We start from the raw sequence: 576,716 nt of genomic DNA on the forward strand, positions 1-576,716 counted from the left end.
GGCAAATGGTTGGGCTATGTTTCCACCCCTGGGGCAAACGATTCCAGGTATACTGAATGCCCCTCCAGGTGAAAGCAAACTGTGGCCTAGATTCTTTGGTCAAAGGAATGGAGAAAAAGGCGTTAGCAATATCAATGGTGGCGTACCATTTGGCTGCCTTTGACTCCAATTCATATTGGAGTTCTAACATATCTGGCACAGCAGCACTCAATGGGGGTGTGACTTCATTCAGGCCACGGTAGTCCACCGTCAGCCTCCATTCTCCACTGGCTTTACGCACTGGCCATATGGGGCTGTTAAAAGGTGAGTGAGTCTTGCTAATCACTCCCTGATTCTCTAGTTGGTGAATCAGCTTCTGAATGGGGAGCAAGGAATCCCTGTTGGTGCGGTACTGCCGTCTGTGCACCGTTTTTGTAGCAATCGGTACTTGTTGCTCTTTCACTCGTAGCAACCCCACGGCAGATGGATCTTCTGACAGGCCAGGCAAAATAGACAACTGCTTAACACCTTCTGTGTCTACAGCAGCTATTCCAAAGGCCCATCGATACCCTTTGGGATCCTTAAAATATCCCCTTCTGAGGTAATCAATACCAAGTATGCATGGAGCCCCTGGGCCAGTCACAATAGGGTGCTTTTGCCAGTCTTTACCAGTGAGGCTGATTTCGGCCTCCAACATAGTCAGCTCTTGGGAACCTCCAGTCACCCCATGAATATAAATTGATTTTGTCCCTTGGTGACTCGAGGGCATCAGAGTGCACTGTGCACCAGTATCCACCAGGGCCTTATATTTTCGTGATTCTGATGTGCCAGGCCATCTAATCCACACAGTCCAATAAACTCTATTATCCCTTTCCCCCCCCTGGCTGGGGGCAGGGCCCCTCTATTTGTTACCTTCATTGTCTGCAGCAACTGGAGCAATCACCTTTTTGGAGAAGTTCACCTTGGTGGTTGATTTGTCTTGTAACTCTCTTACCCGTGCTTGAAGTACAGGAGTAGGTTGTTTATGCCACTCCTTCATATCTTCTCCATGGTCACGTAGGTAATGCCACAAGGCAAAACGTGATGTGGTCTTACTGTTGTCACTTGCTCGAGCAGGAGAACGTCTTCTTTTGATGGCTGAGACATTAGATGCCACCGGCTGGGAGGAAATCAAGTTGATGAGCCCCTCCAATAGGCTGTTTTGGGAATTCTGGTCCCCATTTGATGTATCCGTTACCTCCACGGATTTATCAGCTTCAGGCACGGTTGATAGTTTGTCTATTATATCTTCTTGTTTGTTCTCCATTCTGTCCAGCTTTTCAGCTACTTTTGTAATGGCTGAAACACAAGCTCGCAGAGGGCTTAAATGTAACTCAAAGTCTTGAAGTTTATTAACCAATTCACTTATAAGGGGTCTTCTTTCCCCTCTGCCATACATTGCTGCAAATGTGCTGGCGTACCTTTCTGGTGCGGTCTTTGTGAATGTACGCCACATGTTTGGTGTACACCTGACTCTCTCGGGATCATGCTCTTGGTCTGGCTCGTCTGGAATGAAATCGGGGCTATGTAGCATTTCCACCACAGCATATTCTCTTAAATAACAGATGCCTTCTTCCATATCAGCCCATTTCTTTTTCTCAGGCATCAGATCATCTTTGAAGGGGTATCTTTCTTTTACAGCTAACAACATCCGCTTCCAGAGGGTAAAGGCCTGGTTCTGGCATGTACTAATACCTCTGTCAATGGCTGAGTCCCTAGCAATGCCACCCAGTTGGCGAGCTTCTCTACTATCCAGCCACACACTGTTGGCCCCATTGTCCCAACATCGAAGTAACCAAGTGGCAATAGGCTCATTTGGGTGACGTGAAAAGTCTTTTCTCAGACTTCGAATTTCATTCATTTTCAGAGATCGATCAACAATAGTAACGATATCTTGCTCACCTCTTACTCTTTCGGGACTTCTTGTTGCCCTCATTGGCGCCGGTGACCGTGGTCTTACTGAGGGCCCCTCCCCTGGACTTAGGGGTGCTTCTTGTGGATCTTGGAGCCACTCCTCTGGACCTCTCTCCTCTTCTTTCTTCTCTTCTAACTGAGTCGAGATTCGTTTCATTTTCCGTCCTCTTACAGGGGCAAGTGACATCAATTGTGGTGCTTCTTGTAGTTGATCAGGTTGGTCAGTTCCAATGCTCTCATCCTCCAGTTCAGCTCGGAGCCTGTCTCGTTCGATTATGAGAGTATCTAGCTCAGATTGGAGGGTGTCTTGTTGAGATTGAAGACTGTTGAGTTTGGATTGCAGGGAGTCTCTCTCAATTCGGAGGGCATCTCTCTCAGATTGGAGGCTGTTTCTCTCGACCAGGATACTCTCTCGCTCATTTTGCACTGTTTCCCTGAGACTCTCCTTTTCAATTTCACAAACCCTCTCCCTCTCCAGGATAGTATTGAATAAGGCCCGGTAAGCATTAGCCAGGCCCCAAATAATTTGGGCCTCCTCAGATCTTCCTGAGCCGCGACATTCCTGTCTCAAATATCTGTTTAAATTTTCAGGGTCTTTCAGGTGTTCTGGAGTAAAGTTCCATGACACCGAAGATTTCCATCTCTCTAAAGTCTCACCCAGGCCTCTCCACATTCCCTGCCACTCAGTATTTACTGGTTTTGGGGCAGACTTCCTCAAAATATAATAAATACTAATAATAAGTGAAATGGTGAGCAGTACATTCACGGAGATTAATAACGTGATCAGGTGAGCATTGAAAATCCGCATAAAGAATTCAAAGGAGAAGCTGGAAACCTGCTTAAAAATCCCCAACCCTGTAAAATTAGCAGCTCCCTCTGGAATGGTATGCCACATAATATGCAGATGCCACATAGTTATTTCCATCCATGTTTTCAATTGGCTATATATACCTATTGCTCCATAGAGCAAAGTGGTGAACTTAATTAAGGCCCAGTATGTTTTTAGCATTAAGAAAGAAGAGACAGTGGCATGCAGCCCCTTAAAAGGCAGTTTCAGTAGAGAAAGCATTTTTTCTCTTTTTTTTTTCTTTTACAGAAACAAGATAGCAAGGCTCAAAGTTTACAAATATCCTAGAGTATTGGCCGTCCGCCTGGACTTTTCAAGGTCACGCTTTCAGACAGTACTGGTGAAACAGATAAACTTTCCCAATGAAGCTGTCTGAGAGCGGAGAGAGAGATTTGTTCAAAAAGCTAAAAAGCAACTGTTGCCCGCATTCTCCACCAAGAATGTCAACGGTTTACGGGCTGGTTCGGCCCGGTTCCGTGACTAGAAGGGCGGAGGGATCCGCGGATCCGCGCCCCCGGAAAAAAAAAAAAAATAAGGGACCCCGAAATAATTGAAAACAGTGGCAACAATCTGAGGTAAAACAAAGTAATTTACTAAATATGGTATCAACAGAATTTTATAAGGAGAGAGAATGTGAAATTGATGGTGGATTGGCCTTACCACAACGCTGAGATGAGAAGCGCAGGCAGAGAAGCGCAGGCGAGAAGCGCAGGCAGAGAAGCGCAAGCGAAGCAGCGCAGGCAGAGAAGCGCAAGCGAAGCAGCGCAGGCAGAGAAGAGAGAGCATCAGGTGACCTTGCCGGGAGTTATATCTCCTCGCTGACCGCAAAGCCCCCTGGGGAAACGTAGCTGCTCTTCTCCGCTGGACAGGCACCCGGAACTTGAGCATCAGCAGTCAAAACCCCAGTGCATTGCATGATGTTATGATGTGGAATACCGATAATGAAAAATCATGAAACCATGACACCTGGTAAAGAAGAATCTCTTAAAACTCCTGAGCAGGTGCTAAAAATAAGTTGATTTTTTTTTTTTTAATTATCAGTCTTATAAATGCTGATTTTTCCTATTTATCGTTTTTTCAGTACCGAAAGATGGCTTTGTGTCACTGTATCTGTTTTTGTTCTTTTTGACTTGGCACAGCAAAGGCTGACTTTAAAATATAGGTTAGAGAACTACTAGTTAAACTGTGAAACACTGAGAAGCGTGTTAAGGCATGACAATATTGCACAGTTAACAATCATTCTTTTTTTTTCACTTGTTGCTTCTGGAGACATGTATTAAAAAGAGAGAGGAGAGTGGTGTGGAGCAAACATTTTACAGCTTATGGTTCACAGTAACTGGCCTTACCAAAGTAAGAATGAATGTGATTTAAAAAAAATAAAAAAGTCTCCAAAGACTCCCAAATTCCAAAAGGTGCAACACAAATATATTCCCAAAACACAAAATGCTCTTAGTCATAAGATATTTTTGCCTGCCATTGTCAGAGACATGTAAACTGCCAGACATGCCATCTGTCATGCAGCCATTTCAGTGTTTGGCACTGCCAGGAGTGTTAATGCAGCTTGGATAGAGTGCAGCAAGGGGTGAACAAATGCTACTGTGGAGTACTTCTTGAAATTGCTTCTTTTTTTCTTAGAAGGTGGAATGTGTAGGTATTAGAGGACAAGGTAATACATAATCTTGATTGAGGAATGTGAACTTTGTGGGGCTTCTGCTTCTCTTTTTTTGGTAACCTTTCTTTAAAAAAAAAATAAAGATACATTTCAAGTAGTTTTAAAAATTTCTTGTTATTATTAATGTTTATTATCTGTAGAGAATATTGTAAACATTTATTTGTTTTCCTAATAAAAAATTTAACTTCTGACTGAAGAATATAAATACTTAAGTGCTATAAAAAATAATATAATATCAAGGAAGCATTTAATAGTTTCATTTATTTCCATCCTGCCCTTTTAATTTTGAGAATATCCTAAAAAACAACAGGCTAAAGAATGTTTTTTGTTTTTTCCCTCTCTGTTAGAACCTTTATCTCCCAACTCTTCCTTCTGACAACTTTCTACTGGGAGCCTTCTCTCACTTTTGCCCAGATGCCTTCCCCACCCATATAGGCGCTAGGATCTTCTGTCTTGCTTGTCACTGCTCACATGCATGAGAAATCCTTAATTCTTCTACCTTTTTTCCGCTCACACGTATCCAGAATCTTGATGTGAGTCCTTTCACTTAACGTTTCACAACATCCTTTCAATGTTCCATTCTATGCATGGCACTCCCAGTGTCCTGTTCTGCTTCATGCACTAGTGTGACACCTAATTCTGCTGCCCTGATTTTAGGTTGCAAAATAAAATCTGTCTATACTAACATGAGTCAATTCCAGGAACAGAAGGACACACCTCAACTCATCTTTGACACTGTTATAATTCAGTGCCCGTGAAGTAGATGACTTCATTTAAAAAACGTTGTTGAGAAGACTCCCCCGTGAGCCAACCCTTAGGTCACAGGCAATGAACTACTGGTTTTCATGGTTCCAAATGAAACAAACGATCCTGTGGTTTTATAGCATTAGGTCTTCTCATTAAGATACTTTGTAACCAGTCAATGCAGACATTCTGTATTATCTAAAGTTTTTTCTTCATGTTCCCATACTTGTGGATTTTTAAGTGTTTTAAAGTTGTGCAAATAATAAGTTATCACGGTTGACATGCTAGTATTTAAAAATATGGAAATACTCTTGAGATCATGGTATATAGCATGATTATGATATAAATGTTATTGTGAATGTTTTTGCACTTTGACACTGAAATTAACTTCTTGGATTCTACACTCACAGTCTTCACAGATAACTGAGCCAATCCACATTTTTCAGAGTAGCTCCAGACTTAAAAATAGGATATCTTTTTTTACTGACTTCTAATGACGTCTTCTGATTAGAAAAGATTTTCTCAGCTGTAAATAAAATCTTTTCTGTTTTAAATTCAGATTGGAAACTCATTTGTTACAGTGAATACTAGGATAAATTAAACAGCTGTAGATTTGCGGAACATTTAGGACTATGGCAATGAAAATGTGAAGTAGTCTTTGGTTGGTTTTTGACATTTTTTATTATTCCTTGTAGGTAAGCAGCTATTAATAAATGGTTGGTTTGTTTTTCCTCCTCTTTAAAATCATAATGATAAAATGTCATGCAAACAGGATAACTGGTTGCAGTGTGCATGCTGAAGACAGGCCTAGGACTGGAGTTAAACATTCCACAGCAGTCTGCAAGATTAGAATGTTTGTAGTCTAGCAGTTTATACAGTTTTTATTGGAGTCTATCCAGATATATGTATACAGAGAATTATTGCTCAATGACAAATTGCCATGATATAATCTAGTATGTCGGGAAATTTCCACTGTAGTATGGTCATGTGCCAAGGATAATACCTTTTGGGTATAATAAGAGAAATGACATACTCTGACCCCAAAAGATAAATGGACAGATGCAGCAATTTTTTGTCATTTTGGCAACTTGACAGCTTCCATATCCCTAATCAGAAATCATTAGTATTTTCACTAGTTTGTACTGAGATTAATTGCTGATACTGTTCCTTAGAAGCTCATATTCCTGCGAGGTGGCACCTCTGCATATGTACGCATTTGAGCTACCTGTAGTCTGAATTGTGATTCTGCAGATTTGGTGTAAATGTAGTGTGTTATCTATGAAAAGTTCAAGTAACATCCTGACGTTTGCTCTGTGGATGCTGTCTGCAATACTAAGGTCTGGCTGCATGCAAGACTAGCATGAAAGCTGAGGACTGGATTATTTCACTTTATTCATCATCTGTGTATGCTGGATGTAATTTTTTTCTGATTCAGGGCTACTTTTTGTCATTAATATTCAGGAACTGTATGTAAACAGATAGTACTTACCCAAAAACTGAGTAAATCCTGATGTGAACAATATTTCCAAAACCATTCTAATACACTTTTGTTTGATATTCATAGGTGCTAAGTCTGAGTAGCTCCTTTGGTAACAACAACAAGCACTAGTTAACAAATTAAATAACACATTATACAGGGCTCAGCATGCTTACATACATACTCAGCATACTTAACAGCTTCCATTTGAAATCTGCTCTTCACCCATTTGATTTTGATCTTCTATAATAGTATAGTTTCTACTGTGTAAATACTGTTTAGAGTTTGTTAGACTCTAGAGACAACCCATTCCTACAGGAAGTGCAGTATGAATGGTAATACAGTGCGAGTATTTCAGGAAGCTTTACCTAATTCTTTAGGCAAACTGCAATATTTTACAGAATGTCCTATGCAGAAGTATGTGAGTTTTCTCCTTAACAAAGTCAGCTTACATGGTTGACAGGTATTTGACAAAAATATATTTGAATGAATGCAAATTCGACTCCAAGATATGTGCAGAAATGGAAACACATCCACTGCATTCAAAATTAGGACTCTTCCCTCAAATCCTTCCTGTTACTGGGGCTTTTCATCTAAAGCTGAGGTTGCACCATGCACATACTTAGAAATGGAAGAAAATATTGTCTTATGTACTTCAGAACTAAAAATCTCTTATTATGCAAGATCAGCCAGAGTGTTTGCATGGCATTGTTAATAGCTCTCCAATAAGCTAACCTTAGTAGAGGTGTAGTAGTAGGTTTCCTGAATTTTTTTCTCTCTGTCTGCCCTTGCAGTGGAATCTGCATGGAAGAAACTATGCTTGAAAGAGACGCATGAAAATGATCTAGCCTAAATTAACTATATTTGTTGTATTTCAAGTTGCATTCTTTTGCCTTTTTTTATTACCTAGAAATGTTTAAATGATGCAAACAACTTTCAACTTACTTATAGAGGAGGGGTCTCATTCTTTTCAGTTTCAAGACTAAGTGAGAATTCTACTTTCTGGAGTTCCGTTTTCTGGATATGATGTCTAGAATTTCAGTATCAGCTTCCATAGGGAGCAAATGTTTTTATTTGGCAGTAAAATAATTGCAGGAACAAGGATTAGTTTGCTTGTTTTGTGAAGAGATTAAACTTGCGTTCACTGTATTTAATGTTCTTGTTGGAATGCTACTGACATTACGAAATAAGTCAAAAAGGCTTAACTTACAATGACAGTCAGTCTTAATGGCAAAAGATCGTTGATGATTAGAAGAAATGTTTTCTCCTGGGAAGAGTAATATGGGAAAAGAAAGTGCTAGAGGAGTTCAGTTCTCTGTCAACATTTTAATTGTGCAGCTTTGTGGTTTTAGTCACTGCAGTAAGTCTTGCTGTGAGCTTTTGTTTCCTTCCGTTATATTACTCTGCAGTCATTATATCCTGACCAATGGGCGAAGTCCCACTAACACAGTATGCTACTTAGTAAGAACCTGTAGGACTTGTGGATCTTGCTCTGCCTTTATTTATTTATTTATTTATTTTTAATTTTGGCACAGTAAAGGAAAAAGTTTAGGTGTACTTTTTAGTTGTTGTCAGACATGGTTAAATGTATTTTGTCAAATCCTGTGTAAGCTGCTACTTCATCATTTTGTTCCGATGTGATGAGTTTATTATGTGCACCAGTTTTAATGTTTTTAGGTCAGTATGGCTTGGTATCTTGGCTGTATTTGTTGACATAAAATATTGGCCAATGTGACTTGTAAAGGAAAGATAACTATCAAGGCTTCAAGGACAAGCTCTGTTGGTGTGGAGCTGGCCATTCAGTGCCTTTCTTAAAATGACCCACCAGCTTATACGTAGGTTCCTGGCTTGACTTGTAGCACAACTGCCACCGTAAGAATTCTGTAGACAGCTAACAGAAAACTAGCCTACCTGCCTCAAAGGACTTTAAAAAAGTGGAGGTAACATACATATGTACTTGCTAATTCTGTCTGTTTCATGTGTTATATTCCTAAAAGGATGAAAATAATAACATTTAGACCTAATAAAGATGTTGCTATTAAAATAAAGAAATATGGTTTCTTATTAACAAGCGGCGTATTAGCAATTCAATATTATTTTTGTACTGAGCTCCATCAACAATTTTATATTTTTGAGTAAGTTACAAAGATGTTACAGAAACTTATCAAAGAGTAATGGAAATGGTTGAAAAATTGGAGGCAAGGAACAAAGAAAAACAATGAAGGAGTTTAGAGAACTCAGTCAACCTAGTCATTGTAAAGTCATAGGTAAATAAGATCTGGTTTCAACAGTCTGGCATGGAGTTTCTTGTAACCCAATGCATTTTCAAATTTATACTCTCCCTTGACATGCATTTTTCTTCTAACCTGATATACTAGAAGTATTGCTAGTGTTACACACAATTTTTCAGTACAGAAGGGCTCACTTCAAACAGAGTACTGATTTCTATTTCCTGACAAATAATTATATTAAGATCTCTAAAAACTGCTTTAAAGATACAGCGTATACCATACAACTCACAAGGTGTAGGAGATCAGTTCAGAAGACGAATTAACATCTCTAACTTTTGTGAAATCTTGATGCCTTTATGATATAAAAGAGCTTACCTTCCTATGCAGAAAACAGTTGCTTAGAGAATCAGCCTGCTTTTTCATAGCAAAAGAGCTGTGGCCCTGCTACCTTTGACTGTGCTGGCACCTCAGAAAGCTATCTGCTGCTGCAAGAAGTTAGTGTGCAGGCAGAAGCAGCTACTGCTACCCTGAAACAGCGCTTAATGCCCAACCCCCTTCCCACTTAGGTACCTCTTCAGTTAGCCCATCTTCATTGCTCTCAATTTCCTTTCCTTCTTCTGCTCCTGCCAGGATTGCAGCCAATTGGTTCCATGTTCTCAGAAAGTTTTCTTCTGCCTCAGGGAAGTCCAAAAATGATTGTGTAGGTTGCTTAGTGGGTGGTGCAAAATGGGTTTCTGATCTTTTTACTTACTCAGAGGCAGTGATTTCTTCACAACTGGCATTACATGAAGTAAATAACACAGCTGAGAGCTGTAGGAACTGAATGAGAGAGCAGGAAAATTGTGTGTGTTTTCTGTTCAACACAGAATGACATAGGCAGTGTTGGAACAGTTCTCATGCTTTTTCTTCTCTTCAGTTCTAGCAGAGGAGCTCTGTTGTTGGGATGAGGAGCCTTATGCCTTTTTCTCCAGCACATGCACTCAATCTAGCTAACAGAGAAGCACAGCACCTTTTGGTCTGTAGATGGCATCATACAGTACTGGCATCAGTAAGGAAATATCCTGCAACAAAAGCTGTGAAATACCACGTGGATGTTTCAATCAGAGGGATAATTGTTTTGAGCTGAAGGTTTCAATATGCATTTCTGTTATGGCATGAATGACTAGCTACTATTTCCGGTCATTACCTGTAGTCTCTCTTGGATTTATGTAAGCTCTTTTTAATTAGCCTGCTTTCTAAAGGCTTTCCAGGAAGCAGAACTGTGTGAGTTTGTCTATACTCATGGAAAAGAACATGTTGGGTCTATGAGAAACTGAAAAACAAGAAATCCTCCACATTTAAAAAAAGTAAAAAATCTACACACGTATGTTTGGTGGAATGCACTGCTGCTGTCATTTGGTAATAAATATTAAGTAAGAATACTGAAGGGAGTTTAAATAGGCTTGGTTATTTTTCAACAGTGTATCATAATATTTTTCACACTCATTTTTTTTTTTTTTTTTTCCAGATTACTTTCTTTTCCATTAGATAAATATATTCGCTACTTCATCATAGCTACTTATTGATTGAGTATGCTCTTCTGGTAGGCATTGGCATTTCTTGCTACAGAAGTTGTTAACAGTATTAAAACCTCCCTCAGTTATTACTTGCTCTTAGAAAAAATTGTTGCTCTAATTTTCTTCCTACTTTGAGATTTTCAGTAATTCATTTCTTTTTAGAAGAATTGTTTGGTTTGATCTCATACTTAAATTGCTCTGCATTTCTCATAAGATCACTGAGTTTGCTGGCTGCAGCAATTTGCCAGTGCTAGTTTTGCATTTGAACTGGTTACAGTGTGCAAGTAAAATCTTAGCTGAAAAGACTGTGAGAATCCTACTGTTAGTTTGGTTGCTTGTTTTTTGTTGTTTTTTTTTTTTCCTGCAAAGAATGTTGGCTTTTTTTTTTTTTTTTAAAGTGGTGTTAATTATTCAGTGATAGGAGGTCTATTTGTGTGCACAGTAGAGGTTACAGACGCCAGACAGTGCAAAGTCTCCGTGCAGGCATACAGTCTTTCCAATTCATCTCAGGCCTTGATGAAGTTGCTCACTTGTGAAAGCTTTACCAGTAGGAACTTGTTTGAAGGAAAGTAGGTGCAGATGGCTCTTGAGTAAACATGGGGAGACCTTGTCTGAAAGGTTGTTAAAGGGAGAGAAAATTAGAAGAAGGGAAAGTAGATGTTTTGGCTTGCCCTCAGTTCTCAGACTGTTTGTACAAATACGAGAAAGATGTCTGTGAGAAATTGAATACTGAGATAATTTCACATTTTTGACTAAATGTATTTAATTAAAGTTATTCATTGCTTTCTCCCTGCTCCCACAAACATTACTCAGTATCTTTATGTGGTAGCTAAAGGGTCATTACCGTAGAAAAGAAAGTGTATGTTTTATTCCCTTGATTATTGAGAAAGCTGACTAGTAGAAAATACCATATTTCTGCTGATGTCTCCGGGCAATGGGGATATGCCAGTAAACACTGCTACAAATAAAGATGTATGTTGGCTATGTTCCTTGGTTATCAGCAAATTTTGGTCACAGATGTTCTGAAGGAACTCTTTTCATCGCTGTGGCTTTTTAGTATTTTCTGAAGAGAAGACATCCAATCTTGTTTTTTCTTTTTGAAGAACAACCCAACCTCATCCCACGTAAGGTTATTTTCCACCTGAGCAATCTTAGCTTTGTTTTGTTCAAAATGTTGGTTGCTACTTTGGTCTACTCAAGGAAGCATCTTTGTTGTGTGTAAATATCAGAACACACGCAGTTTCTCACATTGGTCATAAGGCAGATTTTCAGGCCTTACTTTCCAGAATCTCATTACTAGAACACAACATCCTTCCAGTCCTGGTCACAATGCAAAAATGGCTTCAGAATTTCCATTACATCTATCTTTTTGACAATTTTTGTTGTTGCTGTTGTTTTAATATAGCACTCAGAAGATAGATATGAAAAGTCTTCTTTTCAAAAATTACTTTAAAAAAATTATTTGCTGTTTAAGGAACAGAAACTAATAAGAATACATAAGAAATAGTTCTATAATAGATTTCTGTGGTTAACTGATTGTGAGACAATGTCTACAAGTTTATTTCATTTTTCAGAAATACATACTTGGAAAGTAAAAATTCTTGGTTTTTTAAAGCACCATATCTCTGGTTTTTCTTATAGGTACAAATCGCTTCTCCTCACATGTTGTGGAGGAGGCTTTTTGTGCCATTATCTTTGGACAGCTGTAAGCTGTAAATGCCAAGTTAGCAGCCTCAGACTTCAGCTTCTAGAGTAACTTCCTGTCACAGTTCTTCTCTCATCTTTGTTCCTACTGATCGTGCATGTTTTGTATGGAACAGGTGCCTGGGAAAAAGACAAGCAGCTTAGTGTGCTCAGTATTTATTGAACTGAAAAATAAATAAATTATCCCTATCATTTAGTTGAGTACAGTTAAAGTATGTTACCCTGCTTAGATCTAGACTAGTTTGGGTTGAGCTGTGCAATGCATGCTGAATTATAGGAACAACATTCCCTGAGAATTCTAGCTGAAGATCAATAATTTTGCCTCTATACAGTAATAAAGATTTTCAGTGTATGATATTTCATTAGTTCTTGGTAAAATGAAATCAATATGGGTTCTTCTAGTTTAGTTTTTTTGTGGTTTTGGCTTTTTTTGGTTGGTTTTTTTTTTTTTTTTTTTTTTTTTTTTTTTTTTTAAAGCAACATACTGTATAAGAAAACTTGCAAGGCAATCTCTTGGGTGAATTTTTTTTGAATCCCAGGAAGGGTGGGAGGCAGAAGTGGAAACAAATCTTCAGTGAACATATTCACTGAAGTACTCAGAGTGATTCACCATTACCTTGAAGGCCCGAACAAAAAAACCTCTCAAAAATACAGGGGAGGAGAGGGAGATACAGCATGACTATATCCAGTCATTTGAGAAAAATGCCAAGAGCTTCATACAACGCAAGTCAAATGTTTGTGATGTAATGCTTATGTTAAAGAATAAGTGTAGTGTACTTTCTTCCGCTGAGGATGACTATGAGGTCTGTAGAAGGGTTAGGCCACTGACTGCATTTAATATTAAAAAATGTAACAAATACATCTAGATGGAGCTCTTCTATGTATGCAGTTGTATTGTTTACATGGATGAAAGTACTTTTATCTGTTTATATTAAAAAAAGAGTAATGTAATTTGACTTAGAGAATCAAAATAAAATTAAAGAAACACCCCATCTTTATTGAATACTCCCCAGACCTTGAGACTTGAAGGGAACAGTAAGAGCAAGCAGAAAAGAGTGTTTTTAGGTTTTTTTATCTGATAACTTTCAACCCTGTACTAGCAAACCTGGACATTGCTATTTTTGGTAGAGAGAAGACAGCTTTTATGTCTCTGAAAGAATGCTTCACTGAGGTATTAACTACTACAGAGTAACTTTATTTTAATAGGAATCATTTTTAACTATTTTTGTTTGCATTCCTAGCTATATTCATATTATAACCCTTGGATGGTTATTTTCTGACAGGCAAAAATGACAGGCTTGAATGCCAGAGCAGCAGTCAGTCTTTGACAGCAAAACTTTTTCTTCCACCATGTGAATGAGTTATGTTTAAACATAAGAGCATTCTTTTAAAGATAGGTGAACTAAAATAGCACTGTAAAAACAAACAAACAAACAAAAAAAACTACCTTGCTTCTGCATAACTGGTTACTTCCCATATGTATGCATGCATACACTGATGTGTATGTATTCATACACACACGCGCATACATGTATATGGTGTGGATTTCTAGAACAGTTGTCCTTGTGGATCCATTCTTGTGCTCTAGGCTCTGTAGGTTTTCCCAGTCATTTCAATACTGTGCATGTATTCTAAGTTTGATTCCAAGGTCCTCCTAGGAGAAGTTTCTTTGAACTGAAGTCAATATCAAAAGGAACTTAAAAGAAAAAATGACAGTTTGTTCATGCAATCTTTAGATTGCCTCTGTGATTGCCTGTCTGAAGTCACTATCATACTGTTGCAACGTTTTTCTTTTTATTAATCTATTGAGAAAAATACTTTTCTAGAGTTAATACATCAAATCTGGAATAGACATTGACTTTACTTTCACTTAAAATCACTTTAGCTCAAAACTTACTCCATGAGGAAACTAAGTAAAATTTTGGAAAGATTTTAACCTCCTCTATCTCTATATTTTGAAGATGAAGTTGATTTGTTATGTTTTCCCCTAATGTCACTAATTTGTAAAACAAAACTTTTTTCCCTCAAATAGTAGATTATGCCTCTATAGAAAACACAATCTGAATGTCTAGTATTTGCCAGTATATGGGAAAACGAGCTTCAGATATTCAGCTGATTAAATTGTACCCCATCTTTGTGTTATGTTTTTTCTCTTCCTTGTGAAACTTGGCAGTTCTGTAACAAAGTGCTGTTTCTGAGTTCCTTGTGCTGCTTAGCGAAGTAATTGGGACTTGGAAGGAGTTTCAGAAGTTATAAAAGCATTTCGCATCAGCATAAGCAAGTGCAAACGTGGTAGTAAATTAATCCTAAATCTGAGTAGAAATGATATGGTTAAACATCATGATGACAGAGCTGCATTTGACCATCATATTGATTAACTTACAAAAATATTGAAATCCTAAATGAAGCACTGAATGAGTGTCTGATATTTAGGTTATCTTATTTGTGACAGCAAGATATATGAATTTCTAATGTATACTTAAAGAAAGATCCTTTTCTGTGACAAGTGCAACTTCAATAGCTTGAAAGTAATCAAAAATATGTTGCTCACATCATAATCTTCCTCTGTACTTCCTGGGTTTAGAAATTCTCACTTTTTTTGCCCTTTGTTTGGCATCCTGAATGGTAAAGTGATTTTTATCCTAAATGCAATTACTGTACTGTAATCTGATATATATTTCATGTTAGAATTATTAAAAAAAAAAATCTATCTTTCCAGCTGCCTTGCATGAATTTGGTCATTTCATTTTGTACATCAGAATTCGATGATTTTTCCTGCAGACAGTCTTGAATGCAGAAGCTATAAAATTGCAGTTCCTATAGCTGTTAATATTTTTCTTCTCTATATTGTTATTTTGATAACGCATTCCTATTAGGTAATAATGGGGGGGAGGGGGAAACAGAAGAAGTGTAAGAAAAAAAAAAAATCACCTGAACTAAGTTTAGACTGCTCACTTTTTAGAAAGAAGATTTTACATTTTGGACTGGCTGGAAAAGAAAAGGAAATGCATTCATGGTTTTTCTGGTTTTTGTTGTTTGTGTGGGGTGGGATTTGGTGTTTTGGGTTTTTGTTGTTTTTTTCCCACTGGCTCATTCATTCATCATGGACTCTGGGTCTAAGCATTAGCCATGTTTATCCTTTAATCCTACCGTCTGGGTTTGCTTATGGAAGATTTAGTGTACAGCAAGGATGGGTAGTTATGTTATAAACAAAACTGACCCTGAGTGTAAGAATGTCAAAATTGCTTTACATATACAAACGTGTTCTGAATTGATTAAGTAAGAGCAGGACCCCATGTTCCCTATGCCAATATGAGATGGAAATAACTACAAGTTGTATCTGTGTTTGCAATTTGCTTTCTAATCTAATGAAATAGGGAGGAAAAGAAGCTAAGTATTACCTTAAGATAGAAACTCCTTTAATAACCATGTTTCATTGTTCAATTAACTAAAACATAATTGAATGCACTTGCTTTTGGCAGTGTACAAAACTGGCTCAGTAAGATTTTTTTTTTTTTTTCCTGTGGTCCCTGGTAACACTTACCTTACAGAAAATAATGAATAAATAGCAAGAGGAGAGGGACTGAGTGAATGAACAAGACAACTATGAATGTTATGGATGCTCCTATCTTTTTTGCACAAAACCTATTTTTTATATTAGAAATTGAATATATTTTCCTTAATAATTCTTGGCATTGCATCTTCCATTTAGAGAATGTTGTGCTTTAAGAGTGCTATAGTTTTAGGCTGGGATACCGGTGCTTTACCACTTGTGTTGGACATTTTTTCTTTATTTGAAGAATGTGGTGAAGCAGACAGGAAAAAAGTAGGTAGCCTAGCTGCTGTCATAGTTTTATGATTTTTGGTTATTGGTATTCTACATCATAACATCATGTAGTGCACTGGGAGTTAAAGTGTTAATGCTCCAGTTCTGGACAGCTCTCTGGAAGAGAAGAAGAACTACTTACCCCAGAGGGCTTTGCGATCAGAGAGGAGGCATAATCCCTGCCAAGGTCATCTGATGCGCTCTTCTTTCTCACACTCTCCTCCCTGCTGCTCAACCAGACTGCGCATCTCACCTCAGTGTTATGGTGAGGCCTATCCACCTTTCGGACACTCTCTCTCATTATATTTTATTTGTTAGCTTTAATTCTAATTATATTGTATTATAGTGTGTTATCTTGCATTCCAATACCATATTTAGTAAATTAGCTTGTTTCTCCTCAGATCATTGCTGCTGGGTTTTCAATTATTTTGGGGTCCCCTGTTTCCCTTTTCTGGAGGCACAGATCTGTGGATCTCTCCGCCCCACTAGTCATGGAACTGGGCCAAACCAGCCTGTAAACTGTTGACAGCTGCCTGGACAGTGGCTGAAGTAGTAGTTGTGGAAACCACAGATGTTTTCATTTGCTCTGCATTTTGAGTTCTGTACTCAAAGGGAAATATATAAAAATTCTGTTGGGCTCGTCCTGAGATTCTGCTGGGAGCTAGTCTAAATTTAATCTGGTTTAAAATACTTATATGTGGGTTACTGATCATTTAAAATCATGCTAAAATCCTGTTTTGATGTCTTACTAAAAGCAATAGACTTTCAGGGCCACTGATAGACTTGACTCTTCTTTGAAATCACAACTCAAATATTCTGAGTAAATGCTATTTCTATTTTATTTGCACACGTACCTCACTCCGACCCCCCAAAATAATATTCAGATAATTGTGACTCAGCCAAAGGACTTAAACCGGTGGATGCTGCCAGGATTTGTTGTCTGTTCCCTACACGTGTATTTTGTCTTAAACAAAGTTTCTAACTTTAAAATAAACCTTTCTTTTTTTTCTGCTGCTGTTTGTGAGACACCCAAAGAAGCAAAAGGCAAAGTAAAATCAAAAACTGTAAGAGAAGTACTGAAAAAAAAGCTGTGCAGAATAACGTGTGTAAAATTATTTGGGGTTCTCCATTTCTTCACAACCCTCAGCAGTTCACTTGCATTGGTGCCTTCGTCATTGTCTTCACATTCATATATTGGCTCATGGAATAATCCAGATGGAAAGGTCAATTTTCATTGCATGGACACAAATGACCTAAGAATCTTAGTGATGACTCTAAATCTGATGATAAATATTTAAGGAATTCTGTATTTGCTCTCAGCTGTAGTATTAGTCTTCATGTAGAATAGAATTCAGCTTATTCTGAAAATGTTTTTTTATTAAAATTGTGTTTCATGACTCTAAATGCAGCAGACCTATGGTGTGATTTGAGTGAATGGTCTTATGGTTTGATCTAGAGAGCACAAGTACTCTAAGAACTCTGACTCGGTGCTAAGGCTGCCCTCAACTTATTGTGCCCTTGGGCTAACCACTAGAACTCTGGAGTCACTTTTAATAATATTTGCTAAAATACTATTCTCGGAATGAACTGCAAACCTTAATTAGCAGTCATTTGATTTGCTTGATAAGCTTGGAGTTTAAATGGAAAGAAAATCTTTTGTTCTCTTTTTTTTTTAGAAGAAAAGCACCAAAAACTCACACAAAAATTTACCACCTGCATTTCAAAGCTTTACTATTATACATACACAATCATAAGTGAAAGATACCGCATTTTCTTGTTGTGTTCAGAATCGGTGTTTTCCAAATACCAGAGACATCATTAATTTACAGTTCTAGAAAACTAAATGCTATCACACATCTTGTACATTGTATTATAATTACAGGCAATATATAGGATAATAATAGAATTATTAAAGTTGAATAAGACCACCACTAAGATCATGTAGTCCAACCTCTGACCAATACCACCATGTTCACTAAGCCATGTTCCTCAGTGTCACATCTTTACATTTCTTGAATGCGGCAGTGACTCCACCACCTCCCTGGGCAGCCTCTTACAATGCATCACCACCCTTTTTGAGAAGAGATTTTTCCTAATATCCACCTGAACCTCTCCTGGCACAACTTAAGGCCATGTGGAGTATTTTTGTCAGCTCATACCTGGTCTATTAAAAGTAAGTCTAAATCTAATTCAATGCTATTCTATATTCTTTAAGGTGTGGTATGAGTGCAGATTTTGTGGATTTCACCTAATTTTCCCCTTTAGGCAAAATATTTATATTACTTAATTATGTGTAATGATTTTCTATCATTCTACTCATCGCCTTGGGAGCATTAAAACATCTACATATGTTTGTCATGGACTGATGGAAGGAAAACAAATTGGTGGGTGGGAAACAGGCAGAAATGTTTATCTGAGGCTTTGTATTCTAAGACGTTGAATTGCAAGACTTGTTTTCTACACCTGAAAACGCTGTTGAGGTGATGAATCAAACTTGAGGCATCATTTGAGGGAGTGTAGTACAAACATGAAGCAACAGGCCTACTAGGAACAGAAGGGGGTTTGGGTCTACAGAATAAGAAATTTGTCCAAGTAGATGGACTATCTTTTCTTCTAAGAAGTATTCCAATAAAATAGAAAAATACACTAAACCAAATGCTCATTTAGACATTTAGATCAAAGAGTAAGAGGAAAGCTGAGTCATTACATCAGCACAGTGGATTTAATCTATTTGGTCTGTGCTAAATATAAATATTATGTGTGTGGGGGAAGGGTTGCCGGTGAAATCTAGACTATTCTGGGGGAAAAAAAGTGACTGTGAGGCATGCATTCTGTTTTTTTGCCTTTGTTAGCTTAGTTGATGAGAAGTTGCTGATTACCTTACAAAAATGAATTCCAAAGCATGAGTTTCGTATTCGGGCTGCTGAGCTCATATGGTCTTCTATCTGTAACAACTGCATTTGTACCATGTGTAGCAAATGAAAGCAATTAGGATTTAGATACATTGCACTCCATTACTTCTGTGGCAACAGGAAACTACAGCTTCAGTTAGTGATTAAGTGACCATAGGAGCCATAGTACATGATAAGTAAATGAAAGATCAAGTATGCTGCTTTGCTTTGGGGAACTTAAATTGTAGGATGGACTGACAAATTTGGGCAAAGTTGCTGTAGGTAATAGATTAAAAGTGTGGCTGTGTTTACAAGAAGAAAATTGTTTTATTTTCTGTTTTGCTTTATCTTTTTAAGGGCAGTCATTTTGTTGACACTCAAGAGTTACAGAGGTGAATGAGAGTGGAGATGCCACAAAAACCAGCTATTGTGAGAGGTGAGAGCTTCTTAAGCTGCTCTTGCTTGACATAAAATCTGTTATCCAGTTTACATTAATTAAAACATCATCAGTTACTCAAAAGATCTGATAACAGCTGTAGAATAAGATCTGTGATTATTCAGACAGACTTATCCAAAACTAATCGTGTGAATTTAATTTCCTCTGGGAAAATGTAGTAGGTGGTATGCATAGCAGAAATCCAGCCAATATCATGTAAGGTTTATGATACCATCTTCCATGCTTATCAAACAGTGTTGTTTTTTTTTTATAAAGAGAGACAATTCTGAAATGAATGAAACAATTCTAAAATGCATGTATTAGTTTGCTGCTAAAGCATTTTCAAGTAATTGCAGTCAGTGATGCACTGTCAAATTAGAAGGTTGTTTTAACCTTGTGCTTCTGAGTTGATTATTATTCTATACTTGTTTGTAGGAATGGTAAAGTAGAGTATGAGTTGAGGTGGCAACCAATGGTGCACCAACTTGAAAAATGGAGAGAGCTTTGAAAACTGTTGTAGAAAATAATACTGAGAAAATATAGGGCTAGCTCATAGTTTTGAGCTTTCTTGCTATCCATTGTGTATGCTTAGCCCAGTGATAATTTTTTAACTTTGTATAAAAATCTGTAAATTCTGTGTGTAAAAAATGTGAGAATTTTTTGTGTGTTGCCCAAAGGCACAAGTACTTTAACACTTCCATTCAGTAATATGGCCTGAGAATCTTTGGAGGTACAGATTATCTATGCACGTTGAACAGCTTGTAAATTTACTTGATTCATATTTAACCTAAAGTTTAGTTCTGAGTTCACTATGCTACATCATGTTCATTTATAGATTCTCTTGAAGATGAGAACTTGCTAAGGAGCTCCTTCGTGGCCCAAGTCCATTCACTGTTATAGGTCTGCTAGTGTGTGATGTTTGTTTGTGAGAATCTGGAAGTGAAAATAATCCATCTGAAGTTGGGATTTTTCTTAACTGGAACAAATTCCAATGTATTAACTAAAACATTCTGCATTTTCAGGAGGGAATATTTCTGTGTCTAATTCTATGGAAACTGAAAGGAACTTCTCTTATCTTCTTTACAATCTCAAGTGTGCATTTCTAGGTATTTGAGCAAGTGAAGTAAAATAACAGCTTTAAATTGTAATTTTTTGCTTCCTGGATAATCTAGATCATAGAATCATAGAATCGCAAGGTTGGAAATGACCTGCAAGATCATCTAGTCCAACCGTCCTCCCACTACCATTGCTACCACAAGCACTGAATCATATCTTGCAGCTCCTCAGCCAGACAACCCGTGATACATCTAGATAAGCCTTGAAATGCTACCCTAGAAAACCCCAAAGTTACTTTCTCATCTTATAGGAAAGGAAGCTGTCAAGATAATTTTCAGATTTATTTTGCTTAAGTTGAGATATATATATAGACAGAATAAAAGAAAACTCCAAATATGAAAAACTGGTTAAATGAACCATGCAGCTGAACTGTACCTCCACTGCTCTGTATTACGGCAATGGAAGGCAATTACTAACAAACTGTTTGACAGCAAGGGAAAAACTCTTCTCTTGTTGGGTGTCATTCAGTAAGGTGCAGTTGCAAAAAGCAGTTTGTCATTTGATCCCCACTGTACTCTCCATATTTCATGTATAATCCAGGGTATGATTTAGAATATTTTATAGCTATTGCTTCAAAAAATTTGCTTAGTAATGCATATTCAGCTTTTTTTTTTTTTTTTTTTTAAATAACAATAATAATAGTAAAAATATATGTGGACATGACCTAAAGAAAGCAGACTTTTGGACTGCTTCCATTAGGGTTACATAAGGTAATATTTTGTTGTCCTACATCATGTCTGTTTAAATTGTTCAGAAGCTTAGTATTACACCATTTCCTAGGGTTTATATAATCAGAAGCTTGGGTTGAGCTATAAAATTAGGTACTTATACTGGTATGGTCAGCATTAATCTTGCTAAATGAAACTGTACTGGACTACTATATATGGCCAGACATTCCCACCTCCAGCAGAAGTGGAAATGCAACAGTTATACAGCTCTTCAGCGAGACAGAAAATTTAATTGCTTGACTCATGCTTAAGTTACACTTGCAAAATACTTTTTAAAACATGGAACAATTTTCTTGTATTCTTGTAATACTGAGGGAGATCATGACAGTTCAAAACATTTTATCATTTTTTCAGCAATGAAGGAATGTAGCCCATGTTATTTAGGGGCTTTTTCTGTCCAGTGCTAAAAGCTAGCTTGAGATTAAAAAGAGGTGTAATTAAAATACAACATTAAACCATGTTAGAATATCTATTCTAGAGTGTACAGTGGAACAGTTCAAACAACCAAGGCAAGGTACCAGAAAGTTTACACTGCAGAAATACTGATCATTTTCAACAATAGGAGTTAATTTTGCTGAGTAGTTTTTTGCTATTTTACCAAATTGATAAGGATAATTTAATATTAAGAATTAGAACAGCAATACTTGATATCAAGAGACATTCTTCAAATGTTGAGAAGTTATTTAACTAGCAATCATGCTTCATTAAGTGATTCTTGATGAATTTATCAGCTAAAGAAAGCTTCATTAAGTGATTCTTGCATTATTCTTCAGAAATGGTGTAATTATTTCTATTTTATATACAGGGAAACTGAGGTAAAAAACTCCAGGTGATTTGCTAATGACCATGAACAGCATTTAGCTGATGACCAGAATTGAGGGTCAGGTTCTCAGGACTTCTGTTGTAGGACTACTATCACTAACTCTGATTTTATACCTGGCTAAATAGAAAAATATAAACAATTCAATTTCTCTTTCACAAAACTTGCATTTTACACTACTACCCAAACCATGTCTGATTCTGTTTAAATATATTTTAGAATGGGCCGTGGCATATGATAGAAACTTCTTGTTTTTCAGACCAAGTTTTATTAGCCATGGTTTTGCTATTTATAAGTTCTGTGATATACATAAAGATTTTAGAATTTTTTGTTAGGCTAGAGAAGAAATGCTTCCTCTCTGTTAGGAATATTTCTGTTAAGTACATGTTTTGACTTTTCACAGTTTTTAATAGGAAAACCTCCAATTTATTTGAAGGTTTTTCAGTTCTTAATGGCTGGATAAAAGCACTCAACACAGTACTCTCCTCCAGCACAGCTGAATGATTTGCAGAACTGCTAATATAAAATAGCTGAGAAACAATATCCCACGTGTCATTTTATCTCTACTACCCCTTTCAGATTTTCAACTCATTGTAAAAAAAAAAAAAAAAAAAAAAAAAAAGTGGCAGGACTGAACTTATACAAACAGACTGATGTCCTTCTGAGTGTGTCTGAGGTGCTCAGGAAAGAAGGATGAATAAGATACTTCTCTAGCTCTTGAGCAAGTGCATCAGACCTACTGGTATGCGTTTCCTCCATCCCTGAGCACAGTGGGGCAGAGGAGCTAAGCTGTGATTGTTTCATGGCGCAAGCCAGCTTCCCTTGTTTTCCATCACATAGAAACATGCCTTTTGCTGAGGCTGTATTTACAGGCAGAATTTAACCCATTTAGTGAGTAATGTTATCCCCTGGATGAGCAGGAAGGAAGCAGCCTGTTGAAGCCAAGCAGTTTAACCACAAAATATTCAGAAGTGTATAGGAATCTGATTCCTACTGTCATCTAGTTATCATGTTGTAGAGGGCTGAGAATTGTTAGCAAGTAATGCTAGTTCATGGTAGCCTGCGTTAAAGATTTTCTTCTTGACGTTGATGAGTTTCATTGCAGCAGGCTGCAGAGAGTGCAGAGTGGAAACCTCAATGCATGTAACAAAATATTATGCACACAAATATTAAGCATCTGTTATATGTGAAAGAGTATTTATGGAATAATCTAAAGTTTTATCGTGGATAAGCATGAGGAGTGGAACTTACTTCTACTTTTAACTAGGCTAAGTGTTTCTCCTGTTCAGACAGTACATAACCATTACTATGACTCTTCACTGAAGAGGAAAATTACAGTAATTGATTATGTAAAAGAAACTTTCTTAAACTGTTAATTTACTGCATATCTGGTACTGCACAGTACTAATTCTGCCCTTGTGTAACACAGATAGGTAGATACTATATGCTTTCCTTTTCTGGGGTGATCAAGAAAGAGAACAAATAATGGCTTCCTTTCTAGCACATCTTGCAGTTTTCTGTGCTGCAAGGAAGTGCATCTCTAAATCTTTTTGATATGTGTATGTTCCACTGTTTGCTGTCATGATGTATATTGCTGGATGCCTCTGCGATGGTGACTTCTGAAGCAGCCCTGGCAGGGCAGCGCCTATGGCCCTCTGTCTCTGTCTAGAGGGGCAGTGGTGCTCCCTCTTCCCTTTTTCCTCATGTCCGGTTGAATCTTCCCATGTTGCCCGAGGCCAAGGTTGTTCTTGCACCATTTGCTTACATGTAAATAACATATATACTTAGTTAATTAATGGAGTTGGTATAAGGGCAAAAAAACCTCAAAACTGTTGTTTTCTTCTAAGTGGAAAGGAACTGTAATTTTCTTGGAATCCGAGGGTATTTTGTTTGAAAATGAAAAATGAAATATTTGCAGGCAGATCATTTGATTAATAGAAGATTTAGATTCCTGAAAAGTGTGTCCCATATTTTAAGGATGGGATTTTTATAAAAAGAATCTTTTCTATGTATACTCTGATAAGAGGTGTGGATAATTATTGCAGCAAGTGAAAGCCAAGGTGCATGCAACCTTCCTATTTGAAAGGATTTGAAATATTTCCAGATGCAGCTGGCAAGGTTTATACTTCTTTAAGGATTGCAGAATAATGCTCTGTGCTCTAGGAAACGTAATGTACTCCTAGAAAAGTAGTGTAAACTTTGGCAACAATGCAATCGGAGCCAAGCCAGGAACAATGAAATCTACAATAAGTGTCCAAGTGCTGAAGAAATCTTAAAACAGCATTAAGCCACAATGCTGCTTTAGTTATCTAACAATTCAAAGTTACCTAATGAACTGTAGATTATAAATTGTCTGTATTGCTTTGTTGTGCTTCCACACACAAAGTTCAAAAGCTGTGAGAGATCAAGCACTGATGTTAGCTGAAATCATACCGCTTTCATTTTTTCTGTTTACACCATGCATGGGCATCAAGACTGTATGGTGTCAATGACTTGATTACTAAGTGGCTTCAGTATGCTTCAACTAGGAGCCATGGAAGATGTTGCATCTATTTCAAGAAGATGATGCTTTGCCTCCAAGGCTCAAATTTCTTGTCTTATCCTTGTTATCAGAAACTGGACAGTTGAATGTTAGAATTAAGTTGAAATTGATTATTTTTTTTCTTCCCCAGCATCCTTTCCTTGAGTGAGTGATGTCATATCTGAGCCATATGACTGAACAAGTAAGCTGCTAGATGACTATGGAGGGAGCCTGGCAGAGGCACTAGATCTTAAGTCTTTCCATTTTAGAATGTTATGTGGATGGTGTTCTTGACTGGAACTGGGCTCTTATGCACTTTACAATGTATATTTGACTCTTATGACTAGGGAATAAATTATTGTTTGCATGATTCTGCTCCTGCTGTTAAAGCCAGGCTTGCAGGACCAAACAGAATGAACTTTAATTTTAAATTGCTGCTTGAAAGTTGAGATTGTTGAGATTCATCATTTGATTGAATGTGGTATCGTATGCCAAGTGTCCCAGAAATAATTGGAAGTTCTGAAAGGGTTGATTCAGGGTGTCCTCAAGTCTGACTGGTTGAGTTTCTTCTATAGAAGGCCTTGAGGAGCTGTCACTTGGATAAGTCTGGCTGGATTGACTTTGAAGGCTCTAAAGATCTTCTTTAAAACAGAAATAAGCCAGAAAATCATTATTCTTGAATTCTAAGCATAAATGGCTTCAGCAGACCTGGTGACAAATGCAGGTTCCTTCTTCCTTCATTACTTTTGAGGTTTCTGTCTGAGAAGTTGGTGATTAACTGCAGAGCTTGTGTTTTTCTTCTGAATGGCCAGGGATGAGCTTTTATGGGTCATGTATTACAGCTGAGCTGTATTTCTTAATAATTTGAGAGAGAGGTTGGAGGATACTGTTTGCACAAATTGTAACTAACTTAGTCAACAGCACGGGTTTTATGGGCAGGAATTCCTTCGGCACCTGAAATCCTACTGCTGCAAGCAGTGAAGATGGGATAATAAATGATTAGTTCAAACTTTGCTCTTTGCATATGTATTGAGAGAAGTAAACTGAAGAGGAATTATCAAGAACTGACTGCTTTGGTCTTAAGACAAGTCAGAGACAGAAACATGTGACTTTTGAAATCACTAACTCAGAAGTAAAGGAAGACTTTCCAGCTGTTTACACAGTGGGATGCTGCCCTGTGCCCTCTGCTTAAGCATTAGCTACTCATAAAATAATGTCAATAGGCTTCTGCCTCTGTGAGTGCATCTTATTGCATGTTTTTTAAGGAAACAATAGGCAAAAGAATGTGTGAAATCCTCCTTGGGATGTCTCTAATGATTTTTTTGTAGCTTCACAACTCTTGGCAGACAGGCACACAAAAGCGTTCACTCCTAGCTGTGCCTGCACTGTTCAGAAGTACAGTCAGAACAGTGGACACTTGTGAGGTGAGAGACCTGGAGGTCTGAGGAGGCCAAAAGTGGAGAGATGAAACACCACCAAAGGCAGGCTTGTAAAAGTGATTGCTAGTTTTCTATCATACAGGCTGTGCATGCATGTGCACCTGTGAGTATGATGGATACTACCTAGTGCAAACTCAACTTTAATATCTTTTTTCTTCAAGTCAGCTAAAATAGATGAAAAATAAAACAATGAAAACCCACTTATCAAAACCCTATTGTTTACATTTCTTAAAAGTGTATTTCTAGTCTTTAATATTTAAGGCATTTTGAATATTTTTTCTACTTTTTTTCTTCTAACCTTAGTGCTGATAGTGTTTTCATAAGCTTTTAATGAAGCCGGAACTGTTCTGGTATGTATGTATAACATCTCATAAACACTAGCACCTTGGAGCTTTTGTCAAGACAGGAGCAAGAAAATAAAAATTCTTGTCTCATTGTCTTAACTGAATGAAGTACAAAAGTAAGTGATGAAGAGTTGGAAGGCATTGAGGAGTGTTTAAGTATTTCCCAGTTTTAATTTAAACTAGACTCAGTATCCCATTGTGAAACTCAGCTTGGGATTGTTGTTTATGCCTGACAATGATGCAACATCAAAGCATCTTTGTTATCAGCAGAAATTGGCATAGTCATGGTGACTGTGGCAGGCTCCAGGAAACACACATGCCAGCATTTCTTGTTTGTCCTTCATACAAAGGTGCAGTGTCAGTTACCTGGGTGGTGTTCATTGTACTAGGAGTGTCAGAGACTTGTTGGTTCATCAGTACTGTGGTATTCATGTACTGTTAGATTGATTAAAAATAACCTATCCTTACTCCTACGTTCTCCCTGCAGAGTGTTTAGCCTTGCAGCTTCTTGAAGTTACTGTAATTATGATCCTTCAAGGGGGAGGATCAGTAAAGGAAGCCCCTTTTTGATCTCTTGTAGGTCTTCAGCTAGGTTTCAGGCAGTCACCCTCTCCTGAAGTGGTACATGGGATCTGCACCTTTGGGAGCATCTGTAGTTAGTGCAGCCTCAGGTGCTGGGCAAAGGTCTCCCAAGAAAAGTGCCAGGTACTTTCCTGTCTTGGTGCTTCCGGTACAAAGGTAGGAGAACATATCTGTCACTGGTAGACTCTACTGGGGTTCTGTGTTGAGAAAAACAAAGAAGTGTAACTCACAGGATTGTTAAAGTAGGAAGTGGCCTTTGGAGATCATCTGGTCTAGTCTCCTGCTCAAGCACAGACAAGAACCTGAGCAGGGTATCCAGGACCATGTCCAGGTGGCTTCTGCATCTAGAGCTGGGCCCAACACTACAGGTGTAGCCTCAGCAGTGCTGAGTAAAGCATTCTTCTAATGATCTTTGAGAGGGAATGAGTTTCATGCTCTTCACTGAACCGGACCCAAGATACTGAGGAGCACCTTGAATTAGTATATCCATGTGACATTATGAATACTAATGTACCATAACATATTCTGAAATGTGAATGTTAACATTGTAAGATAACTATTATTCTTGAGCTACACGAGCACAGAGGAATAAACAGGAAGTGAATTCTCTGTCTTCCAGCTGGCTGTGTGTTTGAGGTCATCTTTCTCCTCAATGAAGCAGTGGAGCAGATGATGCTGTTTGTGGCTGTTCCTCCACAAGCAAGTGTTTTGGGGTGGCTGTCCTCATAGGTTAGTATGAGTCAGATGCAGAGGAAGAATAGTTTGTCACTGGGATGTTCTGGTCTTCTGAAACTTAGCTCATTTCCCTAGTTCTTCCGTCAGTGAGAGGGCTGTAAGCCTTTCTTTCCTGGTGCTGTAGATGGAATACGCATACTTGCATAGATGCTCTCTGCAGTGTTGTCAAGAAAACACTCAAAAACATGAAAGACTTCTAAGAAGAGTTTATCTTCATTCAGATGTGTTTGTCAAAGTGACTGGTATTATCATAGGTACATTGAGCTTTAAACTTTCTCTGCCATGGAGTACATGGGGAAAAGATGCACACAATAGCATGGACTGATTCATCTTACTATGATTTCACATTTTTACTTATGTAGGACTTGAAGTATTTGTGTCAGGGTGGGTAGAGTGTTTGTTGGTTTTTTTTCTCCCCATCTTTTCCAGTCCCTACTGACAATGTGCAGGATGTTGCCAGTAATTGTAATAATGGAAAGAATATCTGGGCTAACTCAAATTTTTGCATGCAGATCAAAAACAATTTTATTCATTTATACATTTTATTCCCCAAATTATACAATGTGGCACAAATACCCTAGTTAGCTGCAGAGATTAAGAGAAAATACTTTTCTGCTACAGAGACTCTGATTAGAGTCTGAGTGTGGTGGTCATTGTAGGTTTTTGTTTGTTTTTTGAAATAATGTTTTCTTGTGAATGATCAACTTTGAAGCATTGTGACCATCCTTGTGTAGAATCAACAAGTACTTCATACTACTGTTTATTAAATACTCATTGGTCTGCAACAAATGTGCCATTCATTCCTTTCAGTTACTCATAGCCAGCTTGACAGTAGAGGGCTTTCAATTGTGTTTTCATGTTTATTTCTTATACGTGATGGCTAAACAATGGGGAACCAACTGCAGTAAACGGGGTGATAAACTCATAGACACCAATAAATATATAATTTTTAGCAAACACTAAATTTCAAATGCCATGCATTGTGCTAATGAACTTTTGTCAGTTAAGAAAAGTTGTATTGAAGACAAGAACTAACCTCAGCTTCTCTTACTTACGCTGAAGAAGATTCTTTAATGTGTAAAAATAAGTGTAGTTATTACTAAGGATGCCTAAAATAAATTAATGTTTTAGCTAATACTCAGTTTCCTATTTCTCTGTGACCTTTAGATGAATCTCTGTATTTGTGTCATTTAATGTTCTATTGAGCAATATTGAAATACCAGAATCATCCAACAGTGCAAATAATTCAGCAGTAGTACGCAGTGTCTATTAATAGTTATGCACATAGAAAATGTGCATTTCCAGGCTTATTTTTATCAGATGTACATGAAGTCTTCAGCTGCTAGATTACATCTATTGTCATTGGGATGCACATAATACTTAAAACAACAGCACATTTGCAAAACTGGAAGATAAGTTCCATAAATTGGTAATGAAAATCTGTATCTCAGTTTCCATTATGGAGCTGATTGCATGTTTTCCTTTGTTTTTGCTATTGCCTTTTTCTGTGTTCCTTCAGATCATAAGGTTTATTTCATACAGACACAGTGAGGTTAAAATATCAAAATCATTAGACAGATGAAGAGTTTATTAATCTTCTTTACATTCAAAGGATATTAATTTATTGAGGAAATATTTGTTCTTTGATTATTCAAGCAAAATGTTTGGGAGCAGTGTATGAAGACACAGCAATTAAAATGACTCATGATCTAATTAAACTATTTCCTATTTCATTTCACATAGTCATGACCTTCATAACATCTTCAACTGGGACATCACCACCACTATTTCCATTTAAAACCAACCAAGAATTTTTCATAATGGAATAACTAAAGCAGATGTTGTCTGTGTGATTTTTACCACCATCAACTCCATTAGTGTTATGCTCCTGGTATGGCTAGAGGTATTTGATGTGAAGTAGATATTTTACAGTAATTAGGGCAGCAGTAGAACAATATGTCTACTGTGGTCTTATAAAGGCCCCCTTTCATTGGACAGTTATATTGTATGCTTCACTGTGCCCACACGGTTAAAAGTAGCTGGCTTCTCCCAGAAGACTAAATATAATTTCTTAATAAGAAATTTCTTATCTCTTTGAGTGTAAAAATTTAAAAAAAAAATAAAAAAAGCTCTGGCAAATGATTTCTTGTTTAATTTTTCAAATCCAGTAATTTTATCACACTTGGCAGAGTTAGAGGACTAATGTTTCAGAATGTTCATTTGCATTTTGCACATAACAGGATTTTGTTTATTTCGCATACCTCCTATCATTCGTTCCTTCTGTTTTCTCCCCAGTTTCTTTCTCCACAGTTATAGCCATTTGCCTTCTATTTATTTCCAGAATTTGCAGGAATTCAAAGCTAGAATGTTACCTATCATGTGTTCTGGTGTCTGCGTATCATACAAGCATATTCTTATATATGCACATTAATTACTCTTAATAAAAAAGTACTTGAGCTTTTGGCTGGAAGACATAGCACTGAAACATGCTTCTATAGAAGTGTGTAGGGCTGATTTATTTATTTGCTTATTTATTTATTTTTCTTCCTAATGCTCTGGGCACACCATAGGGAGATTTCAGAATTCTCATGCTGAAATTTTGGGATATTCTTGGAGAATGTTTCTTGGATCAACTACCTTCACTTATTTCTGTGAGTTGACTCTGTGAATATACCCATGTGTCAAATATTTGTTCGAACTACGAAATTTCCACATCCTTCTCCCCACATCAACATACTGGGGACTTCTTTTACAATCTTTCTTTCAAATTGCACAGTTCAAACATCAAGCTGTTGTGCCACGCTATAATCTTACTTGCAATTATTTTTTTCCTAAAATATAAGTTACTCCAATGTTTTTTTCATTTTCTTTTTGCTAGTTTGTCTGTTTGTCTATCTTTTTCTTCAATATTGAGTTATAGAGTGTTGTAATAGGGAGAACATTGATTGTTAATACTGCAGATGTAAGCACATGAAGAAAAGTGTTTTTCTTGGCTTCATTTCTTTTTTTAAAACTGACATTAGAGAGATTTTTTGGAACTATGTCTAATTCCTGAGTGAACAAGAAGATATGGAAGATAAATTTTATTGTCATTTTTCTGTAACCATAGAAAACACAAGGAGCTAGGAGAAACCTGTGGATCGAGTTAGGAACCTTCAATCCTATCTGCTGATGTTGTATTACCTCTGCACAAACTTACGCTTTTTTTTTGTTGCTGTTCTATTGTCCTTATTGATGACTCCCTAATCATATGAGAATATTCATTATGAGGAACCCCATTAAGTTCCCACATCTTCCACGTCTTACAAGATTTGTCTTTTCCATGCACAGATCTTAAATGGGTGAAAAACATAAGAGATTTTTTGAAACTGATCTGACATGAACTGACTTAAAGTAGTGCACTTCACTGTGTTGCAGGTTGTGTCGATTTCTGAGGTGTTATATATCAGCCTCTCTGTGATAGTGATGTAAATGTAAATAAATATGTCTCTCAGGTTCAGAGGAGAGCTTATATATATACAGTGCTCTGGTCTTGTCCCTTCAGAATATTCTGCACCTTTCTCTTCACTGACATTTTGGTTGCAGTCTTGCATATTGCAAGGCTTGCGAAGACAAGGAAGTGCACAGCACAGATATGAATTCCTCTCTCCTGAAAGGAGCTGAGTGCCTAGGGGAATTGTGAAGCGTTTGCTTTTTATTTTGAAGTCTGTGCATACAATTTGCTGTGTTTTGCAATAGCAAGGATGTTAAATCTGGATTTGTAATATCTAAAAGGCTTTGTAATTAATGCTCAATGATATAATTAATCAAAACAGTTTGAAAGCAAGATAAAATCAAACGTGCTATGGCAAAGCAGTGTTTCTAGATGAGTTATTGCATGCTCCTAGTTTTGTAAGCTTTTAAAATGGAGCTGGGGGATCACTTCCAGAATTAAGATTTTCAAACAAACCTATACTACTGTGTTTTTCACTCCTGCATACTGGAAGTTGATCTTGATTATACTGCTGCTATAATATAGAATTGTTCTAGGAATTGAATGTTGACTTCGTGTCCTGTGTAAGATATTTCTGTATCTCTGTACCTGTTTTATTGTAGTAACTGAAAGGCTGGCTGGCTGTTGTAAATACTTTCCTCTGCTCCTCTATTCAGAATCATCTTGTCCTCTCGCCATGTCAGATGGTAAGATTACAGTATCTGGCTATCACTGAATGAAAGCTATTCAAACAAGTTGCATATAATCACCAAACAGAGGAACAATGTAATATCTGTTCCTGGGGTGGGAGTGAAGAGATTCATCCTCTTTCTTTTGTCAGCTTGTAGAAGACACTAAGCTCTTGCAACTCAATTTTTCACTTTTCTCCTTTGTAACTAATCTTTTAAGTATAGCAAGAATAAAGATTTCTAGAGAGTTCATCTACTGACCCCATCATCCTAAGAGTGACAAACAAATCTTTTGAGTTTAATGTATTTAGTTTTGAATATGAAAACCATATGGAAGACCTTTCTAACGCTAATAATACAGTAGCTTCAGTACATTTTCTTTCAAGGATTTGTAAGAAATGAGGTTTAACTGAGAATGGGGTTTACCTTGTTTTATTTGTTTTTTTTTTTTTTAAGAAACCTTTTATATTCTTTTTTGCCATTGGTTTAAGTGGAAACACATGAGTTACAGTAAATATTAGAACTGTTGTACAAATTTCATGATGTTAGTAAATGAAAATAAGTTCAGTGAATGAAATATATTCGTAAGGTTTTGAAATGCTTTAAAATTATTAATTTTCTAGTATCTCAAAATGTCTTTTTATTTCAGCTGAGCTAAAGCATAGGCAATGGATCCATTAGTAGCACTTCATCAGAACTTTTTCAGAACAAACAAAATTGGAAAAAAAAAGCACTTTACTGTTTTAAACAGAACACTTTCTTTTTCTGAGCAGTTTGTGGGCTTCCTCATTGCAGTCATATATTGCCTAAATAGATTGTCTAATGTATCACTGAACTTATTCTAATTAACTGTCTTAATCTTGCATTTAGCAAACCTTATTGACAGAGAGAATAATCACTGTGTGCAATTCAGTGCCATTGGAGTTGCTCCCAGCAACCTCAGAGTAACCCAAGAGATGTTTTTTCCCCCTAAAGGAGCCATATATGACTTAATGCAGATAACTATGGGCTCGGAGCCCTTTGGGAAGCTCCAAGACATCTTTAATGTGTGGGCATACCTTATTCTCTCTGAGCGGAAGGGCAGGATGTGGTTCCAAGACACACAAGGCACTTGATACTCCTTGCATTTGTAATCTGTTAATCTTAAAAACATTATCTATTTTCTTGCTTGGTCAGCTTAGTTTTTAATGTATTTTAGTGTCACAATGCCTCTATGAGTTGGTGTGTTACTTCCTCTCAGCAGTAGGGAATGGAGGCACAAAGAGGGAGCCCATGAGGTGAGAAGGGGAGCTGCAGAATGCTGAAGGCAAGTCCTTGTGTAGTGTATGCAGTACTTGGGGTTCAGTGTAAGAAGACAACTTGCTGATCAGCCAAGGTGCGTAGCCCTCCAGAAGCCATTAGGAAGTACTGTACAGGGTGTGTGTAAAACCACACCTCAGGGCGTGTGAGTGGGAGGGGAGGAGCAGTCCCAGCTTTGAAGTCTCATCCAGAAAGCAGGTTACCCAGGTTTAGGATCCTCCTTTGCCTAAGGGGATCCAAACACTCTTCTCCCACCTCCTTCTGCAGCTCCTTAATCTCTGTGCTATGGGGCTGCTCTTGGGTGGCAGTGACCTCTCCCTTCTCATCCTTCCTGCTGAAGCTGTGCCCACACAAGGTCCTCACAAAAGGATCCTGACCCTTCCCTTCTTCTGGATCTTCAGTAAACACCGAAAGCAATCTTGTGAACCCATTCCTTGATGTAGGCTGAGTATACATAAAGGGAATGGTGGTTGAAGTTGGCCTGAGCAAGGATGGGTGGGTTACCAACTTGTGGCTAGGGGCATAGTGTGGCGTCTCAGAATGTACAGAGATTTTAGGAAAAAATACTGCTTATTAGCAGTATAATATTGGAAGGGCCTTTCAAGAATTATTTATTTATTTATTTGTTTGTTTATTTTTGTCTTGGAAAGAATGTGAAACATGGAACTTCTTGTCTGAGGTCTCAGACTAATAAACACTTCTTTGGAATCATCCATGCAAAGCCTTTTGACTCTAGCCATATTTATGTATATATGGATGTGGCTTTGATTAATCTATGTTCTTCATTTTTCCACTGAAACTCTACAATCTAGAGCTAATTAATGCCAGAATGAGAAATAAATGACATCTAGGACTTTCTTGCTCTGATCATAAAGTCAGTGTATGTCTTAATGCATAATACTTTGGATGGAATAGCAGAAGAAATTGATGCCAGTGCAATTTGCTAAGCCATAACATTTCACTCTGCATTTATACATAGTTACAGATTTTCTGACTGATATTATGCATTTATTAAGCTTTTCATCTGAAAATAAGTTGTACACAAACGGATTTATTTGAACTTGCCTATGTCCTGACAAATTCTAGATTTCAGCTTTTTAGGAAATAAGAGGAAATGTAGTTTGGACAACAGATCTTAATGATAGCTCAGCTAAATTCTATTTTGTTCATATTGAAATAATTAAATATACAAAGGATGCATAATTTGGGAGATGACTTCCTTCTCTACCATCCTGTTAAAAACAGAAGTTAGCAGTTAATTACAGAATACTCTGATTTGTATTGGCAAGAGCTACATATTTTTCATACAAGTTGCATCAAATTCACTACTGGGCCTCTAAACGTGTATCTCAGACTTTTCCCTCAGATTGTAGAGATGCAGAGTAACAGAATGAATTGCTTAATAAAAGGAGTTGTCAGACATCGAGCTTTTCTGGCAATTACTTCTCTCATCCTCTTAAGAACTACTGTATAAAACTCAGCGGTATTTTGCATAGTCCTATGAGCACAGACTGTATTCATGACCAGAACTTATAGATGCAAATGTTCAAGATGAAAATAGGTTTTGATTATAAGATCAAAGTTGTCTGGTCTAGAGCAACTTACATACCTTCTATGCAAGTTTACTGTTGTGTGCAACTCCCCTAATGGTCAAAGACTAATTTCCAACATATTGGTATGGAATTTGTAGATAGATGAAAGGCAATGCATGATTTTTTTGGAAAAAGTGGAGAGGCTTTTCTTTCTGCAGAAGCTGATTTTTTTGATGCTTTCAAGTAGGGAAAGGGATTTAAAGTTTTCTTGAACTGCTAAACAATTTCAAGGCTAGGATGGTCTAAACCCACACAATCAGCTTGCATGTTCACCTGTTTTTTTCCAATACTGCTTTTCATGGATTGCAAAATTTTATGCCCCAAAGATAACAATTCAAGCTGTTAGCTGAAGGAAGGAAGCCAGCTGCAGCCTCCAGGATATATGCTGCTACTGGCCACTTTTATTTTTGCAACAGAATGTCTAATCTTAAGCCACTGTGTCAAAACTGAACTAGGTGAGAAATGCAGGTTTTGTGGACAATAAATTCTACCTCAGATATGTCATAGTGGTTGGCTTGGAGTAGTGCTTTAGACTTTGCTTTTGTCCTTTTTTTTTTGAGGAGATACTTTGAGTTAAGTATCACCATTGTATTATGATAATCTACCACTATTTATCATATGAAAGAAAGCTTTGTAATTTTTCAGTATTTGAGTTTAAAAAAAAAAAAAACAGAAAAAAAAACCAAACAATTTATTTTGGCTAATATCATCATCTGAACACCTGGAATCATTAGAAGATTCAATACAACTCCTAAGCTTTATTTTTTTTCAAGGTAGCGTATTTGAGAAATGCTCAACAAGACTCAAAGTATCATTTTTTTTTTGTGGTTTCCTGTGGATTTTTTCTCAGACCTTGTAGGAAGTAAGTTGAGACTTAGTTGCAGACAGTACTACTTTGGGACTCAATTCAGATCAATTCAGTGCCTGGTAAACCTCTCAGTCCTGCAGTTCTGTTCTGGGTTGAACAGCAAGGGAGTGAAACATCTGGATGAATAATTAACATGCTTTCATAAATGTGAAATCTTCTAGGGAGTGTCCCTATTCAGAAGAACAAATATTAGTCCCATTTGTTGCTTATGGGGCTTGTTGCGTTGCACCATACTATTCAAAGGCCTTGAATTCCACAAGAGTGCTGGTGTTTCACTGAAGGGAGCCCCCCCCTCCTAATTCCTGCCCATTCCTGGAGCTGCCCACTGGCCTCCTTCCCCATATGGCTAGGCCTATGGGGCTGCTGACAGCCACTGTGCTTGAGCAGGAGGTGCATGGAGGGGGCTGCTGCTTCATACTAGGACCTGGAAAGGCAGAAAGCAAGGGGAAAGGAGGAAAACAGTATATTCAGTGTAGCCTGAGAATACAGGTGATTGCAGTTGTGTAGTGAAGTTGCAGCCATGTGAAAACAGCAAACATCACTGATGGCATGGGCACTGGATGAGTGGATTGAGTTATTAAGAAGAGATTCTATCTTATAACAATTCTCACAACTGCTAAAACACAACTAAACTGCCTGCAATACAGTGGGAAATATATAGAGATTTTGTTGGCCTAATAACAGCCCTTGCCAAGATACTGTGTTTGTAAGAAAGAAATGTTGTGTTAAACTTATATCTAGAACTATAAGTCACATCATCTGCTAATGGAAAATATAAGTATTGCTTTAATGACCTGAAATGACTTAAAAACATTTAGCTGAAGAGAAAATCTTCTCCTAGGAGATGTCTTCAGACATTAATTTTCCTTATTGGATGACTGTTATATGCTATTTTTTATTTCAGTGTTTAATTTCTGTCTTTAAAGACACTTTAATTGGAAATTTAACATTTAGCCATCTTATTCTGTTAAAATCCAGTGGATTTCAAACATGCTCTGAAATGAAGCATATTATAAACTGCTTCAGGAAATTTAATATTTGATACAATGGAAACACTTGCACTCAATTGAGAAGTGAAACAAATTTTAGAGAAATATGCTGGTAATACTTACCCAACCCTTCATCTTGCTTTCTCTGCCAGAAGATTCATGAAATCTGTTCTTCAACCCATAGTATTTATAGCTTTCCTGGACTAGGTAGTGCAAGCTCATTAAAAAAGATATGCTCCTATGAACATGATACGAATGTTTGACGTATGTTGATTCTAGTGTCTAACAAGTGAGAACATCTTATAGAGAAACAGCTTGAGCAGTTTGGTTGCATCGTTCTGCATAGCTGAGCAAAAAGCCATGTACAGAAGCAGAACATGAGTCTGTGTGGCTATTCTGTGCTTCATTTTGTCTTCCATGAAATAAGATGTGAGGAAAAGGATAACCGTCATGCTAAGGATGCTCATGTTTAAATGGGTAGCCTACTCAACTGCTCTGTGCTAGGAGATGAGGCAGAGCTCTTGTGCAAGTTGTGTTGAGTGTTGGCCAGCAGCAGCTCTTGTTAGAAAAGCCAGGACTATTTTCAAGCACTGGAACCATTAGCTGATGAGTTGCCTTGTAAGGAAGGAATATCCTGAAGAATACGAACACTGTTGCTGCAGATCCAATCCTGTAGAGTTTCTTCTCTGTGTTCCTTTCCTTGACTGCAGTCTCTCAGTTCCACAGGAAGAGCAATGCATGCTGCAGCTACTGGCTACTTCTGTTTTGTCACAGGTCTTGTTGCTAGTCAAGCCTGTTTCTTCCTCACTACTGTCTTCAGAGTAATAAGTCTGCTTACCCCCCAGAAAAAAAAGGTTATTTCTCCATTCAATTTCTGGTTCTTCTCTCAGCCAGAGGGGATGAAACAGTCTGGATCTGGGCATGTCTGCAGTACAGTTTTGCCTTGAGTTAATTGTTTGCTGTTCAAGAAAGCTAGTCTGGACAGTCCCTGAATGATTGGTTTAAGGCTATAAATGTTTGCAGTTCATGATGATGTAGAATTTTCTGTGTATACAAATTTGACTAGATTTTTATATAGCAATATGCTGCAATATGGTCTTGTGTCTTTTACCTTAAGCAACAAAATTTTGGTTGCTTTTTCTTCTTTTTCTGTGAAACAGTGACTGGGCTAAGATGGAATTTTTATTTTTATTTTTTTCCCTAGCAATCAGTTCAGGCTAGAAGTCCAGCCAACTGTAATGACTGAAAAAATTGGAAGTTTGTATCAATACCCTGCTATACACAAATCAAAATGGCTTTCTTTCCTATCTGTCTACTTATGGATGTGAGATTAATATTGAGGCTTTCTGTAAACACTTGTTTTCATGTGATTTTGCTCCAAGCCCATCATGAAACTGTCAATGTAATGCTACTTAGGAATTTGTGTGTGTGTCTCTCTCTTCTCCCTTAAATGGAGTGTAAGAAAGTCAGGACAAGTATGATGATAGAGGAAAGAAGGCCGTACTACATGGCATGGTTATACAGTCAGATTACCTATCAAGTTTGCTCACTGCATGGCTGAGGCTTTTCTTGCAGATATAAGCATGATTTAATGGGATTTACCTTAAAGTTGATGGAGTTATAGGTTCTAGTTTCTGGGCTGAGTAAGTTTGTAGCAGAAAATAATAACTGTCCAATCATTATCCAGTCACTTAGTATCTAAAGTATGAACCTTAGTATGAACCCCCAGAACCCTGGGTTCTTGTTCACCTGTTCCAGATGAGCAGATCTACTTGTGTTGCTGCAGCAGTTCTGGTACCAGTGCTAGAAGAGTCCATGATGCTGTTAACAGTCAGCAAAACTCTTGCGGTCATGAGTGAAAGATTGCAGCGCTGCGTTTTTTCCTAACCAAAGGCATTGATAGGTTTTCCGAACTCTTACACACTGAACTCATTTGGCATTCCGATGCAGTGCCTTTGAATATATCCCATTGTTAGCATCCTGATGAGTATTAGAAGCTCATTACTTTCATTGTGGCAGCTCTTGACTTGGATTTCCTTCTGTGAAAGTAAATTGGACATGGGAGTACTACTTAGAAAGAGATCAGAAGCCAGGACATCGTGGTTTTTTTTTGTTTGTTTTTTTCATTTTTTTTTTTCCCCCTGCCTGCAAATTTAACGTAAGTTGAGCATTACTTAGGTCAAGTAGTTGGATTTGTGGAAACTTAGGCTTTCATTGTAAATCTTTGATTCTCTTTCTCAGTTACTCTTTGACGCTGGTCAGAACTGGCACTGAAATTTGTATGCTCAGCAAGTAGAATACTGCAATGTTACAAATGAGAGCATTAAAAATACCACTTTGGTGGGACAGTGCTGTCTCAATTCATTTTCTAGCTATATGTTACTATGATGCTGGAAACCTGGGCTTGGGGAAGATTCTGAATATTTGTTTGTGCTTACTCCATACATTAATAAGAACTGCACATAACCCTTTAGAGCTGTAAGAAAGCCACCAGTGACAATTCCAGACAGGGTTAATTGTATGAAACTGCAGAAACTCATGATGAAAGAGTTTTCTCCTGGTCTAGAACAATACAATTCTCCCATCATTGGCATACAACTCTAGGTATCAAAGGCATAGCATTTGAATTACGTAGCAGGGCTACAATTTTCAAAAAGTCTTAAGTCATTTCTGGCTGTTTTGGCATGCGATTTTCAAAAACAACAACTTTTTGGAAGATAGGCCTTACTGGAGACCAACTATACTTTAACATGTACATCTTTTCAAAGTGGGATTTGGGATCCCGAACTGAGAGCTAGGTTTGATGCCTTATCCACACCCTCTCTCCCCTCAGCAAATCTTGCAAAGGAAGGCCCTGCAAGCATAATCAGGGGTGGAGAAGATGTTTGATTTTAAGTCAATGGCTGTCAGTCCTGCCAGACAGGTTGGCTTTTACTAATCCTTTTTCAGAAATGGGGCCAAGCTTAGACATGATATTCAAAATGGTGTGGTGTTTGCTTAGCATCAAGAAAGATGTTTGAACGCAGTCACTTGGGGACTACTGTTCCATTACTTTTTTGAAATGAGTAATTGCTTCAGAGTGGGGGGTACAAAGGATAATGCTATTTGTTGAAAAGAAAATTGGGCAAGGGTGTTCCCAAGTAACAAATGAGCAACAGACTTCTCAAACAATACTGGAAAATATCTCGTATGCTTAAATTTGTTTGTGGATAGTCTCCAATTCTGAATGTATGACACTCACAGATGTCATGGAAATTTTAACATTTCTACCTTGGGCTGGAATATTAACCCTTGTTACTCATAGTGAATCTTGCAATAGATTGTTCAGCTGCACTTCATACCCAAAAGGATTTTTTTTTTTTTTTAAACAAAAAAAGAGGCAGAAAAAAACCAGTTTTGGCCCATGATAGTGTACTAAACGTTCTCAATTTTTGAATGCTGAATACAGTTGGAATATTAAGCTTTTGCACTTGCACGTGTTAAGGCTCGTTTTTTCCGGTGAGCATAATAATAGATTATTTAATTAAAAGTCATTTAAACTGAGGACTGATTACATGCTGCTTACAAACATTACACACTGAAATTAACTTAATTTTTCTCCACAGTAATTTGAATTTGTGCTTGTCCCTCATTGACATACTTTTTCATCTACTGATGTCTAAATAGTATTCATACTTTAAATACGGGATCAAGAACAAAAATCAGCCCTAGTCATCTTGTATGTAATTGAGTAGTATGTGGGCATGAGTTCTGAATTTCTGCAAACACTATATTAATGGGAATAATTTGTTGGGAATGGGCATATTTTTTGAAGCCCCTTTCTTCAGTTTGAAGTAATGTTAATATACAAGTAGTTTATTTTTTCTAGAGAAGTCTTGATTACTTGTCAACTTTTAAAAAAAAAGATATAAATAAGGAATTGAGTTTGGTATTTCCATTCTTGTCTAAGATCCTAATTTTTTTATTAGATATTTGAATGAAAATGAAAAAATCTCCGGTTAACTACATCTTATGTATCATGGCTACTTTCCCACACACGAGCTTTTGGTATGGGACCAGACACTTTAGAACTTAGAGTACTAATCACTGTGGCTACCTAGACAACAGAACTAGCCATAATGTTCATTTGTGTTACATAATAACTATGCCTTTAGTCTAGACAGATCAAAAGATATAGGATAAAAGAGTTGGAGTTATTCTTTTTGCACCTAGTATGAGACGCAACCTTAGGATTGAATATTTGTGTAACAAAGCAATGTCATGACAATACAGATCTCCATGGCAGTGTCCTTCGATAACTTAAAAATATCAATTTGTTGTTGTTGTTTTTTGTTGTTGTTGTTTTTGTTTGTTTGTTTGTTTTTAAGTAAAGCTGGGAACTTCAGGAATGAGCTCAGTATAAATATCTAGACTAGCAATAGTCTGAAGAAAATAATTATGAGGTCCCATAGCTATTGGTACTGATTCTGATACTCCTCTGCAGCTGAAATTACTATGTAGGGGTGATGGAAAGGGAGAAGCTTTCATGCTGGCAGCCACAATCCAGACAGAGCAGCAATAGCTCAGAGAACTCAGATTCACAGAATGACTGGAATGTGCCTTAAAAATTGTCCAGTTCCAATTCCTCTGCTGTAGGCAGGGTTGCTGCCCACCAGGTCAGGCTTTCCAGGGCCCCATCCAACCTGGTTTTGAGCATCTACAGGGATGGGGCATCCACAGCTTCTCTGAGCAACAAGTATGAGTGTCTCACCACTTTCTGAGTGACAAAAAATTTCTCCTAATATCTAATCTACATTTCCTCTCCCTTAGCTTAAAATCCTTCGCTGGTTTGTAAATTTCTCTGAGCCTAAATGCCATCTTCTTACCCAAGCCTATCCCTGACAGATAGAAAGCAGGGAATGTTATTAAAAATCCCACCCTGAGGTCGGTAAATATGTAGAAATGAATTCAAAGTGATTGGATGATCAAATTATTCTACTACACATTGGAACAAGAACTAATGTTTTCAAAAGGTGAATCATGTCTCTCAATTTCCAAAGCCACTTTTTATCTCTTCTCAAGGTATGTCTATCAAGTAGCGCTTCAGTGTGAGGCAGGAAAAAACACAGTAACTTATTAGTCTGTTCTGATTATTAAATGCGTAAACTAATAGCCTGATTACATGCAAAAAATGTACTGTAAGAGATTAAAAGAAGAGGATTATATTAAATTGTAGCAGGGATTAAATATTTTTCCTAAAGGCTTTTAACACATTTTCCAAAGACCTGCTTATGAGTATGATTTCACTGATGAAAATTATTTCTTTTAGAGATAATAGACTAAATAACCAGGTAATTGAGACACGTTAAGTGCAGTGCTAGTAAGCCGATGATAGTATGTTACAGATACGCAAGAGCACCTTCTGTGAGTCACAGGTAATTTTTTTTATTTTTTTTCTTCCCCTTCAGTAAATTCTATAAAATCCTAAGTCTGACTTAGCAGAGTTGTATTCTGAGGTCACACTGCAGTGGTTTCAGTGAGCTGCTAAGCGGGAAAGATTATTTAAAAACATTTAGAACAAGGAAGAGCACACACTTGATTCAACATTAGGGAAACTGAGACGTGAAAGAGAAATTTTTTCAACATTTTCATTATAACAGTATTTAAAAGGCCACAAGTACATGAGGCTTCCTTCAGCTAGCTGGTATACAATAGCATGAATATGTACCTTCATCAAAATCTTGTGCTCCAAGAGAGTTAATCTTGGAATAACTACTCAAGTTATTCTTAAAGCTGGGAACAGGAACTGTCTTCTTACATCAGCTCTCCACTGTAGTGCTACCCCAGAAATAGGGTCTGAAGAGATGTGCCCCTTCCTCATGTGAGAACTGCTTGACTCTCACATTAGGAGGAGGAGAAAACTCAGACAGTAGCTTAGAGATGCTTTTTCTTAATAAAAAAAAATAGAAGGCAGCGACCGACAGTACGATGAAATAACTGGTGAGAGTATGTCCTTAAACTATCGTTACATAAAGAACTATAAAAATACTGCTGAGAGTGCACATATTATACTAAATAATGAGTTTTTGCTAAGGTATAAAAAGAAACTTCATATTTCTTAGCAAGTAGGATCTTAATACTAATCTGTGGGGTCCCACCAATTGCAAGGAAATTGCTCATGAAGTTCAGAGCACTGATGAGCAGAGGAGGACTAAGTTGGAAGGAAGAAGAAAAAATACTATTGGAGTGGAATCTATTTTTTTGGTAGCATCAGTAGGTTCCTGGACTGCTTTTGGAACAGAGAAGGGAGTTTTAATAAAACTTTCTAGAGAACAAAACTTTAAGTGTAAACAAACAGAATGCGTAAGCACTGTAAAAAGCCTGGAGAAATTAAATTTTAAGGATATGTTGAAATGCCTTGGTAGAATTAGCACTGTACACTAAGGAATTGGCAGCCAACTATCAGCCAACTGTAATGTTCTTTAGCACGTGAATGTGTGTGAGAATCCACTTTGTATTAAAGGCTCTGCTCTGAGCCTTTTACACAAGTGGTATATTCAATTAAGCAAGCAGCATTTTAAAGAGAATATTATTTGACAATTTTGCTTGAAGATATTGGGCTGATTTGTATATGGAGCCCAATTTGAGTAAAATATCCCTTTTTGTTAAGCTTCCAAGCTCATTTAGCATTGTGAATTTGTATAAAAGTAGAAACATCTGTGTAGACTCCCTGCACTTTGCAGAGCTCAGTTCTTTAAACTTTGTATGCCAGCTCAGGAGCAATAATATCAAGTGACTTCAAAGGACAACAATAAGCCATCCGCAATGGCTTATATTTCAACTCAGTAAGAAGCATAGCTCACCAGACCTGTTATTTCATTTCATGGCTTGCGCCACTCTTTTCATGTATTGAACCCTGATCCCAGCTTATTGCAAAGTAGCATAGAATTTACTGAGGGTGACAATGAGGAGGGAAAGGGAGATAGGTGTGTACATCTCTCTGATTTTTTCAAGTAAACCTGGAAGATATTTTTCATATAATCAAGCTTTATTATCCACTGCTTATTTGTTTTTCTTCTCTCGCAGCTACTTAATTTCTTCCCCCATTATTTCATGTTTTGAAACTAAGTTTGCAGGTTCTTCGGAAAAGGATCTGTCACTGTAGGTCAGCCAACCTCTAATTTGACTGGCTATGTACACTTCAGGATGAATGCTGGTAATTAATAGGTCATTCATTTTGCATTTCAGTGGTGTTCGTTACTGTAAACGTATCCCCATACACCCACACCGATTTAAAGCACCAAATGATATCCCCACAAAGTGGTTATTCAGACTGGCAGGTCTCTCACATATGCTAAGGATGAGAAATACATTGAACTTGACATGGAGTCTTCGTTCTGATAACACAGCTTGATAGTGGATTTCTGAAACAATGTCAAGACTAGAAGGTGGGTTACTTAGCTCATTTCAGATTTAATATAGGTGAATGTGATTGATGTCAGTGAAGTTTTGACTCCAACCCTCATCCTCCACTGGAAATCTTGTCTTCAGACTGAGAACAGGGCTATATGTGCAGTCAGAACTAAGCTTTAACCAGCATGCAAGCTAACAGAAGATGGTGCTTGTTGAAAGACTGAGTTCCACTTTACCAGGTGCCTTCAGTTTCCTTTTTTTTTTTTCACCATACTGTGTCACTGGCACGAGTGTTTGTGTGATTGTACATTGAGGCCCATCAGTGATTTCACCAGAGTTAAAGCCAATCAATTTTTTTTATTTGGTTTGCCATCCAGTCCCACAAACTCTTGTATAGTCACAAAAGAAAATGGCATGTAGAGCCAGAAAAATGTGGCTAAGAACAGCAAACAGACAGAACTTGGGTAGCGATGCTTGATTATATTTGCTTAAAGGATGCCTGAAACTTAACACCTGATTCTGGTCTGATAATGTCTTTCAAACAAAACTCCCTTTGATTTCTGAGAAAGACTGGGTACCCTCTGTTCCTGCCTCTTGCTTGAGGAAACAGATAGATAGGATACTGAATAGTGCAATGCAGTGCTTACCTATACTAAACAGTTCATGATGCTCTTAGTTTTGTTTAGTTTTTTTCCTTCATTATTGTTCAATTTATAGTTATATTTATCTTCTTGTCTGGTCTTAAGATGAGAGAAAGATTAGACTGATCTTGACTCTCCAGAAGATGGAGGTCTGAAGAGTGGAACAAAAATTACAAACCAGGTATTGCTCTGAAATTCCACCTCTTTCTAAACAGTGCTGGAAAGCAGATTTCTGACCTGGTGTTGAAAGATTTTTTTTTGTTTTTGTTTCTGCTTTTCTCACTTCCTTTCCTTCATAAATGGAAAAAAGATAAAAATCCTGCCCTTCTACCTGTGATACGGGATAACTTTTCCTAACCCCTGGCTGTGTGCCAGGCGAAACCCAAAACCTGCAGCCAAATTCCCTTGTCTCTATTATCTAAGTAAATATATACAAGTCCAGATAGGATGGGAAGGGAGAATTACCTGATCCAATGCAAATAGAGACTTCCTTTTCTATGCTAATGTTTTAATAGTTGTTCAAGAGAGAGGAATTTGTGGAGAATTTGAATTCAGTCTGTGCACAGGAACAAAATCTGATGCCATTGCACTTGCATTTGTAACTCTATTTAAGTAGTGTTCTCAGCCTTGCCTCCATGGGACAGGGACCAGCAGGCTGGCAGCACCATGAACCACCACACCCTGGGCTACTGAGAGTCAGAGCAGGCATTGCAAGGTATCCTACCAGCATGTCCCTCAGTGAGCTTGGAACCAGTATGTTTCTGTGCTGCTTAAGGCTTTTGGTAGTTGAGCATACGTAGGCAGACTTGTCTGTGCAGTTTTGGACTTCCTGGCTCCCGTCACCTTGCACTTTACAAAATACCTGGCACGTGTATTAATAGCACAATGACAGATGGCCTGTTGCAGCTTATTTCTCTAATATGCCTCTTTTTATTGCTTGGTGTGGCTAATGGGAGAACTTGCGTAAAGCAATTTCAAGTTTATTGCTTACATCAGTTGCTGCAGAAGCCATCAACAGATGCTTCATCACCCACACATTACACCTGCACTGGTTAAAATACTGTGATGTGGCACCACAATTCCCCACCTCCTGACTTATTCTTCAGCTCTACTCCCATATGTTTCTAATTGCAGAGCAAGGTAAAGTATCTAATGCACAAATGCCAACACTTCCCAGTGCTACTACACTACACCAGTAGTGACCAGACACAAGGAATGCATGCTCTGCTTCTACCTTGAGGAGCCCTACAGGCACTGGCGAGCACATGATGCTGTCATGAGGCATCCTGGAGCCTCATGGTTGACTTGGTTCATCCTTCTTCTCACTTCACAGAAGGATAAATGACACCACAAGGCAACAGTAAATAAAATCCTAGACCTGATATTTTTTAATCACATTAAATTGGGAACACACATTTAGTCTTATTAAGAATTTTATTCAGTCTAAAAATAGGTTTTTAAATATATTTCCAAGATTGACTAAAACATGAAAATTCTATGATCAGTGTTCAAAATAAGCTAGTTTGTTATAACTGAGACCTATTCAGTGGAATATCATTTATCCAGACTTATACCATGTAGGGAATCTTACAGCATCACCAGATCCCCAGCAGCATTTCAGAGTACTTCTATGCTGCCTAACTGCAGTGTGTTCTGCTGTCCAGCAGAATCCTCCCTGTAAGAACACTCCTCAGGAACAGGACCTGGACTTGGGGTGAGGAAGCTGTGAGGTTTTTCTGAGGTTGATCTATCCTTTTTTATGCTTCCTTATCAGTAATTGAAAACTTTCATAAATAACCTTAAATAAGTATCTCAGAAGTTTTAACAAGTTCACGGTGTCGGTCAGGTCTGACTAAACATTCTCTGGTCTCTCACTGCTTAAACTGTCTCCCTAATTATTCCAATCAGAGATGTCCTGATATCTCATACTGTAAGAGCAGTCCATATATTTTTGGTAAGAGTTAAGCTGCAGAGGAAGATTTGGCAGTTAAGTGAAATGCATGTTACAGCTGATGCTACATTTATTTTTTTTTTCTATTGGAATAACTGAAAAGATTAAGCTGTAGTGCAGCTAGGGCTTGAGTCATGCTTTTATCATTGTAATCTCTCAGCCTGATACAAACTATGTTATTAAAAACAGTCGCTCAAACTGATTCTGTATATTGTTTAAGTACAGCCAAGCTCTGCCAGGCAGCAGCTAGCCTAGAACAAAACTGAGGTTTTGTGCTGTGTACATAGGGCTTTGCTAATTATTTTCAGTTAGTGTCACATAAACAGTGATACTAATAGATTCCTTAATATGTCTTGAAAATAAAGCACTCCTATCTACACGTAAGGAGAAGCACTATGCAGAGCTTAATAATACAGTTGTATTTTGCTTTAGCTTGCTCCTTCTGAAGAAGTGATTGATCGCCTCTTTACACTGCCAAAAGGAACTGCAATACGCTTCTAAACCTAGGCGTTAGGGGAGCCCAGCGTCAGCTTCGGTAGTATGGACACCTCTTTTCCTCGCTAGTTCTAAGCGATCAGTAGCTTTCGTGCCAGGGCTGTCCGCAGCTGAGCGGGGGTTGCTGGCAGCCGGCAGCCCGAGCTCTCCGCCGTGTGCTGCCTTTGCAGCACTGGGAAACCATGGAGGGGCCGGGGGCTTCGCTCGTGGCCAGCGTGCCTGCTATCTCCTGCGCTACGGTGCGGGGCGTCGGGAGCCGCGGAAGTAGAAGGCCCGGCACGAAAACCTTAAGAGCGAAGCAAGCGCGGCACTTAAGAAACGAGCAAACCTAGACGTGAGCGAAACGCCAGCGCGCCGCGGCTTTCTCCTCCTAGGCCAGGAACGGCACGGAGCAGCGCGTCCGCTCACTGCCTGCGGGGTGCTGCTTCCGATACGTCCGCGCCCCGGCGCCGCAGCTCCAACCTCCGCACCTGTCCCGCGGCCGGGCAGCAAGCGCAGCGCCGCGGGCGCTACACGAGGGACTCGCAGACGGGCACCGAGTCCGAGTCCTGGCTGTGCATGGAGCTCAGCCCCGTGTCCGAGTCCTCGTCGTTGTCGGCGCGGTCCTTGCGCAGCCCCGGATCCGACCAACCGCCACCCGCCGCCCCGCGCGGCTCAGCCGCCGCCTCCGCCACGTCCAGAGTGCCCAGCGTCTCCAGCAGCCGCTGCAGCTCCCGCTCGCGGGCCTCCCAAGCCCGCTGCGTGCAGTCCAGGTCGCTCTTGACGGCCTCTAGGTCCGTGCTGAGCTTGAGGCCGATGTAGAGGCTAGTGCTCAGCTGCGTCTTGACCCGCTCGTGCTCCAGCTGCAGCTCGCCCTCGCCGCCGCCGCCGCTCAGCTCGGTAGTGTGGCAGTCCGCCTCGGCCAAGCCGGGCCCCGCCGCCAGCTCCAGCTCGTCCCGCCGCCGCTTCATCCAGCGCTCGTTAAGCTCCTCCTGGATTTCGGCGGCCAGATGCTCCAGCAACTCTTCCTGCTGTGCCCGCTGCTCCTGCAGCTGCAGCACCTCCTCGCACTTCCTGGTGTAGTCGTCCTCGGGGCGGCCGGTGGCAGGCTGCGCCTCCCGTCCCGGCTCCTCGCTGCCGGCGCCCACCAGGTAGGTGTCCTGTACGTAGTTGACGCCGTGCCGCTTCATGCGGTCCAGGTGGATCTTGGCCTCGTAGCGGTCGATCTCGCGGTCCAGCTCTCGCAGCCGCTGGATCTGCTGCCGAATGGTGTGGTCCTGCGAGAGCACCAGGTGCACCAGCGTCTCCATCCTCTCGGCCGAGGAGGCCTCCCGGGCCAGCGGCTGCTGCCGCTTCTTGTTGATCTTGGCCAGCTTGCGGAAGGCTTTCCGCACCACCCGCCGGTGCCGCTCCTGCGTGAGCGCCAGGCTGGCGCGGGCCGCCCCCAGGCCGTGGCCGGGCCGCTCCCTGCTCAGCACCACCCGCGCCTCAGCGCTGCGCGGACCCGCGTTGGGTAGCGAGGCCTCGCTGCGCACCAGCACGAAGCGCACGTTCTCCTGCTCGTCGCCCCACGCCACCCACAGCCGCAGGATCTTCGTCTTGTTGGGCAGGATACGCTCGAACCCGCGCCACTTCTCCACGATGCAGTAGGAATGCGGCGGCCCCGACAGCATCCCGCCGCCGGGCTCGGGCGGAGCCGGCCGCTGCCGCCGGTGGTGGCTGTCCTCCAGCAGCACGCGCACCACGTCCGAGCAGGTGGTGCGCCGGGAAAGCCCCGAGATCAGCTTCTCTTCCTGGCAGATCCACACCGAGATCTTCCGCTCCTCGGGCTCCATCGGGGGCGGCGGCCGGCCGGCCGGGACCGCAGGTTCAGGGCTGGTCGTGCGGCCGCTCCGCGCGAGAGTTGGGCGGAGGCGCCGCGCCCGGCCGCAGCATGGCCGGGATGCCTCCCGCCCGCCTCCCTGTCCGTACGCTCCGCCGGCCGCTCCACCCCTTCCTGCCCCGCGCCGCGCTCCGATCCTCTCCGCTTCCCCCAGTGGGGCGGCCCCGCGCGGAGCCAGGCGCGGTGCGGAGCCCTACCGCCGTCCGCGTTTTGCCGGGGCGCCGCCGCCGCCGTGTTTTCCTCAGCCACCACGTGGGCGCCCCCGGCGGCTCACGCCCCGGCGGGCAGCGCCGCCCCGGCACTCGTGTACGGCTCCGCGGGCGCGGAGAGGGCAAGGTAGGGCGCCGTCGCCTTTTCTTCTTGTACTCGGCCCTGCCTCTGCTGCGAACGAGTGGCGTCGAGGGATCTTCCAAACTGCCGAGGGACAGGAGCGAGTCCCGAAGCTTCAAAGCGAAAGCCAGAACTAGTGAGGAATTTCCAGTTTTAGTAAATCATCTGTCTGTAATTAGGAAATTCATGTTTGCAAAGCGCAGATGAAATATGCAAAGGACGGGAATGTCTAAGTGTTATTAAAATACTAGCCGAGCCAGATTTTAATGGGAGCTTGCTGTGTGCTTTGATGGGAACAGGATCTGTCTCCAAGTGTGGATTAAAATGAGGAGATGTACAAAGTGCTCATAAAACACGGGGTTGTGGCACTGATTTCATGTGGCGATGCATCGCAGGGACTGGCAGAGCTGGGTTTTTCTATATGTACGGAAAGCAGAGTAATGGACAAAGGGAGAAAACTCTAGAATCTGGAGAGTGATCTTTATCTGCTGGGGGATTTCAGAGTCAATAAACCATTCTCCAGTCAGTGGGATAGGACGAGTTACAGCAATCTGCCTTACAAATGAAATACTGCAGTTTGAAACAGTGCTGGCAGCCCAGCAGCTGCCTTCCTTCCCTTGTGTATGAGCCCGAGCTGTAGCATCAACTTCACTCCTGTTTGCCTGGAAGATGTGGTTCCAGGGAAGAGCTTGCGCTGTGCACCAGCTGTATAAGGCAGCTTGGTATGGTGAGGAATTGGGCTAAGGGTTCCAGCATGCCTGCAGCTGAAAGTCATGCAGATCATGTGCTGGCTGCTGACGTCCCTTTCCTGTATTATTCCAGGTTTAAAGAGTTCCATGGCCACTGTGTGTTGCAATAAGGGCATGCGAGATAGGGGTGTCGGCACCAGGCTGTTTTGCTTCCTGATACCAGTCACCCTACAGTAAGGGTACAAATCCCTCTCCCATGATGAAGTTTGCTGCTGCTAATTTCAGAGGCTTCAATGTGTCTGAAGTGCTGGATCTGTATGCTTTTGTTGTTTGCTGATGAAAGTCTGTTCCTGAGGTGAACAGCATTTTTGTCCTGTATGTTGCTTGTGCCTGAAAGCATCCTTGGCTCCTGCTTGGCAAAGGGGATCGTACCAACTTCAGGACAAACCCAAGAGCTCCCACTGCCCCAAAATGGGACGGGGTTGAGCAGGAAGGGGGCAAAAAAGTGGGACTGTATGCCTTGGCTTTGCCTCTGAAAGGCTCAAGATGAAAAAAATGCAGGAGAATAGGAAAAGGAGAGCATTACTGCTCTCATCAAGCTGCTGTTCCTTGTTATCTGCTGCAGTGATAGGTGCTATGAGGGAAAGGGTTAACTAGGCAGAAAGAAACTATCTGACTTCTTTAGCAGAGATTCCTTGCCTTACCCATTTCATTTTGATTTCTCTCATTTTACGTGTATTTCCTATAGGAACATCTGTACCTACTTTGTTCTGGCAAAGGACAATAAAGAAAGGGCAGGGTGCAATGCAAAGACCCATCTTCTGCTCCCCACTGGTCAAGCTGCTCCAGGTTGTCTGACTGCCTGTATCTATCCGGCACCCAAGCCTGTCTTTATGCCATGAAATTGGAAGGTGGCTGTTCCATCTTCCCCTGACCTCAGCTCTGTGTGCAGAAAACTGGATCTGCCTCTCTGGCAAAGCCCCTGGGGCAGCACTGCTGGAGATAGGATGAAGGTGTGGGCAATTTGGTTGGAGGCGGTTAGATTAAGGAGGCAAACACTTGAGTTCAGAAGGATAAGCCTATCAGATGTGTATTTACAATCCGTGGTTAAAAGGTTGGCACTGGAAATCTGTGTTGTTAGATCTTAAGTTTAGCCCTCAGGAATTTTGTTTCAGTCTGCCTGCAGACTCAGGAAAACACCACCAAAGATTCTAAAGTTAGAGAACTTGAACATGTAAGCACCCTAAGCATTTAAGAACCTATCTGGAGATTTGGGCTGAACCCCAAAAGGCGATGAAGCAGAGGTAGCCCTTCGTTTCCATCCTGGGATCTCTAAGCATCCTACAGGGAAGGGTACCATTGTTACCTCATTTTTACAGATAAGAATGCTCTGGTATAAAGGAGTCCAGTGCCTTGCCTAAGGTCATATAGCAAGGCACAGCAGTGTCATGAAGCACGTTGGGTTTCTTCACCCTGGTGACTTCAGTCACCAAACCTGACTGTCTAGAAGTGCTCTGCCTCCTTGCTCTCTTTCTCTCCCTTTAATTATTCAATTAGAAAGGTGGATGCAAAAGGTTCTGCATTAGTTCCACAAATACAGACAGTGATAAAATGGAAGTGCAAGGTTAGCAATATATTCTATCTCTGATGGGGTGATAGAAGGCAGTGGCATGCAGGCTTCTTCCAGCATCTCCTTCCTGGTGTATTCATCTCCTCCTTCAGCTGATGGCACCCGCATGCTTGCAGGTCTCACTAGTGGGATGTGCTGAGGTGGTGTCATCACAAAGTCAAACGGAAGAGAAGTGTAGCTGCTTGTCTCTGCACTCAGCCCGTTACAGAGCAATGGTATATAATACCTCTAATAAACATCACAAATTTAAAATGTAAAAGGTGATAAGCATGATCTTCTGTAATACAAAGGCTATTTGTATAGTACTATATCAATGCACAGCTGTCGGCAGCTTCTGCATCTGAAGTGCTGATTTCCATGACAGTGCTATCCAAAACATCACTGCATGGTATGTGTTCTTTTGATTTGTTTTATAAATTGCAAACATCTAGAGTGGATGGAACCCTTAGTAGTCACCTGACTCTACAAACAGAGGTTTCTGAGCTTAACTTTTTGCTGTATTGGAGAGTCCAAGCTCAGGTTTATTTTTACAAAATTGCAAGTCAGAAAGGTGAGAAATCATCTGTATTCTGGCATGTCACATGAAGTTAGTTTTCTTTCTTCCTTTACTTTGAGGTGTGCAAGTAAATTCCCATGACTTCTGCAGTAAAACCAACATCCCCTATTATAGGGCTGCATAGTGAGGTGTCTGTTTTGTTGTTGTTTGTGGGAGGTAGCTGAGTTGGCAGAATGAAATTGCAGCCCTGATATTTTCAATAAATAAAATGATGCAAGAACTGAATAGTTGGAATCTAAAATAAAGAGATAAACATTTATTTCCTGCTTCCAAATTTTATGCAGTAGGAAAGAGGAGGAAGTCTTAGAAAACTCTGAGACACAGAATTCACTTATTTTGAAAGCATTTAGGCGGAAAAAAGAGTAAGGATTTGGATTCTGGGTACTTTTTTCCTTTTCCACATAGAAGTTGCTTTTACTTTTTAGATCACTCTCAGGACAATTTGCTTGTTTTTCCTGAGGTTACAGTTCAAAAGAATACAGCCTAAGTGTGATGAGTAAAGGCAGGCTGCAACTGGTAATCTATTGAGCCATCATTGTCTGGTGAAGTTACTTTGTTGTGATCCTGAGCAGCAACACTGCTTTCCTGGCTTCTCCTCCTGTGTTCTTGTTAATCCTATTTTGTGAGGTTTAGCTGCTGGTCACTTATATTTGTGGCTTCCTAATGTTTCTGTCTCAATAAATAAGAGCATAATTTGCCCATTAGTAAAATCTATAGCAGCTTGCTCATCTTTACAGCTGTGTAAGTAGTGAAAAGGACTACCTAAGCTTACAGACCACTCTCTCATGGATGCTTTCTTCTTTTGTTCCTCATTTTTCCTGAAAATATAAAGCTGAATAACCAAATCTTATTGTGAATAACCAAATCAGCATGCATGGAATGAAGGGTTTGAACAACTCCCTGTATTAGCAAGAATATTCAGGTTTCAGTCAAAACAGCTTGTAGCCTTAGACTTTCTTTTGAAAAGAGAAGCTTGTCAAAGTTACAGATGCAGCTGAACAACTTTAGATGACAGGTGACAGAAATCTGTTGGGTTTTGTTCAGGTTTGGTACTGAAGCCATTGATGGAACTGGTGTTTTTGGTAAAGATGATTTTTACAAGGAGTAGTGATCTTCCAGTCTGATTCTGTAACTATAAGCTCTTGGTCGGCTTCTTTCAGCTTCTTTCAACGTGTCTCCTTTTCTTGCTTCTCAGTGCCCTGTATGCAACCAGTACAGTAAACAAACACAACACACAGTAATTCTTTGCCTCACATTGCTAGCAGTATATGCATGTGTGATCCCTTTGGGGAGACTGTGGTGCAGCCTATTTGAATAATGGCTGCTGATGCTGAGTTATACTGCTTTGACAAGTTTATCCAACTTTTTGTTTTATGCACACACACCCAAACTACAAAAGGGTATGTTGGGAGAGACTGTCTTCCAGTGAAATAAGTGGGGGCTGCACAGGTAAATCCGTCTGCAGCGCTTTGAAAAATGCGGGTATGTGTATAGGTTACCATTAAAGAAAATTAGAATGACGTATATTATATTACAGTACAGCCTGGAAGTCTCTATGTGTTAGATGTAATGTAAATGCATGGGAAGAGACCATCCCTGCCTTGAAGGCTTAACCAATGTCACACTGCAGATTAGGGGCACAGCACAGATCAGAACCAGGAAAATACTGATTTCCAGCTTCTAATCTTTGAACCAAATCTTTACCAACTAGCTTTTACTTCTTTGTTACATGCCTGTGACTCCTAGGATGCAATGCAATCCCTTTCCCTTTAAACACTGAAGATTTTCTTTTCTTGCTGACTGCTATTTAGCATAAATGAAGAACAAAAAAATTGAAGAGAGCAGATTTTTTTTTTTTTTCTTACAGTGTGCATAATAGATATATCTGAAGTTTGATTCTAAGTAGCTCAGTGAAATTGCACTGGTGTGCTTTGAGGGAACACATGAGAAAGATCTGACTCAAATAACACTTACACCTTTCCTTCTCCAAAAATGTTAAATGTATTTGAATACAGCTTTGTACTACTTTAATAACTTAGTTGTAGCTTTTCATTGGTATTCATTGAATACTTAGCCTTCATATGAATCAAGTGTTAGGTGTGGTGATATTCCTCAACATGCAAATAATTTTAATTATTTAGAGCATATATCTGGTTTGTTTTTGTGTTAGTCAGTTCTCTCATCCCTTGAGAAAATGTCTCAGTCTTTCATAGTAATTGTTTTTTCAGTTTGACTATTGAGCTCAAAATAGATGTACTTGGTCGTTCATTATATTTAGCTTTATTAATCTTTTATAATCTTATTTATTGTCTTAGCTTTATCAGGAAGGCTTTTAGATACTTCAAGGTGAAACTATTGCTGATAAATATATATATTTTTTTCCTAACTTGTGAATATCCATTCAAATATGCCTTCTCTTCTTTCTGAATATGTAAGCACTGTGGCCTCCATAACATAGATGATGTATTTCCTATATAGACACAAGAGGACTCTTTTTGCAAGCCAGGTTTTATACGCATGAAAGAGATCCGAACTTTCTGCCCTTAATGAGGTGACGGTGAATGAAAGGGTCTGGTGTTCTTTTTCTGTGCAGGACAGGTAGAGGAGCTGCTTTCTGGTGGGGTTAATGACAAAGCTGACAGATCTTGCTGGGAGTTGGCCCTAGAGCACTGATACGTTGTTTAGGCATGGAGCAAACATCCATCTGTGCTGGCAATGTAATATGGTTCTTCCACACAACTGCATGAAGAAAGAGTTTCCAGATCAACCTTGGCATTGAATGTTGGCAAGCATATGTGAATCACATGTGCTCACAGGTATACCGTATGCATGACATTTCTGTAGGGCAATTCTTCCACGTACAAAGAAAGGGTTTGAATTTAATTATATATTATTTGAGCTGGAGAACAGTTAGGGACGTACATTCCCATCTGTGACGGTGAAGCGCATAGTCTCATTCTACTACACTACAAATGCATTCACTTGGAAATTTGTAAGAACCAGGAGGTTTTTGTGCAAATATAGGCATTGTCTGTGTATTGTATCCGGAACTCTTTGAAGTTCAGATTAAGTGATGTCATTTTCTCCAGCAAAACATATTGCAAGGAGCTGATTAGAAGTATCGGAAACCACTCTGAAATGAGTGATGATGAAGTCAGGATGTATTATCACAGTAGGACATTTTGGTAGATTAGTATGTGGGCATGGGGATGCTCCACGTTGGAACGAACAGAACATCCAGTGTTTCCAGAGTTACCACAAATTCTTTGATTTTGAGGTCTGTCCTAAAATTGTACTTAACAGGTAATCTGTTTTTACTGTTGTGTTTGTAGAGTCATTGGTTAATTTCAGCTTTTATAGCACAGACTTATATTCAGATAAGGGTTTAACTATGCAGCTATGAATCTATATGTGAGAAGTATAATTTATTTTTCAAATATAATGAAATTCTTACTGAGCTAAGACTGTGATGTTATTACATTCTCCAACCTTGTTCTGTTTAGCTATGATCTCTCTAACCCTTCGCAGAAAACATTTCCAAAGCCTTTAGAGTTTCTGCTTTTTACCTCAATGCATTTTTATCCTTGATCCATTTTAAAACATTTTTCTGTTTTCCTCTTTGTAGATTATAATAATACTAGCCTAGCTCAAGCCATGCCTCTGTGAGAAGTTCAAGTGAATAAATTAAATTCATAGATGAATAAACAAGCGGGTTTTACAGATCATTTCTACAAAATATAATGAAAAAAGACATAAAGAGAATATGAAGCTGACTACAGTCTATGTATATTTGCATGGATCCTGATCCTATTCTGACCTTAATAGTGGCAGCTGGATGAGGTCCAGAGGTCTCCTTAGAAAGCAAGATTATTTCAATGGTGCTGTTCTACTACTTGAGCAAATATGTCCAGGATGGCTTCCATGGTCAGAAAATAAAATGAGGGGCAATTTTAGTTCAGCTACTGGAGAAACTGAAGTGTCATATTGTCTTAGTTTCAGCTGGAACAGAATTGTTTTCTTCAGAGCAAATGGTATGATGCTATGTTTTGGTTCTAGGGGAAAAACAGTGTTTATAGCACACTGATAGTTGCTGCTAAACTTTGTTACATGGAGCTGAGGTCATTCGTAGCAAAGGGCCCAAGGATCAGGGAGGGAACAGAATTAGGACAGCTGACTTAAAGTGGCCAAAGGGGAATTCCATACCATGATATCAAGCAGAAGGAAAGTGGTGGGAGTTCATCTTTTTCTCTATTCCTCTGCTCAAGGCACTAGCTGCACATCTATCAGAGGATTGTGAGGAATTCCTTGTACATCACTTGTTATATACATATATATATATGTCATAATTATTATCCTGTTCTTTTTCTCTATCTTAGTAAATAGTTTTATCTCAACCCACAAGTTCTACTTTGTTGTTGCTGTTTTTTTTTATTCTCTTCCCCATCCTACTGGGAAGCGAGGGAGTGAGCGAATGACTCTGTGCTGCTCAGTCTCCTGCTGGGTTAAACCACAAGTCATTTTGGCACCCAACAAGTGGCTCAAAGGGTTGAGATAACAGCAGATCTGACTGGACCATGTTAGCACAGGATGTTGTGGTGCTGGACAGTTTATTTTTTTCCCTATTTATGGAGCTCTTGGAGATTTTTCTCATGGAACGACATTATGTAGCACCTTGCTTGCTGCTCGTTTTCCCTGCTGTGTTGTTTGTTATCTCTGGGGATTGGATTAAGGATTTTATTTTGCTATGCTGTGTGGCCTTGGCTTACATTATGATAAAATTGACAGCTGAGAAGCTGCTAAATGGCTGCTGTGGTTTGACCCAGTAGGTGGCTCAGCACCATGATATACCAAACCAAAACATAGCATCATACCAGACGCTCTGAAGAAAACAATTCCATCCCAGCTGAAAACTAAGACAATAAAATGAGATGCAATTTTAGATCAGCTAATGGAGAAACTTAAGTTACACAATGCAATGTGTGGAAGGAACCTGGGCTAAAGTAATGTGGAAAAGCCCTGGAATAGGATGCATGCAGCATGGAAATAGGCCACGTTCTTTTCTGAGGCATGACTTTCCTGAGAGTGCTAGTACGATGGTAGGACCTAAGGAAACATTCAGGACACTCCAGCACAGGCCTCAAAACTAATCGTGTAGGAAACAGTTGGATTGTTTAGCACTTGTGACATACATATAAAAAATGTTTTACTTCATCCTTTTCTTTGACTTAGTGTGATAGCACATTCCTTAGCTAAGCCATGAAAATTAGTGATGATAACAAGAAAGACAACAGCAAAGCCAATGGGAGGAAAATAAGAAAAGAAAAATTCAGGAGAAGGTCAAGAAAGTTACTAGGATCTGGCACCTTCTGGAAGTTTGTCTTAAAGGAAGTGGCAGCAACATTGATAAGTACAACAATTGACACAGGATTGTAAAATACTTTGAGGGATCCTGCCAGAAATAGGGACTGTATCTAGAGCCTGCCTCTCTCTAGTAGCAACCAGATTTTTTGGAAGGCCTAAATCCTCATATACTTTTGCAGGTATTACATGCAACAAGTGAAAAGATTGATTATTAATGTGCCTGTGCTTCTGAATAATGCTGGGCTTTTCACACAAGAGAATTTTCAGGTTTGCTTACAAACTGACATCTACATAAAAAGTGAGATTTTATCTGCTTCATTTACTCGTCACTCAGGAAAGAATGATATTCCATCCATCATCAGCTACTTGTGCTTCAGTGGGCTGCTTCATTGCAATTCTCTTGTTGAAAAGAGCCTCCCGTCCTACTCTTTACTTCATAAACAATCCTCTGGGAGTCTCATGGGGCTTCTGGGGTGGGAGTAGGTTCTGCTGGAAGTTGATGACTCTGGATGCCTTGCATGCAGTTGTAGTGTGTGCTTGTAAAGTCACTTGTCAAAAGTTGACAGTTTAGTGGGAAAAAGAAACATCATCAGGGCACGTTTCCAGTGTTTTCAGTCGATTGATCTTTAATGATTGAAATCATCATTTTTAAATGACTTAATATTTACAAACTGTTGTAATGGAGCATAAATACCTCTAATAAGGTCTTAGACTTATGTATCAATTAGTTCATGTGGTGGAAGTAAAGCTCATTTGGGGGGATGGGAGGGGTTATATGTAGGAAACAAGTTAATCTGTTACATCTACTAGGAATATTCATCACAAATCAGATTTTGGTAGCTGTAAGTCAGTTAACATCTCAAAGCTGTGCTGACTTGCATTAACCTAAGATTTGGTCCAATCATCTTTTTGAATCTGTTTGTACTGTTCATTATTGTAATTCATGACAACCTTTGAATCCTATATACTTTGTTTTAACAAGGAAACTTAACATGTTTTAATTTATCTTGATAAAATGGGTTTTTAATTCTAGACTTCATCAGCTACTTGTTTTTAAATAGAGGACACCATAAACTGATACTTTTTGAAATGAAGATATTCTTATCTATGGTTTTTAAATCCTACATTGTTATGACAAGTTATCTATTCTTTTTAGTCATTTACTCTTCCACTTCATCTCTACCCTACTTCAGCATCAGTCATTATTTCAGATGTTTTTCCCTAACACAGATTTGAGGAAGGAAGGACAGACTTTGAGAATGTAGCTGTGGGATTTTTCTCCATTCATCTCATAGTTTTATCACTCTGGATACCACGAGGTCTGTGTTTCTGTAGGAACTTGCCAGTATTCAATGTATTCATCACAGGCACAGCCTCAGGTTTATCAAGTAGCTTAACTAGTCCATGCTTTGGGTTTCCAGGCACTTCACAACCTTCTTGGCTCTGCTATGTTGGTCTAGTACGACTGAACCACTCTTGGTCTGGACTTTGAAAGATGCTACATAAAAATAACAAAGCAAATGAATCAACTGAAAAAGGAAAAACTGAACCAAAAATGGTTGAAGGTTATGGATTTTCAGTTCTTAAAAGAAAAGGAAAAAAAAACTGAGAGACAGAAAAAGAGAACAGGAAAGAAAGCCTCAGAAATTTGCTAGAAACCCTAACACTACTAGCATGGAAACAGTGTCAGGATGAAAAATTCCTGGAGACTTTCCTTCTGAATGAGTGAATCTTGATCCAGAAAGATACTGGTTGCTGTCACCGGCTTCGAGGGGATCTGGAGATGGCACAGTTCTCCAATCTTGATAGCCTTGGAGAAGTTCAGGTCCCATTTTTCCCTCATGCTTACTCATATTGCAGCCCAGGTAGTGATATGAAGCCTCGTGGTAAAAGTTGAAAGGAAGCTGAAATCCTGCATAAAAATGTTTGATGATGAGGTTCTTAAAATATACCAGACAAGATCCTGAGAAGCAGAGCCTATTTGCAGCTCTGGTATAACACAGTGATTGATAGAAATGTGTGATTGGAATGTCTACACAGCATCTATAATGACAGTCGTATGCAAGTTACTGGCTTTTATCCAAGTGTATTTCTATGCAGATTTTTAAACTAAGGATTGGACTGCAGAATTTGTTGAGTGATTTCCCCAAACTTTCTGTTATATACAGTTTTCTTCATTTGTACAGCTAACTGTGGTTTCCAAATGGTGTATTGAAGACTTTCAGGTAAATGGAGTTGTAGAAAAGTCACACTTGGAATAGGTGCTATCAGACTGGTTACTGTATAGGTACGTAGAGATGTTAGAACTAGAAATAGCTAAATCTATGGTGAGGAAAGAATGCAATTACAATTCTGCTTTACAAAGGGATAACAAAGATGCAGAAATGGACCAGGAAATTTTTAAAATGTATTGATTGTGGACTCTGAGTCTCACTTGTGCCTTTGAAAGCTGGCCATCAAATGATGGACTTGTCTTAGCTGGGAGATGTTGAGCTGGCAGCCCCAGATCAGGGCACAGCAGTTTAGCTTTGTGTCCTGAAGCCTGGCATCTGCTGCTCCCCTCACTGCACCTCTGCTGGCTATGACAAGCTGCTGGGAACCAACAGAAGAGAAGACAGTGACTCCTGCAACTATTTTTATGGGGCACATTATCATTTGGTGGCCTATTTCCGTGATACTGTAGCATCTTTCCATAGTTGATGCTCTACAGTTGTCCAAAAGGCAGCTGGGTGTGGCTGGCTGTGTTGGAACCCTGCATTTGTTTGATGAGCAGAGAGGGTGGTGTGAGCAGGGTTAATGTAGATGTGTAATGGGAGCTGCCTCGGATTGTCAGTAGCATTACTTGGTGTCTGCTTCTCTTTTCCTTTTCAATCAGTACTGTAGGAAATTCCTTTGAAGGGAGATAATTTTACAAAGTGCTGAGTTCAATGTTCCAGAGCCTTTGGCATTCAGCAAGAGACTTACAGACTTAATCTATCTCCTGTGTTCTTATATTAAAGGAAATGTTTTCAAAGTGATTTGAGCAAGTTACTTGTGTGAAACCTGTTAACAAATAATAGGATATATGAGTGTAACAGTTATTTATCTTTCAAAGTTTGCCTTGGGAGCAGAAAAGATTTCTCATTGATAGAAATACCTTTTTTCTTTTTTTTTTTTTCCTTAAAAGAAAAGAAAAGAAGAGAAAAGAAAGGAAAAGAAAGGAAAAGAAAGGAAAAGAAAGGAAAAAGAAGAGAAAGGCTCTTGTATGTAATTTTTCATTTATGTCTGTCTTCTGCTGGCTTTAATCATGCAAACCTCCAACCCAGGTCAAGGGGAGTTGTGGCTGATTTACATGCTACAGGAAGTGGAAAGTTGATGTAGATTTAGTGACTGCCTCTGTAGGACTGAGAGACACAGTGGGGGCAAGAAGTGAATTTTAAACCCAGGAACCTCCTCAATCATTTCTGCTTTGCCAAAGTTTGCACACTTCAGACAGAGTAAGAGAGAAAAACTTGTAGCTGTGTGTTTGGGCTGATGAATGCTCCCATTTCTCATTGGTTTGGACAGTGCTAAAAAATCAAGCTAAGAAGTGTGTCATAAGTATGTACATACAATGCTGCTTCTTTTTTGTAAAGAGGTGAGATTTCATCCATGTTTTATGTCTGTGGAAAATAGACAAAATTGTAGTTATGACAAAATTGTAAAACAGTTTGCTACGTAGTTTTAAAGATTCTAACAGTGGAGCTTTGGTTCAGGGATGGCTTATAAATTCTCATTTCTTTCCATAGAAACATAGAATAGCCTGGGTTGAAAAGGACCACAGTCATCTAGTTTCACCCCCCCTGCTATGTGCAGAGTCACCAACCACCAGACCAGGCTGCTCAGAGCCACATCCAGCCTGGCCTTGAATGCCTCCAGGGATGGGGCATCCACAACCTCCTTGGGCAACCTGTTCCAGTGCGTCACCACCCTCAGTGTGAAAAACTTCCTCCTGATATCTAACCTAAACCTCCCCTGTCTTTAGTTTAAAACCATTCCCCCTTGTCCTATTCCTTTTTCCTTGCCTCATCCAAACAGATGTTGAAAGCCACGGTGGGTAGAGCCTGTCTTGTTCCTACCACATCAGCTATTGATAACTGGGTTTTCAAGCACACTAAGGCATGGCTTTCTTTAATTTAGATTTCTATCTTTGTTATGCTCCTTTCTCAGTGTCTTTGGCTGTTGGTATGTACACCCATTGCATGTACCTTTTCTTCAAATTTATCTCAGGTGTGAGGATAGCGTGGTTCTTGTGTGTGCTTTAAAAACAATATACTCACATTCCTCTGCTTTTCAGTCAGAGGAAGCAAGTGAAAGGTATACATGTCGTACTTGGAGCAAGTATATGGTAAGGCTTGAAATGGTTCTGGTAAAAGTTAGAAAAGTTTCTGAGGAAATGTGGTCTCGTGCAGAGGTGAGCTTTACTTGGCAGAGTTGCCCAAGCCCAAAGGACATACCAACCCATGTTCTGTAGTCAGGGTTCACACTGCACAGCCTGGCTGAAAGCTTCAGCTATGCTCAGCAAGTAGTCTCATCTTAGACAGAGGCAGTCCAAACAGCTGCATGGACTTCTTTGCATCAGCAGCAACAGGCCTGTTGTACGATGCTGTCTACCCATCTGCTGTGTTGTGGTGAAGTCTTTCACTAAAGGATTAGCTACCTCGTCTGAATGAACAGCTGCAGACGAGCAGTACCTTCTCGTCATGTGAGGCAGCAGCTCACAGCTCCCGTGGTCTGCGGTGTCCCGGACAACTCCAGGACATGCAATCCCAGGAGAGCTGCCGCCCAGGGCTGCCGCCCAGGGCTCCCGCCGGCCTCTGGCGCCCTCTGGCGGTGCGCGGCGCTGTGCTCTCTCGGATCTCATCCCCAGCAGATCCCTGTGGATCAGAGGTCTGTTATGCGAATGTGAATAATCCCTTAATTTCACTTGTGGAAGTACTAAAGAAGTGAATCCAATTCATTTCTCATCTACAAAAAATTGCCCTGCATTTTGATATGAGGATGATACGTTTGGTTGTGGAATAGTGTGATGGTAAGCTGATTCTTATTTAGCAAAGTATCACATTTAAATTAAAAACATCTCTTGAAAACATTGAATTTTGTATTTAAAACAAAGGATGCAATCAAACGTTTTGACACATTTCCTGGTTTTCTCTCCAGCATCTGTGGGCATTTTCTGTGCGTTGAAACTGAACTTTGCACTTCTTATAGCTCAAGATAGTTAAAGGAAGTGATTTTACTCTTCTAATCAGATCTCTGATTTCTGAAGGTGATTTGATAATTTTACTGTATTAGCCATTAAAATTCTTCATGTCAGAGGCTGGTAAGAGCCAGCTTGCAGTCAACACTCCCTTTGGAAAGGAGAATACCTAAAGAAATGTATCAGATGGGCCAAGAGTGCAGAAAGTTAATTTCATTGGAAGATTTGGATTTAGTGGTTTCTGCATTAGCAGCCTCCAATTCTTTGATTTTCTTCTCACCATACCCAGCCTTAAACATTGAATGTAATAGCTTATTAATGCCAGAGATGGACTCTAGCTATGGTAGCAATCTGCAGCTGTAAGTTCAGAATGTGTAGGAGCGCTATTGTTCATATTTCTTAGCCTCTTTGACATCTAGTGTAGGGGCAGGGTTTTTTGTTTGTTTGTTTGTTTGTTTGTTTGTTTTTAATAGCTTCAAGATCTGTACTCCTGTGGAGTTCTTTATAATGACATTAAAAAGAGCTTGTACAAGGGCTGCTCCAAAAGTGATGCCTCATTGCAAGTGAGTTGGGCCCATCACTGCAAGAAAGACATTGAGGCCCTGGAACGTGTTCAAAGGAGGGCAACAAAGCTGGTGAGGGGTCTGGAACACAGGCCATATGAGGAGAGGCTGAAGGAGCTGGGAATGTTCAGCCTGGAGAAGAGGAGGCTCAGGGGAGACCTCATTGCTCTCTATAACTTCCTGTAGGGAGGTTGTAGTGAGCTGTCTCTCGTGTCATTAGTGATAGGACCAGAGGGAATGGTTTCAAGCTATGACAGGGGAGATTCAAGCTGGACATTAGGAAGTATTACTTTTCAGAAAGGGTGGTCAGGCACTGGAATGGACTGCCCAGGGAGGTGGTGGAGTCACCAACCCTGGGGGTGTTCAAGGAAAGACTGGATGTTGTGTTGAGGGACATGGTTTAGTGGGAGCTATTGGTAATAGGTGAACGGTTGGACTGGATGATCTTTTAGGTCTTTTCCAACCTTGGTGATTCTATGATTCTATGATTCTATGCTGTTCTGTCTATGATCTTACCAGCAGTTCTGATTCACTGGTTTTGTTGGTTATTCTTTCAGGTGTTCTTTCACAACTGTCTCACAAATGATCAGATGTAGGCAAAACAAGCGTAATAGTCTGACGCACAGACAGCAAAAGTCCCTACTGTTATTTCTTGATCCCCACAGCCAGGGCATAAATTATTTAATGGTGTTTAAGTTCACATACTGCTTTTCATCTCAAAGTTTTGTATAAACATCAACTGATTTATTTATTTTACTGGTAAGCAATGTAACTTTTTCCTATTCCCAACCCATTCTCCCCCAACCTCCGCCATTTGCACACACAAGGCCAATCTCTAGACCTTTCATTAGAACTGGAGAAACAAAGCAGACAAAATATTTGCATCACAGGTTTACAGAACTGATCACCAAAAAAAGCCACCCACCTTTTTCCTCAGTATTCAAGGCAAAAAGGTTACAAGACTGAGCACAAGTTGTGCTATCTCAGTGTCACTAGAGAGAAGTCTAATAAGCACAACTCTCGAGGGCAGAACCTCTCCTTCAATGTCAAAGAAGCAGAAGTTTCAGCACGTGTTTTGAAAGTTACAGGTAACATTAAGAAGTAACAGGAGAACTAACCAATGGTACAGCCTCCAGGTGCTTGCCTGCTGTGTTTGGTCTCAGGATAGTGCTTGTTCCTGGGCTCTCACCAAATATAGACATCATGCTGGTAAGAACAGCAGTGTACAGAAAGTAGCAGGGTATTAAGTATCGTATAATGCTATGCAGTGTGTATCTACATATTTTTATCATGCAACATATATTTGATCACACTGAGTAAATTACAGACTGGAAAGTACAATTAAATTAAGCTTTATTTTACATGAAAAGTCTTAATGCAGTGAAATGTTAACTTGAGAATTAAATTCTGCCTACTTGTAGGCAACTATAATTCCATGCAAGGGAATGGCTCAGCTTCTCTTAAGGAACCTGCAATTTTATCAGAGTTGGCTTGATGCCACTACATATCATCATAGAACTCCCTTTACTGTTTACTTTTTGTTTGTTTTGTTTGGAAGTAGATACATTTCCACATTAAACTCATATAATAATAGCTTCTCCTTTCTTCAAAAAATGACTTTTTTTTTTTTTTTCATGTAAGAGAATATTCTCTCCTAGAAGAAAAATATTTCATATGTAATTGCTTTGACAATGTACCTTATCAGAGCTTTTTTTCTGTCTCTTGCTCTCTCTGCACTATCATAAGATACCGTCACCAGTAAGGTGTCATAACTAGGGATGTGTGTGATTCATCTGTTTCCCTGCAATGTGGATGGGAGGCTAGTGCACTGTGGGCAATGTAAATCACCTGGGTAGTGCAGGTTAGGGAAGTGGATAGGAGTACAGTTGCTGTAAGATGGGACAAATATTCCTAATTGCAGTGTTTCAGAATGTTTTTTTTCCCCACCAAACCAAAAGATCTAACTTTTTCATGGTGCCAACGTTTGCCTTAAATAAAATATTCTTCAACTAGCTCTGTATAAAAACCCTTTTAAAATCCTGATTTTCATGCCCGGTAATGCAGTGATATTTTTGCATGACCCTTCCTACATATGAAGAACCGTTTGGGACTTTGAAATGCAAACAGCCAGCTACCTTATTATGATTATCACCTGTGTGAGGCCAGAGGTGTAACTCAGTGTCAAGACTGAAATAAATAGTACAGCCTCCCTCCTCCACCTGCCCTGCACTGTCCATATGTTTGACAGTAGGGGATTTTTTGTCATCTAAACAACAGGACAGCAGTGACTGGTGTTTAACCAGTCTTCCCATGCTTAGCACTTCTATAACATCCAGAGCAGGGCTGGGGCCAAGAGCCTTGTAGAAGGGAGGTGGGAATTTCATTTGTCCCTTCAGCCAGTTTCTCAAGAGAAAGGTGATCCTTTTCCCCCTTCATTCAAAGCTGTTCATTCAGTGAAAGACGTGAAAGAGCCTGTGCAGATTTTGGCCGCTAGGACTGTTCATTGGGGCTAGGACTGTTCACTGGGTTGCATGAGCAGCAGAAGTGGGCTGTTATAAGCCTGCTCTTTGTTGCTGAGCTCTTTCTTGTAATTGCCTTAATGGCAATTACAGGGGCCCTGAATCAGGTGGCATCCTTGACCTTCATTCAAGCAGCTTCTGCTCTTCTCTCTCTCTCTCTCTCTACTGTCCTCACAGCCACCCAGCTTCACACCAGCTCCTTTTCCACCAGCATTGACTGCAAAGCTAATAGACTTGCCAGGTTATCTGAACGCATCACCTTTTTTCCCTCTTCTCTTTGAAGTATAAAGACTGTGATAGAGACCTGATCTTTATGGTAGTCTTCAGTGGTGTCACAGTCCAAGTGAGAAATCAAACCAGCGGGATCAATCCAGTTGGACAGTCCTGAATAAATCAGGAAAGGGATTAGCTAGCAGGAAAATTGCATGACGATAAAGGAGGGATTAAAGAGACACTCCTCAGAAGTGAATATTGAGGTTTTAACTGAAAATTTGGAGACTTGCTTTCTGTACAACTGAAAAACATAGTGTGATTCAGAAAGGATAATTCTAAACCAGAATAAAAAAGGTCATGTTCATACATTAGGTCAGAATGGGCAATTCTAACTGTAGAGTACAGCTTCCCATGAAAATAGAAGAAAAATATGTCCTGTTTGACATTACAGGTCAGATTTAGGATTTCTCATTATAGTAAGAGAATGCAAATTATACAAGATGTCTGGCAAACTATACAGTGGATCATACTCTCCTAATAAACTGAACATCCAATGTGTGGAAATATATTCGTCATACTGATACTGCTATCACTTATCATCACCAGCACGGAAAAAAAAATAGCTCTGCATCACACACATTAAGCAAGAACTCCTTCTGACATGTTCTTTTCTTTTAATTCCAGGAATAGAGTAGTGACTATCTAATAAATTCTTTCAACGCCCCCACTTAACAAACGGGAATTGGTTCCATTTAGGAAACAAAGACAGTGATGTAAACAGGCAGGCTACAGCACATCAGAGGATGACATCCCCTGAAAATGTGCAGCATTTCAAGGTTAGAAACTCTTTTAACCCTTCTCTTTGTGTGCTGCCCAGTCAGTTTACAGACGGGCCAAGGTACTTGATCATGAGGATCAAATGTAAGGAATTACCTGTACCTGCACATACAATCAAATTGAGATGCTTAAATGTGTTGCTCAAAAGATCTGAGTGGGCAGTAATGGGAGCAGCCCCAGAATTGGGCAGCACTGAATACAGTGTTGCACAGAGCTATGATGGTATCTTGGTAGGCTTTCTGATTGATTGCTGTGTGCATAAACTGTGAGAGGACAGAGAGACCTCAGGCATCCGGAGAGTTCAGTAAATTCTTAGCTTCTTTTTTTTTTTCTGTTAACTTTACAAGTATCTGTATGTGGGTGTTGGGAACTTTTCATGACTTCTTAACTCCTCTGCATTCATTTGGTCAGCTCAGAGAGCTCCCTGTCTTCCTGCTCAGAAAAAAAGGTGGAGAACTTTTGTCCAAAAGAAAACCAAAACAAAAAAATCAACCAATTAATCTTGGGATGGTGCCTTCATCAAGTCCTGAAGTAATGAAGGGGCTCAGTTGAGTTCCCCTCCCTGGTACATCCAAGGCTTTTCACAGCCTCCACTGCATCAAAAATATTGCTGGAGGCGGCAGGGAGAACTCTCAGTTCTAGCACTTGGACTGAAGAGCCTCCAAAAAGATTTCAGAGGATGACAGCTAATAAGCCAAACTTCGAATCTAAATGCAGACATTTACCACACAGCTCCTGCTGACTGCAGACTCTGGAATTGGGCATTGCTGCCTTCGGCTCTCCAGGATTTCAGCTGATATAGTGCATCGATTTAATGTTTAAAAGGGAACCCTGCTGTGACTTCCACAGCTTGTTTCATCACTCTAAAAATCAAGCAGTAACATAAAAACAATACAGCAATTTTCTGTTATAAACAACATCTAATATTTACAGAATTGGGATTAAAATAAAAAGTCTTCAAGACTTTTGGCATTCCCTTGTCCTCCATCTGGAGATCATTTCTTTTTCCATATTCTTCCCCTTTTTGTCTATTTCTGAATTTTCTGTGTTTTCCTTATAACTTGGAAATGTCTTCAATTAGCACTTTTTTTTTTTTTAACCAGACACCTCAACTGAGCTTGTGTTGTTTTAACCCTAACAATTTGGATCTAATAAAAAAGGCTTACCTCACTTACATGACAGTACAGTGATTGTGCATTAAGCGCTCTACAATGATCACTGCACTGTACAGTAATTATATGCAATAAGACACAGAGCCCAGATCATTTCTTTTGCTTATACATTCCTGAGGCATGATACTTCACTAGGTATTCTCAGTTTGTGTGTGGTATGGGTAGAGGTCATCATGCTTTTGGAAACACTTTCAGATACTTAAAAGTGCAAGGGTTTTCTAAATCTTTTACCAGTTTATTTCAGAAGGAATTTTCAGGAAAAAAAAAAATCAAGGTTCCTTTACCTCTGCCACTGGATATTGGCATGGTTGCATCTCCAAAGGAGAACAGTAGGGCCAGAAGAGAAAGGAATATAGGGGTATGTACTACCATCTCTGTTGAGCATGACTGAATTACATAAGGTTTTTAACTTGCAAAAGGGCTAAAGAATGGGGATAAGATTAAAAAAAAAAAAAAGTAAACCGTCACACATGGAGTAGGGAATTAAGTAGTAAACATTATCTAGTATTTCTTACAGTTTGAGAAATACACGTGGCAAATATGAAAGAAAAGATACTGTTTCATACACAGAGTAGTTACACTGTTGGCATAAGTGCTATAAAATGTTGTTGATGCCAGAAAATTACCTGGATTCAGATTAGCCCGTCATGGAAGTAAGCTCCTTTAAAAGCTATAAAGCACAGACATTGCTATCTCTCGTTCAGGAAATTGCTAGCGTGTACATTTCTGAAAGCTGAAAGAGTCTGCCAGAGGCAGAATAATGTATATTTCTAACATTCTTGTGTTCTTCCACCTGCCATTCACCATCATTAAGGCAGGATACTGAGCTGCACATTGCTGTGAAGTCCAGCAGATCTTATGTTCCTAGTCTAAAAATGAATTTCCACCAACTTCTTTTCTCTTTGTTTCCCACAATTTTATCACTCTTCTGTTTTTTCATCTATGTAGCTGTGTTTTTGTCACCTTTACCACCTCTGCTATCTCCTATCTTTTTTGTCTTCTATTGAGATTATGTGCCCCCCCAATAGATCTCATACCTAGAAGCCTAAAAAAGACTTAGAAAAGATATTAGCAGTTTGACACCTGTTTACATTTTCTGGAGTTTCTAGTGATTTGGGAGCCTAAAAATAATGTGTTTTAAAAAGCCTTGTTCGAGCGTTTACTCCTTGGGGAAATAAATAAATAAATTTAAAAAATTTAAAGGAAAAAAAAAAAAGATTGTTTAAAGAGTCTTAATCTGATTGCCAAAGAATTGAACTATGCAAGTATTTGTTGTTGTTACTGTTTTACTTGTACAAGTGCTTTATCGTTTTTATGCCTTTAGCTGAGGGGTGATTTTTAAGAAGTGAGGTGTTGTGACTGCAAAATTGGGCACAGTAGGGATCATGAAAAATGCCAGATGGAACAAAATTATTCTGATTTTTGACCCACAAAGAGCCTAACTGTTAGTCATGCTGAGCATCCAGCAGCTCCCATTGAAATCTGGCCCTAGGCCAATCTTGCTAGAAGTGTTTTGTTTATTTCACTGGATTGACATGAGTGCTCAACCTGCCTTGTTCCACAGCTGAGCTTTAAGAATATGGAAGGAGATGATAGTATCAGTAAAGCATAGAGATGCAGATTAGCCCCTGGAAAAGACAAGAGATTGATGCCCTACTAGTCCTTTCTTTTCTTGTGTGTTCTCTTTTATGTTTTTCATCCTGGTGCTGAGTCTCTTTTCTGTATATGACTGCTCTACTCTCAGCTCTATCTTGATTTAGTAGGACCTAGCGGGAAACATAAATGACTTGGAAATAAAAATTTGTGTCTCGGCTGCCAGTTTAAACTCTTACTTGCTAAAACATTTGGCTGTTTTGTAGAATATCCTTACGTCAGATTATATGGGAAAATCCTTATAATCATACTTGATGATTATACACTGAAAGACATGGCTACAAGCAGCTAAGCAGTTACTCAAAACAAACACAGGATCCACTCCTAAGTTCCTTCTAAACATTGCTTAGTCTTCTGTCTTGCTTTAGGTATTTTTCAGCCAGCAGTTCACTTTCAGTTTCTGGAGCACATCAAAGCTCCAAATAAAAACACACCTGAAATTGAAATAGAAATTCAATTCCATTGAAATTCAGACCCAAATGTGAGATTATTTGGATGCTGATACCCATGTCTAGATTTAGCCCTCTCTTGTGAACAGTCAGCTGTGGTGAGAGTTAAAGTCCAAACCTGATGGGTTTATTTGACTCTGTATTAAAATAGCAAAAAAAAAAATTATGTTTAGGGATAAAAAAGCATTCATGCTTTCTGGAAGGCGGCATATTGCTCCTTGTGCATGAAGATAAAAATTTTGGGGGACAGGAGAATCCCTTCAGAAAGTTCACAGGATGAATAAACTTAAAAGAATGAGTCTGGAATAATAAAGGAGGAAGAAATAAAGACCATTGGAAGGGATCTGAAAACACTGGTTGCTGCTTCTTCTGGATATGACTTTTTTTCCTATTTCATGGGCACTCTCAAAACTGGTTCAGCTCCTTGCTTAACAGCAATGTCATAAGCTCATGTGCAAACAGGGAGGGACATAAGCCCACAGTTCATTTTAGGCAAATTGTGAACAGAGTGGCTTGTTTGAAAATTGACTCTATAACATAAGCTAGTTTGAATTTTGCCATTTATATCATAAGACCTTTATCTGGAATGAAACCTCAGTTCCCTGAAAATCTCACAAAAGCGTTGAAATGGTGGATTACTTTTTCATAATACAAATTGTGTCTTTCCATATTTACCCTGCGTACAGATGTGCTGTTTAAAATTTTGACTACACCTTTCAGTTACAGTGCATGTAGGATTGGGATATATTAATCTTCTATTTTGTGTTGCATAAAATGATGGCCACTGGGATAAAATTGAAATGGTATGAGCACTAGGAGCATTGCAGGTGTTTTCCCATGCAGAGCGTATGTGTGGGAGAGGCCAAGACTGTTAATAAAGACCGTGGATAGTTATTATTGTTAAAGATGGGCAGTTAAGTAGCTTGGACTGCCCTGGGTGTCAGCCCGATACATGCATAGTATTTTGAGGTCCAAGAAACTGAATTGTAGCTTTACACATATACACAAATGTCAGTTACATATGTCCTGCTGTATGGCAGAGCTGCATGGTAGCACTCTCTGTGAAAATTTACAACTGCCCCGCATGCCTAGGTGTGCATTTTCTGTGTGCTGGAGATGAGGTGGTCATGGCAGGAGAAGGCTGGCCACTGGGGCCAGCAGATGGGCTTGTCCTTAGATCAAATCAAGCAATGAGGCCAGGTGGCTGAGGATTCCCAGCTGGCCACTTGCAACTAGGGATGGCCATGCTGGAGGAGCCAAACTTGAAGGTTTATCCCTAAGTTTTTGGAGGCTCATATGCAGCTCCACAAGAGACAAAAGGAAAGACAAATGGGGATTAGCATGATAGCAGGCTGATATTTTACCAGGCTGTTCACTTTTCTTTTCAATATCACATAACATCATGAACAATTTCTGCAGATGGTCAGGCCTCCTTCCAGCTGGCCTTTGAGAGCAGATTATTAGAAGAATGGGATCTTCAGGCAAGCAGTTGCAACATAGGAAGCCTATGTTGGAATTTCCCAAATGTTCATTTTCAGTTTTTAACTGCTGAACTTGGATAGACTATTTTGAGTTTCCTTGTACCAATTTGCATCTTGGTGGCCAAATTCAGTTTGGGCTCTAAACCAGTGGTTACCTCAAGACAACAGTTTGCCTTGGTCTTTTGTCAGTCCTCCTGTGCTGTCTGTGCCTGGAAAAGGTAGTTCATGCAATTATTGTCACAACACTGTTAGCAAGCTTTCTCTCCAGTGGAAGGCACTGAAAAGGTGTGTTTTGATCTAGCTTTAGTAAGTACCTCTTCTGCTGAAATACGTATTAGAGGAACTCTATGTGACAGAATGATGTGTGGTTGCCTAAGCCAAGTTATATTACTGATAACTAACAGCAGGTAGGAGATAATGTGCCTTCAGGACTATTCTTTGTATTACACCAGTTTTTATCTTGCTTTTCTAAAGCAAACAAGCTATTCATGCTACTGGGTAATTGTTCCTTTTGTGGAAGACATGATGCAGCCTTTTCAATAGGGGAACTGTGTTTTGAGCATTTGAAACAATGGCTCTGTTTTTGTTTTTCTTTTCCTGACCCTAAGCTAGCTAGAGTATATATTCTATATATAATAACTATTCATCCGTCCAGCATCCAGGAGTGGCTGTTGAAATAGCTAGGCACAAATCTTGAAGAAAATAAACAAAGTTGGAAAAATACACTCTCTGTTTTGTATGTGTATAGGAGCCCTGAACTTTGTGAGCATTGTGAACTCTTCACAGAGTTGAGGAAATGTGCTATATTTCCTTTCAAATGCTGTTGACAGAGAGCTGTGCTGGTTATATAAACACACTGTATTTTGACCATGGCTCTGGGTTGATGCTTGCTCTGGCTCTCAGCACTGAGAGTGCCGAAGAGACACTCATCCATAAACTGCTGTCCAGCGGAGAAAGGGGGCTGTCTGTATCTTGCTGTGGGGAGCAAATGTGTGCATCTCTGCAAATGGGAGCTCTAGGCAGTGCTAACAATTCCCAGTTTGATGACATGGCTCAATGTTTAGTGCTGGCCTAACAGCCAGACTTGAAGGATCATGGTAGATGCAGTAGTCTTAAGATAATAAATATCAGAAGTGATGTTTTCCATTCTCTTGAACATAGTGGATTGGAAACACCAAAAGGTGAAAGAAAATTGCTTGAAATTGTTCTTTTTCAAAATTGTATCACATGATTTTGGGGCTCATGACAGTTCCTGGCTGCTTGAAGTTGTCTTTATCCCTTTTCAAGGTAATCATGGTAAAGCCCGCAGCTCCGAGCTCCCTTAGGCACTGATGCATTACAGGTCTAGCAGCACAATGTCACCTCGTGGTGTCTTCTGCTCACTAGCTCAGCAGATGACTTGCACTAACTCGATTACACATCTGCTGCAGTTTACACTCGGCACAAGCGATGCCGCTGGGGCAGAAAGACCCTGGCATGCAGAGATGCCTCCTACCAGTCAACCTGGCTGATGGAGCACAATCGCACTTGCAGGGACTTGGTTAGCTCCCTCTCGTAGCACTGTAATTTGTACCGGGTGCCAGGGAGGTGAGAGCTGAGGAAGGTGGTCGGCAGGTATGGTGTCTTGTGCAATAAGAAAGCAAGCACTTAGCAAAAGGTCTTTCAGCCACACGGGGGGGGGAGTTAAAGAAGCTATTAGCTTGACAGCACATTCACGCATTAAAGTCCTGAAGGATCCACTGCGATAATCTAATCTGATCTCCTGTGTAATATAAATTGTGGGATTTCCCTGGCTCACCCCATCTGACGAGGAGAAGCGCCCTCGCAGAGTAAAGATTTGCGGGCTGGCAGTTCCGACGCAGAGCGGGTCCCCGGGCGCACCCTGCCCGTGCGGCTGCGGGACACTGGGTGGCGCTGCGGGGCCGCAGACGGGCCGAGCGCATGGCTGCGCGCGGAGCTGGGGAAATAAGCGCCGGGGGAATAAGTGCGAAGGGCTGCAGAGAATTCGCATGGCCTGTTTGCTGGGGCCGGATTCTGCTCTCGGATATTCCAGGAAATTCAGAAATCGCCTTGTTTTTTACCATCTTATCAGCAGCTTTTGATATGATCTTCCTGTCGGCAACATTATTTAAAATTGAAAGACCGACTACTTTTCAGTCTGGATCACTGAGGTTGTTTTGCACCATCCTGTAATGTTGGAAAGCATGAGACAACCTGATACCCTAGCAGGAATGGAGAGCACAGGTTTTCCAGACTGACTCCATTCATTCCCAGAAGGTTTTTCCAGCTATGAGTAGCAATTAAAAAATTGTCTAAGGACTGGATATTAAGAAAAATTTCTGTAACATGAGAGTAGTCAAGCACTGGGACAGACTTCCTAGAGAGGTGGTTGATGCCCCATGCCTGCCAGTGTTCAAGGAACATTTGAATAACATCCTTAACAGTATGTTTTAGTTTTTGTTTCTCTTTGAAGCCATCAGGTAGTTGTTTGATGGTCTTTATAGGTCTCTTCCAGTTGAACTATTCTATTCTGTTCTAAAAGATGTGTTGTGTTCTGGGTGCTGGAAATAAGGCTGTAGAGGGAGCTAGTTCTCAAGGTAAAACTCTTCTCCTCACATGCCTTTTCTCAGTCAGTTGATTACTAACTCTTCAGGTTATATTACAAGCCACAGAGACAGAACTACTGCAAATCCAGTTTTCCCCAAATGCACCTCATGTTGTTCCCTATTTCTACTGCTTTATTCGGGCCTAATTTGAGGGCTGAGGCTGTTTATATGAAATTTCATCATAACAGAGTGGTAGTTCTGAGTGATGAGCTAGCCAGCCAGAGGTATTGGATGAGCAGTGCAAATGCATGCATCAACATAGTACAGGTCCAGAGGGTCTGATGCAGCCTGGACATGTTGGACAGTTGCTGCACAGATGGTTGGTGCTTGCAGAGTAAATACAATGTAGTCAGAACTAATCAGACTTACTGCACGTGTACTCATATTTTTGCATGGATATACAGAAACTCAGGGAGCCACTGGGGACCATGGTGACAAGCCACTTTGAAGGTCTTCGAGCAAACATAATCCAGCCCTCTGGAGATCTCCAAGTGGTCTCAGCACTCATGGTCATTCTTTTGCCACTTTCTTCTGCAGCATGGTTGAAGCAAGTCACGTTACCCTTGACTTGGGGTATGGCTACTCCACAGCCCCTTTTCAAAGCAACATTTCCTTCACTAGTTTTTAAAAAGCAAAAGAAGTGTAAAACAAATAAAAGTTCTCTCAGTTGGGCAGCTCTGAAGATGCTCCCTTGTGGGAGGTGGCAGCAGCTGCCAGCTCCATGTCTCAGTCTGGTTCTGCATCTCGGGGTCTTGTCAAGCAGAAATCAGGAGTGGACAGAATGCGTATCAACTTTCATCTCCTTGCAGGAGGTGGCACTTAATTATTACCTGACTTTGATTGTTGGCCTCCTGTGTGTCTATATACAAAATATTTTAAGTCTGTGTAAATTCGGATTCTTCTTCACCACAAATAGACATAAAATTAGAAACGAGCAAAGACTGACAGTGCTGAAAATAGGGAATAATATGCAAAGACTTTGACCCTTATGTCTCGTGAGTCTTCTGCAGCCAGCACAAAATGATCTGGTGTTGCAAGGTCAGCTCTTACCTCGTCTTCTGCTCTGCAGCCAGCAGGCAATCCCAAAGCAGTGCACTAGGGTGAGTGTCATTGTCTTTATTTCTGAGGCATGTTGAGCTGAAGCAATTTGCCAGTGGTCATGCTGATGGCAGAGAAGAGAGTAGGTCTCTGTATCTCAGCCCTCGTCTGATACTGCAGTTATCAGGCTGTTCTCATCTCATGGCTTTGCTCAGGTGAACACACCTACAGCCCATATTGGGGTTACAAAGTCTTCCTGCAAGTTTTTTCTTGTAAGAGCAAGCTGATCAAACTGTGGCATTATCTAAGCGTGTAGGAAACAATGAGAAGGGCAGAAAGAACACAAAAGGGAGTTCATCTCACTTGTGTTTCAAAATGAAACGTATTTCTCAGCATGCCCATGGCTTTGGCTGGTCGGCAGTGTTTCAGTAGGAGCATCTGCACAGCACAGCCGGAGGCACTCGGGCTCCAGGAATTTGTGACACGCGGAGGCTGGGGATGTGCGCTCCCCACCAAAAGGGAAACAATGTACCGGGTCTGCACCACACACTGCATGGAAACAAAGCCTTTCAGCATCTGTGGCAGGAAAGTCACCAATTGCCGTATGTCACTCTGCTGTGCATATGTTAAGTGGGCCCAACCAATCACATTTGATCGTTCTCTGTGTGACTTGTTGTCCCACACAATGAGTGCCCTGTTGTCACCAGCGCTAATGCTATGCAATCTGCTTTGCCGTAGTGCAGCAGGCAACTCGCCTCTTGGTATTGTAGCACATTTTGTCACATAAGCGTGGCCCTGGTATTGCCGGCTGCTTTGCAATCTGTTGCTCTGCTGAGTGCAGTCCCTGCTGTCGCGGTTGCCGCAGCCTGTCGGGCCACAAAAGAGCAGGCGGGCTGCGGCAGGGACGCACTCTGCTCAGCTGCTGTCTCTGAGCACATGGCCTTGTTCTGTGGCATGGGCTGCTCGGCTGGGAGCAATACTGGGACTGGTCTGTGCTGGTAACAAGCTTCACTGATCTGTTGTCTGTAATTAATTGTTCCTATTCCTTTATGATTTGTACTTGTATTTGTTTCCTGCATAACAACTGCAAGTCAGCCTGACTTGTGCAAACAGAATGAATGGGTTTATTTTTTATGTGACTTGAAGAACTTGTTATGCAAACAGCAACTATAGGAAAGGTAGTATATAAGTTTCTTACTTCTGTAAGAAACAGAGCTTAAGTTGCAAGAGTTTCTTCAGAAATTTTTCATATACCAATATGTAATTCAAGATGACGATACTCAAACCTTATAAGGCTTGAGTGCTTCGAACTTTACAGAAGCCAACCTTCAGCAGCACAGCCTCACTGAGAACTGCAGGCAAGCTTCTGCTCAGAAAAATAAATACATGCTTCTGAAGCATTCCAATACCATAAAGGTCACCTCCAGGATACATTTGATGATGCTAGATGACCAGTGAAGATGTGCCAAAGTATTGAAAATCTTGTGCATGCAGTGGCTGCTGAGTCAGACATACCACCAATCCCACTATAACAGTTCGGAGGTTGAACACCATAGAGTAAGGTGCATATACATTGAAACTAAATCAGATCTGTGATGGCAGTGTCAGTTTAGGCATGCCCTAGGAGTAGGTACTTGATTCTTAGCCTGTAATTCCTTATTGTAGCTTTTCTCAGTGCAGAAAGTAGTGTCTTTTGACCTACAGCTTGTGTAAAGCTGGAAAACAGCCCTGACCTAGCAATATAATTTTATAACACTCACACATCTGTTTCTGCTGAGGGCTTTGAAGCCCAGTAACAATGGATATGATTAAAAAAAAAAAAAAAGAGAGAGAGAGAATAAGAAAAAAACAAACCTGCCTCTAGAAATATGACTAATACCCAGACCTGTCTGTACTTGTTAACATGTGCCAGAACAACAATATTAACAGCTTGGCCAAACATTAGAAAATCACTGCTGCTTCTGATGCTATTAGCAGAGTTATTCAGTAAAAGCAGGGCTGAAAAATTAGTGATGCCTCCCTGGGCCTGAGGGTGGAGTGGCAGAGATATCTCACAGCCCTAACTAAGACATGCCAATGAGCCTGGCCCCTTAAGCAAGCTACTGCATGCTGCCTTCATGACCCAGTCCCACTGGGTCTGAAAAGCTGCCTGTCTCTAACCAAGGGTTCATCTGGATGATGTGTAACCAAGGGGCCCTTGCTGGATGATGCTTCAGAAAGAGGCAAAAATGCCATTTACTTGTAAGACTATGCTCAGGCTGCATGTGAGCTACTCAGAGTGAGCTGCCAGCCACCTGTGATTGAGCAGCATGCCTGATCACTGCTTCTAAATGTCCCACTTCACCAGGGGGGGATTTTTGAACAGAGAGAAAGATAAATCCTGCTGTCAGCTCCTGCATTATAACTTGGACCGTTATATTCGGTGTTTATCTTTGCTTGTGTGAAGACATGTCAGGTGAAGGAATTGGCCTTTGGAGTTGTGCCTTGCAGTTCTTCTAAAATGGTGCTTGGTACCTTCAGGTTACAGGTCTCATCATGTCTGCCTTCCAGTGAGACTCGGCTCTCCTGCATAGCCAAGAGTCAGGCAGATCTGCTGTGCTTGTGCTCAGTGCTGTCTGTTCAAGTGTCAGCCCCTGAGCAAAAGTGACGCAGCAGAAGGAGTCTGCGATAAAGCCAAAGGCGTTTTATTCTGCTGCTGTGCGTTTCCTGGAAATGTGTCTAGGAATAAAGAACGGTGCTTTAAAGTGCGCTTGCCATAGGCATAAACTTCATTATGTTCTTCATGCAAGCATATATTGAAATTCAGTTCAAAGAGAGCAGGAAAACCATTTTGCAGTATCCAGAGATCAGATTATTTGGTAAGCAAAAACCCTTTTGAGTAGTAACTTTTCTGTGGAGAGTCAGGTGGTTTCTACACACTTCCAGGTTCCCTGGAACTGTGTAACTCAATTGAGGTGTCTTACTAAGCTTTTAAACCATCACATGCCAAGTTACCACAGCACAGCAGTGTTTCTGTCTTGTATTCCTACAGTCCTGATCTTCTGCTGAGGGATATAAAAGTAGTCTGACTGACTACTATTGAAGTCTATTTTCTCCACTCACAAACGTTCAGCAGTAGTTGGGAGCAAAGTTTGGAAGTAACTTGGTGTTTTGAATTTCTGCTTGTGCTACAGCATGGGTACACTGAGGTCTCTGGGAATGACAAGACCTCCATTGTTTTAGGACGTGGCACAGGACAGGTGATGGAAAGTTTGGATCCAAGCCAAGAGAGTACACGGCTTGTTGTACTGACAGTGATGTGAAGGAATACAGACAAATAAGACCTTGACTTGAAGTAGAACTAACAATTAGACTTGAAAGTGTGAACTTTGTTGTCTCAGCGGAACCCAAGACGCCAATATGTTACGGTAACTGTCACAGTTTTCCACATGTTAAGCAGAGATTAGGGCTAATGTTTAATTGATTTTAGCAATTGAAAGTGATAGGTATGTTTGCTGTTACAGGAGAGAGCTCTAGAAGAAAATGGAAAAGTTGATATATTAATTTGCTTATTAAGAATACATGTAGACTAAGGTGATAGATAAGAACTATTCCCTAGTATCAGACTGTTTTTGCTCTGCACTGTAGAGAGAAATGGGAGGAGGATGAATAGGTATTTTTTTGCAGAAGCTGTTCAGGTGGATCAAATCTTGAACAACTTTGGTGCCTGGTTTATGCTGATGGATAAATCTCTACATTATGTATACAGATAGTGCACTAGAGACAGCAAAAAAAGAGTGAAACTAATTATCTCTTCAAATCCTGCTCACCTTGTGCTGAGGGTTTCACTCAATCTTGTGTTAACTAGTCAATAAATATCTGACCCATCTCCAAAGGAGACTCAGAAGCAGTTGCTGCTATAGTTATTCATGAAGAATTTGATAGCTGTTCTTTCTGAACACGAATCTAGAGAATGGAGGACAGACAGCCACAAGATCTATGGCTGATCAAAGGAAGGTTGGTGGCTGGCAGGAATACTGCAAGAGAGGTGAGAATGTAATGTTGAAAAACTAGTGACCCAATTTGCCTGCAAGACACTGGTGTCTTTAAATTGGTAGTTATTTTCTCTTGTGCTAATTAGTAGAGCCTACAGTGAAAGTGCATATTCTGTCAACTCAGACTCAGTAAGTCAAGGAGGTAGGCTATGCCTTTCAGGTATTCTTTTAGGATAAACTCTTCCTATTAGGCATAATACATTATCTAGTGTCTGATCCTTCACTTGAGGTAGTGGAAAATTTCCTGTTTCCCAGCTGGGATCATAAGTGCATCCAGAAGGATGAAGAACGAAGGCATATTTCTTTTGAGGATATCCTACCAAAGAGTGCTTACATGAACAGAGCACCCTGGACAGATGGATCATGATTTGTTTGTACTACCTATATGTCCTATATATCTCTATGTTTCTTATTTATCTTTATATATATTTATTAATTCAAAGACCATTTAAAATGATTCCCTTTATTTAAACATCGTCTAGATTCTATCTGCTTGTTTGTGCCTCCAGGAAAATCAATCTGTGTAGCGTACTGAGCACAACTGTAATAAGGGAGAAAGAAATAAAATAGACAGTGAAAAATGATGTGCTCTCTCCAGAAGGGAAAGTAGAAGCCTGAAGCCAAAGTCCAAAGGTTACATGCCATGGTAATGGTCTTACCTAATCGGATTATACCTAATACTTGCAGGTAAACAGATTGAGACATGCTGCAGTCCTGAAAGGACTGCAGGAAAGCCTGGTGAGACTCCTGGTCACACTCCGTGTGCTGTGTGTTGCAGCAACAGGCACGAGAGCTCTTCAAGATCTAGCTGCTGTCTTTGAGCTATCTTTCTTTAGACATCTGCAAAGGTTCAGGCTGCTTCTGTAGAGAGTCTGAGGTGAAAATTTGGAACATGCATGAGCCTCTTGCGCTTCTGGGTGAAGGGCTTTGTCAGACATCTAGATCACAGAGTGACTCTTCATTATAAGCACAAAGGCCAACTTCACTACCACATGGAGGTTTAAATCCAGTTATTTCTGAAATTGCTACAATCTTGAAATAAAAGAAAGTAGGAATGAATGTTGCTTTTTTTTTGCTTTTTGCTACATATCGGGCTACATTTTGGTCAGGCTTCCAGGGGTGGTTTTTTGTTCACTTGCTGGCAGAGATATTTCTGCTTTTTTGCCTCCTTCTGCAGTCTCTCTGTACACCTTGTATGCATTTCCTATACATGTAAGGCTGAACTGTGGAACACTATGTACTCTCTACTGCACTGAGGCTGTTTTTTAGGCCTCAGTAGAGCTGAGCAACACATAATCTAAATCCCAGAGTCACAGCTTCAGCTGCACTCTTAACAGCTGAACAGAATCTTTTTTTGTTTAACTGCTGTACAGGAACCTTAAATTTTATAGATTTTTCACATGTTCTTGTTAGAAGAACTATCAACCCCCCCTCTCCTCCTCTGCTCTTCCCAGCACCATTACAAAGGGTAATTACATGCCTGTCGTATTGGGCCCATGAGGGTAACAATCTACGTATCTACACTGTGCAGATTTCTCAATTATACTGTAGAAGTGCCAGTGTCTATTGATCTTCTTTGTAACTGTGACCATCTCTTACGCATAACTACTTGTCTGTCCTGTCAACAGGCAGCCAGAAATGAGCTCCAGACAATGTGCTGTTTTTTCTGACATGAGCATGTGTTTGAAGAGCTGTTAGTTTCACCACTTCCCTGGTCCCCCTGTTTTGCAGGCACAGGCACACTGCACTGCCTCCTGTCACTGCAGGTTCTTCTAGCAAGGAAGAGCTGGTTGCTGGAGCTAACAGTCCATTTCACAGGTCTCCACTGTACAGCTCTACTTCCATGGCTTTTCTCTCCTTGCTTTCCCTACCTCCTGTCTCCCTGCCTCTCAGTGAACCTTTTGGCAGACCTGATCTTGAACTCTCCACACCCTTCTAGATCTGTCTTATCTGTAAATTCAAATTCTGCTGCATCCACAGGTTTTCCATGCATCTTGTAGGCACACCTGAGAATAGCCTAGTTTTGCAGTAACTTGACTGTGTTCACTGTTTTCCAGCTACCTGAACGTACAGAGCTCTGCATCTGATTTGTTTGGTGGCTTTTTGTCAGTATTTCAGGAACTGCCTGATGTTTGTGTCCTTTGTGTCCCCTTCTGCCACTCATTGTCTCCCTACCAGATTATAGGCCATGTTAATGAGCACGCTGTACACTTGCCTCAGTTTGGTTCTCTGGGTTCATTTCTCTTTCACTGATACTTTTCCAGCTGCATTCACTTGATTAGTGCTGACTTTTGTCTGTGTCTTTTTAATGTGTCTGACCAGAGATAATGGAAAAACACTTTTATGCAGTTCTCTGAAACAGCCTTTGCCCTATATCTCCTGCTTCATCCCCAGATAATGGCTAATCCCCATACCTAATGCTTCCCTTCCATTAGTATCCAAGTATCTTCAAGCTGATCTTCTCCCTTATGCCTATATTATCCCCTTGGTACTGCCATTTTCAGGTGTTGAGTGTTCTCTTCCCAACTCCTCCTAAACTGAGAAACCACAATGGCCCAGTGCAGGACACAGGCAGAACTTGCCTGACCACCTGGAGCTGCCCTGTTTGTTTCCTGTCTGTGGGTCTTGAGCCCTTAGACCTGCTCTCTTGGAGTAGCCATTATCTTGGGACCACTTCCAGCACTGATGTTGATGTTCTTCATGGGAAAACATTTGGTTTGTATGGAAAAAATACTAGGCTGATACCACAGTTGTGTACGTGCTAGTTCACTGCCTGCATGCACTCTGTATTTTTGCTGATCAGGAGGCGTGTGCCAGTCAGCAGAACTGACCTGTCATTCTCTGCCTACAGCTAGCAGGTCATTTCCCAGAGGCTGGGAGTGTGCTTGGTGCTGTGCCTGTGCAGCGCTCCTGTGCAGTTATCCAGAGCCCATCACTAGGGAGGGAGTCTCAGGGCACCTCCCAAACATTGCTCACCACCACCTCCCTCAAGGAGATTGTTGGCGGAGATAGGGGAATGCCTGCCCTGCTGCAACTGGTGTTGTGGTTGTCGTGTTATTGCTGGCAATTGTGGAGGTAGACTGCACTGCCACGTCTCTTCATTATGGTGTTCTGATGACAAAGCTTAGATTAAAACCTATTAAAAATACAATATAGTCAAAGTAAAACCAATGTAAATATTTTATGATTATGTAATCAAATTATCTGTGCTGTGAACAGTGCAATGCGTGTACAACATGGCTGATTGTAGTACTTCATTGTCTGAGTTGGTCATATGTAGGTTCAATTTAACACTAATGGTGAGGCCAAGCATGAAGAAGACATGGGTATCCTCACCCTCCAATAGATACAGAGCTGCATCAAAAAGGAAATGTTCTCGTAGTGTACCAAAGAAAATGGTTACGAGACTGAATGCAGTTCTTATACATTTTGCCAAGTGTAATGTTAGCTATGAAGTTCAACTTCACAGGTGGAAGAATAAGAAAAGACAACTAGCTTGGAAAAAGTAAATTCTCTGATAATGCTGCAGAGAATATATGATCTTAGCAAAAAGGAATTTTTAAAAGTCTGGGAAAAAACCTTATTCTTTAGGCTCTGCCAATAATAATAATAATAATAATAAAAAAATAGAAGGATCTTTGAATATGCCTAATAAACTTACATATTTGGGGCAGGAAAAGAAATCAGTTTGTAGTGTGTTAGCATGCTGGTAAGGTTGACTGCACATACAGCTTAGCGCTCTGTTTGAACAGCAAGCAAGTCTCTGCATACTCTGCATTTGCTGTAGGTCTTGAAAGCAGAGCATTAAGATGCACTGCAAGGTAAGCAGTAATAGTGAATTAGTCTCCTTTTTGAATCAAGTAAATGAAAAAGGACACAACACAGCTCTGGCATCATTTGCTCTGATGGCCCCAGCCTCCATCTTTACTGGCACCCTGATCTCACCAATTCCTGAGGCTCAAAAACTGCACCCTCTGTGTGGATATCTCGAAAAGCTGACAAAGACTTTTGGAAGCAGACTTCTAAAAAATTTTGTTTGGCTATTTGCTCATTTAACAGCAGCATTGGCGTATAGGCTCTAATCTCTAGAACAGGGTGAGGGGCATGGAAAGCAATATTTCTGAAATTATCAACCTAAGCCAATAACGATTTGGTAAATTTGTGTGTATGCATGTGTCTGTGTGTAGGTGTGTGTGCATCTCCCACCCCCTCCCCAAGCATGTATGTGTAGAAGGCAGTCAGCTTGAAAAACTACCGCTGCTGGGTGAATTGAGACCAGTCACTTGTGCTCAAGTATCTTTGCTTAGTCGGTAGTTTCAGATAATGTTCTGGATACTGCTTTCTGTTTTCCAACTGAAACCAAGGTGACAACTCTTCATCAATCAGGGAGGCTAGTGGGTGCCTTGCTGAGATTTTGTTTTTTTTTTTCCGTTGAACTCTCCATGAGAAATGCAACAACTCTAATATAAGGGAGGCTTCCAGCACCCCTTTCCCCTTCAGCTCAAAGAAGAGTCCTTAAGAACATATGTCCCAGTAATAGGAAGGTCAAATAAGAAGCAATTTAGGAGCAAAAAAAGGCAATTCTATTTATGCACATAAAGGTGAGTATTTTTGTAGACTTTTAGATTTTTTCCCTTCTTCTAATGGAATTTTTGTTTTTGCTGGTCTTGAAACTGTCTTTGTCATCCTTTCTTACTATTTTCTTCTTTGCTCAGATTTTCATTTTCTTTGAAAAGTAATATTCCATTTTTCTCCCCCCTCCCCACTTGCATTCTGGTTTTCTACAATTTTTCTTTTCAATCTTCTCCTCATACATTCTCTACCCACTCTCTCCTGCCACTCCCACCTTTACCACACCTTGAGCATCTCCAGCACAGCTCCAGCTCTCACGAAACAACAGCAATCATATAACAATTTATAACCATTAGTCAATTGAGTGTAACACGTCTCTACAAGGTAGGTAATCATTTACGAACACTGCTAAGCTACTGCTGTTTGGTGTGACAGATTGTTCAGCTGCTTCTGCTCTCTCAAAGGGCCCCAGACAACAATAGCAAGGCTGTGAAAGCACAGGGTTGGGATGAACAGCTAGAGCAGTGTGTGAGGAACTACAGACATCTGCTGAGCTCTGAACTGTCTTTTTACTCCTGGTTTAGTGAGCATTAAATGTGTTCTGTGCCTCTATTGTCAAACTGGCTGCATCTTGAGGGGAAAAAAAGAAAAGAAGAAAAAGCAGACAAAACGTCTGTGGCCCACTTAGAGCTTGTCATGAAACACTTCATAAAACAGCACACAGCAACTGGTCTGTCTTCTTCGTCCTATGACCACAATGCCGTAATCATGTAAGCTAGACTGTGCTTAAGTAGGGAGAGGCCACTGTGTCTGCTGAAGGCAGTGAGTACACAAACAGCACAATGTTACGTGGGGACTGCCAACCTAAAATGCTGTGTGGCATTTTTCCTAAAGGTAGGTTTATGGTCTTTAGCCTAAATTAATTAAGATATGGAACGTTAATGAAGGAGTAGGTTGCTGCTGAAACAACTAACCCATTTCAAAGTGCTGAAACCATATTCTTAATGGGGAACAAAGAAGTGAAAGCAGGGTCAAAACAGACCTTGTCTGCGTGTTGTTCTCAATCCATTCATCTCCCACATGGGGTGAGCTGTGGTGGCATTTTAAAAATGGCAGTGTAACATCTGCCATCCAAAAGAGGAGTTAGGGTGTGTGGAAAGAACATGGTTTATTCAAAAGCCACTGCTCTCCTTCTGAAGGAGAAGATGAGCCAGATGTACTTTTTTCTCCCCTCCTCAAGTCCTGGTCATGATCCCACTGACTCCAGTTGATGTAGGATATCCCCCTTTACTCTCTTTTTTCTTTCTTTCACCACACTCCCAGTTAACTACTCTGGTCCTGTCAGTTCTAGTTGTCATGTGAATGATGTATTTGATATTGCTTACTATGTAAGATTCTGAATAGATCATTCCTGCTTCTGGCACACAGGAGGTTGGATGGCTTTTCTCATTTAAACAGTATGACTTAAATTATGTTTCAAAAACCTCACTACTGTTTCTTTAGGAAGACATACAAGCCACAGGTCTGCAAAGCACACAGACTCATTGTGGAGCAGAGCTTCCAGATGTGCCATCCCTGCAGGTATTTGTGAATTGTGCTAGATGTCCATCTGAACCTTTAGGTAAGCACACAGACATTTCCACAAGTCTGGTCTTGTGCTACTTTGGTAAGTGCTTTTGAAAGTCACACTCAATGTTAAAAAGAGATTGATGTGGGAGATTAAGATAAATGCACAAAACACTTTCATTTTCTTTATTTTCAATTGATACTGTATGAATACAAAGTTTCTAGAAAGCTACAAAAATTCTACCACTTTATCAAGAAGGCATCAAAATGTGTCACTTTGCAAAGACATGAAAACACCTGCAGTAACCGACACAAAAATAGCATTTTTAGAGTGATGAAATAATTGCACTTAACTGTCATGGATATTAAAGTTATCACACATATGTACCGCGAAAGCTAGAATACATTTTTTTTTTTTTACAAAGCACTTTATAAAAAAATTCTCTGCACACAAAACCTATAATTTTCATATTACTATCATACTAAAGATAAATTCACTTTAAAGCCAACACTTAAAACATTTTAAACAAAAAAAGGTACCAGTACCTACACACAGACAATAACAAATACAAGAATACTGTACTGCCAAGAGGTTTGACTGAAATTCCTTTTGAAAACTTCTGCAAATATGTTAAGAAAACATTGGAGAACGTTCGTTGTTGTTTTTTTCAAAGAGCCTTCCCTCCCTGTCTAACCTAGAGGTACTTTATCATCAAAAGGCAAGTTCTACATCAAAAGTTACCAGCAGCAGTACAATATTAAAGTAACCACTGACCATATATGAATATGCTTAAGTCACAAACCCATTTTATACACATTACACAAATAAACATAAAGTGAGAATTCCATTAAGTCATTTACAAATGTGAACAAATGCACATGGCAAAGAAAAAGAAAAAAAAGAAAAAAAAGAAAATCCAAACAAAACAAAACCCCAACCTGTTTTACATAAAATGTACTGAAGAATTAAAGGCTATTCAGGTTTTCAATGTTATAAAATTCTCTTGTCTTTCTTTTTCAGGCACATATTGTATTTTTTGTCTGCAGTCATGAGCCTGAATCAAAGAGGCCCATAAAACAAAACAAAACAAAACAAAAACACATATTCTGAAAGGAGGTAACAGGGATCTGTCTCCTTTTTGTCAATTGAGTGCATTTAAGATTTAATTTACACACTAAACTAATCACATGATCTCAGCAAGAATGACCTGAAAAGTTAAAAGATGAAAATCTCCAAAGCGCATTTTCTATTTTGAATTATCCAGCCTTGATCTTTTTTAGGGGGCCAGGCATCTTGTCATGAAAGATATGAGGGGGGGAAAAGAGATCATCCTGAGAAAAATACAAAACTAGACTCTGTTATCACATCTGCTGTTTGACCGAGTATGTGAATCAATATGGGTCAAGTAAAGAATAGAGAAAACATTTATCAGTATGAATGATCCAGGAAAACTGTATGGGGAACTGCTTCCAAAGCAAGTATGCCCTAGGAGCTGCAGTGGGAAAAATAAATAGATATGGATTAGTATGTCAAATGTTGTATCTGCCTTGAACTGGACAGTTACTTACATTCAACAGTAATGTACACCCTTCATTACTTAAAATAGCCTACAGCATGGAGGTTTTAACGGAAGAAGCTACTGCCAACCGTACTGAGCTGTAGTTGCAGTAGAAAGGGAACGCGAGAAACAGGCATTATATCTGCAATTCCTTCAAAATAGTGGTGCAGTACCTAAATAAAATCATTTTGGAATTCAAGTAAGTAAAACTACAGTTGCTAGTAGCAATTTTTAACAGCCCCAAATGGTACCATTATGCTTATTTTAATGAGACAGAAGTGTACTTTACCACAAGTACGGATTACTAAGACTAAAATGTTTGGTAATAAATGAAAATATATGCTCTACTTGCGGGGTGAAATCATCTTTGCCCTACCTCAGTTTCATCAAATTCAACAGGATTACTTGTCTCACAGAGGTAAGAGAGATTTAGTCCTTGAAGGATTAACAAAAATAATATTTTGGAGACAGGGAATTTGAATTATCACAATATTTACCACACAGTGTCACAATATTTCTATATATAAAAAATTAATCTTAGATTTCATCAAATACTTTAAAAATCAAGTTAAAATCGTATTCACAACTATATAATCCCTCTGACAGCTTTTGGTTTTGCTGATATTTGTTCTTACTAATATCTTTTTCTTAAAATCTTGCCCCTCTTCCCACCAATTTTAGTTGTAGTGTACACAGTACGGCCCCCGTTCACAGAAGATATCAAATACAGACGTGTTTTTAAGAGGAGCTGATTCTTTTCTACCAAGACATCGACTGGGAGAAAAATAAAACAAAGCAACCCTGTGTTTTGAGTAGCGCTGGCCAGTTTGTCCAACAGCACCTTCATCCACAATGCTCACACTTAACAGTTCAATGCTTAAAAATACACCATCACGTTTACTCTAGCTATTGTCCTCCATTTTCATCTTGTTTTATGCATCTGACCTTCAGCATGCACAGTTTTGTAAACCAAGTCTTCCATCTAAACAAAAAATCCTCACAGACACTGAAATATTATTAGAGGAGAACAATAAAGTCACATTTGTCCACTTTCTGAAATTCTGCAGTGTGGATCTCATTATGCAGATACACAGCTGAATGAAGAGAATGTAAATGTGGACAATTTTTGTTTTTTCATCATAGACCAATCAGTAGCTGGTTTGTAATGCTGTCAGAAATGGCAAACAGTACATTATTCTCCATCAGGTTGATCATTAGCAAAATTACCTTGCTATAAATGGTGCTCTTTTGTGAATGGAGGCCTGCATTTTCAACTTATTCCAATAAACCAAAGGCATTACGGTGATAACGAAATATTTTTGGTCTCTCTACAAATTGTCATTATTATGGCAGCACTTTTCTAAGCTGGAATTTCAAACCAAAGGCACTTTCATGCTAGAGTGCAGAAGAGTCACAATTAATTATTTGGTCATGAAATTTTAAAAGGCAGCATTATTAATACAATTCACTTTTCACAAGAACTATGAATCTGTAACCTTTCCTTTTGGTATAGACATTTAATCATGTAGCGATGGGACTGACTTGTAGCGATGGGACTGACTTGTACTGAGGGTTGGTTTAAACCAAGCAGTCAAGGAACTTTTTCTGCGGGGAAAAATACAGTTTATTTTAAAATGGAACCAATTAATAAAACAACATATCAAATTTATGTTAAGAGGCTAAAGGTATTTCTAATATAACGCTAAGGCACTGCATATTGTAATGCTTTGGCAGCTCTCAATTAAAAGATTCCTACAAAAAGTAACAGTAACAAGATAAATACTTCCAGCTTACAAAAGAGCTCACAGTTTACAGGCAGCCTGTTAGACTACACACCACACACTGAACAGTTGAAGGATTAAGGCTTTTAAGAATTAACATATACAGGGTATGGATCATTTACAGAAGTGTAAAGAAAAGATGAAGGAAGTAGTTTCCCTAATATTACATATGTGAACACCAATAAACATTGTGACTTTTTATACCCTATAGTTATGACATATGTAGTGTGCCAGATTCTATTAAAAAACTGTACCTGGTTTTGCAAATTGCCTTCATACTTGATACGCCTCAAAGAGTTCGCTTGTTATTAAAACAAAAAAATCACCAAAACCACAATTCAAACCCTAAACAAAAGACAACTTTAGAACAAAATAAAACAAAAAAAAAGTAGTTTTTGACTTGTAACACCAAGTGCTTAGAATAAAGGGCTACCGTTAGGCTGTTACAATGCAGTGCTTTTCCTGATGTGATTGTTAGTGTTAAAAATGAGTGTTAGAGACCCTACCATGGACATATTTCACTGTTCTGTTCACAGAATATAAACTGAAAGATCATCAGCCCTAATATCCACAGCTAGACATCACAGCAATCATCCACCTACTAGAGTTAGATCAGCGGCAGGCTGAGGGATTTGAACAGTCTCCCTTTCTTTCAAATGTTTGTATTGTGAGTCCACAACAACCCACTACTACATCTGGGCAATATTCTTGTCTAGATAAATTCAATTATTGGCAATTCTGAAGAGAGTACAATACAATTTTTAAAAAATCCAGAAATTGAGACTTTTTCAAAGACTATGGCACTGTTGCCAAGGAGTAAATTATAGACATAAATCATGCATAACCATGTAAAGGGCAGTGAGGAGGGAGCTGTTAAATGTTAATTTCTTTGATTCAGAGCTGCAAAAGACCTTACGAAGAACGCTCTTTGCCGATACCTCATGACTGACCTTTAAGGTGACTTGTGCTTGGCCAAGCAATCCTGAGCCTTTCAGACAAATGTTTTACACAAGGACCCACTGCTGGTCCAGCAACTGCTGAAACAACTGCTGCCTGAGCAGCTGAAGGACAGTGCTGGGTGTGCAGAAGAAAAGTGACTGAGGAACACTCTGGCTTAGGTAGGAAGAATGAGAATACTTATCTCACATGTGTGTACCTCAGATAATCATTCACGCCCATATCCTTGTTTTGAATCTGCACAGTATTAAAATATCTCCAGCTGCACTGCACTTCCTGGAGTCTTTCCTGATATAGCAGAAGGATGAATACTACCACATCCAGATGCAAAAAGAACATCAGAACTCATGTGGCACATACGCGTTTGTTTCCTGTAAGATCTTTGCCAGTAGGAACTGGAGAGAGAACTGGAGAGAGGTGTTAGAGCACCATGATAAAAAGGAAGAGAAGAAAAAAAATCTCTGTTTTCCAAGCTTCCTTGCCTGATATTGCTTGTGATTTTCTAGCATCTCACAGATATTAAAGCTACTGATCCTTTCAGAAGTGTATGCATTCTTTTCTCAAACACTTCAGTGTTTTGCTTTCAGTTTACGAATTACTCAATGCTGTAGCAAAGTCCGTTGTTTCCATTTATCTGTTAATTTCAGAGTTGCAAGTTTTTCATTCAACTAGAAAACATAGTTGTCCATATAAAATATAACTGCATACACAAGACTACATATAATGTGAGTCTAAATCTTCAGTATTTACCTACTTATTGCAAAATGAGCCATCTTCTTTTCATTAAATAATCAATTTTTCATATTAGTACAATACAACTTTATAATCTTTTAAAATACACTAGATATGTTAAGGGTAAGGGATGATGTTTTTCTTTCTCTGCAATACCTGTTTGAAAGTTTAATGGATTAGAAGATTAGTTTTAGCATTGAAAAAAAAATAAAAAATTTGCCTAATTTTAAGACCTGTCTGTTTCTTAACAGGTATTTCTTAAGGCTATATTTTTTCATTTGGTTTCAAACAGAAAAATGTTTCATTTTAAAAATAATTTAGTGAGTTATATTTGTCCATATCTTCCACCCTAATTAGTTACAAAGATAATTCTATAAAGGTAATTAACTTTTCTTATTAATTTACAGTTATAGCTAAAGATTCATTTCAATTTCACTTGCATTGTAAAACATCTATTTTGTGTTGGAAAAAAAAACAAAATATCTTATAAACGCTGTCAGTTTTTCCCCATGGCAAATGCTCTGTCATACATTTTTCTATCAGAATTAAAAATAGGCCTCCACAGACAGAGGCATTAGGTTCTTAAATACAGTCTTCCCAAAGAACGGTGGTTTACAAATTTGAAGAACACTTAGTTTTAGAAATAATTTTTACAACTGTACCAGAATTTCACAGCTACAATTATATATGAACACATTAAAAATGACTCACTAAAACAGGATTTAGAAAAATGTGGGTGAAAGTTGGGCCAGAGGCACTGCCACTTAGTGTTGAGGTTTACAGTCTGTGTTTTGATAAAGAAGTGAAATGAACTGTATATATAAATAACTGCTCAGTCCTTTACAAGCCTGTAGATATGATGCTGTGCTCCATGTTCACTGTTCGACACTTCAAATACACAAGCCATGCAGAGTAGGGTTTCTTGTGTATCCCTGTTTGTTACAACCTATTTGAGAGGAAGGAAGAGGTAGACAATACATTACAAACTTGAAAATGCCAGAGCCAAAAGAAGAAACAATTGGTTAAATTTAGGCAATGTTTAAATGTCCCTGTTTGAAATGTCCTCTCTCTTAAACTGACCTCTGTGACTGCACTCACAAAGCAGAAGCTCCCAACACAGGGTCATGGAGATTCATCGCACCCTGGCTTCTTGACTGTGAGCCATTGGCTTGTTGTTTCTCAACCCACACCAACTTCAGTCCCAACTCAACAAGGAAAGTGCACCCTTGTCCCCTTGTGTTTGGTTATGAAAAGGCACATGAGCTGAGCACACTCCTCTCTCACACACTGCATGGCTCTGAGTTTGCTGCCTTGCCTCTTACCCGCTGCTATCAGCCATCAGTCCTGCCTGAATCCTATGGTGGCAGCAGCATTGCATGGATCTAAATGCAATATGAACGCATTAAAAATGACTCTGCAAAGCCACACTGAAAAAGCAGGGTAGCTGGATGACACTGGCTTAAAGGCAAATACACAGACCATTCTTCATACTTTAGATCACCTGTTGGGTGTATTCTCACCATTACTGCATGCTTTCCTGGCCCAAGAACTAATGAACACCACTGACATTTGCAGTATTATAACTGCCATCTCAGTGAGAACACATTATGTGAATGGGATGGTTTCAAGTTACTGCCTCAGGCTTTCTACAAAAACCAGAGACTTCAATTAAAAATAAGAGTAGTAAGCTGAATATCTGGAAAATAACAAATGTTTGTTCATATTTTCAGTCAGCTTATCCTTCTCATCCTTGGTGTCTGTAGTGCACGGTTCCAAGGGTATTATTCTGAAGTCAATGAGATTTTTTGTTTAGTAAGCAACATGACTAAGGGATTTGGAAACTAGTTCTAAATACTGCACGTTAAGCAAGCCATACAATGCCTGAGAGTATTCTACAGATGAAAAATAGAGAGTGAATCCATACCAATAAAATCGTAAAATTTTCCAACACGCTGTTCATCATGTATTTCTCTGGTAGATGCTTCAGCTTGTGTATGAAGTTGATCATATATTCACACATTGGAGAGCGATTTATTCTGTACACAAATCGACCATTCTCAAACCTTGCATATTCAGTCTAAAAAAAAAGTGTTTAGAGTAAGTCACTTTAGAAAGATCAGAACAATGAATACTATGTGGGTTTTTTAAATTTGTTATTGTTATTCTTATTTACAGAAGAAAGAGAAAGTAGATTTAGCCACACAAACACCCACACACTCCCACCTGTGCTATACCGTGCCTTGCTAAAAATTCAAGGACTAATTATTACAAGTTGCATCACAATTTGTTCTCCAATCTGTGAATTAAAAACTGGGAAGAAGATTTACACAAAGTAAAGCCAAATCCATTAAAAATGAATTAAGTGGAAAAGATATGATGAGATAGTTATGATTGATTTTTTACAACAGTTTTTGAGACAAGCAGCTGCGAAGAGCAGAATTACGCTTACATATTTATGTATAAATATATACATGTAAACATAGCTATATATTACTACTTGATTTAACAGGCAACTTGTAAATTACACAGAGATGCAAGGCTGCAGTCAGAAGAAAACCAGATTGACTTATATTGCAGTGGCTCACAGGCTGGAGGAGGGTGCCTGTGGTTCCTGGACTCCTGCTACTGATCATTGTTCATATGATCTCCTCACTCATTTGTGGGGTTTCTTGGTTTCCTCTAAGCACTGAATAATAGAAACGATGGAAAATTTTTTATGGCCACCATGCACAGGAACCACATATGCAAGGGCTGCTCTAAAAGTAATGCCTCCTATTTTATTATATCAGTCCACAACAGATATTGTTGGGATCATTACAGAGGTGGAACTTTCCTGCAAATCCATTACACGGTGTTGCCATGTGACAAGTGGCATCAGAGGGGCACTGTAACAAAATGGCGTCTGACATGGAAGTGCACATGAAGCAAAGGGAATTACTCCATGTGGAAAAAATGGCACCCACTGATATTCATCAACACTTGCTGAACATTTACAGAGATCAAACAGTGGATGCTGGCATAGTGAGGTGGTAGGAGGTGCATTGCAGCAGTAGTAACAACAATGTGAAAGATAAGTCACATTCCGGACAGCCATGCAGAAATGCAGAGTGTTATGAGCACGGCATGCAGGCTCTTGTTCATCACTGGTGAAAAAACGCAACTAATGGTGGTGACTATGCTGAAAAACAGTGTTTCGCAGCTGAGAATTTGGTTGATTAAACAGTCAAATAGTGTTCTGTCTATCTGTTGTGTTTATCATAGAAATAATTAGGAGGCATTACTTTTGGAGCAACTCACACAGTATAATGAGGACATGAGCGGAGACCAACACACCTACAAAACGCTCAACCTGCAGGTGTAAGCTAACTGCACATACAAAAGTTATTCTGCATGCAACAGATGTGGGTGTGGGGTTTAGTACAGAGAAGACAAGTAGATACAGTATCATTCCTCAGTAAATCAAGTATCTACCTGACCACCCCATACAGTTTGAAGGTTTATAAAAATAGGTAAAAGCCTTTGCATGTTAGAAAACATTCATCTTTCCATTTAAAAGCTACTGGTGACGATGGAAATTATGCTGTTCTGTGTGTAAGATAACTGTAGGTAGTGCAGAAACACAGACCACCATACTCTGTCACTGCAGTACTGTTCAAACAGGCCACTTGGTTGGATGAGTATTTAGAAATGGGGGCAAAAAGCATTTTCCTTCAACACTTTTCTGGTGTGACAGAGAAGGTTGCAATGATGTCAGCTGCAGGCTGAAGGCTGCCACAGGCAGGATGGAGATGGATTCCAAGCAACAGGTAACTAGAATTTTACATACTGTAGTGTCACCGGACACACAGTAATTTACAACAGACTGAACATTCCTGGGAAGGAAAATACTCATTCAGGAAGGATTACAGGAAGGCACAAATAGCATAAGAACCAAAAGGAACTGGAGACTCATGGCAGGCCATCCCAATACCCACCTCTACTTTTTCTACTACTTGCTTTCCGAAGGAGCAGACTTTGGTGGAACAGGTGATTGTCATGTTTTCTGAGCTCTCGTACTGACTGGTGACTCCATAAAATGCTCCTGTATCATCTTGAATGTTGCAGTTTAAGTCAGCCTGTTGGGAAAAAGCAACAGATGTCGAAGATGTTATTTTTCATTTGACAACGTCAGAAGGATAAACTGTAATTAGCTCACTGTGCTTGTTTTCAGAAATAGGGGAGGGGAAAGAGAGTTTGATAGCGACAACAATGGCTGTAGACAACCTCAAAGACAACCTGCATAAATCATTGAAGTAGAAATCTTAGGGAAACAACAATTTCATCAAACTTCTTTAAATAACAAAAAAAAGACTATTTCTCTTAGCTACAGGTGACCTTTCTTGTCTGGAAGAGAGAGGAATTCTTTTTCCTTTCTTAAAACAATTAAATCACTGCTACAAAGGAAGATGGCTGTGCAACTTGGGAACTGATCTCTAATAAACTCTGTCAAGCCATATGGCCCCAATTCAGCGAGCTGTTTAACTTCACTGAGCTGTATGACACAGTTCACAGGCTTCATGTTACCTGTGTGCTTACTGAGCCGTGCCTACTGGACCAATAAAATAGTACTGAAAGTATTTGATTTCTTTCAGTATTCTGCTGCAGCCTGAATAACGACCCAGCTGCCTTTCACATCTAGCACCAGAGACTGAGACGTGCAGGATCAAATGAGACGTGCAGGATGAAGTGAGGAACAGTGCTACTTTTAATTATTTATGTCCAAGTCTTGTGCACAGCATGATTCATTTGTTTACAAAGCATGTGCACAGGTCACATGCTGCATCCGGCCTCCCCAGGCTGTAACAGAACTGAAGCTTTTCTGCCACTGTGCTCTTTGTCATCATGAAACCATTTTCACAAAGCCCTCAACTTGAAAGAGCACTAATATGGACATAGACAGAGACCAGAGATATTCACAGCTGGATTTGTTGATTCAGGTATTAGGGCTGCTGATATCTTTGGTGCCTGAGGAGAGAGTGGGCAGCGCTTTCTTTTTTTTGTATAAACAGCCCATCAGCTACTGTGGCATAACATTTAGAAAATCATATGAGCTTAGAGCTACCCTGAGACAAGCATTTGATCACGGAAATACACTTTTGCGGCAGTTTCACTTATAATTCTAGCTTGACTTGTTCTTACTCCTTTTTATTGCTAAGACAGAAATAACACAAAACTTTTGAAAAATATCTTCTTGTCTACCTGGAGACTTTTTAAAAATGTGTTTATCTATTAGCTATCGTGGAACATCTATAATTCTGCCTTTGCTGTATTTCAGGCCATTTGTAACTGCTCTTTAATGTTTGACTAGGCAACAGCTCATTAATTCTACTTAGTGTCTACAATCCATATTTGTGGTACAACCTTCTGAGGCAATATGTTGATAATAGCAACATTGAGTTAGTTTGTGGTATGGAGAAGACATGGGTCTAATATTATTTCAGGCTAGTTTTGGTAAATTAATCAGTGGAAAAGTCTCTGGAGATTTACACACTGCAACACAAAGAGCCTTATAGTCACGTCTTTTGCATAACAGAAAGAAATCAGTATTACACCTTGTTTCTCGCACACAGTATTGCACGAGGTCAGCAGTTAGCATTTAACGTACAGCTAAAGCAGTACTCACAGCGCTCTGCCATAAACTGTTCCAAGCTAATGGTAAATAAGCAATTTGTCATCGCAGCTGGTTTGCAGTTACATATAAATATGAAAAACTGTAGCAGCCATCAGCTCCTCACAGCTGCTCTGCTGGAATTTCTGAAGAATTCTGATAAAACAATTATACTGTTTTGAACTATTTTTTCTTAAAAAGTGGTTATTTCTGTTGCTCCTGCAATCACAGTTTTACTACACAATGATTTTTCTTTCCCTTTCAAGTATTAGAAATATATTTAGAAATTATATACAAAATTCTCCTCACAATTTCATGTTGTCAGAAGGATCAAATGCATATACCTTACATTGCAAGCTGCCGTAACAACTACTAACAGAGATGACAAAATAACTTCTCTTTCTTTCTTATTTTGAATCCCACTGAAAAAAATACACTTGATATTTAACCTGGAAAGCAACACATGGCCATCTGGCACACTGGTTGATCACTCCCACAGCACTTCCAGCTCTGGCTGAAATCACCAGGAGTCCTGTACACACCAAATATAGACACTGAGGCTCTGACGCTTGAATGAAGAACACTTGAAATTATCACTCAACTGTTGTGATTTACTCTTGCACAATCACAACACTGTTGCAAAAAAAGCAATCTTACAGTTCTAAATTATACAGTTCTAAATCTACAGACATAAATTATCTGTATTTGCTCTTTGATTAGGGAGTCTAGCATGCAAAGGAAATGTTTTCAATGGAAAAATGACTCTTCCTTTTAAACAACCACTGAGCACTGAAGCTTTAAGACTCCTTCAGAAGTGTAACACCAACAGTGTAACACCAACATAAAAACATTTAAGAGTTGGCACCAGCAAATAGTGCTGAATGAAAACCTTCTCATGACAGAATAATCTTCTCTAGTCTCATCTACTAAAGACATCTTGCCCTTCAACACAGGTTCAAATGTTTTTACTAGAGGATGAATACATAAGCACTAGGAAGGAGCAAGTACTGTTGTGAAGAGGGGATTGTCACTTCAAGGAAGTTGTCTTAGTCAGCATGGAAAATATATCAAATTCCAGATTATCTTTTTATCTCTGTTACCTTTTTTTCCTTCTTTTCAAGAGAAGGAAAGATCACCACTGATAAAATACAAAGCTTTTAAATTATAAGAAATATTGGCAAAAGACTTGTTAAATATATTGGTATGTCTTCCATAGAAAGTGTTCCATTTAATCACACGATTGACAAGTGAAGATGTAATCCCTCAAATTAAAACAAGCAGGTCACAGTTAAAATTTTGAGGATCTTTTTCCCCAAAGTTATAGTGATGGTACCCCTGCCCCCAAAAAAAAACTGTGAAAACTGAGACCTGCTGAGAGTTGCAGATGTCATTTTGAGTGGGGGAACAGCCATGCGCTACCCATGCAGTCAGTTTTAGCAGGCTCCTTGCTAAAATATTGACTCCAGTTTCTGTGTCCACATTTTAGAAAGGATGTAGGAAAATTGGAAAAGGTTCAGAAAAGAGTTACAAGAATGATTTCAGGTCTGGAAAACATCCTTTGTAGTGAATGACTAATGAAACTCCATCTACTTAGTTTTTCCAAGAGAAGTTTTTCCACGACTTTGTCTACAAGTTGCTACATGGAGAAGAGTTTTCTGACAGATTAAATCTTGCACGAAAGGACATTAAAAGACAAAAAGCTAAAGCTACACAAAAGCTAAATGAAAAACAAGGCAGATGCCAATATCTCCAATGGCAGTAAAATGCTGGAATCGTTATAAAATATGGTATAGTCACCATTTCTTAGGAATTCTTTAACCAGCCCATCTACCTAACTAACATGGATGCATAGCCCAAGTTGGCCTGTTGTTTGGACACAGAAATTAGGTTCATTGTCTATCTCACATACGGGAGAGGCAAGACTAGATAAACATAATAATTCCAAAACTGACATCTTTGACTTTATCTTATTAACCTCAGTTAACCTTCTTACAATTTTTTTCTTCAATGCGAAAAACTTGGCACCAGTCAAGCTGGACACTGTACCTGCAGCCTCTTGTGAGAACCAGCTTTGTCTCCTCATTTTCTTGGTACTCTCCATCTTGGTTCACTTGCATTTTAGACATAAGACTGCAAAGCTTCCTGGGCTGTAAACCATCTTTCCTTTCGTGCAGCTTCTAGTGCAGTTATGACCCAATCCCTGGCTGCAGGGATTAGGGCTGGTGAGAACTAGTGCAGCATATGCAGATAAATAACATGTAGAATGAAGGGATGATCACTTGTAATAAACAAGAGTTCAGTTACTCAGAAAAATTCTCATTTAAATAATGATTTAAAATATAAGATCAACAGAATTTAGGAGAAAAAGAAAACCCAATGACTTAAAATCATAAATGTTGTTGGATTCTTGGTGGTTTTGTTTGTTTGTTTTTTAATGTGGCCATTTTTAAAAGTAAAACTCATCTAGATTATTTCTAAAAGCTAAGCTCTATATTACCTGAATGCATTGGAAGGCAAAAGTGCTCAGCTTTCTGGCACCTTTTTGATGTGGCTGCTTAAGAACATGATTAATTAATTAATGCAACATAGCTTGTCAAAGGGTAGCACTGAAAATATTAAGAGTACTGAAAATATTAAGAGCATTAAGAGTACTGAGTGTTTCATGCGCTGTCTGGAGACGCCTCTGCCAGCATGCCAGAGCAAGTACCAAAACAGAGCTTGTTGCAACCAAAATAAAGCGGAAAAATATTAGAAAACAACGGCAAAATACTTCCTATCCACCTCCCAGGTGCTCTCAGGCTGTGTTAAAGGCAGGGGCACAGAGTGCCTGTGTAGTAATAACAGCTCTGGCGAACAAAAAAGCAACTCTAGCAAAATTACAGTCTAAATTCTTTCTGCTGAGTAGAAGGAAAACAGTACCTATTGGAAACAGTGGGATCTGAGGAGGGCCAGAATAATTTACGCTGGCATTTAGTAGTTAACATTAAGCACAGAAGGTCATTTGTTAACGACATACAGGTTTGAACGGCTGCTGACTGCAGGGAGGTGTGTTACTCATACGACCGCATCATGCCTCCCCTCCTCCTCTCCAAAGAGTGATCAAAGAGCAGAGATTCCAAATTGTGAAGCAATTTTTTCCAAGGGGAGCATCTGGGGCGCTGGCACATTTCAGCATGTGTTACGCTGCAGCTCAGGAATTGCATCCAGGTCTGCCACATGGTTGGGCTTGTGATGGACAGACCAAGCTGCTCGGCTCCCCAGCTGCTCAGCCCTTCCACCCATTATCCAGGCTCAAGCACTAATGTCCTCGCATCAATTGCTGAAGGAGTCCTCCACAAGCACCACGTGAGCTCCCTGCACTGATGGGGCTGTGATGCGGAAAAGAAAATGGATGTCTGCTTTCTTCCATATCTAATTTGTTTTGCATACATTTGCATGCTGGCCACAATCCCATTCACATTTGTGAGTGACAGATCATTTGCCAGTCAAAGTTGGTGAGTGTGCATGTGTGTGTTTGTGTGGATGGAGGGAAATCCAAGATTGTGCAAGAGAAACTGCGTGTAGAAATGGCAAGAAAAAAAACAGGCAGTAGCCACAATTGTATGTGTGGATGAAGGGCACAAAAAATGTCTGCACCTTTTAAGACTGCTGGAGGCGCATGGGGACACATTCAGGAGGGGGTAGGAGGCAACCACAGGCACAAGCCATTTCTGAACACTGATTACATGGGTAAATTGTTTGTTCCACTGAATCACAAAGAGAAGGAGCATTATTTTTCATGCCACAGCTGTTTTGAATAAGAATAGGAATAAACTTAGCCATCCTCCTCATGTTACTTACTGCTAATTATGGCATATATTTACATCTATAAAACAGTGAAATTTGGGGGACATAATTTAATGCCCCTTTATTGTGTAGATCCCTTTATTCCATCCCACATTTGAATTTCAAAAATGTTTAGGACTTCAAAGCATCTTTAAAAGCTTGCCCTAATTATAATACGCATTACTTTTGAAAACTCCTAGTTTGCATTGCAGATTCCTGCAAATAGAGGCATTCATTTTAAACATCAATTAATATCATCCACACATCTTCAGATGAGCTTTAGTCTTTCTTTTAGAGTTTCACTGGGTTCTAACTAAGCTTCCGCCAGTTTGAAGAATAGTTCAAGCTCTTGCAAATACTTGAAAAATTAAGTCAGTATCTCAGAATGGTGGAGAGCCTGAAAGCCCAATATTAATTTATATCAGCTGCTCTTTTCACGTGTCTCTACTTTGAAGATGTCCCTCTGCCTTTTAGATACATTTGTTGTTATATATGTCTATGCCCAGAGCTGCAGAAATCAGAACTTAGTCTTGGCAGAGAGCACCTGTCAGTGTCAAGACACACAAAATCCACGGCCACAGCACTGAAAGTTGTGCTCACACCAGCACCAAGGATCCCAACAGAGGCATGGAGCCCACTGCGTGAGCCCTGTGGGCAACAGAAGTGGTGCAGTCAGACAGCAAGGCAAAATGTGAGAGAGCAATAATTACCTAAAACAGAAAATTTAGAAGTCTAGGCTGCAAGAGACAGATACACACTGATGAATTAATGTTAAAAGCTCTCAGTAAAAAGTGGCTACCAGATTAGCTAGTGCTAGATAGCACTAGTTACTGACTACACTTAAGTTCTAGAGCAATTCCTGTGCTGGTGGAGATGCACATGATAAAATAGTAGCAGAGTCAAACTGAAGGTGCTTGTTGCTGGAGATGTGTACCACAAACTCTGCAAGAGAAAACCGAGAGTTGTAGGCAGAGCGCTGGGGGCTGAAAAGGCAGGCCAGCAATCATGATTAAGAAGCATTTTGGGATAACGCTGGAGGTATACGTACAACATTTACTTTTACAAGAGGCCTAAGTATATTATTTAGTGTTAGATAATTCATGAATAGTGGCAGCTAAGCCCTTTAAACAGAATTAGAATACTATGTGAGTAGAACTTTCACCAATAAAAGAATCCAACAGAGGTAACGTATGTTGATTTAGCTTTCAGACAGGCTGATGAGAATTTCAAAGACCAGAAAACATGGATGTTTTTCCACAAATCATCAAAAAGAAAAAACTAGGCAACACGCATGTTGACCTAAGATTAGATGGCACAAATCATACCTGCTTATCTTACATAGATTTGATCATTTTGTTTGTGACAATGTGAACTGAAAGATTGTGCACTCACTCTGCATGCAGGCAAAGGTTTCACTGAATTCTCTGAATTCCTTGCCAGTTTTCTAGGAGATTACTTTTACACTTACTTAAGAACATTTACTTTTGTTTTCATTTTATATCCCTGTCATCTCTAGTTTTGTATCATTGTGTCACACAAATTTCTTGTGCTATATTGCTGGTATGTTGTTCCTTACTTACTCATTGCAATGAGTGCATGATATAGTAAGTACAAGCCCATCTCTGGGGTGACCTCCCTGAACTAGTTCCCAGTGACTGCCTGGGACAAACAGAAGATTCAGTGCATTTAAGGTACAAGACAAAGACCCAGGAATTGCTTAGCAGGGCTGTGGGGTTGGTCATTTGATTGACATAAATGGAATAGTGGAGTAGTCTCTTTTACACCTCCTGCAGATAGGTAGGAAAAGGCCTCAAAGTGCGACATCCAGATGTGTCACTAGGGCTGAGGCCAGAAGCCTTCCCATTCCCAGCACCAGGCTATACCTCACAGGAGATACAATCAGAGTGAACCAGTAAGCCTCCGCAAAGCAAAACAATTTGGTTTTGTACTTAATACATGCAATGCTTTGCAGCATCAACTCCAAAGTTATCAAATGTCTTCTTACAAGATCTCAGACCCTCCCCTCCCACTTTGTAATCAACCCTTGTTACTTCTATCATAGGAAAAATCGAAAGGCAACTGTGCTGCTGAGAAGCCTCAAGGAGAGCTACATGGGGAAGGGGCATTCTTTCCAGCTACCAGAGTTAAGCTACTTTCTGCCTTGGTCATTTCTCAATGCGAGTGTTCCTTTCTGGTCTTCCTGTTTCCCATCTTTCTTTTGCACACTAGATTCAATGTCTAAACAAAACATCCTTTCTGTCACCTCCAAGGACAAGCTGACCTTTCTTTAAATCTGTTTACAAGCTCACCATCCCTTCTGGCATCACATCCGCACCTTTGCTTTCACACTTCCACAGCAACAACATCCAATTGCTTTCCTGCACCAGTTTCCCTTGACTTCTTTTATTCATAGTTCTTGGTTTTCTTTCACTGAGACCCCTTGCAGTGCTTTCCCACCTGTGTTACTTACCCAGCACAACTTTGCATTCCTCTTTTACTCACATTACAATCAAATCCCACCAAAGCCCAGACTGTCACTGAAACTGGCTTACACCACCAAGCAAACCATCAGTAGCTAAATAGCAATAAAGACAACAAAAATGATGGAAAGTGAGAAATAGCTAAACAAACAGTGAGGGGAAATACGGTGAATAAGCAATGAGTGGAACCTGGGAGAAGTCGAACTTTTCAGAGTAGGAGGTGGTAGTGGACGAGATGCAGACAGTGAATACTGCTTCAGAAGTGGATACTGAATTTAAAATAAAGGACAAGAATACAGAATTTAATCTATATTTACAATAATAAACTGGAAATTACAATCAGGGTCCAAAACATTGTCAACCTTTGCCAGGTACACAGTGGTAATGGATGTCTGTTTTAGAACAGTTTCTAAAGACTCCCCTCAATAATGGCAAATGTCTTTTTTTTTTTTTTTTTTTTTTTTCCCTGAAAAATGTCCCATTGGCATGAAAGAAATTAAGTAAAAGACAGTGAGTTGACAGTTTAGGATCTAACTCATGACTCACCACAGCCATCTTCTATTTTTCCTATATATATATATATTTCTAGCTGTGGCGGCACTGGTGTGAAGTCTATTCCTAGAGCAGTATTCATCATCAGGCTTGCTATACCCGAATGCTGCCCCTGGCACCCTCCCTCTGCCTTTGCACACCCAACAAGAAAGAAAATCCACTGGCCTATTTTAAGGCCATGGCTTAGGAAGGTATTCCCATCACATTTTTAATATATAACTCAGCAAGATGGTTAGCACTGTGCGTTTTTTAACCATTACATTACACAAAATTGTATTAAAAGATCATGAAGTTGGAAGACACTGTAAGGTTAGGAAATGCTGAATTGAAGTTTCTCACACATCCTTACTGCTGAACTGCATCATGGAGCCTTTACTTACATGACTGCACGCTCACCCACTGAGCAGCTATACAATATTTCTCATTATTTTCATTATTCAGTGTGCCCAAGTCCCTGCCTCTCGCACACTACTCAAAACTGAACTTAGAATTATTAAAATTCTCCTAATGGTATATATATATATTTTTTCAAATAGATGCCAGTGAGTTTGATTTCTTAATGATGACCTGAGGTGAAGGGATGGCATCATTATGATGCTGTGAAACTGAGGTAAGAGGGTTAAAGCTGAGCAATGCTTGTAGGAGATCAAGCATAGAAAGCTGGTACACTAAACTTCTACGTCATGAGTACAACACTGACCTTAATGATACAAGAAAGCTCTGCGCTGGTTTTAGATACATCTTTGAGCATTCAGACTCCTGAAAATCAATTTCCACATGGAGAAGCAACAGAAAATACTGCACATCAATGAATCCAGCTCCAATTTCTGCTGCTTCCATGTCCAATGTAGTTTAAGGCTTACAATCATAGAATCAATTGAGTTGAAAGAAACCTCTGAAGGCCCTCTAGTCCAACTGCCCTGTAATGATAGGACATCCACAGCTAGATCAGGCTGGTTGTTCTCACGCAAATGAGAACAGGCAAGTGGGGTGAGGTTCATTGTGCCAGTGGGTTTCGCAAGTATTTTATTAAGCAAAGCGGTTTGGTGAGATGATGGGCCTCAGTTCAAGCCCCAATTTTGCAAGGAAATGAACTTAGTGGTTATAGACCATAATTCCAACTGCTGTTTCTCTGCAGCCGTATTTCTTTCATCCTTATGCTTGTTCTGCTCACAACTCTCACACCGGTATCTCTGCTGTGTGCTGTCATCCTACATTCCCCCACAGACTCCTTACCACAAATGCTCCCACTTCCCACTCCTTATCCCTTTTTGACTCTATGCTCTTACCTGCCTTTTGCAGGTTCCTGGTTTCTGGTGTATTTCAGCTTCCAGTTCTCTGCTGCTACCTGTTTCTGGACTCTTTGCTCAGCCAGCCCTCAAACACTCAGTCTGTAGTTCCCATTTCTAGTTTTAAGCTCCATAAATTTCTTGATGCAATTCTCTGTGGTGCAGCACCGCTCCTACTCAGTGATTTATCTCTTCTGCACCCAGATTTGAGAGAAGAGTCTCCCTCATTCTCAGTTCCCATACTTTTGGCAATAGCTGAAATCTTGGGTACAGATTGGGGAGTATTTCAGATCACATAGACAAACTTCAACGGAGAAAGACCAATACCATAAGCAGTGGTTCCATATCAACCTTTTCTAATGTCAGCACAATCTCTCCACTTGTGATTAGTCCCTGAATGTGCCTCTTTCACTGAGGCTTAAAAAAAGAAATTCTGGTATGAAGAGGAGCCTATCACAAACAACAAATTGGTGCAAAAAAGAAGTGTAAGCATAAATAAGGTCTCTACTCTTGAGATTTGGTGATCCTTTCAGATGAATCTTTAGCATTATCACCATGGGGTTTTGCAAATGCAACAAATTAGACCTGGTAAATTAGTGACATTTACTAAAAGTAGATATTTTCCAACATCTCAGCTTGCCATTCAAATTCTGCTTTCACTCCTGATTGCAATGAGCAGATTGTTGGAGCAGCGTCCCACAGCTCACTAACAAGCAAGCAAGGGAAAAGCAGACGTACAAAGACGTACAGCAATCAAAAAACCTTCTAAAAAAACCCCTGAAACTCTCACAAGCTCATAATCAGCCCAAAGCACTCTTGATCCAAGTCCTTCTTGGTCCTACTTGCTAAGTGCGGGCTGATCCTTGTATTATGTGCATTTGACAAGAGTTCTACATCAGAAACAGTAAAAGCAGTCTCTATTTGCTGCTTCCCTGGTGTTCTCAGACCACTAGATGGCAGTTCCCCATTTACAAACAAGTGCTCCATTACCTGCTTGCTCCTGCTCAGCAGCTGTGTCAAGCACAGCTGAGGCATGTATCTGCCCCTGCATGTCATCTTCGACACAGACTTGTGGAGCTGCCAGCAAGCGTGGCTCTGGGACAGCACCCTACCAGAAGGATACACAGCTTATCTATGCTTTTAGACAAGAGAAGACATTTCCACAAGCACCCCAAAGCTAAGCACTAAACACAGGCCACATTGCCAAGAAAGACTCTCAATGTCATGTCTTACTCACCCAGAATTTTACGAGGAAGAAAGCATTTTGGGGCCCCTTCCCAAACAGCTCCTTTAGACCACCCTTCTTTTCAGGAAATTTGTCATAAATCTGACGAATGTCCACCGATTCAAGCAACGGGTCGCTGTAAGAATGGTTTGCGTGTCCAATGTGTACGAAGAGGTGTTTATTGTACTGCAAGAAAGAAACAGGAAAATCAGTGCTGAACAAAAAGAACAGAGGTTTATTAAGACACAGGTCTGCATGTGTTCCTGCAGCGGGAAGCGTGCTTTGATGGATTCAATGACTCGCATGTTACTCCTGGGACTATGATTTTCTGCAGTACGATTTCCATGAAAAACTTCAGTGATTGTAATGTAGCCCCTAGTGAGCAAGGGTCAACTTCAAAACCCCATGGACTTTCTGCACACCACCAAAAATGGCCATCTTCAAGGGAGTAATTTACACTGAAGAATGGCAGCAAGGCGCTAAAGAGCCGACTGCAGATGAATATGTGCTGGAGGAAAGCTTCTTTCTGCTGCTTTGAGCCATGCTTTTTCGTGTCCCACATCCTCCAAGCCCAGATTTCTGCTGGTATCCCAAAAGCCTGCACCTACACACTTCTTATTTGTCTATTTAAAAAAAACAAAACAATAGCAAGCCTCGACCTATAGCATATGCTAACAGCACTTAAGAAAGACAGAAAGGAGTTTCTTTAAACCTTAGGATGACAGTCATGAGAAGGCCAGCCACTCAGTATTGCTGCTACTTTGCGAGCAGACCTCGCCATATGCCCTCCAATGTTTTGACCTAAGTACTAAAGGAGCCAACCTTCACCTAGGGCGCTCTAGTGAGTGAGTGCCACTGACCACTCTCTATGCCAAAATGCGTTCTGCTTCCACTTCCCCATTTCTTAACCTCACCTCGCTGCATTTCACTGCCCACCTCCACAGCCCCTGCCCTGGCTGGGGGAACTCCTCAGGCCAGGGGTGCCCAAGACAGCTCTCACTCAGACCAATGTGGTCTTCTGGGTGCTTTCAACATCATGCAAGCAGAGCAGTGAGCTGCAGAGCAGTGATTAAGCGTGTTTTTTAACTATGAGGGTCATAAAAGATTTTTCTAACTCAATTAAAGGAAAACTGATATGCTGTCAATGAACACACTAGAAAACTGTCACATCCAACAGATGCTGTATATAAGGGGCAATTCCCAACTGGTAAGCACAAATAAAATATTTAAAACCCCAAAGCAGATCCATTTAAGCTATTTTGTTTACAACATATCTGCTGAATGAACAAATTGAAATGACAAATCTCAATTAACTGGACATCCTCTCACAGCCTTCCTTCAGTGTGAGAGGGGCTTTCCCTAGCAGATGTCTAAGGCTCTGGGGACAAGGAAATGGACCAGCAACATTTCTGTACTTAGGAAATTGTAATGTATTTGACAACCTTCTAGCACAGTGTAATCTGAATTTAGAATCAGGGAACACTCACTCCTGTTTGTGGCCAAAGATGATGTAAAGTCTATACTTTTTAAAGAGTCAGGTGGTCCATTTTGTAAAAGAAAAAATGGAAAGTGTAACAGCACGCAAAGGTGTCTGTATGCAAGTCTTGAGCTCAATGTATCAGACAAATGAGCACCACTTGCATAGATTTTCCTTATAGGTTTCTCTCAAAATAATGCCATCCCAGTTTCCCTTGCGCACAGAGAACTTGCCCAGTGTATCCCAGAGGGACAGAGCTGGTCTGAATAAGCTGTTTCTACCATAAAAACACATATGGCAGAGAAATAAACACATGGATGGAAGCTGAGTGTGTGTGTGCAGGAGGGAGCATGCCCTGGTCTGGCTCACGAGATGATCATTTACACAAGGACCCAGGAAATCATTGATCTGGTTGGTAAACATGAGAGGTTATCACAGTGGTGTCTGCAGTCAGAGGTAGCATTTTACTTCACTCAGTAGTAGACAAAGTGAACTTAGGAAACACTTGAGCTTGGAAAAAAATAGAACAAAAAAAAAGCAAACTAATATGAGAAGGAACCACATTTCCAATTTCTATTTTTTGACACACATTACACTGGCAGCACTGTGACTGAATGTCAGACTGGATGGTTTTTTGCTCCCTACTTTGATCAAAAGCTTTGCATAGGACACCAAAGCAAAAGGCCATGGTGCCCCATGCCCCAGGAGCTGGCAGGAAGCCACGGAGGGCTCCAGAAGCACGCTCCTGTTGCTCTTCCAGGCTAGCAGGAGCAAAATGCAGCAAAATGGTGTGGGATAAGTCACCTAACATGGCTGCTGATGGATGCCCAGCTTGACCAAGGAACAGGGCAAGCACTTCCCTGAGGGAGGTGAGTACTTCAGCCCTCCGTGAGAAACAAAGCCAAAACATTCCCCCTTCCCTGCAAAACTCTTAATCTGCCAAGAAGGGCACTCCCTGGTGATGTGCACCTCTGTTCTCTCTCGTTCAGAATAAGGGCTGGCATAGTAAAACTTGCTCAGTATCTAAACTTCAGTAAAAGAAATCCTGTACAGGAACATGGAGCGGTTCAAGAAGTCTTTATGCTGTTTAAATACAAAAGCAGAGCTGAAGGCAGCTGTAAAGCTACCACAGTTGTCTGCTGAGCTTGCCAAAGTACCAGATGCTGCTGCAGCAACATTTCTGAGCGGGTACAGTGGGACAGATGGTATGACATCACCTGACAATATTCCTAGGACAGAAATGTTTATTTTGACATTGCAATGTGTGATTATTTTCTCCTTCTGTTTCTGCAATTCCTATACTAAGTACTCTCATTACTAACCTAATTAAATGTGGCACATTTCTACAAACTAATGAACAATATTGTATTAGGAGCAGGGCAAATGGGTACTGAAATGATCCCTGTAGTTTTCATACATACTTCAGGGTGGGAATTTACGTGTAAATAGAAGCAAAGAGGCTAAGCTGCATGCCTACATTTTCAAGCCCATTAAGTCTGAAAAGCTTAGAAACATCCTCACTATCATCAGAATCCACTGTTGCCTAAGACTGTGTATTCCAGTCACTGAGGCACATTATGTATGGAGGAATTTGCTCGTGCCACAGCACTGGAAGGGTCTGCATCCAGCAGTGTACTTCAGCTGCTGTCAATTACCATAGGTCAGATCCTGTGTTTTCCAAGGATAAAAACTCCATAAAAATGCACAAAGAATGTTTGCAGTTACTTTGCAGCATCTGCATTACACAACATGCCCTGAAGATGGCCGCCTCTTACTGAGCTCCCTTCCTTAAAAAATTCCAAGTATCCAAAGAATGCAGTAAAGCCATGAAATATGACTGTTGTCAAATAATACCACGAGAAAAATTATAATCCACTTAGGAATTTAAAAGAACTGAGACAAATTGCCAATGGCAGAGGATGTGTGCATTTAGCTGGAGAACAAAGACGAATCACCTCCACCTGTTCTATCTGCCAGTGCGTGTAATCTGTAACATCTCCTCCCTAGTTCTGCTCTTACACACCAAGGCAATAGCCATCCCTGTCTGTGAAACAGAAGTTCTGTGGGCAGCAGGACACAGCCTAAGGGCAGCAGCTCGCTCACTGGGGCTGAAACAAGAGGCACCAGTGCTTCACAAGTGCTGGACCCCGCGCATCGGTCCTGGTCTGCCCTGCCTCAGAGCCTGTGGCCTGCATAGCACTGCACTACTGAAGGAGGGGGCCAGACAGTGCAGACTGATTAGAAAGCAGTCAATGCATTGCTGTCACCTGCAGCCTGCCCTGCACAGTGCTGCTGCCACGCTCTATCTTGTACATCTGATGCTCTTTAATTTCCTGCTGATGTAAGAAAGTCACTCGCTCTGCCAACAGTTCTTATTTCTAACAAAACACTGGTAAGCGGATATTTTGTTGCCACTGCTGCTGTCTTCCACTGAAGCAGTCTGGGACTTGTATTTATAATGCTCTCATTCTATAATCAGAGACTTCATCAAGTCCTGTTGTTAGGGATTTTAACACTTTCACCACCATCCTGTGGTTATGTGTTATTACACAATACACAGTCTCCCTCATTTTTTTAGGACCTTCACCCATCAGCCTCCTGCCTGTCTCTGTTCAGGATTCAATCAGGAATGTGCCCTAAGAGAAGTTCTTAGACAGCTTTCTAGTTGCAGAAATAGGGAGGCAAGAGCTGAGCAGGGCAGAACCCTGCTGGGGAGGCAGCACAGCCTCCAGCCTGACACAGTACTGCTGCCCAGCACTTCCCATGCACTGCCACAGGAGTCCCAGTGTGCAGCCAGGACTTGCTGGCGAGGCAAGGTACTCAACTCATCTGCTTTCCTGCAGCACTGCAATGCAGCCTTCCATTCTAGCCTGCCTGATCCGAGACCCCACGGTCCCAATTCCACAAGTGCTGAGAGCTCAGATGGGAAAATTATGCCTGAATATAGGAAGCTCTCAATAATGCTAAGTATTTGAAAAATCAGGCTCATAACAAAACAAAGTGGACCCTCAAAATCAGAGGCCCATTCAGTGTTTTGCACCTGAAGTTCTTGGTTTGTCAGATGTCAGCAAGAGTGCCCCTCATCTCAGAGATGACTGCACTGATACATTTGTGAAATACAGATGGGAGAAATTATTAATTCTCTCTGGAGGAGAGTTTAGATTCTGCTCAGCAAGCAGGGCATGGGGCCCATGCATTTCAACAACAGAATAAAACAAACTGCTGAATAGCGGCTTATCAAAGAAGGGCCGCTGCATCTATACCGAATGAAGGAGGAAAAAAAGGAGCACATGAGTACATAATGACATGACACCCGAGAACAAACATTTTATGGAGATGAACACGTGCTGCTCAGCACCACATAAGGAATGACCCTTCCATCTCTTCCATTTTTAAACTTGGACGGATTTTAGATTCAAACCCAAAATTCTGAATCTGCCACTCCACAGTATGCGTCCAAGCGTGGCTTTGCTTCCTCTTCCTTTCACAACAATGCTAATCAGAGACTTCCTTATGGCCAAAATGCCGAGCCGCTTTCCATACACTTTATGGGAAATAAAGAAAGGACAAACAATGCCTTTAACGACAGATATAGTTCAAAGATAGAGAGTTTCTTTTGAAAGGACCTCATTGATTTTTCATCACTTAGGTGGTTTGATTAACTTTGGTGAATTTTACTGCATCTGGCTAATGATGGTGGGCTGTTTTTTATGGCCCTTTTGCAACTGCTTTCACTTTCTGTTTCTCAGGAACATTTCTCTCCGGGCTCACAAAGCCCCTTTACAACAACAATAAAACCTGAATGAAAACATAAAGAATACTTTATTTCTTCATCACTTTTCATAATACGTTTTGAAGAAATTTGGACCTACCACCATCTGATGGTTTGGACGGGTGTGTTAATGCTGAAAAGGCCCAGCAGCCGTGTTCCTTCCAGGCCTAAGACAGCTGCCTGAAATGCATGCAGCAGTGAGAATGCTTGAAGAGGCAGAGAGAAGAAGGACTTTATTCTAGGAGGTGGTACGGTATTTTCCTGGTTTGGAAGTAGGTATGAATGAACTTAGGAGAAATTGGAATTATTTCCCTTTCAGTGTTGGAGTCTCTGAATGCTCTCTCTATCTGTATACCAGCCCTTTGTTTGTATACACAGTTTGTATTTTTGGGGCACGTGGGCATATTCGGTGTAGGCATTTGTCTTGAAATTTCACAGAACCACTACAGTAAAAATAGAATGTTTCCCTTAAATAAAACCTGCCCTGAAAGCAAGGTTGCATGAATTTGTCAACCCTGGAGAGAATACTTACATAGGGCTGGCAACAAGGAACGAGTGCTTGGATGTACCAGGGCAGCTGCTAAGCACTATTTAAGAATTGTGATTGAGCATAAAATGCCACAAAAGGGAAATACAGCTTGACATTTATAAACTGAATTGATTTTCATGTTAGAGGAGGAGTAATTTTACCCATCCTTAGCCACAGAGTCAGTATTCCAAGATTTTGCAACTGTACCATCTTACACCCTTCCAAATGATCCTCTGCCATGCAGAATTACAGCAAGGGATGTTTATTGTTTTCTCCCTATATTTTATTCTTTTGTAATGGAGCAATTTTTTGGCTAGGCAAAGGAAGGAAGTCAGCAGCCCCCAACAAGTGACAGGGCTCTCTGGAGCACATTTCTGACCCATGAGAATGCCCACTGGAATTAACGTAACTGCCAGACATCAAGGGGCTTTTGTACTTCCAAGCACCAATTGACATTGGAAGAACCCCAGAAATGCTTAATGCCCCACTCCTGCGATGAATTCTCAGTGGGTGGACCTTTTATGTCCATGCACAGCCCCATTGAAGTCGTTGGGAGTCAGCATGGGCAAACATCTGAATCTGTAACTGCTATACAGAAACACAGGATGCAAGAGGCCTCCCAGGGTCACCAAGCCCTGGCCCAAGGTCACATTTTAAGGAGGAATAGGTCTATTTTTGTCCTCACCACTACCAAGCATTCTGACCAGGTTTTCAGATGAAGGAAGGAGGAACTGTCATTTTTTTTCCTTTTTTTTTCCTTTTTTTTTTTCCCAACAAAACGTTAGAAATTTATTTGATCAAAAGAATACTTAACTGGAGCTATACGATGATGGCAGAGTGCAGCACAGGGTGACCAGCAGCCAAGGATAGCAGCCAGGCAGCATCTGCTGCATGCCCACCGCACCTTGCAGCACATGCAGAGCAGAGATAGAAAATGATCCACACTGGAATTTATCCATGAAAGACAATAGAATTGTCTTTGTGTCGTATTTTTGCAATGTTATAGCATGTGATTCTGAGTCTTTAAAAACAAGTCTGGATACTTCCATGCTTCTGCTTCTCTCCTACCCCTCCTGCATTTACCAAATGTGCTCTGCAGTAGTTATGCATGCAAGCTGGGACAAGCACCAGTGGGCCTCTCTGCACCTCTGGAATTCCAAATAACATGAGATTACTCTAAAAAAGGCTTCATAGCAGCTATGAGGCTATGTTGACTAACTGTGTTTCAGGCCCCCACCCCTTATGCACTGCCTTCCCACAGCCTACACCTATAGGAAAACTGAGAGCCCCAGTGCACCCTAAGTGCAGAACCTCCTGCAGCCCAGAAGCACTGCCGCAGGCTCTGGCAGAAATGTAACTCAGGGTGCGCCAAGTTGCCATTCACTCACATGCAGTGCAGTCATGCCGCACGCTGCTTGGCTGCCAACACCTCCAGGCACATGCGCAGTATCCCCATTCAGAGCAGCCTGGGTGCAGCAGGGATCAGGAATCAGTAGGGCACACTGTTCAGCACCCAGCCACAGGTGTTTGGTTGGGCTGCCCAAAGGGAAACCTGGGTGCTGCCTTCCCTGCATCAAAAATACAAACCCTGCCTGGCTGAGTACAGCACTTGGGCAGAGTTGTTCCAGCTGTGGCTCAGCCCGGGGCATACTGAGATTCAGGGTGATTGCGGCTGCAGCCTGCCCTGTGCAGCCCACAGGGCCTGGACTGCCTGACAGCATGTGCTGGGCCCTGGTTGCTCCAGGTGGCAGTGCAACCAGTCTCAGTGAAGCTGTGCAGCAGCAACCCATCCAGCAAGAACCGAGCCAACAGTACCTGCTGGCAGACACCGCCTTCCTCAGCATTAACTGAGCTTGGCCAAACGGAACGCTCAGCAGCCCTCCACACTGCCACATATTTAGTGTATGAATAGCTGAGATATGGCATATTTCCGTTGGGGTGTTTCTCTGCCAGGAGCATTCCTTTGTTGTAAGGTTTCTGGGCTATGTCTCCAGTCTCCATTATGCAGGGTAAACACTCCCTGGATAACACCCTGGACAGAGCCCATAAAAGCTATGGTTTCCAGTACTTAATTACAAAGAGCAAGCGATAACTTCTCTCCGCTCCAAGCTACTGTATTTTACCAGGCATCTGAACAAGAATGATCTGACTATATCACCCATTCATGACAGTATTTGCTTTTCAGAAATTATCTCAATAAAAATTCTCAGGCTCGAGCTGAAAGAAGCTCTTTTGATTTTTTTTGTGACACAGTAGAAACCATGCTAGGCTACTCACAAATGCCTGTGGTAAATATATAATGATTAATATCAAGGTTCATGGTTAACTGGCGTAAATAAAATACTACAGCCAACCCCATAAACTACCCTTGCAGGTGCAGTATAAAGACTTATAAACCAAAACCTTTCTCAAAAAACAAAACAAAAAAAAGAAGCCCAAATGAAAAAAAAAAACAAAACCTCAGACTGGATCCTAAGGCACGAAATCAAGCAAGACCCAATGGCCACGCATTTAGAAATGTAATCTCAAAAAAAGAAAAAAAGAAGCAATGCAGACAAATGCTGTATGCTAGGAAGGCTTGAACTCAAAGGAACTATCCCAAAAACACCCAGAGGATGACGCTAACATCAGTTTTGTAAAGGGCCATGCATAATTTCTATACAAGTCCTTGATTTTGTTTCTGCCAGGAAATAGATTAAATTGTAACTTGTAGTTAGGCACTGAACTGCTGCCAAAAACATGATGCAATTTGGTACAGCTGCTAAAGTAGGTTAACAGCAAGGCACAGTGAACTATGCCTGCTCTCAGACAGGCCTCTCTCTTGAGCAAACAGAGAAAGAGGGCAAGAAAGGATTATGTGGCACCACCACGAAAGGAATATTACATTGAGCAGTAGTGAACACAGCAATACCAGGAGTCTATTCCCCCAGGTTTAGCCCTAGAAAGCACGCTCCGAGTGGGAAGGAACTGAGGAAAGCCAAAGCTAAGTGGACGTGAGGGCAACACTTACTGATTCAGGATCCCTCTGCTGTTCAAGGAAAGCTGAAAACTCCACCAGCCTGAGCTTGGTCGTACCAATCGATCGGCCCTGCCACGCAGGGACTGACGGAGCTGGAGCTGACGTAGGCTCAAATCCTAAAGCAAAGGAACCATTTTCATCAAGAAGTTGATCATTCCTCAGTTTATATTTTCTGAATTAAATATAACCAGGAATCACCCAGGTAGCTCCTTGGTCATTTATATTAATTTTAACAAATAATGAATGAAAATAAGGACAACACAGAGAAACAGTAGAAAAAGAGGTCCCAACCCAACAAGTTAAAAATGGTACGAATAAAAGGTTGGCTCCACTGTTTGCTTGAGGTTGTAACTCTCTGTCGAATTTTTGCTTAAATTATATACTGGATTTTAGAGATTTACAGAGATTTCACACAGACCTCAAACAGACTTACAGCTGACTCTTGCCTGGAAACAAGCAGCAGGGCTCCAAGGAGGTATTACTGCCTCAAGTTGTTAGGAGAACTGGCCTCCATTTCTGGCTCCTAATGTGCCACACGTTACAAGTAAACCACCTCTCTTTCTGCCTATTTCTTCTGTCACTCTCAATTCCTCTCTCCTATTTAGTGTATACACTTTCCAAGGCAGGGACTGTTTCTTACAGTGTATTTGCACATTGGGTCCTTGCCTTCTTTTGGAGCTTTTAGGCATCATTATATTACAGATAATAATAAATAATTACTGTAGAGAGCTGAATCATACTCTAAAAAGAAAGTTTTAAATTGATAATAAAGACGGAATGACATGCTCTAGAGAGAGAAGGGATGTTAGCCACCATCTCTAATTCACCTCAAGAGAATGAATAAATGCTATCTCCTGCTCCTCACTGTGGAAAATTAGATGAGAAGGAAACAAAACAGTAAAGGAAGAAGAGAAAGGCTGCAAATGGAGGGCAGAAGCTGATCCGCACAAGTAAGGTTAGAAAACCAGGATAAACCTGTACAGGGTTAAGGAACCAGAGAGAGGTTACAGAAAGTTTGTGTCCATATGTCTTAGTGAATTTGGGAGCTGGATCCAATCCTCAAATTTACACAAAGAGGGTTTGAGGCTTGTGTGAAACAGGGAATTACAACGACTGGTTAGATGTGAACAGGAACTCTAATGAAGCAAATGCATGAATTCTGACTGATTTAGAAATATTAATAATCCCATTCTGAAAGAGAACAAAAGATAAAAGAAGATTCAAAGTATCTGACAGTGACAAGTATTGTATAGCAGGAAGTTAGAAACAACAGAGTATGAGGGAGTCAAAAAACTGCAGCTGAGAGTCAGAAGCGTGGTGTAATCTGGCAGGGGAAGTGTAAAGTTAGTTGTCACCTGTAAAGAAATAATTATCTTTCCTGGTGTTAGGTGTGAAACCAACTTGGGAAAAGGAGAATGGAGGAAGCCATGGAAAGGGCATCACCAATATAAGCAATGAAGTCAGAGTGTCAGAGTAAGCATTAAGCACCTAACAAAGGGGTATCAGGTAGAGCTGAAGCTTCAGGGGGAGAAGAGTTACCAATAACAGACACATAGACTTATACCTAAGGCTAAACACAAATGGTTTCTGAACAGTTTTTAGCCTTAATTAAAAATAAATGGAGGCTTAATATTATAGCTACTAAAATACAAACATGCATCCTACTATTCATTTTTTACAATGCGTTTTGCATTGCATTGCACTGGCTAGAAATCATGTATCACAGCAACTCCTCACATATGTGAAACTTGCTATCTAAAATGTAAAATCAAACACAAAACTCCCAAACTCGCCGATTCTCCCTCGTAACAAGTATCAGGACACTGGTATTTGTTAGGAACTGGTGTTTGGTTTGGTTGCTGGGGTCTATAGAAATGGAGTAGTAGCTCTGTCCGTGTCAGGACACAATCCAACTCTTTTTAATGGAGACAAGAAACAAAAGTTACCTGAAATGGGAGCTGTGACTGATGGCTGTATAGGATAGGCCTGCTGAACGAATGGCTTTACACTGGAATAAATAGTTACAAAAAAATCATACACCATGCCATCAACAGTAAATTCCATTAGAGTCATACACGCAGTTAATGATCTTTACTCACAAATGTATTTGACCCCTACATAGCATATGTAACAACCATAAAGAGGCAACAGCAAGAGAGAGAAGCACGAGAACTACGTACACCCAAGGTGCTAAAGTGAGGAGCTTGTCCATGCTCCTGTCCTGCCTGCTGCAACCATCCCAGCAGATGCAGATGCTTTGCACAGGCATCCCAATAAATCCAGAGGACATCAAAGTACTGGGGGCACAAAGATTCCCATGGACCTCAAGAAAATGAGGCAGGGAGAAGATGAAAAATAAGGCTGGGAGATGTTGCTCCAGAGCCACTGCAGAGATAAGGGATTGCATTCCCCATGGCTGATGAGGGATGCGATCTCTTGCAACTTTTCAAATACAAGATGACATCACTGCAAGTCTCTACCCTATAACCACTTTTCCTTCTTTTTGAAAAATGTGCAAATTATTGCAGGACTGATATCCTGTGGCAGCAAAGCACCCCACACTGCAGATAGAAACATACTCAAATTTTCAGACTTACTCTTGCGAGGATCCAGGCTGCCCCGTTTGAATCATGCCAGGCCAAAACTGAAAGAAGAAAAAACAGACCCACATTTGTTTTCCCTGTTGAAAGATTTGGGATACTTCTGAACAAGCATGATTCCTTTTGCAAAGACAAGTGAAAGCATTAATCCATTCACTCAGCCTTAGATTTCTACTGAACAGCATTAGAGAATACAGGGATTTTCGGGACTCAGCTAACAACTTACCCCAGGTGCCCCAGGAAATGTAGGACGGGGAATTCCTGGCAGGCCCAGCTTGTTGTGAATAGCAGTAGCTGAGACTATCTGAGCTGATGACATGGCTGCCATGTGCTGGAGTGCTTTGTCCTTTGCTGTCTGATCCTTTAATATGACAATTACATGGAGTCTTAAAACATTTGGCACAACAAATGATGTTAAATAATTGCAGCTACAAGCACATAACTCAAAACTTAAAAAGCCACACAGAAAATGCAAAAATAGCAAACCATGCAGGAAAAAAAAAAAACAGCACGAAGGCTAACACTCAGACTACCTGAAGGCAAAACCTCTTCTCAGACATGCATGGTAGACCTGGATTCTCACAGTCTGCTCTGCCAACACGCAAGAAGCTTGGGGAGAGCAAACTGCTGCCCACCTATTTATCTGGGTAGATTCTGCTGGTTTTAAGTCAGGACGGAGTAAGTCAGTCTGCTGCTAAGGCTCTGCTTGCCAGAGAGGGATCGCTGAGATCTGAGCTCTATCATTTAGATCTAAGAGAAATTTGCCTTTAGCATTATACTGCAAAATGAGAACACAGAACTGCGACCGACTGTAAATGACGACAGATTTTATTTGTGTTTACATGTTTAGGAGCCAGCTCAGAGTCTGTCTTACAACAAGTATTTTAAAAACTGGACCACCAAAATCCAATTAATACCAAAATACAATTTAAACTCCCAGTTATAGTGCATCACTAGCCGACAGTGATCCCAAAGAAAACAGACAGCCATAACATTTCTGCTGTTTTCAAGCAAACAGGAACAAGTTTAGGAAAAGAGTTACTGATTACTTGTGTTAAATTTGGAGTCCTAGATGCTACCCATCAGGTATGATCACAGAACAGAAAAGGAACATCTCTTAATGCAGCAGGGTATTTTAGGTCAGGTAATAAAGGTAACCAACAGACTGCTGCTATCTGGAATGGTGGGGTTCCCTGTCTGGAGATACTGTATTAATATGTGCTAACATTTAGGTACGTGACTTAGGATGAAAGAACACAAGCAATATTAGGCAAGGATGTTGTTGGCTTTCAGGTTTTACTTTACAAGCAAAGTAGCACGCATGCTGACAAGAGACGCATGCTCTTATATACAGTATACAGCTTTGCACATATGCTCCCTCTAAAGCTCATATGGAGCCGTATGATAGGTGAGCAGTCCTTCCTTTGAATAGCTCCTTCAGAAACAGCACAGGCTGAGAGTACAGGAAAAGCTAGCCAAAAATTCTGCCAAGCACAGCTAAGGTACATAATACTTGGTTTAGTTAGAATACTTACCATACTTGTTACCTGGATACAACAACAAACAGTTTATTAAAATGCTTGTGTAGAATAGCAGATTTTCAGCAAAATATGAACAAAATACTAAGAGACAAAGGAAGAGCATTTTGCTCAACATTAAATACCAGGTTTAAACAAACATGTTACTTTAACCAAGGGACTGATTCATTAAAAGGAAATAAAAATAACAAACTAAAAACCCAGCAACGCTCTGGGGGTAATTTACAGCAGGTCCCCACGTGCAACAGAGGAGAGGTGCAAGGGATATGCTGCACTCATCTCCATCTGCTGCACTCATCTCCCTGAGCTGGGAGAGGAAAAGAGCCCTTGGCAGCAGAGGGGCAGGGGAGGGGCTGTAGCCAGCACCCTCACACCTGTGGCAGGCCAGCATGCTGCCTTCTGACCTGTCTAACCCTCAGGATCTCCATGCCACAGCTCATGTGATATCTGCAGGGCAGCTTCTGTTCTGTTGTTGTGTGCTACCTAAACTTGGCCACCTCACCAACTTGCAGCTTTCCCTTCTAACCACAGCCATCTCACCTGAGCCCAACCCTGACTGCCCCTGACAGTGCAGGAAGGTGTGAGGGGTGCTCTGGCACGAGACCTCTTACTACAGGTTCTTTCATGCCTTTCTTGTAGTAATTGCTGCATTTGGTGGTGGCCACTTTTCAGTCCTCTGATTACATGTTAGAAGGATGGAGAAAAAGCAAAATGGAGAGGTGTACTAGCTCAGCACACATCCCTTGCAGGAGGACTCATCTTGGGGAGTTTCATGGACTCCACAAAACTTCCCCATGGCGACACATCTGCCAGCCCTGCTGAGCATCAAGACACTCAGCCAACATCCATCAATGGGAAGTTTCACCTTTTGGAGGTTTAGGAACCCATGATGGTCAGTAGACCATTTTAACTAAAAGCAAACGTAACTTACATCAAAATATGGGAGAAATCAAATTCAGAATCAAAAGCAAATGCTAAGAGATCTTGAATTCTACTAGCACAAAGCACTTCCAGCTCCAGGTGGTGGGCTGCACATGTATTACACAGGCTTCAAAAAGAAATAGAAAAGCCACATTTTGAAGCTGCTTATTTGAACTGAAATATCAGTTTGCCTACGACTTTAAAAAACAAATAGACTAGGCTTTTTTTGTACTGCAGCAGAGAGTGCCTGCAACCAGCAGGGAATGACTCTTTCCACCTATCACTGCAATGTGCTGCTTCTGGGATGAAACTTGATAACTGATTAATAACACACAATGGTATTACATCACAGTTTAGGCGGCAAGAGAAGTAATATGTCCAATTAAAACTGCAAGAGTAATTTAAACAGACAGATTACAGTAATTACCCCAGTTGGAATTTGGCCAGGACAAATGGGTTAACACCCCTACTCTAAACAGTAACGTTGTGGGATTTTTAATGACCACAAAGAGTTAAGACTTGGATTTCCTATCTTGTCCAAGACAGAAGGGCTTGGTTTTACTCACGTGTGCCACTGTGTAAAGCTGGAATAAATCCTTCTGGTCAAGGAGGTTTGCACTGATGTACATAAAATGAAAGTCTGTCCCAGAGTGCTGCAGAGTACTGTGGTGAGGTTCATCAGGAGCTGCAGGGAGACAGTATCTCCCACCGAATCACTAAATCCCACCAGAGCTTAAGGTATTCCTTGGATAGGTCCCATCTGGCCCTGCCCTGGCTTGACCCTACTTAATTTATGGGCTCCGATGGGATTGCAGAAGCCTAGGAATGACGCTGTAGTAACAGGCTGCACCCTTTCACTACTGCTTCCTGTCTTATTAAAAGTAGGTAATTGGAGATGTTATTGAGGTGGATTTAGGGCGCAATCAATGAAAATCTGGAGTAGTTTCACCAAATCCCTAAAACACCATCACCATAATGGAGAACAGGATCTGCTTCTTGTTTTAGCTGACTGCTCTGGGCTGCAGCTGCAAACACCTTGTGTTAGGAAAGGGTAAGCTCTAAGAACCTAATGAAAGGAGACTATGCAACTTTTAATGAATCAGGCCCTTGAATTTTACTTTTCACCCATTAGTTTTGGAATGCAAAAGACATAGTTAAATTAGATAATAACACCCCAGTATCATTCAATTATAATTCTTAAAATCCGTAAAAGCCCCACGTGAAACAAGTGTTCTACGTGACAAGCACAAAGGGATCTGTGCTCAACTTTCTTTTAATCCAACATAAACAGCAGAACAATTCAATCAATCAGTTCTACAGCAAGAGAAAAAAACCCAAAAACCTGTTATCCTAGAATGATAAATGGGGCTTTGCATACCATGTTGTCTATGTCTATGTCTATGACTTTAGGAAAAACAAACAAACAAACAAACAAACAAAAAAAAAACTAAGACAGCATGAAGAAAATTAAGCACAACAGAACACAGTATTAATTCAAGAAAGCCTAAAACCTGCACGAATATTTAAAATACAAAACTTTTGTAAGGAAAAAAATATGACATAAGAAACAATATGCAACAAAATGGATAGTACAGTAACACTAGCATAAAATACTATCCTAATAAGCAATTTTGCAGATGTTAATTCTGCTCAGATCTTGTATTGATTCAAATAACCTTTGCAATAATTAGCTATAGCTCAAAAAGGATAAACAAATCGCGAAAATATACAATTGTTCTGGACAAAAGATAGAGAGCACTTCAGTGTTTCTAGCCCTGATCTCCAATTTGCTTATTATTAGAGAAGACAGGAGTAAATACAAAAGCTGGCTATTTCAGCCAGGCAATAGCTAATGCCAAGAAGAGAATGCGCATTCAAAGCTGTCCCAACTTGCTGCCTAATGAGTAGCAATTAATCCATCTTATTGTATTTCAAAATGCTGAAGACTCCATTCACATCAAAGGGAATTTTTCAAGGCTTTTATCATTGTTCATTTAAAAAGTATAGAGCTATCTTTAGCATTTTATAATTGACAACAATATTTTCTTTTTATCCCTCGATGTGGAATGTAGAATAATGGATTTTACAACATGTAATATATGTGTGAATTGTAGGCATTTTAATGTTTCTTTTTGTCTCTGTCTAATTAATTTTGCTCTATGAAAAACATATCTGAAATGAAAGTCTTAGATAGATGTATGTCCTGCTGTGAAGACCTTTACTCTTTGTTTGAGCCCAACTTCCAATCCACCTTTTCTCCTGATTGATTCAGGCTCCCTGCCAGCGCAAAGGTGGGAAATGCTGCAACCTGACACTACAGACTGCTGAATTTTAGAAGGAAAAACATTTTAAATTAAAAATTCTGCTGCACAAGAGGAAATGTCAAGAAGAGGAGCCACCTTTCAGATCTATCTCCACGGACCACTTTATCCCAACCTTTCTTTCCTCTTTCACGAGATGAAATTTCTCTAACCTCAGGAAGATTTTAATAACATCAGAAAATTAAGATAAAATTCCTAAAACAGGATTGTTTTCCTGTTGGAAAAGAAATTCAAATGTGGAACATCACTAGAAGGGCCAGCAGGGCATTCTCATTTGGTGGCCCCGAACACAGAAATAGCACTTACAGGTAGAACTCCTTGCAGGCTAAGGATCCATCCATCTGCAGCACCTGCAGGCACGTGTCCCCAGGGAAAAGGAACTTCATTGGACCAAGGGAACATTACAGCAAGAAGCCAAGATTTCTTGTCTTCGTCAAGCTTCAGTAATACTCTACCCAGTGCCATGGACAGATACATCCAAAGTCATACGGACAGCTCTGAAATCTTTCCATCCCTATGGATTTCGCAGAAGACAGCCAGAAGAAGATCTGACATGTTTTCTCCTTGCCACAAGGAGGGTTCAAACCAATGCGAGACATAAATATCTCCTGATCTAAAATAAACCCAGAAGGTACTTGGATAAGAAGACTTACTAGTTACACCGTTTGTCAGTGTAAAAGATCAGGAACTGAGGTCAATGGGACAGACTGGCCATATCCAAAAGATCAACTAGAAATTATACTAAAAAAAAAAAAAACCTGCTCGTAAATGACATCAGCTGGGGAATGAGGGCCTCTGTGCTATGCTCCTGCAATCCTCAACTCCCTGCTCATGATTATTTCACTTAATGCAGCACTGGCACACATGGAAGCACCAGCTTCTCTTCAATAACCTTCCCTACGCACAAGTGCGAGGTGCACAGAGCTGGAAGGCCTGGTGGTAGGAGAAAGAAACATGGGAGACATAAAGGGCCTCAAGTCAGAGCTGACTGAACTTATAGTAACAGACTGGCATGAAGAATCTCCAAATTTCATCCATGGAGTACTTTCCTCTCATGCTGTATGTGGGAAATCTGATATCAAGTGCATCTCTTATTTTCAGTAGTAGTTGTTCTCCTGCACATACTACCAACTGAGCATTTTAGAGTTTTACAGGGCTTTACAACTGGGAAGAGATAGCTCACCATTAAAACAGCTGAGAGTGACCTGAGGCAGAAGTGGTTTATTCCCTTGGCTATATCCTTTCTGGCTGTCTTATCATGAGGAAATGCTGGCAGCACTGCTTTAGGACGATGAGAGCCCATCACCTTCCTGGCATTCCTGATGGGGCAGTTTGAACTGCCGCCAAAGCAATCCACACTGAAAACCACTTGAGAAGTACATCACTGATGTGAAATGAATGCAAGGTGAATACATTTTTTTTGCATCTGCAAATGCTCTTTGTTAGAAAGGGCATTGGAGAAGATGAATGGTTCAATAAAGGAATAGTAAGAGAAACACAGGCAGTGCTGCAGGGGAGGCTGCAATTTCTCTTGTAAGGTACTGTGCAGATGTTGTGCCTTATTCACTAACCTAGAGCAGAAAGAAAAAGAGAAGGGAGATGGAGAGAACCTGGCTCCTCTGTTGTTTCTGGGCACCCCTCAGGCGAAGGGTCCTGGAAGAGTCACCTGGGCTGTGCTAGGGCTCTTGTGGGAGCTGAATCTTGTGACAGGATGGCTACCCAGAGGTAGCAGGGCAGGAAGAACAGATGCTGACCAGCAGAGCCTGCTGGGGAAGGACTGGGGCAGATTCTGCCGTTAGTGATACCTGGAGAGTATTCTAAGCGCAAGGGCTGGCAACCTTATGTCACTGGCACACTCTCAATCCTCACGAAGCATCTGTAGGAAGTTCTGAAGCAAATGACTTCCACAGAGCAGCAGTGACATGGACATGGGAGGCTTGTCACATATTGATGAATTTCTTGAAACAAAATGGTGGCTCCCCTGTTCTCTGCTCAGCCCTGGAAGAGATGCAACCCACTGAGAATGAGCAGGGGGATCTGAAGGCCTCGTGAAGTACCTTGTTGCCCTGACAGATCTTTCCTTCTTCAGGCGACTCCTCAAAATGAAAAATCCCCTAGGGGCCCCATTTACTGCAAATGCTACCTAGGGCAGAGGTCTCAAATATTACTAGACAGCATCTAGCTGCTTGCTCCTTCGGAAAGCTGACAAAAACCTGATAGCAGGTGCAGCAACTAAGGATATGTTTAGCTTTAGAATTGTCTTCATTTTTTACATTATTTTTAGCATTGAGAAAAGGAAATATTTTAGAAGAGCAAATCCAGTATTTTTCTTAGGCTCCTAAATCTGCATTTTAGTAGCTAGGTGAGTTTCCTGCTATTTGTAGCCTAGGTGCTCACCAGCCCTACAAAACATCCTGAGAGCTGCTGGTGCTGAGCACCTCTTACAGTAAGGCCACCTCCTTACACAAGTAATTTTAGGCATCAAGGATTGACAATTTAAGCTTAAAATGCTACATATCTCTGTATTATTGCACCCTCGGTTAAAAAGCAGTATGTTTAGGTTGTCTTAGTTGTTCTTTACAAACCCCAACTGCTCAGCCAGTGCAGCTAAAAAGCCAGCCACCAACAGCCATACAAGCTTGCCAGCATGCTGCCCACTGCGGATGAAAAACCCAGTGCTTCTGTCAAGAAGGCCTGTTACACAGCCAGGCTGTTATTTATACGCTGCAGCTCCAGGACTGTGGTAAGTATCCGCAGCGCTCACCACTTAGCCTTGTGAAATTACTTGCTGAAACATTTCGTTTTTCAGCTAGAACAAAAATGTGATTTGTTCTCATTCGAAAAATAAAAATCAACAAAAAGGAAAAAGGATGGAAGGAAAAGATTTATAAGTTCTTTTGCTTTTCATTAAAAAGAAAAAGCATGGAAAACATTGCAAAACTCCCTCTTCCACTTTTAAGTAACGTGAAAGCGAAATGCATCCCAGGATCTCTGCTAGAAATCTTGAAAAAACAAGCCATCCAAGAAATCCCCATCAAACATTTCCAAGAGTTTCTTTTTAGCCTTAGAATATACTGTAGGGAAACAATGGGGACACGTACAGTTCATCACATCAGATTAAGCAAACATACTTAGTTTTCCTTGGACAGGGCTCCGACTGAGGCTCTCCAAAGATTAAATGCCAACGTTTTACTTTAAAAAAAAAAAAAATTCATAGAATTTTGCAAATAGTATGTAGCTTCAGGTGATACTAGATTGCACTCTAGTAACGTCTTGTAGCTAGAGCAATCTGGATAAGCTGTGCTCTCTGGCACAATCTATTTTAAGTATTCTTGATAGCGTTTCAAAAGCAGAGACAAAAAATATTTGGGAACAGAAAACAATCACCCTATCTAAAAAAGAAAAAAAAAAAAGAAAATAAAAAGAAAAAAAAAGTATCTACATAACTGTATAAAAACCTTGTGTATGAAAATACACTCGTAGCACTCAGCTGTTCAAAAATAAAACAAAAAATGAATGGATGGGTTAAAAATCAGGTTTAGGTGCTGAGCGGTTACAAAGAGTAGTTCACTTTGCATTTGGACAGTGTTAAGACAATGTTTTTAATGTGGATGCTAGTGCAGAAACCAGAGATTAAACACAAAGAGACGCAGACAGCTACCACATGCAGGAAAAGGAGGTTACAGGCACGGCAGCACCAGGAGCTCGCCCATCACCACGGGGAGGAGGAAGGGACAGGCATAGCAACCACAAGCCCAAAAGCAGAAAAGCGCATACCTTCAGCTTGGAATGAAAATCACGAGATTTCCTTCTGGCAAGAACCTGAATGTGACTAGACACCTGCAGGGTAGGGGAAGGGAGGAAACAAAGGAAAAGCCTGTAACCATGGAGATGAAAAGCCCCCTACAACTGGGCAAGCCAAACGTACCTTAATGGCGGCTTGAATTTCTCGAACTTTCTTTCTTGCTAAGACCTGTATGTGACTAGACACCTACATTGTTCAGGTTTATAGGAACAAAAAAGAAAAAAGAAAAAAGAAAAAAGAAAAAAAAACAAACAAACAAAAGAAAAACAAAAAGCAAATCAAATTTAAAATATCTATTTTTCTCTTTTTTAAAAAAAAGAAAAAAAAACTTCCGAGGGAATTGAGTTATTTGCATCTTCAGTAAGCTCTGATGTTAAAGATACCACATTCCCAGACAGATACCCAGCTCTTACCACTGAGGCTTAACAATACTGGTCATCACTGCAGTGACTTGTTAAGGAAAAAAGATGTGCAGCCTACTGAGTTGTGCACTCAGCTACAAGAGAGAGGACACAGCCTGCAGCTGGTTGCAGCCCGCATGCTTTGGGACAGACCCCATCCACAGGTGGGTCCCACACTCTGCAGCAGGCAGCCCACAGGACTTCCACCTCTCAGCCAGGGCTGCAGATGCCCACCCTGACCCCTGGGCTGCAGACATAATGATGTTGGGAAGTTGTGTCCATTCATTCGTATTGTGTTCTACAGCTCCAGCAAGGAGCTTTCAGGCTGTGTTTTGGCCCAACTGCAATGTTCCAAGTTCTGGAACAAATGGTAAAATATTGGCATGATGCAGTCCCAGAAATCACTCTGCCTTTCTCTGCAATGTCAAAATGATCATGTAACTAGAGACAAGTAACTGGGCATCAGCTCGAGTCATGTCTAGGTTTGGTCTGTTTTGCATTTTGCATTTTTACATTTGCATTTTGGTCAGAAATGTGTGCAATCCCTGCCCTGCACCAGACCATTTCATAGCCCAGTTGTTGTTGCCTGTGCAGTGAAGGGTTGGGGCCCTGACTCACATTCTTATTTATTCTGCCACATGTTGATATTCATGACATCAATGCTGAGGGTTTAGTGATGCTGACCAGCATTGCTTTGTACTGCTCAGCACCCCTCAGATCTCTATGTGAAGGTTTAAAAACTGCAGTGATGGGAAAAAATGCTAAAGAAAAATCTCAGTCTGATTTGACCAAGGGCATATCAGGTGTATAGTTTTCCTGAGTTAGTTAAAATTACTGACTGGGAAAGAGCACAAGCAAAAGAAAAGGAGAAACAAAGTTTTGTTTCCTCTCTCTGTAAGATTATTCCATGACAATAGCAACAACAACAACAAAACAAAACAATAACAACAAAAAAGCAAGCCTGATTTTTTAGTAGAGAAGCAAATAAAAATGCATAAGTGAGTGCAGCCCCTGAAGGCCACCTTCAGAGAGTTCTTCAGGAAGCAGCTTGGGAACTAGACTGCAGTAATTTAGCGTTATACTTTTGCTTACTAAGCAATTTTGTGGTCAAACATGTAGACCAAGTTTTGACACGTGTTCACTTGTTTTGCTTTCAGCAGGATATTAGTGGTGTTAAAGGTTATACAGGAAGCACAACTGTAACATTTAATTGTTCAGTTGAAATTCGGAACTAATGACAAAGTCTTCTAGACACTTACCAAAACTGATTAATGAAACATTATAGAGGGACATACAAGAACAGAGGCCATGTGCAACCCATCACAGCCCTCTTGGTTTTACCGCAGCTCTGCCAGCACATGCTGGACACCAATCCAGCCCAGTCTGCATTTCAAATCCTGATGCCATTTTAAGATCCTCAGTGTAGCTCCCAATGGGGGGAGTCTGCATGAGCGTAACACAGGGCAGAGCTTGGGCTTTTGCCTTTTGTTCACAGATTTCTTTGCCAATCTTCTGTTTGTTCCTTTTCTCCATGCACTGCAGTTTCTCTCCTTTCTCATAGCTTTTTTCATCTCTCATACATATGCTTTCTCCCCAGTTGACAAAGAACACCACCCAGGCAAAATATCACCCACTTCAAAAAGCTTTAAGCAAGAGATTTGGCAGCAGGCCATCTTTATGTGTTCTGACTCAGCGTCCCCTTTCTCTGCTTTACAAAACACGCATAGCATGCAAGTGTATGAGCTGCTGCCTTCTCCTTTGCCACGCACGTGGAGGGAAATCTCAAACTTAGGGAAAACAAATGGACTCTGCAATTTGCAAAGCATTTTGAAACAGTGCAAGGGCTCAAGAACCACCACACAAACCATACAGATCATGTGCCTTCTGTAAGGCTGCTGAACCCCAAGGATATTATAAATCAAAGGATTTAGTCATATGCTATTAAGTTAATAGTTATGCAATAATCGTCTAAAAAAGACTTAAGACTGGCTCAAGGTATATTCTGAGTCGTTGATGAATGAAATCTTGCCATGGTCACAGTCTAGGAGCCTGAAGGCTCTGTGAGGAATTTTTTTTAATCATTATTTCATCCTGTAGCAAGTACTGCCCACAAGCTGAAAGCATGATTAGCATCAATCTCATTAGATAATTTTTATTCGTTCACTTCTCATATCCAATAATCACAACCTTTATTATATTGGTGAATTGGTTGGACATTCAGAAACTATCATTGGTTATTCACCATCTCAAAATGATCATTTCATTCCGTAATTATCCTTATAGAGAAAGGAACAATGCTATATGCTTCTGCTTTGACTTTTGATTTTTTTCCCCAAATACAGGGGATAATAACCTCATATACATGTAGACCAATAGAAAATGCGTCTCCAACTTTCACTGAAATTATGCACATTAAAAAAATCTGGAATTTAAAATATTTTTCTAAAAAGTGTGAATTTAACTGTGAAGTCAGTGAAGTCGATACACGATCTTGTCAGAGCTGAAGCACAGACAGCCACCACAGCCAAAAACACCACGTTTTGTTATTCACCGAAACGCATACTTCCCCACTGGGTTATTTTACCTGCTTCCTGGTCCGTGTCTTCCCTGTTCTAAGTTTGATGTATCTGGCTATCAATTCATTCCTACCTGAAACAAAGAAAAATGAATGGTAAGGGACAAGCAGCAACACATCTATAAACATCATCAAAATATGACACTGAAACATATGAGCTGCATACATGTGAGACTGACCTTTTCTTGTACCTACTCTGCTTTTACTTTGCAAACTATTCATCAACATTTTGTATTGTTCAACAGTACTTCTATTCCATCTCCTTAACACTGTATATGCCCTACCGACAGCACACAGAGGCTATAGTGTTTTTCCAATGAAGACCTGGAGTTGTAGGCAGGCAGAGAGGCAGCACTATGGCCACTGACCAGGATGGTCTTGGGCTAAAGACACTTGTCCGAAGGGCTGACACAAGGTCTGGCCTCTCCCTGTTTTTATCTTCCAACTACACCGGGTGGTGTTTGCCACACAGGCCCACCTGGGTCTTGTGAAGACCACTTACCACTCAACCCAAAGCACTGATCAGCCTAATAGTATGGTTTTGTGTTGGCATTTTCTCCAGCTTAATTCTTCAAGGAGGAGAGCAAAATCTTCTAATTCTGTTGGGGAGCACTCTGCCTCTCCCACTGACTGAAATCACTGTCTCACCACGTTGTAAATCACATCCTTAATGCCATGCACAAGAACAGTAACCCTGCAGCGCAGAAGTTCCTGCTGCAGCATGGCTGATCAACACGGTGGTTTGTTATTTAGAGCTCTATTTCACTTGGAAATACTCTATATTTCCAAGTGTCTGAAATGGCTATTTGACTCTTCTTCAGTCACACACTGCGCTACTTAATACGAACTAATATTTGCTTTCCAAATAATTTCCTTCCTAAATATTGCTGACATGGATGATAACAAAGTTCTATGTGGTGTCCTGTTTATTTTCATTGCATATTATGTTACTTCTTTATGAGTTGTAATAACTTAAATGTACTTGTTTAACAAGTCCTAAGTTATGGAGCTATTTGCATTCAGCACAGGGGAAAAGCCCAAGTGTAGAAAATGAGAAAACTGATTTAGCAGTGAGCTGAAAATGGAAAGGCTAAGAAAATAACCTGTCGCCCACCAAGTTGTTTTAAAGTGGACGAGTACACAGCTGGAGAGTGTAGAAAGGAGAGAAATGGAGCTGCTCTACCTTTCATTAGTATTACTCAGAAAAGCTCTTCGATGGAGAAGTTTACAGTCTGGGAAAAAAAAAAAAACGAGGGAGAGATCAAGATCCTGAGGCCATGGCAACAAGAAGGAAGAGAAAGTGGCCTATGATGATGGCAGGTAACACTAAATTTGGGGAAGATAACTTTCACTTCTGTTCTGTCCCTTTAAAAAGCACTGCTTGAGCACACAAAAATGAATAGAAAAACAGGAGGACACACTCGACTGCCTGCAGCTGGGAAGCCCAAAGGGGCAGCAGCCTGTAAGCCCAGCAGCAGCCCTTCTGCAGCTCTCTGAGACGCAGAGGAATTGTGGTCACAGCACAGATCACTCCAGACAACTATGTCCATTCCAGCAGCCCTGTGCAGCCCTCAGCTGCAGCTGAGGCAGGAAGAGTTAAATATTCTCATGGCTTCACAGTATTCTCCCCAGTCAAGAGAGCTAAAAAACTATTTTTAAAAGAAAGCTCAGATTCCCAGGCAGCCACTTGACACAAAAAGCAGCTCTATAAAAAACACTCAGCTCTGAAAGTCCAGACTGCATTATTCAAAGTATCAGTAAGTGCTGTCCCCACTTAGGCCCCAGGTCCATCCATGAAGCTCTTTGGCTGGAATCAGGAGGGGTCTGGCCAGCCCTGCTCCAGCCCAGCAGGGAGATGACTGACAACATTGTGCTTTCCCTTAAGGCGAGATCCAGCTGGAGTCCAGTTCAAGAGTCAATACAAGGTGGAACAGAATGACAGGGAGAAGGAGCTCTACAAGGAACCATGCAAAGTGATCGAGGCAACAGCCTTATTTTTCCTTTACAGCTACATTTTCAACATGGAAATATGCACCTTGTTCAGCCAGAGCAGGGGATATTCAAAAGCTTCATGAAGCTCAGTAAATATCTTTTGCTTAACCAGAATGATCTGAAAAGATGTGGAATTTGTTTTGAACCCCCAAAATACCATAAACACAAACATAAGCACTTCCTTGGCATACACAACGTAGGTGCCCCAAGTCAAAGCTTACAGACTTTGTGTTATCTACCAAATACTGTTGCTCTTCTTAACCAGCTGTGATGGATTCTAACAGAAAAGACCTTACCTCCTGACCCAGCAAGGTCAGAAGAGGATTTTAAGGAGAGGAAGGACAAATAACCCTAAAAAACGCTCTTTCCTTTCCTTGGGAATGAGAAGAGTTTGAAAGAAAAGAGGCTCAAAAACTTCTTTAACTGGCCATTAAAAACACTAGGGTGAAAAATGTCAGGTAATAAACAGATCTGTTTTTCTCTAAGAAGGGCTCAGCTGTGGAAATACTTTTCATACACACCCTCTCGATCTCTCCCTGTCACATTTATATACAGGAAATTGCCTAGTAGAAGAGGAGAGGTCAGGTTTATGAACTGTAAATGTTCAGCTCCTTCTCCTTGTCATCTACTATGACAGTCTCCTGCTCTGAATGATTTGGTTCAGGTATGAAGGAGAGGTGTGGGAAGGTGACCAGTCAGATAAAATATCTTCACTGTTCAGCAGTCCTTTCTAGGGATCTTCAAAGGGTTGGGAGAGGACAACATGAAGCATTTTATAACGGTTTTTCTGAACGTGTTTTGCTTTTAAAGTCACTCTTTATCTGTCATGCCCTCCTGTAACACCAGTGCAATTGCAAAATGCATTTTTCTCCCTGCACTGACACAGGGGAAGATGCATTTTACACAACAAAACATCTTTCTCAGTCGTGGCCGGAAGAAAAAAAGGGTTCTGCTGGCTAACAGCCCCACCTGGGCTCCCAGACTCCCTTTGCCTGCTCTGAGGAGCATCATCCCAAACGAAGGAGAGGACAGCAATCCCAGACACCTCACAGGCAGTGAATGAGGACTGACATATCTGCTCTTCTCCTCTTAAATAAGTAGGAGCAGCTGCTGAGAGGGGAGGCTCCCACCCACCCCCCCCAGAGGCAGTTGTTGCTCCAACAGAGGGTCCTTGTCCGGGGAAACCTCCCCCGCTACCATTAATTCCAAAAGCAACCTTAAGAGACTTAGCATCAGCCCCCACAAAGGTCTCCGTGAGGCTCCTGGGTGCCACCCTCGGTGCACCCTTTGGTGGGCAAAAGGAGCACCCCACAGGCAGCTCTGCAGGGCCTTGAGTGAGTTGTGGAGTCAGCCCAGGCATGCGGGGTATTGGCTGCAGGTGTCCCTGCTCAATCCTGTGGCATCACGGTGTATGGGGCAGGCAGCTGGCTTTACTTAGAACATGAATGACACAAATCAAGCTCCTACCCCAGATCCCAGTAATAGGCCCCATCCAAATGTGATAAAAATAGACAAGTATGGGAAATTTAGTTGGTTAGCCATTGGAAAATGAACAGCTGATTTATAAAGTTTCCACAGTTAGCAAAAAATTGTAAGTAATGACCATGTAGCAACACCTTTCTCCCCCTCCCCCCCCCCCCTAAATAATGGCATACTATGATTTTCACAAATTCAAATTCTTCCAGACTGTGGCTTGACACAGGTTTTTCATATACTTAGTACACAGCCTGGACACAGACCTACGTGTTCGACTTCTCTTAAAACAAACATTCCACCTCCTATGTCACGTTCGTGGCCATATTTCCAGCATGGCAAAGCTCTGTCAGCATCTGGGCTCCATTAGGAGCCTCCAGCATGCTCCCAGGCCTCAGGCAGAGCCCGTGTGTGTGCTGCCTGCAGCACCGCATCCCTTTGTCTGTGCTGCTCACACATGAGCCAGCATGAGCCAGACTAAAGGCCCAGCCAACATGGGGGTCTGCACACAGACATGGGGTGCAGGCTGGTTGGGGTGAGGGTTTCCCTCCAGTGGGAGGCGGCTGTGGGATCCGAGGCAGCTGAGCTTTCCTGCTGCCTTTTGCCAGCAGAACTCCCAACTTTGGAAGAGCTTGCCTAAAATTGGCCAGTGCCGCTTTCTGAAGACGCTCGAAAGCTAAATTGGCTAACAAAAAACCTCTTGTAGATAAAAGAGCTCAGTAAGTCAACTGGCTAAGCAGTTTAAACCCCTAAGTAAGGCATCCTCTATTTAAACATTATAGGCAAATCTAATTTAAGCTTTTAAAAATATTATGGGCAGGTGTTTAAGTTGCCCGCACCCTGGGTTTGGGGGGCTGGAGGGGGTTGGGCGGTGCTTCGAGGCAGGCAGCATTTTGTTCAGACAAGCTTTCTGTACAGGGCCACGTGATGCAGGCCAAATAAACAGCATCTGGGGATTTTCAATTACAGACCTTCACCCAGCATGCCTGCACTGTAATCTCTACCAGATGAGGCTCAGGCCTCACTATTTTCAATAATTCACACACTGTGTACACATAACATGACAATAAGGGCATTCATGCAACCGCCTGATTCGCACATCAAAGCTCCCAAATGGCCAGCTGTAAGCATGCTTACTGCTGAATAATTCATTCTTTTCACAGGCTTGAAAAAATGCTCAGCGGGAGTTGGCAAGCTTGTGTTCTTTCCTGTGTGGTATGCTAAACTCAAATTTTGAAAGAGGTACAGCCCCACTAAAAAGAGTCAGGGATCCAACTATTTAAATGTGCATTTGTGAGCTCTTGGATGGTTCCTTCCAATAAAAAAAAAAAAAAAAGCAAAGTGGGAAAAAAAAACCCAAACCCATAATCTAAATGAGCTACATTTCCAAGTGGGCAGAGGAGATAAGATGAAATAGCCTGCATGCTTGCTGGGGCAGGTGTTTAATAAAAATAAAATGATTAAACTGTTTTCCTGACAGTCAGATTTGTTCTACACATATTACTCCTCACTGAGTACCCCACATACACCAGATGCATCACAGTCAACAAGTTCGGCAAACTTGAAATTTCCAAACACACAGCATAAATTTCCTACTCTACAACAAAGAGGGTTTTAGTCAAGACTAACACGTAAGAAAAAGGCACAGAAACAGCTCTGCTGTTCCTGTGGCTCCTTTTCCGTATTCTTACAGCTTCGGGCTGAATTCTAATTTCTAGATGATATTTTAACAACCTACATTTGCTGTGGGGACTTTGAACATTCAGCTTGCAACCTGTGAGCCTTCCAAATGTTGAAAATACTTCGGCTTTATGCAACAGACTCATCATTCCTTTATGACAAACAAAAAAGAGAGAGAAAAAAAGTGTCCGCTTCATAATATCAAGTTTTCTTGACTGTCAATCAATGCCAGAACCATCAGGATCAACTAGTCATGACCTCTCCTTACAGCAAACACATGCTGCTCACCAGCTGTGGACTGTGTTTTTTACACCCTTTTCTCTATCATTCAGAAGGCTTCCTCCTAATCACAATAATCCCAAAAATGCTAAAACATATCAATCGTCTTTTAAGCCCAGCCTACAAAAGGCCAGCCGTCCTGCCTTTATGGGCTTGTCCAACAGCAGCTGATACTTCATTCAACTACAAATCCAATTTAGCAGTTACAAGAGGTTTAGCATCACTGGAAAAATATTGGTGTTGATCCTGCACTCTTAAGTCAGCAAATATTCTTTTGCCATATTGTTTAGCTTTTTCTGCCATATTTCCACTTCTGCTGGATTTCCCTGAATGACTTCAACAACAGCTTTTAACCTCCGAACTGGTAATATTTACAGTTAATCAAACAGCAATCTTTAAAATATGTTTACTACAATTACAAAAACATAAGCCTATTTCTATTCCAACTGTTACAATACTAAAAAGAAAACAAAACAAACAAACAAAAAACAAAAAAAAACAAAAAAAAAACCCAAAAACACAAGAAACCCAACTCAGCCAACAACTCTAAAAAGAAACACAGTCATTTAATGCAAAACCATAGAGAACATTCATGCACGAGTTAGGCAGGATGTTATTTATTACAGCCCTTTGGGCAAGTTCATGGCAATTCTTTCACTTACGTATTTTTAATTACCAAATGAGCCCATGCAAATGCTTCCTTCATTCCTCTCTTCTGCTTTTTTTCCCCACCTCCTCCTTTAAGCATCAGTGTAAGCGCATGTGATGCCTTAAGGTAAAGATGAGACACTTAGAGAATTTACTATTCACCAGCCCCAGATGTCTGAGGCCACTCTGTTTGGGCAGCCTTTAGTAAAAGTAAGGCAAGAAACAACTCTGCTGGCCCCTAGGAGAGAACGGGTACTGCTTTTCTCTTGCTGTGCAGCAAAAACTATTGGCCTTAGACCTGCATCAAGCACTGGTTTTCTACCTCTCTGTATGGGCCTGGGGGCAAAGCAAAATAACCAAGCATCTGATATCTTCCGGGGCTTGTTGTTTAGCTCCTGCAACCAGACCTTCCCAAATCAAAGCTCTGGATTTACGTAGGAACCATGCAGAAAAGCCTTCATCTCAGGACTGGACTGGCATGAGAGAAAGACCTTGAGTCCCTAAGAGGGTTACAAGGGCTGCCAGAATGGTATGTGTGCACAGAGACACATGTATCCTATTACAGTAAGCCACTTCAGTATTACTATACACAAATTAACTGTTTGCACAGTGTACTGTTACCAGGTTGCCCAAGAGGACAGGGAAAAAAAATATCCAAGAAATAAAATAACTGAAACAATCCTTTTGGGTGCTAATGAGCTAACCACTGCAATTACTCATTGAAGTTATATCACAATACTTCCAAATAAAATAACTTTTTTTGTACTGCATTAAAAACAACGAAGTGATTCCAGATTGAAGCAACATCACAACTTAATTTATACAGCAAAAGGGAAATGACCTCGTGGTAGCATGGAATGACATTCTCATCATGTCAAGTCCTAACCTTCTGGTTTCATTCCAGCCTCAGTTTTAAACAAAACAACAAAGGCAGCCCATCTACACATCTGGTTTAGAAATCTTCACTGACACTAATGCAATGCATTGGATTCCATTTGGAAGGTTTTCACACTGGGAAATATTCCATATAAGCTATGTTTATTAATTTTCTTCTGAGTTTTTCAAAACACGGGCAGAACATATTCCAAAGAGAAAAAAGAGTGATCCAGAGATCTCTCTGAATATTCATTAATTAAGATTTTGTCGGTGTCAGTTGTCTCAACAAAAGAAGGTTTTATAATTCACTCTAAGCCCTGTTTAATTAAAATTTAAATGTTATAAAAACACATGGAAAATTTCACTCTCTCGTAATTAAATTATTTTCTACTTACTATAAACTGTATTTTACTGCAATCAAAAACGCATTTCAAAACAAACAGCTATTTTAGGTTTCAGAATACACAAAGAAATCCCCACAGGAAAAAAATCCCCAAACTTGACCTTTGCCATGTATCTGGATCAGCTAATCTGACATTCTTTTTCTTTTTATTATTTCCCTCTGCTATGATAAGAACTCTCAGTAACCTATCTGCAAAGACCCTGCACAACTTCCACACACATATGGAACCACTGCTTTATTTTGCACAGTAGCTGCAGTTCTGCAGTGACATGAGAAGTTTAGAAACAGGACTATCCACAGCGCAACCCACCGAAAGACTGGTTTGGCCGGGAATCCTTCAAACACACAGACAGTGGGGCTGGCTGACCTGTCATGCATGGTGGATGAGTTAACGGGATTAAAACCACTATTTGCATCAGAATAGATAAAAATTAGCAAAATAGAATTTCTCAGTAGGTGGCTTCATTTCTGTTTATACTTAGGCAAAATGAAGTTCACTTTTGAAGGAATTACAATTGTTTAAGCAATGCTCGTTTGCAGAGGAGAAATTCTGCCTGTTTGCTTTCTACTATTTATTTTTTAAGGAAACACTTTTAACTATGACTAAATAGTATCTTTTCTTGCTCATGTTCAATACTAAAGCGTTACACAACCCTCTTTAAGCTGTAGGTATGTCTTATCGCTTACACATTTCTAACCTCCGTATACCAAAAAGTCTTTTGAATTCAGAGCAGAATGATCCAAAAAGCCAAAAAAATTGCTTTAAATTGTGCACTGATGTGCCATGAGGTTCTGAGCATGAGCCTGTGACTCAAGAATTGTGAGAGGCAGCTGCTGGAAATGCTGTGTTTCCTTTGACTGGACTCATATTGCACACACTGATGGTACTTAAAAGCCTGGGAAATGGCTGCACAAAGCAACATAATGAAAGGCTCACCTTGAAGAACAGCATTATATTGTTTATACAATATAACTTTGAAAGAACTCTGGATGAACATGTCAGTGCTCACAAGCTGGATAATATGCACAGAAACTCCAGAAACATCCACGGACAAACTCTCCCCTTTCCTACACACAGGATTAGGTTTTGTCTGTCAGACACGAGTGTGGATCTGCAAATGAGTGGAGGTCCCTCTCTCTGCAAGGCTCACGTATCTGGTCTGCGGGCAGTGCGCATCCTCCAGAAAGCCCCATACATTCTGTAAAACATGTCTGTCTACTGTCAAATATGCCTTTGAACTCCTCCGCTATAGTAATGGCAGACTGCACTCACTGTGGGGTGCCCATTGCAGCATTAATAAAGAGCAAAGCAGAGCATTCAAATGGTAGATTTCTCCCACCAACGATATTACAAATGGGAAGAGCTGTGACATGATTTCTCATTCAGCAGTTACTGTAATGAGATTTTAATAGAGAAGGTCTCTTCCCTTGCTCAGCGATTGGGACTGTGGGCAGATCCAGAAGCTGTCTTAAGAAGTCAGCGCTGAGGACTGCTCCCAGGGCTGCAGGAGAGAGGGCCTTCATTTGCACCTCCACAGACTCAGTGTTGGCATTTCCTGCAGCTCTTTGCAAAAGCTGTTTATTTAGCTTATGAATTATTTGGTGTCTGTGTCCCATGCAGTTGAAACGCTTTGTTTTCACAGCAGGTGCAAAGAGGTATTTAAATTTGCATTACATCCAGAGTATTTACACTGCAGTTTGCGTTACATGATGGCCTCCGACAGCAGATGGGCCAAGTGGAGAAACATTTGACCAATATATGAAAAAGCCTGGGATACATCCAACACCAACCTTGGTTTCCAAGTCATTTCACAAGCACAAAGTGACATTTTGTGGAGACTTTATAGCTAACAATGCACTCCTAGCTACAGTACAAAAAATATTTTGCTCCACAAGAGAGACCCATAACACACTTCAGCTAGCAAGCAACTCATTTCTTACAGACCTGGACCAAGAACTGGAATAGTTCAGCTCTTTTTAGCCTAAAGAAGGAGCGATTGGACTTGTCCACGATTCCAGGATTGACAGAAACCAGTCCAGATCAGTTCTGTCCCTGCTCCCATGCTGATCCACCTGGGCCACTGATGTTCCAACCGGTGTGTTGGGGAAGGACAGCATCCATGCATGTCTAGAGGATCCCCAAGACAAGGGGAGAAAAAGAAACCTTAATGCCACCATGAGCTCGGTATGAGCACAGCAAGCTGTCACAGAATGGAAAACACCTCCACTTATTTAGAAGCCTAGCCACAAGAGATAGCAACGAAGAGTTAGAGCAGTCTAAAGATACCACACCATAACATGTTTTGTTTATGTATGAAAGTGCTCCTCACAACCTGCTCATTCATCATTATGAAAGATGCCTGCCTGCTCCTGCTCCTCTTCCCCCAGGCCCTGTTGCCACCAGTGAGCCCAACAGCCTGCTGCCAGCCATGTAACCACTGCTCATCTCTTTCACTGGTGCCTTTCAAAATCTGCAGGAGTACCCTGGAGAATCAGAAAGAAATTCTGCTTAGTGTATTTACTAAATGCATTACAGTATGTTTCTAATTTTCTTTTCAAATCACTGTACTTAAGGTGGTTACTTTGGATGATGGGGAAGGCAGTTTTATTAAAAATAATTTTAAGGGGTACTGCATGCCAGAGAATGAGAAGAAAACTGCAGTTATGAATAATCTTTTTACCACTAACTTATTTCCACTGTAAATCATAATTTTGTTTTCCAACTCATACTTTCACTTTATATAGCATTTATCCAAAAGGCATGCATTTTGGAAACCTACTCTTTATTTGTACTGGATAACTAAGTAATGGACTGCAACCCGGCTTCATGTCTAATTCTTAATCCCACTCTTGGCCAGAGGCTGGATGGATGCACCTTGACAAGAAAACTGCAGTATCAAGCAAAGGAGTGGTCTTCAGCTCCACTGGTGAGCAGCTGAGAGCAACAAATCAAACAAGTTTTTAAAGTGTTTAATACTGTATAGCCAGTTTCTTTCTGCTGACAGAAATAAAAACCCCTTGGCAAACCAATTCAATCAGCATCCCATCCTAAGTTACAAGTTTCTGCATATGCAAGCCCAGAAATAACCATCCTGTCCTGTACTAAAAAACAGGCAACACACAGTGCCATACCTAAACTTCTGTCAAGCCCTCCTGGCTCCAGATCTCTTCATTTTACAAACTTTAAGCACTCAGCTTTTGATCATTGTATAACACATGTATGGTCATAAAAGTTTGCTCACCAAGGCCACTGGCAAGTTCATTCTGGCAATAGCACCAGTACCAACATTTTAGCACATATCAGGTTTTTGATGTTCAAAGATGTAAGGAAATGGCCATCAGATTGCCAAAGAAGTTCTGCCTGACACCAACTAGAGCTATGATAACATATGCATGAAGTGATTGAACTGATACTGCAGAGACTTATCAGGAGTGCTCACAAGAGCAACATCCCTTTCATCTGTTGTGAGATGTACATGAATGTATCAGTGCTCACCTCCCACTCTGGATGGTAAATTGAGCCATAGGCTGATTTTCCGTAAGACATAAGACCAAGAAGAAAAAATATACTTACTTACCTCAGAGGCTCACAAATGTTTATATGGAGCTATTAAAAGGCTGAGATGTAAAACAACACATTCATATAAAAGAAAATGAAAGGCTGGTACAGCCAATGCAGTTACATGTTTTCTGTTGGGGGAAATTTATAGCCGCATTACACCTGTCAAGGAGGGTAGTGAGCCACAAGGATTTCCAGATGCCATGTGTGAAGTTTCTCATTTCCCCAACTATACTAAAGTACATTATCACCCAAATGCAAACAAGCTTTAAAAAGTATCTATCATTAAAACATGTGTGGCCCCCTTGCCTGGCCTTAAAGAGATTGAGTTTTTCTTTTCTTTCCTTTCTTTTGAAGCCAAGTGGGAGACTGTGCTGCAGCACTCCCTGGGGGCCTAATGCTGATCTTACTGATGTCAACAGCAATACCTCAAGCTGCATCCCTGCGGCACACTGCGCTGTGTCACTCAGAAAACCTTGCACTGCTGAGCACTGATGTTTCCCTTTCAGAGAGTCAATCAAAAAAGGGGAAGAATCACTGTCGCATTTCTCCTGACGGCTCTGAAGGTGAGAAAAGAGGTATGAAAGGAGCACGGAAGATGAAAGGAAAAGCAAGTTCAAGTTCTTTCTGTAAATGCAACTTGTTGAGCCAGCAGTTGGCTGTGAGGGGCTCATCCTGCTGTACCAATGCCTGCAGGCAGCAGGGCCTCACACCCAGCAGTGTGCTCACAGAGATGGCAATCCAAGTCAAAAGTGCACTCAAGACATGAAGGCCACCTTCAGGACAGCTTCTGAAAGCCTGAAGCAGGAAGGTCTGCCTCATGTCTATGTGGGACTGCTGTATGCTCAGGCATGAGGCTCTCAAGTGAGAGCAAAAACACACCTTGCAATTTATCAGCCTTCAGCTCTAACTAGAAGAAAATGGGAGGAAAATTAAAGCTAGAAAAACTTATGCAAGGAAATGAGCTTATCTCCCAAGTGGATTTGTTGTTACAGTAGGAAACAAAATTTATGCAAAGATCATCACAAGAGTGCTGAAATGAAGAGAGCAATGTAACCACCTGACACTGAGTAGTCCCCACAGATTAATATTTATTTACGTGAAAGCCATGGTCTCAGTGCAGGAGTTTTGTTAAGTGACATTAACCTGAGTGTTTTGCTGAAGATAAAATCTAAATGGGAGATGCTGATTCCAAAGACTGAGCTGTCTTTTCTGTTTCACATCTGGAAGAACATCAGCAGCAAGGTGTTGAGTGGGAGCAAGGAAGACAGATCTGCTCAAAACAATGAACCAAAGAGAGCATCTGTTAAGGAAAGAGAGGCATGCTGGCACCTCTCAGTCCAGCTGGAAAACCTCTTGCCCAGTTCCATCCAACAAAACCACAGCAGGACTCTGCGTCTAAGGTGTGCTTAGCAAAACCAAAATGAAGGCAGAGGAAAGCACTGTGTCAGCCACAGCAACAGAAATGATTGTATGGCAGTGTTATCATATCAGCTTATGACCACTATCTCAATAAATAGTTTCTGTGTCTCCCCAAAGGACTCAGATCCGACATCTACAGATATCAAAAAGACAATCTTAGAAGTACCATAGCAAATCCCTTGAAACTGTTTTCTTGATCACATCTGACACTTGGCTTGCAGTTGCACCATAGCATATCTGAGTAATAAAAACAGTCCCTCAGAAACTGTCATGCTGCATATTCATACTTTGGAAAAGAGGAACTGAGTCTCTGGTACAGCAAAACCTGTAAATAGCTGCAGACTCAAGGTGCAGAGCATGCAGGCTTCAAGAAACAAAAAACAGGCAATGCAATTATTTCCAGAAATTTAAGTCAATATGATAAATACCTTTTGAAATCTATACAGGGCAAATCATTGTCTTGCAATATCATGATTGAAGCTGAACTGCCTGAACCTTCACCGTCTTAGAGCTGAATAAACTCACTCAGAGTGTCTACTGCACCTGTCAGTGCTTGATACCCCAGTCTGGTTAAAACCTAAGAATATATTGCAAATCAAAGTGTCACTAAAAGAGAGAAAGCAGTCAGAACCACCTAGAGCCACTGAGAAGGTACACAGCAGTGCACATGCAGCACAGGACAGGTGGTGCGGCAGGATCCAGGTCTGTCAGAAGAAAATGCCTTTGCTTGGTCTCTGACTTTGCCAAACATTATTCTCTACCAACAATCTACCCTGTCAATGCCATCTCCTCAATTTAGAGCTCTTGTTGCATTGTTGCTGAAGTACTTTTGTGTGCAGCTGGACTGAGCAAGCCTTTATGACATACCCTAAAAAGCATCACCTCGTTCCAGTTTGCTTAACTCTGAGTTAAGGATTGGCAGAAATTACTGGGGAGAACTGAGACAGACAGACACTTGTGGACAGCTCTGGAGCTGTTGACAACTGAAAAGTTCAGGGGAGAGTCCTGTTTCAATGCAGTATTCAAATATGAATTTAAAACCAAGCTGCTTATAACATTTAAGCACGACTGCAAGCGATGGGTGAAGAAAACTCTTCTCAGCTAAGTTTGGCATCTGAATCCTCTACCTTTTTATTAAAAAGCAGTAAAGATCACAGGAAAAGAACAACAGAGAGCAAACTGGATCAAGAATTTTCCTTCTTTTAAAAAATGTTCTCTTTTAAGTTCATAGTTTCATGTGTTTGAGCAGAGGAAGCAACAGAAACCTAGCTTGAAGATGGCTTTATGTCAGAGACATCAGTGAATAAAAATAGCAAAATCACTCCTGGTTGCTTCTGCTCTTTTATGTAGCTGATGATTCTTACTAAGACTGGGTTAAAATGGTTTAAGATCAAATAAAAATGACTAATATTTCAAAATACTAAAATGTTTACAGGTGAAAACTCTGAGATAGCAAAACTTTTGCACTTGAAATAAATGTTTATCTGGCTTTAGCAATGAGTAAACTGTTATAGCTTATTCAAGCTTGAGAAGCTTAAAATCAGTGCAAATTATATGAATTAGGCACACCTAATCTCATGCTTAAGGACACCTCCTTAAGGTCAGTCTTGTTCCTTCCAATTTGAAAGGTTACGTTGAAGCTGTGTCAGTGGCATCTTGAGGCATGAATATTTATATTTTATATATTATGAATATTTTTATTTATATTTTATGTATGTTTTCTTAAAAATTATGTCATGAGTTACAATTTAAAAGATTCTAGGTTCTTCTTTTTTTCCCCCCTCCCTTTTGTTTGTTTGTTTGTTTCTTTTCCATTCTAAAATGTGGGCAGTAAAACCATCTAGCATTCAATACTGGGCTCAGAAGAAAATCGTTGGCCTGAAAGTTCAGGCTGCTTTCTACAACCTAAAATCCAATACCTCCAGTAACAGATTACATTATAGTTGACCTAAACAGTGGGCAGGATTCTTTATTGAGAAATAATGTCCTTTTACACAAAACCAGTGTTTTCAAAGATCGTATCTTAGAGTGGCGTATGGAAATATAAAACCTCTTGTATTCTCAGGAAGATTACACTAAACCCAGTCACCTAAGTCCAATAAGGCAGAAACACCTATTATGCCATGTAAAAACCTCAAGCATAAACACCCAACATTTTCTTCAGCATCAAAGAAACTATACCACATCATCTAGCAATAAAGTCATCTGAGTGTAAATTAGGCTTCAAGAAGAATGGACACATTTCACAGGAAACAGACATCCTCCAGAAGATTTGTACAAGAATTCCCCATTTTTTATTTCATTACCCCACACAATCTGCAACACACATGCAGGATTCAGTTAAAAAAAAAAAAAAAAAAAAAAAAAGAAACAGCATGCTGAAGGCATCTGAAAGAGCAGTAAATTACTAGTAGATTGGAAAGATTGATTTGTGAAGAAGTCACAACGAAGTGGAGACATTGCAATCAGCATGTGGATGGTGTAACAACAGTCTTCCAGCAAACTCTGAATGCCCTCAATTCCCACTGGCAAACTGAAATCAGTGGGAGGTTCAGGACACTCAGCAATTCATAAAAATTAAAGCAGGACAATGGCTGCGCTTATTGTTTGGTTTTGGCTGTACCCTCTAAGAGCTAGATGCTGAAGGAATGTATGACCTATGCTGTAACAACTTTGCAATTTAGGAAGATGTAGCAGAAGGGATAGGGTAGTGAAAAGAGGTACAAGTCAATGAAGTTGACAATGGCTGGTCTTCTCCATTGATACAGGGATCTGATAATTCGCTCCATCAAATAGTGTTACTGTGCTCTTTGTATCCATTGTGGTTTCCATGGAAATAAGCAGGAGGTACTATTTTCAGACTGACCTATGTGCATTCCTCTATATCTGGGAGTTTAATGGCTACACCCAACCACAAGACTCTCCTTGCTCAACTTTTTCTTAAACAAAACAGAGTAAGAAAAGTAACGGTCAATAAATCACTGGATGATTCCTCTTCCAGTAAAACTGGAGCAAAGCAGCATTGTATTGACTGCATGTTTCTTCTTTCTCTCACTTCTTCTAACAAATTTTACTTTTTATTCAGACCTATACCACGCATTTCTTATATGCCCGGAATACGCCAAAGACAAGTCATCTTTTCTCTGAGGAAAAATAAATTAAAATAAAACAAGGATCTGCTATAAATGCAGGGAGCTGTACCACCTTGAACTTTCTTCCAACACTTAATACCAGGCTTAAAATTGTACTATATAAACACACAGAAGCTGAAACAGCACCAGCAGCTCTTCTGTCTACTTTGCTTTACACATTAAGCCACGATTCAAACAGAGTCCATTAAGGCATCTAAATATGAGTTACCACATGAGTTAATTGGATGGGGGAAAACAATGAAAAAAGAAAATGCAATCCTTGAATGTGGACATTTATGTATTCCCATTATTCAGACCCTCCTGATGCCACAATCTCCCACTTCTATAGTTTATAAATGTTTGATTTAAAATATAGCCATTTTATCATTTGTACCACATTTACCTCATCTTAACAGCGTTCTGACTGGATGAGAAGCTAATGTAGCCTACAGTGTCTGGTCAATTATTGCATGGACACCAGGGACCAATTAATGCCATCCATAAAAGCCTGAATCATTCTGTCAATTAACTAGAACTAACTATGTCATCAGATATATTACTGGTGAGCAAGTCTATTTGGTTGCAATATGTCTTAAAGGAGAGCAGTATCAAATGAATCACAATTGACTTGGACAACCGCTAGCATAATTTCAGAAGATGAAAAGACAAATGTGGTAGTTATTAGAGGTCCCCTGAGGAATTACAGCCAAGCAATTGTAATGTGCTAAGACTGTACTAGCAGGTGCCCACAGCACAAATCAGGCAGAGGGTTAAATCAATATTTTCAATTTCTTAGGATCAATCCTGTGTTTGAACAAGATGGAAACTTGTTAGCAATTGGCAGAATGTGTAAATGAAAAGTCAAACTTCTTATTATTTGTTAAAAAGGAAACAGTGCTCTGCATCATGCCCTTGGCACAAGATAATGCTTTCATGATCCAGTTCCTTGGGCATTCACTAAAATCCAGCAGTTCTTAAATTTTAATAGAGTGCAAAAGGTTACTTTAATATACGCCAAACATTCAAGATCTTTAAAAATGATTGAAGTGTCAATAGGAAAGTTTTTGAGCTGTGACAACAGCATAGTTATTAATGATTAGTGCTAGAAGCAGAAAAATCTTGATTGCTTTAGGAAAGTATCTCACCAGGAATGCAGCTTGACATCTTCAGTACAACTTCACATTTATTTTGTTCCATACAGAAGAACATGAGAATCATTAAGTGATCCTTTACCAACTGAACACAAAATTAAAAAGTGGCCTTAAAAGCTGATTGCATTTAACATTGCTGGGTTTAAAGGTGCCTATATAGCAGGATCTACAGAATTAGTGTTGAATTCCATAGTTTTAACACAACAGTATCAAACTCACCTTTACACCTTACTACTGTTTTACAAAAAGAAGTCTCCAGCTACTCCAACAATCAGGTGAGGTCTGGATAATACATTTAAATGAGTTAGGGAAACATGCCCTTTAAATTACATCTTATCAAGGTACAGACAAACCTTTGGGATTCAGAAGGAAAGAACAGATGATGACATGGAAAGCATGGGGTCACACTTAACTCCTTACATCCATTACTTCCAATATGAAAAACAGGAACCTTTGTTTATCACTTTATAAAACTAGAACCACTGTTAATAGAAAAACAAATGAAAGAAAGCCCTGATGTTAATTTAAAGATAGGAATTGTAACAAAAGGCAGTTTTACAAGGCATATACCTAGAAAAGTATCTATGCTCCCAACACATGAATATACTTATCTATATGTTTGGCTAATATAGGAATTCTCAGTATTATCTTCAGTATTTTGGACTTCTGCTACAGGCACAGACAGGGGAGGAGGCAGATGAAGCTCCTCTTTCTTAGCTGTCATGAACAGAATTACTGTTTGTGATTTTCTTTGTTGGCTGTTGTTTAATTGTGAAGATAAAATGGTTCTTCTGCCTGGAGTGTTTTCATCCAAAGGATCTCAAGCAATTCTCAGCACCAGAGCAGGAAAATGATCTCTTGCTCAGCATATGGCCAACCTGTGAATTCACTGCTACAGAAAGTCGCTAGCAACACCTCTGTGGCTGCTGTTTTTTAGTCATAGTTGCTGTCTTCACTGACACAGGCCAAAATAATAAAAAGCACTTGAGTTTCAAGAAACTGCAAACCCTTGACAGCCTTACATGAGATGCTGCAGATGAAGTCGGAAATACTTACTTCTCAAGACTTTCCAATAGAAAACAAGAATGTTGAATCAAATGAAATATAAAAAAAAAAAACAATCAGGATAATGGATTTCCATACTTTAGGGTTGACTTAGCTAATGTACTATCAATCTTTAAACCACTACAGCTTTGTCTGATTTCTGCAATATCTCTCTCTTTCAAGAAGACCTTTTCCTGTATATGCATTTAGCACAACATGGGGGATGCTCCACATCACAGAGCACTGGGTTCAAAGTACACAGATAACACTATCAGTGTAAGACAAGTAAGATAAAACTACAGAAAAAAACATAGCAGCGCTTCCTACTAAACTGCCCCCTATTAATTACAAAAAAAAAAAAAGAAAAAAAACTCATTACAGTAATGACAGAGTTATTCTTTGAAGAATAATGTAGGGAAGGTAAGTCCTACAAGATACACCGCCAATAGATTTCTGCTTGCCTAAACCCTCTATCTATGCGCTGTTCATCAGTAATGTGTTTTTGGCTCCCCATACACACCCCTAGGAGAAAACCATTAGCAGGCTTTACGGAAGATGCAGCATACCCATCCTTCCTTGTGTTGGGCTGGGGTGGCTCAAAGCATCTACACCTTTAAGAAGCACAGTGAATGAGCACAATCATTTGAAACTGAGGTTCAGCAAACAGAAGACGATAAAATATGGAGTAACTTGAAACCAGCCCACACACTGCTGAAGAGAAATCTCCAGCTTGTCTTGCTCTCAGACACACCCTTGCAACTCTTCGGGAAAGCTGTGCCCTGCTTGCAAGACAAGGAGCTAATTGATTCAATTGTCTTCTGTGTGTGCAACTATAAAATAAAGTGCCTAAAGAACAGTGCGGACTGCAGCTCAGCTGACTGCATTAAATGACTCTGCTGTCTGACAGTGTGCGGATGGCTAAACAAGAGCCCCTATTGTTCCAGCCAGATGCCACGGGACCAAGAATGCATAATTTCAGTACTTGCATGTCCAACAGAAGGGTGCACTGGCAACAGAGTGGCAGTCTAATATCAAGCTGAGCAATTGCTGACACCTTCCTCTACTAGGCCAGGTGCTCCTGAGGCAGCACAGACAGGGCAGGTCCTTCCCCCTCCCACCGACACCCACCAGGTGCCTCAGCCCACTGCATCGCACGGCTGTCTTTCTGTTAAGCAAAGACATTCAGTCAATTCCACTAAGGATGGAAGGAGAGAAATGTTATGTCAGAAACCACTCTGCAAACTCTGAACTCAGGTGCTGCTCTTGGATCTCAAACATAACAAAGCTAGCTACTAATTACGAATATAAAGCTGAGCATTTAAGCTCAAAAACACAAGGCTGAAGATACCTCTAAAATGCTTTCTCAAGAAATGATAATACAAAAAATATTTAGAATATATAATTCTACACTTTGTGAAAAAGCCTTTGTGAAAATTTGCAAAAAACTAGGGAAAACTATAGAATGGAAAAATAATTCTGAGCGAACTTTCACAGTCATCAAATTTCTAGTATAATTTCCTGTGGTTTAGGTATGGAATAATTCCACCAAACAGGGCACCAAATTGACCGAAGTCACGCTGCTGTAAAACAGGGAAGTGTCTGAGGAGGGTCAGATCTAACACACTGATTGGATTCCATGGATTTAGGCACATAACTGATAATCCCTGTGAACATAAGATCTCTATCAGGTTTGGAAGACCTACAGTCATGGCCAAGCTAGAAATTAATTTGTAGGTCTTCACTAGCTAAATTAAGGAACAGGCTTCAGTCTCAAGGCAGTTGAGAGCAGCCCCCTATCACAGGGACCAGCAAACAGCATCAACACCCAGAAGAACATCTGCAAAGAAAATTAGTCTGTAGCTACACAACCTGTTATTCCTCATCTACTTTATTGTTGTTATCTACCTTATTATTATACATATTGTTTATCTACATTATTATTGTTATTGTTGTGGTTCACATCATGCTTCCAGTATATTTAAGCCGAGTAAAAAAATATACACAAAAATGAAGACTTAAATCTTTCACTTCCAGGATTAACGAGCTTTGAAAAGCAGAAACAAAACACTGAACATCCTTTAACTAAAATTTCTCCTCAGGGGTGTTGCAAAATAGATAGTGTGTGTTATCACGACCTGTTAATGTTTTGCCTAGATATCATTCTGCTATTAGCCATAATGGAGGGCCATAATCATTCTGACTGATCATCACTCCAGAAAGGACACCACAACCAGAAAAATGAGTGCAGTTAAGTTGCAACATGAAACTAAAGACAATTACTTCGTGATTAAATTTATGTCCTACGCTTAATTAGGATAGTCACAAAAATGTACACAATTATTTACAACTCAAATCTAGCACACAAGGTTAAAGTAGAACTCTAAGCATTGGAATGGACCCTTAAAAGCCGTCTGGTCCAACTCCCCTGCAATGATCAGGTGCTCAGAGTCCCATCCAGCCTCACCTTGAGTATCTCCAAGGACAGGGCTTCCACCACAACTCTGGGCACTTTTAGCTCAGGGAAACTGTTTAAAATGAACTTTAGGTAATTTGTATCCCTGTTTTTTTATCATTTACTGAAAAACATAGCTTTTCAAATTTAATTATAAACCCTAAATGTACTTAGCTAATCAGATCAATTGCAAGTCAGTAGCAAAACACATTCCAATTTTCATGGCAGATGAAATTTTGCCACCTCTCAGCTGCTCTGAGAGCTGATGTCAGGTGAAAAGTGAGATAAATCAGACAAATATGTCTCCCAAGCACCACACTGCAGCGATTTCTGTGTCGTGTTTGGAGAGATGGTCTCTGCAGATCTTTAATTTGCTAGAGTTTTATCTTACTGAGTCTCTGCTGAGCAACAATCACTCTTTTGAAGAGGCAACAATTTGTTTTAGACAGGTCCCATGGGTCCCTTCATTTCCCAGCAATGAAACAGGCCAGTCCTCAAAAGCCCCTTTATGAATTTATGAATTTCTGCATATACAAAGAGGTGAAATCTCAAAATAGCTCCTAATAGCCTCTGTGCCAAACCATCATGTTTCACCTTATTCTAATGGACCTGGAGGAGGGACTGCAGTCTCTCCTAAGGCACTTTCTCTAGCTATAATGACGTTGCCACCATTTTTCTTCCATAGTTGAGCTTGGAAGGCTGCAGCATCAGTTCAGCACTACATGAACTCCACTGAATAACCACAACTGAAGCCAGCCCTTATGACTCTGGACCAACAAACCCTTCGGGTTCCCTCTCTCTTTTCTGTAATATTGGCTCATTCTTTGTTCTGCTATGGTGAGGTCTTTCAGATGAAGAACACTTAATTATGACTGTGAAGTGGTTACAGTAATGAAGCAGAAAGCGTAGAGCAGTGCATGACAATCAGATCTGCAGTGCTCTAGCTAGGTAAAGTCATCAGACCATATGATTATAAGGCACTTCACTCCGCAGGCCTCTACTAATTCTGCCTTGGTTACATACGCTGCCATTCCCACAAGGAACCTGGCTTGAATGGTACAAGGCTTGAAGGAATTCCAGACCAAAAAGGCAAAACCGAGCCCCATACAAATGGCTTGCAAATGCTAAGGATCAATACTTGCTGTCAATCTACTACACACAGAAAGCAAAAATAAGCATATCTACAGTAATTGCCAGTTTGTTTCACTGTTGTTTCCTCTTACTGTAAACATCATCCTGAAAGGTCTTGATGACACAGCAGTTGTAAAATGACTGTTCTCATACAATAATATTTATGCAACATATAATCACACCACACTCTAAGATTGACACAAAGGCACTTTTAAAAAGAATTAGTATCACATTATAATTACATAGCTATATTATTTATGAGTTGCAATATTTGCTGTTACTTTGAGGTCTCAATTACATAGTACAGGCTTTTGAAAACAGTTCTTCAAAGCGCTTTCTTAGCAAAGAAAATCAGAGACTCAGAGACAACAGGTAGATGTAATGGGCAGGCAAAAGGCACAGCAGAGAGGTAAGAACAGCTGTGCCAGATAAAGTAACCAGTATTTTCCTCTTTTTAAATAGATTTTGGCACATGTAGAGCAGGCAAATCAAAGCAATTCAAACGCAGCCAGAGCCTTATTGACATCTATACAGTGTGCTGCTTCTCTAAAAAATGAATTTCCTCTAAAGCACTCCACAAGCTCCAGGGACAGGGAATGCAACACCCTCTCTAATCTCTAACACAGGATGTCTGGGCTTGGAGGAAAGCACTGAGAGGCACGAGAATCCTGAGGAAAGATATACGGCTGGAAGATCAGGAGTGAAACAGCAAGAACACAGGTTGTGCAAGAGAAAAAACTGAAGAGCAACATGGTCCTAGATGAGTGAAATGGTCTGCCAGGCCAGGCCAAAGTCAGCCCAGAGCCACAGAGTACACAAATGCGGGGACAGCTCAAGAGAGTTCTCCCAAATTCATATAACAGGCAGTGTCCTGAGCCAGAAGTGGTGCCTCTAGATACAACATGGGATTTTTCTGTTGTCTGTTTGCTTTTAGACCTTATGTAAGCATTTGCCTTTTACTGTTTTTCACAAGAAATTTCCTAGCTAAACTACATTCTGTATGGAATGTTATCTTCCTTTTTCCATTTTGATCCTCTGACATACACTTCAAAATAACTACAGAAGAAATGGTAAACAACTGCTCCTCACTCACTTTTGTGCAACTTGATTTTGCAGACTTTAACCCTACCCACCTTGAGTCACCTCTTCTGGACTGAAGAGGTGACCAAGTCATTGCTTGTGCTGGAGCTGATCACAGGGAAGTTCTTTGATCCTCCCTGTTTCCTTCTTTGAACCCCTCCCAGGTCTGCTGCTCCCTCTGAGAGGGACAACAGGAGCATACGGGTATGCAGCAAGTCTACCCTGGCTTACAGACAGAGCCACCTCCCTCAATCTGGCAGCACCAAAGAAAGGCCAGGTTTCTTAAAAAAAAAAAATCCAGGAGCTGCTTTTGCAGTGTTGCCACAAAGACTCATTTCTAATACAATCACCTAATACTATTTATGCTAAAAATCAAATAATCACTTGCCACTTTATTTCCTCACTCTTTTTTCTCCTTGCAAGTGTGAGAACATCAGCACGGACTGGATTGCTTCAGTTTCAGAAACGTGTAATCCTTTCACAATATCTTTTGATATTTTATGGATCTCCAGACATCCGCAGGCCACATGCAGAGAACACTGCTGTTCAGTGCTTAACAGGCAGCCAAATGGGAGTTATGGGGACAAAATAAGTTTGACTCAAACTGCCCTCTATGGTACGACTAAGTGCTCAGGAATTCTCTGTATATATTCAAAACCAGTAAGACATAATCTGATGTTCATTTCCCATGCAATAAATTCACACGTGTATGCTCAAGTGTGGTTCTCTGTTTTGGACCTGAGGCACAACAGAGATTAATGCTTGTTTCTGAAGATGCATCTTAATATGGAGGAAAGCCCAAGAACTATGGGGAGCAAAACCCCCAGGCACAGCAGAAAAATATGACCAAAAGCCTATTAAAGACATCATGCCTGTATTTTTAGGGCAAATACTAATAAACACCAACTATTTTCTCATAGTAGCTGACCTATGTGCAATTTTTAATGACTCACTGAAAACTTGGAACAGCTGTAAGAAACGGTCAGTAAGAAAATCGATTTAAGCAAGACCAGAGCAATCAGATTGTGGGATCAGCAATTGTACTGAAATAAAAGAGTACAAAATCTGAGTGATAAAGTACATGAGATATCCATAATGGCAGGCTTGAGGCTGCTCTTGCAATAGACTGCCTACAAAGATGGAATGACCAGATGACAAAGTCAATAGTCCTATAGCTTTACCCACTTCATTGCTTCCAGTCTAACTATGTGTGTATCTAACTTTGTCAAACACAGGCTGGATAAATTCTGATTGAAGGAATTTTGCTATACCAGCTAAAAATTTTACATTTGTTTGAATTCATATTCACAAATTTCCACACTGGTCAGCAAGCTATGACCTACATGGAAAATGTTATGCTGACCTCACTGCAATAGAAGCGCTAAAAACTAGACAACAGAATTATCAGTACTTCAGTGATGGCATTTAGATGGATTCAAAAAAAAGGATAAAGAACTCATTAGGATCCACCACAGGTTGTAAAATTACTGTGATACTCAAAAGTAAATGCTATGGAAAAGAAAAAATTAAGTCTGTGTGTTATGGTAAAATTAAATAGGATAACAACTCCTTGGAAGAAAGACTTTAGAGACTAAATACGATACTTAAAATCTTCATATCTAAAGATTATAAATATTTATTATATAATTTTAGACTTGTTGCTAGATCTAACAAAGCCACAAGGAGAAGTTCATACTAAGAGAAAAAAATCAACATCCTCCCAACTCCAACGTGAAGGAAAATGGTAACATTTCAGTACTTGGTGTCATATAGTCTTTAAGTACTCCTATTTTGCCTCAGTAAGTTCACCTAGTTTAATACTGCTTCTATTAGGTGTGTTTTAGATATTCCACGTAAGGTTCAAAAACATGACAGAATAACTTGCCCCAGTTTATTGCCAGTTTGTAACCTCAAGAATGGAAGTTTATACTCCTATGAAATGTTCATTTCTTCCAACACTGTTAGAAGTTCCTGCTTTCCACTTAAATATTTTCCCTTGCATCTCACATGCTACAGTGTCACAACCCTAAGGAAGGACCCACATTTCCCAACACTACTCAAAATACATCAGTTTGCGTGTTACTTGGTTTCATTAACAACCTAGATATTTCATTTTGCAGTCTCATTTTGCACTTATGGATCCAGTTCTACTAACTTGGTTATAAATAAAACTAATACCTACACCTAGCCAACTTCACACTACAGATGCTGCTGAGGAGCTACTCTGTTCTATCTGTCTCAGAGGCACAAGACAAGAAAATGGCTCAAGGTGCTCAGCCATGCCTGAACACCTCTAGTCCAATTCCAGAGCACTGCAGGAGGGGAAGGACACTACCAAGACTTTTGTAAGGAGCATCACCACTGCAGGTGCTGTATTCTTGAGTTTCTGAGTGTGTATTGAAATCCGTCAACCCACAAACAGGTTTGGTATTCCAGATTAATGGCAAGACATACACATGCAGTAATGAAGTAGTCATCCCAAATGACAATTAACTAAATGCCACCATCAGAATTGTCTTTGGGGACTGGCGAACAGAACCATCCTTGCAAACTCCTAGACATACACCAAGGAGGGAAACACGACCTGGATGCTCATAGGGAGCAAGTCCTGAAGGAGGACCACTCAGACCTCGTGATTCTAACGCAAGGTCTAATGAGCGTTTAATTATATGGATATGCTTTGAGAGTGCTCAGCATCAAGGTTCCCCTTTTCTTGCTGTGTTGTATTTGCAGTATTTTGTATGGAACGCAGTGCTCCATAATTACCATGCAGATTATATGCAATCTGTATCAGTTGTGCCTGCAATGTACTGCAAATATAGTTTGGATGGAGAGACAGTAAAACTAGAAATGCTCAGGCCACCAGTGCAATTCAGTGAGTAGGTTTTGCAAGACGGAAACCAAGAAAAAGTGCACCAAAGACTAACCTTTCAGGAACAAGACAGGCTTACTCTGAGCATTAGTTCTGAGAGGAATGAGGTTGTTGTTTCAGTTCAGTCTTTAATAGTCTTAATCATAAAAGCACTACAGATAATATTCCATAATCAGTGATTTCTGATCAGGAGAGTCCTATAAGCAATTTTCCAGAGCATGCTGCTACTAATCTACTACTGTAATCTGGGAAGGAAAAAAAAAAAACAAAAAAGAAAAAAAAAAAGTGCTCCAGTACACACGTATCAGCAGAAAATCCAGGCAAAACAACCTATCTTGGCTGCCTTGTCATTTTAGGGGCTAGCCACATCTTCCGTTAAAACTAGCAGCCAAAAACCTCAGTTCCACAATCACACTATTTTCTTAGTGTGTACAAAACACAATTTTTTATTGTTGCTTAGCAGTGGTGACTCCCTTACTACCTGTACTGCAATACTTCTACTTTTCTGGATGAATTTAATGCAAATAATCTGATTTTAATCTATTTTGATGGAAAAAATAGAAACAAACTGTTGGGAAAAACAATATGAATTATAATCAGTTCAGCATGAAAGTTCACTTTTATCCCCCTCTATTTAAAATTAGCATAGATGGTTATAATTAATTGCTGAATCACACCATGTGCTCTTTTCTACACTAATTGCTAACTGAAATCAACAGCAGTAATATCATCCATTTTAATAGGTTGGGATCAAGCCACAAGACACAAAATAAAGACACTTCTTGCTTCAAAATGCTTAGGACCAAAACAAGAAAAACACGAGACACACTGGGAAACCCAGAGGGATGAATGACTAGGAATTTAATTTCTCATTTATTGCTAATATTATTGTTGACTTGCTTGTTAATGTAATGTAACACTTACATTAAAGGATCTATGTCGGTGACCTGCTAATGATGATTTCTGGCTGCTGCCAGAAATAGGCAGACATAGAAGAGACTATTTTGGTGGTGTTCAGGGGCTATTTCCTTGTCATTTATGGGATTCAAAGCTCTTAAACAATTTTGGGGTTATTTTTTAATAATTAAAGCCAGCTGAATTGTAGCTCCAAAAGGACAGAACAGGTAAGGGCTCTGCTTTCTACAGCGCAATCACAGCGCAAGAGAAAAGGCAGAAACTACAGAGCTGGTTTTATTCCTCTCTTCATCGGGGGGGAGGGTGGAAGAATCCCGTAATTTCTCTTGTGCAGTGTTGCAGCGAGCACAGCTATGTCCCTCTGTAGGAGAAGACAAAGAACAGGATTTCCTGAGCCTCCATAGCTCCCTGCCTATAAATAAAAACTTTTTTGTGCCACCCTAAGACACTGTCTTGTTTTTCAGGTTATCACAGACAACTCCACACAGTCCAGAGGCTGGGGAAGGGGCTGTGGGGAAAGAAGAGGGAGAAACCTCACCCCTGTCCAACTAAACAAGACCTCATTGGATTTGGCCTATCCAGCAAAAAAAAGCCCTACAACTGCTAAGTGTGGTCTGAAGAAGGAGTATATAAGGCAGTGGCAAATGCACACTTAGAAACTTCGGTTTCTAAGAAAAGATGAAAACCAGCTCCTTGTAATGGTGGGCATGGACATGGGCATAGGTGAGACTGCTGTAATACCAGGTTGGATTGGTTTTGCTTAGCTGTTTTTCAAAATGGTACACTTCCTAGGAAATTGGTTATCACTTACCAATGAACTCTGTAACCCCTTAATACAGTGAGCACAATTGTCTAAGCAGAACAGGCAGAACACAGCTAACAATATGAGTGGCAAGTAAACAACTGCTGCTTTGAATCATAGGTAATGTTTATATCTGTGTAAGTGGGAGTAAAATTCTTCTGTTCTTAAGACAAAATGAGGAACTAAACCTGTGGCAACTGCAATGGCAGTCACAACAGCCCTTCACCATGACTATGAGAACCAGCATCAGCAGAAAAAAGACCTCTCAGTTCTTCACATGTGCGTGCTTGCTTGTTTTTTAATCAGGACCAGACAGAAGCCATCACATAACTATGGCTGACACTGGAAGATGAACTGGGCAACAGGTATTACCCATTGCCTTGCAAACCTGAGCCAAACCAGCCATGTTTCTTGCTGTCCCCTCCTAAACTGGGCTGGTGCTTCACCCACTCGAGCTATGGCTATTCAGTCTGCAGGCTCCTTGGGCCAGGGACCACCTACTGTGTGCAATCATCTACGCCCTCCTAAACAAGGCTTCTGTTTTTGCTTGTTCTCCCTAGGCTAGACCATAGTAAATATGATTATTTTAACAGTAACACACACATTAATAGTTGCTAATGCATTGCTTGAATTTTCCTTTGAAATCCAATCTGCGCTCTCTTCCCTCTCAGCAGCTTAATCGCTGGCTGAACTTTTCTCAGCTAACCGAAAGTGCCACAGGTAAGATTTCTTCCATTATCAGCGCTTTAAATCTTTCAGTAATTTAAAGAAAATACATCTTTCACTGTGATTGCAAATTAGCCCAACTGCTGTTTGGTTGGTTTGGTTTTGCTTTTGTTTTTTTGCCTCTACTGAGCTGTTAAGTTCCTCTCAAACAGCAACCCATCCTTGCACCAGCAGCACAGCCATGACAGCTCCGCCTGGCACAGAGCGATCCCCTTCCCTGCCCGCCGGTCAGAGACCTGCCTAAACACTATGAATCTGGCTGGCAGGTGGGAGAAGGGAGTCACCCAATGCTGCCCCGGCAATTGTTAAGGCTGGCTCAGCAGCGTCCATGCTTCCCACAGTGGCTACATGTACATTGCACAAGGCCCTGCCATGCCCTCTGCACCAGCTTGCCACCATAAAAAGCCCAGTCTGCTCAAGGAAGAAGATAAAACAACATTTCAGCTTGTTTGCCTGGGTTTTAAGGAACTTTTCTCCTCACGTGATCGATTCCTCTTATCTCACTCTTAACCCCATACCCAATTTATGAACAGTACATATGACAGGAGGACTGGGGCCCCATCATGTACCTAAACCCTACTGTGTTAAGCACTGTATAAAGACAGCAAAGAGATGATCCTTTGCTCAAAGAGCTTACATCTAAGCATAAAATAGAAAAATCTCATTATGAACAGATTAATGACAATCTGTCAGAGTAACCATTCCTATTAGGAGTGTCTTGTGCAGTAAAGTAGTGCAGAGGCCCTTATAATTAGCTACCGATAATGTGATGCAAAAAATGTAGAGTTAAAATTAAGGACTCACCTCTGTGGTAACATTACATTGAAAATGGGATGAGTACACAGAAACATTTCAAACAGAACATGCGGACAGGCAACTATGAGGAACAGTTTCAGTGCATGGGCTTCTTTCATGAACTTCATAAGAACACACAGCATTGGCATCCTGAGAACTGACATTTTAAAGTAATGTCTGTGCATTTTCTTCTTTTAGCCCAGTTTATTGAGCTGGTTTTAATACCACTGCTACAAAAGTAAATAATCATGGACTGGCTATAGTTAGAATACTTTGCATATTGTTCCACATATATTTGTGGAAATAAGATTTTCCTCAGATTAGTTATTTTGCTTGGTGATCTATAATTCAGTTATCAAATGTTGGCTAAACACTGTGCTAAACTTCATGAATCACTGAGCTGTCATAATTACAAGAAGTTAGTACAAAAAAAAGGTTATAAGTATTTCTTCTGCATGTACGGATTGCTAATACACGCACAGCTTGCAACAGCCTAAGAACACTTTCACACTACTCTTCTCCAGTCTCCCAGCTGCCATCTGAGATGGAGAAGCCTTTTGATATTCAATACAGTTTTAGACAGTGCCAGCACTTAGATGATATCTAAGTATATGTCAAAAAATACAGCTAGAAGAAGCTTAAGGAAAAAGGATCTTACATCCTCATGTGGTACAAAAGGGTATGCACTCATGCCTGCCAGTGAAAATAACGCCAATTTACACAACGCGAGCATCTGTCTCTTTTCCACGGGTAAGGACTTGCTGCCCAAGGGTAAAAAGCAGCCCATGACATTATTTCACATGGGCATATGGTTTTCCTTGCATTATTACTGGGTAGATCCCACATGGTTTCTCCCATCCTTAGGAGAGAAAGATACTGATTAAATTACTCAGACTAAAATTACATGGCCATAAACTGCTTGGGTCCACAGCTCAGGCTCAAAGACATATTGTTCCATCCATTTTTAATCTGAGTACAAAGACCTCTGAATTTCCATACATTTATTTTGACTAGTCTTGATGTTTGCCAGTCATGCCACCAGCAGGATATATACCTAAGAGCTTAGAGCTAATCCTTCAACCTTTAGATTTAAAAAAATAATAACACCTAACTATCCCAAATTAAGTTCCAGTACTGAATTAAACCTTTCATTACAGACCTGTAAAAGGTGTCTGAAACCAAACACCACACAGCAAGCAAAATTGTTTGATACTGAAATGCAAAATATATGCTTTTTTAGTTTAATAAAAACGAGGTGGTCATTCCAAGTTGTTTTGCTGATCAATAGGATGAAATATGTGTGCTAAATATGAAAAGAGCATAAAATTAAGTGAAAACATATGGCAGAACACAAATGGGGGAGTTCCACTTCTCTAAAATTAAGATCTGTTAGAAGCTAGAAATGGTAGCCCACAAGTACCTAATGCTCTTTACAGCATATGCACTGCTTATGAAACATCCAAAGATGAAAGAAACTGTTCCAGATTTCATACAGTTAATGTATTATACAGAAGAAATGCCTATTTTTGATGTTTTTCATTGACACACACTGATATACATTATGTCATTTCAACAAACAGTAGCTTGTCTGTACTTAATAACTACAAGACGTGGGTAAGAAACAGCTAAAGCATAAAACCCTAAGGACAAGGCTTCATTGTGAGCATTAAATAATCATTACAATACAAAATTACTCAGTTATATCTCTGTTTTACTTCAAGTTATGCGAAGTTTGATCCAGAGCTGAATTTACTGTCAATTCTAGTTACAATGGCATTTCACATGGTATCTTTTACATATAATTCAAGGGACAAAATCAATTTTATTTTTTAACCAGCCGATTTCATTCATTAAATCCAGTTTGTTTGGTTTTTATAATAAGGAGAACTGTGCTCCAAACTTGCTTTAGTTTTATATGCAAGTCCTTCTGAAGTCCATCTTATCTAGTTTCTCCTCATGTCAAAAACTCTCTACCTCAAGAAATGACCATGCAGGGGAAAAAACACTTGGGCTTTTCTGTGCTCCACCAAAAGTGACAAACAATTATTATTAAGAAATTTGAAATTAATGGTGAGATGAAAATAACAGTCTTCTAGCCATCGCTACTTTTACACAAAAGTAGACACAACAAAGGATCTTGCAACTGGCAGTATACTTTCAAATAATGTCAGTATTTAAATTCAGACAGATCCTACAGCTGTCCAAAGAAACCTGGTACATGGATTTTCCTTGGTAGAGGAGCTGTGGAAATGGCTCATAAAAATGCTGCTTTAAACTGAGCAATAAGAAACCTACAGCACCCTCTCTTTCAAATCCAAGAGCAGAACCTTACTGTGCTAGTTGAAAAATAAATTAATTAATTAATAAATACACCATAGCAGGTCCAATTGGTAGGGCCAGCAGGCCTAATTTCCTCCTAGAGCTGTATAACAAAAAACCCTGACAACAACCAAATCAAAACAAGACCTGCAAACACATCAAAGAAGTCCTGTTGAAATTTGTTGTGTGGGGCCCACCCAAGCCTACGCTGATGGGGCTTTCCCTCCTGCAGAGCTGGTCTTTCCTTGAGCAAAGGAAACACATTTTTTCCTGGAGTGTATGCAGATCTAAAGCGACGACAGGTGAAATATATGTCATTGTAATGGGTTCTGTCATAACTGGGCAAAACATAGCAATGTTAGAAAGCATTTATCAAAGATATGACAGGGCTTTCAAATTATGCTGCCTTTCATCCATTGCTTAATAAAAATGTGCGAAGTGATAGAGCACTACCTCGCCAACATCACTAGCAGCAAAATACTTATTTTCTTTGGGAGCAGCTATTCAGAAATAACTTCACCGAATTTCAGAGTCATAATTACAGGAACTACCATGGAGGGATTTAAAAAAAAAAATCTGTGTGACAAAGCAATTATATAAACTTATTATCTTTAAACAAACGTTTCAGCTCTAATAAAGTTATTTGCTCTCCTTTACCAAGATAAGAAAAAATCCTTTTGTTCCTGTCAGTCCACCTGAGCACGGGCTGCAGCACTGAGTCCTCATGCCTCCATCGCCCCTGGCATTTGGAGGATGATTCAGTTGAACAGGCTTCAGTGGTACACTCCTGAGCTTTCTACTCTACTCAATATAACCATGAGCTTTAAAAAGCTTGAGCTGGGGACTACACCTTAAGCCCTCAGAGGACAAGAAGAGTGCACACTGATTCAAGTTGGGCCAGGAGCATCTGGAGAAGCTGATATCCCACCAAAGATACTAATGAGTTTTCATGAACCTCAGCTACAAAAAAAAGGCCCCATCTCCTGTCACCCTTCAAGCATACACCGAATCATCGCTCAGTTATTACATGCAGTGAAGAAACCCCCGTCACGGTCTGCAGACTTCTACAAAACTAGGATCTCACCAAGCAAAATTTGTACAGACTGCATGTTCAGCAGAGTATGAAAGAATATGCAAGTTACTGGGAAGATTTTTGACTGGCTTTTGGGATGCAAAGTGTCCCCAGCTACAACCCCGTAAGTTATTTCTAAAGCTCCTGTTGTTGCAGTAGCACAGCGCCTTGCTGTGAGCATCCCTGAGAGGCAGATCTCTATTCCTGCTTGTTTATGGACTTAGAAGTCTAGACTTCAGCAACTGCTTAAAACTTTGCTTTTTACATCTGAACCTGGCTAATACTCACTGTGACAGTGTTGAGAAAGAGAGCACATATTCTCATAGGTTAGCTTTTATATGTGAAGGACTCTGATATTACAAACATCCTGACATTTCATTACACACTACAGTCCATGTGAAATAGGCATCCTTCCCTCTGCCTGCTTTGTACCTACCTAGAGTCAAGAACCTGCAATGCCAAATTTCCATCGCTTAAGCTCCAAATGGTTTACATTTCTCTCATAACCATTTCACTCTCTTTTCTACTTACAGCACAGAAACATAATCCAAACTCACCCCAATTTCTGAGATCTCCTCCGTCTCCCCAGGCCTTTACTCCCTTTAGGGAACAGAGAGGCCCTCCCTGCTACCATGGGTGCCCCAGAACCTGAATAGGATTAGTGTCAAGCTGAAAGGGAAAAAGTCTTCTGCGTGAACACCTTTACACAAAATCCTCCTAACACCTAAAATCCCACTGACAGAAAACTGGGATGCTTCCCCACCATGGAGAACTGAATTCAGGAACGTGAACAGATACTGGTTATGTCAGTTTTAACTGGATTGGTCCTAAATGACATATAGTGTTGCTCTGTCTCTGCACAAAGGCTTGGATTTCACCACTGCAGGAAACCCAGACACAAGAACTCAGTCTCTCTTGGTATTACATTTCTTCCCAGAGACACAAGCCCCTCCTGGGCCACCACAGTCATGGAGCTGGGGACTTGCATTTTGCCCCAGCGCACCACCGCATTTCAGCCTCCACTGCAGCCCTTGGTATATTAGATTATCAACAAAGAGGGCAGAGTTGTAGAATAAACTCAGCAGTCACATGCCTCTTCCTCAATGATTTCTCCCAGAGTTCCTAATAAAACCCATTATGTTAAAACACACACAAAGTGGTCAGACACATACATGCACACACTCCCATTTATCAGACACAGCAGCTTAACATTTAAAGCACATCAGAGCCCTGAACAGAATTTTTAATTTGCATATTAAGCAGTTATTCTTTTGTCAAGAAATGCATTTGAGTCTACATATTCAAGAAGTTACTGATTTTGTATGGATTCTCTAGGGGCATTCACACTAATCCACGCATGTGCCCACTGCCTGCAGGGACCTCTGGCACAGCAGCAGTCACGGACAGGGTTTCTCACATGTGCAAGACCCTCATACACATAACCCCTATTTGGAGGGAATGCCAGGAAAAATAAACTGTGGCCTTAGTTCAACCTGCCATGGCCACATAGTTTTGCCTGAGAGTGGTCTACTTACACTGAAGAAGTGAAATAGAAGAACCATCCTGTCAAGTTTCTGTCCAATGTGAAATCCTGCCTTGTGATGTCCCAGAACAGAACAGTAAGAATATATGCAAAATATCCTTGTCACCACTCTCCCAGCTGCAGAGGCTGTGGTCCAAAATCTTCATGATGCAATTTCCCAGAGGAGTTGGTTTTCAGGCCAGAATCTCACCTTATCTGTGCTGAAGAAACTCCAGTCAAGATGCATTGGTGATCCTGGCATTTAACGTGTAATCTGCTATAACATTTTTGTCTAGAGAATTTTGTTCTGTATTTTAGCATCAGTCTTCTTATGAACCTGCAAGACAATTTTCTTCCAAGAAAGCTCTTGTTTGACTTTATATCTCTGACCTTAGATTATCTTTTACAGTTTAATCTACATGAGCTTAGAAATCAACTTTTGCCTGTCATAGCCAGTTCATCAATTCATTTGATTCTCCAGAACAACTTACAATTCTCACAAACAATTTGACAATTGCAGAGTATTTCACATTGCGTATTATGAAGTCCGGTGCTGTAGAAATAATGAGACCTGGAATTACATACTGTATTGCAGCAGTTAATGCTCAGGTAATTTAGGTGTTTTGATAACAGGCATACCATAGGCCAACCTGTCAGATTACTCTTTTCACAAAAATGTCATGTGCCTCTCTCCAGGCTTACACATGAGTCAACTCCCATTGGTCCTCTCCATACCTCCCTTAATTTGCAGGATACATAAGAAGAATAGGCTATTTTTAATGGATGGTTTTCAAACAAGCAAAGTCCTCCAGCCACTGCAGAGCACTCTGGAAGCATTTACTAAAGTTTTTAAGTTCATTATTAAGGAACATATGAATCTTCCTTGATGGGAAAGAAATCTGGGTTATCGTTGCCTGCTGGAAGCACAGAACTGACTCTGCACCCAGAGATTTCTGATGCAAGTGGGTAAGGAAAGAAGGTATCCTGCATTGCCCCTCAGTCCCACACAATGATAGGGCCAGAAGCTGGAGAGAGGGCATCATCCCAGCTACTGGGACAGAAGTGGCTGGTGAGATTTGGTGGGCTCCTGGCAGCAATGGCACCGCAGGCAGCAGCATCAAGGTGGTCATAAATTGCATGATTTACGGAACTGGAAAGATTTAGGAAATATCACGAGATTATACAAAATTGTAAAACAAACGACAAATCAAAACTAACAAGGCAACCAAGTGCCCAGTGTCAGCAGACCAGAGTACATTCTGGCCTCAGGCAGCAACTGCTGGCTATTCCAAATCACCAGATATCGTTTGCCTCCCACTCTCCTCCTTTACCTACTCACTGCTCACTTTACCTGGGCTCATTGCGTGCCCCTAGCAGGTGGGGGCAGACATGCTGTCCCCCATAACTCAGTGCCTGCCCTGGAAAGCAGTCTTCACACTTGTTTGCATAGCCCAAGTTCAGCAACCTAACAACAACTCAAATCCTTCCTATTGCTGTTTTTAATGTTAGCTTTCCTGATTACTGCTTTGTTTCTGCAGTTAATACACAGCCCGTAGTCTGAACTTTGAAGCCTTGCAATGTACTGTAGCATGGGGTTAACATGCAGTATCTTCTTAAATTACAAGGATGGCTTAATTCAAAGAAAAAATAGCAGGTACAGAACTGCCCTTCTGAAAGCAGATTCTTGTAAACACCGCTTTGTTTCTAGCAAGTTCAATTCACTTCCAATTTTCATATTCTTACAGGTTTAATGAATCTGTCAGTTTGATACTATGCAGTGGGATAAATGAGCAGTCAGTTTTGTTTTTCAGGTTTTGTTTTCACGTTTCCAATTGAAAACAAGCAATTAATGGGAAACATTAAAATATAAGAATGCAGCAGCTTTTAAACATATGGGAGCTTTCATCTGAGCAAGAAATTTGCCTGGAAAAGATTTAGGTGAGCTCACAACTTTCAATCAAAGATCTCTTTATTTTTAAAATAAATATTTAAGGTTACCATGTAATAGATGATTTTACACAACTTTACTAGGATGAATTAATGATGCCTTACTTTCATAACTGAGTGACTTGAAACAATTTACAGTAGGTTTCACTGCTGTAAGCTCTTCAGACAATGCAACTCTGGAAAGCAAGCCAAACTTTCATCTGGATTGCACGTCAACAAAAACAAGATTGTAAAGGATATAGTCACTTTGAAAACAGATCAGTCTCAAAATGTTAATTTCTGTACCTGAACCCAATTGATAACTTATGGGTACTGATAGCTTTTCTTGTTTTCAAAAAGTTTTTCTCTTCTCAGTAACTGACAGAAGCTGAACATCAATTTCAGTAGAACAAGTCTAGTTTTCAAAAAGGGAGGTTCTTCCCACTGGTTTCCCATCTACCTAAGCTCTATTTTCAGCTAATTAGACTACGTCGAGTTCTAGAAGGCGCTTTACGTTTTCCATTTCTGATACTGAGCAGGCCTGCCTTCAGGAGAACCAAGCTGTAGATTCAAAGGTGCTGACAACACTGAACACCTTTTTAAATGTTGGAAAGCACCCTGACAGTTTGGACATTCTGCAGTTTTCATCCAAGATTAGTTTACGTAAGACCCATGAACATGACCAATCAACCTGTTGGGGAGCAGAAGGGCATTTTATTTACTTTCTATTATGGGCAGAAAAGTAACAACTGTCAGGTGTCTGAAAGAAACCTAAATGAACAGTTATTCCATGTAACCATGGATTTCCTATCATTCCGAGCATTTTCTTTCCCTTTCATTCATATGATAAGCCCACTTATGCTACTGGTCTTAAAACAGACTGTAAACAGCTGGTACAGAGATCGTCTCCTCTTGTGTACACAAGACCTACAACAATGGAGCCTTTATTATGCTGCAGACTTCCAGCACTGCTATAATTCAAATACTGCTAATAATGATAGTGACTGTGGAATAGTATGAGTGAGACATTAACACGAACAGAGAATAACCCTCTATCAACCACATGCTCTATAGGAATAACAGAGCACACCAGCCACACCGGCGGCATTTGCATGCATCCTGCTTTTAGTCCTGAAAGAGCCCCAGACACCTCAACTCTCTAGAAATATTGCTTCCAACATATCATATCAAATGAAGCCTCTTGAAGATTCAGCAGTCCCATATGCCATTTGGGGCTATAGGGGAGATCAGGCCCTGCCAGATGAAACTGTCTCTGGAGAAGGGAAGGTGCTTCTGGCCAATGAGCTGGTTTCTATCCTGCCTAGGATGAAATAAAATCTACCCTAGTCTAAATCAGCTTCTTCTGCATCACAGTGTCTGCTGAGAAATCAAGTAAACAATGCTGGATGGGGCTCCAGGCTGGATGAGGCAGTGAGCAACCTGGTCTAGTGGCAGGTGTCCCTGCCTATTGCTAGGGGGATGGAAATAGATGATCTTACAGGTCCAACTCAAACCACTCCATTAAACAAAAACAAACAAAAAGCAAATTAAACAAATATGAATGAGAAAAATGTCCATCAGACAGGAAAATGCTGGTACTCCTCATGTGGTCTCCCACACCATGAGCATACTGCCTTTAGGCCAGACACCATTGTCAGATCAGAGTATTTAGATTTGTATGACCATGATAGGTCTTCCACTTCCTTCCCTAATTAATTCATTGTTTGGAACCAGCCACTGGTGGGTTTCCCTTGAAACTGTCACTGTGAAGGAAGACAAATGGGCAGTGCAGTTGAGCAGCTGCAGCCACATCCCCTCAGCGTGAGCTGAAGTGCTCTGAAATGGCCCAGGGAGGGGCCAGGGCTGCCGGAAGGACTGTGCCTCCAAAGCTGGAGTGGGACAGGCAGAGAGCAGCAATTTGCTGGAAAGGAGATCCAAAAGTATAGCTCTCTGTTTTAAAAGGCATGGTATTGCTGAGAAGCCACATGCTTTAAAACTGGACATAAATCATTGCAAACTTCAACTTTTGTTTCTACTGAACTTTTAAAATGCTTTTGCTTTCACACACAGAGCCCTGTTCAGCATCTTACTGCCATGGTGTTTTTCTATCTTGACAATTCACTTCCGTGACCAGGCATGCAGCCAACTCAAATGAGACTCAAGGCAGTGAAAAGCCCTTCAGGTAAACAGTGTGATAAGCTAAACTGCAAAAACGAGACAATGTTTTTGGACTATGAAGCAGTTGCTATGGAGACAGTTGCTAATTAACTGCATTCAGCCAAGAGAACAAAGGGTTTAAGGGCAGACAGGACTCTGTATCTTAGAGTGAGCAATGCATAATGTCTTATGCAATCTGCACATCTATCATATCTGGAATACCTGAGCCTTTGCTTAGGTTGCAAAATACCTCCAGAAATGGCAACAGGGTGGTTTATTCAGTTAAATTTGAACTAATTTTTAGGTAATTAATGACCTATAGGTATTTAAAAACAAACAAGATGCATGTTTAGGAGCCACAGCTATCATTAATCAGTGCATAGAGCCAGGACCACTCTAAATACTGAAATGATTTACATTTATCCAGAGTTACTACTTTCACAGCCACTGAAAAATCACTTTTAAGACAATATAATGTATATAATGTACCTAATCTATTATTCTTTCTCACATCTTAAAAATGGTTAGCTTACAACACTCAGAAAAATTATATCTTTCATTCCTTTCAAAGCTCTCTGACCGAGGCCTTGGACCTTAATATCATGTTTCCCTTAGAAAGAGCTACTCCAAGTCTACATTATTTTATAGGGCTTACATTTTGGGATAGATGTGTATTATGACTCTATACAAATTCTATAATGCAATGAAAAGACCGCGAGTTTATCACCAGCGACACAAATCCTTGTCCAGCATAGCTCCAGCTTGCAGAACTGCTGTGTGAGGCTCCAGAAGCCCAAGCAAGCCCAGGCTCAGGTGGAACCACAAAGCCCTGCCAGCAGGCCACAGGGAATTCCCCAGCCAGCCCCCCCTCCCCACGCACCCATTGCCTTGGCTGCTCCCACCAGGAGTCCCTAGGAGTGGGACTCAACGCAGTTCTGACTTCAGGCATTTCTTTGTGACATCCACAGCGTCTAAGTGTGGGCTTTGTTTTCTCAGTGCCCATTTACCAATAGTGAAACAGAACAACTGCAACAGTTGTGCAGACGAGGCATCTCTGTATGGAGCACAACTCACTTGTCAAACCAGCCAACAGACACATTTAAGCTAACACAAGACTTCTTAAAGCCTGGATAAATAAAGCAACTTTTTCCCTTTTTAAGGCTTTAAATATATAACATATAAAATCAAAAGAGAATTTTTTTTTTAATGATTTAAATGCTGCCAGGATTTATAGGGTCAGAATCAATTTTGAAGTTAAGGCCCTACTAAGGGGAAGGAGATGAGTTCACATCTCATATGAGGCTATTACTTAAGCAAAGCTTGCTGCACACTGAACAAGCAACATATTAATATACTACATGAAAGCCTGAAGTTTGGGTTTTTTTTTTTTGACATTTTAAATTATGAGGTATCTGCAAACAGATCCTAAATCTGAATTGCACATGGATTTTCCACACCAGCCAATTCAGATTACCCCAAGACATCCCTTCCAGCATTAATCACTCACCCACGCTGCTGTAGTTCATATTTCTTTTCCTGAAACAGAGGTCTGCAAGATTCTTAAACTCTTGCCTAGAAAACAGAAATTATTACTTACGTGGCAAACTAAGTTTTAAGCATAAGGGACCCAATTCTGCCTTCAGTTACACTGCCATAAATCTTTAACAACTCCATTAGATTTATAACAATGTAACTGAGGAGGAAATTGAGCCCAGGATATTTTCTAAATCGGTAATTAAATAGCAGAATTTTTGCTTGGCACAGAGTAAAGACCACTTAGATTATGCCTCTGGATAAGTTACATACTTTTCTGTTCCTTGAATAACGATGTTATGAACAAATTAAAACATCTTATTTTCACCAGTCTCTATATTACTCTGTGGACGGGCCACACTTCACATCATCTCACGGAGCATCAACATCGGGCTAAATACTGCCTCACTCTTCCACCCACCTTCCCTCTCTTCTCCATATAGAAGTTAAGCTCTTTATAGATGTCCATTTTTTATACAAACACCACGAGGGCCTTTTCATGTTTGGTTTCAAGGCACTGCTATATTTAAAAAAATGCCTAATAAAATGGCATTTAGCCAACTCCCTTACCAGAGGCACAAGGCATCCTGTGGTCACATTATGCAGACTGGACTTTCAAGAAGATGCAGCCTGCTCTCCCAGTGCACAGGATGTGGTGCAGAAAACATGGTTTTGCCATAGTTGCCCTAAGCTCTCCAAGGATCACTGGATAAACTGTGAAAGGGGCCCCTTCAGCATTAAACCATAGATGGCACGGTGGGGGGGGGGTAAGGGGACTCAATTCCTTGCTTAGCTATAAAGCTCTTGATGACATCGGACAAGTTATTTAATCCCTCTATACTTCTTTTCTTCACTGGGGTAAAGGCAGCTTGCAAAACTTCCTGTCTCATAATTTTTAATAGAAGTCCTTTTTCACTGCATTCTTAGCTCACTTGTCTCTCTGCTCAGTATTTCCAGCCCTAATGCATCTCTGCTATGCTTCCTCCCCCCACTAACCACACACACCAGGGCCCTACCACCCACTCCAGCACCGCACGCCCCAGGCCCACTCCTGGGCCACTCCTCTGGCAATCCTGTTACAGAGACCCAGAAGTCTTTTGTCACTGCCTCACAGGATGGAAAATTCTGTGGGTGGCTCCTCTGCACGCTATCCCTTACAGTAATTCTCCTCAGCATTTCACAGCCTCTGGTGATTAGACCTCCTACAGCTCAAAATACATCATGCACTCTAAACATGTAACGTACAATATATGCCCGCATGCTTCACCTATCTAAATATATGCTAACATATCTACCTAATAACTGCTATGAATATGAATCACAGCATTTCTTTGCAGAGAGCTCACCCGGTGGGATGCAGTCAGCTACCGAAGCAGAGAAGGAAGGCTGCAGCCAGGCAGTGGCTAGTTGGTTCTGAGCAGACCTCCTCGTTGAGGTCTTAAATTTCATTGGGGTGGAAGGGAACTGATTGTATACACATATACGTATTCACAGACACGTGTTATGTATGTACCTGTTAGTAAGCATTTATGTCATCACTAATTGTGCTAGAAGGTTTATTGCTAACAGGCTACAGAAGTATTAAATGAATGAAAATGCAATTCTTGTTCTAAGAATTAAATGTCTTCATGTGATCTGGTATCTCTAGCATCTCTTAAACTAATTCAAACACTATTTTTACTACAGAAAAATTTCTACTACTTATCTACTGTCAACAATATCCACAAAGAGTCAGTCTGCCATCTCCAACCAAACAGAATTGGAACATTTTCCCAGTATCTAAGACAGTATAGTTACCTGCTATTTCAGGGTAAAACTCTAATGCTTGAATCCAACTGGCTGAAGACACTTTCTTCATCTGTCTTCCCTACCACTCACAGTACTGCTAACAACTTAAGCTATAACTTCTATTTAAGTAATGCTCTTCTTTTCTATGCTAGCGAAACACAGCTGATGTTAACATATAAGCAACTTCAGGCAAATAAGCATGAAATGCGAATTTAGTGTAATCTAGCTCACTTAATTTCACATAGATTACTGGAATGTGCTCTCTAACACCCACCTGTGTATATCCCATGCCACCCTCCCCAGAACTGTCAGACATCGAGTTTGCTGCCTGTACTGCAGAAAACCCAGCATTCAGCCTGAGCTAATTGCACTGCTGCGTACCTGGGCCCCCACCTTATTTATTCCGAGGAGTACAACCACATAATTGGGTTCATCTTCAGATCTGTTTTGATGCATTATACATATGGTAACCTCTGGCAGACTTAGTGCCCTCTTACAAAAGTCGGCCAAATTTTGTGCTAACTATAAAATTTAGGAAAGTTCCTAAATTCCACCAGATTCTGTGATTACACAAGATTTCTCTTTTCTGGATTTCTCTTGCCATTTTTCAGATTGTGTGATTACACAAGATTTCTCTTTTCTGGATTTCTCTTGTCATTTTTTTTTCTTCCAGAATGAGCTAGAGAGACCTCAGCCAAAGTATAAAATTTACCTATATCCAGGAAAATCCTCAGGAGGCCTGACCTAGATGGAGATGGCTGTTGTAGAAAGGCTGTAATTAAGCAGTTGCGATAGTGACGCTGACTTCTCACAGTAGAGAATGTGTGCGTTGACCACAATTTCTATTAACAGTGCTTATTTGATCCCTCTGTACGTAACACTGCAATGGTGTTTGATTGACATCCCCAGCAACTCCCATGGTATGCAATTCTCTCTTGGGATTTCTATTTCCTCGTGTATCCAGGATGCTTTGTTATCTCTTGTACAATGTGTCCAACAAATCATGCTACTTCCCTGCATTTAAAAGAGCATTCATGACATAGTATTAGCATATTTATGCTCATCTCTCTTCTCCTTCACCTAATTTGTGTCATTTTTGCTCACAAAAACAGGTGCTTTGATCATCCACTGTAAAATTTTTAGTCTGCCTAGAACAAAAGCAAAAAAAGCTTCAGAGGAAGCTTTTTCTATTAGCTAAATCATTATTCCACCAAAAGTCTGTAAACTGTTATCCATTAACGTCCAATTCTTTAAACTATATGGTCAGACTAAAATCATCTGGAAGCCCAGACACTGGAGTGTTTCTCTCTGATTTCCAGGCCAAGTGTCCTACATTAAACTGTTTGTAGGATAAGAAAATATTCATACAGTGGTATGACTACAGCTTCTCAAGGGTATCACAAAAAAAATCCTGCGTGCATTTGTGAGGAAATCCCTGTAAGACACAGTTACGATACACATTAATTTTGAATAGCATGGCACCCTGGGAATTGTGTAAGACTCATGTCACAACCATTGCATTTACTCTCCAACGGTTATCCAGGTTTGCTCCTGAGAGGTGTAGGGAAGGATATAAACCAATTTCTCTGGGAAACTGCACATCTTCAGAAAGCCAAAGATGCTGTAAGAATTTTTTCATGCTGCCACTGCCTCTTGTTCCCCATCATGTTATTTGTAATCACACCCATAATATGCAAACCTACTAGGGGAGTGGGAGAAGGCTAGGATGAAGTTTCCCTCCCAGCATGGTTTGGATGCCTGGCTTTCACCACTCATCTCAGTGGCCCCAGCTCTGCCTGCCTTGAACAGCCGGCCAGAAGTCTCCAATTCCAGCAGCTCTTGGATACTGGTAAAGTCACCATGGTGGTGGTGCAGGGGCCAATTTTCAACCATTTCTCTTTTGTTACTTGGCCAAGAAAAGTGTTCCCTGCACCATCCAAGTTTTCTCTCTATATAAAAATAACAGTTTCTACAGTTTCCTACATCTTCTGCTTCTATAAACACGCTCAGAACAGTAGTGTGTGACAGGAATATAGCACAGATTCCACACCCTCATATAAGCACTTTATAGGAGATATGGATCAATGGGATCCTCCTAGAATTGTGCAAGATAATTCAGCTGGCACTTGAAGTTGGTAAAAGAGGAGATACTTCTACCATAACTTCATAACAATGTAATGAAAAGGATTCCAAACCTAACAGACTATTATAAACCCTAAATGTGTTGGGAGTCTCACTTGTCCAATTCAAACTGTCCCCAGGTTGTCTGAAACAGGTGATATTACACTCTGTCACGCATAGTGCAATCACAGTTCTGTAAGAAATTAGCTCAAAGAAACGAGTATATTCTCTTTTATGCTATTTACGTGTAGGATTTCCAACTTTCTTAAGCGTTCAGTACTACATAATCAACTAACACACTAAAACAATCTAATCAAGGCTGTTTTACCTACCTCCCTAGTGGAAAAAGCCTACTTAAGGCTGCAAAACTATGCCTCTGCAATTACAGGATCACAAGTTCATCTTGTGAAATCAGAGCTGGAGGAAAAATGAACTAGTATAAATCATACTAGACAATCTTCTAAACAGATCCTGGATGTTCTAGGGAGGTGGCATTACATCAGTGGTCTCATTCTAACATGCATCATTTCTGAACAGGGGTTTTACTAGAAGAACAATGTTAAAAAGGAAAAACATCCTCTTGCTCCGTTTAGAATAATCATTTGAATAGGAATAGACATTTAATGACTCTTAAGTGTGTAAAGGCCTGATCTGAACCTGTCCTTGCAGCTTCCACTTAGTTCCAGGCAAGAACTAATGCTGCTAGTAACTCCTCTATACAAGGGTACCCACTGAACACTAGAGAACTTGAGTACCATTCGTACAGTTTACTTGATGCTGTCTCCCATGAGCAGGATAGTTATAACTTTCTGTAATTCCATCTTTAAATCGATGACTGAAAACAAGATGCTTGGTACAGAGAACAAAGAAAGCAAAGTGCTAGAAGGCATTTCCAAAGGATGTTCTGCTCCTTTAAGTGCATAATTTTTCAGCAAAACTTGCCAGTATTACTTCCGATTTCCTTTGGAACAATCATTCTCCTGAACCAACACAGCCAAACGGAGTGCCACGGACCTTGCACAGCATTACTCACACTTTCAGACACAATGCTTCCCATAGCCTGCTCTCATCCACCCACTCCCCAGGTAGGAGTCAATACCCTTATCATGCACAGCTCTTACAGTCCCACTTAATTTTTTCACGAGAATAACCACTTATGGCAGTGGTGGGCTATAAAGAATCTCCATTCTGCCAAGGCTCAGCTGTTGACAACTTACTCTTGAAAGTCAAAAAAAAAAATTAAATCTTGTTCCCCCACATTCCAGAAATCCTAGACAACAAGCAAGCCCCATACCCTTCATTACTAATGGCAGAAGTGCCAACTGCTCATCTCCCACAAGCATCTCCTGCCTTCTTGCAAACACAGCATAATACTACAAGAACACTACTGGATTACAGAAATCCTTATAGGCAGACTTGTTCATAGTATGAGCAATTTAAGTAGTAACTTTTCAAACAGACATCATATCTTAGTGCCTTCATTCTCTTCATCTTTAGTTGGCTGCCGATTGCTCAGCGCACGCTTGTAGCCTGCCTTCATGCATGCACTGTGCGATGATTTAATGTAGAGTGCAATCAAAGGATTGCAGGAATGTTTCTAGACAGACTTGTTTACAATCTAAGAAACCCAAATAGTAAATTTCATAACAGAAGCCCTATCTCCAGTGCTTTTTGTGTACGCTGCTGTGAGACCAAAAAAAAAGAGGAAAGAAAACCAAAAAGAGCCTATTGCTGTAAAACCACTGCAGTAACAGATGAATAAATGTGCAACCTGATACCTCACATCTGGTATTTCATCATTCCAAATACCTTATTCACATTCAAATATAATTAATACCGTGGAAACTTTATAAGGTACTGATGTCTTTATAGAGACAATAACTTGTATGGAACTTTTAAAATTAAAAGCCAATAGTAAAAATAATTTGTAACATGTTACTGTTTTCTTCATAAAGCTAGTCACCTTGCATTTTCCTAACAAAAACTCAGACACCTAGTGATAGCATTTACCAACAGAATCAAATAAGCCACAGAACTGGATTTCTCTTGCGGAGGCATCAGCTCAAGTTCAATATTCAGTTTATACAAGGTACTTTGAAATGACTATTATTACTCATTGCACGTAAGTCTTATCATCTGAATATAAATTTTTATGAAAGTATCATTTTTCCTTAACTATCATGGTAATTCAAGCCAAGAGATTTTATCCATGACCTAATAAATATATACAACAGTTTTGAAAGGCTGCTATGCACCTTCTTGCCTTAAATAGCACTTAGTGCTCTTTGTAAAGCAACTAAACACATTACAGAGCTTCCTTCTTAAGTAATCATTAATGCTCTCTTAAGCAGTTCTGTTGCACAGCTAAACACATCCAATGCAAATAACATCCACCTACTTCCTTGTCTTAAAGGCAAAAGCTGTCTTTGCTACCTCAAGGCTAAGTTAGCAGCGCACATCTGCGGGCACTGCACTTACTGGCAATGTACATTACATTGGCACTGTCCCTATAGCTGCACTGAAGCTGCATCTAGATATGGCAACTCTTCAAAAAAGAGGAAAATGCACCTTGGCCAAACCCATTCCCACTGTAACTCCAGTGTTTTCAGTATAACACCAAGGGTAGAAGTATGGCTGCATTTCACAGCAGTTCTCATTCTTCTAATCTTTTCCAAAGCACTCTCCCAGGAGCAAAGACAAGCACAGGCAAATACCCTGCCAACAAGTGAGTTCACAGGAATTGCTACGGGTAACCGAACTGCCAACAGCAAAAGACCAACAATTTGAGAAAAGTACAAATGCAGGACAGCTAATGCTGCTGGGGAGGTGAGGGATATCCACCATTGTGTTTCCAACCACCACAAAGAACAGCAAAGAAACTCCAGCTTCTGGTTACACGAATGTCACAAAGCTCTCATTAAATTAAAGGCAAAGACTTACAATGCTTCTTCAAGCAAACTCCCTGCTCATCTCCAAAGGAAAAGAAGTACAATTGCTTAACTTAATCCACACAGAGTGATCATTGTACTTGCCTCCGTAGAGATCATATTTGTTCTAGTGGCTACATCTAAAGGCAATTTCAGTCAGAAAATGAAGTGGTGCTCTCTTGACCTTTTGTCTTACATGGTTCACGAGTTACTGACATTACAATATCCCCCAACACTATGGAAGCTTAGAGATATTGCATCGTCTCTCTTGTAAATGAAATAAACTTGGTATGCCACTAAAAGGCATTAAATTATTTTCATTATGCCACACAGAATCTAAAACACTTACACTGTTTTGATTTCAAAATCCTTGGAGAACAATTATGCTCTCATGGCCATAAGACTCTATTATAAAGTCCTCAGAAACCTAGCATGGTTTCAATAAATCCTCCAGCACTACAAAGCAGTTACTTAGCTTGGAGAATGAAAACATGAGTTCATCCATTGCAAAGTTAGCATGTAAATTCTACTAATTCAGGATCCCACACTTCTTAACACATTTTTTTCTGACCAGGACAATGCTCCAAGTCAAGCTTTCGGCATAATACACACACTTCCTTTTTCTGATTGAAAGCAAACATGATTTGATTTAGAATGAGCATAAATAAATGAGACACGCATATATGTTTATGGTATTATTAGCTAGCAAAAGTAATCAGCAATTAGATATGCATAAATAGTTTCCTATGTATATATAATTTAACGAATGTTAAGGTTCGGTATTAAAGAACCATTAAGTTAAATCAGTGACTGTCAACGTGAATAGAGAAATATGTTAATTTCTTTAATTTATACCATGTCACAAAGAATGCTTTAGAACACCATAAATCAGATTTGAGGAGTGACTGCTGTGAATCCTGATTTAAGAAAATGCAGCCACCCTTATTAGAACTGATGAGGCTGTTCAAATCTAAGTAGAGCTTCTGAGCATAAATACACAATAAGCTTGTTTGTATATACATGCTTATGCCCCCCTAGAAAGAGAACAACCTTCTAATTAAGAAAATCATCTCATTGCAAAAGGAGAATAACAACAAAATGCAATCAAAACAAGCAGAAATTACTGTGGGGGAAGGGAGGGACACAGGACAAGAGAAATTATATTCCCCTATTCTGAGGCGAAAAAGAGGAAAAAAAGAAAAAGAAAAAAAAAAAAAACAGGGAAAAAAAAGAACAAAAAAAGCAAACACCCAGGCAGGAAACTGAGACCCAGCAACTTTCTGCCACGGGCAGCTGAGATGCTTCATCACAACTGGCTTTTTCCAGACCCGACATCTCGTGTGGCCACCAGGGTCACATGGCAGCTGCAAAGGGCGGCTGGGGGAGCCGGTCCTGCTGCCGGCCCCCAAAGAGCCGGAGGCAGCAGCAGTGTCCCTGTTTCCATGACCTCATGCAGGGGGGTTGCAGGGGCACAGCTGGTGGCAGCTGCAGCACCATCTGCTCAGGGCTGCGCCTGTGGCCCCCTGCCTGCCTCGGGACACACAGCCAGGTAGGGAGCGAGGTCACCTCTCCCTGGCTCCTCCAGGGCACGGCCACCATTGGCAGCTGCTGCAGGGCAAGGGGCCAGAGGGACATTCTGCAGCCCACAAAGAAAAGTTTGCAAAATGGAAAAGAAAAGGCAGCCAAGCCTTGGGAGCAAGAGAGCTTCGTTGAGAGGGATGAGAGCAACACAGCTATGGCTAGTGTGTGCAGATGTCAGCATCAGTCACAGGAGCGTGTCTTTATGGAACACTGTCACCATGTCATCTGATTTATAGCAGTCTGTGCTGAAAAAAGGAGGGAAAAATATAATGAAAGGCACAAAAGCACCCCTAACTTGCCTTGTCTGTCAAGAGGATTCTGAGCATGACAAGAACTTGATCACTTTGCAATTTAACATTGCGTGTTTTGCCACATGATTCTGCCACCATATTCCCCATTTCTATTTCTGCACCACTTATTAAAAAAAAAAAGAAAAATGCTTAAGTATTTTCTGTGCTCAAGGAATGACACATTTAGAAGTTTCTTTTAAACATTCTACGCAAATTATAGTATTCATTAAGGACACAGTTATGTACTAACATTGCTTCCAAGTGCCAGCATACATCAACCCAGTGGAGGTCTCTCAACTTGATTTCATCAAGATTTACTCTGTAATTGCCAAAATCAGAGCCAGGAACGGCATGTAAAAACAAGCTGGCCCTTATGGCTCGTACAGGGACAATTATTTCCAAAGGCTAACTGAGCACCACTTACCATACATTTTGCCTTCATCTGATAAGATGATTTTCCTCCTCCCACATGGTGGATAGATAGCTAGAGCCTCCTGAAAGCTCTGCTCTATGTCAGGGCTCCAGACACCTTCTGCATCGTTGTCAATAGGCTTATCTGCAGAATCGCTCATTCTTTCAATGTCTTCGGCAGGGCTCTCGCTGCCGCTCCAGCTGCTGGGCTCAATGGTGATGGCTGGGGTCTCCAAGCTTACGCTTGGAGTCTTAAAGGAAATAAACCTACAAAACAAACAGACAAGCCCACAAGGCATTAAGGGCATGGAACTTCAGGAAAACATTTCTGGTTACTTCTAACTAACAGCAGCTGAGCTTTAATGGGAATAAAGCTAGCATGGAAAGCACCCCAGAAAAGTACAACATAATTGGATTCTACTTCTCTGATGTTACCCAAATTAATAATACAACCAGAACACAAACTATGTGAGAACAAAAATCTTTAAAAGGAATTACAAGATGCGCATTTTGCCTGTTTTAAGAGGTCTCTGTCACAGAATCATAGCAAAACAAAATTACAAGCTTCAAGATGCTGAATCTATTTAATAAGAAATAATTTAATATCGCTGCACCTGCTCACACCACCAGAGCTGCAGATCTTGTCAGTGTTCCTTTCAGATTTTTTGAGAGAAATACAACTCCGCTATAAAGATTTGCTCCAGGCAAAAAAGCTGCTGTACCAGACCAAATTTATCTCTGGTGCAATTCTTCGTCCGGCCAGTGAAATAACACCAGGAACAGATTTGGCTCGACATGTCTAAGCACAACACAGCTTTATATTCAAAAAAGAAGAATTTTGGTGACTCTAACTGATCTAAATGGAAGGAAGTGTTAAAACACACATGCATATGTTGCACATGCACTTAAAAATCCAGTTAGTTCCCTGAACACTTTAAAACATCCCAACCATATATAAAATAACAGGGTGATTAATGGACAGTGCCAGAGTACAAGTGGTGTTTTCTTTTATCCCATCAGGAAGGGATTCTGAGAAGACCAGGAAAACCCATCTACAAATACATGGCTAAGAGGCTACTGACAATGCAGGAATTTTGGCTTTTCCAACCATGGGGCAGTTTACTTGGTACCTGGCCTGATGGCTGCTAATAGGATCCACCTGGATAATAAGGGGATCTAGGTTCATTGACAGGGCTTTAACCTAGGTTTGAAGGGGAAAGGGGGTGACAGAGCCTGCCCACAACAAGGTGCAGGATAGCACTGCTAAGTTAAAGGGACATGGTGCTGGGGAGAGGCCTTCAACCTGTTGCGTCTTATGATGATGAAGACAACAGGGAGACTAAAGGTAAATACCAAAGGAATTAAGGAGTTATCCTCTAAGAAGGTGACAAGACCAGCTGCCCAGCTGAAATGCCTCTACACCAACGCATGCAGCTTGAGAAACAAACAGGAGGAGCTGGAAGCCCCCGTGCTACTGGAAAATCATGATGTAGTTCAGTCACTGAAACCTGGTGGGATGATTCCCATGACTGGAATGTGGCTACTGATGGCTACAGCTTGCTCAGAAGGGCCAGGCAAGGAAGGAGAGGCCTAAACCAACAGGTGAAAAGCAGCAGAACAGCAAACAGCTGATGGAAGAAAAGGGGAAGTTGGAGGCTGCAGCAGCTCTGATGAAACACCTGAGCTCAAGAACTCTGACAGAAGAAATTTGTTCGCCAATCAGCCAGTCACTGGATATTTGAAGCCTCACAGTCTGGTCTATCAGAGGCCATGGGGCCATGCAAACAAAACAAAACAAAAACAAAACGAAACACAAAAACAAACAAACAAAAAAAAAAAACATCAGCAGAAACTGGGAGTAGTCTCATCTCATCTCACTAACTGCCGTTACCAGTCCAACTCCTAAAGCTTGGGTATTTCCACTGCCCTGGGCTCTTGTAGGAACCCGGAAGTAGGAGCACATGTGAGATTAACTCTCTCTAGAGCTTTACTTCCCCTACTTGCACAGCCTTTTTTTTTTTTTTTTTTTTTTTTTTTTTTTTCCCCAAGGAGGCATTCCTGAACTTAGCATTGGTTTGAACATCTCAGCACAGCTTAGGACAACATTGTTCCCTACCCATCAGTAACCTCACGGCTGACCACAACGTCTTGAATGCCTGATAAACTGATAATGAGGCAGCAGATGGATTCACAGGGAGCTATGCACAAATGAGGTGCAAGCGGAAAGTCTGCTCAAATGCTCCACTTATTGTCCAAAGAGCACTCGCTGCAAAGAGGGAGATGGAAATATTTGTAAAACACTGAAGTACTGTCTTTTACAATTTGCAGAAGGCTGAAAGCTTGACTAAACCCTCGTAATATTTAAACCTTGTTGCTGAAACAGAAGCACAACAGTAATGGCCAAGAACTGACAAAAATGATCATTTCTACTTAAGTCTTCAAATACAGGGGGATTTTTTTGTAAACGACAAGTAATTACATGGTGACTAGGATAAATAGCAGGCTTTCAGTTTTACTGATACAGTGCACAGGAAAAGGGCTACAGGAGATTTTATTGACCTCACATGCTCAAGACCACAGCTCAGCGTTTCGCCAGAAAGCAGCACAGAGCAGGATAGTTTACCTGGTCAGCTCCTTGAAGGTGACTGGGAAGGAAATCCTTCCCATTCTTAGTCATGGGCACCGCATCCTGCAACGCGCAGCACAGCCACTGGCAGCACATGCAGCTCAGCAGTGCTCTCCTTACAAAATCTGCCACAGTCATAGCCCCAAGTCTTACTATCACCCTATAAACCAACCCTTGTTATTATATTATGCCAAAATAATAATTAAAATGCATACAAGGGAAACAGAGAGGCTCAAAAGTAATTGTTACTTGATATTCATGTTAGATCTTGTATTGCATTTACTGGTGAATTTTCACCACTGTGCTATCTTTTCCCTTCTCATCCCTTTTTACCTACTTGGATATAATCTTGAGGTATTAGTAGCTACTGTAGCAGCCTCTAAAACAAAGTGAATGTTTCTTCCAGAATCTCTGTATGATATGGGTTGAGAGCAATCTCCCCCCTAAAAATCCTCTTCTGCTCCAAAGGTTCTTTTTAGCCATCTCCATTTTGGTAAACACTGACACTGAACATCAAGCTAAAGGACCGAGAAAACCTGGTACTGCAGCCACTAAATGGCTCCCTCTTACTGCAGGAAAATAATGAGCTACTCATTTAATCACTTCCAGCCCAGCTCAACATATCAAAAGGCAATTCCACCTTGTCCTTAGCTTGAATTCTAAAGATCCAACTGCGATGAAAAATTTCAGACCTATTATGCTGCAGTTCAACATGATTATAAAAAATAATACAAGCTGTCAATAGAAGAGCTTTGTTGCACATTTCTAACTAGCTATAAATCTCCTGGAAGAAATATGGACTTCCAGTCCAATTAAAAAAAAAAAAAAAATCTTTCTTATATTAACTTAATAATATAAAACTTCAAGCCTCATAATACCAAGTTCTATTGGAGGGAGAGTTAATTTCCTGGAGGCAATTAACATAAACAACCAACCAAAAATTTTCCTTTTCTGCACAGGGCACATCAGGCTGAAGAGTTCTATATTTGCTTTATGTTAACTTTGTTAGAGGCAATTTCATGCTTGTATTTCCTCTTAGCAAAACTGAAACACCTGCATGCACCCTGGAAAACCACCACCAACCAAAACAATAGTAACAATTTTAAAACATCACCATGTTTCAGCTAACCTTTTTGCCCTTTCTAAGAGTGCTTAAGACACACTGCTGTGCTTCCAGAGGTCTCTCTTCACAGTTTTCTTTTTAATGCCAATGTCTCTCCGTTACTTTCCCTGCAGGTAAGCTCCTTTAGTTGCCACTCAGAATACATCTTTCTGTGGTTACTTTCTATCCTACCCAGTTCAGCCAATTCCAAGCATCTCTGTTGTTCCTCTTGCTCCTGTAGTTATTAAGACACTTATTGCTACAGGTGACAGAGGTATGTTTCCCTCCCAAACAACATGGCATTTTCTATTTAGCAAAGCAAAAACTATTCTCTAAATATGTTTTTATAAGAAATACCCATTTAATACAGCTTCATGAGGTACAAGACTACTTACATGGTTGAAAAAGTGAAACTCAGAAGAATAGCTACAGAGCAGATCAAACCAACGAATTTAACCAAAACCAAACAGCAGTCTGGAACATCTTATCAAGTGAATGCTTTATTTGGTTGCATAGAAGATTCTCAGATGCACTCACTTTATGAACAATGTAGACCTTAACTCACCCAGAAAATTGCTGCTCACAGACCAACAGCTGAGATTGCTTTTCACAGAAGTGTAGGACAAGCGCAGATTTAAGACCTCGGTATGTTTCATGTCTTTCAGTACTTATGCAATGAAGCAGTAACACACAAACTTTGTTTTCAACAGTCATCTGAGCTGAATCTTATTTTCTAACATCCTGCACACATCAAACCATTTTTCCTGCATACTCAATTAACTTATTTTCTTGAATTTCAGTATACAGGTGCTGAATGGTACCTATATGGAGGAATCACTTGCATACATACACAGCCACTGCAAGACGTTTTGTATTCTGCAGGTACTCGTGCAGAAATACAAGACCAAACACATGACCTTAGTTCCAAAGCAACCAACAGTCGTGTCTCCTTGGTCTTATAAATTCTGTCTGCTTGAAGGGGACCGAGTTCAGGTAGTTGTGAGACAACCTGCAGTGCCATCTGTAAGAGTTTCCAGGTGAGAAAGCACCAGTGTAGTTACCCACACCAGCTTCAGAAGGATACCAAAGAACGTTAACTGGTCCAATATTTCTAAAACAGATTTGTTTTAGAAATTGATCCTTGATAAAAAGATTTCAATAGCTGAAATGGTTAATTACGCTTCTAAGAATACTTTTTATTTGGGAACAACTTCATCTTTGCTTCAGCTCTACAAAAACAATGGGATTGGGAATCCAACAAGTTTTTTATAAACATAGACAATAATGAGCAGATGAGTAAAAACCAACTAATTCTAAATTTGCAGATGACAAATTCTCTCCTAAGGCTTGAAAAGTAACAGGCCCATGGGATTTTCTTCTGCTTTGTTCAGCAATGCAAATCCACAGCTGGATTGCTAAGACTTCAGGAAAGAACTGTTGGAGAGGATCCAGGGGAAGAAAGCTATCAGATCTAGAAAGCATGACCTAACAGGAAAGGAATTGGGTTTGTTTGAATTTAGAGAAGACTGATGTGAGAAGATAACCATTTTCAAATAAGGAAAAGGTTAACAGTGAAGCAGAAAAGCAGCTCTTCTCATGGCATCTCCAAGGGGATACAGAAAACTGCTTCCGACTCCCTAACAGAGCACCCCAGGAAAAGAAGTTTAGGTTGGAGACTTCCCACAGGCTGAAGCTGTGTTGATTGAAGCAGTTGTTGAACTTCTTTTTTTCCAAACAAAACCAAACTGAAGTTTCTACATTGCCAGTAAAAGTATCTTTGTGGTATTTATGCAAGTCAAGCAATATGATTAAGCCTTTTTTTTTTTTTTTAAGTAAAAGATTAACTTTTTATTTTAAAATAAATTCATATTCTGAATATCCTAACTATAATATTTAAGCACGTATGGATTCCTCTGAGTCTCTGAGGCATTCAAATGGCATGACTCTCAAGGAAACTATATTTATATACTTAAGCAATTTTATATTTAATTTAGTTTTATGAGGAAAGGATATAACAGTAAAATAAAATGTAAATGAATTAAAACTTAAATCATTTACAGAGCATTCGATGGCAAAATCATTAGCTCAAAATGACTTCATTGCGTTTATGTTACAAGCTCTACTCATCAGCAGTTATTTCCTCTAAGAAATAAACAAGCACCCAGAGAGAGAAGAAGCCTATTTCCAGGATAAAGCATTCCTTTAAAACTCAGCCAGACTAATTCAGCCACTTGTTTCTGCCATTGGAAAGAAGAGTTTTTCTCTGTCTGTATGAATACTGCCAGAAGAAATTCAGATGCTGGGCTTTTTTTTGCCATCAAACAATTGCGTCCAATGACACTTCCTAATTCTTCCTATCAAATGTACTAATCCTGCATATCTGAACTAACTTAAATTCCCATTTCACACTTAGCATACAACACAACTTGCGACTTTTAGGTGTTTCTTTGGGATCTTTGAGATCTGTGGGGGAACAACATAATCAATTGAATCACCAACAGCTATAGAGCACCTGCAGAAAAGAGCACCAGGATTTTTTCCGAATCAAGCACGTTATTCAGCAAGGGAATTGAAGCATTACTTTCCTCCCTTTGGCTACAGTGCTCAGAGTTATGCAGAAAAGCAGCAGGAAGACAGACAGTGCCAAGCCAATGTGCAAAATACCAAAACCACATGACCTAACCAATAAAGAGATCGTTTCATACAGAATCATACAGAATCACAGGACTGCAAAGGCTGGGAGGGACCTGTAGAAATCATGAAGTCCAACCTCCTGCTAAAGCAGGTTCCACAGAGCAGGTTACATAGGAAAACAACCAGCCTTTAATATCTCCAGAGAAGCAGAGTCCATGACCCTCTATGCAGCCTGTTCCAGTGCTCCATCACTCTCACAGTTAAGTAGTTCCTTCTCATGTTTGTATGGAATTTCCTATCATTAATTTTTTGCCTGTTGTCCCTTGTTCGATCACTGCACACCACTGAAAAAGAGTCTGGCCCCATCCACTCGACTCCCACACTTTAGATATTTATAAACGGTGATGAGATCACTTTTCAGTCTTCTCCAGACTGAAGAGTCCCAGGTGTCTCAACCTCTCCTTATACAGCAGATGTTCCAGGCTCTTAATCATCTTTATGGCACTGTGCTGGAATCCTAGGAGATCCCTGTCTTTTTTGAACTGGAGAGCCCAGAACTGGACACAGTATTCCAGCTGTGGCCTCACCAAGGCAGTGCTCAGGACGAGGACCACCCCTCTCTACCTGCTGGCCATGCTCTCTGTGATGCACCCCAAGATCACATTGGTCTTCCTGGCCACATGGGCACACTGCTGGCTCATGGCCAACCTGTTGCACACCAGGACACCTAGGTCCTATTCTGTTGGGCTGCTCTCCAGCGGGTCAGCCCCTAACCTGTACCAACACATGCAGTTATTCCTCTCCAAGTGCAGGACTCTACACTTGCTCTAGTAGAACTTGATCAGGCTCCTCTCTGCCCAACTTGCTAGTCTGTCTAGGTCTTGTTGAATGACACCACAGTCTTCTGGTGTGTCAGCCACTCCTCCCAGCTCTGCAGCATCAGAAACGTTGCTGAGAGTGCATCCTGCTCATCTGGAAAGATGTGAGGAAACTTACTCAACATAATATTATTTAGATTTGCAAGATTAGGCAGCATACAGACACATATGTGAAATAAGGATTATATGAACAGTTTCTTAAAAGAAACTTGGCATTCTCCTTGAATTGCTCATTGTTTGCTTCTAGAAACAGATTACTAAGAACAGAATGGGCCGATGTTCATACACGGGAATTCTTCCCTTTGCAAACCACTTTCATCTCTCTGCACTCCTTATGCAACTGAAAAGAGTATTTAATACCACTAATGTTTGTTTTCAAAAGCTGTTTTTATTAATATAAAACTATTGCTGAATAAAACAGTACACCTCCTCAGTGGGCAAACAACCAGACTCTGCCTGTGAGTTCCCCACACTCCATGGCTCTGTCAGCTGCTGCTATGGTGTCATCCTGCTCTGCAGGACCTCTCACACAGGCAGCGTCAGCTTCAACCCACCCACATCCAGACAGTGTTCAGCAACTCAGAGCTCATGGTGCTTTGTTAGGGGCTGCACGTGGCTTGTGATTCGTGAGCTGCACTGATTAACAAGTTAGTGCTAACAAGCTAGTGGGTAGGTGAATCTTAACATGCCAGTTGTGAATCCCAATCTCATTACAGTCACAGCTGTTCAAGAAACAATTCCTTCCCTGTGTGACACCAAAGCAGTCACATTCATACTAGGTGCAAGTCCTCATTTATGCCCAGTTGGTTTCAATTACAAGGGTGTTCCTGGGATTTAACTCAGCTCAAATACCGCATTGTGGTACTAACCAAAAAAGATTATTCTAAATTCAACTTGGCACTCAGCAGAATGAAGAACAGTGAGAACTGCGTCTGACTTGCTTTTGCTAATTACCAACATGAAGCAAAGGAAAGGATAAAATATTTACCAGCACTCAGAAAGAGAAAGCATCCTTCTTGCGACTGAAGGAGGTGGCTGTGCAGCAAGCCAGCACTGCATTCAGCAGCAGGAGCAGATTGTGCACCTACCGTCACCTGACAGGCACGGCTTGTAAATGGCAACAGCGTACCACTGTGCATAGCTGTATTCCAGCTGTGCTTTTTCTATAGCAAGAGCTGCTGTACCATGAAGCAGATTGTTAATACTTCACCCATCTACCAATTATGCAGCATTCAGAAGAATGCTCTGTGATGGAGGGTCCTGGGGCAAGTGGAATGGCTCAGGCTGTCCAAAGGGTAACTCTTTGGCACTGAAAATATGAGGCCCTGGACTGCCTTGTTTGTTGCAGAAAAAAGCTCTCCAGCCCCAAGACCTGCAAATAGAGGCCACAATATAGTCCCTTAGGGCAAGGTCTGCAGTCACTACTTCACTTGGGTCATGTTTACAGAGCAGGTGTTTGGTTGTTTGCTATAATTCATCCTGTTGCCCGTGTGTGCAAACAGAAGAATAAAAACTAGCATATGTATCTATCAGGATAACTGGTTTTAATAGATACAAGACTGATTAAATAAATAAATAAATACAATTCATACTTTATTCTAACAACAGTCTAATTATTCCTTGAAGTCTCTGACACCCAAAGGAGGCTCAGGGATTCAGTCTTCACAGAGCCTCTGTACCTTCCAAGTGACTGCACAAATTATGAACTAGTCTAAAACTTTTCCAAAGAAAACAGACACTGGCCTTCCTTCAGCTCTTGGTAGTGTTCGTATCTCCCCGTCCTTCCATACAGATAACTCCAGTGTTATCAGTGTGTCAGTGACACAGACACAGGTGCCTGCACACCTTTAGAGCTGGCTATTTTGTGCATTTAATTTTGCCACTGTTCCAATCCCATGGACCTCAGAGTACACAAAGGATGTAAACGCACAGTCAATGGCTTTCATACGTGCAGTCTCTTCCCTGTAATTTGCTGAAACTGCTTTCCCGCAGCATCCTTAAGCATGACAGCTTTTCACCCCAAAAGCTAAACTGGAACTATTAATACCACATACCAAGTATTGTAAGTATTAGAGTAAGGTAAATCCTTGATCTCTAATATGTTACCAGCTTCCTGCTGGGACCACATATGACCGACTGCTCATACACAGGACAGACCTGGCAGCAAGCTATTCTGTCTAGACATAGCCCTGAAACTCTTCATTCTCCCTATTCCCCTAAGTCCTTCTGGTTTTACTGGCATTTATTTGGCCACATCACAAAGACGTGCAAAATGAGCTCCAATCCTTCATGCTCGCGGCTCTCTTATTTTACTCCTGATATATAAGCAACCAGTTTTCTGCTCCAATATCAGATGTTCCTCTTTCTTGATTAACTTGTTTTTGGATGAAAGTATTTTTTCCACAATGGCTGCAAAAACACAAGTGTTCACTCTAACAGCTCTGGGTTAGGAGTGAGGTGGGAAAAGTGACAGAAAGCCACCTGCTTGAACAACTTAGTGTAAGTTCAGTCAGGAAAGGGAAAACCAATGCTATTTGAAGGGTGGTCCAACGTCTGACTGGTTTGTATGTAACATAAGACTTTAGTCTATATAAAAAATATTTTATATAATGATTTAAGTATTCTGTTAAAAAGGTACAAAACAGGCACAGTAATATAAGGTTCATTCATTTACTCAGGTGTGTTTGTTTAAACAAGAGATAGCCACAAGATTAACCCTTTCTTATACAGATTTGAAGAAGGGCCCTCCATTTCTGAAGCAAGAAAAAGGCAAGCTTTGCGACTAACGCCTGCAACACCCAACTGGCCAAATACACCCCTGGATTCCAGCGGCTGGCGCCTTCCATCCCTTTAAGTCTGCTTATGCTCTACTTTGCAGATGTCATACAAACACTTCTTTATGTAACTACAAAGGCACACACATGCTTTCTCAAACCTATGTTGGAAGGGCTAAATCTTAGCTAAAATTCATTTTTACAAATTAAGAAACACTGTCAAGCATTATTTATAAGCTGTATCAGTCTTTGAAGTAGCTACCTGTTCCTGGCAGTTAAAAACAGAACCGTGTAGATGCTTTATGCTCACCTGAATGATACCTAATAGAACCAAGAGAAAACAGTTTAACTCTACTTTGGTGTTACTACTGAAACACAGCCCTGGGCTCTGATCTCGCTAGCACAAAGCCATTTTAAACATACAAATAATCACTCCCAGTTTAATAAAGCTCTTCATGTCTCCATTAGCAATTGTTTTGGCTGGAGTAAGGCACTGCCTATCAGCCCTGGAGGAGCCTGGAAGCAGAGGAGAGATAATACTGGGAGGCGCACTTTGGGAAAGTCTGTGGTATTCTGGCAACAGGACAGTCACAAGAGAAAAAAAAAAGGAAGAAAGGAGGAAAGGAAAAAACGTGGAGGGGAGGGGAGGGCAAAGAAAAAGAGAGAAGAGAGAAGAGAGAGAAGAGAGAGAAGAGAGAGAAGAGAGAGAAGAGAGAGAAGAGAGAAAGGAGAAGGAGAAAGAGGAGGAGGAGGAGGAGGAGGAGAAGAAGGAGAAGGAGAAAGAGAAAGAGAAAGATCACAGCACCACAGACCTCAGCAAGGCTAGGATTTCATCCCAGGTTCCTAGCCTTGTTCTCACTAACTCTAAATATAGAGACATTTCAGAAACCAGAATGTGAGATCAGATGAAACTTGGGGTCCTACCTTAGGATGTTAACTAGTCCCAACTTGTACACTGACTTGCCTACATCACAAGCCAATACTAGAAACCCTACCTTGTGTTTTTGTGTATAGAAAGAAATCACAGTAATGATTTTGTTTGCAAGGGCAGGAGCTGTCAAAATTAATTTTTGTTTTCCAACTACTAACATTAGTTTTATGAGCAAATTACCTGCCAAATTACATTTTAAGTGTGAGCTGTTTATCTATGTGGTGCAAAGGAAGCCTCTTGTGTAAGGAAATGAGCACTATTAGTACAGCACTTGCGCTTCAACTATTTTTTTCCATCTCATACTTGTCTTCAACACCATCAGTCAGCTTCACTTTGTCAGTGTGACTGTCTGCTATGGATAATGGCAGATCTATAGCTTGCATTTTGTCCATAACAAAAAATTTATTTCTAACATCTCAAATTCTCTTGAGAAGTAAGGCAGCTTTTATAGAGCAGGACTTGCAACTTCTAGAAAGAAGCAGAAAATACTCCCCTGCTGAGACAACGATACAATCCCAGACTGTGGCAAACTTTAATTGCTAAACATAAGTAAGTCTACAATGACCAGCAATAGCATTTTCAAAGCCCAATATAATAGTTATGTGGTTATTCTGTACTTCTCTTGTTGTTATCACCTGTTGAGGAAGCAATTTCTGTCTTAAGCTCTGACTTATGTTTCCAGTCTATTTCAACTCCTTGCTTCAGGAGATGTCAATTTTCCACAAAAATAACTTTGCTGGCAACCATCAAAATTGCGATTTCACTGGATGCAGGCAAAGAGATGACGCAGTCCAGGTAGCAGAAAATAAAACATACGTATAAAGACCCAAACAAAAAGTACAAAGCCTGGCAACTAATGCTCATAACTGAACTTTAAAGATCTTGAATCTAACAGAAACACCAATTTCACAGCACACGTCATTTCTCCCACAGCAGCCCTTCCCTCTACTCACCAGTCAGTTTCATGGGCAATCATCAGCTGCCTCTCTCTCTGCTTGAAGAACACCCTGCACATCCAAAATCTCATTATGTCCCGCTCTGTCAGCAGACCCAAGTGCCTCTCACAAGCTGCCCTGACAAAGCATATGGGATGCCTTTTGAAGAGACAGAGACCAGGACACCAGGGTTTCCCTGGGTTGGCTGGACATGTGGGAACAGGTCTGTACCTGACCTTAGCAGACCCCTGCCATTTTTCACCACCACACTCACACTTGTGTCACACCATAGCTGGTGCTGTTTCTTGGAAGGGGAGCATCAGACTCACATGACTAGCATGAAGATTTTCACTGCTCACCAGTCTGGGACTGGCAACTACCCCTGACAAATGCAGAAGGGGGTAGGAAATGAGCACAAACGGGTTTTCAAGAATCTGTCCAAAGCAATGTGAGAAACTCAGAGCAAATTACAGAAATAGAAAGGAAGAAATAGAAAGGAAGCTCACAGACATGTGTTGTCTCAAACTGCTCTCCCCTCAGGACCTCCATCAGTCCTCTGGCAAGCGAGATACAAAAAGGGAACATACTTGCTTGTTTCAGCTCTGTGTGAGCAATTGCTCCAACACCTGGTCATGTTTTCTCCTTTTTCCAGTGCTGGAACTGCTGCTATGCACTCAGATGCCTGCATGCTGTGGGCCCAGGGGCTGCCCTGTCATTCACTTGTGACAGCCTCATTCCTGGTCAGCCTTCTCTGAGAAAATGGTGCCCAGATCATCTAAGCTGGCAAAGTGATGCTGTCACCAAGGTGATGTAAACTGCCTACTATAACTGACTGCAGTGCTTGCTTTTTGCTAAGACTCCAATCAGGTTCGAGGAGACCTGAAGTGGTTGTGCTGGCAGCATGTGGCCCATGCTACTCCTGGAATTGCACAAGCACTGCAGCACAGCTCAGTCTTCTGCCCAACAAATACCTTGCTAGGAACAATGTTATTGAAGTTGCAAGTTCTCTGAAAGAAAGACAAAGGAAGTTTCTCGATGGTATTGATATAGCTTTAACATCCTACCTGAGGTTTTCAGGAAAGAGTTTTGCAGCAAGTATGAAAATACATTCACTTTTACAGATTTCCCAGAGGAGATGATACAATAAAATTCTCGTAATGCCTTCCATGACAAAATGTCTCTCTGCCCAGAGTGGTCAAGAACACCTTGCAAAAGCTGGGCTCCTAACACAAGCATTTCACACAGTATCAAAATGTGTATCAAAATGAGTATGTATATGCAGTTTACCACAGCATATGGTAAATATTCGTTGCATGCACTCAGTTTTATACAAAAATGTTTTGTCAAGCTCAGAAAAATATTAACAGACTATTCAAATGTCTAAATTACAATAAATCACATTTGCTCTTTAAAATTACCTGTCTTTCATAATGTTGATGATTCACAAAAGTTCCATTAACTCAGTGAATCCTTTTGTCATTGGGAAAATTGAACACTTGTAGCATGGCTTCTCCATTACCTTTCAAATTAGGTTAAGGATGGCTTATGGTGATAGCTGACTTCAAACGTTACTATTCAGTCAGAAAAAACTCTGGTCTGAGACATCTAAATAATATCAATCCTGCTAGTGGTGCCTGTTACGAAACGAACACTTCAAGTATTACAGTCCTCTTGAGTCTTCTCCTACTTAAGATGCTGACTAGCTACATGGTTATTTAAGCCCTTCTATGTGATGCCTTATGCATTTGCATGATATCCTGTGCTTAGAAGTTCAATCAGGCTACGATCCACTCCCTTCAAAATCAAGCAGGCCTTTTTCTACTTTGCCATTAAAATCCTTGAAAATCCTAGGCAAATGTATTTCATTTGAGTACTTTTTGTTTTACCACTGAATAAGCATGAAGAAAAGTGAGTGAGGGACCCACGCAAAAAAGAATGATCCAGAAAGGGAATGAGCCAGGAAATGACCCAGAGAAATGCAAGTACTTCGGCTTTCTTCTTAGACTAGTAGTTAGCTTCCTCAAATGACTTTTTAAAACATTTTATTTAAAAGCATAAGAAAAAAAATTGTTGATGAACACTATAGTAGAAGTAAACTTGGTTCTTGGTAGAGAAACATGCATGATTTAAATCCAAGGACATTTATTTTTTACTTTTGAATTGTTTTCTGAACAGCGCTTCCTGGCTTAATGTCACTGCACCACAGACAGATGCAATCGTTGATAAGTGTGTGAAATTTTAGATCAACATGACTGTTGCTTTTACAAGTACATTTGTTGTCAGAGATCAAAGGTGGTTTTATTTCTGTTATGCATGGAATATTCTTTATTACATGCTGTTTTACTAATACATTTATCTTTTTAAAAGGAAAGGTAATATATATTTTTGGACACCGCCACTGCAATTCAATAGTTGGATTTAACAACCATGTAACAAACTCTTCAATTTTTTTTCCCTCTCAAACTCACCTTTTTACTATCTTGATTTATTTCTGTTCCACAGCTGCAATTACTAAATGATTCTTATTCTCACTCCACATTTTTCCACCTCTCCTCATAGCTGACTCAAACTAAAACACCATTTTTCTGGGAACATGAAATTAAAGAATTCTCACAACAAGAATGTAAGGGAAGAATTTACTGAGGGGGGGAAAACAAACAAACAAACAAAAAAACCCCCACACATCTGAAGGGTAAAAATTAAAAATTTAAAAAATAATAAATAAAAAAAAAGAATGTTAAGAAATTCTCAGTTGAGGCAGCACCGCTCACAGTCACAACAGCACACCATTAGCCATCTGTAACAAGGTTCTCCGATAGACTCTACCCAAATTACTCATCTCCAGTATTTACAGCGATAACACCATGAACAGTAATGGCTTGAGTTACATGAATACAGTCAGTCACAAGCCCCAAATATCCTGCTTTCCGAATTGGTACTGCTGCTTCTAAAACTGGCAAGGAAAAAGCCTACTAGAACAAATATTACTGCAAATATAAAACAATCCAAATAAATAATCAAAGCCAGATGGAAACAAAGCAGAGAACACGCAAATGCCGAGGACTGATCGCAACAAATTAGTAGGTGAGACAAGATAAGTACCTGTGGGAGCCTGCTCCCAGCTGCAGTTCCTGCACCAGCACCCTGCAGCACCGTGGTTGCTACACAGTCCCGTGCACAGCCCCCAGGTGTGCATGCACCCTGCAGACTCTCTCAGCCTTTACAGGTTAACCACTGAAAGTTACTTAACCTTGGGCCAGATCCTCATCTAAAGAGCTTGGGCATCCTTAAGTCTCACAAAGAGCGGGCCAAAGGCAAAGCGCCCAGTTTGCCTTCCCTTTGTGGTAGCCATGCCCCGTGCTCCTGTGTCGGTACGCTAGGCAGCACCCCTCTGCAGACCAGCAGAACATGCAAATCCCAATTACTCAGGGACTCTGGAAGCGCAGCCCAGCTGCCAGCCATGCAGAGATTTCCAGCGATAACAATTATACTTAAAAGCGCCACTACACGTTTGGATGCATTTACACATTCTCCTTTTACTCTCTATTTATTATTAATGGCAACTCAACTAACATCAAGGCCCCAGAGTGTTTGGCACTGTAGGTGCACAGAGGAACAGCAAGCTCTTGCTCTGAGGAGTTTACAGTCTAATTATAAATGACAGCAGATGGAGGGTGAACATTATGAGCTGTTCTGCTTTGCATCAGGAAATTTAACACAAACAGGTAACAATTTTTAACCAGATAGAAGCAATTTCATGTAACTCATGTACCACAGGCTCGGCTGCAGACATATCCTTGTGAATCTTGTACACTGTAGTGACAGTGGCCACTTGCAAGACATACAACTGAGCCCCAAAAGACTCAGGGCCCTATAGACAATCACCTGTACGGAAGAAGCAAATGTGAAATTTAGCTTTGCTCAAGTCATGCATGCTTACAGATAAGCACGTATCTGAAACCAAAGAACTGAAGCTTATGCAAGCCCAGCACATGCATCTGGTGGCATTTTGAACCTCCTCACGTGTTCAGTGTCATTCAAAGGCCATCATAAATGAAGTGCCTATATAACCTCATATTAATCCAGCTGGGAGATCATAAAATCACAGGTGAATGTTACAGACAGATAAAAAAGGATATCAAAACGCTAAGCAATACAGTTTGCCCACCAGAAGCCTATACTGTCTGCTTGTTGTGAAGCTGTGGCCTTACCAGCCTTTCACACACCCAAACAAATGCTGTACACTTCTGTGCCATGGTGGCCCAGCTGGCAGCCACGCTCCGTGCTGTGAGGCCCAACTGCAGATGCCCTCTGAGGAGCCCTCTAGAACCTTCATGCAGAAAAGCACTGCAAGCTGGATCAGAGATGAGCACAGCACAAGGGGAGCTGCTCCCATGAAAAGGCATAGGCCACTGCTGTACACAGGGACCCTCATGGCTGTAGCTTTAGAGCCAAGCCCAGGTGAGCATGCATCAAGAGCACCTGAACCTTTCTCCCCAGGATGGTATCTCATGTCATGGAGATGACTGGAGCAGGATGCCTGCATTCCAGCCTGTTAAGAGGCCATAACAGTACAAAATGACAGCTTACAAGCTGTGCTTCAGGTACAAGATATTAACATCATGCTGAGACTTCATCTTCTGTGTTTCCTACTGCTTTAGTAGAGGACTTGAACCTTGACTCCACAGACACCCTCCAGGACCGGAGGCCTACTGAGCCCTGCCATGGCCCTAGGAGTCACTGAACTGCATGCTCAGACTGGTTTGCAAACACGGCTGAGGGCAGAGAGCAGGTGGTGCCAAGAACCATGGAACCTGCTGCTATCACATGGTCAAGAGCAATGTTTGTTGATGTAGGCTATCACAGATGCCACTTCCAGGATTTTACAGAAAATAGGTACGTCAAGTCTTGATTCCTGCACGTGCATGCTGCTGCGTCAGGAAGATAGAAGAATCTAGCAAAATCCTGACAAAAATCCTTACAAGCTACTGATGTCCATTTAGAAGAAGGGTTATTTATTGCACAACACTGTGGGAATGACTGCATCAGCTTAGAGCTCTGGCCTTAAGATTTGTTTTGTTCCCAACTGTACACTCACAAAAAACTCACAGAACAGGAGCAAAGGTCTCCATGGCTCTCCAGTTTCCAAGCCCTTCCTGGGATGTCTTTACTCACCTCCCACAGTCAGGACACCTAGGGCTATTCTGACCCTTCCCTATGCACCAAGAGCACCCATCATATGTCACAAGTTGACAGAGGAGATCATTCTCCAGGAGAACTATACCCACAACACATCAACACTGACAGCAGATACTGCAAGGCCAGAATTCTTTCCGACTTTCAATCTCTAACACACCCTTCACAGAGGAAGATCTGTGGATCTCTCTGTAAGTCCCTGTCTGTGTCTTTCTCCTTGGGCTGCAGAGGCAGGTGGAGGGGAACCTGGCGCTTGTGCACACTGATGCCCACCATCTCCCTGCACTTGATCCAGCCAGGAACAGATGGCCAGCTGTCACACACAGGCCCACTGTCCTGAAGTCCAGGGAGGCAACCGAGCTACTGTTACAGAGGAATAGCACAAGTAGGGGATGTGCTTCACAGCACAAAAGGGTCAGCAGACCATTTTGCTATTGAAAGAATTAAGAACTGACTTATGGCAGAACTGGACAATTAATCTTTTAGATTCCATCTCTGCCTGAAAGAGATTGTGCAATCTTCTTTACTCATCAGCCGCAAAAAAAAACCAGTAACTTGGGGAAAAATGCTTTGTATTTCAGACATCCCCTTCCTCAAAAACAAAGCCCTTTCCAGAAGCACTGCTGACCTATCCAGACTTGTGAGAAGAATGTTCAAGGACTGCAGAAACTTGTCATGTCTGAAACAAGGCGTGATTCTCCGTCAGAAACCACCATGGATCAGCTAAAGAGTAAAATGAAGGAGGATACAGCTGAATTTGAATACTACACACCTTCCTAGGTGCCACGCTGAGAGAAAAAAAGTTTAAATCCTCAAAGGACAGAATATTAACTCAAATCACAGCTGCCTGCTCTCTGGCTGGAAGCATCTGGCTTGACAACTGATGCAGAAAACAGAAGTAAAAAATGAATATGCCTTGAGGATTTGCTACAATACATTTACAGTACATTTTGAAATAATCCTCAAGCCTTCAATCCTCGAATCCAGTACTGCTTTCTTCAAACGACTTCAGATATTTTAGCAGGTCAAGGGTGACAACAGAGTGTATATGGTCTTTGGTGACACCAAGCAAAACTGGCTACAGAGCACTCAGCATCAGAAACAGAGGGTGAAGTCTCAAAGATGAGAAGGATGTTTTCCAGCTCCTAAAATGTGAATGGGTTCTTCTAGGAGGCTCCTGCCTTTGCCATCATGTACATACCAACTCACAGCCAGGACTGATCCAGATGCAGTGCATAATTTCACTTCAGCAACTCCCGAGTTCAGAGAGATTTCACACCAGACCAGGTGGGCATTCTTATTCTGCATTAACTGGCTTCTTGTTTCCTTGCACCCTTCACTACTTTGGGAAGAAATTGGCAGAAAACCTTCCCCTCAGGCTTTCAACATACTCCAAGTAGGGAAAGGGCACCTCAGCTTGCAATGTCACATGCCTAGTCTCCTCTTTCTTCTCATCCACGTAACACAGCTTGTAAGAGACTATCAGCAGCAACTCTGAGCTAACTGCACATTCACTGTGCAACTGTCCAAGAATTTGGACACTGATTGTCCATCACTAGGCATCTCCAGGGAGAGGAGATTCTGAACAGTTCCTGCCAGTTTCAGTGCGAATTCAGCTCATTATACAACACTTAAAAAGCAGCCTAGGACACACGCGATATCCCACACAAATAGCCTTTGTATCAGACATACTGCACCTCTGCCTAGCCCAAGAAATGGCTATTGAGGCACTTAGTGTTGGCAATGCATCCAGAGCTCTCTGAATATATAAACTGATTTCACAGGAATATTAAGGAAGAAGAAGCAAATACATACACACCATCATATACAAACACACAGCTGTAAAACATGTTGAGCTGAATTCCGCAAAGTGAAGAAAATATCAGAGCTCATCAGTGACCTCATACTCACTGTGGAGCACGGAACATTTAATTTCTGCATCTTATTCCAACAAAGTTGCTCTCATTTTCAGGGAGTTTGGCTTTTAGAATTGGACAAATGTGATTATGAATGATTTGCATGAGGGACTTTCCCAGGCATACTTTATTAGCTCGCTAAGGCTTCTGAAATTGTGTCAGCCTTCTCTGCTTCACAGTAAAATGCTGAGATTTCTTTCCCAGAGACTCGGGACTGCATGTGCAGTATTTTGTTAGTAAGTGAAAACTTTTCCTATGAAAAACGTGCCAAAATCTGAGTATCTGTATCCCTCTATCTTCTCCTTTCTCATCTTTCTAGCTTTTCTCCCACAATTCTAATGTCCTAAGTCCTACAAGTAATTATTCTTAAGACAAAAATTAGGAAATGTTCTTTCCAGGCATTTAGCACTGAATCTTTATCTGTGTCTATGAGCCCACTGAGAGTTTCAACATAAATTCCAATTGCTTTTCCACTCCATTCTTTTTCCATTCTTGAAGATGGTTGTTGCATAAACGACTTGTATTTACTTTTTCTGCTATATAAATTATCCATTCCAATCTAGTATTCTTTCCCTTTCAATGACTTACTTTCCTGAAGAAGAGGGGAAAGGAAAAAGCAAGCTTTGAATATGCAAGTAAATACACGTAAGCGCAGGAATAGTTCAGTAACTACACACCACAAGGTAGAAATCAGAAATCAAAAGAACAGTACACAGACAATAGAAACTGTCTCTTGTTAGACACATTAGGAAGCTGCTATGACATCAGACCTGTGGTCGCAGAAGCCAAAAGCATATAAAATCTGTGGAGAACACTGCAGATTCGATTTAAGATATGCACTGAGTTCTCCACATTAGTAACTCTGCCATTACTTTCCATCTTGATTGATGTTTTAATGTTTAACTTAATTTTGGTTTTTGCTTTTTAAAAAATGAATGCTAACCAATGGTTTCATTACGGTCTTAAGGATGGCTTCGTTTCATGTGCAAAGCAAACATTTAGTGAAGGGTGTGATTAAAGGAAAAGAAGTAAATGTTTTACAGAGATAGTTTTGTAGCTACGGCATAACAAACCAACTACTGAAATGCTGAAAATCTATCCTGAGTGCACAGATGTTCAACTTCACCTCTCTCCCATCTTCCTTTTTCCGTTCTACTCTTTTGCTTGTCATTTTATCCAAAACCACAAATGTATTGCAAGAAGAACAGTATTTTCTTTGCCAAAACAGGTTCTGGTACACATTTTCTCAAGAGGATGTTGCTAGTGGTGATCAGGCTAAACATGGCTCACTCCAAGTGCCTTCAGCAAGCATGGCTAAGTGTAAAATCTAGGTGAGGGGAAACAAATCAGTATGTTAGGCTCTCAGCAATCACTGAAGCAGCAGAGCTTACATTTACCTTAAGTGTTTACCCAGTAATTCACCAGGAAGTAAACTCCTCCATCTAATATGGAAATTTATACCCAGACACCAAACTATCAGACGGAGGGGAACTTCTAATCCACTTTGTAGAGGAATGCACAGTCCAAAGCCCAGGTGCCAGGCACCAGAGCCAAGGCAGAGAGATGCGGTGGATCCAGACTCAGTTTCAGTCTGTGCCAAAACAGGGGCATTGTGCCACCACCACTGCACCGCAGGGCTGCTGGGCCCTGGGGAACGTTCCCCGCACATGGCACTGGTAGAGCTGAGGCAGGTATCAGCCCCACACCCGGCCATCTGTGCAGGGTGGTGCGCCACTGTGTGCGAGCAGCAACCCGGGAATCTTTCTCTGGAGAAAAACTACCTTCAAGATAAAAGGGTGGTTTTCTGCTTGACAGTGAAAGTAATTACTGTGAACAAATTCTTACACAACTAGTTCCCGAGCTTTGAAATGTAGGGGGTTTTCCTCTCTGCTCAGAAAAGTTTCTAAAAAGTCTTCCCCATTCCCCATCCATACCCAATTGTTTATGAAGAGGAGGGCAGACACAGACCTGGCAGTAAATCAGCCCTCGAACCGATCCAGAACCCGTTACCAAGTGTGTTTTGCTACAAGTATGGCTTCGATCATTTCTGCAATGCACTGCAGGCTATTTCTGGAAGCTTTAAAAATGCACCATGCTTCTGAGTTTTAATGCTCGACGACATAGTTATTTCAGTTTATTAAGCAAAAAAAGAGGGAATCTGCTTAACTGCAAGTGCCTTTCATGTCACAAAAGGACTAAGTCAGCGCAAAGCAGCCAAGCAGGAACCCTATTTAAGTCCAGCATGAAGAAAACCTTTTCAACCTCTTACACCAATTAGGATAATCTGAGTCTTTTGATGTTTAAATCCCCAAGAATCATATGGAAATCATAAAAAGCACAGCATTTAAAACAGATTCAGAAGGCAGATAAAATCATTTTTTCCTTCGTAGTTATTTCCAGCAGAGCTGAGGGCACCATCAGCTAGCAAATCCTTTGTGAAGCTCCTGGTACCTATACAGTAAGGTCTGCTCTCAGCCAGTGGGCATGGAGTGCCCCTCTCTGAGAGCTGCCATACACTGAGGCCAGCTCTGGGCCCTGGACACTAGCAGGTCCAGCCGAGGACAGGAACCCAATGAGTACCAAGGTGATTGGAGGGCCAGCTGCCGCAGTCACAACCTGGGAGGCTGCAGTGGGTCTGCTGCAGACTGCCCAAACTGAGTGGTATCTGCAGAGAACATGAAGCTCTCATAAATGGAAGCTACAAGTATTGAAATAATGTGCCTGAATCTGGGCAGTGACTTATTTTTCAGAAGAAAAGCACTTCAATCTTGCATTGGACTCTTTCTGAAGAATCCACATTTCAGTTTTCTGCTTCCAAGGAGGATGAAGGTAAGAGTTCTGCTTGCCTCGACCGTTCAGAAAAGACTACGGGCAAGAGAGAGGGATGTTTTGCTGGACACATAATTGCAAAGCTAGAGGGACATTTCATTTTGTTTCAATAAAATCCTGATCAACTATGTTTTCCTATAAAATCTGACACAGCAATGAACCTCTGCCAGAAACAGAGAGAGACAGAGAAGAAAATTTTACAATGATCTTCCAGGCTGAAACATGGTGTTTTGTGTTATTGGAGACATTAAGCACACCTTCTTGTGCAATACATGGCAACAGACCCAGCTACACACTTCTATTGCGGGTAGCTGAGGGGTTGCACAATGCCACTCCCTAGATGCAAGGGAATGAGGAGGTGAAAAGATACTGGGGAGGGTGGAGGGGGGAAGGGAGAAGGAAAGAAGGGGTCAAAGACAACTCAAGAACCTTACACTGACATTTGAACAAACTGGAAAGTAAGCAAAACTGTTCCTGTTTATACAAGCAACTCGACTGTACGCTAACAGAATACGAGGGTATGAAACTATGTCCTTATAAAGTAACGCTCATCTTTACTTATCTAACACAGAGAAACACGGGAGAGGGTCAGAGGCTGAAGGAAAAATATCCAAGTGTTAAGGCTGGAGAAATGGAAAACAAAGTTTAACTCAGATAGAATTATTTGCAGATACAGCACCAAAAAAAAAAAAAAAAAAAAAAAAAATCACTTGCACACCCCCTATCTAAATTGTCAGTTTGACAACCAATGAAAATGATGTTAAATAAAGATTAGTGTTACAGCTACACAAATAATTGGTAGTACTGTTACACGTGAATGAATGCAAAGTCTTTCCAACTAATTAGCCTGATTTTCAGTTACAGCTTATGAAATCTTGATACAGTTTCACATTTCCCTTTATTGCTAAGGTAATGCCAGACCTATAATTAACATTAATTACAACTCTAAGTTCACGGTGCCTGAACTGCTTGCTATTCCCAGTATTTGTAAGAAACAAGCTGTGCAGTTCCTGACACAAATATTATTTCTTATTAATTTCGCAGCTGAATAATATTCAGCCTGTAACAGAATCCTCTTAGGAGTGAAAAGTGTTCTTGTGCACACGGGTACACACACAAAAACAACAACTAAAAGCTAAAAGCAAACTCGCAGAGAACTTCTGGGTCAGCTTTTGACATCACCCATAGGAATGAAATCAGACACCGACCAATCAGGCACGGCGAGGCTGGCAACACAAAATAAACAAAAGCGGGACCCAGGGCTCACAATGAGGGAGGGAAGTGGAAGAGACTATTGTTCCAAAAGCTTTTAAATGATGTTGCTTTATTTATTTCTTTTGACAATGCCTGAACTGAATCTTTAAAAAGGGAAAGGCCCCTCCCCCACAGGATCTGTAAAACCGGAGTTGGGGGTTTCGCCTTTGTTCTCCCTCACAATGTTTTGCAAGCCCTGCAAAGCAAACAGCGCTAACCCGGCGCACTGTGTGGGAAGGCGACGTCCTTCCCAGCATCGCCAGAGAGGCTCCGCATTGGCGCTCGGTGCCAGCTTTTCAGAAAAGCGGGGCAGGCCGGGCACTGCGCTCTTTTCAGAGCCCGACCCCCAGTTCAGTGCCTCCCAGGAAGCAGAGGCCTTTGGAAACCTGGCACGGGGGCAAGAAGCGGGCGATGTAGCCACCCATCTGCCTGCTCTGCACAGCCACGGCTGGATCTGCCCCAGCCCCAGCTCCTGTGTGAGACCGCACTCAAGTCACTCACAGAGCAGGCTGGGGGACGATGCCCCGCGCGGCGTCATTGTGGCGGCTAAGGCGCAGCCGATGATTCACATCTTGGATGCTCTGGCCTGTCACTGAACTCAAAAGATTTAGGATTAGGCCCAGAGTTCACTAAAAGCACACATGGCGAGTTTTGTCAGAGTTCAGCTCAGCTGAACAAAGCTCACTGAGTGACTTGAATCCTCTCAGTGCTTCCCCAAGGAATTAAACAAAAAAAGTAACACATTTCTGCAGTTCAGACTAGACTTGCTGCTCTCATTCCCATTCTTCACTGAGCCATAGAGGGAGGCATACAGGGACAAGTAGAGGCATCCAAGAAGAAGGAGATAAAAACATGCGTCCTGGAGTCATACAGGTAAAGAGCATCAGTCACATCTTTAATAAAATAGACCATTCTCTACTCTCACCATGCAAATGATTACATATTGTGGAACAGTCAATTACAACAAATGCCATAGAATTCAAGCAGCCCCAAAACTTGGCCACAATTTCAAATGTTTTACAGATGTTTATGGTTTGCTGCACAGCTTTCGTCGAGTTACCCACACAGCACAGTGTTTACCCAACAGTTTTGGCACGTGGTAATTCATTTTCTTTGTGCAGGTATTGCATTCCAGAAATAGTTTGTCTTCTTATAGAAAGCTGCCGGAGTTCTACTTTAAAAAAAAAAAAAAAAAAAATCAGGAAGGAAATCATATCTTCTCATCTGGGAGAGAAGAAGTGCTCCCCAAACGCAGCTCATTTCCCTTTTCCTTGTTTTCAGGTAGAAGAGAACTCCCTTACAGGTAGAGGCTATTTCAAAGTATGTCACAGACGTGAGTACCCCTACAAAACTCCCAAGTAAAGCACAGTCCTCAACAGCATGAGGCCACAGGCTGTTTCTGACAAAGGCACTGGGGTAGCAAGTCCCCAGGGGTATTTCAGTGGCCAGCTTCACTTGTTGGAAGCCCACTGTTCGTGTGACTGCTAAAACCTACCCTTGGACTGCAGTAGGAGGCCTCAGCGCGAAACTTCACCCAGCAGTTGTTTGGGTTTTTTGGTTTTTTTTTTTGTTTTGTTTTGTTTTGTTTGTTTTTTGTTTTTGTTTTGTTTTGTTTTGTTTTGTTTTTCAGGCACAGCTGCAGTGAGGACCTTGCAGGCACGCAGGCAAAGCTGGCGCAGGCAGCACCCGCATCCCAGCATGCATCCATTCCCTCAGCCTCGGCACAAAAGCACCGCTGGCACCCATGCTGCTGCCTTTTGTCCTAAACTTTTATTCCACTCTTCATGGGGCAGGAAGCAACCCCATAGCACAGGGGGTATGCAGCACTTGAGGCCTTTTGCTGACTGTGAGCTGTGAGGAGGCAAAGCAGAATGAAAGCTTTGGGATTCAAGAAATGTCACTTTGAAGCATATAGAAATCAAACTTAAACTTAAATTTTTCCAGCAGCAAACATGAATCCAGATAACGTCTCATTTTGCAGTTATGGAAAGATACAACCAGCTATCTTTGACTCTCTGTACGTGCAAGCCACTAACTTTTCCCACAGAGTAGGAGAGCAAAGATGAAAATACCAAACAACTGTTAATCTTTAGAGACCCATTTTAACAGGTAAAACAACTGAACGCAGATAAATTGGAATAAACTTTAATCAATTGCCAGCTATGCTTACCACAGAAGAAAAACTTACAATTAAGGAAGAAACAGCAGAAAACATAGACATCTTAAATGGAGCAAGCTCCCATCTCTGCTGCGCAGCTTCCCTGATGATACCAAATACTGCAATTCCCAAAAGCTGCGTTACCGACTTGCTGTCTTAGCAGCCCTTTTATGAGTAATCAGTGAAAGAGAACATTCAAACAATGTTTTGGAGCGTGTACTATCTGAATTTGACTGTTGTTCTGTAATTTAGGGCAAGACGAACCCAACTTTATGATTTACATCCCTTAATTGAAATCCCTCAATCAGCATTCTTATTTTCGTGTGGTAGCTATGACCCACTAATTCACATGCTCCAATACAGTGGTTAAGAATATATAATCCTTTAATCTTTTGTTCTGCGACTCCACCCACAACTCCTGGCACTACTTTCAGAACACAGACCACAATGGATCAGATGAGCACAATGTTCAAGTGAGACTGTCACGGGCAGCAATCTGTTGCCAGAAGAGATGTGAAAGTTACATAGGTGCCAGGGTGAATACAACAGGAATCCTAATTTTTAAGTGACAGATGAAGAATGTATCAGCATACATCTAAAAGACAATGTTAAAAAGAAGCTTAAATATGCGTTACCAAAAAACAAACATTTCTATTCAGTGCATCATTGGTCATTCAAATAATACTCTAACGTTATGATAACCTACATTACGTTTTATCTTCATCTAAACTTTTCTTTGAATGTTTTCATGATTTCACGTTATATGCAAGCTGTATGTGTGTCACCATTTAATCTCTTACTTTTACTGTAGAAAGCTAAACCACTTAGTGGGTAGCTGGCACTGCCTGGGCATCCAAAACACTTTATCCTTATGCTTTATCCTTTTTTTTTTTTTCCCCCCCTCTTCAACAGCATTAACAGCATTTCTTCTACAGATACGGCAACAATTGTCTTAATTTTCAGCTAGTTCAGTTCATAATTAATTCACTGCAAGTTAAGAAAACAATTAGGAAAGCTGAAAAGTTTATTTTCTTCTTTTAATCCATTAATAAAATTGAGATGTAAAACAGTAGACATCAGTAGCTCAAGAAACTTGAAGTACGTGGTGTCCAGCAACAATCAGCACAACACCATGGTACTAGTTTTGTGCAACACATCAGGTTTAAAAGCACAATATGTTCCAAGATCCATATTTTTTCCTTGCATGCCAGAACTTCAAACATAGCTAAATTTCCTTAGAAATTTAAAGCAGTCTTTAAATATTGCTTTTGTACATTGCAATTGAATCCAAATTACACAGTTTTGCTACGCACAAATATCACAAGACATTTTTTTAATCTATTATTCCTGTTAAAAAAGGTGATTCACTATTTTCTAGTGTAATAAGAATGTAAAAAGGTGGCATGTGAATAAATGCATGGTAATCTGTGCACAAGTGTTTAAAGAAACCCAATTCTGTTTAATAAAAAGCTCTGGTTAGCAAATGATATTGAACAGTAAAATTAAGCCTTTGATTAGGAAAGTAACTTGAAAGCAAAAATGCAAGACAGTACTACACTTGCTTATTTAAATAAAAATGCTCTGTTTGCTGAATTAAATAGTAATTAATTTAAATCCCTGATTTTAATCAACTCTGGATTGCATAAACATCACGTTAATAAGAGGGAGCAGCAGCTTTGTCACCTGAGAAGTCACTCAGGAAAAGAACTGTGACAGAGCACAAAGAAGGGGTGCAGGAGCTCATTAACAGGTGTCACTTCAACTGCCCAAACTCTCCAGTTTCTCCCATAGAGAAAGAGAAAAGACAAGCGTGCGAATGGGAGGATGTATGCACAGGAATGTGAGTGCATAAGAGCACATACAGATCACTCCAACATGAAGTGACAATGATATTTTTTCAAGAAAAGTAGGATTTCACTCCTCAATCCTGAATGAAACAGATTAACCATATATTTCAATTGTTTTTATTTATTTTGTTATGAAGGTCACTATAGTAGTCCACTAGCTGGATCTTGGAGCATATTCCCTGTTGGCATTAACAAGTGTGTCATTTAAATGGAAAACTATTCTGAATTTTATACCAAAATGGATTCAGCTCCTCACTCTGATACTCCCATCCATCTCATGCTCCTCTTTCTGCCCAATCCTTTAATCTATATTTCTTCCTCAATAGCAAGGAGCTGAATAGAACAACCGATGCAGTATGAGTTACTCTGGAAAAAGACTGCTTCTCCTTCTCTAGAAATCCACTGCACTGAGAAGAAGGCAATCAAAATACCAGTATAAAGACAACGGGCCATGAAGTACGGTACCTGACAACACAATACAATAGCCTACAATATATTTACTCCAAGGATGCTTTACTATCTTACATGAGAACATTCTCTCAAATAATGCTATTTATTTTTCAACAGAGGTCCAATTATAAAATAAATACAAGCAGGTAAGCCTTTCTTCTTTCTCTTTCGCAGCTTGTTTGTGAAGGACACAAATTATTCCAGTCGAGCTCACTTTTAATAGAAACTCCTTTTCTTTCTTGATTTTACAAGAAAGTGTTTTACAATCCAGAGAGGATGAGTCATCAGAAAATCCTTGTCTAGTTGCCAAAAACCTGCCCCTCTTCATTAGGAACATAAAGATAAAAGCTCTTACAGTACATTAGCTGGCATACGCCTACACAGACAGTACAAATAAATTAATTGTGCCTAGCCTCAAACATCCAAAGAAGTGTAGTAGGAGCTCAGTCCATCTTGTTTCATTAAGAAATTAAACTGTAATAGAGCATCAACAGTTCTCTTATGTACATATGCTTGGCTGTTACACAGAACAATTCTGTAGGTATCACCATTCCTTACATTCATTATTTGTAGTTCTTCTAATGTTTACATTATTTGCATATATTACATAAATTTCAATACAAATAATCCATGCAGGGAAAAAAATAACTGATATTGGTAAGCCCACTGGCCACCCTACAAAGCTACTCAGAAACTTGCTAGGGCCTTGGAACCCAAGACTGGGATAGTGACATTCACTGAAAAGGAAATTCTTGGTATGACAGTATTTCACACATGTAAAAGCTACACTTTGTTTTCCATCTGGGAAGGACAAAGAGCATTCTTGGAAATGTGAGCAGATTATGAGTGAATGTGTACATTCAGGTTCATTTGAAAACTGCACTATTTGACTATTTATAAAAATTATATATACATTTGTATTTTACAACTCGGCCGATGAGAGAGTAGATCTAAAAGAAAGTCATTTTATAAAATACTATATGTGGATCAGGGGCCAGAATTACTGAATATAATCAACATTCACCATCAAACTCACGTCACAGACAAACTGTTTTCCTTCTGGAATGCTCACAATCTTTAGCATGAGAAAGTTATACATAACCAACTTGAAAAACGAGTTTAACTCTACTTAGCCACAAGCTAAGATTACACCCTCAAACACACCTTTCTAAGATTTTTTATGAGAGGTTTGTTTGTGCAATCCAGTTAAGGGCAATTTGTTAAAATTGCTCTCTGATTTTCTTTATCCTTTAACTGCATAATTTAAGAAACCTGCATTTTATAAGTTCAGAGAATTTTTTTTTGTAATTACATATTTCTATCTGTTCTTATCTCCTGAGAAATAAACACAGTTGTGGAGAAAGAAAATAGAAAAAAAAAGAATAGAAGAGAGCTGCTGAGCTCAAACTATCATAGAAATCAACTTCTTAATTAAAGAGAACGAAGAGCAAGTGACATAAAATACATCGGTTCAGAACCACCTGCACTATCCTCATTACCACTGCCCTATCTTTTTGGCCTCTAACATCAGGGCTCCAAGAAGCCAGAGCAAAAACCAAGGCAGTGACTCCTCCAAAGACCTGCCACCTGTCCCCCAACAGAGAATTTTCTCCTCCGTGCTTCAGTCAAGCACGAGACCAAGCAGGTTACAAGGCCCCTTCCCAGGGGTAGCAGGGCATGGCTGCAGCTGTGAAGTTCTGGCTGATTTTCAGCAGGGGCTTCCTTCCAGCTTCACCCCTCCTGAGGTGTCATTTTGTACATCAGACCAGAGATATTTGTCATCCCTTGGTAACTCAGGAAGGCATGGTGCTCTCTCTGAACCAGGAGCTGTCGCAAGGGATCATGGAGGCAGACGCAGCCTCAGCAGCTCCCGAGCAAGCTCCAAACCACACTTGTCAAGGCTGCCTCACAGCAGCGTGGGGCGCACCTCTCTCACTGCACAGCTATGCTTTTCCCCAACATGGATTTGGACAGGCACAGAAGCCAGGGCAGACATTCAAGCCCAGACTTGAAGCTTTACCTGATTAATCAATCTGAGGGAGATCCGGCAGCTGCAGGCACAGCCAGCCAGCCCAAGAGAGAACAGCAGCCATGCATCAGATAACGCAAGAGCAACTCACTTCTCCATGCAGCACTCCAGTCAATAACTTTCTCATAGACCTGCTGTACACAGCACACATCGGCTTACACAGCCTCTTTCTGTAAGCTGCACAGCCCCTACCAGCCCCTCAGGAGGTGCCATAGCCCACCCTACTGCTGGGGAAGCAGGGGATGCCTGTGGCAGCACTGCAGGCAGGGAGGTGACAGCAGAGCCTATGTGGGTCCATGGTGCAGCCCAAGGTTCCCCAGCCTCTGTCGTACAGAGCAGGGCCAGCCCTGCAGCCTTAAGACAACGGGTTGTTTTTTTTTTTCCTTTACAAAACAGTGCCTCATTATTGCAGAATGATACGACTGCTTTATTAATGCTATGGGTTAATCACTGCACCTGAAGATTTTGCTCTCTTTCATGGAAAAGGAAGCCAGCCCCACTATCCATTATCCAGCTACCAACATCAGCTCCAACAAAGCACCATCCCTGGCCAAAGCTGACCACAGCCATCACACAGATACGTAATGTCTGATGTGTAACTGTAGATATCCTCTCTTTTACGGGGTTAATACATGCCCTTGGGGATGACTGTGCAGGACTTTAGATAAGAGATGTCCATAAAAGGCGGGAAGAGTCATCCAGCTAAAACCACACATAACTCAGCCTAGTTTACCTCTTTGCATTATTTAAATGCCTCCCTTTAATGCATCAATTTAAAGGCACCATGTTGCCAGTGCTCCAGGCAGGCAGCTCTTCTCTTTCAACCAAATGCGTCTCTCCAGAATTTAAATTTGCATGCATTTCACAAGTGTATCTATTTGTAGGCCTCCTAGCTGTTAGAAAACAAAGGCATAAATGCATATTTTCCATTGTTGTTGGCGAGCCTGCAGTTGCAGGCCTACTGCACCCTTTGAAGCAGCACCAGCCTGCAGCGGGGGTCAGGCAGGTAGGGGCTTTGCCCTCTGAACCAGATGTCAGTATTTCTGTCCAGCACAAGGGCATTTCAGAGTAATGGCACTGCTCCCATTGACAAGTCCCTGGCCACCTCACAAGCAGACCCAGAGAGAGGGGAACATACGGCCACCCAGGTGTCCTATTCTGCTTCCCTGCTCTGGTGGTGATTCTGGCCCTGATTCCTGCCCTCCTTGTTAGTGCTTCTGCTTTCTAGGAGTTCCACACGCTATGCACAGGTAGGTAAAGCAGGGAGCAAGTCACATTACTCGTGTCTTCTCCAGATCACTTACAGCTTGGCCTTCCATTTTAAGAGGCTAATCAGGTTCTCGTAGGTTTATTTCAGTCCTTTCTAGTGTACAGCTACCACAAAGGATGCTGGCAAGGCTGAAGTTTCAACAAGGCTGAAGAAAGCCTTTTTTAGAGAAACTTTGGTTTTAACATTAAATTTAAGAAGTGCAAAGAGTAGCAAAAGCAAGGTAGGAGTTCATTAATTGCATGCTTCATTCTCCAGCAACATATACAAACTTGTTTCCTGTGCAAGGAGAATTTTTGTGGATAGGAAAAAAGTAATTCCACCATCCATTCAGTCTCTGAATATTTTATTTTTATAAAGCACACAGGTTTTGTCAAGTCAGGTTACCTAAGGGTGAAAGTTAGGTCTCATAATCCCTAATTCTATTGCCCATTACATACCATCTGGTGACAAAGTTGAAGATAATCTGATTTTTATATTTTAAAAACATCACGTAGCCATATCATATGAAGCATGCAATACAGTAAGTTACGTATTTAAATAGAGTGATTTTGTTTAGTTTACAAATCTAGGGTCACTCTCAGTTAACCTGACAACACTTTTGGGCAGGGTGTTTTGTTTGTCATCCCTTACTGAGGTTTCTGTTTACAGTTACACCTAAAATAGTACCAGACTAACGTCTAACCAGCTTTCAAGAACCTCTTCTTGGAATTCAAAACTTTACATCTAAATTAGAACAAATACCAGGACAGAGCAGTTTTGTGTCCCAGAAGCAATGATGTTTCATTGCAATATCTTCATAAAAAAGAGCCTGATATAGTTTAATTATAGACTGTGTGTTCAGTCTGATGCAGGAGTTCTCAAATATTTCAAGCAGATTCTGGGAGATTGCCACAAAGAGCTCCTTGATAATGGTTCATCAGTATATCTGCACATTTGCTTTTGTCACTTTATTTTCAGTCTCCAAAAGTAATCAAAATAGTTAGTGGGTTGCCAAAAGTTATAACCTCACAGACATCAAGAAAACAAGAGAATCAATCATGCTGGGCAAAAGAAATCTTACACAACTAACCTGGGGAAGTGAAATAAGACATCTGCTGTTGCTCAAATCCTTTGCCCAAGTATTCCAGTGGCCCTCACATTCTCCAAGGCCAATCCCTCCAACAGCTATCTCACCTAATCTCACCTTTTTCTGAGGCACAAGACACACCCAAAACATTTTCAAGAGGGGTGGAAAGCAGCAACAGAAGATTTCTGCAATTTGCAGTCAGGTTCTTCTGGGAAGATGACATATTTCTAAGAGACTATATATAATGCATACATACATCTGTGCCTCTGATATAATCACATAATCAACTTTCAAATCTAGATAGCTATTTTTCCCTGAAGATTTTTATTACTTTCTCTTCCTGGAATAATTAGCTATTTTGGGGATTATTTCTTTTTTAAAACTTTTGATAACAATTATCACTGAACTTTTCCACATCATTTCAAAGCAGGAAGGCCAGCTTGGAGGTCAGCTTTAAATCAGACTAACAGATTATTGTGTCCTTTTGCACCTGCAGGTTTCACTCCCGTCAGACCCTCCAGACAAGCCAAAGTACATCCCCAGAATCATCTCATTTATTGATACACCTGCATTACTCACCAGAATTTTCCAGGCTTTTCCTGCCTCGTTTAAGAGAAGGAGGCAATACTGCTGTGATGAATGACAACTTCCTGTGGAGTTTTCAGCTGCTGGGATGGCAGACCCTGCACCGCAGGGAAGCACAGAGCGTTTCCCAAAGCTGGTGAACACGAAGAAGTTACACAAGCCCCAGGTGTAAGGTCACAGGTGTTCCATTACACTGCTTCTCTCTCATGTGCACCTGTGAAGCCCAGAAAGCACCAGACCTCATGCACAGTTTCTCCTATTTCTTCTGACCTCTAAATCTGATTGTCCTAATCTATCTCCCTCTGACCAGGCTGCCCAGTTCCCTATGCTTATCAGGTATGCTCTGCTACCAGATGGGATCTGAATAAAGTGTTTAAGTATTGGCAAGCATTTTCTTCAATGAAGACAAGCTATGAACTAGGCAATCATATTTTCAGCTGCAGTGCCAGCCAGAAAAGCACACAAACTTCCAATAGCAAAGAAATGAGGTCATTTTGGTCAACTGCCAAAATCAGCACATTACCTCTTTTGGTTCTGGATGCTGCACCTACACACTCCATGATGTACAACAAGTGGTGAGACAGAGGTGCAGGCCCAGAAAAGACCAAAAAAAAAAAAAACAAAAAAAAACAACACACCCTAAGATTTTTAAACAAGAAAAAAAATCCCTGATCTCCCATGACCTCCTTCCTGAGGATTTATTTAAAGTCCAGTCTAGCCTTTCTAAAAAGACACTGATATTGCAGAAATGTAAAGCCTTGATGAATTTAATAGACTCACATGAGGGATGCAGCTTTTGGTTATACAGCTACACTCAAACTTAGCAGATCAGGTTTAAAATTTGGTCTTCTCACAGGGTTTCAGTAACACCCTTCCCTTGCCAAGGACCCTATCTTCTGCATGTCTTGTCTATTTAAGAGTAGGTTTTCCTGAGTTAGGAACATGTTTTGACATCAAAGCAGAGTCTGAAACAATGCATTCCAGATGCTTTAATTGGGCACAAACAAATGGCAGTAGTAGTAATAATAATAATTACCTCTTAAGTCTTTATTTTCAAGTTAGTATCTGCCAAAAAATGTTAGAAAATTAGTCTCACTGTGGCAACTACTCTATTTATGTGCATAATTTACAAGAAGCTCATCTGAATAATTTGAATTTTTTATTAAGACTATTTTCTCATTTTCCTTTGAGAAGCCTTCTTAGATACTGACTCACATTCGGCCTTTTAGGGAAGAGTGCCAAGCATTTGTTTTTCTTGTGTCTCCAGTAGTTATGTGACTCCTGCATTAAGCTCAGCAAAACCAAGTCTGAATAGAAACAAACTTAATTTAATTATTAAATACATTTCTAACTTTGCTGCAACTTTAAGAAATATATATCTTTCATGTGGGGTATTGGAAACATGCCAGGAAGATCTTAAAAAAAAAAAAAAAGAAAACAACAAGAACAAAAAAAATCCACACCATTTAGTCTAATTTTTTTTCTCTTCCCCCTTTTTCTTTCTGCCTTTCTCAAAATAGGGTTAGGTGAATTTAAATCTACTGAGCTAGACTGAGCTACTTCAGGTTTGTCAGAGAAAAGTTACTGGAGCATCACGCCAAGCTTTTCACTTTTGAGGTAAAAATGAGTTTCTTAGGTTGGTTTTATGAGGGGCACAGCAAGAGTCTCATATACTTCGGCAATTCAACTGCAGATTTTACTCTGTGGCAGCTGCAGCCGCTTCATTACAAACAACAGTTCACTCTGAAATCCTCTTAAGAAGTTTATAAAAGGGACAGTGTATGTATGTGATGTCCTGCTGCAATGGTGCAGTCAGACAAATGGCCTTTGACTCTCACCTTCCACATCACACAGATCCAAACCCAGTTCTAAACAAAGCAGAAATTTAATTTGCCTGCTCTTTTCCTGATGACAGTCCCCTAATCTATTTGATGATCAGAGCCAAAGAACCAGCTTACTTTTCTTGGGAGGGTCAAATTGGCAGATGAACTATAGTGAGGAGAGGAAACATGTTAAGTATGAAAACATTCTCATAAGCCCTCACAGGAAAAGGATGTAGCTAACAACAAAAGAGAATACTGCATTCCTTTGCCAAACCTTATTATACAAGATTATGCATTTCCCAAACTTATATTTATACCAGTTAAGTATTGGCAGTACTACATCTGGAGGAGCCATATTCCAAAATATCCCTCCTGCATTCTCCCTGTTATGTCAGCTCTGAAGGTTTCTTTCTGAGGTTAGCAGTAGCTACATGTATCACCACCCTACTTGACTCAGGATACCACAAGAGCGTTGGAACTTGCAGTGTGAAGCACTTCACTGCTACCTGACCAGTCCTGTAACAGATCCATCAAGGAGCATCTCCAAGACCCATTCAGGCAAGGCTGTCAGAGCACCTGCAAGCAATCTTCATTCACTAGATCCTCTCCTGCAGTATGGATGGGCCGGCCTCCTGCCGGGCACACAGTTTGCTGCACAGTTGGAAGACTAATTACTTAAGGTTTATCCTTCCTATTCCAGGCTTGTTCCAAGCACTTCTTCAATTTTGCAAAGCTGGCACAGTAAAGCCAACAAGCTGATAAAAGTACAGTGTGGGCATAGGTTTTAACTGCTTGTCTTTGCTTGGCTCAGTAGCCATATCATTTGTGGTTTCACTGAAAGGCTTCAGCTCTGACCATTCCAGCCAAGCTTCCTAGTTTTCTGTACCATTCTAGGGAACAATCAGAAGGAGATTTCTGACGGTCTATTGCTGGTGCAAGCATTATTCCCAGAAACGCACCAGCCAGCAGAGAATGATTGAACTTCCCCACTTTGTACATCCATGGACATGTCTGCCAAATGGCTGGTAAGGCCACACTGGGGATTCTCCCTCTGCACAGGTTGCTGCAAAGATATTTATGTGCAGCTATCAGTTTGCAGTTGGTGTCCAGTCATTGGATGGAATGCTCAGGTCAATACCTGCACTGAATTCTACAACTGCAAAGGAGAAAGAAATGCTGCTAGCAGGTTTTTCTCAACAAAGGATCCAGGGGGCTCTGAAAGGTACATTATCCTCATAGATCTGGAACTGCTGCACACAATGAAAGTCTGTTAACGGTGTAAAACACACCCAGAGATTTTATGTTCTAAATTATGTATATGATTGTTTTGCTTGTTTGCTGTGAGTGTAGTGGGAAGTCAAAATCACTGCTATTACACCTCTAACTAAGGATTTCTTAACTATTGCTTAAATTAAAAAGAAAGACAAAGACAAGCCCTTAGAATAATATATCAAAAAGCTGCGATAATTCTGTGAGCAGCCTTCAGTATTTTCTGGTCCTACACAAGTTCCAACATGTTATTTCACAGAAGCAGCAGCTTTTCTGCACGGACTGAGGTCTATGCATCAGTTTCAACGCTTAAAAATGGTTCTTTACATACATTTTCATAGTAAAGCACTTTATTACTCAATTATTGCTTACAGCATTAAGTAACAAAGTATTATTAGTGCAGTTTTACAGAAGGGAACAAATCATGAAATATGAAATACTTATGCTGTGTTTGCGTAGGTTTTCCCATATTAATTAATTATGAGACTTAATTACACTCAATCTTACCATTCCAAACCAATTACACAAATTTGTGTAAAGTGGAGAAGTAGAGAAACCTTTATCTCAGAGACAATCATTCATACTGACAGCACTTTCCACAAAAATATATAGAAAGGACTTCCCAAATATTAACTCATACATCCAATGCAACAAGATGGATTTTTCTCCAATGTTCTCCCCCCCAACTACTCCAACACAAGCTAACAAACAAACCAAAAAACAAGCATGTTCAAGTCACCAAGTTACAAGAGTTCTAAATCCAGCAACATAATACATACGTTGGTAAGAATCATCGCATACATGCACACTGCAAAATATTTTTAGTATTTCTGTTTGTTTTGAATCTACAGTAATTTTGTTAGCTTTAGTCTACAGGGGAAATGCTAAACATCAAAAAGATCACTTTAGAAGTTTTTGTTACTCAGAACGATCTATGAACACTTCCACATCCTATGTTGAAATGTTCATTCATGATTTCCCACAGTATATACCCACAGGGAATCACAACACGTCAATGTCTTCAACAGCAACAGCATTCCATGGGAAGCTGCTCCTTTTTGCAAGTCATGGTTCTTACAAGAATGGACTAAGCCAAGGAAAACCAGCCTTTCTATATTAACACAAACTGATTCTCCCATAAACAGTACTCATTTGAAATCAAGGGAGTAACAAAAGCAGTTACTATCTTTGGAATTTCCTCTAAAGAGATATATGAGTTCTAAGTACATTTATTTGATTAAAATTTGAGAGATGTGGAACTGACCAATATTTATCGTAATTCTCAATCAGGTATGTTTTAAATACACATTCTTCCTTATCCAGCCAAGCTTTGCTGCCTTCTTTGGTGAGTAGCAAGTGATACTGCCATTAGACCATGGAAGACTAACTGCAGGAAGAGATACACAAGGCATTCTGAAGAATGACCTGAATTTCCATGTCTAGTAACAACTTCCCCTCACCCGAGGAAACTCCTCCTTTCCCCTATTCAAAGGAGATGCCATCTGCCTCAGTTTAGGCACAAGGGGTGGATGGCCAGCCTCTCCCCCTGCAAGTCTTCATAGGACACAGCTCTTTCCTCTGAATATACTGAAGACTAGAAGCCTTTCTTAGTGAGACTGGCTTACCGAAAATCTAGAAATTAGATCTAAAATCTAATCTAAACTAACTTGCCTAGTTTGGACCCCTTCCTCCAAGCTTCCTAACAAACGCTTCCTAAGCAAGTTATAAATTGCAAGCATGAACCTACATCTATTGTAGTATTGTTAAACCAATTATCAGCACAAATTTGGTGTTAATGACAGTCATGTGTTTTCTATTCTTCCAAGGCTAACCCCTGAGCTTAATTATTTTATTTAGTGTCTAGGGCATCAACACTTCCTACACAGCACACGTCATCAGTCTAGCAATTAACTGCATACCACTGACCTTCAGAGAGCACCATGGAAATTTTATTACTGTACAATTCAATTACATTTCACGTAACCCTGCTCCACAACCATGTTTTATTATCAAAAAATAAAACTGTGCTTAGAAAAAGGGCAGTTGAGCGAATCAGACTATTTATAATTCACAAGAATAAAAAACATTTCACAAGGTTTGCAACATATACAGCCTTGCAGCCTTAATATGAGATGAATGTCACTAAGATTCACATTATAGACAAATGTGGAATGGAAAACATTCCCTGAAGTCATAATGGCAGCATTACGAAGCACGCCATTTAAAAGCTATTCACCAACAATGTCCTTTTCCTTTTAGTCAGAACCCTACAGTAGAAATTCAGCTGAAGAAAGTCAATTAATTGATATGGTGATTCCACAACTGATGAACTGGAAGTGTATGATGAAACAGCTGCAGGAAAAGACTAGGCAATTCCATATAGTATTCAGAAATCAAAAAGAAGAGGGCTAGCAGCCATGACCTAGGTCTCCTACCTTGGTGTTGACCTCTCTGCAAGTTTGCTGCTTTGAAGGAGCTATATCCTGCTTACATTCTGCCTTAGTCTCAGCTCCTGTTCTGAAGAAAATGCTACAACTCAGCATATTTCTTCTACATTCAGGAGTCTCTCTGCTCCATTCCAAACCAAATGTTTCACAGAATAAATAATTATTGCATGACTACTCTAATTTCAATCTGGCGTGCTAATGTAAGAGCTAAAGTAAGTCAGGGCATAAAGACTCTCAGAATTGAGGGCTGCATCCAGAATGAAATAACTCATCACACCCAGGATTTCAGTGCCAGCCTCTAATTTCCCAGACTCCAAAGACTCGGCAGCCCCCCACCTCCACACGTAGCATACCAGCAGCAGGCCCAGAAGAAGAAAGGAGCTAGCACAGCAGCCAGCATGGGTTTGTACAAGTGCCCTGAGAGACTCTCTTTATGGTAGTTTTGTCCATCCTTGTCCACTTTTCAGTCCTCCAAATTTCTTGCTGGAGGCAGTGAGCTGGCAACAAGTTCCATGCACCACGAGGTGAATCACCCATCCTCTAAAGTCAAAACCCAGAGAACACCTAAAGATAACAACAGAGTAAACCAAAGGTCACCAACAAATGACCTAGCGAGTCAAATGAGTAGGTATTACATGGACTTTACAATCACACCACGTGAATACCTTACTTAATTTTCCACACGCAATGAAAAAGCTTTCTATCATAGAAAACTATACACCTGTATGAGGGCTGCTGCCTCCTATTTTATGATGTTGGCCACAACATCAGAGGTGGATGTTGGTGGTGTGTAGAACCATCCCACTGATATCCCATTCCATGTTGTTGCTGTGTGACAGATGACAGCAGAGGGGCACTCTGAGTAGTGTCTGACATGAAAGTGCAGGTGAAGCAAAGGTGTGTCACTGAATTCCTCCATTTGGAAAAATTTGCACCCACTGACATTCATCAATGCTTTGCTGAATGTTTACAAGAGACAACCAGTGGATGTGAGCATAGTGATCTGCTGGAGTGGGTTTTCATAAGTACAGCATGCAGGCTCTTGTTCATTGCTGGCAAAAATGCACAGCTAATGGTGGTAACTATGTTGAAAATGTGTGTTTTGTAGCTGAGACTTTGCTCCACCAGTGTTACTGTGCTCCTTGTATCTGTTGCAGTTTCCATGGAAATAAATAAGAGACATCACTTTCAGAGCGACCTATGCACATTTCAGGCAATGCACTTAATCTCATCAAATCCCAGATAAAATTGGTTTTACTGTGTCAATCCAGTGACCTCTTTAGGCAAGGACTTGTAAACTACACTGCCAATGATAGTGGGATTATCCAATAAACAGAACTCTTTAAAGCAAAGTGTTGTTGAAGAATTTTCTACATATTAAATGAATTGTGATTCTGAGGCAATTCACAGCTTTGACAGTATTGAATTATTATTTTTTAAACAAAGTTCTTTAAAAAAAAAACTCAATTGAAATAACCAGTTTATTACTGCCTGTTTTTATAGTCTTTTATTTTTTCAATAAAGTAGGGGAAATCTGAAGTGAAACCAACTTCAATGAATAAAATATCTCATAACCAAATCCAGTTTGCCCCCCTCCACAGTCAAAAATGCACCCAGACCTTGAACAAGAGAAGAAATATACATAAAGTGATCCTACAAGAAAACACACATTTTATATCTCTCTTGCTGCAGAAGCTTGAGTTACAAAGCAGGCTGGCAAGTGCACACATTACTGAGATGTCATGGGCAAGGCTATGATTTGGAGACAACAGCACTGCTGTTTGAAACAAAATTCAGAATTTCCATCAGTTTTGCCGAGACCAGTGTTTAGATATTCTTGAGGCCTGATCACAGAACATACATACACACACACACTCACATATATATTTACTTGCTAAACTATAGGTCCATGCAAGTGCAGCATGGATTAAACAGCATTACATGTTCTATCTGACATGTTGTTGTCAGTCATTTAGAATACTATTTTTCTTGATGTGGATTTTTTTTTTTTAATGGGATGAGAAAAAGTAAAAGTCTCAAGGATAAGAATATATCAGAAGCCCACCAATAATGAATACATCTCTGTAACCATTAATACCTACATCAGCACAAGCACGCACACACATTAAGATTTAAGTATTTTGGAAAAAGTCACAACAATAACAAAAAATAATGAAAAACCAATGAAACTTCAACAGGAAGACTCATTATTTTAAGACTTAAATAAGGCTCTCATTTGCATAGGTCACTTACAGCAACAGCAATTCATGAAATTCTTCCATGAAAATTATGCTGTATTTTGTCTACAGTGACACATTCCTTGCAGATCACCATGCCTTTATCATCCTGCTAATAAGATAATCTGTTACATGAGGCTTACAAATCCATTTAAATTGATTTTAATTAACAAATCAATCACCAGCCACTGATGACTTGGTCTACAGACAGTAAGCAATTCAAAGCCCCAGGCCTCTAATTCCAAACCAAAATGCACATTAGAGCAACAGGACATCTCTCTGATCAATAGGAATAGAAAGATGTTGAGCTCATACACATTTGGAGTGTACAAACTTGAGAAAAATGCATCTCTGGATCATACATATTACAATTCCCATGATCAGCTAGGAAAAGATTAAGTCATTTACACTTCTTCACAAGTGGAATAAAGAAAATCAAGTATGATCATAGCCTGCTTCTAAACTTTTAGATGATTTTTCCACTTGAAATGGGTTTTTTTTGTTCTTTTATAGTCCATTAACATTAATAGAAAACTGCACTTCTCATGGTCTCAAAGATGAATTATGACTTTTGCACATGCTTTGATCCTGTGCAAATTTACTGCTATACTCTGCTGCTAAAGTGCTAAAATTGTCCTAAAAAAAAAAAAAAAGCCTATCCCAAAAAGAACATCTTTGTTATTTCAGTAAGTTAATTATTGTAATCATTGTTACTACAAGAAGTTAATTACAAAGCAGTAAGTTAAATCCACAATAGGTGTTGTGATGCTAAGTATCACAATCCCTGGAGCATCAGCATCTGGCTCCCTACAGCAGAGAGAACACCTGAGTGAGGCTTCTCACTGTGCACACCAGCAACCAGTGCTTTAGCACAGCATCTATTAGTTAAAGATAGGTTTGGCATTTATGTGCTGCTGGTTAGACTGTTAAATTAACCAAATAATAAGTACAAGATACCAAACTATCTTTCACTGTATTTAAGAAAAATAGAAAGAGTTGAATACTTCCCAGTTGTAAACACATTAAGATCAACATTGTACCAAACCTGAATCCATCCCAGTTAGCACAAGAAGGTAAATAGTAAATCCTCTTGAACAGATGTCAGAGAATACAGGCACTCCACATTTAAAGAGACAGATTCTGCAGGCAACAATGCTTCACTGACACTGAGACAATCAATGTGTCCTTGATTATAAGGAGGCAAACAGTTTTCAATACAAAAAAGGAGACTGAAAAACAAATCATGTGTTTTTATTTTACAAGTTCCAAGTTTGGGTTGGGTTTTTTTCAAGCTCTCTTGGAGCACAGAAACAGAATAAAAATAGTTTGTTTCACAAGCACAAGACGAGTAGCTGCTAAATAAACACGTTAGATTTACTCCTATGCATTCGGTTCTCGTTGCCATTACTTCTCAGGAGTTGGATGATACCACTAAAATAATGCTCCTTTTCCCAGTAAACTGATTAGATGGGTTTCGTCCAAGAACTGTGCCATAGAGCTCTCTCTCTATTTCATTCTCTGCGTAACACTTCTGGAAAGAGTATTGCAGCAGAGAACATAGCATACGCCACCGTATCCTGACGCTCAAATCAAGACCACAGATTATAAACAGTCTCAGCAAATTGACTTGAGTGCCTTTGTTCCTCAGACATACATCTTCCTATTGCTTACAAAAGCAGCATATACTAACCACTAACACTGCCATAGCCAGTACTGGGAAAGGAAGTTATTGAAGCCTGGATTTCCTGCTTTCAGCTGAAGCCAAGAACTGTGAGGCTTGCAGTGGTTTCAGGAACTGACTCATCTAATGATTCATGGATAAGATACTGGTTTTAATATATTTCTGATCATAAGACTCAAACTTCAAAAACAGTGATGCTTAGTTTTTATTTTAAAGTTTAAAAAGTACATATATCAAGAAAACAAATACTATCACAGACACACTGACTAATAATTATAAGTGTGCTTTACTACACACTCCATATTTAAAAAGGAGCACGTTAAAATTCCTGGAAATTCATTTCAAGAGAACGCTGACAGCGAGTTAAATCCAGTGATAAAAAAAAGCAAGGATTCCTCTTGCAATCCTGACACCTCTAAGCTTCAGGTTGGGGACAAGTGAGATACCAACTGCATTTTTAACTATACCTTGAGGTGCAGCTTATCTACTGCCATATTCATCAAGGTATCCTAGAGCCACTGTTATAAATGCACATGGTTTCTTTAATTATGCATAAAGAGTTCGAGCAGAAGCTCAGCTGCTAACAATACATTTGGATGCCCAAAACGAGAGTCGTTCTGTTTCAAGGATGACCGGAGCTGCAGGGCTCAAGCTTAAAGCAGTGGCTAAACGATAGGATCTTAAGTCCTCATCAACACACACGTTTGGAGATATCTCGGAGTTTAAAACCAGACATTTTCACACAGCTAGTTGGTCCCCAGGGAAGCATGCCCTCCGGTGTATCCAAACGCTTTTTGCCCACAACACAAATCTCATCAGTATGCTGTAACTTGAACTGCCAGGCTCTTGTGCCGAAAAACATGGCTGGAGATTGAAGCTTAGTTCTGCTAGGCTCATGTATGGAAAAGTACTGGTTTACTTTTTAATTTCTGAGTGGCACTCTGCAGCTCCTCACACAGCATGCACACAGGGCAACTGGGGGGAATACTTGCATTTCTGTATTTCACCATGCACACAACTAGCATGCACAAACACACAAGAAAAAAAAAAGGAAACAAAAATGCATGTTGCTTGAAGGAGAATAAAAAAAAAAAGAGAGAGAGAAAGCAGTTAAAACAGTTGACAAGAAAAGGCCAAAGTGCGCTCAGTGGCTGGCAGTCATTTTATGGCTATAGTCCTACAGCAGATTTACTTAGATGACGTCAGTGGCTCCAATCCAGCTTTTCTTTGGTAGCATTTACCACTTGCCTCTTGAAGCCTCCACTATGCTACAGAGCAGTAGACCATAATCAAAATTCCCTTTGTGAAATAGAGTTTACCTCAGGGCACAGAGGCATTGCTAGCTGAATTGCAGGCTCTTCACCCTGTACTGCATGCCCAGAAATAAATAACCTAGAATACTGTACTTTCCTTAATACAGAAGAACCATTAAAGGCAGCCTGCTACCTAAAAAAAGGCTTCTTTAATTTGTTTCCAAAATCTGTGAGGCCAGAACATTAGTTGATTTTCCAGGCAACCAAGAACTTTGATAATTCTATTATCCTTTTTCGTATTGTTTTTAGAGATTTGGGGAGATTAAGTTGTTTACGAGTCATTTTTTCCACCAACAAGAAAACATTACTAACATTAAAAGTTAAATTGAATTGGCATAGGAAGCTGCATATTTTATAACTGCTTATCTACAACTGCTTAGTAAGCATATAGTAAATATGTCAAGAAGCAGAAAAAGAAATTATTGTACATAAATAACAGCAAGTGGAAAGGAAAAAAAAATCCATTATTTGGAGTTATGAAATTCCAGTCGCAAAACAATGACTGGAACCAATGAGAGGTTAGGAAAGCCAAGTCAAGCAGATATCAAATCAGCCAAAACTTCACAGGCTCTGAAGTTTAATAAAAAAATAAAATAAATCAAACCATCTGAAAGATGCACCTTATAGTACTAAATATAGATTTGGTACGTTTTAATGGCCCCATCAGTCCAAAGATGCCCACATTCAGTATATGCAATACCAAGATAATCAAATGGACCAAAAATTACCTCTCACTGTCAATGCTTAGAAACAACTCACAGGAAGATGTGCAAATGCCTCACGGAGAACTGGAATTCTCAGTACTTCTCTTTTCCCTGCCTCCTTGATTTCTTTTCCCCCAAAACCACACTACAGTGAGAGATTGCACATCTAACTTGCACTAAGCTGAAGACAAAAACTATCATCATCCAACTGTACCTGCCTACAAAACACACCTGACCCTTAAATCTGAACTTAAGACATTCAAAATTTTAGGTGATCCATAACCTAGCTCTAAACAGATGGATAGTAGCACATCCCATCCTGGAGAGGAACTACAAGCCTCTGTTAGTAGCCTGGGATGCCAAGCCACAGGCAGAAAAACCTTTCTTGCTTTCTGACAGCAACCATGTCAACGTGGTTCTTACTTCATGTCAGAAAAGAGAATCAGAAGGTGACTGTATGACGACTCTCTCTTCCTTGAGAGACAATTTGACTTTTTATTGGTCACCAAGAACCCTGAACATGAAAGCCATACAATCCCAAGTAGTGGTCTTCCTACAAGACAGGGTGAAGAAGCAGCGGGGGAGACTGATACGGGCATGGAGATGCGACAGCAAGCTCACATAAGCAGAAGTAGAAAGTTAGACAGACTATAAAAAGGATCTGGCAAGATGGAGAAGGAAACAAAAACCTTCCACTGTGTGCAGGAAGAGAACCTCATTGAGGGCTGCCCAGGAGCAAGGAAGTAACTGCACACTCAAGGAAAGAGGGGTGCACAAACAAGTGAAGATGATGGATATGGTGCCCTGTAAGGGACAGCAAGACAGAGCCTGCATGTCAGAAGACAAAGAAGAATGTGCAGCAAGGTCAAAGAGCAGCATGGGCAGACCTAACCCACCCTAAGGGCATCACTGCAGATCTGACTGGAAATCTGTATATCTGTATTTATGTTTTGAGCTTTTTTCCCCATGACAAAATTATTACAGCCAAAGGAGTTAAGGGTGATGGGGGGGAGAAGGGGGTGAAGGTGAAAAATGAAAGAATGCCCATTGAGTCTTTGAGGCTTCTACTAGCCTCCAGTTGGCTGTGAAATGAACTGAAATTAAAAAGTAAAATAAAATTGGGTACCAGGTATAGGGATGCAACTCTTCATTAGGATTAATTTGTTGAAAGAATAAAAGTAAAATCCACATTTTGTGGAAATTTTTTTTTTTTTTTTTTTACTGTAAAACAGCTCTGGGACAAAAAGTACATATGCATAATGGTAGGACATAAAATATGAGTGAGATTTCCTGTGTCATTAATAAATGTTTGTCTCCAAACACTGTATGTTTTAATGGAGATTCATATAACAGATGCTTTGATCCATTAAACCTCTATGAATTTACCTCTTCTTCTGAAGTCTGGTTTTGAGGGAAGAAAACATCGAGACAAAGTGTCATTCTTGAACTACAGTCTCCCAAAAGAAAGACAACCATGTGAAAAACATGCCAGCTAATTGCAGAAATAAACATCACTGTTCAGGGCACCATGAGGAGAAGAAAGGAAAGAGATTCCACCAAGGGAATAACTGCGATGCCTACAATCCTAAGGCATAATGTGGCTCCAAAAATACCCAACGCCATACCGGTTGGTGATTCAAACATGAAGCATATCAAAACGGTACTGATAAGCTAAGTTAACAGATAGCTTATCTGACGCATATACTAGCCATATGGTGCCACAACTTCTGTTGCCTGTTGCTGGCATAACAATAGGCTACTGCAGTCTTAGACTGGAAGCACGATTTGACAAATTGTCAACAGCATTTTTACTTTTTTTGCAGAGCTCCGGGGCAATGGCACACTCAGCTATTTGCATATATATATATATATATATATATATTTTTTTTTTTTTTTTTTTAACAGGTGAACAAAGAGTAAACCAGATGTCAACTTTAGAAATCGAGCTGTCTGCTTTGGGAGATTTAACAGCGGCAGGCATACTGCTACAGCTCAAATCTAGACAATGAGCTTTTCTAAAAACACTCTGGCCTAGGGGAGTGGCTATTTAAAACACTTGGCTTCTTTTATTTCAGCACTATGGAAGTGAATTCTGCTCTTAAGTGCCAGCTCAAATGAAGTCATTTTGTTTCACTGGGGCTTTCTTTGCATTTTGGAAACGTAGCACGCACTGTAGTAGGGGAAAAAGACAAGTACGAGAAAAAAAATCTGATTATTTTTCCGCTGGAAGACAGGAAACACGGGGAAAAGAAAAAGGAAAAAACAACTAACAATTGGATAGCATGAAAAAAAAAAATCTGTGAAACGAAAATTCAAGTGCGAGTTAAAGGAAAGCTATCTTCTCCTCATTTAAAACTAAAAACAACTTGTGAAAGCTTTATAAAGAACTGGTATTTATCCTGTATTTAGAACTCCTTCCATCTCCAGGAAGGCAAGATGTCAATACTGACAGATAAGGAAGATTTGCAGTAGGGCTTTAATATGGTACAGAGCACCATTGGTTAATACCAGAAGAATCGTGACATTTTTCCTCTTGCTTCATTTAAGCAAATGAAATCTTTGTTACCTACATACTACATTAAAAAAAAAAAAACAACAACAAAAAAAAAAGAATTGTGCTAACAATATAGCAACCCACTCAAATATTTGAAAAAAGGCAACATTAAAATTGTCAGTGGATATATCGAGATGGCATTCTGTTTTGCAGAGATGTTTTTAGTTGTGTTCTGCAGAACTGTAAAAGACATAACGAGGAAAATAAAGGTAGTTCTAATAACGTGCTCTGCTTTGATAGGCAGTTATGGGAACAGACTTCTTTTCTGAGTTAGACTCAGCTAAGGACATAGCATGTTCAGATTATCTTTTCAAATTGTTCTTGAACATTCTGTTTAGAAAAAAAAAAAAAACAACCTCCTTTCATGTTAAGTTGAGATTGCACTTGAACTCTTTCCAAAAGCCAGAGCTGTACTGAATTATGATAATTAGAAAGCTGTGCACATAAAAGGCAGCACAGTTGATGCATTTAAAAAAGTTCATGCCAGAGAATATAAGTTCAATATGTTCTCACATAATTAACATTTCCCATCATTAGCAGCAGTTTTCAGTTTATGTATCTGTAAAAACAACAGCACTCGTCATTGTTTCAGATTCCCAGTCAATAGCGCTTTAATAGCTTCACACACAGTCCCAGGCCGGCCTCCCTTCCCCCAGACTTACACTCTACCTTCTGACCCGCCAGCACTTGGCCTATCTGCAACTCACAACTTCAGAGATGGCTGCTGAGTGAGGGCCACAAAGCTCAGTGGGCCGCTCAGAAAGGTGCAGCAGGAGGAATCTCACCATTTTGCTATACAACGGCTAGGAGACAAAGAAGGACAAATTGTAGGTGCGCCTTCCATGGGCCAGGCGCCAACCCAACACACTTGACAGAGCAGGACGTGGGACTGCAGCCATGCTCCGACTGGGTGAGTGCCTAACAACCCTCGTGTGCTCTGTGGATTCTCCATCCGTTCTTGACGGACGTGCAGAAGCCCAGCTAACAAATAAGGGCCCGCGCACATGGCGGGCTGCTCACTGAGACATTCATAGACTTCCTCAGCAAGGTGCCCCACACTCACTGCTGGGAAGCAGACCTTGGCTCATTACCTCCTTCCCCTCCACTCTTCGTTCAGTGAGTATGAAAATGAATGCAGTTCTGGAGGAACTTTAATAACCAGAGATAGCATGAAAGTTGCCGAATGTGCATCGACACAGAGAGCCACAAGGGGCATACCAACAGCATGGCAATCCCCATGGCAGCACCACCATTTCACGCTGCAACCAGGCAGGCCTGGCATAGGAACAGCAGAGGCAGGTTTCATGTTGGTGCCTCAGAGGACTGCATCCTGCAATTTCTCACTCTTAGGCTTTGGAAATGAGCAACCATTAAAACACAACAGAGCATTATTCCAGAAAACATTATTCCATCCCTGTTCCATGTGCAAAAACCAAAAGGAGCTCTGTGCAAGAACAGAGAGCAAGATACAGACATAAAGTGGGAATTTATTGCCGAGATTTTTCTTCTAAAAACATGTCTTCGGGTGGCTCAGAGTCAGCTGGCTTTACAATAAGTAGCACCATCTATCCATATATCACAGGATAGAATGTAAATTATGCAGTGCTTGTATAAACTACCACACAGCCCCCACCAGCACTTACTCTCAGGGAGATCACTTACCTCCTAACAGGTCTAAAAATCTAAGTTTTTTTCAATAGTAAATAATCATAGTTCAGGAGTACAGAACAGCCGAGCACTACCAGCAAGGTGCTGCACGGGGACAAAGCGGTAATTAAATCTCAGCTCCCAGAAAGCAGCAGCTACTGTTTCTTCAGTGTTTTAAAGCAGCTCCTTCCAAATAGAATTTCAAAATGACGTCTAAAGTGCCAATTTGCACCCTGACTGTAGCCAACTCGGTGCTTTCTGCATGAAGTCCAAGTGCTAGCCGGCACTCGCAACAGGCAGTCCCAAGCAGCCAGCCTGCACCTGGCGTGTGCACATGCTGTAAGAGCACAAATGGAACCAGCAACAAACTTATAACATCGTGCCTGTCAGCTTCAGATAGATCAGAAGTGAGACAACAAACAAGTCACCTTACCAAAACCTGAGGAAAGCACGTAGATGGGATTTGATACTCTTTTTAATCAAAGATGCAGAACAGCAGTCATGTCCTTCTTTAGGCATCAAATATCATGCTAACCATGTACATAAAGCATACACTGTAAATATCTTCGTATTTGATCCTGTGAATGTTTATTCGTATGAGTCATCTCTGTCACTTTAACCTGAGGAAGGATTGGATCGAGCAAATCTTTGCTTTCTTAGTAAGGGCAATCACTTCAGAACAACGGGCAGTTCTTAAACCATCTCTGCTGAGATACAACAGGAACATTAACTTCAACAAGAAAGAGTGGATGGAAAAACAGAGATGCACGCGTGTATTCTGAAGATAATCTTACAGACATACATTCAGAACCGTATGCAGTATCTTCATATTTCAGAAACAATCTTCTTATAAAAATCAGATTACTTCTACTAAAGTTGTTCCAACACCGTAACTATGCTAGTCATACATTAAAAACTACAGTTATGTCATAGCACAATTACATATTTTTACCTTTCAGTTTTTATTAAACAAAACATGCCAGAATGTCTCCGTAGCTCCAGAAGCCCTTCTCACACTTGTGCCTGTACTATATCTTTAACGTTTGCTGACAGCATTATCTACAAGGGTCACTTAAAAAGAAGGAGGAATCCTTTCTTCCTCTGCATTTGACCTAACTGAGCTTAACTTTTTCAGGCGAGGCCAAACAAAGCCTGAAAACCGCTTGAGCGATACCCAACAGCAGGCACCATCCAGCACCCCCACCACAAAACACCAGTTACAAGTTACCCCAGGCACATCACAACGCACTATCTTTTCCCAGCTGGAGACTCACAAGGGTCTGGCTCATAATTAAGTTTCTGCTGCTCTTTTTTAACAAAACAGCTAAAAAAAATAACAAACTCCTTTAAGCTGAGGCTGTCTTTATTAAGACTCATATCAAATCAACATTTTTCCCCTGCTTTGCTGCTCACATACATTCCGCTCAGCACCAAATATAAAACCATAATTCCACTCGAGTGTTGTTGCCAGACTCTCCTGCGTGCAGAAGCAAATGAGATTTACTTCATCAAAAGCAGTCCGTGTAAAAATCGATGCTCAGAATATACCTAACATGTGCTCAATAGCAAAGTATTTCCCAAAAAGTATTTCTGGACTTCTAAGAAGAAAAACAAAAAGAAATCATTAGCAGCCAGAATTTCTGCTTGGTCAAACGATAGAAAGCTGCAGCAGACACAGCATAGTTGCCCTACGGAGCTAACAGTATGTAGCGCCGTGTGAAAAGGCACCGTTTGGACACAGGAGCAAAAAGTAAATGCGGCCTGAAAGCTGACCTTTGGTCAAAATCGCTTCACAAAGTCAATTTTAAGAAGTTTTGAACTTAGAAAGGAATCCACGCACAAAACGCTCCATTTTGCGTTTTAGGAACTTTCACTGTATTAACTCCTGCATTTCTGTTCCCAAATAAAGCGCTCACCCACACGGATAACTACGCACACACACAAACACGCCACCTCCCCTCTCCCCAACAAGTAATTTAATCTACAGGTTTGTATCATTCTTGATAGCCCCGTCTTACCGCGGTACAACCCAATCTCCCTGTAACGGTATTCCCCAACTATTTATAGAGACAGAACGCACTGCGCATCACACACACGTTCCCACTCCGGGATCGTACATTAATTTCATTTAAGCCCTTAACGTAACTGTAACCACGCTCGTTTCTACACCAGCTGCAGGTACCGCCCGGCCGAGCGTTCCCTACGAGCAGCCATCCCGCAGCCCTTCGCGCTGCAAACGCTCAACGCGCCACAACGCCGGGAGCATCGAGCGGCGCTCGGCCGCCCGCCTCCCAACATCCCGCTATCCGCTCGCTCAGCTCCATCAGACCGCTAACCAGCCAACTTTATCGGCGCCGAGAGAAAGCAAACGCCTCCCGCTCGGCGGCACTACGGCCGCGTCTGCACGCGGCCGACCCAGGGCTCGGCCGCGTGGCTTCCCGTCGGAAACGGCAGCGACCCGCGCCCTCGGCCTCGCCCCGGGCGGCAGCGCCAGAGCCCCGGGAGTGTGGGAGGCTCCGGGGCCGCACCTCGCTTCCCATATCAAAGGCGGCCGCCGGTTTCTCACAAGTTAGCAGCATTCCCGAGGAACGCGGCCGGCCACCGTTTCGTTGTTTCCGAAGTAGTTTGACCCCGTAGCGGCGCAGCCTGACCGCACTCCGGTCCGGAGAAAGCGCGGCCGGGGAGCGCCGGGCCGAGGCGGGAGCGCGACTCGGTAACGGCGGGGAGCTCCGCCGAGCCCTCTCCGGCCCGACCCTCCCCGCCGCCCTCGTTCGGCCGCCGAGGGGCCATTTCATCCCGTCTCCGCCACAGAAGCCGCACCGTCCAACTTTTCCCTCCCCCTAGGAAGCGCACTTCCTTTGAACGCGCTCCGTCTGCGAACAAAGGCGGCCCGGCCCGGCCCCTCCGCAGCGCCCGGCACAGCCGCCCCGCGGGTCGCGCTCCGCGCCGCTCCTACCGGGAGCAACTTTTCCGGGGACGGCCTCCTCGGCGCTGCCGCGACCGTGACTTTGTCTTTTTTGGATACAACGTTTCTGCTGACTCCAGAAAATTTTCCACTCGAACGTGCGACGAAGCAGCGGCGGCGGCTGCGGAGAAGGAGACGCGGCGACGAGAGCGGCATCGCTGCCTCCATCCCCGAGGGGCTGCGCGCGGCCGGGGGCAGCGGAGCGCGAGCCGCCAACTTCCCGCGGATAAATAGGTGCAAAGCGGCACGGAGCAGTGCGAAGCGGGGTGTGCGCGCGCGTGTTGTGTGTGTTTGCGCCGCTGGCGCGCGGTGACTCAGGCGCTAAGTGCGGGCGGCAGCCGCCTGTTGCAGCTCCGGCCGCGGCCCCGCGGCGGCACGAACTCGGCGGGACGCAACTTCTGCCCCCGCGCGCGGCGGCCCGCGCCCGCCTCCCTTCCTCCCTTTTTCCCTCCCTCCCTCGCGCCCGCCCGGCACCTGCGGGGCGCCGGCCCCCCGCACCGCGCCGCCGCGGCCCCGCTTACCTCCGCGCACCGCCGGCGAACTTCACCCGCCACCCCCCGGGCCGCCCCGGCCGTCCGCGGCCCCGCGCCTGTTTTTTGATCCGCCGCTCGGCTATTTATACCGCGGCGGTAGGTGGCTGCGGGCCGGCGGACGGAGCCCTCGGAGGCTGAGTTGCTGCCCGGCCGGCGGCGGGGCGGGCCGGGCTCCCGGCCGGGCTGCGCGGCGCCAGCGATGCGAAGAATGCGCGGAATGAGGGGAGGAATGAAATGAACGCGGGAGCGGGGCGGCGCGGGGCGGAGCGCGGCCCGCCGCCCCCTGCGGCCGCGGGCGGGCGGGAGGCGGGCGGGGCGGCGGGCGGGGCCTCCGCGAGAGCTGACCTCATAGGGGAGCCCGCGGGAGGGGCGGGCGGTGCTGCGCGCCGCTGAGCGACGGGGGCCTCTGCTGGGGTGTGCAACAGGTCCTGCAACTGCGTGTTCCACAGTATGGCGTGCCGTTGGAGCGGCAGGTCCCGCGACGCCGTGCGAGGGAGGGCGAGAGAGAAGGAAAGAGGGAGGGATGGAGGGAGGTCCTGCAGTGGGACGCGCTGCGCCGTGCAACGACAGTCCTGCAGTGCTTTGCATCGGAGGTTCTACGAGAGGTCCTGCAGTGGGGGTCCTAAAAAGCCATGTGCAACGTTGCGCAATAGAGTCCTCCAAAGGGGTCTGTAATGCTGTGCACCAGCGGCCCTGCAAAGGGGTTCACAGTGCTATGCAACTCTGTACAGTTTTGTTACGGACTTGTAATGGGGTTGACAAGGGAGTGTGCAGTGGGGCCTGGAATGGAATTGCAGCGGCAGTTTCAAACATTTTGCAACGAATTTGCAGCAGGGTATTGCAGTAAGGGTCTGCAATGCCCACAAGAGCTGACCATGCTTCGGGCCCTGGTAGGAGCGCAAGTTCCACCAACCCACCCTAGGTGAGGCACAAAGTGCTGCTGCTCAGCCAGGCCTCTGCCAGACCCTGAAGCTTCAACCCATGCCCCAGGGTATCCTCTATCTCCAGGGCCTGGCTGAGCTCTGTCGCTCAAAGTAGCAGGGCAGGAAGGCTTCATGCACACCCCAGCCTCAATCACTCCAGACACAGAGTGGCCACCGGTCACAACCCCTCCCCCAGCCTGGCCTCGGTGCCAGGTGCTATCCTGAACCTTCTACACCACTCCAGCTGTGATCCTAACTGCCATGAGCCTGTCAATACACTTCCTACATCAGCACCAGCCATGCCCCAGAAATGCTCCTGAGCATTATTACAAGGCACATCCCCTCCTGATAAAAATCTGATAACCTTATGGAAATAATCACTGTGCTGGCACAGCTGTCGTGCCTGGGAAAACTTGTATTTGCATAAGCAAAATGGATAACTGGACACCTCCGTGCCTGTTTGTCAAATAAATTGCCTATTTTGATGTGCAAACATACATTTCTATCATTTCTATCCATGTTGGAAAGTTTGCTCAGCAGGACAACCACTCGTAGAGATGGCAGGAAAGCCACACAACAGCCACAGCAGCACCATGTGTGGGTGCCATTGGGCAGAAATAACACCACAAGTGGCCTCACAGCGCACCCTGGCAGGGGCTGGCAGAGCTCACAGTACATACTCTGCCTGCTACCTGTGTATGATATCATAAAAAGATGCCCACTGTGTCTGCAAACAGCACAGATGTGCTTGCTCTGTGCCCCACCAGCAGCAGTGCCATAGGGCAGCTGTGCTGGTAGCAACCATCATGTTAGCCCATGACGGATCCAAGACAGACTCTTGAAAATGGGCCACTCATATTGCAGCTCACATAGAAGCTGCAATTCTTGTTTTTACTTTTGTGTGCCAGGAATGGCACCATTATGGGCCGTGCAGGAAGTTGCAGTGTTCCCACTGATCACACTAATGCTACCCTATGGAAATCTCCTTAAACCCAGCCCTATAGAAACAGTGCACGGCAAGGAATAATATGAAGCAAAGCCCAAGTTTGAGCAGGTGTTGGTCAAAGAACTGGGAGAAAGGAAGAAAGAACATGGTTTAGGCTGTTTTTTTTCCCCCTGCCATTCCATGGTGGCTGAAAAATTTCTTTTGAAAAGGCAACTATGAGAAACCCCCTCATATACACATAGAAATGGTTTTTGCTCTTTCCCTCCTCCTTTCCAAACAGCTCTTACGCTATTGTCTAGTAAGTGTCTAAGTGCCCCCATAACTTGTAGTTCAATCACCATGCATAAGTCCATAGAAAAGCCACAGTCTTCTGAGTGTACCCAAACCATACCAACTCTGTTCCAAAGCTGGAGCAGACAAACAAGACAAAACATTGCTCCTCCTAAAAAAACACAGATTTCTTAATGCATGTCAGCAGACTTAAACTAGTGATAAAACTCAGTCCACTATGTTTCTGCGTGCACAGAAATGTGGAAGCACTTCATATGAACGGGATATTTTTTCCAAGAGGCCTGTAGCCAAAGTACCAGGAGTACTGCCTCCAACTTCTGTGCCTGTGCAGAACCCACCACCTACCACAGCTCTGTGCACAGTAGGGGAGAACAGCAGCTTTGGGGGATAATGGACAAATAGAGTTTCAAAACATCTTACCTTTAGCAGCTCTCACAACAGATGAACATTTGTTTGATTATGCCCTCCTAGTGGAAAGTAAAAACACAGTTTGTTTCTTCACTCATGGTTGTGGATTAAACATGAACAGAACTTAGCCCAGTTGTAGCCATTTGCCCATATTGCAGACCAACAGTTCTGTCGCTCTTTTGCCAGTCAGACCTCTTTCAAGAGGAATAATTATGTTTGCCTGCTGCCTGCACATTTTGTTGTTAGCTGTGAGCAGCTGGGACAGCTCACAAAACTCTGATTAGTTCTGACTCAAACTCTGTACACAGGTGTTCTCATAGGCAGCGAGGTGCTCAGGCAAGAATGAAGGTCACTCATTCACACAATGTAAAAGTTCATCCGCAATCCACAGTTCCCATGTGAAATCCTTGCCCTGAGAGGTAACTGTACCATTAAACTGCAAAACCTGAAGCCAAGATGGACAGTAAACCAATGTGGGGACTGGCATGGCAATGTGGGGAATGGCATGGGCTGAGTGTAAGCCTGGACACTTCCAGAAATAAACAAAAGCTTCTGAAAACCGAGGCAGGGAAATTCTGACAAGTATCGATCTTTCTTGCAAGAGGCTCATATATCCTGTGGGCTGTCATTTCACGTCGTATCATACCATACCAGAACAACAGTGGCTTTGAAACATACATACCTGGAATCCCAGTGCATTTCCAGAAGAAAGTCACGTACTGCAGAGACAGAGGTCTGCATGCTCTGACAGAAGATCGAGGAGGGACAGGTTGGTGTCCTGCAGCCTCTGCCTTCGTGTCAGCAAGGGCTCCTTCAGAGGCTCTGTGGATGAAGGAAGAAGGGATATTGGAGGCACATTTTGGCGGAGAGAGCTTACTCTGATAAAGCTGCCTGCTTCTGGGTGTTGATGAATGGCTTCTTCAGGCACACAGGTGCGTCGAGAATTACAAAAGCTGAAGAAAACAAAGGGATATAGGGACATGCCTGGACAGGGACATTTCCTGGGGACAAATGCTTATCTTGGCTAGCAAAGAGAATTACAAGTGTGGAATACAGGAATGTAGATTAAGACAGAGAAAGAATGAGCTTCAAGAGGACATCAATACAAAGGCTTCAAGGAACGAGTGTGGGGAAAAAGACAGAAAAGAGAAGGGAGAGGGGGACAAATATTTGCACCTACCAAAGGAAGGCAGGAAGAATAAAAAGAAAGTGAACATAAAAGGGATATTAATGGAGAAACCTGACAAAGGAAAGGAGTAAACAGGAAAGCTCTGGGAGGGAAGTAGGGGAAGCTGTAGTGTAGGAGAAGAAAGTAGGAAACAGCAGCAGTAGGAGGAGATGGTAGCAAGGAAATGGGAGCGGTTTACAAACGGAAGGAGTAAGGTAAGGAATGGTAGAAAATGTCTGAATAGACAATAAAGGTCTGCAGTACCACCAAGGTTTGGATTTGTCAGTAAGAAGTTTGAGCACAAGTCCTGCAAAGAGCTGGGAGGAAACAAGTGTGAATATATTTAGAGATGAGATGGAGGCTGGATTGAACCTTGCACGTGGGAACCACCGCTATCTTCACTGAGACCAGTGATAGCAGGGGCTTTAGGGAGCCCAACAGCAGAGCTGTGGTTCCGTTCAGTCTTTGCCATTAGTTGTGCCAGGTACAGGGCACATAACTTACAAGTCTCATCCCAGCCACACTGACAGATGATGCTTTTAAGTCTCCAAGAGATGAAATGGTACCCAAGGACACGCAGCAAACAGAATAGTTCACCTATTCCTCGAATAGTTTGTTGGCAGGTGAAAACGAGATGGACTTCACAAAAATGAGATCCAGAGGCCATTCTGGACTTGTAACGAACGTCCAAATTTAACAGTGCTTGGATACAGTATTTTGGCTACAAGTGCTAAAATAATTCTAGAACTTTATACTTGGAGTTCAGGTTAGGAAAACTGCTAAGCTCAGGAAATACTTAAAAGCAGCACATAGATTTGGGTTAATCTATAGCATGTAAGGAATTAAATACCCAAATCACCGTGTTGTTGAACATGCCAAGAAAAATACTATATGGAAGCTGTAATGTAATGGAACATAGCTCTCCATATTATAAATCTAGCTGTTGGGCTTTGTAAAGCACCAGACAGTATAAAGAATGAAAACAAATAACAGTTTAATAATGAATTACAATAATTGTGTCGAGAGGAAGCCAGGACACGGACCATAGCCTCAGAGCCCAACTGAGTTAAAATAGTGCAGAGAGTGGAAATATATAATTTCAGACTGTTCTGGTTGCATATTTCTAAAGCTAAACTGAGAGCTTTTTAAAATTACACGACCAGGGTCCAGGGCTGTGTATTTCGCCTGTTGATGAAATCACTACCATCAAAATGGTGTGGCTCTTGTCCTGCTTTAGAGCAAGCAATGTAAGCACAGCAGCCTATTCCTTCTATTGATAGCAATAATTCTTTGCACTGCTGATTGAAACAAATTACCATGAAAACCACTTGGGTGGCTGGGTTTTTTAAAAATGTTTTGTACTACAAATTTTGTAGTGCTTCAGTCATTTCCAGATGCAGGAAAAAAAATCCTATTCAGATTCCCACAGAATCTCATTTCTATTATTCATTAAAATTATTTCTCAGCCTGCTTAATCTGTAGATGGCCTATTTGATTCCTCTTTTCACTTTGGCCCAGACTTCTGGTGATAGTTGAATGCTTGAAGATTGGTGTAGGTGTTTTTAATCCTCCATAGTACCTAAGTGTCTAATTCTCCTTGATTTCAATATTTTTAGTTGGGTAAATATTCTGGGAAATCTCAATACCTATCTAGACAACTCAAACAATATTTGTAATAGCAATAACAACAATAATATAATAATAATAATAAAGGCACCTTAACATCCATCTACATACTTTTAGAGGTTTCCTTTGGATAATTCTCAAAATCTACACATAAAAGCACCATCTGCTCTGAGATCTGTCCCACAAGGCCATTCACAATCCAAAGACCAAAATGACTCCACAGATGATTTCTTCAGAGAGGTAGGAGCAGGATTTCCTTTTCTCCAAAATAAATTATTTCTAAGCAGGACTCCTCCAGTCAATGATGACACACCAGCACCGTTCCTGATGGTGGTCTGTCTCAGCACATCCCACAGCAGCCCTCCTGCCTTTTGCGGCCCATGCCTTTGACCCCTGTGATGTGGCTGCTTCCAAGTCACCTTGCCATCACCACAAAGTGTCCCACAGCTCCAGCTCCTGTAGCCATGGCCTGGGCATTGTTTGTACAGGAAGAAGCATGTTGTGTGATGGTAAAGATAGTAACCAACCTGACAGCCAGATTTCAAAGAGCAGCAGCATACACAGCAGTCATTAATAGCACCCTAAAACAAGAATTGGAAGAAATTTCACTACTTAAAGGCCCAGGTGGCTTCAACAGCTCCTTCTGCAATAAGACAAATTCCACTTCCACAATCAACTTTGCTGAGACTGCAAAAGGCATAGCTCAGTGCAGCACCTGGAGCCATTTATTCATAACCAAGTCTGGGTGTGAGCGGGTGCTCAGGTGACAGGGAGCCGCTGGCGAAGGTGAGCGGTGCTTCCCATCAACCCCTCAGCCCCAGGGAAGGAGTGCAAAGGCTGCTTGTCTGTCACACCAGGGCAGCATGCCTCAGCTTGTGTGATCCTGGGAAAGTCACGTGCTAAGGGCATGTTTTGGAAAAAGCTGCCAAAACCAGTGAATCAAGACTCACAGCATCTAAGTTGAAAAAAAACTGCCAGACAGAGAATTTAATGTCCTTATCCATACAGAATCTGAAGTGTCATTGGAAGTCCTGACAGATATAAAATCAAATCTGACCTGAAGTGAGAGGGCTACCCAGTATACGACTGAGGCAGGCAGGCCAGGTGGCACACCAAAGACCCAGTCAGAACACATTTACCTTTATTTTACACTTACCTGTCCATTTCTCCATAATGCAGGTACAATCACGCATGGTAAACAAAACTGGAAGAAAACTAGAGTGGGGAAGTCTGAGCTCAAGAGAGGTGCTAAGGGTGGTGCTGCCAAAAGTCACATTCTCTTCTATGTCATCTGCCTGCAAAAGGTACCCATTGCCTCATTGCTTTATCAGTGCATATTTTTCTGGTATAACACAGAACCTTGTTCCGGGCACCTGCAAAGTTCAGGCACTGTTCAGGACAGAAGTGGGAAGCTGATAGAGCTCTATATTGTTCCAGACAGGATGAAAACCTGGCAAGATTTGGCCTTCCTACTTTTGGCAGGGAGAGGGAGCATTGAGAGGGGAGGTGGAGGAAAGGGACTCCTGAAGAATATATTGGTCTTTCCTGTTAAACTCAACTATTTGGCTGTTCAAATGAGTATAACAGGAAATCTAAAGAGAGGTAATGCATTCCTTGTTGCAACTGATCCTTGAAGGCCAGGCCTACGTGGCTTTTCAGTAGGAATTTTACGAAGAAATATTTGTAGGTAATGAAACAAGTAAAAATTACCTAAAACTGCTGGGAAATCATAAATGGTGTATGGGTACATAGTTAGATGAGAGCTACTGAACTGAGTTTCTGGAATCGTCATTACCCAATTTGTAGCAGTAAATATCACCATGTAAATCCCAACCTTTCTTCATCCTTCCCAGGGGGAACCACAAATACTTCTTATCTGGCCCATGTTTAGGAAGACAGTTTTAGAAAACAGAAGATAGAAAAGTCATCTGACAGTGTAGGAGCCACAGAGGCTAGCTGGTGTTCTAGTCTGATCAGAATTGCAACCCATTGGTAATTTCAGTATAGGACAATATTTCCTCTCGCTGCTTTTTCTCTGCCATGTTTTGGTAATGACAAATAGTAATTGAGCTCAGTGTTAGCTACTCAATATTAAAACAACTCTTTAAAGTTTAACACTGTTAACATTCAGAATTTTGCAGCTTTGAAAGGCCCAGAGGATGGCCTGGTTGCTGTGAATCTTAATCCAGACCACAAATGCTCTTTTCGTTCTGGCTTTTCTGCTCCTACACTCATAAGACGTTACAACCCACAGACAGCCAGTCAGCAGGCATTACTTCCAGTGTTGGAAGTGGTCTGTGGAAATGGGCGACCACCTCAAACAGGTAGCCCTCAGGATTAGAAACACCTCCCAAAGGTGAGGGAAGAAAATGTACTAGCAGAAGCAACACAGTGATGATCACAAGACAGCCCAGTCAGTAAGCACTCTGCCTGTGGCTGTGTGTCACACAATGCAGGAGCAAAGCCCTCTGCCCATGCTAGGCATCACTGCCAAACAGAGCTCCTACACAGCTTTTCAGATGGTCACTAAATAGCTGGGGATAAGTGCATCAAACAGTGAGATGCTGTAATGGGCAAACGCTTATACACAGAGAATCTTAACCCCATTTCAGATGTGACTTCATCTTAGCTGACATCACAAATGCAATTACTCTGTCACCTGCACAGCTCTGTATGTTTTATATGCTCCTTTTACCCTCTAAAGCCTGAAAAATTAGTTAATTTATTATTTTTCATGATGAGTCCCAGATGGATGATGTCTGTCAGCATTTACTGATTTACATAACATTTATCATATTCAAAGCTCTTTATAAACACTAAGCAGTTGATCTTCACACCACCCCTGTGCCCCAAGCATTAGTACTTCCTTTTTACTGCCTGGAAATTATTACCGAAAGTCAAAGCAATCCTCACAGTAGCTAAGGTAACACCAGAACTCAGTACCTTCTCCAGCACATCACACTTTCCTAATGCAAACACATCTACCACACCACTCTGCAATATGTACAGTTTGAGTCCAGTCCCCAACTGGCCTACAAATTAACTTCCAAAACACTCCAAAAACAAATTGGTATAACTTCTGTATGCTAAGACTTTATATCCCCCAATGCCCATCAATACAATTAATGGCTTAAAAAAAAAAAAAAATCATCTTTTTAATTTATTCATTTAACATGAGGTATTCTATATTCCTTGTGAATGCAGAACTGAGGTTCACTTAAAATCAGGCCACAGCTGAGCTTTGGTGAATTTTTATTGTAAGTAATTAAATGGCTTATAAACTAGAAGTATTTCAGAACCAGCATCAATACCCATTGGAAAGAACTGAAATTCAGACTAGCTGCATTCTTAGCTGCAGCGGAGTATTCAGCAATGTCAAACTCCTTCCAAGCACATACAAAGGAAAGTAGTTTGATTTGTTAACAATAATGGCTTCACTATGGGCAATGGAAGGTTTGAATCACTTCTAGCTGCCAAAGGCAAGTAAGTAAGAAGAAGTGGGTTGTAGTTAGACAAAATTAGAAGCTTGTATCCCCTTTCTTGGGCAGTGTTTTTTTATTCAATCGTGTCTATATTAGAAAAGAGCTGTGGTACATGGCTAAACTCTACTGGTACACCACTACTTTCCAACTCCTCAGCACACAAAAGGTCTGTGAGCCTTCCTCTCATTTGGGTCATAACACTGATGCAAAAAAATTACTTGAACAAAACCACAAGAACTTATCTTTACCTTTCTTCTTTTTAAAAACACTTCTCCCGTGGTGGTTAACTGGCCTTCGTCCTAATACTCCCTAGAATCCCCTCAACATTCGGTGCAGCAATTCGTAACTTACAGGTTTACCTTCACATTCAGTGCAAGGGACAACACGTAGGAAAAGGCAGGTACATGAGAATAAGATGGTAAATTAGAGGAACTGGAACAAGTTAAAAGTGAAATCTTTAAGAAAGCAGTTAGAGAGCTGCCACGTTAACATGAAGACACCTTGTTTGGCTTAGCAGGAGGTGTTCTCCTCCTGCAATTTAAACCCTGGTTGCCTCTGCTGTGGGTATGTCTGCTGATGCTATTCAAAATTGCAGCAGGCCTCCCTGCTTTACAACTTTTAGCTTATAGCTTTTAGCAACTATAGAAAGGAGGCATTGCTGCTAACTGCCTTTCCGTGGTAGCCAAGTATATGAGCTTTAGTGCCTCCACGAGTGAAGAAATCCGTCCTTCTCTGAAACAAATGCATTCCTCCAAGCCCCATGGAGAAAGCAATGGCTAGCAGAAGTGGGTTCTCCCTCCTTGCAGAGGAAAACAGCAAGTGAGTTCCAGCTTTTCTGAGCAAACCATTGGTGGATACAGCTGCCAAAACTGGGAACTGAAATGGCACGCAGCCTACCCTTCCCATGGGACCAGAAGGAGCATGATCACCAGTACTTTTCAAACAGAGGAGGGAGATTCATCAATTTTGCAGTGTGTCCCAGACAAAATTTCATTATTGGTTTCATCTGGATTAGAATTAACCATTAAGACTTCTCTACCTTACATTTCCTGGTTATTTACACTCTGTTTTGCAATGAAAGAAAGCAAGGTTGAAAATGGGCTGGAGGGAACTGGAAATACCCAAAGCCAATGGGTAGGACCACCTGCTCAGGAGAGAAACTGACTTGATATTTTGTATCACTAGGGTAGGCATGTTCCTTCTGACCATGCATTATAGCAAAACGACAGGGAATATAAGCTCACGTGGCATCAAGTTTTTTCATTAGCATACAAATATTAACACCCTATGTGTATAAGGCATTGTCTGTAGCTTTTGGGTCTGCTTTCTCTAGGCAACCGTTGACTAGCCTGTAGGTGTCTCAGCAATTCATACCAGTGGAAAAGAACACATACAAAATGTGAATTTAAGCCATGGGTTTGTTTAGTTACCCGTGTTTGAAAGGAATAAGAGAACATGAATTAGGCATCTAGATTGTAGTACTGAGAAGGGTGTTTTACTCCTGCCTATGTAGCTTTTGATCTCCAAAACCAGAAAAGAAGCCATTATAACCTGGCAAAGGAATGACTGGATGGCAGGTGTTGTGCCTCAATGATACCACTATTAACAAACTGATATCTTAAGTTACTGGTGAGGAGAGTTAAACTATTAACAGCTAATTTACGTCTCTTTCTTCACTGTGTGACTCAAACCAGTTTTGCAATCTGTTACAGGTTAACTAGCCAGGGTTAGACAGGGTGGGGCCTAGAGCACATTGCAAAACTGGTTTATTCAACTTGCCGAATGAGGAAACATCCTTAAAAATAGCTATTCCAGAAGAAGACTAGATGCCTTCCTATCAATTTTTGGCACATCACATAACAAAACAGATTTTTAAGCCCCTCAACTTTTGTTACTGCACTGAGACACCCTGTGCAGGTGACACACACCCACTATTGTGTCACAGCTGAACAGCGTGCCAACAGTTTAGCCCGAGGCTATGCTCAGAGGCACACCTTCACCTGCAGCCTCTCTCCTCAGCAAGTTTGTGCCAAGTGCAGCTGGTTAATACGATCACAGATCAGAGCAACCAGCTTCTTCAAGTATATGGGGTGATGGAGGAAGGAAGGCAATAAGGTTGCTCTGTGAATGTGTGAGACACAGGCCTGGAGGTCAACAGGTGATTTCAAATAAGGGAAGAAGTAGAAAATGTCTGTACTAGGTTCATTAAAAGAGAAAGGGAATGCAATCTGCTCTCTCCAGCAGAGTTTTGTTCCTTCTGAGAGAGCAGGATGAAATGCAGATGATGCAAGCTTACCTTGTGAGGTGGGCTTTGTACAGCTTCACCTGGACTGCACCATATGAGGCAGTAGCATAGGTATATTTGAAAGCCCTCCTTAGAGGTTAAGCTGAGGATGATGAAGTACAGAAAGCACTGGAATAAACTATTAAATTCTATTAAAAGCCTATTGTATATGTGCTAAAATGTGACTGATCATTTCAGGATCTCTTGCACTCTCTTGTCATCAATGCACAATTCTTTTTGATTGCTTCCAGACAATTCAGATTTTGGCACTGTGCAAAAATATGAGAGAGGGAGGAAATATATGATCTACTTTTCTTTATGCAGTCTTTATCATCATGATTGTCCTTGGGAATTTTCCAAGTTCTACAGTGACAGAAAGATCATCAGAAACTGAGAGCCACACTTCATATTGTTCTGGCAATACAAAAAGATCTTTAAGTTAAACCTAATTTGAATCCCACTTTAGCAATCCTTTATGTTGTTACAGCAGTGTAAATTTGTCCCTACATAAATGTAATGCAGCCGCATTCTGAATTTCTGCACTGTTATGTGGCATTGGTGGAATGGTGAGACAACAAAGTGGACTAAAGGGAGACAGAGAAGCTTCCTGCATAGGAAGGTTTTGAGAAGTTGGGACCAGCATATGCCAGGGTAGTCTGGGAGGATTTGATTCTGCCCCAGTGCAGGGTTAGACTGAGAGATCTTATGAAATCCTTTGCACTTCTGCAGTTAAAAAGGGTTTTTCCTAAAAAAGACAAATTATTTGTGTCAGTTCATGTAGTCCAGTCTTACCCTGTAAGCATTGTTCTATACTTTTGCAAAGGTTATCAGTTTACCTACTGTTGTAGTGAAAATTTAAAAACTGCATTCCTGAAATTGGCCCATTTTCCAACAACAAATTGAAGGAAAGCAAACAGAAGTAAATTATCTGTGATACCTTTTAAGTTTGCATCTTTTGCATTTGCTACAGCATATATTCCCACTTTGCTCTCCTAAGCTGAGTTGTGAACTATGATTCACCTTTCATCTTTAAATTCTGCCAAACTGTTTCATGTCCTGATTCCTTAGAAGGAAAGCTGTTTTGTTTGTTTGTTTGTCTTTTTTTTCCCCTTAAAAACATTGATTTAAAAATGAAGCTGCTGCCTTTGTTTCTGAGCACAGTAGACCCTATTTGTTTTACAGCAACAACTGTTGGGAAGGAGCCTTCATGATTCCTCTGCTGAATCTCCAGATTTAACAGCTACAGCATCTAAAACCAAAAGCAAAGTTCATGTCAAGTGTTCATCCATAGCCCTCCTGTCCCTTTTCCATTAAAGTGGACTGTTTCAAACCTGAGCTTTTTAAATGTCATGATGTTGCCCTAGAGAAGAGGGATTGGAACACTTGCACTGGTGGTACTCAAACAAGCTGTCCTCTCCTGCAAGCTTGGTTACCTCTACAGGCCAGGGTAGCCCTGCTCCCAGTTTTCAGTGATTGAAAAAAAGACATTTCATTTTGTGTGTGCAGTAATGTCAGCTTTTTGCAGTGTCACATTTGTGACAGAGACAGCCCCAAAGGAGCTGGACTAGATCTAGCATTTCCCTTTGATAGAGTCAATGAAACAGCTGTTGGTCAGATCTGCGGTCTGGGTGAGTAGTATAATGAGGGCTGTAGTCCATAATTTTGCACTGTGTATTTCCTCCCTACGGAGCTGCATGGCTGGTTTATTGAAATCACACAAGGAGGTCTTAGTACACTTCTTAGCAGATTGTATCAGAAAAAAACTCAGTCTAGTTGTGAAATATGCTAGAGGGACCTGTCGAAACCTGGGCTATATTCCCGGCTTCTGTGACCATTTGGAGGACTGACTTGAAAAAGTATTTTAACCCTTTTGTGTTTCAATTTATCTCACCTATAGAAGAGAGATGCACACCCTCCATGGTAATGATTTGTGCTGGTGTGTGCTGAGCACATTCTGGGAGCAAGGCTGGGCAGGCCTGTTCTGCTGCTGACCTCCAACACCTGCCTCTGAGGAGCTTCAGCTCTTGTGGCAGCCAACACAGGACCTTTCCCAGCACTCTATTCACTAAACAAACATGTCTTTTTATTATGATGTTGTTATTGCAGTTTGTTTGACAGAAACTCCATAAAACTTGAAGTAAAAAATAATAAAAGCATTTAATGTTACATAAAATGTTGATACTAAGCATCAAGTTGGCATGACTAACACTGTAACATCACACACAGTAAACCTACCAACACTCCTGCCACTCACCAAGAGGCTTAGGGCACTGTGGACAGACTCCTTGGGTCCTTACATCCTCTCTCCACATGCCTTCTTCAGCAGGGCCTTTTGCTGTTGCTGAAACTACTTCACGAGCTTTAAGCATGGCTCAGGGCTGTGCTGCTCAACCCCAGTGCAGAAGTCGCATTTGGTGCAGCAGAGGACTCTTTACTTTCTGCCACTACTTCATACTCTGGATCACAAGAAAATGCAGCTGTCCCCACCCTCTGTCCTTCTAATGGCTGCATCTCTTTGTTTGACACGAGCCATTCTGTAAGCTGAACTCATTTTTAAAATGCTGCTCTGCAGGCTGATCATTAGAGTTGGTCTGCAGTTTCTCCCTACCTTGGATTGATCTTTATAACACATCAATCATTTTTCAAAAGTTAGCATTTTTGTAGGGAAATACAAATTTGCATTTGAGATACTTTTAAATAAATATTTAAGAAAAATATAAATGTTAGCAAAGTTTAGTTTATCTTAGTTTTTATGATTCCACTGAATGTCAGAACAGCTGTACTGACTGCATAAAATAAATTTTCTAGAGTTAGAAACATATAACCATCTGTACAGCTCATAACATGTGTTAATAGGTATCTCAAATTTCAATTCAAGAAATAACAATTTTAATAAATAATGTAACAGCAGGAAACCTGGGTTAACTAACAGAGACCTGACCATAATGGTGCTACATCTGTGTGTTACTCATTACAGAAATATTCAGGTACAAAGTTCTTGGTTTAAGTGGGACCTTTAGCTAAGAAGTATTCATTTCAAACTTTCAGGAAATGCAGTTTTCTATGACAAAGACATTCCCAAAGATTTCCACCTGACACTGACAACTGGAGATATTTTACATAAATGAGAGATCTTTACTAACCACCGTGGACATCCAAACCTCATATATTTCTCCTATGGACTTGGTGTGCCAGAGATGACCTTTGCAGATAACTTCAGACCAGCCTGGATTTGAAGTTCAAGCCACTAACTCCAGAGAAGGAAAACCATCCATGCAAAATGCCTGAGTTAAGATCACCACTAAATTACTCTCCAGTTATACAGACCTTGGAGGACAATATCCTATTTGAGTGGTCTCACCACAGGTAATGGTCAGCTCTGAATTTAATCTGAAAGGTGAGCTACTACTGGACATTAGTGCCCTATTATGCTTATGCATAAAGTAAAACAAATTGGGAAAAAAAAAAAAAGTATGATCTTTACATTTCCTTTCTGCTCTATTTATCTTTTTTTTTTTTTTTTTTTTTTTTTTCCTGCACAGTATTTAACAGTGTAAAGGCCTGTAACTCCAGGTCTTTGGTTGCCAAGATAAAAATGTTACTCTCAAGCAGGTGGTACTGATAATGCAGAAGGTTACAGACTTGGAAATTTACTTAAGCAATCCAAAACAAAATCAAGAGATTGACTGAAATATTACCTTTTTTAAAAACCTGCTTTTCCTTTGATTATCTATAGAAAAGGCATTCACAAGAACTAGAGGGAAAGATAATCTACTAAAAGAAATCGTGGTCAGATGCTTGGAACTGTACAGATGAGGATCTTATCTGAGTGTGGGAAACCACCGAAGATATAGCATTGCCATAATTAATGGTCTTTGTGTCATTTTCCAGTGCAGGGACACATTCTGCTCTGCCGCCAAGTAACTGGATGCTGAAAGGAACTAAGTCAGCCCTAGCTGAACCCCTGGTTTGACTCTGAATTTTAAGACTAGGAAGCCAGACTCCGCTTGACAACTTTTTTCCCCATCTCCAGCTATCTTCCAGTTACAGGAACAATGACAGGTGTTACACTAGAGAAAGACAAGTTTACATCTCTCTCTCTTTATATATATGATGCTATATAAACAATGGAGAATTTTAAAGAATATGACTTTATGATTTCATAAGGTACCTTCACAGCTACTAATTAGTGGGTAACGGAGAATCATCCAATTTATGAACGAGCCGTCAATTGTTATGCCAAGCAACTGGCATCAGAAACTGCAGTCATAAATGTTCTGGATAAGAGCACACTTCATAGGACCCTTTCACAGACTGTGCGGTCTCTGTCACAGGAACAATTCAGTGCTTACTTCATTGTGCTAGATACAGAAGGGCCTGGAAGATTGATGATCTCTATTCACTTCTGTGACATAAAGTTCCACCCAATCTTTGCTATTCATTAATCACTTCCCTCCCCCAAATTTTTGACTGTGGGCAAAATGCAATTCAAACATGTTTTGAAACAGCAAGATCTTCCCAAGCTGTGGAGAGCCTAGTAAGATGTTTGTGAATATGGACTGGCCTATTCCTACTAATCAGTACTTTCATTGGTCTTGCAGTCATGGAACCAATAACTTTTAAACAACACACTGGAGTGCATTGAATTTCTTGCATGGGCTTTGCCACAGCCAGGATATTTTACTTTGTCTCTGCACTTTGCAGGAATCTTTCAGCAGCTGTTTCTGTCCCAGCGCCCTACCCTACAAGCAGGAAATCTGGGATTACGGAACACCATCCCACTCTCTTCGTTCAGTTAGGCAGCTGCATAACACACCTCTGGCTCACCCCCTGCTAGTGTGTCACACCAGTAATCTGGAACCCACACCAAAGTGACATTCCCCCCTACACACTTTGCTTCTGTGTCTCTAACCTTGTTTATACATTGGTACAATCACATGATAAATTGCCAAATCATCTATTAGAGACAAAATCAATCATTATGTAATATTTTTCATGCATTCATCACCACTAGCACAGCTTATAAACATCTAGCATCTTTGAGCAGTTGCATGCAAGAGTGTGCAAATCTGAAATACTTTCAGAAATGCACAGCCCCAAATACAGAAATACTTTGTACACAAAGGGCTTTCCCTGGATCAGCATCAGGGTTTGATAACTCTTGTAGATAACAAGAGACATGGAATCTGACTGGAAAGAACAGTCTTCAACCTTCATTTTAAAACACAGAAAAGAAGCATTTTCATCCTCTGTTCTTTGCTCTCTCTCCTGGACTGCATTTTATATCTGCCCATTGTTAAGGATCACATTCAAGAAAAAAAAAAATAAAAAGAAAAAAAAAGTAGCACACACTGACCTTAAGGTTTCCTTTTTATTGGTAACATGTTTCCTATGTGCTAATATTCAAGGGCTTCCAAAAGAGGATTAAAATATCATGAATATTACGAGTTGCTTTTATGAAAGCTGAAGTTATGTAAGGAGATTTATACAGGCCATTGCAACCTTCCTATTAACTCTAACTTTGCTCTGGGCTACTGTTTTTCCTTTCAGAAAACACTGGAGATATCTGAGGTCTACGGCACCAGAAAAAAAAGCAAAGAGAGACAAGCATCTGTCATGGTACATAGAAAATGAATCCTTCTGGCAACTCCTGCCCAGCCCCAGATTAATATAGATTTACAATTAACATCACCAGTGAATCAAGCAGCACGGTAATTGTTTTTGCAGCTATTCCAAAACTTTTTTCTGCACAAACATAACCTAATTTTAACTTAGTGAGACAGAGCAGCTTGACACATTTGTTATCTAAAGACCACTTCAGCCAAAGAACATAATGAAAAAGCATGGGAACTTGACTCAGGAGCAAAGGCTCTTCTTTAATACTTGTTCCAAAAATAAAAAAAGCCTCTCCCCCTACATCCCTCATTATTTCTTATTCTTGAAGCTCTAATTTTGCCCCAAGGACCGCTTCAAAAATACACTCTCTTTGATAGGCTTGCTTAATACCACTCAGTCAAGTAGGATTAGAGCCTTCTGAAGGAAAGAACACATTTCTTATTCATTTTCATGATTAATTAGTAAAAATGACTTTTGGAAACCTCAGCTGTAGAAGTAACACTCACTTCTAGTTCACAGCAGGGATAAATATTTGGCTCACATTATTTCTGGATGCCCACATCCAGCAGGCAGTTGCAGACAGCCCTGCACACACTAGCCCACAGTCTTGTAGGGCAGGGAATAGGGCTGCAGCCTTCCAGCAGCACCTCAGGTCCCACAGCTGTCAGGAGCAAGCCTCCTTCTTGGTTCATTGCTACAGTATCTAGGGCCTGAGAATAACCAAGAGTAACTATTTCTGGAGTCAGTACTCCAACCAGTTTTCAGGGAGGGAGAATTGAGTCAACATTCTGCCTCAACTTCTGGAAATAAAATTAGAGGAAGATGAGCTAGTACAGAGCACTTCATGCCATGAAATGAATTTCATGTCGATCGTTCCCCATGCTAAGGCCAGGGAGAACAAGCTTTCCAAATATTCTGCTGAAAGCCTTTAAGTTCCTTTTCTTTTTCACTGAACTTGTAGATACACACAAAGTAAGCAAACAGAATGTGCTTGAATCACAATAAACACCAAAGGCTTGTTTCCCTAGTTTGTTCAATGGAGTTGAAGAAAAACAAACAACCAAACAACCAAGGACTCTGGCTATATGTGGTACCATGCTTTCACTGTGTATTACACCATCAATACACTACGATATTGACACCTGTAACCATTTCCAGTAAGTCAAACACAAGGTAAAACCAAAAGCAAGGATCTAAATTTACAGCACTCACTAATCAAAAACAGGATTATTGTTGACATGTATACAAAATAATGACTCAGATTTTTAAAATCCCTGATGCTGAGTTACATGTACAAGTTTGTTTGCTTTTTTAATATGCAAGACTTTTATTTGGAGTTCTTCACATGGCTCCAAGAGTATGGCTTGTCCACTGCAATTTCTACAGTTGATTTGCTTGAGAGTTTTTATAGTCTGGTACCTAAAATTATCATAGTATGATGTTAAGGAGAAAACAAACAAACAAACAAACAAACAGACAAACAAAAGCTGGCTTTGGAAAAGAATTTAAAATCAAAATGAAATTAACTTCCCAGAAAAGGCAGAAAGGAGTTTTCTGGCTCCTCAGCACCAGCTGAGCTCTGCTGGAAAGGCTGGACAGCAAACAGCCCCCTGATGTCTTGCTGAGCCAAGAGGTCACAAACATTTTCCTGACTTCCTCTGGAAGTGGCAGCCATAAGCATGGTGCTATAACTCTGCTAACTGTGGGTGTCAGAGCAATGCTCTGCCACAGTTAAGGAAACAGATCCTGCAAGAAGTGTTAACCTTTTTGCTAGTACAGAAAAGTATTCTAGAACAAAAAGCCTCACTCTTTGAGGCACTCAATTACTGAAGAAAGATAGATTTATTTCTTTGCTTGTGTCCAGCCATTAGTAACACACTACGTGGTCTTTTCTGTGCAGAACCATCTGCACCAACTCCTCCTGCACCAACCAATGGGATGCCATTTTGCCAAAAATAAAAACATATTTTTATTATTTTTTCTTTTCTGAAGCAGCAGCTCTGTTCTCAAAAATGTCTTCTGAGCTTGATAATATTAACACTGATTATGTCTGATAATATTTCAGGACTTTTGCAAAGACTCTCCAACTAGAATTAAGAAGTAACTCCGTTTTTTTTCCCTCAAAAACATAGAATATGATGTGTTGCCATATCTTCCAACTGAAAATGATTTTTCAACAGCTACACGGATTGATTTAATACAGCTGCAACTTTGAGGCTTCTGAAAAGCACAATGGGACCTTTGGGATTCTGCAAGCCTCTCTGGTGCTCCAAAAGAGTGGCACTCTATGTCCAGATTTCTCTTTTAGGACTCCACACAAGGCATAATAATCACAGTCAGGGCCAACTCAGAAGGTTTCAGGGGGAAGGGACCCAGTTCCAGGTTCTTCCATGAGCTGCACAAATCCAAGAGAGGTAGGCATGTGTGCAGTGCACCACCCGTGCTAGTTCCAAGGCTGAAATATCCCAATGTACCACTTTACCTTCCTTCAAAATATCAGAGCTAGTCTGAAGAAGCACTCATATAAAGCTTTTGCTTACATTCCTACTGTCTGCACCTCACTCCCAAAGCCACAAGTGGTCATAACTGATGAATTTAACCAATCAAATGCTTCACAAGATATTTCACCAATAATGACCTATTTGGTTTATTCATTGCTGCTCCCAGAAGCAGATCTAAATAGAATACTAATATGATGAAGTGATGGTACAAAATAAAATTATAGTAGTAACTAACTCTCTGTGCAGGTTTGGCTGTCACTCCTCCTGGGCTTACATGTCCATCAAAAACCTTCCAGTCTGAAGCACATGAAGTGCAATGTGTAAGGCAAGTATTCTATGCTTATATACATTTTTGATTACATCAAAGATTCTCTTTAAATCAAGATGTGTTCATGCCTGTACACTCTCTACCTAGCCTGAGAAGCAGGTCCTGTGGGGTCAGGTAAACCACTCAGAGCCATCATATAGCAGAAGTTTAATCTTCATTACAGCAAGTGGGCAGGCTGCAGGAAAAAGCAATGCTACTATGGTCTATCCTGAGCTGCAGACAGGCCTCACATGGTCTCCTCAGATGGCAAGTCACCGGTAGCCTCATTCAGGTATCCCATCTGTCCAAAACTCCATTTCTTCAGATCTTTGTGTACATTAAAAAACAATCTCTTTTACTGCCTCTCTTTCCCGCCTCACCCTTCTCCTCCAACATCATCTCCTTTAGCATGTAATGCCCACAAATGACTTTTGGGCAGCTTTTACAAAGGAGTCCAATTTTGGATGCTGTTCTGACTCACCACACAAAGAATATTCCACTCCAATCCTCACACAGTAGTGTGCACTCTTTATTTTGTAACACAAAAGCCCTGAGCCAAATCCATGCCTAACGTAACACTACTGAACTCAATGAAATGATCCCAAGGATCCCTTTGTCTCTTGCTTTTAATATCCAAAAGGTGCCTCATCCAGCATAAAAGTAGAAACTTAGCACACAGTTCAGTGTGCTAAGACAGCCCACTTCTCACAGTGCTGTATTTGCTTTTGGACAGGTTTATTAACCATATCTGTGTTACTTCTAAATCTGGATATTGCAAAGAAAAGTCTGGGTATGCAAAGAAAATTAGTTTTACTACTCGAGACTGTGCCTGCTGAGACAGTTGAGTTTCGGCATGGGATAACAGCACAACTATCCTAATTTAAAGAGATAGTCAAACCTCTAATAAAATGTTTGTTTTTAAAGATTTCCTCTAGTAAAATCCATGTAACTACCATGTACCATTGCCATCTAGTGGAAAGGTAAGTAAGAACACAGGTTTCCTTCAATTTAATTGCTCAGTCTTGCTATCCAAGATGGTTATAAGTGATTATTTCAGATAAGTTGGAAAAACTCTAGAAAGCATACTGTAAAGTCCATACATCTCTTCATTTGCTGCTCTCAGAAACTGATAGTTTTCCATTCAGTAAAAAGAAGTGTCAGGTTGCTGTTAGCAATCTGATCGATAGAATTTTACTTTGGAAAGAGAAAAAAAAAAAAAAACAAACTGAGCTCATCTCCTTATCCTTGATTAAATAAAACTATCACTAACTAAATAGAAATATAGCATGTTAGTGGATCATACAGTCATAACGAAGTATTTCACTTGCCATGACAAGGGAGGTGGCAGCACAGCAGAAACCGAAGTAGTACTACAGTAGTGCAGCTTCTCCTCGCCTAAAAGAATGAAATTAACACAGCTTTTTGCAATTAAAAGCATATGCGAGATTTGGGCAGGCTGGCAGATTAAGCATTAAATTGAGGAGCTTCTACACAAAAACTCTGGTCAGGCTAAAAGACTTATTTCTTGTAGCCATTTGTTTAATGAGCTTACATCTGCTGTAACATTCAAAGAAGTCAGTAGAGCTCAAGTGTTTGACAGCTGCTCTTTGGAAAAACAAAAAAAAACAACAAAAAAAACCACCCCAATCCAAAACCAAGGAGGATGCACTTTGCTCCTCTTCTTCGCAGACTTTAGATAAGAATGAGAAATGTTACAGAGATCCCTTGGAAAGCCTCAAAGGCAAAATACACAGTATCTAGTTTTACTAGATTCTTGATCATTTACAGTTCACCCTAAAACTCCCACACATTTGTTTCTTAATGTCCCTCATGCTCCGTTAAACCTCAGTGCAGCAATGTTCCCATAGGAATGTGGCCAGTTGCCAGACTCTCTCATGAACGTTTCATTAATCTTCTTGGCTCTCATACAAACTACAAAACATTATTTGTTAGCAATTTAACTGTTTTGCTCCCAAATGTGCCAGAAATGTGATCTTTGCTACAGTTTCATTCAAGAAAATGTTGATAATTATATAGTAAATGAAATGCCTTTTTTTTTTTTTTTTTTTTTTTAATATCTACCAAGACTAAGTGCCAGAAAAGGTAAGCTGATTTTATCTTGTTTCTGGAATTAATTTGCATGCTATCCTACATATTTAAATAATTCTCAAATGTTAAGATCTAACTTACATTGAGCAAAATACATCTGCAGACAGTTTTATTTTAATACAGTACACTGATCTCTGAGTTCCTTACTTACCCAGACCACATAATCTAAGTACTTCAGAGGATAACATAACAGAAAATACAAAATATTTATATTTTCTGGAAGCCTGGCCTGACCCAGCTCCAGTGATGCTGAGAAAAGACTATCACTGCCAAATCAATAAATACAGAGTCAGCACATGAAGCATTGGAAGTGCACAGCTTACTAAAGAGCAGGAAAACATTACAGAAAAGCAACTTCATCCTCTGCAGAGCGGGGAGGAATTCATTCTAAAGACACAGACACACAGCTATCATAAAAGCGGAAGCTTCAGTGTGGTACCAGTGTCTAAAGCTGCCCTCAGGTATGTATAGCATTAATAGTATAAAAGCAGATTTTATCACTCAATTTCATGTGGGCTTAAAAAAAACCAACAGTATTATATGGAAAGACATGCACGTGCAACTCAGCTTCACGAGAGAAGTGCAACATCTTCATTTTCTAACTTTGCAGCATATGAGCCAAATCCATGCACTTGGTTTTTTTTTTTTTTGCTTTTTTCTTTCTTTCTTTTTCTGCATATAATCTTTAAGTGCAGTTAATTCCTCAAATCCTGTTTTCACATTGCAAAAATGCGACAGTTTTCAACAATGTGCTTCCATGGCACTGTACGCAAATTGGTATGCATCTGCAACTTGGGGCTGAAAGGAAGAGTACATAAAGATTACAGCAGTTTAAGAGGGTGGGATCACAAAATTAAAAGGAGGGAAATGAACAAGAGCACATTTAGATATCTTTAGATATCTCTTCTGACTTCTACAAGTTCACAGAATAAATGAAAGTGCTTGGGATGTATCCAAACTCAGGTACTTTTGAGGTCTTACTAGCACCTTTCTGGCTTAATATTTTTCTGCAGTGTAATGGGCAGAGAAATGATCTCCATATCGTGCAGTCACTAAATTGGAGTCTGTGTGAACAGGCAGATATTTGACCAGCCATGAATAAAGCTGTAGCCACAGGCAGTTTGCCGGGTAAGAATTTGTAATTTTTTTTCCCTTTGGAATAATCTTTAGAGGAGAAGAAAAAGGCCTCGTAGATTTATATTGTAGAATGGTGCATATTCATTCAAGCCTATCTTTGAAAATACAGCAGCACAAAAGTGGATCAGTCTTAAAAGTGGGTCCACAAAACATGAGAGGTTGATGATAGAAATAAGAAGCTCTGTCAGCTGTCATGTGTAGCAAGACAAAGAAATCATTCAAAGCTTTTTGAGGTTGTTTGGAGAAAAGTAACAAGAATGATGTAGTGCTTAACGTCAGTTGGGAAATAAGTATTTGGTGAGACAATGGCATGATCAGTTGCACAATTTGAATATTTCAGATGCTGGGTCAATCAACAACATAACCAGGAGACAGCACCTAAAAGATGAGGTAGGTCATAAGAAATGGACAAATGAAGGAGAGAGAAGGGAACCAGGCATTTTCGGAGGGTTAAACTAAGGTATGAAAAACTTGTGGAAAGGCTCATATGGAACCGTAAGAATCAGTCAAGGAGGAAATAACCAACGCAGGGGGCAAGACACCTAGGAATGTACCTGCTGTTTTTAAGCAGAGATGAGAGTGCTGATGGAGCTCTTCTAGTATTGAACTGAATGTATCCATCAGCAGTGTTGAAAGAGGTAAAACCAGTCCAGAGGCAAACACATATGTAATTTGTCATTTGGAATGAGCATTCCCAATTTAGCTTTCAACCAATGGCAAATTCTAGTCATAGCAGTGAGATGCCAAATATTAATTTAGGCAAAGCTACACTACTATACTGTCTTGGAAGCTGTATGATTAGAAGAAGTCAATGGAGTATAACTGATTTAATTTCTTATTTTCATTTCATAACTAAGAGCAACTCAAGGGAATTCTGAATACAGAGTCTTGCTCAATCTACAACATAATTGGACTGGCTGACTGAACTAGCTGGTTGGCTAAAATTGTATCCTGATTAAAATGTAAAACTTTTTTTCCAAATGGCAAAGCTGTAATTCCTGAGCCCCATTTGAGAATTACAGTGCAAAGAGAAAGAAAGTGCATGGGTGTCAGACAGCCTCTGTTGTTCCCTCCAAGTTATAAATAAGTTAGGATACTCACAGTGCTCTGTACCAGAGAAAGCCAAGATCAAGGCCAGGGGTCACAGTCCTCCCTGAAAAGAATTGCAGCATGCAATATAATCCTACATGCTCTAGCAATATGTAGTCTAAATAGAAATGAACAGGATAGCACTGGATTGCAGGTGGTGAAACTGTACCAGACCCTGGGAATTTTATGTTAATTAAGAAATGCTGATTAATAGAGAATGGTAAATTTTAATAAGCCAGCAATAAAAGAGAAATTGCATTTAAATAACAGGCGTGTCTTGATTCCCTGGAACAAATCTTGTTTTTTTTTAATCAGGGGAATTCACCTAATGGAAAATTTTTCCTGACTTAAACCAGTGTAACTTTCTGTTGGTGTTACTGACTGTGGTTTAACTCCCTGTTTCTGAGGTCTGTCTGAGTAACTGGGCTGTTGGTAAAGAGGACTAAGAAGCAGCAGAAGTTATAGTCTCAATACCAAAACTACTGGGTGAGGTTGTGTCATACTAGAGGACAGAACAGATGATCGCAGAACTTCTTGGTCTTAAGTTTTAAGGTACATGGAAAAGACCCAACAACACAAGATGGTTGAGCTTGTTTCCTGAATGTGCTCAGACAGATAAATATGGGTCTGCTAGGAAAGGGAATACTACAGGAGCTGGGACTGTGCTGCCCCAGCAAGATCATTCTCTTCCTCACATTAAGGTACAACTGCACTGAGTTTCTTCCTCCTTCCACACATATTCTCCTTAACCACAAAGTGATGGAGAGCCCTGAATCTTCTCTGTTATTGAGTGCACACAGCAACTGGGATATCCTGGTTTGATGCAGGTTTTCTTATAAGTATCTCCCCAAAAGGAGGCAGACCTAACTGAGAAAAACTTGCCGCATCATTATCTTATACTAACATTGCACTCTGCATCCTTGTGTATCATACAGTACTTAGCAGATTACATAAAGGAGCTCTGTTCAATGAGGGAACATGGTAATCATAAAACAAAAATCCAGACAGCTTTGGTAATCCAAGCTCAAAAATCACAGGCGTAGAAAATCGACCATAACTAATGAAGAATTAAAAGCAAGGTCTTGTTATCAGTAATAGAATTCCAGAAATTAACATTCAAAACTTTAGGCTGAGAAACATACATGTTTCTGAAAAGCAGTGTAATTGTTCAAAACATTTATAGATAAGATTTGCTTACTACCAACTTCATAACTTCCCATAATGACTAGAAGTACATACTGTAGCAAATTCACTGTCAGACTGTTTTTCTTGCATGGGAGGACAATACCTCTCCAAAAATCTCTGAATCTGGATATAGAGCTCAGGCTAAATGAAGATGAGTCTGATATGTGCCTCAAATTTCTTTGTTTGATGCAAGCCCTAATGTCACCACTTACTCAATGAGGGATTTATCAAGACTAACTGTGGCAGGCAGAACTAAAGGCATATCTTGATTAAGTGCTCTAAGAAACTGGAATTAACCTGTGGGACTGCAGAGGTTGAGAAGTAGCGGTCTACATGCAAGTTCTCATTTCAGAGCACCTTGAACTCTGGCCCTTTAAAAATCTGATGTTTTCCTTCCAGCTCTTCTCTTCATGCTACAAGTAAAGCCGTGGAACCTGCCAAAGTAGAAAACTAACTTATTAGTCACAGGACAGTTGGTAGCACATGGAGTATACTTCTGATTAATTTATCAGTCTAGGTCATTTTATGGCCAGCTGGCCCACCCTCATTGTGTTACACGAGCATGTTAAAACTATGAAGTGTTCGCACAAAGATACTTCTTCTTTCCTGTCATCCTCTGTTTTAATTCTGAGCTGATTTCTTTAGAGATAGAAAGCGGTGCTGTGGGAAGGCTCCAAGTATTTCCGGGCCTGCTTCTTGTTTGCATTAAGAGTCCCTACGTTGACATGAAGGAAGTTTAGTTTTAAGTGAGACTCAGTCCTTCATTTCTGTGAGGATCAGAGAGGCATGGGCAGTTACTTGTGTGGTGGCTTTTTGGTTGTTGTTGTTTGTTTGTTTGTTTGTTTTTAAATAATTCCTTTACAATTGCATAAATACAGTTTGTGTTGCTTCTGTTTTGACAGACTACATGCAGTGGTGGCTCAGATTACTCTCTGCAATCTACATTTGAGGAGTTCATTTACGCTTGGTATTGGTCTGTTAAGAGAAAGTGTAGTGACTCAACTGGAAGTACTGGGAGGGACCCTGACCAATTCAATTTTTGCATATAAGAAATAATAGAAGTTTCTAAATAGCAAAATTATGAAAATCATAAAGGGGAAGGCTATCTAGTACTGCACTCTTTTTGGCTCCTCTATTGAAAATGTAACAATAAACACATTTTCCAGCAAACTGATTCAAGACTAAGACTAATCTCTCAATGTGCTTGAATTTTGTGTTTCCTCCTTTTTTTTTTTTTTCTCTTGTAGTTCACAAATCAAGCAAATAAACTAGATTAGTTAGAATACTTTAACAGCCTGTCAAATAAGGCAGTTCGTACACAGGTAAGTCTAGTACAAACCATAAAAATGTATTGTAGACTTCAGCTAATCTGGTATCTCTCACTTGTAAGGAGGATTTGGGTGGATGCCAAGTTAATTAAAACCAGAATAGAATTGTGTTCTATTCACATGAGTCATATACCTCTGACTCACAATAAAGTCAGTGCAGCTAATGGGTTAATTTGTCCAGATAACACAGAAAAAATGAAGCTAGATGTTATGACACTGTTTGAACTGAGATTGGGTTTCAGACAGTAGAAGGTTTTTATGTATTTAAGAATAAAGGTCTGAACTAATGATGTTCTTTCTATCAATTCAAGTGCCACTGCAAACAGTTCAGAAAGATCTGTAGGTGCAGAAGGCTTAGAAATCCAAGACTGACACCTTCAGTACTCTAAAATATATATGGTTACAATTACAAAGTATTTCAGTTACTACCATGTAGAGGAAAGTCAAAATTACATACGCAGAGCTGGCCATTTCCTCCTAGCTGATGGCCCTTGCAGCATTCCAATAGACAAAATTATTCCTCCAGCAACCTAATTAACCCACACGTTTATTTCCTTCAGTGGCTTGATGCTGAGCACCTAGTGTCTTTGTCAGAGGCAGTGTGGTAACCTTCTAAACAGACATTGCAATTCCTCTGTTTCCTGTTTCCCTATGGATCGGCATTCCACTTAGCCCTCATTAGTAACTTTCTAGCTCCCTGTTTTATACCACAACATAAAGCCACAGATAGGATACTGTAAGGGGAATCTGATTCCTAATCCATACCTATCATGATCTTCTTTGTAAAGTTCATTTACAGATTTTCTTCTCTCACACTCCTGCAAGACTGTGAGCCTTTCAAGATGAGGACTGTAGCGTAGCATGCATTCACAGAACTGCTAGTGCAACAGATCCTGTAGGCATGGTTATAAAACAAACAGCACTAAGAAACACATCTGAGTTATGTTTACCTAAAACTTAGTGCCAAGGCTGAAAGCAGACAGCAGAACTCTGCTACTCTGTAATTGATTTAGATATCTGATATTTAAGGGCCTCCCAAGAGAAGAGATACATTGTCTTGCTTTTTCAAGCCTCATGCAGGTGAAACTCTTAATGAATACAAGAGTGGACAAGAAGCATGTACATTTTAAAAGGTAACTTAAAAAGCAGCTATTAGAGACCATTTGAGGAAAGCAGTCATTAAAGGTAATGGTTCTGTGGCTGTAATTATATAGGACTGTGCTGGGCTGTGAAGGCAATACAAGTCAGACCTCAGTGTAAATGTGACTGGGGCTTCCCACGGTTATATGAATTTTTATCCATTTCCAGGTCAGATAGACTCAAAGAAGCCACAAGGACATCTTTTCACACACTTAAGGTTAATTCACCATTTTCCTGAATTGAGGCTACAATCCTCATAACCTTGCAAATGTCAGACTGTGCAAAGGAAAATCTGTATTCCCCTAGTACTTAGATATTGCCAACCAGTAAGAAAAAAAGTTATGTAAAAAACAAACAAACAAAAAGTCCTGGTCACAGCAATTTCCCCTCACCCCACCCCTTGCATGTAATTTAATAGTCCTCAACTGTTCAACTAATATAACAGTTATAAATCTGGCATGTGATCCAACGGACTAATCATTCAGAGACATAACTACAGACAGCAGCATTCATTCCTCCCAGTATCAAAAGTCCTAAGCAATGAATGGTGCTGATTCGTCACAGCTGAAGACTTTCAGAGCCCCAACATGTTGGTTTTGTATTAATTTTCACCAAATTGGAACACTGCAAATACCCAGGAGAGCGAGAAATAGTTAAAGGATATTTTCAGGCTTATATCCTATAAAACTAAACCAAACCAAGCAGAAAACTGCCTGTGTGGTTTATCATAATGTGAAGATCTCAGAAAGGAAGCAGAAGATGCTCTTCTTGACTTCCTTCCCCAGTCCATGAGAGGGGTATGGCCCCAGGCATACTTTCAGCTCCTCACACAGAACAGAGGCACCAAGGTTGCAATCCAGAAAAATCTGTTCAGACACCACCTTCCCCGAAGGCATCTAAATTTCACCCTTGATTTTCATTTAAAAATTCCCCAGCATTTATGCCTGCACATGTTCAGAGCTGACCCAACCTTAATGGGACTGAGTAGTTCTAGTTTTAATTTGACTGGAATCCAAAAACGAAATGTAGCACTCCATACAATACTTGCACTCAGAGAAGGCCCAAGAAACCTCAACTGACTGGACAGACAAAATGCAATCATGTCTGTCAATTTTACTAAGTGCAGCTTGGAGATGAGGTTGTGTTCACCTTCCTAGGTGAGCTCACCTAATGACTAGAGCACAGGTGGAAAGCAGGGAATGAAGCTATTTGCTTTGGTGATGAACTTCAAACCTAAATCAGGCTGTGAGGCTGTGTATGGTAGGAAAATCTTGTCTTGGGGCTGTTTTGCTCACAAAGTCTTAGAAAAGATGAGTGAAAGCATGACCAAAGATCAGCAGTAATATTCCTCTGATACAGGTAATGTTAGTTCTGGTCCCTCTTCAAAACATTTTGCATTCTAGCACCCTTTGATAGACTAGAATACAGGAGGCCCAGAAGATATATTCTTTCTCTAAATCCCTTTCCACCGTTTGAATATAATTATAATTATGCTCCCTCTTATACTCTTTCTCCCTCTTTCAGTTAATGTGGAATTGCTTTACGTACAAAGGTGCATCCTCACCTGAAAGCAGGCAGTGCAGGGCCAACAAAAAATGCTCACTGCCTTAAATGAAGCACTCTTCTAAGGAGAAACAGAAATAACTCCCAGTTGTGCAGAAGGGCACTAAACTCTATGTCTTTCACTTTCTGGGTGAATACCAGTGAAGTTAATTGAGGTAGCTAGACTATCTCCTATTTGCTGTACTACAATGTTTTGTGGGTGAAGCCCATAAAATTCAGGACAAAATTCGGGACAAAAGCTGCCAGGGCAGATGGTGGGGCTTAGCACAGTGGATTCAAAGCACATACACGTCTTTCCAGCTCTGAGTAATGGGGCTGGGATTGAAGAATGGCATTAAAACTCACCCTGTCCTAAGTGTTCCCTGTTGATTAGGCAGGTCATTTTGGTAGTTTCACCTTTACAAGCAGACTAAAGATCAAACACCTGCTTCTGGATTCATTCCAGTAATTCAGTGGCTAAAAATGTTCATCTGTGACACTTTACTTGCCTTTATTATTGACTGGTTCCAAGTTCTCCACTGAAGCTTCTTCATTAAAGAATCACAACAAAAATACATCTATAAAAAAATAATGTCAAAAGCTTCTTGAATGCAGCTATTTTCTGAAATGCATGAGTTAATTTTGACTATTTTAACATTCCACTAATATTAGTTAAATTTGAAGTTGACAGAATTACCTTGCAAAACCAGCTGCAAAATCTCAACTAAGGAGCTCAACACAGCAACATCAAAGCAAAGGCACACTTTGCTGTTTTGAGTCAAATATGGCATTTTCCTGACCTGCTGCCGTTAATCCGTTCAAGCATATGTTTACATGGCTGTTTTTGCCAGCCCACTTTCAGCTGTCACTGGCCTCCACAGAAAATAATAATAAATAGTGAGTACACCCACAGGGATGTAACTAAGAGTAAGCTGGATGCACAGAGAGGTCTGGAAGCTATAAGGACATGAAACCATACAGCCTTCCTAATTCCTTTTTTCATACATGTAACATACTTCAGCCCCAAAACAACAGCATTGATTTTCAGGTGATATTTTATTGTGCATGATAACAAAGGTTTCAGAAAAAAGCCACAGGAAATATGAGCAATGGAGTGTTGCTTACTTACAGAGTACATAGAACATATTCTGTGAAAGCTACTGATTTCTGTTGAAGGGAAAATGTTAATTTAAACTAAGCATTATTGTGAGGTACCTTGGAAAGTGAATTTTGCAAATGTTTTTTTCTTAAACTTGCACTTGAAATTTAGAAACTTGTATTTACATGACACCAACATTACTGCAGAGTGTATAGCATTAAACTATTATACAAGAAAATATCTCAATTATTACTAAAAGAAATAGGCACACAGAAAGTATAATCAAAATACAAAACATTAGCCCTAGAAAATGTCAAATGACTCAAAAGCTCTTTGGAAAATTCGTGGATGTTGAGGTATGCATTACTTTTGTAATTTTAGAGCCACTATGTTCATTTTTCCTGTGATACAATTAAAAAAACCCCATACTTAAAACCAATTACAACTTTCTACAAAGGATTTATTCTGCCTTTATTTGTTTTTTAACTGTAAAGAGAAAATCCACACTGATTCTCATAGCAAAATGGTAAAACTCTAGTAGGTAACAGTGCAGAAAATCTTGCAAGAGGTCTACAAGGCACTGTTCTCTTTCTGAGTGCTTGACATGCATACAGGCCACATGTGATGGCTGATTTATAAGACATGAACAACAGAAACTAGACCTAAAGCTAAAATATAGTATAATTATTTAATAATAATTAAATATTATATATATTTTTTTATCTAATGAAATAAACTCCATCATTTCTAAAAGCCATTCTGCTTTAAAACACTATGGGCTGCAGAAAGATGTCTGCAAAATTAAACAGATATGAATTTTGAAAGATACTTTATGAAAATGAGCAAGAACAAGATCAACCAAGTAGCACTTAGGTCAATTGATATAATTTGCCTGAATATAAACCATTCCTAAATGCTGTAACCCCCTCTATAAACAGAACAGACCAAATGCTCTGTTGATCTAATGCCACTGATTTATGTGCCAACAAGCAAGTTGCTCCACTGTCAACACAGAGCAATCCTTTTGTGAGCCTGATATGTGTATCAGGTGAAACTACACAAGGATTCCTTTGATACATTTTTTCTGGGAAATCTTCTTGATGGTAACCGGGGAGCTTTTGAAAGAAACCTGGGGACCATAAAGTACTAGGATGTTAGATAACTATTTTAACAATGACTTTTTTACATACTCCTTTTTGAAAAAACAAAACAAAACAAAACAACAACTTGTTTTTGTGTGGTTGGCAGAATCCATTGATAGAGAAGGAACGCCCACCTCCAACCACAAAACAAACATGGCTACCATACTGCTGCGATGGCAAATAGATGAATTTCAAGTTCCTCTGGCAGTTTCATGATGTCCTAGCATCAGAAATGTTTACTGCCTTTTTTTTTCCCTTTTTTTTTCCCTCAAGACAGGCTAACATCTGCTGGTTTTCAGTGGGCTCAGCTACTTGTGGGCCTTCACGTGACAGAGCACAACACACAAACACACTGGTCTGGAGGATGATACTCAGAAACCGTCATGAGATCTTAAGGCAGTGGCCTGGGTTTAGAAACACAGCCAAAGTCTGAGACAGCATCCTCAAGACGAGAGGCTCCCTCTGTGAAACAGGCCTCTCCGGCTGATCGCGGATGTCTTACATTGGCTAAATCTATTGATTTGGATCTATTTAAACAGATTTTAAATTAATCGTAAATAAAACCAGGACTGACCTAAAATGTAAACAAATTCTATCCTAATATAAACTGAGGGAAATTTTGTATCCATTTGCACACTGACCTACAGTGCTGTGTACTGAGAATAAAAGCATCATAAATGAGAGCAGAATATGGCTCAACTACCTTAACATTTTACTTCCCCGCAGGAAGGCGCTGGCCAACACTAACTGTTGAAGAGCCAACTGTCTACAGTAGTACTCTATATTTCTATAATATTCTGTATCAAAGCAATAAATATTAGATATAATCTGTATATTAGATTTCATGTTTATCAGATAGCTATTTAAATCTACACTGTCATATATAAGCAGTGACCACTCCTACCTGGCAGCATACACTATTTGCGTGAACATGTTAAAATTAACACATGAGTTTATATTTATGCAGGACTCTCTTGGTTAAATAGCAATTTAAACTTACATAAAAAAGGGAATTTGTGCAGAGGTTGGACATTGTTAAATGTTTCTATGGTTCTGCATAACATCATTTCAGCATGGGGATTTCACAATTCTATCTCAGTTTTATGTTATTATTATTATTATTTTAAAGACTGAAAATACAGGTAGAATAGACTTCAAAATCTCCAATAACGTTATATCAATATAGCACAGGAATATGTCTTTTCAAGTTTAAGAAATAACAGTTTCATTGTTCCTAACCTTTTTCCTCTACATATACAAATCTCCTTTTTACAGAAAGTGCAATCCTGAAAACAAGAACAATCAAAATGTTATGGCACTGCTGAGATGTGAAAGTGTTTCAACCGAACAGGATCTGCAGAAGAAACATCATACATTTGTTAATGAACTATTACAATTACTATAATCTAGCTCTGCAAATTGAAAACTTCTTACATGTTAAATAGTAAGCTATGTTGAAATTGCTGCTTGTTTACACATGAGAAGCCCCACCTCATTTTCCTCCAAAAAAATGGTTGGTTAATTCCTACTGTTTAGCTTCTCAGGAAGATTAGAAATAATAAAGACATAATGAAAATGTTCATTTTAACAGAAGTAAAAATGTCCAGTTATTTACCTATGTAAAATGTAAATAACTGTTACATTCCGTAACTCTAACTTCAGAAACTCAGTTAAAAAACATAGAGGTAACCAAATATTTTGATGAATACCTTTAGAACACAATTTCTGAGTTCAGAGAATATCCAGATATTATTCTTTGAACCAAATACTGACTCTCCTTTGCAAAAGCTGATACTTATTGAGATTTATTTATTTACAGAATAATCTCTGTGGCCCTCCAGCACAGTCAATATTGTTACTGACTGTTAGCTGTTGTTCACCAAAGGCAGAATATAATTGTTGCCTTCCCTTTAAGTTGATGTTGCACTGGAAAGCACTAATTTAAAAAAACAAAAAACAAACAAAAAAAACCCCTGAAAATTGAAAAAAATATTATGCTTTGTTATCAACATTCAGCTGTTAGTAACGGTAGTTGCCAGTACTGCATTTCTTCAGATGAACAGTCTCAAGAGCTGATAGATTGCTGCGCTTTCACCTACAGCAGTTCTGCCATAACTGGATGACTTGCAAAAGTCTCCTTTCTACAGTACACAAATTTCCAATAATTTTTGCCTCAGGACTTTTTTTTCCTTAGTGTGTAAGCCAGTATCCCAAGAAACAGTGTTGCACTGGAACACTTCACTTAAGAAGGTATCTAAAACTGACATGAAGATGTCTAATATATGATTAGTTTACTTCTCAGCAGGCAGCCTCTAGAGCTTCTTCATGGAAACATAACTGATGCTTGATAGCAGTCTAAGGAAAGAATCAATTCCCATTTCCCTTTTCTGTCTTTGATAAACTGAAACCAAACAGATAACAGCTTATCGTATGATTTAAAAAAAAAAAAAAAAAAAGTATTCTTTATAGACACAAAAAATGACCAACCAACTTTACACTGTAGCAGTCTTTGCAGATGTTAACAGTCTTGATCTACAAAGGTTGTTCCAAAAGTAATGCCTCCTATTTTATTATGTTGGCCCACAACATCAAAGGCAGATGATGGTGGGATGGCAGTAGAAGTTGAAGTAGAGGTTCCCACCAATATTCCATTGTATTTTCGTGTGTGAGACAGATAGCAGCAGAGGGGCAGTCTGACAAAACGGCATCTGACATGGAAGTATGGATGAAGCAGTTGGGGGGGGGAACTGAATTCTTCCATGTGGAAAAAAATAGTGCCAATTGGCACTCACTGGTGCTTGTGTCCCAATCAGCTCATCCACAAGAGTCGGCAGATTATGACCACAAAACTGTGTACGGAGCTGAATGCTGGCTTCAACACATTGAAAATGATGATGGTAACATTACAGTATCACAAAGCGTGTCCCAGCTAGATCCTACAAATGCTCACTGAGGAACAGAAAGAACACTGCTTGCATCTTTGTCAGGATCTAGTGAACCAACACGAGGCTGAAGGTGACAGTTTCTTGGATTGCATCGTTATCAGTGACAAGACTTGGTGTCATCACTATAAGCAAGAGTCAAAACAGCAGTCCATGAAGTAGCAACATGTGAATTCCCCATCGATGAAAAAGTTCGCATGGGTCAAGTGATGTGCAGTGTCTTCTGAGAGAGGAAAGGGGTGAGCGTTCCTGATTTCTTGGAACTCAAACAAACAATCAACTCTGACAGCCACATCACAACACTGACTAAGCTGAAGGCTCGAACTCCAGAGTCAGGCCAGAGAAGCTGGCAACCTTTCTCTTGCAACATGACAACTCTGGACACCATATCAGTCTGAAGACTGTGGAATACATTGCCAATATTGGCTGGACCATCCTACCACACACACCCACCATATAGCCCAGATTTGGTGCCTTCTGACTTCCATCTGTTCAAGCCGATGAAAGATGGATTACATGGGCAACATTTTCTTAGTAATGACACATCATCATACTAGCTGTGATACAATGGCTCAGCTCCACTGGTGCAGATTTTCACAAGCACAGCATGCAGGCTCTTGTTCATTGCAGGTAAAAATGCATAGTTAATTGTGGTGACTATGTTGAAAAACAGTGTTTTGTAGCTGAGAATTTTCTCTATCAAATAGCGTCATGGATGCCTACCTGTGCGACCTATTGTAGGGTACCTGCTTTAGCAGCAAGGCTGGACTTGATGATATCTCAAGGTCCCTTCCAACTCTGAGATTCTGTGATTCTGTTATTGTGCTCTTTGTATTGGTTGTAGTTTCATGGAAATAAATAGGAGACATTACTTTCAGAGCAACCTACATAAAAGCAGTGTTTTCATAGCTGAAAGGCTACAGGAACGTTTCTGGAAAATAAGTATTATTTTTTATGCTGGACAACACAAAATCCATTCACCATAACATCAACCAAAGGGATAGATTCTAAATTATATTTAATAATAAATCTAAACTTATAACGTGACAATTCCATGTTCCAACTATTAAAAGTTGGAAAAAGAAAAATAAGCCAACTTTCTAGCATTTCTACTGCTAATAATACAAATACTACAGGGAAACCCTATCGTACAAATGTGCTTTCCTGAAAATGTGTACTTGGGGAAAAAAAGCAACAATAAAAAAAGATCTCCTTCATGAACAAAACTACGTGAACAAGCTGCAAAGTGTACTTAGGAGGAATGCTCAGTACTACATATTTATAGAAGAGTATCACATTATAATAAGACTGAAAGAAAAAGCAGCCACTTCAGTTTGTACCCATAAAATTCAAGCCTAACTGCACTGAAAATACAAATTAATTAGGTTAAGTACTTGAGAAAGTCTATTATTTTCAGTTCTGATGTGAAGAAGAGTGTTCTACTGTTTCTCCATATGCACATTTTTTAGAATTTCAATGCAATCATTTTATCATAGACAGAAAAGTATTCTTCTTCTCCCCAGACTGGAAAAGATATGTTTCATAAACACTGAAGTAGATGCTTAGTACAGAAACTTCCTGTATTTGGCTTTAACAGCTGATCTGAATTAAAGTTAATAAATCTTTTTTTTCATTGCTGCTCCACCTACTACAAAACTGTAGAGATGGAGTTATTACTGAGATATAGATTCTCCCAGAAGATATCCAAATACCTTCCTCCAAATTTTTTCCATACTTTGTATTAGTTTCACGTAGTCTTAGCTTTAAACCCACTATGGAAAAAGTTGTGCAAGAGTAGTCAATTAAAGATTCTTCAGATAAATGGTTTAGTTCCTTCTAGGATAACGATGCAGAGGAATATTGGTGAAAAATATGTTACGATATTTTCTTTGTTAACACTTCTTTATGTTCCAAATGAATTCTTCACTCCACATTCCTGTATTTGGTAAACAAGTTATATAGTACTCTCAGTGTAGATTTCAAGTCACAATTTACAACATCTAGAAAAAAAAGACAAGGAAAAAATTATTAGCAACTTGGTATGTCCAAAGCATTTTCAGAAAAAAGTGCTTATTCTTCCATTCCCTTTTTCTGCTCAGATCCATATCTGTAAACATTAGAATAATAAAGACAGTAAAAAAAAGAGTAGAAATATAAATAAAGCAATTTTTAAACTATTGACTCAAAAATCATTTTTTCAACCACTTTTAGTTAGGGTTACAAATACCTAAAGTCGCTGATGTAGAAATGCAATCAAATTTTCAAGGCCTACAAGATAAAAACTATACCTAGCTTCACATATACTGACAGGACTAAATCTTCAGTTAGTTGTGGCCAAAATAATCTCAAAAAAATTATCAAGCAGTAAAATTTTTCTCATACATAAGGATTACAGAACACTGGACTGTAATTTCCATTACTAGCCTAATTTTGTCAAGATAATTAGAGGCATGGCTAAAATTTCTAAAGGATCTAAAGAAACTAGGTGTGTAAGTGCTCCTTGAAGATATTCTAGAAAATGCTTTAGTTAAGCTGATGTACATGGCTGAATCAGTCCTTGGACACTCAACATCTAAAGTAAAGGATTCATGCGGAACAAAAAGTTAATGAATACCTGCTGTTTCCAAGGGAAGTTGTTGAGAAAGTCAATATTATTTCACAAGAAATCTATAAAACAAACTGACGTGTACCACTGCAGCAGGCTATATTCATGCTTCAAGGGATATTTAATCTCAAATAGGGACTTAGGAATTACCCACCAGAAAGGCTCCTTTCTTTTTGACAACTGTACAGGAACTCAGTCTCCTAACTTTGGTCCTTGGAGCTAGCCATGAAGGTGTAAAGCTGATGGTGTGCATACTCCCACTACTTTCAAAGCTTCCAAGGAAACCCATTAAACTGTGTATGTAATCATCAGATGACTTTACCAGTTTTGCCACTATATTCACCTTTGCTGATGTTTCTCACAGATGGTGAAGTGGTTATACGTGGAAGAATGAATTCAATCAAAGCCATGCATGTTGTTCCAAACCATGCTGTAAAGGCTAAACATACCAGGGCTGCTCTGAAAGTAATGCATCCTATGTTATTACATTGACCCACAATGTCAGAGGCAGATGTTGGTGGGACAGCAGGAGAGGTTGAACCTTTCCACCAATATTCTGTTACATGCTGTTGCTGTGTGATGGATGGCAGCAGAGGTTCACTCTGACAAAATGGTGCCTGACACTGAAGGGAAAAGAACTTCACCCACTGACATTCAAACGACACTTGCTGAATGTGTATGGAGACCAAAGAGCAGAAATGAGCATACAGAGGTGGTGGGTGGTGCATTTCAGCAGTGGCGACAGAGGGTCATTTCCAATGGTGCAGACTTTTACAAGCGCAGCATGCAGGCTGTTATTCGTTGCTGGTAAAAATGCATAGGTAATGGTGGTGACTATGTTGAAAAATAGTGTACTGTAGCTGAGAATTTTCTCTATCCAATAGTCTTATTGTGCTTTTTATAACTGTTGTAGCTTCCATGGAAATAAATAGGAGGCATTACTTTTAGAGCAGCCTACGTATTAGCCACATGGCAAAATGACATCCATGGATAAAGACTGAAAACAGACAAACCTACATTTCTTGATGAGATTATGCATGGTCATGAAATCATGGCCAAAAAGTTTTGTGATTCTTAGTAAATCAGATAAAAAAATGCTTGCTACAAAATGAAGAAAAAATGCCAAAATCTACAGGAAAGGCATTTTGTCCCACAACATCACATTATACTTTGTAATACTGTTTGTACATAGTTCAAGAAGTTTCTTCTTTCATGCCAGAAGTGAGCTGCGTAACACTTTCATTTCCTAACACAGAACTTCAAATGAATGAAGAGATACAGAATGTATCTCTTCACAAGTCTTTGCAAAATTACCAGATGATTCCATCACCAGAACAGAATTCCAGAGAAAGGCCCACAGAAAAAAGCAAAGTGCTCCCTGAGAAAGCAAGATTAATTTCCATTGCTAATTGTATTTGACGTGAATAACATTTTACTGGTTACAATTTTCAAAAAGTGGAATTTAAGTTTGGCTTTGATTTACGTGTTTCAAGAAGTAATCTGAAAAGCTCAAACTGCAAATGAATTTGTTATAGACTCGGTAGATTAATGTTCTGGCCATTTTTAAAGTAAAAGGTCATGGAAAGCTTTTTAATACTCTTCCAATTATATTGCAAACAAGCCAAATAAACTGTTGACCCCATAAAAATCATTGGTTTTCATACTCATTTATTTAGCCACATTCTTTTTTCCACTAAATATGTTTCTCATATTCTGAATCACTTTTCAGCATTTTTTTCCCCCCAAGAACCTCAAAGAAACACTGTAGGAATTTAAAGAGTATTTAGTCTATGCATTTGGGGTAAAATTCTTTTCAGTGCTCTTTTGCTCACTGGAAATTTTAAGTATGGGCATTGTGCCCAATGTAACAACACATAAAACAGAAGTGTTTTTCCATTCACATTGGGCAGGAAGTTTCATATTAAGCATTTCAATAATTGCACAAGAAATGTCTTATATATGCTGAAATATCCTTATGGCTTGATTTATACTGGAAAAATTAGCCGTCCCCTGGAGCAATAAATACCCCCAAAGTTAAATGCCATAAGAATTTTAAACCTCCGCAGGAACAAGGGATCACAGATATTCTCTGTTTTACTTGGATCTCTAGATTTCACTATTTTTCTCTTCTCTTTTTGACTGTTTCAAACACAGAAGTTTGTGACAGTCACCACTGCTGTAGTTAAGCATGATTATGAAGCAATCAAGAGAAATGATGAAGAAGGCTGGGTAGATGCAGATTAAATGCATAGTCGGCATAGGCTCAGTCCTCAGACATAATTCTGTGCACATGCCTGCTGATGTCACAATTTGGAGGTCAAGAGGGATGAAAAAAGAGCAGAACAGAGCAGAAAATGTAAGAAGTCGAAGCATCAGTTTCTATCATTCCTGTGGAAATAATGATTCAGTATTACGGTAGGAAAAGACCAAGTCTTGAAAACACATACATTCATTATTGTGGTAGGTAACCTGCAGCACTCAGCTACCATCATTGGGAAGAGCTGCATATCCAGCTCCTCCATGGCAAGAACAACAGAAACCATACGATTGCCTCATAGTACAGGAAATCAAGGGTCTTATATACAGCCTGAAAAGCTGGATTTAAATCTTGTGTTTATATAAGTGGAGTGGAATCTTGGTCCTCCTGCTAAGGCAGCAACAAAACCTTCACCTTCAGTCACCTTCAAAATGTGCCTAATTCATATTTTAACCTTTATTTAGTTGTAACAAAACCCTATGAGATCTGGATCTAACACAATTTTTTTTACAGAAGTGCAAAAAAAGTAACATAGATACCTTCTGATCTAGGCTTTGGTTTTTCCAATCCACCATCTTGCATTAGCTCAAATGCAAAGGATACATTGAGGACCTAGTAATATGATACAGGCAGTTGTTAGTATGATCTATACACAATATACTAAAAAAGGTCAAATCAAGATGCATTTAAAGCTGCAGATCTATATGCTGGGAAGGAAAAAAAAAATCAAGCCTCCATATATCAATCTAGACAATCCTTTATTTTTATTATTATTTTTTTTTCTTTTTTTTTTCTGGGTGGTGAAAGTGTTTCAGAAATGTAAAAGTAATGGAAAAATAGCATGCAAACTAACATTACACATAGAAAAAACCGTCCCTGAAGTTTATAAATTGGAACATGATGGCTTATGTAGTGTGCATCTTAGATAGCTGAATTGCTTACACAGCAACAGACATCAGGGTAATAGTTAGTTTTAAAATGATACATAGTATATACATATCTTCATGCTTTCAGAAAACATGAAACTTCTGAAATGTCAAATTCTTTGATGTTGGGCTCAAAAAAATCAGTCCTGTCATCAATTTGTGTATAATTTTAATGAACGCTAAGGCTGGCTCAATGACAGCACCACACGATGGTTGCTAAAATCAGTTAATATTTGTTAGACACCCTATCATTAATATATTTTTCCCTTTTATTCTGAATAACTATTAACACTGAGATTTTGAAAAACGCTTGGAAATGGTTACCAGTTCAGCCCTATTCTCTTTGGTTTTCAGCTATCAACATTGAACCTATACAGAAAAGTCAATACCATCCCTAAAACAATAGGTATGTCTGCTTAGGTGGTTTTTGTTTTGTTTTGTTTTTAAGAGAAAAAAGAAATCTCATTACCTTTTGTTCAAAACTATCAGGAGTCAAGAAAAAGCTGTGGAGAGGAACAAAATAGCCTTCTAGGAGACCCATTAGCAGGACTAAGTACACACCATCGGCAAACTGTAAAAAAGACACTTCTCAGTATTTTTTCTGAATACATGCACAGAATAAAGTTTCTGTAGAAAGCAATGGTCAGCAACTTTGACCTGTGTCTTTGTTTTCTATTCTGCCAGTTGCAAGAAATCAGAACAACCACCTTTCAAGCTATTAAATAGCATACGCTCTCTGAGCAGAGAAAAGCAGAATGAAGGTGCAATGATGACTGCACTGAAGTTCAATATGTTGAAGGAAATAAAGGAATAAAGAATTAAAATTTCCACGTTACACACTCATCTCTATCTAAAAAAACAGTAACATTCATGAGACTTTGTTCAAGGCTCTCACCCTGTGGCATTAAGTCTACCATAATCAAACTCTGAGATACCAGAAGCAAACTATTACCTGAAGGGAGATTGTAAGCAAGGTGGGTGTCAGTTTCTTTTCTCAGGTGACAAGCGAAAAGTCACAAGGAAATGCCCCCAAGAGGTGTTGGAGAGATTTCAATTGGTTAACAGGAAGAACTTTTACACAGAAAGGATAGCCAGGTGTTGGAACAGGCTGCTCAGGGAAGTGGAGGAGTCAACTTCCCTGAAGGTACTTATCAGGATGTGGTGCTAAGGGACATGGTTTAGTGGTGGCATTTTTTGATCCTAAAGGCCCTTTCCAATATAATTGATTCTATCATTCTATCTTCCTGAGGTTTTTTTGTTTCAACTGATAGAAATAGAATCTCTCACATTAGGGAGTACTGTTTTGGATATATGCTTAAGGTGTTTCCAGGCATGTTTGAATAACACATTTTTTTCCCCAAAATTAAACAATGCAATTTGCACGCACAGTAACACTTTTCTGAAAGCCTTTTCCATCTAAAACTCAATTTTACCTTTAAAAAACCTCTATCAGAGTGAAAGTTATTCAAATAAGCCAGAGATTCTTAATAGCACGTATCAAGACATTAAATAAAGCCTGTTGTGAAGACACCAGTTTTTTTCTACTGTGGGCAGCCTCCTTCCTGTCTGACCTCTTGCTGCAATTGTTCATATAGGGATTTTTTAATACCACAGAATAAAGCTCTTCTTTTAGCTTCTTTCTAGCCAATTTAGCATCTGAGAACAGGAAAAGAAGACCATGGACCACATTATTTCCGTGGTGCAATCAAGCCTGCAGCTCAACTGTACAGCTGCCTATACACTTGAGCAGCTTCTGTCTCAAGAATTCATCTCACTGAATAGAGCCATTGTAATCCCATGAGATTACTTGCTAGTGTAAAGGTAGGCAGGAAACAACTGTTCATCTTGAAACTGTTTCAAACCAAGCAGACAGAGCCTCTCCTGATGAAAACAGGCACAGGTTCTTCTTACAGCACTTAGAAGCACCCAAGAGGTAGCATCTGCTAACTAATTTTTATGCTAATTAAAGTACAAAACTGTTGCTGCCCTTATGATTTCTCTGCTGGTGAGGGTTTTCCTCATATGAATATATTTAAAACTGAAGGGTTTCCCACTGAAATAACATCTCAGAGCCTGATCAATAACAATTCAGTTATATTTCTGTATAAAGCTGGGGGCATAGTGCATTACACAGTGTAAGTGACCCTCTCCTTCAACAAAAGCTATAAAATCCTACCTGGGTCTCCAGTTCAGTGACCTCCAAATTCAGTTTGTTGAGATGCTTGTTCACAAATGTGATGAGAGTCTAAAACGTGAAAACAGTTTAGTGAAGATCTATTCAGTAGGGTACCTGCCCAGACAGAGTATGTACTCCATTCAGAGTAGAACTTGTAAGAGCAAGAAGACTGCAGTACAATTATTTTTTTTAGGATTTAAAACTGAATTATGAGATTTTTAATTTTTTAAAAAAGAATGATAAATTGAAATAAAATAAACACAATATATATGAATAAAAAATTCACTGTTACAATGCAACAGCTTCAAAAAAATATCTTGTGGCAGACTGTAGGAAGTGGATAAATTGGACTTCACTTGAATCTGACAGGAGCCCAAATCCTCTAGGTCAGGCTACTGGTAGTTGTAAATTGCATACTTTTTGGGTGTCAGTAAACTCGAACAACCCACCTGGGTTTTAATTAACATACACTTTGTGAGAACTTCTTTTTGATGGAAATTTTGAGAACTTCATCCTTTTTTGCATTCCAAATTTAAGTTAATGTTGCTAAATACTATCAAAAAGCAACATTATAATAATGAATTTCTATTTTTGTTTTCAGCATAAAGTTTAATTGTATTTAATGTATGCAAATAATATCTATTTTATATTATATACATACACACACACTACATAAACAAACACAAGCATGTAGACACATGCTGTACTTATTAAAATAGAATCCTTCCAACCTTCTTTACTACGCTGAGCTTGTCTGGAGCGTGGTCAAATAGTGTGTCAAATGCATCTCTTTCTGAAAAACATTCAGAGATGTTAATATACTTCGAAGCACTTGTCCAAATTCAGGATAAACACTTGATTAAGCACACACTTGTTTAAGATAGCGGAATCAATAAAATGTTTCAATATAGTCTCTTTCTATTCCAAGTACTAAATATTTTGCATATTTCTCTCTTGCTTCAGGCTGCTTGTAATTTATTCTCTATTATTTAGAGAAAGCACTGTTTTCAAGTACAATTTGGGCTGCTTAATAACCCTGTTTCTCAAAAAATGAGCAAAGAGTAGAATATTTATGCACTGAACTTTACACAGGGAGCAGGGAGCTGAAGTAAGCAACTTGTTTTGTTCAGAAGAATATGACTTTACATCTGGAGTTACTACAGAGGAAAATTTTCCCCAGGGGCTACAATATGCATATATCGCTTAGCTGACTCCTGTGTTATTAACCACCTCAGGCTAGCTTACAACTACACAGCTGTAAAGAACTCTTTTGCATAGATGTTCTTGGACCATTCTGATATGCCATTTAGGACATGATTAGCAGGACAGGCAACCTAAAGTAAAATGACTACAACAGTACTGTGGTTACCTTCTGAAGGAAAAAAAAAGAAAAAAAGAAAAAGAGCAATTGCCATTTGGACAACCACATGAGTGATAGAGAATGACCCAACAAAAAGTTGCATTCGTATTCCTCAAAAAATGCTAAGAGTAAAATTTGTAGAAGGCAGACTTTATAGGAAGTAAGGCTGCTCTCAGATATCACGGGAAAATGTCATGCCTCCAGTCTTTAACTCAGTGATAAGGCAACGACTGAAACAATATAAGAAATAAATGTTGAATTCTTGGTGGGTGTCCATCTAAGCTCCTCAAATGGTTGTGTTGTGCCAGCCAGACATTTGGCCAGTCTCAGTACTAACCATGAGACTTACTGGCACAGAAATACACTGAAGAATGACCCTAAGTCATTGAAGTGTTAAGTAGGTAATGGATACAAGAATGCCAACCTGTTCACCAGTGAGTTTATCATAAGATATCATTTCATATTATGCTGGGAGCTTATGATCATTATTATTATTTCAATAATGTTCCGGAGGCTAAACCGTAAAGCGTCTGCAAACTAGCACGAGCTGAGAAGTACTGAAATGTGTTTTAAAGATGGTCACGTTGATTTTAATGCTTTTCTCACTTTGTTAACTGTCAGAACAGTCTGTGGTAGATATATTCATATATTTGCCAGGTCAATTAGAAATCCTCTACCTCCTTGCAGATTAATCAAAGTGACCACTCATTCCAGAACTGATGTGTTCTTTGGATGACTTAAGAAGATAACAATCATATGAACTTACCATGTCTTCCTGAAAATGCCCTATGGAAAACAAAACAACAACAACAACAAAGCAGTTAAATATGTAATCCACTTGCAGACACTGTACTGCAAAATAAAACAGTATATGTGGTCAGATCTTCAGCTTGGTGAAAACTGGAGGAAATTCATGGGATTAAGAAAATCCTCATCAAGTTATCCCAGCTGAGACTTTGGATTAGTCTGGAGTAAATCAGCATAATATCTTCTGGATTCACAGAAGTCTCATAGGAAGGCTAGTTCTCAGATTTCCTACTGCTGAACGACCAAATCAACATACCTTGCCTCAGTAAAGATGACATTTTCATGTTGATTTTGTGAAAACTTTCCCTTTGCCTTAAGTGCATTTATCACAACACCTGCAATACAATTCCAGCCAGGACAATGCTTGGACTACATTCTTAATAACTACAGCATTTTGCTTGAGTTGCACTCTCACATAAATAGGTGCATAAATAAATCTAAATTTTAATAAAGTCATTAGTCTGAATTCTATCCAATCTATTAGGAACATGGATATTCTTCTACTATTTTCTGTTGGTTTGGAATAACTTTTCTGCTATGAATTGCTTGATGAGATGACACATACAGAGACTAACACTATCATTTTTCACATCCCCAAAGTCCAAGTGGCTCAAAAAATAAAAGTCATATTGCATTCCAAAGAATCTAGTTCTCCTTTATCAAATAAGTACCAATATGAAAGAATGAGACATATTTTTGTGTGTTTATGGCCTTTTGAATACGATAATAAGAAAAACAATAACTATAGAAGTAAATAGCAATAAATAGAAAATACAGAAATTTTGAATATCTTCACTCTTTTTTATTATCTTGGTTTCTTGCTTTTAGTTCCCCAGCTCTGCACTTCCACACCCTTTTGTATTTTTAGATGCATGTCTGCAGCCCTTGCAAAGGCTAAAATACAATTACTGGCTGATGCATCATCTTCCCTGGACCCCAGTACCAAAATCTAAATATCAGCAAATGCTTGAATTTCGAGACGCATCTGTGTTCAATTACTGAACTGCTGGCAAAAGCGGTGTTGACATACTCAGTGTTACCAGTTATTTCCTCTTGGACTTGTCGAGACTGGAGGATTCCTTCTCGTTTCTGGAAGAAATAAAGAAGGACATCTTAATGCTTAGGGTACAGTAAAAATGTAGTTGTGATCTACAAGCGCCATCAGGTAAGAAATCTATAAAACAAGAACTGCTTTTTTTTAAAGCAAACTTCCAGTACTATATTATTTCGCCTTGGAATTATTTCAGAAAACTCTCTTGTACAGTAACAAGAAACTTGAAACTCCACCTGTAGGAGGAAGTATTTCTTTTCTTCATTGTTCTTAACTCACTTTTCTTTTAAGGGCCCCAATTCAGCGAGATATTTGAAACATTTAAGCGCATATGTACGTACTTCAGTAGATTTATATCTTAGTGAGTTGAATTAAACCTTATATTTCAATGAATACCTTGGCAGATGGTGCCCATGCTTCATCTTTGGCAAAATCTTGCACTTAAGCTATCTGTTCTTTCTGCCTTGCTCATGCAGTTCTTTTTTTCACTTCTGTCTTTTCTTTTCCTGATGACTTTCCACACAAAGGGCTTTATTTACTTGTGATGGAAAACCAAAATGGAGGATAATCCATTTACAGCATGCTCCAGAACCCAGTCATTATGGTGTTAATATATGCTTTCACTCCACTGCTCTTCTGATGTGAGAAGCCCTTTATATGTGGTGTTTAGAACCCGTGTCTAGAAGCCGTGCATAAAATGGCAGAAGCCAACTCAAATGGGAACAATTTGAGTCAGTTGGAAAATGAAGTAGTTGAAAAAATTTCACACTGTTTCCAGGATGCTGACTACAGTCATCTGGTAGTGGCATACATACCACACATATGTTTTGCTTCTCTTTGTGTTCTTTCTGTTAATTCTATTCACTGAAATTAGCAAAATTTTGCAATACAGAAAGAAAAGCCAGGCAATTGCTGACGACTGCATTTAAAGTCTAGACATTAGGCAATTATTCATGATTCTTCACTCCTTGCCATACAAGGAAATAAGAAAAATAAATTTATGCTGGTCCCAGACTTGTCTTCTATGTGGAAAAAAGAAAAGGAGAATAACAATTTGGAAAAATCCTTCATGGCATGTAAACTGGAGCTGCTCTTCCCTGCTTTGGAAAAGATAATACATGCCTCAACCAGAGGCAGCCCTCGGTTAATGACGTGCTGAGGATGTGGCCAGGTTTGCAAGAAAGCCACACATAGCACACTCTCGGTCACTTCAGACTAGTACTTCAAATAACCTCAACTGTCCTTCTAGATAGGTGATATAGTTTCAGGGGATTTCCTTCACATTTTTTAAAGCTCCGTCACTAAATCTCTTGCATATGGTTAAAACACTTTTAAGGAGGAACTTTAAACATAAAAACAGAGTGGAGTCCAGTGTATTGCAGACTGAAAGAGGAGACACAGATCAGCTGCTGAGATCCCTATTCCTTCCATAATATATCTTGAGAGTCTGAAGAAAAAACTGCATCATTTAGGACTATATTCACCCCCAGACAATTGTGCAGACAATAAGCATTTGAAGTCAAAGTTACGATCTAGCTCAAATTAGAATTACACTCCGGTTTGTCTTTTTTTTTTCCTTTGATGCAGGGTGAAAGGAATGATTCTGATGTGCCAATGATGTGTTTTGGAGCAAAAGCCCCATCACTCTACTCGCCTGTGACTGAGTACCACAGTAATGGCAGCTGTACTTCTCATTGCCCCATCTGCTTATATAGGGAAGAAAATGGCTTCTAATACTTTGCTTTCCCTCTGGAAATGTGCAACGTGACCTAAAGCCTTTTTTAATATTAACAGAAAACATATTTCACTTTTTAATAACTAGTGTTAATAAGAATAGGAATTCTGCATTTTGATTCTATTGTTGATTAAAAAAATAAAAATAATTACTAACATTAATGGAGTTTCCAGGTTGTCCAAATATGAAATGCATCTGTTGGATACTCGAAAAACTTTATTTGGATAGGCTTAGAGTTTTGCTCCCTCCCAGCTGAAAGACTCCACTAAAGGCCAAGATCTTCCTACTTACGTATTGTTTGAATTTGGTAGCTGAATGTAGAGCAAACAAATGAAAAACACCTGAAAGCTAGGTAGGAAATGGAAAGGGTCTCTTCATTTCTCTTTGCATCAGCTGTACATAATCAGTTTTCTATAAGCGATGGCTAGCTGCTTTGTTGCTCCGACTGCTCTACAAATGCATTCTTACAATCTCTCACTTATATAATCTGTCATTTAACCATTCAAGGATGGCATAACTAATTAACTAAAGAAAAGTAAAAAAGACAGCAAGATCCAGCTCTCCACAAATTTTCTCAGGTATTTCAGTAGACAAGATCAAACAAAGCCTGGGCTTTGTTCAGTTATTCATTCTATCAGTCCAGAAGGGAAGGAAAGCAATATAACAAAATAGCTACAAAAGATCCAAGTACCAATTTTTCACAAATCAGCTTAGCACACATTTCATAGCAGTCTCATTGCTAACAATTTTTTTTAAAGAACAGCCAAAGGAAACAGAAGCTTTCGTAAGAACTGTGCTGATTACCTGTTGGATGTAGGCATAGTTTTTGTTTCAGAAATATCTATTTCACTAAGCTACATCCAGCCATAACCCTCACATTCTAAACCTAATGCAGTAACAACTGAATTAAGATAGTTTTCCTTTTTTTCTCCTACTCCCTTTATCAACTGTATACAGTTGAATTTAAAATCAGCTAACAGAGTCTGTTGAGCTTCCCTAGGCATGACCTTACCTTACAGAATGTATGAGGGTTTAGAACATCAGGCATACAAGCCTGAACATCAAATTATGCCTTACATTCTGCTGATTGCTGATTAAAATTTTCATTGAGTTCAAAGGATACATGGTGATGAAAAATAAAGAACCAATCCCAAAGGATATGAAAGGTTGCCTTAAAAAAAATAAAAAAACACCCTCCATAAAATAGAAATGAAAAATGTCTCAAACAAAAACAAGTAAGAATAATGGCCATCACCCTCTGTTAATAGGAATCAACATAGCCTTGGAGTTCCACTGATTGGCTTTCATCAAGGACTGGGTCTGCAGGGAGAAATCTTCAGCAACATAACTTATTTTGGTGCAACTGCTCCAGGTTATTTTGGTGCAACTGCTCTCTCTGCAATCTGCTGGCGCCTGAGCTACCGCTGTGTAGCTAAGAGGCAAAGCACTCAGCCAGATTCTCCCACTACTTATTGTTTTTAAATTGGTTTATCTCTACTGACTTCAGTGGATTTGCTGTTGAACTACATTAGCCTATTAAACAAGAGGAGAATTATGTCCATTGATTTCAACGGGAGTTTGGTCTGGACATACGGAGTGACAGCAGAATGCAAGATCTGGTTCTTTATTTAAGGACTACTTCTTTTTTAGTTTCTTATCCCAAAGATGCCCTGGCTGCCACACTTTTGCTGCCTTAATTTGTTTTTACTAGAACTCTGAGATAAACCAGGATGATAAATATGTTTATAATATTTAAAGGAAAATGCTTGAGAATTATGTTCCTCTGAAGCCTTAGATGCATAACTGCATATTTCCTGGGCTTCGCTGTCATCCACTGAGGAGAAACCCACCAAGTAGAATCTGACAGTCAGTGAATGCATCACTAATGCATCTACCAGAAATTCTCCTTTGGATTCCCCCCTAAATTACAAAATCTGTCTGATATGAATCGTGAAAAAAGAAGAGTTACTTTCTCTAATTTGACACTTATTTTCAGAAAGCAATACTTGAAAAACGGCACATTGCAGCTGATTGTTCAGCATTACATTAGTTAAAACACAAATAGTGACAGTTATGGTGTGAAAAGTAAAGACAAAGTTAGCTGGAGGAAAAGAAAAGCAAATTAAATGGGAAGCGGCCAAACAAGATACAGCAAGCACAAGCCCAACTGAAACCAAAATAGTAAACAGAATAACATAAGGAGTTTGGATGGATGTGGCTCTAATAAGAAGACTGACAGACACAAAAGATTTAGTTGATGGGAGGTTTTTTTGCACGCTTATGAGAAAGCCAACACTGTAATCAGACTAAATTAGCATGCACAATGCTGAAAAAGAATATTTAGTCACCTCACATGAATCTAAATGTAATAAACAGTGACAATTCATCATTCAGCGCCAAGAAAGATTTGAATCTCTACACAAGTGAGAATATTGCCAAAAAATGGGAAAAATAGATATTCAAGCGATCATATTGTGTGATAAGTAAATGCATTCCAACAATAATAATGCTTCATGTATTTTTAATGTCAGAGCCTGGCCACTTCAAAACATGACATTCCAAGCCACAATTCAATCTAGGAAAGCACTTCTGCCTTTCTGTGGTTGAAGCAATGTCAGCAGGGAAGATGCACGTGCGATTCTTGTCAGCAAAGAGACATGCACACCCAAACAGAAACTCTAGCTGTCTTTTTTGAAGGAAAAACCCCTCAATTTCCCAATGCTGCGAGGAGCTGTTTGACAACTCTCTTACCTGCACAACAACAACCTGAATGGACACATGATCTGGAAGTCTGATTGGTGCTCGAAAGTACTGCGATAATGCAACCAGAAGATGAAGTATTGCTACGAGACTTTTAGCATGAACAGCTGAAATAGATATTAAAAACACAAGTTACAAAATGCAACGTTACTGGAGCATGCATCTTTACTCTTCAGAATGCAGAGATTGTGGATTCTCTTCCTCTTCCCACCTGGATCCAGGGGCACTTTTAAGGAAACTTTCCTTTATTTTTCTCCTGCTCAAAAAGTCATGTGAATGCAACCCAGTCAGTAATATTTGTCAGCACCAAAGCATCAGTTTTTGCAATATGTCTGGATGCCATAGACTAGTACAGATGGAAATCTAAAGCTAAGCCAAAAGCCAGATTTCATGTATGACAGCTTTAGTGATGCCTACACATTCTCCTTGACTTTCCTTTTATTCCCTTTACTTCAGTAAGGATTTATGGACTATCAGAAAAATATTTTTGTATTCATAACATGCACTTATTCATTTTTAAGTATCACAAAGTCTGCAGGATAATAAACGAGCCTGTTTTGGCAGAAGCCCTAAGCAATAACTTATTAAACTCAATGACTCAAACATTCCTCCATGAAGTTCTTGTTATTTGAAGCTCTTTCACAGCAGGTTTAATATGGGTAGTTAACACTAACATGACTTACAAGAGATCAAAAGCTGTACTGTAGGAAATTTTTAATCAGGTATCAATCCACTGACATAAAAATGAATCTTAATTCTAATTCTTATTACTCTTTTACACGCCTTTTTTTTTTTTTTTTGCACTTATAGCCTTCCCCAGAGTAGTATTTCAAAACAACTTTTGTTAGCTACAGTACAGTGAACTTAATTATTTTATGTATGAACTAACCAATAACTACTACCTTACTTCATTTTAAGGCAAGATCAGATTCACTCACATACTATTCATTATCTTCCAGCACAAGCCTCAATTAGGCAGCAGAGATTTCACCACCTACCATACATATAAAATGTGATATCACTGTCAAATTCTGCTGGGGTGCCAGTGGTAAGGATGAAATGCTTTAGCAGAATGTTAGGTCTGTCTGCCTAGCATCGATGTGTGCTACAGCTGGCTATAGCTGCTGTCTGTCTTCAGCTCTAGAGCACATGTAAAACTTTAGTTTAAGACTAGAATTTAAATCAGTGGGCTGTTCCAAACACCCTGTATCCAGTTGTATAACAGAAAATGGGGGAAAAAAAAAAGCAAAAACAAAGCCCCAAACCAGAGAGAAAGGCTGGAGAGAGAAGAGGACAGGAAACTCAGAGGGAAGACACAAAGGGGAAAGTCAAATGTTCACTCTTTCTCCCTGGAGCCCTTTATTTTCCTATCAAAGACTAGAATATGTGACACAAAACAGTTCAGCTCAAGGTAAGTATAGGAAACAGCTACATGCTGATCCAGGTGTTTACTAGGGTGAAAACTTAAAAAGATTAAGGGGCTTTATTTTCCAACACTGTTGATAACCTGCTTTCTGCAACACATATACATTGTGTTAATCATTTCTATGTAGATACTCCTAAGTTCATTTAAAATACAATAGAACAGGCATGGTATAGCACTAATATAGTGAGTTAGTAGTATAGTAGTAGTATAGTAGTAGTATAGTGAGCACTAATATAGAAGAGAATTTCGTAATCAAAAGCAGTAGCTCAGATTTTGTCCTAAGCAACCCAAAAATATCAATATATAAGCTGTACATCTTAAACAAATGCAGTAGATCTGGATCTACCACTTCCTCAGCATTCATGCATTTACCTGCCACTTTCAAGAAACCAAGTTAGTAACAGAAAACTTAATGTGGTATGCAGATGGATTTAAGAGCAGAAATAAGGTATTTCCCTTAAAAGAAAGTTTAAATTGGAGGCTGAGCAGAAGGAAAGAGAGCAGAGAGTACTGCATGTGTTCTCCCTTTCCCTTACCTCTTACTGAAGAAGCTCCTACCATAAATACCAGGTTTCAGCTTTTGTTTAGCATAAGGAATTCCAGATAGCAACTACTAACTCTCAGCTGTCAACTACTGGGAACAGCACAGAAAACAAACAACTTACAGTCAACATTCCACTTAATGCTTCTTGGCGGGAGCTTAAGTGTTTCATTGATCTTCTCAAGCACTGTCTGTAGCTTCTGTTTCTGAGCTATTTCAGACTGAGTAACTTCAGCAACATTCAGCTTCTCACTTTCAAGTTTCTCTAAAGTGAAGAAAAAAGAGCCAGTAAACTCCACATTGCATGCAGCCAGAGAAATGTTCAACAGGTATCAGACTTCCAATTTTAAAAATTATTTGCTTTTGTGTACAGAACCACTCTCCTCTGCCTTTCTGAACTTGTAAAGATAACCACACTACAGGCTAATAAGAATTTGTTGCAAATCCCATCAGATTGAGAGGTAAGACCTGTTACTTCAATTGCTATTGGATAGAGAATAATCTGCATGTAACTGGCTTGTACAGCAGACCAGCACACCTAGGAGAGATAGACACCAACTTCAAGATTAGTTTCATCAGTGAAAACCTCATGGCTTCTCCCTCAGATTCAAGAGATTTAAAAATTTTCCTGGCCCAGATGCGATAGAAGTGAAGTGGCACCATATTCACTGAGATGAAAGATGCACCCAATAAATGTGAGCAAGTATTTCTGGAGGCATGAAAGAAACAAAAACATTGGGCAATTTATTTCTGTGAAATCACAGCCCTTTGCATGTGATTTGCAGTAGATTTTAAATTATTTTATGACTTGGTTTGTAAATAACCAGTACAGATTGCTTGGCTTATATTAACTCAACATAGTTTGCTTTAAACAGATTTAAGCAAGATGAATTTAAGTCTGGATAAAAGTCTGGTGTGAACTGGATCTACACAGGAGTGTGTAATGGTTTAGATAGATCAACTGAAAACTAGTATCTCCATTAAACTACTGAAAGTGTGAGCATGAAATTAAATGAAGACAGATGTGCAATGAGGAAATGCATAACTCATTTATATACAGAGAAGAAAAAATGTATAGGATGTTTGCCCTGTCTCAGGAGGACCAGCACACTGCTCCATGGATTTAACAGAGACATAGGAAGAGAAACAACCTCCATTATTATTGCTATAAAAGATAACACTAATGTTCTGTAAAACTGCCAGGAACCTCACAACCATTAATTATGAAGTGAAGAAAATTCAGCAATAAAAGCTTCCTTATAACAACATCAGAGACAGAATGCTTGATCACCTATCAATTTTCTTTTGCAAAAGAATATGTTATCAAGTTTGGTAAAAGCTGGTCTTGCTCTCAGCTGAAGTCAATTGCATATCTTTCCAAATAAAGCGAGTCTACCAGCTTATGAGTTCTGCCTGAAAAGTTGCTATCTCCATGAGTTTCTCATGCCTCCACAGGAATCAGTCCGAGCATAGCCTCACAAAATCAGAATCTTAGAACAGACTTGATCCAGAAGGAACCAAAGATAATGGAAAAGATTCCACTGAAATCAATAAATGTCTGATCACTGTACACATATTTAGACCCAGGCTGTATCTGATTTGCATTTTTTCGGGTTTGAGTGAAGTCACTGGAGGCCTGCCCATAAGAATCAAGTTGCTCAATCTGGGTCATATCCATTCCACCACAATATATTCAATAGTTTAACCATTCAAAGAAGGGAATAGTCTGTGTACTCTTTATTAGAAGTGCTCACATAATGTTTCAGGATTCATTTAAGATACTGAAAAGAAATTTACTGGAGATTTTACGAGCTGTAATAACTAAGAAAGTGGCTTCCAAGCCAACAGTTAAAAAAGACATGCCAGCTCTGTATTAGCAGTTTTTTTTCTCTATCTGTTTCTCAGCTGAAGTTCAGTTTGCAGTCCACCGGGTATCATTACTTCAATAATGTTAAGAGCCAGACATCAAATCAGAAAGAAATTCCAGCTTTCCAGAGGAACTCCAAGTTGTGACTAAACTACAGTATGGAACCAGCCCAGATTAAAAACATCCACCATTGTACTGAAAATACCTTTGCCTTTAAACTAACTTTCCACTTCTAACACTCTTAAGTTTGTACAGCACATATGCAGATAATAAATTCAATTGGAGTGAATTCTGCTGCCAAGACAAGAAACTCAGCACCCTCTAGCACCCCAGGTACACTTTATGCTGTTCTCATCAACTACAGAGCACCATACATTGCACTGTAGCTATGAGGACCGTGCATACAGGCTATTGCTCAAGGGTCTCATAATACAATGCTATTTTTATATCACTTAGTGGCATAAATGTAAGATGACACCAAGGCTCCCAAGTAGGAACAAGTGAACCACTTACTGAGTGACCCAACACATGTACATAAATTTTTTCTTACCAAATAATTTCTGCAGTACTTGTCCATCGTACAGGTCTTCAGCCAAGTCTTTCACAATAATCCTCTCTCCTACCAACACATCATTAATCCAGTCTATTAATACCTATATGGGAAGCACAAATTTGGGCAGAATTACACACTATTCATTTGCAATTTAAAACATATGTCATTTTGTACAATGTTGAAAATACCGAGCAGAAAGAATACCAAAGCTGCAATGCTTGAATTTCAAGTACAGTCAGTCTGAAATACTATCAGATGAAAGCAGGAAGGATTCAGGAAGCGCATGTCTAAGGTGACTGAGTTAATGCACCACAAGGTCTGGACAAACAGACAACTGATATATTGCTTTCTGAAGTGAAGTCATCATTTGATTTCAGTAGTACCTTAACATTTTTGTCGTGAATTAAAAGGTGTTGAAGTTGACTCTAATGAATCTTCCTGATGAAATTCTTATCCTAAGAATCACAAAGACTATGAGGGAAGTCAGTATGATTTTACACTGAGAGGGTGGGATAGTACCAAGAATCGGGACTCATGAGTTTAATCCAAATTGTTAATCTCTGTGTCACACCCATAGCAAAAATTAACCTGTCTGGTTCATGTATGCATGCACCATGTGGTTTCGCTTAATAAATATATAAACAGAGCTCTGAAGCTTTCAAATGAAAGATACAGGGATAGCATTAAAAATAGTTTCATTTTCTTGAAAGTGTTTGCATGCTTTTCATTACCTTCATTAGTTCTTGTAATTTTGGGTCATTTCTTGAATTTGGATCGACCATTGTTCGGACTTCATTTTCCTCTGGAAGATTTAAAAGAAAGACACCAAAAACAATTACAGGCATGACACTTTATTTTACATTAAGCTTTTATATTGAGATGTAAAATCGTTGTGAATTACCTAGCATAGTGTCCTCAGGGTCTAGTTCAAATGGAATCGGACTGAGAGGCAAGTTAATGGCATTCATTCCTTCTTCCTGTAATTCAGATACTAGGAAATAAAAAAAGAAGAGCTTGGTCAAATTCAATTCAATTTTACTTGCTATTTCACTCTTGCTAAAAGTAGTATTAATTGTATTAATTTCCTTCTGAGAACATGAGTCTATTAGATAAGCCACTGGGTGTAATTACAGCAATAAAGTATAGCTAACAAAAAAGGGAAGCCAACAAAACTTTATTCATTTGAGCAGCATGGCTAATGGTAGTGGAATCAATGTAATTTCCTCAAAGCTTTTTCAGGATAAGGCCTGTTGTCCTCAAATTTTAAGAGGCACACTCACATTTTAATGGTCCCAACACTTTAAAACTAATGAACCATTTCACCCAAGGAAATGATCACTGCTGTCAGCTATGTCACCCTTGCTCTGGAGATGCTTCAAGTTTAGCTTCTTTAGAATAGCCAGGTCTGGCCATATATCCACACAGGAACTGCCAGACCAACTAACTGTTTAGGACTGAAGGTACAGTGGCAGCATGGTGTTCCAGGACACAGCTCCTTCCGTTGCTCAGGTCAGAGACCAGCTGGAGCAGGCTGCGGGATGCTTCTGGCCTGTGTCCTTAGGCTTTGTTTTGCAGAAACCACAGCAGCAGGATGCAGGGGGAAGATAATGAACCCTCAGTAGTACTACCTTGAATGTGGAGTCCGGACATTGGTTGGAAAAGAAGCTGGACATGGTAATGACAAAGTAAATAAAAAACTTGTATTTTCCACAACTGTCAGAAATAACAGAGGATCCAAAAAACCCATCTCATAAATAAATGGCTTAGAAGTTGGTGTGAACACAAGAATTTTTTTTTTTTTGACTACAGGGCAATTTACTCGGCACCTGGCGTAATGGCTGCAGATGGAAGTAGCCTGTCTCCAAGAGATAAGAGGATCTTAGCTGAAGAACTGGCAGAACTCATTGAAAGCTCTTAACCTAGGTATGAAGGGAGAAGGGAACAAAATGAGGGCTGTTGAGGTTGACTGGGTCGTCCGAGGGCTCATACCGAACTTGATGGGCAAATACAGTGGAGTACAAAGGGATGGAATAGGGCAGGGGGATGCTGAGGATGGAACCTAGATCCTCTATAAAGGTGGTGAGACGGAAAACCCAGCTGAAGTGCAATTATATTAATGCACACAGCCTGGGAAATAAGCAGGACGAGCTGGAAACCGTGATGTGCTTGGAATGTTATGATCTTGTTGCTATCATGGAAACATGGTGGGGTGACTTCCATAACTGGAATACCACCATTGAGGGGTATCAGCTCTTTAGAAGGGATAGGCGAGTTAGGAAGGGTGGGGGAGTTGCCCTCTATGTCAAAGAGTGGATAGACTGTGAGGAGCTCCCTCTGAGAAACAGTCAGGAACAGATTGAAAGCTTGTGGGTTAGAATTAGGGACGGGACTAACAAAGGCCAGCTAGTGATAGGTGTGGCATCGTGCTCACGGACTCTCACCCTGATGGGGGACTTCAACCATCCAGATATCTGTTGGAAAAACCACACGGTGAGCTGCAAGAAGTACAGGAGGCTCCTGGAATGCATTGATGATAACTTTCTGGTCCAGGTATTGGACAGACTGATCAGAGGTGAAGCGGTGCTGGACCTGCTGCTCACCAATGCGGAGGAGATCATTAAAGGTGTTAAGGTTGGAGGCAGGAGCACACCCTGGTCGAGTTCATGATCTCGAGGGATGTGGGCCTGGCAAAGTGTCAGGACCCTGAACTTTGGAAGAGCAAACTTTAATTCAATGTTTAGTTCAATGGACTGTTGGCCAATATCCTGTAGGATGCTGTCTTTAAAAACAAAGATGTTGAGGAGAGCTGGCTGCTCTTCAAGGATGCCTTCCTGAGGTGACAAGAGCTCTCCATCCCTCTGAATAAGAAAGCAGGCAGAGGAGGTAGGAAACCGGCATGGCTCAGCAAGGACCTGCTGGACAGCTGAGGGCAAAGAAAGGTACATACAAATTCTGCAAACAAGGCCATGTCACCTGGGAAGAACACAGGGATGCCATCTGGACTTGCAGACGTGGGATCAGGAAAGCCAAAGCGCAGGCGGAACTGAACTTGGTGAGGGATGTGAAAAACAATAGAAAGACATTTTACAGGTACATTGGCCAGAAGAGACGGGCCAAAGCGAGTGTACCTCCTTTGGTATATGTAAAAAAAGAACTGGCTTCAACAGATGAAGAGAAGGCTGAGGTACTGAATGAGTTCTTTGCCTTGGTCTTCACTTGCGGCCAGGATTCTAGCACTTCTCACATCCCTGAGCCCTGCATCCCTAAACCTCTAGGTGGGGTCCGGGGTGGTAAATCCCCCCCCACTATGAGAGCAGAGCAAGTCTGAGACTGCTTCATGAGATTGAATGTCTATGTCTATGGGGCCGGATGGTGTGCATCTCAGGGTTCTGAAGGAACTGGCTCAGGTGGTTGCCAAGCCACCCTCCATCATATTTGAAAAGTCATGGCTGTGAGGTGAGGTCCCGGATGACTGGAGGAAGGATCACGTCACTGCCATTTACAAGAAAGGGAGCAAGGAGGACCCCAGGAACTACAGGCTGGTGAGTCTCACCTCTGTACCTGGGAAGACCATGGAACAAATCCTCCTGGACAATATGCTTGATCACATGAGGGATAAGCGTGTGATCCGAGACAGCTAGCACAGCTTCACCAGGGGAAGATCATGCTTAATCAATCTGGTGGCCTTCTATGATGGAGTGACAACATTGGTGGACAAGGGAAAGACAACTGATGTCATTTACCCGGACTTGAGCAAGGCCTTTGACATAGTCCCCCACCACATCCTTATCTCCAAATTGGAGGGATGTGGATTTGATGGGTGGATCGCTCGATGGATAAGAAACTGGTTGAAAGGCTACAGACAGAGGGTGGTCATCGATGGCTCTATGTCCAGGTGGAGGCCAGTAACGAGCGGTGTCCCCCAGGAGACCACTCTTTACATCTTTATCAATTACATTGGTGATGGAATCAAGTGCACCCTCAGCAAGTTTGCTGATGACACCAAACTGAGTGGCGCAGTTGACACGGTGGAAGGAAGGGATGCCATGCAGAGGGACCTCAACAGACTTGAAAGGTGGGCCCAGGTGAACCTAATGAGGTTCAACACAGCAAAGGGCATGCCTTCAGAACAGAAGATAATAAATACAAACAATCCAGAACAGTAATCCTACAGCTATGGAGAATACAGAGCATCATATAAGGAGGGTGCCCACTTTAGTGATTGGACAAGTTTGCATCTGCTTTGTAATCAAGGACTCAGAACAATTTGATTTACCAAACCAGGAAAGAGGCTCATTGTCTTCTGAATGACACAGAACTCATGTTCCTTCAAACATTCCTTTTCCAGGGTACTGCTACTCAAAAGAAATGGTTGCTAGCCCACCTGTCTCAGTCTGAGGTTAAAGTGCAGTAAATTTAGCATCCTACGTAAGTACTGGAGATGTGGGTGTCAGCAGCACACTGCCTGACACGAAATAAAACACAAGACTAATCTGCAGCTGCATGATCATCATCTAACATTTACCACCTGAAGCTGGCAAGCCTTTCTCCACTTATTTTGAAAATGAGAAAAAAAAAAAAAAAAGGTTTGAAGAAAACACAGGAGTAGAACGCAATGACAGACATCCTATGTTTTGTCCCTGGCCCAATTACTGCCCCATTTGCTAGCTTTTGGAAAATGGATTTACCTCTCTAACATAACATCTTGTGTGCAATAAGTACAGCTAAATTTCACATGAACATTGAGATAATTAGTTGGTATGATCACAGTACTTAAAACTTTCCAACTTTTCTAAGCTCTTCGAAATGTTTTTGCTCTGCCAGATGAAATGCCTATGCACATTTCAAGAGTCTGTGTAGCTACCTTCAGGCATCTGTGTAAGACTCATGGTGGGAATGGCTATTTGAATAGTATTCAAATATTCTAATTTTTTTTAATATTCTATTACTTGGAATAGAACAAAAAATAACTTTGAGAAGTTCACCATTTCAATATTAAAACAGTAAGTTCACACACTCACGCTGCCTGCGCACCTTTAAATTACTAACGTAAGCAACTGTAAAGAGTAATAAAATCACATTGACAATAACAGTCCCCTAGATTGTTGTACAGCCTTCAAAACTGAAGGCTGAGAGCAATGGACTAAATTCATCCCTTGTGTAACTCTGTAGAGTTCTGAGTTGAAGCAGGGATGAATTTGGGCTAGTATGTTCAATCTCAGGAACTGTTTACACTTACTGGCAATTTTTGGAACTGCTAGCACTCCTTGGAGAAAATCTTTGTTGCTTTTCTTAACCTCTTTGATTTTTTTTTTTTTTTTTCATTTTGGCTCCAAATTGTTACAGACATAAAAACAACAGTGCATAGAAAACGTCCGAGTGGAAATCCTTCTGTTCTGAAATATTTAGTTCATGAAGGACTTCCACACAAGGGTTCCTGGGCAGAAAGCTTTTTTTTCCACATTGAGTCCAACAGTGAGCACAGTAAATACAAGTCCTTGTAAGCCAGCTGGTTCCTGCCTCTTGTCCCCTGTGAGCAGAAAACACGAGGGAGTAACCCTTGCTCCAAGAGCACCTTTTTCATTTCCTTCCCAGTACTGAAAAGATTTACCACAGATGAAGAGCACAACTAAAAGGAGGATGTAAGAACATATGCACTATATCAAGTTGTACGTAATGGGAGAGAAAATGTATTAAGTAACACAACCACGCTTTCTAAGAATTTCCATGACAAACCACTATTACACACTTAGGTGCTTACAGAGGAACCACAAATATGTGACTGAGGTTACTAGTTTGCATACCACAGTTTCAACCTACTTTTCTGCTGCCCTTCATTAATTTGTTTTAATTACTCTTCCTGAAAACCACTTAATTTAGTAATTTGATACAAAGCACACAGGTCTGGGACGGTTTTTGCAGCAGCTGAAATTAACGTAAAATCACCTCATTTTCCATTATACTTTGAGGAGTGACTTAGAGTACATCAAGATCTCTCTGAGCCTTGCAGCATGAATGCCCAGAAGGGAGCAAGGATGCTGAGTGGAACCGAGAGGTGAATGTTCATTTAAAGCAAGGGATTACGCAAGGCCCAGAGAAATCTCTGTGGATTAGCAGTGTGTAAGTCTCCATTTTACCTCTGGATAAGAAATGGACGCTTTTCTCCTCGGACTTGCGATGAGGCTCCACGCGCCAAATTCACTGTGATGTAATCAAGCACAACTCCACTGCTATCAGCTGTCAACAGACTTCCTCGTGTCACACCAGCACCAAACTTGGCCCTTCAGCCAGGGAGCCTATGAGCTTTTATCAACAGCAACTACGGCAGCTATTTTAAGTTCTTACTGTTTTAGATGCTCTAGGATTACAAGGTCATAAACCTATGCTATCAAATCTAACATGGGTTCTTTTAGCCAGACGCTGCCCTTTGATGCATGTTTCCAACTGCCATTGAAACCCTTGGAAGCTGAGCACATCTGAAAATGGAGTACTGCCCACATGGTTTAAATTGGCTTAATTCCTCTAGTACATGCAGCCTGTTGCTCCATGCTGTATTTATTAGAGTTTCATTTGGTTTTTTTACTCCTTTATTTTGTGTGCTGAAGGCTTTTTGCTGCCCTGCTTAGTATTCACGGCTTAATGTTATCCTGATTTGAATAAAACACATCTTATTATTTAACTGAGCTCCAAAATGTCACATTGCCCAATGCACACTGTGGTTTACATGTACTTCAGCATATCTGCCCAAAGAATCATAAAATAAATACGGCAATTTAAATGTTAAATGGTCTCTCCTACCAGTGCTTCAGACATATCTTTCCAGATAATTGATTCCGTACTTGTAAACCTAGGTTGCTCCAGGGCTACAGCAGGAAGGGATTGATTCTGGAAGTTTGCGATTACCTAGAGTCGAACACTAATGCTGCAGGAGCACAGTGACATAATACTTCTAAACTCAATCTTAAAAAAAAAAGGGGAGGGGAGATTTAAATATATACAGCTACGTAACTATATATATGTGTGTGTGTGTGTGTGTGTGTATACACACTCACGTTTTTGCAGTTTTTTAATTGCTTTTTTTTTTTAAATACAAAAGATGTCCATTCAATATCTTCTCTGCCATTCTTAAAGAGCTTTATTTTTTTGAAGCTGAAGCTTGTTGACATTCATATGACTCCAGGAGTATAGGCTTCAAATAACAAGTCAGACTACCTCATATTGTAAACTACGATGGCAGACAGTGGGTTTATACACACTGTCTCTATCTTCAGCTACTTTTTCCTGGAACAAACACCACGTGGAAGGCCAGCTGCAGACATCATGTTGCCAGAGTAGCACTGGATATTTGTGTATATACTCACGTTCAAACATGCGCACACATGCTACATACATTTATGCAGCCAGAAATTATCATCCGTTTGGAAACATGCTGATTTCTAATAGGAAATGCCTTTGTGGCTCTTGTACAGACAGATATCTGCTCAGCTATGGTTCAGTCAAATTTAGATGAAACGGGTTTGGTTTCATATCCTCTTTCCTGGGTGCAAGTTTCTGATGAAGGCTCATGACCTTGATGCCTTGCCTTCATACCCACTTGTGGACAATGGGCAGCATTACCTCTACTGGCTTGAGAGCTGTGACACAGACCTGTGTAAATGGCCGCATCTGCACATGGGCCGATGCTGTTTATACTCACTCAGTAGCCCAGCACACTTCCTATTCCCTCTCAACATACTCCACTTTTATCCCCTGATTTAATTCCAGAAAAGTAATTCTGAGTTTGTATTGGCAAATGTGAGAAGAGATTCAACAAATTACCTAAGATGATCAAGAGAGAGAAAAACAGACAGGGAAACTCTTTTCAAAAACTCCATGTTTAAGCTTTTACAGAATGATTCTGTTTATTCAAGCAAACTTATGCAATTGCTTTCTGGGCTATCCAAAATGCTATTTTCTAACGCTCGTGTGTGTGCATCTTATAAGTCCACAAAGGGAAAAGAAAATATTAATCTAAAATGGTACTGCCTAATTTTCTTGCATACATAATTCATCCAATATGGATTTTGGCAGCTCAACTTTAACTCCAGAACAAAAGAAATCCACACAAAAGACAATAAATCTGCATTACACATGGTACTAAAATGATCCAATGGATTTATAGATGTTTACAAGTTTGCAGAGTGTGACACAGCGTCCACCAGAAATTCAATATTCACAGCACAAAACATCATAAACATATGTCTGCAACTACAAAGAGGCCTTTTTATGTTGGAATCATTGTTAAAATTGTCTTCAGAACATAAACCTTAAGTTGTAAATGCTACTCCCCATTTATTCTCCAAGACATAACAAATGAGGAAAGAAAAGCAGAGATATGTTTGTAATTGAAAATGTTTCTCAGGAAATGATCTGTGCAGGAACATCATTCTCATTCCATTAACTGCTGACTCCAAGCCAACCATTTGTAAAAGTAAATAAATATGCAAACTGGCTGACAACAATGTTACTGCCTTTAATGTTACTGCATTAGTACCCAGCCTCCAAAACAGAATACATTTTCTTGTCTCATTTCTCTATTAAACCAAATACAGCATATAGACAAAAAGAACAGCAGAAATGCTGTTCACAAAAAAAAAAAAAAAAAAAAAAAAAAAAGAGAGAGAAACACTATCGTTTAACTTACATGTATGCAATGCTGCCTCAGTCCCTACTTCACTCCACTTTTCTTTGTTCCAGTTAGGGAAAATACCTTCCATAGATCAATAGGCCTCTGGTCTAAGTGGGTAAAAAACTACTGATTAGGGAGCAAATGCAATCACCTATAAAATACACACCCTTTTCTGTACCATGTCACAAGGCTTCATGAAGCCTTACATGCTTATATACTTCATTTGGGATGAATGTTCTTTGCATTTTCCTGTCATTTCTAAGAGGTAACAAGTGGTATGGTGTCAAGCTAAAGCAGATGATAGTCATTCCATTAATTCCTTCAGCTCATCCTCTCAATATTGCTTTTAAAATATACAAGCAGGCACCTGCAGATGTTGTGTAAAGCCTCTTACCCTACAGAAGTGTTTTACATATGACTGAAGAAAATCTACCTAATGAAGAGTTCACATGAGTCTATTTTTCCCCCATGGAAGAACAAAGCACAAACATGAGAAATGCTGTGACTGTTCTGGGACCACAGCAGAATGCACTGTTCTCAATCTGATTCCTGCCTGAAAACTCTGAAGACTCATCTCAGATACACTGGTAGCAGCCTTGATTCCTGCAGGATGTTAATTGGTCTGCACCTGGTAACCCTTAGGACAAGATATTTCATTGAAACAAGTCCTTTGACACCTACAGCTTCCAATTAATCGAGATACTGCACATCTCAAAACTATGTGAAGTGCTCGAGGCAATACTGAGACAGAATGAAGAGCATCTGTCTACTCCTCACCCAGGGCAGAAATCGATATTTCTTGAGTTGTATGAAATCTGCAACATCCAAAAGAAAGTCAGAGACACCTCAGAACCAAGGTGAGGCAGTTGTACATTCTACAAATCCACCAGCTTGCTGCAGATTTCTCCAAAATATTGTGGAGAAGCTGATTTTAAAGGACTGACTTTTGCCTTGTGTTCTCTCAATCACCAACCAGCTAACAGTAGCTCTTCCAACATCAACAAGCAGCGCTCGTGTAGAAAAGACAAAACCAAAAATCTGTTCCAAGAAGTCTTTCCCAGCTCAACAACTTCTAGCTATTCCTAAGAGAAAACCTCAAAATAGTTCTTAGGAATGTAAGGGCACACTAGTAACTAGCTGAGGATTTCCTGAATTTCTTGCTCTTTTCTTCCTGTGTAGATAAGTCTTGTTTTTGAAGGAGAAAAAAATCAAGTGTCAGAACCATTACATCTCAACAATAAGGAGAATTGGTTAACATGCACACGCCACCACAATTTCCAAGCTGAAGCTCCTAGAGCTGGCCAAGCATTTATCCTAACTGCATTTTAGGAGATTACCAACCAGCTGTGCTGTGGTCACTACAACGGTTGTGGCATTCACCTAAAATGTAGTTGTACAAAAGTGTAAGATGATGATGTAAGGCAGGATTTGGAACAAACTGGAAACTGTATTTGGCTTAGGAAAGCACAGTTAGTTCTCTATTTGCTCAGAAAATCCATCAACTCTTACCAATCTAGGTTTAAGACCATATAGGACAATTAACTGGTTTAATATCTTGCCAACAGAAGAAAATAGCATTATTCCCATTGTACAAAGTAGAAAGCAATGTAATTGTAGATTAAGGGATGCATGTCTGCTTTCTAAAGACACAAACTGCACTTGTAGAATGGAAGGTAGGCACTTAGAAATACAGCCTTAAAACCTGTCTGCAATGATACAGAACGGACAATAACAGCTGTACCTCTCAATTCCCAAAGTTATGCTGTAAGCAGTGAGGCCCCTTCCTTTCAGCAGCGGTGATTTTCATGCAGCTTTGTGCCTTGCCCTTCAAGGGCACTTCCTGTACCTTCCTGCATGTTTCTGATCCTGCTCATTTCTTCACAGAACTCCAAAAGCTGCTCCCAAGTCTAAATGCCCCACCTCAAAAAAATTCCTTCTTGAGTTGCATTATCAGATTGATGTCATTTACATGTTTCTTATTGGGAAACAAATCACAAGCAACGTAAGCACCGGCACTCTAAGGGTAAACCCACAGCCTTGAAGTCCATATGCATTGCAATTAACTCCTTGCTACCATCAGATGTGGGAAACACCTCTGTGTAGCACTCCTACTTGTGAAATGCACTCTATGGGTTCCTGGCACTACCAGTTTATCAATTTCAGCATGAAAAACATCCATACCAGTAGTAGCTCTGATACAGTATTTTGCACTTCACAGGTGAACACAAAAAAACACAATCCAAGCATCCAAATAATCTTAAATGTATTTCCCTTTACAGCACTAACACATTTGGAATTGCCCAGAAATACTCTATAGCCTCCAGTTGTTGATGCCATAAAGGCTTTTATGGTACTAGTCCTATTTAAGAAGTGCTTAGTAGTACCAAATTTTCATTTTATTAAGCATGAATATTAAACTTGCCTAGTGCATCATACAGCCCATCTCAGACATGCTTTGGACTACAAAGGATAATTTTCCCTGGGTTGATATTCAGCTGATAAAAATCGCTATTTTCACACTGGATCAATTACTACCTAAGGACTGAATGTGCACTAAATTGAGTTTAGCAGAAACATATACTCACATGAAATACCATGAGGTGAAAAAGTTAATTAAAACTCACTCATACTGCAGAAATATTTTCAGGGAATAGCCTTTAGAATGAACAAACGACTGTATTTTCCTTCTGTACCTCCCTGGAAAGTGAAGCTGGACAAGAGCAGGGCGAAAAATCAACTCCCAGTCTTCTCATCAAAATACTACCAAACAAAAATAACTACCATTGACAAAAATACAAGGTCAGAAAGTAATATTCCTAAGCTACAGCAGAGACAAAGACAAGAAATAATTGAATGAGCCAGGTCTAATCGCCTACCTTTAGGGCAAAACGCTCCACAGCCCATCGTAGGTTTGCCAGGCCACCCTCATAGTGCATCCAAGGGAGAACTGCAGTCTCACAGGTGTTGGAAGCCCCTTGCTCTGCAGGCCCCTTTGCTGCTGCTGTATTGTCAGACCTGTTTTCTAACAGAATGGTCCAAGCACATCGCAACTCTCAGCTCAGAGCATCACTTCAGAACAAGTGGCTGACTGCCTATATAATTTAATATGATGCCACATGAGACTCATAGACCATCTGCAAAAGAAGCTAAATCTGCTTTGTGCAGCTTGGTGAGTTGCATTCTGAACGCCAAGTTGCAGCTTTGACTGTGTGCTTTTGTTATCTGACACATAACTGAACAAAACACTCAAACGGCACATCTAAAGCACGTTTTTACTCAATTGTCATCTCTGTTCAATTTAGAGCAGGGATGAGAAAAGTGACATACCCCTGGCTCACTTTTAAGCACTAGAAAGTGGTACCTTTCTAGTTTCCAACTGAACTTCATTTACCATACCAGGGGCAAGTATGGAGAACCAAAACAAATTTCTTATTCAGAGTTATTCAGCCATGTTACACAACAATCCCTCCCCAGGTTTCATTTCAGATGTGATCTCTTGCAAAAAAAGAGACACTGAGCCCTCATCAGAGTCCTGAAGTCAAACTTTTTACCAGCTCTGGACTCTCCGATATACAGCAGTTTGCAGTTACTGGGTCATTCTCACTGAAACCTCTCCCTGCCAACAGTCCTATTTGCTGCTGCACTACTTACAAGCTGTAATGGGGCTCCCAGCTCCGACTCCTGGACTGCTGAACAACAGCATTCAATTAAACGACAATATTGAGCTGCTTTACTAAGCTTTTCTTCATCTCTGAGTAGAATCCTAAGTGTCCTACAGATCTTTCAAGCAAGATTGCGACAATAAAGTAAACACAGCTCAGGAAAATCAAGTTCTACTTGGAATCATAAAGAAGGATGCTGAAGATATTTCTACGTGTTAAAAATATTCACAAAGTCTGAGGCAGCCACAATCTGCATCATATATTACACCTATTTCATAAGTGACTAATTATAAAGTGATGCTTTTTTCGCATCCACAAAAATAGCTGGGTTTTTTTTACAGAAATAGTAAATGAAAATTATCTGTTTTATGATGAGCATATTTATGTACCTAAAAGCTAAAAGATCGCATCCATGTGAACTGCTTTGATACGTATAGTTACAGCAGGGTAAGAAAGCTCTGAATTGGCTCAAGCAAAGCTGTCTTCTCAAAGGCATAACCTGGTGAAAAATTAATAGCAATGACTCTGAAATGTATGGTTTGGGGACAGGAACACCGAGGAAAGGAATTTCTAATTATACTCTCCACAATCCATTTTCACTTACCATAAACACAAACTCAAGCGGGACTTAATTTCTAACTCCCATAATCTAACATCAACAGCTGCAAGGAAATTATCATGCAGACAGTCTGCATCTCCCTATTCCCTCGGCAGCCATCACTGCTGGGATAAAGCAGCACATGGGTAGGGTGCTCCGGGCTGACCATCTCCCCCAACTGCTCCTAAGGGCTCGTTTCCAATCCCACCATTTTCAGCTCTGTAAAAAGAGAAGTGTAGCCAGGGAGGACTGAAATCTTTTCCAAGTGTCTTCAGCCATCAATACAGGAAACGATTCAAAGGCAACATGACACTGATAGCTTAATTTGTGAAAATGGATAAATACCATATCTGCCACATAGCACATTAACCCATGTAACAAATAAATACAGAAATAGCACTGCAATGCTTGGTTAAAAGGTTTTGGTTCACAGGGGAGAAAATTTAATTAAAACATGTAATGTCAATTACTGTCATTTGTAATTTTATTTTGCTTCCCTAGAAACAATACAGATGCAGGATTCTAAAGCTACCTGCATGTTTGATGCAAATGGGATAAAATTATCTAGGTTCTGAGAAAATCCAGATAGTAGGAAAAAAAAAGGCATTTTTACCGAACCTCATTCATGGATCTTCTTCAAAGCGTTGACTGTGTGAGGACTGGCTTGCCTCCAATATAGGCCAACAACCCAGACCTGAGACTTTTCGTAGAATCATAGAATGGCCTGGGTTGAAAAGGACCACAATGATCATTGAGTTTCAACCCCCCTGCTATGTGCAGGGTCGCCAACCAGCAGACCAGGCTGCCCAGAGCCACATCCAGCCTGGCCTTGAATGCCTCCTCCAGGGATGGGGCATCCACAACCTCCTTGGGCAACCTGTTCCAGTGCGTCACCACCCTCAAAGTGAAAAACTTCCACCTAATATCTAACCTAAATCTCCCCATCTCAGTTTAAGGCCATTTTTTTACTTGTGTTAGGTCATCAAAAAGGCTGGGAAGGAAGCAGCAGCTTCATTCTCAGCTCCTGTAAATGGGCACAGCCTTACTGAGGCCAACAGAAGAGCAAGGATTGATATCAGAAGAGAATTTGGCTTACTGTTGTTACTGATTGATTTTAACAGGAAAATTATAGGCCCAGTTCCTTAATGCTTCTGCCTCACTCACTCTGTTCTATGCAGAAGTGATAGAGACTTAGGAGTGATGTAGAAGACTCCCAGTATCTCACCACTGCAGTAATAAACATTGCCAAATGTTCCCAGTCCTTTTCTCCCTTGCTACATGCAATGCATTGCAGTGTCAGCATCCACTTCTGGTTTTATACAAACCACAATGCAGCACAGCAGTGCCATGCCCATATTATATTCTCTTGAGGTCAGGAAGCAGCACCAGGAAAGGATGAATGAAACCTCCTGTCAGTGAATCACATCAGATTTATTTCTACTTTGCAAACTGTGATCTGAGATGCCAGAAGGAGAAAATGTGCTGTAAAGACCTCCAAGCCTTTTTCTTTAAGTATCACCACTTCCAAATACAGCAACCACGCCATCTTTTGAAATCATGCCTTGCTCAGTAGTGTAATACTACAGTAAAATGGTGATTAGAATTACAGGAAAGAGCTAACAAAAGAAAGAAGAAAGCAATTAGATATTTTCTTACATCTCTACATGACAGACACAAATAGTGCCTCTCAAGTTCTCCCAGGCTATTTCAGGAGTATGCAGCACACAAAATGATATAGGTTCATTACAAAAAAATCTAAATCTAATCTGTCTGAATTTCAAATGCCAGGAATCACGTACACAAAGAATGAGAAGGCAGAACTCATGTTATACATAAGTAGAACACAAACGGGGAATCACATAAAATGCTCAGCTACCCAGAAATTATGGGTTGGATCTCTGGCAGTGTCAAACACTGTCACTGTATAAATGCAGTCTGGGAAAAGATGCCTCCAGACAGGCTTCCTGCCTTCCCCACTCCTCACAAGGATGACGTGTGGCTGGCATCTGGGATTTCAAGGGTGGCTCAGGGCATGAACGACACTATTTTGTCACTGAAGGTCTCAGGGGTCTGCTGCACTTTCTGAAATCCAATTGCCAAACTCACTGAAAAGCTCTTCACCTTCCACAGTCTACATAAGTGAGGATATCTATGACGTGAAACTTTCCCATCTTAAGCTGAGATTTCACTGCACTGAGGAAATTCCCAGCTGTTCCAGCAGCCTTGTTTTAAGGCCCCTCTGCATCACTTTCACAACCAGAACGAAGCCCTGTGAATCAACGCCAAGATACTGCCCAAGCAGTGCACTATTCACTTAGCAAAACTGAAATGCAAATATTTCATTGTGATTTTCCAAAGCACGTGCTATTGGCTAAAGGTCACCTTCCTGGACACCTTGATTTTAATCTTTATGCCAACATCAATGCTGACATCAACGTAACCTCCTCTCTCTTCCTCATTTACGAGAGCTTAAATCCAGAAGTGAATTACTCTCAAACAGGCTATGTAATGAAAGGGAGGGGAGACAAACATCACTGTTATATTTACAGCAATTATCAAACTGTCTCTCTCGCAAATAACACAGGTGAACACTGACAAATGTCATTCAAAAGGAGCAATTCTAACTAGACCTATCCGGCAACTGCAAAAAATTAATTGACAAAAATAAAATCCCATCACCTATATTATGACTGACAGGTGGCTTAAGAGATGCTGACAAGATCTGGGGGGCCCACAGCTCCCCCAGTGCATTACTGATCTTTGCAGCACACCTTCAAGGCACAAGTGTTACCAAGTGCAGGAAGGCAGCTTTTTTCTTAAATGCGTGGACGAAAGAGAATGATGTTATAGCTGTAAACATACACACTTCTTTACAGCTTATATCATAAACAGTACCTTTACAACAAACGTAGGTGCAAACAGTGCACTTGAAGGCTGGGTAAGGCAGCCTCAAACAACAAGAGCCACTCCCTGACATCAAACCAGGCTTTACTCAGGTGTGAAACCTTCACCCAGAGCCTGGCTCGCTGTTACATGCTGACATTTCAGATCTAATGCTGGAATTACTCTCCTCTCATTTTCTGTGTAAATAACACTGGATTGAAATCTAAACTCAACGACGTTTCCGAAAACAGAGACAAGACTTGAAAGTCAGCAAAAGATCAGCGACATAAAACCAGTCTGCAGATCAGACCTCAATCCTAACTCCTGCTGATCTCTCTCATAGTACAAAAATATTACTCAGCAAGAGTAAAGGCAGCACAATCAGTTACTGAATAGTTTGCTCAGTATATTGTTTCCCAAGCAAAAAAACAACAGCGTACTGATTTACAAGGGCGTCCAAAATGGACTCACAGTTTGTGCCAGGGTAAAGAAAAAATCCTTGATTTATAGACCTGCACGTGAACAAGCCCCTCATTCTTACTCTCTCCCTGCCTTCCATTTAGTCTTTGTGTTACTTGAGTTGGATTTCCTTTAGGTCTGGGTTCTATTCGCTAAACTACATTAATACACCAATTCCATCCTGCAATCTCCTTTGCTAGAATATTGCCAAGCTGGCAAGATGGTTCCTGTGAGACTATTTTCCCTGACGTGCAGTAAGCTATTTACTGACACACCGCAGTTCCCAAGCTGTTTTGCACCTATGCACTGAACTAGATAGCAGTTCCATATGTTGGAGCTGCTACACTTCTCTGGAAAATTGTGTTACTTTGGGTAAATAAAACACTGGGAGCAGCAGGAAAAGTATCATAAAAATGCAGCCGAGTTTGTTTCATCCTGCCTCCATCAGCAAATTTGGTCTATGACCTTGGCATATGAGTCATGCAAGCACTTTGGAACTTGCAGTGATTTATATTTTAAGGATAGGAAGTTCAAGGCGTACATTTCTATTCCCCAACCATACATTATTTTTCTCCAAACACAATTTCTTGATAATTATCTATGAACTAAAATGCACAGGCATCTTTTTTGCCCAATTTGTGGTGCATATTAACCAAAACCATTCATCTCAATAACCAGTCCTCGTGTTCTTGGTAGAACATAGCTGATGTGTAGGTTATTCCTGAAACCAGACAAGGCAGATGCTCTCATCATAGCTTTAGTCACGGAAACATGCTTCTACCAGGCATTGTTTGTGAAAAAGGAAATTCCCAGCATATCTGACAAAAACAAGGAGTAGTAGGTACAACACCTTATAAATAAAAGTATCTAATTTTTAAGCAGAGCTCATATTTTTTAACGCAAATCTCAGTATGTTCAACAAATCAAGTAATGTTTTTTTGAGCTTAGGGCTTGTGTCCTGCTGCAAAGTCTTTTGTATTCACAGCTCCACTCCTCCAGCCCTACGCACACAAACAGATGCGGAGCAACAAGTCAAACTACCACGTAGACACAGCAAAACAAACATCTTCTTGTCCATCACACAGACTATTCTATTCCACTTTCAGCGCTCTAACTTGCCAGCAATTTTTCAAGTCAGTGTATATGATCATTAGGTACACTGCTGTTTGGTGCTGTCGTGTCACTGTCAGCACTGCTGACTAAGCCACTCAGGCGATCCCAAATCAAGCAGGACTGTTTCCAAACCCCTGCAGGACATTACCAAACTGCATGCAAGTATCTGTGGGCTGGACAGTTGTCTCCAAGAGTTTACAGCACTTCCTTACGTGGGCACATTCTGGAACAGTGAGAAAGGTAAGTCTCCAGCCCACTATGTAACTCTGGTACTGATTCTAAATCCCTGATGTCTGAATTTTAATTCAAGAAATGTTGGTGTCAATGTTCCAAGTGCGTGGTCCATTCAAGGAGCCGTCTGATGGTCATTACCTGGGTGACCTAACACTTCACCATGCGGTCTCAGAGGGCTCCTATCTGGATTCACAGTCTGCTTTGATGACAGCTAGCAAAAGAAGCTTCTTTTCAGTTTTTCTATGCATTATTGGTTGGGTGTTGGGTCCACAAACCTCTGTTTTCTGATCTATTTGACACAATATACATCACATCACTTGGAAGACGAGTTTAAGAGGAAGGTCTCACTGGGTTTAAAGAGATCGTTTGATCGTCTTACAGATGGAGGCCCGTAAGAACAACAGTAGTGGTATAAAAACCAACCTACTATAAATGTTTGTGTCATGTTGACTTCCACCTCTTCTTTTAGATTACCCTCTAGAGACCGAGTCAGGAATTACTATAGTGGTTAGCTTTAACTCATTAAGCACTCTTTGCCCTCTTTCTGTAAAAATTTACCAAATAATCCCTTAAGTGAGTAAAAAGAAATCTATTCCTACAGCTACACGTTGTCAGCACATAGGATAGTTTGTAACAGCAAAATCAAAACTATCTAGCACATAGGAGTCCTGACTGCCTGGGGTGGCACTTCTGTTCCCCTGTTGTCTATTCAATTGGCCCTGAACAAATAAGAACTATTCCTATCTGAGTTTCTCTAGAGTACTGGCAGTGATCAGTATTTCCACTTTATCTAATGAGCAATCTCTGGGCTATTGCAAATCTTAAATTGGCAGATTAATCTAGATGGAAATTTGTATCCATGCTTAGAAAGCCATGATGTTATGATCCGGAATACCAATAAGAGAAATCATAATACCACTACACCTTGTTTTAAAACTCTATTCTGAAATACAGACTTTAATTCATCTGAGTATTTATTTTTAGTCTGAATGAGATGAAGGCAGGTGAGAATGCCTGGCTGAATGATTCTTCAGCTTAAGCACAAAACCTGATCTTCCAGAGAGCTCCAAACTCACTTTTAGAACTCTATGAAATGCTACATTTGTGAACAAATTAATCCTAGATTTGCTGTTATGCTGGCAGGCATAACCACAGATCCAAAAGCTCCTGCTTTTCTTCACATGCATCCATTTTCGTTAGTACTAGAATGCAAGTCAGGTAAACACTGTCCTTAGTCACTTGTGCAGCCCAATTGCTATTAACAAGTCTGCTGAGGCAGCCAGGATAGTGTTCGTACCCTTTTTCTATAGCTGTGGTTGCTCCATGGCATTAACAGGAACAAAGTAAAACCTTGCACTTGTTACTGAGGTAAGCATCTGCTGACTCTGTGTACAAACAAGGGCCAATAAATCCCAGTTGTTAAAGAACTACAGTAGCACTCTAATCCTCACCATATCACTCTGATGCAGATAATGATCATTATTACTGTTATATGGAAAACAGACAAAAATGAGAAGTTGCCTGCAGCCTCAGAACAGAGTCAGGGTCAGCACTCAGGGGCTGCTGGCTCCCAGACACAAGTTGCAGTCAGTCCCCTACTCTGCCTGAATAAGTTCCACAAACACACTAGGGCACCACCTTTTGATCAGCCCTTCATTCTGAAGCAAGCTGGTCACCTGTCACCTTGTACGTCTGGCTATCACCCCAGCCCTTGGATGTTGTCACCTTTCCACTCTCTCACCTCAGTCCTGCTGCTGCCACTTCCTCCCCACCTGCACTTCTGTGGCTTCCCCCTTCCCCACCCTACAACCCGAGGCACAGAGCCAGAGCTGGTATGTCCAGCAGGATTTTTCTGGGTCCCACAGGGAGCTGAACCAAAAGTTAAACACTGAAAAACAATCCTCCATGTGCCCAATTCAATGTATCATATTTTAAATGCAAGTATTAAAAAAATGTAAGAAGGACTATTAGCTTTCATGAGCCACGTACTGGCACCTTAAATTAACTGAACATTCTGCCTCAGAAGCCTGTTTGCTCCTCAGAAGGAAAAAGTGTTGACAGTTGGCTTCACATTAGTAATGTTGTATGTTGTGTAGCCCTTAGCGGTCTCTTGTGAGTTCTGTAAAAATCTTTTCAGGCAATTTTCTAAGGATGTATTTTATAAACACTACTAAAAGAATCTGCTCAGTCCATGCTTCTAGAAACAGGTGCTGTCAAAATTAAGTTCAAAAGTACCATACTGGCAAGAGAAAATTCCTCCTAGATGATTCAAGGCTTCAATGGAAGCTTACTGCTATAAAGTGAAGATGTCACCTTTAACAATAAAAGGAATCTACCATTTTGTTGAAAAGTCAACAGCCAGCCTGCTCTGATGAACAAACAGGAGATTTCCAGGTTCTGGGCACTCGCACAGTAAACCTGTTGGTTTATAATTACAGCTCTCTTTGCTTCCCAGAGCATGGAGAAAAGGGCAGGCAGAGGCTGAGAGCCGCCCCAGCAGCACCTGCATGCAAATGCAGCGCTATCAGCTTAGAGGCTCCAGAACAGACCACTTGCTGTAAGTAAATGCGGTTTAACAGCAGCTCCTAATAAGAGGAAGGAAAGGAGGGAGAGAAGGAAAAGTGATAGGAGACAAAAGGACTTTATAAAACAGGGCTTTATTGCTTTCATTTGTAGCATTTTCTCTTTGTTCTGTTTAAGCACTGAACTTTCCAATTCTAGATACTGCACAAAAGAAGTACCTGTCTAAAAAAGTTTATTCCATTCTGGAACTGTCTTGCAAGATGCCTCACAGACTCCGCACTCCATTATTAGGAGGAACAATTGAACTACCCCTAATTAATTTGGCACAGCCTTTGCTTCTGATACCAATCAAATCATCATTAATGGGGAGTTTGTGCTCTCATTACAGCACAAAATGGGTACTAATCTTCTCATGAAGATTTTTGGACCATAGACAGTGTTTGAGGTCAGTGTAGCTGGCTTCTCCCATGCCTTTCTCTCCCTCCCCCTTTTTTTTTTAAACAGGATGGAAAAAAAATTATAATGATGTGCTATTTAGTACCTGGATACAAATCCACATTCAGGTTGCCTACACTGAAAGACCGAAACCAGCTCAATATGAAGAAATCTCAGTCTAAGAAAATAAAGATTTTAGTAGCTCACAGAGCTCAAATTAAACACTTAAATAGGTAACACTAGATATTTCTCATGCTGCTGCCCATTTCTCTATTTATTTTTATCTGCAGGATCAGGCGTGTTAGAGAGGGAGGCCTGGTTAGAATTGCCTCAGCCATCATTCTTGGTTACTTACATCTGTGGTCAATTTTCCACACTTTCTTCCATAAAAGGTAAACGAGGCACTGTACTTGCAACAGGATAATCTAAACAATATGAACAATGTTACTGTTAAAGACCATCTGGCTCATCAAGCGCAGCTCCAGACTTTTAACTCCTTGAATAAAGTATGGAACCCCACAGCGGATTTTTTTTATCCAAAAATCATTTTTAAAGCACTAGAAGTAGAGCTCCTGGAGATACGTGGTATCTGGAGCATAAGGAAATTTGTTTTCTTATTTCACCTTTTTTGTGTCCTACATCTACCACAATCCAAGCTGGAGACAGGCATCAGATGTCACATTTCTCTACAAAAAGCCCTCTAAAAGGCTCTGCAAGAAGCCGTGTGCCAGCTGTACACGCAGAACTGTGTTTCCGAGAGGAGACAGGAGGGTTAAGTATTTCACAACTCAACCTAACGCCCGATCCCCGCCACTTCTTAAAAGGTAACAGAAGTCAAAGAAGGGTCACCAGAATGGCAGGAAAACACGTGGGAGGGGCGAGGGCGAACACGACCAAAGAAGGCTTTTAATTGTGCGCAACTGCTTATCTGATAGATAAATTAACAAGCGACCGGTCCCCGGGAGAAAAACGCGTTGGAGCAAGGCTGGAACAAAACTCGCTGGCAGGAGAGCCGGCAGGGCGAACAGCGAGTCCTGGGGAAGGCCGAGGCGCAGAGCGAGGCCGTGGCAGCAGCGGGCCGGCTGCGCCTCAGCTCACACATGCACACGGGCAGCGGCCACTGAGCGCTGCGGGGGGGGTTCGCTTCCGCTCCTGGAGGCCTGTGCAGCACAGCTGCTATGGGCACGGAGGAGTTAAATATCTTGATGCATTTGAAGGCCTACAGACTCCAAAATGCACTTTTTCAAACTGAGCAACAGCTGGAATTAAATGTTGTCAGGCTTTGGTCAGTCTTCTCACTGCTGCAATTCCACAAATGCTGTGCACAGAGCGGGTTAACGGCCCTGTCTGGCTGGGCTGTAACAGAGGGCAGGGCTTTGCTTCTCCAGAGGGCTTTTTCTTCCCTCCAAAGAAGTTTTAATGGCATTATTAAAAAATAAAAAAAGTTAAAAAATTTTAAAAAATACCCCACAACTGTTTTCGTGAAATACTTTAATGTTTTTTATTTAATTTCTATAAATATTTTTGGAAAGCAAAGCAAATGAATTAGAGCATAGTTGGAGCTTTCCTTGTAGAGTAAACAACACGAGAATTAATTTTCACAATCACTGGTTCCTTGCTTTAAATCCTACATTTTGCTTTAACCAGAAACATTACCCAAGCTGGTTTCTAGGTAAAGTGCCCACGAGTGAACCTTCACCTAAAGCAGAAGTTCTCCAGCCACTCCCCAAAATGTGCCCATAGACTTTCTTCACAAGTCTGCTCTTATTTGGATCTAGTCCTCATTTAAGCTGTCTTACTGTAAGCCCCCTGCACTGTATGCTGACATACATATGCTAAATTCTTAGCTTAGAAAATGTTTTTAAGATGCAATCATGGCACTTTTTTATTTTCAAAGAAATCTAATTTAAAATATGCTCATGACTCATCATTAAAAAAAGGAGCTTTGTTACAGTAACCAAGATAGGTCAGGCAGTTCTATGATTAATAGGGTCAAAAAGCTACAACTCATATTTAAATTGTCAGTCGCTTGCACTGTAACAATTAACCCTATCTGCTGAGTTTCGCCCGCACACCAGCCAAAAACGTAACTTTTCTCAGAGAAGGAACATCGTACAGTGAAACAGTAACTCCAGTGTCCTTCCATGCTTGCTCTTCCCAAAGCCCCTTCAAAAAAAAGTGAAAAATTTATCTGAATTCAAGTTCTTTTGTGCACAACTTTTCCAAAACAAATGGAAACCAGTCATGCCCAATGGCTGTTTTCCTGCCAAAGCATCCTAGTCTCCAGCACCTTTCATCACATTCACGCTTAACCCATAATATTTTTTAACTAAAAAGCTCTTTGAAAAGAAATTCTCATCGTCACTCCATTTTGTGTAGCTAGAAACTGAGGCACGCAAGTATTCAAATCTGATGCAGGAACCTGTGCCACTACATGAGCACTGCTTTCATCACACCTTGTTCCCAAACTAGTTGCTCCTTCTCACTCCCACATTATCACCCATCATCTCTTGCATAAGCATTCACAGGTCCTTATGGCAAATTACATCAGAGAAGAGCCTGAGATTAAAAGTAACCAATCACTACCAAGGGTTAGTTCTAACTTACATCAGTTCTCTGAGCTCGGATGTTCTACAATCACATAAACAGTTGGGATGGCCTAACACCCCAGGAGTTACAACAAGAGCAGGACTCCTTCCTTCACTCCGCTTGTAGGGCTAATGGAACTACAGCAGTAGTGCTCAAACTGAAGACAAAGGCAGTCCTGCTTTCTAATGCCTTGCTGTGCACACGAAATCACACATCCTCAGAACCACGTGATCATTCACTAGAGAAGGTGAACAGGGGATATACAGTCAAAAAGCAGTATTCCAATAAATAGATAAACACACACAGTTTATATTAAGGGATGGATCTCTAAAAAGCTCATGGCAAAACTGAGAAACTCCTCATGCAACCCACTGAAGGTGTCACAACTCCATGCGGTCAGCTGCCAAATGGGAAAATTCACCCAAGATAGGTTTTTGGAGAAAGTCCGGTAGATGTGCATGCAAGGACTTGCACAAGACAAATTGCTGGAGGCTGGTAAAGCATTCTGAAGAGCCATCATATGTGTTCACACTCTTCTCAAACTCCTCTCCAGCTGCACATCCCTGGTGTGTAAGTGCTTTGCTGCTCTCGCGTCTGCTAACCAGTTTTTATGTCTCTCTCCCTTAACTAGAGAGACTACTTAAAAATAAGCTAATTAAGTGAAATCTTAAATCAATGTAAACGATCCAGATTTAACATTTCTATTTAGATGGCAGATGTGAGAAAATAATTATACCCATGAGCAACTGTGAATAAATGGAGAGACATTCAGTTCTGCATGAACCCAGAGGCCTAAAGCCCACAGAGGCTCTCTTCAGCTCAGAAACGCTCATGCGGTACCACTACTGATTCCAGATGGAGAACATGACTCTCTCTGCAAGAGCAAAGAACTGAGGATTCACCAGAAGATCATTCATGTCCTCAGCCATTCCTTATGGGCATAGGCTTCAAGTACAATAGCTCACATTAAAGATATCTAAGCCACATACACATGCATGTACACTTCATTTCTTCTTGAATTCCTACAAAGAGTTAGATTCATTTTGGGCCCAGGTACTAAGTAAAAGTCAAAAGCAGTGCTGCATAAATATGCTCTGAGCACATGACTTGTCCAAACTAGAAACAATCATTTCTTTCTCTCTTTCCTCCTAATGTTTGATTTCATTAAGTATATTAGAATCTTTGCACATAATAAGTAAACAACCTGTCTCTTTTTAGAGGGAATGAAGCTAACAGAGATTGCTTCTGAACAAAGAAGCAATCTCCTCCTTTTCTGGAGAATGAAGTTACAAAAAACAGTAGTGGCATTCTGCAGATGAAATCCCTGGAAGCAGAAACTGCACGTTCTGATCCACATGCTGTAGTAAAAAAAAATAAATAAAAATGCTTGAGCTTCTGCTTCTTCTGCAAGGGTTTCAGTGATGGCAACAAGAATGCATGAGAATGTTTTTAAAGGCTGGTAAACTAACTGTAAGACAAAGGGAACTCTGCTAAACATAGACTCCACTACAGCATCTGGCTGAAGCAACTGAAGAAAACTGCTGTAGCTGATTGTGCTGTCTCTGGGTCTTGGCATTCATTATTTAAGTTCAGTGGAAACTGTTCAGCCTTGAAGTAGACTGACTCATCCACTTTAAATTTCAATTTCCTGCAAACGATCCATTAGTTTTTGGCAAGTTTCACACTGCATTATACTTCCATGAAAAGATCAGTTCCCAAACTTTGGTTTCTACAATGCTCTTTGTAATAGGGGTTTATTAAACACAGAATTTGGAGTTACTCATGCCCTTAAAAAACAGACTATGATTTTCACCTGACAATTTCCAACACGTGGCTACCAAGGGTAAATGAACGGCTCTGTTCCTAATCATTCTCTTCAGATGTACTTGTTGGGACAAGTCCTACTGGACTCCACTACACTTTCCAAATGCAATGGGCATTTATATGAAAACAGAAGTTGCTGTTAAGATGCATAGGGTAAAGTTTCACCCAACCAGGAAAATATACAACTATTTGCACAATACCTGCAGTTCTCCAAGAAGCGCACTGTGCACTTTTACACTTTTCTGGGTTTTCCAAAGGCTGAAGCAAGCCACGTGGTAAGTGTTACTTCCATCATTTGCAACTACTATTGTTTTTTAAATTTACTATTTCCCTTCAAGTATTTTGTCACCAAGCAGTATCTGAACTATGTCAATAACACAAAATGGAAAATAACTGTGGTATCTTCAATGCCACCATTCAGTAACTGTAGATGGATTTTGTCTAGCAAATAGTGATTAGAAAAATTCTTTGTCTTATGTCCCCAGGACATAATTATTTAGAAATGAAAAAGAGAGCAAATCATTAACACACATATATGTGAAAAAAAACTTTCAAAGTACTTGGTAGGATTCCAAACCCATATGTGCTCCAGTTCAGCTGATACAGTAGAAAGGCTTTTTGCCCTAAAACTGTTTTATTGCATTTGTGCATTTTGCAGAGTGTGGGGCTGTGCTCATCCATGCTCTGAAAATGCTACAGCAAACAACAGCAGAGATTTCCTCACCTGAACATACCCTACATGGATCCACACACGGCAATCATGAACAGGTTGCAGTTTTCACATTCTTTCAGTTCCCCAGTCTTCTCTTCTGGGGCTGTCAGCAAGTACAGATAACTGAGATTTGTGAGATACTCTAACTCTTCACAAGAACTGTCCTGATCTCATCCACATAATTTTACTTAAGTGATGCAGCCATCAAATGGTAATGGATTTTTTGGCCGCTATGGGAAAGTTCAGATGTGACAATCTAGACAAGATGGTCTAGTAGCAAAAAAGTTTTATACAATATAAGAAAGCTCCAGTAAGTTTCAGAAGACTCGCTTTTATGTGTTTTAAAATATCCTGCATTAGACTAAGAAACATTTGTGGGAACTTAAGTATCTTTTTAGGTATCTAGATATCGTATGTATTTGGGTGTTGAAAAGACAGTTTCAGCCCTACAGATGCCTGAATCCTAGCTGGTAAAGTCTACTAGATATGTAATCCTCTAGTGCTGGACTTGAAAACAGCTGCTCAAATTCAGACAGACACGAATCTTATTCAGAAGACAGGTGCTTGTCTGCTGCCCTCTATCCCACACTAAACTTTGCATAAGTACATCCCCTGTAAGCAAGATATGCAAAGATGACATATCAAAGTTGAAATACTTATTATCTACTGCAGACTTTCCTTACTTTCAAGGAAAGCAAGGTGGCATTGGATGTTTCAGAGCAACGCTATCTTTCTTTATTTTTCTGCTATGGATGTTACTTCAGACCAGAAAGAAGTCTCTACTGCCTTGCTGAAATCAGAGGGAAGCACCTCCAAAAACTTGTTAAACACTCGAGCAATTAGCATAACCTAGCCCCTTCTTTCTGAGTTTCTGGTTTTCTTTTTTTTTTTTAATCAAATTTAATTACCATATTTTGAAGAGGTGTCATTTCCTGTAGCTACACTTTAAGCTCAGCATACCTGACAAACCAATTTTTCACTCACTCTTCTCCATTTTCAAGCCCTATAATAGTTTGTACCTGATACAGATCTTAAGCTCAGCGCACTGGGGTTTGATCCATATCTATAACTCTTTAAGGACACAAATGGTTTCTTGACTCCTCTACTTGATTTGTCTGTTTGCATGATTATTGTTAAGCAAGGAATTATGAAGTCTATCAGATCTATGCTGATCACAAGCACTTAGCATATGAACAGCGTGTAATTTTACTCAATTGAATGAGAAAACTTTACCCAAAATTTCATTTTTACGTAGCCGCCTACCTAGAGGTCTACTTTCCTGATGGAAGAACAAAATACAAGCATTCTTATCTCTCTGGGATTTATGCCTGAAATTGGAGACCAATGATTTGAACTGGGGAACCGAATGAAGCAAAGCTATTAGCCACCTAGGAGTTAAGCTAATTTGTTAGTGCTCAAGCTATTTCTTGCCATCAGCCACTGTGGATCCACTCCTTAAATTCTGAAAAGAACACCAAACTTTAATCTGTGGTATTAGTTCCTTTAACAAAATGGAAGATTATTCCTTTTTCCCCACAAGCCTTCATGTGAAGCTTAGCTAGCTTCCATCTGGTCTGGCTAATTAAACTTAAGTTAACATTAAGTTAAGAGCCAGCTCCAGCCCACAGACCTACTATTCTGTGACTGCAGATTTATTAATTGGCCAAACTATCCAAGAATTTAGTTCCAACTTTTGATTACTTCTATTTTCTTTATGTTCTCGTGAAAACAGGGCGATGTTTCTGAAGCCACATTTGCATCATTTCAGCTCAGAAATACAAAACAAAAAAATACGCTAATAAGATTTTGAACAGCCATAATACTGTCAGTTTTTGCCTTCTGTATTTGACGTGTTAATAAAGGATCGTAGTAAAGTGTGAAGGATCTGCCTATTATGCACAAGATGTGAGCTCGCTGGAGCTAGACGCTTCTAAGCTGGCTGTGACCCACAATCTGGCCCTATATGTACTAGGACCAGGGCTCGTTGTTGCAATCCTTATTCAGGCAAAGCTTTCCTTGACCTTAAGGGGTGTCAGTCTGAATGAAGAACAAGGGGATTAGATCTGGGAAGTTACTCATTGTACTCCTGCCCCCAGTTAACTTTTGACAAAATCGGTTTGTTGCAGTTTGGAAAACTGCAAGCATAAGAACCTAGTAATTCCACGTGGGGCTTTGTGCTGCCTTGTTTTTAATATCAACTGCAGGTAGTAGCAGTAATTCTGGCTCATCTATTTTGCTCTCTTGAATGTCAGAGAGGAAAACTATATGCTTTTAGACTTAAAATAAGTAATGTGGCAGATTCAGATTTGACTTTAACAGCTGATATTTTTTCAGGAGAGATTATTAGAAAGTAAATCATCTTAGACCTCTTAATCAAATCCCCCTCTTTTTTAATAGGGGTAAGGAGCTAATTATGAAATAGCATTTCTTTAGATATCTATCCAGCATAATGCCTGCTGCAGCAGTGTGTAAAGCAAATTAAAAAAAGTACATCCTACAAATTTTTCTGCCTAATTCACACACAAAAAAATCAAGTACCAAGTGAGCTGTTTTTTATATGTGTATATATAGAGTAAAAGTTCACCTTTGCATCAAAGCGTGCCAAAGAGAATTCAAAAACAAGTTAAAAAAAAATAAGGAAACAAAATTAAAGACAAATTAGGAAAGGGAAGCACTGCAGATTGGCACATGAGCACATCAAGTCAATGAATCTTTCCTGCCTCAATTTCTCTAAAGATAGTAGGGATAAAACAAATATTTACTTCTTCCCGACCTGCAAAAATCTCTGGATACTCAGAAAGGTGTGGATGAAAGCACTCTGTGTAAGGAGGGGCTGTCAGCAATCACTGTTATGATGGAAATAGAAATGACAAAATAATTCACTTTTAAAAGACCCTGAAAACAAAAATGCTGCTGTTGCAGACTGCAGGGTGGCAAGCAACTCAAGGTATTTTGTTGATCCTCTAATCCTGCTTCTCCCTCACCCATCAGGTTCTTAGTGTTTTTCTCACGAAGTGTTTTCCACAGCCTGTCTCCGCAGCTCAGTACGGGGATGAGGTGTCGACGTGGGGCTGTTACCCCGGACTCAGAGCAACTTAGCTCACAGCGTCTGACAAAACCCGCTGGGAGAAGCAGTTCGAGAACGACACACGAGAAGCGAAGGGCTGCCCGGGCTCCCACGGCGGCGGCGGCTTCCCCCGGCAGCTGGAGCCACCTTGTGCTCCGCGGCGCACCTGCACCCTGCGCCGGGGAGCGGGGCAGCGCGGCAGCATGGGCAGCCCGACCCGAGCCGCCTCCTGAGCTGCGACGGAGCGCTGCCGGCAGCCGAAGAGCTCCAACTGCTCTGCTGCGTGTTTGACTTGACAGAACTGCGGCCCCAAACTGCGTCGTTACCACAAAACCGCTCCGGCCTCTTCCCATTCTCCCTCACGCACCCCGGCGACAAGTTAGGCGTATCATCTTTTGGATCCGATGCTGCAGTACGTTATGCTGCATTTACTCCGAGTGCCCTGACATTATCATTATCTTCTTTTGTGCCCAGCAGCAACCGCAGCTCCTATAATGTCATTATTGTAATTAAGAACAATCTGAACCATTGACAGCACTGCCTCGTTTGCTCTAGAATTCCCTGCGCACTAGTGTTCTTCTAAACCAATATCTCACTACTAATAGTTTGCTGCTTTAAAAGTGCCTACTGTTACGAGAAAAAAAACAAAACAAAACAAAAAAAAACACATTAGGCCCCAGCCTGACTCGATGGGCTAAGAAGAAACTTAGTAAGAAAAAAATAAATGGAAGGCCGTGTGATGGCAAAGCGTTATGCTTTTCTTTACAGACACTGAAAATGGATTCACACCCTGCCAACCTATTCAGGCCGTTACCCAGGTGAGGAAGCTTATTTTGGCTTGCTTCAAAAGGGCCACCTGTACAGATACAAAAGAAAACATCTCTCTCTTCTCCCAGTAAATGCACCTAAAGTACTTCTCCGCCTCAACTCTCCCTTTCATTAATCCAGCTCACAGTTGGATAAGTAGGGCATGGCAATTTAGACATCCTTGTCTGGGAAATTCTGACCTTAACACCCACGTTTGCAGCACATGCAGTCTAGTGGCTGTCTATAGTCTTGTCTGGCTACTTGCGAATAAATATGCCTGCTTGTTTGCAGAGCCATGTGGCCCGCAACATTCCCACAGCTGATTAGCACCCAAGCCTCAGCCTCCCATGATTCCAGGAAAACAAGCCCTTTTGAGCTCTGAGTTCCTGCACACTCTCTCAATTCCCTTCTTCCAAGTGGCATTTCATAGGTTCACTACTAGTGAAGGTTAAGCTCACCCAGCGCTAGCTCAGTGCCACAGACCGCTTGCTGTGCCAGAGCATGTAACAGGAAAGGCACCTCCAGATCTACGTGAAGCACAATCAGAGGAGCCAAAAGGACTCGCCAATGACTCCAGCTACTAAGAATGACTTGCAGAAATATTCCAGGAATTTTCTTTTGCAAAAATAATCAAGAAAAACAAGATCAACAAGATATTACCCAGTAATGGTAAACTATGCACTGGTTAATACATACACGAATCAGAAATCGTGAGGAGAAATGAAAAGTCTAGAAGAACAGCAGTATTGCAAGATCATGACCAGCGTGCTATCTTGAATTCTGTATTAAATTCACATAAGTAAGAATGTCTTATGGCACTACGTGCAGTTATTTCAGACAGGCTTCTACAAAACAAGAAGCAGCACATTTGGGAGACCGCAGAGTCTTGTTACTTAACCCTGCCAATCTTCAATACTGAGTAAGACCATCACTTGGTTGAACAGAGGCACAGTGCAGAGCCAGGTGCAGGATTAGGAGGAACAGATGGTGGCTAATCTTCCTAATACAGCTCTGCCAATACAACTCAGTAACTCGCTCCTGACCACTTAGCATTCCCATTTCTCTTTTTTTAATTATTTTTTTTTCCCCATGGTCCTTGGTTTTCTCTGGCCTGAGCACAGGTTGCCAAGGGATAGCTGCATGGAAAGCTAAGGATCCACATAGGGCTGCTGCTTTGATTTTGCTTTTGGTCCAAGACATTTTTTGTTTGTGTTTCAGCCTGGTCACCAAAATGAATTAACTCACTGGCTCACTCAGCACACATGCACACACACCCAGTCCCACGAGGGCTAAGCATATTAAAACCGAGTCATGTTATCTATTAATAAGTATTAACACACCAAACATAAGCTGTGCAATAACACAAATACAGAGCAAGGTTCCAAGTGTCCTTTCATCAAGCAGCACAGTGAAGAGCAGCAGGTTAAAAAGCTTCTACTCCCTTGTACTCAAAGAAGCACCAGATCTGCCAGGAGCTGGAGAAGGAAGGCATCAGGAACACAGACAATATGCAAAGCCTCAGTCCCACCCCAGCCTGTACTGGAAGAACTGCATGTGAAACAGCAAAGTACCACAAAATATTCTGCTTTCCAGCTCCTTCTCTCATAAAAGTGGCATCATGCTGCTTCCAGCACAGCACTGACTGTACCTAGCATGGTGTCAGCTGTCCTGTCAACATACATCTCTTTCTGGTTTTGCTTGCATTTTCGTTAAGAGCCTATCATGAATAACACAAGTCAAATTTACCACGCAAGGAACTGGTGGGAGGAAGAGAACAGAAGCTGTAGATGGGAAAACGAATATTTAAACAACGCCTCAACTACTGCTTTTGTAGAACTTCTCTTCATAAAGAACTGTGCTTCTGCAACTAATGACTTCACCTCCAGCAGCATCAGCATTTTGCTGAAGAAGACTGCAAAACTATGGATTAAATTAAGAAGTATTTGATTGCAGTTACAGTAAAGTAACAACAGAACCCACTGTCCTTACCTCAATGTCAGTGAGAAAGGCAGAAAGTCCCATATTCAACTATTCATTCTCCATGGGATATGGCTTAATGGTTGCAGAAGACATAAAAGAGGGAAAAGAAAAAAGATGTATCCCAGACATTTAGTTCAAGGGACCCTCATAGAAGTACAGACTGACACTTAGAGGAAGCTGGGTTTAGGCTGGAGGTTTTCAAGATTTAGAACCTCACAAACTAACTAAACCCAGAGAGAACTTCTCTCTGGCTAGAGTCTTGGACTCTTCTCTTACCTTCAGGACAGATTCCTTAAATGCTAAGGAAAATACTACAAACCTACAACTACAGATTTTCTTAACAGCATGCTCACATTACTAAGGATGAAAGTGAGGACATCTTTATTGTTTTCTACAGCTTCACTTTGTTATAGTTATCTTCATGTTGAAGACTGAATGAATATTTATGTGCACGCCTGGTATTGGAGATAGTATATTTTAAGTCTGGAGATGTAAACAAAAAGTTAACATGGAGATAAACGCACATCAGGCTGAAATGGTATCTAGCTAGCTCTCTTCTCACCACAGTTCTGTCCTGTAATTTGGAAGCTCTTCACCTGGTTGTTTAATGTTGATTTTACTTCACCACTTTCATCTTCTTTTTTGCCTTTCATCTAGATAATTGGTATGCATTTAGTCAACTACAGCAGAGAGCAAAAAGAATTGACAAAAGATGCTGTCACCACACCTTCACCATACCTGGCCAGCCAGAGGCATGAGCATGTTGAACAGGAGCACTCCACCTTGGTATGATCTCCAGAGGTCCCCCTCCAATATCCACTGTTCAGTGAACCTGCACCCAAGCTTGCTTGTCTCTACAGTATCACAGTCCAACCGGCAGCTTGTGGCCCACCTCCTTCCCTTAACCTACCGAGTACAGATTTAGTTTTATTCTGTGTGAAACCTACCGAATTGCTGAGAATTAAGAAACCACTGAAATAGGGAAAATACAGGAAACACAAGGCATGTTTCTGTAGCAGCTATCTTACCCACATAATGTAAGTCAAATGCAAATACAGTGGCTTGATGGCCATGTGCAGGCATTCAGAGATCAACCAAGTTACTGGCCATCCTGGGTCAGCATAGCCTAGACCCTGGCACCTGCCAGAAATGAGTTCTGAACACCAAAACAGGAAGAGGCAAAATTCTTCCCTTGGCAAACCTTCCTGGTGTTCAGGGATTTCGTGACCGAAAATCTAGTGAAAACAATAACATTTTTTAGAATAATTTAGGAATGAGCTATGACTTCTGAAATTCAGAAATGCAGAACGTCAGAAGAAAGATTTTCACATCTTTGAAACTCCTGAAGCTTATGAAGCCAAACAAACAGAAAGATCCCACATAAGCCGAGTTTCCTGAATCCAAAACCAAAGAGAAAGGGAACTAGATAAAAACGTTGCAATGAGATCATAAGTTCTAGCAAAACTGAAACATCAAAAATATTAAAATGCAGATAATAGCAGGAAAAAAAGCTATAAAAATATGCAAGACATACAGATGAAGAACTCTGGGCCATAAATTACTGCACACAGGGGCTATTGCCACAGTTTTTGGAAGTATAGTGCCTGAACTAATACACAGCCCTTGACTTAGTGTATGAGCAGTAACAAACACCTAACAGCGAATTGCATCTCACAGTGCTGATCAGTTCCTGCTGGTTGCAGAGAGCATAGTTGCAGAGGGAGGAGGCAGACAGGCAGGAGAGAGGCAGACCCAAAAGCCACAGCAGTTGCTCCAGCACCTGTGCACACCCAGCAGAGCAGGGGACACCAGCTAACAGTGTGCCAACACTGCCATTTAATCCAGGCCCAAGAGCTGTGTCAGGAGGGCTATTGCCATCACAACATAAGCAACAATTGAGTTTTCTGTCTATGCTGACAGAAGTGTTTCAGAGGCACTGAAACACTAGCAATCCTTTCAACCCTCAGAGCAGAGGACCCCCTCCAGATATCCTGAGATCTGGTTTCAAAGGATTGAAAACAAAAACCACTGCTCTCCTCCTGATTAGTTTCTTCCTTACTTTTTTCCTAAGCCCTGCCCTTGTGCTTAGAAAGGCTCGCAGCAACAGAATGACAACAAAGAAGCAGGTGAGCCTTCCCTCTGCTTTTCTTTCCACTTTCCCCGTTCCTCCCACTCAGCAGAAGTATTCTATCTGCTTTCTGGGACTGGCACCAAGGCAGTATTCCTCCAAGGGCAGAGGGGCAGGCTGTGCCCAGCACCAGCTGCACAGCTGGCTGTGATGCCCTGCCAGTACACTGGGGATATGTGAACGTGGTATGCAGCAGCAGTAGGGAAAGAAGATTATGCACACATTTCAGTTGTTATGCACTGAGGTTGGAGGTAGAACACATTAAGGCAGACATCAGAGCAACAGCTATCCTGATGGTGCAGGAAAGCCCAGTGCTGATGTGCTGATATGCCGCAGTACAAACAGAAAGCAGAGATAGAAGGGTGCTGATAAAGCTTTCCTTGCGACTTTTCCTCCTCAAAGGAAATACAGCATGTGCCTGCAAGGCACCAGGACAGAATGAGCACACAGAAGCCCATTTTCATTTGTGCTACATATTACCAATGCATATTAGCAAGCGTAACAGTAGAGTTGACAGTTCTTCTTCCAATCCACATATTACGTATGGTATCGGGTGACAGCAGCAGCAAAAAACACATCTACAAAGTATTTAAGCTGATCTAGAATCCCCCACACAAGAAACAAGCAGGTGAGCAGAACATGTCTATTGTCTACAGAGATTTTTCACAGAGTCACAGAATTGTAGGTGCTGGAGGGGACCTCTAGAGACGATCCAGTCCAACCTCCTGCAAAGCAGACTCCTTAGGCCAGGTTGCACAGGTAGGCATCCAGGCAGGTCCTGAATGTCTCCAGAAAAGGAAACTCCACAACCTCTCTGGTCAGCTCCATCACCCACACTCTGAAATTCTTACGCACATTTGTGGGAAACTTCCTATACTTCAGATTGTGGCCATTTCCCCTCATCCTTTTGCCATGCATTGCTGAAATAAGTCTGGCATCTTCCCTTTGCCTTCCACACTTTAGATATTTATAGGCATCGATCAAATCCCCTCTCAGTCTTCTTTTCTCAAGGCTAAACAGACCAGGTTACTCAGCAGACCCAGGTTACTGGGAGATGCTCCAGGCCCTTTCATATCTTTGTGGCCTTCTGCTGGACTCTCCAGGAGATCCCTTTCTGTTTTGTACCAGGGAGCCCAGAACTGGACACAATACTCCAGGTGAGGCGTCACCAGGGCAGAGTAGAAGAGGAGGATCACCTGCCTCGACCTGCTTGCCACGCTCTTTTTAGTGCATCCCCAGGATCCCATTGGTCTTCTTGGCCACAAGGGCAAACTGCTGGCTCATGGCCAACCTGTAGTCCACAGGAACACCCAGGTCCTTCTCTGCAGAGCTCCTCTCCAGCAGGTCAGCCCCCAGCCTGTACTGGTACATGCTGTTATTCCTCCCTAGGTGCAAGACTCTACACTTACTTTTGTTAAACCTCATCTGGCTCCTCACTGCCCAACAAATTCTTCAACAAATTTTCTCCTGCACTACTCAAAGACAAGTCACAGAAGCAGTCCAAAGAAAATAAGCCAAATATTTCAGCTAACATAGGACACTCGTGTACCAAAAAAACCTGTTTCTTTGGTAAGCACCCACAGCCAGGTGGAAGTGTGATCTCTGTCAGAGTCACACATCAAAGCACTTCAATCACGGATTCCAGAAAGACACAAATTTTACTTCAAGTACCTCAAATGCTCTCATCACCCTATGTTTAGGCTTCATTGGTAGTCTTTACTTTGTTCTCAGTTAGTATCATTTTTTCAAATGCATGACTGCAACAAAGTAAAGATTAAGAAACTGAATGATATTTTCAAGAATTAGCAAAGTCTACAAGATTCTTAAGCTGTTAACATACTTGTCCCTTGGGCACACACAAAAACACTACTACTGTGACTTCACACACCCAACTGAAATCAAAACAGAACACACCAAAGAAGAAATATCATAACCAGAAGCTAGAAGAACACTGGTTCCTTTTCCTGCTCATCAACAGCAAGTAAACTAGGATGAAGAGCTGTCAAATTTCTGAAACCGATGTCATATCAATTGGAAAATTGACTGAGCCCACACCATAAGCAGTAATTGCTCTCTACTCAATTTACTGGCCCAAGCTGCTTGTTTTCCATCTACTCCTACACAATTTAAGTAATTCTGATCTTTGCTCTTCGTTCCTGAAAGTGTCACAGACTTATAAGTGTGTCAGAGGCCAATTCTTTACATTCTCTACTAGGATAAGCTATTATGAAGAGTGAAAATTCTGCATCTGTAATTGCCAAGCCAGGCAAATTCAAGGAGGACAACCACACACGGCCTTCCTAAACCCGCCATGTAAAATTCATAAGATAACACAGCACACACCTTCATGTTCTGAAAATGTGCTCATCACGTTCACTCCTTGCACTTGTATGAAGATAGGCTTAATATACAATACAAACTGCTACCAAATTGTGTGATTTGCTGTTGGTTTTGAGGAATATATAGAGGCCCACCTTATGCTCCTGCTCAGCACCCCCTGGGCTCCTTAGAAGCACATAAAAGGCAACTCGGTCTTGGAGTGGTTTTCAGGAATGAAAAGGACAGAATCTCACCAAATACTACAGAATTATGGAGCATGACAGCTCAGCTGTAAACAGATCATCAAATATTCCAGTATTATCTCAGCATTTTTTCATAAGATAAAAAGCTATTCCAAACACAGTTTGGAATTTGTGGGTTTTGTTACTTAAACAACATTTTTATGCTATCTAAAGTCACAGCTGCTTCATGCTCTCACTGAATGACAGCGTTCTCATCCTAAGATGACAGCAGATGAAGTACTGTAAATGAAAACCAAGACCCTACATGACAGAAGATAACATAGCAAATATTTGCTCCAAATTTTAGACCTCATGAAATACCCTGTAAAATACACTGCGATTAAATATTATGTTTTATTGTATGACTAATCCCTACCAACATAGCCTGTGGTATCTCAAGTAACTGTATCTTAGATTACTCAAAGCATCACTTTGACAGTGATCAAAATGCCTGCTGATAGCACAAACACAAATGCTACATACATACAATCATATGTCATCTACACTAATTAACTACGCATATAGCACAGACTGCACTAAAACATAATTGGTATACAACAGATGTATGGTGCTTCCAATCTCACTAACATATCTGTTTCCACTGGACATAAAACAGCTAAATATATGTGGAAATACATAGGATGCTACAGAGAATTTAATGACATATCTTTCTTCAAATAAATTGCTGCCAAGTTGCAAAATAATTCTCCGAACTACTGTTAAATAGAAGTTAGAAAACTGGGAAACACAAAGGAAAACACCAATGCGTTCTGACATTGCAGGAGGACAAATATTAACATGATGAGATAATGAAATGACAGACACGGGTTTTAGTCAATGACTTTAATACAGACACAGAACTCCTAAGAAGAAACACAGTTTCACAGAATACTTTTTTTTTTTTTTTTTTTTTTTGTAAGATTAAAAGATTGTGGACAAGAGTAACTGTGCTGTCTTAACAGTTTCCTGGAGAGCTGTGACTTAGTGCTATCTCTCTCTGAGGAAAAGAGCCTTATTTATATGAATACTGCACAACCTAAATCACTTACAAATAGGTTAAAGATCTCTAAATGTACCTACAATGCAGCCTCATCACAGATTTGTTTTCTACTCCAGCGCCACTCATGTTCATCACTACTCTCTGGAGGTAACATAAGAAGAGGATAACCAGCATAGTTTGCCACTATTGACCATTTCACCAACTTCTGAGTCATTCGCAATGACCAGAAAAAGCCAAATAATGTGAGTGCAGTTGTGCAACATGCATTTTAATTGAAAAGCAAGACAGCACATCTGAGAAAGAAGACATGATAGACACAGAGTAAGGGGCTGTACTGCCCCAGAGCTTTGGCAGAGAGGCACTTGACAGGTGCCTCTCTGAAATGCCGTGCTGCTGTCACTACCCAGCTATGTACCCCAGAAGCAGGGTCTGCTGAGTAGAATGTCCTTCTCCCTTGTAAGCAAAGAACTTACAGACTTGAAAAACAGTTTTGAAGCGACTGTTACCTTGGTATCGAGTTTAAGTTAACATCAGCAACAAAAACGATGGGTGAGTAAGGTTAAATTCCAGTTCTCTGCCTCATGGAATTCTAAATCGGCAGATTCAGTAGAGGATGGTATTAATTCACATACACAGACAAAGAACCCGACTGTCGGCTCAGCTTTTTTCGAGCTCCACTGCAGGCAAAGGCTCACAGCCAGACACAGGAACGAGCAAGCCAGGCCTTGAAGCGCTGCTGCAAGCTGTGTGCGTGACCCTGCCTTCCCAGAGCGCCGTGCCCACGGCGGGCCGCACACCAACACAAACCAACGAACAGCACGCACATTCCTCGCACCACAGCCTCAGACGCACGTAGAGCGGCGGGCCGGGCCCCGCCCCGCCCGCCATCTGGACGGCCCCGGGTCGCCGCGGGGATACCTCCCCGGCCCGCGGACGAACTCGGAGCCGCCCGCGCTCTCTCGACCGATCCGCGCGGCCGAGCCCGGCCCCACGGCCGCAGCAGCCCGGCGTCTCCCGGCCCGCGCTCCACGTCCCCGCGCCGCCACCGCGAGCAGCGCCCCGGGGCGACGCGGTGCTCCTCCCTTCGCCGCTCGCCTGCCCACCCCACCCGCGTCCGCCCGTCAGCCCCTTCCTCCGCTCCCCCGAGCCTTTCCTCTCCCCCTGTCTCCTCCCACCCCCCTCCCCGTCCCGAGGTAACTCCCAGGAAACGCGCGGACCTGCGATTCTTACCTTCTTTGGCTTTTTTCCTCCTCGCCAGCGTGCCGCCGAGCTTGCCCAGGAACGAGTCATCTTTTTTTCTGGATGGGGGCGATTTCGGGGTGGGAGACTTGGGGGAAGAAGGGGACTTCTGGGGAGACGATGCCATGGCGGCCGGGCCGGCGCTTGGGGATGGAGGAGACGGCTGCGAGGCCCCGGAGCCGTGGGAGTCCGCTCCCGGCTCTGAACGGAAGCGGAATTATTCCAGGCATTTGAGGCAGCTCCGCTCCACTCTCCCGCTCCTGCCCTGCCTCCCGCCCGCCCTCCGCCACGCGCCTCCGCCGGCGGCTGCGCCCCTCCGCCCTCACCTGTCCCGCCGGGGGACGGCTTTCCCGCCCCACCACCTCTCGTACCTTCCTGCGGCTCGGCGAAAAGCCTCGCCACACCGCAGCTCGGGTGCGGGCGGAGGCGCAGCTTTGGCACGGGAAGGGCGCAGCCCGAGCGGGGCCGGGCCTCGGAGCGGAGCGGCTGCCCTGCCGACCGCCGGAGCTGAGGGCCGCCTGGGTGAGGAGCTGCGCGCCAGCTCGGGCCGCTCGGTCAAACGTGCGCACGGGCTAGGAGTCGTGGGACTCGTCGGAACCTGCTCGTACGTGGCAGCTCTGGAGGGGTGGGCACTGCAGGCAGGTGTTTCTGCACTCTGATCAACTATCCAAGTAACGGTGCCGCTGGATAGCCTTGTGCAAATTGGAGGCGTGCGTACGTCTCCGTGGAGCACGCTTTGCTAAGCAGCCGGTGCGTTACCGCCAGAGCCGCCGTCTGAGGGAGGAGGGCATCGCGATGTCCATTTCAACAGAAAAAAAATAACCGCTGTAGAAAACAGGGCGAAGAAAGGTGACTTAGCGCCATAGATGGCCCGCACTAATCCTCCTTTGATTTGCAGATGAGTAGCCCAAGAGAGAAGCTTCTTTAAAGCAGCTGATGTGCTGCGGCTCGGGAGCTGGTGCGGGAGGCACCCGGGGCAGAGGTGTGTCGGCCGGAGGCACTGCTTTCACTCCCCACTTAATCACTCGATTAACAATTCAGGCAAAAGTCATACACGCTTCATGCAAATACCTAGCTATCCATTAGGCGTAATAAGTGAAATGAAATTACCGCGAGGATATTTCTAAATCAGCTAATAATTGTTGTGTTTTCATAAGCTGGTGGCATTGGTTAGCTGACATCAATGAATATTTGTTGTGTGCAGTTAGTATATGCCCTGGGGGAAAGCTTTATTCATCCATACTGCCATCAGTTAAAAGCATAACGAGCCCAGGCTGCCACCACTGCTCCACATGTCCTTGGGTTTGCTCTCCGGCTCAAAGCAACACTTGTGTTCCCTGAACTGTTGTCTGCAGGTTTTTTTGAAAAGCTTTTCCATTTTTGAGCACAGTTACAACATTAATTTTTGTCTGTACCCTAAAGTCAGAACTAGATATGCTACTTTTTTTTTTTTTTTTTCCTCTTTTGATCTGGAATCATATAGAAAGTATGACTTTAAATTAATACTGCATTCAGCTGAAAGGATCTTATAGACATGCATAAGGCCTAGCTTATGGCAGACATGGGAATGCCGAGTTCATATGCAACTAGTATTTTAACCACAAAGCAAAGCTGCGGTGATATGAACTTGCCATGGATTTTCATTTGGCTAGGCTTTTGCTCTGCTTCAGATTTGATAACTGAATGCTTTCACAATCATGCTCCCTGATCCCACCCACAAGACACAACGGCAGCAGGCTGCCATTTGGGCTGCCCCACTACATCTGGCACTGAGAAACCTGAAGCAGACCATGAAAGCTCTCACCATGCTCCCTGTCAACACCTTGTTGTAACTGGTAGGCCGACCAATAGCTCAAATTAATTGTAGCCTCATCATATGTATGCTATTGCCAGGTATTAAAAGGTGGTTACATCATCACACTTCAAATGCATTCTTATTCACCTACATATCCATCCATGCACACCTGTTTTTTTTATTTCTTTTACTACAGGACTCAGAATGACTGAGAAGAGACTCTTGCTTCTGATTGAGGTAGAAGAGATGTAATACATAATATACCCACTGTGGACTAGGCTAATGAGAAGGAGCACTGCAGCAGCTGAAAGGATACCATATACTTACCATTTGAGATGACTGACTTTCGGGATAGAGGTCAGCTCTGATGTCCTATCTAGTTTTTCAAAGTACTCTTGCTTATTTTTATTATTATTTTTTTTAAACACACAGGCTTAAAGCTAAGCTAGTTAAGGCCATACAATAAATTATTCCTTTGTCTTTAAGTTCAGTGTTTGTCTCTGAAGTGTACCTCTGTGTGAGCCTTTTATCTGATTGGTCGCTTAAACCGTGGAAGACATTTTCAAAAATGCTCCAGTGAACTACTGTTATTGCTGTAACTGCTTATGGCAAATCTTCAGAAGGAACAGAACTAGACCCAAGTCTACCCTTTTTCATTTTTCCATACATTTGCTCTCAGCCATCTGACTGCCAGTTCTGCAGAGTTAACTACTGAACATGTCCTCCCCCATACCTCACAACGGAGTAATATTCAACAGCACAATAAAAGAGGCTGTTTAGAAATCTTACAAAAGATTATGTATTGTATACAGCTACAGAGATTAAATATTTTTGAAGTTTCAAAGAGAAATGTTACTCAGATGTAAATATTGTTCTGGTACTTAATATTTCTAGCCACATGTAGTTCTGTCAATTTATCATCTATGAGTGCATGGCCAAATGTATATGCATTTGCATCTGACCATGTTGAGACTGTTGTAGGAAAAATCAGTATCAGGAATCTTTCTTAATAAGCATCACTTGTGCCTTTCACTTGAGCCCATGTTTTTGTGCATCTGTTACATCTGTATTCCAGCAAGCACACTGCTGGCACGCAGGGCCACTAGACCTCTACTAGTGGTTCACTGGAAACAGCAGAAGAAACTATCTGAAAAGAACCCCGTGGTTTGTTCATAGATATTAGGACACAATGATTTAGGTGAAATCCAGTTTGCACTTTCCATATCACAAGGTATTTGCCAGGTTCATGAGGTATGGCTGCCATGAAGATTGTGTGGATTGTTTTCACATGCTACCATGGTAAATCCATTGTGCTGGACTCTGCGAATAACCATATTTGTGTCCCCCAGGGGTCTGTGCTGGGTCCGGTCTTGTTCAACATCTTCATCAATGACCTTGATGAGGGTATAGTGGCAACCCTCAGCAAGTTTGCTGATGATACGAAGTTGGGAGGATTGGCTGACACGCCTGAAGGCTGTGCTGCCATTCAGCGAGACCTGGACAGGCTGGAGAGCTGGGCAGTAAGAAACCGGATGAGGTTCAACAAAAGCAAGTGTAGGGTCTTACACCTAGGGAGGAATAATTGCATGCACCAATACAGGCTGGGGGATGAGCTGCTGGAGAGGAGCTCTGCGGAGAGGGACCTGGGCGTCCTGGTGGATGACAGGTTGGCCATGAGCCAGCAGTGTGCCCTCGTGGCCAAAAAGGCCAACGGCATTCTGGGGTGCATTAAGAAGAGCGTGTCCAGCAGGTCGAGGGAGGTGATCCTCCCCCTCTACTCTGCCCTGGTAAGGCCTCATCTGGAGTACTGTGTCCAGTTCTGGGCTCCCCAGTTCAAAAAAAGACAGGGATCTCTTGGAAAGAGTCCAGCGGAGGGCCACAAAGATGGTGAAGGGCCTGGAGCATCTCCCCTATGAAGAAAGGCTAAGTGAACTGGGTCTGTTTAGCCTTGAGAAAAGAAGACTGAGAGGGGACCTGATTCAGGTTTATAAATATCTGAGGTGTGGCGGCCATAGTGGTGAGGCCAGTCTCTTTTCAGTGGTACGTGGAGACAGGACGAGGGGAAACGGACATAAGCTGCACATAGGAAGTTTCACACGAATGTGCGTAAGAACTTCTTCACGGTGAGGGTGACGGAGCACTGGAACAGGCTGCCCAGGGAGGTTGTGGAGTCTCCTTCTCTGGAGATATTCAAGTCTCGCCTGGACGCCTACCTGTGCGACCTGGTGTAGGGAACCTGCTTTGGCAGGGGGGTTGGTCTCGATGATCTCTAGAGGTCCCTTCCAACCCCTACAATTCTGTGATTCTGTGATTCTGTGATATGGTCCATGCAGAACTCAGCAAAGACAGCTTTAGGCCTTAACAACAGCAAAATTTTACAAGATACACAGAATCTCCAACCTGCTAGGGCACATTCTGGTACGTGCTTACATGAGAAAGAAAACAGAGTATATCTTTCTGAAAAGAAAGCGCTAAACAAAAGTGAAATTCTTAGTGGAAATCACATATGCCTTAGGCTAAAAAGTAATTTCAAGGAGTAAGTCCAAGTTCACTGCCTGTGCCCAGAAAAACCTAGCCAAACAGTACAGAAACCAGTAAGGCATTCCTTTACCTTGAGTGCAAATAGATCAATCTTGAGGCAAATAATAGCTTACAAAATCCATTCCCTGAAATCCTTGCCCAATTGGCTTTTTTTTGGACACAGAATCTTTCGAAGATAAAAGGAGCAAATAGGAGGGGAGCCTCAGTAAATTCTTTGGTGGCATTCCTCCCCACACTATATGCTCTGGAACAGCCAAACCCCCTAAGTGGTCACCTGCTCCCTGCGAGGTGTTAAAAACAGATAAAAGTTTGATGTATTATTTCCAATAAACCCAGCAGGCAGGTAATTCCTGTGCAGTCCTGAGATACTGTGAGCAGTACAGTACAAGGAGTCACTACCATGCCTGTCTCTCAGGCACACAAAATGGAAAGTACGAAACAGTAGAAGAAAAAGCTCAGTTCAAATGTGCCAGAAATTACCTTGACCTCAAAGGGAAGCTGCTGTTGTCCATCTGCAATCCGAAGAGGAGAAACTATCAAGCAGTTTAAAGCCACTGAGGCAGGAACAATAGTGCAGATGCTAACATAAGCTCCAGTCTTGCTTCTCTCATCTTGAACAGCACATTATCTTGCTCTGAAAGGCTTCCCTTTTCTCCCTGGTAAAAAGCAACAAAATGAGATGACCTACTATAAGGAAAGTTATGGGAATTTGAAAATTGGCATTTAAGGTTTTGATGACCAATTCTTAGTGATCCACAGGGACACTTTTCCTTCAACCCTTCAGGGAGCTATTACAGTTTGTATGTTGCGTGCAAGGAAATTAGGTTGTTTAAGAAAGTTGTTATCTCATGGATTTCACAATCTGTTGTATTAGAAGTAGAGTTGAACACCATCCAGCTTCAGGGTGTCATTATTTCTAAACTATAAAATGCAACTGCGAACTGCAAGACAGAGTAAATTACTTCCTAGTATATGATACAATTTCTTACCCACTGATTTTTCCTAGACATACATTATTATACTGTAGGTACTAGAGGAGGGAAATTACTATGGAAATGACTCACAAGCACTTCAGAGAATGAGATACAATTTTATTTATTCAAATACAAAATTGCTCACATCCAGTCCACTTAGACATGGCAATACATTCCAGCACATCACATTATACCCAACAACAGTGCCAAGGACTGAACAAAAAAAAGAAAAAAAATACCCCAACAAATCCAGTGTACGTTAATGAGTCAATTTACAGAAAAGATTAAGCAGTAAGAACACTCATAACAAAACATGTTTAAACAGATTTGTAGTACATGCCAACTATATTAAATTGATTGCAAACAGAGCATATAGCTTATTTCTTCTACCTCCTCTCTTCACACAATACAAAGACTTGCTTTAAGTTGCTCAAGAATTTATTCTTTTCCTGCTTTGCTTGCATAGTTTGTTTTTGGATCTAATCTTGTGAGGCACTCTAGTATCAGTAAGGGTAGCAGTAGCCTGCCAGGTTTTTCCACCCAAGAGTAGACATGTGGGACCTGTGGTTGTGGATGTTATCATTGCATGGCACGCAGAAAAGTATCATTTCAGCAATGAATATCTGTATAGTCCATTAAATGCTGATGGCTCTCAACTTCTGCTGCCTCTAATCTCTTGGCTCTCAATGACCAAACAAGGATCTGCTGTAAGGTGAAGTCTCGGGGCCTGTCTGCACCACAGAGTGACCTGAGCTCAGGCTCCTGTCCTGGGTGAGCAGGTCGGACTTTGGCAGAGGACCTGCTTCACATTCTTCTGGGGCTCCCTTCCTCCTCCTTGTCCTTATATGGAGGAGGATGAACAGGCTTTTAGTACAAATTAGGTGAATAAATAATCATTGATCGATGTAACCAAGGGCTTCTGTGCTGAATTGGCTTACTGTGCAAAGCATTAAGAAAATAAGTTTGCTGTAAAACTTGTAAAAAAAATAATAATCCACTGAAAATATTAGAAAACAGAGTTCTACAGAAAACAATGACAGATGATCTAGACTATCACTCTACTGGACTACATGAAGCTTTGGGGAACAGTGATAAAATCCATACATTTTCTCCACAAAACTGGAAATGCCAGGAGATTTCAACAGAGAAAATGAACATATTTATTACTGTTCTGCTTGCTTCTACTTTGTGTCAATCTAAAGTAATGGAGTGTTAAAATAAATCACTGCAGTCCATCTCAATAAAAATGTAACTTGGAGATCAAGGTGTGCTCAGCATATGAATGACAGAAAAAAATGATCGATGGTAATTTTGGAATACATTCAGGGATCCTGCTATGACTTTCCACCAAAGTGAAAAACAAATTATACTGTTAAAGCTCTAGGTGTTATGTTGTAAGGGTATTCCACTGAGATATTATTTTTTTTTAATCTTAATTTATACTTTATTACTAATAATTACCAAATTGATAAAGCTACCTAATATACTCTGCAGACCTTTAGCTATAAATAACTATTAGAAATAAACTTACTTATGAAAATTGGAGACAACATCCAAACTGTAAAATATAACAACTCCTCCTTACACAGACTAATAAATAAGTATAAATAAATAAATATTGCATAACAGTAGTATAGTTCTTGCAGCAAAGAGGTATTTTATGTATTTGTAGTCAACAGTGAAAACTTTTTTTAAAAATTTTTAAAAGAATATTTTAAATTTCTTACAATACAGCAAAAACTTAAGATCACTCATAAATTATCGTACTAAGATCCACTGTATCTGTTACCCTACAGCTAGTTACCAAGAGGTTATTTAGCTTAATTGTCTCATAATAAAAATGCTTGTAGCTTTGGCTGTAAGAAAGCAATTCTTGCAAGTAAGCACCAGTCATGAAATAATGAGAACATCAAATCTTCCGAGTCAAAGTGTGAGGTAAAATGATGTTCAAGAGGAAACAGCCTTTTGGTCTCCTCGGTTTTTCAGTTTGAAAATGAAGTGCATCATATGTACAAGTCTGAAATATTACCAATCTTATATTGCAGAATTGCAGATTTAAGAAAGTATATGAAGTTATCCTGAATATCAACAAGAATTTCTGCACATCTGCTATGCCATGACTACAGAAAAAAAAAAAAAAAAAAAGATAGCAGGCACTTCCTTTAAGGAAAAGATCTATATATACATTTTGGAGCAGCAATATAAATGTAATTTAAATGTAATCACAACATTATCTATCAAACATTGCTATTGCAAAACTCAATAATTTTTGCAGTCCTTTTGAGGAATTATTCTAAGGGAGATCTGTTAACTGCTCTACCGCTCATGATACTTCTTGTGATATATCCTTTGAACCACCTCTGGATAAGTATTTTAAAATTATCATTCAGCATACTTTAGAGAAGACCTTAATCAGTGACATACAAAAGCCATTCTGAGTATGTAAGTTCTTAGGGGAGCTACCCATTTGATGACCTCTTACCATTTTACAAAACAGAGATATTTAACATCTTGTTAAAAAACACACGGTGCTCTAAAACATAAGAATACCTAGGAAATTCATATCTGACATTGTTTTTACAATGGTTTTAATGAGTGCTTACACATAGTTAGTAGTCAAAAGACTTTTCCACCAGAAAAAAAAAGAACTAACCTTATTTCTATGAGATGCTTGCTTTTGACCTTTAAATAGTTCATCATGGCTTCGCTGTGCCAAAATATAAGCAAAACCACATAGAGTCTGACAAGCAGATAGAAAATAATGCCATCTCAAAAATACTATATGATATCATCCTTTTTCTTAATAACTCTATTTTCAGCAGTAAAATAACATTCCAAGGAAACACTGGAGTGCCAATTTCCCTTTCACAGACTGCGGTGTCTCTCAGACAGGAAAATCCATTCCATCTTTATTGTCGTGATTCTTGATGCTGACAGTGAAGTGATTCACATCAGTGTGAGCACAGAAGTTGTTTAAAAGCTCCTGATAACGGAATGACCTTTCTCAAATAAACTGACTTCAAATTTGAATTACCTTAAATTTGAGAAGACAGTACCTCCATGATTACAAACATTGCTGAAATTACATTTGTTTGCATATGGCAGTTTAAATCCCACTCAGCTGACAGCCCCTTGATAATAGAATGCTTTCAAAGCACTGGTCTTCTGCTTGTTCTTTCAATCTCTGCTCCTCTAAGGCAGACACGAGTTTGTCCCTTTCTTCAACCACTTTCATCATCTCAATAAAAATTTCATCTTCCTCATTTAGATCCATCTCATTTTTAAGGCTGTCTGAAAGATCACAAAACAAGAGATCATAATCCATATAATTTTGTTGCTATACTTTGCATTTTAACAGTTGTTGTACTTGGATTAAATATTACACTAAAATGAAGTCAATAGCAATTAATATTTTTCATGTTACAGTCCAGGGAAAATTTATCCTGCATTTAGGCCATTGGAAGTTGACATTAAAGCCCCCAAAGGGTATAGCAGAACTTTTAGCAAAACTTAGGCTGTGAAATTAGTAGTAAGAACACTACTTATTTACAAAAACATTTGCAAATGTTGCCTAAACATTACACCATAATTAAAATGCTATATGTTAGGTAGCAGTTATTGTTATTACGATGTGAAATCTAACGTAACAGCATTTCTACTGGACTTCAAGATCAGTTTATAAAACACAAAATGCCCAATCACAAAATGCAGAATCTGTAAGAATATAAACTGTTTTTCAGAAAAAATACTGTAAACTGTAGTCACTTATAATCCACGTGCTTAGAACCAACAGGATATTTTGGTGTGTTCAGTGCTATGTATTTACCCATCTGCCTGTATTCGTCATCCCCACAATCTTCTAATGCTGAATGAAAGGACAAATGCAAACTGTAGATCCAAGTACATAAAAGCAGTTCCAAAATACAATGGTAACCTGCAGCTCTGTATTTGATATAACCTTGCAGAAGAGCACAGAAGGAAAAGTATAATCCTCTCTACTTCTCAAGCAAGTGGGTACTCAAATGGGCATGGTCTATAACTGTAGAATAGCACATGTTCCCCACTTTGACTTACCATCAGTGGCCATCTTCTTTCTCAGTTTTTGTTCCAACCTGCTTTGGTGGTCCTCCAATTCTAATTCTTGGGCTCTGGGTACAATAAAATATACATTAAATAATAAAAATAAATAAATAAAGTCATACAAATATAAGCATTATTTCAATCAAGATTTCACATATTCTGTTTATTCAGTATCAGTTTATTCAGCCTCACCTCCGTCTCTGGAAAGGTGATGGAACAGCTTGTGCTGGATACCATCTCCAGACAACTGGGAGAAAAGGAGGTTATCAGGAGTAGTCAGCATGGGTTCACCAAGGGGAGGTCGTGCTCGACCAACTTGGTGGCCTTCTATGATGCTGTCACATGCTGGGTGGATGGGGGAAGAGCGGTAGATATAATCTACCTTGATTTTAGAAAGGCATTTGATACTGTCTCCCACGACATCCTTATAACAAAGCTGAGGAAATGTGGGATAAATGAGTGGACAGTGAGGTGGGTTGAGAACTGGCTGACTGGCAGAGCGCAGAGGGTCGTCATTGGTGGTGCAGAGTCTGGCTGGAGACCTGTAACCAGTGGTGTCCCCCAGGGGTCTGTGCTGGGTCCAGTCTTGTTCAACATCTTCATCAATGACCTTGATGAGGGGATAGTGGCCACCCTCAGCAAGTTTGCTGATGATACGAAGTTGGGAGGATTGGCTGACACGCCTGAAGGCTGTGCTGCCATTCAGCAAGACCTGAACAGGCTGGAGAGCTGGGCAGTAAGAAACCGGATGAGGTTCAACAAAAGCAAGTGTAGGGTCTTACACCTAGGGAGGAATAATTGCATGCACCAATACAGGCTGGGGGATGAGCTGCTGGAGAGGAGCTCTGCAGAGAGGGACCTGGGCGTCTGTAAGACGTGTAAGGGTGTGTAAGAACTTCTTCATGGTGAGGGTGACGGAGCACTGAACAGGCTGCCCAGGGAGGTTGTGGAATCTCCTTCTCTGGAGATATTCAAGTCTCGCCTGGACGCCTGTGTGACCTGGTGTAGGGAACCTGCTTTGGCAGGAGGGTTGGTCTCGATGATCTCTAGAGGTCCCTTCCAACCCCTACAATTCTGTGATTCTGTGATTCTGTATTTTCTCCTCATGGGCAGTCAGGGCTAAAACTATTGCCTGTGCACAACAATGATAGAAGTACTATTACCACCTTTTGCTTTATGCACTGGATTAAGCTCCTTCCTACAATGCAGCACTCAGGGCTTTAACCAGCTATTTCAAAGCTTTTTGATTGTACTAATATAATAATTCTGGACAAGCTTGAGCCTTCCCACAAACAGAGTCCAGCCAGAATGAATAATGACTACTGCAGCTCTAAATGCCTTCCCACATCATCCAGAAATAGTGGAGAAAATATCTGGGAGCCACCTACAGCTATCTGCTGAGCATGTTGCAGAGGATGAGAGATGAAGGAGCTACAGCCAATATTGTTTCCATCAACTACAAACAGCAGCACGAGGCAGCTGTTATTGGCTTGGTGTATGTACTTGTTTCATCTCAGTACTGAATTCTTTGATCTTTCTCTTGTGAGATACACTTGTCAGACTATTTTTCTTATACAAGAGAAAGTGCCTAAGTGTTCATGAGATCCATGTTGCATAAAGACAGACTATGTGTGCTGTAGCTTTTTTGAGTATCCTATAGGAATGAAATAAATTGAAGCACTGTGAGAAGGAAACGATGAGGAGGGCTCAGCTGGAGGTTTGCATTCAAAACAGCCTGTACTCTAAGTATGTTCATTCCATGACAGTTCCAAACTCCATCTCACAGCAACATGTTCAGATGTCCTATGAGTACAAGTTTCTGTCTCCCCTCTGCATCTTTTGCATTAGTGTTCATTCTTACTTACACAATCAAGAGCTCAGACTCGTAACGCATTAATTTATTCTTCTCCAGGACCAGTTCAAACCATTCATGAAGCAACTGAGTTTCATCCTGTGTGCCTGAAACTGTTTAAAATAGCAAATGTGAATATGCATTACTGGGCTTCCTTCTAATGCTCTTGCCACTTGAGGTCACTTTAAATAATCCTCATTTGTAAGGCTAGATGAGCCCCAAAGCAGATTTATTTTTCTTCTCTATGCAATTTACATAGGTAATGTCCAGACATTATATATATAATACACCTGTTTATGGTTGTTTGAGTGCTGTAGTTTATTGCAATTAAAGATGCGTTAGATTTAAAAACATTGTTTGTTTGGAAATCAAGTTTTTTCTTTCAATAGATTTTTCTTTTTTCTCCCCCCAAATAGTCACTCGCTTTCCTTTAGTTCTATCTTTGATAATATAGTTTCTTTGTTAATAGCAGACTTCGGATCTGTTTATATAAACAGATATCCCACTAACATGATCAGATTAAGATGAATTTGTTGGCATGTATCACCTGAGTCCCTGCTTCCAGTGGGCAGCACAAGCACCATCAGGTTCCCTACATATTTTCATTCATTTGCTAAATCTGCATTTGCTTCAGTTGTCAGGAAGGATTGTGGCACCAGAAAGATCTATTACTTTGGGGTGGTTTTGTAACAATTGGAGTTAAGTCATTACTGGTTGACACTGTGCATACATGTAAGAAGGGATGGTTTATCTCCCAGAGAGTGCACAGACTGAGGCCATTTTACTAAAGAGCAGCACAGATTCCTCCTCCACCATTTGAGCCTTTACTGCTCTAAAATGTAGCCTGTAAAAAATCTTTGGCAAGGAAGAACCCCTGGAGTTTTCCAGTGGCAGGTCAGAGTGTGGTGCAGGGCACGTGCCCTTTCATATGGCCCTCCCCAGACATCCACCTTCATATTCATCCAATCTTCTTGGAGCGAGCATTTGCTGCATTAGCAGGATATAATGATGAGAGGAGATGGTAAGTAACTTCCCTACCTGTGTTAATCAGAAATGGATTCCTGCTTACATACTGCTCTCCTTTTCCTTTGCAAACCTATCTGCAAATGAGCAGGTAAGCTGATTTTACCAGCAGTATTCCTCAGTCAAGCCTGCCAAGAGAATATCTAAGTCCAATGACACTCCTAATCAAGCTGATGCTATCCACCTTATTGAGAGGAATTTGTTTTATTTATTTTAGTTATTTATTTTTCTTGAGGTTCTTTTTAACATGCTCCTCACTTCACGTTTTTCACCCTATTTTTTCCCCACAAAACAGAAGCACCCAGCCACCTTTCTACATGATTCCTGTGCTGATGAAGAACTATAGGCAGGCACTGTCATCTCAGAGAGCCCAGGTCAGCCTGTGGGAGCATCATAAGTGTGTGCGCCCCTTCGCCAAGGTCAGGAGTCATGCTGGCTACCACAGTGTTTGGTGATTTCACATTGGGATTTGACCCCAGTCTGAAGGTACCATGAAACAAAAGGATAAAGCAACAGGAAAGTGAAAAGTTGGCCTGATCTCTGCCCAACTCCATAAAAAATTGGCAGTAAAGAATGTGTTTCTACTGGGTCTTTCAGGACAGCAAATGATGATAAAAATTTCTTCTTAGAGTGACTGCCAGAGCAGTTCTTGTAGGGACATGTTAATGGTAGCTCCTTACAGGTTCAACACAAGGTAGCAAGACAGATCTTTTTTTTTAAAGGTTAGAGAATTTGTTTTGTTAGCCATGATGGCTTTTTGTTACAGCATTGTTAAAGCAAAATTTTCCTTCTGGTTTGTCCAAATCTATTGTAACCCATTTGATCCCATTTGAAAACTGAATATTCTTCTCATTACATTGTAGCCATTTCAGTGTTCATTGCTTTTGAGAGTAGGCTGTGGCTACCTTTTACCATCAAGCCTTTATCCACAAAGCAATGCTAGGTTGTCTCTGTGTTACACATACAACATAGGATTTGCAAGTTGCTCCTCCCTATGAACTTCTAAACCTCATATTCCTTAATCACAGAGATTTTCAGCTGATTTCTTTTGATTTTGTTGGAAGTTCAGAGAAACCTTGGATAGATGCTTATGAAATCAAAAATGGTCCACACATGTGCAATGTTTGCTCACATTCCAAATCAGAGTTGGATTTTTTTTTCCATGTTCTGTCTATACAGATTTTCTTCTTTACCACCATTCCTCATGATTTTTTTAGTCAATTGATTGGTTATGCTAATTTCAATGGAAAACGTGCTTGGGGATTTTTATTTCTGTATTTTCTTGTAGGCAAAAGATCTCTATAAGCCTCCACAAATGTCAATGGAAAACAAAGCAGTGATACATTAATTATTTATTATTCTGTATTTAGAATCAGAATAAAGGGAATAGTGGCCATGAAAAATACTCAGAATTGATATTCTTTCTTTCTTAAAAAAAAAAAAAAAAAAAAAGCATGGATTGTCACTACAATTAGAAGATCATGACAGCCTTATTTTGCTCATCAGTCTTCATGGCAGTTGTTTCACACCCACGCATGTTCTCTTCTAATTCAGCTGAGGAGCTAATGAATAACCCCAGCTAACAAAGGGGCTATTCATCCTCTGCCTACGGAATTATTAAAGGAGAGTTGCGTAAATGTCACTGAAGACCAGTGTTTGCAGGCCTTTCTCTAAATTTGGCTATTCACAACCTTTCCAGCTCAATATTATTGCTGAACCGTGATCGTTTTCTAATCACCTTAATAATACCTATTAAACCACTTGAATTACATAAGCACAGACCTGCTTAAATACAACTTAACCTAATAAACACTGGTCATTCATTAAACAATAATGCCCATTATTTTTAAGAAGGTCGAATGGAACACTGAACTCACTGATTCCTGCATCATTACACATATGTTATAATTCAAGTGACAAAGCACTTACATTTTGTTTGGGAAACTTACAGCTTCATGCTTTTGCACCAGAAGAGTTACTGAGAGACAGTAACATCCTACGTTTCAGTATCTGCCCTATTTGTAACTGGCCACCTATATGCAAACAATCAACAGGGAGAAAAAATACTACTTTCACCTTAATGAGGGCAATCCAATTACTGAGGATGGGAAGAGAATGAGAAGCATCGATCTCTTGGCAGATAGCCTTCTTTAGGAAATGTGATTGTCAAAACAGCAAAACAAGAGTTAGCTCTAGGCCATCCATCCCAGTACTCTGCATCTATCCCAAGAGCTAGTTCCTCGTATTTTTGATAGCTTCCAAACCAGCCACTCTCACTGAAATCAATAGTAAAGAACAAAGCTAATATACCAGACCTCACAGTCTTCTTAGGAATGTTTCTCACAGATGAGAAACATTGGGTGCTATTTGATAAACTGTAGTATTTTTGCTTAAGAAAAATAAATAGTTTCTAGCCTTTTAAATAACATTTGAAATAAATAAGAACTATCAGTTATAGAAAGTTGCTAATAAACATAAAATACTCTTGTTAAACTGGACAGTTTGGTGTTAGAATAAGGGCAATAGCTGCTAAAAAATATGACATTAGAACATCCGGTGTGTAGAGGTTTTGCTAGGTTTCCTAACTAAGATGACAAGGTCAGGTGCCAAAATATATCCAGCGTTGCGTAACTGCATGCCCCAAAAGCTTAAGGTTCACCTTTCTAAAACAAAGATAAACAGATGCTTTCAATTGGGTGTCTGCTCCCCAGAACCCTTTTGGCACAGAAATAAAAGCTCCCCTGAAGCCACTTACACACACAAATCTTTCCCTCATCCGCTTTTGTCCTGTCCCACCCTGCCGCAGAAGGTTTCCCCAGCTTCACCCTGCCAATGCTGGGGGAGCACTGGTAGAGCACTATGTTTCAGGACACCTGGCACTGTTGGTTCAGGCAAGTGAAAGTCTCATGCAGGATGATGTTCCTATTATCTTTCACCTATTTGGAGTGGTGGGACTGCAGGCTACTGTTGCTATACCATGGTCATCACCTTAATTGCATTAATGGCATTTCATGTACCAGGATTCTGTTACCAGGTGAGGACTATTGTCAGGTTGGTAACTAAGACAGAGCTCCTGGAAACTGCACTGGTTCCTTCCCAGAGAAGAAACTAAGCTCAAGATGGGACTTAAAAAAACATATATATAAAAATGGGAGTAGGGTGCTGGGAGGGAATGCTCAACAGCAAAGCAAATATTTCTAAATCTAAGATAACCAAAAGAATGTACAGAGCTCAGCTAAAGGGTGCTTGAGCTAACAGAGTTTGAGGAAAGGGGTAAATAAGGATTTCTCTCCTTGCATATTTCATTTAAAATTTTGCACTGAATTCTATGACAAAAAAAAACCCAAAAAAGTCCCTTCTTAAAACGAACAAACCAAGAAACAACAGAGAAAACAACCAAAACCCAAAATTATCAAGAACAAACACTCCTTCATTTACCGGATTCTCCTCTGAGTTCTCTCTCCAACTGAACACCAAGAACCTCCAGTGCTCTCTGTCTTTCCTCCAGTTCTTCTAGTTGGCGCTGGATTGCCTGTGAAATTGAAAAGATATAAAATTTGCAGACATAGCTTAAGAATTCAGAGACATAAGATAGCCTCAGCGGTTAGAGAAGAGATTTCTGAGGAGTCATGGGATATGCAAACTCATCAAGTATATTTGGCGCCTAAGCAATTTAACAATTCCACTATCCACACGGAAATATGGCTAGATAAGTATCTCAGATACTAAAAGAACCCAGTATACTGCAGGTATTTTCAGAGGTACCTTATGGATAACGGACACAAAACACCATTATAAGACTGAAGTTTCCACTTCAGGCTGTGCTAGGGCATACCAAACCCAACCCTCAGAACAGCCTAGCAAACAAGAAAGACAGTTCAAAATGTTTGAACTTGATTACTTCCATAAAGCAGTAAAAGAAAATAATTTTACTTTGGGATCATTTACATCTGCCAAAATAAAAATGATAACATAATTGTTCTTTTCTTTAGGTTAGATACATGGATCCATCCAAAACCATCCACTTGTTATTGTAATACAACAAGGATGATGTAGAACTCTGACTTCAACAAATATGATTGTTTTTCAGGGCCTGAATAAACTGAAGTGACCTAGCACCAGTGTTTAAAAAAATCAATTAATAAATTAAAATGTTCGCTTTCACCTCTAAGGCAGAGAGTACAAAAACCCTTGCTCTATTTTACCAGAGTCCTGGTAGTATGGCAGGATGATGGCTGAGCTCCTTGCTTTCTCAGAAGATGACATTTCCTTTTTCTCTCTCTGTCCTTCAAATTAAATGTGTTCTACTGCTATTGCCAGTCACTAGTGCTCCTTTTCATGCACTTATGCATAATTACAAAGCTGTGACAATCTGCTGGGGCACACTTGGACTTGTCACACAGAGGTGTGAGGTCCTGCCACATGAATCTTACTGCACCTGATATTTTGGGTGGATTTCAGTGTGGTAGTCAGTGAGCTCTAGTGAAGAGTAAGGGTGCAGAGGAGATATTTTCTACCCATCCTTGCCAAGCACTCCTGGGAGAAAAATGTCCATTTGTGAGCTACACTGTCACCTGTGCTTTGTGAAGTCTTTTCAGCTCCTCTTGTTTAATCAACTGTTTTGTCTCCTTCTCCAGTTTTCTTCTCCTTCTAAGAGATCTTTTAACCTAGAAAAGGGAAAAAAACAACACCAACACAACAACAAACAATCAAAGTACAAGTATGCCACTAAATGCTTCCACAAGCCTTTCCTAGAATCACAGTATCACTAAGATTCAGAGAGGTCTCTGGAGATTGTCTAATCCAACTGCCCTGCACAAAGCAAAGTAAGGCACTGTAAGTTGCTTGGGCAACCTCACTGAAATGAAAATGTTTGTGTAGGGAATATATTCAAGCTTCTCTACATGAGCTTTGAAACTTTACAGAGTCCTCTGCAACACCAAGCATGAAGTGTCTTTACCAATAGAAAGGTTCAAATGATAGGGAGGACTGTACACAAAGCAGCATTGCCTATGGCGTGTGCAGACATTATGTGCCTGAGGGAGAAGCCAGGCACAGGCAGTGAGAAGCACCAGAATAAGAAAACTCAACCCCACTGCTGGAGTAGAAAATTCAGCCTGAGGTGTGAATGTTATCTTTGATGGTTCCAGTGAGCGTTACATGTAGAAACGGGTCTTCCAAAATCTAGCTGGTTTGATTGTACCTCACACCTGTGCAGTGCAATTGAAAGTGGGAAGAGAGCAGGCACTGCAAGGCTGCTGGGGAAATGCTTCACCTTGCTCTTGGTCTAAACTCTCTGAAAGTGCTTCAAGGCTGTGGTTTTCTCAGTCAGGAGTAGACAGGGTATATGAGCACAGTAGACAAGATGGCTGAAAAACTAACAGGCCAGGAAGCCACTAGCATTTTTTTCACAAAGTTTTATCAGTGATAAATAGTGGCACTGGATAAACAGAGGTACTTGGAGGTAACTTAGAGAGACAAGGTGAGTGGATAGTGTGCATCTAACACTGCAACCTGGGAAGTTGTTCCTATTCAGTTTTCTCCTGTCTCTCCTGTCTCTCTCCTTCTCCTTTTTTTTTTTTTTTTTTTTGGTGTGTGTGTGTGTGTTTTATTTAATTCACCATCATATTGCCTTATTAAATACCATCTTCCCTGTAGCACTCCTTTAGTTTATAGAAACACAGCAGAATTTCTTCCTTTTTTTTTTTTTTTTTTTTTAAACATGTGAGCTTGAGAAGTCTTAATATTGATTATCACTCCTTTTTCCTCCCATGCTTCTAAGTAACTGGTATTTTAAACAATCAATTTTATTAAAGGTCACTGTTTGTAGGGTATCTCACAGCTAAGCAGCTGAAAGACTTGGCCACATGTCAAAGCCCATTTCCCCAACGTCACTGTCCTGAGCAGACTACTGTGGGCAAGAGAATGAGAGCTGGGGGACTTCCATGCTGCCTCACAGTGCCAGACAAACTGTGGGGAAAGTGGGCAACAGTGGTATGAGGAAGAGAACTGAAAATGCCTATGTGCCATGAAATATTTCATATCTGAAGGTCTTCTCTTAAAAATGAACTGAAGGTGCTCCAGGATAACAGAAAGTTTAAACGATGGTTGCTCCTACATTTGTTGATAACTTTTCCAAAATCTGCTTTGCTTCAGGGTTTCTGCATCTTCTCAGTGCATCCTTACCCAGCATCACTGGTGGGATATGCAGCCAAACACTGCTGCATTTTGCTCTGCATTGCTTCCTCCAGAGTCGATTCTCTCCTTTTGCCCTCAAAAGGCAACAAATCAAAGGGCCACCTTACACTATTACTTCCACTTACTTATATTCCCTCTGCAGAAAAAAGTTAAATGTTTATCTGATGAGCTACTCAGGCAATAAAAGCTGCTTCTTCAGATCAGAGTTGGGTATCAAGAATTCACTGAAGATTTAAATCCATTGCTCCAGGAAGACACAAGAGCTGTGTTAGGGCTGGGAGATGCCAGTGTACAGCATGTCCTTTCCATGCACGTGGTCTGGGTGTGACTTTCCAGCTCATGTAGCCATGCTGATTAAGGTAAACATAGAGCTTTTCATGCAATCTGCCTGTATTGCCTCACAAATGAAGTTGTATTTCCCCACGGGAAATCCGCATCTGTTTGGTTTAATTTTTTCAATGGTTTGCTTGTCGGGCTACATATTAAAGCCACTTACGAATACTGCTTCAAAGTGGTTTCAGTTAACCATGTCTGTTTGTCCAATTAAGACCTTCTCCATCAATACTGGTGTAACCTGGGGGAATTACAGATTCAAGGAGGAGAAAGAAATTTTCATGTTCATCTGTCACAGTTTTAGTGTATTTTACATCCATGGCATGTAACCCTCGCTGATAAAATGTTCCAATCCCCATTTAAAGAAATTGTGGAGTGCTTTAGAACAAAGTCATATGAATGTTAAATATATTCCAACTGAAGAAATGCATTTTTGCTTCAAAGAAAAGGTTACCTTATATGTTAATGAAGGCTTAAATTCAAATTCATCTTCATCAGAGGAAGAAGTAAAATACTCAGTGGTCTGTTTCCTGACAGGTGGAAGTTCACATCCTAAGAAGAGGGAACAAAGCCATTAAAGAGGCAAAAAATACAGTTCTTTAACATATACAGACACTTTGCACCTGCCCCAGGTCCTAATCAGCAGCACCCAGAGCAATTTGGAAATTTGGCTCACTGCGTTAATTGGATTTTGGTCACTGTCAAAAACCCTGTCTGGCTTTTTTTTTTTTTTTTTTAGGTATTGTGGACAAATAAATTAATTCCTTGAGCCCTCTCCTCATAGCATGCTGTTCTGAATGCATTCAACATTCATTAAAATGCATATCTGAAGTTAGCCATATTACCCAAATGATTGTGTAAGGCTCACTATACAGTGTAATTGAATGCAAAAAGTCTGAGCCAGCTCTTAAACAAATTACCCTTATGTGGCTTGTAGCATCTGGCACCCATTTTTACTACATGACATCTGCTCAGTGTAAAATAGTTGGCGTCAGAATGTCTGGTCATAGAAAAAAATCACAAATGTAATCAGAAGCAAATGGACTATGAGAACAAGGCTTTATCACACAGCCTCATGCAACATAAATATTTAATTAATTATGTCTAAACAAACGTCACTTATTTTTGTGCTTTAGGAATATTATCACATCATTGAACTGTTGATTAAAATGCCATAATAAGTCAGGAAAATCCATACATCACAACAATGCATTTCATAAGGAAAACTCAAAGGCTGCCTTTAGAGGAAGCATGCTTTCAGAATTACAAATTAAATTACATTTAATTGCAGCAATTTTATAATGCCTGTTTTCCCAGCATCTTGTTTCAACTGGGTGTAAATATTTGAATTTCTTCTTAATTTGTCCAATTCATAGCTTCATTCTCTTTATTTAAGAAAATAAAATTGCTTTTGGAACATCTGTCTCTACAATTCAACCTGCTACAGGGTTAATGATTAACAGCTGGGCAACATCTTGGAAACTGCATTATTTAAAGCCAGCATTTATTTATTTATTTTTATCTTCTAGGTAACAGTTAGCTTTCTATGTGCAAGTTGCATTCAGATTAAAATCACTTCCCACTCGTTAAGTGGGAATGCTTCTTCTTTCTTTTGCCTTCTCCTTCATCTTGGTCCTGAGACGGCATTTTTGTCTCAAATCCCGATTTAAAATCTGGAGCCAAGAAACATGTTCATCCCAGGAGGTAAAGCAATTAGAGCAAATCCAAGTAATTTGAGACAAAAATTCTGATATTTCCCCCAAACATTTCATTTTTGGAAGCACCCAGTCCTTGCATTCAGTGGAGCTGCAAGCTCAAGGGCTTTTTGGCAGGACAGCAGGGACAGCCAGCCTTGCCAGTGCAGGAGACAGAGGAAGGCATGGGCAGTATTGCATTCACTATTTCTTTTGAGGAGTTAATTCACCTATCTTGCATTTCCTTGTACAACCAAACAAGCACAGTAGCTATCCTGCAGTCACACTGAGGGTGAAATCAAATTCCATAATATGCAATGGGCAAACCTTCTGGGGAGCCCTGGGAGAGCTGGCCATACAAGCAATTACACGCTCCCTTTCTTCTCCCTGCTCTGGGAATAAGCGATGGCTTCTCCATGCCCTTCTCTTTGAGCAACATCAATAATTTAAGCAGTGTTACAAAGTCTAGAGAAAAAATAGACTGCTGAAATATACCAGAGGCACCTGCCCCTCCTCAGGTGTGTGTCTTTCTGGAATGGAGAGAGGATTGCTGACATCTCCAAGGACCTTCAGCAAGAGTTATCTCATGAGCATGAGGACATGGAATAAATTCACATCCACAGCCATGTCAATGCCTGTCAGCTAAGAGAACCATGTGTCAGCACTTTGTTCTGCAGAGAAAAGCTATTTAAGCTGCTCCAAAACAGCTAAACAGCCTGTGAAGGGATGCTGCATCCAGAGTCTTGGGAGTCAGTGGCCACCAGAAGCAGCTGCCAGGGAGTTCTCCACCTGCAAATTCTCCAGGAAGGTGAGCCCTGGGAACTCACTCATACACACTGTCCCATAGCCTGAGTTGTGTGTGTTGGGTTATGGCTTCTGCCACATGCACTGCGCGCATATTTCACATCACCGAAGTTCTCCACTAATACAACATGGAAAACTGAAAACCTTGGTGCTCCAGAGAGACATCCCATAAACACACAGCGAATAGTGAAAAAACTGGAGTAAGGAAGGCAAGTTTTGGCTTTCAGATGCATGGCACTGCCACATTTTGGGGTATAGAGTTAGTGAAACAGTGCCTTACTTCCAGCAGTGAAGAGGCAGACAGCCACTCTGTGTCCACCTCAACTATTTTTGCTTGGCTTCTTTCTTCCAGGAAAGAGCAGAAAAAACATACTTGAAATTGTCCTGATTTCAACTTCAAGACAATAATAACGAGCATAGTAAGAAAATACTTCAATGAACAAACTGCTTTATGCAGAACTAGAAAAAAATCATTCTAATTTTGAAGAAACCAGTGTTCTGCATTACAGCATCTACCTATTCTACTATAGATGCCTGAGCATTAAGCTTTCCATTTACCTTTTTTCCAGAGGGGTGGAAAATTTTGCTGCCAGCTGTGGGAATTTAGACCAGGAATTTCCAGGCAATGTTCTACTTCGGGATTTTACATTAATTGCTCATTTAAATTTGAAATTTAGAATTGACATAGTTAAGTTAGATACAAGTAATTTCTTTCTTCAAATACTTCAAATACTCTCTTCAAATTCATACTACATATTGGGCTACAGCTTGATACATCCTCACTAGATAAAGAGGAGGGGAAGGGGGGGCAGTGGCTGCTCCCGACTCCTCACGTACCCCCAGCCTTAAGGCTTGCTAGCCACTGAGAAGCTCTCAATGACATACATGTTTTCCAAATACTGACTCAACTATTCTTGTCTTTCTTTCTTCCTCCATTTCATTTCTTCAAAATAGGAGTTATTCTTTCCTTATTTCTCAAGAACTCAACCATCTCCCTCCCTTCCAAATTAATCTATGTTATACTAGAGCTTTTCCTTCCCAGCTAACATGTCTTTGGATGGGCAAGAACAGTGAGCTATCTTATTAATTCTTCATTAGAGAGGAAAGGAACATATGTTTCTGAAATTTTTATTAAATCTTTCTCGCCTTATATTTAACAGTAACTAATAGGAGTGCCATCAAAAGACATTACCAGCATGCCTAATATACAGCTGTCAAGTCACAGGGAAGTCACCATTAATTGTTACTATTATTAATTGTAATTGGTTCTAACAGCTACACAGAATACATCTCAGAGTAGAAAGCTGGAGAAAGTCTGCAGTTCTTGATACTGGGATTTGACATCCTCATGTATGCATGTAGTAAGATACAAGATGAACTATGTCTGTAAAGCTACAATTTCTTCTACAGCCAGTACATTATAGCTTGGTAATCTAAGGGTGAGTCTCAAAGATACTTTGTTTTGGCCTAAGGACCCTGGTGCTGGATGCCATCAGTAGGAAAACCCTCACTGCATTCAGTAGGAACATGTGGACTCATGTACAGTACTTTTGCAAATCCCTCTCAATATCCAGGCTACTGGTTTTTCTGAAAACCTGAGGTTCTCTGGAGAGGGAAGTGTCATAAAGACATGTTGAGAAAGTTACAGCTTCAGTAGGAGGAGGAAGCTGACTACTGACCATCCTGGAGATTTACAGAGGAAGTCCCACTGCAGAAATTATGCATATCACAGCTCACCTCTGCTTCCTGGAAGAATTTTGTGTCACACTAATGACTGTGGTTTAACTACACCGAAATTCTTGAAACAGGAACTATTTTTATAGCAGAATTTTTATAATGTTACATTAATCTGTCGGCTTCCTATGTAAATGTCCAGGATTTGCATATTTTTATAAGGTTATAGGAGTTAATCATGGCCCTTGAGTACTTCAGTGTTTTACAGAAGAGAAAAGCAAAAGGACACATCTCCTAGGGCAGTGGTGTCCCAAGCCAGATAGGAATTTGCATCAGGTAGGAGATGAAAGAAAGGCAAGAAGAAATCAAGGGCGATTTGGCTCCAGACCTCTGCTTTTCCAGAGATTTTTATTGGGATCTCAGACATGTAATTTAATCTTCTAGCATTCTCTAAAATATGAAATCACTGAAATAAGAGTGTCCTAGCTGACACAAATATTGCAAACATTTTCAGTTGTACAAAGATGCAATAATAGGAACTGTGCACAAGACTATTTGCAAATAATCCCTTTTCAACCTAAAAGTGCACAAAAAATAGCAAAGTGAGTTCATAATATATTTAGTTTTTTTTGTTAATCAGTTGAACCAGTAATTCTGCTTAATTAAATCAGCCATGTAAACAACAAACAGCCATAAATTGAGTTGCAATAACTCTCATCTACTCTGAAGGACAATTCTAAAAATGTTTTCATGCAACTCCTACCTAAACCCTGTATCTCACTGCAAACATACCTGACAGTTGGCTACTGCATACAGCCATCACCAAGAGAAGGCAGATGCTATAGTAACTGCACTTCTGTCATACAAACTGACTTGTTCTGGTTCTCTCTAAGCTGTTTTGTTGTTGTTTTTGTGGTATTAAAGATTTTTAATACCTATAAGTAAAACAGGTCTTTGGCTGTTATTTTTCTTTAAGTTTCAAAAGGGCAAGTGGGCTTAAATGAGATCAGTTAGCCACCAGACTGACCGGTTTTATTGATCAAATTAGAACACCTGGCTGTTTGGGGACACCTGTGTATTCAAATAGGATTTTTTTTAAAAAACAATTTCTCACTGAAATCAGTCCATGAATTCCCACTACTTTAGTAAGGAGAAATAACTCTCATAAAACAGAAAGAAAGTGTTAGCCAGAAAGACTTTAAATCAACTCTGGATAAGAAGCTGAGATTACTCATATGGAATATGTAACTTCAGGAATAAGCTTGAATGACAGGCAATCTGCTGCTGTCTTTTTCATCATGTTGAGTTTCAGTTGGTGGCTGAACAGTTGGCAGGAGATGACAGAAGGTAGGAATACAGTTTTAGATTGGACAGACATCTGAGTCTGAAATGCAGAAGTCAACTGCACAAGGAAGACATCTGGACATGTATTTGCAGATGAAGTAACAGATAAGGCATAGGGAAAGATGAGCAACATAACATAGAAGTAATTGTGTGGAATGGGACTGAAGGTCCTTCTCGTCTCCCTCCAACAGTGGATGTCTAAAAAAGCACCATAAACACTGGGCAGTCATGTGTGATTTGTCCCCTTAATAACTCACCCAGCCTTCAAGCACGTTTTCAGTTCAGGAGCTCTCTGAACTGAACATGGTTTCTACACACTTGGATAATCCTCAGTGGATTTCTCTTCAATGAGCTTCTCCAGTCTCATCTCAATCCCAGTGACTTTTATTACTCAGCTCATTCTTTGCCTCCACAACCAACATCCCATCGAGAGAGAAATCAGCAGAGTAGTGAAAGACCCCCAGCATACTTGCACAGAACAAGACTGTCTGGCCCTGAATAAGACAGAAAAACACTACTGCAAAGAACCAAGAGGAATACAAGCCAAGTCTCATTAAACTGTTCCTTGAAAGGTGCTGTATTTTTTTTTTCTTTTAAAGAAAATAAATTTTCTAAGATCAATGGTAAACTGTAAAAATAAAAATCAAGATTTGTAACATAACAAACTCATCGGCAGTTCATGACTGAAGTTTGCCAAGCCTGGGCCTCAGACAAGTGCCAGGATGAGGCAAACTACATTTCAGAGAGCAAGCACTTGGCTCTCTACTAATTTGATTTTCCCAAAATATGAATGTTTGAATAAGTTCAAGGGGCTGCAGTGTTGAAATGTTGAAGATGCCAGATTACTGGGCAAATGGCTAGATCCAAGCTGCATTTTTTTCTTCTGAATTGAATTCGCAATGCCCATGTTCAGTGACTAATAATTTAATGATTCCTCTTTCGGCTTGCACAGAAGAAGAATGCAGCACATTATTAAATCATCATGTCTTCAAAATTTTAAAAATGCAAATAAAGTACAGTATTGTTCAAACCTAACAAGAATCTTTTCCATTCTTGTAGGAATTGAATGTATCAGTTGCTGTAATATATTTAGTTAAGAACAAGTCAACTTGGCTTAGTCTACAGGTGATGACTTGGTACAGATTCAGAAAAAGCTTTTCATTTAAGGCCATAGGGTGACACGTGTGAATAGCACCAATACTTTGTGGCCTCAGGGCAGCCCTTAACACATCCTCTGGCTTAATGGGAAAGTGTGGTTTTGCAAGTTGCAAGATAAGGAGGCTCCAAGACTCTGATCTAAAAGTCCAGGAATGAGAGCCCAAGTTATTCTGTCAATTTCAGTGAGTATCACAAAGGGGATCTGGCAGCTCAAGGGGAACATTTCAGCAACTTTACACAGTCTCCATTACTTGTACAAGTATTATTTTACATACAGATCATTATTTTCATGCTCAATCTGGGTTACAATTTCATAAAATAAGACACAAGTAAGAATGCCAATAAAATTCAACAGGTTATGGAGTTACATAACTGCAGCCTTCTGCAGTGGGCTGTTGGAAAGATGGATTTTGGAAAAAGGCAGGTGTATCTCTCCTACCTCATTTTATATCTTACTGTGTGTTGCACTTAATTCTTTCTCAGCCTACGCTCAGATTACACCAGTTGTTCTTGGTCTGACATCAATATTTCTTAACCTTATCTGCAGTTTTAATATTAAGCTTTCTCTTGCAAGCAAACATGAAAATAGATGCCTTTTAATAACTGCCCAAGTAGACTTGCAAACAGGTCATAGCAGGTCAGTAAGGTGGTGTGGGTGGTACTTGGGTTAAGGTGGGTGGTAGTTACAGGGGGTGGTTCTGGGTGGTACTTGACGGGTCACAGTTTCATGGGGCGGTCGCGTATCAAGGTATATAAGTAGTTGTTGCACAGCATTAAATTGGCACTTGAGCTACACCCTATGGTGTGCGTCTCTTGTGTCCCTGTGCTGGGTGAGTGCAGACGATAAGGGCACTGATAAGCTGTTGTTAGTTGGGCTGGAATTGCATGGAGGTTAGCAACAGGTGCTATCTCCTCTCAAGAAAAGGAGTGGGGGATATTAATGACATCACAACGCTCCCAAAAGCATGCCTACAGATTGGTCACTGTGATGGTAAGCAGGATTGAAGGGACATCTGCAGCAAAGCTTCTTACTGCAGCCCAATTGTTTCAGTACCTGAGCTTCTCATGGAGAAGATACCAAACATACTCCACACTGCACTCAGTGTCATGACAGCAACTGCTCTGCATACCATCCCATTCTGCTCTACTGCTCCTACTTCAGCATGTTTTCCTGTCTCAAATACATCTGAAGTAAGCAAACATGGGTCCAGCATGCTGTGCACTGCTTGCGTATTCACCTTACTTCTGGCAACAGCTTTAAACCAGAAACAACTCCAAAACCTTAAGGAAGATTTATTAAGCCTTCCTATGTAGACAGTAACTATAAAAGAAACATAAAACATGACAACAGATCAATCTTATAAAAAGTGCTAGGAATAAATAATCCCACTCAGTTTCTCACCTGTGGAAGGATAACGTAGCCTGTCTTCTGCAGAATGGTCCTTCATGAAAGGCAGAGATGACATGAAGAAATTTCCTTCTCTTTCACAGATCTTACTTCTTAGTCTCTCAAAGAGTGAAAGACTACCCTTCTGTGCAGAGTCATGCAGACTGTCCTTAGGGGTGTTCCAGGGTTCCTGAGATGAAGCAAGAGGGTACTTTTCATTACATATTAATACATCATCCCTGGAAGCCACTGAAGGAGTTTCATTAAAAGTGAACTTTTCTAGGAGTCCTGGGACATCCTCCATCCTAGTGCAAGTTGGTTTCTGAGGTATACTAGGGGTCTTGGAAGGCCTGCTGTGAGGACTGTAGACTGGGAAGGACACATCCTTAGTGTAACCACTTGGAGATCTCTCTTCAAAGCTGGCAGAAAACTGAGAAGAACTTGAGAGAAGGCTCCCATATCCTAAATGTTCTCCTGCCTGCTTCCCTACTTGAAGCTCCTGTGGCTGACTGTTACTTGCTCTGTTGTTGTTAGTGTTCCTATGGCCACGAATACTAGGGAAGCTGAAGAAAGCTTGTTCTGAAGAGGCTCTGGTTTTGCTGTCTGAATCCTGCTTTAGTCCTTCTGGAGATGAAGTTAGAGGTTCCAAAATGGACCTCCTGATCACATTGGCAATGAGCCTCAGTGGTGATTTTGGCCGGCCAGCTGAATGCTCCTTAGCAGTTTTATCTGGACTCCTCGAAGCATCTTCTATGCCAGCTGGCAAAGCTGGTGGCACATCATCTACAAATAAGAGAGGCACAGGACAACCAGGTGACTTGAAAACACCTCTTCTCCATTCAGTATCCTTCTCCTTTGAAATCCCCAGCATTTTTTTGTTTTGACACTGCAGTGTGGTTCCACCTAAGTACACCTCATTTGAATCACATATGGCTTGCTGTTCTATGCAAAGAACCAGCCTTTTTTTTGCTTCCTTTAGCTCTTGCTCAAGCTTTTCTTCTGGGTGCCTTGTATTTTTCTCATCTTTTTCTTTCAGATGCAGAGATGACATCACTTTTGTATTCCTATTAAAATCTTCTGATTCAGAGGTATAATTCTTTTTTACTTCATTCCAGCCCTGGCCTGTATATGTCCCAGTGTCACCATCTATATCTTCACGCTCAGAAAAACCAGCAGCCCATGCCCCATTCCCAGGAGAGATCTGTGGAGAACCTTTGACCTTGCTCTGAAATGGACAACGAGGCACGTGGGGATGGACATCTCGAGGCCTCTCTCTGGCTTTTCTTTGAAATTCAGGGCTGTAGGGTTTGACATGTCCCCTCGTAACTTCTGGTGGTTTCTTGTAAGAAGCCAACTGTTAAATGCATGAAAAAATATAATTGTGCCAGTGGAAATAAACACAGTTTAGTGCATCTTTTATGTAATACTGTAATCAATTTCAATCTTAACTTAATACTAGAAATTAATTTTCATGTTTACTGTGTACATCCATTCACGAACACATGTAAATGGCAATAAACTAAGAAAAAAAGGTTTTTTTTTCCATAAAAGAATAATATTTCTCTAAGAGTGGAGAACTAATGCTCTACTGGAAGATTTAATAGCCTACAAATAATGTAACTCATACTAAGAATCTGCCATCTCTTTATGAATTGCCTTTAATGTTTTTCTTGGAAAGAAAGAGACCTAAATATGAGAAAATAACCAAAAGTGAATCTGCTCTATTCTCCTGTGTGCATTTCTGTTGCATCATGTTAGAATTTACAGAAAGCACATGCGGCCATAATCCATTCTCTCCAACTGCTTTTATAATACTGCATACTCACATAATGCAGGTTGTAATGGATGAAGCGACCCAGAAATAACTGTAAAATGTAAGATGGTAGTTTAAACAATTCAATTAGTTTTCTTTTATGATGACTTTTCTTTTGGTTAAGACTTAAATTCATTATTCCAAGCACTGAAATCTTCTGTAAATAGTAACAAGAATAAGTGTCTACTTTACAAAAAGAACAACTCTAGAGATTTTTTAACTTTTTAAAAGTGGGGCATTTTATCCCCAATACTGTATGATAACTATTGGCTAGAATATTTAATGTCTGTTTCCAGTTCTGTGCCAGACTCCCAAATTCACATGGGTATAGCCAATAATCAGACTTCTCAATTCCTAGACACATAGGAAGGTAACAGTGACTACCCTCTACTTTACAGCTGTGTTTGATGACTGAAATAAACATTGGCCAGGATCTCAGGAAAAAAATGTTATAAACAACAATAAACACATAAACACCTTCTTAAATTCTCTCATAAGAGCAAGACAAAGGCTTTCAAGTACTGCATAGCGAGTGGAAGCTGCAGCATGGTCTCACCCCTCCTTGTGAACAGCAACCAGACAGCATGTGCTGCTCTGCTCTCCTGGAATATTTCCTTCCTGGCCCTATTGTCCTAGACCAGAATACAGCTAGCACTGCGGATGTGGAAGACTTGATTTTTTTTTGTAATACAGAGCCTGAGGTCAAGCAATTCCAATCACTTCTGACCCAAGAGCAAGGACATCAGGCTAGGACACAGACGACATGGCCTGGCTCCAAGTTGCAAGGGGGACTGACTGTGCTCTGCTTAGGACTGTTGGTCACTACTGCTGCTGCAGTGCCATACTTGCAACAGGCCCACTTTTCCTCATCCTTTAAAAAAAAAAAAAAAAGCAGAAAATACAAAGTGTACCCTAAGACATGAAGTAAGATGAAGATGCTGTGAGATGTATGGAGACAAATGCCTACTGCAAATTAGGAAAAGGCATCTTCTGCCCAATGGATGCAACAGTAAACATTAGAGATGGGCACACTAAGGGCTAAAATACCACACTAAAATACCCTAATTTCCAGTGCTAGGTTCCCCTGGCCAGCACTATGTAAGTCCTTTCTTGGTGTCTTACCGTGGTTCTCAGATCTAACCCACCACATAAGCTCTGCCTCCCAGCAGAGAGATACAGCAATGGAGGTTACATATAAGTGACCTGGGAGTGATATCATCTTACCCCCTCACTGCTGGTAACATGCACCATGTGAAGACCCACTTCCTGTCCAGACCTAGGAGACTGTGCACAGACCAACAGCCAGCTCCAAAGTACTGAGGATCAGAGATTTGGGGTTTGCTCTTCGGGAGGAAATTGTGGCACAAAACAAATCTCAGTGGCAACTAAGTCATGTGCTGTGAGAGAAGGGCAAGTTGTGACGCCTATGTGTTGGCTGACATAACACATTTGTATCCAAATCTCAGGACAATCAAAGTCTTACACACACAGGAAGAAAAAGTGACTTTGCCACATGATTTGGGTATGGTTATATCAATCAGAGCATCAAAATCTTTTCCCTGTGTATAACAAAAGTATAACTCCAACTTTAGCTCCTGCCTGTGAGGACCAAAACTATCTGAAATAGCAGAGGACACTCAGCCTGCTGAGAGCAAACATGTCCCAAGAGTAGTTAGGCTTGTGCTGCTCTGTTCTCCTTCTTACCTGTGCTTGGGGGTGATCCTCTCCAGGATTGCTTTGACAGCTGGTTGAGCTGTCCTTCCAGCATAGCCCAGGCTTCTTGTTAGACAGTAGAGGGAAATCTGCCAAAGACACACGTTTTTACCTTTGTATTATATTATTTTTATCTTAAATAAAGTTCACAATTAAAGAATGACAGTAAAAAGTTAGTCATCTGGATACACTTGTACCCTGAAGAGCTGACCTACAGTAATCAAGTTTATAGCCTCTCTTGCATGTGTGCACACTATACATAATACATGTTGACATTTTCACCAACGAACCTTCTTTTTCTACTTTCTGTCTGAATGAACTGAAACAGCTTTTGAGTAATGGGAAACTTTCTTATAAAAATCAGCGCACTTAAAAGAGCTTTCAGACATTCAAAACAGAGACAATCAAAACAACCAGCTACTTCTGAAGCCTTGTTTAGTTCTGAGAAACAAAGAAAAGTAGGTAAGTTCTGAGAGGGATGGCCATCTGAACACAAGAGACATGAGAAAGGCAATCACCTACAAGCAGTAAGTACAGAAGAAATTCTTCAGTCTCTTAAGTCAGGCCAAAGGACAGCATGCCGGCTCTTCTAGGATGAGGCAGAATAATTAATTTCCAAAGGTCTGGAACCAAAACTATCACTGGAAGAAGAAGTAGGTAAGTAACTTGCATCTGAATGGAGTCAGCAGATCTAATATTTGTGTGTGTGAGAAACGGACATAATAAATAGCCTTGGGATGATAGAAAAGTAAGCCTGACCCAAGATAATACCATGTCAAGTCTTGACGTGACAAGTATATTTATAGTTGAATTATTAACTCCAAAAACCCAGCTATTAGTTCTGAAACAAAGGCTCCCGGTGCAAACACTGGTTCTCCTACACAGAAATTAAAAGCTACAACAGGGCAAAAACACCACACAGGATACTGTTCCTGCATATGGGCTTCAGAAAACAGAAGATAGGGAAAGAGCCCAAATTTCCTTTCCTCTTGGTGTTTCACTTGTATGTTCCCAATCTTGATGCAAGTTGTTAATGCTCAGTCAAGAAGTGAGAGAGATGGTGAGCTGGAGTTCATTAAAGCACTCCTGTAGAGACCAGCAACAAGGGGCTGAACTGAGACAAATCCAGCTTTTATCACCCAATTAAAAAGGATACCACAACTCTGATCTGCAGCCAGTCTTGCTATATCTTTTTGCAAGATGAGTTTTCTAGATAGGGGGAAAAGGGGAAAGAAAAAGGAGAAACAGACCTTTCAAATAATTTCAGACATTCAGAGCCCAGTAGTGGTGTTCTAAAAAAACACCAACAAAACTTGGGCTCCTCCATTTTCACATTCACAGACTATCTCATCCTACCCCAGTTCTTACTTTCCACTAACAACATGATTTCCTTTCCCTTCACCACATGTCCCAGGACATCTGCAGATCTGTGACCTTCCTGCCCCATTCAGCTCTGCAGATTGATGGACATCTTCCGGCAGTTCCTAGGTTTGCCCTAGCCAGGGGATGTCCTCCCCTGGGTCTCCCCAACGCTTGTGAGATTGGAGAAAAAAACTGCACCCCAGCCTGGCTTTTCCATTACCACATATAACAGAGGAAATAGTTTTTCCCCTTTCTGCAGCCCCAGGGCTCCGTGGGACAGCAGCTCCTCCCATAGCAGCTCCTGCAGAGGTGCTTTAGTGAATGACAGGGCCTGTACATGTGAGAGTATCACTTCACACAACGTCTTAGCTCATTGTTGTGCAGAGATAATTGACTTATTCCCAGTGACATGCTGAACCTACATTTGCAGTTCAACATTCAAAACATGATTTAAAAAAATAAATCAGTCTCTAGGGCATTACAAAAATCTGCTTGGCACAAAGGCTCCTCACTGTGACCAAGATAACAAATGAGAGTGCAGCACTGTCTATGGATGCAAGATGGGGATTACAGATTTTGAAAGGTAATATCCTGTCCTGAATCTTTGGCCAATATAGAAATGACACCAATTTCCTTTCCTTGGCGGCATACCTCATGCTATTTATGAAACATATGTGTTTTGGGAAGTAAGTCTGAAAGAGACAGATTTCTCTTTAATGTGTCTGATGATCATATGAATTGTTGTAACTAAATATTAAGTGGATTAAATATAGAAACTATGACTTACAGTGTTCCTCCAGAGAGTAAAAAGTGCCTTTATTCTATTCCCAGTATATGTGGAATGTACTTTACACCTCATTTTAAAAGCATACTGGAAGTTCAGACAAATTCATGCAGCTTGTAGCTTTCCTCTCAAAGACTTCTGGCTCCCCCTAGAGTCCTTCGGAGGCACAAGATGTTTTAATAAGACAACGGGAAAAAAAATTGGCAAAAAAAACCCAACCCTAGGTAATACAGTTATTGACAAGCTGAAAATGAATCAAAATTAATGAATGAATCGCTCTCAGAGAGCAAGTCCTTCCCTGTGCCTCAGAGGTGCAGTTAATCCTAGGGAACGCAGCCCCATCCTGGTTTTTCTGTTTGTCCTTTTGCCAAAGCTGCCTCTATGAGGACAGCCTGTTTGGAGGGATGTTGAGCTTGGTGGGACTATCTTCTTCAGATCGTGATGTAGTCCTCTGAGCCATCTGCTGAGATTTAATGAGCTATCCCAGACATGTGGCACCAGAAGGACCACAAGGTGTGTAGTGGCAGCATTTATGTGCAGCTGAAGGTATCAGACATTGTTGTGAAGCTGGTGCCAGGACAGGAGAGATGTATCTTGCCTTTTTTTTTTTTTCTTTTTTTTTTTTAGATGTAAAGTTTTTCCCACGGTGGATACCTGCATATTATCTGTTTTATACTTCAAGTTGTCAGCGCTCCAGTCTAACAGACAGAATTGTTTTAGGAGATGTTGGTAAATGCACCCAGCTCCCTGCCAGTCCTGCAGGTAGAAGAGCTGCACTGAGGCGGCTGGCTGGCCCTGCTACAAGCAGCGGTGGTTTCACTGGGGAGGGCTGGGCAGCCCAGAAGGAAGACTGCTTAGACATAGCCCTGGATGCAAGAAGTGACTGCCCTGAGATTCAGAGGTGAATTGCAGACAGACCTGATGCTACTGAACTCAGCATGTTCCTGTTTGAGTGCCATGGGCAGAGAAGGTTCGGCCCAAATCATACGGAACTGTCAGAAGAGAACCAGTAATGCTGGTTACTTTATTATCTAGGTGCTACAGTGGTAAATGAATAGGAGACATAATGTGAATTAGACATGGAGAAATAAATGATGTGTGGCTTCCCTTACTAGTCATAAAGACAGAAGCAATCACACAAAAGGAGAATTTGATCTTTTCAGGACAAGAAAGTGGAAATAAAATATCTATTGAGTTTTAGTCTAGCCTCCTCACCTTGCAACTCCAATTCACAATTTTTAAAGGAAAGGAGATGAAGAAACAGACATTTATGAGGAAGGATACAGGATGCAGTGCAAGTAAGAAGCAATTGCTTTGTAGGCTGTACTTACTCATTTGGATTTTTCTCCTCCAACTCTGATATTTATTTAAGGCAGTGGAGTGGAAGCTGTTGGCTCTCTGTAGCACTGAACAGAAGCAGAAAAGAGACATCAGCTCACCCCAGCACGGGGTCGGCCGGGAGGGGGCACTGCGGGGCTGGAAAGGGCCTCGGTGCGCGGGGCCACAGGGGCCTCTGCCCTCGAAACAAGGCCTCCTTATTCAGGAGTCAATTTAAAATGCGGTGCAAAATCCCCTTATTCGGTTCAGTTAAAAATGCACATACGGGGGTGGTGAGAGGCGGGAAGGAATGAATACTGGTGGCCCTTTACTGCAGTAAAAATCATTTTCCAGCTCTTCCATCACAGCAGAAGGCTCCTCACACAAAGGAGGCAGCCTTTGTGGGCTGCCCAAAGCCCTGGACAAGAAGTCAGAGGACCTGGATGCTTGAGCACCACATGTACCTCTGGTATAAAAACCCACCAGGGATGCTGAGAACACTGGTGTTTAACATAACTCTTTCATTTTAAACACACAGTTAAGTCAGAATCACCACTGCTGAGGAACATGTAAGATCTGACATAAAAGTTGTTTTCAAAATATCCTTTTCCACGTGGAGAAGAGCAGTAACACCAAATGCAATTAACAAATCCAAAGCCCCATCAAGTTTCTCAGAGTCCCAGTCATGAGCTATCAGTGCATGGGATGACCTGACAATATGGACGTAAGGCTGAAGGCACTGGGGGGAGGTCCCCCAAACCAGTTCCCCTGTGTACACCTGCATGTGCTAACTAGAGAGCTGCTCCCCTGCTCCACCCGCACACTGCACCAGCACAGCCGCCCTTGCCCCAAAGTGCTGGACAGCCCTTGGGCAGGCCTGTGCCCATGGACCGCTGCTGCCAACTCAGGAGGGTGTGCAGCCATTCCTGGCAGAGCTCTGGAGACACTTTCTGAGGCAGCAGGTTCTCCACAGATCCAACGCATCATCACGAGGCCCTAAAACATGGCAGTCCTTGCCATGGAGGCCCGACCTCCAGCTCCAGAAAGGAGTTTTCCCCTGGAAGCAGACTGCCCCTAAACCTCTCAACTGCCTCCCCACCAGTTTCCTCACTGTGCTTTCTGTGGACACAAATAGTTCAAGCAGCTATATATAAATATAAATGAACCAAACAGAGCAGAGCTTTCCAGTGCTTCCAAAAATTGCCCTTGCTTAGTTAATGCCACAAATATGGCATAGGCTGCTAAAAACATCCCAAGGTCTTACCAGACGGAGAGTGCTCACCACCCTACAGGCTGGATGTGAGGTGCTACTGCCTCAGGTGTCCCAGGAGCACTGTGTTTGGTAGTGCCTTGCAGCAAACTGTATGTGTTTGGATGCAATTCAACCAAAAGAAATGTTAGGATTCAACCAACGAGTAAAGAAGAAAGGAATGTGCAGAACAGTTAGGTCACCCAAAAGGCATAAATCCTCCAAAGTGAAGACATCGTTAAAGAATACAACCTGGCCACATCACTGGCAGCAGATTCTCCTTCACAATCTCTCCCTTCAACCCTGATTTCAGCTCCCCAGATGTGGGAGATGCCACTTACCATCAATGACTTTGGATGCCCTGGGGCTTTCCTCCGGTGCCATGGGGCTCCTGGCAAGCAATGTCCAGCGGCGCGAGGGACTTGGGCAGGTGGGGGGCTCCAGCAACGAGGTCTGTCTTTCACTAACATCAGAGCTGGAGGAGTTGCCATTAAAATCAAATTCCCCCTCAGAGCTAGGGAGAAGAGGACAAGAAAGAAAGAGAGATGGGGCAGTTCAGAAGGCACATTGAATGCAGGTGTTCATTTCCCCTTCTCTGCAACATGCATCAGCATCAGTGCTGACAACTGTGCGGTCTATAGAGAAATAGAGGTTTTGCAGTCAGAGCTGGCATCTTAATTTTGCATTTTTTGTTGTTATTACTGCAACCCTGTAGTTTACTGTGGATGCAATACAGCTCACAAATCCATATTCCCGCAACATCTCTGCTATCCAGATTCAGACCCATGATTGCTGCATTCAGTAAAGTACCTGGAATTCACCTGCTGCAGACAGCCTTGGCTTCAGTACATCAGTTAGCCGTGGGACAGCATAGCAAGTGCAAGGAGTGGCCAGAGGTGAACATAATTAAAAGTATGCCACACAAAAACCCAGAGTGACACATGCATTGTGACCTTGCCTCTGGGCGGGAGAATGACCTTTGCAGTCAGTTATTAGTCTTCTTTTTTTTTTTTTTTTTTTTTCCCAGTAATAACAGAATTTCTTTAATCTCTCAAAGCCAAATTGTAGGGAGTGCGCACTTTCAGGCCTTCTGATGTTGCCACAATCCCACTACCATAAATAAGTGTGCCACCATGCAATTCAGCCAATTTTTAATGAAAACAATGTTGCTAAGTTAATTCTTATATTTATTATGATTAGTAGTTGATGACTACTAGATGACTAGTAGTTCCACTTGAAAAAAAAGAGCTCATGCCTTCTTATGTTAGCATGATGGGAGAAAGCTGCTTCATATTTATGTAGCATTCACTTGTAGAAAGTAAAGATTAATTACAACAGCCCCAGGATAGAGCCCACACAACAAAGGAAGACATGCTAAAGGAAGGGCTGTGGATGGAACAAAACCTCTGTGGTTGGCTCAGGCTGGGCAGCAATTTCTGATAACTTGAGACTGTGTCACCCATGACCAATTCAGATATTGGCTGCACAGTCTGAAGCTGACGTACACATGGTATACATAGCAGCAGCCAGCCCTGTACACCTGCTTTGCCCAGATCCAAGTGGCATGGAGAGAGCTGAAGGGTTAGCAAGTTTCCTCTGATGGTTATACTATATACACTTAAATACATATTATATACCTATATTTATATATATGCACACACTTATTCATATATGTAAGTCTTTGATAGTTGAGATTGCAAGATACTACACTGATATTGGGCAAGCATCACACAAAAGAAAAAAGACATGCAACAAATACTGATAGGCACATTTCTATTTTAAAGAGCAAAACATCTATTTCCCTTGGCTGGCAAGGACATAAGTGCAGTAGGATGAGGCTCCTCCTTTGAGCTCTGCTTGATAGGCAGTCATTATTCACAAACAGTAAAGCTTGAACTGAAAGCTGTTTGACCAAGCCGGTAATTTTTCTGGCTACATACTCTGTCAGACCTTGCAATGCCATTTGTCACTTGCTATTTCACTCGCCCGACCTATTTAGGCAATGGTTCGCTGGCTGGAGCAGAAAGAGCACATGGTCCCTGAAGGCAGTGCAGGAGGCTGATCTCAGGGGTTCTGACACACACTGTTCCAGTGACAACAGCAGTGTCACCCTGGACAGGAACCAGGGCGCAAACCTCTCTGCAAACACAGGACTGTCACAGCTGGAGGAAAAGGAGCTGATCCCTCAGATCAGGGAGATTAGCTGGCTCCCCTCTCTGCATGCTGCTCATGTGTGAGACACAAACCGCCTCAGGGTATTAATGTGGACACGAACAGACATGCTGCAGCAAGATCTGTCCAATAGGCAGAAAACTCTACCCTGAGCTCTCATTTTCCTGTGGGGAGAGACGCCAGCAGAGATTAATCCTGTCCCTAAAGAACAATCTAATGTGCAGCAGAACACAAATATCGTTTCAAACTCCCACACAGAACAGAAGAAAGCTTCATTTTTAAAGAAGTTGTCCTCAACAACCTATACACACTACCATGAGAGAGTGTTTAAAGGTTTTCAAGATTTGGAGCCATCTCCCTCGCAGAGTAATAGCTCTGTTTGCAACTCAAATAACTTTGGGTTTGCTTTGTTGTTTTTTTCTTTAATTGTCAGTAAGGAAAACTACTTTACTTGGAAGATACCAATCTAATCTTTACTACAACAAGAGTGAACTCCCACAAAATCCTGTCCAGAATACCAGTATATCACTGTTCTTAAATAGAAAACAGACTTCCTTTGACAGCTCTTGGAGAGCCGTCGGATTTCAGATGTCTTAGGGGTGGACAGGCCATCAAATACCCAGAGACGTCCTGAGGCTGCAGCCTGGTGGTACCCAGGTAGCAGAAGACTGTGGTTACAGGATGTACCTTTGCCACAGCAGAGCCTGATCTCTGAGGATTTTGGAAAAAAATAGCTGAACCCGAGACGATTGGGGTAATGTTTTTCTCTCTAACTCAGGCCCTTGTGTGGGATGCAAATGTTTGAATATTTCCTGCAAAGTGAGTCATATGCCTGGTGGGATTTATGGCTGTGGTAAAGAACAATTGTTTTTCTGAGAAGTTTTTCTGTTTTCTCTTTTTTTCCTCCTCTTGTTGCCTTTTTTTTTTTTTTTTAAGGTCTACTTTTGTTTTCAAGTACCTGCTTCCATCACTGGTGACCATGACTCGAACAGCAAGGAGGTTGTGCTCTGTCATTTCCTCCTCAGGGATGACCCTTACAGTGGCCCACTCGGGGTCAGGAGATGAGAACCAGCTTTCCACATTGAGGTGCTCCAGGATGTTCTTTGCCTTCTTTGGGGAGGTAGGCTCATCGAGCCATGGGCTGGCAGAAACCTAGAAAAGGCAAAAAGGTAACAGCAGGGTGTTAGGAGTCAGCTGGAGTCAGGGACCTCAACCTCAGCTTTGGGTGGCCTTTGGACACTGGCAGTGGTTGCTGGGAGTACTGGCAGCCCTGTGCACTGAGACCAGTCTGCCAGGCTCTGTGCTAGTCCTGACAGGGTTCTCCAGTTGATACACAAAGAGGCGGAATCTGCAGGGCAGCCTTGGCTTTTGCAGCTGCAGGCTCTTGGCTCTGTTTGGTGGCACTACCATCAGGCTGGATGTCTGGGTAGCAGTACGATAGACACATACCATCTGCATGAGCAGGAGTGTGCAGTCTTTTTTCAGACTGCTGGTGTGTATAAGGCTCTTCAGGAAGTTGTTTTTGAGTGCACTGCAGAAAAATTAACCACTGATTTGGGAAAAGACAAAATGTGGCAGCAGTTAAACAGCATGACTCCTGAACTTTGTGTTCAGGCAAAAGGAACAAAGAACAAAGACAGGTTTCCCTAGCTTATCCCCAGTAAAGCAGATGGAGCCAAAGGCAAGGGGTGATCTTTCCCTGTGAAATCCTTAATTTCTGAGCAACCTCACCCATCCACAGCCTCCTGCACAAGCAAATACAAACATACCAGCCCTGCAAATTTCCCTGTGGCCCAGGAGGCACAAATGACATTCTCGAGGAGGGTGGTTTTGCTCTGTTCATCTTGCATGCATGATGCTTTTGCCACAATTAATTTAACACTTATTTCTAATTTACATCTGCATAAATGGAAGCAAAACAAAAAAAACAAAACAAAACAGATCTGGGGTGTGGTTTGTCCTCTCATCTATGAAAGAAAAGTTTGCAGTAAACATCTATAAAACTCTTGCAGCTCCTTCATACACTAAAGGATCTCACTCAGCCTAGTCCTCCACCTTGCAAGGGCTTTTGACTCAAATATGCAGTACTTGCACAGCAAACAAGCCAGGAAAAGCATGCCGTGAGCAAGCCCTCACAGCAGATGCCCTGGGAGATGACTTGCACTGCAGCCCCACTGCTTGCCCACAGGCAGCTTGGAGTGGCACTTCCCATCTGTCATCATGTCGCTCTCCCCAGCTCGTGTTGCAGGTACATGTCCTACACATCACCCCCACTGTGGTTCTTGAACGCGAATGCGTTAGGTTAACCAGTCCCTCTGTAATAGCCCGCAGCTCCCCCAGATTTTATGTCATAAATGACAACAGACAGAGCTGGTGGAAAATCTCAGCCTATCACCAAGACCACGCCGTGTCTCAGCTACAGCCACATCCACTTAAGGAGCTGCATTTCTCTGCTGCTCCTTAAGGTATTGTGGTACTCTCCTTTTTCAATTGTGCAGTAGAAGCCAACTTTCTCAGGAATCTGCTAGATAAGCAGATCTGAAAGAGATCAATTAGCATTCATAGCTGAACTAATCATAGCCAACTAACTAATGCTGAACTACGTTCAGCATTCTGCCTTAAGAAGCAAAACCACTCCTTACTGATTTACTTAGTCAATATTTGCACTGTGACATGTAAAGCTGAATAAAGTACGTTGCACTCAATTCCACAAAAGTGGAAAGAAGCTGAGCTACCTCCATGCTTCTGCACATGGAAGACATTTGTATTAACCCAAATGCTGGGCTACCAACTCCACAGGCATTAAAGAGATGCTGTTCTGCAGAGCAGGACCGCCTCCTAGGTAACCAGCTTGTACTAAAGACAGAGGTGCCCAAGATGCCAAGAGCCAAGGATTTTGTAGGCTTTGATGACGCCACTCAGTATTACCAGCCTCTCCTAAAAGGCAGCGCTGGCAGCAGGCCTCAAGCCCTGCATTGATGAAACGCAGCCCAATGGAGCACTTTGGGCTCTTGTGCAGGGTAGGCTTCAATCCTGGAGAACAAAGGGAAATAGAACAGAGCAACAAGCCACTGGTAGGTTTGTATAAACACTACTCAGAGAGAGCAGTGGCCAACTCAAACAAAAGCCTGGACACCGCACAGACCTGAACCCACCTGTTAATTATTACCTGCACTACAACAGCAATGCAAACAAATCAAATAGGCCATCTGCAGGGAAACTACCATCGGCCTTTGTTGCCATTAGCTTTAAAGGAGCGCCACAGAGAAGGTAAAAATGATCTGAGACAAATGAGAAATTTAAAAATACAGCTGGGTTTTCTTTAAAGTGCTTTTCTTAAAGTGCCTTGCAGCTCACTGTGCACTAACTGCACCCTGGGCCATGCTGTGACAGTGGCAGCCACAGTAATGCTGAACAGGAGTACACAACTTTTTGGAAGCCTGACTGTGATCAGGCTCTGAGCTTCAGTGCCCTGACTGCCATCACTGAGAGTCAGGGCATCTCCAGCCACTACTGCCATCAACTCAGGACATGTACCCCACAGGCTGACAGACCAATCCTCATGGAGGTGCAGAAAGAGCCCTGTGGGAGCCTTGAGTTGTTGGGCACTTTTTGGCACCCCTTGTGCTCTGGGAAAACCCAAACTTTTGCAGAAGAATTGAGGTGGACATTTAGCTCTTAAGTTCAAGGTGGCAACACCCACGTAAGGCCCTGGGTATCTAAGTTTTCCAGTGCTTAGGTCCTCTCAGAGGTCCATGCATGGCTGTATGTGCCGCACTATCCCACTTCTTCACTAGAAGAGAGGAAAACTGGCCTTACTACTGCTCTCAGATGCAAAGTGGCACACAGGTGCACTAAGCCCCATGCCTAGGGCAGCCAGCAGGACCTCAGGGCCTACAGGCGCTCCCACTAGAGTCATGTTTCCTCCCCAGGACAAGAGATTTTCTACTGGCAGGGTAGCTAAGAGACTAACAGTCAGAGGAAATGGACCTTACAAGACAAACATACACAATGCAAAGCTAAACGGGCATCCAGTCTCAATGGAAAAGCACACAGAAGCACACATTCTCTGCTTTCCTGCCAATGTAAACTAGTGCTGTGCCACTGACACCCATAGGCAACTCCATATATTATCCAAAGAGAGACAAGTTGTCAGGAAATAGACTCAAAATAGCATTCATATCAGATCTTAGTTCACTTCCATCACACTTACTGAAGATTTCCTACCATCCTTCCTACTGTCTTATGTTTCATCATGCTAAAGCTCTCTAGCAGTGAGCATGCGTTCCCCGCAGTCATACTTCGGGCTGAAGCCCTTACTAATCCTTTGCCAAAACATTTAAATAATTTACCCGAGAAGGGGATTATGGACAAGCCATGCATGTGGAAGGTGCTAATCTTGTGGCAGTAGACAACAAATCAAATGTGTCACATGCTTGAGGCTGCAGGGACAGACAAGACACACTGCAAATACTGCTTACTGCGTTGCTGCCCAGTTAATAGTGCAACTGTCCTACTGGCACAAGTTAGAGAATTGTAGGCGGTCAGATTTCCTAAACTATTCAGTACAAACAAGCTAAGGAGCTAACATGTTAATTTCCAGACCCTCCCACGTTCTTTGGCATGATTCTGTGAAAGAGTGCAGGTTAGGGTGCAAGCACGGCAGTGCTTCCAGCTCTGCTCAGCAAGCAGCCGTGGGTGTTCTGCAGCCAGCATGGCTAGGTGCTTGGGCTGTTTGAGGAATTCACACAATGACAACTTGCTGCCTGAAGGTCTGATAGGATTGAGAGAATTTAAGCTTTCCATTCATTCCTTGAGTTGCTGTCAATCTCCTCACTTTGCTGCTGTCCAGACTGGCTGCAGGAGATGCTCCCCAGCAGTTGCTCTGTCCCAACACTGTGGTGCTAACAAGAGCTTCGGTATTGCTGAATACCAGAGGCTAGGGTCATCTTGGTGACTCGACATCCAGTGGCACAGAAGGATCTGACTCAAAGCAAACATTTGGAAGGGCTTTAGTAGCCATAGCAATGAGAGCAGCTCTGTGGTACTGTTGAAACAAGCCTCCTCGCGCTTCGTTTTTTAAGCAGTATAAAGACACTATATGCCACAAACCAAGAGCACAGCCAGGGTTGGTTGAAGCACTCAGGCTAGCGGCTGCAATTTGTCATCAGACCACAGCAAACATAGCATATGGGGCTGTTCTCATCTTCCTACCAACCAGAGGGAACAGACCTCTGGTGCTGTGGACAGCCATCTGCTGGCAAAGATTGCCTACTCAGGCAAAGGCTGGAGTTGATTTGTTTGCTTCCAGTGTCAGGCTGGACGCAGCAGGACAGAAATGATATTCATTTTCCCACTTCAGGAAAAACCAGATGCTATGATTTAGATTCAGGTCTTCAGTTACAAGATTTCCCACAGAAAACACAGAAAACTACTTCAGGGGAATTTTACAAAAAGATAAGAAGCCCAGATCCTACCCAGCTGAGGAAGTCATGTATTCTAACCTCTATTTTTTGTTGCCCATGTTCATAATAGCAATCCTCTTTTCCATCTCCTCCATGGCCACTAGCGCAAAGGGCAACTGGAGGCTTTGGAAAGTAGTTCTTAACACTAAGTTACAGCTACAAAAAACAGTGCACTGATCTAAAGTTCTTTCAAATTCGTAATGCATTTTACAGTGCAGAATAGCACTCAAGACACAGGTATGTTCACTTCAGCAGATAATATAACTGATGCACAGAGGTGGCCAATTTCAGTAGCACTGTGTCCTGGGAGCAACAGCATCTCCACACAGACTCTGCTGTTGGTCTCCGTAGCGCAAGAACCTCTCCTCAGCCCAAGCCTTAATGAGTGGAGTCCTCGACTGACTTGCGCTGAGAGTAAACACTGTGGTTTTAAAGTTTTTTTTTTTTTTTTAAATACAAATGGTGGAGATTAGCTCCAGTTATATAAATAATAGTAACACAGTCAGCAACTGCAACAGAACAATTCTGCATTCATACAACCCTCCCACTCCAACAGGATGAAAAGTTTGGATAAACAATTTCTCCTTTGTCTGCATTTCAAAACCTATCTCACCATCCCCTCACTGGGAGTGAAACAACTGCTTTCCTTACAGCGAAAGGATTTAGCTAAAGCTCGTGGAACGTGAGCAGCATCCCCACTGCTTGCCTGAGGTTCACTGCGGGATCAGTGCTCATCCCAAGGTTGGGGTGTCTAAGGCTTGCTCCAACACACAGGCTTGGCTGAGCAGCCCACACAGCCCCCCTGGACAGATTCAGATCACTTTTCAGTCAAAAATGCTTCTCTTTCCCATTATGTCTCATGCTGAGTTTTCTCAATTCCGTGTTCTTCCAGTCAGCCAAAGGTCTGGTTCATCCTTGCATCTGAAACAGCCACATTCATTTCAAATGAATCTGATGAGATGTGACCAGCAAGGGGCAAAGACATCATAGTACCTCTGTAACACTGGCAGAATCACAGAACTTGGATGGAACTTTATTTTAGCTTCAAAGCTACAGTCAAGAGGTACAAATCCTTATTTACTGCACCGGTAACCCAAATATGACAATTATTTACTTAGTGTAAATTAGTGATAATATTTGGACGGTGTGACCATCCCCTCAGAGCTGGTTCAACCAGCTCCTGGCTCCAGGGTGGACTTGCAGGAGTTTCCCTCTCAGACCTTGCTGAGTGGTCAGCCTATCTGGTTCTTCAGCAGGGCCCGTTCCCAGCTGGTTATCAGCTCTGAAAAACAGACCTCAGAGTGCCTACTGGTTAGCAAAGCAGCAGTCTCTGATCAGGAACACAAGGAAGCTTTCCAAGGTCACCACACTTGCTGACCAGCACAAAGCAGAGCTGTCCTGCTGTGCTTCAGGAGAGGCCTCACTGCCAGCACCCCACATGTGGCTCCGACAGCAGAAACTACACGAACTCACCATTACTGCAATGTCACTGCAATTCTACCTACAGCAAGCTTATAACACTCAGGTGCTTACAGAATGACATCCAGCAATGATGCCAGCACCAAGATCTTTTTCAGTCACTTTCTGTATGAGCATGCCCTACTGCCTGGACATGCTCCATAGGTCCAGAGCAACCTGCTGGCCACACTTTGCACCTCAGGAGCTCAGTGTCTAGCAGGAAGAGACAAGGTCACATGGAAACTGCAAGGTTGTTACTAACTCTATTACAGACACAAGCTACATAAATATAAATAACAGAGCTCACAGTTAGCTTTGTTAGTTGTCCTATCCCAGAGCGCCTCTCAGTCAATTCACACCCTGAAAATGCAGGGCAGATACCAGACACTTGGTCACACTCCAGCTACCAGCACTGGCTTCACCTAGGAGAAGGCAAACCCCTCCCGGTGTCACTGCCAGCCTTGGGGCCCAGGGAGGGCAATGAGCCCCACAGACCCCAGCCCAGAGTTACTGCTCCCTCAGGTGCCTCAGCACCACCTCACACTGCCTGCCCAACATAGCTAGGCCACTGCCAAAATTTCAAGCTCCAGTTTTTGAAAACTAAAATTTCAGAGCTGTTCAGTGCTCTTCTTTGACCAACAAATTGCAACAAGTAGTCCAACCTCAGGCAAGTTCCCTCTGCCATTGCAGAGCAGACAAAAAAAGTCACTATGCTCCTCTTCCCGGTCACAGAGGCTGTGCAGAAAGCAGTCATTCCACGAGGTGAAGGTGCTGAGTTATGTGCTCAGCGTGATCTCATTGCACCACACCATGCTAGCTCAGCGCTGCAGAGAGGTACTGACAACTATTTCTATTTTATGCCATGTTAACAGTACAGTTGCTGTCGGTTTTGCTTAGCTTACTGCGGCAAGCACTGCAGTAGCCTGTTGGAAGCCACTACACGTGGGGTAGAGGAGAGGCCACCTCCAGAGGGGCCATCATTCACTGCAACCACCATTTATTAATGCATCGATCATTCTATAGCATCTGAGTGTCTCACCAACAAAGCTGAGGCAGACAGGCAACCTCAGAAAAGGGACGTTACTCATGTTGGTGCATCCTATCTCGCAGGGAAACCTGCCTCTGCATGGGCTGCTTCTACCAAGCCACCTGCCAAATTAGCAGCAGGCAGAGCACATAACTGCAACCCAACCGGGAGATGACAGGGGCTCGGGTATAAGCCAAATTTGGGCAGAGCCAAGTGCCTGCTGAGGGCAACTGGGCTGGACAGGAATGGAGATTCTCATGAGTGCCACTCACAACAGCACAAAGCCCAAATAACAGCCCCCTCCCCAGAGGGCCAGCCGTCTCGGCCACCAGCTGGCTCCTGCCTTTTATCAGCTTTGTCGTTCTGCATGTGCTTCCCTCTGCCTGCCTTGAACAAAAGCATTTAAAGATGCCTCACTGAACCTGTCTGGAAAAGTCAGCTGCAGCAGCCTGAAAAGTCAAGGCAATGCTGCCATGCCATAAGCAACCAAAAGAGTTCATGTTTACTCACCCTCTTCCACTTCAGCTGGCTTTAAACTAGGAGAGGGAAATGCATTTTTTAAGGAAAATATAGTGATATTTCTCAGCTGAGTCAGTCTGAATGGAATGGTGCACAAGCAGAAAAGGGGAGTTAGCCACGTCAAGCTAACGAGAGTACAAAGACATTACTACAAACTTAGACAGCATCCCTCAAGACACAAGAAAGACAAAGTATAGAAACAGAGCCAGATTTTTTTTTTTTAAATAGTATAAATCTTTCCCCTAAAGACCACAAAACACCCAGCAGGTAAGTTAGTCAGGAAGAAAGCTCTTGCAGGGAGAACACTCCAGAGAATGCCCTGTAAGCGCCCTAACTCCTTGCAATTCTGAGCAGAAATTTCTTACAGCATAAGGGCCTTGTCTGGGGGAGGAAGAAAGAAATCTGGAATCAGCTGTCAAAATCTCCATGTGGAATATGATGTATTAGCACCATGACACATCATGTTTCTTGCAACTCGTTGAAGAATGTGGAACAGGACCGGTACTTACCCAGAGGTGTCACAGCAATTCAGTAATGGGTAAGGCCTTCAAAGCCTCAGATGAAAAGCACTAAAATACCAGTGCTAGTGGGCAGCAGGAGCATAGGCACCCAGCTCACTTCCCCACTGTGCCCAGCACCACCACCTGCACAAGGTTTGGGTGAGCTCAGCTGGGTCAACCTGCCAGCTGGCCCACACCCCTCCTGATGCCAGGGTAGCAGTAGTCAGGGAGAAACCTTCCTCCCACAGAAGCACCAAGCCAACACATCTATGAACCTTCACTTACGGAAGTAACCTATGCTCACCTCCAGTAGCCACCCTTGCCCAGTGTCCCCCCAACAAGTCCCCAGCGTAGCTTGCTGGCAATCCTGAGGCTTTTACCCTGCCATTAAACTGTGTCACCCTATAATTCATTCACAGGATGACAGTATTCTGCCTGGCCTTGTATGGAGCTGCTGACTAAGGCAGTGACACTAGTAATTTTAAGTGGAGTTACTCATAAATGTGGGCAGCTCCAATGGTGAAAGCAAATACCAGTTGGCATCAAAAATGGACATTAAGAAATTCAGTCATCAGACCACAAATTGATTTGTAGCACACCCAGCACACTTCACTGCCTCTCTAGCTTCTTACTGTATAACAGACCCCCCAAAAATCATATGTGTCCTACTTATAACACAGCACAGCTTACAGAAAGCTGCAGGGCAGAAGGAAGGAAGCTGCAGTGCTGTGGAAGCACAGGTGAAGTGAACCCAGCAGAGGACTGTGAAATGGGATCAGAGAATGGCTCCTCTAGTTTGCTTAGGTCATGTGGCAGTACGCTGGCTACCAGTCTACACAGGAGTAGGCTGCAGCCTACCCCAGCTCAAATCTATTATAACCTCAGCTGACCACTGCAGTCTGAGCTCCAAAACACGTAAGGCTGCCTGGAAGCATCACCTGCATTACACCTTGAAATTAGGGACATCCCATTAAGTTATTTCACAAATGCGCACTAGGAGGCTATAGGGCTTCCAACAGCATTCCCAAATAGAGTTCAGTAAATAAAGAACATCAAACATTTCAGCATACCTAAGAAACCACCAGGCAAATTTCTGTCCCTGATAAAGCACTTCAGTAAGAGATACGATGTTTCACAGGATAGGTTCTTCCCATCTGTCTAGCCCTTTATGCAAAAGCTCAAACTGTTTGTCTACCAAAGTCAATTCCACATTATGCTATCTAGCAAAAAGTAGAGAACAAAGCCAACCAGCTTTCCAATTTCTGAGGGGTGGCACACTGTTTCCATTGGAAGCATGGCCAGACCTCCAGCCCAGCTTCCAGCCAGTGCTGCCTGCAAAGGCTTTGTGCTGCCCCTTCTCCCCTGTGGCCTGGTAATGGACTTATCCACTGCCCTCTCCCCCTGCCTCCACACCAGCAGAGCAACTTCTATGTCCATGTGGGCCCAGGCATTTTTTCAAAGCATCCATTACTTATGCGATGAACAGACCCTTGTCAATTTAGTCACAAAACTGAACCAGGGAGCTTTAAGTAGCAAGAGAGAACACAACATAACTTTTGAATACATCCAGGACGGTGCATGTTAAGACTAATATTAATACAAAGTAAGCAAAAATTATTACAGAGTTAAAAGAGAAAGCAGGTAACTGAAAAACTAAATAAATGAATTTATATATTTATGGAAATTTGCTTCTCAAAACCGCACAATTTCAGAGCAAATGTTTATTTTATCAGAGCAATCTGTGTTAGTCTGGTATATTAATGCATGTAATAATTCGAAATTCAGAGTGCAGCCAAAACTATTTGTCCCTGGAGCGATCAGCAAACTATTATCTGCCAAAATAATATTTTTCTTTACGCACCGACTCCAAATGCTAAAAACCTTAAAACAAAGATATGAGTTACTTCCTGAAGTACAAGTGCAAATAAAAGAGCACAGTGACATGCAAATTTCTATGTAATTTCTCATTTCAGAAGAACTCAGAAATTCCAGCCATTTCAAATGAGTCTGGAGACCACCACCTGATGAGATGAGATCAAAACTTCTGTTCTTTTTATGCCAAAACATCCCATGAAGCAAAGGAAAAAGGCTCAGGGAAATATTTATATGACTGATACATATACTTGGATCAAGTATTAAATACAGAATGTCTTCTGATCTTCAGCAACATGATCTTCCATGCAAAAAAACCAAGTCATCTACAAACATGTAATACCTTTGAAAATATAAATCTTGATGCAGAATTCATTGCATGTCAAGAACTCATTGTTCCAATCATTGTGATTGGAATTTGAGGAATGAGTGAGCAAGAAGAGAATTAAAACCAATTATAGTAACTAATTGCCATAATGTTGTGGGAAAACAAAGACCACAGCCCTTGCTGGAAATTGGAATACACAGAGAAGAAACTTTCACTGGTACTTTATTATTGTGGCAGTCTAGAAAAAATAGAGAGTAACAGAAATTACTCTTCTTGATGGAGTTAATGAAGGATTCTCGTTTGAATCTAAGCAATTCTACGATTTGTGTGTACATCACACTCAAACCCAGTACACTTAAAAATGGCATGATCTTTTTCATTATAAAGCATTAGCATAAACTTAATATAAGAGGGTTATCTTTGCATGATTCTGCCATGTTTGCTTTTCATTAACAGATACTTAGATACTAGAGGCAACAGACAAGTTGAGAACTGATTTGAACGAGTATAAAGAGGAGGAACGAGAGGAAGAGTGTGCAATTCCTGAACATAAGTTACAGCAAACAATCTCTGCAGTTCTAGACTATCATGTCATCTGTAGCAAGTAGCTCTCCTCTTAGCAAGCACTGACAGCATAAAGAGGCAGTATGACCTGCTGCAAATCTGTGATTTTTTGAACATCTCTGGATCAGTGGCAGTTTGAGATTAAAGCAGTAACTGTTCCACCAAGCACCACTGTCTCTTTCAACTGCATGCAGGGACACAGTGTGGCTAATTTGGGGTATACATGGAGTTTCTGGCACATGCCTGCCAGAGGCTGGAGCTTTGGCAAAGAGCTCAGTGAAAGGGTGGCAGGAAGAATCAGCCCTCCCTTCACAGGGAGGGGAGGCCAGAGGAGGAGGTTTGGCTTTTGGAGCCTTTGACACCATCACAGAAAAACAAAGTTACAACAAATTAAATGCTAACAATATTCCAATTCCAAGTTATTGTTTTGATATTTTAGCAGGAGTAAGTGAAACAGTTTGTGAGAATAGTATGAACATGTGGTGCCTCCCAAAGCTTCAATACAGAACAAATCATCACCTTCTGCAGACTAAAAAACAAATTCTGATGTTTCTCTGCCACTGCCTCTCCCTAAAATTATCAAGTAAAGATGGCAAAAAAAAAAAAAAAAAGCCTGCTTTAAGACTGTAATTTGTACGAAGAGTAGATCTAAAATTGCTTTTCCCATCCCAATTAAGGAAGTTCGATAACATCTGCACTACGGTTTCATTATACAAACCATCTCTTGCTGGGATAACAAACTTTCTACTGTCCTTGGTGGCTTCTCCTTTGGGAGATGAAATAGCTCATTGGGATTAACATTTGTTGCTCTTCTGCAATGTTGTCTCTAGCAACACTTCAAAAAAAATAAAAAATCATTCCTGTTATTCAAACAACTCTAGGAGGCTCAGTTTGAAATGATTTCATGACTAAAATAATAATCTTTCCATTAAGTAATTGCAACTATTCTATGATTTGTTTTTCTCCTGAAATTCAAAGGAAGAGATACTAGCTTAAGAACTGCAGAGTGAGCAAAAGAAAGAAAACGAAAGGGAGAAACACCAAAAACCATTTTGGAGAATGCGCTGTTTAAGAACTACAACACCAGTTTTAAAAACAATAGAAGAAAATTAGAAATAAAAAACATGACAAAGCAATGGAAAGCAAACTTAATAAATTAAATATATTAAAAAAGGCCATTGTTATCAGATAGTAAGTCAGTGTTAGATGCAGCTTCTAGGGATTGAGAAGGTATAGGGAGCTGGCAAACAGCAGTCCAGAGTCAGCAGCTAAAATGAAGCTTTATTCAGTTATTATCTGCTTTTTCTGCACACTATCTAAGATCCCAAATGCAGATAACGTATCATGATATTTGTTAATACATAAAAATAAAAGCATATAGAAAGGTAACAGAAGCCAAAGAGAAGACAATGACTGCCATTTGTGTATGCAAGCAATCCCCACGCTCACCAACTCCAACTTATCAGTTTCAGGAAGGATAAACCCCAACATCAGGCACCTACTTGTCTCAAGTGGATGGGATAATTAGCGTAAAATGTCAGGGTCAAGGACCTTCCAAAAGGAACACACACACTTGATTATCACACCACAGCAAAACTCCCTGGCGACTGGGTTAGGCTGCTACAAAAATAACAGCATCCACCACAAGAACTTGTAAAAACAAGCATAAAGTCACCATTAAGTTACTGTTCAAGAAATCTTTTTAAAAGAAAGAGATGAAACAAGGAGACTTATAAAGAAGTACATTTATTTTTCTTTACAGCAAATACCATAAATAGAGCTGAAACAATTTTCACTGTGTGCAAAATACAGAATTTCCATGTGAAAATTTAAATACAGCATTAAAAACTATTTAATAAAAATATTCCATTAAGATTATAAAGTAAAGTGAAGACAGAAGACTTAGGAAGAGAAGTACAGAATCCTCACTGGCCAGGAAGAGCTAGGAAGACTCTGTAAGAGGGTAAAAAAGAAAAAAGCACAGCAATGGAACATGGTTTGAAATGGCAGACCTTTATGTAATTACTTTCATCTCAAAGCATGCTGAAACTTAGCAATAGAACACCATAGGCCTGCAATTCATAGCAAGGTGTCTCCTAGCCATTATCCAGATAGAATACAGAGAGGTTTTGTATGGGCCCAGCAAGGGAACTTTGAAAGCCAACACAATTTAGCATCCCCACACAAATCAATACTATTGTTTAGTCATGCAAACATACAGGTCAGCAAGATAAGGACCCTTCAGTAGTTCTTCATTCATGATTGAGTGTGTGAAATGGGACAAGTAGCACAGCATGTTTGCCCCCAACTCTGCAAGCTGCTGCTTAGATCTATTTTCAGTCCCCATTCCCTTTGAAGGGCATCCTCAGCAAGTAAGACTGTGTCATGACCATATCAACCTAAGCCCAGGGCACTTGTTGGTCAGGCTGAGCCCTTGTTTCTTCTTTGGATTCATTTCCCCTTTTAGATTATCATGTGATTACACAGACGGGAACTTAAAGGAAAAAATACATACAAAGTAATTGCTCTAATTTGTCATGAGAGTATTGGCAACTTCTCATGCAGCAAGACAAATCCATTAATCAGAGGGCAAATGGGGTCTTGTTAGAGCTAATGTTAGTTAACAAAACAACGCAAGCCAAAACACTCTGGTTATAAAAATTTGGCATTTAGACATTAAGGACTGAAAAACAGCACACATCTATTTCTGTTAGGCCTGCCCAGTATGTTACTTGGGATGGAAGATCGGAACTTGTGTTGCTCTGGCTATTTTTTCCAATAGAATCCTTTTGTAAAAAAATTTTCCTCTATGAAAGCAAAGAAGCGCTTAGAAAGAGTGCTCAAATGTTGGTTGCTCACTGAATATTTGGTCTCAGTGAAAATCTGCTCACTGAATATGTGAGTGCAATAGAAATAGGTGCTCATGCTATCCAGGAGAAACACCTGGCTTTTATTGTCACCTGATTTTAAAATTACCTTGAAAGAAATAAGAAATAGTTCTTTCAAGAATCAATTTATTACGTCTAACTTACCTGGAAGACACAAGGAAAGTAAGTGTACATGCACAAACACAGAAGGAAATACATTCTCTACAGAGAGAGCAGACATATCCTTTTACAGAACTATGAACTCAGCAACAGGTTAAATGATCATGCCAAAGCTCACATCCATTAATATACCAGACACAGTTTGCTCCAAAATTGTATTAAAAAATAAAATAAAATACAAAATCAATGCAGTGAAATGCTGTCAAACAACAGTGTTAGTCACGCAGTTTTGGAACTGGCAAGCAGAAAAATCACCTGACAGCATAAAGGCTTCAGCCAGTGAGTGGGTGCAACACCGGAATGATGAACTGGACTAAAAGTAATGAGGGAGATTGACAAAGAGAGCACAGAAGAAAAAAAACAGAAACACAGAACTTAGCTTGGTTATATAGAAGAGCATCAGTAACTTCACAAAGAAGAATTGGCCAAAACAAAACTGCCTTTCTTTCATTAAATCATGAACAAGGACAAATAAGTATTAATCTTATCATCAGAGTATTAAAAGTTTCAAAAAAACCAAACAATTAGCAATTTGATTATTGGATTGATACCAATAAACAACCTTCCCAACAACCTCCAGAATTCCAGAGGAATATGTTGGTATAATTAGAATCCTCCAGGAATATGTTTTTTATTTTGTATGTTGTTGTTTTTTTTTTTTTTTCCCCTCCCTGAAGTCTTTTGTGAGAATTTAGGGATTTTTCTCCCTATTATATAAACCTTTTTAACATCATTACCATCTTTTTTGTAAAAAGAAAATGCTTTCTTCTAGTAAGATTCACTTCAATTAAACTCATAAGTTAACACAGATGTCCAAGTTTCTTATTCTGTCACCATTTTCTGTAAGTTTACCATTACACTCTGCTGAAAAGCAGAACATTTTCTTGTAGTGAACAGTGAAAGAAAACATCAGGAAAAATTTATTCTGCAAGACCATGCTGTTGACAAACTGAAATTAAAATTGAGAATGAGTCTAACTTTAAAACTTTATCATTTAGCAGTTTGCTGTGTCGCAGGAGTAACACGGTAAATTATACAGCAGATTTTTTTCCATTTAGAGTGAAACAACAACTGGCATTAGTAAATAATTTAAAAAGGGTAAACTGTTCCAAAGTAGATTTAAATGCTATGAAAGAGATAGTCACAGCTTACCTACCATGTTGTTATAATGGCCAATGTGTCCAGTCAATGTTCTAGCAAAGTTTTGCTAAATGCACATTCGAGAATTAATGGCAATTTATTTCAACCCAATGCTACCAAATAACAATTTTTTCCAAGCATTTTTTTTTTCAAGTTCTATTCATACTCTTTACAATTTCTCCCCAGAATATATAAGCATTGTAAAATAGGAAAAGCTTTATCCTTGTAGTTGAGAAATTATACCAAAATATCTAGAGGAAAAACCCAGTTTGTCATTTATTTTAAACAGAACACATATTTCCTTTTAACATCTAAGAGACAAGATAACTTTAAATTGTCTTTGCCCACATTCACTTAAAATTAAAAAAAAAAAAATAATCATTCAGTCCATAAGAAGCACAGTTATTTGGGACCACTAAAAAGTCATCCTCAAACTTGGTACAAATTGAACATAAAATTATTTCCTATTACTTACGTCATGTTACGTTGGCTAGAAAAAATGTTACAGGTACTTTTCATTTTAGGCTATGCATATTGCCATATTAATTGCTTATCTATTTCTTGAGTAACATCTTAAATATTTAAGTACTTTAGAGGCAGGGAGCATGCTTACCTCAATGGCTACCTAGGCTGAGAAAGCAATCAGAATTTGGGATGTTCTCACTGTCTCCTTGTTGTTTAATAGCCCTAGTTAACTTGCTCCTGACAACTTTTGGTAAAGGTAGACCTTGATGAGAAACACCAGGAAAATTTATTTTACAGCTGCTCCAGATAACAGGATTTCATCTATTTGCTATCAGCTTTACATGTTGAAAAGAATGAAGTACCTGGTTATAAATTTATTCTAAGGATATTGCTTTGTAGTTTTTTGTTGTTTGTTCTAAACTTGTATTCTTAAAAAAATTCCAAACGTAATAGAACCAGTGCCTCTCTGGAGGCAAAACAGTTGTGAGTTCAGTAACATATGAATGCTCCACAACTCAACATTCACTGAAACAACTGCCTAATGAAGAAGCCTTGAATTGAGGAATAACTCACATCTACTAGTTCCTTTGATGTGTGTTTTCAATCAGGTCTTCACTCAGGTCAGATTTGCTCTTCAGACTTATTTCAAAATGTTAAATAAATTAATATTACAGATTATACCCACTATCAGCAGAGGGTATGAAATGTAAAAGGCATGACTAGGAGCAATATGAATTTAACACAATTTTTTTTTGAAATGCCATGCAAGTTATAAACCTCATAACCCAGAGAGAAGATGAAAGCAAGAAAAAAAAAAAAGGGATTTATAACAAATGACCCAGTTATTTGTTATAAATATTCCCCAAACATCTGAAGGAACAAAAACTCTTTCTTTGTCCAACAACAACAACAATGCAGAGGGGAAGAAGGCTTTTAAAACGTACCTGTCCCCAATGGTCTGATCCCAAACAGGACAAAACAGAAAAAAATTACAAAATATCCTTCATCCGTCTCCATGTTTTGGAAATGTGTCTGGACATCACCCTTCATATTTTAACATACAGTACATTTGCACTGAAAATTTTGATTGCACCTAGTTTATATCAGAAGGAATATATTGTTCATTTAACTCTCACATTAAATTGCAAGTAAAAAAAACAAATCAAAAAACAACAAAAAGAAAATAGCGAGACTGCTCATTTTGAAAATCTGAAAGGCACAATTGAGCAAGACACACAGAAAAATTTAAACCCTATAAAATTTTTTTGCCCATTCAAGCACATTTTCAAGGGATAGCTCTGCTTCCCGGTACATATGAGTAAGTACCTCTAGAAGAGCACAGAGAAATGGCACACCAAGGCTCAAGAGTTCATACAAGTAGGTATAGTTATATGCATTGTCCCTGAAATGAACATTGGTAGCGTGCAGAAAACCATGCATCCAGTTAGAGAGGCGTCTGGGAATGTCAAGCAGATCCCTTGTCACCCGAAGGGGCCAGCTTAGAGTGTGCCTAAAGAAGGAAGTCAGGATACCTGGGGACCTGTCCTCTGGACTGCTAGCAGTAGTTAAAGTGCTGTCTGTGGTGGTCTCTGTAGCTCTGAGTTCTTCTTTCTTCCAGGTTTCCATTGCCTCCTTATAAAAAGCATTAAAATTTGTTAAATATACTTCTACAGCAAGTATAAAGTCCAGTTTTTGTTAGTTTTTAAGTTTTTAGATATATATTCACTTCCAACTGTTCTTAAGTTCAACTTTATAGATGAAGAGCTCATTTCCACTGAAAACCAGATTACACATACACATACTCTGCTCTAAATAAAGCTGCTTCAATATTTTCTGCATTAATGATATAACCAATACATACCTTGCACTGGACCTGTAATGTTGCTCTTCTCTTTCGGTGTTTATTACTGATTTTGCAGTGTGTAAAATGAGGTTTACAGTAAAATTTACCTAGAAGAGAAAAAGTAAATTATATGATTTTTTATCTTTACATCTACTGATGAGAACTCCACTATTTTGTGTATAAAAAAAAAATAAATCAAGGTGATTAATGGTTTGGCAGCAAAAGAAATGGGAAATCATCTGCTGGTTCTGCACTGCCCACAGCTTTACAGAATGACAAAATAATTTTAGTTAGAATAGTCCAACTCTCCTACAATAGAAAGATAGAAAGGGGCATCTACATCTTGATCAGGTTGCTCAAAGCCCATTCCAGCCTGACCTTGGATGTTTCCCAGTATGGGACATCCATTACCTCTTTGGACAACCTGTTCCAGTGCCTTATCATCCTTATCATAAAAAACTTCCTCCTTACATTCACTCTAAATCTCTTTCCACTTAATTTAAAGTTTAAAATTTAAGTTTATTTCCCCTTGTCCTGTCACAACAGACCCTGACAAAGAGTCAGCCCCCTTCTTTCTTACAGCCCTCCTTTAGATACCGAAAGATACCCAGTTCTTCTACAAGGACAGGCTGAGAGAGGTATTCCATCCCTTGGATCATTTTTGTGGCCCTCCTCTGGATGTGCTCTAACAGGTCCATGCCTCTCCTGTAATGAGGACTCCACATCTGGATGCAGTACTCCAAGTGAGGCCTCACCAGTGCAAAGCAGAGGAGCAGGATCACCTCCCTCACCCTGCTGGTCATGCTTCTTTTGATGCAGCTGGCTTTTGGGCTGCAGGGGTACATTGCTGGCTCATATCCAGCTTGTGATTCACCAGCAACTCCAAAGTCCTTTATGCTGGAGCTGTGTTCTATCCTTACATCCTCCAGCTTGTACTGATAGTAAGGAGTTGCCTTGACCCAGGTGCTTTGATTGGGTTTCTTTTACAGCATACAGATTTGCATACTCATTAAATAAGGTAAGGCCTTATATTAATCTAACACACAGGTTTAAGATTAATAAATAGCAGAAAAAACAAGATTCTACAAATACCAAGTCACAAACAAACGCAATATATCAAGCAGCAAAAAGTCAAATAATCAGCTAAAAATCTTTGGAGAGGACTCTCTAGACTGCAGAAGATCTATCTTTGGCCTTGAGATTTTAATTCTTTTGTAAGAGGAGATCAGGTGAGTACTCAGATATACTCAAATCATTTGGAAATAGCAAGAGAATTTTTATATAGTTTACTAACTTCCATCTGAACAGAAAAAAAACAAGCAAAAAAACCATATAATCCCCTTGCCCCAAGCATCAAGCTGTAGGTGACATCAAGAGCCCAAGATCTGAACATCCCATTCTACAACTGACTGTAATAAAGGGCACGCTGCTTGGCCAGTACTACTGCTTTCACATTATGAGCTACTACATCTTGAAAGAAAGCATACCCCCCACACATAAATTTACCTCTGCTCTGACTTGTGCTTGTAGATCACTTTATTTAGAGGCTAGTTATCAGTGTCAGGTAAGGATAATTCTGTATTGTTGGCAGAGAAAAAAAAGCACCTTTCCATTCCCACCTCATTTCTGACCTGTGATTGGACAAATTGTAGTTTTGTCACTTGATTTATTTTCCAGTGATCATTTCTTCATTTAAAGTTCAGATATATCTCAATTAGCTTCTTTTGAAAGAAGTTGAGGACTCAAAGATCAACGTGGACACAAAGAACATCCTCGGCAGACCTCCTCCTGTCTGAGCTACTCTATAAGGTCTTTTTCTCTGGTTCCATTAAAAGCATCAATATTCAGACATATAAATATTCTTAAATAGCTTCTGTGTTACCTTCTTCAACATCAAAGGCATAAATTCCTAAACGGAGAGTTGTAGAACATATTTCACACTTGAAGCACTCCCTGTGAAAGAAGTGGCCTTCTGCACTCAGCCGCTCCATAACATATACCCGTTTTTTGCAGAAATAACAAATGTCACTCCCCCCGATAGACTGAGGAAATTCTTTTCGCAGAGATCCCTGTTAAAAGATGAAAATAGAATCACATCTGAAGCCTTTACAGGACACCTAGATATAAATTCTTATTGAAGTAAGCAGTTGCTTTAACTGCTTGAAGTTTTACACAGCCCTTTCTCCACACACAATTAAAAAAATGCATCAGTCAGCTTTTTTATTACTGATAGACTGCAAGTCTGTAGGTTTAAACAGCAACTCATAAATCAGACATCATGAGACTCAAAAGGATGAGCTGTGGCTGGACTTGCACCCAGCTTCCCCCTTCAGCTCATGGGCACTTCATGTTTGCTCGAGTACAAGGGCAGCAACAGGCCCATGCACCCAGTGCTGTGCTGACTCAGGCACTTGCAATCATAGCTGCAGATAGCAGTGCTTCTCAGATGAGGGGAAGGCAGACCTTGACAGCCCTGAACAACAGGCACACATTTGGAGCTACGCAAACCCTGAAGACTAAGGTCATTTCAGTAGTACTGAGGTCATACTCAGCTCGTAAAAGCTCCTATCCCTAAGGAAAATTAGATTTGTGCTTTAAGTTGAAGGAAGGAAAGCCAACAGTTGCATGTGGTGGTTCAAACACCAGTATCAACATCACTCACAAATACTCTTCCCCTCTCAGCCGCATTTCTGCCTGCATAAACAGCCCAAGCTAGGGCTTGGTTTGTTTAAAAATCAGTTTCATTCGTACCATGAACATTCAGCATTCTTCAAATTCATTGGATTTTAAAATAAGACTCATATTAACAGCACATATTTTTGAACTTTTTGTTGAATTTGGCAAGTTAACTACATTTTTTTTCTAATTGTCACAAACTCTACGTTCTGTATCTACATATAAAGGCACAGAAAAATGAATTATAAATAGAACAACAGATGTCCCTTCACTTATTAGAGGCAGGCATCTAAGAAGCAAAGAAGTTTCTTTGCTTCACTGCGTTGTTTTTAGTTATAGGTCAGCACACATGAGCATCCAACCCTGCTCTTCTACAGCTCCTATCATCTCCCCATCCTCTTCTCACGATGTGAAGGTACCATGCTTGAGACAGAGGAGCTGCAGGCCTGGCAGAGCCCGTTCAGGTTCAGACACCAGCATGCAGTCCACACAACTTCTTTAACTTGCCAGCAAAAGAAGGCCTCAGAATATTTTTTCAATGTTAAGTTTAAGTCACAGTTGTTACAGGCATGAGTCACACTCTTGTGCTTAACAGCTGAGAATCCTATATAAAATCTGCTGTTAGTAATCTGTTGTGCTGTGCTGGATCATTTTGGACTATGAACCACATGAAACCTTCCAGATGAATAACCATGCAAATAGAAAAGCATAGAAATACATTTTTAAGAATATAATGTTAACGGAACAGGTCAGATAGTCACAGTGAAGCAGAAGCAAATAGAGTTTAGCCCTGGCTAATAAGTCAGCATCAACACCACAATACCCCAAACTTAGCTTCCCAATACCTGACATCTCTGAGCACTGGAGACAGGATATGGAGAACAGGGAGTGGGGAAAGAACCTGTAGCTCTGTCCAAAGACTGGTTCTGAATTCAAATAGGATTGTGTCAGAGTTTAAAAATAGCTTTCTTCAAAATGAAGCATAGTGATTCAACATTTGCATGTTAAAAATAATTGCATAAACATATACTGTACCAAACTTTTCTTTAGACGCCACCTTGATTAATAACCATTTTCTATTACTAATGGTACCAATAATTACATTTAATAAAAGCCTCCTGAAGTTTTATTTCATGCAGACAAGTAATAAAAGTATAAGTAGAAGACACTGTGAGCAATGCTTCCAGCATACCCACATTATCAGTGTATACTGCCAACGTGCACTCAATTCCTCAGTAAGCATTAGGTTAATATCTTTCATAATGCTAAAGGTGCTCCACAATTAAGGTATTAAATCAGGTGGACACCCTGGAAAACACTGCTTTTAAGTAAAGTTGTTGTTTCTTTGTGAGTTTAGTCTTACCAGCTCAAGGGGGGGAATTTGTGACTTGGGTCTGTGATCATTCACATACAGATTGACAAGAACTTCAGCCATAGCTCCAATTGCACGTGAGACCTTTCCTACAGTCATCTAACCAGAAAAGGGTAAAAGATGAAGAATTGAAGGAAGAGCTTTAGTTACTTGAGAATTTAATGATAAAAAAAATGAGAATGACTTGAAAACATGCAAATCAATGAAAGCGATGATAAAGACAGGCTCTGAGAAAAAGCAGAGACAAAGTATAGCAGAGCACAAGCACGTTCATGCATGAACAGCATGGTCCAGCTGGTGGTCACAGGACGCTCCCAGGCAGATCACACTTCTCTCCCTGTGGATGATGGAGAAATAGCTGCTTGAGCAAATGCTGCTCCTGCAGCACAAGGCCTCCTGTTGGGCCAGCAAAAGGCACAGGGCAGCTGAGCTGAACTAGGGAAGGATTGTTGTGATAAATTAAATACAAACGAAAAAAAAAAAAGCTACTGCCACTTTGACTTTTTAGAAGTTAGTGTTACAATTCAGAAAGGAAGGTGGTGACTAAACCACGTTAACTGACCTAAAAACTGGTATTTCAGGAAACATTCTACGAAAACCTCCTAGAAGTCTTGCACAGATTCCTCTCTGAGCATCAGCAGTGTGTTTATTTCTCATTCTCTCCAATAACTTTTAGATGTGGCAGGTGGGTAGGCAGGTACTCTAGTTCTCTCATCACGAGGAACAGACTGTGAAGACTTCATAGATTTAGATGAAGGTTTGCTACCCAAATTCATGTTGCCACTAGTGATTTTGATTTTACCCATAACCTCTCTGGAAACCCAAAGGCTGCAAGAGCCATCCTGATTTGGCCAGGGATCTGATGCTCTTCTTCTGAAGCCAGGATATTTTTCTTCCTAGAAGATCCCTGATCTTGCACTTTATGTTCCACTCACTTCTTCACTGAGTCCAGACTTTAACTCTCACGTTTCTCAGTGAAATTATTTTCTACTGATATCATACCATGTCTTGCTAATGGTGGGGTTTAAACAAAAATCAAAAAGTTACTCTGAAGAGAAGGAAAATGGTTTTAATGGTTTTAAATTTCTATCAAGCTTAAAAGAACTCTAATACATTGTGGGTATCTTTTCAAAAATTACGATGAACAAAAATATTCCTGCTAATTAAAAAAAAAAATATCAAGTGCAGGAACTTGAGAACGTGCCCAGCTCCTTACGGTCTCCTTTATCTTTTGAGTGTTTTATCTTAATTTGTCTTAATATCCAGGCATACATAAAATATGCATGTGAAGACAACAAAGATCATTCAGAAGATCATTCTTTGCCATTTGTTTTTGTTTAGTATAAAAATACAACAGTATTATTTAATATCTGCATGACTTTTTGAGTAATAACAATTTTTGGGGTAAAAAAAAAAAAGCTTTCAAAGTCTGTTGAAACAGTTTACCTTGAAATAACAAAATGCCGGAGCAACCAGTTAAACAGTAATGCTATGCTTAAAGTGCAAGTACTTGAAATTCAGGAAGAGTATCCCTCAGCCTGAATTACACCTTGCAATTCATCGAGTGGGTTCATTTCTGTTCTCCACCCTTTGGAGCAATTTGTGCCACCATTAAGGGAGTCAGAACAAGGAAATTACATGTTTATACATACTTTAAGAAGTGTTATTAAAAGGAAGCATTTGTGTAACTTAGGTGAAGTTCATATCCCATGTAAAAACAAGTGGGATTTCCATCTAATCTAGCAACCAAAAGATTGCTGGCCACTCTTGTCTCATAATCAACCACCACCAACACAAAATTGTGGCTGCTGACCAGGAAGGAGGGCAGGAAGCAAACAGATTTGAGGACTAATGACATCTCACTTTAGTGAGCCTGGTTAACAAGGACACATTAGGAAAAGATCACTACTGGTTCTCCTTACCCAGTTAGGAAGGTGAGTAAGTAAGAGAAGATGAATTTGCAACAGCCACAGTACTGCACCTTTCAAATGTTATTCAAACATGAAATAAAAACAGCAGGATGAGAATCTATAGGGGCAGCCCTGTGAGCATGTGCCATGAGAAGAAACCCACAGCAAAGGAAAGGTCAGGGAGAGCGAGAGCAGTTGCTGCTCTGTAATGCTCATTAGCAATAACAGTACAACCACCAAGTCACCCTGTGTCTTCTCTAAACCTCATTCAGGTTAGGAACAGGTTCTTTGATGACAATGTCTCCCCTTCATAACATTCACTGCAGAAGAAAGGGTCCGACCTCAAATCTGCATACTAGAGGTATATTCCTTTAGAGAATGTCAGCTCCTTTACAGGTTAGCTTTCTTCAACAGCACACTGCTAAGTTACCCTCGGATCCTAATGAACATAATAGGTTTCGTATTTCACTCATGCACTTACTACTGTTGAGAACAGTGATGTACACGATGCTGCACACACGCATACAATTTTGTACTGCTGAGGCCACAATCAATATAACAAAAGGCTATTGCTCAAAACTCACACGTTCTTAGTAGAGCTTTAAATAGTTTGTTGTCCTGGAAAAGAATCTTAAGAGTTATTTTACATGGTGAATTTCAGGAAACACTTCAAAATCCTCAAAGTGTAGTGACTTACTGGGAGTGCTGACCTCTCAGTGACAGGTTACCAAAGCTTTTTAGCAGGTTGATCAGGCTGGTTGTCAGTGTGAGAAGAGAAGGCTTCCTCCTGTATTTCCCTGTGCTATTATTTATAACACCAGAGACAACCAACTAGTAAACAAACGTCTTTCATAAAATGAAGGAAATACTGTTTTCTGCTTCCAGAAGCATACATGTTTCCCCTTTACTGTTACAAATCCTTAATGATTTTCTTGGACTTACTTACTCTGAGGGTGATTTATTTATTTTTTATTGCATCTGCTACATATATTTTACCTCTGAGATAAACAGCATTTGAATAATAAGTTACTGTGCATAGGAAACACCCAAGCCCTGTTTACTGCTCATAATTAGAGACGTCACTGAAGGGAAGCAATTGATACAAACTCTGCAGGCAGCAAAGCTTACTGATTGCAATGGTTTGTAGTTCCTATGATGTGCTGCCTGGATACACCCACATAAAGCTCACATCAATACAGTGTTCTGAAGGTCAATCCAAATTTTAACAGCAAACAGCAGAAATCAAAGCCCAATATGTAACATTATATTGTTAATATTCAACCTAAGATAAATATAACAGCTGTCTAAATCTAGAATGGAGTTTTGATTATTACTGCCAACTTGCATATATTATGACCCAGAAATTGATCCTTAATGAATTCTAATAATCGTATATGTTATATTTAATAATATATAGCCTTTAATAGAATCTGGAAGAAGCAGAATGCATCCACTGACTTCCCTTTCAAGTGCTCCTTTCAGGACTAAGGCTTAATAATATGCTTTTGTAATAAGACAGTAAGTCTGCTGAGACACTATTTTCAATAGATATACCGCTTTAGTTAATACTTATACCAATGAAAATTCAGCAGATGTCAAGGATTGTCCTGCCTGATAATATACTCACTTAAAATTAAAAATTAAAACAACAGTACTATTTAAAGGATGTGGTGGTGCTGATATTCACAGGTTGTATCTTATGAAATGTTAATAAATAAATATTTCAGTATTTTCTGTTCTTCTGCTGCTCATTGATATACAAGAACAATAGGAGTTCTTTCTGTTGGCTTCTCTATCCTGTGACCCTTTTTTATACTGAAGTTCAGATTTAACTAACAATAACTCTTAGAATTTGTACTGCAGTCTGTTTTGAGTCCTACAAATCCACCCTTAAAGCAGTATGAACACAGCCAATTACCAACACATACAGTTAAGAGGTTCAAATACATTTTATAAAGCTATCATACACACTACTTCAAAGTGCGGTTGTGCAACTGAAATATTATAAACTTTTTTTTTTTTACAGACAGATAATGCTGCACATTTAGACAGCATTTTATAGCGCATAATACAACTGATGTTTTGAAAAGTGTGCAGTCTAAAAACTACAGAGGTATCACAGGACTGAACTAACTTCACAGTACACAAACAGGATGGAAAAGAAAATCTGAGCATATCCATATGCACTATCACTAACACACTGTCTCGGGCATAAGTACAAGGGGACATTAAGTCCATCCTGTCCTCAGGGCAGGATTTGCATTACTCATGTAAACCTAATGTATGCTGGAACAACCTGCTCTGAAAGGTGCCTGTCCTGCAGATAGTGTAGTGTACCTCCCCTGGAACTGTGCTCCCCACCATCAGGGGTCCCTTACCCCCACACCCAAAGCCTGACCCATTCTCCTGTGACTCCTTATCACATCTGCAGCAGGAGAGACACTGTCCTCTTACCTGCCTACATGGCCTTGCCCAACACCATGGCTGAACGACCCTCTTCCACTCCTACCCATAACCCACTTGTGCTCACTAGTAACCAGAAAAACCCAATGTTTTTTATTTTTTATTTATTTAAAATTACTACCTTTCCCACTGAAATATCTACAGTATTGGGGTTCATTTGAATCTGTCTCAGAGGGGAGGAAAGAAGATGTTAGTCTGCTCATTATCAGGCTATTTAAAAGTTTTCAGATATACTGTGCAATACAGTTGGCCATATACAATGCATACAGCATACAATAGGACCTGAACATATCCAGCTTCATGGAGCAGCGTCTTAGGCATCAGGATGCTCTGGCATGTGCATCTACTGAAGAACATAGCTAGTCCTATATAATCAAGCAACAATTTAGCAAATAAGTTCAATGTGTATTTGCTGTGCTCACGACAAAACAAGCTTTTCTAGTCTCAGTTGTGCTTTGCCCTCCCATTATCTCTGGACAGAGAATTTTCAGTTACAGTAAGCTCACACTAACTGAAATCATGTAACAAACTATTGGTATGTCATTTAAATACAGTGATAACTAATAAAGGGTTGTGAACACATTTTGAACAAAGTGCTGTTGAACTAAAACATCCAAAACCAATTGCTTCTTTTTTAGAAGAAAAATTTTTAAATCCCATCAAAAAACTCTCTTGTTGATGGAGAGTTTCCACATGATTAAGACCCTAGTTCTCATATGCTAAATGCTAGGTCACATTGGTTTTTTGCTCTCTTTACATCAATGCAGTACTGCTCAAAAGCCTATGACAAACAGGTCATTATATTTTGTAAGGCATTACTTAGCTTAAAACCCACCACATGCTTTATATCCTAGGTCACAGAAAGGAAGGAGTGAATCTAGGCAAAGCAATGATTTTGAAGCTGAAGGGGATTAGAGGATTACAGCAGTTAGGCACCTGCTGGACTTGCAGTGTCCTTGGAGGGCTGTGTATCCTGTATTTTCCAGGGGAATGAGAGAGTAATGGAGCTTTCTGAATGCACCTCCAGCTAATCCAAGGAACATACCTTTGCAAACTACGTCAGCCTAATACCAAGACCAATTCCACTAAATTAGTCTGCTGAACATCCATCAGAGAGTGTCTGCTCTGAGTCATGGCAATCATTCCCATTGCTTCCAGAAATATCATGTTTTCACCCTTAGTCCCACATGAAGACAGTACTCCTATGCAATATTCCCATGTAGTACTGCAGTGTTGCAGCGTTCCCAGACTGCCACTACAGAACCAGGGTGAAGGAAAGAGAACCTGAGCCTTTTATTGGCCCTAAAAAGCTGAAAAATATCCAACTTTCCTAAATTAAAACACTTCTGAGACAGAAGAGTTAGAAGCCAATGTCACCTCATCTTCTACAGATAAAAGCACATTTTAAAACTAGCATAAGCAATAACAGCTGGATATGTCTTATTCACATGTTACCGAATTGCTTTCATTAAGTCTATGCTGGTTTCCCCTGCATGAAGCTTGCATTGCAAAGAACTGAGTTCTAGCAATTAACATGCAGAAATGAGTTTTAAAGTATAAATAAGTAAACAAACAAAACAGTGAAGTCTGGTTGTATCAACACATGCTTACACAACCCTAACACAATCCTCTATTTAAAGTAACCATTATCACCCAGATTCTTCCCTGCAGACCCAACTGATAATCTTATAAAGACAAATACCCACCCAGCACAGCTAACTAATCGCCTAACATCCAGCTATAGTATGTGAAACTATCTCTCCATTAAGTATTTCTATAGCATTATCTAACAAAAGAACACTGAAATTAAACATCAATACCAAAAATTCAGAATTTAAGCCAGAACTTTCTCAATTATTTGTTCTATTCTTTAGCTTTATAGCCAAACCATTTGTTGACTTTCCTCTTGCAAATATGCAGAATTCACCATGGTGAAGAAAACTAAGATTTAATTCTAATGTGAAATACAAACTATAGAATAGATCCACCGCACAAAGGCAGCACCTTTCATCCAAGCCATTTCTCAAACAGCCTTACCACAAGTTTGGATTTTACAGGAAAAATCTGTTTAATAGAGTACCTGTCTAGAAGGAAGAACAGGGGAAGCTGAACCTACAGATGATGGAGAAGAGGCAGCAGCTGAATCATGAGGTGGAGGGCAAGAGGGAGTTGGGGGCTGAGAATGGGATAAGCCTTTAGTAGGCAGCTTATTCTGTGTAGAGCAGAAACAGAGGAGAGTTAACCAAGAGAGAGTGACATTAGCACAGGTTAAGAGAATAACTTCACAGTCATGCATAAGAAAAAGAGATAACTACAATTTTGCACCATTCTCTAATTCTGCATAGTGAGGAGCCATTGAAATCGTCGTGACAAAACCTTCATCTCAGATGATATTATTATACTCAGCTTATAAAAATAATTACAATGGGTAATAAGTTAAGAAAGCATTAAAAAAATGCTACATGCCAAATTTCACTGACTGAGAGCGACTGCTCACCAATTCATTAAAAATAGTGAGATAATAGTGTATACTCGTAAACACAAAGAATAAACCATGCCAAGGCATTTCTCTTATGCTATGGTACTCTGACCAGCTTTATGATTACAACTGTGTTTTACCTCAATTAAATTATGCAATAATATTTAAACTAAAATTTTACCAAATTCAGTGGAGTCCAAATGACTTATCAGATCTACTCAAGATGAATGAACGGTTAAAAGCAAAATCATGGCTTTGTTGTTTTGTTTTTTTTTTAATCCAAGAATTCTAAGATCACTCTTCTAACTCAGCAATTCTGCAGGTACAAAACCTAATATTCACCTTTGGAAAATCCATATATCCAAACAGTGAGGCAAGATGTGCTGCTTTCTCTTTAATGTTCTTTTTATGGAATTCTCTATTTGCTATGGTCTGAGCTCTTTTCTGCAGTAAGAGTCAGGAAAGAAAGCCAGAGAAAGAAAGAGATAGATTTCAGTTAATGACACAAATATCATCGAATACACAAGTATGCAGAAAGTATTTTAATTGTCTTAATGTAAGCTAAAATGAACAGATAAAAAGCAAGCATATCCAGGGAAAATACAGCACGCAGATTAATACATGTGGTTAAGAGACAGAAAGGAAAAGTAATTGCTTATCACCTGTTTCATTTTTTCATCCAGGTGCTGAAGACGTTCAAGCACTCCAGAAAGGACAAATGCAGCAGAACAGGCAGATGCAAGATTTTCAGATGTTTCTGATAGACTGCGCTGGATATCTGTTTTTTCTATAGCCTTTGGTGTCCTGGCCATATGATCAGAACCATTTAAAGACTGTTTGGTTTCCCTGACCTCGTGTTCAGGTCTAGCTACCACCTGAAACTGGGAAACACTTGGAGTGAAAAAAAATAAAATAAAAAAACATCTCCCTTCTGCATTACCATGCAGCACATTCCGTTTTTAAAGATCCTTATGAAAGCACAGCTCAGTCATGCACGGAATTAGAAATGAAATGCTCTCCTGGTTCTCACAGCAATCTCTCTCCAGTATTTATTGCACATCTACTGCTTATGCCCATGCACAGAAACACAATCAGTGCTACTTATGAAAGTGCTGACCTAAGTTTATCCCAGTTTTTAAACCAATAACCCCACACAGTGTGAATGGAGAACATGACAATGTGTCTCCTTCTAGTTCTGCTTTTGTTTTAGTCAAGATTTTTACTAGCATCGCATCTGCCTGAAACCAGGGAATGAACTTGTAAAAACACCAGCAGTAGACCTTGGCATAAAGCTAGATCTAACGTGACATGACACAAGATGTAATATTTTTCAGATTTGAAGCATTTTCTGAGGAGTTCAGAATGGGCCTCTGATTTTTAAACTCCATATGAAAGAGCTTTTGAAGTAATTGAATTCAATCAGTTCAGCTTTGTCAAATTCAGTCTTAATAACTACTTTCCAGTTGTCTTTTCATGATAGTTTTCTACTTCATTCCATTTGTCCAATTCAAAGAAATTATGCAAACTTTCCAAACTTCTTAGAATCAAAATTAAAAAACGTTAATCCCAATCAGTGTACAGTGTGCTCCCAGTGTTACAGAACAGCACATCTGCCTTAAAAATAATCAATTCGCAACTTGTTTATGAATGTGCATTCTTCTTCAAGCTGCCCTGAAGAATTCCAATGCAATTCAGATCCCACTTTGCTGCAGACTACTCTTGAAAGATCACTACAGAATATTTACTAACATTGAAAATTCTAACATAAAGTGAATTAAACTAAGTACTCAAAAGTTTCATTCTATGTCTACAATACTGCAGAAGAGCTTCTAGCAGTATTTCTCACAAGTTCTACTTAAAGAAGTAGAAAATCTGGTCATTAAAATCAGATTTTCAATGCTCAACCATTTATCTTAGATATACTGCGAGTTTTCTCAGAGCGGAAACAGCACAAAGCATCATGTACATACATAGAATTTTTTCAGCTACTGTTGTCCTTTTCTTGCATGCTAAATTCAGATATGCAATGATAGTTATACAGTTTGAAGTCCAGGTGTGATTATACATAAATCAACACCTACAGATTGTCCAAGTTCTTTCCATGCAGATACTGATTCTTTCCAAAAGTTTTCTCATCTGTTCAAGCAGGTCTAAAAAACCACTGAACTTTACAGTAGTTTTCATAAATCTTAGCTAAGTATGTATATATATATATAATGAACAAGTCCTCAGCAGAAAGAGGAACAGTATGCTTGTTAAATGTTACCCACATGAGTTCCTACCTGCCTTTTTGGTTGAGGTAGAAGACGACTTGTATCTTTAGGTTGAGCAAAGCGAGGATTAACAGGAGACTCAGAAGAGAGCTGTGCTGGTCTATCTATCTGCTCCTTGTACAGTTTTTTTTTTTTAAATTATAAAGACAGAGTGGGGGAAAAAAAAAAAAAGAAGATAGTAAATAGAATTCCAAGATATTGAGAAAAAGAAAGAAAAGCTGTTTTTAAAGAGATACTACTACAGAGCTTCATCAACATGTTTTGCAAATTTTTGTCCCCAACTCATTTTACTAGCCTTTAACCTATTAAGCCTCAGAGTCTTTCTTGTAGTGAGGGGCCCAAAACTGAAGACAGTACTGAAGGTGCAGCCTCACCAGTGCTGAGTACAGAGAGATGATCACATCCCTGCTCCAGCTGACAACACTATTTCTGATAAAAGCCATGATGCCATTGGCCTTGGCCACCCAGGCACACTGCTGGCTCATGTTCAGCCAAGTGTCCATCAATACTCCCAGGTCCATTTCCTCTATACAGCCTTGCAGCCACTCTGCCCTAAGTCTATAATGTTAACCTTGGGTAAATGCATCAAGGCTTCCTTGAACATGAACAAGTAAAGCTCTGTACAGGTATCACAAATTTCAGGGCACTGACATAGTAGCTGGGAAGAATGCAGACAGCAGTGGTTGACTATCAAAGTCACTTTACAACTGTGAAGACTGCATTTCTTGAAGACTTAAATATTTAAATTAACAAAGCACAAAATTAAGAAAGCTACCACCCTTGACAGCTCTTGGACACCCCGCATATCCTTTCTTCAGACTTTTTTTTTTTTTTTTTTAAAAAAAAAAAAGGTATCAGGCTTGAATTCAGCTGATTCAGGCAGCCGTCTTGCTGACATAAGTGTGATTTTGAGATTGCCATTATTACCTTGAAAGCCTGGGATTATTTGCTGGGATTACAGCATTTATGAAAATATTGTGAAATGTTCAAATATATTCCACCATCCCTTCTTTACGAGTAGAAAAGAAAGCTATACACATCTTTCAAAAAGATTACACTCCCTTCTTAATCTTTCCATAATTTTTTCACGAAGAAAGACATTTACTACTCTCTACTCACGAAACACAGGCAAAAAAATTCTGTTGTGATACCATACACAGCCCAAGAGACTCCTATACAAATTAAATTTCTAGCTTGCTCTACAGAAGATTTCCAGACTCTGAAATTCCACTACATGATACTAATATACCCTATAATATAGGGTATAATATCTCCATATTACTCACTCGTGTTTATTCCCTAATTACTAAGAGGAATACTCTTTAATATGCATAACGAATTTAAAACATGAAAGAAAGAAAATCCACTTCAAATATCTAATAGATCCACTTTTTCCCCCCCAAAATCTGCATCACACTCATATGGAGGGACTGATGTTTAATTTCAGAGGTGACTTTGTTCATCTATGACCTACCTGCCTCCGAAAAATTGTATTTGGAGCATTCTCTTCAAACTTTGCCAAGAGTTGAGTTGCCATTGATTTAACTTTATTCTGATTTATTCCTTCTCTGCCATCATTCTGTTCTTTCCCAACACTTGTCTCCTGGCTTGAAAATCCTGAGGTCTGCAATAAAAGAACAGATTGTTTTTCTCAAGTATAGCAATGACATTAATGAAGAGAGAAAATAGCATCCTAACTAGCAAAGAATCCACAGTATCTTAAAATTGACACTGCTTAGCATGCAAAATTCCCAGAGGGCAGTAAATAGGGAACACAAATCAATACTGGTGATCACAAAGCAGTCACAAAGGTTACCATCCTAAGAGAGAGAGCAGCAATCAAGCTACAACACAAATTCTTCAAACATAGACAAGCAATGTTTAAGTAACTGAATTGCAGAAAGGAAAAAACCTTATACATTAATATTCTAGTGTCAGAAAGAAAATGAATTCAAGTTTTCAAGCATGAGTCCAAGCCCCATCTTTCTAACTCCCACTGTCTCCTCAGTTCTGGTACTTTGCAATGAACTGGATAGGTGCTGACACTGCTTAACACCAACCTCCTCAAAGACACCAAAAAGACCTTTGCGACGTCTTTTGTTAGTCTCTTTTTCTTCTGTTTTCCCTTCAACCTGAAACAGGAAAGCCAGAACAAAATATCTGGATTATTACAGAAGTTATGAAATTTACCCAATCCATTCCTCCCACAACACTAGCTTCCATTACCAGGTAAGTGTGGTCTGGCCTCTGTTAAATAACATGACCATGGGTGAGTGGTGCCAGCATAGCACTCATTATCACTCTCCTCCAGCTCAGCAGGATCATTCCACGCAAAAGAAGTCCTGCTGGCAGTAATCACATGTCTATCAGCAGCACAGGAGCCCCTGACTGGGAGCTCTTACTCAAATCTGATGGGGAAAATGCATAAATCTTGTTCAACAGGGGACCTGCAACTCCTTGTTTACCTGCTTCCTTCAGTATTAATGAATTTGTAATTCACAAAGCACTAGCACGTTCTTGGGAAAAAAAAAAAAACAAAAAACAACAAACAAAAGAGGCATTAGAGCATCAGTCATTCTGTGAATTTTAATCTAGATGACACTAGTTTCCAGATGAACAGCACAACCCAAGGAAATTCTTCCACTATAGATCCCCATCTCCGTCAGTCTAGATTTTCATATGCAGAACATGCATTCATGGTGCAGATATATCCCTTTCTTTTCACAGAATCATTTGAGTTGAAAGCAACCCTTAAAGATTGTTTAGACCAACTCCCCTGCAATGTAAAGGGAGATCTACAGCGTGATGAGGTTGGTCAGAGCCCCTTTCCAGCCTGACCTTGAATATCTCCAGGGACAGAACACCCACCACCTCCTCTGGCAACCTGTTTCAGTGCTTCACTACCCTTACTGTAAAAATATTTTCTTCTTATATCCAGTCTAAATCTCCCTTCTTTTAGTTTGAGACCATTTCCCCTTCTCCTATCACAACAGACTCTGATAAAGAGTCTGTCCCCTTCTTTCTTTTAGCTCCTCTTTAGATACTGAACGGTTGCTATCAGGTCTCCCCAGAGCCTTCTCTTCTCCAGCCCGAGCAATTATTGTCTGCGTCTTTCTCCCTTGTAGGGTTCATCTTCCCCATTATGGACTTACACAGTAGTATTTAAGCAATCAAATTGCCTACTTTGTTCTCAAGCTATGCACATACTCAGTTATTTTACTGGACACAACACAAACAATATTTCATGCCTCAGTCTGCCCTAATTCGCAAAATAGTTAATAAACATTTACATCATTTTTTATTGAATTCATTCTTAAAGAGCTGACAATTCATCTAGCCAGGTTATGGAGAGATTTTGTATTGTAAACATCATGTTTGGCTCTATTTTATGAGCAATGAACTATATTCCATTTATTTGTATTTGCCCATAAGGTAACTCACAATTGCTCATCCAATTTGGAGAAAAAAAAAAAGAATAAAGAGATGGATCAAAGAATACAGTCTTCCTATATATATATATGCTGTGTTTAATAAGTCATTATGGAGTGAATAAAAATAATCCCAAACAACTTCTGGGCAAACACCAAAAGAATCAAATGACAATATTTTGATTACTCCGTATGTTTTGGTACTTTGTCTTCCAATGACCAGCTTTCAGTAATGCAGTTTTACAATACTTAAAATCATTAGTCTACCAAGCAACAGCGAACAACAACATATTCTGCATAATAATCTATACCACATAAAAGTAGATTTTGCCTAAGTAAATGAAGCAAACAAGATGTTGCCTTTCAGAGTCCACATAAAGGACTTTTGTTACAAAGAAGTGAAAAACAAAGCAAGTTAATTGCCTAACAAAACTCCAAGAAAGATCATACTCTTCGTTGTGTAAACACCTCAATTCATTTCTTAGTCTGGAGTACAGGAAATATCAAGTTCCATTTGAGCTCTGTTGACACAGGAAGAAAAACGGGAAACACTACTCAATCTAGCCCAATGCTGCCAGGACAGCAACAGTCATGTCAGTGCGAGGCACCTCCTGATCTCTCACCAGTTGTGCCCAGATAAAGATCCCCTGTCTAGCCAAATAAAAGGACAAACTGGATGGGACAGAGCTCAGAAAGAGATATTACAGTGTTCCAGATGGTTTCTGATTTTGTGATACATAAGTGCTCTTCTCCTGTCATACCTGGATAACGCTCAACACTACTTTGCACAGGGGAAAGAGCCACAAAACTGAAGAGACAGCCAAACTCTAACTCAAGTGGTCCAAGAAGTCCTACTTCCCAGCCAGCTAGTTTCCCACTATTACAGTCTTTGCAAATTTCTGTCCCAGTCTGAGCAGTGTATTTCTTGTTAAGCTTCATGTGTCATCCATGACAAGGCTGTAAGGCCTCACATAAAGTAAATGCTCCTGACAGTCTCACTCCTCAAGCTGATTTGCAAAATATTGCTTCCCCTTCTCTATTCAAACAAGCCCCTGTGGTGTGAAACTGAAGGGGCCATCAAGCAAATCACCTCATGCTTTCATGTAGTGCCAAGAAACTCACCTCCTGTTAGACAGAAGGCATGTTTTACAATGAGAGGTTAGTCAGAGGGCTGTATGCCTCAGTAATGGAAACCCACTACTACTAGTTAGTTCTGCAAATAACTCAGAGAAAAATAATAACATTGTGGTCAGGAAAAAAAAAGTTTTTCTTCTAAAGATGTCACCCACAAGAAAATGCAATGTTTATTGTGCCTGTTTACTTTCTCAGTGCTTGCTTAGATGGGAAAAATGCCACTTTGTTTTGTCTACATGCGGATGTCAGGGAAAAGTTATTTCCTAATAAGGATATATGAGCTTACTCGGCAGCTGACTGTCCACGGGTTTTGAAAATATTTTTGTGGATGGAAAACATCTGAGAAGTAAGTAACTCTAGGAAATATCTGGAAATTCTGAAGTAGTTTTTCAGGCAACCAAGAACAAAACAAAAACAATCCACATCTCTACCACAACTAGGAAGGTAAGATAGCAACAAATGCAAAAAGAAACATATTAAAAACATTGATTAAGTTAATATACATACACCTGATTTTTTATTAAGGACACCACACTCAGAAGAGTAGAAAAATTGTGTTTCTGCAGGCAAAACTTGGCAAATACTGCATAGGGTGTAAAGGAAACAATGAAGTTAAGTATTAAGGAGGTCTGTAAAATCAAACAAAAAAAGCAACTTAAATTTCTGTCTAGCCTAGGAAACTCAAAACTTGGAACAGTTTTGCATAAAACTGTATTTCAGAATACACAAGTTGAACTCATTCTGGTGGAGAAGCACACATTGCTGTCTAACTAGCACTGGTTAATTCCAGCAAGACACTACTGCCTCTGAGCTAGATTTGGCAGACACTCCCGATTTAAAATGAAGTTACGTTTGGCTGTGAAAGCAAAACCCCTCCTCAAGGTCTTCCTTCAGCAGAAGACCAAATTAATGAATAAGCAGAGGGCGAAACAGTTTATTACAGAATAATTTCATTACAGCAACTTCTAATTTAAAACTTTTGAAGTTATAGTCCATTCAGAAATACAAAGGCAATACTCCCACTGCACACAATCCTATGTCAGACAGTATTAACTCAGGTCTCCGTACCTCTTCAAAGCACTGTAGTCTTTAATTGCAACATGTATAGGCATTGACGGGTTTCATACAGGGACATAAACAGGGCATGTCAATAAGTTCTCATTAGTAAGTGACACAGAGAGAAAAGTACATGGGTATGTTTGAACAGATCACTATCTCAGGGTCATGTTAATTAAACTGTCTACTGTTTGCCACCCTTGCAGGCTTTAATATCTAGAAGGGTATGAAGGGCTCTCCTGCAGAACATAGACAAAACCCACGAAGTGCTCAAAAAAGCTTCTAAGACTTATATACCAGTGACTATTTGAACAAACGTGTAAGATTATGAATATATATTTCAACCTAGGAATATAAAGCTGCAATACTATTTTTCTTAAAGGGAGTAATAGTCATGCCTAGCAAAATCTCAGACTTCCCCATCAAAAGAAAACAAAAACAAAACCACCACAAAACAAGAACAAAAGAAAACAGTAAAACTACAAAACGTGGCATGTAGCATCACACCAAACTTCTTAAAAATATCTCTAGGAAACTTTCTAAAAAGAAAGCATAAGTTGCAGGTAATGCAGCCAAGAACTCCAACAACTCGAGTTCATAACCACAACTTAAGAACACATCAAATAAAACATCCTCTTCCCCTACCTTTTATCTACACTGAAAAAGATTGATATGGAGAATGAATATGAAATCTCCTGAAGTACACACAAATCATCACCAAAATTAGAATATCAGCATTTACAGAGAATGCTTAACTGGGTTTATTAATGCGTCAGCCATTTGACAGTGACAACGTTTCAGCTTCATCATTTAGCGTTCACGTGTGTTAATTTTTGTTGAAATCTTATTTTACTTCCTTAACATGCACACAAATCTTTCACCCTTATTTATGAGCACAGGAGTTAATTTTCCACCTTTAAAAGACAAAGATTTATAGAACAAACCATTCTTCACAGTTTACCTTTGGCACTCGCTTCCTTGGTAAAGTTAAGTTGATGTAATTATTAAAGATGAAGTTTGATGATTTTGCTGAACAAAGTTCATTACTTTCTCCATTTTGCTTATCCCCAGCATCTGTTTAAAAAAAAAAAAAAAGACTGAAGTATACTTATTCAATTAAAAAAAAAAATTGCCAAAGCCATTACATTTCAGTTGAATAGTAATAAAAATTATGTATGAGAAACTCAGGCTAATAAAATGCATACAATACAGAGGTAAGTTTTTAACAAACAAACAAAAAAATCAAGGAACAGACATGACATAGGCAGTCACCCTTTACAGACAATGATTTTTAATGACCTCATACACAAACTTAATGATTTCAAGCTGCAGTTATCCAACTACCTCTGTTCTCTGAAACCATCAAGGACCTGAAAAACCTTGGTGTCCCATCACATTCTTCCCTCTTTCCTTTTCTAAGCACAAGGTAGTTATTGCAGACATTACTGTGTGTCAGAATGGCTCAATTGGGAAATGGCTTCTGGCACAGACGCAGTGCTTGTGGGCAGCCTAGATAAAGTGGTCCCACTTCCCAAACTTGGGAGAACAAGGAACAGTCTGGATTCAGCTTACCTACTGTCCTCAGAGGTGTGCCCCTGAACAGCTCGTAAAATTTGGAGAGGTACATGACCATGCTGAGCTTGTCAGGCTCCTCAGCTGACCCCACCTCCTTCCCTGTGGTCAAAGGGGGGATTCCAAATTCCCGCTCAGCAACATCAAATCCTAGTTGGTTGTTTTTGACAATGTCCTCTTCGTTCAGTGCATCAAAGTCTCTGTGGGGGAGAATGTACAGGCATCAGTAGCAGTTTGCTCTCCGTACTCCCTGGAAACACAACAGGATCCCCTTGTAAATCAGAGAGGTGCAGGACAAGAATGTAAGAGAAGGCATGGGCATTTCACCATGTGAATCCTAACTCTAACCAAAACCACAAGGAGTAATTTAGGTGAGTATTTTAGGAAACAAACATGCTATATGTGTGCATGCACACATGCAGATGCACTGCATTTCTCTTTAAGATGTTAATTACCTGCACAGCTTGAATGAGGAGCTCCTGCACATGCCATAACCAGATTTATTAGTGCACTAAATAAATATATCACACATTTGGAACTGCATTACCATTCTCTAATACATTTTCTCTAAGACTTATTCTAAGGCTCCAGTACCTTTGAATGACTTCCAAAATCCATTATTAAAATAAACGAGAATAAGTTATAAAGCTCCAGGCAGGGTAGTTTCTTTCTCCTCATAAGGAACGTGAGCTTTTGAACCCAAAAGAATTTCTCTCTTCTCAACACCCATTTGTGGAGTCAGAGAGTGCACACAGTCCTCTGCCCTAGCACTGCCTGCAGCCTGCAGGCAGCTGCCTCACTGGCCTGCTCAGCTCCCATCTAGGCACATGCTTCCTTCAGCAACCGCATTTAACAGGAGAAGCCAACATGATCCAAATGTGAACAAACAGCATGACATACGTTAGCTCAGGAATCTTTCAACTTTCTAGAGAGCAGTGCCCAAGAGATACGCTTTCCACATACAGCAATGATGACTTTGCTTTCTACTCTCTCCTTTGGCAACAAAACCATCCATAATCATCTGCCACACTCATTCCACCCCATCCTCTTTTTTTTTTTTTAAAAAAGTTTTTTTTTTTTTTTTTAATTTGTTTAGCAACTAACCTAACAAAAAAAAAATTCCACCACAAAAACCTCACCCCAAACAACCCATCAACCTTTTTCTTAGAATATGCAGTGTTAGTTCTTCCTCTGATAAAGCTATACAAGCAAGTACCCTGGACATCATTCCTATTTTTTTTCCCAAATTATCATGCCACGTAAAAAAACAACTCAATGATTTCTTTCATTTATCTATAGTAAAGAGCAGCTGACAGTAATTGACTTATGATTCCTAAGTCTGTGGGTGACTAATCTGTGTGGAAAGGCAAGAGAAAGAACCCACTGCATTTTGGAGACTTGGGAGAAGGCAGAAGAGTCACCCCAGCACAGATGTCAACAAGCAGGCCTTGTGATCCCTTGCCAGTAATTGCCATTCCTGTCCCCTGTTACACACCACCCCTCTTGTCTCTAACTACGAAGCCTTTTAAAGTATTCAAATATAAGAAGTCAAGCCTTGCATGGTGAGGACCCCAGAAACACAGTTAAAAATGGAGATGCTGGCATATAATCAGTTCCTAGAATAGTTAATTTTCAAGGGCTAGTCCTTTCTGCAGAGCCCACGTGCCAAGACACTGGATGAAGAACTCTGCAAGGCTGCCATCTCCCACACTACCTCTGTGGCCTGGTGTTTGCATAGATTATTGTGGTAACCACTACAGTAGGCAAAAGACAGCTCATTTAAGACTGAACCAAGTATTTTTCTAACTCCTGATAGTATCATTACAACTGTGGTTTTAAATATACCCTAAAAACCTGTCTCCAGGGACTTGGGAATACAACTCTCACATTCTCCAAGCACTGCGATTTTCATTTTAAGTAACTGTGAATCCCATGAACATAATCACAAGTCATAAGGTTCAAAACCTTCCTAGCTCTTTGAAAGCATATGCATTTCATTCTAAATGGCATGCAAGGACACACATCGGAGAAAAAAAAAAAAAAAGGCAAAATAAAAACAACCCTACTCCCTTGCTCCCCAAAGCCAGGCTATGGTGTGTACCTCCTTGCAAAAATAAATAGAAGGGAATTGTAGAGTACCAGTATTTTAGCTGCTCTTATGCTATACTTTGGTGAATACTTGATGTATCCTATGCCTAAAATCTACAGATGTCACTTACATGAGGTCAGGCCTGAAGCGATGGATAATTGCACACAGTGCAAGGCCACTTTTCCAAGAAGTAGTCAGGTCTGTGATGTTAACATTACGGTACCCTTCTGTCTGTTTCTGACACCAGGTCAAGAGTTTGTTAGGTCGAATGTCTGACTCTGCAGTTAGCAAAGAGCAAATATTTCAATCATTTTTTGTATGCTCAGAAAGCTTCAGTATTTCAAGCTGTATTGTATTTAATATATTTAATATTAATATATTAATATATATTTAATATATATTTAATTATATTTTATTCCATATTACAAGCATGAGATACCACATACCACGTCTTGAGAGATTCACTGATCTTCTAATGGAGCTTGCTCTTTCAAGAGAACATTGCTGTAACTCATTGGTAACGTATAATTGTTTCACCTACAAGTTAAAATCATTTGTAACACAACGTTAGAATTGCTTGAAGGGAAAAAAAAACTTTTTTTCTTTCTAGGTTAACTTTATCAACAGCAGGATCTAGACTACGGAGTCTTCTGAAGATTTTATGTACTATTTGTGGCCATTCATGGACAAAAGAAACCCAGCAAAAACAACAAAATACTTGTGATTTCACAAGCAAGTCTTTTAAGTACTGACCTGGTGAGGTCGAACACAGCTTGAGTTCAAGTTTGGGTACCTCGTTCCTGGATCAATGGTATACTGGTCAAAGTTCTTGTTAATATTTTCAGGGGTAGTCTGAGGCAAGAGTCGATAAATACTCTCCCTTACAAAGAAAAAACAAAAAAGATGTAAAAATATATTGATTGTAATGTATTCATTATATAAAAAGATTTTTTTTTTTGTAGTTATCCACACCTTTATTTTGATTCTGCCTGGACAAATGTTATGCACTAACTACACAATGTATCCATCCAACTTCTTACCCCCACTCAGCAGGAAAGGGATGCCAGACAGAAAGAAGGTCAACAAAAAGACAGACTCTTAGAACTTATGCCCATATTTCCCTGAGGCAGGAAGAGAGCAAGAAGAACAACTTAAAAAAAGAACGTTACATCATACAGTCATCTGGTTTTGCTTTAACCTCCACCCAAGGAGTAACTCCTTTACCACATAACAGCACAAAAACCCGTCATTCTTTATTCCTATAACCACCACAGCCTTTTTTGTTATGCTGTTCAATTTTCCACTGGGGACTATGAAGTGTTTGAGTCATCATACACGCTTCTATCTTAAAAATCCTCAAAGCACTGTAGTTTGTAATGCTCTTACTTGCATTACCACAGCCATGACTATTTCTATAGTCTATCTGCCTCTAAAAAGCCTGGGCAGCTGCAGGACAGTAGGGTTGATGCTGACAGCATCAAAGTCAGCAACTTCAACCATCAGACCATTGCCACACCAGGATTACTAGTGTAGTTAACAACAGGTTTTTGCTCTGATCAAGAAGTCATTATACAGAGAAAGAAGCTGATGATTCAGCATAACAGCAGTTCATCTTTGCGGACATTTATCAGACTAAATAGAGAAGGCAGTTGACCTACTAAGCCACAATGCAAAGTTAAAAAGAGATACTAATAATGAAAACTGTTGGCTTTAAAGTATTTGTTTACAATTGTTTCAGTAATGAACATCTTTTTTGCTATTGAAATTAAAAACAAAAAAACAAAAAAACACCACAACAACAAACACAGGTGCTGAGATGCTTGGAGAGTTAGTTCTTTTCACAAGTTCATAGAATCATAGGATGGTTAGTTTAGATTGTAAAGGAGCTTCAAGAGGACAGAGTTCCAACATCTCTGACACAGGCAGGGCTGCCATCCACTAGGATCAGGCTTCCCAGGGCTCCATTCAATCTGGCCTTGAACACCTCCAGGACTGAGGCATCCACAAACTCTCTGGGCAACTTGTATTAGTTAAACTACAGGTTTAAAGATAACATTAGATTTTTCCCACTCAAAAATTATACTTAAATCTAGTCATTCATAACTTAAATTAATGATTTAGACCCATGTCATGCATGCTGCTGAACCTCTGAATCAGTGTACAGAAGCTTTTAAAGTAACACTACTGCCACTGCAAACTGTTTAGTTACCTAAAAGAATGGATAATTTCAACTGAATGCCACTGCAGGGAAACAAAATTTTTATCCAGATAATGTTTCATCTTCCACTGTCTTCAACCAACACAGTAACACCTTAAAGCACATTGAAAATGAAGAAGACAAAAGCAGAGCTCACCGTTCAGCAAGGATTTCTAGTGGGGGTTTTCCTTGAGCCCAGCTCCGCACCATCCAAGCGGTATCAAAAGCAGCTAAGAAGCCTCTTGCACAGCCAGTACCCATTGGCCAGAAAGGCTGTAAGAAACATTTACATTTTAACTCTTTCTGTTTCTTCAGATTTTATTACAGAACTAACTTACGATATGAATTTGGAACATAAGGTTTCATACTGTCTTAGAAAAGCAGCCTGGTAAGAATTAAAATACAGCACAGCCAACTCTTACAGTTTTTTAGGGGTTTCTCTAAGTCTCAGATAATGAAGACAACTGTGCTCTGTGCTTTCTTTTTTTTTTTTTTTTTTTGAAAGGTGGTGGGGCAGGGTATGAGGGGTGGGAATTATGCCTTTTTTTCTTTCCTCTCATTTAGGCTAGTCTTCTCAAATACTTCAGGCTGTCAGTCTGGTTAAAAATAATAATAATAAAACAAATGTGTGTGTTACAGCTAATGGATACTTTTCACTTAAGAAAGAAAACATACTAAAGCAAAGAGACTGCAATAAAATTTGGACTAAGTTTTTCCCTCTGACTGAAAACAGGAGAGTTATACCATGCACCTAAGCTGAGGACACACAGCTCACAGTTTTCAGACAGAAATACAACATGCATAAAGCAAAGCAGAATCCCAGATAGGGACTACCAGCCAAGCATTAGTTATGACATAAACTATGGCGTTAAAAAAAAAAAAAGAATAAAATGTCTACTCCGAGGTAGGTACGTTTGTTTCAGGACATGGAAGAGAATACAAAGACTGTTTGAGAAGGGAGATAAAATGGCTGGATTAAAAGAAGTATTTGGAAAATAAGCCTAGATGTACCTCGAGTAAACTGTCTCCAACAAGTGCAACCAGGAGCTGATGTCTGTGCCTTTCTCTCACCAGTGCAGCATTCTCAGATGCATACATAGATGTAAAGTCAAACATTGCTACATCTGGTTGCCCATAGTGATTAATTGCAAAATCCAAGGAAGGCAGCTGATAGTTGGTTGCAAAGTCAGCAGCTTCTCTAGCATAGGACAGCAAATTGCTCTGGTTCACATTCTCCCCGCAGAGGAGTAACTCAGTATCAATATAGTCCTGCAAGAGAGAGGTAAAGGATTACATACTCCATCTAAACTCTCTGAAATGGAACCTTGAAGGGAAATTTATCATGACCTCTCAAAAATACAGAAATATAGGTTTCTTCTGCTACCACAAATTGGAACACTGTGCCAATACTGAAAAGCAGCTTTATTTGCAGTAAAATATTATGGAGCCTCCCAGCTCCTTAGCTATGTGTTTTCTTCATAACTTCCATTCTATCAAAAGACGTGATCATCATCACTCCAACTCCTTTTCCCTTGAGTGCACCCTACATAAAAAAAAAAAATTGGAGCAGAAATAACTACGAAGCAATGATGTTAACATGCTAGTCTCAACCTGAAGGTTTGACTTAACAGCTCAGTTAAGTCCACACATTCAAATTTGGACCACAGAAATTTTTTTTTTTTTTTTTTTTTTTGTGTGTCTGTCTGTTTTTCCAGTCAGTGTGGTAAAGGACATTCCCTTTACAGGTCACTCTATTTAAAGCCAAAGATTATTAATAAGGCAGTTTCTATTTACAGCTTAATCACGGATGAGACCCCTAATCACAAGGATGATGCCAGAGAATGGCTATGAGCCTAGCTGTCTTCCAGCAGATTGTTCTCTTTGCTCAAATGTGAGAAACTCAGGAAGATGACTGCCAGGCCCAGGCCACAGCCACAGCTCCTCTTCCTTAAATGCCCCACCCCACCCACCTGCAAACATCAGCCTCTTAGCTCCAGGGGCCACCCACCACTGTCCCGTCACCTCTGAGGCAACCACTGTGGCTGCATCCTCCAATAAGTCTGGAAATTGTAGCATTGAGTTAAGTGGTTCCATCAGAAAGAAGTCTTGCGACAGTTCCCTACAGGCACTTCCTATGGGAAATTATGATTGACTGTTCTGGCATTGTCTTACTTCACAGGAAAAGTTGCCTACTACTGCATTTCCAGGAAAAGAAATTTAAATAGTGCCTTAAGTAGCACCAAAAACACTTTCTAGAAACAAAGGAAAACCACCTCTTTCTTTTAGAGAACAAAAAAATAAATAAAAGGAAAAAGAAAAAAAACACTTTTTCAAAAGGCCTCAGAAATTTCCAGGTATTTTTGAAAGCTCATGCCCTCGCATTTATGCGCTTGTTCTATGAAACTGGACATAGTTGTGCGAGGTTAACCTTAAAATAAACGAGGTTCTTATTTTTTGGGGTGATGACACCACTACACATTTCTAAGCTGAATGAAAATCTCATTTTTGCCGGTCTCACAAGTGAGAAATTTAGCAAGTATAATTTTCAGCTCTCTGTAGAAACTTCGTGCTAATAGGAAAAACAACAACAAAAACAGTCAACAGAGTAAGGTCTAAGTGATCTGAGCTTTAATCAGGTGACCTAATAAGTCTATAAACACCTTCTATAATATGGAATAACATTTATGCAGATGTTCACAGTTATTATGTGCCAGGTAAATGAAATAAAGCTTTCCCCAGAATTTTTACATACATTTATAATCACTCCTTTGTCCAGAAGACTCTGTTTTTTTGCCGTCATCACAAAATAATGTGTGCTATCTTTGTAGTAAACAATATTCTCCAAGTCAATTCCTGAAAGAGAATACATTTGTTACAAAGTACAAGGCATTTTCTGTCATTTACTAACAATACTATAGTGAGACCTACAAGTTTCTTCTTGGAACACATTCACTCTCCCAAGGAGTGACCCAACAAGTTTGTCTCCACATAATTCAAAGATATTTGGCATTCTACTAAGGAAAAGCCAGTTAATTACAGCCTTATTAACAGGATGTTTGATAGGACAAAGGGGAACACTTTTAGACTAAAAGGGAGGAGATTCAGATTAGATGTCAGGGGAAGTTTTTCACTGAGGAAGTGGTGATGTGCTGGAACAGTTTACCCAGAGTAGTTGTGCATGCTCTGTTCCTGGAGGTGTTCAAGGCCAGGTTGGATGGGGCTCTGGGTAGCCTGATCTAGTATCTGATTTAGTGGTTGGCAACCCTTCCCAAAGCAGGGGGGTTTGGAACCAGGCAATTTTTGAGGTCCCTTCCAACTCAAGCCACTCTATGATTCTATGATGAATCTTCTGGGGTGAGAAAGAGAAATAAAAGGAACAGCATGCTTTTTTAGGTTGCTAGACTTCTGGCTTTGGGTCTAACCAGAAGTTTTGATGTTGTTACAATAGCAATATTAATAATAAATTAGTTGTAAGAATGGAATTGTTTGTACTTCTAAGGGATGCAACTATTCTGAAACCTCTTTTCATACAGATATATTTCACTGTTTATATTCAAATATTTATGGCACTTTATCAGATCTGCACATCAAAAAGAAAAACAGACCCCTCCTAGAAGGGCAATATCTTTTTCACGGAGTTCATTCAGTATGTGAACAGACACACACAAGCAAAACAAACCATGCCTTCAGGGAAATCTTTGGGCACTGGAAAAGCTCTTCTCAAGTTGTTGGACATGGCTTTTTTTTTTTTTTTTTTTAAAACAGTTGAGAAAAATTTAAACACCAAAACAAACAACAGTGTGGCAACACCTAAGCTAAAAAGAAAATCCCACCACATCATAAATATACATAATTTCCCTTGGCTAGATTATGACATCATCAGCACTTTATCATTTGTTTTTTAATGAAATGTATTCAAATTGATGCTAATAGAAATATTCTCCACCTGTTTCCTCTTTAAGGTCTTGGAAGAACTTCTGATTGAAGATGAAAGCAACACCACTAATTTCTTCTACTTTGGCTTCTGCAGTTGTATTTCTGTTTATAAAATTGGCAGTGATAGCTATAGCTAGCTTTCCACGAAACTCCTTTCTCCTAAAACCTGGTAAGCAAAGAAAATAAATAAAAACACTGAAAACTTCACATAATATGAAGGAGGGTCAGCTGAAGAATACTTGGTCTAATCCAGTATTTCATCGAACAATACAATCAGCACATTCCATCTTAAATTCCCTTGAATGCAAAGTCTTTCCCTCCCAGTCCCAGCTGCAAAAGTGGAATTGTACTGTACTGAAGATAAAGTCTCATTTTAAAAACAACCTACTGAAGTCTGAAGGGGAGGTAGGGGAAGAAGTTGAACATGAGAAGTTAAAGACAAGGGGTGAATGAAGATAAACTGGAAACAGTGCAGATAAATTCAATGGAGGGAAACATTTTTAACCTGCTGAATAACAAATGTGATTTATGTTAGACGGGCAGTAATCAGTTTATGAAAAAACATACAAAAATCATTAGTCAAAAGCAGCATCTGAGAACAGAAACCTCTATAACAGGGCTTAGCTGCACACACTAAAAACTAATGCAGTTTTTCAAAGATTTTAGGGGTTGAAAAATATTCAGTAACTTATTTCCAATATGAGCAGTTCAACAAGCAAAGTTACTTGCATTCTTACTTCATCATAGTTTCACAAAAACACCTGCTAAGCACCCATCTTGCAATTACACATTCAGTTTTTCTTTTTGTGTATTCCCTTTATACATAAGGAAATTGTGAAGTAGGACAGAGATTCTGTATTTCACTAATTCCAATTTCATTGGAATAAGTTAACATGAAAATACCAGCTTCTGTATGTAAATAATTTTCAGTGCATGAAATACTCCCTCAGATCCTGTTACAATAACTATCAGCTTCTCAGTTGAGTCTGCAGCTGAGGTAAGAATAATTTTATTTTGCTGACACTTGACTACTTAAATAATCCTTCATAGGGGATAGCCAGAAAAGAGTGTAGAGATTTTTGTAATAAAAGATATCATAAGGAGTTGATTCTTAGCATATTGCATTTGACAGACATAAGAAAAAAACCCAGGTCTATTACGAAGCTAAAAAAAAAAAAAAAAGAGAGAGAAATGGAGTATTTACTGAACTTAAATTAACATGGATATAATTAAAGTTACAAGGAAGGCATATAATTAGGTAACAAGCTTGTCCGTGTGATACAGCAGCAGCTTAAGTAGTGTCTCACTAACAAAGAGCTCAGACAGTCTACATTCTCAGCACAGACTCAAGACCATTAAGCGCGTCCCCCCCCCCCCCCCTTCAATAATTTATTATCTTTTCAAATTGTTTCCAAAGTAACTGTGTCTGAAGTTAAATCATCTTTACACAGGACTTACACTTCTGATGCCTTCATTAAATACCTGTCAGTCACTTTTTGGTCATTAACTCAAGCATATAGGCAAGCCTACAGCACAATAGCAAAGACAATGCAATTCCTGACATGCATCTTGTCAGTCCTCTTTAAGTTAAATAACCATGCGATTACCTAACACTGAAGGTAGCCCAATGGAATCACGCTATATTCTGGAGGCAAAGCAGATACAGACAGTGCTGAGAATCAGTCACAACATTTAAGTACCATTATTTTGAGCCACAACTTAACAAAAAAGTAGAACATAGCACATAAAAACTTGTTTTCTCAGACACCAGTGGATTTAAAGGCAGCATGTTCCTTTTTGTTCTCTGACTTCCAGGTTTTGCAATATATCCTAATGGAAAAAAACAACATGGCTGAAAGCAGACATTCACCTACCTTCTAATGTGTTTCTGCGGCCATCTGCACCAATAATAACATCAAATTCATACTCTGACAAAGGGTGATCCACGGGAAGAAACTCAGCCCTCCAACCTATCTCTAAAACCACAAAGAATCAAATAATAATATTTGTTCAGAAATACAGTAGGGTTTTCAGTCTGAAGAAAAAGTATCAGGATAAGTGGTCTATTCCTCATTCAAATGGATTTGCATTCTACCTCAGATCAATGCAGGGAAAAAACTGGATTAAACAATGTGTCAAGCTCATAAGCTGTCAACGTAAAAAGGATGCCTTTACTTGGATTGCCTGAAGCACAAAATTTCCTCTAAGGCCCATATCACAAGTACACATTCACAAAAACAGTCTCACAACTACTTTATTAAGGGAGCACATACATATATTAACAGGAAGAGATGGGTTTTAAAAGAAGAAAGATAGCCTCCTCACATCAATACTTTTAATTCTCTCTTCTAAATTGCAGTTTAACAGAAGTATAGTAATGAAGCTGAATTTCATATTTGCATTAAGTTAAAACTGTTTGACTAAAAGTGTTAGTACTGCCAACATTTAAGAGATATATAATAGGTTTCAAGTACTTTTAACAATTTATTTGTTCTAGTATTGGCACATGAACATTTACAGAGGAATAGCATAGTATTCTAATGAAGTAAAATTTAAAAATATTCTATTGCTACTTCTCCTTAAATACTAATATATATAGAGAGATTTTTTCTTTATTTCATAGGAAAAATCTTGCATAAGATAACTGATAAGACCATGAGCAAGTGGGAGCTGTATCAAATGTGAAAGCAAAATGAGGCCCAGAATGCTTCATCCGTTCTCTATATTTCTATTATCAATCAAAAATTGTTTTTGCAGGAAGATACCAAGAAAGCCATACCAGACTCCCTACAAAGCCTCAAATGCATGCCAGAAAACACAGTGCAAAGCCTCAGCTCTTAAAGCTGGATCATATTTTAAAAATTATCAGAACACTGTCACAACAATACTTATTATGCCTACAGTTGCAGACAGCAAACCTGGCTAAAAAAAAAGAAGGGCAAAAGATTCTAATTCCTTTAAGCAGAATTCAACTACCTTGACAGACTTCTCCTAAGACCTGACATGAAGTTACTCTGTAAAGAATCACATTATGATAAACCATACTTTGATTTTCCTGATCTTCAGGTGGTTCTAGGACTTTCACAAATTCTAGATTCACATGGATTTCAACTCCTAGCATAAGTGCAACTTTGAAGAGGATAAGTTGAAGTTGTCGAATACCTGTAAATAGCAAGAAGCAAAGATGTATTTAATGCATAAGCAAGTACAAATGGTGTCAGCATGCCATCCAGCTGATATTCATTGTTAACAAAAACATATAGTGCTATTATTTCCCATATTGTGGCAAATTCAAATGTAGCAATCACCCCAGGACATTGTTGTCTTATTTCTCATTTTCCAATCTCATAGGTTATAAAACTGATTTCCGTGATTTAAAAAAAATAAAAATTAAAGCTTGCCTTTTTTAACAATATTTAGAGTACTTATATACCCAATATGCTTAATCACCTGAAGAAAAAAAAAATATTACAGCACGAAATATTTCCCTGTGAAATACCACACTTACACCTCTCTTCTCATTAAGAGCTGCATCTACCTTTAGCATACTAGAATGAACATAAAGATTCTACATACAGCTGTAATAAAAACCTATTGTTTAAGAAGTCCAGACTAAACAAACTGCTCCATAAGACTGTCATTTGTCCAACTGCCATTTTGCTTAAGTGAAATCTTTTATTCTCTCTCCTTAACATGCGTACACATTTATGGCAGATAAGCTCTCTGTCAAACAGAGAAAGTCTCCATTAATCTGATCTCCACATCTCTTTTATCTGAACACAGTCCATATCCTTAGGTACTTACTGATGTGATCAATGGATCCTGCACAGAATTTCCCGTAAAACTTCTTTGCTCCTAGTCCCCGGAGGTCATGGATTGTAAACGGCCAGAGATGCAACACATTGTTTCTTGAAAAAGTGTCCCGCTTCTCCACAACAACAACTTTGGCTCCCAGGAAGGCAAGTTCTATGGCAGTCCGCAAGCCACATGGGCCACCTCCAATAATTAAACACTACCAGAGAAAAGAGGAAGTTTTACACAGGATTTGGTACTGATTTCTAAGTAATCTCTAACTTATTCTGTTGTTATGACTTCATATTTGGTCAGATTCAGCTATCAAGAACGTCTTCAAATTGACTGTATAAATCAATGAACAGAAATTTTGTTTGCATGGGGCATTTAGACAGTTTACAAAGGAGGATGAATTTCTTCATGCCGACGTAAGAACATCTGACAAAAAGGAGGAACTATGGAAAGCCAAACACCTCTTAGAATCTGCTTGAATATCTCTCAGATACATTCAGCATTTCAGAATTGTTTGCAGTAAATAGTATTACACCTACATAAAATGGAACAGAAATAAGCAGTCTTGATTAGGCTTTATTTATTTAGTAAGAGGGAATTGGCACACATTTGCTGGAGCTGCTAGTTAAGCTAGCAGTCTTACTGTATTTGTTAACCTCCTCCAAATGAGGAAATATCCTGAATAGAAGAGCCTGGTTCATCTGCTGCTGTAAGGCAGGGATACGTCAAGGGAAGTCAGTAGGCTTGTCCTGCTTCATCGGAGGTGGGGAATGTGGCAAGCCTTATTTCATTTCATGGAGTGGCCAACATCCTTACCATTAAGACAATCACATCTTAGAGGCTTTAATCTGAATGTGAGCATTCGTAGAAAAAAAAAAAAAAAATGCAACTATTAAAGAGAGTCCTCACCTAAATTTTAGCTGACAGCTGTGAGTTTTCACAGATTAACAAGCAAACCATTTCCAGAAAACTACTAATTAAAATCCAAATATAGCTGTTGTTTACATTTTCCTGCTTGATTACTAAAAACTGCCTAGAAACAGTCTTGGAAACTCAACAATACTCACATTCCCTCACTAAAGGGCAAGAAGAAAAAAAAAACAACTCCCCAAACCATGAAGACCTCACAAAACCTACACCATCAGTTCAAGCAATGGGCTTGGGATACAGAGGGAGAAGGTGGGCACGAGCTGAGGGGTGAGCTTTGGATCCAAGGCTGAGCTGTGCTGCAGAGCAAATCCAAAACCATTATCTCGCAATGCAGACATGTTCCTGTTTGTCCCACATACATAGCCAGACAGTGATTACACTTTCAAAGCAAGCATGGACTGTATTTGGAGGCTCATTGGATGTGAGTCTGGTTCTCATTACAGTTCTCTTTCATAAAATGGGGTCATTTATTTATTTTGGTTTGTTCACTTGTTCTCAGGTTTTAACATCTTAAAAATTATCTGGCATTCACTTTTGTCCTTGACTTTTGTCCAAGCAAATCACGTAAGTGAAAAAAAAAAATAAAAAAGACATTTTTAAAGTGAATAATCTAAAGAACTCACATTCTCACTGAAATATAAGGTCTTTTTTTGCAGTGATTTAAGCAAGTATTTTGTTAACTAGTTATTAAGTGAGTTAAATTAGGTTGGTGTACTTCCATGTCCATACCCGATTTATAATATAAGAATACTCCTCACTGCATGGTAAGTAGTAAGAAAACATCAACAGGTACAATTTCATAAAGGGGGAAAATATTGTGCAGAACATATCCTGACTTCAGAAGAGAATCGCTGAGAGAGTGCAGGTCAGCTCTTTTCTGTTCATCCTTGTGATTAACATGAGTATTCTGAGTTCCGACAAGCAAGCAACTGCCTTCACAGCTACACAGAACTTCTAGCAGTGCTTGCTTAGCAAGCAGTTACAAACATTTCACAAATCAAGACGACACATGGTTTGATAAGGACTTTTTTTCTTTCCCCTTTGCAGGGTGGGGAGACCGTTAAGTTTTTTGTTTGGTTGGGTTTTTTTTTTTTGCTAACAAACTGTATTATATATGTCAGCTGCATATATTTATTACAAATAAATGCAACTTTAAAAGAAATAGCCCCCCCAAAAAACAGTCTTTTGAGATTTAATCATAGTGGATCTTGTCAAATAATAAAACTCACACAGAAGACATTGTTAGTTCACCCTGGTATGCTAAAACTTAAGGAGGATTTTACCCTCTTCCTTTCTCCTATCAATACTGATGAATTATCTCAATAATTGCTTGGAGACCCTTTGAAAAATGGTTGTATATTTGCCATCCATCCATAGTTACCTTCAATAAACATATTCATCTCAAAACTATTTGTTCTTTGATTTATTAAGGATACTTCCTGCTGACGTAGAGCTTGCATTTGGCACTTCTTTCTTAAAACTTCTGGGATCAAAACCAGCATAAAACTCTTGCAATGGTAATGCCTACTGCACTTGTACTCCTACCTTTATTGCATAAGAAAAGGGACCATACCAGTCACCTGTCACAGCCCTTCCTTCCCAGCTCTCCACTTGCAAATTAAGTCATAGAGCAGAGAAACCTTCCTATAATCAGCCTAGGGGGAGCCTTGGGTAACTTTTTGTTTTCAGCAGCTGTTACCACAGACTTCTGGTTTATTGGGGGCTGCTTTTGAAATGACCTTGTTGCAATTTGCATTACAAATAAGCATGTGCCTATTTTATAAAACTTGACTAAAGTCTCTGAGTACATGAGTTTCTATGGCACTGTTAAAAAGCACTGTATTTATCTCTCAAATATAACCATCTGTTTCTGTAACTTGTCCCATACCATAACGAAAACTCTACTTACAGCAGTAACTTCACAGATTGTTTTCCAGGTTCCATTAAAAAGCCATCAGAAAGTTTCACATATGATATAAGCACACACAGTATTTGCTAAGTCTCAAGTTTGATTCTCCTCAAAGGAACTAAATCTGACAACTGGAGATGGTGCCTGATCTTCTGTTAGTATGTTTAGGAGTGACAGTACCTGAAAAACCTCTGACAAATGCTTCTACACTGCAAAAGGGCATGTAGTGATGACCTAAATGACAACGCAAGTTATCCCTCCAAAAGTGGGTGACTTATGTGCCTGACACAGTTTTTCAGTATGATCTCCTGCAAATAATACACAGATTAATCACTTTGGAAATGGAAGTGGAGGAAAAGGAAAGAGGAAGAAAGAGCAGGGACCTTTCACAAACCCTCCCATTTCTCACTACTAAATCCTCAGCCTGTGAATTCCTGCACCTATTGCCCATTCTGGAAAAACCACATGCAACTTAAGAGCTGAGAATTTGCAGAATGCCTCCATTGGTTTCCACACAGTAAAGTGAGCTAAAGAAATAACAGATTTTGAAAGAAAGGAAGGAGAGAGGAAGAATATTAACACTATGTTAAAAACAAACAATACAAAAAAAGCTTCAGAATGACCTATCCAGTCACAAAAATCTCACAGACTGCAATAAATGTAAAGGCAGGATCAAAACAAACAAACAAACAAAACAACAAAAAAGAAAAACATAAATATAATGTTTAGTATTGACACGCTCACACTTAAGGAATGCAGCAGTTGGTAGCAATATGTGAATGCTGAACACAGCCAAACAACAATTCTTTGCACGGTTACAGATAGAATCCACTGCAGCTCATGTATTAACATTCATACTGCCCAACTCTAAACCCATCTGTCCTCTCCCGTCTGCAGTACTCAACCACTAAATTAGATCCAGAAAACAGAATTGTTTCATGACAACACACCACCTCTCCCAAATAACTTCCTAATATGAGGACGAAAGTTACAGCAGGAATTCTGTGAGAACTTTCTCATTTCTACCCTTTCAGCTGCTCAGAACGGAGGAAATAAATTTTGGACAGGGCCTTAACTGCAACTGGATCGACACAGAGAGACCTTGTGTTCCATGGCACACCAGCCAGAAGCACCATTCCCACTCTTCAGTGGAAATCTACATGCATACCAGTGAAAACTAGTGAGAGATATCCACATAGATAATCTAACCTCCTCTAACTGGTACACAGTGTTCTCCCAAATCACTACTTGGGACCCACAGGGATGGCTCTTGCCACAGGCACGAAAGGAGGCCTTCACCACACATCTGGAAGCCACTGGCTGGTGCTACAGGTGCTCCTGGCAGCCGTGGGACCCTCTGCAGTGCCAGAAGTCCCACATCCAGAGGGCCTGCAGGCTGCACAGTGACAGGCTATGCTGTCTTCCCATGGCAAATCTGCTCCATCATTTGCACTGTGCTGCAGGTGCTATCAGCTCTGCAGACAGCGCATCCAGGACATTCCAGTGCCTCAGACTTATTGATGCAACACTGGAGGGGGCAGGAATGCATCAAGAATTAATTTCACTGACACCACAGGATTACATCCTACATGGATTTGAGCAAGTGTTTATTCATGATAGAGCTAAATGTGATGCAACATAAGATAGCCATGAAATTTAATGGAACAGCACATTTCCTGGATCAGCAATAACTTTCTCTGGAAAGGCTCCAAAGGAAAACAGCTGCAGAAGCATCTAAGGCAGACAGCTACCAGAAGTGCAGCAGGAAGCTCTCTCCACCACAGCGCTTTTCATTTCATCCCCTTCAATACATAGAAGAATGCTTTTGTCAGAAACAGGGCTGGTCAGTCAGACATTCCTGACTTACTGACTTAAAGTTCATCTCGCATTTGTAGCCTCAGATTTTAACACACAAGTTCAGTGGCAGTCACTAAATACTGACATGTAAACGTACCCTGAATTTACTGAATAGCCAATATATAATTTTTTTTTTGTTTGAAACATTATAATTCAAGTCACTTCAAAGTTTATATATGTTTCAGACAACATTAAAATTTTAAAAGCTAAACCTTTACTAAAAACAATCAGTAGGCTAAGTTCAAATAGGTATAATGTGCATAGGCACAGTGTGTTTTGTCACCCTAATGCATTGAGTCTGATCTTGCTGCAGTCCTTGTCCACCAAAGCATTTAAGTATACAGTTGCTGCAGCCCTTGTCCACCAAAGCATTTAAGTATACAGTTATGCCCTTAAATCCAACAACTCCATTTGGATGCTCACTGTTTCACTAAACCAAATCCACTCTGGTATGAACACTTGCATCTCCCTTTCTGCATACCAGCCTGAATATAAGCACCAGCAAAAGATGAAGGACATGCCGCTGCAAGGTGCTCAGGTACAAACCATGTGAGCTATGCAAGCGCAGCAGGTCCTTGGCAGTCACATGCCCTACAGTGCCCAACATGTTTGTACTCATTGCCTGTCGCCCAACTTGAAATACACTACCCCGCCTATAGAGCTGGGTTTAGTATAAAGCAACAGACCGGGACCCTGTCAGTAATAGTGATAACCACAGACAAAGATGGCGGTGATCTGGAGAGTGATCATTTGTCAATAGTACATATAAATATAAAATAGATAGTGCCAAGCTGAAATAAGAATTATTTTATAACAAAAACTATAACCAAAATTTCTGTGACTTACAGATCTATACTACATGCAATTATTTAAAAAAAAATATATATCATTCTTTCATCAAAATAAGTAGGGAAAAACCATATAAGAGCTAATTAAACTTACTACACAATAATGAATTTTAACCTTGCTAACATTATAAGGAGCTCATAAAATATATTATAATAGATGAATTTTAAAACAGCTTTTAAAAACTGTTTAACTGTTGACAAAACTACTACTTCAGTTAAATGTATTTTAACGACAGGTCCTAATTCTCCACAATGTTATGAAAGCACGTTATTTGAATGTGTTACAGACAGTTCCAAAAACTACCTTGAAATATGAAGACTAGATGGATCTTGCTGAGCAGACATTTTTGGACACCACATAAATACCACTGTTCAAAGGCAATTGGAACAGCAAGGCTTGTGCACCTCTAATTGCCACCAACCGTAGCAGCAAAACCCCAGCCCAGCACAGAAATGCTTTTGATCCCACCAGTATCTTATTTTATTCCCTATACCCTCAGCTGAGTGCCTCACAAATATGCAGCTTGGTCTATTCCTGCCAAAAGCATTTGTATCAGTAACTGGCAAAAACAGAGACACTGCTGTTGGTTGTTTTTTTTTTTTTTTTTTCTTTTCTCTTTTTTCCTCCTTAAAAAGATTGCAGTATGCATTTGAAGCTCCCTAATCCAGGTTGATTTTGGACAGAGCTCTTTTCCCCAGTACTGTGCCCTGCAGTTGCCGCCCTTGTAGCTGGACACAGTGCAATCCAGGGATAAGAGGACCTATCTTTATTGCACTCTTTTTTTTTTTTTTTTATGGACAAAATGCCAGAAGTGAAACATTAGTACATTTACTGCATTCATTTGGCTCATCTTTACTAGGATTTTTGGAAGATAAGCTTCTGCATGGAAAAAAACCACGTGTCTTCATTTTTCCTGGATGAATTCAGACATGCTTGCCGAGCCACCCTCTCTGTCTCCAGGATATACGTACTAATATTAGATTTGTTCATAAAAATCTTTTCATAGTTTGAAATTAAAACAGTGGTATGAAAGACATCTGAAACTTATAGTGTGCTAAGCAACAGAGTCTATATGCATTCAGTTTACTGGAATTTCAGGAGTTCCTTCACTGATGCATCAAGGCTGACAGGACTTTGTTTTGCGGAATTATTCTCGAGCTCTCTCGTGAGGCCATGGTCACACTTAAATAACTTGACTTCACTTCAGAGCTTTTATAACAATTTCTAAAAAATAAATTTAAAAAATGTAATTGGTAGACATTAAACAAAAAAGTATCTCTAGAGACTTTCACTTCCTCTCCAGGACTCTTACAGTTATTTGAAGAAAACCTGCATATCATCTGACAAGAAACCTCATTCTGCTTTCAATAAAAAGATTACCTACCAGAAGTCAGGCAAGTGTTTTAATCCAGAAACCTCCTCAAATAAAACAAAAGAAACCCCTAACTTCCTTGGAATCAAACAAATATGTGCTATTTTCTCACCTGTCTCTTACTGTAATCAAAACAGAGAAAAAAAAAACAGCAAGGAAAAAAGCGGTGTTGTCTTTCTTTTCTTTGTCCATTTGCTTCAGCTATCAAAATGAAAACAAGATAAACCTTGCAGAAAGAACACTGTCTATCTTGGACATACGGTTCACACCATTTATGCACACTGCCATTTTTATAAGTTTATGCCTGTAATGCTGAGATAATACTTTAAGGCTATCTTTAAAAACTTCAGAAAAAATAAAATTAAAATCCAGAAATAACTGGACAACACAGATAAGAAGTGGAGGCACCAACAACCTAGCCCTTGAGCACAGCAAAGAATAAACAGAGACCAAGCCTTGAGTCCCACAAGTCTTGCGAGTAGTGACATTACTGAGATTGTGACAGTAAGAACAAAATGAATCTGACACATGGTTTCAGAGTCAGGGGCTAAATGAACCATGCTGACCAGCCAGCAGAGGACTTGTCTGCAGACCCAGAGGAAGGGATTTCTCATGCCTAAAGGCATCCAAAGCATGCAGACAAGTTGGTCAACAACCATGTAGCTTTGCTACAGGAAGAAGTTGGCAATATGCTATTAAAAAGAAAAAAAGAAAAAAAAAAAACAATCACAGAAACAAACATGCTACAGCCTGGCATGTCCACAGATATGAAATGCCACACAAAACCTGAAATTTTGTAGCTGAACAACAACCTACGAAGTCAGCTAAGATTCCACTTCAAATCTGGCTTTAGAAAGAAAGTGGCAAGTGAAATTATTTCAAGGCTATTTCACAGCATATTTCAGAATATGTTTAGAACCCATTTTTATATCAGGCTAGTTGTTAACCAAAATCTAATCAAGGCTTAGCTCTTACAAGCCAGTACTGGGTAAATGAGCTCAAAAATGAACCATCAGGTTTAAGGCAGAATCAAAATTTGTATTTATTTACTTATTTTTAAAGGATTAGATAATCAAATCCAATCATTTCTATATTCCCTAAGTAGAATGGAGACAAGCATATAGCAGCTCTAGCTTAATACAAAATATAGAAGTGTCTAAGTGGCCAACAGTTTGGGGCTCCTGAGGTCTATTTTCTTCCAGGTCATGATGCAGTCTTTGAAGACCTTCATTCTCCAGTGCTAGCACTCATGGCCACAGAACCAGTAAAGTCAAATAATGTTTTAGCCAGTCATTTCACATGTCAATTTACCGTAGGCAGTTTTTTTTTTTTTTTAATTTACGGCTTTACTTACAAACTGAAAGCACTAGGAATTGCACAATCACCATCATGTAACACTACCACATCTGACTGTCAACAAGATAGACAGACTAGAACAAGTCTCACAATTAGAATAAGAAAATGTATCCTTACTGTAACAGCTTCTGCTAGCAGGGAAAGGTAACATCACTTCCACAGAAGAAATCTGGTGATAGCTCATCACTCTACAGTAGATTTTGGAATCCCCAGTCCTTATTTCCAAAATGTTTTTGGCTAAAAACAGGACCTGCTTAAGGAAGGAGACTTGAAATACAAATTACTGAAAAACTGAAAAAAGTGAAGAAAGGAAAAGGTATATGGTTTGAAAAGAGGTGTAGAGTTGAAGACACATTCCACACCTCACAAGGTGTAAGAAGTCTGTTTTGCACCATCAGTGCAACAGAATGGGCTCAACATTCTGAGCAGGCTGGTGTTTATTTACATAGACACATACTAATGACTGTTTTCAATCTGTGCAGGGTGAAGCTCAAGACCCAAGTACCTGTCTGACCTGACCAATACCAGTTGTGCTCGTTCCACCACTCCCAGTACTACTGGGCCACAGCCTGCTTGCAGCAGCCCCACAGCCCCGCTGGGCACAACAGCCCTCACTTGCCAGATGAGGCTTCATGCCATCTGCAGCTACTTCCTTCTTAGCTGAAAACTAGCAAATGAAAGAAAAAACAGACCTGAGGGGAATGTCTTTGTCTTCCACCAAGCATTTGTTGATCAGAATAAATTCTTGTAGATGATTTGGGTGTGGAACCCTTGGCAGGAAGCTCACTGCCAGCCCTCGCTGAGTTCTCTCATCTCAGTTATTATTTCCCCTGAAGCTGACATTTTATCTGCATTGTAAATTCAGCAAGGGCACACAAAAAACTGCACAAAAGGGAGTTGCTCTTCCACTGCTCCTTTTAAATTTGCTCCTGTACCTCATCCAGAGGTGCAGAGGAAGTGAGAAACATGACACAAGTAGTTAGCATGGTACAACTATGTTTACTTCTCAATTAGGATCTTCTCACACAGAAACAGGGCATGATCTTGGGAAACATAGGCTGCTCTTCAGGACTGAAATAGGAGCACCAAGTGTCCAAGGCTCTGAAAAATGCAAGCTCTGAAAAAACAGACCAGAATTCGATCAAGAAGTGAGAATGGGACTACTACAGAAAGAAGGTGAGGCCAGTAACACTTGTGTTGTGGCCCACATAATTAGGCAGCATTCCATTTGGGCCTCCTCTGACACAGAGAGGTGAAGGAACTGAAACCTCTCCTGCAGGCCATGTTCTCTGAGCAACAAGGATTTGTGCCCGCTTCTCTGCTCTGGGCATACTCTAGTTTATCTGCCTCTTACCCACACCACATGCACCACGTTGGACCAAGTATTTCAGCAGGGGTTTGATCTGCACCAGCTAGCTGGGAAGAAAGCCAGCCCAGCTCCAGCACACCACTGCCTCCCATAACCAGCTCTCCCTGTCAGCACTGCCCAATGGGATCAGCTGTGGTCTATTACTGTAAACTGCAAATCATTCTCTGCAGTTTATTCCCAACTTGCTAGGGACATTACATTCCTTCTCTAGTATGGCCTGACTGTATAGCAGTTTTTAAAAAAATTATTCTATTTTTTGAAATCTTGAAAGGCAACATTAGAATTTTAAAGAACTAGTGCTCATTCCAACTTAGTTACATCTGCACCTCATTCTATCCAGTACCTACATTTGTATTAAGACTAGAATCAGCCTTCAACAGGACTCATTAAATGGCCATTGCTGCATTTCCTCTGTCTGGCAGCAAACCGTTGCCAACACCAGTGTAAAACTCTGGTTCTCAGCACAGACATGGGAACCTCAAAAAGGACCTGAACTGTAGGAGACAGGAAATTGCTTTATTGTCTGAAATCTGGTTTTCAGCAGCCAAGCATTTAATCACCTCTTGGTAGCAGAAGTTATGCATTTCCTCACTTATCGGTACACAAACATTACCGGGGCAAAGCTGGACCTGTCGCTAACAACAAACCCGTAGCAGCTACATCTGGCACTGCAGGGCCTCTCTGGAGCCAGGAGGAAGGCCTGACTCACACGATGCAGCAGCAGCACCCCTCGCCCCACGCACACAGCCCAGCTGGGCTGACGGGCACATGGCCCCGCTGTTTCACACTGTGAAATTCAAAAGCACTGCAGGGTCACAGCGGCAGGAACACATCTCACCACAACCTTTTCTTTCATTCAGACTTAATTAAGCCACTTGTAGTGACAATACTAATATTGTGTGCGAAAGTAACTGGGTACCACTCCCAGCGGGAATCCTTACAGACTAACTAGGAAATCGGGTCAGGGTGGGACAGTTCCCTTCTGTTGATTCCTTGCGAAGTCATTAAGCGAGAGAGAGAAACAGCACAGCGCTGCTGAAGTACAGATGTAAAGCTACTAGTATCTTGCAAGCCAAATATCTCAGAATTCCCAAATGCCTGAAAAAAAAAAAAAAAATCTTATTCAGGCTGCCTGATTATGTTACTTTGGCCAGGGTTCACTGTTCTTCATGACTGATAAAGCTGAAAAATTGTGTGTTTGTGGAAGTAGGATAATAAAGTGATTCCGTTACCCAATCACATACCAAACATTTGCCTCTGCTGATGCAATTTGGCCTGATCTAACAGTTTAAAGCACTGCTCAAAGAGTCCGATGCTTTGTTTTGTTTTCAAAGAACACTGTCTGCTGTGTGTCCTGTCATCACCCAAGCTTTTCCCCATCCGGTCTTTAAAAAATCTTTACAGAAACAAATGAATAAATAGATAGTATTCAACAGCTGTGGTTTCACTGCATGGTCTTAGGTGATTTTCCTCTTTTCCCTGCATCTCAAACCAATCTTCCTCGCCTCTCCTTTACATTAAATCCTGTATCATCATCTCCTTTCAAGTAACACTGTAAAAGTTGCTTGTTATAATTTTTAAAAAATAAATTTACAGTGGAGATTCAGCACAATCCTTTAGGTGCCCTTCCCTAAAAGACTAAAAGCAAAGAAGCACAAAAAAAAAAAAAAAAGCAGCAGCTTATTTTTCAAGTATATCAAAGACCTCATTGCCACTTCAATTCAATAGAGTGCATGGCACCTAATATCCCTGACTGTTTAGTAGTCCTGGATTCTGCTATCTAAGAACTACACATTTATACCCTAATAAGGGTTTTATAAGGCAAAAATCAAAATAGTAACTGCTAGAATAATTTAAGGATGAGGCAGAGGGTGAGAAGATTGTAGCTGAATGTTATTTCATGGTAATTCACAAACTTCCATTCACTAAACTTCCTATAAATATGGTATTCTAGTTTTAATTTTATGACTTTCACAAGAATGCATTTTTATTAGAATAAGGAAATCAGCAATGCTACCTAATAGATCTAAACTTGGTGTGTTCATTATGAACCCTAATTATAACATTTGGAGATCTTCCCATTTTGATTATTATTCTGGAGAGACTACTATGTCCCTCAAAGGGCATCCAGCCATCTGGATCTCTGTTCTTCACAGAATAAATGGGTTAAAGTTTTCATTTTAAAAAGAATATTCTTGAGTTAGGGCACAACTGACACTCCCTTCTTTCATCTTGCAGTTCAACTGTGCCCTTCAGAGAAAAATGTTCATCATTAGAATGCAATCAATCAGAATGCTTCAATACACAAACTCATTGGTACATACAGCACAGGAAAAATCTGGCTGAAAATGTGTTACCTCTGAAGGACCAACAAATGTCACTGCTTCAGAAGGAAATTTAGCCCCATCATCACTAGCAGGTTTTTACAAGCAGGATGATTTGATTAACTAAGAGAGAAGTATTTGTTTAGAACTTCATAGGAACGTGTAGAGGGGGAGAGACATCCACAAGCCAGCCTGACTCTTTTGCTACAAGGGGCAAGGCTACAGTGGGATGTTTGTAAACAACTGAGCACTGACAGAAAGACAATTTCTACCTAATAACAAGGAGAGAGGCCTGGAATTCACTCCTCATCCTGCTGGTTAGCCTGTGGCTACATAACGTGGCAGCAGCCAGCATGCCTCAGACGTATCTTTTGCTTTCTCAACACTGTGGGAAGGAAAACAGCAGATGAAGTAGGTTTTATTAATCCCCAAAGCATTCATTTGACAGCCTTTGGAAATGAGAACAATATGAAACAAAATGGATGGGGTTTGGCAATCTTGTTTTATCATTCGTGGGTTCACCAGCATGGTTAGTACAGGCAGACAAATTTCAGAGCCAGCACTGAGTCAGTCACAAAGCTTCTAGCCTCCATCCCCATTTCAGACCCCAAGTTCCTCCTTGGATGACTCACACCCCAGCCCCCAACTCCACTCCACTCCCACATCCCCTTAAGCCACACAATCTCCTCTGTGACACCACTTCTCCAAATTAGCACCCCAACAGAGGGACCCACAGAGTCTCCCTGTACAGCTCAGCTGCCAATGCCACTTAGTCTGGGTAGGACTGACAGCACATTGCACTACTGAGAAGAGCCACTGTGGCTTTACACAAGCCCTGGAAATGTAGCCATAAATAATTTTTTTGAGTCATTTTCTTGCAGTAACGTTCCCAACAGGAGTTTTTGGAAAGGAAGTTCATCTGTTATAAAACAAGATTTGAAAGATCACATCCAGGAACAAGGAAAGCTAGAGAAGACAGCAGAGACTGAGTTCTAAATTGTTCCATCTGCTTAGCAGGAATCTGTGTGATACCTATACATGTATATGCACACATACCTATAAATGTCCATACGTATACATTTAGATACACACAACATTTAAAAGTTCCTAGCCCAGTTTCATTTTCTCATTTTATGCCAGTACTGCCTAATTAGGCCTTAAAACCAGAACTCAAACTGTTTAGTACACTAACCATGAACACCACAACAATCAAAAACTGGATTCACCCAGAGACAAATGCTAGAGTCTACCAAGACAACTAATAATTACACATTAGCTCCTTAAAGAAGCCTACTTAGTTCTCCTCAAGTACCAATGTGTTTTGAAAAAACATCATCTGCATGCTTTAGAGAATCAACACCTCCCTTCAGAGCAAGTCTGGGATGTCTTCACTCAAAGAGATTTCTGCTCTCCTCAAGCACAGATCTGCAGTCGTGGGAGAGCCAGAATTTCAGCATGAACCAGGTCCTGCCCTCTGATACATATGCATACATCTCAAACATCAGCGGGAGCCTGCTTATAAAGCAGATGTTTGTTTCTGTATCACTCACACAGGTAAATTGACAGCAAATCTTGAAGTGAAGAACCTAATCCATACAGAGAAATTAAGAATAAATGATTAGAACACACATGTGAGTTTTAAAAACACTGTTGAATACACTCTGCAAACAGCTGGATGAATTCTTGCTTCTTATTATATTATGCTTCCCACATTCAAAAATTTAGAGAGACATTCAAGCTGCTAGCATGGCGAACATTGTATGTTAAACCTTTAGCCTTCTCTGATTGTCCAGCTGTTTCACTTCACAAAGAAATTATCATTACAGATTCTGTGCAGATTCCTCCAAACTGACAAGATGAAAATGAGCAACAAGTGAATTAATTTGTGCTCTTTTTCTAGAAGTATCTGAAAAAGCACAGAATGATTTTTGCCAAATGCCAGAAAGTATCAGCTCCAGGACCAGCAGTTCAGAACAGTTTAATTCCCAATTTATAAGTTTGTCATAGAAGGAAGATGTTTGATACAAATTTAGCATGCATACAGACTAACTTATAGAATCAAAAAAGTTTCTGCCACAACTTTCTGCATGCCTTTCTGCAGTGTTTTATTTTTATTTTTTATTTTTTTCCCTACGAAGAAAGTCCACAAATAACTCTACTCTGAAATAGCAGTGGGTTTGAATGTCTCGAAAATGGTTTAACTGTTATTATTCATCCAGCTTAAAATCATATCATTGCAGAAACTCTAAAAGCTTTTTTTGGCAGCATTCTTCAAGAACAGTTAAGACAATGAGTTACTGTTATTTAGTTGGAATGGAACATTCTGCATGTAGGAAATTTGTGTATACTGTTACTCCAATGAAAGTGACTTAAGTGTGGCTGAAGATTATACAAGCAAAAAAAAAAAAAAAAAGCAACCCAACAAACAACAAGGACTGCATTCAGCTCTTAAGTACTGTGCACAAATTGACCAGTTACTGAGTGAGGCAGCAGGTTCTTTTGTTTTTTACTTAAAAAACAACTGACCCTCCCAAGCTCACAGCAGACACACACATACATAGCATGAGGAATAGTTTAGACCCTGATTACATTTTATCTCTTTCAAAGATTGGGAAGATTGTTAGAAGCCAGACAGAAAAATCGTATCTGAGAACTACAACCTGCTGAATCAGCTATAGAACTCATGGTCACAAACTTTAAGTCATTTTTTATTTTTAAACAATGACTGTTGGCTTGGCTCTGTTTACAGAACTGTAACAGCAAAGAGCTTATTTTGTGATGCTGCTTTAACAACTAGAATTTTTATTCCAACCAATCCACTTCCAGTCCCCAGTCAACTCTACAGAGTTGAGCACTAGGCTCTGCTTAGTTTCACCTGCACAACTCCTGTTTGCCTGCTCCTTTATGGAAAATGAGAACTGTATAACATGGAAGAAAAACAAGAACTTGAAATCTCCTGCTGCACAAAAGGAAAATCCTGGTATGTATACTGTAGCCTGGGTATGCCAGCATCTCTGATAATTGTTTATCTGTAAGTGGAGTTATCAAGAGTACACCACAGCAACAATCAGGGAGTTTGCTTGCAACGTGTCTCCTCTCATTCATATTGCATAGATAGGCTTTCATAGCAGACTGTGATTCACATTTGAGGAATGTTTGCTAGATATCCCCAAAGAGCCCACAGTCTGTGGTCACTGCTCTTATTTGCAGTAATTTGAAGATTCATGTCTCTCTCGTTAAATCAGTGATGACACATTGAAGTGCAGGTCCAGGCACGGTTTGGATTCATAATGAACATCTAAGTATTACACAGAATATCTGTATGTGTCCTGTTCATACAGAGGCATTCTACATTCATTTGCAATTTGATCATATGTGCAGCTTATGTCCATTAATTTCAGCAAATATTTACACCATGCCACTACAAATAAATCTTTACCCTCAGAGTAGAAACACCATACTTTCAAACACTGCAAGAGGTGCTGATTAGCCACTTGCTTGGCAACCTTAAAATGAAGACTGCATTAAGCTTTTCATGTTCTAAGTGATTTCCTTGACTCTTCACTATGTATAGAAATTAATGACTCGGCTGAAGGACTCTGCAGAAGCAGGCCTTGGCTTTGTAACGTCACACTTGATTGAGCAGGGCTTCACTTCATACTTCACATGAGTCTTAAAACTGTTTTGTGTTGTAAATGCTTCCTCAAACTAACCGTGGAAATTTGGACTTAGGACTGTATGCGCAAGTAAGGTGTATGTAGAACATCTCCCATAACTTGTTAAACATCACACACATTGTCATTCCTTCCCTTTCCTGTCCGTTTTTATCACATAGATGCACAATGACATATTCAAAGCCTTTTCAAAAGATCAAAAAGAGAGGGAGGAAGCAAAGGTCACAAAGGGAAAAGACGGGAAAAAGGAAAGAAGAAAAACAGAGGCACCAGGAAAGCAGTGCAAAAAGCTGTAATGACATAATTCCTTTTCTAAAGAAACTGGTCCTAAGGATACTTATTACCTTACAAAAAGTTAATAATAATTGGGAGCTTATTAGAAATGAAATTTATAAAAACAGAGGCCTCTAAATGTATTGAAGGCAATATGATATCCTTCTCCCTAATGTTTTTGGAAGACTCAGTTCTACAATGCACAAGAGAGACCATCAGCACTGCCTGTCTAGCACTTCCATAAAATACTTTATCAATAGTTCAAACTAAAATGCCCTCCACAGTTCAGTGCCTAGGTACACCCCAAGGTGCTATTCCTTTCTGTTTTACAATAGTACAGTCAAGCAGCTTCTTAAAACCAGACCTTCATTGGCAAAGTTTAGCTATCATTAGGCAGTAAATATCTGAACTTCTCTGACACAAAGCTATTAAAAATGACCAATCACAGAAGAGATGGAATAAGATGGCATGAACCTTCAGTTTTAACATGACTTATATCAGTGGTTCTATTAAAACACAGCATTTGAACAATGCACTGAAGATAATTTCCTGTCCCTTTCACAATCAAGTAGACCACTTTCTTTAGTAAGTGCTGTGTAGCAGTTATCTATATATACTGTTTGGAGAGAAAAAAAAAAAAGCATTTAAATGCATATATTTGATTTCTTAAATAGTGCATTATTTTCTTTTGGCTTCTGTTTAGCAAATAGAACCAGTGCCAGATGACAAAGACCAATCCCTAAGTCTCCAAGCAGCACTTCAGGAGGCTCCTGCTGAGTATGTAATAACTGACATATTGCAAAACTCTGTTTAATTAAGCAAGTAGTTCTTAAAAGCCTGAGATTAATAAATCTGTCTTATGGGCTTATATCTTATGACTGATCAACATTACTATCAACAGAAAACTTTCCTGCTGTGGGTGAGACAGACTATAAAAGAGAGTGTTTTTAGAATTGCTCTTATGTGCTATGTTTCCAGAACAAAAATATCTGAAAATTTGTCTAAATCATGCGATGCTACACACAGTTTCAAGTATATGAAAGGGAACGTTCATGGATACACATGTTGCATGGGATGGCAGAAACCTTGCTTCTGCTGATAAACCAGTTTAAGAGATTCTAAACTGTGAAATTTAAAAATTACCTTTCCCACTTACCTTAGTGTTCATACAACATTTTCCACGTTTGTACTCTTTGTGACTTGCTCTTTTATCAAGCTTGTTCCACAAAGCTTTGGCCTTCCACGTGGTTACTCTTGACTTCAGTTTACTGTAAAAGTTCTTACAGTCCAAAGGATCTAATTCAAGTTGGCGTGTGAGAATATTAAAGGCCTGAATGGTACCTTTGCATGTTGTTGCTTGGACAAAGTTTTCAAATATCTGGCCAGCTTGACTGTATTTTTCATCATCGTTTTCCCCCATGTTCTGTCAGAAGCACTGAAAAGAATCAAGCTGGAGCTCTTGTGCTAAGGTGCAGGTAATCAACGCTAGCAAGTAATTCCAAGCATGTTACTCCTAGAAAAGACAAACACAAGTTATGTTAAAGCACGCTCTGCCTGGGAAAACTAAACCCATAAACTGCATATTCAATATGAATATAATAACACAGCAAATGACTGTTGAACAACCAGCCAAATACAAAAATCAATCAGCTTCATACACAGCCCAACAATTAGCATTCTGTAACGAATTCTAGATAACAGATTAAGAAAAAGAATACTGAGGTGCTTTTCCTAATCAAAATTTAAGTCACAACAAGTACATCTTTAGTAATGTTTTGGTCTTAAGAATCCTTAAAAACCTGCGGCCAAAAGTCAATGTTAGGGAATTTCCTCCTGTTGCACAAGCTAGGAGCAAGAGTGCAGCTTAGCCAATAAATTTAGAATTGGCCCAATCAATTGCCACAAGCAAATGTACACAACAAACTAAGCAGAAACATTATCAGAAGTTACACCAGAACAGAAGAAATGGAACACAAGTAGCTTCAGACAACTCCCCTTTTACAATTCTTGCCAAATGAAAAAGAGTTTGGTACTCCAGCAAATGGAAAGGAATTTTATGTCCACATAGTAAATGCTGAAGTTACGTGATTTGAGTCATATCTTGTCATGTGCTAATGATATAAAGTTAATGATATATACATTTGGCCCACTAGGCTCCACTGGCTTTTCCTAGTAGTATGATCACTGTCAAATTGTGCCTGATATTCCAGACAAATACTCTTACAATTTGTAAGAGCAAAGCTATTCTAAATAAACATAAATTTGCAAGAACTAAAATACGTTCCTTGTGGCACTCCCTTATCCTTTTTTAACCTTGCTCTCTATCTCTAATGTGGAGTGTTTTAGATTCAGCCAAGATCCAAAGAAAATACTCAAGTAGCTTTCGTATTAGGGAAATTATTATAGGTTATGTTTAAAATTGCCCTCAGAACAGGGTCTACCTGAACTCAAGGCCAGAGATGCAAGTCCTATCTTCTTTTTTCTTGCTATTAAGGAATTATCTACCAGTCCAAGCAATCAACAACTAAATCGATGCTTGCCTAACCTCTCACATAATCAGTTATTTTGCTTGGAACATCACCTGCTGACTGATAGCTTCAGAGTAAATTGTTATAAGGGCCTTTGAAGTTACACTTTTTAATTTAACACTATTCACAAACTATTCATTCTCTGCTCACATTTCCTTCAAAGAAGAAAAAGGGAAACACAACTAGTGTATTTAAGTAACTAAGAGACCTACTATGCCTATCTTAGATACAGAAAAATATTATGCAACATATTAAGCTGATCCCATGGGGAGATATAAGGAAGCATTTGGAACACTCACATTCCCTAGCTATGCTCAAAATAAATAACCTTTGTGTGCACATCATCAGTCTGCTGTTGGTTTGTGGGTAAAATAAATTGGCAATGTTGAGAGTTTGTACATTTTCTTAGACCAAATGTCATGATGAAATACAAGTGCCAAGAATAAGTCAGGAAATTTTTGTTTTCCCTTCTGAATACTTCATTTATAGTATGTTCTGTGCCCTTTTCTGAAGAGCTTCATGAAGTAAAATCACAAACATTTTATATGCCTCTACTTCCAGAATGTCTAAAAAAAAAAAAAAAAAAAAAAAAAGAAAACTGAGTGCTGTGAACTCCCACTGACTCAAGAGGAGTTGACATCCAGAATCTTTCCAGGCTCAAGGATTTGATGATTAATGAGCAAAATCCCCCAACAACTGCATGCCAGCAGGATGGATTTTGGCCATTTTGGCTGCCCCAGCACAGGTGGGAGAGGAAGGCCCGGTACAACTCTTGCCAGCCCTCGCTTTGCAGAAGTAGTGCTATGGATCAGCCCAAAACCAGCTAATAGAACCAAAACCAGCTAATAGAACCAAAAGTTCTATTGGGAAAGGGAAAAGATAGGGGACTGCCACACAGAGAGGCTGATCCAGGAAAAAAAAAAAAAAAAAAAAAAAAAAAAAAAAAAAAGTACATCTGGGCTTAAGCACAAGTGCTGTTATGAGAGGAAGGCAACATAGGACAACCAAAGAGAGTAATAGCACAGTGTTAGACACTACAGTTCAGCTTAAACAGCTTGACATACAGCCCCCCAGTGTCTGACACCAATTTAAACCAAAAAGAGAAATGCTTATGCAACTGGCAGAATGATTTTTAACATTAAGCCAAAGTATGCTTTTTTTCTAGGTGAAGGGGGAAGTGTCACTGAAACACAGTACTGTGGACAGTTCAGCTAGAACTGTGGCAGCCAGATTAGGTTTTCTTCATGGCTTTAAACTCACATTGCTATTGCCTCAATGCTACATGACTTTGACCTAGGAACTATGGAACAGTTACTTCCTCTCCACTGTTTTCACTAGCTCACCACAAGATTGTTATCTTGTTCCTGTAACACAAGCACCTGTAGAAGTTAACCCCAGCAGAATTGATAAGAGTCCAATCACAAACTTTTTAATTTTTCTACTCAGAGGAGACTTTTTATAAGCCTCAGCTGTTTCCATCCAGTGACAGAAGGGGATGGAAGGGAAAATTCCAAAAAAATAGTACAGCTATATCTGAACCCACCCACAAGGAAAAGCACTAAGTGCCAGGGCTGATAATGGTGAGGAAAATAGAAGAGTTGACAGGAGCCACTGCAGACAAAGTGAAAGACAGGAAAATGTTTCTAGCTTGATGCAAGCTTGTGCTGCACATGCATGCACACACGCAAATGTGCAGCAGGCCTGGGCTTCCCCTGCCTTTTCACTGGGGAAGGGAGACGTTCCCCAGCTTTAACACTTTCCTCTTCCAACACTGCAAAACCATGATTGAAGCTTTTCCTGATTGGCATGAGATCATCTCCTCGCAATCTTCCAAAATGCTCCCATCACATCCCAGTAGAGCTGTGGTGAGGCATCACAGCAGACATTCGCTCATCAGCAGAGCATTTCTCCTTTCTGTGTCAGAGGTCATGCTCTCCAAAAAAGCCAGTTTCGTGGTTGGGAAGGCCAGATGACAAAGGAGATTCTGCTTACTGGTTTTTGGCTTGCTGGAAACACCACTTTTTTTTTTTTTGTTTGTTTTGGCATGCAGACTGTGTTGATAGATCACAGAGAAGAAAATGGTCCTAAAAGGGGATGCAGCCTATGGAAAACTACATGCTTTCTTCTGAGGAACCAGCAATATTTCACTGCAGTATCATATACAACTCACTAGAAACAATGCTCTGAAGTCCAGAAGTCTAAATTGAACGAGTAATTCTTAACAATATTAGACTTCCTGTTTTGTATTTGTCTCAAAAACTTGAGAAGCAATACATAAACTGTTTACCTATATTGAAAACAAAAAACAACCAAAAAAAACCATGTTTGGGGAAAAAACCTTAAGTTCTTAGAGTACTATAACTTACTCTTTTTCCTCCTTCATTGTGTAGGTCAGGCAGGGGATAAAGCAGACTTGAGAATTTTTTCAGGGTGAGTACTGATGTTGAAACCATAAGCTATGCTTTTCATAGTCACTACTACACTTCTGGGAACACACACCAAAAAAAAGTTCACATTACTAAAGTATTTCAGCCCAGTATAAAACTGGACCACAGAAAAGAATTAGAGAGCAGGAAACAGTTTGGAGACAGTTCTCTTACATCAGAACTGAAGCACCCATGAGTATTGGCCACTCTGGGTCAGATTTGTAGTTAACAACAGATCTCATGTACAATGTATTAAGTGCATGTGAAAATTTGGCTGTCCACGTGGCTTCCCATGGTATTCACAGGAGGAGGGCTCCCAGCCTTAAGCTGCAGACACTGGAAAGAACAAGGGTTGCATTTTGATAACTTGGCCCCTCTCTGCCTCCAGTCAAGGAGGAAACAAGAACGTCAGATGAGAAAATTTGAGAACTGCTGTTCATCCCTCGTAGCTACCCAAGGAGAAAGTGAAGGTCCTACCACAACTTAAAGGAAGGCATTGGAAAAAGGACAGAAAAAGTAGAAATTAAAGCAATGGTACATACACAAACATATACATAGAAAACAAATGCTAGCAGTCTCGGTTGGCATTCCTGCAGATGATTTTGAGAATAGCAAACCAAACTCCTCCACTATCAGGATAATTTCACTAATTATCGCTAGGTAAATCAATGTACAGAGCCAGATCACGTCTGCACAGGAAGTCCTTCAGCATAATACAGCAAACAATGAAGTTGACATACATGAGTCATTAAATGAAAATGACTAACTTTTGACAGTAATAACTGCAGAGTGCATGTCAGCAGCATTCTGAGGCAACAGGCTCCAAAGTTTTTGGAGCTTAGTTGTCCAACTGGAGAGGGAGAAAACCACTAATTTTAATTCAAACTTGCAGCATTTTTAAGTCCTTCCTTAGTATCTTAGTGCTGTTTCTAATGCTTGAGAACAAGTTCCTCAGAGAGACTGGAAAGGAATTGAATTCCTAGCATTTCAATACCACTAATCCTGATTACATTTTCAATACAGTCTAATTTACCAGGAGTAAATTCTGTTATTAAGACTTTAGTTCAGCATGCAGGATACAATACATTTATTGTTTGCCTAAGGTTAAAAACATCAACAGAAACAAATGACTGGATTTTGCAGCATCTATAAAAACCATTCACTTTGGCACTTCATTAACAGCAGTAAAAATTACAGTATTTCTGCTGTCTCTTCCCTGCTATAAAAGTCTAAAAAAAAAAAAGTCTAAACTCATTACAATAACTGACATTTGCATGTGAAACTGGACACTTCTGGGCTTTTCAGCTTAGTTTCTGCTCACATCACGCACTTCGTTTGCATGGTGGCCATTTTAAATACAAATATTTATATCTGGGGGAAACATAGATTTCTGGTAGTTTGGTTTCTTTGCATGTTTTCCTCGAACTGACATAATATGATTCTGGAAACAGCTGAAGCTCTCTCTTGCTTTGCTAGAGAGTTAAAAAAAAAAAAATAATAGTTAAAAAACACAAAAGTAGATCTGCCTAAAATACTTGCTTTTTATTGGTGACAAATAGAAAACATTTCTTAAGATGCACAACCCTAACAGAAACATCAATGAACAGAAATTACTCCTGAAAAAAAGCCTCACCAACAGCTTCTCCCTTATAAACAGCTAGATTCTTATTCTGTTTTTTTTTTCCTTTTTTTTTTTTTTTTTTTTTTTTAATATAAAGAGCTGTCTTCCACATAACTCCTGCAAAATAACTTCTCAGGCCAAGTATGGAATTCAAAACAGTTCCTACTGAGACATTCTGTGCCTATGAACTTAAAAGGTTACTGTACATGCTATCAGCTTGTTTTGCCGAAGTCATACGAGACATCTCACGCAGCCTTCCAAACAAGTGCAGCTGTGCTGATTTAACCTGCTACATCTGCCCAGAATAAAATATAGCTGAAAGCATGCATACAAGCACACTAGCTTTGCAGTTAATATTTTAGATACATAAGGAAGGAAACAAAATCCTACAGATAGATAATTTTATTTTATCTGTCACATAGATAAAGTCTCATTCCATGCAATTTAAAGATGAAAACTTAAAAATAATCCTCTTTATTTCTATATGTTGCTGGTCTGCAGTTTCTGGTTTTACAGGAGGCATACACTAAGACACTGACAGTAAAGTGAGATGAGTCCCTAGAGCCAGCAGCTTGCAAGTCTGAATTCATGCAAACATAGCACTGGCATGGACAAAGCCCAGGATGCTGCCCAATGGGCCACATGCATCGTGCAATGGTTGGAGGCTCAGAAACCTGCACCCGCTACAGTGGGGTTCAGATAAGGCAGAACCGTTCCTCTGCCTGTACAAGAACGCAAGAAGTCCTGCCCAGTGATTATCACTAAAACCTTTCAGGACTCATTCTGCAAAGCTTATGCACAGTGTTTCAAATGAACAACAACGCACATGTTTTCAAGCATCTGTAAGCAGCACACAGTCAAACTTCTGATCAGAAACACTGACATAATTCTGAGAAATAAGTTTTAAAAAACAAGTGGCATCATAACACCTATGCCATCATAAACTGTAACTTTTGATTCCAGTGGTTAGCCCAATTATTATTCTGTGATGTTAGCACAACAAAGGTAATCATTTATTTTACACTGATTGTGACTTGTGTATACAAATGCTTCTTATTACCTTTGCTCTAAGGATTTACTTCATGTTTTACTCAAAATATAGAGCAAAAATATACAGGTTTTTATTACTACAAAAAGATTTAAAGCAGTCAATATATTAGAATAAAGCTAAACATAATTCTAGCAAGTTTTACAATCAACTTTATACTCCTGCTATCAATTCCTGTTTCATATGGTAAACACCTGCAAAACATCCAAGTTCTGTCCTTCAATTTTCATTTCAAAAATCTTCTTTTCCACTAGAAAAAGAGAAGTGGAAACACAATGAAAACTATTGATGTAGACAGATCATAGGAAAAAGAATCTAAGTCTTCTCAAGCAGGAAAGATGCACACTGCTGCTGCAAGTCGCATGCCAACAGTTATTAGCACAAAATTGCCAAAACAAAGGCTGACTCTTAGCAGGGAGCTCCAGAAACTCCAAGCAATCTTGCAAGCCATCGTAAGCCACCTTACTGTGACCATGAGAATCAGCGATGAGGTCCATAACGGTGGGCTGTTCTTTGCTGGAGGCATTTGTAATTTGGATTCACCCAGATAGCTTGTGCATCTGACATAGCTCATAGTCCACACACTGATGTAGGAAAGTGGAACCTGGCATCTCACATCATTTTGGGGAGGATTTTTTTTTAATCTGGTACCTGCATGCATTAAGTCTTGAATGCATTTATCTAACAAGAGCATCCTCATGAATACATGTTTATACACAGGCAGAGAGTACCCAAGTACACCTGGGTATTTTACAGATCCTTCAGGCTGAAGTCAATTAAACCCACGTCTGACAGCCAGTTGGGCTTGCCACATACCCTAGAGCTTTCATGCTCATGGACTGGAGAAAAACGTGAACAAGTTCACAGCAACGATATTTATCATTAGCATTAATTTATTACTGATTTCTCATTATGAATCATTCTGCATTAAACTATGTGTGTGCCTGTACTGGATCCCAGAAAGAACCTAAATGGCTAATAAACCAGGGCCAGACACACACATCACTTCACACAACTTAAGTCACTGACTTAGTTTCTTTACCTAAGAATGATGCTTTCCTAAATAGAGCTAATAAGCAGGATGAATTTCTTCATGCAAAAGTGCCATCTATGGGGTAGATAATTTTTCAGTAATTATTCATGGATAAAAATGAGGCAAAAAAAAGTAACATTCAAGATCTTGTTCTCTTTCGTTTTTACCATCTCCCACATAACCTCCTTCTTTCATGCATGCAAGCTTCCTGTAAGGTGCAACAAAGAGCACAGGAATTTTAAGAATAATAGAAAATTGTGTTAGGATGAATAGAAATTTCAGGGAATTTATAATTTAATTGGCCAATATTAATGCACACATAAGGACCACACACTACTTCAAGAGCTTTCTAGATAGTTAAACAAAGAAGTATTCAACTTGAGGGTTTTGGGGTTTTGTCCTGGTTTTTTGTTTGTTTAAAGAATGCAGCTTACAGTTAAGTATTTAAAACCTCTTATTTCTAGCAGGGCTGCTAAAGGCTCTATTAAAGGGTCCCGAGTTTCCATGTAGTAAATATCTTCAAAGCCAACTTTAAATGATTAAGCCTCGTTCTTTAGGGGGCTATTGTTATATGTAAACAAGATAATAAAATCTAACTCCTGCTTAGACTAATTGTAAAAAAGAACATTTCTCAGCTCTGCTGTAATAAATTAGAAACACAGTATAAACAACAGTAGACAGCTTATGCCTGTATTTCTCCTAGGTTGGGAGCACAAGAGGAAAAAATGTACACCATAAAGAATTTAACATCATCCAGCAACTAAGTGCACCTCTTAAGAAAAGGTGCCCATTATTCAAGTTAAATGATGTTATGAAAAAGCCATCAGTGAAAACTGTTAAACAGACAAACTTTAAGCTCTTTGCAAGTCCTGCCTTTCTCTTCCTATTATGACACTAAAAATTTCAAGCTCACACTCTGAACAGCTGAGGTATAGCAACTTATCACAGAACAAGCAGTGGGCTGGCTGGTTTATCAGTACAAGATTGCCCACTTTCAGTAGTATGTTAGGACAGGAGTCTGATAACCTCAGGCAGTGATTAATATCCTATTTTCCATTGAGCTACCAACACTACATCAGCTCCCACACCACCTTGCATTACACAGCTGCCAGGGTCCACATCACACTCCCATCGCAGCCCCGCATCCTCCCCAGGTCACATGGAAAACCTATATGGCACAACTGTGCCTGAGAAGCACATAAAGAGAACAAACTCACTATCTGACAGAACTAGTCAGCTAATCAGCAACCAGTCAGCAAAATGCCTGGTATGGATGTAGCTATACCAACACAATTGAGCCACATGTGGCAGCAGCACTTCCTGTAGTACAGTCTTCCCTTTGTACACAAGGAGACATAATTATGGAAGTAAGTACACCATGAAAAAAGAACAAATGCACAAACCAGGAAAAAGCAGACTCTTAGTCAGCAATTACGGAAATACTGTCAGTTCATGTCACTTTGAGAACAGCGATAATGTAGGACACGACAGCAAGATGGGCTCTCACAGCAGAGCCGAGCTCAGCAGCGCCCAAGGACGTGCTGCCACACTTGCAGCATTTCTCCCCAACAAAGAGTGCAGGGTAAAGGGCCCAACCAGCCTCTACGCCTTACTGCTGTCTGCAGTGGGAGCCCCCAGCCAGCATGGCTAACCCCTTCCTGCAGCCAGTCACAGCAAAGGGAGAGGGCAGAGAAAAGTAAAGGGCACTGCTGCTGCTGCTCAAACCTAACTGCTCGAAGCCATCAGTTGAAGAGACCTAGATGTGCCATGCAGTGAAAGCCAGAGAACAGCAGATACCAAAATGAGATTGACGGACTTTTTTTCCTACAGGATTAGTCTAAGAAAGAAAACTAATGTTTCTTTTCCTCTTTTTAAGAAAAACTATGAAGCAGAGGCCATGCTGAAGCAAATTGCCCAGGGTGTGTCTTGGGAAAAGGAGGAGGAAAAAGAACAGCAGGGATGTTAACTGTCACAGAATTCAGGACCAAAGCTTTCAGTAGCACATTGCAAGTTGTGGTTTCTCTCTCATTATTGGGGCAGCAGCAATTATCCAGGAGCTGAACATGGGAAAAAAACAGCCACAAGACACCAACTGCTCCAAAACACAGTAACTCATTCAGCTAAGCTGCCTTCATCTGCAGGCATCATACTTTCAGATCGATAACCAGGATTAACCTACTGAAAACAAAGACAGTGTGGCAGTACTGATCATCATAGAAATAAAACATTCTGAGCAATATTTTAATTTTTAAATGCAAGTTAGCATGCAATACTTCCTGTGGCTCATCATATTGATGATGATATCATATATCGATATTATCAGTTGCTCCAAAATCCATGGGAACCACGAATAAGAAAGAAAAAACAACAACAAAAAGTACTGCCAAGTTGGAGATGTTCCTCGGCTACAGAACTGTCAGCTCAACACCAAAAACCAGCCACTGAATGATACTGGGAAACTGCAAAGAGGATCTCAGAGAAGTCAGCCAGAGGGTGGTGAAAAACCAGAAAATTTAGGTTAAGACACCAAACTCCGCTCTAGGGAACATTTACATAAGAAAACAAAAAAACAAAAATTACTTGGATAGCTTTATAACTGCTTTCCTTTTTTGTCCTTGTAAGCTGGACCCATCTTTACCAGAATAGATTAGAAGAGATATTGCTTCTGAAAGTAGAAGCAGTATTTTTGGAAGAAAATGTGCAGCACAATTTCTACCCTCTCTCAGCAATACCTTCCCAAAAAATGAAGAAAAACAAAGTGCAAGAAAAAAAAAGATTCCAAGAGTTAGAAAAACATTATTCATCTCTGCTGCAGAAAAATCCACACTGCACGAAATAGTATGGGCTTTGCTGCAGCATCTTTCAAAAGCAACATTCTTGCATATCGCTACCCAGGGCTCCAAGTGTTCATAAATCCAGGAGAACAGCATAGAACCTGCCTGCATACACTGCAGTGATATGTGTTTGGCACATGGCTCTGCCATTGCCGTACTGAGTCTGAGCTCTGAATATCAGCACAGAGGTGGCTGGTGATGGATGGCCACAGACAAAAAGAGTATCCATGTTTGGAACAGACCAAATTCTGTTATCACAGCACAGGGATGGATGCTGGCTAGGAATGGGCAACCAAAGGACCCCTATGTAATACCACTCATCACTACTCTGCTATAGAAATTACTTACACTGATAGAAATATTCATAAACTATATTTACTGCATTTCATATTTGTAATGCATTACTGGGTGAAGAAAAAGAAAAAAAATATAAAGAGATAATTTTAAAGTGGGACACTTTTTGTTCCTTGGCTTTACTTTCCAGCTGGGACTTATTGAAAAAAAAATATTTTGTTTCAAACAGTTGTTTTGCACTGCTACTTGGATTACCAAAGAGAACAAGCAAGTGATAAAAAGTGTAAAGCAAAGAAAAGCAATGATACCTTCTAAAGTAAGAGCTGAACCATTATGAACATAAAAACACAACATTTCCCCTTTCAATTTTGAACTGATGTTAAAAACAGGTTCTTCAGTACCCACAGGCATGTGATCACAATTTGGATTTGGGTATTGGGCATTTTCTGCATGGAGGGAAGGGAAGAAAAAAAGCACACCAGAACTTTTGGACAGTTGGCACAATAGGTCCAAATGGATATAGTATCCAAAGCATAGTATGAGCCTCTCTCTCCCTCCAAAAAAGCAAGTCAACATACCAACTAAACCTTAAATGAAATTGTCTGGAGAGGAAGAAGTATGGAACGCGTTTAAAGGGAACTTTATCAACTCTAAAAGCCAAATATTCAAGGAACAGTGCTTACTTTTGCATGTATATCGCACGAGGCACATAACCTAAACAAAAGCTCTCCAACCAATATGATTGGGGGAGGGGAGGAAGGGTGGAATTGAAAAGCTAAGTAGCCTGGAAAAGCTTGCATAGGAGTTGACTTTCATAATACATTTCTAAATCAGAAGCTCTTGTGAAAAGGAGCCAGGAAGTGACTGCAACAGTCACAGAATCAGTCCATTCCATTAAGATACAACTTGGGAGTTTTCACCCCTGCTCACATTCCTGCCCAGTGCAGGTCATCACAAAAATAATTAAGTTCAAATAGTTCAGAATCTGCTCTGTGCACAGTATAGATTATCATAGCAAAGGCTTAGAACATTAGTATGCCTTTGGTAGTGCTTCTGACAGCTAGGCAGGTTGAGAGGGTTTTCATACCTGATATTTCTATCAAAGCTAGACTGAGTCCAACTTCTTCATTGATGCTATCAACTTCAGGGAGTTCCTTTCAAGCAAGATTCATCAGACATACTGCCGTCTGCATCAAGGGGAAACAGGCTCCTTTCTAGCCAGATTAACCTGCTACTTTAAACTGCCACATTTAAAACTACATGCACACACACCCAAGAATATTTTACAGGGACCATGTTTGTGAGTGTGTATTCCAGGGCTCCTGCTGCCACTACTGATATAGAGCCCTTCTGAACAGTCATCTATTGTATTCCATACTGTGGTATATCTGCACTCCATGACCCAAAGGCTTCCTCAATCCACCATGTGCAGTACAGCTCTCATCCCTGTCTGTTGCTAACCACCAGTCCTGAATGTGACCAATAACACACAGTCCCAGGGAGCAGTACAAGCATTCCAGGGCCAGAACAGTTTATTCCTAGTTGTTTGTAATTGGCATGGTAGGATTTCTCAGTGCTTTGTTTCAGTAGAAAATTAAGCTAAAAATGCCAAATGTCTGCATAAAAGAAAGAAACTGAAGAAAACTGCAAAAAAAATTGACAGATGCTGAGTTACCTGAGTGGCCATTACATTCTCTTCTGTTGTTGCCCACAGGTCAAGCACATGAAATGCTACTTTGAATATATAAAGCTGTTCTGAGATTACTGGGGAAAAAATGTGCAGGAGGCAGCAGCTCGTTGGCTTAATATCCAGAGTATCAGTTAATTTTGAATCCACTGTTAAAGAATACATTTCTTCCAGCCATCTTGGCAGGAAGCATACAGCAACACATGAAGAGCTCACCTTGGTATTTTCAGACAAGGCTGTATTCTAAACAGGTCGGTACACACTACAGGCAAAAAGCCCCTTCCTTCCTAAAACCAGAAGTTGAGGGGTCTGTGCAGGCCCCTGGCAGTCATCTTCTGGCCGCTGGTACAGACACACTCACCTGATTCTTCATTTACTTCTCAACAGACCTGTACTGGTTAGGCTACTTCAGAACCACCATTTCTCACAGTGCTCCAACAAAGCCCTGATCATCATCAGCAAGTTAAAAGGTCAGACTGGAGAACCAGTCAATCTGCGTTACAGTGCATACTCAACAGGCAGGGCCAGGGAACATCATTAAGGACCTCCAGCGTAGCCACTACTACCCTGTCTTTATTTCTCTGGATCTGCAAAATGCCAGAAAACACAAAGAATATGTGCTTTACTTCCAGGTGCTACTTTATAGCAGAGTCCTTCAGCCTGTGACAGACCGCTGTGACCTTATAGACATAGAATTCCTGCCTTAAGAGGCACAATAACCCAGCATTTTTCAAGTCCACAGGACACAAAATCCACTTTGTTAGCAACAGGTACCAACACACCTAATGCAAGTTCCCAAATGAATTCAACCATGCTTCTGCAAACATTTTACTTTTCTTATAGCTACAAGGCTGCCCACCAATGCATCTCATGGCATAAAGCTGAAAATTTTAATCAGAAGTGACAGGAACATACAGACTTAGAGGTGAAAAAATGAATGGGAAGATAAATGGGTAAAGGTGAAAAAGAAAATGAGCTAGAAAAATAAAGTTTTTTTTCAGAAAAAAAAAGAATCTTGGACTCAAGTCTCATCACCATTTAGACACTTTCTTATAGAAGCTTCATTACAGTTACTGTAAGTGACACTGTCCAAAATCTCCAAATTTTTAGATGTGCCATACAAGTAGAAAGGTCAGATGTTTCCACCTCCCCTTAGCATTGGCAAGGTTATCATTACACTACCACTGCTGTAAAACAAATCCAGTCATCTACAATTGCACCACAGAGAAGATGGCTCTGCTGAAAACAGGGCAGGGCCCGTACCTGCTGGGGTGTGCCAAGCGAAACTCATCAGCATCACAGCATATGACTAAGCTTGTATTCAGGTACGTCACTACTCAACCACCAATGTGAAATTAAGGGTTTCTTCTTATCTCACCCCCAAATACACAGCAAAGTAAGTTATCTACACATTGAAAATGAAGTTTAAGAAACCTAATGGGAAAAAAGCCACCGCATCACAAGATGTCAACTTCTAATACAGGGTAATGACTTGGAAGACTCTATGCAAGTTTAAAATAGGTCAGGTGAAAAATAGTGAAAATTAGGATTCTATTTCTAAAAACAGAAAGGTGACTGCAGATCCACTTGACAGACTACTCATGTGAATACGGTCCTGTAAGATAACCAAAATTTAATGTAAATCTTGTCTTTTCTGCTTAATTCTAGTTATGAGGGGATAATATGTCTATTGTCAATACTGGTTTCTAATGACTAGGTCCAGAACCATTGAGTAGATTTTAAATTGACTATACCTGGCAGAAAAGAGAAAAGTTCTCTCCCTTCTCCCCAGGAGAGGGAAATAGTCTTTAAAAATCATGACGGAATTATCAGCCAAAAGAAGAAAACACTGCTTGCCTGCACTTCCCTCTTCAAAATTTAAAACAAATGAACAACAAAACAAAAAGCCCAGCACATTCATTTCAGCCCTGGTTCTGGCATAATATCCCCACAAGATACTGAACAACTGGATTAAAAGTAAGAGCTACTTCTGAGAAGATGTAATCTTTTTGTTAAAGAAACAGTCATTAAAAATAAACAAAACAAAGATTTCCCTCAGTTCTTCAAAAGCATCGAATGTACTGTACAATACCTGTTGACATCTAGCAAGAAAGTTAAAGTAGCAACGTCGGTTTGCTTACACTCTACTTTGTAGAGAGAATTACTGGAACTTCTCTCTCAAGAATATTTTCAATAAATTTTGCATGGGGCTAATGGGGCTACAGGTCAGTATGTTTTGCATATTGGTTACAGGGCAACCAGTTAGATGGTTAAGAAAGCCTTCCCGTTTTTTGCTTATCTGTATGTTACTGCAGCAGAGCCAATAAATATGGAAAGTAGTTACTCAAGCTCTCAATCTGTCATAGATCAATGCTTACTTCTTGTATGGAAATGCAAACCTGCTACACTATATACAGCATTCCTTTATTTACCCTAGAAATCAGTTAACTAAAAGTGATACCTAAATAATTATACAACTATTTTCCAGAAGACAATATTTGTAGTTATATTAGTTTGAGATTTCAAATGAGCCAGAACACCTTAAGCATGAATATCCTACTAAAGTCTTGGTCAGTCATGTCCTACTGAATGTTTTACTTCCCCAAAAACCCACTAAACCTACCTTTCAAAGAACAGGAGAGATTCATACTGATATTACTTTGTAAAGCTACCTGTTTTACCTGACTGTCTGAAGGATGCATACCAGCACTCCATTAGAAAAAGCTGAGTCAAGAAACTGTGAAACAGCGCTAAGTCACCTGTGTGCTTAGCTCTCAGGTTGAACCTTGGACTCCACTTACATAACATAGAAGTGTCTCACCTTGCTCTGAGATAGCTGTGTAATTCCTTTGGTTTTGTATTAATGCATAAAGAACACTGTAAATGGGAGACCACTACTTTGATTTCATAACTGAAACTGAAGATGCTTCTACACAAGTTACTAATAACATCAACTCATTCATTAAGTCTAGTAGTAGCTAAAGAAGCAGCTGTAAGCTTGTTCAGTGGTGTATATCTAAATGCATGCATAATTAAGGCATTAAAATATAACAAAACTTCTGTATATATCATGAAAAACTTTGTTAGACGCTCTATACACATGTATTCACAATTCCTTCCTCAGTAAAAAAGAATATGGAAAGAAAATAACCCCGCTCTTTGCATTTTTCCATAAGTTAAGTGTAAGCTAAAGACCCTGTGGGTCTCCTTCCTACCATAAACACAGAGAAGAAAATTTCCCATTGTGGAGTTTCAGCCCCAGACCAGGAGTAAACCTAGAAAGAAGCGCCTGCTCCAAGCAAAGGACCCATATCCACCATTACTGCCCACATCCAGGCCTGTGGCAAGCTCTTGGTGTACAACATGACTGCTTCGCATCTCCCAAAACTTTCCTCTAAGGACTGCCATCAGCCCCAGGACACCTTAACTCTGCATGGAAGGACAATGCTCTGAACTGCCTGCAGTCAGCATCCCCGAGTTTACCTCTCCTGGGACAGCAGTGCTCCTGCCGGAGCAAAGCCATCCCCCTCTGCATGCTACTCCATATTTATCTTCACAATTCAGATGCAAAACATTCATTAAAATTACACCACAAAAAATACAAAAGGCAATTCTTTTTTCCTCAGCATGCACCAAGGCAGGTAGTCCTAGTGAGTATTAACCTATTTGTCTGTCTACTTATCTAGGTATCAGTCACAAGTAAGATGCAGCTGACCTGCAGCACTGGCTGTCTTACTGTACGGTATGAAGCAGCTCAGCAGCATGTGTTGGAGAGTATTACATTACTCATCACCCCTCTGTCGCAGTTCAACTCAGATACCTACTCCCAAATATATACCAGATAGCCAGGACGAGACCCAGCACTTCATTAAATATTTGGCACATTGTCTAAAATTACCTTTGACACACAGGGTTATTTATACAACATGGCACACTGCATGCCTCTGTGACGAGATAGCTTCACATAATACTGCATGTCAAGAACGCAAGCAACAGATTTAAGCCAATCCCTGCTTCAAGACACTTTTACAAGGAAGCCCATCAGAAACTGAGTAATATCCGTTTTATGCACTGAAAAACGTATGCTATTCATTTCCAGGAAATAAAGTCAACCACCCTAATCCTTCTCCTCTCTCTCATATACCCCCACTGCAACAACAGAAAGACGTTTCTTTTGTCTTTAATAGTTTTGCTGTGAGAACTTAGTGAGTCCCAAATACAAGCCTTACTCTTCCTAATGCATTTGCTAGGACACCTAATGTTGACTTGGGGCAAGGCAGCGTTTCAAAGAGCAATTACGACAAGAGGTGTTTGGTTACATACACTGACTTCGGTTTTGAATATGCACAAATAGCTCATGTTTATGGAGCTTGTTTCCAAGCTTTAAATGTGCACATTTCTGATATTCATTCAACCACCTTCATGCTCTGAATACAAATACCATACAGAGGAGTGTCAGCCGTTATTTAAGACATCTACACATAAAAAAGGAAGGAACTTACATTTTGCATTCATCCTACAAAGCACAACCATGACATCTGACAAACATCTTCAAATATCATCTGAACTCCAGACTTCAATATTCTGCTGTTTCTACAGCTGTGCAATTATCTAAGCAATTTTCTGAAGTTATAGCAATACAGCACAGATGACAATCATAGGTATTCATAGCATTCAGTGTAAAGGGAAAGCCAAATACTGGGCTGAAGACTTTGAATTTGAATCTCAGAGAGAACCGAATCATTTGAATTATCCAAACCAAGATATCACCCTCCATCAGCAGGTCCTTTAGCCAAGCTAGGAGGGAAACAAGGCCTGGAGAAATAAGTTGCTCCCTCCTTTAAAACCTCTAACAGGTGGAACTCAGCAGAGATTCAAGTGTACAGGTGTATACTATGCTGGACTGACAGATGAAGTGAAGTGACAAGAACAAATATATTGTTAAAAATATCAGCACATACCATGAAGCCAAGTACAAGCACTTCCTGAAGAACAAGCCCTGAATTTTCTACTAATCAGTTCAGACTACAACTTAAAATTATTCCCCAGCTCAATACAGACTGACACAGCATGAAGAAAATTCGTAATGAAAAGCCTGATGATAATGAACGCATACAATAGATGACTCTTTACAAAAGGAAACTGATCTCACAAGAAAGCAGAAAACAAAAACTACTTACTGTCTTCTAAACTCCAGTAAATGTAATGTTTAATGAGAGAGTTTTCTCAGATAGAAAAAGTGTCAGCCGAGAATCCTGCAGTGTATCTTGAACTCCTCCCTTGCTTTTAGCAGCTGTCTTCAGAGTGTTTGTTTCTCTCAATCCACTGATGTACACAGGTGCAAAGGCCTAGGGCGCTGCACATCCCTAACAACTCTAACAGATGGGACTCACCTCAGCCAATAGCACAGATTATAGTTACTGCGACACACACTCAGCCAATTAGATGCAAATAAGAATTACATTATCTGTCAAACCCAACTCAGAGACCTGGGAGAAAGAGACATCTCCTGCTTCTGCTTTTGCTTTTTATTAATTTGTTGCTGGACATCTTCATATTTGATTTGCAGACAACAGAGTGGGAAAACACATCAATGATTTAAAAGTCTTTGGAGTTGACTATTCAGGTAATATTCAGGACAGCAAAATACGTTATCTAAACTAAATAGCATTTTGGTGTACTCAGTCTTTCAAAAGACACGGTATTAAAACAGTCTTCCCTCATTCAAATTTTATGGATACAAGAACTGAATTACAGTAAGACTATTTAAAGTTAGTTAAAAACATACCCACATATTCCCAACAGAAATTTCACATGGTTTTGGAAATTCTATTTTTATCCATGGCTACGTCAGTTACACAGAAAGATAAACTCTAACACCCCCCTAGGCATTACTGCAGTCTTCATGGGCAATAAGCTGTAAGCTTAAAAGGTCTAAGAAGGGTTTATTGTGGACTAAAGGATCCAAAGAACCTACTATTTAAGAAGCCAAAACTCCATAACACACATTTACAGTCATTTTAAAATCTAAACCGGGAGCATCCACTTGACTGAAAGTAGCAAGTAAAGAAACCTCTGGCTTTGTCCACACCAGTGCAGATACCAGAGACAAGAACAAAGAGTTAAATCTAGTTGACACATTCCCAACACACAATTTGATAAACCATCTGCCTAAAGAGTCCCAAGCGGCAAGCCTTTGGCCACCAATTAACAAAATGTAGCAAGGTGCTCACAAAGAGCCAGGCAGGTGAGGACTGAAGCCATAGGCTGTCTTCAGAATTGTTCCCCCCTCACAAGGTCCTACATCACAGCTCTAAGATGGAAAAAGCAACAAGAAACAAACATAAGCACAGGAAAGTCTGAACTTAACTGGAGTTTCATCCAGTAACTTTTTTGAAGTTACATTTCCTAGTTACATCTGAGTTACTGGGACACTGTGATTAACACAATTAGAAACTGAAGAGACAAGCAAGGACAGTAGCATCTATCAGAATTTGTGCTGTGGTAGCATCTGCCTCTTCTGACAAGAACCTGTGCTTTTTCACCATGCCCCTGCATTACACATGTTAGATTGCCCCCAAACATTTGGAGGGAAAAAGAAAAAAGCTTCCCAAATAAAACCAAAACTCACTGAACAGTCATCTGGAGCAGGAAATCGGCCTGATAGCACACACTTCTCAGACTTAAGCCTAACTCAGTTTTTCTCCTTTCATGGACCTAAGAGTATAAACATGACTAAAGATAATTTGGGGAAGTTTTCACTTGCAAGTATGCATAGATGAAAGAGTTATTCTTAGTCATCTTCTCCATGTCGAAAATAAACCCAGCCATTTCCAGAATGTGTCACAATACAATATTAACTGTGTATCTGCAATCACTGAATCAGTGGACACTTAATGGCCTTAATTTAGAATATTTCTATTTTCTGGAAGCAGTCTAGCCTCTGGTGCTGGAATACCCTGAACTACTAATACCACTTCTGAAGGAGTCAATCTGTCAGCATAAACACCTCTAAAACCAGTCCTAGTGACAAGCAAGCCAAACAGCATGCCCCCCCTCCTCCCCACCCTTGGCAGCCTGGCTGCCAGACACAGAGCAGAGGCTGCATTTTTCAAATTTATGGCAAGTACACAGGGACTCTTCAAACAAAAAGAGCTTGAAAAGGTAAAGCAAAACAATTTTCTCTCATACAAAGTGCATACTGTAAGTGTATATTTTACAAGTGCCTATGTATTATACATATATAAGCATGCCAGGCTGCCTGTACAGATACACAAAGCCATCCTCAGCCATCCTGTAACTTGCTGACTATGAACACAACATGAGAGCAAACTGAAAAAACAGAAGCACCACATAGGAAGGCAGACCTCAATTTCAGTCACCTGACATCAATTTCATTTCAAGGGAATCAAAACACACCACACTCCTAGGAAGTATGGTCTCTTCCAGTAGAAAGCCAGATTTCCTGCTGACACCAGGAGAATCCAACCCAGCTGAGGAACAGACACACGTTACCAAGGTCTCACAACAAATGTTACAGCCACGTGGAAGAGTCCCAGTGGGAAATACATAGCATTTGAGAGTTTTTGAGCCTTGAGTTTTCAAGATACTAATTATAGAATACCAGAGCAGTGAGACAGCTGGAGCAGATACAAGGTACGTGTTAAAAGAGGTGAAAGACTTGATTGCTAGCTGTTTTCTCAGTGAACATGCTTCACCTCTCATTTATGGCTTCCTGCACCCAAAAAGGACTCTTATCTCAACATTTTTCATGAGACACGGTCAACATAAAATTTTAATTCAGAATACCTAAGGAAGAAAGCAGAATCTTCTCAGATGATGCATACTTCTAGATTTGAGACAAAACTGAAGGAAATCAGAACTCTTCACAAGCAGCGTGACCACATCAGACATTTCATACTGCTCTGCATCTTCAGGTTAACAATAAGGCAACAAAGAACAAAGAAAGGAAATGCAAAATTGAGAACAGAGTATTTCTTTTTCTCTTTCTTCCTTTTTTTTTTTTTTTTTTTTAAACATTTACAAAGCCAGTGATGGATTTGCCCATATTTACAGGCAAGGCAGGAAAAGAGGAAAAGTCAGGCTGCTTGCTGCAGACCACAGGGGAAGAAGAATTTGAATGTGGCATCCTTCAGTTTTCTGTTGGAACTTCATGCCTCCGCTACACATTATAAGCTGTATCTACAGTTCCTTCTTCAAGTCGTATGAAGAAAACGGCAGTTGCCAATCTTAAGCAGCATTTTAAAAGCCTTCCCTATTAGGTATTAATTCAATATGTTTAAACTTAACATGAAGGGGTTAATACAAGTTTTGCTGAAAGGCAAAATAGAAGGAAATGCACAAGTGAACGTGCTGATACCTGGCAAGTCAGCCCAGTCACAGAACAGCCTCCCAGCACACAGCCTTGCAGGAACCAAGATTTAGGGAAAGAACTGAAAATTTCTAAATCAAAGCTTGAGCTGAAAAAACATCATTACACCAGTACTACAAGTAGGTGTGCCCACCTCACAGCAGCTGATTTAAAGAATACTGATGTCCCTCGGCAATTGTTGCTGGTCATCCCAACACTGCACTGCTGCCACTGCAGACTGCTATCTGCCCCAGGGGGAGGCAGCAGTGATAAGGAGGAGGTGGGGTGAGATTCAAGTCAGGAGAGTAAATCTGCTAATTACTGCTCTGGGCAGCAAGTAAGAAGATACAAGATGCAAGGATAAAAACAGCACTTGTTTTAAAGACAACTTCTTTCAAGCAGAGAATGGTAAAATTACTGTTCATGTTTCCAGTTGATAAAGAAGTGAAACATGACAAAAAACAAGACTGAACATAAGACTTGGTCTGAGTAAGACTTGAATCAACCATGTGTTGAGTGTTAAGTGAGTCAGTGTAATTTTAATTCTCAAAATGTTTACTGGCCTTATAATAGGCAGAGAAAAAAAAAAAGAGCGAGTTTCCATATGACCTGTCTTCCAGAAAGAATAAAACCTGTTGTATTCAGTGAAAAAAACAAGTATTTCAAAGTCATCAGACATGGGCAAGCATGTATTTGAAGTGCTCATGTATAAGATAAGAGACATGAATGCCATTTGGTCATTGGATAATCTGTTTTCCACCCATGTAATATATTTAGCAACCAGTATAGAATGGCAAAATGAAGGAAGCAAGATGCCCTCTCTTCTCCCTGATGAAGTACTTCATGAACATCAATTACATGTTAATATCCCTGGGAGGCAAGTGTGACAAGTCTTATTAAGCCGTTTTAAAGATTAGGACACTGAGTCATAGTGCCAGATTAAGAACTTCCTCAAAACCAACAGCAGAGTCAGAGGGGGGGCAGCTACACCCCAGCGGGGCCTAGGCAGCATGAAGCCACACTGCTACTCTGCCTTGTTACAAGAGTTGGAGTTTCTGAGGCACGCGCGCGCACACACACACACACAGCAAGAAAGAAAAAAAAACCCCACACTCATATGCAGTTTCCTGGCTATGCTAGCACACCTCAATTCTGACCTGCAGGGACCATCTTTAGATGCAATAATGCAGTTTGGTTTCCATGCTCAGATCACGTTTTGGCTGAAAGCACCAAAAATGTTGCCAATTGTAAACGGTTTTTCAAGTCAGCAGAGCCCTTCAGATCCCTTCCCGATAAGCTAGTTAGGAGGGAACCGAAAACTTTTTGATACTGGATCAACCATTACGCCTGGGGCAAGTAAACCAGCAATCAGGAGTCACCAAGCCAACTTACGGCCAGCTACGTGAATTCAAATCATTCGCTGAATTTACACATTCAAAATGAAGCAAGGAACACAAGACAATTACTATCGTAGATTAAGGCATACTTCAAAGCACAGACGAAGACTAAGCAGATGCCATATTCAATTAACTCAGAAGGTGCGCAGGGAGGACTGTTGTTACGCTCATTAGCACACTCACTAGGACACGTCCAAACCAACAGCCCACTTCAGCGCCGCAACACGTTTGGAAAGCATTTTCCTGCCTTAATCGCGGGATACTTACGAAACAACACTGGTTTTCCTTCTGCGTCTCCCTCCGACCGAGGGCGAGAGCCCCAGAGCTGCCCCGCCTGGCACCGCGCTCATCCGCCCAAGAAGCCGATCGGCACCCGCCCGCACCCAGGCACAGCACAGCACGGCACAGCCCCAGGACCTGCCACCCACCACGGGACGACCCAGCCCCTCCGCACCTGCTCCGCCCGCAGCGTGACCCTACCGCTGGTGGAGACACCACTCCGCATGCTGCCCGTCGCGGCACGGCTCGTCCCGGCTCGGCTGGGGCTGGGGCGGGGCGGGGCGGGACCGGGGCGGGCGGAGGCGGGCCGGTAGCCCCAACCCCGTGCGAACCGCCGGGCGTCCCGCGCCTCCAGCAAGGTGCACGGCCCCGCCGCGCGCAGCGGGAGCTTTTGCCGCGCCCCCTCGTGGCTCCCCGGGCCCGGGACGTTCGGGCGCCCACCTGCGGGCCCGGGTTGGGATTCGCGTGCAGCCCGAGGGGTCTTTCTCCTTCCCACACCACGTGCGGACCGTCGTGAAGGCGACACCTGTAAACTGGGGAAGTGGGAGGCCGTCGCTGCGTCCGGCGGAGCGTGAAATGGGGAACTCGGAAATGATTTTCCTTTGTTTAGACTCGGTATTTGAGGAAGCTGAAGGCTTGTCATGTATCAGAAAGGTTTAACCTATGAGTACATGGAAAACTACTAGAAAAAAAGGTCAGAATAGAGCTAACTACTTGTGCTACACTTGCTTGACTTTGATCAACACAACCATCTTGCTAATGTGGAAGTGAGGTTTCACAAAAAAGAAAGAATACAGAAATGAGTAGGAATTACTTGATGTGCTGCAGCAAGGAGAGGAAATGCTCTGCAGGCAAAGCACGTATCTAAAAGTTTGATGAAAAAACTCAGCAGACCGTACAGTTCCTTGTAGGTAACTGACAGCATTTGTAAGTGCTTTGACATGTGCCACACAGCCACCTACCCTGAGTGACCTGGGAGGTGCCTGCAGGAGCAGGACACTTGGCTCTCATGATAGGAGCTATCTGACCTATTCACATTTGCTTGCCCTGAGCCAAGCGTGAAACTGCCTGGGAAAACATGGGGAGAAAATACTCTGAGGAGCAGTGGCCCTGCTCATCCACACACAGCCGGGTGAAGCACAGTCTGTAAGGAGCTTTTTAGCCAACCCTCTGAAATCATTTGTCAATATCAGGGTACTTTACACAACAAAATTTCTCTCATTTGGGTTGAAATTTGTCTTCTAGCTTCTTGAGTCTTGCTTGGCTGAACTTAACTTTTATTCGGTCATTAACTTTTGAGTTGCAGTATGTTTATCTGGCTTATTTAACTTTGGGACAGTATGCGTCCTTTTTCCTTAAAGTGATAAAAATAAAACAACAACAACAAAAGAGAAGGTACATATCATTTTCCTGTTATCAGAAAGAGTGCAGATCTTTAGCAGCCTTGAGGAAAACAAGAACAAACAGTGAGAAAACTCTTGGCAAACTTTCAGCGAAGGTAATCTGTAGATAGCAGGGAGTGGGTGTGTAATAAAGAAATGGTATCAGCCTGACTGAAAGTCTTCCTAGCTTCAGTCCAGCATTGAGAGCCATGTGGAAGAAAGTTTCCTCTACAGAGAACCCAGAAAATACAAAGTCAAACTTAATTTAACTCCTCCTGGGAAATACTCTAAAACTTCCTTCTTTAGGAAAAATGCTTACAGCACTGACCTCCTGTGTACCTCTTCACCTCCATTCCTCTCAGAAGATTCTAAGCATAAAGTAAACTAACCCTCTCCTGCCAAATGCCTCCAGGATGTATCAGCACACCCTGAAGAATGGAGGCATGTAGGGGGCTGCATGCATCAGGGACCATGGTGTTTAAATACTTGGCCTTTGAAAATGGCCAGAAGATGAACATACACTTCATGCTCACTAATTTTAACTCTAATCATAAACATCTTTTTAAGTTATGTTCCATTAGGTATTACTTTACTGGAATTAAGTAATTTTTTATTCACAGTCACACCCACCTCTTTCCAAAAGAAAAAACATAGCTTAGATACAGTGTAATCTCACTGACTAAAGCTTAGCTTAGTAAATACTAATCAAGAACTACAAATCTGCCATTACATGCAGTTCTGTTGGCTACTATAGCCCATCCTCATTTAGATGAAGCATGGGACATACAACCATAAAGACAAGCAGTGCTTTCCCTAGGTGCTCCAGGGCCTCCCCTTCCAGCAAGACCAAGTTCCTAACCCATTATTTTTAACAGCACAGCTGCTTTATACATTTTTTTGTTGTTGTTGTTCATGCTTGGCTGTTCACCCCCTTTTAAAGGATAAGAGTAAGAATAGTCCTTGTGAAAAACAATCCAGCCTTATCAACTCATAAAGCCATGCCTGCCTACAGCCGTAGGATGTTTATCCCCTCACTGTGGCTTATTATATAAAGCATTCTCCTTCCTGACATGTGCAAGCCTATCTATTCAAATTCTTTTAAATGTAATACTATCTACATATCCAACACAATAAAAGTTCTTCTTGTGGTATTTAAATGTTCTGTCTGATCTTTTCTAATTAATTATGGATTTCTTCAAAGTTAACTCTTACTTTTTTAAACAAAAGAGATGCTCTGGTTGTTAGCGTTGCAGCCCGTGTTTGGGAGACCATGCTGAATTCATTTCCTCACCACTCACCCCCTTTATGCCTTTGAGCAAGTCCTGCATGTACATTGAGTATATTGGTTTGTAATCTATAGGGTAAGGTAATAAGACTACTTCATGAAGGCTCATGAGGGTGAAATGCTTATATGAAGGTAAAAACCTTGACACTTTATTACATCCCATAATAGAGCACTATTGAAAGTGTAAATATTTTTCTGCTCATGGTTTGAAGTTTGTCATCACATTCATCTCTGGTGAGAATCAGTAGTCACATACAAATTTTCATATCTTCTCTTTCAGTAATACTGTGGAGTTTTGTTTTCATTTTTAAATGAACATATGAAGCCATTAGTGGTTCTTTTAAAGGAATTTTGCTTTACAGATGATGGGAAGCAGATCTAAGGAAAGGAAGCTAATTTCTGTATGTGGGAGCATGATTTTCCAGGACCGTGGAATAGCTGGATTTTCTTACCACGTGTGCAGGAAATAGCCCTTCCTACCCGAGCCTGAATGTGTCAGATAATGCCCTTAATGAAATGACTCCAGTGTGAGACACCTTATAAGCAGCATCTCTGCTCAAGTTTCTAAACACACTAGCAGATTTATACATGCCTATTGAGGTAGAGTTTAAAATACTGTTCATTGGTAAGCAGTGAAAATTTAAACCATTCCACAGGATCCTTGCTACTTAATTAAAAACAACAACAACAACAAAACCCCAACAAAACCAGAAACAAAAGCACAACAGAGAGAAGTACCAGTAGAACACACCTAACTAATTTTCTAGTCCTCTTCCCACAGTCAGCAGCAAGTTCATGAACTAGAATCATAGAATCATAGAATTACTTAGGTTGGAAGGGACCTCAAGGATCATCAAGTCCAACCGGAGCCTAACCATAGTACCCTAACTCTAACAACCCTCTGCTAAATCGTATCTCCAAGCACCACATCCAAACGGCTCTTAAACACATCCAGGGACGGTGACTCAAGGGAAGATGAGAGATGAGTTCTTTTATCCTCCAACACCATCCCTGGTGTTGTGTTTGTTAGGATGGTTTGGTTTGTTTTTGTTTCCATACATGAATGTTTTCTCTGATATTTTCATAGAAAGGAAACAAAGTTTGTCTGATACAGTTTACAGATACAAATCTAGGAAATTTCACTTTTTGGATAACATCTCTTTGCTGATTTAATCTCCCTGAAGCTAGAATGGATTTTACTGATGCAAAATTATGAATCGTACACAAATCTGAGCACAGAATAATCTCTTGCTTCCCATATAATTCTGAATTAACTGATTCTTAGACACTTTGGTAACTACAATCTGCCTGCAACTAGTCAGCACAAGCCTCTTCAAAATCTTCAGCTCATGAATCTAGAAGTTTTTTATCTGAAAGCAGAAGAATGAGCCTAGCACTCTCTAAGATTGCTCTAATTTTCATAAGGCATAAAGTTATCATAGAACCCACACTTTTGCTTCATCTGCGCTTCCATGTCAGACGCCATTTTGTGAGAGTGCCCCTCTGCTGCCATCTGCCACAGCAACAACACGTAACGGAATGCTGGTGAGGAGGTTCAACCTCTATTGCTGTACCACCAACATCTGCCTCTGATGTTGTGGGCTAATGTAATAAAAGGAGGCATCACTTTCAGAGCAGCCATCATATAAACAGTTGCATTTTTTTCCTTTTTCTGTCCTGTTAAAATATTTGGTCATCCAAAGGGAAGGGGTACATTTGAATGCTTTCCCTCAGGAACATGATAATTATTTAATTTTATTAATACCAAATCATCTGTACTTTAAGGGCTTCAGTCCACAGATATTTTATATTTTCATTTCTGACATTTGAGTTTCTGTGCTCAAATGCATTTTGATTCTGCTGTGTTTCACAGAAATCACTACTCTGAGAAATGCATATGAAAGAATATCAAAGGCATAGATGTATTTATCCTCCTGTTGAACATCTCACTGATATAACAGATATTAGAGAGGAAAGGATCAAGTAATTAAACATCGTTTTGCATGGATTCCATAGGCTTTGGACCAGACCTCATTTTCCTAGCTAGTCCTTGCAGCTGTGCTGCCTCCAGTTCTGCTGACAAATGAATCTCTGTAAAACTAACCAACCAAGCTTAACAAAGCTGATAAGATTTCCTACCTGCACTGCTGTGCTAAAACCTTTCCTGAAACGTATTCTGTTTGCTAGGACTCTATTTCAGATTAAGACTCTGCAGAGCAAAATGAAACTTAAATGTCAACTAGAATGATAAAAAAATTAAGTTAATACATAGTCTTTCAAGCCAAATGATTCCAGGCTGTGTACAGATGGTAAATAAACTCTGCTTTGCTGGTGTGCTAAAACATCTGCATGAGCTGGCAACTGTCAGCTACTTAGAAGATGTCACACTGCTAAGTAGCCATCTGGGTTGCTTCGGATTATATCAGGAGGAAAATAAACATGTATGTGATAAAAGATTTAGGGGGAATTGAAAAAAACAAAACACAATAAGAAACAGCAAACAAATTTAAATCCCCAAAACTATAGAAGAAGTGAGTGCTTGGCATGCACTCACATGAAAATAGCTCCTCGAATGTGACTGTCAGTGAAAAACATGAAGCTCTGTGAAGATACTCTTAACAATTCCAATTGTCATCAGCAAGTACCTGCCATTATTCCTTGTCTATGGGAAACCTCCTGTCAGAGACAAAGATCACTTTCCGGATGCTTTGATGTTAGCATATTAAATCTTAGCAGAGACTTTATTTAATTAAATGTTATTTATGCTTTGTGGGTGATACTGAACAAAGTCTTCACTGAGTGTCATTAATGGAAGAAAGATAAGAAAGAGTGTGAGCCAGTGAAGACCATGGTGATTAGTCTGAGTGCACAGATAGTCTCTGGTGGTAATTTTGGAAAGTTACTGTTTCTCAGAATGCTCAGGCAGACTTTCCCAGCTCAAGGATGGAACTACAGTACTTCTAACTGCCATGCTTCTGGTTTCAGGCAGGTTCTCTCATTCTTCATTTTTGAATTAAACATATATAGTTAGTACATGCTACTGTGTTTCATTAATGAGTCCATTCTCTTGAGCATACCCATGCTAGAAGTTTAATGGTGAATTCCCCTTTTCTCATTCTCAGGGAGAGAGTTACTGTCTGGCGATTCCAGACTTCTCTTCAGAAGTTTCTAGTAACTGATCATTTGCTCTGCAGTGTTACGCTGTATTAGAGAAGAGATGGACTTACTTCTTGTGCTTAGCCAGAGAGAAATGGTTAGGAGGAAGATCAATTCATTTTTTAAAATTATCTTATGCAAATGTTTCTTACTTGCTCTATGGAGATAATAGAAAACAATCAGCAACAGTTGGGTATCTGTTTTGTCTGTTGTACGTTATTATTCATCTTGACAACATAAAATAAATCAATTATATGTATTCAACTCCCACTTTGTTTGAAAAATAAAGTTGCTAAGAAACAAGAGTTATGCACCATTAATGCCCTTTACCAGCAGCATTTATACAAAAGCCTTAAACTTAGCCATGATATGCTTGGAGACTATTACAGGGCAACCTGAGAACATATCTGTAGTCTGGGCAAAGAATTCATTGTGAATTTCATTGCTGTGTCTTAATTAGGACTCTGGCCAATGTATAATTACAAGTTGCATAGCTCCTTTGCATATTCTGGATTTTCTAGGAAATGTCAATTAACGTCACTGTCATTTTTGATCTCATATTTGCTGTTTTTTTCTTCAGAATAATTTGGTAGGGAAAGAGTAAGAGGGGAATAACCAAAGATCTATACGTTCCACTGAAGCTGTGCATATTATGGTTACATATATATTGATACATCTAAAATTTTTCTTCATCTGTAGGTTTTCATTTCAATCTAATGTGTGTATTTTACAAATATTCCTATTTGTAAACTTTGTTCAGAAATACTAAGTTGTCATGGTTCAAAAGGTAAGTTTATGCTCAATGAAAAATGCATACTGACATTTTTTACTAGTGTGCTTATTGACAAAAAAAAAAAAAGAAAATTCCATTCAGTGTCCTACCTGTCTACCAGTGTACTAGAGTCAATCCCATACTCATTTAAACCCATAACCAGCTTTTCTTCTGACCTCAATCAACTGTAAGAGCAAGAAAAAGACAATACCTCTGTTAAAAGCAAAGATTCTGCAGCTCTCACCGGAGGCCAAATTGAAGCATAGCAACACAATTGTTAAAGCAGATACTCATGGCATTTATAGGGCACCCTATAAATGCAAACACAGTGCAAACACAAAAAAGGACGTTTCCTTAAATCTGTGTTTTAAAGTTGTAAGTTGTATGTCTCTACTTCTATAGGTAGATAGTTTATATCAACCTCAACCGTAGGAAAATTATCCTTCAAAAATTGGAATTCGTGTATTGCTGGGTAAAAATTAAATCAGTGCTCTCAAACTGCTGCTCAGGAATATGTTCTTGAAAGTTTAATTGCTTTTTAATTCCTAGTGCAACTTCAGTTTTTCTAGTTTGTATTCAGCCACCCAGCACTGATGGTTTCTCTTTCTTATCTGATCACAGAAAAAAATGTGGCTTATTCCTGTTTCCACCTTTTCATCTCTGGTTTCTTAAATGAAGCCTAGAGCCATTTACCTTATGTGATAATTAGATTGTTCAAACTGAGTCAACTTCAGTTCTTTCAGTTAAACTGGCCCCTTTCCAGCACTGACAGTTTTTCACAAACGTATCAGGAAGAGTTTGGTCTTACTGTCTCTGCTGTCAAGAGAAGCTCAGCGCTGACATTCAGGGACAAGAGCCATGTGCTACCAAAAGCCCCTATTATTGCTTCCCCCCAGGATATCAGGCTCTGCAGTGCCATGCTTCCTAGCACCACTTTGATGGTGGCTTACAACTCGATAGAGAGGTGTCACCTCATGAAATGCCACCAGCAACCAAAGTAACACTGGAAGGCTTGTTGGACAGCCTTCTTTAGTTGCTCAGTTTTTCTTAGCTCATGTGATATCAATGGATCACAGCAAATTACTGCTCTTGACAACCTGTAAAATATCATTATTAACTCCGTAATTTGGTATTTAAACATGTCACATTAGCAACCTTAAACAATCAAGTGTATCTCAAAGAGAGACCTTTTTGCAGTTGCATCATCTGCCAATGGCTTTCTAGTCTCTGTGCCAGGATAAAAAAAAAAAGAACCTGCGCATCTGCAAATTTCTCAACAGAGTACTTGGCATCTTTCCACCTTTCCTGCTTGTGCATACCCAGAGCAGATTTCAACTGCTGAGGGAGGAGCTTGAACGAATAGAGAGAGCAAAACCCATTAGTTTGAACTCTCTGGAATGGTAACAGTAGCACTTGGGGGGGAGGGGAACAAAGCCTGTGCACAAGTGCATTTTTGTAACAGCTGAAATGAAAACGTTTAGCAACTGCCACATTCCCGAGGAAATCCTGTTGAGCAGAAACCTAGTCCATCAGCCCCTTGCGTGATCATTCCATGTTGTTCACAGGACTGGCATTCCTTTCAAATGCCCTTTAACAGGTTATTTAAAATTCATGCACGACGGTGATCCATGAAACTCAGCACAAATGAAGAGTCTTCGCTGCTCAATCTTTCTGATGTAAACACATTTCTTTCTGCTTGTGAAGGGCTTCTGTTAGCTATATCACATTCTTGCAGTTCTCAGCTGCTTAAAGAGAGGCATCCAGCATCACACGTTCACCAACATACTGTTTATCAAAGTATAAGCTAGAAACTATAAGGTACTTTCAGTATTACCAAAGAAGCCAGTAATGTCACAAAGTTCAAATGGTTTCTCTGTTTCTGTGCCTGTTCTAAGATCCTTGTCTTTACTTTCACCCATAATGCTAAATATTTGCTGTCAGACAACAAACACAAGTTTAGACATACATAGATAACTTGGATTTCAGCAAAATACAGCCCCTATTTAACAGACTGTGTCAGAGAACGGTTTTCTGTAAAACTTCACAGATAAAACTTCTTATTACAAAAAGTTCTCAATTTCATACAGATTTACATCTTTCAAGGATCACGTTAACTGCATGGTTGCCAACAGGAGCCCTGCCACTGCTCTTATCACTTACTCCTGGCAGTGATAGAGTAGGGACTTTTTTAGAGTACAGAAGTAGTACCTTCAGCTAACATGTACATTTTACTCCATGCTTGTGGAGAAAAAGTTTGTATGAACTTTTTATTTCACAATATACTCAGATTTTGGAAAGCTGCCCACCCTTGCCTTCTGTTTTGCTTAAAACATTAGTCAACAAAGCATCAGTAAGCATCTTAAACTAAACTAATGTCTGCATGTCACTATTTATAAATGTGTAGGTGCTTGTCTGGAGGCAACAGAACCCATAATATTGCTACCATTTACTTTTATTTGTATTTACCTTTTTCTTCTTTAGTATGGATTTTCCAGCAGCAATTGTTGGTTTCAGGTTTTAGTTCAGCCTGCTCTTGGTGATGGACACAGTCACCCTAACAGCTCTGCAGAGTGGCAAAGGAAGGTCAGCTGAGAACAAGGGGCTAGAGCTTCTCCCAGGGCCTGGCTGGGCTGTATTCCTAGCATTTCTATGGACAAATATGCAAAGTTTAATGAAGTCAGTGGAAAAACTCCCACTGGCTTCAGTTAGCTTTGGATCCAACTGTAAATTAGGAACATTTGATTTTAATTTCCTTAGTTGTCCACAATTTTTTTTTTTCCTGTGTTAACCACATAGCTCCTCATTAAACAATGACAGGACTTCTTTTTGATCAAATGACCGGTTTGTCAGTGAGTTACACTATAACATGACCAGACAGTGATCCAGAGGGAGCAAAACAAGTCCTTTCTGGTTTTGTGGGTAAAGTCATTGATTCAAGGGATTTGTATAGCATTCTGATACACTTTGTTTTCGGCATGCATTAAAATGGTATTCTGAAAGAAGGAATTGGCTGCGTTATCTTCCCTTTGCAGCAGAACAAAGCGAGCACATGTCATAGTTCTAAAAAAAAAACTACAGAAATGATACAGAAACTCATCTAAGGCAACTTACTAATTTAACAAAGTATCACAGTATTAACATTGAAGCAGTATTAACTGAGGAATGTCAATATCCCGTGTCCCCTCCCTTGCTTCCTCCATGTGTATGACACATGATATACGTAGTATATCACAGAAGAAAGCACAAAGGAAACACGCAGTAAAAGGATTTTGTTGGTTTAGTAAGGATAACATTAAGGAAATATGTATTGAAATACAGAACCTGAAAACAAAGGTTGTTAGCAAGACAGTTTACGTTGAAGTTTAAGTTCCCTACACATTTGTCTGAGTAAGATAAAGATGTAAAGAAAGACTACTAAATACTTAAAAACCAATAAAACCAATGTGCTTTTTAGTCAGTTTTTTTTTTTTTTAATCCAATTTCCCATTAAAAATACTGGTCTTTTGCAACAAGAAATATCTATGCAATCATGTATCAGTAGAATTTGCTTTCTGAGTAATGATCTTCCCTCCAAACATTTTCTTTTTATAAACTCCCGTAAGCATTTTGCAATATGTTTCCTGTTCAGACATACCACTTAATCACCAGAAAATGACTCAACCAATCAGACCAGGATCTTCCTGGCCTCCAAACAAACTGAGGAATCAATACTAGTTAGGAAAATAACTAACATTATCAAAACTTGACATATTAGTTAAAACACTGATGCCTAGGCCATGTTTTAATAGATCAGGTATATGTTACAAGTTATTTACCTTGTCATTAGAAGCACTTCAGTTCATTCAGCAAGAATAAAAATCTTCTGCTTATTCAATAGCTCTAAAATGCTTTTTACTTCTGTAATTGCTCTACCACATTATATTTTTAAAGCAAAAAAACAGGCTTATGACCAAGATTTGTAATAGGAATAAAACCTCCTGCTTCTCTTCTTAGGTCTGGGTTGAGAATTGTTATGAAGAAGTGCTTAATTATTACTATTTATTTACATTAAAAAAAAAAAAAAAGCCCAAGAAACACAATACTGTCATTTTCAACATATTTACCAACACCTTTGTTTTTCAGCTCCAGGATGTCAGACATCTTGTTATATTTTCTATGCACAAAAATGAATGCTAGTTAATGTTTGTATGTATGTCATATATATGAAATATGTTTCATCCAGAATATATTTCTGTAAAAAAATTAGAAATGAATCCAAACAATAAGCAATCTCAATTCTCCTTTCAAGAGCAGAAGCATTACAAAAAGTAATCATACAATGTCATTTTAAAACTTTAGCTACTCCATTATTGTCTGCACAGCCATAATAGAAACAACTACAGAATATCTTCTACACTCTACACTAAAATCATAGAAGTAGAAATGCTTTGTTTTGCCAAGATGTTGAAGCACCATGTTTCTGGCATTTCAACTGAGTTTAGAGACAGCTCTATTCATGTAGGCCTAGCCCATATGCACCAACAAAACAACAAAATATTACCAGCTCTTTGGAATCTCCTATGGGAAACAATCTGCAAATAAATCTGAAATCTCTAACACCTGCCATAGAAAAAAATAGTATTTAATAACTAAGGCCAGTTTTTCATTATTAGGATGCCAAAACCTATTTTGCAGGTGTAGATGCTGAAGTTCTTGGAAACAACATACCCATAGTCAAGATGCAAGCAAATGGCCAGGCTGAGAATGCAATTGAAATCTTTTTACACCTAGTTCAATTTTTCACCTTCATATCTCCCACCACATGCCGATACCCACCTTGCTGCCATTATTTTCAATTGCAAATGGGGAGAACAAAGCTTGGAGGTTACATGATTTACCCAAAATCTATAGCAGCTTCTTTTCTATTACTGTTCAGATAGTTTCCAAATCAAATGCAGGAAGGAATAATCATTTACAGTTTATGAAACTCTGGTGTATTAAGCAGAAGAATGGCCTTGATCAATAGCAAGAAGTTTGCTATTTGATATTTATTTCAATTTTTTAAAATTATTATATTTTTAATCAGAGAGAATAATTGATCCAAGTAGTTTCCTTCAAGCAAACTTCTAAACATGTTGTAAGTGACAAAGGAAGATGGTAAATAACAACACAAAGGATGGCTACTGAAATGAAACTTATTTCATATTAACACAAGTAACTTCCTATCACAAGTCTTAATGAAGGTTACGCCATTTATGGATGTATGCACAGCATGGTGATATATGTGCCCATCTTGTACTGACCTGATTCCAGGCCAAAAGTGGTTGGAAAAATAAGGATGCCATATCATCTGACATACAATGTCATTCTGATAAATGTCCAAGGTCACATTCCAGCACTATCATCGCTGGCCTTTCATCTGCAGAAGCTGTTCTCTTGCTTTCACAGCCAACAGCACAGCAGTGACTTGAAAGCAGCTGAAAAACATAAAAGGATAACTACCATAGAAACATCAAGGAAAAGAAAATCAAAACACTAGAATGTTCTCAGCTACAAATGCACCTTCAAACTTCTATTACAAGTTTGATTTAAAATATCTTCCCTTCTACATCACTACAGACTTACTTGGGTTTTGTAGGGAAGATCAACAGAAAGTGCAACCATTGCCAAAGCTTTGGATATCTCAGTATCTACACATTGTCATGATTTCTCCTGTCTCTGGCATTTCAAGTTCCTTATTTATTTGCCTCAGATACAAATTGATATTATTATGTTAATAACAAAGCTTCCTGTCAACACTGCAAAATCTAGATATGCTTTGCTAAGTCTTTGCTTTCAATCAGGAAGGAAGAAAGAAGGACATAGGCAGATTCTTAGGTAAGATATGCCTCTCTCTTTTTTGTGAGCCAAAATTATTTCAACTGATCAGATGTGGGACGAGGTAATTTAGACTTCTCCTGGAAATCGAAAATCTTTGTAGTTCTATGCTATGCATGTATTTACTGGGAGAGGAGAGATGGGTCTACAATATCATCTTAAGTTATTCTGCTAACCCAGAGAAAGTACATGTGACCCCTGCCCTATAGCTGCAAGAAGCTTTTCTTTAAAATGTTTTAAAATAGATTTGGACAACTGCCTACGTCTGAATGCCTGAGGCTTTGCTCTGCCACAGAGAGGAAGAAAAAAAGGAAAGAAGGAAAGAAGAAAATTGGATTAAAAAGAGAACTTCTCACATAAACTTGGATAAAATAATTTTATTGAGACCTTAGCATCTCCTTTTTTTAGGAAATGAAGATTTGAAAATCCATACAAGTCAGACAAGGTATAATTAAGCAGTTTAACAATGTACCTCTTATTCAGCAAAAAATCATTATACAAAAGCAATTTTTAGACTAGATAGAGTGAAATGAGATGCACACAGTAGAGAGAAACAGGTAAACTAATACAAGGCACTAGCATTGCTTCAAAGCCCCCCTATTCATATAGTGTATATCCATGAACTTCAATGGAAGGAAACTTGCTATGTTTCTCCTTTCCAGCTTCACTCCTATTCTGATACGGTAAGATCAGAATGGATGTAAATTGCAAACCAACTAGAGTCCACTTTGCTCACATCCCATCCGTAGATGCACAGTGAGCTATTCCAAGGAAGTTCTTCCCTAACTTGGCTCCTAAAAAATTCTCAGTGCCCATAAAAGTTATTCTGTCTCCTAACCAGAAAAGACACAGCATAAGCATATTTTTGTACATGCAACAAGTTCAAGAGACTACCATACATTTAGCTTCATCCCGCTTCTACCAAGTACAGTGGTACAGGACTAAGTCTGTATTTGGGTGTTAAGAAAACTTAATTTCTTACAACAAATTATTTACTCTATATTCTTTGATATTCTTTCAGAAAGTGCTCAGGCATGACAGAGGAGTAAGACTGTGGACAGAATAGAAGAAATGATCTCTAAGCTCAGTTAGGTAATTTGCTATAACTTTCTGCACTTATACAATCAAGACAAACATGAGAATTAAGGGAAGGCAGGAAAACAGTACAACAGTCATGTGCAACTAAATAAGCTGATCCAGGTCAAGTTAGAGAGGCTTAAGAAGTGATTGTCCTGGTAGGAGTTAGTACTCAATCAAGTGCAGCAATAATGCATCATCTAATAATAAGACTATAATGCAAACTAAATGGATAATCTTAAGTCATGCGAAATCGAACATTAAGGCACTCGGAAAGTATTGGCTTGTTTTAAAATCTTTCTCTGCTTTCACTGGTTCTGATAACTGCTGGGCAGCTTGTTGTGTGTGGAATTAGAAAATGACAGAAATGGAACCATGTCTTCTACTGTTTTGACACATGTACCTTTGATAGCAGATAAGTTGCTAACAACCAGTAGGAGACAGGGATTCAAAGGAAAATAAATACACATATTATCATAATTTAATCTGACTATCTGTCTAACATGGACTAAAGAATCTCACTCAGTTTCAAACATATACTTCTGCTTGCAATATAGTACACATCTGAGAAATAACTCTTTATTTGACGTGCTCAAGTATGAGAGAGGCTTCTGCATGCCGAAGAAAACTGCACCAAGAACTAGTTTGCCTCAGAATACAACAGCAACAGCAAAATGCTGCACGTTATTTGTGGTTTGAATGTATCTAGTTTCTGTTTCCAAATTTAGGGTGTTCTGCTTGATTATGCAGCTGACAGTCACTTTTCCTTTGCTAGTGAGTTGTGATAAGTCCTGAATCTGGGATTAAACAAGTAAACTAGCCTTTTTTAGACTTGTCCTCTGTAAGCACCACTTGTGACAGATGTTAATTTTCAATCATATTATTCTAGTGATCACACCTTATCAAGTGATTCAGGTCAGGTTTTATGAGTGATTCAGAGTCATCAGCATTTTCATGATAGTTCAACAGAGCGAACAAATGATTGGGTTTAACTTAGACATAGTTAAAGCTAAGTATTCTCTTATAAGCACATTTTCAGCCTGACAATTATTTAGCAATTTAATATAGCATTTTTGTATTTTTCTTTAATTTTTGTTGTTTTGTTTGGTGTCAAATAGTATTAATTATTACTGTAAGCTTTTTATTTTCTTATCGCAACCCACCTCAGGAGGCTGAAAGGCTGCTCTGGATCATGCACAGTAGCTGTGTAAAGGAACAAAACTTGATATTGGGGATTTTCATAGAGGAGTTATATAAATCAGAAGAAATAATTTCCTGTTTCATACATAGAGTTGATACCCTTGACTCTGGAACAGCAAGACCCAGTTTATACTGGCCCTAAACCCATTGAACCGAGAAAAAACAAATGACCATCAAACAAAATCAGAACACCAAGTATGACAAATAACATTTTGAAAAGTCAATATTTTGTCTTTTCTGAAGAATTTAAACATTTTAATGACTTGCAGTTTATATTCTGAAGGCTTTTTCTAAGTCAAGCTATATTCTCATCCTATTGCCTATTGATAGACCGGTTTCTGTATGTTTTCTAAACAAAGGGACTCAGTTGATTAGATTCTTGTTGCAATTATTCATATGGGGGAAGGCTATTCATCTGGGCATATGTTCTTATCTCAAACATTGCTGACAAATAAGACAGTGTAGGTAATGCACCTTGAAAAAAATCCAGCTTGTGAAGACAGCTATTTTTAAAATAAACAACTAGCTGTGATTGTACATGACAGAATTTTTTTTCTTTAAGAAAAAAAGAAAGAAAGGTGCTTACAATGAAGCAGATGCATGGAGTTTTAATCTCAGTTCTTCACTAAGTAAACTTGGCTACTCCTCCTTTCTTCAGCAGGATGTGAAGTATTTAGAAATGCTTCTTTTATGTGAGGGAGACCTTACTCATGTGATTACTGAGTTAAAGGGTGCAGATTAATGATCGTAAAGTACTTTGAAATCCTGAGATGAAAGATATTATGTAAGAATGATGATTTTATACCACTTAGCATTACTTTGTTCATTATGATGGCACATAATGAGAAAGGAAGCAGTCTAAAACTAGGCATTCAAATCTGTCAAGGGAAACTGTATTCTGGCTGCAACTAGTTTTCCATATCCATGTGGCATAATTACATCATAAAATTTCATCTTCTTCAGCATGAAATAGAAGTGAAAAAAATGCTTTCTCCTGACCAGTGTTTTTAGGCAAAATAATGCCTGTTTCAGGGGGGCAAAGCTTCTTCAATGGCATGGCCGTACAATGCACGGTAAAAGGACTACTACCATCTAAAAGAAACAACACAACATAAATTCCACAGTACGAAGATAAGCTGCAAACCATGGGGGGAATACCTTTATTTTGTACATTTTATCTTCTAGTCAAAGTGCCAAATCTCTTCTGGCATCATTTTCCCAGTCCTGCTTGTCACTAGTGAAATGAAATAAAGGGAAGTGAACATCTACTGACACAAGAAAGGCAGAGAAGTAAAATGAAGGAATATAAAATGATGAGGGAAAGGACCCCAGAATATTTCTGTACCAGAAGTAGGAACAGAGTTCTAAGGTTTTCTCCCTTAATTTCTTACAAAAGCCTAGCACACACCAGCTTCTTAAGTGCTATAAATCCTGCCCTCTCTACAGAAAGGCTTGGTGTCCTGGAGAGATCTAGGCACAGCAGATTTATCAGGACAGGGCTGTGGCAGCCTGCCTAACTCCTCCATTTCTCTGCAGCAGGTAACCCACTCATCTCAGACAGGCAGCAGCAAAATATTACGTTCCTCCATGATATAGCCTCACACAGTATATAAATATATGACTGTGTTTATAGCCATATAGAGAAAATATTTACACTGCTAAGTATTTGGATTATGAATAGATAAATAAAATGAAGGCTACTGGAGCCACTGGAAACTAGCAGAGTTATACTAGCATAAGTACAGTGAGATACACTATATAACGTGCAAACTTACATCACTTATTCTGGCTGTGTCAATATGAGAATACTGAGCTGAGCTGTGCTTTTGGAAAAACTGTATCTTCAGTAAGTATTAGCAGCATCTTAATCCCTTTAGTATGGCTCTGATATACTGATCACCAAAATCTAGGGCAGGCTTCTGAAGTTGCTGGATCAGGCTCTAATACTCCTTTAGATCATAATCCTGCAAAGATTTAACATTTACAAATAACTTTATCATGTGAGTAGTTAAATGGAATGTTGGAGGATCAGGCCCAGAACTGGAACATTCAGCAAATTCCAGCTTGGGTTATATCTATCAAGTATACAACACAAATAACGTAAAAGTTAGAGTGGCTTCTAATTGAGCTTCATTCTCAAGAACACGTAACATAGGAGGGCTTAGTATCAGCTTAAATTCATCCACAACTATTCACTCCTATCTACTTCAAAGGGTTTTAATCAGTATGGAAAGCTAAGTACATCTGTTAGAGATATGAACCTGGGTCATGGCAGTCTTACTTGTGACATAAATATTTTGTGCTCTCTTGTAACTCAGGACATTTTAGCATTCCCCCCCCCCCTCTAAGTCTCCATTTTTTAAATCTTTATCTTCCAAATCATCAAGCAGGAGACATCAGCCAGTGTATGTTTTCCCTTCTCTTTCTGCTTTTAAATCCCAGCTGGATAATTTAGAGGATAAACACTGTGAGGATTTTAACTGTAGCAACAACCAAGAAGAACTCAGAAACAGGGAAGCTAAAACATAGAAGCAGCTCTTTAATTTAAAAGCTAAGCAAGCAGTGTAAACAGGTCTCAGCTGAGCTAGGCTATCCTGACCTGACCACCTCAAAAATGTTGGCTGTAGGTTTGTACACTTCCATTCTGTGTAAATCACTGGACGTTTAATTTCAGAGAAAATGTTAGTATTTATTGAACAAGACTTCTATGCTATTGCAGAAGAAAGAATAAACTGAGCAGTAGAAGAGTTGTCCAAACTAATTACATTCTAAAACCTCAGACAGGCAATAGATGTGTCAGATGAGAGGATTTTCTTCATCACTGCTATGTTTGATACTGTATAATTTAAAAAGATTATCTAATTCTCTATGGGCGTTTCCATTTGGGGATTTGTTTCAACCCTGTTGTTTTTAGTTTGGTTTTTGACATTAGAAAGGCTCTGTTCTGTTGCTTTCACATCTTCTTTCAGATAAAAAAATCACATAATAATTCAGGAATAAACACACAAAGAAAAGTGAAAATTGTTCTGGAAATATACGAGAAGAAAGTCAGCTATTTGGATCTGTCATCTGGCTTGCTCAGTTTATACATGAGGAAAGAAAGCTAGTTATTGCATATATTTTTATTTTCATTGTGAAGAAAAACAAAAACAAAACAAAAACAAAACCACAAGAAAATCAACTCACTTCCTACCCTAGCAATTACTACTATTTTTATAGATCAGTGTGTAATCAAGATTAAGATACTATTGGAAGAAAAACCAGGCAAAGCAAGAGCGTGAATGGCTTTTCTGTTTAGAAATTCCTACTTAAATGAAAACTAAGTATAAATATACGAAAGAGTGCAAGTGCTACATATAGAAACTACCTTTAGCATTTACCAGGAATCTAATCTTGTGCAGAATCTGCCCTTTCTGTAAAAATAAATCCACTAATTTTATCAATTACATGTAATAAATACTTCCATTGGCAATAGAAATACTTGTTCTGTTTCCTTAGGAGTTATGACTTCTTATCATATTTTATTGTTGATTTCTAGCTGTTGTATAATGAGTCAACTCTTTTTTTATAGGCTGCAGTGATATGATGCTTGTGAAAGTGACATTAGGAAATGCAAACCACTTTACAACAGCTTGTTCCTGCTATTAGTGAGTAGCTTCCCCAGCAAATTCACAGCTAAAAACATCTTATGTGCTTGTACATTGATTTCACTGCTGAAAATACAAGTCCTCCCTATCATTACGAGACTTCTTCTGCTTCAAAATTCAAAGCTTTAAAGAAACCTTCTCTTCAAGTCACTTTAATTATTCAATATCATTACCATTAATTTTGAGGTCTTGAAAAGCTACAGAAGTCAGAAATACAGTAGCAGTGCCTAAAAGCAGAAAACAAACCATAATAAAAAGATATGTAATTCCTCAATGGAATGTTTGTCCAGTTCATTAAGATCCCTTATGTGCCTAAATGCTTATGGGACAATGGCCTAGAGTGGACTTTTCCCAATATTTTAAGCCAGTTTCTAAAACTTAGTTTAGACAAAAATAAAAATTGGAAAAAAAAACCCCACAAAAACAAGGCACTAATTATTTACGTATCCTTCTATATACTTTCTTACTGAAGAGTCAAGGGAGAGGGACTCTGTACTATGGAAAATACCACATTAATTAGATTAGAACAGAAAATATGAATGTTAATTTATTAGTTCAAAATAAAAGCAGCAGTGTACAAAAACAGTCTGTTGCTTCCAAGCCACTCAAGTGTGAAAAAAGAAAATCCAAAGAAAACCTGAAAGTTTTTTTCCTTTTTTAAAATCAATTCTATAACTAATAACTGTAATTTAGAAAAAGTTTTACAAATGCTATTTTAAAGTTATTTCTTAAGATATTATGGTCAATGCAAGGAATTCTCAGGAATTAAGGGTCACACCCATTAAGTAAGCTCAAGTATCCCTGGTTTAGAAGAATTCATAAGTAGGAGATCACCTGACTAGCCCATAAAAACTGACTTCACTTTTATAGTCATTGTCTACATGATTAGTCCCATTTCTAGATGTATTTAAAATGATCATGCACCTAGGATGCCAGCCAGGAGATGTAACTAAGCAGCAATCAAATTTCTAATCTGAAATTCTCCAGTTCAGAAATCCTGCCCCGCTGCTTACCTGCTAGTAAACAACAAACAGCTGTCTATGAAATACCACCAGAACCAAGCATTCTAAAATCATTAATCATAAACAGATTTTTTTTTTTCCAAAATAAACGTATTTTAATTTTCTGTTTACCTGCCAAGTTGTTCACATGCAGCTGAGCAGGTTATTAAGTACTCTTCTGCAACCACGAAAACTTGATATATAAGCTATTTTTACATTTATTTTAAAGTAAAACATCCAGAAGCAGGAGCTCAACAGCAACAACAAAAATATCACAAGTCATGATATGGTATTGCAAAGTCTACTGATGTGACATATGGAAAAAAATAAAGTGATACATAAAATTCTAAAAGTTTGTGTCTACACAAACTGCTTATTTAGTTGCATCATGGCATTCAGCTAGGCTTATTGAACAATTTTAGCATGCATGATAAAAGGGATCTTCTATCAAAGGAATTAAAGTAAGACAAGCAGGCTGAAACATAGAATCTCAAGAGATCAAAAGGAAAAAAAACAATCGCTTGCCTGCATTTAACTGAACTTCTAGGAGAAAAGCTAGCATGTACAGATCTTGAGAATTTCCATTCATGGTACAATATATCCTCTTGATTTCATCAAATTGTTAATGACTGTAGCAGCCACATTCTGTTCTTAGCTGGAGTCACGCAACCCAGATGTGAGCAACCAGAGCTTAGCTAGTGATTGCTATTCTAGCTCATTTAGTTCAAACATGTCCAATGTTTATAAAAGAACGGCGGTGTACGTCCTGTATTTCTTCCACTGCTGCATCCCACCCATTCTTGTAAGACAGATTGAAGATACTATGGAGACAAGAACAACGGATACAGTGGAGATGTTAAATGAGCTCTCTGCTTCCTTGGAGAAATGCTACAAACATAAGCCATAAGTACTCAGCCAGTTCAAGCGGGCTGTGGTCCAGCCCTGGCCTCACACGTAGCCACCCTTCACTATGGCAGGATTTCACAAGAGTGACGGGGAGCAGAGCACAGCCACTGCCTTCCAAAACATTTGCAGAAATACTTGGATATAGTCTTCAGAAGAGGATTATAATTTTCTAAATGAGTCTGAGTAAATCATTAGCTTCCACAGTTATACAGGGAATACTTCAGGAGATTTCATGAGGTATATTACGGCAGAGCAAACTGCACGAACAATCATATTTGTTAGACAACAGATCTCAGAATGGAGTAAACTGTTCCTCTCAGATATCTACTGTGCAGTGTATTTTTAAAATATCAAATTATTCAATTGTGATTGATTTTCAAATATATCAAAAACTATACATTTTCTTGAGAATATAGTTAATATCCCTTCTTAGGGATTACTTCATCTCTGAAGACAATCTAAGGAGTTATTTTGGTAAGTGGAAAGGTGGAACCTTCAATTAGATGTCTATGGAGCCAGTTCCTTCTTAGTGCTCACTCACCATGTAACTTTCACTTGCTTTCTTTCAGTGACCAAAGTTCTGAGCGCTGTGCTCTGCAAGATGCCTGTCACAGTGCCTGGATGAATTGCATCGGGCAAGACCCCACTAGTTCTAAAGGCGAGTGGAGGCAGTGTGAGCGAGCTGTGCCATTCCCTGTGAGCCTCACTCTGCCTGACTCACTTTTATGATACTACCCCCGCCCCAACTGGTCGTACTTGCCCTCTGCCCTGCCTATCTCAGCAAAAACTACTCGTTGAGCAAGCAGCTGTCTGTTGCAATCTCTCACCAGGAAGCGAGAGGCCCATAGGGACTCAGGGTACCCTCCAGAACAGCGCAAAAAACTTCCTAAAGTATCCATGCCTGTGACCTTGTTACAAAAATTGTTCTGAAAAAACAAGGTTTATTCCTCACTGCCTATTGTCTGCCACCAAAGAACTTGACCCATTCAAACAGGTGCTGACTTACATGGCAAGCAGCCACAGAAAAGCTAGCACTTCAGGCTAGCACTCCCTTTCCCCTGCCCTGCTTTAACCTTTATAATCAAATATCAAAAAGAGTGAAAACAAACTGTGGCTGCAGCCATCGGTGCGTTACATTTTCTGTCCTCACCAGCACATTTTATAGGTCACTGTTAGGCCAATGAAATATAACACAGTGTTCCTTTCCCTCTTCCCCCACCATTCCCTTTTTTAAATTTGAAAACAGGTATCTTCTTCCAAGCTAAATACTTTTAAGCACTGAACTTCAATGAAAAAGAAGGTCACAAGCTGACTCATCAATAGCCATAATAAGCGTGTTAAAGATCCTGGACATCGGATCATGTAAGTTGTATGAATGCCAGGTATGAAAGATGTTCATCACCCAAGAAAACAGGTGTATGTGTTCTTAAGGTTTACTATGATTAATGGAGTAATAAACATATTACTGCAGGGGGAATTGTCCCAGGCCTGACCCTCCATCACACGTAATCCATGTACATCTATACACATCTTTTATATGTTGCATTACACCTTGTATGCAAAATGAGCTTTCATACAATCAAGAGTGGATAAAGGAGACACTTTTATGCCATTTTGTTTTATGCCTCTTTGTGCAAGGCATAAACACACAACTGTTGACTTCTAGAAGCTAGCCTGCTGTTTGCAATAGAAGAAAGGACAGTTCTTCAAGGTCTGACAAACAGCTATAAAGATGCCTTATCCAAACAATTTATATTCCAAGTGTTTAAAATACAGTGTCCTTCGTAGTTACTATCTGGCACCACCAGCTGGATGCGCTAAGGAACTAAGACCTAGATTTTTGCTGCTTAGAACTGGAAATACCAGCAAAGTGACTTTATGGTCCTTTACACTAATTTTCTCTTGCTGATAAAGTCTCAGCTGTAAATGCCTGGCATCTCTTGCACAAGATGACTCTGATGAATTTCATTAATTTTGTTTGGCAGTAGTCAAAAGAAGTCTTGGAAACCGCAAAGGATGGTTGTCTGTATATTTTGTGCTATCTTTTGACAGTGAATACAATACATGTCCCAGTCCCACATGGAAAGGAACTGTCTCAACCAACCTGCCCCTCACCCCTATGGGTACAATTGCTGATTGAGCTCTGTTCCTCCTCTCCCTACCATACCAACAGCATAAGCAGTGCAAGCAGCTGAGCACTGTATGCCAGAAGCAAGTGCTGTGAACAGTGTTTCACTTGGGCAGATTGCTGTAGCATGCTGCCATTTTCTGCAGGACTGTCTCTCACATCTGATCTATTGGAGGATGATAACGTCACACAAAACAGTAAGGGAAAAAGTTTCAGAAACAGAGGAAATTTTTACAGAGCTTGTTCCAGTTCATTTGAAGTCTACTACAAGCTAGCACTTAATAGTTGTCTTAAGCACTTGGCATATATCATTCCTTATCTTATATGAGTACACAACGTGAGATACATAAGAGCAAAACATATCATTCCAGTCTACCTGCTGACAGAAAAGTGGTGAGGGTAACAATATAGTAGAAGCGTGCAACTTAAGAGATGCAAAAACATTACTACTTAACACAAAGCAGCACAAACAATAGCAATCGCACAGTAGGGTGCTGCTGTCTTTATTAGTTTGCCAGAGATGATGAAGGGCACGAAAAGCAATCGAGGTAACCTCCCGTGGATTCAGAATAGGTGTGGTGTTGGCAGCATATTGGATCTTTGCTCCCAATCCTAGAGGCAAAAATCACTGTGTACTAACATCATTTCTGTTTGAAACTGGATATCTCTACATAAAAGAGAAAGTGACTCTGTTGGAAATCCAGGATGCAAAAGGTAAGCAACTACCTGAGTTTGGATGTCTTAGATTTGGTGAGCTCAAATCCCCAGTAAGTTTTGGTCTGAGCAGAACAGTCTCTAGAGCTTTGCAAAAATAATTTCCCCTTCCCAGGCTGGATCCCTGTGCAATGCATGATGAAGGTACATAGTCCAGCCCTGAGGAAGCAGGTCAAGTGGCACAGTGACAAGAACTGAGCACAGAAAAGGATTAGGAACGCTGAGTCAGTCACAGTAAGCAATGATTAACTTCAGGGCTCTTTGCTTTTGACATTCAGATCATGTAAAACGATGGTATTACCTTAGCGCCAGCCAGGCTCCTGTCTGAGCCATTCCCTTCATAATCACAAAGACATAGCATAGTAGAGTAAAAAGCAAAAGTTGAAAATGAGTAAAAGACACTCAAAATAACTTCCGCTTTAATGAAAACATTATTATACCTACAAAATAAACAAACTATAAGATTTGGCACAAGAGAGGCCAAGACTGGAATAGCAGGAATGCTGCAGATCAAGATTAATGTGCATTGGCAGAGCCGAATGGAGAACTATGCACGGCACCTGCCTCCACGGTGCCTGCCTTGAGTTAGTGACATTAATCTCCTGGTTTCACAACCATAATATTCAACCTTACATTTTAAAACAATACTTTCTGGATTGCAGTGTAAACTATATTAAGGGACATATTATCTAGAAGAAACATTATACATACGTGTAACAAAATAGCTGGATAGGAAAGTAACATACATCTAAAAATGCGTTCATACAGAAAAGATTTTCCCTATTTTTAACTGTGTGTGTGTATAAAAATACATACTACGTTTTGCTAATGGGATAAGCATTAAAAAGTCAAGAAGGGAGATAAGGTTTTATTGTCCCAGTCAGCTGAGATGCTGCACAGTTCCTCTCACATAACCTAAACTCTTAAAATGCCCTGACACCTGGATTTCAGACAGGTGTTCCTAGTCTCTATGGATACTGGACAATATGAAGCCCTGCTTACAAATATCAGCAATAGACATCTGATTAGTTAGATACCATTATGTTATTCAACCACCCCTAAATAGCTATTACACTATTACACTAATCCTTTCTGAGAAAGTAAGAAGTAAGCATTAATTGGGTGACCATTACATGAGTACTATACTCTCTTTAGGACTGAATGTACTGCAGGTTTTGCCATGCTGTATTCCTTCCTGAAATATTCCTCACTAAGCCCGCACTCTATTCATATAGAAAACTCCTACTAATTTTAGTGGGTTGAGGAACATTTTTTTTTTCCCCATCACCTAAGAACAATTCCAAAAAGACAGAGGAGAGAGCACATGCAAGATTTTGTAGTAAGGATAATACTGGATGTTCACATTGTTCACATGATATTGTCTTGAAGACAATAGTGAATATTTACATACCAGCTTCCAAATCCCACTGAAACGCTTCTCCTTAATTAAAATATATTCTGAGATAAGCAGTACCTCTAACTACAGGTAGTGCACGTCAAGCCTGAATGGTTTTCATTTATTTTAAAACTTGTTCAGAAAATGTATAGGCAAACCATTATAGATGTTCTCATTCTTACAATATTCACTTAATCTGAAATAATTTTGCAGATAAGATGAGGTTTCTAAGTCTTCTGTTCTGTTTCAAAAAGACAGACAGCTGCTATAAGAGCAGAGGACACGCAGGGTCCTGGTCTACCAGAGGAATGCCTGCACGCTAGTCACACCCACTAGATGGAGATATTTCCACAGCACATTCCTGGCTGGCATTAGGCTCCTAGGCAGCAATCATCCTGAGCAGAGTCTTTTACCAACACCAGCTTGTATCCACATCTCAGATTCTCTAGTTTTGGCTAGGAATAGTGTTTAATTCAGAACAGTAACTTGAAGTTCAAGACAACCTGGGGAGATTTTCCCTTTAAAAAGAAGCCAATAATCTTTTAAGTCAGAAGCACAGAAGAACACATGTCTGTGTATGCATACGCAAACAAACAAATATGCTTGCAACACAGAAGCATTCAAGAGACCAACTGGAGCTAATTACATGAAGTAAGTACTCCTACGGTCTTTATCACTTAGCTAGCACTTAGACACCAAAGACTTGGAGCATAGACTAGTTTTTCAATGGCTCTTATGTGCCTGGCATTGGTTAAATTTAGAATTTTTTTAAAAAAATATTTTGTTTGCTTTAAATCAGACATCTATATGAAGTGTATTCATGTGTGATGTCACAGAAGACTGTACCAGGTGTCTGAGATAACTAGTATATTAAAGATCTGTCAATTACAATGAAAAAAGCAACAGAACTCATTAATGCCACTTGCTTTCTGTCTCTCCACTACTAAGCCTCTTTGTGTCCACAAAGCACAATGCCGAAAATAATTGAAGAACTACTTTGATGTTTTTTGAAATTACAGTCAAAATGGTCTGTGAACCACAGTGAAACCTGGTGCTGTATGAGTTACACAGGTCCTGTATGAACTTCATGTACTCCATGGCACAAAAGAGATTCCAGAGACCTGGGAAACCCTCACACGTAACACTGAGCTGACTCACTGAATGTTATCTTTAATAGAGTACCACCACGTACAACATGAAGATCCTCTCCTCTCTTAATTTGTGGAACAAAAACTTTCCAAAGTTTAAAATGCCATTGAGGGTAGTTTGTTGTGAAGCAGGTAGACAGTACTAGTTACATATTTTTTTTTTTCCATATTCCAAAACAGAACATTTTAATCAAGGCCCAGCAGTATAGTTCAAAGGCAAACTATGCTCATGGTTAGCATCATGGGAAAGGCAGGATGGAAGGACCAGTGACATAGCTCACGAGTGAATGTACTAAAATTGAGCCCGTCATGGTGCAGGCTCCCAGGTGCCACACAATTCTCACATGGCCAGCCATCACAGGACTCAGCCTTGCATATCAGCAGAGGTTACAAAACTCCTTAGATTATTTTCCAGTCCTACAGAGCAGAAACTAGAATTAAGCACAAGTAGCTGATAATTTAGACCAAAGCAATAAATGAAATTATACACAAACAATGAAATAGAAAGTATTTCACTGTCATTTACAAGAAAATATTTGTCACTGGAAAATACTCTCTTGCAGCTTGTGTTCCACACTGCAAATATGACTCTATCCTATCTTTTTTTATAAAAATGGTAGCAGTTTCTCGGCTCATGTTGTTCAGCAGAAATTCTAATTTTCAGAGTTCCTTATCACACACACACATCTTTATGCTTCATGTCATTCCCACCACGGTGGAGGTACAGGAGGTTGTTTTAATCAAACAAATGCAGAGCCTACAGCAAATGTTTTCATTGCCATTTCAAAGCTAACCTCAACAGCTGAATAGACAAAGAGATACAAATCATATCAGACCAAATCAGACCCAATTCTGATCCAGGCTCAGATCCAGCAATGAGCTGAGTGTGCTGAACTGATGTGTCCTTAGCCCACCCCTCCCCTAACCCTACACAAAATTCAGAGATAACTGTTCACGCCAGCCTGAGCCCTGAAAAAGAATCAGAAAAGAAACAAGCAGCAGCACCAAGAGTTCATATATGTATTTTTTTTTTTTAATACTTCATGTCATCTTCAGAATCTCTCTGATAAAGGTCTGTATGCCACATTGGTGAAAATTAATGAATAGTTAATTGTATAGGTGAACTACACTCATGCTATGGCTTCTAGTTTAATAGCACATTTTTTGTGAGCAAATACAGGCTCAATAACAGAGTAGCAAAGAGAAAGAAGGGAGAGGTCCTTCAAAACCAAATGTATACGGAACTGACAGAGCAGTCCACAGAAACACCTCTGTGCAGGAGCTTGCAAAAAAGTAGAAAAAAATTGCTAAAAAGAAATCAGAATAGAACATACAACAATCACAAAAGCAGGTAAGTTACATTTTAAACCAGTTCTTTCAGAGACTGACAGATGCATATGCTTAGAATAGATATACACAAATTCAGGAGGAATTCCGTTCCACACTTCCGCTTCATCCACACTTCCATGTCAGATATCATTTTGTCAGAGTGCCCCTCAACTGCCACCTGTCTCACAGCAATAGCATGTAATGGGACATCGGTGGGAACATTTGACCTCTACTGCTGCTATACATCCACCTCCAACAACAGGTCAACACCATAAAATAAGAGGCATTACTTTCAGAGCAGTTCTCATATATGAAAAACTTAAGCTGTCTTAACTATTATTTTACCCTAAACAGTGTCAATTCTGGAGCCATCCAGCAAATGAGACACAGGGAGTGTCTGTTCATTGCCATATCTGTGTGATATATGTATCATAAAGGGATGAAGTATATAGTATGAGCAGAGATCTGCTTTCATAGAACTTGACATCAATAACATTGTGAAAGTGTTTGTCTGATTGAAGTCTTAGGAACAGTTAGAGAGATTAAAAAAACAAAACAATGATGCAACCTAACAGAAGACAGAACCTGAAGCACATATGCTTTACTCCAGCTAAGTAACAGCAATACTAAGGTGTCTTAGTCAGCTGTCAGTCACAGGACTGCCCACCTTCAGCTCCGTGAGTCCGGGGAAAAAAAAAAAAAAAAAAAGAAAATCCAACTCACCATCACAAGGCAATTGCTTTAAAACACACAAGATTACTGTAAACTGGAACAAGATTATTTGCATGCCCATTGGATCCTTTGTTCTTACAAGGAGAAAATTGACACTACCAGGACATTCATTCTGGTGATTTACTTCAATAAGCACTTAAAACAAGATGCATTTTCATGACATATAAGATAAAGTTATCAGGTAACATGATCCAGTTTAAAAGTCACCAAAAAAAAAATTTAAAATACACACATTTCGAAAGTAAGTGCAAGTCATTTCCATTTTGAAATTGTATCAGGAGAGATGAGAATGATATCACGTAAATAAAACAGACGCAGGTATATTTTTCATTAAAATAAAAATGGCCAAAACTGAAATACAACAGGAAAATCACTTCGATCTTAGATTTTCAGGGAGCAAGAAGGAGGGAAACTACAAGCTGGATGTTAGGCAAGTCCAAAACAGAAAACTAAAAACCTGGGAGGTGTGCCATCTAGCGTCAGCAGAGAGCCTCACTGGGGGCAGCCACAAAACAATGCCAAGAGAGTAAAAACAGATACTTGCACTGGACAAAACAAAGCAGCTTTCTGAGAATTGAATGGTCCCTTACCCAATTTGGCTCCTGGGTGTGACCACATCCTGAGGAATCCAGATATTGTGAGATCTTGCCTCTGCATGACATCACCCTGAAAAGGCCTGAAACAAGTCAGTTCAAGGGCTGACTTCTAGCCTTACAGTAAGGCACGTAGATTAGCACAAATTAGAACACATTAGCAACTGATGTTCTCCAGAAAAACAAGGATATGACCTGTAACCCATTTGCAGAAAGGCATTTCAAGATAAGTCCTTCATTGCACTCTCTATGTAGTTTTCTTACTGCCCCCATCATTCCATCTTGTTAGAGCATGATCTAGAAAGTTGTTTTGCTGCAGGCTAACAATGATGTTGAGTCATCAGTTTATTCCAGAATATAACTGATAGTTATATGTCTGTGTTCAACCCAGGCACAGATTGTCTAGCTCTGCTGGGCACATCATTGAAGTTGTTCTCAGTTCCCCAAACTTCCGTCTTTGATACTTTGCACAAATGGCCATTATTTTATCTATTCACATAATGTGGGAAAACTGTGGATATTTATTCCTTTCTTGTATAAGAACACACTGAAGCAGCCATTGTTAATGCTTTTGAAAAATTCTTAATTTTTGAAATCAGCATATTTCTTTTTTTGAGAAACTACTTTCTGCTCATAAATTCCATTTTTAATTCTAGTTATTCCCCCATGGCTAAGGAACATTTCTTTTCCATGGGCATCATGATATTTAAATACTTTTTTGTTGTTGTTGTTTAAAGATTAGTCACATCAGCCTTTTTAATTCTTGCTCAAAGTCTGATTCTAAAGGACACATTAATATAAACAATGTAAAATTTTTGCAACTATTCTTCCCTTTCCTGTCTTTGCACAGTATAGGATCAGCAACAGAATGTATCTGTAGGACCTGCAAATCCCTGACAAGTCATCTTTTATTAGCTTTCAGTCTACAGTGCTTTTTAATAGCATTAATGCTTTTTAACAGCCAGTGATCTCCTTTAACTGTTGCTGCACAGGCTTACAACACCACTTATGGCACCTGGCAACAATGGTGAACCATTCCTTCTCAATTTGAGCATCTTTGGTGTCATTACTCACTCATTGTCCTTTCAGCTGCAGTACAGCACCACTTGCTGTTTGTAAAGCATCCCCTCTTACTACTTATTTGCAGTTTCTGCTGATCAGTTTTATCAGTGTTTTAAAGATAACAGCAACCCTCAAGTTTTGGAAGGTTTTGTCCCAGTTGCTTTCACAGTACAAGTCACTGTTTATTTATTTATTTATTTTTTAGGTGCTTGCCCTTGCTCTCCACATGTAAGCCTTCCAGTATATTTTCTCTCTCCTCTGAGTTATTTATGATGTTAATATCACCTAATTTTCATTTTGTACAGGACTGATTGCTCCTGTTCCTATAACTCTTTGCAATAATGTATTTTCACAGCACAGTACCGCTTTGGCCCGCTCACTTTTTAGAAGTTGAAAATAATTTGCAAAACAAAGTACTTGCAGTGATTTTGGCAGTTTGGTCAATATCTTTGCTCCCAGCTCTGGCTTCTAAATTACAAAGGATTTACATCTCCATTGGAAGTAAAATGCTGTTATATTGAAGTACGTACAAGTTTTTTTTTTTTTTTTTTTTTTTTTTTTAAATCACACCACTTACAAAAACCTTACCTTCTAGAAGATCCAATTTTAATTTTTCTATTTTAGTAGGTTTCTATTTTATTATAGAAACAAAAAAGTTTGAAAATCTGCAGAAGATATCACAACACATTGCTTTAAAATTTAAAATACTTTGAATTCAAAAAGCTGTTTAAAAATAATTTTGCACTTAAGTTTATAATAAATCTAATTAATCATAAAAGCCTCAGACTGCAGAAGATGTGAATTTTCGAAGACATGCAACAACACTATTTTTCAAGTGATATTCCATATGGATTATCAGTTTTGATTCTTGTATTTCAATAGGAATTTAAGTCTCTTAACTGAAGTACAGTAGGAAAAAAGGCTAGAAAATAGCAGCTGAATATACATTCAACACAGCATGCTGTTTTGAATTCTTTCATCTTATCACAGAAAGTACATCTGAGAATGTTTATAGGACTATTGCCAGCTCTTGTGGTTATGTGTTGCTGCTTTTGCAAGGGAGTTGGAGGCAGTGATGCCAGATCTGATGCCTTCTAGTGAAGGCCATGTGTTAGTAGAATTTCACTCTGATGTTCTCCTATGCTTGGGGACGAGTAGCAACTGGAGTGCTGCAGGAAAGAGGCTCAAGGACAGAAGACAAGAGGGTGTAGGGAGCGACATGGGGAGGGCCTTTCCCAAAACTTGTCTTTGAGGAGGCTACCTGGGACCACAACTGTCTCCTCTCCTTGAGCCCCTCCTGTGCCCCAAACTTAAATGAGTCACCAGTGATCATTTCTCACCAGAAAAGTAGTAGTACATGATACATATTTTGAGCTGGTTTCTACATAATCAGTTCTTGTTTTACTGTTTTGAACAACCTGGAAATGCAGGTGACATGGGTAAATAGCTTACTAAAGTTAAAAAACCATAAATGTGAAAGTGCATAATTGTAATGATTCATGAACTCAAATATGGCAAGATGGAGAGAGCACTTATTCTTTCAGGAAATATTTTTCCTGAAACATTCAATATTTGATTGTATTCTTTAACAAAGACTATATGTAATTTAAATGTTTGTGTACTAGCAATTTCGTACTTGCACAAGCAATTTTGAAGATACATATTCAGCTGAGAAAACTGGATAGTCTTAGTTCCAGCAAATGGATTAGAGCATCTTTAATTTATGAATTTAAAAAGTCAGATCTCTCTAAATGAAGAATTCACGTTTTAGTAGCCTTAGGGAAGCAGTCAGCTGGCAGTGTCTAACCTTTGTTGTGGGATTTTTATTTTCCTATGTAATACACAATCTTATTCACCATAATAACCATTAAAAAGCATGGCACAAAACAAAAAATTTAAAAAGGCATCCTTGAAGAGTACTAATTCAAGTCAACTTCAGTTCCATAATGCAAAAAGTATGCAAAATAATCATGATTCAGAATGATGGGAAATCTATTAACAGGAAACATTGGAGCTCATCCTCTTATATGAGTACAAATCACGATAAACCTGCTGAAATACATGAAAGTACAATACCCAATTTTAACTTAAATTCTGTTCTTTTTTAAAGCAAATAAATGCATAATGCCTTATGTTAAGCACACAAAACACAGTTGGAATTACTTTTGTACGCCTAGAACAGGGAATGGAAGATCTGAATATAAGAATGATTCCATTTTTTATCATATTTGATCAGACTGTATTTTTCATTATTTTGAGGCGTCAGTAATATTAAACCCTAAACAAGGAAAATGAAATGACAGTGCTCACTTGTAATGCACTAGGACAGATGTGTGACTAAATTGCCATCTAGCTTAATGGTGACATTGCTTCATATCTATGAGACAGAAGGCTGGGTTGCTTTTATGAATAGGCAAATATTTGGGCAATTTACTGGCTAGTGAGTTATTTGTGACATTGTTGCTTCCAAGCAGCTACCTTCACATGTATTTTGTCCAGGCTTACTTGCTTATCATTTTGAAAAAGGCTTAAGTAGCTTCGCAGGATTTATCGAACGCCTATAATCTGCAAAGAACTATAAGTGGATGGATGATACTTGATCTGTAATATTATCCTAACGTGTTATCTTTGTGGTTTCTGGTAGCATCAAGAGCTATTTATAGCATTAAAAAAAAAGAAAGAAAGAAAACTGGCCTCCTATGTGCTTTGTTCCAAGGAAGCAAGTTTTCTATTCTCATACTAGCTTCAGGATTCGCTTTCCCCCAGCTATTTGTTTTTCTGAACCAGCTTATTTGCTCCCTGCTTTTATCTTCACTGTTTCCTCCATGTGACTTTCTCTTTCATGCAATCCCTCCCAGGCACATTTTCTCTGCAGAGTTTACTGTTGGTCCAATTTCACAGCAGTTATTTATCTTTTCCTTGATTCTCCTGTCCCAACTCTCGCATATATATTTTGCATTTGTTTATAGAACAATTTCAAGGAGAACAAGGAAACTAGATCAAGCAGATGAAATCTATAGCAAGACTTAGGTCATACCTAAGTCAATATTACAAAACATTGAAGCCAACAGGACTATTTACCAAGTAATGCCACGCAACAGAAAGTAGAATTTGACACTAGGGTGTCTTTTCTCTGCACATACTCTACCCCTACTCAAAAAGGGATTTGCTTCTCATGATGTCAGTATTAAAGTTTTATCAGGTCAGTAAAATGGCAATGGAATGCTAAAGAAAAGGAGTTGGTCCATCAACTCACTCTTAATAAATTACTGTCTTAGCCACAGCTAAGTGCAGGGCTGCAGGAGGGAAAAAAAATACATAGTTTGGGAAAAAATGTTCTCAAAATCACGTAACAAAAAAAAAAAAAAAACAAAAACCTCCATACAGCTTATAGCTATGAAGTACCCACCCTTAAGAGCAATCAGAAGTGAAAACAGGGGCACTAGGAATGAGAGAGAGAAGCCTCACAGAGATCTTAAGATACCTTCAACATCAGCACAGAAGCCCAAGCTAAAACATTGATTAGAATAAGGGAATACAGTCACCAAACAGCCTCTGCCTTCATGAGAAAGCCCCAGTATGGAAGTGCTATTTGGATGCTTGCAGATTGCATGCAAATAAAAAAGTCCCTTGGCCAACCAGCCTGATAAATCCTATTTTAAGCAAAAATGCACTGTTCACGATGGACCACACAAAGTCTGATACCTCCTACCCTTAAAAGAGACACAGCTGTGACAGCAAGGGTCAAGCTTACCTATAAGAACAGGGCAATACAACTCAACTCCAGCCTAGAAGGATTCTCTCTGGAAATAACAGAATAACTTAATACTTGATAATACTCAACATTCTAGCTTTTCAGAACTGGTATCAATAAGCCTATCAATGACCTAAGTACTACAAACTGAGCAGATGTTTCATTAAAAACAAATCAACACCAACGATTTTCAACCATTATTTTCTGATCTGAAGTGGACATAGAGATTGTATTTCATCCCCAGTTATCTTAATGACCAAGTCTTGAAAATATTAAGAACTACAGTAGTTCTTATAGAAGTGTTTGCAGATATGGGCTATTGTTTGACACGTTCATACCCCCCCCCAAAAAAAAAAAAAACAAACAACATATGTGCACTTCTATAAAAGAACTTATGATGACTTTTTTTTTTAAACCAGATAGTACTGCACTTCCAAAGTAGTTGGAATAATTTGACATGACAATTTTGAAGTGTATCTTGGTCATTTGAGAGCACAGGAGCACCACAAATAGAAATAAATACTTTAAAACATTGAGAATATTAATGCCACAGGTCACTATTTTAAAATTGAACCAATGGCTTGAAGTGGCATTTGAACCATCACTGGACATGTGCATGGAGGTTGTATTTGTTGTTTTTCAAATCTTCTCTATATTGAGAAATTTGCACGAGAGAAAAAAAAATTGTCCTTACCAGGCTTTGCAGCTTGTGCAAGTCAAAGCAAATTCAATACACTGTATTTCTGTGGCCTGGAAAGGAGATACAGTGCAGAAGTTACATCTGGTTTCTTGTTGCTCTAGTAGTGTTCGGTGGGTGACACACTGTTCCATCCATTCCAGGCATTAGTAGCTACGAGAATATAAGGCACACTGTAAAAATAGGCACTGTAGATTAGTCAGGCCTTTCCTAGATAAAAGCAGGAGACCCTCAAATTGGAAAATACAGTTTACGGAGCAATAAAATAATAATGAGATCAAAGCACGTTCATAGTTCAAATGCACAGCTGCTATCTGGACAAATAATGAGCCCTTAAAACAAACAAAAAACTGTATTTGACTAATTCTATTTTTCCTGAATAAATGACAGCTGCCACATGATGGCAGTTTTGGAAAAGACTGACAAAGGCTTTACTGCTAGGTTAATATTTCACAGGTCCTTAGCAATAATCATATAAGTCCAGAAAATTTCTGGATCAGGCATGAGAAAGCCTAAAGGAGGTGATGCAACTCCACTCCAAGTTTTACAGCTAAGATGAAACTAATGCATATTGCTTTCTTGTCTAAAAAAAAAAAAACAAAAAACAAAAAACAAACCAACAACAAAACACAAAACAACACACCACAAATCTCACCTTCAACTTATGATAGAGGTCTACCTACATCTGAGTTATGCCAGTTCTGCTGAAGTGCAAAGTTCACTACAACTGTTATTATCAACTCTGCATGATGCTCTTGTATTTTTAAAGAAGGTCTCACTACTTCACATTTTAAACTGTTTAGAGGGCAAATCAAACTACAAAGAAACATTGTAATTCCAGAAAACTCTTAAATTAGAGTTTTTCAGGAACAGTAAATCCAGGTGTAATGCTATAACAGGATGGAAAGTACCATGATTAAGCAGGATGGCAAAGTCTTCAGGCTGCAGCAAATGAGAACGAGCCCAAGTGCAGCAGCCATGAATGCAAAAATGAAGGAGAAGATCTGCTTACCTCTGGAAGGCCTCAGATAGACAGGGATCTGTGGCAAGAGATACCCTCACCTCCACTGCCAACCCTTAAATGAAGTAAGGGAAGGGGTGGGAAGGGAACTCTATTCCTTCCAGTCTCTCAGGAGCATTGCTTGCACCTGAGCTTCCCTTGGTTGGCCCTGAGCTTCCCACCAGGTCCTCAATCACAGGTTCAGGACGTGATGTAGTATTTCTGCTACAGCAGGAAAATTCAGTTGATGCTCCTCTCACTGCAGTCATGGAATCATAGAACCATCAAGGTTGGAAAAGACCTCTAAGAGCATCCAGTCACACGTGACCAATATTTCCCACTAAACCATGTCCCTCAGTACAACACCTAAACTTTTCTTGAACATCTCCAGTGTTGATAACACCACCACCTCTCTGAGCAGCCCATTCCAGCAACTGACTGTCCTCTCAGAGAAGTATTTACTAATATCCAACCTGAATCTCCCCTGGCACTGGAGGACATTCCCTCTAGTCCTGTTGCTAGTTGCACTCAATGCTCTCATCCAGGACATCAGTAGAGATACTGAACAGGACAGGCCCCAGAAACCAACCCCAGGTGAATTCCACTCATGACCAGTTACCAGCTGGATTTGACTCCTTCACCACCATTTTTTGGGCCCAGCCCTCCAGCCAGTTCTTTACGCAGTAGCCAAGCTTATACCAAACATATGTCAGTATTTCAGTATCCTTAGTGCCTACTTACTTCAGCAAAACCTGAGAAGAAAAAAGACAGACATCAAATGGGTCTACTCTCATTGCTTTGAAATTCTTTTTTTTTTTTCCCCATATTTTTTTTCTTAAAATTCCTTTATCTCAGACTGAATTCAAAAGGTTGATATATGTTTAATGTATGAAAATGGTCAGAAAGCTAAATACCGAGCTGACCCAGAAAATAACTCTAGTTTTTTGTACTTAAGAGTTATTCAGTTCTACAAGTTTCTATACTGGAAAACCTTGGTGAGTAGGAATGCTTTTTTTTTTTTTTTTTTTTTTACTACAACTCAGAGCTTTATAAATTCAAGCGTCCCTATGAAACAAGGATCAGTAAAAATAGGAGATGTTTTATACTGTTATCACACCCTTATCTGCCTGAATAGTCTTTTCCCCATAAAATAGAATTAACTTGTATTGTGTTACTAAAGCAATCCATTTCTCAGAGGAAATGAACTTACTCCTTATACGCTACACAATATTTTTCAAGATTGTAGTACAAATATGCAAATTGTTTTATATTATAATCATTCAGTTTGTCACTTGTTGTTATTCCACTCTGCCCTTGGCTGCTGTGGCACCTTGCCTTTCAAGCTGCTCTTAGCAGCGACTCACTGCTACCAGAGCACAGTCCACTCCAGACTGCCAGCTACGACCACCTGTAATGCTATAATACGATGAGAAGTACAGCAGTAATAGCAGAATAGCACAATCCTAGGCTGCAGCAAGTGAGAACAAGCCCAAATGCAACAGCCATAGGCACAGAAACAAACAAACGAAGGAACAAACAAACAAAAAAAAGATGCTCACTTCTGGAAGGCCTCCAGTAGGCAGGGAACACCAGCAAGATACCCTCACCTCTTCTGCCAACCCTTAAATGAGGTCTGGAAGGGGTGGATCCTGGCTCCATCCCTTCCGGTCACTCAGATGCATTGCTTACACCTGAGCTCCCCTGCCTTGGCCCTGCTTTCCCACCAAGTTCTCAATCACTGCTTCAGGCCATGATCCAGCATTTCCACTACATCACCCACCCCTGAACTGGGCAGCTTTCCCATGAGCCTCACACTGAAATCACTAGCCAAAAGCCATGAATGGGTACTTTGGTGTAGGCATGCTGCTTATTTGGAGAGTAAAGGAAAGAAACACTACAGATGGTAATAGAGAAGGCAGTGACCTCCTACGGGTGCTCACAAAATACTCTGCAGTTGATGGGAGCATCAGTTTGACACTCCAGCTTGACAGCAGCCATATGGTACAGCCTTCTCAGGGGAAATTCATGTGAACTGCCAAGAAACATATGGCTCAAGATGGAGGAAACTGCTAACATCACTTTTTAATTCTCTTTCTTAGATCTGCTCTCCCTCTCTCATCCTCTACTTTTTACTTCAGCAGGGAATACAAGCTTCTAGTTTCTTGAATTTTTGTCTGCTGGTGAAAGATTTGGTCTTTGTTGTATTGCTGTATGATGTTGTTTATACTTAAACAACATCAGAGGGATGCCTTTTCATAGGTTGGCCAGACAACTTGTTTTTTTTTATCTGCAGCTAATTGAATGATTGTTCACAGTACAATTGTTGGTAAGGGAAAAGAACTCAATTAAATGGTAAATGAACATGCAAAACAGCAGATGTTTGAAACACAGAACATGGGCTATAATGCACTGCCTTTAAATGAATAAATGTAATGCACTGCCTTTAAATGAATAAATTTGTGGGAAGAAATAAATCAAACATGCACAACTCCCTACCCTACTGCTTTCAAGAACGTGCTCTTTTGTCTCAAAATTCATCCAAGCAGAAGGCGGTTTCTATTCTCTAGAATCACTGATTCAGATGACAGCTACCTTTGACAAGAGTGTATTCACTGTGACATTTTTACTTCCAATCAAACGTAAGGTTATTGTATTGAGGCTGACCTAAGTCTTACGGTCTCTATGTATTATCTTTGGGATATTCTTTTCCAAATATGTTTCCAGTTCAAATTTTATCAGTTTATTATACCTTCCTGAATTCATAAATTAATGTCTAATAATAAATTATGTCAAATGATTGTGTGGTTTTGTATGATGAAGGGTTTTTTTTTTTGTGGGTTTTTTTTTTTGTGTGTGTGTGTGTGTGTGTATGTAAATATACATGCACAGGAGATGTTCTCAAAACATTCAGTTACTCCTCAACGCTAAGAAAATTTAAATTCTTATTGTTATTGTGTCACTTGTAGCAATTGTCAATGGCATTATTAAGCTGGTCTAAGTGAGAAAACTGGAAATCTAACCATAAGGACAGAGGAATATGTTATCTAAGCACATTCCTGCCATTGCAGAATTATTTCATGTGTTCTATTTCCTACACTGGAACGGAATAAAGTTAATTTCTTAATTCCTAGCACATTCTGTTGCTTAAATGTCATAGTTTGAGAAGATTTTCTTAGAGAAAAAAACAAAACAAAACAAAACAAAACAAAAAATCCACTATTGTACTGATACACTGAAATTTATGACATACCCAGAAGGAAACCTTCTGTGGCAACAAAACTGATGTCAAGGGACTTCTCCAATCTAACCAGAACCACGTTCCTGTGATGTGCTGTGGCTGGAAGGCTGGAGGAAGGGTTTCCCTCTGGAGACATGGGATCTAACCATTTCTGCTGCTCTCTACTAGCACTTTGCAGCAAGCCTGCTCAGTCTGCCAACAACACTGAAATTTATACTGGTGATGACTGTAATAATCCATTAGCAGGACATTTTCAGAACATATATTTTCTGCAAAAATACTTTGCTTACTATTACCTCTCCTCCAGGCTCCGAAGTTAAATGAGGTATATGGGACAATTTTCTCTTGGCACCACACTGCTCGATCATCTGTAGAATCCCTGGGGTGCAACATGGAGAGGAAAACTAGCACGGAGGCAGGGGAAGATGCACGCAGATACAAAATGACGACGTGGTCTGGATTTTTGCGGGGGAAACAAGTCTGAAAAGAAGCCTTCGTGTAGGGCGAGGTGCTGGACAGGCACATGTCAGACGTATCAGCAACTCTCGGAGAAGCGGCTGACGGCAGCGCTGGTAACAGCCGCTGAGCCGCCTTGTTGGAGACAGGGAAGCAGAACGCATAAGGGAGATATGAGGCAGCTCCCTCTATCCTCTTTGCATTAAACCTATTCGAAAAACCAACAGAAAGAATGTCTGCGCCCTAAGGGGAAACCCACGGAGCTTGTTTACCTCAGCATCCCCCCGCGCCCCGCGCCGCTCGCGCTCTTCCCGCTCCCCGGGGACTGAGGGGCCGGGCCAGCCGAGGCGGGCGGGGGCTGCGAGGCCGGCCCGGCGCTGAGGAGCCGCCCGTCGCCGCCCCGCCCCCGCGCAGGCAGCCCGCAGCGGCGAGCGGCGGCGGCGGCTGAGGAGGGTCGGGGATGCGTCGGGGAGCGGGAGCGGGGCCGGGGCTGCGGCGGCGGCGATGGCTGCTACTGTTGGCCGTGCTGGCGGCTCTGTGCCGCGCCGCGGCGGGGAGCGGCGGGCGGCGGCGGGCGGCCAGCCTGGGCGAGATGCTGCGGGAGGTGGAGGCGCTGATGGAGGACACGCAGCACAAGCTGCGCAACGCCGTGCAGGAGGTGAGCGAGGCGCGGCGGGGCGGGCGGCGATTCCTCTCAGCGCCCCCCGCCGACTCCGGGCCGAGGGCCGCGCGTCTCCTTCTCGCGGCGCAGCGCGTGCCCGCACGGGGCTCCCAGCCGCAGGCGAAGCGCTCTCCTGCGCCTCAGTCACCGCTTTCCGTCGCTTCCGAGCTTCTTTACCGTGCTCCTCGGCTCTTGCCCGCGCTCTGTGCTGCGTTGGCAGTGCGCGCTGCGGCTGGCGTTGAGAGAACCCCCGTGTCGCGGCGCGAGGGAACTCTGCAGGCAGGTGTATGAGCGGGCCCAGCACTGAACGTGGTAAGGGGGCGGGTGCAGAGAAATGTTGGTGTTGTGCGGGAGCTAAGAGCTAAGGCGGGCGAGGTGATCCTCAACAAGATGTGAGGTGATCCTCAACAAGATGTAAGGCAATCCTGAAGAAGTGTGTGGGGAAGCGCCTTATTTTTAACGTAGTTCCGTGTCTCTATCGCGAGTAACTTGCCCGGAATCGCACAGGACCTGCTTCACAGTCGGAGACAAACGCCAGACTCAGCCACTGCCTCGCATCGCAGTCACTGCATTCACTCCCGCATTCCTCTCGCTGCTGGGCTTTTTTCCCCATCGCATTAAGATCTTTCCTTCCGGGCCCTCTCTTTCACTTAGAAAAGTTGCAAAGTCCAAAAATCCTTTTACTCGCAGTCCACCAGGGACACAGGCTTTTGTTTACTGTAATTAGATCATTTCTGACCCGCTACTGTTATCTGGGTGGTTGCTGGGTAAATCTGCTCCAGTCATCCATCTCATGGAGCCTGTAAACACATTGAGACAACATTTTAAAAAAGCATGCTTTGGAATGCAAAAGTTATGCTTAGTTATAAATAAAGACATAGCAAAAATTTCTGCTGATTTTACTGTACTTATATTCTGGATTGAGGACCGGTCTGTACACAGCACAAAGATGGGTTCTCTCAGTTTTGTGAGAGCAGATATCATCTTTATGGGCAGGTTGCCTCAATTCCTGAGCCAATGCTTTGCTCTTAGGGAGGTTTGCAACTGTCTTAAAAAGTAGCACCAAAAAGAGATGTTTTGTCTTGGGAAAAATTCCGTTGTTCACCCTGGCTGAATTTATCATGAAATCATTGAGGTTGGAAAAGAGCTCTACGATCATCCAGCCCAGCTACCACCACCAACATTGTCCAGTGAACCACGTCCCTCAGTGACACATCCACACAGATCTTGAGCACCTCCAGGGACAGTGACTCCACCACCTTGCTGGGCAGCCTGTTGCAGTATTTAGCAGAAGCTTTTCTTAATTTGTTATAGATATTGCAAATAATGAGAGTGAATAAACTTGCTCCAGGTCTATAGTGTTTACAAGACTGCCCTTTTGCTGTGCTTACTCTGTTTTCAAATTCAGAATGTATTCTCCCATCTCTTCTATGGTAAGTCTTCATCTGTCAAAAACAATGGGAACTGAAAGAAAGAATGAAATTCTGGCTGTGTGCACTCTGACCTATTGTGACTCCTGTTGACTTCAAGGGGCTTTGGCCATGGCTCTGTCCTGCCAGAATATTTTCTCCTTTTTGTCAGGTGGGAAGGACTAAAGTGTTCAATGTTTCTGTGGGAAAAACAGAAAACCTGTGCAGATACCAAATCATCAATAGTCTCAATACACCTTCTCCTCACAAGAATTTGACTTCAGCTCTATCATAAATGTCCAGAGCTCAGGGGTTTAGCTCCCCAGCGTTTCTGTAGTCCATGAAAAGAACTGCTGTGTTTGCTGTCTGAAACAGCTGAGTAAGCACTCCCATACAGCGTGATCTATAGTAACAACATCACACAATTTAACAGGGCATTACTGAGGGCTGGAAAAGAAATGTTACTTGTTCTCTTTTGCATGATTGCTGCTAATTTTCATTTCGTTCCATTTGGCAGATGGAAGCTGAAGAAGAAGGGGCAAAAAAACTGTCAGAAGTAAACTTTGAAAACTTACCTCCCACCTACCATAATGAGTCCAACACAGAAACCAGAATTGGTAATAAAACTGTTCAGACTCATCAAGAAATTGATAAGGTGTGTGAAAACATATATATGAAGGTGTTCATCCTCATGATCTTTTCTTCAAAAGTGTAAATAATTTTGCATGTTTTGGGAAGAAATTTGAAGCACAAACTTTACTGGTGATGACTACTTTGGGGTCTTACTTATTTGCTTTACTGATTACTTTAGAGGTCATAAAGTTTAATGTGAAATAATTATTTTGAAGATAAGACAGGTAGGGAAATCACATATATCATAAAGGAATGATTATCTCTCATTCGTCTTCGTTATAGTGATGTTTAAAATAGTCAAGGATGGAGCGTGGCCATCTACTTCTTTCCCCTCAACTAAGGTTTTTATCTGTGTGCCTGAAAAATGGAGGAAAAAGAAGGCAAGGTTTAATTATAGGGGAATACAGGAGTCAGAGTAACAAAGGACCATAACTAATAAATGCAATTTAATTTCTTGCTTTTTTGTGTTTGTCTTATCAGGTTACAGATAACAGAACTGGATCAACAATTTTTTCTGAGACAATTATTACATCTATAAAGGATGGAGAAAACAAACAAAATCATGTAAGTGAATGCATATTTTCCTCTTGAAAGCTAAACAAATACTTTCAGTTCATAATTCTGACGAATGTGATAGATTGTAACTTGACATATCTGTATTTCCAGATGGTTTAAACACAGAAAACCACTAGGTGTAAGCAGTTAGAATGGATTTTATTGTAATTTGTTTTTGTTTTTGATTAGTTTAATATAAGAATGTTGTATTATAAAATATAAGGAGAGATTCAACTTTGTGGCTGAGGTGCTTAATGGGAATATTGAATTTGTCCATCAAATGTAAGCATTGTATTCAAATAGTGAAGATAGTTACACAGCCCTTTCCAGTGATTGTGCATAAACCCCTGGTATAACAGTGCTACACAAATGCCCTGTCCATGCTTTTGGTTTTCACGGAGAAATTCCTCAATAGGCTGTAACACTTAGAAAATAAAAATTTTCTGTCTCAAGGAGTCAGCGGAAAAAATATGCTTCTGTTTGCTTTTCAGCCTAGCCTTGCGGTAAGAGCTCTTTGTGAAATGTCATTCTGGGGAGGGGGAGAGCAGAGGACAACTCTCTTTACCCCAGGAAACATGATTGTTTAAAGGTTTGCAAAGAAAATTAGAAGGTAAAGAGTATTCTTTGCCCAAGTCTTGCAATCACAGGTACGTTTGCTTAACAACAGAAACCTAATAAGAAGTTCTTGTCCTAAACACAGGCTCAGGACCTTCCTGAAGTGTTGAAGTGAACATATCAGATGATTCCACATTTTTGTATGAAAATAAACTCAATTTTTCCACATTTCTGAATGAAAAGAATATAACACAACAAGTGGTTTGTGTAATTAATTGTAGCTCTAAGTATTAACAGTCATTTGAAAAAGAGTGGATACTGACGTTTTGTTCTGAGGATGGAAATTTTGATAGCAGAGGCCAAGAAGAGGCAGCCACTGGGAACCAAACCACTGTTCTGAAGCCATTCAGGTATCCTTCGGATTGGTGACTTTTTAGAACAGCATTTTTGTTTTTATTTTCACTCTGCCAAATAAAAGAGATAGGCACATGCTATCCCAAACTCAACTCTTATGCTTTTAGGGAAACTGAATGCCAAAAGCCAGACCTGCTTCATAGGTCTGCTGTGTAGGCTTGTCATGTAAAAGTTAATGATTTACACAGCTCTTGCTCTTTAGGTACAGAATTGGGGGTTAGAATTCATCAAACACCTCAGCAAAAAATCTACTCTAAAATGTGCACTGTACACAGTTACAACAGTAATTAATAATACTTGCCAACCCACAAGCCTTAGTTCATATTTATTCTCTGGGGTTTTGAAGCAACAGTCTCACAGGTAAGGAAATAGGTGTCTTAGGAACCATATGTGTTGAAGTGAGAACTCCACATACTGACGAGTCAGATCCAGCACTGGAAAAGCAGCTTCACAGAAAATAAATTGGGCCTACTTTTCAAATCACAGTGCCTGTACTACCCTATATCTCTCTGCAAACAGGTACAAGCATACATATCTATAAAACAAACATATATATATTGCCTACATATAGTGGGGATACACTATTAGAATAACATTAGGCATAATCTTTCCCCCTCTCCTACTGCCTTTCCTCCCTCAGACAGTATTTCTTTTTGACTTTGCATCACAAAGGTATTCTCTTTAGACTGTGTTCTTTGTTACTGAATAGCTGGTTGATAGTATTTTGGTGGTTAGAAAGACTGTAAGTATTTTAAGCCTCCAGAAGAACAAGGCTGCTTGCCATTTCTGGCACCAAGACCCAGCTCTTGAGAGGTGCTGCGTTATTTGGAGGCGCCACTTACATTCCCAGACCAACATTCACTTTCTCAGATGTCAGTGAGGCCTGACAGTTACCAGCACAGATGTCAGGCTTCAATCCAGCAGACATAAGTAGCATGTTTTTATGTCTGTGCAGGGCTTTACATTCACTTGATTTTGAGGTTTAAGGTTTAAATATTCTATAATTTACTTCATAGAATCATAGGGAACATAGCCTATCATCCAAATTAAAGTAGTAGCTCCAGGAGAAAACTCAGTAATTACTGAGTACAGAATATAAAGTAACAGTGCTCTTTATTGTGAGGTGAAAATTCAAATATTTTCTGGTTTGTTGACTATTTTTATTTCAGTTGTGATACATTAGCCTAACCAATGAAAATGAAGCATGAAAAATGAAAAATAAAAGGAAATGAAATTTGTACTGGTAAGACTTGCTGCACAAAGATTAGTTGCTTTTCTTCTCAGTTGCATTCTGAGTAGTACTTTATAAAAACTCTCTTCTAACTCAAATCTATTGTACCTAAATAAAAACAAGTTTTTAAATATGCTAATATGAAGGGAGAGTATACTAGGGAACTGGAGGAATATGCACTTATCAATGGGCTTTGGCACAATAAAAAGCATTCCTTTGGGCCTTGGAAACAGAAGCTCTTCAGCACACAGCTGCACCTTCTAATTGGTTAGAAAGTAAAGGTCATTTTCTGTGATTTTTTTTTTTTTTTTGTTGGAGAGTAAAGGGAGGTGATTCCGGTGTGGTTCCATGTAAGGTGTTTGCTTTCTTGCTCTCTCCTTGGACAGATGGGTGTCTGCCTGTAAACACAGGTGTATTTGGCACTGCCTTCTGCAAACACAGCAGCTGATCAGTCATTTCAAACACAAATCCTTAGGAGAGAAGCCCTGTGATATTAAGCTATTATTTCTGCTGTCTGGAACGCTGTGGGTCTGACAGTGAGGACAATACTACTATGGAACTGCTTTTACAAGCTGATTTGATGCATTCTGGAAGTAATTGTGTTTGTTGTTTTTACTGACTAAATATGGCTTGACTCTGATAAATTAATTTAAGGAAGTAACTGAAGAACAAAAATTCCAATGTCCTAAAGGTTTAGTTGTAGAGATAGAATAGATAGCATCCTCATAATAGTGACCATTTAAGGAATTTAAAGTATGATGTTTATCTTTATTCTGATAGTAAGAAATATAATTAATATTTAATTTCTGGGAGTCTAGTTCCCCCATCAGCTTGCAAGGTAGAGCCTTCTAGAACAAAATCTGCTTTAAATGGCCAACCTGTAGCACATCATAAGCAAGCTTTCAATTCCCTGTGATTATACAGAACTGCTTGATTTCTTTTTGAGCAACTTATATATGATTTCCCTAAGCTTGCACTCTCAAATTTATACTGCTCCAAAGAGAAGAGTTCCTACCAGGGCTGAAATGAAAAGGAGCTTTGAAAATTGAGAAGGAAGCATTTATAGAATGGAAATTGCCATTTGTTCATCAGCAGCACTGCAGGGGAGAGGCTGGTGGCAGAAATTTGAATGTGCAGAATCTTGCTGTTGATATCTGCCCTCTTTGGCATGTTAGTATCTCAAGGAAGATGCTTGTTTGGGTTACCCTGTCCTGTGTTTGGGTTGATTCATTATTATTTTTTTGTTCTAATTTTTCGCAGAACTTCTAGTCACTAATGACTTGCAGTTGACAACCTTAACCTGTCAACAGACAAACTAAGTGCATTCTTGTGTTAAAATCCTGGTCTAATTCTAGCCAAAAATCCCATAATATCTAAACCTAGTAGTTTTTGTATACTTAATCATTCCATTCATTTGTCCTTTTAGTTTACTTTTCTATTATATCAGCCAGCCTGCTCTGCTTTGCAAAAAAATGCATGGATAGCATACAAGAGCAGTCATTTAAAAGGGGGAACTATAGACAGGTTGTTAACCTGTCTGGTGGCAGCAATCTGCCCATAGTCTTCAGCTGTTTGACTGGAAAAGACCTGAAGCAGCCAACCAAGTTGAAGCTAGTGTTGGGCTTTCTGATCCCAGTTAGTGCAAGAGGATTCTGATAGTGATCATGAAGGGCCTGGATAGGGATACCAGTATACTGCTTTAAAACAAGCAAAACCTCCTGGCTTTTCTTAGAGAGCCGGGGCTCATCAGCCAGACAGGTTTCAGATGCTGAACATTTTACTGAAAGCCCGTTTTTTCTTTCCTCTTTCTAGAATATGAAGCTGATGGGAAAGTGCAAACATAGCTTGTGAGGACAAGTATTATCTGATTATCTGATGTTCACTGAACTATAGCCAAAAAATCTGAATATTAGTCTCAATGCACGGAAAGAGCTGTCATATAGAGTTTGAAAAATGCATGTGTTACCTCTGTTCATGCAAGAAGAAACTTCTCCAAGGAAGAGTGGTGGGGAAATTCTGTGATCAGCTGAAGTGTCAGAGGCTGATTCCACATCTTTATTTACTGATGTTAGTCCAAGCCTGCGTAGAAGGCTATGGGTCTACAGAGTATCAGGAATGGATATTGTGTACAAACATAAGATGATTTTGTAATATTATAAGGCTACAATGGCCATGATGTGAAGAAAAGTGAGACTGCAGTTTTTATGGATTCAGATTCATATGCTTGGTGAACTTGAACAAACAAGCAAGTGTGAACAGCTCCTAGGCCTTATCAGAGTGAAGAGAAGCAAGGTGGCTTCTGCTGAAAGATTGGGCAAACCAGGTGTTTTAGGTGAAAACACAACAATCAAAAGTCAGAGGAGGGCAAAGATCATTATCACTTTTTTTTTTTTTTTTTTTTTTTTTTTTTTTTTTTTTTGGCCTTAGAGAGTGGCTCAGATTTACAGGCAAAGAACTGATGTAACAGCAAATGGGTTACTCCTAATGAAAGTCACCAAATGCTGCTTCCATTTGTGTCAGTGGAAGTCTGGAATAATTCAGATAACTTCAGTGAATTTACTTTCCTAGTAGAAAAATAAAAAGAGCGACTGGAATTTGTTTCACGTTTTCCTGTGATTTAAGCTGAAGAGGAACTGCTTCACCATTTTTTTTTTTTTCTTTCTATCTGAACTCCTACCCTTTGAGTAGCTAAATAGTGAAGGGAGAAAGATTTTTCTTGAAATAAATTTCTCCTTACAAAAGGAAACAAAAAAAACAAAAATCAAACCACCACCCACCCAATTCCTGTAACACACAGAACCTAACATTGATTCACTGTTCTGAGTCATAGTGTCAGTAGAAACACAAAAGTAAATCAACGTTTGCCCCTAGAAAGCTACAGAACAGACTTCCTCTTGAAGAGTCGGTGCCCATCCACTGCTTCATCAGTGTTCACCTGGCAGTCATACACCATTTCTAAAACTTTCAGCATCTTGTTAGTTGTGGAAATCTGCCTTGTCTGAAACTTTCCATCTGGGGGAGTTATGCATCAGGTTTAGTTATCTATTTCCTTGTTTGAATATGGGTTGGTAGAAATCTTCTGCACACAAGCAATGGTGAGGGAGCAGTGCAAATCAAAGAACAGTTGTTTACCTTTTCCTTGGTTTTAGCAGTCTTCTCATACCTAACATGCTGAGTTTAGGGAACCAAGGTTGTCAAAATGTCCTACAGATAACGTATAAGTTGCAGGGAGATATAAAAACAAATCATCAGGAATGTTCTTTCTAGTTCTGTCAGATATACCTATTTAATTTAAGAGAAATTAAATGTTCATTTGTGTGAGGTAACAGTCAGGAAAGTAAGACTTTTACATAGGCTGGTGACAGCTGTTAAGAGATTATGGTATCAACTGTCATTAAGTTCATCAGAAATATTTCTTCTGGGCAGACACGTAGCAAAAAATATTTTTTTTCCAGTGGTTTTGTTTTACATAGTTTATTTAGCTCTCTGGCTCTAGCAGTTTTAGCTGAAACCATGTTATCTAATTAAGCAGTAAGTTTTACCTATTAGAATCTGGCAAAGGTTTTAGGAAATACAGGCTGAATTGTCATATGTAAGGTGACTAGGATGTTGGCTCAGTTACACTTAATTACATATACAATAAGTTTAAGCTTTTTCTAACCTTTCCCTGGACAATAGATTCATCAAAATCACTAGAATTACTTAGGCTTACCTAAATGTGAGTAGGAGGAGAAATAATGAATGTGATCCATGATTGCTTGGCCTTCTATACAGAGTGAGCATTTGCCTGGCCTCATGAGGGACTACATCACTTTGGTAGTGCTGAGGAAAACCATAGCAGTGAACTCAGGAGTTATCACATCATGGTGGCTTATAGGGAAAATTCCCCTCCATTTTTTTTACCTGTCCAAATTCTAAACTTTGTAACAAGACCACGCCTTCCAAAAAGTCATATATCGTTATTGGTGAAAAGATTTTTGGAATGAGAGTTTCACATTTGTTTACCCTGTTCTGTGAATTTACAGAGGAATCCCTGAAAATTGTTCTCTTAGAACGCCCTCTCATCCTAGGGGGAGGAAGAAGCATCTTACAGCATGTTGATAGACTCACATCTCAGTGTCAGGCAATGGAGAATCTTAGTGAGCTTCCTGAATTCAAGATGTATCAGATACCTCAACAAGGGAACTCCATCCTTAGGCAGACGTTCATCTCATCTCTTCTCAAAATCCTTCAGCACTGGAGACAGTTCACTCCAATGCTTTTCTACGTTCACTATAAAGTCTCTATTGCTGTAATTTAAACCCGTTCTTGTATCTACAGCTCATAGAAAATACATTATTCCCTTTTCTCTATGGTAACAGTAGTTATCCATGCACTCAGTTCTGTTATAGGCAAAATCCACTGTAGGTGAGTTCTTATCCATGCATTTCTGTTCTAGTATTATCTTTGGCTGATGCCTTAAACATAGCAAGTAAGTTTTTTGAAACTGTAAGCTACTGAGAATGTGTATCACATAAGAGCAAGGCACGTAAGATTCAGGGTTTGAAATAAGCTCTGTAATGGATTGGCTACAGATTGATAACACATCTTATTCCCAGTGTTCTACACTTAACTGAGCTATTAAGATCAGCAAGGTGCTGTTGAGTAACAGATATCCCTTTTGTAGTGTTTCTCATTTTGCGCAGATGTTTCACATCCTTGCTGTGTACAGCTACTCTGGATTGTTTTTATAAATATTCAAAATTTACATAGCTTGGTAGTGAATCATGGAAACTTTGCAGCTGCCAGTTGCAGAGAGGAGACGCCTACATAGGAATTCAGTTTCAGAATGCACCATTTAATGAGGGCTGTATCTTTATATGGTTAACTAAATACTTAGGCATAATATCACTATGGAACTTTGTAGCACATACAGAACTTTGTCATTTTACAGGGCTTCTGTAACTGTTACTATGTCTCAAGATATTTGGAATAAAAACCAAAATCGTACAGACCACAAGGATTTACACAGATCTTTTGGTTATCAAAAGTCAAAGAATTGTTGTTCTTCCAGTAATAGAACCAGAGGTAGGGTCATTTTTCAGTTAAGACTGTTTATTGCAAAATCATTAAGAGAATTTCTTTTATATACACAGATCAATATTTATTTGTTTGATATATTATTTGTTTGATAATCTCAAACTATGTGAAGAAGTTTTCCTAACATGAACATTAAACATGGAGCACACCGTTATTGGTTTTGGGTCTCAAATTCTCTAACTTCAGAACATTCCTTCTCTTGTCTAATATCAGAACTCTTGTATATTTACAAAGAAACAGGAATAATGGAGTGGGTGGCATGGCACTGAGTTGCAGGAAAACCTAAGGGAAGATTTTGTTGGAATTTCTACCATCTTGACTTACTGCTGGTACACCTGACAAACAGGAGGAAAGAACAGAAATGTCGTGCTATAACCCATCCTGCCCGCTCTAGGGCTGAGAAGAGAGCTCTGCTATTGCAGATAGCTACTGCAATTTGTAGCCCAACATCTATAGAAGGCTACATACAAATGCACACACAGACTTCTGTTACTTTCTTAGGTGGCTACATCTGAATTTTCAGGTTAAGTTAATTTAATGCCAGATTATCATTTGTATTTTTTTTTCTACTATTCAAATAGATCTCCTGATACGACTTCTCTGATAACCCTGCAAAATAGATTGAAATAAGTTACATTACATTGTTTTCTACTCAGGAGCATTGCAGAGATTGTATTTAGTCTTGCCAGGATCAGATTATTATATTGCTTTTTTAGAAGAACACAGAGAGGGAGGAAAATAAAATGAACACTTCTGCACAGGGACTTGCCATTAAATTATTACATGGTTTTCACTGTGAATGCACAAAACGTGATCTGTCAGATCACGTCTTCTCTCAGTATCCCAAAGCATTTGTCAGGAATTTTTTATTTTTCACTTTTGTGTAGTTTCTTTTTTCTCTACAGTCTCCGCTCATTGAAGCTGTAGATACTGTGATTTTATTTTATTTCTGACCTGAAATATTTAAGAGCAGAAGGGCCTGATCTGATATCCATGACAGGATTGCTGTATCTGTGCTGCAAGTAGATGAAACAGAAAGCTGTGAACTTCTTACATTACTTTTGGTGACAGGTAGCTTATTGACAACAACCTCTCTAATTAATGCCCTAGGCTTTTTGACAGAAATGGCTAATGTGGCTGTGTTGGTTGCTTTTGGAACCTTAAGTTAAGCTTAGATGCCTTTGTGTGTGTGGTGTCCACTTCTGTCATGTACACACACTTCATGCTCATTTATATAGTATCATGTGGAGAGCCAGAGATTTTAGCCTATTAAAATGTTGTTTTCTTAAAAGTAGAAAAGGAAAAGGGTGAGATTAGTTGTATTGAGAAGTTCAAGGCAAAATAAATGTATTACTTTTGATCTCAGAAGCCACATTCCTCTTGAAGAGCCACATAAATAGACATCTTTCCCACATAGCTCTGGAATGTGATTAATACCATAATTTGCAACTCATGTCTGATCTTTTCAGTGTGTGGTTTTTTTTTTTTTTTTTTTTTTTTTTTTTTTTGGTTTTTTTTTAATAGTAGTCCTTGTTTTTATGAGCACTGTGTACTTGGCAGGACAGCAGCAAGATGTTTGCTCTGCTGGAAAGTATTACAGAGATTTTGAGATATTTAAAGATGAATTAATTTGTATCTCAATAAATATGAATGCATTGTGTGCTCTGTCTAGACAACTAAGAGATTGGAACTGGAACACTACTGCAATTCAAATTCTGGTGCAGTTTCCATAAGACAATATTCCATTATGTGTATTTCTGACATTTTTTTTTATATACGTAATACGTGTAGGATATAAAATAGTTTTTTTATGTCTTTTTCCTTACTACTCAGCAGCTTTTGCCATCTGTTGGAGTAATGGAGAGCAGCCCAACGTGAAACGGCTTTTAGAAGTTAAAAACTAGAAGGGGATATGCAATCACAAAAGTAACCATTAACTTTTAGAAGTGCTAACTGCTAAGAAATGCCAATTTCAACACAAGCAAGTGCTTTTGTTGGAGCACTTCAGATATGGTTAAAATTATGTCATCTCACAGATACAATCCAGTGAGCCCTGGGACTAGCTGGGAGGAATCTTTAGCTACCATTTTTAGATGATAACGAGTTTTATGAGGAAGTTTATTTATATTAGGAGCTTTTAAGAAACTCGTAAGAGGGCTTTTTGTTTAGAGAAGCTTTTGGAGTGTGGTTGTCATAGTAGAATGTAAGAGGTGCTGTAACACATTCTCCAGTCTGTACCAAAACATCTTTCTATAACTGCTGAACCAACTCTCTTTTTAGCTTTGTTTCCTTTGTTGTGTAACTCCTGACAAAACTTTATTACATTTGTGGTATCGGTGATATTTGTCTCTTTATAGCTTGTGAATTTGAAAGCCATAGAGGTTTAGGAATGAAGTCTTTGACAAAATAGACTGTTTTGGCTTACAGCTGTACTGACAGTGCCAAGGCAAAAGAAAAAAAAAAAAAAAAGCCTCCTGCTTCTTTTCCTTAGTTTCAAAAGGTTTGTAATCACAAAACACAACTGGATCAAAGAAAGCCAGCAAAGTAGGCCATATGGCTCACAAAGGGAGGAAAAAAATACATTTTTTCCCATTTGAATCCCACTGATGTTCTCATGTCAGAGCAAGCAGTCAGTGCACCATGACATAAAATGGCTACTGAGTTCCTCTGCTACTGTTGCATCTCATCCACAGGAACATTTTCTGTTCCATATGCTCCCCCAGAACCTTAGGTCTGTATCTGAGTCTGTTAAATGTATTAGTCACCATTGAAAGCATGAAGATAGTCATTGACAGCTTCTTCCTCTGCTTTGGGTACTAAGCTAAAGTGTTGAGAGCCAGAAGGAAAGCATAGCTTACTTCAGGTAGTCATTTGCCTGTTCCAGATAAATACAGACTGAAGATATGAAGAGAGTAGAGAAAATTTCATATAAAATTATCTTTGAAGAGGGACTTTTTAGTAGAATGTGGGAGAGAGGATGAGTGGCGAGAGGAAGCAGACCAGTTAAATGTCACTTTTTAATTTAAAATCAGTGGTTATTTTTAAAATCAGTATCAGAATTGTCATGTAAAATCAGAATTTTAAAGTCTACGCTTAAGATATTAAAAAATACATAATTAGGAATGAAGGGAAAAAAGAGAGCAAAGTGAAATGAACATGATTTCAGTACATAACATATCATCAGCAGTTGGGATTGCTGAGGTTTCCATAGCAAGCAGCAGAAACCAGATAAACTGCAAATAAAAGAGAGTTTCTGCAAGAAAGTAGATCAGTAGGTCTGCTTTCATAATTTCAAAAGGGATCCTTTACTTCTCCCTCTTTATCCTTAGAGTGTTATATGGCAGAGGATAACATGATTCAAACTACAGTTGGCTGCACTCTGCCAAAGACGGTCTGCCTAAACAGCCTGTATAGCCTTCTAGGTCAAAGACCCATTAGTGGTGAGGTGGAAAGATTGTTGATCAGACTGAAAACTTTTTTCTTCTCTGCCTTTCCATGTAAATGTACACATTCAACAGGAAGGAAAATGCCCTTGTGGAAGCCAGTTACCACTTCTCACAATCAGGCGAGTGTTTCAGATTTCTGGTAGTTGAATTACAGCCATACTTTACTACCAGCACCATAAATCATTTTTAAAAATCTCAAGTGTGAAGACTAATCAGTTCTTAAGAAAGAAAATGAAATGACAGCTTTGGCATAATTTGCCAAAGACAAGAAAACTGAGTTTTCTTTCAGCAGCTGTTGTTTCAAGAGATTAACTCAAATGCAAGGAACCTTTTCCATGAATTTCAGCATTTCGTTTTTGGTTGTTTCCCCCCGCCCCCCCCCTCCTTTTTTCTTCCTCCAAGGGTTTTGGAACAGATTCTAACCCTCTAATCCCCAACTTGCTTTGAGGTGTTGCTGAACATTCGCTATAGGATACATTATCACATTCTTCTCCATCTTGGCTTCTGTTGTGTGTGCGTACTAGTTACACATTAATGAGCAGACAGTTCTGCTTTCATTCAGCATTATTATTTAGCACTTCTCAAAGGCTATATTCCATAGCTGCTAGATTAAATGAACTGAGATAACATCTTCAGGGATTTCAGACAGATATACATCATTAAAAGTATAGCTAATTCTGTCTTTAAGATGTCTTCTGCTCATCTTGCGTGCTCTTGCATATCAGAAGCCACTTTCTCTCTCCTTAGTTTAAACACCTCTTGTAAGATCAATAAGTATACAGAGAAGTTAGGCTGGTAAGATTATCACATTGGAGAAGATAATCAGAGATAAATGAAAAGTGCTCACAAGAAACTCCACAAGGAGCAATCTCCAGAGAGAGATCCTTCCTCAGTCGCAGTCAGCCCTTAAATGGGGTCTAGGAGAGGGGTAGCCAGGCTCCACCCTTCCAGTCACACAGGAGCATTGCCTTCACCTGTGCTCCCATGGCTGACTCAGTGCTCAGGTGATCAATCAGAGATTCAGGTCATGATTCGACAGTTCCCATACAGCTCTGCAAAAACAGTGTTTTGGAAAATACCTCACTTTGCAGGATTCCAAAAAGACATGGAAATGCTCAGAGTCCATTGCAGCTGATGATGATGCTTAGTTTTGCTTCATATTTAGCAATTGTTGAGTCTCAAGGTAGCTTGATTAGAAAAGGCCTGCAGCCTTGTTAGAAAGAATGAAAAAAGAGAGAAACAGTTACACATGCAGATCCGTGTACAAGGATTACTCAATGTTTTACACTGACTTTGGATTATAAAATCTGAGTGAAAAAAACTGGTTTGTAGTGTGGTACAACTTTTCACAGCTTTAGGAGAGTCTATGGAAACAAACTTTTTACATGCCATGAAAGGAAACTCTGAAGTTTTTTTTTTTCCCCAGCTGAAAAGCTCATGAAATCTGGGGTCTAAACTGGTGGGATATGATTCTATAAGAGGGGAAAAGGCCTTTGAAAAGGGATTCACTAGTGCAAGAGAAAGCAGCAACGGGAGAATTGCAACTTAGCTGTTAGCTGGTTGTAGAGATAGAGAGAGGGTTATTCCATAAGCTCAAAAATAATTATGGCAAAATTTCTCCTCTGTGGAGAGGGAAAAATTGACTACACAGACCTGGCTGTCTGCCTGAAAGCAGAGGGAATGAAATCGTATAGTTTATTCTTAGTATGGCTTATACAAGGGGATTCATGAAAGAAGCTGACAAAGCTAGAGATAGAAAATTGAAAGAATATGGAAGCTGAGGAGGAGTGGCTAACTGCTAACTTGGAACCACAAACATTTAAAGATACTGTATAACGTCAGGATTTGAACGCATCTGATTATGGAGCAGGACAAAAGCAAACAACTAGAACGTGCTATTACTGTGCTGGAATAATGAAGCTGCAAAAGCATTATGCTGATTTATAGCAGCCTAAATCCAGTCACACTAACCTCTTAAAACCGCTGAAATGACTGCTTCTTAACTAGAAGCATACAACTCAAATGTAACTGTACTTGAGAAGACTACCAATAGGCTGTCAAACACTTTCTTCAAAGAACTTGGAGAATATTTATTTATTTATTATTTTGTATTGACTAGTAACAAAAAGATAGCATCACTTTATGATGGTACAGACCAGTGGTGGATGCAGTAGAATGGCTTCTGATATGCAAGGCAGACACAGTGGCTATGACTTATTCTTGTCCTGGCTACATTGTTTTGAGCCTGGAGAAATTACATTCCATATGAAAATACGTTCCATGCAAATACATTCCATGATCGCTTGATTTTTAAGAGGTGACCAGTAGGAAACATTCCCAGGAATGTTTAATGTCACCAGTGCCATGGATAGAAGCACTACATTTTTCAGCAGAAGCTGTTGTTTGCCTAAAAGCTCATGTTCTGCAAAACTTTTTTTTTTTTTTTTTTTTTTTTTTTTTTTGTCTGAGAAGAAAGTACCTGCCCATTGCAAATGGGATCAAAGAAGTTATAAGGAGAAAAACAAACACCTCTCTTCTACCTTAGGGCTGTCTTTACTTGCTTAGGGAAGTGAGCTATGCTGCTGAGATTCTGAGATGCTCTTCTTGGCTACTGCTGCTGGGGTGTAGCCTCTTCCCTTTGCTCTTGTCTCATTTCAAGAGACAGCAAATAACGAATCATGATAAAACTCTAATATAAGTAAAATAGCTTGACTGCAAATGTCTTAATGTCTTCAGGTTGTGCATTCTTGTTGCTTTTTCTTTTCCACACTAAACAACAGAACAATGGCAGAGTTTATTTTCTCAAGGTTACTGGTATAAATCATTTATACAAGTGTAGTCACTTAATGTCCTGCAGCCACATTGTCCTTTTACAGAACTGGGATTGTATGAAGAATCAGACAGTTTTTTTCATGATTCCCAAAAAAGAAATAGGATCAGTCAAGGCCTGGTATTTCAAGAAGAGGTACGGTTTCCTGTCATAGTGGTAAACTACATTTTTATTCTTTTCTTCAGGAGTGCATCATTGATGAAGACTGTGAAATGGGAAAATATTGCCAGTTCTCCACCTTTGAATACAAGTGTCAGCCCTGTAAAACCCAGCATACAGTAAGTTCTGAAATGATCTGCAGTTTTATGGAGCCTTTAAAAGCTTACTATGTGCGTTATTAATGTCAACAAATTAAAGATGTCAACAAGATGGACAGCTTTCTGTTAACACAACTAAGTTATAAGGTTTTTGTTCTAATAGGGTTTTGAAGCTTTACTCTACACCTCCTGATGAGTTTGTGTTAGGCTGCCTAAGGACAGCATAAACTAATGCACTGTAGATCGCCAAAAGGATGGGCAAAGAGTGTGCCAGTTCTTCAGGCTCAGCTGACAGTTGGTCATCTCTAGCTTTTGATTCTCAGAGCAGCAGTCTGAACTCTTCCCTGCACTGACAATTTGTGCAGTGCTGTAATGCAACAGCCACCATAAATGATCTTCTTACATCATTTACCTTATTTGAATCCTTGAACCGAAGGAAGCAGTAAATCCCTGTCTTTTCAGTTGAGAAATGTTCTTGGTAATAGCTATGGCTGTTAAATTACCTCTTGCAGGTGACATCAACTGAGAAATTCAGGCTTCTCCTGTGGTGAAAATCCAATTTAAAAGCACTCTCTTGAAAAAGGGCTTTACCTAAATGCCCCTTTTCAGCTATGGTCTGCTGATGGCCTTTCACGAAACAAATTGTTCTTCAAACCATTTGCAGGCCTTTAAATTACAACTAAGCAAATCTTGCAATAAAATTATGTAATCAATTGGATTATGAAAATATTTCTTGAAATTCTGAAAATATCTACCTGATCATTTCAAGAAGCTGTGCTGGCTTCAGTGGATTCAATGCTTGCTCAAGTTGAAGGCCTGAATTATAAGCTCTTATCATTAAGAAAGCTTATTCTTCTTGCCTTGCAATGATCATTTTTTCATGTTAGCATAGAGTAATTAAAAATCAGCTGGAATGTTACTGAAACTAAAAACTCTACTTTTCTATGCACTGCTCAGTAGACCATTTGTAGCATAAAGCAAAAGTTTGTTCCTAGCTTCACTCCTGTTGCAAAGTGAGCTCAGACTGAAGGTGGCTGTATCAGCTCTCTGACTTGGACCCCCCACTATTACATAATACTTTTCTTCATAATTAGCAGTGTAGTCCTACTTCTTGCCCTGGGTTAAGTACCTCCTGTGGGACTCACTGGCAGAGAAATTCTGACTTTGTATGGCTGCCCAGACAGGGCTTTACGCAGACAGAAAAAAAGCTGTGAAAATGCTGACCTACTAGGAATCTTAGATTATAATAAAAAACCTAAAAAAAGAAACAAAACATCATAGTGCTTTTATTGGCTTGATTTATTACGTGTGTATAGTTGAAACACTGGGACAACTGTCAGTCAAAGCTGTGTTCACCTTGAAATTTGCACTTCTGGCTTTCACAGAACTTCTTCTCCAGAGAGATATTTTTAATAAGATTCTTGGGTACAAATGAATCTGGTTCTTATTACAACTAAAAATTGGATTTTGCTAAGATTTTTTTTTTCCATTGCTCTTTAAAAGCAATCCTTCTGAACAAATTGTAAATGATGGACTGCATTTAATAGTGGAAAAAAAAAAAAAAATCAGTGATGTTTTCCACTGGCAATGTTTCATTTATTATTTTTCTTGATGACAAAAGGCTGTCTATAAGTACAGGACACTGCAGGATGTCTGGTTGCTGACCAATTTTCATGATTATGCTGAAAACCAATTCAAATTTCATAGGATTGAAAGCATAAAAGCACAGAAGAGGTGCCATTGCTCTGATGTGGACGTGCCTAACTAGCAAATACTTTTATATGTGCTTGAGTTGAGAGCCTAGAGAATTCCGTTTAAAACAGTAGGAATATTGCGTCTACATGTTTAAAGGAAATCTATGCAGCCATCTTCAGAAGCAAGGTCTAGATTTGTCCTTAGCTCTCTGTTGATGTGGGCAATTAGTGCTACAGTGACAGTTTTGTCATCTACTTTTTCCATTTGCAAGCATTGCTCACGGGATGTTGAATGCTGTGGAGACCAGCTTTGTGTTTGGGGTGAGTGCAGGAAAGCCATTTCAAGGGGAGAAAACGGTACCATTTGTGAGAACCAACATGACTGCAACCCAGGAACATGCTGTGCTTTTCAGAAAGGTACGTGAGTTTTCCTTTCATCCCATTCGTTTTATAATGCAGTATGAAAATTCTGCTCTTTTGCTCAGGTGAAGTGGTTAAACATTTTGGCCTACTGCCTACTGGTTCTTCAGTTCTTCACAGCTTTTAACCTAGCTCACCTGAACTTACCAGTAACAGGATATAATTACAAATCTCTTTTTACTCCAGGTAGATACTTTAAAATATACATATATATAAATTTTTATTCTTGCTAAGAACAGCAGGTGACTTTGTACCTTCCCAGGCTGCTAGGGCTTTTCATGAGAAAAAGGGGAAAAAGCTCATTTGAAACACCAGAACTAAAGCCAGATGGGCCTGTTCAACTTTTCCATGTTAATTTAGAGCATTACATGGTGAACTTCTAATGTTAACTAAGTTTGGTTTCATCAAGTTTCAGAGCAGTTTTGGTTTCATGAGTTATTTTCCTAAAACATTTACAGGTTTTGACAAGCTTTATCAGATATTTCTTTGTAATCTCTGACCCCAAAATGCAACAGACCACTCACTATAAATGCCTGTTTTTACTTTTTTCATGTAGCATCAGTTTTGAAATCAAAAACCAGTAATTCATATGCCTACGTACATACACTGTGTATGTATACATTGACCAAGCCCATTACAGAATAACTCTGAACTCTCCACACTTCATTCTGCTATACCACAGGTAGTATAAACTTGGTATGTCTTACTACCACCTAGCGGAATGAATGTTTATTTATGGCTCCCTAATCTGTAAGGGGACTTAAAAAGACATCAAGAGTGTTTTTTTTTTTTTTTTTTTTTTAAATATCTACATATATTAAAGATCAGGTCATCTGCTTAGCAGACAGTTGTTAACTTCTCATAAAACTCATCCACTCTGGCATGCAGAACTGCTGTTTCCTGTGTGCACTCCATTACCTGAAGAAGGTGAACCTTGCCACGATCCTTCAAACAGACTTCTTAACCTGATCACCTGGGAACTGGAACCTGATGGAGCACTAGAGCGATGCCCATGTGCAAGTGGCTTGATCTGCCAACCTCAGAGGTAAAGACCATAATGTGAGCAAGGGAAGTCCTTGAGATTTGGGTTCCTCTAATACAGACACAACTTGCTGACCCTTTCACACTACAGAATGTTTTAATGGCTTTTCTCATCACTAGTATTGAAACTGTTTCAGACTTTGTGCTTTGTCCTATGCAAAAGTGCCTGAGTTTGGCAAAGGCTTATTCCCCAACTGAATGAAGTCTGTGCATTAGGCTTCTATAGCATTTTAATTAAAAAAATACTAACATATGTTTAGTTAATCAAGTATCATTCCAATTTCATTCTCCAAGTACAGCCCTTGTCCAACAATCTTCTGTTAGTCTAGGCTTCTATTGGATGTTTCACTTGCTCGCATTACATACATACAAGACATTTTAGTACATTCAGTAGGATTAAACAGGCATGGTTTTGTACTAAGGATCAGCTTCACAGAAGGTCATTTCTAGCACAGCAAAAAAATCTGACTTTGCTAACGTTTCAGTTAGACTTGCAGTTCAGACTTGAAAAGCTTTATACTGTGCAGACTTCTTCAGTATCTTCATGAGTTTCATGAAATATGAAATAGACTGACTCCATGTTTTTCTGCTACAAGCTAAGCCTTCTCATGCATCATAGCTTTAATCAGTCTTTAGAAGATGAGTTATTTGCATTACCAGCAATTTCATTAGGAGAAAATGAAACCACTGAAGTTTTGCACTAAAAACTTTCAGAAGACTTAACATGTTGTCTGCAAAAGAATAAAGTTTGTTGCCACGCTGCTAATTTCATTACATTAGCTTTTAACAAGACAGCAAAGCTGTGATAGAAATGTAGGCTATACATAGGTTAATATTTTCTTCCTTTCCTCTACTTTTTATGCACAAAAAACGACTGGATAGTAAAGTTTCATATACAATCTAAGGGAGCAAGCAGAACTGCACAGGAACTGCAGTTAATGTGCAAGTACCATTAATCTCAGTTAAGGTATGTCAGCAGATATTACATTTAGGAAGGAGAACATGTCAGGTAAGGATACCGAAAAACACAAATCAATTAGGAAGTGAATTAAACAGAACCATCCAGCTATAGCTACAAGAATTTAGGATTATCATAAATACATAAATACAGTGCATACCACCTGCCAATGACTCACAGCAACATAATGCTGATTCTGTGAACTTGAATGGTGCATTCAGAGAACATACTTTTTATTAAGAGAAAGAGAAAGCCCACCTCTGCTTTAAATGACTCTTGGCTAATATCATTAGTAACTGATAAAGACATTGAAAATACTAGATTATATCCTACAGAACACAGATAGTTTTCCCAGAAATGGAAGTCTCAAAATGCCTAAAAAGCAGAACACACAATTAAAAATGCACACACAAAATAAGCTTAAAGAACATCTTTAGTCCATTTACTGCCAGTGAAAGAGACTGCAGCTTTAAGCATATGTTTGTTGCAAGGTGCCTGGCACATGTACCAGTTACCTTACAGTCTATAACAGGGACATGCGACTCTATGCTGTCCTATGCAGTGCAAAGTAGATGCACAATGATCGAATTCCAATCTTCTGCCAAGTCTAAATCGTTCTTATCCTTTTCAAAAGTTCCCTGCATCACAAGTGGGACATCCATTTGCAGGCAACCAGAGCCACTTTTCAAAGCAGCAGCAAATACACCTACATGTCTATTCAGATCCAAATAGATAATACTCAGTTCTCCCAGCTTTACGGTTTCGTGACAAACACTGTCTTCTGCATTTCTTTTAAGCCAGACAATCTTCTTACCTTGTATATGGGGCTGCTGAATCACAGCCTGAACCTTTGATTGATCACCTGAGGCAAGCAATGAGTCAGCCACAGGAGCACAGGTGAAGGCAATTCACCTGTGCTGCAGGAAGGGGTGGAGCCTGGCTCCACCTCTCCTAGACCCATTTAAGAGCTGACTGCCAGTGGGGAAGGATCTCTCTGGAGATCCGCTCCATCAGGAGTCCCTCCCATTGCTCGCTCCTGGACACACACACACAACACACACACACACACACACACACACACACACACACACACACACACACACACACACACACACACACACACACACACACACACACACACCCCCATCTGTATATCTATCCATCTGTATATCTATTGACTATATACCATCTGTATATCCATTGATTATACACCTTGGTATTACATTAACAAAAAGGACTAACCATGATTGATTCTGGCAGAGGGGCCAGACTGCGTTGACATCCACTGCCACCTTGTGTTGTAATATCGAACATGCTTTGCTACTAGTAACTTGGTTCTCACTTTGTATGTAGAAAACTTTCAACTTTCCAGTTGTGAAGAATGCAACAATCAGATGTTTACAAGGTCATCTATGGTGGACCTCACAATTTTATATAGCTAGTATGCTTTTATAGGGACAGGATATTATGAATTTTATTAAGAACTAGCAAAAAGAACAGGAGAAAATGTAATATATATGACCAGATGTCTTTCTTTTTCCAGCAGCCACAGTACTACATCTGTGTGTGAACTGTCCTCCAATGAAACCAGAAATAATGAAAAAGAAGATCACTTAAACATGGATGAGATGCCATTTATCAGTTTAATACCCAGAGATATTCTTTCTGATTATGAAGAAAGTAGTGTCATTCAGGAAATGCAGAAAGAATTAGAAAGTCTGGAGGACCGAGCAGGTGTGAAGTCTGAGCATGACCCACCTCATGACCTATTTCTGGGAGATGAAATATGAAGTTCAAACACCAAACAGTTTAGTTAGTTCTAGAAATTTTTGTCTACTGTCTTGCTTTCATAAACCCTTAACAGATACTGCTGGATAGAAGTGCAATAAAACATCTTCATCGAGCATCTGTTTTCGTGCACCAAACCTGCATGTTCAAATTAATGTTGAATTCACTCCATCTTTAGACCAAACCTCCCATCAAAGACAAATGAGAAAGGTATCAGTGTTTCCTTGGATTAATACTTTCACTTGTACACTAGAAATAAACGTATCAATACTCGTACTCATTAAAAAACACATTAAGCATACGTAATTTCAAGTTATTAGCAACTACAGAAACAACTTTTAAGTATTTCCTCTACACACCTTGGAATTATTTTTCTGGAATAAGAACCACTTTATACTGCCTCAGTTACCAATTTCAGCAATTTTTTTTTTTTTGAAATATGATAGGTGAAGCTGCAATGTACAGATTTTGGGTGTCACATCACTCATATCACACACATTCTGGGAGGAAAGACAGAAAGAAGGGATGCTTACCCTTTCTGATGAACATACTCAGAACTTCTTTCTTCTTTTTCTTTTGTGTGTAATGGAAGTCGTATGTTCAGCATCAGACTTCAATATAAGAACCACTGTTCTATAGTTACAGAGTATCCCTTGAGTTCTGCCCTTCCATATGGAGTAGTCCTTGGATTCTTCCACTGCATAAGGGTCGTACTATTAGGAAAGTAGTCTATAGGATTTTCCACATAAATAACAAATAGTGTTTACATATCTATACATACACATAAGAATAACTGGCTTCTATACAGGAGTTTTCAACTTGACAGTTTAGGGCTTTGTCTCTTAATGTCAAAGTGAAGTTTTAATAATTGCAGAAGAGCTAAACAGGCTAAATACAAAGCACACAGATTTTCTTTTCTACACTGAATAAACATTATATACAGACATATATAGGAATACAGCTGCAGTTACAAATAAGCTATGCCTTGTAACTAAATACAGTGCCACATATGGCAGCATTCTGCACTTTATGAACATACCCCCTAGGGTAATTCCAATTAAGGATCTATACATTATTAATTAAGGGTTCTATACACTCTGTTCCATCACTTAGCCTTGGAGATAAAGAAGCAGCGAACACAAACTCCTTACTTCAAGCAAGCAGTGAGACAACTTTCTTGTTCACCTTTAGAGTCATGCTTCTCCCTCTTCATTGTCTATACCCACAGAAGATTCTTTAAGAAAGCGGTTACTGCTTTTAATATACTTCATAGGCATTAATCTGTGTTACAAAACGTGAATATCAACATTACCATTTTAACACCGTTGATCTAAGAAATCAATATCAAGCTAGAGTAAAATCTGATTTATTTCACTAACTCTCAGCCATCTCAACTGTAGCAAACCGTTGTTTGCTACAACGGTTCTTCCATCGTTAATGATTTTTAGGAGTATTGATTTTACCATCTATTATTGAACATGCTGAAAGAAGTTACAAAGCTCCAGCCACGTATTCTCAGAGCTTCTTCCCAAACAGCATCCCCTACTGCTTATGGGCTAATCTGAACAGCAAATACCAATAAATTAATGAGCAGTTGCTGACTGCACTGCTAGCCTTCAAGCCTTTCACCACTTCTGGTCTATAAAAGACTTTCAACAAATTCCTCGGGTGTTGGAATCAATGTGAATTGTTTTCACTAGGAACAAGAAAGATATCTAATCAGAACAGCCTTTTAGTTTATGGACTCTTTTCCACCACCAACTCTCACACCAACTCATATACACACATATGCTCTCTGACATGGTTCACATTTACCTTTCCTCTCTGTCCCAACTAAAATTTGAAATTCCTGTACTTTAGAGACAATTTATCTATACAATGAAATTTCATTGTAATTTTCTTGGTCTAAAATAGCACTTCAAGAAGCAAAGACCATCCATAAATATTACCCTACTTAGGAAGGAAGACATAATTCTCCAAGTTTCCCAATACCCCAGTCCCTAATAATACACATTGCTATTAATCAAATCTCTGTATAACTAATTTAATTAGAAACTCAAGGGTCTTTTGTTTCTTTAAAATGCAGTCAAAATCAAAATCATCAGAACATAAAGCAAATGCTGAAAAGTCTCCCCAAACAATCCAGAATGTATTCCAATATGCTTACACAGAAGGAAGTTCACCACTGAACAGGAAATTATGGAGGACTGAGGGGCATCCTCATCGAGACTTTTATCAAGACTTACAGGTTTACAATAAACTTCAAAGAAATGTATTCAACTGAAGCTTCCCAAATGAGGCTAAGGACTAAGAAAGCAGCTTTTGGAATTCTTTTCCTAGCCATATTTCTCCCTCTTCCAACAACTCACGATATTTGGGCAGCCTATACACATACATAAATGGAAGTATGGAAGTTTAATGAAGCTACTCTACCTACTGCATGGTGTGCACTCTATGCTTCCTCTGCTTCCCACTCATTTACATCAGAGATGAGGTGGTACAGGTCAAACAGAGAGAGAGAATTCCTCCATGCAATCCCTGGTTCTCGAGCTGCTAGATTCCTCAGGCTCTTTATGTTGCTGCGTCTCAGCAATCGGAAAACTGAATGTTCAGTTCTTCAGACTCCTTTTTCCTCTCTGTAGCAAAACTTAGCTGCCAGCCATATTTGGACTCTAACAATTTCACTGGGAAGGAATTCAGTTCTAGAAAGGAAACTTAAAAACGCAGTGTGAAAATAAGCCTGGAGGAACAGCAGACAGGCTACAAAATGCTTCCCATAATATTGGGTATGGAGTGTGTATAAATATATACACATATACAAACAGGCTTCTGATATTGCCTTAGGAAAGCACATTTCCATGAAGTAATTCTGACATTCTTCAAATAAAACCCACAGCATTTAATGAATAAAACACAACAGAATGAACAAATGTTTTATTGGCATGTTCACTGTTGTAAACAGCATCTGGCATGAAAAAGTTTACCAAAATCGTTTGATTGTTATAAATTAGGTGGTTTTCCGAAAACTAAGGAGAACTGTTCTCTATTGATCTTTATGGACCAAAGCAAAAAAATTGCTGTTCCTAGGCTTCGCAAGGAAATCATGTTGACTGCATCAGTCTCTCCACCACAACCTGAACTACCAAGTTTATATGTTGAGATGTTAAAGGTTGCCCCAGTACTTAACTACATATAGCTGTGGAATCAAATCCAGGCAAATGGAATACGAATTTCAATGGGTGGAGAAAACGCAAACTTGTAATAGTCTCAAAAACAAAATGTACAAAAAAGTTGCTAAACAGAATGAAAGCTTAATTAACAAGGGGAAATACAACCCTAAAGTACCCAGCACTGTCAGACAAAATGAATACAAATTTAAATAGGCAACTACAATTTCAAACTCAATGGATGGTGATATGTGAAAAGAAATACCATGGAAAATAGCTGAACTGCAGTTCTGTTAAGTGGACAGGGCAAATTTTATTTACACACTGGATGAAATATAGAGCTGCTCACCAGCTTCTGTAACCTGCTAAAAACCAGTTTACCTTACAACAGCGCTTCTGCAAAAAGAACCAACACCTGCTGGCCGCTTCAGACAAACCTCTAACACCGCCTGTTTCGTGAAAGAATATTCGCAGACCTTACAACTCCATCACTTCCATCACATCTTCAACCCCTTCCTGCTGCTTTTTAGAACCAAGGTGTTAACACATGCTTCAGACTTTCTGATGAGGTAATGCGTGTATCAGTGAAACAAACAAAAAAGGATTCTTTCATGGCCTTTGCACAGCTTTTATTATTAAGCTATGAGTATCCTGTTTGAGGCTAGTTTCACTAGCTACTATGTGCACACTGTCCTCAAAAATTTCCACTCATTTCCCTCCCCACCCATTTTTTAGTTCTAATCTTTTATTTGCACATCCCTTTTAGCTTTACAGTACATTTGACTATAGTGCACAACATGATTCCAAGTCAAACAGCGACCCAACAGGGCACTGCGCTGCTGATTGGTAGCACAGCCCAATCAGTGCTGGTGTCAGCGCTTTACACCTAATGAGCGTCCTGCCGTAATGGCACTACACAGTAGTAGTGAACCTTCTTATTTTAAACAAAAAAAAAATTCCCCAGGGAAAATGCTATAGCAAATATCAGTCTTGAGTCAAATCTTTATTTGGTGCTCCATCCAGATAAATTTTTAGTGCTTTCTCTTTACGAGGAGAGTAGGTTACCCGGTGTCCAGTTTTCTGGAGTCTGCTGCTTTCTTTTTTCATCAGTTCGTTTCTCTGTTCATCTGTTAATTCCATTAATTCTTCGGTTTTATCCCTAAATGAAAACACATGTTAAAAATCTATGTTAAATTAACTACAATAGTCATTAGATTTCTTTATTTCTCCGCCACTGGTGCAGCTTGTAAAAAAAACAAAACAAAAACAGAACTAAACATAATGTTCCACACAAATGCTTTTCTTCTCCTAATGACTAGTGACTAATATTAATCCGAGTCTGCTTTTTATTCAGTATTCTTACAGTAGACCAAACAGAAAACAGCAAGAACCAAGATTATATTCCATCTACCTGATTATACCTACTCTCCGTGAATAATTATGACTGTTCTTTATTTCATCACAACACCAACAGCTAGATGAAATTCAGGTGCACTCAAGAACAGCAATTACTTTTGCATTTAGCAGTGACTTGAGAGAGAGAAGTGAGTAAAAGGGAACAGTGTTTATTTTCTTAAAACAAGCAAACCCAAACAGTTAATTGTCAGGTTTGTATGAAGCTGAGAAGCCTGAATTAGTCCCATGTTTTCAACCCTCTCACACAAGCATTTCTCCTTTAAGAAAACAAGTAGAATGTTTAAGCTTCTGTTGATTACATCACCCTTCAAATCTTAAGCACAGATTTTTTGCATTACTATTCTGTAATAAAGTATGTACCTATAAAATATTACTGCACCGTCGTCACAAATGTACAGAGGCCAGACATTCAATGTAGATACTTTAGGATTCCAGTCCAAGTCTTGATGAATCTCTAGGACAGAAATGTCGCATGGAAACGTTCCTCTACCCTAAGAAGAAGCAATTGCGGATGAAACAGTTACACAATCACATACACCAATAAAATGCAGAGAAAAAAAAAAAGGAAGATCTTACCTTCGCAAACTCAATATTTTCTAAGGGTATTCCGCTTAATTCACTCAGCTGTGAAGTGAAAAAAATGGATTTAAGTACTATTCTACAACATTATGGTACATCTACATAAATCCACAGACCTACCAAATCTAGAAGCTGACTAACATACTCAAGTTGTAAAATATTAGTACAAAATTACAATGACAAAGTACACGCTTTCAGAACTTTAGAAATTACCAATGTGTCATACAGCACACTTCATGTGGCAGTTTCATCACATTCCTGACTTCACAGCAAGGCAATAATAAAATAAAAACAGTTAATAGAATCCATGACATAGTCACCAACTGCCTCGAGTTAAGCCTTAAGGTCCGGCAGTTTCCTTTCTATATCAAATGAAAACTATTATAGTCAAGAAGGAAAGCACATGAGGTTAAGGCATATGCATTTTACAGCTTCATCTACATACACCACACTTCCTACCATAATCATAGAATGATAAGGGTTGGAAGAGACCTCTAGAGATTATGGAGTCCAACCACCCGCTAAAGCAGGTTCCCTACTGCAGGGCACACAGGCAGGTGGCCCAGGCAGGTTCTGAGTATCTTCACAGAAGGAGACTCCACAGCCTCTCTGAGCAGCCTGTTCCAGTGTTCTATGACACTCACAGTAAAGATGATTTTCCTCATGTTCATATGGACCTTCCTGTGTATCAGTTTGTTCCCATTTCCCCTTGTTCTATCACTTGAGTAGCATTGAAAAGAGGCTATCCCCATCCACTTGACTCCCACCCGTTAGGTATTTGCTGAGCAATCTCATGGTGCACACAGACTCAGCGCTGCCTTGCCGTCAACTCAAAGTCAGGCTGCAATCTTATCTCCAGGGCAGCACAGATATTAACTTAGATTCATTTTTAACCCAAGGCTGCTTATTTCCCCAAAATTTGGAGATTTCATTTCTAAGATTCTTGCCTTCATCAACTCTTCTGTCTGGTATGCTGAACTGAACTGATAAGAGCAGACTAACAGCCAGCCTAATTTTCCAACTCTCATTTCCTGAGCAAACTAGATCAAATCAACAAATACTAACAAAAGCCAGCAAAATCCTGAAATATATCAGCCCTACTATCTGCTAGCAGAATTTGGCTAGCAGAAAAGATCTGGATGAACACCTCTGTTACTACAGATGTCAAATTCAAATTTATCATACTTGTGTGACCAAAAAAAATTAGCAGCATTCCTTCAGAGAAGCTTTCAAGTTGCTCCCTACAACTTGCTTCTTAAGAAAGGAAAACAAGAAAAGCTGACTTCCTCTTCAGATAAAAATGAGGATGAAAGCTGAACAATGCTCCTCTTTCCAGCCTATACAAAAAATCCTATTATTAATATTTGAATTAAGACTGGCAGATTTGATAACAGGATTTTTGCTGACATCAACATCCAAGGTGTCCTTCTTCCATCTTAGTATTCCTATATATGAACAACCATTTCTAAGCACGATTTGATAAATCAAATTAATAAAACAGTCCCATTATAAAACACACTCCCTACTCTAGGCTTCTGCTAGTATGGCACATTCACTTGCCTGTTGAAAAGTTCTGGTCTTATAAAGAAAAAAAGTCATGATACCCATGCTTCCGAACAGAAGACATGAATAAGACATTCAGAAACCACGAGAAACCTGCATGGTTTGTAGATTTTACCTTCTCTTTTAATTCCTCAACACCGCTACTTTCTAGCACTACTTCCTGGAAAGAATCTAGCTTCATCTCTGATGGTCTCCATCGTCTTGATAAAACTGCAAGTTGTGACATGGATTTCATCTTTTCTATTCCTTAGAAAGAGAAAGAAATTTATTACATTGACATCATAAAGTAGCTTATTTAAAATTAGGGGTTACCCATAGCAAATGCACACTCAGGTATTGAAGGCTGCATTACACACGCGCACACACACACACACACACACTGCCCATTAAATGTTACATAACTCTGTATGCTGCAGGCAGTCTACTACAGAGGAGGAGAAAACAGGAAAAGCGGGACTAGACTTAATTTCAAACAATCTGTCATAGATAATATCCCTTACAAGCAATGCCATTTACTCCTCTCCAGCTTAGTCACACACAAAATATCCAGCCACCAAAATCAGAGGCTGATCTTCTGACCTTGCATCTGCACGGCCTTCCTCTGCAATCTGGTAATTATTCATGTGCTTCACTTTTGTTCCCAAAGTAGAGTTTTTCACATTTCACTTCTACCTTTCACACACTAACTACACACTTGTTACTGAAGTCTGCTGTACACCTACCACCTTTAAAATACGTATTGCCTCCAAATTCCTTATGCCAGGGCTTTCTCTGGTAGACAGGGTAACACCATGAAAATCACAATCAAATAAGCATAAATAATATGAAAGGGCTGATATCATCACTTCTAAACTGGTTTAAAATTTTGTAATTTAGCCTACAGAATATGCAACTTCAACATTTATGTCTACTATTACATGCTTGTGGTGCATGAAACCACCACTGTTCAAGCTTCTAAACATCTACAAATTTTGTCTATGACTGTGTTTGTGCTACCTTTCAACACTTAAGCTGCTGTCCAAAATGAAGGTACAACCAATGAAATCCTTCTTGGCATGTCTGAAGCAATTATCTAAGCTTCCTTCAGAACCACAGAACAATTTAAATATGCACATAACAAAGAAAGGATATAGATCCACTATTACAAGGAAACTAGCTGTAAAATCCTCTAAGTCACATTATTTACTTAACTAATGTGCTTAGCTGAAAAACAAGATGAAAGAAGTGTTGATAGAACTTTATGCCTTTATGCTCCTCCAACAACAATTCAAGTGTGAGCCGATACATATTTCCAGTCCATCTGGAGGACTGCAGAACCTCCAATGTTCATTTCAATATCTTGCATTTATTTTGACATAATTGCTAAAACTAAAAATACCATGATTCATCAGTTGTCCAAAAGAGCTCATGGTACTAGAGCGACAGTCGTGTTGGACTTCTTAAAGCACATACGCATGTGAAAAAGTTTCTGAACAAATGCAATCTACATTCCTTATCTATACATGATGAGAAATGCCAGAGAAAAAACAGCATGGCCTACCTTTTTCCCTTAAGTTACCCTTGAAAACACACTTCAGTTTTATTAGTCTTACATTGAAAAGAAGGGAATTGCATTTTCTACTGCTCTCTAAATAAAAGCTCTACCATCATCTTCACTTTCTCTCCATATTATTATTACCATCAAGTATTTCTAGGAAAACTTCCCAATTGCTTGAAATATTGATATCTTCTTCATAGATATGATAATCCAGAAACACAGTCCCTGGGTTCTTCCAGGTTTTCTTCCGTAGACGAAACCTGTAAATAAATGACAGAGGAAAGTTTTCAACCAATTAACAGTGTCATGGAGTTAAAAATAGAACATCGCTTTTTTTTTTTTCTTTTGGTGGAACCAAAATGCAACTCATTTATGTGAGGGTAGGTAAGGTTTAGCAGCAATAATTTTAACATTGAGATATTCCTGACAGCATGCTGTCATCAGTCTGGTAGTGCAGCATCAATCAAAGAAAACAAGCCTGCATATGCTTGGTCAGAGCAAGAAATCCATGAAGACTTGGAGGAAGAAAACAATTTCCTATGCAGCATAAGTAGAGTATTACCAGAAGCTTCCAAAGTTATCCCTGCCTTTTTTGTTGTTTTTGTTTGGAGAGATTAGTATGGAAGACTGGTATCTGGTTTACATTCTTGGTTCTACTGCGTCAATACAGACACACAATAAAAGCATGAGCTTTATTCAGATGCAACTAAATACTGGTATGAACAACTGAAATGGAAATAAATACAAGTATAACACTAATAATAATGGTTTCTATACTCAGAAGTCAAATACTGTTATGTGCCCAGGAGGCATTAGACAACATATAGTATTAGACAACACAATACACGTGTGGCTGACAAAAATCCTTTGGCCAAGTCATAGTGAGGTAAGTAGAAATTACCTGGTCCAGATCTACATTTTTACTGCTTTTCTCAACAGGAAACATTTTTACTACTTTATGCTTTTGTATGTGAACAGATTTACTTAATGCTCTTCTTTTTAAATAAAACATTTCATCTAAACCTGTAGTCATTTTGCACACAGACATTTCAGGCAGATACAATTCCCTCTATCATTTTACATGCAAAGAAAGCCAAAAATGATGAAGTTAATGCTTCTCACAATTCACAACTGGATTTAAACACCACGGTAACTTATTTCTGCTCTTTTCCTAATGTTCTTCCTTCCCACAAGAGAAAAGATACACACTTTAAAGTAATATTTAGTCATTTAACTTCAGTCCTGATTGCAAAATCTTCACCTGTCAATTGTTAAGTTCAGGCCACACTGTTCTCGAAGCTGAGGAAGTAGCTCCTCTTTGGACTGTCGGACGGTCATTCCCTTAGCAAAAACTGCATCTAGAAGAAACTTGCATGGCTGTGAACATAGCAAATAGAAAACCATTAAAGAAATTAATGATAATATATAATTATATATATTTATATATTATATAAAATATAAATAATAGAAAAAAGTAATTTGTCTTCCAATCTTGTCTCTGCCCTTGAGACCAGCCCCACTCACCTAGCAAAGTAATCATTTTCTGTAAACAACACTGATTAAAATCAGGATTTTAATTGCACTGCAGTCAACCTTTGTTTGACAAGTCACCCAAAAACTACCGAATGCATGCCACCGCAGAAGCAGCATCTGGTCCCCAGATTACTAATTGCTGCCATTATATTAACATTTCAAACAAGTTGGAAAGTGCTGATGAAAGAGCTTTTAAGATAAACAAGCCACAAGATGATAAATATGCCACTCTCTTACAATGGTCAGATAGGTCAGAACACCATGACTGGAAATTATTCTTGGACTAATCTCACCGTCTGCTTAACTAGTTAGTTCAGTTTCAGTACCGTATGCTTCTCCTTTATTAATATATATACTCTGCAGTTTGGTCCAAACCATAAAATCGGAAATTAAGATGCACATTACATCAATTTTAAAGACTCCTATCTGTATAATGAGATCAACTTTTATCCTTTTCACATCTCAAAAGATGCTACAAGCAAGTGCGCTGATTACTACAAGAAAGGTATTTTTGTTTCTACACTTCTTTAGGACTGCCCTATGCAGAAGGGATAGGCACCTGCTTATAGCCACCACCTGCCTTGCATGATTGCAGCAAGTTCTATTTGTTCCCTATTACTGATAATAGGGACAAGCCAGGACAGTTTCTATTTGTAAAGAATACTATACAACTAAACATATTTAAGGAAAACAAGGAGTGATCTTTCTTTGTTCTCTATTTATACTGCAGAAATAAAGACATCTGAAAGGCTGCAGACCACATTCCAACTGCATATTCTAAGGCACATGAAAAAAATAGCCTGAATTTCCCTTTCTTAATCTAGGGAAAACTACAGAAAAGCTCAGAGAAAAAAGGGTTCTTTTTAGCAAGGTTTCAGAGGAAAATCCATGTGCCATGGCATTTACTATAATTTTCATAAATCACTATTAATCAACCTTGATTATAACACGTTACCTCTGGTTCATTTACCAAAAGCTGATAGACTTTGACTCTGTATTCACCCTTCTTAAGCGCTCTTCCAAGTCTAATAGTTATCTGTAAAGAGAGTGTTTGTTAGAACTGGCATTACAATCAAAATTACATTTTGTAACAATATCAACATTAAAGCAACGATTTAAACCAGCAACTATCAAGAAGTAGCAGGTTATTATCTTAAACTTGGCTATATTGTACCAATGCTTTTTTTTTCCCCAAAATAAGTTCTGAATAACCTTGTTGTCATCAGAAAATGATGAAAGTGTCTCATTGAGCCGAACACTCTCAAACTCTTGATTGCTGGCGTAAACTCTAAAGACTTTAAAGTGAGAGGATGGAACTCCAACAAAAGGCTCCAACTGTTGCTTGAAGGCAGACAGTGTAATTCTTTTATCAACATGCACCATCAACCCTAAACAAAGACGAAGATGAAATTAGCACAGAGCACTCAGATATTAAAGAAATGCAGTCTATCATATTATTTTCATATATAACCCTACTAATTATAAAGGGCATTCCTGTAACTTGTATGAGCTTTGTTGCATTTGAAATGTTTATGGGTTGATACTCCTGAAGTATCAACCTATTTTGCAAACAGCAACATCTTCAGAATGAAAGGGTTGGTTATAACTCTGTTTTGGAATGTCACATGGTATCACAAGGCAAGCTCAAGTCTAGATTAAGGACTTTTCACACTGAATAATTTTGTATTTAAAAAAAGATTCTGGTTGCATACAATTCTAGAACATAAGAAATTTGCCTTTAGAAATCATGTTTCTTAATATATGTAGTTTGGACTTAAACCACAAACTACACTGTCTTGGTTTCAAGATGGTAGAGCTGATTTTTCCTTTAGTGTCTAGTATGCTATGTTTTGGCTTTCGGAGAAAAACAATGCTGATAACACACTGATGGCTTAGTTGTTGCTGAGTGGAGGCTTCAGAAGGCCAAGGACATTGCAGTTTTCAGTTTCTCATACTGTCTTTCCAGCAAGGAAGCTGAGGGGCAGAGATGTTCTATACTGTATGGCATCATGTGAAAATAAATAAATACAATTGAGGGGAATTGGCCAGGACAAGGACAGCTGCTGCCCAGGGACTGGCTGATAATCAGTTGGTAGGTGGTGAGCAATTGCACTATGCATCACCTGTTTGTAAATATCTGTTATATTATTATTACTCTTATTATTGTTTTTAATCTCAACCCACAAGTTATTCTTTGCCATCCTACTGGGAGGGAGCAAACGAGCAAACAGCTGTGTGGTACTGAGCTGCCCACTGGGGTAAACCCCAACGTTAAGTACTTTTTATTCCCAATGAGTCCAACACAGTCATAGTGTACAACATAATTTACTATATGAACATTAGTTAACTGAGTTATAAAAACCTGTCCATGCTCTTGTACTAAGAAAAGTTTTTCGATGCCCACTCGTACAGAGCACTGCAAGAAGTGTCAAAGGTACTCTAAATAACACCTGCATTTAACTAGTCCTACCAAAAAAATGAAAAATTTAAGCAGTTCAAGCAAGAGTAGCAACAAAGAGAAGTCTTTCCATTCCAACCCTTCCATGAGATGTTTTTTTCAAACTCTTGTAACCAGCTTCACTAAAATTTCTCTCAGTGCAACTTTTATTAAAGAAACATTTTCACTTCATTAGTAAGATTGAATCCTTATCTATTATTCTTACATCAGGATTTCTGGATTCAATGTTAAACTTTTGCCTTTCAAAGGTTTATATCCAGCTGCTAATCTTTCTTCTGTTAATCACAAAACATACAGAGCCACTGAATACTGTTTCTGAATGATTTATGACAATAGAAGACCTCTTATACTGAACATACACCATCATTCTCACATATGCCATATGTATGCTTCATTTACCTGTTGCGTTTCAATCAATATAAAAGCAACAGTCTAGTGAATTAACTGATAAACATAAAGCATACTTGAATTTTCATCAAGTAAAATGATTTGGATTTTTCAGGTTTGTTAACTGAAATGTTAATAGAACTATTGCTCTGCAAATCACAGTAATTAACCACATTCTGAAACAGACAAATCATCCTCAGCACATGAAGTGACTTTCCTTTCAGTAGAAGACAACTCAACTTATTCTTCAGAAAATGCCTTCACCAGAAGGAAAACAGATGCCTCGCAGACAGATGTAACGTTCTTAGGAAGAAAAGACAGTGTTTAAGTACACTGAAAACCTTACTAATGTTGTCTGCTTGTAAGAGAACCTGGCACCACATCTCAACCTTGCAGTTTCATTCATTAGCTTTAATTTGACATAAAAACAAAGTTTTTCAAAACTGTAATTAGACTTAAAGGAGCATACGAATTAAAAAACAAACTAAACTTTACTAGCATTTAAGGCACACGATAATAAACAAAGATACATACATTTCTGCCCTTCTCCTGAACCTTCATCTGCAGTGTAGGGTTCTGACTTGAAGTACACATATTGTGTTTCTTCTCTACTCTTGCCGCTTTCATCATATTCACTGTCTGTTCCAGAATCTTCTTCTGCTGTGTCCCAGGTTTCTTTCTTCCCCTGATTTGCTTTTGATCGCCTACTACTTGTGATACTATGAGAATCAAGTCCATTAGCCAAGGGAATCGGGGCATTGTCCACATTGCATAGAGTATCACTGCTATGACTAGAACTGAGGATATCACTGTCCACCGAACTCGTACTCCTGTCATTATTTACATCTGAATCTGACCGTTCCTCAGACTGGAGATTCTCTGGATCAGAAACCTGAATCTGGTTTTCAAGTTCTCTGTTTTCTACTGATGCTGAAGAGTCTATTTCATTTGAAGGGGATTCGATATTTTCAAAATCGCTGGCTTCTGTGCTTTTGCTGCTGTCTCCATTATCACCTTCCTGTTGCTGCTGCTGCAGGGACAAACTTTTAAGCTTCTCAGTGCTTTCTTCCAGAATTGCCTCAACAGATTTCATGTTGCCTGCAGGTCCTTTTACCCTTTCACAGGCTTCATCCAAGTTGCCCAAATCTCCACTAGCCTTCTGATAAACGGATTGTCTAAACTGAGATCCAGGCGACTTCTCTGGTAACGAGACATACAGTCTGATTGTATTTGCATGACGATCCAGAAGTTTCCATAAGTGAGAATCTGTATATGCCACATGACGATCTAAAGACTCTGAGCTTTCAATAAATACCTAAACATAAAATAATAGTGGTTTTACCATGTAGCATTACATTAAATAATAAAAGCAACAACAGCAAACAGATAGGATTGAGCACACATCAATAAGAAACGCAGTCTTCTAGCAAACATTTTCAAATATATATTAAGACAGAAACTAAGAAGTCATAGCTTAGTAACAGTTTCCCTTTTTTTACTTTCATAATCATGCTCAGATTAGAGTGACCTGTAACCAGGCTGACGAGCTGCACTACGCATTATTTACAACATGAAGCTTTAATCTGTACGATAACACTAGCTGCAGTAGTAGCAAGATCAACAAGTACAGTCTTTATTTTCTAGTACAGCATCACTAATAAGAAATCTTGAAAGGCATACAAGGGTAATCAATAGAGCAATTGAGAATACAAGTGACCAAATTTCTCTTTTTTCCCCCTTTCTCAAAGATCACCATGTGAATGGCTTTAAAGTCACTGAATAACAAGTCAGCGACATTATTTTGCTCCTTCCCTAATCTTTGCTCATCCAGTATACTGTGATCTTGAGCCTAAATTTCAAAGCCAAGTAACACACAATATAGCTGGAAGGTGTGCTACTGTAGCATAGAGAACAACGCTAACGTGTTATTTAACTACAAACATTATTTAAGTTCTTAGTTATTCTTTTTGTGAATGCATGTCCTCAGTAGTACACTAACTTTTGGTTAGTCCTGAAGTGGTCGGGCAGTTGGACTAGATCTTTAAAGGTCCCTTCCAACTATTCTATTCGAGCTATAACTGGAAAAAGTATAAGTCTTTTCAGAAAAAAAATACAGAATTGACTAAGGGAATTCCTGAATTTAAGATCTACCAAAAACTTCTCTTAGCTTTGAAGTTTGCTTTGTAAGAATTTTAACAGTGTTGAGAAGCTGATCATAAGATTTAAAAACTAAGTAGATAGGTTTCAGAGTAATGCTAACCATTCTGTCCTAGGAGATGACTTCTACAAATCCCTGTCATAAAGGTTTTTAACTCAGCACCATGTGAATCTCTGATTCTGATATGAAACAGATTTCTGATTATGAATCTGCTCTACCTTGTTATGTACACTAGGTTTTATAAATAGCCCACAGAATGCGTTGACATCGTAATATCTTCTAGTTACCAAAAAATCCACAAAATTTAATAGAGAACAGTAATATAAATGACTATTATCCTGTATAAATTTTATACAGACTTCCCTCCCACTTGCAATACAGTCTTGTAGATGATGCTATGTAGATACATGGACAGTTTCAAAATCAGGACATCTACCTTATTGCTTCTAAAAAAGCCTTCAGCTTTCAGTGTTTTGCTGGGGACATTCAGAAGACGCAAATCATTGTAGCAACGTTCTAATACTACCCGCATTGTTTCAGATGGCAGATGCGTAGCCTGAAATAAGACAATCACAGTAAGTTAAAGTGCATTATATAATTTCAAATACTGGAACATGAATAATCATTTTAAGATTAATCACAAGGAAATAAGAAGTTTTGTATTGATTCAAGAATTGTAAAGACAGCAGCAGGAAAATCAACCACAAACTGTTCAGTCTTGGTTGCTTTCTTCCATTCTTTGACACATAACATCAGTTTTTTCACAAGATCAAGAGACGAAGATGGCTTGACTTTGCAGAGAACAAACAAATTTAGCAACTAGTAATAAAATCAATGTCAATACCATTCTAAGGGTACAAAACCAGCTGAAAATCAAAAATATTTTAAAGCATCAGGTTTTGTGCACATACCCTTAATTCAAACCTCATTCTACAATGAATATTATGAAGTTACACTGAACTGAATCATACAGAACTAATAGAAATGGCTGTTTTCTTCCTGTTGGAATGTTTCAGTTGTTTGTGGCTGTTTCAGTTAAATGGAAGCACCAATATTCCATGGCCCGAGACAATGTCAATTACAAGTCCATAGTCAATTCTACAGCTTATTAAGTAGCTGCTGGTATGAGAAGGAGGATTTGCAGAGACCATATGGACATCTGTGGCTACTAGTTTTAATTACCAGAGCCAATGGGGGGAAGTTGCATGTTGTATCAGTGATATGGTTAAAGAATTCAACAGTTCTGCTATTGATAGAATAACTTACTGACGTGATTGAATTTATTAGTCCAAAAGAATATCAGCTTGACTCTTCAGCTTCTCCAAATACCAGATTATTTGGTTAGTTTGTAAACAACAGGGCCAGACAGTAGCTAACTTTATGCAAAAGTCAAGGTAGAACTATAGACAGATCAAGTAGACTACTCTTTTTAGCAGCAGTAAGTATATAGACAAGCTCAACTGCAACAACTAACCAAATCTTATAACATGACACACAGTATGAACTGCACTGTAAAAGATGCAAAGTCTCGTTATAATCTAAGTTATTACACATTTTTAGAGAAAGAATAAGTGAAAATTCTGTTATACATATTTGTGAACAAGGGTAAATTACCTTTGAAATTAGCTGTTTGAATTCTGAAACTGTCTGATTCAAATAAGCTCGTACACTTATTGGAGGAACAACAGATTCAGTCTTCAGGTCCACTACGTGAACTTTTACCATGACCTCTGTAGGGATAAGGAGAAGAAAACATAGATATATCAAGAAAATTCAAAAGGCAAAAAAAAGTGTACCACTGTCTGATATACTGGTCAAGGAGTTACATTAAATCCATGCAAACAGCAATGAATTTGAGAAAGTGTACAATTTCAGAATTTCATTTTTAATGCCAGAGACAAAACTGTTCTATATTATCCAAGTCTTATTTTACTACCACTATGCAATACATCTGTTTTCCCCTATCTTTGTCTATTTGTAATTATGTGACTTACCACCAGGCTTATAGCACTGGAAAATTTGGTCAGGTCTTCTTGTTTCTAACAGTAAGTCAAACATGTACGTTGATTTGACACCTCCAAGTAATAAACCCATTGGTGTATCTTCTTCTCCTTCGTAAGATCGTTCCAAGTAATCATGGAACTCATCGTATTTGACAAGACGACAGCAATCTAAAGGGACGGCCTCTTCTAAATCCATCAGCTAAACAAACAAACAAGACACCATTTAATAATGGCTTTTTTTGGGTTTAGCTCTTGTAAACTAGAAATCTCAGTGCGCACACATTCAATCATTTAATCTACTGTGTTTAAAAAAAAAAACAAATAACAACAGGTACTTTCACAGTATGTGTTATACATAAATGATAAGTATAGCCACAGAAGCCTGCATCACAATCCAGAAAAAAGGGGAATTTGAGATGTTAGTATATGAAAACATATATCAGATACCAAATAGCATCTTAGAGGTCTGATGAAGTTATGTGCATTAATCCTCCAAAAGAAATGTTAAATTATTCCAAATCCATATGGCCTTGCATGTAGTCCATTAGACAAAGACGCATATGTCAAGAACTAAAGAGTAAGTAAGCAAAAATACCCCTCCTTAGCTCTTTGTAAAAACATATGCTTTGGTGCCTACTGATATTCTGTATTAGCTATGAAGGATGTTTGATTGCAAAATTCTTACTGAAATATCAATATAAATGACCAAATTCTTTCAACCTACGGAGGCTATAGCGAGTCTACCAGAAGTTCCCACTGTGATTTTAGAATAAGGGTCATACTGCCTTTTAAAAGGGCAGGCTGTATCACTCCCAACAGACATCATCTGACAACTAACAACAGACGAGTCAGTCAATACTTCCAACTAGAACTCCACTTCAAAAAGGAAAAATGAACCAACAAACAAACAAAACAGCGAACACTACCACAGCACTAGAAATTTAAACATCACAGTGGAAAAATTACATCTAATAATTTTAATATTCTAATATGCATAGCATACCTTGTAAGCTATTCCCACAGCCTCCTTTAGTGTTCTATCCTTATGAACTTCTAATTTGTTCTCCATCATTATCTGTTTTGTTGGATGCATACAGAACAATTTAATCTGTGAAGTAAAATAAAGAAGAAATTAACACAACAGTAGTTTAAATTATTGTACATATAGATTAATTTACAAACTTATTTTCAAACTATCTAAAAACGTATCCTCAGCTCTAATTCAGCTGTAGGAAAGCTTCCCTTCAGCTGGTTATACAGCTACAGCCAGAAAACACAAATTGCACAGTATATAGCACTGTGTGACAGAATACAAAGTAGAAATTAAAGCTTTCCCTCCAAAACAAAACCAACATGCGCATAGAAAGAACAAATGTGAAATTCCTTTTTGATGTATGCACGTTTCACAGATGCAGGAAACCTTCCAATAAAGCTAGTTGATTCTTAAGAAGACTGAGTAACAGACATGCTTGTAAATCACAAATATCATTTTGTAGTTATCTAATTTGTTGTCAGAAAAAAATTCCTCCTTTCTGCTAAATTATTTGTTTAAATCAGCCTACGAAACATCAATCCACAACTCGAAGGGTCACAACATTAGAAGATTTCATAGCATGAAGCAGTCAATACATGGCATTTCATGTTTTTTGGAACACATTTTGCTGAAATCAAGAGATTCTGAGCTGGAGTTTTTGTTAAACACTAGCTCATATTCACATGGAAAATATGAAGTAAACAAGAACCTCTAGTTATTATTTCTAACGGGTCCCTCCACTGTGTACAAGTGTCCAATAGACATACAATTCAGATGTACATTTATTACAAGAATATTTGCAATGTAATAACAAATTACAATTAATAGCAGAAACAATACATGAAAAATTACTGCTATATTATTCAGTAGAAATTCTAACCTTGCAAGTGTTGCGCTCAATTTCCCGTTGCCTCTTTTCTTGCTCTTCCAATTCTCTCTCTTTCTGTACCAATTGCTTAATATGGTCAGGATACTCGTGTGACTCAAGAAACTCTATCAGAAAAGAACACAAACAACAGAACAATCTGTCCTGTTCTCCTTTTCAAGATTTAAATGGAACTGAAATAAACTGTTTCCCTTGGCAAACTATGAGGACTGCTCCGAAAGTAATGCCTCCTATTTTATTAGATTGGCCCACCATGGCATAGGCAGATGTTGGTGGTATGACTGTAGAGACTGATTCCTCCCACCAATATTCCCTTGAATTTTGTTGCCATGTGACACATGACAGCAGAGGTGCAGTCTGACAGAATGGCATTTGATATAGAAACAGGGATGAACAAAAGTGTTTCACTGAATTCATACATGCAGAAAAAAATGGCACCACTGACACTTACTGAGACTTGCTGAAGGTCTGTGTTGAAAAGGTGTTTTGTAGTTGAGAATTTATCAAATAGTGCTATTGTGTTTTATGTGTTGTAGTTTCCATTACTTATGGAACCTATAATACATCAGCAATACCAGACCATGTTATTAGTACAGGAAAATTAATATTCCTGTACCGGTAGGGAAGTTTTGCCATTGTAAATAAATACAATAAGACTGACGATGCTCACAAGAGTGCTTTCATAATAAAGCTAAAATCTGTTCTAGAAATAAATGACCTGATGAAAGTTAAAGTATCATCCTTACTGTGATAAAATATAGCCCTTAGTACAGTGTACTTCATGATATTTTGTCACGTAAAGTAGAATACACAATATTTCATCTTAAAAACACAGCCCTCACAATCCTGCAAGACATCACCAGAAGGAACTTGGCAAACAGCTTCTCAAAGCTAAAAAAATGGTTTTAAGAAATCTGAAATAACAGATTCAGTTTCTCCATGTTAAGCAATTGTCCATCAGAGAAGATAATGGAAAATCTTTTCCAAAGAGAGCTCTTGGCCCAAAGATTTTCTTCAGGAGTGTTAAGTTCTATTTAATTTTTTACCTTCACACAACCCGTAATCAATTCTTATTTCAATTATTTAAATACTGAAACAACTGTACCATTTTTCTTCAGACTTGCTAATTTATCTATCAACAAATGGAAAATTGTTTTAAGAGTATCCTCCTTGTGCTACATTCAGTTCAAAATGAAGAAGATCAAAGTATCTGCTTCAGGTACCATTACTTCAAAAGCAGATTTATTTTTACAAGCACACTGTCCCATATATCATGAATTCTCAGAAATAAATGGAAGCCAACAATATTGTTTTTATGGGATACTTGAGTATTTTTTCTCCAAAGAAAATGCCACTCTTATGGTGAAAACAGTAGAAGTACTCTGATGAAATAGATTTCTGCAGAAAATGTAGTTTGCATTTATTATGCTGGCATGAGATGAAAATTTGTTTCAAGACACATAAAAATACAGTGACATAGAAGTAATTGCAACTTATTGATTTTATTAAAAAGAATTCTTAAAATTGAAGTTTAATCTTTGATTTTTAGTTTGTGTTAAAAAAAAGTTCATTTTAATTATCTCTGCACTGCTAATTTCTATCCTTATTCTTTCTAATGATCATCCTCAGATTCTCAATATTTTGTCAAAAAAGTTAAAGGAAACTGGTAACTAGTTCATATTTCTTATCCAGAACTTACAGCACTAAAATACGAGCAACAAAATGTTTTTTTTCCCAAGGATCTTTTACTCCCTTCTCCTCTGGACACATAACTTTTTAGGTATGTCCTATCACCTGCACATCAAATGCTGGAATTCAACAACCAGCTCAAAAGCTAAGCTCTATTCTACCAAATCATGATTTTCTACTGCACCATTTCTATGAGGTCAAACAGATTTTAACTGAGAAACATAATTATTTTAAAGAAAAGAAAATATATTTTTATAACCTCCACAAAAGAAATGAATTCTGAAAGTGTATAGTTGTTAGTAACATGAACGATCTAACACCCTCTCTGAATGAAGTCTCCAAGGAGATATTCTAGTTTTGAATCCAAACAGAATATTCATTTTTCACTGAGAAACATTTCAAAGAATAATCAACCTGTCAGCTACTATATGGTGCTGGGCATCTTCTAAACCTTGGTGAGCTAAATCAGACGTAAGGAACAAAAAAGAACATGAGATCTCAGATCTGTGTCTTGCTCTCTAACTCACAGTATCTTGCCTGCTAAGAAGCTAAAAGCAAAGGCTGATTATAACATGTAAAACTTAGCTGTCAGGAAGTTCATGACTCATTTTTAACTGAAGAAAATATTTTTTGTTCCGCTACCGCACATGGCACTAGCAGAGCACCTCAGTTCATTCAGTCATCCAGCGTATCAGGCATTCAGATCCATAATATAAAAAAAAAAATTGTGATAGCCACATAATGATAATAAATTACAATTAACAGAGTAATGAAGAACTGTAAAAGGGTCCCCTATATGAAAGCTACTTCAGCTTACCTTAAAAAAAAAAATAAATAAATAAATCAACACCACCATCCTCCTTCCTCCCAGAATTAGGGCTCTCATTCACATATAAATGTTTCCCTACTCCAAAATAGGATCTTATTAGTTTAGAAACTCAAAATATACTTACTTGCATTCCTCGCTGGATCCTTCAGTCTATATATTAGCATATATGCATTTGTGGAGCTGGTGGAGAAAGAGAATATTTACCTGAATTTATCAGATAGGAGGACATTGTTCATTTCAAGAGTTGGTTTATTTCCCCATTACTATCGTAGAAGTTACACTGCACTTATCTTAGTAGCACTCAAACCAAAGAAAGATTTTCAAAAGTCAACATTATGCTATTCCAAATGAACGTAAGCAGCAGTCATGATAGCTTTTAACATAACTTGGAGTATAAACTCTTATTTTCAAGCTAACCTGTTAAGCATGAGTCTTCAGCCATTCCTTTGCTACATCAACCACCAGAAAGTAACGTAGTGCTGCAGGACTTACCTAGCAAAAGCACTGGAATAATAGCCTCTGCTTCCAGAAGACCCACCATATGTTTTCTTAATATCTTCCTGAGTTATCTAACAGAAAAATCAGTGTAATGATTATTTGAGAAACTTGTGATAATTGATATGCATTCATTCTCATTACGAAAGATGGCATTACATATTAACACAATATTAATTATTGGTATTTAAAAAATGTTCCAGATCTGCTTTTTTATGGAGTGGAACAAAAATCTGTTCCAATGTGATTAGCCTATTCATTTTACAATGAATTTCACAGATCTACAAATACACTTCTCTAAGCAAGGAAATATTCTCAGCATATATAGGAAGGCCAAACTCTAAATCCAGCAGTCTGTATGTGGATAAAGGCTTCTGTTTAAATCATCTCTTGCTCAGCATCAAGATCTTACTGGCATGGCACGAGAACTGACCATAAAGTCTGCTATGCTGCTTTTTACAACCTTTGTCATAATAGAGAGAGAGAACTACTACACTTAAATTGTTATGGGAAGAACATGCTATATTCTCCTAATACAGAAAACAGAGGGTAACACAAGGAAACTGAAGGAAACAAATGTATCAAGTAGAGCTACAGACCAACTGCTCCAATCACATAGGCTGAATCACAACACATATGACTTCACATCTCCATCAGCTGAACCAGGTAGACTCAGCTGTGACACTCTCCAGACAACTAGTGTTGCAGGTTAGTTTTACTGCATAGTTTGAGCAAAAACAGATCATGCCTCAGACAACAGACTAAAACACAACCTGACTAGCAACTATCAAGAGTATAGAAGGGGCTACACTGAGAACTGGTGTCACAGTGTAATTGACAGCTAGTATACAATGGTCATACCCTACCTGATACACACTGCTGCCTGCAAGTGGAAAATGTGCTGTGACTTTGACTGTAATGCAAAAATGCAGGAGGGGTGAGGGGAGAATAGAAATGAAAAGGCTCCTGCTTCAAAGAGTTAGGGACTAAGTAACCAGCACCAACAGCATGTGGCAAACAAAACTGGAAGGGGAGGGAGGCAGCTAGAGAAAAACAAAAGTCCTGCTACTCTCCACCCTTCGATTCACCATAAAAATGATACACAAACAAACAAACTACAGAGTGCAACAGCTCTCTTAAACGCAGGTGAAAAATCACATGAAAAATAAAAATGCATTGATTCATTTATGTGTACCTAAGACAACAAAAATATTAGTTTTACCTTGCTAACATGTTGATCATTAAAGCTGTACCACTGGTCGTCACTAAAAGACTTTATACAGGCATAGTAATGGCCACCAGCAGCACTTCCAGAATGGACCATAACAGAAAAGAGTTCATACAGTGAAGAATTCTACAGAGAGAATAAAAAAGGTGTGGTAAAATACACTAAGAAAAGGTAAGCAAACTATTTAAAAAGTATTTTAAAACATTAACTCAAGTATATAAATAGTTGTATGTTACAGAATAGATCTGTGCAACAGGAATGCTTTACTGCAACAAATGTAGTTTCAACTCCAATATGCTAAATACTATACAGGAGTATATAATAAAAGAAATAAAGAGGAATTTCCCCTCTGGCTGCAGGAGAGAGTTGGAGGAAGGGGAAAAAAAGACTTCAGACATGGAAGTGTGGTTTTTGAGACAGCATTAATGCATAAAGTCATTAATGTAGCTCTTTTCAGAACAAACTCTGAATGTGAAAATAGACTAACAGAAATCTACAGCAATTTCCATACCTAGAAAGAAACAGCAGAGTAACGCGAGACATAAAATTAGCATTACTGACAATAATCCTCAGGCTGAAAAAATACATAGAGACTGAAAATATAAACTATGAGGGCCTCTGATTCATAAGGAATGAATCAGAGAAAAATTCACAATCTTTCTTGCTAAACTAAGATACTTTTTCAGCAAATGCTGCAAAAGCAGCATGCTTTTGACCACAGTCTTCAAAATAAAACACTGCTTATGTGAAGAAAATCTTCAATTTGAGCTTCTGTTACCAAAACAAGTTAACTAGAAACCCTCGGTCTGACAAGTAGCAAAGACCTCTACTCTCCTGTGCTCTCCAAATTAGTTGCATGCCTTCCTTTGCTGTGGTGTCAAACTTTTTGGAATTTGAATAAAAATTTTCTCCAAGAAACAATTATTTATATACATTATTATTTCCATTTGTGTTGGAAATTGTGTCCCATTCAGTCACTCTCTGCTCTCCCTGAGTGGGATGCTGGAAAGAATCCAAAGAATGAAACTAAGAAAACTTGTGGGTGGAGATGACTGTTTAGTAACTGAAGGAAAGAAGACAGAAGTGGCACAAAGGCAATCACTTGCTACCTCTCATCAGCAGATCAATGCCCAGTCAGCTTCTAAGTAACATTATTTTGTAAAGAACAAACTCCCAGCTTTAGCTGCCGAAGGTAACATCAGATATTAGATGGCATGGAATACCCCTCTAGTCAATTCAGGTCAACCTGGCACTCTATAAGAGCTGTTCAGTACCAGCTAAAACACTGGTGTGGTATCAACACTGTTTTAGTCACGAATCCAAAACTGAGCATCACATAGGCTCCTGCAAAACAAGTTAAATCCATACATACCAGATTCAGTACATTTCTAAACATACCTTTTCACTGCCAACTTTAGCAATTCTTTCTGCTGCACTGTTGCTTTCGAGGCAGATTCCTTCATCAACTCCATCATCATTAGAAAAATCATTGCTCATCTGGTCACTGTGACAACTGCCTTCATTTTCTGCTCCACTATCAGTGCAACTCTCAGTCTGAGGAGACTTCTTAAAAATAAACATTAATATTATACAACATCTGAAGTCATACAGAACAAGAAATCACGACATTTGTGAATTACAAATTAAAATCTGTAAAATAATGAAAAAACTGAATACTACAGGCATCTGCAAATCAATACAAAGATCTGATTTTTTTTCCTGTCAGAGTGTATTTAGTCTGCCTTTTAGATCAGTATTTTCATGTCTTGCATGAATCTGAATGGTAATTACTTGGCAAGCTTACATCAGTTACTAACCTATTCCATTTACAACGTTTATTCAAATACTTCTAAGTCTAGTAGCAGATGAGAAAATGCTGTTATAACATGCCCACATTAATTAGAAGTGACTGAACCAGAAGTATTTTCATTCACAGTCAAATGTTTCCCATCTCAACTCAATGGACAGAGTTCAGTAGAAGTCTTATTACTCTTCTAATAACTTACAAACGAGATGTCACCCACAATACAAATGCAGTTCATTAAGTACAAGTTGATCAAATACAGGAAATGCTTTTCCTGATTGTCTTTACTCTGGAAAATTCATCTGATTTTCTAACAGTTGATAAGTCTCCAGTTCTCCCAAATCAGTCATCCTCATCTGGTTCCCTGTTCACATTCTGAGAGGTATGGAATTGTTTACATGGTATAATTTATAAACTGCAGGGTTTTTTGTTAGTGGTGAGTTTTTTTTGTTTGTTTTTAAACAAAGACAAAATATTTTCATTTGCATAACAATATAGTAATTCTCTTATACGACAAACAGGAGTCCACTCCTGGGTAAATGATAGCATCTTTTTAGTGTCTATAAAGTGACAATGTCTTCACTGTCAGGCACATCCTTGGTGAACGTAATGGCACAAAACAAATTTTGGCCAAAACTAGAGGAAAACAGAAGTGATTTTTTTTCTCCCCAGAGGGAAGAAATTAATTCATGTTTTCTGGACTATCTGCCAGTATTCTGCCTCAAAACTTTATGTTAGCTCTTGTAAGCAAAACAGATTCACACTTACATAACATTTCACTCTGGATTTGTACAGGGTAAAGATGTATTTTTAAATCGCTCATTAAGACATCATAGAATATAAGAGTTGAAAGGGATGAACAAGGATCATTAAGTCCAACCCTTGGCTCCACACAGGACCACTCAAAACCCAGACATCTTAGAGCACTGCCCAAAAACTCCTTGAACTGTGGCAGCAAAGTGCCATGCCCACAGCCTTGGGTAGCCTGAAACAGAGCCTGATCAATTTCTGATCAAGAGCCTTTTCTAAACACCCAGACTGACCCTCCCCAATGCATCTCCATGCCATTCCCTTGGGTCTTATTGCTGTCACCAGAGAGCAGAGCTCAGAGCTGCCCCTCTACTCCCTGAGAGGAGTTTTAGGCCACCATGAGGCCTACCCCTCAGCCTCCACTTATCTGGGCTTCTCTGAGCAAACCAAAGAACCTCAATTAGCTCCTCATATGTCTTGTCCTCTGGATCCTCCATCATCTTTGTTAACTTCCTTTGGATGCTCCCTACTAGTTTTGTGATTTTTTTATGCTGTGGAACTCAAAAATGCACACAGTACTTGAGGTGAGACTGCAACAGCGTTGAGGAGAGCGGGATAATTTCCCCCACACAACTGGCTGGCAGTGCTGGGCCTAATAGGATAAACCAGAAACATGCTTTTTTATGGAAGCATGGAAACCTAACACGAATTAGAGAACATGCTGCCATTACAAAATCTGACAGATATGAAAAATTCCAATTAATACATTGCCATGGCTAAAGAAAATTTTATGTAGATGAAAACTAAAATGGCTTTAGTAAGTCAACCCTTGAAACTTCAAGAAAATTGAAGACTACTTTTCTCTAGAACAAAAATCTTTACCTCATCTTCAACATCAATGAAGATACTCATGTCTAACTCCTCAGGAAAAGTCATACGATCATTCAGTTTAATTCTGTGCATAGTGGTATAATCAAAGTCAAATCTCTTCAGTTGTAATGTCAAAAGATACGGAAAATGCAAGAACCGCAGGCCCTAAACAAAGCAAAGAGAAAATTATGCTACCATTGTTAAGACTAATCTTTAGCAAAAGTAATTTTCACAAATGATCTAGACAGTGCTTACCTTCCTTGCATCACATTTCTTCTTACATCGCTCACAAAAATACTGATTGGGGCCGTCAAGAATCTCTGGCTGAATGAAAGCATGCAATGCTTCCTCCTGATAATAAAAAAAGAGGTTACCTGATTTTTGAAGAGCTTTTACAATGTAGGTATAAAGAACTTTATCACAGAATTACAAACTCACAAATTACTTGTATCGCCAAAATCAGAAAATCTGAATAACAAATTCAGAAAACTGAATTAAGTGTCATTATGTGACTTAGAGGTTTCACTGTTTATCACATATATTGTGAGCTGTGCTTTATTATTAAAACTTCCCAAAACTTGATTATTTTTGAGCTATACAACTATCCATCTATTTTTCAATTGTTATATGATCAACATTGCTGTTCCTCAAGATTATTCACTTATATTTCTTCCAATTTTCTACAGTGTAATCTTTAAAGCAAAATCAGTTTTGACAATCAGGACATTTATTAACACAATTTCAAATATTCTTTTTAGTAGTAGTCTATACAAAAATCTAATGAAAAAAAATTCTACGTTGTGCAATCCACAATACCTCCTGTCTACCAGTTTTGTAACTGTTACCTTTGAAGAGGTAACCCTTAGGAAGTCTCAGAACTACTAAACATTTCTAACATTCCCAATACATACACTTCAAAAGATACAACAAGAGATGGAAGTCAGATTTGTATGAAAAAGGACCATTTCATCTTTCTTGTACTTCACTGAATCAAGAGAGCACAGGTTGGAAGGAACTTCTGGACTATCTCCAGTTAAAGTTTTAACTTTCAGCATAGTAAAATGTCATAACAAACAGTTCAAACTAATTTTTGTGTGCCTAAAGATAGGTATTTAGAATTCAGTTTTCTACACAGAAATGCATCATCATGTAGTTAGAAGATTGATATGAATGTACATTACTGCTTGCATTTATTTAATATCTGTGAACAGAAGCAGTAGAATCTTTATGAGAAGATGCATAATGACTTACAACTAAGCAAAGCTTATTAGAAAAAGCTACTAATTTCCACCTCAGATTTTTAGAGCTCATATAATTTTTCCACATCCAATACACGCAATAAAAGACCCTACCAACCTAGCTCAGGTTTCTAAGATATTAAACTAAAATAAATATCACATCATTCCATATTCTTATTTTCTTTCATAATTTTAGTTTGGCCATGACACCACATGCAAAGCAAGTTCACAGGAAAGTAGTTCTAACTCATCTCCGCTCAAAAAAAACCCAACAAAACAAAATCTACTGGCACTCATACTTAAGCCTTCAGTAGAAAAGTTACACAAGATAATGATCCCTAAAAACATTTACAACTGTATTTGCCATACCACCAGAATACTGTTATCAATGCTAGTTATCAAACCATTTTTGCCCAGATAAGTTATGGATGCCCCGTCCTTGGAGTTGTTCAAGGTCAGGTTGGACAGGGCCCCAGACAGCCTGGTCTAGAGTAGGAACCCTGCCCATAGCAGGGAAATTGGAATTGAGCGTCTTTAACACTGTTCCAAATCCAAGTCATTCCGTGATTCCATGAATTTCCACTGCTTTCTAGTAACAATTTCAGCACATCATCTAGATCCTCACTGAATCCACTCCTCTCAGCTATTTTTCATCTGCAAAACTTTTATGGCTTAGAGTAAAAAAAAAAAAAAAAAAAAACTCATTCTTAGGCTTAGTCTACTAATGCTGTCAAATTCAGGCATACAATTTTCTACAAAATCAATTGTGTTAATCGTTGCCCTTGTTTACCTACCTAAAATAAGAAGCTATATATTTTGTCTGCATCTCTATTCATGTCAAAGAGATCAGTTCTAGTTTTTTAAACCATGCAGATAGTTAACTGAAAAAGAACAATCTTGAGATAGGTACTGACAAGACTTCAGTGCCCAAATGAGGTTATAGCTGTGCTATTGTAGTATATGACACGAACTCGGGGAATAGAGAATCAGAAAAAAACTCAAAATGCAGACCTTAAAGACAAATGTTTTTAAAATCATTTCATTTAGGTAATAAAAATTTAACATCCTTCTAATAAGTTCTTATTTAAGTAGTAACATGTATTTACAGATGAATACAACATTTCAAGCAGATTCATTTTTTGATAGTACACAATGTCGAACAGTGGGATAATACACTTCATGTGGCATTTCTACAGATTAACCTTACTTTAAGCTTGTACATCCATTCTCTCTTATTAGAAAGTAATGGAAAATCACTTACCTCTAACTAGAGTTCTTTGAAGGTAGTATCCTCCTTAGATCCCCTATCTTGGGTTGTGTCGCCTGCTGCAAGTTCCCTCAGGAGCTGACTAGCAAGGTCTAAGAAGTTTTACATTCCCTTCTATAAGCCCTATTAGCGCATGTGTGAAGTTTTTGATTTCTCACTTATATCCTTTTACCTACACCTACTAAAATCACCATCACCTATGGATCAATGGAGGATACTACCTTCAGAGAATTCCATTTAGAAACAGGCGATTTTTCCCTTCTCCAAAAGCAAGTATCCTCCATATCTCCCCACTGCTGAAGACTACAAAACTAAAAATCACATCTGCTATAAGACAAGTGCAGGGAGGAGAATCAACTTAATATAATCAGAGTAGGAATTTTTTTAAAAAAAGCTCAAAAACTGAAGGATCAATACAAATTGCAACCATGTAACTCTGTAACAAGTCTTAAAACTATTTTTCTTGGAGTACAGAAAACCCAATAATGGCTGATTGAATACTACTGAAAGTAATCTGATATTTAAGTCCTTTTTTGTTCAAGCTTCCTGCATTTTTAAAAATGCACAAATGTGTTTTTTTGCCTTTTTTTTTTTTAAATAGCATCCTGCTGTAAACTTTTTCTACTGAGGAACTTAATTTCAATTGGAGACACATATACAACGTATTGCTAAATGCAGAATGCAATTATTGAGTAATGCTTTCATTGTTTTCCTTAATAGACCTGAAAAATTTCATCACCAAATAATAGAAATTAAAATAAAGAATCATGATTTATGGGATAATTCCAGAAATGTGTTAAAAGGTGAAAAATGATGCAATCTATATAAAACATCACTATCACTGGAACTGCAGCTCAAAACACAGCTTTAAAAAGCTGGATGTTTCTGAAAAGTTCAAAGTACTATAAAAAAGAATTCAAAAGATCTTACTAAATTGAATTCTTTTTGTGAAATCAATGTCCTTCATATCTTTACTGCTTCTTAAGACTGGTATTTGAAATACAGAACACCTTGAGCTTACATAGCAGTTTAACCTGATTCTCACAATTCTTAACAGAATGCTGTTAAGAACTACAAAATACTAGTGCTTAAAAAAAATGCCAACACACTAAAGACAAAAGGTAAGAATACTTGAAATATAATAAGTAACACTGGTAAGCCAATTATGCAACGTGATTGTTTAAATCAACCTTTACCCAAAGACTTCAATTTATTCTTCCTTTCTCACAACTTCATCCATATTACAGACATTTTAAGCCACAACAGTGGATTTCCATTCGTAATGACTTATTTTCATGGAACAGTGAAAAAAAAAAACAAACAACAAAGCTTCCACAAATATACTAATATAAATGCTTGCCAATGTCATCACTTATTTCAGAAGTGAACTTCAGTAAGCATAGCAACAACATTGCAATTAAGCTAAAAATTCAGTCCATCTTCTGTTCTTTTACTAAGATTTTCAACAAAGCTATGAAAATTTAGCAGATGTGCCAATAAAGAGAACAGCCCAAAGAAAACTTAATCTCAAAAAATATTTCGGGTAAATGCTGAAAATCAGGAAGAAAATAACTGATTACTTCAGCCTGAAGGCAATAAGGTTGCATTTCCCCTCCCCTTATACATGCACCAGTAGGACTCATTGAAGGGTAAAAAAAACAAACAAACAAAAGAAATGAACCACTAAGCCAAAAAAAATCTTCTAGAACTTGCTAGCTGGTTCACTGCACAAAGACGAACACCCCAAGATGGAGTATCTAGGATGATACTTACCACGTAACAAATTATACCACTGTCGCATTATGTATTCTATGTGTATGGATGCACTATTAGTCAGCATAATAGTACACACCACGCTAGCAAATGCCTGGTTGGAGCCATATGGACGGATGACCAAAGGAATATCCAGGTACGTGTCGATTCTCCAGCCTTCATAGCCACATTCTAGACACCGTACATAGTCTTTCAGTTTGCCTTGATACAGCTGATTTATAAGATCGGCCTGAAAAACAGATATTTAACACTGTTTTAAACATAAGTAAAAGAACATTTCCTCTCTTCAATTTTACAAGAAAATATATTTTTAGATTAACTGCAATAGCTGCAGTTAGTATTCTAATTTCCCAGCAGGACATCCAACACCTGATTTGTTTTCCCACATTTCCCTGATCTACCACTGCAGAGAATGTGCCTCAAAACAGCTTATCAAACCACGTTACATAAGCTTTGCAGCTTGAGTTGCAAGAACTCACTAAGGAGCCTAAAAAACACCACTAGTGAGAAAGTTATGACTGAAGTAGTTACATAACCACTTCCTGTGCTTCAAATAAAGAATTTCCAAAGTCCAGAATACTTCACTTTTAACTGGAGGGAGAAAAAAAAACAAAACAACATTCAGAAATGTAGTGTAGCTCCAATAAGAAATAAGAATAGCATACGAGAAAATTGGCAACTTCTGAAGTCTGCCAATAATCTTGTATTTAAAAATGTTTTCATGTTTTTTTTTTTTTTTTTTTTTTTTTTTACAAGGATGTGTAAAAACAAACAAAAACCACCACACCCTGAATTACTGGAACAGTATTGATACAATTACCTGCTCTGTTTGCTTCCATTTTTGCTCCAAAGCATCAAACATAACTCTACAAAGCTCCTGTACATCATGTTGCTGCCATGCTGTTAGAAATTGAAAATAATGAAAATAAGAAGTTATCTACCCAATATGAGAATGCTTCCTAAAGCTATCAATTTGTTTTCAAGTCTCTTCTACATTTACTACACTAATCTCTGTTGGGGCAGCACTCAATTCCACAGGCAGTTAGTTCTCAAGGTAAGTCAGCAAAACAAGCAACCAACTTGCTCACAGTATTTGTGTATAAACAAGAACCCTGTATAAGAACAAGAGTAGCTATGTACACAGAAGTGCTAATATGCACTACTTTAAGATAGAATATAAATGGTTCTGATTAACCCCCATTTTGTGCTTATCCCTCAGAACTCTAAAAGGTGGTGTTCTCCACCCCATTCACCCTTCCATTACACGTAAGGACATGTATTACATAATTTCTGTGGAAAAATCAGCTGATTATGGAGAAAAATTGTACTAGATAAGTTTCACTACATTATTTAGTTTTATGGAATTCATAATTTTCATCTTAACTGAAACTGCATCGGATTTAACAACTGTAATGATATCTTAATTACAAAACTAATCTTCTCTTTAACAGCCTAAAACTCTCAGATGTTATTTCTTTAGAAAAAAAACAAAACCCTCTATAATCAAATATCAATTTAAGCTATTTCGCTCAAAGCAGATTCTAACGATTAGTTTTAATTATTTAAGTATTTTTCTCCATCAACATCAGTGTAGGCCATCAGCAGAAACAGCTGAAGTAAGTCACACAAACTTAATAGCTACAATTACCCTCACTACTATCCCATCCAAAACTCCGTGTAACATCTGTTGTTTCAATTGCTCTTTTCTTGCTGGTCTGCAGTAAAACAAACAGCCTTTGAAGCTGGTAAGGGATACTTGTCACAGGATCCTCTTCAGATTCCTCAAATTCCCATCTATTCACAACAAAGTATTTGACAATTAAAAATATTGTTAAAATATTATTCAAAAAGACAAAGCAGTATTTCAAGAGGTCTGTCAGTTTAGAGGACAAATGAAGTTCTGTTTCTCAAGGAGAGCAAAAAAATAATTCTCCTTCAACTAAACCACTTTCAATTTCTGCAACATAAGATGTTGCTTTCTTCAAGTGTATAAATCTAAAACATACTAATAAAATAATTATGAAACTGTTTACTATACAAATACAGACATGAACAGCACCTATGACTTCATATGAAGCTTTCTGTTTTCTAGACGCAGCATATTCTTTTAAAAGCTTGTGTATGCAACACCTAAGGATGGTAGGTAACATCAGAAGGTGCTAAGCAGAGAAGTTACACTAGACCAACAGGTTTGATTTGAAGTATGAAATCCTCCCCCCTTCCCCAGAAAATTTCTCCATTCCCTTTGTGTTCTGCTCTTTGTCTATCTACATCACTCTACCCACTAAAGAATCAGGGTTTGCTATTAAAGTTCAGATGCATTTCAATATCCAGAAGACAAAATTTTGACAGGAGACATTCAAAAGGGTTTCCTACCACAAGATACCAGAACAAACGTGACAGACTTACTATAATAATTTTAAGAATCTGTCTGAATCATATATACTCACTTATATAATGCATTTCTAAATTCAGGAGTCATGAAAAGTGTTTGCAAAAGGCTGTTCAGATAGCAAGTCATGGCTTGGTTTACCAGACCCACATAACCTAAAAATACAAAGGAGATGGAAATAATGTAAAAAGATGGCAAATCACTAGGAATTAAAATACATTTTATAACAAATCAATTCTAGGATTACATTCACTAAGAACTGCATCCAGCTGTTGTCATTTGTTCTCATTTGCACTACAAAAAGTGGGGGAATATTGCAATTACTTACTTCAGAGAGACTGTTCACACAACAGATTATTTCCTTGAATTTTACAGAGCTATTTCAGTCATCATGAATCATTTATCAAAATCACTAGCAATATTTTAATGTTGTCTACTCCACCAACAGACATAGGTAAAACTAGAAATACATTAATAGTTGAATATTTTACAGAAAACTCTAGAATTTGTTAATTAACATTTTGTATAGCAGCTTGCTTATTGCCTATATGTCAGCTAAAGAATATCCTAGTTGTAATTAAATTCTGTATCTGCACTGGATTGCATTAAATTCTCTGAACTATAATCAAAGACCTACATAGTGCCCATGTATATACATCTTTCAAAATCATCTTCCACACTAACTAAAACAGCTACCAAATGCCAGCACAGTTATTAGTTGAAAAGAAATTTATATTATTGTCATTTTAACATTTTCTCTGAAGTGTATAACATTAATAGCTGGTAAGAGCATATACTGAAGCATAATGTAATAAAGAAATGAAATATTCTTACTTATACCCTGAAGCTCTTAGTAACAGTATTAAATATATCTCAATTCCATGTTAGCAACAAAAAGTCAGATCCTCCATACCAACACATTCTGTGAAGATATTAACTTGGGCAACATTTATTTTATTCCTCTACACAACTCATCATTTCAGTTTTATTACATGGAAAAAGTGTGGCAGATAAACATCCTCATTTGAAAAAAAAATCTTGAACAGACATGAATGGGTGTAATACAATGCTGTATTTGCATCTGCTCACAAATAACACTATTAGAAGTTGGTCTCACTAGTGAGCTGTAACTTTGTGGACACATTGTAGCATATACAAAAGTAAAAAAAAAAAAATGAAAACACTAATGTATGTTGCAGAACTCAGACTAACAGCTCAACAAACAAACACCTAAGGATTAAAAACACCTGCCTTGAGCAGGGGGTTAAGCCAGATGACCTGCAGAGGTCCCTTCCACCTCAGCCATTCTGCTGTTTCTATGAAAAACCCAATTAAAGCTGAGTGGTTGTAGAGAAGATTGATAAGAATACGAAGTAAAAATCTAGGCTAGTATGAAAGAACAAGAACATTCCAATCAGGTATTTCATGTCTGTAAGAATTTAGCACCTATCCATCTTCAGACACAGCTCATAGCTTGTTAGCATGACAAAGCTATGACTACAAAAACATTGAGAAAATTCCAGCCAGTTTTTGTTTCTCTCTCTCTTCTGGCAATTGCTTGAACATTTTTTGTGAACCAGAGCTAGGAAGCAAACAGAGGAAAAGGCTGTGATGCACAGATTGTGGGAGGTGGCAGCAGCTGCCAGCTAGGCACAGGCTGCCTTGGCCTGCCCTCTCCATGCTGCAAAGGGGCCTGCCCAGCCTCACAGCATCTGCACTGGAACCAAGCTACACTCCTCTTTCCAAGAGGAAGTCTGCTCACTGCTGGCATGCAGTGCAGGGGAGTAATGCTTCTCTTGGGGAATCACAGCAGAAGCAGAGAAACCAGAACTGGAGGGCTTACAAGAAGAATATTTTAATTAACAACTGGAGTGCAAAGATTTGAGAACAGGCTGTCTGAAAAATATCAAGTACTCAATAAGCTGCAAATGAAAACATACAGCTTTCTTGGGATGAATAGTTTTCAGTAACATAATCACAACTAGTCAGCTAGTAGTAGATCAATACTGAAATGAGAGGGATCCCTGGCAATTAGAATTGCATTGTCACAAGTAAAAGCTGGGATACAGCTCTTCTGTTCATAAAATATGAGAATAGCCTACAAAATATAACAGAAACTGTATTAGTGCAGAGTGTTTTTTTGGGGGGGCTTGTTTTGTGATTTTTCTTTTTGTAAAATAGAATTTATTTCAAAAATCCTGAAGATGCTGCTCTTTCAAAGTATGATACTTAGAAATCAGCAAAGCATTTACAAGAGAGAACACTATACCTGTCTCTGACTTGCTCAGGACTGAAGAGTAAGAGTAGCTTTGACTGACATAGTCATTGGTACAGCTAATAGAGCCATCTCTTGGAAGAGGACCGATAAATCTGTCGTGGGTACTGTCCTCTGTTGTACCTGACTCCTCCTAAAACAAACACATTTTATGCAGAAATTAGACAACAAATTATTTCTCTCACAGCTTAAAAAAATCAATTGTCTTACTATGTCATTTTTTAATTAACACATTAGAGAAGATTTACAATTGCTCATGTAACTTAAGTTCTGCCCTCCAGATTTCCAATGCATTGAGAAAGCATTCTTTGCATTAGTGGACAGCCTTTGCAATACTACACATGATCAAATACAGTACTCTACGCAGTATACCACAAAGCAAGTTTCCAATTTATCATCTCCTGTTTCTTAAGTTTACTGCACTGACATCCAAAACAAGATTTTCATTCACTTTTTAAAATGAAAGTACAATTCAATATCCTTTCATAATTACACTCCAATTCTGACTTGCACATATTTAATCTTTTCTTTCCTTTTCAGATAATCAAATCTACAAAGGCTAAGTAGGCTTTATTTTGACATAAGAACTGAGTAACAAATCTTAATACATCAATGCCTTTCTGATCCATGATTTAAATAAACCATGACTATATTTATCTTTCAATGCATCACATCTTTGACCAACAGCAAATTTCAAATATTTTGTTATGGCAGACACTTGTTTGTAGCACACTGACCAATCAAGTTCTTTTTATTAATAACAAAATTGAAAACAGCTAACTCTGCTGTTGATGCCAGACTACCACTTCTGAGAATTGCCAGTGGCCTAACACTGCTTTCAAACAATCACAGGGAAAGAATAAAGTATACGATGGACTCCATTGTTGTTAATCCCAATCTTAACATGTTATAGATCAATCATAAGATCTTAAGAAGTTAATCATACCAAAACATTAATACTTGACAAGCATGAATAAAAAATGACTGCTCATTATTACTAATGGAATTGGTCTTAATTCAAGATAAACCTAGGAGTGTTACATAGTCTAAAAGTCTGTTGAGAAGTCTCTTGATATGTATGAAATACATATCCCAATTTTATTTTCTAACAATATTATATGAACAATGGACACAACATATACCTACCTACCCAATACTAAACCTTAAGAATTTACTAACCTGCATTATATGAGGTTGCTCACCATCTTTGTCTGTCAAATGCAGAAAGTTCTTCTTCCCTGGTTCAAATCCAGCATCAAGAATACTTTTGTCACTGTTCTGATCTATTGGAGTCTGTTAAAAAAATAAAGCGCTTTATTTTTTTAAACAGATTTATATGCAATTAATAGATTTTGTCCAAGTACATTGCTTGAAGTAGCTTCTGGCACACTAAGATGAAATGAAAATAAATAACAATTACCCAGTATAAACAAAACTTAATTCATCATTAACACTGAAAGAGCTTGATAAACTGTCCCACTAAAAATACTAAGTGTTATAATACAGTTTAAGACTTAGAAGTTGGGCAGTCTCTTCAGGAGACAAAGGCACTGGTCTACAAATTTCCAGCAGAACATCAAACCATCAAACCCCTACATAGACTGCACACAGTTTTGTTCTCTAGAAGAAAAAAATTAAGTTCAGCAAGCACAAACATATATTGAAGTATACTTATGTCTATTTCTCAAGGAATTTTATAGTGTCCTAAGCGCATCTCTGAGTAGTATTAACTAAAACCAACACCAATTTACAGCAAGTCATAGAAACAATGCTTTTTTTTTTGTATTACATATTCAAACAAGTATCAGAAGAAACATAGAAAGTTACTACACAGTATTATTTCTTAATGATTAAATTCCTATATCAGTTAAGAGCACACTGAGAAAAAAAGGTAGATAGAATACAGTAACGTCCCAGCAAATCAAAATACTGATGTCAGCCAGTCTGATGCACCTATTACTAATTTTTACAGTGATTACCTTAAAAATAATCACTATTTCATATTCACTGTAATATGGATAGCACTACTCTATAATGTTGAGTCTTGAATATTTGCTATCAACAGGAAATTAAAAGTATTTTTGCCATACCATATCAGTTACATTGTCTCCATTTCCCCACACTAAATCAAAGGTTCCATTCACATAGCCCACTTTTGAAGCTATGTCTTCAAACAGCTTTTTAAGTGGTGTGGAAGCTGGCACATTCAAGGTAATGCGTTCATTCACTGTCTTCGAATTTGTGGTATCTTGTATTATACACAGCACTCTGGGCTCCTCAGCAGCACTTTCCACCTAAAATGACAGCAGGCAACATGTCAATGAGTAAAGCTAAGAACATCTTGGAATTCAGTTAAGAAAAAAAAAAAACAACAACAAAAATCAAGATTTCACCAAATGTGGGGAATTTATTTTATGATTTAAGGATCCTTTCCTTCTTTTACATCTGCTTTCATAAATAAAGAATCCTGCAGTTTTGGAAAAGCTATGTCAAACCCTTCATTTTTGAAGAACAATAAGGAATTTAGATGGGTAGAGAAGAACCTCAAGTTCTGCACAGAATATTTGCCTTCAAATATATAGAAGAGTGCACCGAAGCAGAAACAAACTTTCAAATCATCATTTCAATCTCATGTTTGGTTTTAACATGGTCATAAATGCTGCTGAGGTAAAAGTACTCCTTTTGTGATTTCTAGGAACATAAACCAGATTTCCAAGCTTCCCAATCAACTTAGAAGCTATCCAATAAAACAAACAATTCTCTTAATCAAATCACAACCAACTTCCTTCTACCAAATCTGCAGCTGGGTGACTTGTAGGAGAAATTCTTCTGTTTGGTTAAAAAAAAAAAAAAAAAATGAACATTGGCCAGACTACTCAGAAGTTCACATATCATGACAAAAATATTTAAAACAGCAACTTGAATATACTCGAAATTAGCAAAGTGAAAAAGGCAATTAAATAAAGGTAAAATTTTATAGAGCCAGAAAATTCAAGAAAATGGCATTTCCCCAATGCTTTCCAGCACTGAAAAACCAGGAAAGCAAAGATCTAAGGAAATACAATCAACTCTCTCAGTTATCCAAAGGATAGAACAGAGAATAACTAATACATAAATATAGGAAAGGTGAGGTCAGTAAAAGTAGTAATTAGTCCCCAATGCCTCAGTCTTTTCAACTTGTGACACAAAGCATTAGTGATGCATATCAGATCACCCAAATGTCACTCCAGGGCAGAGAGCACATCATCAAAAGAGGCAAATAGATGCATGCAGTTCTATCACCATTTCCAGTGGATAAAACATTAGCAAACAGCAAGAACTGTGCTCATGCTAAAGCTGTCAGCCACATCACAAATATGCACAGAATAAAGAACCATAAAGAACTAAACAAACTTGAACATCCCTTGTATTTCTACATGAGCAACTTCATCACACAGAGGGCCAAAGTGCTGCAAGTTCCTCATGAGTGGTCCTAAATACAGAAAACCTTAAAAAGGAGCAAGCATTTTAGTTCACCTCTTTATTTTCCAAAACAAAATCAATTGGCAGTCTCCATGCAACTCAAAACCAAAACATTAGGTAACTGCAGCATCTACTTCCATTGAGTAGACAGTAGAAATGAATGAGAAACGACAGAAGGGCAAATACACCTACTTACAATCTGCAATACGTTATATTTCCTACAGACTGATTTTTCTTAAGAATTTGAAGCCAGATTTCCCTAGGTTTATCAACTCCACTGAAGATTTCAATACAGAACGTTAGCTACTTGCTCAAAAATATGCAAGTCACCACTTCCAGCTAGTCTACAACATCTCCACACATTTCATCTCTACTGGAGAAAGAGGTTTCTGAACTACCTTCTGAGAAGACACACAAAACTAGCCCTGAAACATTAACTACACATTAAAAAGAAAACACTTCAAGAGTCATAAACTACTTGAATACATGCAGATCAACATCAAATTTCACCAGTGGTTGCTTCTCAGAATGAATTGCTTCCATTTTATTTTTCACCACTGACTTACTCTTTTTTTTTTTTTTCTCCAATCAAATAATCAGCATACAATTTGACTCTTTCATTTTCTGGTTATGAAAGAGAAGTCTACAGTCCGGTGCAGTGATCCACTTCCTTGATTCTTCTGCAGAAGACAAGCAAGCAGACAAGAACCAGTGGACTCACAGGATCATCCTACTCTTAGGGCCTGGGTTCCCCTGCAGCAGCAGAGGTGACTGCTCTGGGACTAAGCTCACCTCCTCCACAGCACAAGGTAGGTTAGAGGCACCTGGTAGTACCCATACACGCCCTGAAAAAATTAAATTAACCCTAGTTTCAATAATTCCCACAGTAATTTTGTGCTGCAACAACAACAGCTACAACTGCTACTTACATGAAGTATGATTGTGCTAGGAATAGAAGTAGTTCTCACTTTGAGACCCAGTTACTTTTTGTCACAATGCTTTTACATATCCAATACCATAATTCTCCTTTCCTTTGTGGAAGACAACACTATAAATTCAACTCTTCCTATTCAAAACATTTTCCCCGGCTTTTGGTTATAAACTAGTCATGACTAATAACGCATGTCACTAGTAACTGCAATATCTGATAGAGAAGTACATACAGGAAATAAAATAGAGAACAATTTACTGAAGATTACAGAAGATTTGCTTGTACTAGATGTCCCACACCAGACATTGCTCATTCACAGATGTAATTCTGACAGACTGAACTGGTTTAACTCAGGTATAGTATAGCAAAAGATATTAAGCCATTGTTTAGGTTGTCACTGTTAACAGTAAACACAGTTTCATGTTCACAGTAAACAGATGAAGCAAAAGTCATCTTGATCCAATTCTGTTCATGCCTTGTGTTTGCACACGCATCTGAACTACCAAACTACAACACCTTATTTGTTGCTACTTCACAAAAAAATACCATAAAAGGCAATATTAGCCAGAGATCAACCTTTAGGCTATTTCGACAGACTTAGCAAACCAAGCTCTCAGAGTAAACAAAAACTAATTTCAAATTGCTACATAATCTGGTACGCAAGACAGCTACATGGTTACTGTTTTTGATGAAAAATTAGAGGGCTACAGAAACACACTCATAAAGAGGCATATAAACATAACAGCAGAAGCTCTGAATTGAAAAAGACTAATACACATAATCTTGGTGTTCAAGAACATGCACAAAAATTCAAAAGCTCATGCTCAAGTTAAGAAATCAAAGCTACAGCATCATGCTGTTACTGTGAATTTCAATTATTTTATAAAGTTGATTTCATCTATCTACCTGTGAAAATTTCTTCTTCATTTCAGCAAAGGTACTTTGTCTGCAACTCCAAAACATATCCTACAGCATATAAAAACAAAATTAACAAGTCATAACTCTTCAAAATAGTAATTGAACTTCTTTTGCAAGAAATCAGTTTTGCAGTACAAAGTGGATTACTACGTAATTCCAACCCACCACTCACAGAAAAACTTCAAAAGGAACAGCCATCAAACACTGTAACAAAAGCATTCAGTCCACATTATGTGAGCATTTCAATTCTTACCAGAGATGTTACATGACACATTAGTAAGCCATGACACTAAAGACTACACAGAAAAAAAGTATATAAAAATACATCAGTAATAATTCAGGAAGTAACTTCATACTAATAAATTCCTTCATTATATTAATAAAAACCTTTCACCTCAAATAGCTCCAGTGCAAGAATAGCATATAAACCTGTAATTCAGTTTAGTTCATTACAAAGCTTTCAGTTTCCTATGAAACTGCTCTTTCATGCCTCAATTATTTCCTGTAGGAAAGGCTGGATGTGGCCTGTCCAACTCACAGCCTGCACAGCACCCAGCGCAGCTCACACCATGGCCGCCCCCTGCACTGCCCCATCACAGCAGTGGCTCAGCAGCCCAGCCCAGAGCACACCCAACAACCAAACATGGGTGCGCTGCTAGCCAGTTAACCAGAGCAATGGGAGGGTACAGAGCAGCGCCAGCTCAAGTAACTGCAGATGTTTTGATACAGGCTAGACAACAATCTGCAAACAGAGGAAAATATGCAGCTGTGCTTTCCATTCTGATAAAGGAATTTAAGAAAATTTCAAAACTGCTCAAAAATCCAATTTATATTTGTGACTCCATTTTCAGTGGACATTACCTGCAAATTTTCAAATGGAATGTGTAGAGGTACAATCAAATATTCAACACCAAAACACAATTTGTCTCTCTACTAGACTTCTGTAAGACCTCTCTCCCCGGCGAAAGATCCCTTGCCTCACAATCCCACTCTGTTCATGTCATCGTTTTCTGTCAGTACACACATTTGTGAATAATTACTGTTAAGAATGAAGTACAAGAAGAGTAAAATTTCATCAAAAATCTGATGAAACCTTTGAGACCTCATCACAGAGTTGCAATCACTGCTATCAAAGAACCAGATTGATGCATTAGTATCAAAGAAAAAGGGTCAAATATCCCACTAGCTTTTTGTTTCTGTTACTAATTTTTTTTTAACATTTTACTAAAAATATTTGAAGTTAAAGTAAGTTTTGTTACTTACATACATTAACCGCAGTATATATTTTACAGAGGCTGCTCCAAAAGTAATGCCTCCTACTATATGTTGTTGATGGTATGGCAGTGGGGACTGAACCTTGCCACCAATAATCTGTTACAAATTGCTGCTATGTGACAGATGGTGGCAGAGGGGCACTGTGACAAAGTGGTGTCCACCACAGAAGCATGAATGAAGCAAAGGTGTGTCACTGAATTACTCCTTGTGGAAAAGTTCACACCCATTAGCATTCACCTACGCTTGCTGAACATTTACAGAAACCAAATGGTGTGAACATAGTGAGGCGGTAACTGGTGGGTTTCAGCAGTGGTGACAGAGGCTATGGATCACGTCCCCTTGTGTATGTTTTGATGAGCACAACATGCAGGTTTTTAGTCAACACCATTTGCTTTGCGTTCTTGCCAGTGACGAACATGTTGAAAAAGAGGTTTATTGTTGCTAAGAACTTGCTCTATCAAGCTGAGTTACTGTACTCATGTGTATCTGTTGTAGTTTCCATGAAAACATACAGAAAGTATATAGGAAGCATTACTTCCAGAGCAGCCTCCATACACGTGGCCCAAGACAATGCCTCTTTACTCAGTGCAGCCCAGACAAGCCAAGAGGTTGGACACCCATGATATATATATTAATATGAATCCATTTTGAACTATAACAATCAGAAAGATCAATGCAATGGAATGGTGGTACAAGAAGCGTAATGACAAAGGGACTAATGCAATAGAAAGTTTTAAGAGAAGGAAAATAAGACTGCTTATCCATCCCTAAAGAACTAGGCTCACAGGGGAAACACCACAAGAAAGGGATCTCCAGAAAGAGATCCTTCCCCAGTGGCAGTCAGCCCTTAAAAGAGGTCTGTGAGAGGTGCAGCCAGGCTCTACCCCTTCTGGTCACACAGCTGAATTGCCTTCACCTGTGCTCCCAGGACTTACCAGGTCCTTTCCCCAGGTGCTCAATCAGCCATTCAGGCCATTACTGAATAGTTACCATGCATCAGCTGAAGGCAGTAAAGGGATAAATTACCGACTTTCCTTATTTCCAAAACTTGTAAGAAAGAAAGGTCTTCCTTAGCATCTGTTTTGCTATAAAAAATGTAGCAAAAGCATTACTTATACAAAATTATTTTCCACCTGTGGAAAAATATCAAATTAATTATTTTCTGATTTTCTAGCACTGCACTTTATATTCTTCTGAAGGAGACAAAAATGAAGAAATTTGGAAGGAGCAATGATGTTATTTGCATCTTTATTCTCCACTGCATACTCAGTCAAGAAAAACAAAACACAAACTGACATAATCTTTATTAACGTGCCTTATTTGCCTCACCAAAAGACCTACAAAATCAGCCAAAATTAGACCACTGCATTTTCAGCAGGATGACACATAAGACAACATTTTATACAGAGAAGTTCTGACATTCTACTTTTAAAGCTGTAATAATCCAAAGTTATTAATTCTATCTAGTAACTCATCCTTACACACACCACACCGGTGCACAAATTCAGATTTGACAGACTTTTAAATTAAAAAAAACAAAAAACAAACAACAATTCACACATTCTTCTTGCTTACTCATTTCATCTGCTCTCAAGTAAAAGCTATGGACGTTTTAATGAAGGTATGATTTAAAGGTGAATGGAATCCTTGAAGGATGATTTGGAAGCACCTGATTTTTAATATGAAATTCACCAGTTTATTACCCTCTGCTGAAGACTTCAGTCTTCCATTTTCACCTTTTGTTGGCCATATGAATGGATGGCCCTTCCTTCAGCTTGAATTCTTTCTTTCTGGAGACAGGCCCATCACATCTGTCCCAAGGGTGCACACAGTCTTCCCATACACTATTTGAGTTGGTGCATGCCAAAGGATATTTATTTTAGAGGGATGCTCTTACGATGGGTTCTCAGCTCTTGATTTCTCAGTAAAGGACTGCTAGAAGATTTGCAAGTGTTATTTCACTCCAAATGAACTCTGAATGGCAAAAAAAATCACTTGCAACATTTCACTTAACACAGCAAATGCAAATTGAGTTTACTAATTGTGTTGTTTACACAATGCTCAGGAATTCTGCTCAGATGTAACCAATAGCCTCCAACTCCACTGACAAATCACACAAACGTGCCAACATTCCAGAGGCAGTATTCTACACTTCTCAATTAAAATATTCATATTATATTTATCATCATTTATCATAATATTGTATCCCTATGAATATCCTTAATAGAAACGATCAGTTCAATTCTGCATTTTATGAAGAATCTCTTTTCAATGTGGAAATGTTTGCTTTAAACCGAACTTAAAAGAATAAATATTTTGCTACACATTAAATCTTAAGCTTTGCCCTGATTAGAATGACCCTGGAATTCACCAAACTTATCTATTATGCCTCATAAAGCAGACTAGCAAGCTAACTATACAGTTTATGCACTAACGTACATACTCAGAGGTAGATACGGAAATATTCTATTGTCATTTTTGGAAAAAAAACACAAAAGAAACAAAACAGTACAAAGTCCTTGGCCAACCTAGATGCTGCTGCATGGCTATACTGCAATTCAGTGTGCCCAACAACCACAGCTTAGGGAAATAAATTGCATATGCTCCATTGCATAAGCATCTAAATAGGTGAACATCGGCAGCTACTTATTCCTCATCAACAAACTTCCATTTGTATAAAGGAGATTAATTTCCCAGATCTGCACTTAGAAAATTTCTGACCATGTTTAAAACAGATTTGGAAAAAAAAAATTTGTAATAGCAAACAGGTCAAATATTGGTGGATATTCCAGAGAGTCATTCTATTTAAGCATTTTCCTCATGTAGCTTTCAAAAATGCATGTCAGATTTGTGATGTATATGAATGCCTGTCAATGAGAACAGATAGGCTGCAAGGTGCAGGACAAAAACACTGTTCTGCTAAAGTAATTCAAGTTGTAATTCTGTATATACTAACAAAGGAAGCATTGTTATCAGTGGCATTCACAAGATAAACAGTGGCTTTGACCATATGGATCTGAATTTGCCAAAACAATATTGAAATGCAAAATCGTAGTGGTGTTAACATTGTGTTTAGATGTGACTTGCCATTTCTCATCTCTGAACAACTACGCTAATTAGAATTCTATAGCATACATTTTACTAACCTTTGAGGATAAACCAAAAGGAAAAATATATATATTTTCAAGCAACAGAAGACAAACCCAACATTTTGACTCTTTTTTTGGAGTTTCATACAACAATTTTAACAGATTGGAAGTTCAAGCTGGAGCCGTCCTCAAACAACGTAGACTACAAAGTTTCCAGACTTTCAAACAGATAACGAGAGCATGAAGCAGTAAGCAAAAAAAAAAAATCACTACTTTCTAGAGCTCAAATAACAGATGTGCAAAGTTTAGCTGCCAAGTGAAGTCAATTGCCTGCTGAGACTTAATATGATCACTTTTAACAAAATTCTTAAACGTCCACACTCCAAAAATAATTGTCTCCAACAAATCACTGCAGTACAGAGGGAAGATAAAGAGACGAGTAGCAAGAGACAATGCAAGACATAATGCTCACATTCACAAAATATCTTTGATGATGAAGCCCAAAACAGCAATTCTCAAACTTCACGTCCTATCACCAGCTTAAGGCCCTACGAAGTGCACACAGACAAATACTGCCTATGACATCACTACATGTGGAACTTCAGGCTATGAATTCCAAGTCTGTGTAACTGCTTGGGTGCCAAGTTTCCAGCAATTACAAATACAAGTTAATTTTTTTAGCTTAATGCATGCACAAAAAAGTAGCCTGTACCCATAGATTTCACTTCTGAAGTATCACTGTGTAGAAACATTCAACTAACTCTTTTTCAGCCACAAGTTGCTACTAGATCAGACCATTCAGAAGCCACAGCCATACTCCAGGAACTTCTTCACATACTCCAAAAGGTCCAATCCATTAAACTAGATACATACCAACAGCGTTACATTTTGCACAGAACATGACAGAGACCAAAGATCCTCAAAACACGCAGCAGGAAAGGAGAGAACAATCACAGACCTTGGCTGCCATCTCCACTCTAACAACTCTCTTAACCTTGTGCATTTTGAATTACGGATCTCAGCATTCTAACCCACAGCTCATTTCTCCCCTGGGCTGCAGTAGTTGTGCTCCATGCTTTTGATAGCCCAGCAAAGATCTTTTTCAGAGTCCAGCTTCTCTGCAATAGCCAGGAGAGCAGACACTCCAGGAAGTGAAAAATGGGGCTCTACAACCTTTGGAATGAGCAAAGCATTGAACAAAAGTCCTCCATCCCTTTGGACACTGATGCAATTACAAACCTAGTAAAGAAAAAGAAAACAAAAATCGACTCATGTTTGCTGTATTTTAGAAGAAAGGCACAAATTCTTTTCAGAAATAAAAGTGTACTGGTTTAATTATGACAGAGCATCATGAACTGTTACAAAAGATACCTCTGCAGCCTAAATGTAGTTAATCAGGAAAACAAAGCATGCAGAATTCATTACTAATGTCCAAAGTAAAACTTTTTAAAAATTATTTTAAAGTTCACATCTGGTAAACATGACATTTTTCTAAACACTGATATCAGAAGTTCACAATGAATCTCTTTGAGCTGTTCACTGGATGTATCTTGTGTTACAGTTTCCTCTTCAGCAACAAAAACCAACAACAACACTAAAACCACCAAAAAACAAAAAGAACAAAAAAAAAATCCATAAAACTGAATCATTCATACTTTACTAGGAACAGCAAGTAGACTGGGAAGGGGAAAAAATATTTTAACTTTAAATAATACATATATGTTTTTATTTTTGTTCACCCTCACTGTTCATCAACTTTTAACACCCACTTGCTGTGCTGGACCAAAAAAAGATTTCAATTAACTTATCTACCCCCCACAATTAAAGAGATTTTGAAGGTATCATGCAAGGAGATTCAATAAGAATTTACAAAATATTTTAGAAAACTGTCAACAGAGTCAAAATACTAGACTCAAATGCACAGACTGGCCCAATCATATCCCCCATGATGAAGTTCTACATTCAGTTTCAACCCTGTGAACGCTGGTGGGAACTACTTCACATCACACACAAAATGTTCAACTCCAACATTTGCAGCAGTACACGCTCAGTTACACCATTTCCCTCTACTTCAATCTACAGCATTTAGCTGTGTTTTCATCTCAGAGTATTTGATAAACCCTAACTGAAATAAATTTATGCCTAAATGAGATACCTAAAATCACTGCCATTTAAAAAATAATTGTGATACTCTTACACTATAATACAAACATACCTGTCTATTTTGGAAACTCACCAGGACTACTGAATTTACAATGCACTGAAAGCACTCCACAAACGCAAGGTAGCCTGAAAACTTCAAATGCAGCAACACCTCACTTGTTCAAGCAGTTACAGCTTGAATAGTTGCAGCAACTGCTAGAAGCAGCAGCTGTGTTCCTGCTTATTTCTAACCACCAGGCCCCCTTTCTTAAGCTTGCACAGCTTGTCATGCTTCTCCATGTTGAGCTGCCTCAAGTCGCTAATCCTTCTTAAAATTAACTGCTTCTTGTTTTGTGTTTGTTTTTCTGCTGCACGTGTCAGTGTTACTTCACAGAATGAGAGGAGCAATTCTCCCTTCTACTTTGTATAACCTGGAACATCAAAAATAGCACTACTCCAGCGATCACATTGCTTTTTTCTTCACCCAGTTTCCAGCTTGCTGTAGAGAGAGGAAAACTGCTGGATATCATGGAAGAAGGCTAGAGCCACAGCTGAGACTAATGACACTGGCCAGATGATCCCCCAGAATGCCTTCCTCTAGTGGATGACCTGATGAAGACAGAAGAGGGAGGACATGAAACTGCTGCAGAGCCACTGGATTCTCAGCTACATTGGAAAAGAGGTAAACGTTTCGCTCTCTTTACTGCTGCATATAAGTCTCAGGGCAATTACTTGGTTTTCAAATACAGAAATCTTTCTGTATTTGAACTTCAAAGAAGTTAGTGTTTGCTAGAGTAGCATGCTGGCTGATAAAATTCACTCAAAATAAATGTCATTCAAAATAAATATAGTTATTTCCTCTACATACTTCGAAGTCTAATGCTTCCAACTTGCTAAACATCCTGAAGAACACTATGCCTCAGAAAGAAAGAGTGTGCTACATGACCAGCATTCACCTTTGAGAAACTGCTTCTACTTCTGGTGGATTACCGGGTCAATAGCATTGTAAATAGCATTTAGAATAGTAAAAACAACAGCCAGAAAAAGCTGGTATGAGGCCAAAGAAGTATATTTATCCTGAGCATCTGAAGGACTCAAAGCACATGGGGGGCATGTCTGAGGACAGCTGAATTAAGAGATAAAGGCCTCTATTTTTTCAGAGACTTGACTCTTAGCTCTCTATTTTAGAAGACTGTATATGCATCTTAAGAACATACTGAAGAACCAGACCTCTTACTCTTCCTCTGGTCCTTTAGTCCTTTAAACATGGTAAATTAAAAGTGATTTAGAGATTAATTCTTTCCTTAAAAATTCAACACAACAACTGTCAAAAACAAAAAGTATGAATGTTTCTCTAAGCATCCTACAGGAGACATGAATGCTAACAAATGAAAAAATGAAAAGAAAATCCATGGATAATACAGAATACGTTCTCAGAATAACAGATGAAATTTTAGCATTTAATCCACTAAAGCACTGGACATCTTAGGTATTTCACTTCTATTTTCAAGATTTTCATCTCAACGAATCATATTCTTTCTTTCTGTGACTCTGAATCACTCATTTTCTAGGGACTTTTGTACCCAGACTTCAATAAAATTAAAAGTTTGCAGCCCTGAGACCATCTATGGAATCTGAAGATGCGTAAGTCCATGGGATCTTGTGAGATGCATCAGCAGGTTCTGAGGGAACTGGTAAATAAAGTTGCTAAGACGCTATCCATCGTATTCCAGAAGTTGCATTCTGGTGAAGTTCCCAGTGACTGTTAAAGGGGAAACAAAATCCCCACTTACAAAAAGGGAAGACTTGGTAAGCTACAGTCCAGCCACTTACCTCTATGCTCTGCAAGATCACAGAGTAGATCTTCCTGGAAACTATGCTAAGGCATACAAAGGCAACCAGGGACAGCCAAAATGTATTCACTAGGTACAAACCATGCCTGACAATTTGTGGCCTCTACTGTGGAATTCTAATGTTGGTGGGTAAGGGAAGAACACTTGAAATCATCAACCTGAATTTCTGCAAGCATTTGACATCATCCTAAATGGCATCCTGGATGGACCACTCAATGGATAAGGAATTGGCTACATATCTCAACTCAGAGACTTACAGTCTATGGCTCACTGTCCAAGCAAAGAGCAGTGGCAAGTGGGTCACAATACTGGGACCAGCTCTGTTTAACTTTTTCATCAGCAATAAGGACAGGGAAATTGAGAGCAACCTCATCAAGAGCACCAATAACACAAAACTGCATTGTGTGGTTCACATGCTGGAGAAAGAGGATGCTATCCAGAGGGATGCGGACAGGCTTGAGAGGTGGGCCCACGTGAACTTCATCAAGATCAGTAAGGCCAAGTGCAAAGCCCTGCACCTGTGTCAGGGCAATCCCAAGCACTCATACAGGCTGGGCAGAGAATGGATTGAGAACAGTCCCTGGGAGAAGGACTGGGAGTGATGATTAAGGAGAAGTTCAACAGAAGCCAACAACATGCTATTGCAGCCCAGAAAGACAATGTACCCCAGGCAGCATCAAAAGAAGTATGACCAGTAGGGCAAGTGAGGCAACTGTCCCGCTCTACTCCTCATGAGGCCCCACCTGCAGTTCTGCATTCCCATCTCAAGCCTCTAGCACAAGGAGGACATGGAACTGTTGCAACTGGTCCACAGGAGGGCCAGGACAATCAGACGGCTGAAGCACCTTTCCTACAAAGACAGGCTGCTAAAAGCTGGTGGTTGTTCGACCTGCAGAAGGGAAAGCTCCAGGCAGATGTTACAGCTGCCTTCTGGCATTTAAAGGAGGCACGTAAGAAATGATGGGAAAGAACCCTTCTATTAGCAAGTGTAGTAATAGGACAAGAGGTAATAGTTTCAAACTAAAAAAGAGGGCAGATTTAGATCAGATGTAAGAAACTTTTGCTATGAGAGAGGCAAGGCACTGGAACACATTATTTAGAGAAGCTAAGGATGATCCACACCTGGAAGCACTCAAGGCTAGGTAGGATGGGGCCCTGGGCAGCCTGATCTAGTGGGTGGCAACTCTGTCCAAGACAAGGGGGTTGGAACTGGGACATATGTAAGGTCCCCTTCCCACTCAAACCATTCTATGATTCTGTACCTGCAATCCACAAACCTCTAAACATTACACTACAAACTTTTTATTTTGATCTGAAATAGCTTCATCTTTATACTGCTTCCTTTTTGTCTGCATCTTGTTCACCCCTTACTTTATCGCCACGCTCATTTTTCTTCCAAAAAAATGCAGGAACACCATGAGATACTTATCACACTTAAATGATGTGGTTATAGGACAACAGATATTTCCTAGGTAAAGTCACAGAATCAGAGGATATGCTTTCCTGCTTGCTCACCATTCCAATCAGAACTGACCTACTGTGAAACTCTACTGAAACACATTTCTATGGTACAAATAATCAAAAGGATTTTTTTCTGGATTTAAGAGTTGTAAATACATAAAGAAAACTGTCTGAGGGAGGAAAAATGGTCTTTTAAAACAATTCTGAAGTGTTTTTTGCAATAAAATATACACTGGCAGATATATTTTAAGTTTCTGTACATTTGACATTAGAAGGCATGACTCTAGAGTTAATTTTTAACTGTCTACCTGCTGCTGGAGATAGAAGAAGTTGGAATAATGGATCAGCAGAAATTCCTCATGTAGTTCTCTAGCTCTACTGCACCAAATGAAGGATAAGTCAAGAATATAAGCATAAGGAAGCCTGGGCATAAATTCTATCTGCTGCCGTTACAGCAAAGGATTCCAGAGAAAACATGGAACACTGAAGCAAAAGGCTCCTCAGAAGGCATGCAGTGACAATGCACGCACAACAAAGGACCTCGTATATTTTTCCATTTACTAATTGATGAAAATATTTTATTTACAAGCAAGAGACTAGGTATTACCAGCAACTGTTATACTTCTTTATCTTTAAACATCAATCATTTCTGATCAACAGTAACTGTGCAAATGAATAAATGTATGCCTTCAATTCCTTTAGCTCCTGCAGCATTATACCAGACTTCTTCAAAAGCGCAAAACTCAAAAATCAATCTCTTCTCAGATATTATCTACAGAGAACGCACAGTATATCAAGTACATTTCACATACACACCTTACAAAACTAGAGCATCTACTAAAACAGAATTTATGCTTGAATCTTTAGATTATCTCAAAGGTGCTCTCATCACATCTTACCAAGATGTGAGATTTCACATTCAGGTTCTGTTCAAGAAAACCTTCCTTTTGCCATGCAATGACTTCTTCAGTCACAGAAGATTTTCTTTTTAAACAGTATGGACTGTGGACCTACAGAACAATTTATCTCAGATGAAGCATTCTGCTTAACTTAACAATGCTGAATGCTAAACTATTTTACAGAACTGAACATCTGAAAATATATCTGCAGCCATAAAAGGATCCTTACGGTCACATAAGGAGTGCAGTCACAATCCTAAGAGACTAAGTTCAAATAATTTTTACCAATTTTACCCCTTAGTTTTTTTAGAACATGGACAACATATTCTTCCCGAAGTTATTTTAAGAACCAGTGCTAAGACCTTTTGTTTGACACAAGTGCATTACATGCCAAATACTGCAAAACATGAACAAAGAATTGCCAACACACTGTCACAGTGCATGAAGGAGTGAATAAGTTGGATACCATTTTATCTGGGTTTAGAAGAAAATCTGAAGACTTGGAAGTTTCCAGTTATTTTATTAGTTATGATGTAACAGCATTGCTTTGAGAATATTTTTTTTTCAAGACAAGAAAAATATAGTAAAATGCTAAAGAAGCAGCTCACATGAAGGCATACTACATTCAAAGGAATAAAGTGTAAAATATCAGCTTCAAGCATTTGCAAAAGAAATCAAAGATATTCACAAAGAAAAGAAAAAAGATCGACTATGCAACTCAATCACTCAATTTTCTAGACCTAACTTCCACATAAGTTTCAGACATAAACCTCCAAATACTTATGAATACAACAAGAGTGGAGCTGTGATTGGATATATCTACACATTTTATTTCTTTCTATTACTGCATTTGTTTTAACACACCAGAAATGTTTATGTTTTAACATAAACTGTAAACATACAGGAAAAAGGTTTTAAATAAGACTTTTTTATTTCAGTATTTAATTCCCACAGGACTAAGTCCTGTAAGCCAAAGGAAACAAAGTCAAAGTATACATCTACTTTAGTAGTTGTCATTTTATATTAATTCATTTTATATTAATATCAGTACATTCTGTCAGCAAATGGAACACAGAAATTATGTAAATACTTTAAATATTTTAAAATTATGATGCCACTGCACTGATCTAAATCCACAAGGTTTTTAAAACAGGAAAAGCAAAATTAGTGAAGTTATTTAAGAATGATAACTATAAGCATTTTAAACAAGTGTTTGCTGTACGCTGAAGCTCTGAACTCATGACAGCCTAGAATTTAATTCAGACATATTTAGAGTACGCCCTGCATCCACGTGATTACTTCACAGCTTAGAAAAAGTCCACTACTATTTTGAGAAACAGTATTGAACTGCTCAAAAAATTAAGGACCATACTTGCAGTGCTGTACTCAATTCATTTAGTAACTTTAATCAGTGATCCACAAAATACTAGAGAACACTATTCGTCATGTTTAAAAACGTATTGCAGCAATAAAAAAAATAGCATTAGATTATTTGTCAGATTACTATATTTAATAATAACCTTAGCTAATGACATCTATAGACTGATGTTCCAGTACCAAGTAATAACAACCTCTTAGGCAAAAACTTAACAGATAATCTCAATAAATCATCTTGATAGTCTTTCTTGTACTACATATTACACAATAGCAAAGGGAATTAACCTGTAACACTAGGAAGCCCAGTGGCTGAACAAAGCAGGGAAAGATCTTGCACATTACTCTCATGCCCTGTTCACCCAGCTGCAGTACAATCTGAGCATCATTCAGTAAGCACCTGTTTGCAAGCACCAAACAACTCGGTGGACTTCTGTTCAGATTTTGTTTGCTAAATTTGACTTCCCTACTTGTTCAGTCAATGAATGTGTGATTGTGAAAGATAAACTACTTCTTACTTTACAACAGAAATAAAGCACATGAAAAAGAAAGCAGAGAAAAACTGTTATGTTACACTACCTATAATTATTTGTTCTTTGATTCTAGTATATTGAAAAACATAACAAAGGCAACATCAGCATTGGAAAGAACAACATCCCTTCGCCAAACAAATGCCAATAGCTTCCTCTGATTTCCTGTTCTTTTAATGAGGAAGTTTGTGTGATATCTATCAAGAAGCATCTTTGACTTGTTCAATGCAGGAGATTAAAATGGATTAATTAGTGAAGGGATGAAAAAACTCAGCTGAGAGAACACACACTGCCTTCTTTGATTAAATGGCAGCAACTACAAAGCACATGTACTTATTCTGACAGGTGTACTTTGAATACCTCATGCTGGAACTTGTTGAGAAAGTATCTGCACAACATTCAGTTAATTAGTGGCACAGACATTTCAGGAAGCTCATGGCAGAACCTACTTTTTATATTATGACCAACTATAAGTCTGAACAACTCATAAAAAAAGTAAAAAAAAGTGGATACAACTTGATTTTCAGTAAAAGTTTCTGTAAAGTGTACTTATAAGTAAAGAAATGCTTACCTTTTTCACCAGCTGTGTTGGTTATAATATTGTATTATTTGCTATTTGGGGTTTATTTGTCAAATAAAAGTTTCAGATCTACTTTCTTCTCAAGCACTGGAAGCCACAGAAGTGTTTTTTCCTCTCCTAATAGCACCACTTATTTCCAAGTTGATCCTACTGATAGTCCCCTGCCACCCTGGATAACATTTCATTGATCAGGGCAAAAAATTAACACCAAATAACAAAATAATTCTTCAAGACTGTCTAGCATTTACTAGGGTGAGCAATGTCCTTATGTGACCCAATAACTTCTGTTTTACTTGGTATAAAAGAACACTAAATTGAATCTTCTCAGATTCAATTCTCTCTTCTTAGAAGAAAGGGAATTAAGAATCGCAAGGAAAGGGAATGTTCACCACTTCATACAGAATCAGAATACTCATTCCCCCATTATTAAGGAATCATTGGTCACACAAGCAATGAAACAGTTGGGAAAGTATCAGGCAGTGAGTGGTAAGAAAGCAATAATTAGCTTACTAAATACTTATATAATCTGGACAAAAAACTCTTAAATACAGTCTAGATACTGAACTATTAACTGCTTCAGTACACATACTCCAAATAAAAAAAACATGCAATACATGCAGTTCGAAAAACAGCAATCTGCACTTCTGTAAGCACAAGGTACGCAAAATACAAACTGAAGAAAAAAACCAACCTAATACATATCTTACTGTTCTGACAGCAAAGACTTAACATTGATGTGTCCTAGTGTTGTATTTACGGTACCTCAAATAATCTTGTAGACAAGAACCAAAACCCTTTTCCTGTCATTTGATTAGTCATTCCCCAGACTGACCTAAAACAAATGTTATTTTTTTTAACTCCTTTATACTGGAATGGAAAGGCAAAAATATGGCTGCACACTCATCCTTTAGCAGATGCTGGTTCATATCCCAGTTTAATCTTTGAAACCAGTCAAGACAGACAGCTATATAAGTGATAATTACTCGGGCCTTTAGGAAAGGGGAAAAAAAAAACCCAAAAACAATGGACTGTAATCCTTCATCCATCCCAAAGGTCAGCACTGAAGCTCTAGAAGACCTGCTTTGTCTCCAGCCACTGCTAGTGACTTAAGAACATTTAAAAGATGGATGAGAACTAAGACCTAAAGAGGTCTGTTTACTTGTAACTCAGTATTCTCAACAGTGAAACTATTAATGAATCTCAGAACTTAACAGGAATGCTGTAGCATAATATTCATTAAACTTCTATCACTGAAATGAATATAAAATATCCTGAAAAACACTGGACAAGTTGAAGATAAATTTCTATGATATATAATCAGATGAGGTTAACACTTGATCTTTCTCCTCAGTTTGACTTGTGTCTCCACAGAAAGTTTAATCAGCTTCTACAAATTCCAACATCTTGAAGAACAGATGCTGTTCCATTTCATTTATTTACAAAAGCCATAGGGCTACAATAAAGAATTTGAGAAAACTCACTGAGAAAAAAGTAGCTCACAGTAATGTTGCCTATGTAAAAAGTTTGTAGATTTCATATCATATGCTTAAGATAACCATAGCCATAATCACACATTTTAAGTATTTATCTTCCTTTGTCCATACTTTTGCTCTATACAAGATAGAAGAGCATGCAAAACCCCAGACCAATGAGTTGGTTAAAAATACACAGCTGAATCATATGTACAGTCTGAATACAACTTTAAAGCCAAGTGATACTATTAATACATATAAAGAAACAGTCTCAGCTAAATTCTTATATTAATCAACTTGACTCTTCTAGCTAATATAAGCACAAGGTTTCTCCTTCATTTCTATACCAACAGAAAAGAAGTTACTTTCATCCGTCCTTATTTGTACAATTCTACACCCATAATTTGCTTCTAAAATTCAGTATTTAATTTAATTAAACAGTTGTGCTCATGGATACCATTTTATTTTCCTGAAGCCTACAAACCTGAAGTCTCTATCTCACAACCCTTCCCAGGTCAGTGACATCTGATGAAAAACAACAGGAAGACTTTGCATAACTAAGCAAAAGTAAAACAGAAAAAGCTGAATGTGCAAGGGTACCTGCTCAGGAAATGAAGTTTCTGCCATCGCTGCTCTAAGCACTCCCCAACACAGCTCACAGCACTGCAGGCTCCTTTCCCTGAGCAGTATCTCTCGGGCTTGACACGTGTCATTTGCCTATCGCTGCAGGACAGAGGCTTCGCCTTCCTCACACAGCCTCTTATCTTCAGCCTATGGCTGAAAACAAGTCTTCTCCTTTCCCCCCCCGCACCAAGGAGCAGACGAGCAGCCTACTGTAGATTTACCCGACCTACTGCTGAGTCGAGCCACGTTTTCTGCGCTGCTCGCCGCCGGCAAAGCGCGGCTGCCCGCACAGCTCCGTACCTGAGCGGACCACACGGCGCCAACCAGGCGGAGGCACTCCCCGGCTGCCATTTCGCAGCCTCCCGGGGGCCGACCCGTACTCCGGGGCCCCGCTCTTCCCACCCCTCCGCCAGCTGCTGGCCCTTACCACACTACCCGCCGGCCCCGGCGGGGACAGCCCCGCACCGGCCTTCCACCCCGCGAGCGGCCCCAGCCGAGCGCCGTCGCCGCCGTCCCGCCCGGCCCCAGAGGCAGCCGCCACGCAGCCCAGCCTCCCCCCGCGTGCCATGACACAGACAGGTGCAATTCCCCAGCCGGCCCCACGGCCTGGCACAGCCCCGGTCTCTCCCCCCTCTGTCCCCACGCCCTCCTCCCCCAGCCCGTCAGCCTCAGCCCTCGGAGCCCCGCGGTCGAAGGGCCTCCCGCCTCCTCACAAAGACGCGCCACCCTCCCCCCCCCGCCCCGCACGGAGACGACCAGGCCGAGCCTGCCCGCCGCCAGCCCCGGCGCCTCTCGCAGCCGCTGGGCCACCGCCACTCCTTCGTACGTCGCGCGGCCCGCGCCCCCCTCGCCTCACCTCCTTGGGGACGAGCTGGTTCTCCTCGCTGGGCACCATGGTCGGTGGTGCGGCGCTGGGCCCCAGCAGGGAAAGCCGAACGTCGTCGCCGTCGTCAGCAGCGGGAGGCGGAGAGACGCCGCCGGCTCATCCTCCTTCGCCACCGCCCCAGCCGACGAAGGCTCCCACCCCCTCCGCCAGTGCCAATCAATGAGAAAATGGCCGACGTCCGCGCTCTCGCGAGAGTTGGAAGGCCCGGCCTCAGCCCCCAGCGGCCCGGCCGGGTCGCGGAGGTGGTCTGTGCGTGTCGGTGGGGCTCACGCCCTCGCTGGGCGACAGTTTCGTGCGGCGGTCTTCACACAGCCTCTTACCGAGTCCGGGGCTCGCCCCGTGGCAGTGCACAACCTCCACTGGAAACCGAAGGGCAGAGCCCGCCCCGAGCGCCCCCTGCTCTGGGAGATCTCACAGTCCTTTCTGTCTGTTGGGGCGAGAACGGAAAATATTGTGTGCGAGGAAGCCGCTGTCGTTCCTTTCTCAGCTCTGCTCGCTTTGGGGCAGGTGTTTATTGCTCTCCCCTGACTTCCAGCGCACGTGAGAAAGTAGCAAAGGATTAAACTGTGCTGGAAGGACGGGCAGCTGCGCACTGCCCGGCTTCACACCTTGTGGCACGTGTGCCAGGGGTTCGGTAACGGCTGCGGGGGGGTCCTCGCGACCCTCGTGAGGGAGAGACCCCGACCGTTGGGCGGGAGCTTCTCGCGCCGCGCGCCCCTACGCTCGCAGTAGTAATGGGGGCCGGGCAGTCAGAAGGAGGCTGTGCCGGCTGTGTCCTGACTTTAAGTCAAGTTTTTCGCTTCGTTTTACTTTCTCTTGTATACTTTTGGGGTAATCTGCCCGTTCTTGAATGTGCGAATTGAAAAAGGAGCCAGCTAGGCTTGTCCTCAAAAACATGTCACACTGTGGGTACCTGAAGTATGTTCACGTCAGTGTAAAGTGTGTAAATTGAGGGACAACATTCCGTTTTCAAATAGAGTATTTCTGTTGCATCAGTTAATTGTTGTACTCAGTGAAAAGGTATCAGTTTCTCTGTCTTAGGCACTCAAAAAAATCAAATACTAATCCATAGAATTACTGAAATGCATATTGCAAGGAACATAATTGCGCTGTTTTGTCTACTTGACTGTGTAATAGTGAGAAACACTTTAGTTGGCTAATGAAGATTAGTAACTGATAGATGGATGGACTTCCTTTGTGGAAATACTTTTCTCATTATTTTAGTGTCCTCTTGTGGAAAAGTACAGAATTGAGGATGCTTTTAGGGTTTGTGCCCAATAAACTTTTTGAACAGTGCTTCAAAGTCATCATTTCTTTGAACAGCAACCTTAATATTTTTATTTTCATCTTGCCAATTTGTGGTGGTAGATGCCACACCTCACAGTTTTTATAAATAACGTTCCTGGAAATCAGCACAAAAATCCCTTTGAAAATAGTATAAAACAGTTTTTCAGCATGTTCTTGAAGTGTTCGTGATTGCATAACTTTACAGGGTCAACTTTATACAGTAGAGGTCAGTAGGACCTCTGGGAGAGCCACTCCTGCCATCTGGATTTAAAACAGTTAGCACTTTGCAGCCTCTTATCCCATTGAGACACCTGAGCACTAATAAGATGAAATCAGGTACCAGTACAAGAATATGTGAATCCCTTGCTTTTAAGGATACCCACTGTTAGAACAGGGTTGCATAGGCAGGGCTGCCCTTTACAAGTGGGGAAAAACGTGGAATAGTTGTGTGGTTTTATTTTTTGTTTGTTTGTTTGTTTTGTAGGAAAGTTTAGAATTAATGAAATCCTGTCTTCTGGAGAATAATAGTTGTTTTTTTTTTTTTTAAATTAATATTAGTTCTATTGCTGATTAGTTTTGTTTTTTTTAGCTTTTTTGGGAGGGGGGGAAGGATTTTTGCAAGGATCTCAGTGGGTGAAAAAGTTAGAATTGCTGGAAAAAGAAAAAAAAGGTAGAGTTATCAACAACTGTCAGTATCTGGAGAAGCACTGCCTTCTGGTCATCTTCTATTTTCCAGTGGTATCCAGAGATCCACGAGATTAGTAAGCAACATGGGATGAAGAGCCAGAATGGAGACAAGCTTCCAACAGAAGGTGATAAAATCATTAGAGCATTGGGTGGCACCAGCAATGGTATGTGACCATGATTGATAAGGCTGCTGTTACTTTTTTGTCTGTAAGTGTCTCTTTTCTTTAACAGACCAAAACTTCTGGAGGTTTTGTTTGTTTGTTTGTTTTTTGTTTGTTTTTTCCTGAAGCATTGTGATCTTACAGGGTTTTTTCTTAGACTTTGAGTTTAACAATGGGCAAAGCCATGGGACTCAGTGAGTACAGTGAAAGTATATTGATCTGTTGGGGTAAAATATTAGTAATCACAAACATGTCTAAAAACGTGTAATCACAAATGTGTAAAAGTTTTTGTTTTATGAAGAAATCTATTAGATTCCATTGTCTGCCTTTAAAATTGTACCAAAAACTGTAGCTAATGCAGGATGTGTACATGAAACATCAACTTCTGTTGAAGATATTTCTGTACATCTTCAACAAAGTAATAATCTCCAGTTAATAATTAAATCTTGAGGAGCTTTTGTAATTTGATTATGTTGCAGTATCTAATCTCTTTACATGAGCTTTATTAAGAGACATCTTCATAATTCAAGCTTGAGAATCCTAGTCTTTTAGACTGTTTTAACATGCTACAGGTTTAACTTGTCTTTAGTACAAAAGAAAAAATTGATATCTCTAAGCTATAAACATTATGCTAGATTTGTGATCACAAATGAATTACTTAAGTTATTACTTGTCAAATCATTGTTCAGAGATGTATTAGTGGGAGTCACAGGCAGTCAGATTTCAGTTAGTGGCAGTTTACTAGTTTTAATCAATACAGTACTTTAGTGCAAATGCTGGGTCAGGGCCTGAAGCAGTGATTGAGCAGCTGGTGGGAAGGCAGGGCCAACCCAGGGGAGCTCAGATGCATGCAGCGCATCTGAGTGACCGGAACGGATGGGGTCAGGATCCACACCTTCTCAGACCTCATTTAAGCATTGGCACTGGAGGTGGGGGTATCTCTTGTTGGAAATCCCTGCTTACTCTAGGCCTTCCTGAGGTAAGTAGCTTGCTTCCTTTGTTTTTGCATCTGTGGTTGCTGTGTTTGGGCTCATTCTCATTTGCTCTAGCCAAAGACTTTGCTACCCTGCTATTGTAATAGTACTTTCCATTCCATTATAGTATTACAAGTACTTATCACACTAATGCATATATTGTATTAGTTGGATTATAGTTACGTTAGATGGTAGCCATTTGTTATAAGCGATGATGAATTTTTAAATTGAACTGTGAGAACTGGCTGCTTCCTACTTCACAGCCTCTTTAAAGATTGCTTTAATCATCTTTCTGTAAGAAATCACTCCTGTATCTAGCAATTAATGAGTGATGAAGAGAGTTTTAAAAGCTAAATGGAAAGAGTATCATCCATTTACTCTTTGACACGCCCAGCTATGTGCCAAAAACTCTGGGGGTGTAAAACCTTAAGAAAGTAAGTAGGAACTGATGCTGTCTCTACCAAAGTAGTGCTATTGTGCCCCTTTCAGGTAGAAAGTCCACATAAAGAGTGTAAAGACTTTAGCAAGTCTAGTGATAGAAAGATGTGTGAAAGTTCCAGATATCACAATCTGGCTGTTCATTGCTCTGCTGATTGCTTTGTGGTTTGAGCCTTGAGTAAATTTCCTGAACAAGGTTTTGAGAGCCTTCAGACTGCCCTATTCAGTGCTTTCAATTGGGGGGGAAAAAAAATAGAAGTACAATTGGCTGTTGCTTGTATGGATGAGGGAATGAAGAAGAACAGGTGGAAGTAATAAAAGGTAAAGAAGAAATAGTTAAAATTTTTTTGTATCCTTTAGAGGTTTTTCTACTGAATTTCCATTTCTTTGATTCTAGCTCTCTAAATACAAAGCAGTCCAGGAAGAGGCTAAAGGGCAAACTTCTTTGTAAAGGGCATGCTGACTGCACTTGAACCTCTTCTGTTGTTAGAATGAGGCTTTTATATTTTAGTATTTTTTATTGTTGCTATTATTTTTTCAATATTTTGAGGCTTGAGGAGGAATTAAAGTAGATATAAAGTGTCTTCAAATAATTTTATATGGTCATTAGTCTCGCTATCTAAGGAAACACATGAAGAATTTTAGCAAGTAACATCTATTTCTTAGAGTTGAGAATGCTGTGGAAAATATAAACTTCAAAAGGGAGACTTGCTATGGAAAAAGTCCTCTTTCCCTTCAGAAAGAAGGGAAGATGGTTTTGTGTCTAGGAAGTGAGTAGGCAAGTAGCTTTCTAAAGTTAAACTTCACAACATAAAGAAGTTCAGTTTTAAATTCAGTACTAAATACTATATTGTGCTGTTATTAAATAGTGTGTTTTTCTGTAGTCTGTATAAGCATGCATCTACTTTTGTCCTCTGACACTAACTCAGGCCAAGACTTTCTTAATAAAACTAGTAGGGGATGGTTTTAATAAATTATTAATCAGAATACAACACATACTGACATCTTGTTAAAGATTATCTTCTTTTTCTGGTTTCAAGACACTGAGTTTTGAGATAGTAGGTTAGGATATTCATTTTCTTTTCCATGATAGCATTAATCTTATTTGTGAATTCCCAAATGAGTTTGAAATAGCAGTTGCAAAGAGAAATAAAAATCCACAGAGAATTTTGCATGACCATGATTCCTTTATTAATGCTAGTTTTTTTTTTTTTTTTATCAGCATGACCTTTCAACGCTATGTGCTTAAAGCTACGGAATACTTCGGAACATTCTTGGTCAGAAGCAAACACAGTTCCAGAGTGATTGACCTCTTGCACTTGTGAAAACCTTCCTGGTGTTACTAGCAGTAAAACACATGCAATAATAGGATGATTTTCCCCTTCAGGCTTTGGGAACAGATGTAAGCTGGAATCATGTAGCATTTGAGGGATCCAACAAATCTTGCACTGACTTGCTGACTTAGGCTTGTGGCCAGCTCTTCTATTTAAAATGTGCAGTAGATAGGAAATCTGTGGTCTATTTAAATGTATGAGACAAAACACACTCAATACAACCTTTCTGGAATCTGGGCTGGTATGGTGTTAGCCTGCCTCTATAGCCATAGAGGAGAAGGCATCTCTCTGCGCAGCACCTTAACAAAGGCTTATGTACGAAAAGGAGAGTTGCATTGAATGCATACCATGATGGTAATGTCAGTCACTGACATGGTTCAGTTATGTCAGAGGCTTAAAAAAAAAAAAAAAAAAAAAAAAGCTCAGTGACATAGGCACTATTGAATTAACACTTGTTGTACATGAGTCACCATGAGTGTGCAGAGGCTGCACTAAGTAGTACAATGTAATATGCAAAAATAAGTAGCTTAGCTTTACATGGAGCTGCCCTCTGTGGATGCTCAAAGTATTTGTACCTGCCCTTGGGCCCAGGAGAGTTGAATAGTTCAGGTTTGTTTTAAGGATTTCCAGTGACCCCTCAGTCTAATTCTGGTGATGTTTACTGTTACTGGCAAGTGCTAATTATACTAGTTACAGCTCTTCGGGCAATGCTCAGTGAGCACACTTTTCTCATCCAGGACTGAAGATCTAGGTGGCTTCTGCTTGGGTGAAACACTTTCTTCACCCTTTGATTGTGAGGTTCTATGGCTATCAGTGTGCAGCAATAGCTCATAGCTGTGTGGGCCTTACCCTCTGGGGTGGGAAGAAACTTTTTTTTTTTTTTTTTTGCTGAGTTGTTTAATAACTGATATAGTATTTCAGGGAGTGAGAACAGGGCTCCTTCCTGTCCCATCAGAGGAGGATGTGTGTCTGCAGCTCTGTGTCTTTTTGCAGAGTAAATATCAAATCTCTGCAGCTGGAGCATCTTGCAGTGTGTCCCTAATGCAGCTATTATATCATACATGCACAGCTGTTGGGAGACTTGGTCTGAAGACTGTGGTTTGCTCTGTTCCTTCCAGCTCAGTTTTGTCCTTGTTTTACAGTAGGCTGACCCCTGAATGCCTTCAGTTTTCTGGGGCTTTAAGGCCTGTCTGTTGTGGGAGTTAGTCAACTTTTTTGCATGAGCTAATGTAGCTTTACCTTTGGCAACAGCAGAGGGAGCTGCCAGAGGTCTTGTATAGTATTTAAAATGTCAGCTGCCTGCCATGAGCACCTGCCAGGACTACTCTGGCAGAGTCAATGTTAGTGTGGACACAGCATGAGTCAGACTGGACAGGAACTTGTACACAGAGTATCCTGAGACTGGTAAAACACCTTTTGAAATTTCCCACCAAGTTATCTCCTGTGTTGCTCAGGTAATATATGTGGAAAGACTGCTGGCTCTTGACTGACCCAGAATCACAGGCTGTTCTGCATTCAGACTTGAATGTAAGTAGTGTTTCAGCGTGGGGTCTACATTCATAAAATAGTGCTGTGAATCTGGTAGTTTTCCTAAGTGAAAGGTTAAAGCTAAGTGGTAGGCAGTGAGTCTTAGGAATGTAGTTTCTTAAAAACCATCTAATGGAATCACAGAATGTCAGGGATTGGAAGCTATCTCAAAAGATCATATAATCCAATCCCACTGCTGTAGCAGAAAGATCTAAGTTAGGTCACACAGGAACACATCTTCACATAGCTCTTTAATGTTTTTATTGACCATTTCTTTTAAATGCATAATAAGTCTGGGCTGATGGTTTATGTGGGAAGACAATAAAAAAAGGTACCTACTGTCCATCACTGCCTTTGTAAGATGCTGCCTTTAGAGTGCAGGTATGTTTCCTCAACATTTGGATCAGAAAGTTTGGTTGCAGAACTGATTCTAATTGCATACATGTTCATGCTTATTCAGATCTTTGATTTGCTGATAGCACAGGATGTAAATTTTCTATACCGTTACTTCTTTGCAATTAATGGTGGCAATTGGTGTAACTTAGGTACGTGCCCACTTGTGTTTCACCTTTAATTTATGCCAGGTTTGTTAAGCGAGCCTGATGGATAGAGATAAATCCCAAGTTTGAAGTATTTCCAAATCAATTCATGGGACCTAACTCTTCAGCAGAGGGTTCTTTTACACAACAGTGTTAAAGGAAGAGAGTTCACTGGCGTTTTGTTTGTCTGGTGAGTAATGTGGTGTTCATCTGCAGAATGCAGGGATGTGTGAATTGGAATGATCTATGCCAGAGTAACTAATGCAGTAGTTGCCACAAGTTTTCCTTATGAAATGAATCTATGCCCTTCCAGACACAGGAAGTGTGCATCTTTCATGCCCTTAGCAAATAGGCAGTTTTTGTACTCCTTTTAATGATGGAAGACTTGGATAAAGATGACCAAATCAGTTTTAAAATATTGAAAGATATTTAGAATTGCATTATTGATACTTCCAGTGACAGAAACACTGGAAATCAAATTCCAAATATACTGGTAGACAATACTATTGCAAGCAAAAGAGTGAGTCAAAAACATACGTGGATGTGTTGATGTTCTAGTTTTGCTATCAAGGAAAACTTGCGCAAGCTGTAATGTCCAGATTTTGTTCTGTATCCAAGATCTGGAATGTATTGTGCTTGATTTTTCCAAAGACAGGCTGAAACTGTGGTGACTTTTTTAATCTCCCTGTATTCCCATGTTATTCATGCTTATGTCTGAGTTAATTCAGGATTGTGTTATTAGAGTTTGTTTCAGGATTGAAGAGGTTAATGAAGCTTGAACTACCTCATGCTGACATTCATGTTCTTGTCAGCCTCAAGATTCTTGTAATTGTCTGCAATCACAAACAAGTCAGAGAGCTGAAATAAGATTAAACAAATTTTAGAGTTCCTTCTTTATACCACTCAGCAGTTATGGCAATGCCTCTTCTGAAAGTTGAAGGGACAGCTGTTAATAGTTTACCAACATTTCCTATGTTCAAATGAATAAAAATGCTCATAAAAACATGTTTTGAAGTTGTTTTAATGATTTAATATTTTAGAAATAAGAAAATTGCAGCAGAAGAAGCAACTCTCAACACCTGACTGCTAGCTGAGTTTCACTTCTGTGGCTGCTTAGGCCAAGGCTTTCCCTTAGGCTGTTTTTTAGATTCAGGCAGCAATAGAATTTGGATAAATTTCGGACTAATTACAAGTCACTTCTGGTGTACTGGCTACTTCAAATATGTAATGTAGTTGAGAATAATGTCATTCATTGTGTTTGAATTACCTGATGACTTTTTTGTAGGCAATTTATGTTGCGCAACAGTGTTTACATAAAATGTTTCAATCACAGAATTAGCTTGGTAACAGTGCAGCATGAGGAGATCTTGTTAAAATCATAATACCTGTGGGATGTTGACAGGCAGAGCTAAGGAACTGGACATGAACTAAAAAAAAAACAAGCCAGTGCTTTTTACAGAGTGCTCACTGTGTGCAAAGTCAGGAGATGTGCGAAGCATGACTTCAAATACATGGTTATTTTCTTTGGTTATGTTCTATTCTTGATAGTTTGCTTGTAGATGTTATGTTAGCCTGTCACTGTTAATTTTGTGTTTAATGCATTTGAGTTTTGCTGCAAACTTAAATCTCATAAATAGCTGACGAATATGATTTTAAACCATCAATTTTCATTCCATTATTGTGCATTTTCTTACATTTAGGGTGAGAAAGGGAATGCTTTTACTTGCACTGCTTTTTATTAACAACGTCTAATGCTCTTGAGCAAACATTTTGTCAACTGAAATGTCTAAACTTACAGTTGTATTGTTTGCCCATCCTGAGGTACTGTATGAATGAATGCTGCTATTTTGAACCTCAAGTGGGAGATCTTTTTTAGCACTGAAAGTAACTCATGCAATCTTTTCTATAGCAAACAAGATGCATCTGTGTGTTGAAAGAAACTAGATACTGAGATTCTGTGATGAAATGTTCTCATGTCATTTTGCTTCTTTGAGTTTATAACATACTTTAGTCTTGTTTAAAAAAAAAAAAGCAAAATCTTTTTTTTCTTGAGCAGAATTAGACCTTCTTTTATTATGATCCAAAAAGGTTTAATGTCAATACATTAATGTCTCTATGTGCAGCGAGTCTATTTTTATTTTACTAGTTAATATTAGTATGAAGTAAAGCTGTTTCTGCTGCCTTTCTTCATCTCAGCAGTCTTTTTGCTTCTGAGAAAACTGAGCGTAATGTGCTGAATCACATGGGCAGCTTTAGGTGTCAGATGCCTTGCAGACAGAAGGTTCTTGATTCTGCTGCAAGCTATTTTGGTAGTAGAATCAGAGTTTTGAGAAGAGCAGGAAATTAGATAAGGATGTCAGTAGGCAAATGTAGAAGTTGAAACTCTTGTCTTCTTGTCTCACTGCAACCCTCAAAAAGCACCCCTCCCACTTCTCCTGTGCTCTAGAGCACAGTTTCAGTTTTCCCAAGGGTCTTTGAACAGGGATACTTGTGATGAAAGGAGCCATGCATCTAAGTGTAATATGACATTAACATGGGGGAGGGAAATTAGTCAGTGTGAGCGTGTGCAGTGCATACAGCACTCTTTCTGTTCATTAGGTAGGGAAAGACTTGCAAATTGCCTCTAATTGTGGCTAGACCTCAGTTTGTCTCGCAGAATTAGAACAAGTGAAAATAATACAGAAATTGTGGATCCTTGTAATGGTTTTGCATTTCTTCAAGGCATTTGTAAACATTTGGATCCACTAAATGATATCTTTCTGTGAGTCTCTTGTTTTCCCGAGAAAAAGGAAAATCATGTTTTCACCAAGTCAGATAACTAATGGATTAAATTATAATCAGACACCGCTTAATTCATTTTGTTTCTTTATGGTGAAAGATGATTCAGATGGTGAATTTTCTAGAATGCCATGTATGAATTCAGTGCCAGAAAACAGGAGGGGGAAAAAAAACACCAGTAAATTAGTAACACTAAAACATCCTTGTTGTTCTTCGCTGAGTAAACTAAGAGGAATGTAGTTACGTGTGTTTACTGGAAGATGGTAAGACTGCCTTCTTTCAGTGCAGTAGAATGTAGTGAGTGGGTTGAAAATAAGTACACTCATACTGAAATTATTACAGCTTTAACAGAGATGAAGAATGCTTGATTTACATCTTTGAGGTCTGTGTTTTGTCTGTATTTATTGGTATTACATCTGTATCTGCTTCTGCACAATAATGCACTCATATCTCTGCTCCTTTCTGC

At 39.8% G+C, this 576,716-nt stretch overlaps 6 protein-coding genes and 3 long non-coding RNA genes across 35 annotated transcripts; 4 read left to right on the forward strand and 5 right to left on the reverse strand.

Annotated features, from left to right (window-relative positions):
* Positions 1-45,908: 45,908 nt before the first annotated feature.
* Positions 45,909-49,311, reverse strand: RASSF10 (Ras association domain family member 10). Its single transcript, XM_085224070.1, has one exon. The coding sequence runs from the start codon at positions 48,801-48,803 to the stop codon at positions 47,499-47,501; it is 1,305 nt and encodes a 434-aa protein (XP_085080196.1). The 5' UTR covers positions 48,804-49,311; the 3' UTR covers positions 45,909-47,498.
* A 36,185-nt stretch (positions 49,312-85,496) lies between these two features.
* Positions 85,497-228,347, reverse strand: TEAD1 (TEA domain transcription factor 1). Of its 15 annotated transcripts, none has more exons than XM_085224082.1 (14): positions 228,062-228,347; positions 176,434-176,687; positions 128,352-128,416; positions 125,490-125,552; positions 125,339-125,401; positions 118,317-118,328; positions 117,008-117,142; positions 116,779-116,825; positions 116,128-116,189; positions 114,173-114,297; positions 105,397-105,570; positions 94,341-94,481; positions 92,291-92,443; positions 85,497-91,312 (listed from the first exon to the last, which is right to left on the reverse strand). In XM_085224082.1, the coding sequence occupies exons 2-14, from the start codon at positions 176,579-176,581 to the stop codon at positions 91,199-91,201; spliced, it is 1,302 nt and encodes a 433-aa protein (XP_085080208.1). In that variant the 5' UTR covers positions 176,582-176,687; positions 228,062-228,347; the 3' UTR covers positions 85,497-91,198. The 15 variants fall into 15 exon arrangements, with proteins under 15 accessions (XP_085080208.1, XP_085080213.1, XP_085080209.1 ...); XM_085224087.1 differs by lacking the exon at positions 228,062-228,347 and adding an exon at positions 227,532-227,679; XM_085224083.1 differs by lacking the exon at positions 228,062-228,347 and adding an exon at positions 227,104-227,124.
* LOC104910989 (uncharacterized) lies at positions 227,640-253,043 on the forward strand. Its single transcript, XR_014883357.1, has 5 exons — positions 227,640-227,774; positions 234,615-234,739; positions 242,250-244,912; positions 247,565-250,862; positions 251,212-253,043. It is a non-coding gene; the product is annotated as an uncharacterized LOC104910989 (long non-coding RNA).
* Positions 253,044-258,192: 5,149 nt separating this feature from the next.
* PARVA (parvin alpha) lies at positions 258,193-321,395 on the reverse strand. Of its 4 annotated transcripts, none has more exons than XM_085224090.1 (14): positions 321,256-321,395; positions 320,876-321,085; positions 283,304-283,393; positions 283,134-283,204; positions 282,400-282,502; positions 280,107-280,247; positions 278,007-278,122; positions 273,500-273,558; positions 272,429-272,448; positions 271,034-271,095; positions 270,303-270,371; positions 268,596-268,697; positions 267,740-267,812; positions 258,193-264,338 (listed from the first exon to the last, which is right to left on the reverse strand). In XM_085224090.1, the coding sequence occupies exons 2-14, from the start codon at positions 321,009-321,011 to the stop codon at positions 264,262-264,264; spliced, it is 1,119 nt and encodes a 372-aa protein (XP_085080216.1). In that variant the 5' UTR covers positions 321,012-321,085; positions 321,256-321,395; the 3' UTR covers positions 258,193-264,261. The 4 variants fall into 4 exon arrangements, with proteins under 4 accessions (XP_085080216.1, XP_085080217.1, XP_085080220.1 ...); XM_085224091.1 differs by having other exon boundaries at positions 321,211-321,349; XM_085224094.1 differs by lacking the exons at positions 320,876-321,085; positions 321,256-321,395 and adding an exon at positions 320,152-320,285.
* LOC146544225 (uncharacterized) lies at positions 299,758-307,980 on the forward strand. 2 transcript variants are annotated; one of them, XR_014883358.1, is made up of 3 exons: positions 299,758-300,025; positions 302,458-302,576; positions 303,268-307,980. It is a non-coding gene; the product is annotated as an uncharacterized LOC146544225 (long non-coding RNA). The 2 variants fall into 2 exon arrangements; XR_014883359.1 differs by having other exon boundaries at positions 302,475-302,576.
* A 334-nt stretch (positions 321,396-321,729) lies between the features above and the next one.
* On the forward strand, positions 321,730-323,169 carry LOC109367666 (uncharacterized). Its single transcript, XR_014883356.1, has 2 exons — positions 321,730-321,866; positions 322,876-323,169. It is a non-coding gene; the product is annotated as an uncharacterized LOC109367666 (long non-coding RNA).
* A 3,121-nt stretch (positions 323,170-326,290) lies between these two features.
* On the reverse strand, positions 326,291-448,673 carry MICAL2 (microtubule associated monooxygenase, calponin and LIM domain containing 2). Its single transcript, XM_085224101.1, has 37 exons — positions 448,375-448,673; positions 425,838-426,194; positions 408,769-408,976; positions 408,010-408,126; positions 406,839-406,940; positions 404,975-405,130; positions 403,781-403,881; positions 402,040-402,297; positions 401,186-401,301; positions 399,585-399,711; positions 399,278-399,368; positions 398,962-399,109; positions 396,743-396,942; positions 396,132-396,244; positions 391,613-391,684; positions 391,027-391,176; positions 389,562-389,666; positions 387,942-388,154; positions 387,622-387,723; positions 386,881-387,012; positions 380,419-380,526; positions 379,901-379,981; positions 378,262-378,448; positions 376,398-376,486; positions 376,069-376,168; positions 365,118-365,127; positions 359,110-359,292; positions 356,321-356,493; positions 354,745-354,819; positions 351,259-351,356; positions 347,757-349,095; positions 340,135-340,232; positions 337,724-337,816; positions 336,588-336,681; positions 332,140-332,239; positions 330,269-330,342; positions 326,291-329,485 (listed from the first exon to the last, which is right to left on the reverse strand). The coding sequence occupies exons 2-37, from the start codon at positions 426,099-426,101 to the stop codon at positions 329,301-329,303; spliced, it is 5,862 nt and encodes a 1,953-aa protein (XP_085080227.1). The 5' UTR covers positions 426,102-426,194; positions 448,375-448,673; the 3' UTR covers positions 326,291-329,300.
* Positions 448,674-487,101: 38,428 nt separating this feature from the next.
* DKK3 (dickkopf Wnt signaling pathway inhibitor 3) lies at positions 487,102-510,000 on the forward strand. Of its 5 annotated transcripts, none has more exons than XM_085224095.1 (8): positions 487,102-487,386; positions 489,316-489,453; positions 489,912-489,995; positions 490,478-490,489; positions 503,727-503,819; positions 505,765-505,909; positions 506,801-506,957; positions 509,455-510,000. In XM_085224095.1, exons 1-8 carry the CDS (start codon positions 487,189-487,191, stop codon positions 509,699-509,701), a joined length of 1,074 nt encoding a protein of 357 aa, XP_085080221.1. In that variant the 5' UTR covers positions 487,102-487,188; the 3' UTR covers positions 509,702-510,000. The 5 variants fall into 5 exon arrangements, with proteins under 5 accessions (XP_085080221.1, XP_085080222.1, XP_085080225.1 ...); XM_085224096.1 differs by having other exon boundaries at positions 509,458-510,000; XM_085224100.1 differs by lacking the exon at positions 487,102-487,386 and adding an exon at positions 487,679-487,701.
* A 2,618-nt stretch (positions 510,001-512,618) lies between these two features.
* On the reverse strand, positions 512,619-566,634 carry USP47 (ubiquitin specific peptidase 47). Of its 5 annotated transcripts, XM_010710956.4 has the most exons (30): positions 566,496-566,619; positions 565,616-565,738; positions 550,329-550,388; positions 547,120-547,323; positions 546,209-546,322; positions 545,024-545,162; positions 542,813-542,909; positions 542,011-542,156; positions 541,183-541,262; positions 540,442-540,591; positions 536,340-536,435; positions 536,097-536,249; positions 534,059-534,226; positions 532,655-532,786; positions 531,430-531,506; positions 531,062-531,117; positions 528,414-528,526; positions 527,504-527,608; positions 526,492-526,699; positions 526,112-526,227; positions 524,934-525,053; positions 522,874-523,654; positions 520,707-520,882; positions 520,450-520,530; positions 519,223-519,338; positions 518,103-518,221; positions 516,540-516,670; positions 514,859-514,906; positions 514,643-514,773; positions 512,619-514,025 (listed from the first exon to the last, which is right to left on the reverse strand). In XM_010710956.4, exons 2-30 carry the CDS (start codon positions 565,640-565,642, stop codon positions 513,851-513,853), a joined length of 4,119 nt encoding a protein of 1,372 aa, XP_010709258.1. In that variant the 5' UTR covers positions 565,643-565,738; positions 566,496-566,619; the 3' UTR covers positions 512,619-513,850. The 5 variants fall into 5 exon arrangements, with proteins under 5 accessions (XP_010709258.1, XP_085080198.1, XP_085080197.1 ...); XM_085224072.1 differs by lacking the exon at positions 565,616-565,738 and having other exon boundaries at positions 534,059-534,223; positions 566,496-566,634; XM_085224071.1 differs by lacking the exon at positions 565,616-565,738 and having other exon boundaries at positions 566,496-566,634.
* Between the last annotated feature and the right edge of the window lie 10,082 nt (positions 566,635-576,716).

Source organism: Meleagris gallopavo, chromosome 5 (assembly GCF_905368555.1).
Source record: "Meleagris gallopavo chromosome 5, MGAL_WU_HG_1.1, whole genome shotgun sequence".
NCBI classification, from domain to species: Eukaryota; Metazoa; Chordata; class Aves; order Galliformes; family Phasianidae; genus Meleagris; species Meleagris gallopavo.

What these genes read in the sequence shown, in the direction of transcription:
- PARVA (XM_085224090.1), bottom strand. Translation starts at nt 321,011, where the DNA reads ATGGCATCGTCTCCCCAGAAGTCCCCTTCTTCCCCCAAGTCTCCCACC. An exon ending in GAGGAAAAAAGCCAAAGAAG is followed by an intron (nt 283,394 to 320,875) that starts GTAAGAATCGCA and finishes TTTATTTCCTAG; the next exon opens with TATCTGAATTACAGGAAGAA. An exon ending in TCACTGAACTGGAGACCCAG is followed by an intron (nt 268,698 to 270,302) that starts GTAGGATTTTAT and finishes TCTTTTTTACAG; the next exon opens with TTTGCCGATGGTGTGTACTT.
- DKK3 (XM_085224095.1), top strand. Translation starts at nt 487,189, where the DNA reads ATGCGTCGGGGAGCGGGAGCGGGGCCGGGGCTGCGGCGGCGGCGATGG. An exon ending in ATGCTGTGCTTTTCAGAAAG is followed by an intron (nt 505,910 to 506,800) that starts GTACGTGAGTTT and finishes TCTGGCATGCAG; the next exon opens with AACTGCTGTTTCCTGTGTGC. An exon ending in TTGATCTGCCAACCTCAGAG is followed by an intron (nt 506,958 to 509,454) that starts GTAAAGACCATA and finishes TTCTTTTTCCAG; the next exon opens with CAGCCACAGTACTACATCTG.
- TEAD1 (XM_085224082.1), bottom strand. Translation starts at nt 176,581, where the DNA reads ATGAGCGATTCTGCAGATAAGCCTATTGACAACGATGCAGAAGGTGTC. An exon ending in CAGCCTGGATCCTCGCAAGA is followed by an intron (nt 116,190 to 116,778) that starts GTAAGTCTGAAA and finishes TATTTATTCCAG; the next exon opens with TGTAAAGCCATTCGTTCAGC. An exon ending in AGTCACAGCTCCCATTTCAG is followed by an intron (nt 114,298 to 116,127) that starts GTAACTTTTGTT and finishes CCTTTGCTTTAG; the next exon opens with GATTTGAGCCTACGTCAGCT.
- RASSF10 (XM_085224070.1), bottom strand. Translation starts at nt 48,803, where the DNA reads ATGGAGCCCGAGGAGCGGAAGATCTCGGTGTGGATCTGCCAGGAAGAG.
- USP47 (XM_085224071.1), bottom strand. Translation starts at nt 566,534, where the DNA reads ATGGTGCCCAGCGAGGAGAACCAGCTCGTCCCCAAGGAG. An exon ending in TTGAGCGCAACACTTGCAAG is followed by an intron (nt 527,609 to 528,413) that starts GTTAGAATTTCT and finishes TTTACTTCACAG; the next exon opens with ATTAAATTGTTCTGTATGCA. An exon ending in CCAGTGCTATAAGCCTGGTG is followed by an intron (nt 526,228 to 526,491) that starts GTAAGTCACATA and finishes TTATCCCTACAG; the next exon opens with AGGTCATGGTAAAAGTTCAC.
- MICAL2 (XM_085224101.1), bottom strand. Translation starts at nt 426,101, where the DNA reads ATGGGGGAAAACGATGATGAAAAATACAGTCAAGCTGGCCAGATATTT. An exon ending in CACACCTCTGAGGACAGTAG is followed by an intron (nt 396,245 to 396,742) that starts GTAAGCTGAATC and finishes TTTTTTAAACAG; the next exon opens with ATGCTGGGGATAAGCAAAAT. An exon ending in TGGATGAAAAAATGAAACAG is followed by an intron (nt 387,724 to 387,941) that starts GTGATAAGCAAT and finishes CTCTTACTGCAG; the next exon opens with AAAAGAGCTCAGACCATAGC.